This window comes from Onthophagus taurus, chromosome 10 (assembly GCF_036711975.1).
Source record: "Onthophagus taurus isolate NC chromosome 10, IU_Otau_3.0, whole genome shotgun sequence".
Taxonomy (NCBI): Eukaryota; Metazoa; Arthropoda; class Insecta; order Coleoptera; family Scarabaeidae; genus Onthophagus; species Onthophagus taurus.
The window spans coordinates 12,080,137-12,656,852 of NC_091975.1; the positions used below are offsets into that span (position 1 = coordinate 12,080,137).

At 27.4% G+C, this 576,716-nt stretch overlaps 17 protein-coding genes and 7 long non-coding RNA genes across 37 annotated transcripts in view; 15 read left to right on the plus strand and 9 right to left on the minus strand.

Annotated features, from left to right (window-relative positions):
* The first annotated feature begins 26,188 nt into the window (after positions 1-26,188).
* Positions 26,189-189,154, plus strand: LOC111421602 (couch potato). 2 transcript variants are annotated; one of them, XM_071199343.1, is made up of 9 exons: positions 26,189-27,147; positions 159,430-159,507; positions 159,571-159,624; positions 159,676-159,738; positions 160,043-160,184; positions 162,949-163,088; positions 163,272-163,483; positions 169,495-175,088; positions 183,392-189,154. In XM_071199343.1, exons 1-8 carry the CDS (start codon positions 27,076-27,078, stop codon positions 169,754-169,756), a joined length of 1,023 nt encoding a protein of 340 aa, XP_071055444.1. In that variant the 5' UTR covers positions 26,189-27,075; the 3' UTR covers positions 169,757-175,088; positions 183,392-189,154. The 2 variants fall into 2 exon arrangements, with proteins under 2 accessions (XP_071055444.1, XP_071055445.1); XM_071199344.1 differs by lacking the exon at positions 169,495-175,088.
* Positions 189,155-207,126: 17,972 nt separating this feature from the next.
* On the minus strand, positions 207,127-211,069 carry LOC139431575 (uncharacterized). Its single transcript, XR_011641656.1, has 3 exons — positions 207,547-211,069; positions 207,342-207,481; positions 207,127-207,285 (listed from the first exon to the last, which is right to left on the minus strand). It is a non-coding gene; the product is annotated as an uncharacterized lncRNA (long non-coding RNA).
* Positions 211,070-214,072: 3,003 nt separating this feature from the next.
* On the plus strand, positions 214,073-220,352 carry LOC111421730 (alpha-tocopherol transfer protein-like). The gene is made up of 6 exons (XM_023054912.2): positions 214,073-214,246; positions 214,306-214,456; positions 214,509-214,615; positions 219,669-219,814; positions 219,870-220,083; positions 220,134-220,352. The coding sequence occupies exons 1-6, from the start codon at positions 214,123-214,125 to the stop codon at positions 220,283-220,285; spliced, it is 894 nt and encodes a 297-aa protein (XP_022910680.2). The 5' UTR covers positions 214,073-214,122; the 3' UTR covers positions 220,286-220,352.
* A 5,781-nt stretch (positions 220,353-226,133) lies between these two features.
* Positions 226,134-226,797, minus strand: LOC139431453 (nedd8-activating enzyme E1 catalytic subunit-like). The gene has a single exon (XM_071199220.1). It carries the CDS (start codon positions 226,713-226,715, stop codon positions 226,155-226,157), a length of 561 nt encoding a protein of 186 aa, XP_071055321.1. The 5' UTR covers positions 226,716-226,797; the 3' UTR covers positions 226,134-226,154.
* A 480-nt stretch (positions 226,798-227,277) lies between these two features.
* LOC111423249 (nedd8-activating enzyme E1 catalytic subunit-like) lies at positions 227,278-233,235 on the minus strand. Its single transcript, XM_071199219.1, has 3 exons — positions 232,696-233,235; positions 231,834-232,635; positions 227,278-228,039 (listed from the first exon to the last, which is right to left on the minus strand). Exons 1-3 carry the CDS (start codon positions 233,210-233,212, stop codon positions 227,949-227,951), a joined length of 1,410 nt encoding a protein of 469 aa, XP_071055320.1. The 5' UTR covers positions 233,213-233,235; the 3' UTR covers positions 227,278-227,948.
* A 4,731-nt stretch (positions 233,236-237,966) lies between these two features.
* On the plus strand, positions 237,967-276,073 carry LOC111417314 (protein coronin). 2 transcript variants are annotated; one of them, XM_071199302.1, is made up of 7 exons: positions 237,968-238,259; positions 249,993-250,115; positions 264,408-264,605; positions 264,663-264,779; positions 264,843-265,466; positions 274,859-275,099; positions 275,158-276,073. In XM_071199302.1, exons 2-7 carry the CDS (start codon positions 250,101-250,103, stop codon positions 275,601-275,603), a joined length of 1,641 nt encoding a protein of 546 aa, XP_071055403.1. In that variant the 5' UTR covers positions 237,968-238,259; positions 249,993-250,100; the 3' UTR covers positions 275,604-276,073. The 2 variants fall into 2 exon arrangements, with proteins under 2 accessions (XP_071055402.1, XP_071055403.1); XM_071199301.1 differs by lacking the exon at positions 249,993-250,115 and having other exon boundaries at positions 237,967-238,259.
* On the minus strand, positions 242,368-243,055 carry LOC139431542 (uncharacterized). Its single transcript, XR_011641623.1, has 2 exons — positions 242,570-243,055; positions 242,368-242,512 (listed from the first exon to the last, which is right to left on the minus strand). It is a non-coding gene; the product is annotated as an uncharacterized lncRNA (long non-coding RNA).
* A 12,960-nt stretch (positions 276,074-289,033) lies between the features above and the next one.
* Positions 289,034-299,280, plus strand: LOC111417317 (glycosylphosphatidylinositol anchored membrane protein boudin). The gene is made up of 4 exons (XM_071199303.1): positions 289,034-289,208; positions 298,450-298,602; positions 298,750-298,899; positions 298,989-299,280. Exons 1-4 carry the CDS (start codon positions 289,145-289,147, stop codon positions 299,192-299,194), a joined length of 573 nt encoding a protein of 190 aa, XP_071055404.1. The 5' UTR covers positions 289,034-289,144; the 3' UTR covers positions 299,195-299,280.
* A 10,666-nt stretch (positions 299,281-309,946) lies between these two features.
* Positions 309,947-332,733, minus strand: LOC111417318 (cytosolic carboxypeptidase-like protein 5). Its single transcript, XM_071199231.1, has 9 exons — positions 332,523-332,733; positions 332,328-332,464; positions 332,125-332,268; positions 321,499-321,644; positions 321,117-321,446; positions 320,418-321,073; positions 320,101-320,308; positions 311,206-311,361; positions 309,947-310,833 (listed from the first exon to the last, which is right to left on the minus strand). The coding sequence occupies exons 2-9, from the start codon at positions 332,422-332,424 to the stop codon at positions 310,066-310,068; spliced, it is 2,505 nt and encodes an 834-aa protein (XP_071055332.1). The 5' UTR covers positions 332,425-332,464; positions 332,523-332,733; the 3' UTR covers positions 309,947-310,065.
* Positions 332,734-341,738: 9,005 nt separating this feature from the next.
* Positions 341,739-369,035, minus strand: LOC111417313 (LIM domain-binding protein 2 Chi). Of its 4 annotated transcripts, none has more exons than XM_023049543.2 (10): positions 368,774-369,035; positions 368,093-368,491; positions 367,774-368,044; positions 354,946-355,039; positions 354,736-354,838; positions 354,510-354,691; positions 354,237-354,446; positions 343,115-343,238; positions 342,804-342,931; positions 341,739-342,646 (listed from the first exon to the last, which is right to left on the minus strand). In XM_023049543.2, exons 1-10 carry the CDS (start codon positions 368,808-368,810, stop codon positions 342,332-342,334), a joined length of 1,863 nt encoding a protein of 620 aa, XP_022905311.1. In that variant the 5' UTR covers positions 368,811-369,035; the 3' UTR covers positions 341,739-342,331. The 4 variants fall into 4 exon arrangements, with proteins under 4 accessions (XP_022905311.1, XP_022905309.1, XP_022905312.1 ...); XM_023049541.2 differs by having other exon boundaries at positions 343,103-343,238; XM_023049544.2 differs by having other exon boundaries at positions 354,510-354,679; positions 368,774-369,034.
* An 8,740-nt stretch (positions 369,036-377,775) lies between these two features.
* LOC111417315 (cilia- and flagella-associated protein 20) lies at positions 377,776-378,637 on the plus strand. The gene is made up of 2 exons (XM_023049546.2): positions 377,776-378,188; positions 378,248-378,637. The coding sequence occupies exons 1-2, from the start codon at positions 377,913-377,915 to the stop codon at positions 378,566-378,568; spliced, it is 597 nt and encodes a 198-aa protein (XP_022905314.1). The 5' UTR covers positions 377,776-377,912; the 3' UTR covers positions 378,569-378,637.
* A 3,113-nt stretch (positions 378,638-381,750) lies between these two features.
* Positions 381,751-386,917, plus strand: LOC111422030 (uncharacterized). The gene is made up of 4 exons (XM_071199152.1): positions 381,751-384,943; positions 385,391-385,513; positions 385,601-385,774; positions 385,830-386,917. Exons 2-4 carry the CDS (start codon positions 385,483-385,485, stop codon positions 386,720-386,722), a joined length of 1,098 nt encoding a protein of 365 aa, XP_071055253.1. The 5' UTR covers positions 381,751-384,943; positions 385,391-385,482; the 3' UTR covers positions 386,723-386,917.
* Positions 386,918-392,706: 5,789 nt separating this feature from the next.
* LOC139431455 (uncharacterized) lies at positions 392,707-393,256 on the minus strand. Its single transcript, XR_011641580.1, has 2 exons — positions 393,192-393,256; positions 392,707-393,130 (listed from the first exon to the last, which is right to left on the minus strand). It is a non-coding gene; the product is annotated as an uncharacterized lncRNA (long non-coding RNA).
* A 4,799-nt stretch (positions 393,257-398,055) lies between these two features.
* On the minus strand, positions 398,056-399,208 carry LOC111422304 (ubiquitin conjugating enzyme 6). Its single transcript, XM_023055511.2, has 3 exons — positions 398,886-399,208; positions 398,541-398,826; positions 398,056-398,479 (listed from the first exon to the last, which is right to left on the minus strand). The coding sequence occupies exons 1-3, from the start codon at positions 398,927-398,929 to the stop codon at positions 398,354-398,356; spliced, it is 456 nt and encodes a 151-aa protein (XP_022911279.1). The 5' UTR covers positions 398,930-399,208; the 3' UTR covers positions 398,056-398,353.
* A 2,567-nt stretch (positions 399,209-401,775) lies between these two features.
* On the plus strand, positions 401,776-406,569 carry LOC139431530 (uncharacterized). Its single transcript, XR_011641616.1, has 3 exons — positions 401,776-405,008; positions 405,089-405,473; positions 405,531-406,569. It is a non-coding gene; the product is annotated as an uncharacterized lncRNA (long non-coding RNA).
* An 8,287-nt stretch (positions 406,570-414,856) lies between these two features.
* Positions 414,857-473,280, plus strand: LOC111421450 (Myosin 95E). The gene is made up of 17 exons (XM_071199169.1): positions 414,857-415,333; positions 415,392-415,641; positions 415,697-415,760; positions 424,486-424,499; positions 424,593-424,677; positions 424,734-424,994; positions 428,190-428,386; positions 428,439-428,656; positions 428,717-428,881; positions 434,044-434,356; positions 434,435-434,815; positions 453,997-454,056; positions 454,217-454,303; positions 454,368-454,754; positions 472,285-472,437; positions 472,531-472,724; positions 472,778-473,280. Exons 1-17 carry the CDS (start codon positions 415,104-415,106, stop codon positions 472,899-472,901), a joined length of 3,183 nt encoding a protein of 1,060 aa, XP_071055270.1. The 5' UTR covers positions 414,857-415,103; the 3' UTR covers positions 472,902-473,280.
* On the plus strand, positions 459,289-460,625 carry LOC139431538 (uncharacterized). Its single transcript, XR_011641619.1, has 2 exons — positions 459,289-460,366; positions 460,419-460,625. It is a non-coding gene; the product is annotated as an uncharacterized lncRNA (long non-coding RNA).
* On the plus strand, positions 464,697-466,033 carry LOC139431537 (uncharacterized). The gene is made up of 2 exons (XR_011641618.1): positions 464,697-465,323; positions 465,377-466,033. It is a non-coding gene; the product is annotated as an uncharacterized lncRNA (long non-coding RNA).
* Positions 473,281-481,875: 8,595 nt separating the features above from the next.
* On the plus strand, positions 481,876-482,724 carry LOC111420094 (Lipoyl(octanoyl) transferase 2). Its single transcript, XM_023052999.2, has 3 exons — positions 481,876-482,149; positions 482,205-482,419; positions 482,471-482,724. The coding sequence occupies exons 1-3, from the start codon at positions 481,915-481,917 to the stop codon at positions 482,696-482,698; spliced, it is 678 nt and encodes a 225-aa protein (XP_022908767.2). The 5' UTR covers positions 481,876-481,914; the 3' UTR covers positions 482,699-482,724.
* Positions 482,725-491,424: 8,700 nt separating this feature from the next.
* On the plus strand, positions 491,425-492,484 carry LOC111421808 (Translocase of the inner mitochondrial membrane 17b). 2 transcript variants are annotated; one of them, XM_071199237.1, is made up of 3 exons: positions 491,425-491,672; positions 491,743-491,933; positions 491,984-492,484. In XM_071199237.1, the coding sequence occupies exons 2-3, from the start codon at positions 491,790-491,792 to the stop codon at positions 492,332-492,334; spliced, it is 495 nt and encodes a 164-aa protein (XP_071055338.1). In that variant the 5' UTR covers positions 491,425-491,672; positions 491,743-491,789; the 3' UTR covers positions 492,335-492,484. The 2 variants fall into 2 exon arrangements, with proteins under 2 accessions (XP_071055338.1, XP_022910765.1); XM_023054997.2 differs by having other exon boundaries at positions 491,426-491,672; positions 491,766-491,933.
* A 3,243-nt stretch (positions 492,485-495,727) lies between these two features.
* LOC111416926 (uncharacterized) lies at positions 495,728-497,386 on the minus strand. The gene is made up of 3 exons (XR_011641622.1): positions 497,134-497,386; positions 496,634-497,084; positions 495,728-496,583 (listed from the first exon to the last, which is right to left on the minus strand). It is a non-coding gene; the product is annotated as an uncharacterized lncRNA (long non-coding RNA).
* A 3,837-nt stretch (positions 497,387-501,223) lies between these two features.
* On the plus strand, positions 501,224-502,319 carry LOC111420104 (uncharacterized). Its single transcript, XM_023053017.2, has 3 exons — positions 501,224-501,323; positions 501,376-501,501; positions 501,560-502,319. The coding sequence occupies exons 1-3, from the start codon at positions 501,291-501,293 to the stop codon at positions 502,226-502,228; spliced, it is 828 nt and encodes a 275-aa protein (XP_022908785.2). The 5' UTR covers positions 501,224-501,290; the 3' UTR covers positions 502,229-502,319.
* A 6,693-nt stretch (positions 502,320-509,012) lies between these two features.
* LOC111420099 (V-type ATPase subunit a family protein Vha100-2) lies at positions 509,013-547,973 on the plus strand. Of its 4 annotated transcripts, none has more exons than XM_023053008.2 (9): positions 525,865-525,957; positions 526,015-526,097; positions 531,311-531,434; positions 531,498-532,406; positions 536,246-536,396; positions 536,460-537,310; positions 539,528-539,774; positions 539,843-540,014; positions 547,775-547,973. In XM_023053008.2, exons 3-9 carry the CDS (start codon positions 531,318-531,320, stop codon positions 547,872-547,874), a joined length of 2,547 nt encoding a protein of 848 aa, XP_022908776.2. In that variant the 5' UTR covers positions 525,865-525,957; positions 526,015-526,097; positions 531,311-531,317; the 3' UTR covers positions 547,875-547,973. The 4 variants fall into 4 exon arrangements, with proteins under 4 accessions (XP_022908775.2, XP_022908779.2, XP_022908776.2 ...); XM_023053010.2 differs by having other exon boundaries at positions 526,015-526,092; XM_023053007.2 differs by lacking the exons at positions 525,865-525,957; positions 526,015-526,097 and adding an exon at positions 509,013-509,163.
* Positions 547,974-557,447: 9,474 nt separating this feature from the next.
* LOC111420093 (Suppressor of ER stress-induced death) overlaps positions 557,448-576,716 on the plus strand; it is a 50,332-nt gene continuing 31,063 nt past the window's right edge. For 2 of the 5 annotated variants that reach the window (XM_071199230.1, XM_023052997.2), the window contains exon 1: positions 557,448-557,586. Coding sequence is in view for 1 of the 5 variants with exons in the window: in XM_071199228.1 (XP_071055329.1) it covers positions 566,835-566,862 (28 nt within the window). In the remaining 4 variants the exon portion in view is untranslated. Of the gene's footprint in view, positions 557,587-565,141; positions 565,298-566,819; positions 566,863-576,716 lie in introns of those variants that run through there. The other 3 variants (XM_071199229.1, XM_023052994.2, XM_071199228.1) reach the window with 2 other exon arrangements.

The window sequence follows — 576,716 nt, forward strand, 5'->3', positions numbered from 1 at the left end:
GATGCATAGAAATCGAGAAAAATTCGAAAAGGTGACAATTGGATAAAATCGTGGTTTTGCATCTTGCTCGTAGAGGAGGAATGAGAAATTCGGAACGTTTTAGAAAAAAAGTTTTGGTATAAAAGTTGTAGTAAATTTCATCCTTAACAATGTTGCTATTTTACACTTTTACTCTCAGATGCATAGAAATCGAGAAAAATTCGAAAAGGTGACAATTAGATGAAATCGTGGTTTTGCATCTTGTTGGTAGAGGAAGAATGAGAAATTCGAAACGTTTTAGAAAAAAAGTTTTAATATAAAAGTTGTAGCAAATTTCATTCTTAACAATACTGCTCTGTTACACTTTTACTCTCAGATGCATAGAAATCGAGAAAAATTCGAAAAGGTGACAATTAGATGAAATCGTGGTTTTGCATTTTGTTCGTAGAGGATGAATGAGAAATTAGGAACGTTTTAGAAAAAAAGTTTTAATACAAAAGTTGTAGCAAATTTCATTCTTAACAATATCGCTCTTTTACACTTTTACTCTCAGATGCATAGAAATCGAGAAAAATTCGAAAAGGTGACAATTGGATAAAATCGTGGTTTTGCATCTTGCTCGTAGAGGAGGAATGAGAAATTCGGAACGTTTTAGAAAAAAAGTTTTGGTATAAAAGTTGTAGTAAATTTCATCCTTAACAATGTTGCTATTTTACACTTTTACTCTCAGATGCATAGAAATCGAGAAAAATTCGAAAAGGTGACAATTAGATGAAATCGTGGTTTTGCATCTTGTTCGTATAGGACGAATCAGAAATTCGGAATGTTTTAGAAAAAAAGTTTTAATACAAAAGTTGTAGCAAATTTCATTCTTAACAATATTGCTCTTTTACACTTTTATTCTCAGAAGCATAGAAATCGAGAAAAATTCGAAAAGGTGACAATTAGATGAAATCGTGGTTTTGCATCTTGTTCGTAGAGAATGAATGAGAAATTCGGAACGTTTTAGAAAAAAAGTTTTAATACAAAAGTTGTAGCAAATTTCATTCTTAACAATATCGCTCTTTTACACTTTTACTCTCAGATGCATAGAAATCGAGAGAAATTCGAAAAGGTGACAATTGGATAAAATCGTGGTTTTGCATCTTGCTCGTAGAGGAGGAATGAGAAATTCCGAACGTTTTAGAAAAAAAGTTTTGGTATAAAAGTTGTAGTAAATTTCATCCTTAACAATATTGCTATTTTACACTTTTACTCTCAGATGCATAGAAATCGAGAAAAATTCGAAAAGGTGACAATTAGATGAAATCGTGGTTTTGCATCTTGTTCGTAGAGGATGAATGAGAAATTCGGAACGTTTTAGAAAAAAAGTTTTGATACAAAAGTTGTAGCAAATTTCATTCTTAACAATATCGCTCTTTTACACTTTTACTCTCAGATGCATAGAAATCGAGAAAAATTCGAAAAGGTGACAATTGGATAAAATCGTGGTTTTGCATCTTGTTCGTATAGGACGAATCAGAAATTCGGAACGTTTTAGAAAAAAAGTTTTAATACAAAAGTTGTAGCAAATTTCATTCTTAATAATATTACTCTTTTACACTTTTATTCTCAGAAGCATAGAAATCGAGAAAAATTCGAAAAGGTGACAATTAGATGAAATAGTGGTTTTACATCTTGTTCGTATAGGACGAATCAGAAATGCGGAACGCTTTAGAAAAAAGTTTTAATACAAAAGTTGTAGCAAATTTCATTCTTAACAATATTGCTCTTTTACACTTTTACTCTCAGATGCATAGAAATCGAGAAAAATTCGAAAAGGTGACAATTAGATGAAATCGTGGTTTTACATCTTGTTCGTAGAGGATGAATCAGAAATTCGGAACGTTTTAGAAAAAAAGTTTTAATACAAAAGTTGTAGCAAATTTCATCCTTAACAATATTGCTATTTTACACTTTTACTCTCAGATGCATAGAAATCGAGAAAATTTCGAAAAGGTGACAATTAGATGGTTCTCTGGATTTTGATGTATTCTGAAAGAATTGGCTCCTTATAGTAGCTGTATAGTTTCGGATTATATCTTGTTCTCTATAATAGAGAGTCTAGAAGTGGTAATATATAGAATCTATATATTACTCCCAAATATTGGGCCTTCAATCCTTCTCAGGCGCTTCATCTCAAAGACGTTTATGCTTCTTGCTAATTAATGGTATCGTTCGGTATTCGGAGCATGTTACAAAAAAATGTTTAGAACAAAAGTTGTAGCAAATTTTATCCTTAACAATATAGCCCTTTTACGCTTTTACTCTCAGATGCATAGAAATCGAGAAACATTGAAAAATGTGAAAATTAGATGAATTCGTGGCATTCTAGGAATTCGCTAAGAATTCGGAGCATGTTACAAAAAAACTTTTAGAACAAAAGTTGTAGCAAATTTTATCCTTAACAATATTGCTCTTTTACACTTTTGCTCTAAGATACATAGATATCGAGAAAAATGCGAAAATATGAAAATTAGATGAATTCGTACAATGCTAGGAATTTGCTAGGAATTCGGAGCATGTTACAAAAAAATTATTAGAACAAAAGTTGTAGCAAATTTTATACTTAGCAATATTGCTCTCTTGTACTTTTGCTCTTATATACATAGCTATTGAGAAAAATACGAAATTATGATAATTTGATGAAATTCGTTGTTTTCAAAGTAGGTCATGGTGACACTTGAAAATCGAAGCTTGCCACAAAAAAACTTTTAGAACAAAAGTTGTAGCAAATTTTATACTTAGCAATATAGCTCTCTTGTACTTTTGCTCTCATATGCATAGATATTGAGAAAAGTACGAAATTATGAAAATTTGATTAATTTCCTTGTTTTACCATAAGCTAGTGGTAACATTCGGAAATCGAAGCATGTTACAAAAAAACTTTTATAGCAATGGTTATAGCAAATTTTATACTTAGCAATATTGCTCTCTTGTGCTTTTGCTCTCAGATGCATAGGTATTGAGAAAAATACGAAATTATGAAAATTTGATGAATTTCGTTGTTTTACTAGATACTATGGTCACACTTGGGAATTGAAGCATATTACAAAAAAACATTTAGAACAATAGTTGTAGCAAATTTTATTCTTAGCAATATTGCTCTCTCGTACTTTTGCTCGCAGATGCATAGATATCGAGAAAAATGCGAAAATATGAAAATTAGACGAATTCGTGTTTTTGGACTCCGTCTTTTTTTGACCAAGTCTAGTAGCATGATGAATATTTTGAAAAATATCGTTATCTGTCTGCAAATGTTGAGTGTACTATACAATTTATTTAAATTTTTTTTATAAAATCCAAAGTGTCCAAAAACAAATGGTACAAATGTCCTTTTTGCACAATATCTATGTTTCCAAGCTTCGTAGAGCAAAAACAAAAGAGAGCGATATTGTAGAAGATTAAATTTGCTATAACTTTTATTAATACATGATTTCGATGCGGTTTATATTTTTTGATTTATCTGGTATGATCGTAACATCTCGTTTTGCCAAAATCGGATTAATACTTTTTCCACAATATCTATGTTTCTAAGCCTCGTAGAGCAAAAATAAAAGAGGGCGATGTTGTAGAGGATTAAATTTGATATAACTTTTATTAATACATAATTTCGATGCGGGTTATATTTTCTGATTTCTATGGTATGATCTTAACACCTCGTTCTGCCAAAATCGGCTCAGTGAAATTACATGAACTATAAGCAAAGATATATTAAAATTCTTATGGGTCATGATTCTTAAGACACTTTACAATGTTTTTTGCCCATAACATTTTTTTCTATCATTCCCACATTTTGAGTTATAACCTATGCTTTAGTTGAGAACGTCAAATTTGAGACTTTGGTGATTCTAACAAAATTGCATGAATTATAAGCGAAGATCTTCTTATCGGAGTTATACCTTTATTTGAACAGTCTAAAAATTGTAACTTTTCAGTATTCTTCGACCCGGATTCTTACTCGGAATTATTACCCATACTCACGTAATGCCAAAATAAATGATAGAGCGTAACCCTAAAACAACTAAAACCCCGTAGCTGTCTGTCGTCGTGGTCGTCATTGTCGTAAAACGGAAAATTCTATTTCGGGGGGCTCGAATGTGTGCGCAAAAGAGACCCGATAATTAATGGGGAAACGCTGAGAACTCGAAAGTGGGTAATCTGCTTACAGGATCGGAACGTATCTAGTTGGGGAACCGTATGTGAATAATGTAACGACCACGAATAGCTTGACAGGGGCCAATTAACAGACTCACCTCAACGATTATGAATTTATCGCTTTTTGGTTTCGATGAGCATTTTGAAATTAATTTTTTTAGTTAGAACGCAATCGATATTTCGCCATCAGTATAAAATTTTCTACAACTTTAGTTCTAAAAGTTTTATTGTAAGACGCTTCAATTCCCAAGTGTGACTATAACATCTAGTAAAACAACGAAATTCATAAAATTTTCATAATTTCATACTTTTCTCAATATCTATCCATCTGAGAGTAAAAGTAGAAGAGAGCAATATTGCTAAGAATAAGATTTGCTACAACTATTGTTCTAAAAGTTTTTTTGTAAGACGCTTCAATTCCCAAGTGTGACCATACCATCCAGTAAAACAACGAAATTCATCAAATTTTCATAATTTCATACTTTTCTCAATATCTATGCATCGGAGAGCAAAAGTAGAAGAGAGCAATATTGCTAAGAATAAATTTTGCTACAACTATAGTTCTAAAAGTATTTTTGTAACATGCTTCGATTCCCGAATGTTACCATTAACTAATGGTACAAGGAAATTCATCAAATTTTCGTATTTTTCTCAATATCTATGCATCTGAGAGCAAATATACAAGAGAGTAATATTGTTAAGAATAAACTTTGCTACAACTATTGTTCTAAAAGTTTTTTTGTAAGACGCTTCAATTCTCAAATGTGACCATAACATCTAGTAAAACAACGAAATTCATTAAATTTTCATAATTTCATGCTTTTCTCAATATCTATGCATCTGAGAGCAAAAGTAGAAGAGAGCAATACTGCTAAGAATAAAATTTGCTACAACTTTAGTTCTAAAAGTTTTTTTGTAAGACGCTTGAATTCCCAAGTGTGACCATAATGCTTAGTAAAACAAGGAAATTCATCAAATTTTCATAATTTCGTATTTTTCTCAATATCTATGCATCTGAGAGCAAAACTAGAAGAGAGCAATATTGCTAAGAATAAAGTTTGCTACAACTATTGTTCTAAAAGTTTTTTTGTAACATGCTTCGATTCCCGAATGTTACCATTAGCTAATGGTAAAACAAGGACATTCATCAAATTTTCGTATTTTTCTCAATATCTATGCATCTGAGTGCAAATATACAAGAGAGCAATATTGTTAAGAATAAAATTTGCTACAACTATTGTTCTAAAAGTTTTTTTGTAAGACGCTTCAATTCTCAAGTGTGACCATAATGTTTAGTAAAACGAGGAAATTCATCAAATTTTCGTATTTTTCTCAATATCTATGCATCTGAGAGCAAATATACAAGAGAGCAATATTGTTAAGAATAAGATTTGCTACAACTATTGTTCTAAAAGTTTTTTTGTAAGACGCTTCAATTCCCAAGTGGAACCATTAGCTAATGGTAAAGCAAGGACATTCATCAAATTTTCGTATTTTTCTCAATATCTATGCATCTGAGTGCAAATATACAAGAGAGCAATATTGCTAAGAATAAAATTTGTTACAACTTTAGTTCTAAAAGTATTTTTGTAACATGCTTCGATTCCCGAATGTTACCATTAGCTAATGGTAAAGCAAGGAAATTCATAAAATTTTCGTATTTTTCTCAATATCTATGCATCTGAGAGCAAATATACAAGAGAGCAATATTGTTAAGAATAAGATTTGCTACAACTATTGTTCTAAAAGTTTTTTTGTAAGACGCTTCAATTCCCAAGTGGAACCATAACATCTAGTAAAACAACGAAATTCATTAAATTTTCATAATTTCATACTTTTCTCAATATCTATGCATCTGAGAGCAAAAGTAGAAGAGAGCAATATTGCTAAGAATAAAATTTGCTACAACTTTAGTTCTAAAAGTATTTTTGTAACATGCTTCGATTCCCGAATGTTACCATTAGCTAATGGTAAAGCAAGGACATTCATCAAATTTTCGTATTTTTCTCAATATCTATGCATCTGAGTGCAAATATACAAGAGAGCAATATTGCTAAGAATAAAATTTGCTACAACTTTAGTTCTAAAAGTATTTTTGTAACATGCTTCGATTCCCGAATGTTACCATTAGCTAATGGTAAAGCAAGGAAATTCATCAAATTTTCGTATTTTTCTCAATATCTATGCATCTGAGAGCAAATATACAAGAGAGCAATATTGTTAAGAATAAGATTTGCTACAACTATTGTTCTAAAAGTTTTTTTGTAAGACGCTTCAATTCCCAAGTGGAACCATAACATCTAGTAAAACAAGGAAATTCATTAAATTTTCATAATTTCATACTTTTCTCAATATCTATGCATCTGAGAGCAAAAGTAGAAGAGAGCAATATTGCTAAGAATAAAATTTGCTACAACTTTAGTTCTAAAAGTATTTTTGTAACATGCTTCGATTCCCGAATGTTACCATTAGCTAATGGTAAAGCAAGGACATTCATCAAATTTTCGTATTTTTCTCAATATCTATGCATCTGAGTGGAAATATACAAGAGAGCAATATTGCTAAGAATAAAATTTGCTACAACTTTAATTCTAAAAGTATTTTTGTAACATGCTTCGATTCCCGAATGTTACCATTAGCTAATGGTAAAGCAAGGAAATTCATCAAATTTTCGTATTTTTCTCAATATCTATGCATCTGAGAGCAAATATACAAGAGAGCAATATTGTTAAGAATAAGATTTGCTACAACTATTGTTCTAAAAGTTTTTTTGTAAGACGCTTCAATTCCCAAGTGGAACCATAACATCTAGTAAAACAACGAAATTCATAAAATTTTCATAATTTCATACTTTTCTCAATATCTATGCATCTGAGAGCAAAAGTAGAAGAGAGCAATATTGCTAAGAATAAAATTTGCTACAACTTTAGTTCTAAAAGTATTTTTGTAACATGCTTCGATTCCCGAATGTTACCATTAGCTAATGGTAAAGCAAGGAAATTCATCAAATTTTCGTATTTTTCTCAATATCTATGCATCTGAGAGCAAATATACAAGAGAGCAATATTGTTAAGAATAAAATTTGCTACAACTATTGTTCTAAAAGTTTTTTTGTAAGACGCTTCAATTCCCAAGTGTGACCATTATCTAGTAAAACAAGGAAATTCATCAAATTTTCATAATTTCGTATTTTTCTCAATATCTATGCATCTGAGAGCAAAAGTGGAAGAGAGCAATATTGCTAAGTATAAAATTTGTTACATCTTTTGTTTTGAAACAAATTTTTTTAGTTGGAAGGAAATCGATATTTCGCCGTCCTTCGTTTGGTTGGAGGGGCTCCATTCGACGTCGTTGGGGGAACTTTCCCGCTCCACCATTCTATATTTAATAATAAATATGCTCGTCTAGAAAATTGGCCTCTACCCGGTGGCACAAACTCCTCCGATCATTTCTTATTAATCCATCCTCGATCGATCCCTCTTCCGGGTCTTTCTTCTTCTTCCTCCTCCTCACACCCGTAGAGTCTGATGTATCGACGAACGAATTTTCCAATAAGTACGCGACTCATGTCATTACGTGTCCATGGGAGCGTGTTTATTAAAGATTAACGATTATCGATCGGTTTTCCGGGCTTTGGTGCCGGTGTGGCACCCCCTCCGAGGGGGGAGAGGGCAACGTTGGGTCACGCAAAGGGAACTGGAGCGGCGCCGTACACCTGCCCAGTTTATGTATATAAAAGTCCCATGGTAACAACACACGTAAGCGATACCATCCACCATCGCCGTGTTCGTTCGCTTTTAAGTCAATACTCAACCGAGGGGGAGCCCCCACTTGTTCTTTAGAAAAACTAGAACCCACAGGGTTAGTTAATATTTTATGTTATAGGGGCGATTCGACTTTGAAACACCTTGGAGTTAACTAAAACGTTCCAAATTCCAATAATTTCTCGATATTTAGACATCTAAGATCAGAAGTGCAAAAATCATAAATTTTTTTAAAAGACAGCGTTAAGAATACGATATTGGTAAGGACCGGAAAATTTTAACCTAATTTGATGTATCATAACCTATATTTGTCATAAAAAGCGAAAATGACACAAATAATTAGTGTTTTGTTTTCGGCCATCTTGATTTTATAGAAACAGAGATGTCTTTGGGGTTGTAACACTTAGATATGTCGAGTTTGGACTCATTTTGAACGTTTCTTCATTATCTATCGTAATATTTGTATATCATTTGTTGATTTTATAAAGAAATTTAAATAAATTGGTGATATTTTCGTATTTTTCTCGATATCTATGCATCTGAGAGCAAAAGTGTAAAAGAGCAATATTGTTAAGAATAGAATTTGCTACAAATTTTGTTCTAAAAGTTTTTTTGTAACATGCTTCAATTCCCAAGTGTGACCATTATCTAGTAAAACAACGAAATTCATCAAATTTTCATAATTTCCTACTTTTCTCAATATCTATGCATCTGAGAGAAAAAGTAGAAGAGAGCAATATTACCAAGTATAAAATTTGCTACAACTTTTGTTCTAAAAGTTTTTTTGTAATATGCTCCGATATCCAAGTGTTATCATTAACTGCTTTGAAAACAACGAAGTTCTCATAATTTCGTATTTTTCTCAATATCTATGCATCTGAGAGCAAAAGTAGAAGAGAGTAATATTGCTAAGTATAAAATTTGCTACAACTTTTGTTCTAAAAATTTTTTTGTGGCAAGCTCCGATATCTAAGTGTCACCATGACCTACTTTGAAAATAACGAAATTCATCAAATTTTCATAATTTCGTATTTTTCTCAATATCTATGTATATAAGAACAAAAGTACAAGAGAGCAATATTGCTAAGAATAAAATTTGCTACAACTTTTGTTCTAAAAGTTTTTTTATAATATGCTCCGATATCCAATTGTTACCATGACCTACTTTGAAAACAACGAAATTCATCAAATTTTCATAATTTCATACTTTTCTCAATATCTATGTATCTGAGAGCAAAAGTACAAGAGAGCAATATTACTAAGTATAAAATTTGCTACAACTATTGTTCTAAAAGTTGTTTTGTAAGACGCTTCAATTTCCGAATGTTACCATTATCTGGTAAAATAACGAAATTCATCAAATTTTCATAATTTCATACTTTTCTCAATATCTTTGCATCTGAGAGCAAAAGTACAAGAGAGCAATATAGCTAAGTATAAAATTTGCTACAACTATTGTTCTAAAAGTTTTTTTGTAAGACGCTTCAATTCCCGAATGTTACCATTATCTGGTAAAATAACGAAATTCATCAAATTTTCATAATTTCATACTTTTCTCAATATCTATGCATCTGAGAGCAAAAGTACAAGAGAGCAATATTGCTAAGTATAAAATTTACTACAACTTTTGTTCTAAAAGTTTTTTTGTAAGACGCTTCAATTCCTAAGTGTGACCATTATCTAGTAAAACAACGAAATTCATCAAATTTTCATAATTTCATACTTTTCTCAATATCTATGCATCTGAGAGCAAAAGTACAAGAGAGTAATATTGCTAAGTATCAAATTTGCTAAAATTATTGTTCTAAAAGTTTTTTTGTAAGACGCTTCAATTTCCAAGTGTGTCCATAATATCTAGTAAAAACGAAATTCATCAAATTTTCATAAATTTATACTTTTCTCAATATCTATACATCTGAGAACAAAAGTACTAGAGAGCAATATTGCTAAGTATAAAATTTGCTACATCTTTTGTTCTGAAAGTTTTTTTGTGGCAAACTCCGATATCCAAGTGTTATCATGACCTACTTTGAAAACAACAAAATTTATCAAATTATCATAATTTCGTATTTTTCTCAATATCTATGTATATAAGAGCAAAACTACAAGAGAGCAATATTGCTAAGTATGAAATTTGCTACAAATTTTGTTGTAAAAGTTTTATTGTAAGACACTTCAATTCCCAAGTGTGACCATTATCTTGTAAAACAACGAAATTCATCAAATTTTCATAATTTCGTATTTTTCTCAATATCTATACATCTGACAGCAAAAGTAGAACAGAGCAATATTGCTAAGTATAAAATTTGCTACAAATTTTGTTTTAAAAGGTTTTTGTAACATACTCCGATATCCAAGTGTTATCATTAATTGCTTTGAGAATAACGAAATTCATCAAATTTTCATAATTTCGTATTTTTCTCAATTTCTATGCATCTGACAGCAAAAGTAGGAGAGAGCAATATTGCTAAGTATAAAATTTGCTATAACTTTTATTCTAAAAATTTTTTTGTGGCAAACTCGGATATCCAAGTGTTACCATGACCTACTTTGAAAACAACGAAATTCATTAAATTTTCATAATTTCATACTTTTCTTAATATCTATGTATACAAGAGCAAAAGTGCAAGAGAGCAATATTGCTAAGTATAAAATTTGCTACAACTATTGTTCCAAAAGTTTTTTTGTAAGACGCTTCAGTTCCCGAATGTTACCATTAGCTAATAGTAAAACAAGGAAATTCATTAAATTTTGACAGACAACTACGGGGTTTTAGTTGTTTTAGGGTTACGCTCTATCATTGATTTTGGCATTACGTGAGCATGGGTAATAATTCTGAGTAATGCTTGAAAGAATCCGTGTCGAAAAGTTATAATTTTTAGACTTAATGTTCAAATAAAGGTATAACTCCGATAAGAAAGATGTAAAAAGTATCGTAAAGTGTCTTAGGAATCATGATCCATAAAAGTTTTAAGATATCTTTGCTTATAATTCATGCAATTTCGTTAGAATCACCAAAGTCTCAAATTTGACGTTCTCAACTAAAGCATAGGTTATAACTCAAAATGTGGGAATGTTGGAAAAAAATGTTATGGGCAAAAAACATTGTAAAGTGTCTTAGGAATCATGATCCATAAGAATTTTGATATATCTTTCATGTAATTTGGTTAGAATCACCAAAGTCTCAAATTTGACGATCTCAATTAAAGCATAGGTTATAACTCAAGATGTGGGAATGGTGGAAAAAATTGTTATGGACTAAAAACATTGTAAAGTGTCTTAGGAACCATAAGATATTGTTTATATACTCATAAACATAGATATTGTACAAAAAGGACTGAGCCGATTTTGGCAGAACGAGATGTTAAGATCATACCACAGAAATCAAAAATATAACCCGCATCGAAATCATGTATTAATAAAAGTTATAGCAAATTTAATCTTCTACAACATCGCTCTCTTTTATTTTTGCTCTACGAGGCTTAGAAACATAGGTATTGTGGAAAAAGTATTAATCCGATTTTGGCAAAACGAGCTGTTACGATCATACGAGATAAATCAAAAAATATAACCCGCATCGAAATGATGTATTAATAAAAGTTATAGCAAATTTAATCTTCTTTAATATCGCTCTCTTTTACTTTTGCTCTACGAAGCTTAGAAACATAGATATTGTGCAAAAAGGACATTTGTACCATTTGTTTTTGGACATCTTGGATTTTATGAAAAAATTTAAATAAATTGGTATAGTATAATTGGTCTACACTCAACTTTCGCAGACAGACAACGACATTTTTCAAAATATTCATCCCGCTACTAGACTTGTTGAAAAAAAGACGGCGTCCAAAAACACGAATTCGTCTAATTTTTATATTTTCGTATTTTTCTCGATATCTATGCATCTGAGAGCAAAAGTAGAAGAGAGCAATATTGCTAAGAAAATTTGCTACAACTATTGTTCTAAAAGTTTTTTTGTAAGATGCTTCAATTCCCAAGTGTGACCATAATGTTTAGTAAAACAAGGAAATTCATCAAATTTTCATAATTTCGTATTTTTCTCAATATCTATGCATCTGAGAGCAAAAGTAGAAGAGAGCAATATTGCTAAGTATGAATCTTGCTACAACTTTTATTCTAAAAGTTTTTTTGTAATATACTCCGATATCCAATTGTTACCATGACCTACTTGAAAACAAAGGAAATTCATCAAATTTTCATAATTTCGTATTTTTCTCAATATCTATGCATCTGAGAGCAAAAGTACAGCAGAGCAATATTGCTAAGTATAAAATTTGCTACAAGTTTTGTTCTCAAAGTTTTTTTGTAATATGCTCCGACATCCAAGTGCTATCATTAACTGCTTTGAGAACAACGAAATTCATTAAATTTTCATAATTTCGTATTTTTCTCAATATCTATGCATCTGAGAGCAAAAGTAGAAGAGAGCAATATTGCTAAGTATAGAATTTGCTACAACTATTGTTCTAAAAGTTTTTTTGTAAGACGCTTCAATTCTCAAGTGTGATTATAACATCTAGTATAAATTGTATTATCGTTGTCGTGGGTCGCGTGTAGTATAATTAATATTAAGTTTCTGTATGTGGTAAGGTTGGTTGAAAACATTTTATCTGGAGCCCGCCTATTGCACAACGTCACTTTTTTTCGTTTCTTTTTTTGTAGTGTTATGTACTAAGTTTTTTGATCTCTTGTTTAAACATTCTAGTTTAGAATATATCTACACTATAGATACAATTTTTGTTATTATTATATATATATATATATATATATATATATATATTTTTCTTTTGTTGTATTGAATGGTATGTGCAATAAAGACATTTATTATTATTATTATTAAATCAACGAAATCAAAGCAATATTGTTAAGTATAAAATTTGCTACAAATTTTGTTCTAAAAGTTGTTTTTTTAGACGCTTCAATTCCCAAGTGTGACCATATATCTAGTAAAATCACGAAATTCATCAAATTTTCATAATTTCACACTTTTCTCAAAATCTATGCATCTGGGAGCAGAAGTACAAGAGAGCAATATTGCTAAGAATAAAATTTGCTACAACTTCAGTTCTAAAGGTATTTTTGTACCATGCTTCGATTCTCGAATGTTACCATTAGCTAATGGTAAAACAAGAAAATTCATCAAATTTACAGATTTTCGTATTTTTCTCAATATTGACGCATCTGAGAGCAAATATACAAGAGAACAATATTGTTAAGAATAAGATTAGCTACACCTTTCGTTTCAAAAGTTTTTTTATAACATGCTCCGATTTCCAAGTATTCAGAATGCGGTGTTTGTATAGACCAGAAAATTTTAACCTAATTTGATGTATCATAACTAGTGGTAGCTATTTCTAAAATCCGGCCGGATAGTTTCCAAATACCCGGCTTTGGCCGGTATTAAAAACCTATTACTTAGTACTCCACCACAGAAATTAAAATTTTTTAATTTTCAAATTCGCTATAAAATTTTTATTTCTTGAAGAATCCTTGTGGAAATATCACCAATTATTAATTAAAGTATCCTCTTTTTAATACAAAAAGCCGTTTTAAAAAATAACTTTTAGTTTTTGAGAAAGCAATATTTGAAGTCTCAAATTTGACGTTTTTATCTAAAGCATAGGTTATAATTCGAGATGTGGGAATGATGGAAAAAATTGTTATGGACTAAAAATGTTGTAAAGTGTCTTAGGAATCATGATCCATAAGAATTTTAATCTTATAACTCACGTACTGGGATTAAAATCACCAAATTCTCAAATGTGACGTTTTTATCTAAAGCATAGGTTATAATTCGAGATGTGGGAATGATGGAGAAAAATGTTATGGACTAAAAATGTTGTAAAGTGTCTTAGGAATCATGATCCATAAGAATTTTAATTTTAAACTAACGTACTGGGATTAAAATCACCAAACTCTCAATTTTGACGTTTTTATCTAAAGCATAGGTTATAATTCGAGATGTGGGAATGATGGAGAAAAATGTTATGGACTAAAAATGTTGTAAAGTGTCTTAGAAATCATAATCCATAAGAATTTTAATCTTATAACTCACGTACTGGGATTAAAATCACCAAATTCTCAAATTTGACGTTTTTATCTAAAGCATAGGTTATAATTCGAGATGTGGGAATGATGAAGAAAAATATTATGGACTAAAAATGTTGTAAAGTGTTCTAGAAATCATAATCCATAAGGACTTTAATTTTATAACTCACGTAATGGGATTAAAATCACCAAATTCTTAAATTTGACGTTTTTATCTAAAGCATAGGTTATAATTCGAGATGTGGGAATGATGAAGAAAAATATTATGGACTAAAAATGTTGTAAAGTGTTCTAGAAATCATAATCCATAAGGACTTTAATTTTATAACTCACGTAATGGGATTAAAATCACCAAATTCTTAAATTTGACGTTTTTATCTAAAGCATAGGTTATAATTCGAGATGTGGGAATGATGGAGAAAAATGTTATGGACTAAAAATGTTGTAAAGTGTCTTAGGAATCATGATCCATAAGAATTTTAATTTTAAACTCACGGACTGGGATTAAAATCACCAAATTCTAAATTTTGACGTTTTTATCTAAAGCATAGGTTATAATTCGAGATGTGGGAACGATGGAAAAAATTGTTATGGACTAAAAATGTTGTAAAGTGTCTTAGGAATCATGATCCATAAGAATTTTAATTTTAAACTAACGTACTGGGATTAAAATCACCAAACTCTCAATTTTGACGTTTTTATCTAAAGCATAGGTTATAATTCGAGATGTGGGAATGATGGAAAAAATTGTTATGGACTAAAAATGTTGTAAAGTGTCTTAGGAATCATGATCCATAAGAATTTTAATCTTATAACTCACGTACTGGGATTAAAATCACCTAATTCTCAAATTTGACATTTTCAACTAAAGCATAGGTTATAATTCGAGATGTGGGAATGATGGAGAAAAATGTTATGGACTAAAAATGTTGTAAAGTGCCTTAGGAATCATAATCCATAAGAATTTTAATCTTATAACTCACGTACTGGGATTAAAATCACCAAATTCTCAAATTTGACGTTTTTATCTAAAGCATAGGTTATAATTCGAGATGTGGGAATGATGGAGAAAAATGTTATGGACTAAAAATGTTGTAAAGTGCCTTAGGAATCATAAACCATAAGAATTTTAATCTTATAACCCACGTACTGGGATTAAAATCACCAAATTCTCAAATTTGACGTTCTTATTTAATACATAGGTTATAATTCGAGATGTGGGAATGATGAAGAAAAATATTATGGACTAAAAATGTTGTAAAGTGTTCTAGGAATCATGATCCATAAGAACTTTAATTTTATAACTCACGTACTGGGATTAAAATCACCAAATTCTTAAATTTGACGTTTTTATCTAAAGCATAGGTTATAATTCGAGATGTGGGAATGATGGAGAAAAATGTTATGGACTAAAAATGTTGTAAAGCGTCTTAGGAATCATGATCCATAAGAATTTTAATTTTAAACTAACGTACTGGGATTAAAATCACCAAATTCTCAATTTTGACGTTTTTATCTAAAGCATAGGTTATAATTCGAGATGTGGGAATGATGGAAAAAATTGTTATGGACTAAAAATGTTGTAAAGTGTCTTAGGAATCATGATCCATAAGAATTTTAATCTTATAACTCACGTACTGGGATTAAAATCACCAAATTCTCAAATTTGACGTTTTTATCTAAAGCATAGGTTATAATTCGAGATGTGGGACTGATGGAGAAAAATGTTATGGACTAAAAATGTTGTAAAGTGCCTTAGGAATCATAATCCATAAGAATTTTAATCTTATAACTCACGTACTGGGATTAAAATCACCAAATTCTCAAATTTGACATTTTCAACTAAAGCGTAGGTTATAATTCGAGATGTGGGAATGATGGAGAAAAATGTTATGGACTAAAAATGTTGTAAAGTGTCTTTGGAATCATGATCCATAAGAATTTTAATCTTGTAACTCACGTACTGGGATTAAAATCACCAAATTCTCAAATTTGACGTTTTTATCTAAAGCATAGGTTATAATTCGAGATGTGGGAATGATGGAGAAAAATGTTATGGACTAAAAATATTGTAAAGTGCCTTAGGAATCATAATCCATAAGAATTTTAATCTTATAACCCACGTACTGGGATTAAAATCACCAAATTCTCAAATTTGACGTTTTTATTTAATACATAGGTTATAATTCGAGATGTGGGAATGATGGAGAAAAATATTATGGACTAAAAATGTTGTAAAGTGTTCTAGGAATCATAATCCATAAGAACTTTAATTTTATAACTCACGTACTGGAATTAAAATCACCAAATTCTTAAATTTGACGTTTTTATCTAAAGCATAGGTTATAATTCGAGATGTGGGAATGATGGAGAAAAATGTTATGGACTAAAAATGTTGTAAAGTGTCTTAGGAATCATGATCCATAAGAATTTTAATTTTAAACTCACGGACTGGGATTAAAATCACCAAATTCTAAAATTTGACGTTTTTATCTAAAGCATAGGTGACAATTCAAAATCTAAGGGTAATAAAATAATTTGTTATGGACTAAAAACTTTCAAATCAACCCAAAGAATGTGATACACAAGCTAGTATGTAAGTTGGCAATCTATAAGAGTCGAAATCGATTAATTTTGAATCATTTCATTCTCAACACCAAATTCGGTTATAAATAATTCATAAATACTCAATTTGCTGTGACAAACTTTTCATTACACCCTGTATATACATATTTTTTAATTAAACACACTAATTTACAAATATGTAGGTATAACCGATTATTTCATAACGAATTTGTTGCGTAATCTGTTTTGTCAAACAAAACGATTTTTTTCGAAGAAATGCATTTAAAAACCGCAAAGTCCCGATTATTATTGCTTTGAGATGTTTCGAAAGAACTTTATGCTTTTACAATTTTAATAACTTGGTTTTAATTTGAACCAGATAAAAATTAACTTTAATTTTTATGATTTTTAATGCTGATTGAAACGAAAAAAAATCATATCTCAAAAACGAATTGAGATATAATCATGAGATATGAAGCATTTTGAGGCAAATTTAATCAAGATTAAGTGTAGAAAAAATTATTTCTTAATTCCCATAAATTTTATTGTTATGATTTTTTAAATTCAAACTTAAATGAACATAATTCCGGAATAGATGGAAATTAAAAAAATCGTATCTCAAGAACTAATTGAGATATCACCATGAAATAAGAAGCATTTAAAGCAAATTTGATCAAGATTTGAGATACACTATGCATCTTAATTAAGAAAATAAAAAATCAGGATTTGTTTTCAAAATTCTTTAATTTTTGCAAAATTCGAATTTTCCCAATTTTGAAATAATTTTTTTCTCCAAAAATATATCATCAAACCCTATTTTTTTTTAATTTTATCTTAAAATGTACTCTTTTAGCTTTAATTTGAGATATATCACGTATCATTACAAAAAAAATTAAATGCGGCATGATTTTTTGAAATTCTTTTATCATTGATAAATCGTAATTATAGCATTTTTTATTAAAAATTTTTTTTCTCCAAAACTATATCATCAAACCCCATGTTATTTTGATTTCATCTTGAACTAGACTCTTTCAGCTTCAATTTGAGATATATTTCGTATCTTTATTAATAAAATTGAATTTAAGGCGATTTTTTATATTTTTATTAAATTTTAAGATAGCTCAATTTTGAAATAATTTATTCGGGGATCTTTTCCTCCAAAAATATATCATCAAACCCTATTTTTTTTTAATTTTATCTTAAAATGTACTCTTTTAGCTTTAATTTGAGATATATTTCGTATCATTACAAAAAAAATTAAATGCGGCATGATTTTTTGAAATTCTTTTATCATTGATAAATCGCATAAAAAAATTTTTTCTCCAAAACTATATCATCAAACCCCATATTATTTTGATTACATCTTAAACTAGACTCTTTTAGCCTCAATTTGAGATATATTTCGTATCTTTATTCATAAAATTGAATTTAAGGCGATTTTTTATATTTTTGTTAAATTTTAAGATAGCCCAATTTTGAAATAATTTCTTCGGGGATCAATTTGTCCAAAAATATATCATCAAACCCTATTTTTTTTTAATTTTATCTTAAAATGTACTCTTTCAGCTTTAATTTAAGATATATCTCGTATCATTACAAAAAAAATTAAATGCGGCATGATTTTTTGAAATTTTTTTGTCATTGATAAATCGCAATTATAGCATATTATATTAAAAAAATTTTTTCTCCAAAACTATATCATCAAACCCCATATTATTTTGATTACATCTTAAACTAGACTCTTTTAGCCTCAATTTGAGATATATTTCGTATCTTTATTCATAAAATTGAATTTAAGGCGATTTTTTATATTTTTGTTAAATTTTAAGATAGCCCAATTTTGAAATAATTTCTTCGGGGATCAATTTCTCCAAAAATATATCATCAAACCCTATTTTTTTTTAATTTTATCTTAAAATGTACTCTTTCAGCTTTAATTTAAGATATATCTCGTATCATTACAAAAAAAATTAAATGCGGCATGATTTTTTGAAATTTTTTTGTCATTGATAAATCGCAATTATAGCATATTATATTAAAAAAATTGTTTCTCCAAAACTATATCATCAAACCCCATATTATTTTGATTACATCTTAAACTAGACTCTTTTAGCCTCAATTTGAGATATATTTCGTATCTTTATTCATAAAATTGAATTTAAGGCGATTTTTTATATTTTTGTTAAATTTTAAGATAGCCCAATTTTGAAATAATTTCTTCGGGGATCAATTTCTCCAAAAATATATCATCAAACCCTATTTTTTTTTAATTTTATCTTAAAATGTACTCTTTCAGCTTTAATTTAAGATATATCTCGTATCATTACAAAAAAAATTAAATGCGGCATGATTTTTTGAAATTTTTTTGTCATTGATAAATCGCAATTATAGCATATTATATTAAAAAAATTTTTTCTCCAAAACTATATCATCAAACCCCATATTATTTTGATTACATCTTCAACTAGACTCTTTTAGCCTCAATTTGAGATATATTTCGTATCTTTATTCATAAAATTGAATTTAAGGCGATTTTTTATATTTTTGTTAAATTTTAAGATAGCCCAATTTTGAAATAATTTCTTCGGGGATCAATTTCTCCAAAAATATATCATCAAACCCTATTTTTTTTTAATTTTATCTTAAAATGTACTCTTTCAGCTTTAATTTAAGATATATCTCGTATCATTACAAAAAAAATTAAATGCGGCATGATTTTTTGAAATTTTTTTGTCATTGATAAATCGCAATTATAGCATATTATATTAAAAAAATTTTTTCTCCAAAACTATATCATCAAACCCCATATTATTTTGATTACATCTTAAACTAGACTCTTTTAGCCTCAATTTGAGATATATTTCGTATCTTTATTCATAAAATTGAATTTAAGGCGATTTTTTATATTTTTGTTAAATTTTAAGATAGCCCAATTTTGAAATAATTTCTTCGGGGATCAATTTCTCCAAAAATATATCATCAAACCCTATTTTTTTTTAATTTTATCTTAAAATGTACTCTTTCAGCTTTAATTTAAGATATATCTCGTATCATTACAAAAAAAATTAAATGCGGCATGATTTTTTGAAATTTTTTTGTCATTGATAAATCGCAATTATAGCATATTATATTAAAAAAATTTTTTCTCCAAAACTATATCATCAAACCCCATATTATTTTGATTACATCTTAAACTAGACTCTTTTAGCCTCAATTTGAGATATATTTCGTATCTTTATTCATAAAATTGAATTTAAGGCGATTTTTTATATTTTTGTTAAATTTTAAGATAGCCCAATTTTGAAATAATTTCTTCGGGGATCAATTTCTCCAAAAATATATCATCAAACCCTATTTTTTTTTAATTTTATCTTAAAATGTACTCTTTCAGCTTTAATTTAAGATATATCTCGTATCATTACAAAAAAAATTAAATGCGGCATGATTTTTTGAAATTTTTTTGTCATTGATAAATCGCAATTATAGCATATTATATTAAAAAAATTTTTTCTCCAAAACTATATCATCAAACCCCATATTATTTTGATTACATCTTCAACTAGACTCTTTTAGCCTCAATTTGAGATATATTTCGTATCTTTATTCATAAAATTGAATTTAAGGCGATTTTTTATATTTTTGTTAAATTTTAAGATAGCCCAATTTTGAAATAATTTCTTCGGGGATCAATTTCTCCAAAAATATATCATCAAACCCTATTTTTTTTTAATTTTATCTTAAAATGTACTCTTTCAGCTTGAATTTAAGATATATCTCGTATCATTACAAAAAAAATTAAATGCGGCATGATTTTTTGAAATTTTTTTGTCATTGATAAATCGCAATTATAGCATATTATATTAAAAAAATTTTTTCTCCAAAACTATATCATCAAACCCCATATTATTTTGATTACATCTTAAACTAGACTCTTTTAGCCTCAATTTGAGATATATTTCGTATCTTTATTCATAAAATTGAATTTAAGGCGATTTTTTATATTTTTGTTAAATTTTAAGATAGCCCAATTTTGAAATAATTTCTTCGGGGATCAATTTCTCCAAAAATATATCATCAAACCCTATTTTTTTTTAATTTTATCTTAAAATGTACTCTTTCAGCTTTAATTTAAGATATATCTCGTATCATTACAAAAAAAATTAAATGCGGCATGATTTTTTGAAATTTTTTTGTCATTGATAAATCGCAATTATAGCATATTATATTAAAAAAATTTTTTCTCCAAAACTATATCATCAAACCCCATATTATTTTGATTACATCTTAAACTAGACTCTTTTAGCCTCAATTTGAGATATATTTCGTATCTTTATTCATAAAATTGAATTTAAGGCGATTTTTTATATTTTTGTTAAATTTTAAGATAGCCCAATTTTGAAATAATTTCTTCGGGGATCAATTTCTCCAAAAATATATCATCAAACCCTATTTTTTTTTAATTTTATCTTGAAATGTACTCTTTCAGCTTTAATTTGAGATATATCTCGTATCATTACAAAAAAAATTAAATGCGGCATGATTTTTTGAAATTCTTTTATCATTGATAAATCGCAATTATAGCATATTTTATTAAAAAAATTTTTTCTCCAAAACTATATCATGAAACCCCATATTATTTTGATTACATCTTAAACTAGACTCTTTTAGCTTCAATTTGAGATATATTTCGTATCTTTATTCATAAAATTGAATTTAAGGCGATTTTTTATATTTTCGTTAAATTTCAAGATAGCCCAATTTTGAAATAATTTCTTCGGGGATCTTTTTCTCCAAAAATGTATCATCAAACCCTATTTGTTTTTAATTTTATCTTAAAATGTACTCTTTTAGCTTTAATTTGAGATATATTTCGTATCATTACAAAAAAAATTAAATGCGGCATGATTTTTTGAAATTCTTTTATCATTGATAAATCGCAATTATAGCATTTTTTATTAAATAATTTTTTTCTCCAAAACTATATCATCAAACCCCATATTATTTTGATTACATCTTAAACTAGACGCTTTCAGCTTCAATTTGAGATATATTTCGTATCTTTATTCATAAAATTGAATTTATTGCGATTTTTTATATTTTTATTAAATTTCGAGATCGCTCAATTTTGAAATAATTTCTTCGGGGATCTTTTTCTCCAAAAATATATCATCAAACCCTATTTTTTTTTAATTTTATCTTAAAACGTACCCTTTTAGCTTTAATTTGAGATATATCACGTATCATTACAAAAAAAATTAAATGCGGCATGATTTTTTGAAATTCTTTTATCATTGATAAATCGCAATTATACCATTTTTTGTTAAAAAATTTTTTTCTCCAAAACTATATCATCAAACCCCATATTATTTTGATTACATCTTAAACTAGACTCTTTCAGCTTCAATTTGAGATATATTTCGTATCTTTATTCATAAAATTGAATTTGTTGCGATTTTTTATATTTTTATTAAATTTCGAGATAGCTCAATTTTGAAATAATTTCTTCGGGGATCTTTTTCTCCAAAAATATATCATCAAACCCTTTTTTTTTAAATTTTATCTTAAAATATACCGTTTTAGCTTTAATTTGAGATATATCACGTATCATTACAAAAAAAATTAAATGCGGCATGATTTTTTGAAATTCTTTTATCATTGATAAATCGCAATTATAGCATATTTTATTAAAAAAATTTTTTCTCCAAAACTATACCATGAAACCCCATATTATTTTGATTACATCTTAAACTAGACTCTTTTAGCTTCAATTTGAGATATATTTCGTATCTTTACTCATAAAATTGAATTTATTGCGATTTTTTATATTTTTGTTAAATTTCAAGATAGCTCAATTTTGAAATAATTTCTTCGGGGATCTTTTTCTCCAAAAATATATCATCAAACCCTATTTTTTTTTAATTTTATCTTAAAACGTACTCTTTTAGCTTTAATTTGAGATATATCACGTATCATTACAAAAAAAATTAAATGCGGCATGATTTTTTGAAATTCTTTTATCATTAATAAATCGCAATTATAGCATTTTTTATTAAAAAATGTTTTTCTCCAAAACTATATCATCAAACCCCATATTATTTTGATTACATCTTAAACTAGACTCTTTCAGCTTCAGTTTGAGATATATTTCGTATCTTTATTCACAAAACTGAATTTAAGGCGATTTTTTATATGTGGGTATTAATCATCAATCAATTTCAATCATTATTACAACGGATATGGATGCGATAGAAACTTTCAATGCCCAACGTATTAGGAAGTCTAATTGTTTAAATATCTCCACGTAATAACCTAACCCATCACAAAGACAATGGCTTTCAAAACATAATAGTCGTCTTTAAAAGGAACCCATCCTTAAAAATAAAACCACCTACGATCTATATACGTACGTATTATACTTAATTTGGATCAAAAATAATTAAATTTAAAGTGGCGATATCTTAATTCGTTCTTGAGGCATGATTTTTTAAAAATTAAACACCACAAATGGATGTAGAGATGAATTAAAAAAATCGTAACACTGAAAATTGTGCAAACAAAGAAATGGTTATCTACACGATAAATGTAGATTAATTTTGCTTTCAAATGCTTTTTATTTCATGGTGATATCTCAATTTGTTCTTGAGATACGATTTTTTTAATTTACCTTTTATCAAGTCGACCTCAATAACCTCAAAATTGATTGAAAAAGTCGTATCTTTGTGATTTATAAAAACGAAGGAATTATTTTTTGCGTGCTAAAACTAGATTAAATTTGCTCTTAAATGATGTTTAAATTGTGTTGATATCTCAAGAAGTTTTGAGATATGATTTTTTTAAAATTGGTGTTTATTAATACGACATAAATGGATGTAGAGATGAGTAATACTTAATATCTTAAGATCTAAGAGAGATATTTCAAAACGGACTTGATCACTGGAAAATAGATACTTTAATTAATAATTGGTGATAATTTCATAAAAATTAAAAAAAAAATCGATTTTTTATGAATTTTTTTGTTACTCAAAAAAACGTAAATTTGATATCAATTTTAACACTTAATATCTCGAGAATTAAGAGAGATATTTCAAAACGGACTTTATCATTAAAAAGTAGATACTTTAGTTAATAATTGGTGACAATTTCATAAAAATTTTCCAAAAAATCGATTTTTTAGGATTTTTTTAATTTTACTCAAAAAACGTAAATTTTAATATCAATTTTAACACTTAATATCTCGAAAATTAAAAGAGATATTTCAAAGCGGACTTTATCATTAAAAAGTACATACTTTAATTAATAATTGGTGACAATTTCATAAAAATTTTCCAAAAAATCGATTTTTTAAGATTTTTTTAATTTTACTCAAAAAACGTAAATTTTAATATCAATTTTAACACTTAATATCTCGAGAATTAAAAGAGATATTTCAAAGCGGACTTTATCATTAAAAAGTACATACTTTAATTAATAATTGGTGGCAATTTCATAAAAAATTTTCCAAAAAATCGATTTTTTATGAATTTTTCTTGTTACCCAAAGAAAACGTAAATTTTAATATCAACTTTAACACTTAATATCTCGAGAATTAAAAGAGATATTTCAAAGCGGACTTTATCATTAAAAAGTACATACTTTAATTAGTAATTGATGGACATTTTATAAAAATTTTTCAAAAAATCGATTTTTATGAATTTTTTTTGTTACCCAAAAAAAACGTTAATTTTAATATCAATTTTAACACTTAATATCTCGAGAATTAAAAGAGATATTTCAAAACGGACTTTATCATTAAGAAGTAGATACTTTAATTAATAATTGGTGACAATTTCATAAAAATTTTCCAAAAAATCGATTTTTTAAGATTTTTTTAATTTTACTCAAAAAACGTAAATTTTAATATCAATTTTAACACTTAATATCTCGAGAATTAAAAGAGATATTTCAAAGCGGACCTTATCATTAAAAAGTAGATACTTTAATTAATAATTGGTGACAATTTCATAAAAATTTTCCAAAAAATCGATTTTTTAAGATTTTTTTAATTTTACTCAAAAAACGTAAATTTTAATATCAATTTTAACACTTAATATCTCGAGAATTAAAAGAGATATTTCAAAGCGGACCTTATCATTAAAAAGTAGATACTTTAATTAATAATTGGTGACAATTTCATAAAAATTTTCCAAAAAATCGATTTTTTAGGATTTTTTTAATTTTACTCAAAAAACGTAAATTTTAATATCAATTTTAACACTTAATATCTCGAGAATTAAAAGAGATATTTCAAAACGGACTTTATCATTAAAAAGTACATACTTTAATTAATAATTGGTGACAATTTCATAAATATTGTCCAAAAAATCGATTTTTTAGAAATTTTTTAAAGTTACTCAAAAAAGTAAATTTTAATATCAATTTAACACTTAATATCTCGAGAATTAAAAGAGATATTTCAAAGCGGACTTTATCATTAAAAAGTAGATACTTTAATTAATAATTGGTGACAATTTCATAAAAATTTTCCCAAAAATCGATTTTTTATGAATTTTTTTTGTTACCCAAAAAAACGTAAATTTGATATCAACTTTAACACTTAATATCTTGAGAATTAAAAGAGATATTTCAAAGTGGACTTTATCATTAAAAAGTAAATAGTTTAATTAGTAATTGGTGGCAATTTCATAAAAATTTTCCAAAAAATCTATTTTTTAGGATTTTTTTAATTTTACTCAAAAAACGTAAGTTTTAATATCAATTTTAACACTTAATATCTCAAGAACTAAAAGAGATATTTCAAAACGGACTTTATCATTAAAAAGTAGATACTTTAATTAATAATTGGTGGCAATTTCATAAAAATTTTCCAAAAAATCGATTTTTTAAGATTTTTTAAAGTTACTCAAAAAACGTAAATTTTTACATCAACTTTAACACTTAATATCTCGAGAATTAAATGAAATATTTCAAAACGGACTTTATCATTAAAAAGTAGATACTTTAATTAATAATTGGTAACAATTTTGTAGCAATTTTCCAAAAAAATCGATTTTTTATGAATTTTTTTACTTATCCAAAAAAAACGTTAATTTCACCATCAACTTTAACACTTAATATCTCGAGAATTAAAAGAGATATCTCAAAACGGTTTTTTCATTAAAAAGTACATACTTTAATTAATACTTGGTGGCAATTTCATAAAAATTTTCCAAAAAATCGATTTTTTATGAATTTTTTTATTTATCCAAAAAAAACGTTAATTTCACCATCAACTTTAACACTTAATATCTCGAGATCTAAAAGAGATTTTTCAAAGCGGACTTTATCATTAAAAAGTAGATACTTCAATTAATACTTGGTGACAATTTCATAAAATTTTTCCCAAAAATCGATTTTTTACGATTTTTCAAAGACTTTTCCGATTTAATCTTTCTGTTTTGACTAATAATCGGTGTAACTTTTTTTTGCTTAATTTTTTAGCCACAAATATTGCAGCCCTTAACAGAGGGTGCTAAAGACTTGGCGTGCGCAGCACCCCTCCTTTTCACCTGTCGGGGCGCACCTACCATCGCGTCGGTCCGAAGGGGTGGGTGGTTGAAGTGGCGCCACCATCACAGTCCGAGACTACACATCGCACCGACAACAAAGACATATTCAACCCTCCCCGGTGTGTGTGTAGGTCGCTTTTTAACACACCACCACTTAACACACACAACACAACACCATTTGATTCGATTGATTGATTGATTCGAGGAAGAGTGTTTCGTATTTTTTGGTTCTCTCGGTTCTTGCTGCTTTTTTGATATATACAAGTATTATTGAGTAGTGATTCGAGTAATTGGGGGTGTGGAATAGTAATTGAGTGTTTTTGCCGAAAAGGAGCTTGCTTGGGAGTGAAATTGTGTTAAGGTTTGGGATAAAATTGGGTAAAAAGTATATATTTTTATGTATATATGTATATAGAGAGGTGGCAGAAAGAGACAGGCGCGTGCATAATATAGAAAACACCTGAGAAGCCCACCAGAGCTCCCCACCTGCAGTCGGTGCGCGAGTCTACTCGACGACGAGACTCTGGGTTGAGTCAGTTGTGGTGTAACTTTGGCAAGAGGTGGAAGTCTGCGTGAAAATTTTCTGCCCAACGAGAAAAAAGAATTAACTCAGCTACTTAAATTCTTTCGGAGCAGTTTTTGATTGCAAATCGAATGTGTGAAAGTGAAGTGGTGGTTCTTTAATAAAGAGAGAGGGTGTGAGGCGGTGGATTTTACAAATAAAATCTCGGGACGATTTACCGTGAACCGTGGAGGCCGCTGCCGGCGTCCCGAAAAGAGGAAGGCACCCTTTGGGCGACCTGTCACCTCCGGAAGGGTCTACGCCCCCACAACTAAAGAGACCACGTCTCAATAACAACCCCCAAGAAATCGGCAATCACAACAACAACAACAACAACACCCAAGAGGTACCCACCACCACCACCACGATCCACTCCGAGCAACGAAGACACCAGGAAATGGAAGCACCCCTTGCAGTAGCCCTCAGCCAAAGCATGGATTCGGTCAACACAAGTACAGGAGAAGAAGAGGTGAGTGAATTTAATTTAGACAAGTTTCGTGCTAAAAATCCATCACCAGGATGAAAAAACGTACAAATTTTGCATCTTGTAATGGATTAAGCCTCCTAGGTGTTAATTTGACAAAGGAAAGATTTCCCAAGTTGGGTCAATATCGCAAATTGAAGCTAAAAGGGTGTATTTTAAGATGGGGTTGAAAAAAAATAGGGTTTGATGATATATTTTTGGAGAAAAAAATTATTTTGATAAAAAATGCTAAAAAAATTTCCGAAAATTACGCCACATTTAATTTTTTTTGTAATGATACGTGATATATCTCAAATTGAAGCTGAAAGAGTGTATTTTAAGATGGGATTAAAAAAAAATAGGGTTTGATGATATATTTTTGGAGAAAAAAATTATTTTGATAAAAAATGCTTTAAAAAATTCCGAAAATTTAATAAAAATATAAAAAATCGTATTAAATTCAATTTTATGAATAAAGATACGAAATATATCTCAAATTGAAGCTGAAAGAGTCTAGTTTAAGATGTAATCAAAATAATATGGGGTTTGATGATATAGTTTTGGAGAAAAAAATTTTTTAATAAAAAATATTATAATTGCGATTTATCAATGATAAAAGAATTTCAAAAAATCATGCCGCATTTAATTTTTTTTGTAATGATACGTGATATATCTCAAATTAAAGCTAAAAGAGTACGTTTTAAGATAAAATTAAAAAAAAATAGGGTTTGATGATATATTTTTGGAGGAAAAGATCCCCGAAGAAATTATTTCAAAATTGAGCTATCTCAAAATTTAATAAAAATATAAAAAATCGTATTAAATTCAATTTTATGAATAAAGATACGAAATATATCTCAAATTGAAGCTGAAAGAGTCTAGTTTAAGATGTAATTAAAAAAATATAGGGTTTGATGATATAGTTTTGGAGAAAAAAATTTTTTAATAAAAAATGCTATAATTGCGATTTATCAATGATAAAAGAATTTCAAGAAACCATGTTTCATTTAATTTTTTTTGTAATGATACGTGATATATCTCAAATTAAAGCTAAAAGAGTACGTTTTAAAATAAAATTTAAAAAAATAGGGTTTGATGATATATTTTTGGAGAAAAAGATCCCCGAAGAAATTATTTCAAAATTGAGCCATCTCAAAATTTAATAAAAATAAAAAAATCGCAATAAATTCAATTTTATGAATAAAGATACGAAATATATCTCAAATTGAAGCTGAAAGAGTCTAGTTTAAGATGTAATCAAAATAATATGGGGTTTGATGATATAGTTTTGGAGAAAAAAATTTTTTAATAAAAAATGCTATTATTGCGATTTATCAATGATAAAAGAATTTCAAAAAATCATGCCGCATTAAATTTTTTTTGTAATGATACGAAATATATCTCAAATTAAAGCTAAAAGAGTACCTTTTAAGATAAAATTTAAAAAAAATAGGGTTTGATGATATATTTTTGGAGAAAAAGATCCCCGAAGAAATTATTTCAAAATTGAGCTATCTCAAAATTTAATAAAAATATAAAAAATCGCCTTAAATTCAATTTTATGAATAAAGATACGAAATATATCTCAAATTGAAGCTGAAAGAATCTAGATTAAGATGTAATCAAAATAATATGGGGTTGGATGATATAGTTTTGGAGAAAAAAATTTTTTAATCAAAAATGCTATAATTGCGATTTATCAATGATAAAAGAATTTCAAAAAATCATGCCGCATTTAATTTTTTTTTGTAATGATACGTGATATATCTCAAATTAAAGCTAAAAGAGTACGTTTTAAGATAAAATTAAAAAAAAATAGGGTTTGATGATATATTTTTGGAGGAAAAGATCCCCGAAGAAATTATTTCAAAATTGAGCTATCTCAAAATTTAATAAAAATATAAAAAATCGCAATAAATTCAATTTTATGAATAAAGAAACGAAATATATCTCAAATTGAAGCTGAAAGAGTCTAGTTTAAGATGTAATCAAAATAATATGGGGTTTGATGATATAGTTTTGGAGAAAAAAATTTTTTAATAAAAAATGCTATAATTGCGATTTATCAATGATAAAAGAATTTCAAAAAATCATGTTTCATTTAATTTTTTTTGTAATGATACGAAATATATCTCAAATGAAAGCTAAAAGAGTATATTTTAAGATAAAATTAAAAAGAAATAGGGTTTGATGATATATTTTTGGAGAAAAAGATCCCCCAAGAAATTATTTCAAAATTGCGCTATCTCAAAATTTAACAAAAATATAAAAAATCGCCTTAAATTCAATTTTATGAATAAAGACACGAAATATATCTCAAATTGAAGCTGAAAGAGTCTAGTTTAAGATGTAATCAAAATAACATGGGGTTTGATGATATAGTTTTGGAGAAAAAAATTTTTTAATAAAAAGTGCTATAATTGCGATTTATCAACGATAAAAGAATTTCAAGAAATCATACCGCATTTAATTTTTTTTGTAATGATACGAAATATATCCCTAATTAAAGCTAAAAGGGTACATTTTAAGATAAAATTAAAAAAAAATAGGGTTTGATGATATATTTTTGGAGAAAAAGATCCCCGAAGAAATTATTTCAAAATTGAGCTATCTTAAAATTTAATAAAAATATAAAAAATCACAATAAATTCAATTTTATGAATAAAGATACGAAATATATCTCAAATTGAAGCTGAAAGAGTCTAGTTTAAGATGTAATCAAAAAATATGGGGTTTGATGATATAGTTTTGGAGAAAAAAAATTTTTAATAAAAAATGCCAAAATTGCGATTTATCAATGATAAAAGAATTTCAAAAAATCATGCCGCATTTAATTTTTTTTGTAATGATACGTGATATATCTCAAATTAAAGCTAAAAGAGTACATTTTAAGATAAAATTAAAAAAGAATAAAGTTTGATGATATATTTTTGGAGAAAAAAATTATTTCAAAGTTGGGAAAATTCGAATTTTGCAAAAATTAAAGAATTTTGAAAACAAATCTTGATTTTTAATTTTCTTAGTTGAGATGCATAGTGTATCTGAAATCTTGATCAAATTTGCTTCAAAATGTTTCGTATTTCATGGTGATATCTCAATTAGTTCTTGAGATATGATTTTTTTAATTTTCATCTATTCCGGAATTATCAACATTTAAGTTTGAATTAAAAAAATCATAACAACAAAATTTATGGGAATTAAGAAATAATTTTTTCTACACTAAATCTTGATTAAATTTGCTTCAAAATGCTTCTTATTTCATGATTTTATCTCAATTAGTTTTTGAGATACGATTTTTTTCGTTTCAACCAGCATCAAAAATCACAAAAATATTAATTAATTTGTTTGATTCAAAAAATCGTTACAACCAGATCAATACGACTTAAGAATTTAGCTTGAACACACTAAATCTTGAACAAATTTGCTTTAAAGTGCTTCTTATTTCATGGCGTTTGAATGTAGAGAAATATTCAAAAATATGAAAATTGGAAAAATATGTAGTTAGACAAGTTGCTAATGGAAGAAAAAATGGTAATCAAAGTATAATAGAGCAAAAGTTTTAGAACAAAAGTTGTAGCAAATTTTACTCTTAACACATTACTTTCTAACAGTTTTGCTCTCAGATGCATCAATGTGGAGAAATACTCAAAAATATGAAAATTGGAAAAATTCGTAGTTACATAAATTACTAATGGAAAAAAAATGGTAATCAAAGTATGATACAGCAAAAGTTTTAGAACAAAAGTTGTAGCAAATTTTACTCTTAACACATTACTCTGTAACAACTTTGCTCTCAGATGCATCAATGTGGAGAAATATTCAAAAATATGAAAATTGGAAAAATTGGAAATTTCACAATTGGTTAATAGAAAAAAAAAAATAATCAGAGTATGATACAGAAAAACTTTTAGAACAAAAGTTGTAGCAAATTTTACTCTTAACACATTGCTTTCTAACAGTTTTGCTCTCAGATGTATCAACGTAGAGAAATATTCAAAAATATATAATTTCTTGTATGTGGAGGTTTTCTTTTATTATTTTATTATAAAATCATTACACCATCTCCTCCTTTAACTATTTATTTCTAAATCATTAGAAACGACGTTTCGGGGCTATTCCCATCATCAGGTTTAATAATTTTTGTCATCAAAAACGTTTTTCAATATTATCATTGATCGTCTTTTAATTTCTACCCATCTCATCAGACGTGATGTGTAAGCGTGATGATTATGCGTGAAATTATTAAACCTGATGATGGGAATAGTCCCGAAACGTCGTTTGTAATGATTTAGAAATAAATAGTTAAAGGAGGGAATGGGGTAATGATTTTATAATAAAATATTAAAAAATATGAAAATTGGAAAAATTTGAAATTTCACAATTGGTTAGTGGAAAAAAACGGTAATCTGAGCATGATACTGAAAAACTTTTAGATCAAAAGTTGTAGCAAATTTTATCCTTTACACATTACTTTCTAACATTGTTGTTGTTAGATGCATCAATGTTGAGAAAAATTCAAAAATTTGAAAATTGGAAAAATTTGTAGTTACACAAGTTGCTAATGAAAAAAAAATGGTAATTAAAGTATGATACAGAAAACTTTTTAGAACAAAAATTGTAGCAAATTTTACTCTTAACACATTGCTTTCTAACAGTTCTGCTCTCAGATGTATCAATGTTGAGAAATATTCAAAAATATAAAAATTGGAAAAATTTGAAATTTCACAATTGGTTAATGAAAAAAAAAAATAATCCGAGCATGATACAGAAAAATTTTTAGATCAAAAGTTGTAGCAAATTTTATTCTTAACACATTGCTTTCTAACAGTTTTGCTCTCAGATGCATCCATGGAGAGAAATACTCAAAAATATGAAAATTGGTAAAATTTGGAATTATACAAATTGCTAATGGAAAAGAAAACGGTAATCCGAGTATGATACAGAAAAATTTTTAGATCAAAAGTTGTAGCAAATTTTATTCTTAACACATTACTTTCTAACACTTTTGTTGTCAGATGCATCAATATTGAGAAAAATTAAAAAAATTGAAAATTGGAAAAATTTGAAATTTTACAATTGGGTAATAAAAAAAAAATAATCCGAGCATGATACAGAAAAACTTTTAGATCAAAAGTTATAACAAATTTTATTCTTTACACATTACTTCCTAACACTTTTGTTGTCAGATGTATCAATGTGGAGAAATATTCAAAAATATGAAAATTTGAATAATTCGGAGTTACATAAGTTGCTAATGGAAAAAAAATTGTAATCAAAGTATGATACAGAATAACTTTTGGAGCAAAAGTTGTAGTAAATTTTACCCTTTACATATTGCTTTCTAACAGTTTTGCTCTTAGATGCATCAATGTTGAGAATTATTCAAAAATATGAAAATTGCAAAAATTTTAAATTTCACAATTGGGTAATGGAAAAAAATAATAATCCGAGTATGATATAGAAAAACTTTTAGAATAAAAGTTGTAGTAAATTTTAGCCTTAACACATTACTATTTAACACTTTTGTTGTCAGACATCAATGTTGAGAAATATTCAAAAATATGAAAATTGGAAAAATTTGAAATTTCACAATTGGTTAATGAAAAAAAAAAAAAAATCTGAGAATGATATAGAAAAACTTTTAGAATAAAAATGGTACCAAATTTTATTCTTAACATATTGCTTTCTAACAGTTTTGCTCTCAGATGTATCAATGTGGAAAAATATTCAAAAATTTGAAAATTGGAAAAATTTGAAATTTCACAATGGGTTAATGGAAAAAAAATAATCCGAGCATGATACAGAAAAACTTTTAGAATAAAAATTGTAGCAAATTTTACTCTTAACACATTGCTTTCTAACACTTTTGTTGTCAGATGTATCAATGTGGAGAAATATTCAAAAATATGAAAATTGGAAAAATTTGAAATTTCACAATTGATTAATGAAAAAAAAATAATCAGAGGATGATACAGACAAACTTTTAGAATAAAAGTTGTAGCAAATTTTACTCTTAACACATTGCTTTCTAACAGTTTTACTCTCAGATGTATCAATGTGGAGAAATATTCAAAAATATGAAAATTGGAAAAATTTGGAGTTACATAAGGTGCTAATGGAAAAAAAAATAGTAATCAAAGTATGATACAGAAAAACTTTTGGAGCAAAAATTGTAGCAAATTTTACCCTTTATACATTGCTTTCTAACAGTTTTGCTCTTAGATGCATCAATGTGGAGAAAAATTCAAAAATGTGAAAATTGCAAAAATTTTAAATTTTACAATTGGGTAATGGAAAAAAAAAGTAATGCGAGCATGATACAGAAAAACTTTTAGAATAAAAGTTGTAGCAAATTTTAGCCTTAACACATTACTATTTAACACTTTTGTTGTCAGATGGATCAATGTTGAGTAATATTCAAAAATATGAAAATTTTAAAAATTCGGAGTTACATAAGTTGTTAATGGAAAAAAAATGGTAATCAAAGTATGATACAGAAAAACTTTTAGATCAAAAGTTGTAGCAAATTTTATCCTTTACACATTACTTTCTAACACTTTTGTTGTCAGATGCATCAATGTTGAGAAATATTTAAAAATATTAAAGTTGGAAAAATTTGAAATTTCACAATTGATTAATGAAAAAAAAAAATAATCAGAGGATGATACAGAAAAACTTTTAGAATAAAAGTTGTAGCAAATTTTACTCTTAACACATTGCTTTCTAACAGTTTTACTCTCAGATGTATCAATGTGGAGAAATATTCAAAAATATGAAAATTGGAAAAATTCGGAGTTACATAAGGTGCTAATGGAAAAAAAAATAGTAATCAAAGTATGATACAGAAAAACTTTTGGAGCAAAAGTTGTAGCAAATTTTATCCTTTATACATTGCTTTCTAACAGTTTTGCTCTTAGATGCATCAATGTGGAGAAAAATTCAAAAATGTGATAATTGCAAAAATTTTAAATTTTACAATTGGGTAATGGAAAAAAAAAGTAATGCGAGCATGATACAGAAAAACTTTTAGAATAAAAGTTGTGGCAAATTTTCGCCTTAACACATTACTATTTAACACTTTTGTTGTTAGATGCATCAATGTTGAGAAATATTCAAAAATATGAAAATTGGAAAAATTCGAAATTTTACAATTGGATAATGGAAAAAAAAAGTAATGCGAGCATGATACAGAAAAACTTTTCGATCAAAAGTTGTAGCAAATTTTACTCTTAACACATTACTTTCTAACAGTTTTGCTCTCAGATGCATCAATGTTGAGAAAAATTCAAAAATTCGAAAATTGTAAAATTTGAAATTTTACAATTGGGTAATGGAAAAAAAAAGTAATGCGAGCATGATACAGAAAAACTTTTAGAATAAAAGTTGTAGCAAATTTGAGCCTTAACACATTACTATTTAACACTTTTGTTGTCAGATGCATCAATGTTGGGAAATATTAAAAAATATGAAAATTGCAAAAATTTTAAATTTCACAATTGGTTAATAAAAAAAAAGATAATCCGAGCATGATACAGAAAAACTTTTATAATAAAAGTTGTACCAAATTTTATTCTTAACAATATTGCTCTCTTACTCTTACTCTTATTTTTGCTCTTAGATGCATCAATGTAGAGAAATATTCAAAAATTTGAAAACTCGAAATTTCACAACTCATTAAACAATCTTAATCGCCCGCTCAAAATCGATATTTTAAACCTCCAAAAATAAAAACCGTTTTAGAAACCATTCCAAAAGCACTAATATCATAGTCACACTTCATTTTTTAATTAATAAATTCATTCCAACTCTTTTACCACCGTCCAAATTCTCCATCTCGCTCGAAAATTCCTCCTTTTCCTTCTTGCTAACCGATGGCGGAAGTAATTTGAAATCTTGTTAGAACCGGTAAAGGAACGCGAACAAAGGAACGATCGACTCCATTTCCTTTCTCTTTCTCCCTTTCGTTATGCCACAATATATCCGTCTTGTTTTATCGTCATTCTTCTTTCCCCCTAAGTTTCGCTTCGTTTCTTCTTGGCCTAAAAAGCTTACAGGTGGGCTTCTATTTTTTTCTTTTTATTGTTTATTACAAGACACAAATCATAACACTTATAGCTCTCGCGGTTTATTTTATTTTAAAACAATAACATTTTTTTAACGCTTTGATTTGACTTGTTTATTAGAACTTTTATATTGATTGATTTTGGATGATTTGTTTCAAATTTATGGCAAGTTTACCATCCATGTGACATTCGCAGCTGTTCCAAATGGGTTTCGCTAAATAGTTTCGGGTTGTTGAGGAATTAATTTAATATATCGGACGCACTGCGTAAATTTAGCGAATTTGGCCTAGAAACAACTCACTCTCTACATCTCTACATTTACAAGATATAAACCTAAATGACGAAATTAAATCGTCATTTGAAGAAGTCTTTGTTGTATTCGAGTTCTTGTACGAAGAGAGGAAATTGATAATAACCCGGAAGTAGCAGGAAACGGTAACGGTAACTCGTTACGAAATGAAACGGGAAAATGTAAGAGTAAGACTGTTACTGGTGCTGTTAAATTATTACGAACGCGCGCAAGAACTTCCTTTTATATGCTCCTACTAACTCCGAAACGTGCCTATGGCACAGACACATGTGTGTCGTGTATAAATTAAATAGTAAAAGGCGGTTCCTTTTTCGCATTCGAGATATAGAAGGAGTTATCGAACCGAAATGAGTTGTTTGAAATTTTTAGAACTAAAGTTGTAGCAAATTTTATTCTTACCAATATTGCTCTCTTGTATTTTTGCTCTCGGATGCGTCAATTTTGAGAAAAATGCGGAAATATGAAAATTTAAAGAATTCGTTGTTTTACTAGTAATTAATGATAGCATTTGGGAATCGGAGCATGTTACAAAAAAACTTTTGAAACAAAAGTTGTGGCAAATCTTATGCTTAACAATATTGCTCTCTTGCATTTTTGCTCTTAGACACGTCAATATCGAGATAAGTACGAAATATCAAAATTTGATGAATTTGTTGCTCTTAAACTATTAAAGGTAACATTCGGGAATCGGAGCAAGTTACAAAAAAACTTTTATAATAAAAATTGTTGCTAATTGTATTGTTAATAATATTGCTCTCTTGCACTTTTGCTCTTAAATACGTCAATATCGAGATATATACGAAAATATAAAAATTTGTTACTCTTTCAAGTTATTAAAGGTAACACTTGTAAATCGGAGCATGCTATAAGAAAACTTTTATAACAAAAATTGTTGCAAATTTTATTGTTATCAATATTGCTCTCTTGCACTTTTGCTCTTAGATACGTCAATATCGAAATAGGTATGAGAATATCAAAATTTGATGAATTTGTTGCTCTCAAGTTATTAAAGGTAACATTCGGGAATCCGAGTATGGTATAAAAAAACTTTTATAACAAAAATGGTTGCAAATTTTATTGTTAACAATATTGCTCTCTTGCTCTTTTGCTCTTAGATACGTCAATATCGAGATATATCCGAAAATATAAAAATTTGTTACTCTTTCAAGATACTAAAGGTAACAGTTGAGAATCGGAGCATGCTATAAGAAAACTTTTATAACAAAAATTGTTACAAATTTCATTGATAACAATATTGCTTCCTTGCACTTTTGCTCTTAGATACGTCAATATTGAAAAAAATGCGAAAATATGAAAATTTGAACAATTCGTTTTTGCTAGCAATCAATGGTAGTATTCGGGAATCGGAGCATGTTACAAAAAAACTTTTAAAACAAAAGTTGTAGCAAAGTTTATTCTTAACAATATTGCTCTCTTGCACTTTTGCTCTTAGATACGTCAATATCGAGATAGGTACGAAAATATAAAAATTTTACGAATTTATTGCTCTTTCAAGTTATTAAAGGTAACATTCGGCAATCAGAGCAAGTTACAAAAGAACCTTTAAAACAAAAGTTGTAGCAAATTTATTGTTAACAATATTGCTCTGTTGCACTTTTGCTCTTAGATGCGTCAATATCGAGTTAGGTACGAAAATATCAAAATTTGATGAATTTGTTGCTCTTTCAAATTATTACAGGTAACATTCGGGAATTGGAGCAAATTACAAAAAAACTTTTAGAACAAAAGTTCTAGCAAATTTTATTGTTAACATTATTGCTCTCTTGCATTGTTGCTCTTAGATACGTCAATATCGAGATAGGTACGAAAATATCAAAATTTGATGAATTTGTTGTTCTCAAGTTATTAAAGGTAACATTCGGGAGTCGGAGCAAGTTACAAAAAAACTTTTAGAACAAAAGTTGTGTTAAATTTTATTGCTAACAATATTGTTCTCTTGCACTTTTGCTTTTAGATACGTCAATATCGAGATAGATACCAAAATATGAAAATTTGATAAATTTGTTGCTCTTTCAAGCTATTAAAGGTAACACTTGGGAATCGGAGCATGGTATAAGAAAACTTTTATAACAAAAATTGTTGCAAATTTTATTGTTAACAATATTGCTCTCTTGCATTTTTGCTCTTAGATACGTCAATATCGAGATAGATACCAAAATATGAAAATTTGATAAATTTGTTGCTCTTTCAAGCTATTAAAGGTAACACTTGGGAATCGGAGCATGCTATAAGAAAACTTTTATAACAAAAATTGTTGCAAATTTTATTGTTAACAATATTGCTCTCTTGCATTTTTCCTCTTAGATACGTCAATATCGAGATAGATACGAAAATATCAAAATTTGATGAATTTGTTGCTGTTTCAAGATATTAAAGGTAACATTTGGGAATCGGAGCAAGTTACAAAAAAACTTTTAGAACAAAAGTTGTGGCAAATTTTATGCTTAACAATATTACTCTCTTACACTTTTGCTCTCAGATGTATAGATATGGAGAAAAATAAGATAATATGGTAATTTGATAGATTTCGCTATTTTGCAAGTAATGGTAACACTGGGGAATCGCAGCATGTTACAAAAAAACTTTTAAAACAAAAGTTGTAGCAAATTTTATTCTTACCAATATTGCTCTCTTATACTTTTGCTCTCAGATGCGTCAATATTGAGAGAAATATAAAATATAAGTACGAAGGTTTTCACGGTCGGTGTTAATTAAACTAAAACTAGAACTAACACTAGACCTAGAACTAGAACTTTTCGGGTTAAGCCGTGCGTTTTTTGAAAAAAATTTTTGACGTTTCGAATGTCATGTTGCAACCTTTTTCAGAAACAAGTTCTCGAAGTGAAAAGTCAAAAAAGTATATAAAATTTAAAAGATGATATCTCAAAAAGTAATTGAGATATAACCATGAGATATGAAGCATTTTGAAACAAATTTAATCAACATTTAGTGTAGAAAAAATTATTTCTTAATTCCCATAACTCCCATTGTTGTGATTTTTTAAATTCAACGTCGAATGTTGAAAATTACGCAATACCTCAATTTAAAAAAAATCACCAAAAATCGAATATTTAAGATATCGCAACGCAATTTTCAAAAATTATAGAGTCAAGTGTCACCTTTTCAATGAATCAAACCAATTTTGAAAATATCTTTTAGTTTTTGAGATAAAAATTTTTGTCGTTTTTCATTTTTTAGAGGAAAAATTAGTTGGGTTATTTTCAAAAAATCGTATAAAATCGAATTTTTAATGAATCAAAACGAAATTATCACCACTTTTACCCAAAATCATAACCTTTTAAACGAAAAAGACCGTTTTTGAAAATATCTTTTAGTTTTTGAGATAAAAATTTTTAATCGCAACGATGTCGTTTTCAAAGTAGTTGATGGTAACACTCGAATATCGGAGCATGTTACAAAAAAACTTTTAGAACAAAATTTGTAGCAAATTTTATACTTAGCAATATTGCTCTCTTGTACTTTTGCTCTTAGATGCATAGATATTGAGAAAAATACGAAATTATGTTAATTTGATGAATTTCGTTGTTTTCAAAGTAGTTCATGGTAACATTTGGATATCAGAGTATGTTACGAAAAAACTTTTAGAACAAAAGTTGTAGCAAATTTTATATTTAGTAATATTGCTCTCTTGTACTTTTGCTCTCAGATGCATAGATATTGAGAAAAGTATGAAATTATAAGAATTTGATAAATTTCGTTGTTTTATTAGATGTTATGGTCACACTTGGTAATTGAAGCGTCTTACAAAAAAAATTTTAGAACAATAGTTGTAGCAAATTTTATACTTAGCAATATTGCTCTCTTGTACTTTTGCTCTCATATACATAGATATTGAGAAAAATTCTAAATTATGATAATTTCATAAATTTCGTTGTTTTCAAAGTAGTTCATGGTAACATTTGGATGTCGGAGTATGTTACAAAAAAACTTTTAGAACAAAAGTTGTTGCAAATTTTGTTCTTAGTAATATTGCTCTCTTCTACTTTTGCTATTAGATGCATAGATATTGAGAAAAATACGAAAATATGATAATTTGATGAATTTCGTTGTTTTCAAAGTAGTTCATGGTAACATTTGGATATCGGAGTATGTTACAAAAAAACTTTTAGAACAATAGTTGTAGCAAATTTTATACTTAGCAATATTGCTCTCTTGTCCTTTTGCTCTCATATACATAGATATTGAGAAAAATTCTAAATTATGATAATATCATAAATTTCGTTGTTTTCAAAGTAGTACATGGTAGCATTTGGATATCGGAGCATGTTACAAAAAAACTTTTAGAACAAAAGTTGTAGCAAATTTTATACTTAGCAATATTGCTCTCTTATACTTTTGCTCTTAAATGCATAGATATTGAGAAAAATACGAAATTATGAAAATTTGATGAATTTCGTTGTTTTACTAGATAGTATGGTCACACTTGGGAATTGAAGCGTCTTACAAAAAAACTTTTAGAACAAAAGTTGTAGCAAATTTTATACTTAGCAATATTGCTCTCTTGTACTTTTGCTCTCATATACATAGATATTGAGAAAAATTCTAAATTATGATAATTTCATAAATTTCGTTGTTTTCAAAGTAGTTCATGGTAACATTTGGATGTCGGAGTATGTTACAAAAAAACTTTTAGAACAAAAGTTGTTGCAAATTTTATTCTTAGCAATATTGCTCTCTTCTACTTTTGCTCTCAGATGCATAGATATTGAGAAAAGTATGAAATTATGAGAATTTGATGAATTTCGTTGTTTTACTGGATAGTATGGTCACACTTGGGAATTGAAGCGTTTTATAAAAAAACTTTTAGAACAATAGTTGTAGCAAATTTTATACTTAGCAATATTGCTCTCTTGTACTTTTGCTGTCACATACATAGATATTGATAAAAATACGAAATTATGAAAATTTGATGAATTTCGTTGTTTTGCTAGATAGTATGGTCACACTTGGGAATCGAAGCGTCTTACAAAAAAACTTTTAAAACAGTAGTTGTAGCAAATTTTATTCTTAGCAATATTGCTCTCTTATACTTTTGCTCTTAAATGCATATATATTGATTAAAATACGAAATTATGAAAATTTGATGAATTTCGTTGTTTTACTAGATAGTATGGTCACACTTGGGAATTGAAGCGTCTTACAAAAAAACTTTTAGAGCAATATTGCTCTCTTCTACTTTTGCTCTCAGATGCGTCAATATCGAGAAAAATGCGAAAATATAAAAATTAGACAAATTCGAAGTTTTTTATAATAATAATATATAATTTTTTATAAATATTACGATAGATAATTAAGAAACGTTCAAAATGAGTCCAAACTCGATACATCTAAGTATTATAACCTCCAAGATATCATTATGTGTATAAAATCAAGATGGCCGAAAACAAAACACTAATTATTTGTGTCATTTATACCTTTAAAAGTGAATTTTATGATAAATATGGGTCACGATACATCAAATTAGGTTAAAATTTTCTGGGCTTTACGAATATCGTATTAATAATGCCATTTTTTTTAAATTTGTTAATGATTATTTCAAAAAAATAATTTTTTTTTAAATTTAACGTTAACTAACAATTGGTACGCCTCCGCTTAATTACAACGAACGACTTAATTGCAAAAATTCAGTTCCCACACGCACAGCGAGGTTACATTGCCGTATTAGTCAGCTAACATATGGGCCACTGTATAGTAGAAAAACATATGTCAAGGACACTATTTAGTAATAACCGAGTCTCCATCAAAAAAGTAAACAAATAATAAAAATAAACCCTTTAAATTTATCACGGTTCAGATTTTAAACTAGGTTTGATTTAAAAACGACCCTCGTGCTCACCACGGGTTAGACGCTTTCAAGGGTTATTATTGTTTTGGATCTCCCCTCGAGAAAAAAATGATTGACATGCCAATTAGTACGATCAATGCTCAAAAACACATTCGAGAGAAGAACGATTTTAATTTTTAATTTGCTCCTATTATGTATAGAAAGTGGTTTTAATCATTTTCTCCAAAAATGGGACGTTTTGTAATCGCTTCTTATTTGAACTGGGTTGTTGTTGTAGTTGTTGTTTGTTGGGCAATTAAAAAAAAGGCGATTTGCGGTGTGTTTATGTGTGCGCGATGCATCCGTACGCAAAGAGTTATTTTTAAACAAGTTGCGTTATGAGAATATGAAATAACTGCGCTTCCTACACTTGTTGGCTTAATTTCGTATACATCAAAGATGGATTAAAAATGTTGGGAATACTAAAACTAGATTAAATTTGCTTTCAAACGCTTCTTATATCATCGAGATACCCCAAACAGTTTTTGAGATACGATATCTTTCATTTGTGTTAATGCATCAAAATTTGTTAATCGTGCAGGGTTGAATTCAAAAAATCATAACTCCAACATTTTTAAAATCGAAGAATTAAGCTTCGATTTACTTAATATTAATTAAATTAGCTTTGAGATGCTTCTTATTTCATCGCGATATCTCAATTCGTTTATGAGATATGATTAGTTAGATAATTTTATTAGAGTCAAAAACAGTTAATTTCCAAAAAATCATAACTTTTTTATTTATGATAGTGAAGAAGCGATTTATGGCTCAAATTGAAGCTGAAGATGTCTTCTTTCGAAATCCGTATGTTGTTTAAAACTTTTATATAAAAAAATTTTGAGAAAACAGCATAATTTTATTAAATTAAAAAATAGTTAATTTTCAAAAAATCATAACTTTTTCATTTATGATAACGAAGAAGCGATTTATGGCTCAAATTGAAGCTGAAGATGTCTTTTATCGAAATCTGTGTTTTTTAAAAATTTTATATAAAAAAATTTTGAGAAAAAAGCTTTTTTAGATAATTTTATTAAAATAGTAAATTTTCAAAAAATCATAACTTTTTTATTTATGATAATGAAGAAGCGATTTATGGCTCAAATTGAAGCTGAAGATGTCTTCTTTCGAAATCTGTGCGTTGTTTAAAAGGTTTATATAAAAAAATTTTGAGAAAAAAGCTTTTTTAGATAATTTAATTAAAATAGTTAATTTTCAAAAAATCATAACTTTTTTATTTATGATAACGTAGAAGCGATTTATGGCTCAAATTGAAGCTGAAGATGTCTTCTTTCGAAATCTGTACGTTGTTTAAAAATTTTATATAAAAAAATTTTGAGAAAAATGCTTTATTAGATAATTTTATTTAAATAGTTAATTTTCAAAAAATCATAACTTTTTTATTTATGATAATGAAGAAGCGATTTATGACTCAAATTGAAGCTGAAGATGTCTTCTTTCGAAATCTGTGCGTTATTTAAAAATTTTATATAAAAAAATTTTGAGAAAAAAGCTATTTTAGATAATTTTGTTAAAATAGTTAATTTTCAGAAAATCATAACTTTTTTATTTATGATAATGAAGAAGCGATTTATGGCTCAAATTGAAGCTGAAGATGTCTTCTTTCGAAATCTGTATGTTGTTTAATAATTTTATATAAAAAAATTTTGAAAAAAAAGCTTTTTTAGATAATTTTATTAAAATAGTTAATTTTAAAAAAATCATAACTTTTTTATATATGATAACGAAGAAGCGATTTATGGCTCAAATTGAAGCTGAAGATGTTTGCTTTCGAAATCTGTACGTTGTTTAAAAATTTTATATAAAAAAATTTTGAGAAAAAAGCTTTTTTAGATAATTTTATTAAAATAGTTAATTTTCAAAAAATCATAACTTTTTTATTTATGATAACGAAGAAGCGAATTATGGCTCAAATTGAAGCTGAAGGTGTCTTCTTTCGAAATCTGTATGTTGTTTAAAAATTTTATATAAAAAAATTTTGAGAATAACGCTTTTTTAGATGATTTTATTAAAATAGTTAATTTTCAAAAAATCATAACTTTTTTATTTATGATAATGAGGAAGCGATTTATGGCTCAAATTGAAGCTGAAGATGTCTTCTTTCGAAATCTGTGCGTTGTTTAAAAATTTTATATAAAAAAATTTTGAGAAAAAACCATTTTTAGATAATCTTATTAAAATAGTTAATTTTCAAAAAATCATAACTTTTTTATTTATGATAACGAAGAAGCGATTTATGGCTCAAATTGAAGCTGAAGATGTCTTCTTTCGAAATATGTGCGTTGTTTAAAAATTTTATATAAAAAAATTTTGAGAAAAAAGCTTTTTTAGATAATTTTATTAAAATAGTTAATCTTAAAAAAATCATAACTTTTTTATTTATGATAACGAAGAAGCGATTTATGGCTCAAATTGAAGCTGAAGATGTTTTCTTTCGAAATCTGTACGTTGTTTAAAAATTTTATATAAAAAAATTTTGAGAAAAACACTTTTTTAGATAATTTTATTAAAATAGGTAATTTTAAAAAAATCATAACTTTTTTATTTATGATAACGAAGAAGCGCTTTATGACTCAAATTGAAGCTGAAGATGTCTTCTTTCGAAACCTGTGTGTTGTTTAAAAATTTTGTATATAAAAATTTTGAGAAAAAAGCTTTTTTATATAATTTTATTAAAATAGTTAATTTTCAAAAAATCATGACTTTTTTATTTATGATAATGAAGAAACGATTTATGGCTTAAATTGAAGCTGAAGATGTCTTCTTTCGAAATCTGTGCGTTGTTTAAAAATTTTATATAAAAAAATTTTGAGAAAAAAGCTATTTTAGATAATTTTGTTAAAACAGTTAATTTTCAAAAAATCATAACTTTTTTATTTATGATAATGAAGAAGCGATTTATGGCTCAAATTGAAGCTGAAGATGTCTTCTTTCGAAACCTGTGTGTTGTTTAAAAATTTTATATATAAAAATTTTGAGAAAAAAGCTTTTTTATATAATTTTATTAAAATAGTTAATTTTCAAAAAATCATGACTTTTTTATTTATGATAATGAAGAAGCGATTTATGGCTTAAATTGAAGCTGAAGATGTCTTCTTTCGAAATCTGTGCGTTGTTTAAAAATTTTATATAAAAAAATTTTGAGAAAAAAGCTATTTTAGAGAATTTTGTTAAAATAGTTAATTTTCAGAAAATCATAACTTTTTTATTTATGATAATGAAGAAGCGATTTATGGCTCAAATTGAAGCTGAAGATGTCTTCTTTCGAAATCTGTATGTTGTTTAATAATTTTATATAAAAAAATTTTGAAAAAAAAGCTTTTTTAGATAATTTTATTAAAATAGTTAATTTTAAAAAAATCATAACTTTTTATTTATGATAACGAAGAAGCGATTTATGGCTCAAATTGAAGCTGAAGATGTTTTCTTTCGAAATCTGTACGTTGTTTAAAAATTTTATATAAAAATATTTTGAGAAAAAAACTTTTTTAGATAATTTTATTAAAATAGGTAATTTTATAAAAATCATAACTTTTTTATTTATGATAACGAAGAAGCGCTTTATGGCTCAAATTGAAGCTGAAGATGTCTTCGTTCGAAACCTGTGTGTTGTTTAAAAATGTTATATATAAAAATTTTGAGAAAAAAGCTTTTTTATATAATTTTATTAAAATAGTTAATTTTTAAAAAATCATAACTTTTTTATTTATGATAATGAAGAAGCGATTTATGGCTCAAATTGAAGCTGAAGATGTCTTCTTTCGAAATCTGTATGTTGTTTAAAAATTTTATATAAAAAAATTTTGAGAAAAGCGCTTTTTTAGATGATTTTATTAAAATAGTTAATTTTCAAAAAATCATAACTTTTTTATTTATGATAATGAAGAAGCGATTTATGGCTCAAATTGAAGATGAAGATGTCTTCTTTCGAAATCTGTATGTTGTTTAATAATTTAATACAAAAAAATTTGGAGAAAAAGCTTTTTTAGATAATTTTATTAAAATAGTTAATTTTAAAAAAATCATAACTTTTTTATTTATGATAACGAAGAAGCGATTTATGGCTCAAATTGAAGCTGAAGATGTTTTCTTTCGAAATCTATATGTTGTTTAAAAATTTTATATAAAAAAATTTTGAGAATAATGCTTTTTTAGATAATTTTATTAAAATAATAAATTTTCAAAAAATCATAACTTTTTTATTTATGATGATGAAGAAGCGATTTATGGCTCAAATTGAAGCTGAAGATGTTTTCTTTCGAAATCTGTATGTTCTTTAAAAATTTTATATAAAAAAATTTTGAGAAAAAAGCTTTTTTAGATAATTTTATTAAAATAGTTAATTTTCAAAAAATCATAACTTTTTTATTTATCATAACTAAGAAGCGATTTATGGCTCAAATTGAAGCTGAAGATGTCTTCTTTCGAAATCTGTATGTTGTTTAAAAATTTTAAATAAAAAAAATTTGAGAAAAGCGCTTTTTTAGATGATTTTATTAAAATAGTTAATTTTCAAAAAATCATAACTTGTTTATTTATGATAATGAAGAAGCGATTTATGGCTCAAATTGAAGCTGAAGATGTCTTCTTTCGAAATCTGTGCGTTGTTTAAAAATTTTATATAAAAAAATTTTGAGAAAAAAGTTTTATTAGATAATTTTATTAAAATAGTTAATTTTCAAAAAATCATAACTTTTTTATTTATGATAATGAAGAAGCGATTTATGGCTCAAATTGAAGCTGAAGATGCCTTCTTTCGAAATCTGTGTGTTGTTTAAAAATTTTATATGAAAAAGTTTTGAGAAACTACTTCTCAAATTGCTCAAATTGTAGCTGAAGAATAACGGTAGGTAGCACTGGAGAATCGGAGCATTTTATAAAAAAACTTTTAAAACAAAAGTTGTAGCAAATTTTATTCTTAACAATATAGCTCTCTTTCATTTTTGCTCTCAAATGCGTCAAAATCGAGAAAAATACGAAAATATAAGAATTGGATGAATTTGTTGCATTTATCGCATTATGGTAAAATTTGGGGAACGGAGCATATTACAAAAAAACTTTTGAAACAAAAGTTATAGCAAATTTTATTCTTAACAATATCGCTCCCTTTCATTTTTGCTCCCAGATGCGTCAATATCAATATAAATTTGTTGCATTCATCATTCTTTTTTCTACTCCCAAAATCAATTTCCTCGGAGAGAATTTTAATTTAATTTCACACACGACCGGCGTATATAGACGTGTTTAGAACGTTTGTAATCGCGACTTCTAATTAAACCAACATTTTGATTATTCCCACACACATACATCTATATTTAGAGAGAGAGGGCGAGATGCGTCCGGATTGCGAGGTTTGTTTAAAATTCAAATTGAATCAAATCAAATTAAATTTGTTTCGGGCATTATATCGGCGCGGCTTAAAAGTTTTTCGGATCAAAGGAATAGTCTCTCACGAAATCGTTTACCCTCTCATTTCGGAGTTTACCGAAACGGTTTCGTCGAATGAATAAAGTTTTAGAAGTCGATTTCTGTTTTTATTTAGTTGTTTTAATTAAAAAATTTTTTTATTTCATTAAATTCGTTTCGTTGTGGAAAGGAAAATTGGAAAGTGAGAAGTTATGTGTACTTAAGTAGGAAATGCATCAGAAATCGACCGTGTTACTTAAATTGGCGATGTTAGAAAGCGAAAAATTTATTATAAATCTAATAAAAAAGATAAATTCATCTCAAATTTAATCCTAACCGAACTAATAATAATAACTTAGTTCTCACATATCGCTTATTTTCCTTTTTGTTCAACTTTAAACAATCAGCATAAACACGAACGAACTGGAAATGATGTAATCGAATGACTCAGAGTGTTCTTTTCAAGCCACGTTTTCCGTTTTGACTCTACTTATGTTAGATTTAGTAGAGCGAAAAGGTTCAAATTTCTCTGCACATAACACCGGAATACCTGGCGGTTTTGAGATTAAATTAATAACTGCTTAGTAACTAACAGTAATCGATTCGATAGGATTATAAGAAACGATCTCTAACGAGAATAAGTCAATTTCACCGTTTGTTAAGGGAAAGCGTGGTTTCTTGAGCGCCTTTTTTTCCTTCTCTTTAGAATGCTCTAGATTTCGTGGTAATGCTGGAGAACGAGCCGACTTTTTGCTTTATTTGAATCGACTTTGTAATAAATGAAAGTGATTTTTAATATTTTGATTGCGACATTTTTATCAAAAAACGTATCGAAATCTGAAATGAAATTTTCGTATTTTTCTCGATATTAACGCATCTGAGAGCAAAAATGAAAGAGAGCAATATTGTTAAGAATAAAATTTGCAACAATTTTTGTTTTAACAGTTTTTTTGTAATATGCTCCGTTTCCAAAATTTTACCATTATGCGATAAATGCAACAAATTCATCCAATTTTCATATTGTCGCATTTTTCTCGATTTTGACGCATCTGAGAGTAAAAATGAAAGAGAGCTATATTGTTAAGAATAAAATTTGCTATAACTTTTGTTTCAAAAGTTTTTTTGTAATGTGCTTCGTTTCCCAAATGCTACTATTATGCAATAAATGCAACAAATTTATCCAATTCTCATATTTTCGCATTTTTCTCGATTTTGACGCATCTGAGAGTAAAGATGAAAGAGAGCTATATTGTTAAGAATAAAATTTGCTATAACTTTTGTTTCAAAAGTTTCTTTGTAATGTGCTCCGTTTCCCAAATGCTACTATTATGCGATAAATGCAACAAATTCATCCAATTTTCATATTTTCGCATTTTTCTCGATTTTGACGCATCTGAGAGTAAAAATGAAAGAGAGCTATTTTGTTAAGAATGAAATTTGCTACAATTTTTGTTTCAACAGTTTTTTTGTAATATGCTCCGTTTCCAAAATTCTACCATTATGCGATAAATGCAACAAATTCATCCAATTTTCATATTGTCGCATTTTTCTCGATGTTGACGCATGTGAGAGTAAAAATGAAAGAGAGCTATTTTGTTAAGAATGAAATTTGCTATAACTTTTGTTTCAAAAGTTTTTATGTAATATGCTCCATTTCCCAAATTTTACCATAATGCAATAAATGCAATAAATTCATCCAATTTTCATATTTTCGTATTTTTCTCGATTTTGATGCATCTGGGAGCAAAAACGAAAGAAAGCAATATTGTTAAGAACAAAATTTGCTACAACTTTTGTTCTAAAAGTTTTTATGTAATATGCTCCATTTCCCAAATTTTACCATAATGCAATAAATGCAATAAATTCATCCAATTTTCATATTTTCGTATTTTTCTCGATTTTGATGCATCTGGGAGCAAAAACGAAAGAAAGCAATATTGTTAAGAACAAAATTTGCTACAACTTTTGTTCTAAAAGTTTTTTTATAATATGCTCCGATTTTTAAATGTTACCATTAGAAGAAATTCATAAAATTTTTGAATTTTCGTATTTTTCTCAATATTGACGCATCTGAGAGCAAATATATAAGAAAGCAATATTGTTAATAACAAAATTTGCAGCAACTTTTGTTGTAAAAGTTTTTTGATAACATGCTTCAATTCCCGAATGTTACCATTAGCTAATAGTAAAACAAAAGATTCATCAAATTTTTAAATTTTCGTATTTTTCTCAATGTTGACGCATCTGAGAGCAAAAATATAAGAGAGCAATATTGTTAATAACAAAATTTGCAACAACTTTTGTTCTAAAAATTTTTTGATAACATGCTCCGATTTCCAAATGTTACCATTAGCTAATAGCAAAACAAGAAAATTCATAAATTTTTTAAATTTTCGTATTTTTCTCAATATTGACGCATCTGAGAGCAAATATATAAGAAAGCAATATTGTTAATAACAACATTTACAGCAACTTTTGTTGTAAAAGTTTTTTGATAACATGCTTCAATTCCCGAATGTTATCATTAGCTAATAGTAAAACAAAAGATTCATCAAATTTTTAAATTTTCGTATTTTTCTCAATGTTGACGCATCTGAGAGCAAAAATATAAGAGAGCAATATTGTTAATAACAAAATTTGCAACAACTTTTGTTCTAAAAATTTTTTGATAACATGCTCCGATTTCCAAATGTTACCATTAGCTAATAGCAAAACAAGAAAATTCATAAATTTTTTAAATTTTCGTATTTTTCTCAATATTGACGCATCTGAGAGCAAATATATAAGAAAGCAATATTGTTAATAACAACATTTACAGCAACTTTTGTTGTAAAAGTTTTTTGATAACATGCTTCAATTCCCGAATGTTATCATTAGCTAATAGTAAAACAAAAGATTCATCAAATTTTTAAATTTTCGTATTTTTCTCAATGTTGACGCATCTGAGAGCAAAAATATAAGAGAGCAATATTGTTAATAACAAAATTTGCAACAACTTTTGTTCTAAAAATTTTTTGATAACATGCTCCGATTTCCAAATGTTACCATTAGCTAATAGCAAAACAAGAAAATTCATCAATTTTTTAAATTTTCGTATTTTTCTCAATATTGACGCATCTGAGAGCAAATATATAAGAAAGCAATATTGTTAATAACAAAATTTGCAACAATTTTTGTTATAAAAGTTTTTTTGTAACATGCTTCGATTCCCGAATATTACCATTAGCTGATAACAAAACAAGGAAATTCATCAAATTTTTAAATTTTTGTACTTTTCTCAATATTGACGCATCTCAGAGCAAATATACAAGAGAGCAATATTGTTAAGAATAAAATTTGTTACAACTTTTGTTCTAAAAATTTTTTGGTAACATACTCCGATTTCCAAATGTTACCATTAGCTAATAGTAAAACAAAAGATTCATCAAATTTTTAAATTTTCGTATTTTTCTCAATATTGACGTATCTAAGGATAAAAGTTATGATTTTTTGAAAATTAACTATTTTAATAAAATTATCTAAAAAAGCTGTATTCTCAAAATTTTTTCGTATAAAATTTTTAAACAACGCACAGATTTCGAAAGAAGACATCTTCAGCTTCAATGTGAGCCATAAATCGCTTCTTCATTATCATAAATAAAAAAGTTATGATTTTTTGAAAATTAACTATTTTAATAAAATTATCTAACAAAGGTGTTTTCTCAAAATTTGTTTATATAAAATTTTTAAACAACATACAGATTTCGAAAGAAGACATCTTCAGCTTCAATTTGAGCCATAAATCGCTTCTTCATTATCATAAATAAAAAAGTTATGATTTTTTGAAAATTAACTATTTTAATAAAATTATTTAAAAAAGCTAGTTATTACACGGGTGATAAATTTCGATAAAGACATAACAATCAAGAACAGTTGGATATGTTGTGTCTACCTTAGGCTTACTTAGACGAGGTACAAAAAGAACCAGCTGCCGAGGCCAGGTGATACACACAACAGGTTGTAACCGGAAGAAAAATTAAAAAAGAACAAATGGAAGGTTAAAACTAGCAGATGTCGATGCACATTGCTTTTAAAATAAAAGGGCTTCTTCTAATGTCCTAAAAATTTAATTCGTTTTCGACGAAAGGTGCATGCAACAAAAATAATCCTCCACCACATCTGCAGGAAGCGATTTCATTTCAATTTTAAAAATCTCAATCATTTACGATTATTTATTAAGGAAAGAAAAACACATTACCATAATAACGAGCACCATGAGGTCTTTTTCCCACCATCACCTCCTTTTTTATCCTCATTTCCCCAAAATTACTTCCCACGTAATGAACGAATCAAGAAAATCGTTTCTCTTTCATATTTTTTTCCATTTTTATTCTTATTCCGGAATGTTAAGGATTTGAAATGAGGTTAGGAAATTTCGTGTGACATACGGTAGCAATATCATGTTTCCGGGGGCGTTTAATTTCATAAGGAAACATGGATGGGGGAGTCCTTTCGTGGACATTGAGACGTGGTATATGGGGCCACAATTTTCGGCTCGAGGAGGAGCTCGTAAAGACTCCCTCCTTCTTGGAAACGCTGCAGATGCACGTGTTCTGCATTTCCCGATATTAATTCCCGGAGGAAAGCCCGGAAAGATAAGGAGGGAACGTTTAAAGGCATCCTCACGAAAAAAGGAGAGATACCAAGACGTAGGGATGGAAAGAAAATGGTTAGTTTTACGATTTTCGAGCCTGCACGTTTTTAATAAAATCAACGTGGAGGAGAAAAAATGTAATCTTTTTAATAAGAATTGTTGGCCTCGTTTAATTAAGTCTATAAATTTAATTTAATTAAACTTTTAAGGTTATCCTTAATATTTAACACCTCAATTGTAAAAAACGTTTTGTAACTTTTTCCTTATTAGAAATTTCTACTCTTCCTGTAAGAGATAGAGTAAAAACGATATCGGTGTCTAAGGCTCGATTTTAGTAAGGAACTTAATGCCGAAAACCGCATATCGATATCTCTTACCGTTTCAGAGATACAGGGTGTTTATCAAAAAACTGCATTTTTGAAACGTCGTAGTTAAATGGAAACTCTTAATCTTCCTATAAGAGATAGAGGAAAAACGATATCGATGTCTGAGTCTCGATTTTTATAAGGAATTTAATGGCGAAAACCGCATATCGATATCTCTTACGGTTTCAGAGATACAGGGTGTTTATCAAAAAAATGCATTTTCGAAATTTCTTATTGAAAACTCTTACTCTTCTTATAAGAGATAGAGGAAAAATGATATCGGAGTCTAGGCTCTATTTTTATAAGGAACTTAATGGCGAAAACCGCATATCGATATCTCTTACAGTTTCACAGATACAGGCTGTTTATCAAAAAAGTTACAACATTTTACTTATTGAAAACTCTTAATCTTCCTATAAGAGCTAGAGTAAAAACGATACGGCGACTTAGACTCGATTTTAATAAGGAACTTAATGGCGAAAACCGCATATCGATGTCTCTTACGGTTTCAGAGATACAGGGTGTTTATCTAAAAAGCGCATTTTCGAATTTTCTTATTGAAAACTCTTACTCTTCCTATAAGAGATAGAGGAAAAATGATATCGGAGTCTAGGCTCGATTTTAATAAGGAATTTAATGGCGAAAACCGCATATTGATATCTCTTACCATTTCAGAGATACAGGGTGTTTATCAAAAAAGTCATAACTTTTTTCTTATTGGAAACTCTTAATCTTCCTATAAGAGATAGAGTAAAAACGATATTGGTGTCTAAGGCTCGATTTTTATAAGGAACTTAATGGTGAAAACCGCATATCTATATCTTTTACGGTTTCAAAGATACAGGTTGTTTATCAAAAAAGTGCATTTTCGAATTTTCTTATTGAAAACTCTTACTCTTCTTATAAGAGATAGAGGAAAAATGATATCGGAGTCTAGGCTCGATTTTAATAAGGAACTTAATGGTGAAAACCGCATATCGATATCTCTTACCATTTCAAAAATACAGGGTGTTTATTAAAAAAATCATAACTTTTTACTTATTGGAAACTCTAAATCTTCTTATAAGAGATAGAGGAAAAATGACATCGGTGTCTAAGACTCGATTTTAATAAGGAACTTAATGGCGAAAACCGCATGTCGATATCTCTTACGGTTTCAGAGATACAGGGTGTTTATCGAAAAAGTGCAGTTTCGAATTTTCTTATTGAAAACTCTTACTCTTCCTATAAGAGATAGAGGAAAAATGATATCGGAGTCTAGGCTCGATTTTTATAAGGAACTTAATGGCGAAAACCGCATATCGATATCTCCTACCGTTTCAAAGATACAGGGTGTTTATCAAAAAAGTCATAACTTTTTACTAATTAAAAACTCTTAATCTTCCTATAAGAGATAGAGGAAAAATGATATCGGAGTCTAGGCTCGATTTTCATAAGGAACTTAATGGTGAAAACCGCATATCGATATCTCTTACGGTTTCAAAGATACAGGGTGTTTATAAAAAAAGTCATAACTTTTTACTAATTAAAAACTCTTAATCTTCCTATAAGAGATAGAGGAAAAATGATATCGGAGTCTAAGGCTCGATTTTAATAAGGAACTTAATGGTGAAAACCGCATATCGATATCTCTTTCCGTTTCAAAAATACAGGGTGTTTATTAAAAAAATCATAACTTTTTACTTATTGGAAACTCTAAATCTTCTTATAAGAGATAGAGGAAAAATGACATCGGTGTCTAAGGCTCGATTTTAATAAGGAACTTAATGGTGAAAACCGCATATCGATATCTCTTACGGTTTCAGCGATATAGGGTGTTTATCGAAAAATTGCAGTTTCGAATTTTCTTATTGAAAACTCTTACTCTTCCTATAAGAGATAGAGGAAAAATGATATAGGAGTCTAGGCTCGATTTTTATAAGGAACTTAATGGCGAAAACCGCATATCGATATCTCTTACCATTTTAGAGATACAGGCTGTTTATCAAAAAAGTCATAACTTTTTTCTTATTGGAAACTCTTAATCTTCCTATAAGAGATAGAGGAAAAACGATATCGGCGACTTAGACTTGACTTTTATAAGGAACTTAATGGCGAAAACCGCATATCGATGTCTCTTACGGTTTCAGAGATACAGGGTGCTTATCTAAAAAGTGCATTTTCGAATTTTCTTATTGAAAACTCTTACTCTTCCTATAAGAGATAGAATAAAAATGATGTCGGAGTCTAGGTTTGATTTTTATAAGGAACTTAATGGCGAAAACCGCATATCGATATCTCTTACCGTTTCAAAGATACAGGGTGTTTATAAAAAAAGTCATAACTTTTTCCTTATTGGAAACTCTTAATCTTCCTATAAGAGATAGAGTAACAACGATATCGGCGACTTAGACTTGACTTTTATAAGGAACTTAATGGTGAAAACCGCATATCGATATCTCTTACGGTTTCAGAGATACAGGCTGTTTATCGAAAAAGTGCAGTTTCGAATTTACTTATTGAAAACTCTTACTCTTCCTATAAGAGATAGAGGAAAAACGATATCGGAGTCTAGGCTCGATTTTTATAAGGAACTTAATGGCGAAAACCGCATATCGATATCTCTTACCGTTTCAAAGATACAGGGTGTTTATCAAAAAAGTCATAACTTTTTACTAATTAAAAACTCTTAATCTTCCTATAAGAGATAGAGGAAAAATGATATCGGTGTCTAAGGCTCGATTTTTATAAGGAACTTAATGACGAAAACCGCATATCGATATCTCTTACCGTTTCAAAGATACAGGGTGTTTATCAAAAAAGTCATAACTTTTTACTAATTAAAAACTCTTAATCTTCCTATAAGAGATAGAGGAAAAATGATAACGGTGTCTAAGGCTCGATTTTTATAAGGAACTTAACGGTGAAAACCGCATATCGATATCTCTTACGGTTTCAGAGATACAGGGTGTTTATCTAAAAAGTGCATTTTCGAATTTTCTTATTGAAAACTCTTACTCTTCCTATAAGAGATAGAAGAAAAATGATGTCGGAGTCTAGGTTTGATTTTTATAAGGAACTTAATGGCGAAAACCGCATATCGATATCTCTTACCGTTTCAAAGATACAGGGTGTTTATAAAAAAAGTCATAACTTTTTCCTTATTGGAAACTCTTAATCTTCCTATAAGAGATAGAGTAACAACGATATCGGCGACTTAGACTTGACTTTTATAAGGAACTTAATGGTGAAAACCGCATATCGATATCTCTTACGGTTTCAGAGATACAGGCTGTTTATCGAAAAAGTGCAGTTTCGAATTTACTTATTGAAAACTCTTACTCTTCCTATAAGAGATAGAGGAAAAACGATATCGGAGTCTAGGCTCGATTTTTATAAGGAACTTAATGGCGAAAACCGCATATCGATATCTCTTACCGTTTCAAAGATACAGGGTGTTTATCAAAAAAGTCATAACTTTTTACTAATTAAAAACTCTTAATCTTCCTATAAGAGATAGAGGAAAAATGATATCGGTGTCTAAGGCTCGATTTTTATAAGGAACTTAATGACGAAAACCGCATATCGATATCTCTTACCGTTTCAAAGATACAGGGTGTTTATCAAAAAAGTCATAACTTTTTACTAATTAAAAACTCTTAATCTTCCTATAAGAGATAGAGGAAAAATGATAACGGTGTCTAAGGCTCGATTTTTATAAGGAACTTAACGGTGAAAACCGCATATCGATATCTCTTACGGTTTCAGAGATACAGGGTGTTTATCTAAAAAGTGCATTTTCGAATTTTCTTATTAAAAACTCTTACTCATCCTATAAGAGATAGAGGAAAAATGATATCGGAGTCTAGGCTCGATTTTTATAAGGAACTTAATGGCGAAAACCGCATATCGATATCTCTTACCATTTCAGAGATACAGGGTGTTTCTTAAAAAAGTCATAACTTTTTTTCTTATTGGAAACTCTTACTCTTCCTATAAGAGATAGAGGAAAAACGATATGGCGACTTAGACTCGATTTTAATAAGGAACTTAATGGCGAAAACCGCATATCGATGTCTCTTACGGTTTCAGAGATACAGGGTGTTTATCTAAAAAGCGCATTTTCGAATTTTCTTATTGAAAACTCTTACTCTTCCTATAAGAGATAGAGGAAAAATGATATCGGAGTCTAGGCTCGATTTTAATAAGGAATTTAATGGCGAAAACCGCATATTGATATCTCTTACCATTTCAGAGATACAGGGTGTTTATCAAAAAAGTCATAACTTTTTTCTTATTGGAAACTCTTAATCTTCCTATAAGAGATAGAGTAAAAACGATATTGGTGTCTAAGGCTCGATTTTTATAAGGAACTTAATGGTGAAAACCGCATATCTATATCTTTTACGGTTTCAAAGATACAGGTTGTTTATCAAAAAAGTGCATTTTCGAATTTTCTTATTGAAAACTCTTACTCTTCTTATAAGAGATAGAGGAAAAATGATATCGGAGTCTAGGCTCGATTTTTATAAGGAACTTAACGGCGAAAAGCGCATATCGATATCTCTTACCGTTTCAAAGATACAGGGTGTTTATCAAAAAAGGCATAACTTTTTACTAATTAAAAACTCTTAATCTTCCTATAAGAGATAGAGGAAAAATGATATTGGTGACTAAGGCTCGATTTTAATAAGGAACTTAATGGTGAAAACCGCATATCGATATCTCTTACCGTTTCAAAGATACAGGGTGTTTATTAAAAAAATCATAACTTTTTTCTTATTGGAAACTCTTAATCTTCCTATAAGAGATAGAGTAAAAACGATATTGGTGTCTAAGGCTCGATTTTAATAAGGAACTTAATGGCGAAAACCGCATGTCGATATCTCTTACGGTTTCAGAGATACAGGGTGTTTATCGAAAAAGTCATAACTTTTTTCTTATTGGAAACTCTTAATCTTCCTATAAGAGATAGAGTAAAAACGATATTGGTGTCTAAGGCTCGATTTTAATAAGGAACTTAATGGCGAAAACCGCATGTCGATATCTCTTACGGTTTCAGAGATACAGGGTGTTTATCGAAAAAGTCATAACTTTTTTCTTATTGGAAACTCTTAATCTTCCTATAAGAGATAGAGTAAAAACGATATTGGTGTCTAAGGCTCGATTTTAATAAGGAACTTAATGGCGAAAACCGCATGTCGATATCTCTTACGGTTTCAGAGATACAGGGTGTTTATCGAAAAAGTCATAACTTTTTTGATATATATATACATATCTTAAGAACTAAAACATATTTTTAAAAACGGTTTTTTTCGTTGAAATGCTTATAATTTAATTAATAATCGCTGATAATTTCGAAGCGATTCATTAAAAATCCGATTTATTACGATTTTTTAAAAATGACTCATTCGGAATAGAATTAATTTGTGTTTAAGAATTGATATCTCAAGAACTAAAAGTTATTTTCGAAAACGATCTTTTTCGTTGAAAAGCTTATAATTTAATTAATAATCGTTGATAATTTCGAAGCGATTCATTAAAAATCCGATTTATTACGATTTTTTAAAAATGACTCAATCGGAATAGAATTGATTTGTGTTTAAGAATTGATATCTCAAGAACTAAAAGATATTTTCGAAAACGGTCTTTTTCGTTGAAAAGCTTATAATTTAATTAATAATCGCTGATAATTTCGAAGCGATTCATTAAAAATCCGATTTATTACGATTTTTTAAAAATGACTCAATCAGAATAGAATTAATTTGTGTTTAAGAATTGATATCTCAAGAACTAAAAGATATTTTCGAAAACGGTCTTTTTCGTTGAAAAGCTTATAATTTAATTAATAATCGCTGATAATTTCGAAGCGATTCATTAAAAATCCGATTTATTACGATTTTTTAAAAATGACTCAATCAGAATAGAATTAATTTGTGTTTAAGAATTGATATCTCAAGAACTAAAAGATATTTTCGAAAACGGTCTTTTTCGTTGAAAAGCTTATAATTTAATTAATAATCGCTGATAATTTCGAAGCGATTCATTAAAAATCCGATTTATTACGATTTTTTAAAGATAATTCTAAGTAAAGCAAGTTATTAAACTTTCTAATTTTACCTTCACTCACTATTTATTTTCTTTTAAATCTTTTTTCTTTTGTGTCGGAATAAATTTCGAATCCGTTTCGAATCGATTAAGTGACACGTCCGAAACCGAACCTCTCAGATCGGGCGAGGAAATTGAGATCGGAACAAACAGACGTGTTTAACTTGGCTGTTTAAGCACCCAATTCTGGGGAATTGGGGGGCATTCCAGAAATTCCCCACTTCTCTTAACGGACGTCAAGTTAACGTTAAATTTACTCTAAAATAAGTAAAAGTTTTACATCTAATTTACAAATCAAAACGTTTTGAATTGGAAATCTGAGATAATCGAGATAAAGTTATTATTAATTGATGGTAATAAAGATGGAACACTGCCGTGGATGTCACTGGTTTTATATGGGGTTAATTAATCCAATTTGTCGTATCACGAGGTCGAGACTTCAATAATGATGATGATCGGTGACGTGTTTTCGAGGGGTTTGGGGGCGTTGTGACCGAGCAATTAGTCAAAATATTGAGGATACTATGTAAATGGGACATCATTCGCAGTGTTGGTTCTGTCAGAAACAGACCAGAAATGACCAATATCGATCACGTTGAAATAATTATTACCTAAATACTGTTTAAAACCGCTTTAAGACACCTCAATTCGTTTTTGAGTTAATTACAAGTTGACACTTTTTGTATTGTTGAGTTTAATTCTTATTATCTGGGTGATGAATAAAATTGAAACAACCAAATTTGGAGGATTTATTTAGAATTATTCAACAATTTTAGTGGTGAAAACCGTTTTTGGATATCTCGATTACTTCTTGAGATATTAATTGTTAAAGATAACCTAAATGTCTTAAATTTGAAAAAAAATGGCTAATCTTCAAAAAATCATACTTTTTTTATTTATGATAATGAAGAAGCGATTTATGGCTCAAATTGAAGCTGAAGATGTCTTTTTTCGAAGTCCGTACGTTGTTTAAAAATTTTATATAAAAAAATTTTGAGAAAACAGCTTTCTTAGATGATTTTATTAAAATAGTTAATTTTCAAAAAATCTTAACTTTTTTATTTATGATACTGAAGAAGCGATTTATGGCTCAAATTGAAGCTGAAGATGTCTTCTTTCGAAATCTGTATGTTGTTTAAAAATTTTATATAAAAAAATTTTGAGAAAAAAGCTTTTTTAGAAAATTTTATTAATATAGTTAATTTTTAAAAAATCATAACTTTTTTATTTATGATAATGAAGAAGCGATTTATGGCTCAAATTGAAGCTGAAGATGTCTTCTTCCGAAATCGGTATGTTGTTTAAAAATTTTATATGAAAGAATTTTGAGAAAAAAGCTTTTTTGGATAATTGTATTAAAATAGTTAACTTGGAAAAATCATAACTTTTTTATTTATGATAACGAAGAAGCGATTTACGGCTCAAATTGAAGCTGAAGATGTCTTGTTTCGAAATCTGTGCGTTGTTTAAAAATTTTATATAAAAAAATTTTGAAAATAAAGGTTTTTTAGATAATTTTATTAAAATAATTAATTTTCAAAAAATCATAACTTTTTTATTTATGATAATGAAGAAGCAATTTATGGCTCGAATTGAAGCTGAAGATGTCTTCTTCCGAAATCGGCATGTTGTTTAAAAATTTTATATAAAAGAATTTTGAGAAAAAAGCTTTTTTAGATAATTTTATTAAAATAGTTAATTTTCAAAAAATCATAACTCTTTTATTTATGGTAATGAAGAAGCGGTTTATGGCTCAAATTGAAGCTGAAGATGACTTCTTTCGAAATCTGTACGTTGTTTAAAAATTTTATATAAAAAAATTTTGAGAAAACACCTTTGTTAGATAATTTTATTAAAATAGTTAATTTTGAAAAAATCATAACTTTTTTATTTATGATAATGAAGAAGCGATTTATGGCTCAAATTGAAGCTGAAGATGTGTTCTTTCGAAATCGGTATGTTGTTTAAAAATTTTATATAAAAAAATTTTGAGAAAACACCTGTGTTATATAATTTTATTAAAATAGGTAATTTTCAAAAAATTATAACTTTTTTATTTCTGCTAATGAAGAAGCGATTTATGGCTTAAATTGAAGCTGAAGATGTCTTTTATCGAAATCTATATGTTGTTTAAAAATTTTATATAAAAAAATTTTGAGAAAAAAGCTTTTTTAGATAATTTTATTAAAATAGTTAATTTTAAAAAAATCATAACTTTTTTATTTATGGTAATGAAGAAGTGATTTATGGCTCAAATTGAAGCTGAAGATGTCTTCTTTCGAAGTCCGTATGTTGTTTAAAAATTTTATATAAAAAAATTTTGAGAAAACACCTTTGTTAGATAATTTTATTAAAATAGTTAATTTTGAAAAAATCATAACTTTTTTATTTATGATAATGAAGAAGCGATTTATGGCTCAAATTGAAGCTGAAGATGTGTTCTTTCGAAATCGGTATGTTGTTTAAAAATTTTATATAAAAAAATTTTGAGAAAACACCTGTGTTATATAATTTTATTAAAATAGTTAATTTTCAAAAAATTATAACTTTTTTATTTATGCTTATGAAGAAGCGATTTATGGCTTAAATTGAAGCTGAAGATGTCTTTTATCGAAATCTATATGTTGTTTAAAAATTTTATATAAAAAAATTTTGAGAAAAAAGCTTTTTTAGATAATTTCATTAAAATAGTTAATTTTGAAAAAATCATAACTTTTTTATTTATGATAATGAAGAAGCGATTTATGGCTCAAATTGAAGCTGAAGATGTCTTTTATCGAAATCTGTATGTTTTTTGAAAGTTTTATATAAAAAAATTTTGAGAAAAAAGCTTTTTTAGATAATTTTATTAAAATAGTTAATTTTCAAAAAATCATAACTTTTTTATTTATGATAATGAAGAAGCGATTTATGGCTCAAATTGAAGCTGAAGATGCCTTCTTTCGAAATCTGTATGTTGTTTAAAAATTTTATATAAAATAATTTTGAGAAAACAGCTGTTTTAGATAATTTTATTAAAATAGTTAATTTTCAAAAAAACATAACTTTTTTATTTACGATGACGAAGAAGCGATTTATGGCTCAAATTAAACCTGAAGATGTCTTTTATCGAAATCTGTATGTTGTTTAATAATTTTATATAAAAAAATTTTGAGAAAAAAGCTTTTTTATATAATTTTATTAAAATAGTTAATTTTCAAAAAATCATAATTTTTTTATTTATGATAATGAAGAAGCGATTTATGGCTCAAATTGAAGCTGAAGATGTCTTCTTTCGAAATCTGTATGTTATTTAAAAATTTTATATAAAAAATTTTGAGAAAAAAATTAATTACTTTCTTTATAAATATCAAATTTTTAAAAAGTCGTATCTCAAAAACTAATTGTGATATTGAGATGATTTAAAAAACGTTTTGTAGCCAATTTAATCTACTTTTAATACACCAAGAATAAATCCTTTGTTTCTATAAATCGTAGTGATACGATTTTTTTAATTTCTCTCTGCGGTTATTGAGGTGAAGTTGATAGGAGTGCAATAATTTAAAATAGCATATCTCAAGAAGTTATTAAGATATTGAGATGAAATTAATACCATTTTATCGTAAATTTAATTGTGTTTTTGTGTACCAAAAATTATTTTTTTGTATAAGTCTTGATGGTACGATTTTTTATTTACAATTGTTTCTTTGAATTCTTAAACTAATAAGATTTTTTTTTGTTGCAGGTAAGAATCTTTTTTTACTACTTAAATTGGGGTGAGTTTTTACAACGATCGGGTCTAATTACACACTATAATAATCAAATTAGTATTGATAAGGTATCATTATCAGCTGTGACGTCATTTGTAACTTTGAAAATTTCTGAAAAATCGAATTCGTAAAAACTTGAACTCAAAATTTGGTCACTTATAAAGAAAAGCATGTTCTTTTTACTGGTGAAATCCGTTTTTGAAAATTCGTTGTAGTTTTGAAGATATCTATTTCTAAACGTGATGACAAATTTTGGTATCCTTTCGTTTGTTGGATAACTTTAAAAATTTCTGAAAAATTGGATTCCTAAGATCTTGTTCACAAAATTTGGTCATTTATAAAGAAAAGTATACTCTTTTTAGTGGTGGAATCCGTTTTTGAAAATATCTTCTAGTTTTGAAGATATCAACTTCTAAACATGATGAAGAATTTTGCAACCTTATCGTTAAAAATAGTTAATTTTAAAAAATCATAACTTTCTTATTTATGATAGGGAAGAAGCGATTTATGACTCAAATTGAAGCTGAAGATGTCTTCTTTCGAAATCTGTATGTTGTTTAAAAATTTTATATAAAAAAATTTTAAGAAAAAAGCTTTCTTAGATAATTTTATTAAAATAGTTAATTTTCAAAAAATCATAACTTTTTTATTTATGATAATGAAGAAGCGATTTATGGCTCAAATTGAAGCTGAAGATGTCTTTTTTCGAAATCTGTTTGTTGTTTCAAAATTTTATATAAAAAAATTTTGAGAAAAAAGCTTTTTTAGATAATTTTATTAAAATAGTAAATTTTCAAAAAATCATAACTTTTTTATTTATGATAACGAAGAAGCGATTTATGGCTCAAATTGAAGCTGAAGATGTCTTCTTTCGAAATCTGCATGTAGTTTAAAAATTTTATATAAAAAAATTTTGAGAAAACAGCTGTTTTAGATAATTTTATTAAAATAGTTAATTTTCAAAAAATCATAACTTTTTTATTTATGATAATGAAGAAGCGATTTATGGCTCAAATTGAATCTGAAGATGTCTTCTTTCGAAATCTGTATGTTATTTAAAAATTTTATATAAAAAAATTTTTAGAAAAAAACGTTTTTAGATAATTTTATTAAAATAGTTAATTTTAAAAAAATCATACCTTTTTTATTTATGGTAATGAAGAAGCGATTTATGGCTCAAATTGAAGCTGAAGATGCCTTCTTTCGAAATCTGTGTTGTTTAAAAATTTTATATAAAAAAGTTTTGAGAAAAAAGCTTTTTTAGATAATTTTATTAAAATAGTTAATTTAAAAAAAATCAGAACTTCTTTATTTATGATAATGAAGAAGCGATTTATGGCTCAAATTGAATCTGAGGATGTCTTCTTTCGAAATCTGTGCGTTGTTTAAAAATTTTATATAAAAAAATTTTGAGAAAAAAGCTTTTTTAGATAATTTTATTAAAATAGTTAATTTTCAAAAAATCATAACTTTTTTATTTGTGATAATGAAGAAGCGATTTATGGCTCAAATTGAAACTGAAGATGTCTTCTTTCGAAATCTGTGCGTTGTTTAAAAATTTTATAGAAAAAATTTTGAGAAAAAAGCTTTTTTAGATAATTTTATTAAAATAGTTAATTTTCAAAAAATCATAACTTTCTTATTTATGATAATGAAAAAGCGATTTATTACTCAAATTGAAGCTGAAGATGTCTTCTTTCGAAATCTGTATGTTGTTTAAAAATTTTATATAAAAAAATTTTTAGAAAAAAACGTTTTTAGATAATTTTATTAAAATAGTTAATTTTAAAAAAATCATAACTTTTTTATTTATGATGACGAAGAAGCGATTTATGGCTCAAATTGAAGCTGAAGATGTCTTCTTCCGAAATCGGTATGTTGTTTAAAAATTTTATATAAAAAAATTTTGAGAAAACAGCTGTTTTAGATAATTTTATTAAAATAGTTAATTTTCAAAAAATCATAACTTTCTTATTTATGATAATGAAAAAGCGATTTATTACTCAAATTGAAGCTGAAGATGTCTTCTTTCGAAATCTGTATTTTGTTTAAAAATGTTATATAAAAAAATTTTGAGAAAAAAGCTTTTTTAGATAATTTTATTAAAATAGTTAATTTTCAAAAAATTATAACTTTTTTATTTATGATAACGAAGAAGCGATTTATGGCTCAAATTGAAGCTGAAGATGTCTTCTTCCGAAATCGGTATGTTGTTTAAAAATTTTATATAAAAAATTTTTGAGAAAACAGCTGTTTTAGATAATTTTATTAAAATAGTTAATTTTCAAAAAATCATAACTTTTTTATTTATGATAATGAAGAAGCGATTTATGGCTCAAATTGAATCTGAAGATGTCTTCTTTCGAAATCTGTATGTTGTTTAAAAATTTTATATAAAAAAATTTTTAGAAAAAAACGTTTTTAGATAATTTTATTAAAATAGTTAATTTTAAAAAAATCATAACTTTTTTATTTATGATGACGAAGAAGCGATTTATGGCTCAAATTGAAGCTGAAGATGTCTTCTTTCGAAATCTGTGTTTTGTTTAAAAATGTTATATAAAAAAATTTTGAGAAAAAAGCTTTTTTAGATAATTTTATTAAAATAGTTAATTTTCAAAAAATTATAACTTTTTTATTTATGATAACGAAGAAGCGATTTATGGCTCAAATTGAAGCTGAAGATGTCTTCTTCCGAAATCGGTATGTTGTTTAAAAATTTTATATAAAAAAATTTTGAGGAAACAGCTGTTTTAGATAATTTTATTAAAATAGTTAATCTTCAAAAAATCATAACTTTTTTATTTATGATAATGAAGAAGCGATTTATGGCTCAAATTGAATCTGAAGATGTCTTCTTTCGAAATCTGTATGTTGTTTAAAAATTTTATATAAAAAAATTTTTAGAAAAAAACGTTTTTAGATAATTTTATTAAAATAGTTAATTTTCAAAAAATCATAACTTTTTTATTTATGATGACAAAGAAGCGATTTATGGCTCAAATTGAAGCTGAAGATGTCTTCTTTCGAAATCTGTTTGTTGTTTAAAAATTTTATATAAAAAAATTTTGAGAAAAAAGCTTTTTTAGATAATTTTATTAAAATAGTTAATTTTCAAAAAACCATAACTTTTTTATTTATGATAACGAAGAAGCTATTTATGGGTCAAATTGAAGCTGAAGATGTCTTCTTTCGAAATCGGTACGTCGTTTAAAAATTTTATATAAAAAAATTTTGAGAAAAACACTAATTACTGATCTAGGTGATATTAATACGTCATAAACGATGCGTGTTAATTCCGATTTATTTTTTTACATCCACGAATTTCGGGGAATTTCGTAACACCCAAAACTAAACTTGGCTCGACTTTGGCTCCAATTAAAACTGCTACATGTATTTCCATCGACCGTGTAAAGATTCCTCCCCGGTTTAAAGGACACAGATCCGTGTTAAATTTACATCGAAATCATAAATCTATAACTGTACAGCAATCTGTTTAAATTAATTTTTATTTTTGGGGAAATATCTTTGCTTTAAACCTTTATCGATTTTCCAATGAAAATTTTTCAAGTCAAGCCTCTTGTATCGTTATTTATGGACTAGGATTAGCTTCCTTGTCTTTGCCATATATCAAGTTGTCGCATTTTCTTTTTTAACATTTCTCCATGTGTTTGAGCAGAAATAAGAAGAATCTTTATTACGCAATTTAATCAGAAGTGTTAAGTTTTGCGTAATTACCACCGGATGTTTACTCAGATCGTATTCTACTTACTTATTAAGCGTGCCTCTATTAAATAACCTTGAGTACGTCTATAATAATTTTTATTTTTATTTAATAGACTCTAAAATAAATTAAATTGAAAATCTAACTCAATGAGAGGCCTTTAACGGATCGTTACATAACCACTATCTATGGAGTTGGGTTTAAGAGTTGGTAGAGTTTAAGTTGTGGTGTTTTTCAACTTCTACATAGAAAGAAGTAAGCAGGTCTAGATTACGCAACGTTACCTACATACTTGTACAGTCTAGAAACGCGAATAGCTGTGTCCGAACGACGCCTTTACCTTTATTTTGTATGTCGTATGAAACTACGTGAGCAGAGAAACATATAAAAGCAAGGTCATAACGATCGACACGCAGGTTGATTTGTTACCGCCTATACCATTACCTTACTAAACAATGCACCGATTGTTAAAAAAATTGTTCGAACAACGAGTTTAATTGAGAATAGAAACATAAAGATTACGTTCATATTGTTTTTTGTTTGACTTTGCACAACTTAAAACGATTATGACATTACGGGACTACATAAGAAAGCGTTTTTCTCAAAAATTTTTTATATAAAATTTTTAAGCAACATACAGATTTCGAGACAAGACATCTTCAGTTTCAATTTGAGCCATAAATCGCTTCTTCGTCATCATAAATAAAAAAGTTATGATTTTTTGAAAATTAACTATTTTAATAAAATTATCTAAAAAAGCTGTTTTCTCAAAATTTTTTTATATAAAATTTTTAAACAACGTACAGATTTCGAAAGAAGACATCTTCAGCTTCAATTTGAGCCATAAATCGCTTCTTCATTATCATAAATAAAAAAGTTATGATTTTTTGAAAATTAACTATTTTAATAAAATTATCTAACAAAGGTGTTTTCTCAAAATTTTTTTATATAAAATTTTTAAACAACATACCGATTTCGAACGAAGACATCTTCAGCTTCAATTTGAGACATAAATCGCTTCTTCGTTATCATAAATAAAAAAGTTATGATTTTTTGAAAATTAACTATTTTAATAAAATTATCTAAGAAAACATTTTTCTGACATTTTTTTTATATAAAATTTTTAAACAACATACAGATTTCGAAAGAAGACATCTTCGGCTTCAATTTGAGCCATAAATCGCTTCTTCATTATCATAAATAAGAAAGTTATGATTTTTTGAAAATTAACTATTTTAATAAAATTATCTAAAAAAGCTTTTTTCTCAAAATTTTTTTATATAAAATTTTTAAACAACGCACAGATTTCGAAAGAAGACATCTTCAGCTTCAATTTGAGCCATAAATCGCTTCTTCATTATCATAAATAAAAAAGTTATGATTTTTTGAAAATTAACTATTTTAATAAAATTATCTAAAAAACCTCTTTTCTCAAAATTTGTTTATATAAATTTTTTTAAAAACATACAGATTTCGATAAAAGACATCTTCAGCTTCAGTTTGAGCCATAAATCGCTTCTTCATTATCATAAATAAAAAATTTATGGTTTTTTGAAAATTAACTGTTTTAATAAAATTATCTAAAAAAGCTTTTTTCTCAAAATTTTTTTAAATAAAATTTTTAAACAACACATAGATTTCGAAAGAAGACATCTTCAGCTTCAATTGAAGCCATAAATCGCTTCTTCATTATCTTAAATAAAAAAGTTATGATTTTTTGAAAATTAACTATTTTAATAAAATTATCTAAAAAACCTCTTTTCTCAAAATTTGTTTATATAAAATTTTTTAAAAACATACAGATTTCGATAAAAGACATCTTCAGCTTCAGTTTGAGCCATAAATCGCTTCTTCATTATCATAAATAAAAAAGTTATGATTTTTTGAAAATTAACTATTTTAATAAAATTATCTAAGAAAGGTGTTTTCTCAAAATTTTTTTATATAAAATGTTTAAACAACACGCAGATTTCGAAAGAAGACATCTTCAGCTTCAATTTGAGCCGTAAATCGCTTCTTCATTATCATAAATAAAACAGTTATGATTTTTTGAAAATTAACTATTTTAATAAAATTATCTAAAAAAGCGTTTTTCTCAAAATTTTTTTATATAAAATTTATAAACAACATACAGATTTCGAAAGAAGATATCTTCAGCTTCAATTTGAGCCATAAATCGCTTCTTCACTATCATAAATAAAAAAGTTATGATTTTTTTAAAATTAACTATTTTAATAAAATTATCTAAAAATGCTTTTTTCTCAAAATTTTTTTATACAAAATTTTTAAACAACATAAAGATTTCGAAAGAAGACATCTTCAGCTTCAATTTGAGCCATAAATCGCTTCTTCATTATCATAAATAAATAAGTTATGATTTTTTGAAAATTAACTATTTTAATAAAATTATTTAAAAAAGCTTTTTTCTCAAAATTTTTTTATATAAAACTTTTAAACAACATACAGATTTCGATAAAAGACATCTTCAGCTTCAATTTGAGCCATAAACCGCTTCTTCATTATCATAAATAAAAAAGTTATGATTTTTTTAAAATTAACTATTTTAATAAAATTATCTAAAAATGCTTTTTTCTCAAAATTTTTTTATACAAAATTTTTAAACAACATAAAGATTTCGAAAGAAGACATCTTCAGCTTCAATTTGAGCCATAAATCGCTTCTTCATTATCATAAATAAAAAAGTTATGATTTTTTGAAAATTAACTATTTTAATAAAATTATTTAAAAAAGCTTTTTTCTCAAAATTTTTTTATATAAAACTTTTAAACAACATACAGATTTCGATAAAAGACATCTTCAGCTTCAATTTGAGCCATAAATCGCTTCTTCATTATCATAAATAAAAAAGTTATGATTTTTTGAAAATTAACTATTTTAATAAGATTATTTAAAAAAGCTTTTTTCTCAAATTTTTTTTATATAAAACTTTTAAACAACATACAGATTTCGAAAGAAGACATCTTCAGCTTCAATTTGAGCCATAAATCGCGTCTTCGTTATCATAAATAAAAAAGTTATGATTTTTTGAAAATTAACTATTTTAATAAAATTATCTAAAAGGGCTTTTTTCTCAAAATTTTGTTATACAAAATTTTTAAACAACGCACTGATTTCGAAAGAAGACATCTTCAGCTTCAATTTGAGCCATAAATCGCTTCTTTATTATCATAAATAAAAAAGTTATGATTTTTTGAAAATTGACTATTTTAATAAAATTATCTAACACATTCGTTTTCTCAAAAATTTTTTATATAAAATGTTTAAACAACACAGATTTCGACAGAAAACATCTTCAGCTTCAATTTGAGCCATAAATCGCTTCTTTATTATCATAAATAAAAAAGTTATGATTTTTTGAAAATTGACTATTTTAATAAAATTATCTAACACAGGCGTTTTCTCAAAATTTTTTTATATAAAATGTTTAAACAACACAGATTTCGACAGAAAACATCTTCAGCTTCAATTTGAGCCATATATCGCTGCTTCATTATCATAAATAAAGAAGTTATGATTTTTTGAAAATTAACTATTTTAATAAAATTATCTAAAAAAGCTCTTTTCTCAAAATTTTTTTATATAAAATTTTTAAACAACGCACAGATTTCGAAAGAAGACATCTTCAGCTTCAATTTGAGCCATAAATCGCTTCTTCATTATTATAAATAAAAAAGTTATGATTTTTTGAAAATTAACTATTTTAATAAAATTATCTAAAAAAGCTTTTTTCTCAAAATTTTTTTATATAAAATTTTTAAACAACATACAGATTTCGAAAGAAGACATCTTCGGCTTCAATTTGAGCCATAAATCGCTTCTTCATTATCATAAATAAGAAAGTTATGATTTTTTGAAAATTAACTATTTTAATAAAATTATCTAACAAAGGTGTTTTCTCAAAATTTTTTTATATAAAATGTTTAAACAACACGCAGATTTCGAAAGAAGACATCTTCAGCTTCAATTTGAGCCATAAATCGCTTCTTCATTATCATAAATAAAAAAGTTATGATTTTTTGAAAATTAACTATTTTAATAAAATTATCTAAAAAAGCTTTTTTCTTAAAATTTTTTTATATAAAACTTTTAAACAACATACCGATTTCGAAAGAAGACATCTTCAGCTTCAATTTGAGCCATAAATCGCTTCTTCATTATCATAAATAAAAAAGTTATGATTTTTTGAAAATTAACTATTTTAATAAAATTATCTAAAAAAGCTTTTTTCTCAAAATTTTTTTATATAAAATTTTTAAACAACACATAGATTTCGAAAGAAGACATCTTCAGCTTCAATTTGAGCCATAAATCTCTTCTTCATTATCAAAAATAAAGAAGTTATGATTTTTTGAAAATTAACTATTTTAATAAAATTATCTAAAATAGCTTCTTTCTCAAAATTTTTTTATATAAAATTTTTAAACAACGTACAGATTTCGAAAGAAGACATCTGCAGCTTCAATTTGAGCCATAAATCGCTTCTTCATAATCATAAATAAAAAAGTTATGATTTTTTGAAAATTAACAATTTTAATAAAATTATCTAAGACAGTTTTTTTCTCAAAATTTTTTTATATAAAATTTTTAAACAACATACAGATTTCGAAAGAAGACATCTTCAGCTTCAATTTGAGCCATAAATCGCTTCTTCATTATCATAAATAAAACAGTTATGATTTTTTGAAAATTAACAATTTTAATAAAATTATCTAAGACAGTTTTTTTCTCAAAATTTTTTTATATAAAATTTTTAAACAACATACAGATTTCGAAAGAAGACATCTTCAGCTTCAATTTGAGCCATAAATCGCTTCTTCATTATCATAAATAAAACAGTTATGATTTTTTGAAAATTAACTATTTTAATAAAATTATCTAAAAAAGCGTTTTTCTCAAAATTTTTTTATATAAAATTTATAAACAACATACAGATTTCGAAAGAAGATATCTTCAGCTTCAATTTGAGCCATAAATCGCTTCTTCACTATCATAAATAAAAAAGTTATGATTTTTTTAAAATTAACTATTTTAATAAAATTATCTAAAAATGCTTTTTTCTCAAAATTTTTTTATACAAAATTTTTAAACAACACAGATTTCGACAGAAAACATCTTCAGCTTCAATTTGAGCCATATATCGCTGCTTCATTATCATAAATAAAGAAGTTATGATTTTTTGAAAATTAACTATTTTAATAAAATTATCTAAAAAAGCTCTTTTCTCAAAATTTTTTTATATAAAATTTTTAAACAACGCACAGATTTCGAAAGAAGACATCTTCAGCTTCAATTTGAGCCATAAATCGCTTCTTCATTATTATAAATAAAAAAGTTATGATTTTTTGAAAATTAACTATTTTAATAAAATTATCTAAAAAAGCTTTTTTCTCAAAATTTTTTTATATAAAATTTTTAAACAACATACAGATTTCGAAAGAAGACATCTTCGGCTTCAATTTGAGCCATAAATCGCTTCTTCATTATCATAAATAAGAAAGTTATGATTTTTTGAAAATTAACTATTTTAATAAAATTATCTAACAAAGGTGTTTTCTCAAAATTTTTTTATATAAAATGTTTAAACAACACGCAGATTTCGAAAGAAGACATCTTCAGCTTCAATTTGAGCCATAAATCGCTTCTTCATTATCATAAATAAAAAAGTTATGATTTTTTGAAAATTAACTATTTTAATAAAATTATCTAAAAAAGCTTTTTTCTTAAAATTTTTTTATATAAAACTTTTAAACAACATACCGATTTCGAAAGAAGACATCTTCAGCTTCAATTTGAGCCATAAATCGCTTCTTCATTATCATAAATAAAAAAGTTATGATTTTTTGAAAATTAACTATTTTAATAAAATTATCTAAAAAAGCTTTTTTCTCAAAATTTTTTTATATAAAATTTTTAAACAACACATAGATTTCGAAAGAAGACATCTTCAGCTTCAATTTGAGCCATAAATCTCTTCTTCATTATCAAAAATAAAGAAGTTATGATTTTTTGAAAATTAACTATTTTAATAAAATTATCTAAAATAGCTTCTTTCTCAAAATTTTTTTATATAAAATTTTTAAACAACGTACAGATTTCGAAAGAAGACATCTGCAGCTTCAATTTGAGCCATAAATCGCTTCTTCATAATCATAAATAAAAAAGTTATGATTTTTTGAAAATTAACAATTTTAATAAAATTATCTAAGACAGTTTTTTTCTCAAAATTTTTTTATATAAAATTTTTAAACAACATACAGATTTCGAAAGAAGACATCTTCAGCTTCAATTTGAGCCATAAATCGCTTCTTCATTATCATAAATAAAACAGTTATGATTTTTTGAAAATTAACAATTTTAATAAAATTATCTAAGACAGTTTTTTTCTCAAAATTTTTTTATATAAAATTTTTAAACAACATACAGATTTCGAAAGAAGACATCTTCAGCTTCAATTTGAGCCATAAATCGCTTCTTCATTATCATAAATAAAACAGTTATGATTTTTTGAAAATTAACTATTTTAATAAAATTATCTAAAAAAGCGTTTTTCTCAAAATTTTTTTATATAAAATTTATAAACAACATACAGATTTCGAAAGAAGATATCTTCAGCTTCAATTTGAGCCATAAATCGCTTCTTCACTATCATAAATAAAAAAGTTATGATTTTTTTAAAATTAACTATTTTAATAAAATTATCTAAAAATGCTTTTTTCTCAAAATTTTTTTATACAAAATTTTTAAACAACATAAAGATTTCGAAAGAAGACATCTTCAGCTTCAATTTGAGCCATAAACCGCTTCTTTATTATCATAAATAAAAAAGTTATGATTTTTTGAAAATTAACTATTTTAATAAAATTATCTAACAAAGCTTTTTTCTCAAAATTTTTTTATATAAAATTTTTAAACAACGCACAGATTTCGAAAGAAGACATTTTCAGCTTCAATTTGAGCCATAAATCGCTTCTTCATAATCATAAATAAAAAGGTTATGATTTTTTGAAATTAATTATTTTTTTTCAATCTAATTAAGGTTATTCCTCAAAATTTTTTTATATAAAATTTTTAAACAACTTTCGGACTTCGAAAGAAGACATCTTCAGCTTCAATTTGAGCCATAAATCGCTTCTTCATTATCATAAATAAAAAAGTTACGACTTTTTGAAAATTTTGCGTTTTCTGAAGAAAAAATTTTTTTTCTCCTAAACGGATTGTCCGATATAAACGAAATTTTTTCTACTTATAAAAGAATGTTTGAGGTTACTTTATACCAAATTTCAACATTCTAGGTTGAACGGTTTTTTTTTTATAAAGAATTCTTATAAATCATTTATTTCCCCACCTTATTTATTTCTACTGGCGCCATCTCTTGTAATCTATTACCACTACACAACATTCTCCTTTCTTATTCTTTAAAAAACAGCTTTTTTTGGGATATTTTGCAAATTGTGGGTTGAGCAAACTTCAAGACATTTAAAACTAAAATGATAAAGTCGCACGTTATAATTTCTTACAAGCCTCATTTTTCACCTCGAAACGATGATATAGCTTAAAGCTGGTTGGGTTTTTTGGCAAAAAGAATCTAAGACGTAGCCGATAGCAAAATTCCCCCGCTTTCTGCAAGAGACGCCTCTCTCTAAGCTCCCATTTGTCCCATTTATCCCGTTTATCCCGCAAAGACCCCGGATATCGGCGAGAATCACGTCCTTTTCGGCCACCGAGTTGCATAATACCTTAAAAATTTTTACATTTACCACAATTATTTGTGAATGTTATCACGTTATCTCCATAGATAAAAGGGATCAATACTCCAGTGTTTAAACAAAGTACTTTTACAGCAAACTCTCATTATTTTAAAGTATCTAAGTAAAAAATGTGATTAAAACAGGAGTCTAATGTGTTTAATAGTGCGGATCGTTGTCTTTGTAACGAATTCCTGCTGTTAATGCACTTTTTGTGTTCTACAGTATGTGTTGTATACAGTGTGTCCCAAGATAGACGTTACAAGAGGTATGACTTAAAAATTTTCGATGTTACAATTTTAATCGATAATTTTCAAAATTCGCTATTAAATTAATTTCTCGTAGGATTTTTGTGGAAATATCACCAATTATTAATTAAAGTGTCCTCTTTTTAATGCAAAAAGCCGTTTTGAAAAATCGCTTTTAGTTTTTGAGAATTAAATTTTTGAAATGATGCTTCGAATTTTACAATTTTCGCCGATTAAGTTTTAAAAATTCGTATAAAATCGCCTTCTTGGAATAGGAGTATGAAAATTTCCCAAAGTGTTAATTAAAGTGTCCTCTTTCCAATGAACCAACCCGTTTTGAAAAATAACTTTTAGTTTTTGAGAAAACAATATTTGAAGTTTTGATTAAAAGCAATTTTAATCGATAATTTTCAAAATTCGCTATAAAATTAATTTCTTGAAGCATCTTTGTGGAAATATCACCAATTATTAATTGAAGTGTCCTCTTTTTGATGCAAAAAGCCGTTTTGAAAAATCGCTTTTGGTTTTTGAGAAATAAATTTTTGAAATGATGCTTCGAATTTTGCAATTTCCGCCGGTTAAGTTTTAAAAATTCGTATAAAATCGACTTCTTGGCAGTCTTCTCAAGACATTTGCACGAGTCACGCATGCTCTTGCGTTTCTCGGCTTTAGCGTGTTTAATAGCAGTGATTTAATTAAATTTTAATTTACTACCTACGTGAACAATTTTCCTATATTTGGGGGTGTGATCACAACTATGGAAACGCAAGGTTCGGGGGCTTCGGCCTCGGAATCCGACCAGGACCCGGACGGTGAGTTCGGACTCCCTAATAAAAAACGCGGCCGCCCGAAAAAATACACACACACGGATCGTCCTCACAAAAAACAAAACACTAGCGGCAGTGATTCCGCATTTAAAGTTCCGCATCCACCTAAAAATAAAAATTCTTATCCACCGCAAACACCAACAATTTTTCGAACTCCACGTGCTCCAGCCGCTAACCGGTTCTCTGATCGCCCGCTTACGTACCAACAACAGACAAAAATCTACAACTCGGTGTTCTTCATAAAAACAAGTCTTCCGCTAAGCAGGATTCAGTTGTCCGAAATTTGGACGAAACACTCACTTAATCCACGCGACATTATAATAAAAACAAAGGAGGGCTTTATTATTAAATCGGAAAACTCCAAACCACAACAAACCATCAATTTAAATCTACTAAAAAATCAAAATATTATCTCAGAGTTTTCTGAATCAAGAAATTTTACACCATCTATTAAAAAAATTCCATCGGCCTCATACTCTGCAGTTATTGCTTCCGTTGATCTTGAAATTACAGATCAAGAAATTAGCGAACATCTGAACTCGCTTAATATATCACACAGATACTGTAAAAGAATTATCTCAAAAGCCACAGATAAGCCCACCTATAAAATTAGGATAATTTCCGGGTGTGTCGACTCCTATCAAAAGCTTCTGCAAGCGGGAGTATTCTTCAAAAACAACCACTTTCCAGTGTTTGAAAGCCGCGCTCCACCGCCAATGCCGATCCCGTGTAGTAGATGCGACGAATTTTCCCATACCTCAGACAAATGCACTGCCACAGTGCAGTGCTCAAAATGCCTCGGCCCACATAGTACCACTAAATGCACCTCACAGCTACCGGAGAAATGCAAATCCTGCGGCCTGGAGGGACACAGTGCCTGGTCACTAAAATGCAAGAACCGCCCCACAGCTCCCATACGAGGAGTCCCTAACGTTCGAATAAAATCGGCTAATAAAAAATCTGACCAAATTTCTACAAAAACAAAAGAAACACGCATACATAAACCAATCACCATTCACGACCACATTATTGATACCTACCTCTCAAAAATTAACTCACCCAAACCACGCGATCGTCAAGAGCTTATCAATTCCCTCAAACGGAAATTTGTAGAAAACTACCAAATCGATACGATTGTCGCATTCTCTGGAAGTTACATGTACGTTATCATGATTGATCTCCAGGACACCTCTAAGCCATCTCCTACAGAACCTATCCACGGCTACCAATCCTCGATTCCGCAAGATCAACAATGACCAGCATAAAATTATTGTACGCAAACATCAACAGCTACCACCCGAAATCACACCTGATCGGAAACTACATCATTGAGAATCACATCCGTTGCGCAATGTTTGTGGAAACAAAATCGAAGTCTTCCATCACATTTAGAAACTGGACGTCAATCCAAAACCACGGCAATGTTATAAATAGAGGAGTCAGAGGAGGAGCGGTGGCTATGGGCCACCCCACGATACAATTGGGAAAATCCAACCCCCCCGCAATCAACTCTCCATTAAATAATGCACTTCATTTTTGCATCACTATCGGGACAGACTTAATACATGTTTTCTTAATTTATATCCACCCGTTTAGTAAAATTGAAGAATCCATATTTAACATGGCCTCACTGCACGACAAATGTCTCATAATTGGTGACTTCAATCCGAATCCAACCAAAAGGAAACACATAAGACATTTCCTGAATATGTCCAATTTCGTACAAATCACGACTCCTCCCACGTACGTTATGGAAAACAATCCGAACTCTACTCCTGATCTACTGTTCTGCACAAGAAACATCCGCGGTCTAATTACACAGGTAGAAGTTGTTCCGGATTTATGCTCCGATCACTTGGGCATTTTAGTTTATGTCAACGTCACAACCAACGTACCTAAACCTGTTCCGACTTTAATTAAAAACTATAAGCTTTGCGACATGGAGACAGTTAACTCAATAATGAAAGACTTCATAGAAGCACATCAGACAATCACAGTTGACACGATCTCAAGGTTTAACAAATGTCTTAAGGAGTCAATAGACAAAGCGAGCCCATCCAGAACCACCAAACACTACAGTTTTCCGCTACCTCCATTTATTATCAGACTCATCAAGGAGAAAAGACGCCTATATCGAGACTTCAGGGTATATGAAGTGCCTGAGTTGAAAAAGAAGTTTAATGAGTTCAACAAAAAGATACAGAAACTAATTCAGCAATACAGAACGGAAAAGTACATGGAAGCCTGTGACAAAATAAAAATGTGTAAAGGAAGAAACTATTGGCACGAAATTCGAAAACTATCAAGATACCAAAAGACACCTGGAACGGAGGAGCTCATTGATCCTACCGATGGCGGTGTGCACTCCAACCCTGAAGAGATTGTCAACATACACGCTGACTATCTAGAAGGTGTATTCACCTTTACCGAGGATGTTTCGTTTTGTTCCCACAATAAAAGCATTATAGATAATTGGTACGAATCCGCATTTTTGACACCGTTCGAGACACCCGAAGATGCTCTCATGTTGGAAGACGAATATTTTACTCTTCTTGGACAGGGAAAAGATACCGCTCCCGGCTATGATAACATCACAAGGAAACTGCTTAGAAGTCTAGATCTTAACATCCATGGCTTTATCAGAAAAATAATTAACTTTTGCCTTACGACTCAGCATTTCCCGCGCGACTGGAAGACGTCAATTATTACGTGTATTCCCAAGAAGGATTCTTCTCTATCTGATCCAGCCAACTATCGCCCCATTTCACTGCTCCCCGTAATTGGAAAACTCTTCGAGACGCACTTGAAGAACAAGCTCCTGGTTGCGGTATCAAAGAAAATTCCGCCTTACCAATTTGGCTTCCAATCCGGCAAATCAACGTCCCAGCCACTAACTATTCTGGTTTCCAACTTCCAGGCGGCACGTTTTGTAAAACTGAAATCTGCAGCAGTGTTTCTGGACGTCCGAAAGGCCTTTGACTCCGTGTGGCACAAAGGATTGCTGTTTAAACTGGATAAGCTAAAAACGCCATACTATCTTCTAACCCTGATAAACCAATTCCTGTCGAATCGCTCCTCCATCGTGAAGTTGAAAAATCACTCCTCCCACAGCTTCTCCGCTCAGCAAGGCCTTCCTCAGGGTTCGCCTATCTCTCCCTCTCTATACAATCTATTCTGCCACGATCTTTACAACGACAACCCTGACGCCTTTAACCTCACTGCATACGCACTACTTTATGCCGATGACACAGCATTGGTCTCGCACAGTAAGGATATCACTTCCTCCGTCCGTAAGCTGCAGACGCTCATAAACGAAACGGAAAATTGGTTCCGAAAATGGCGCATCCTACTCAATCCCACAAAAACACAATTTTTTGTCCCATTCCTTTCACCCCGCGCTCCCTCTCCCACAATTACAATACAATCAACGGCAATCTCTGTCTCACCAACCTGCAAGTATCTTGGCATAACACTTGACAGAACGCTTAAGTTTTCCACTCATGCAACCAAGGTGAAGATGAAAGTAAAGACACGCGCCAAACACTTTAAATCCCTCTCGTTCAGAGGTCGTGGAATCTCTACCTCATGTGCCTCGCACATCTACAAGACCATATGCAGGCCCATCATAGAATATGGATCAATACTGTTAAGCGACGCACCAAGAAAAACGAAGTACCACCTGGAAGTAGCGGAAAGATCTGCACTGAGATCCATCACCCGAATTAGGAACCCCCGTAATCCCCTCTTTAACCCTAGCAATGATCTGCTATACCAACTTACCGATATCCCCCCTATCCATACCCGCCTTCAATCTTTGTCCGATAAATCCATCCTAAATTTTCCTACCAACGCCTTGCAACACACGCTTATATCGCCTCGATTACTCCACCCTCGCAACAATCCACCTCTTCTCTTCCAAAAACTCCTGGCCGTCAGAGAAGACTGAAACAAGCCGCCGACTACAAAAATCACGGGCAGAAAGACCCTGGTCGGTAGCCCTATTCTCACCCCTTCACTTTTTTATTTTTGTTATATACACATATTATAGATATTTATATTGTTATTCTTATTTTTTTTTATGTAGTGGGTACTGAATAAAATTTGTTTTTCTTCTTCGACTTCTTGGAATAAGAGTATGAAAATTTCCCAAAGTGTTAATAAAAGTGTCCTCTTTCCAATGAACCTAACCGTTTTGAGAAATAACTTTTAGTTTTTGAGAAAACAATATTTGAAGTTTTGATTAAATGCAATTTTAATCGATAATTTTCAAAATTCGCTATAAATTAATTTCTTGAAGGATCTTTGTGAAAATATCACCAATTATTAATGAAAGTGTCCTCTTTTTAATGCAAAAAGCCGTTTTGAAAAATCGCTTTTAGTTTTTGAGAAATAAATTTTTGAAATGATGCTTCGAATTTTGCAATTTTCGCCGATTAAGTTTTAAAAATTCGTATAAAATCGACTTCTTGGAATAGGAGTATGAAAATTTCCCAAAGTGTTAATAAAAGTGTCCTCTTTCCAATGAACCTATCCGTTTTGAAAAATAACTTTTAGTTTTTGAAAAAACAATATTTGAAGTTTTGATAAAATGCAATTTTAATCGATAATTTTCAAAATTCGCTATTAAATTAATTTTTTGGAGGATCCTTGTAGAAATATCACCAATTATTAATTAAAGTATCCTCTTTTTGATGCAAAAAACCGTTTTGAAAAATCGCTTTTAGTTTTTGAGAAATAAATTTTTGAAATGATGCTTCGAATTTTGCCATTTTCGCCGATTACGTTTTAAAAATTCGTATAAAATCGACTTTTTGGAATAAGAGTATGAAAATTTCCCAAAGTGTTAATAAAAGTGTCCTCTTTCCGATGAACCTATCCGTTTTGAAAAATAACTTTTAGTTTTTGAGAAGACAATATTTGAAGTTTTGATTAAATGCAATTCTAATCGATAATTTTCAAAATTCGCTATAAAATTAATTTCTTGAAGGATCTTTGTGGGAATATCACCAATTATTAATTAAAGTGTCCTCTTTTTAATGCAACAAGCCGTTTTGAAAAATCGCTTTTAGCTTTTGAGAAATAAATTTTTGAAATGATGCTTCGAATTTTGCAATTACGCCGATTAAATTTTAAAAATTCGTACAAAAACGACTTCTTGGAATAGGAGTATGAAAATTTCCCAAAGTGTTAATAAAAGTGTCCTCTTTCCAATGAACTTATCCGTTTTGAAAAATAACTTTTAGTTTTTGAGAAAACAATATTTGAAGTTTTGATTAAATGCAATTTTAATCGATAATTTTCAAAATTCGCTTTAAATTAATTTCTTGAAGAATTTTGGTGGAAATATCACCAATTATTAATTAAAGTGTCCTCTTTTTGATGCAAAAAGCCGTTTTGAAAAATCGCTTTTAGTTTTTGAGAAATCAATTTTTGAAGTGATGCTTCGAACTTTGCCATTTTCGCCGATTAAGTTTTAAAAATTCGTATAAAATCGACTTCTTGGAATAGGAGTATGAAAATTTCCCAAAGTGTTAACTAAAGTGTCCTCTTTCCAATGAACCAACCCGTTTTGAAAAATAACTTTTAGTTTTTGAGAAATAAATTTTTGAAATGATGCTTCGAATTTTGCAAGTTTCGCCGATTAAGTTTTAAAAATTCGTATAAAATCGACTTCTTGGAATATGAGTATGAAAATTTCCCAAAGTGTTAATAAAAGTGTCCTCTTTCCAATGAACCTATCCGTTTTGAAAAATAACTTTTAGTTTTTGAGAAAACAATATTTGAAGTTTTGATTAAATGCAATTTTAATCGATAAGTTTCAAAATTCGCTATAAAATTAATTTCTTGAAGGATCTTTGTGGAAATATCACCAATTATTAATTAAACTGTCCTTTTTTTAATGCAAAAAGCCGTTTTGAAAAATCGCTTTTAGTTTTTGAGAATTAAATTTTTGAAATGATGCTTCGAATTCTGCAATTTTCGCCGATTAAGATTTAAAAATTCCTATAAAATCGCCTTCTTGGAATAGGAGTATGAAACTTTCCCAAAGTGTTAATAAAAGTGCCCTCTTTCCAATGAACCAACCCGTTTTGAAAAATAACTTTTAGTTTTTGAGAAAACAATATTTGAAGTTTTGATTAAATGTAATTTTAATCGATAATTTTCAAAATTCGCTATTAAATTAATTTTTTGAAGCATCTTTGTGGAAATATCACCAATTATTAATTAAAGTGTCCTCTTTTTAATGCAAAAAGCCGTTTTGAAAAATCGCTTTTAGTTTTTGAGAAATAAATTTTTGAAATGATGCTTCGAATTTTGCAATTTTTGCCGATTATGTTTTAAAAATTCGTATAAAATCGACTTCTTGGAATAGGAGTATGAAAATTTCCCAAAGTGTTAATAAGAGTGTCCTCTTTCCAATGAACCTATCCGTTTTGAAAAATAACTTTTAGTTTTTGAAAAAACAACATTTGAAGTTTTGATTAAATGCAATTTTAATCGGTAATTTTCAAAATTCGCTATAAAATTAATTTCTTGAAGGATTTTTGTGGAAATATCACCAATTATTAATTAAAGTGTCCTCTTTTTGATGCAAAAAGCCGTTTTGAAAAACCGCTTTTAGATTTTGAGAATTAAATTTTTGGAATGATGCTTCGAATTTTGCAATTTTCGCCGATTAAGATTTAAAATTTCGTATAAAATCGACTTCTTGGAATATGAATATAAAAATTTCCTAAAGTGTTAATAAAAGTGTCCTCTTTCCAATGAACCTATCCGTTTTGAAAAATAATTTTTAGTTTTTGAGAAAACAATATTTGAAGTTTTGATTAAATGCAATTTTAATCGATAATTTACAAAATTCGCTATTAAATTAATTTCTTGAAGGATTTTTGTGGAAATATCACCAATTATTAATTAAAGTGTCCTCTTTTTAATGCAACAAGCCGTTTTGAAAAATCGCTTTTAGTTTTTGAGAAATAAATTTTTGAAATGATGCTTCGAATTTTGCAATTTTCGCCGATTAAGTTTTAAAAATTCGTATAAAATCGACTTCTTAGAATATGAATATAAAAATTTCCTAAAGTGTTAATAAAAGTGTCCTCTTTCCAATGAACCTATCCGTTTTGAAGAATAACTTTTAGTTTTTGAGAAAAAAATATTTGAAGTTTTGACTAATTTTAATCGATAATTTTCAAAATTCGCTATTAAATTAATTTCTTGAAGGATCTTTGTGGAAATATCACCAATTATTAATTAAAGTGTCCTCTTTTTAATGCAAAAAGCCGTTTTGAAAAATCGCTTTTAGTTTTTGAGAAATAAATTTTTGAAATGATGCTTCGAATTTTGCAATTTTCGTCGATTAAGTTTTAAAAATTCGTATAAAATCGACTTCTTGGAATATAAATATAAAAATTTCCTAAAGTGTTAATAAAAGTGTCCTCTTTTTAATGAACCTTTCCGTTTTGAAAAATAACTTTTAGTTTTTGAGAAAACAATATTTGAAGTTTTGATAAAATGCAATTTTAACCGATAATTTTCAAAATTCTCTATTAAATTAATTTCTTGAAGGATCTTTGTGGAAATATCACCAATTATTAATTAAAGTGTCCTCTTTTTAATGCAAAAAACCGTTTTGAAAAATCGCTTTTAGTTTTTGAGAAATAAATTTTTGAAATGATGCTTCGAATTTTGCAATTTTCGCCGATTAAGTTTTAAAAATTCGTATAAAATCAACTTCTTGGAATAGGAGTATGAAAATTTCCCAAAGTGTTTATAAAAGTGTCCTCTTTCCAATGAACCTAACCGTTTTGAAAAATAATTTTTAGTTTTTGAGAAAACAATATTTGAATTTTTGATAAAATGCAATTTTAATCGATAATTTTCAAAATTCGCTATTAAATTAATTTCTTGAAGGATTTTTGTCGAAATATCATCAATTATTAATTAAAGTGTCCTCTTTTTAATGCAAAAAGCCGTTTTGAAAAATCGCTTTTAGTTATTGAGAAATAAATTTTTGAAATGATGCTTCGAATTTTGCAATTTTCGCCGATTAAGATTTAAAATTTCGTATAAAATCGACTTCTTGGAATATGAATATAAAAATTTCCTAAAGTGTTAATAAAAGTGTCCTCTTTCCAATGAACCTATCCGTTTTGAAAAATAATTTTTAGTTTTTGAGAAAACAATATTTGAAGTTCTGATTAAATGCAATTTTAATCGATAATTTACAAAATTCGCTATTAAATTAATTTCTTGAAGGATTTTTGTGGAAATATCACCAATTATTAATTAAAGTGTCCTCTTTTTGATGCAAAAAGCCGTTTTGAAAAATCGCTTTTAGTTTTTGAGAAATAAATTTTTGAAATGATGCTTCGAATTTTGCAATTTTCGCCGATTAAGATTTAAAATTTCGTATAAAATCGACTTCTTGGAATATGAATATAAAAATTTCCTAAAGTGTTAATAAAAGTGTCCTCTTTCCAATGAACCTATTCGTTTTAAAAAATAACTTTTAGTTTTTGAGAAAACAATATTTGAAGTTTTGATTAAATGCAATTTTAATCGATAATTTTCAAAATTCGCTATTAAATTAATTTCTTGAAACATCTTTGTGGAAATATCACCAATTATTAATTAAAGTGTCCCCTTTTTAATGCAAAAAGCCGTTTTGAAAAATCTCTTTTAGTTTTTGAGAAATAAAGTTTTGAAATGATGCTTTTCGAATTTTGCAATTTCGCGGATTAAGTTTTAAAAATTCGTATAAAATCGACTTCTTGGAATATGAGTATGAAAATTTCCCAAAGTGTTAATAAAAGTGTCCTCTTTCCAATGAACCTATTCGTTTTAAAAAATAACTTTTAGTTTTTGAGAAAACAATATTTGAAGTTTTGATTAAATGCAATTTTAATCAATAATTTTCAAAATTCGCTATTAAATTAATTTCTTGAAACATCTTTGTGGAAATATCACCAATTATTAATTAAAGTGTCCCCTTTTTAATGCAAAAAGCCGTTTTGAAAAATCTCTTTTAGTTTTTGAGAAATAAAGTTTTGAAATGATGCTTTTCGAATTTTGCAATTTCGCGGATTAAGTTTTAAAAATTCGTATAAAATCGACTTCTTGGAATATGAGTATGAAAATTTCCCAAAGTGTTAATAAAAGTGTCCTCTTTCCAATGAACCTATTCGTTTTAAAAAATAACTTTTAGTTTTTGAGAAAACAATATTTGAAGTTTTGATTAAATGCAATTTTAATCAATAATTTTCAAAATTCGCTATTAAATTAATTTCTTGAAACATCTTTGTGGAAATATCACCAATTATTAATTAAAGTGTCCCCTTTTTAATGCAAAAAGCCGTTTTGAAAAATCTCTTTTAGTTTTTGAGAAATAAAGTTTTGAAATGATGCTTTTCGAATTTTGCAATTTCGCGGATTAAGTTTTAAAAATTCGTATAAAATCGACTTCTTGGAATATGAGTATGAAAATTTCCCAAAGTGTTAATAAAAGTGTCCTCTTTCCAATGAACCTATCCGTTTTGAAAAATAATTTTTAGTTTTTGAGAAAACAATATTTGAAGTTTTGATTAAATGCAATTTTAATCGATAATTTTCAAAAATCGCTATTAAATTAATTTCTTTATGGATCTTTGTGGAAATATCACCAATTATTAATTAAAGTGTCCTCTTTTTAATGCAAAAAGCCGTTTTGAAAAATCGCTTTTAGTTTTTGAGAAATAAATTTTTGAAATGATGCTTCGAATTTTGCAATTTTCGTCGATTAAGTTTAAAAAATTCGTATAAAATCGACTTCTTGGAATATGAATATAAAAATTTCCTAAACTGTTAATAAAAGTGTCCTCTTTCCAATGAACCAACCCGTTTTGAAAAATAACTTTTAGTTTTTGAGAAAACAATATTTGAAGTTTTGATTAAAAGCAATTTTAATCGATAATTTTCAAAATTCGCTATAAAATTAATTTCTTGAAGCATCTTTGTGGAAATATCACCAATTATTAATTGAAGTGTCCTCTTTTTGATGCAAAAAGCCGTTTTGAAAAATCGCTTTTGGTTTTTGAGAAATAAATTTTTGAAATGATGCTTCGAATTTTGCAATTTTCGCCGACTAAGTTTTAAAAATTCGTATAAAATCGACTTCTTGGAATAGGAGTATGAAAATTTCCCAAAGTGTTAATAAAAGTGTCCTCTTTCCGATGAACCAACCCGTTTTGAAAAATAACTTTTAGTTTTTGAGAAAACAATATTTGAAGTTTTGATTAAATGCAATTTTAATCGATAATTTTCAAAATTCGCTATAAAATTAATTTCTTGAAGGATTTTTGTGGAAATATCACCAATTATTAATTAAAGTGTCCCCTTTTTAATGCAACAAGCCGTTTTGAAATATCGCTTTTAGTTTTTGAGAAATAAATTTTTGAAATGATGCTTCGAATTTTGCAATTTTCGCTGATTAAGTTTTAAAAATTCGTATAAAATCGACTTCTTGGAATAGCAGTATGAAAATTTCCCAAAGTGTTAATAAAAGTGTCCTCTTTCCAATGAACCTATCCGTTTTGAAAAATAACTTTTAGTTTTTGAGAAAACAATATTTGAAGTTTTGATTAAATGAAATTCTAATCGATAATTTTCAAAATTCGCTATTAAATTAATTTCTTGAAGGAAATTTGTGGAAATATCACCAATTATTAATTAAAGTGTCCTCTTTTTAATGCAACAAGCCGTTTTGAAAAATCGCTTTTAGTTTTTGAGAAATAAATTTTTGAAATGATTCTTCGAATTTTGCAATTTTCGCCGACTAAGTTTTAAAAATTCGTATAAAATCGACTTCTTGGAATAGGTGTATGAAAATTTCCCAAAGTGTTAATAAAAGTGTCCTCTTTCCAATGAACCAACCCGTTTTGAAAAATAACTTTTAGTTTTTGAGAAAACAATGTTTGAAGTTTTGATTAAATGCAATTTTAATCGATAATTTTCAAAATTCGCTATTAAATTAATTTCTTGGAGGATCTTTGTGGAAATATCACCAATTATTAATTAAAGTGTCCTCTTTTTAATGCAAAAAGCCGTTTTGAAAAATCGCTTTTAGTTTTTGAGAAATAAATTTTTGAAATGATGCTTCGAATTTTGCAATTTTCGCCGATTAAGTTTTAAAAATTCGTATAAAATCAACTTCTTGGAATAGGAGTATGAAAATTTCCCAAAGTGTTAATAAAAGTGTCCTCTTTCCAATGAACTTATCCGTTTTGAAAAATAACTTTTAGTTTTTCAGAAAACAATATTTGAAGTTTTGATTAAATGCAATTTTAATCGATAATTTTCAAAATTCGCTTTTAAATTAATTTCTTGAATCATCTTTGTCGAAATATCATCAATTATTAATTAAAGTGTCCTCTTTTTAATGCAAAAGGCCGTTTTGAAAAATCGCTTTTAGTTTTTGAGAAATAAATTTTTGAAATGATGCTTCGAATTTTGCAATTTTCGCCGATTAAGATTTAAAATTTCGTATAAAATCGACTTCTTGGAATATGAATATAAAAATTTCCTAAAGTGTTAATAAAAGTGTCCTCTTTCCAATGAACCTATCCGTTTTGAAAAATAATTTTTAGTTTTTGAGAAAACAATATTTGAAGTTCTGATTAAATGCAATTTTAATCGAAAATTTACAAAATTCGCTATTAAATTAATTTCTTGAAGGATTTTTGTGGAAATATCACCAATTATTAATTAAAGTGTCCTCTTTTTGATGCAAAAAGCCGTTTTGAAAAATCGCTTTTAGTTTTTGAGAAATAAATTTTTGAAATGATGCTTCGAATTTTGCAATTTTCGCCGATTAAGATTTAAAATTTCGTATAAAATCGACTTCTTGGAATATGAATATAAAAATTTCCTAAAGTGTTAATAAAAGTGTCCTCTTTCCAATGAACCTATCCGTTTTGAAAAATAATTTTTAGTTTTTGAGAAAACAATATTTGAAGTTCTGATTAAATGCAATTTTAATCGATAATTTACAAAATTCGCTATTAAATTAATTTCTTGAAGGATTTTTGTGGAAATATCACCAATTATTAATTAAAGTGTCCTCTTTTTGATGCAAAAAGCCGTTTTGAAAAATCGCTTTTAGTTTTTGAGAAATAAATTTTTGAAATGATGCTTCGAATTTTGCAATTTTCGCCGATTAAGTTTTAAAAATTCGTATAAAATCGACTTCTTGGAATAGGAATATGAAAATTTCCCAAAGTGTTAATAAAGGTGTCCTCTTTCCGATGAACCTATCCGTTTTGAAAAATAACTTTTAGTTTTTGAGAAAACAATCTTAACAATTTTTAGGTCATCATACCTATTGTAACATCTATTCTGGAACACACTGTATAGAATGGATACTTTAATGCTTCTGCCCCTGTAAGCAATTAGTTTACAATGTAATCTTACGTCGGTTACACCCTCAACTTGGAACCGTAGAATGGCTTAGGAATGGCTTAGAACCGCGTAATGGATTAAATCCGCGGTAATTAATCAAACCGGGTCGATTCGATATGATGATGAGGGGAATAGGGGGACGAGGGGGGGTGTTTTTGGAGGTTATGTTCGTTTTCGTGCCGTAAATTCACGCGTTATTTAATTAAAACTGAAATCAAGGGCTGTAAATCTATTGATCTTGCTTCTCTTCTCTTCCCTTCTCCACGAACACTCCAATTATCCATAAAACAGGAAGAAATTGATTGATTAATTGCAATGAGTTTTTGTTTGTTCAACTTTTTTAATTTTTTGTTTAATAAACGAACGGCTCGATGGGAAGCTGGAATTTCTAATGAATCGCCGAACCATCAGGAATTTCGCGAATTCTCTGGTGTAACAGGAACAACGTGCCGTTTCGTGCTTAACTAAATTAATTAAGCTTACCTCCGGTAATATCGGTTCATGGTTAATCATCAAAAGTTATAACATTCTAACACTTTGCTGAAATATTTTATGTTCCTCCACCACAACCTATTTGGAGAAATTCCACAAAAACCGACTTTGGAGTGAAATAGGAATTGCCAAAAATATTATGATGAGGAATATGGTGCAAAATTTGCAAAATATAGCTCGAAATAAACTAAAAAAAAGGTTGTGTAGTGGTAATAGATTACAAGAGATGGCGCTGGTGAAAATAAATAAGATGGGGAAATAAATAATTTTTAAGAATTTTTATAAAAAAAAAAACCGTTCAACCTGGAATGTTAAAATTTGGTATAAAGTAACCTCAAACATTCTTTTATAAGTACAAAAAGTTTCGTTTATATCGGACAATCCGTTTAGGAGAAAAAAAATTTTTTCTTCAGAAAACGCAAAATTTTCAAAAAACCATAACTTTTCTATTTATGATAGCGTAGAAGCGATTTATGGCTCAAATTGAAGCTGAAGATGTCTTCTTTCGAAGTCCGAAAGTTGTTTACAAATTTTATATAAAAAAATTTTGAGAAATAACCCTAATTAGATTGAAAAAAAATAATTAATTTCAAAAAATCATAACTTTTTTATTTATGATAATGAAGAAGCGATTTATGGCTCAAATTGAAGCTGAAGATGTCTTCTTTCGAAGTCCGAAAGTTGTTTAAAAATTTTATATAAAAAAATTTTGAGAAATAACCTTAATTAGATAATTTTATTAGAATGAAAAAAAAAAATTAATTTCAAAAAATCATAACTTTTTTATTTATGATAATTGAGAAGCGATTTATGGCTCAAATTGAAGCTGAAGATGTCTTCTTTTCGAAATCTGTATGTTGTTTAAAAATTTTATATAAAAAAATTTTGAGAAAAAACCTTTTTTAGATAATTTTATTAAAATAGTTAATTTTCAAAAAATCATAACTTTTTTATTTATGATAACGAAGAAGCGATTTATGGCTCAAATTGAAGCTGAAGATGTCTTCTTTCGAAATCTGTATGTTATTTAAAAATTTTATATAAAAATTTTTTGAGAAAAAGGCTTTTTTAGATAATTTTATTAAAATAGTTAATTTTCAAAAAATCATAACTTTTTTATTTATGATAATGAAGAAGCGATTTATGGCTCAAATTGAAGCTGAAGATGTCTTCTTTTGAAGTCCGTATGTTTTTTGAATATTTTATATAAAAAAATTTTGAGAAAAAACCTTTTTTAGATCATTTTATTAAAATAGTTAATTTTCAAAAAATCATAACTTTTTTATTTATGATAACGAAGAAGCGATTTATGGCTCAAATTGAAGCTGAAGATGTCTTCTTTCGAAATCTGTATGTTATTTAAAAATTTTATATAAAATTTTTTTGAGAAAAAGGCTTTTTTAGATAATTTTATTAAAATAGTTAATTTTCAAAAAATCATAACTTTTTTATTTATGATAGTGAAGAAGCGATTTATGCCTAAAATTGAAGCTGAAGATGTTTCATTTCGAAATCTGTATGTTGTTTAAAAATTTTATATAAAAAAATTTTGAGAAAAAAGCGTTTTTAGATAATTTTATTAAAACAGTTAATTTTCAAAAAATCATAACTTTTTTATTTATGATAATGAAGAAGCGATTTATGGCTCAAATTGAAGCTGAAGATGTCTTCTTTCGAAATCTGTATGTTGTTTAAAAATTTTATATATAAAATTTTGAGAAAAAAGCTTTTTTAGATAATTTTATTAAAATAGTTAATTTTCAAAAAATCATAACTTTTTTATTTATGATAACGAAGAAGCGATTTATGGCTCAAATTGAAGCTGAAGATGTCTTCTTTCGAAACCTGTATGTTGTTTAAGAATTTTATATAAAAAAAATTTGAGAAAAAAGCTTTTTTTAGATAATTTTATTAAAGTAGTTAATTTTCAAAAAATCATGACTTTTTTATTTATGATAACGAAGAAGCGATTTATGGCCCAAATTGAAGCTGAAGATATCTTCTTTCGAAATCTGTATGTTGTTTAAAAATTTAAAAAAAAAAAATTTTGAGAAAAAAGCTTTTTTAGATAATCTTATTAAAATAGTTAATTTTCAAAAAATCATAACTTTTTTATTTATGATAATGAAGAAGCGATTTATGTCTCAAATTGAAGCTGAAGATGTCTTCTTTCGAAATCCGTATGTTGTTTAAAAATTCTATATAAAAAAATTTTGAGAAAAAAGCCTTCTTAGATAATTTTATTTAAATAGTTATATTTCAAAAAATCATAACTTTTTTATTTATGATAATGAAGAAGCGATTTATGTCTCAAATTGAAGCTGAAGATGTCTTCTTTCGAAATCTGTATGTTGTTTAAAAATTTTATATAAAAATTTTTTGAGAAAAAGGCTTTTTTAGATAATTTTATTAAAATAGTTAATTTTCAAAAAATCATAACTTTTTTATTTATGATAATGAAGAAACGATTTATGGCTCAAATTGAAGCTGAAGATGTCTTTTTTCAAAATCTGTATCTTGTTTAAAAAGTTTATATAAAAAAGTTTTGAGAAAAAAGCTTTCTTAGATAATTTTATTTAAATAGTTATATTTCAAAAAATCATAACTTTTTTATTTATGATAATGAAGAAGCGATTTATGTCTCAAATTGAAGCTGAAGATGTCTTCTTTCGAAATCTGTATGTTGTTTAAAAATTTTATATAAAAATTTTTTGAGAAAAAAGCTTTTTTAGATAATCTTATTAAAATAGTTAATTTTCAAAAAATCATAACTTTTTTATTTATGATAATGAAGAAGCGATTTATGTCTCAAATTGAAGCTGAAGATGTCTTCTTTCGAAATCTGTATGTTGTTTAAAAATTTTATATAAAAATTTTTTGAGAAAAAGGCTTTTTTAGATAATTTTATTAAAATAGTTAATTTTCAAAAAATCATAACTTTTTTATTTATGATAATGAAGAAACGATTTATGGCTCAAATTGAAGCTGAAGATGTCTTTTTTCGAAATCTGTATCTTGTTTAAAAAGTTTATATAAAAAAGTTTTGAGAAAAAGATTAATTACATTTGTTAGATAATTTTATTGGATTAAAAAATAGTTAATTTTCAAAAAATCGTAATAAATTATAAGTTTAATCAATTCTTATAAAATTATCAGCACATGTTGAACAAATTACAAGCTTTTCAATGAAAGAGACGGATTTTCAAAATATCGTCTAGTTTTTGAAATATTGATCTTTAAATATGATCTTACCTTTCTGGCTAAACAATTATTTTCAAAAAGTCGTAATAAATTGTAGGTTTAATGAATTCTTATGAAATTATCAGCACTTGTTGAACAAATTCCAAGCTTTCCAACAAAAGTAACAGATTTTCAAAATATTTTTTAGTTAATGAGATATTAATCTTTAACATGATCTCACGTTTCTGGATAAACAACTCTTTATATGAAAATGTAAGTTTTATTTCAACATTCTTTTTCTCAATATTTTTCCAATCCAACCCAACAATTATTATACATCATTTTAAAGAGAAACCTTTGAGCTTTAATTTAGAACAAGTGTCATTCCTTAATTTCAATAAATACGGCTTCCACGAATTTTTAAATTAGCATCTTTTTTGACACTTTTAGGTTATACAAAGATGAAACTTAAAAAACTGTGGAAGGGTTAATTATGGAAATTAAGAAATGATTTTGGTATCAAATTAAAGCTGAAACATTTCTCTTTAAAATGATGTATAAAACATGTTGGGTTGAATTATAAAAATTATTAGATATAACGTTTTTTACAATTTAAATTATGTTGATCAGAAATATAGCTCAACCCAAAATTTGCAAAATATTAAAAAAAAACTTAATTAATTATTTGTGGCTAATCTTTAGTTAAAGCGTATTCATCATGCAGTCCTTTAAAGCCATCGTTACACGTAATTACAGCTGCGTTGCTATATTAATCGCAATTTTGCCACTTGATATCGATTTTGGCACAATTGGCAGAACAACTGATTAAGCACAGGAGAATATTGGGAGTGATGCAATTTCTAGGGAGTTCTTGGAGTTGCGATGGAAACATATTTGTCATCTGAGTGTATTTAGTTTATTTGAGAGCAATTATTTTCGAAGTAAAAATCCCCATCTTTCTGCGAGTGTTGATGGTTGCAAAATGATGGAATTTAAGGAGCTATCATGATCTCTGCTCCAGGAGCTTTTGGAGATGAAACTAAGATCATGCCAATAAATCAAAATTTTTTTAACGATTTGATAAGAATGGATATTACTTTTTTTTAGTGTTTTTTGAAGAAATGACCAAAAGATTAATAAAAAAGTTTATGACTTTCTTTGTTATATTTTCCATCAATATCAATTTTTAATAATTTAAGTGTTATTGTTTCAATTTAGGTCAAAATAAAGTAAAAAAAAGGTAATGTAGTAGTAATAGATTAAAAGAGATGGCGCTAATAGAAATAAATAAGATGGGGAAATAAATGATTATTAAGAATTTTTATAAAAAGAAACCCGATCAACCTGGAATGTTAAAATTTGGTATAAACTAACCTCAAACATTCTTTAATAAATAGAAAAAGTTTCGTTTATATCGGACAATCCGTTTAGGAGAAAAAATTTTTTTTCTTCAGAAAACGTCAAATTTTCAAAAAATCGTAACTTTTTTATTTATGATAGCGAAGAAGCGATCTATGGCTCAAATTGAAGCTGAAGATGTCTTCTTCCGAAATCCGTATGTTGTTTAAAAATTTTATATAAAAAAATTTTGAGAAATAACCTTAATTAGATAAGTTTATAAGATTGAAAAAAAATAGTTAATTTCAAAAAATCATAACTTTTTTATTTATAATCATGAAGAAGCGATTTATGGCTCAAATTGAAGCTGAAGATGTCTTTTATCGAAATCTGTATGTTGTTTAAAAATTTTATATAAAAAAATTTTGAGAAAAAAGCTTCTTTAGATAATTTTATTTAAATAGTTAATTTTCAAAAAGTCATAACTTTTTTATTTATGATAACAAAGAAGCGATTTATGGCTCAAATTAAAGCTGAAGGTGTCTTCTTTCGAAATCTGTGTGTTGTTTAAAAATTTTGTATAAAAAAACTTTGAGAAAAAAGCTTTTTTAGATAATTTTATTAAAATAGTTAATTTTCAAGAAATCATACCTTTTTTATTTATGATAATGAAGAACCGATTTATGGCTCAAATTGAAGCTGAAGATGTCTTCTTTCGAAATCTGGATGTTGTTTAAAAATTTTATATAAAAAAATTTTGAGAAAAAAGCTTTTCTAGATAATTTTATTAAAATAGTTAATTTTCAAAAAATCATAACTTTTTTATTTATGATAATGAAGAGGCGATTTATGGCTCAAATTGAAGCTGAAGATGTCTTTTATCGAAATCTGTATGTTGTTTAAAAATTTTATATAAAAAAGTTTTGAGAAAAAAGCTTTTTTAGATAATTTTATTAAAATAGTTAATTTTCAAAAAATCATAACTTTTTTATTTATGATAATGAAGAAGCGATTTATGGCTCAAATTGAAGCTGAAGATGTCTTCTTTCGAAATCTGTATGTTGTTTAAAAATTTTATATAAAAAAGTTTTGAGAAAAAGCTTTTTTAGATAATTTTATTTAAATAGTTAATTTTCAAAAAATCATAACTTTTTTATTTATGATAATGAAGAAGCGATTTATGGCTCAAATTGAAGCTGAAGATGTCTTCTTTCGAAATCTGTGCGTTGTTTAAAAATTTTATATAAAAAATAATTGAGAAAGAAGCTTTTTTAGATAATTTTATTAAAATAGTTTATTTTCAAAAAATCATAACTTTTTTGTTTATGATAATGAAGAAGCAATTTATGGCTCTAATTGAAACTGAAGATGTCTTTTTTCGAAATCTGTATGTTGTTTAAAAATTTTATATAAAAAAATTTTGAGAAAAAAGCTTTGTTAGCTTTTTCATCATTTTTTCACTCAAATACAAAATTTAATAGTAATATTATCTTAACAGGATTAGTCGTGAAAGCTACCCATGTTTATTTATAAAGGGGAAATAGATTATTTATTGATAACGTAAAGTATTCCACTTTTAATTATCTCCCTCTGAATAAAACATTTCTTTACACTTCAATTAGCCCGGCTCAAAAGCGATTTCTAAAACTTCAAAAAGACGGATATATTATATAAAGTCCGTTTTAAACTAAATTTAATTAACATTTAACTTTTAACAATTTAATTTTATTTTACTTCAAAGACAAATTTAACTTCATGAAAACATCAAATTTTTAAGAAATCGTATCTCAAAAACTAATTGTGATATCGAGATTATTTAAAAAGCGTTTTGTAGCAAATTTAATCTAGTTTTATTACACCAAGAATAAATCCTTTGTTACTATAAATCGTAGAGATACGATTTTTTTAATTTCTCTCTGCGGTTATTGAGGTGAAGTTGATAAGAGTGCAATTTAAAATAGCATATCTCAAGAAGTTATTAAGATATTGAGATGAAATTAATACCATTTTATTGTAAATTTAATTGAGTTTTTGTGTACCAAAAATTATTTTTTCGATTGTATAAGTCTTGATGGTACGATTTTTTATTTACAATTTCTTTTTAAAATTCTTTAATTAATAAGTTTTTTTTTGTTGCAGGTAAGAATCTTTTTTACTACTTAAATTGGGGTGAGTTTTTAAAAAGAATTGAGCTAAGTACATTCTATAATAATCAAAAGGTATTGAAAAGGTACCATTATCAGCTGTGACGTCATTTATGGCGTTTTTGCAATTTAAAAATTGAATATCTCAAAAACAAAGAGATATTTTGAAAATCTGTTTCGGTCATTGGAAAGCTTATAATTTGTACTACAAATGCTGATAATTTCATAAGAATTCATTAAAGTTACGATTTATTATGATTTTTTGAAAATGATTGTTGTCCTAAAAAATGCGAAAGTGCCTTGAGATGTTTAAAAATTAATATCTCGAAAACAAAAAGATATTTTGAAAATCTGTTTCCGTCATTGGAAAGCTTATAATTTTTACTACAAATACTGATAATTTCATAAAAATTCATTAAAGCTACGATTTATTACGATTTTTTAAATTTTTAGTTTTTTTTTAAATTTACATTATTTTAAGAGTGATTAATATCGGATAATTTCGGATATTTTTTCATAATCAACATATCGATCTCAATACATCGTTTTAAAGAGGAGAATTCAAGCTTTAATTTAAGATATAATTCATTTCTCCAACTTTATAAATAAAGTCAGAGCGATTTTTTAAATTATTAGATTTTTTTTAAATTACCTCATTTTAAGAGTGATTAATATCGGATAATTTCGGATATTTTTTCATAATCAACATATCGACCTCAATACATCGTTTTAAAGAGGAGAAGTCAAGCTTTAATTTAAGATATAATTCATTTCTCCAACTTTATAAACAAAGTCGGAGCGATTTTTTAAATTGTTTAAGTTTTTAAAAATTACCTCATTTTAAGAGTGATTAATATCGGATAATTTCGGGTATTTTTTCATAATCAACATATCGACCTCAATACATCGTTTTAAAGAGGAGAAGTCAAGCTTTAATTTAAGATATAATTCATTTCTCCAACTTTATAAACAAAGTCGGAGCGATTTTTTAAATTGTTTAATTTTTTAAAAATTACCTCATTTTAAGAGTGATTAATATCGGATAATTTCGGGTATTTTTTCATAATCAACATATCGATCTCAATACATCGTTTTAAAGAGGAGAATTCAAGCTTTAATTTGAGATATAACTCATTTCTCCAACTTTATAAACAAAGTCAGAGCGATTTTTTAAATTATTAGATTTTTTTTAAATTACCTTATTTTAAGAGTGATTAATATCGGATAATTTCGGATATTTTTTCATAATCAACATATCGACCTCAATACATCGTTTTAAAGAGGAGAAGTCAAGCTTTAATTTAAGATATAATTCATTTCTCCAACTTTATAAACAAAGTCGGAGCGATTTTTTAAATTGTTTAATTTTTTAAAAATTACCTCAATTTAAGAGTGATTAATATCGGATAATTTCGGGTATTTTTTCATAATCAACATATCGACCTCAATACATCGTTTTAAAGAGGAGAAGTCAAGCTTTAATTTAAGATATAATTCATTTCTCCAACTTTATAAACAAAGTCGGAGCGATTTTTTAAATTGTTTAATTTTTTAAAAATTACCTCATTTTAAGAGTGATTAATATCGGATAATTTCGGGTATTTTTTCATAATCAACATATCGATCTCAATACATCGTTTTAAAGAGGAGAATTCAAGCTTTAATTTGAGATATAACTCATTTCTCCAACTTTATAAACAAAGTTAAAGCGATTTTTAAAAATTTTAATTTTTTAAAAATTACCTTATTTTAAGAGTGATTAATATCGGATAATTTCGGATATTTTTTCATAATCAACATATCGATCTCAATACATCGTTTTAAAGAGAAGAATTCAAGCTTTAATTTGAGATATAATTCATTTCTCCAACTTTATAAACAAAGTTAAAGCGATTTTAAAAATTTTTAAATTTTTTTAAAATTACCTTATTTTAAGAGTGATTAATTTCGGATAATTTCGGATATTTTTTCATAATCAACATATCGATCTCAATACATCGTTTTAAAGAGGAGAATTCAAGCTTTAATTTAAGATATAATTCATTTCTCCAACTTTATAAACAAAGTCGGAGCGATTTTTTAAATTTTTAAATTTTTTTAAAATTACATTATTTTAAGAGTGATTAATATCGGATAATTTCGGATATTTTTTCATAATCAACATATCGATCTCAATACATCGTTTTAAAGAGGAGAATTCAAGCTTTAATTTGAGATATAATTCATTTCTCCAACTTTATAAATAAAGTTAAAGCGATTTTTAAAATTTTTTTAAAATTACCTTACTTTAAGAGTGATTAATATCGGATAATTTCGGATATTTTTTCATAATCAACATATCGATCTCAATACACCGTTTTAAAGAGGAGAATTCAAGCTTTAATTTGAGATATAATTCATTTCTCCAACTTTATAAACAAAGTCGGAGCGATTTTTTAAATTTTTAGATTGTTTTAAAATTACCTTATTTTAAGAGTGATTAATATCGGATAATTTCGGATATTTTTTATAATCAACATATCGATCTCAATACATCGTTTTAAAGAGGAGAATTCAAGCTTTAATTTGAGATATAATTCATTTCTCCAACTTTATAAACAAAGTCGGAGCGATTTTTTAAATTTTTAAATTTTTTTAAAATTACATTATTTTAAGAGTGATTAATATCGGATAATTTCGGATATTTTTTCATAATCAACATATCGATCTCAATACATCGTTTTAAAGAGGAGAATTCTAGCTTTAATTTAAGATATAATTCATTCCTCCAACTTTATAAACAAAGTCAGAGCGATTTTTTAAATTTTTAGATTTTTTTAAAATTACCTTATTTTAAAAGTGATTAATATCGGATAATTTCGGATATTTTTTCATAATCAACATATCGATCTCAATACATCGTTTTAAAGAGGAGAATTCAAGCTTTAATTTGAGATATAATTCATTTCTCCAACTTTATAAACAAAGTCAGAGCGATTTTTTAAATTTTTTAATTTTTTAAAAATTACCTCATTTTGAGAGTGATTAATATCGGATAATTTCAGATATTTTTTCATAATCAACCTATCGATCTCAATACATCGTTTTAAAGAGGAGAATTCAAGCTTTAATTTGAGATATATTTCATTTCTCCACTTTCCAAACACTCAGATTTGCCCACCTTGCAAACTTTTATATCCCAAATTTGCAAAAAATTACACATATTACGAACTAAATCCAATCAACACCGTATTAATTTCCATTTTCGGTTTTAGTTTCTAGGTCGTTCGGAAATTGCGTAATAATCATCGAGGTATTCATTACACAGAATCGAATATGTCCTACTCTTGAGGTCTCCTTGAATCTACACAATCCCTATCTAATTTCATCACCTTGTTTTTATACGCACATCGCCACGAAATCAGCCCAAGGGGCCAAGGGAGTTGTGGAAATACGAAACCGACCACGAACCCAAGAACTGCGGTTTATTATTACTATTACTAACTAGTAAGGTAGTAACATTCTAGAGCTATTCCAAAACACCTTTTTGTGGTTGATTGGATCAAAAATAAACAAGACATAACAACGAAATAGAATAAAATAAGTTTTAAAGCAACCAATAAACATTTCTTGGTGCATTATAAAAACGGTCCCTTTATAGAGGGCGCCTCTCGAGTGATATATAACGTACGCTCCGTTTGAAATATGCATAGATATGCAGCTTTGAACGTTACGTGAGATGCAGGAAGGAAAGATGTATCTTTATCTCATTTTTTACTTTTTAGGGACTTTTATTGCGCTCTCTTTACGTGGTGCTTAAATATACATTAAAAGGCAATGTTGTGAGTGTCTCAAAATTGATTTAGATGTTGAATCGACTTAGAGCTTATAAATAAAAATTGGTAATAATTGGGTCCAATTTTTTTATGGATCTTGTTTTTATGGCCCATTACTAAGGTTTTATGTATAAAAAGTATTTCCCCATCGCTTTTAGTTTTTGAGTTATGATTGAGTTAATTTTCAACGATTTTGATGTTTAATCGATTTAGAGGTTATAAATAAAAATTGGTAATAATTATGTTCAATTTTTTTATGGATCTTGTTTTTATGGCCCCTTCCTAAGGTTTTATGTATAAAAAGTATTTCCCCAGCGCTTTTAGTTTTTGAGTTATGATTGAGTTAATTTTCAACGATTTTGATGTTTAATCGATTTAGAGGTTATAAATAAAAATTGGTAATAATTGGGTTCAATTTTTTTATGGATCTTGTTTTTATGGCCCGTTACTAAGGTTTTATGTATAAAAAGTATTTCCCCATCGCTTTTAGTTTTTGAGTTATGATTGAGTTAATTTTCAACGATTTCGATGTTTAATCGATTTAGAGGTTATAAATAAAAATTGGTAATAATTGGGTTCAATTTTTTTATGGATCTTGTTTTTATGGCCCGTTACTAAGGTTTTATGTATAAAAAGTATTTCCCCATCGCTTTTAGTTTTTGAGTTATGATTGAGTTAATTTTCAACAATTTTGAGGTTTAATCGATTTAAAGCTTATAAATAAAAATTGGTAATAATTGGGTTCAATCTTGTTATGGATCTTGTTTTTACGGCCCATTACTAAGGTTTTATGTATAAAAAGTGTTTCCCCAGCGCTTTTAGTTTTTGAGTTATGATTGAGTTAATTTTCAACAATTTTGATGTTTAATCGATTTAGAGGTTATAAATAAAAATTGGTAATAATTGGGTTCAATTTTTTTATGGATCTTGTTTTTATGGCCCGTTACAAAGGTTTTATGTATAAAAAGTATTTTCCCATCGCTTTCAGTTTTTGAGTTATGATTGAGTTAATTTTCAACAATTTTGATGTTTAATCGATTTAGAGGTTATAAATAAAAATTGGTAATAATTGGGTTCAATTTTTTTATGGATCTTGTTTTTATGGCCCGTTACTAAGGTTTTATGTATAAAAAATATTTCCCCATCGCTTTTAGTTTTTGAGTTATGATTGAGTTAATTTTCAACAATTTTGATGTTTAATCGATTTAGAGGTTATAAATAAAAATTGGTAATAATTGGGTTCAATTTTTTTATGGATCTTGTTTCTATGGCCCATTACTAAGGTTTTATGTATGAAAAGTATTTCTCCATCGCTTTTAGCTTTTGAGTTATGATTGATTTAATTTTCAACAATTTTGATGTTTAATCGATTTTGAGGTTATAACTAAAAATTGGTAATAATTGGGTTCAATTTTTTTATGGATCTTGTTTTTATGGCCCATTACTAAGGTTTTATGTATAAAAAGTATTTCCCCATCGCTTTTCGTTTTTGAGTTATGATTGAGTTAATTTTCATCAATTTTGATGTTTAATCGATTTAGAGGTTGTAAATAAAAAATGGTAATAATTGGGTTCAATTTTTTTATGGATCTTGTTTTTATGGCCCGTTACTAAGGTTTTATGTATAAAAAGTATTTCCCCATCGCTTTTAGTTTTTGAGTTATGATTAAATTAATTTTCAACAATTTTGATGTTGAATCGATTTAGAGGTTATAAATATAAATTGGTAATAATTGGGTTCAATTTTTTTATGGATCTTGTTTTTATGGCCCATTACTAAGGTTTTATGTATAAAAAGTATTTCCCCATCGCTTTTAGTTTTTGAGTTGTGATTCAGTTAATTTTCATTAATTTTGATGTTTAATCGATTTAGAGCTGATAAATAAAAAATGGTAATAATTATGTTCAATTTTTTTATGGATCTTGTTTTTATGGCCCCTTACTAAGGTTTTATGTATAAAAAGTATTTCCCCAATGCTTTTAGTTTTTGAGTTATGATTGAGTTAATTTTCAACGATTTTGATGTTTAATCGATTTAGAGCTGATAAATAAAAAATGGTAATAATTGGGTTCAATTTTTTTATGGATCTTGTTTTTATGGCCCGTTACAAAGGTTTTATGTATAAAAAGTATTTCCCCATCGCTTTTAGTTTTTGAGTTATGATTGAGTTAATTTTCAACAATTTTGATGTTTAATCGATTTAGAGGTTATAAATAAAAATTGGTAATAATTGGGTTCAATTTTTTTATGGATCTTGTTTTTATGGCCCGTTACTAAGGTTTTATGTATAAAAAATATTTCCCCATCGCTTTTAGTTTTTGAGTTATGATTGAGTTAATTTTCAACAATTTTGATGTTTAATCGATTTAGAGGTTGTAAATAAAAAATGGTAATAATTGGGTTCCATTTTTTTTATGGATCTTGTTTTTATGGCCCATTACTAAGGTTTTATGTATAAAAAGTATTTCCCCATCGCTTTTAGTTTTTGAGTTATGATTGAGTTAATTTTCAACAATTTTGATGTTTAATCGATTTAGAGGTTATAAATAAAAATTGGTAATAATTGGGTTCAATTTTTTTATGGATCTTGTTTTTATGGCCCATTACTAACGTTTTATGTATAAAAAGTATTTTCCCATCGCTATTAGTTTTTGAGTTATGATTGAGTTAATTTTCAACAATTTTGATGTTTAATCGATTTAGAGGTTATAAATAAAAATTGGTAATAATTGGGTTCAATTTTTTTATGGATCTTGTTTTTATGGCCCATTACTAAGGTTTTATGTATAAAAAGTATTTCCCCATCGCTTTTAGTTTTTGAGTTATGATTGAGTTGATTTTCAACAATTTTGATGTTTAATCGATTTAGAGCTTATAAATAAAAAATGGTAATAATTGGGTTCATTTTTTTATGGATCTTGTTTTTATGGTCCCTTACTAAGGTTTTATGTATAAAAAGTATTTCCCCATCGCTTTTAGTTTTTGAGTTATGATTGAGTTAATTTTCAACGATTTTGATGTTTAATCGATTTAGAACTTATAAATAAAAATTGGTAATAATTGGGTTCAATTTTTTTATGGATCTTGTTTTTATGGCCCATTATTAAGGTTTTATGTAGAAAAAGTATTTCCCCATCGCTTTTAGTTTTTGAGTTATGATTGAGTTAATTTTCAACGATTTTGATGTTTAATCGATTTAGAACTTATAAATAAAAATTGGTAATAATTGGGTTCAATTTTTTTATGGATCTTGTTTTTATGGCCCATTACTAAGGTTTTATGTATAAAAAGTATTTCCCCATCGCTTTTAGTTTTTGAGTTATGATTGAGTTAATTTTCAACAATTTTGATGTTTAATCGATTTAGAGGTTATAAATAAAAATTGGTAATAATTGGGTTAAATTTTTTTATGGATCTTGTTTTCATGGCCCGTTACTAAGGTTTTATGTATAAAAAGTATTTCCCCATCGCTTTTACTTTTTGAGTTATGATTGAGTTAGTTTTCAACAATTTTGATGTTTAATCGATTTAGAGCTTATAAATAAAAATGGTAACAATTGGGTCCAATTTTTTTATGGATCTTGTTTTTATGACCCATTACTAAGGTTTTATGTATAAAAAGTATTTCCCCATCGCTTTTAGTTTTTGAGTTATGATTGAGTTAATTTTCAACAATTTTGATGTTTAATCGATTTAGAGGTTATAAATAAAAATTGGTAATAATTGGGTTCAATTTTTTTATGGATCTTGTTTTTATGGCCCATTACTAAGGTTTTATGTATAAAAAGTATTTCCCCATCGCTTTTAGTTTTTGAGTTATGATTGAGTTGATTTTCAACAATTTTGATGTTTAATCGATTTAGAGCTTATAAATAAAAAATGGTAATAATTGGGTTCAATTCTTTTATGGATCTTGCTTTTATGGGCCATTAGTAAGGTTTTATGTATAAAAAGTATTTCCCCATCGCTTTTAGTTTTTGAGTTATGATTGAGTTAATTTTCAACAATTTTGATGTTTAATCGATTTAGAGGTTATAAATAAAAATTGGTAATAATTGGGTTCAATTTTTTTATGGATCTTGTTTTTATGGCCCATTACTAAGGTTTTATGTATAAAAAGTATTTCCCCATCGCTTTTAGTTTTTGAGTTATGATTGAGTTAATTTTCAACAATTTTGATGTTTAATCGATTTAGAGGTTATAAATAAAAATTGGTAATAATTGGGTTAAATTTTTTTATGGATCTTGTTTTCATGGCCCGTTACTAAGGTTTTATGTATAAAAAGTATTTCCCCATCGCTTTTACTTTTTGAGTTATGATTGAGTTAGTTTTCAACAATTTTGATGTTTAATCGATTTAGAGCTTATAAATAAAAATGGTAACAATTGGGTCCAATTTTTTTATGGATCTTGTTTTTATGACCCATTACTAAGGTTTTATGTATAAAAAGTATTTCCCCATCGCTTTTAGTTTTTGAGTTATGATTGAGTTAATTTTCAACAATTTTGATGTTTAATCGATTTAGAGGTTATAAATAAAAATTGGTAATAATTGGGTTCAATTTTTTTATGGATCTTGTTTTTATGGCCCATTACTAAGGTTTTATGTATAAAAAGTATTTCCCCATCGCTTTTAGTTTTTGAGTTATGATTGAGTTGATTTTCAACAATTTTGATGTTTAATCGATTTAGAGCTTATAAATAAAAAATGGTAATAATTGGGTTCAATTCTTTTATGGATCTTGCTTTTATGGGCCATTAGTAAGGTTTTATGTATAAAAAGTATTTCCCCATCGCTTTTAGTTTTTGAGTTATGATTGAGTTAATTTTCAACAATTTTGATGTTTAATCGATTTAGAGGTTATAAATAAAAATTGGTAATAATTGGGTTCAATTTTTTTATGGATCTTGTTTTTATGGCCCATTACTAAGGTTTTATGTATAAAAAGTATTTCCCCATCGCTTTTAGTTTTTGAGTTATGATTGAGTTGATTTTCAACAATTTTGATGTTTAATCGATTTAGAGCTTATAAATAAAAAATGGTAATAATTGGGTTCAATTTTTTTATGGATCTTGTTTTTATGGTCCCTTACTAAGGTTTTATGTATAAAAAGTATTTCCCCATCGCTTTTAGTTTTTGAGTTATGATTGAGTTAATTTTCAACGATTTTGATGTTTAATCGATTTAGAACTTATAAATAAAAATTGGTAATAATTGGGTTCAATTTTTTTATGGATCTTGTTTTTATGGCCCATTACTAAGGTTTTATGTATAAAAAGTATTTCCCCATCGCTTTTAGTTTTTGAGTTATGATTGAGTTAATTTTCAACAATTTTGATGTTTAATCGATTTAGAGCTTATAAATAAAAAATGGTAATAATTGGGTTCAATTCTTTTATGGATCTTGCTTTTATGGGCCATTAGTAAGGTTTTATGTATAAAAAGTATTTCCCCATCGCTTTTAGTATTTGAGTTATCATTGAGTTAATTTTCAACAATTTTGATGTTTAATCGATTTAGAGGTTATAAATAAAAATTGGTAATAATTGGGTTCAATTTTTTTATGGATCTTGTTTTTATGGCCCATTACTAACGTTTTATGTATAAAAAGTATTTTCCCATCGCTTTTAGTTTTTGAGTTATGATTGAGTTAATTTTCAACAATTTTGATGTTTAATCGATTTAGAGCTTATAAATAAAAATTGGTAATAATTGGGTTCAATTTTTTTATGGATCTTGTTTTTATGGCCCATTACTAAGGTTTTATGTATAAAAAGTATTTCCCCATCGCTTTTAGTTTTTGAGTTATGATTGAGTTAATTTTCAACAATTTTGATGTTTAATCGATTTAGTGGTTATAAATAAAAATTGGCAATAATTGGGTTCAATTTTTTTATGGGTCTTGTTTTTATGGCCCATTACTAAGGTTTTATGTATAAAAAGTATTTCCTCATCGCTTTTAGTTTTTGAGTTATGATTGAGTTAATTTTCAACAATTTTGATGTTTAATCGATTTAGAGGTTATAAATAAAAATTGGTAATAATTGGGTTCAATTTTTTATGGATCTTGTTTTTATGGCCAGTTACTAAGGTTTTATGTATAAAAAGTTTTTCCCCATCGCTTTTAGTTCTTGAGTTATGATTGAGTTAATTTTCAACAATTTTGAGGTTTAATCGATTTAGAGGTTATAAATAAAAATTGGTAATAATTGGGTTCAATTTTTTTATGGATCTTGTTTTTATGGCCCATTGCTAAGGTTTTATGTATAAAAAGTATTTCCCCATCGCTTTTAGTTTTTGAGTTATGATTGAGTTAATTTTCAACGATTTTGATGTTTAATCGATTTAGAACTTATAAATAAAAATTGGTAATAATTGGGTTCAATTTTTTTATGGATCTTGTTTTTATGGCCCATTACTAAGGTTTTATGTATAAAAAGTATTTCCCCATCGCTTTTAATTTTTGAGTTATAATTGAGTTAATTTTCAACAATTTTGATGTTTAATCGATTTAGAGCTTATAAATAGAAATTGGTAATAATTGGGTTCAATTTTTTTATGGATCTTGTTTTTATGGCCCATTACTAAGGTTTTATGTATAAAAAGTATTTCCCCATCGCTTTTAGTTTTTGAGTTATGATTGAGTTAATTTTCAACAATTTTGATGTTTAATCGATTTAGAGGTTATAAATAAAAATTGGTAATAATTGGGTTCAATTTTTTTATGGGTCTTGTTTTTATGGCCCATTACTAAGGTTTTATGTATAAAAAGTATTTCCCCATCGCTTTTAGTTTTTGAGTTATGATTGAGTTAATTTTCAACAATTTTGATGTTTAATCGATTTAGAGGTTATAAATAAAAATTGGCAATAATTGGGTTCAATTTTTTTATGGGTCTTGTTTTTATGGCCCATTACTAAGGTTTTATGTATAAAAAGTATTTCCCCATCGCTTTTAGTTTTTGAGTTATGATTGAGTTAATTTTCAACAATTTTGATGTTTAATCGATTTAGTGGTTATAAATAAAAATTGGTAATAATTGGGTTCAATTTTTTTATGGATCTTGTTTTTATGGCCCATTACTAAGGTTTTATGTATAAAAAGTATTTCCTCATCGCTTTTAGTTTTTGAGTTATGATTGAGTTAATTTTCAACAATTTTGATGTTTAATCGATTTAGAGGTTATAAATAAGAAATGGTAATAATTGGGTTCAATTTTTTTATGGATCTTGTTTTTATGGCCCCTTACTAAGGTTTTATGTGTAAAAAGTATTTCCCCATCGCTTTTAGTTTTTGAGTTATCATTGAGTTAATTTTCAACCATTTTGTTGTTTAATCGATTTAGACGTAGTAAGGTAGCTGGATCGTTCTAGTTATATGGTTGTTCCTAATTTTCAATTAAAACTTTTCTCGGGACGCATTAATTATAACGTTCAAAGTTGGATCCCTTTTGTGCCAGCCCAAATTGGGCCAAACACAAATTAACAAAATTCCTAATTTGATTTGATCAAATTAGGTAAGAATGCAACCAACTTCGCAGTCTACGTATTGCGTATATGAGTAGTGTGATATTGGTTGCATACTTTAAGCAAATTATTAATTAATGCTCTGTATATTGGTCTGTTTTTTGCGATTCTTTGTTGTTTAGTCGGTTGTAAAGCTCGACGGCTATGGTGGCAATTAAAAAGTTAATTCCTTCATTAAAAATGCACCTGCAATTCCGGCGGACCTCCAGCTTATCAACTCAGTCAGTTTGAACCGGATCGTGACTACTCCGGGTTAATTGAACCATGCAACATGTAGACTTGTTGTCAATTTTCATTACAAGGGCTCCCCTTTTCACTCCACGTCGTGTGTTCGACGTCGAATCAAGACCGGATTAAAATGGCTTAACCCTGGTCGAAATGTACAACACGAAATGCTTTCAAAAAGATGTGCATATCTAAAATATAAACACATCTAAAACGAGGACAAAGGAAGAGACCGATTAACAAACTAAAGCATTTACATTCCGGACCGGAAGTGCTTCTGCACGGTCTAATACACAGCCCAACCCGCTTTTTGTCCACTTTCCGTTCGTTATTGTTGCCTGGCGTTAAACGAACAGAAAAATATATATAAAAAAAATAGAGGAGAGTTTTAAAATCGAATGGCGTAACGCATCGGAGACTTTTTAACAATAACGTGACGTCAGAGTGCTTTTTATGTACCTTTCCAACGACAAAAACACGAGTCACAACCAACCATTTTGGTTGAAATAATTTCTGTGTGGCTAAAAATAAACTTTGTTTGTAAAGTTGGAGAAATGAATTATATCTCAAATTAAAGCTTGAAGTCTCCTCTTTAAAACGGTGTATTGAGATCGATATGTTGATTGTGGAAAAATATCCGAAATTATCCGATATCGATCACTCTTAAAGTGAGGTAAATTTAAAAAAAATCAAAAAATTTAAAAAATCGCTCCAACTTTGTTTATAAAGTTGGAGAAATGAATTATATCTCAAATTAAAGCTTGAACTCTCCTCTTTAAAACGATGTATTGAGATCGATATGTTGATTATGAAAAAATATCCGAAATTATCCGATATCAATCACTCTCAAAATAAGGTAATTTTAAGAAAATCTAAAAATTTAAAAAATCGCTTTAACTTTGTTTATGAAGTTGGAGAAATGAATTATATCTCAAATTAAAGCTTGAATTCTCCTCTTTAAAACGATGTATTGAGATCCATATGTTGATTATGAAAAAATATCCCAAATTATCCGATATTAATCACTCTTAGAATAAGGTAATTTTAAAAAAATCAAAAAATTTTAAAAATCGCTCCGACTTTGTTTATAAAGTTGGAGAAATGAATTATACCTCAAATTAAAGCTTGAATTCTCCTCTTTAAAACGATGTATTGAGATCGATATGTTGATTATGAAAAAATATCGGAAATTATCCGATATTAATCACTTTTAAAATGAGGTAATTTTTAAAAAATTAAAAAATTTTAAAAATCGTTTTAACTTTGTTTATAAAGTTGGAGAAATGAATTATACCTCAAATTAAAGCTTGAATTCTCCTCTTTAAAACGATGTATTGAGATCGATATGTTGATTATGAAAAAATATCCGAAATTATCCGATATTAATCACTCTTAAAATAAGGTAATTTTAAAAAAATCTAAAAATTTAAAAAATCGCTCTGACTTTGTTTATAAAGTTGGAGAAATGAATTATATTTTAAATTAAAGCTTGAATTCTCCTCTTTAAAACGATGTATTGAGATCGATATGTTGATTATGAAAAAATATCCGAAATAATCCGATATTAATCACTCTTAAAAGATGGTAATTTTTAAAAAATCTAAAATTTTAAAAAATCGCTCCGACTTTGTTTATAAAGTTGGAGAAATGAATTATATCTCAAATTAAAGCTTGAATTCTCCTCTTTAAAACGATGTATTGAGATCGATATGTTGATTATAAAAAATATCCGAAATTATCCGATATTAATCACTCTTAAAATAATGTAATTTTAAAAAAATTTAAAAATTTAAAAAATCGCTCCAACTTTGTTTATAAAGTTGGAGAAATGAATTATATCTCAAATTAAAGCTTGAATTCTCCTCTTTAAAACGATGTATTGAGATCGATATGTTGATTATGAAAAAATATCCGAAATTATCCGATATTAATCCCTCTTAAAATACGGTAATTTTAAGAAAATTTAAAAATTTAAAAAATCGCTTTAACTTTGTTTATAAAGTTGGACAAGCGAATTATATCTGAAATTAAAGCTTGAATTCTCCTCTTCAAAACGATGTATTGAGATCGATATGTTGATTATGAAAAAATATCCGAAATTATCCGATATTAATCGCTCTTAAAATGAGGTAATTTTTAAAAAATTAAAAAATTTTAAAAATCGCTCTGACTTTGTTTATAAAGTTGGAGAAATTAATTATATCTCAAATTAAAGCTTGAATTCTCCTCTTTAAAACGATGTATTGAGATCGATATGTTGATTATGAAAAAATATCCGAAATTATCCGATATTAATCGCTCTTAAAATGAGGTAATTTTTAAAAAATTAAAAAATTTTAAAAATCGCTCCGAGTTTGTTTATAAAGTTGGAGAAATGAATTATATCTTAAATTAAAGCTTGAATTCTCCTCTTTAAAACGATGTATTGAGATCGATATGTTGATTACGAAAAAATATCCGAAATTATCCGATATTAATCACTCTTAAAATAAGGTAATTTTTAAAAAATTAAAAAATTTAAAAAATCGCTTTAACTTTGTTTATAAAGTTGGAGAAATAAATTATATCTCAAATTAAAGCTTGAATTCTCCTCTTTAAAACGATGTATTGAGATCGATATGTGGATTATGAAAAAATATCCGAAATTATCCGATATTAATCACTCTTAAAATAAGGTAATTTTTAAAAAATTAAAAAATTTTAAAAATCGCTCTGACTTTGTTTATAAAGTTGGAGAAATGAATTATGTCTCAAATTAAAGATAAATATTTCCTCTTTAAAATGATATATAACTTATTAACTTTTATCAAAGAAGACGGGAGATATCGATTAAAATTGGGAGTTCTAAATTTTGATTTTTTTTATAAAATTAACAATATGAAAGTAAACTTTAAAAAATCATTCTAAGAATACAATCATAATTGAGCCATATCTGGTTATGGATTATTATGCATCATTATTATTCTTGCATCATTATCAACAATTTATGTTCAACATTTTTTGCTCCACCACCTATAATTATTGAGTTATGATTGATATTAGTAAAGTAAAACCGTCAATTTCGATATGTTATTGATTTCCGGATCCTAGCTAGAATACAATCATAATTGAGCCATATCTGGTTATGGATTGTGTATTCTTGCATCATTACCAACGTTTTATGTTCAACATTTTTTGCTCCAACACCTTTAGTTATTGAGTTATGATTGATACTAGTAAAGTAAAACCGTCAATTTTGATATGTTGTGGATTTCCGGATCCTAGCTAAAATACAATCATAATTGAGCCATATCTGGTTATGGATTGAGTATTCTTGCATCATTATCAACAATTTATGTTCAACATTTTTTGCTCCAACACCTTTAGTTATTGAGTTATGATTGATATAATAAAGTAAAACCGTCAATTTTGATATGTTGTGGATTTCCGATAAAATTTTCATATTTTCATCGATTTTGACGCATCTGAGAGCAAAAGTGAAAGAGAGCAATATTGGTAAGAATTAAATTTGCTACAACTTTTGTTCTAAAAGTTTTTTTATAAAATACTTCGATTCCCCAGTGCTACCATTATCTGCTGATAAAACAACGAATTCTTCAAATTTTCTTATTTTTATCGATATTGACGCATCTGAGAGCAAAAATAAAAGAGAGCAATATTGTTAAGTATAAAATTTGCTACATCTTTTGTTTTAAAAGTTTTTTTGTAATATGCTCCATTTCCAAAATATTACCACTATGCAATAAATGCAACAAATTCATCCAATTTTCATTATTTTAGCATTTTTCTCGATATTGACGCATCTGAGAGCAAAAATTAAAGAGAGCAATATTGCTCAATATAAAATTTGCTACATCTTTTGTTTGAAAAGTTTTTTTATAATATGCTCCGTTTCCCAAATGTTACCATTATGCAATAAATGCAATAAATTCATCCAATTTTCATATTTTAGCATTTCTTTCGATATTGACGCATCTGAGAGCTAAAATTAAAGAGAGCAATATTGCTAAGTATAAAATTTGCTACATCTTTTGTTTTAAAAGTTTTTTTATAATATGCTCCGTTTCCCAAATGTTACCATTATGCAATAAATGCAATAAATTCATCCAATTTTCATATTTTAGCATTTTTTTCGATATTGACGCATCTGAGAGCAAAAATTAAAGAGAGCAATATTGCTAAGTATAAAATTTGCTACATCTTTTGTTTTAAAAGTTTTTTTATAATATGCTCGGATTCCCAAATAGTACTACTATGCAATAAATGCAACAAATTCATCCAATTTTCATATTTTTATATTTTTCTCGATATTGACGCATCTGAGAGCAATAATGAAAGAGAGCAATATTGTTAAGAATAAAATTTGCTACAACTTTTATTTCAAAAGTTTTTTTGTAATATGCTCCATTTCCAAAATATTACCACTATGCAATAAATGCAACAAATTCATCCAATTTTCATATTTTAGCATTTTTCTCGATATTGACGCATCTGAGAGCAAAAATAAAAGAGAGCAACATTGTTAAGAATAAAATTTGCTACAACTTTTATTTCAAAAGTTTTTTTGTAATATGCTCCATTTCCAAAATATTACCACTATGCAATAAATGCAACAAATTCATCCAATTTTCATTATTTTAGCATTTTTCTCGATATTGACGCATCTGAGAGCAAAAATTAAAGAGAGCAATATTGCTCAATATAGAATTTGCTACATCTTTTGTTTGAAAAGTTTTTTTATAATATGCTCCGTTTCCCAAATGTTACCATTATGCAATAAATGCAATAAATTCATCCAATTTCGATATTTTTATATTTTTCTCGATATTGACGCATCTGAGAGCAATAATGAAAGAGAGCAATATTGTTAAGAATAAAATTTGCTACAACTTTTATTTCAAAAGTTTTTTTGTAATATGCTCCATTTCCAAAATATTACCACTATGCAATAAATACAACAAATTCATCCAATTTTCATATTTTAGCATTTTTCTCGATATTGACGCATCTGAGAGCAAAAATGAAAGAGAGCAATATTGCTCAGTATAAAATTTGCTACATCTTTTGTTTTAAAAGTTTTTTTATAATATTCTCCGTTTCCCAAGTAATACCATTATGCAATAAATTCATCCAATTTTCATATTTTAGCATTTTTTTCGATATTGGCGCATCTGAGAGCAAAAATAAAAGAGAACAATATTGTTAAGTATAAAATTTGCTACATCTTTTGTTTGAAAAGTTTTTTTGCAACATGCTCCGATATCCAAGCGTTATCATTAACTCCTTTGAAAACAACGAAATCCATCAACCAGAGAGTTACCTCATTTCTCGGTGATGGATAGATTTAAAGATGATTTAAGGTTGTAGATAGCAATGTTCCTAAAGCATGTTCCTAAATTCCCTCTGCGTTATTGAATTGGCAAAATAGTTGCCAAATTGTTATAAAAACAATTAAAGAACTAACACATGGTTAAGTTTCCGATAGTTATTAAGGTTGAAATAATGGCCTCGGCGGGTATTTTGGGGGTTGGAGAGAGGCGCGGTGCAGTATTACGTGAATTCGTGCATTAATTTAAATTATAACTCCCTCTCCGCGTCAGGAGGGATTCGCGCCACGAGACTAATTTAGCTCAGGATAACATGTTTTGCGAACGAACCACACCTTCATGCTCGTTTTCAACCGTAACTAAACCGATCAATACTCTTGTGTGTAGACGTGTTCGTATATGAACCCCTAGTTAAGTTTTAACATCATCATCGGATCAGGTAATTCATAAAAAAAAGGGCGGAACGTAAATGCAATTTATTTTTGGCGTGAAATAAAGGATTAAAAATGACCGTAATTTCTCCCCTCTAACGAGTTAATGATGGTTAAAATTTAACATTATTATCTCACCAGCCGTAGAAAACGGACAGTTTCCGACCGCAACACGACCCTAAAATCTGCCAGGAATTCCGTAACGTGCCTCAACTATTCTCTGGAAATTAACGGCGTCTCGACCCACGTCCGAACACCAACAACTATGTACTTTAAATGTTTGAAATTAAAATGTTAAATTAAAAAATTATCATCGAAATTATTTCTCAAATTAAGGACTAGGATTATACTAAGCAATGACTAAAAGGTAATAAAGGTGACGAATACTCATGAACAAGAAGTCAATCCTAGCTGAGAAGTACGATTTTACGTTAATTTTGATGATTCGGGATGAAAATTACCACTTGTGGTTTCGACAAGATGAATTGGCAAGAAGACGACTTTCTTTGAATTCATCATGTTTTTGTACTTTTCTCGAAATCTATGCATTTGAGAGCAAAAGTAAAAGAGAGCAATATTGCAAAGTACAAAGTTTGCTACATCTTTTGTTCTAAAAGTTTTTTTATAAAATGCTCCGATTCCCCAATGCTACCATTATCTACTAATAAAACAACGAATTCTTCAAATTTTCTTATTTTTATCGATATTGACGCATCTAAGAGCAAAAGTGAAAGAGAGCAATATTGCTAAGTATAAAATTTGCTACATCTTTTGTTTTAAAAGTTTTTTTATAAAATGCTCCGCTTCCCCAGTGCTACCATATCTGCTAAAAAAACAACGAATTCTTCAAATTTTCGCATTTTTATCGATATTGACGCATCTGAGAGCAAAAGTAAAAGACAGCAATATTGCTAAGTATAAAATTTGCTACATCTTTTGTTTTAAAAGTTTTTTTATAAAATGCTCCGATTCCCCAGTGCTACCTACCATTATTTGCTAGTAACAACGAATTCTTCAAATTTTCATATTTTCGCATTTTTATCGATATTGACGCATCTGAGAGCAAAAGTAAAAAAGAGCAATATTGCTAAGTATAAAATTTGCTACAACTTTTGTTTTAAAAGTTTTTTTATAAAATGCTCCGATTCCCCAGTGCTACCATTATCTGCTAATAAAACAACGAATTCTTAAAATTTTCATATTTTGTTATTTTTCTCAATATCTATATATAAAAGAGCAAAAGTACAAGAGAGCAATATTGCTAAGTATAAAATTTGCTACATCTTTTGTTCTAAAGGTTTTTTTATGGCAAGCTCCGATATCCGATTATTACCATGAGCAACGAAATTGATCAAATTTTCATAATTTCGTATTTTTCTCAATATCTATACATAAAAGAGCAAAAGTACAAGAGAGCAAAATTGCTAAGTATAAAATTTGCTACATCTTTTGTTTCAAAAGTTTTTTTGTGACATGCTCCGATTCCCCAGTGCTACCATTATCTGCTAATAAAACAACGAATTCTTAAAATTTTCATATTTTCTTATTTCTCTGAATATCTATATATAAAAGAGCAAAAGTACAAGAGAGCAAAATTGCTAAGTATAAAATTTGCTACATCTTTTGTTCTAAAAGTTTTTTTATAAAATGCTCCGATTCCCCAATGCTACCATTATCTGCTAATAAAACAACGAATTCTTCAAATTTTCATATTTTCGTCTTTTTCTCAATATCTATGATTCTGAAAACAAAAGCATAAAAGAGCAATATTGCTAAGTATAAAATTTGCTACATCTTTTGTTTCAAAAGTTTTTTTGTAACATGCTCCGATATCCAAGTGTTATCATTAACTGCTTTGAATTCAACGAAATTCATCAAATTTTCATAATTTCGTATTTTTCTCAATATCTATGCTTCTGAGAGCAAAAGTATAAGAGATCAAAATTGCTAAGTATCCAATTTGCTACATCTTTTGTTCTAAAAGTTTTGTTGTGGCAAGCTCCGATATCCGAGTGTTACCATGAGCTTCCTTAAAAATAACGATATTCATCAAGTTTTCATAATTTCGTATTTTTCTCAATATCTATGCTTTTGAGAGCAAAAATGCAAGAAAGCAATATTGTTAAGAATAAAATTTGCTACAACATTTGTTCTAAAAGTTTTTTGATAACATGCTAGGATTCTCGAATGCTACCATTAATTACTAGTAAAACAACGAATTCTTCAAATTTTCATATTTTGGCATTTTTCTCAATATTGACGCATCTAAGAGCAAGAGTAGAACGGAGCACTATTACTAAACATAAAATTTGCTACAACTTTTGTTCTAAAAGTTTTTTTGTGGCAAGCTCCGATATCCGAGTGCTACCATGAGCAACGAAATTCATCAATTATTCATAATTTCGTATTTTTCTCAATATCTATACATAAAAGAGCAAAATTGCGAAGTATAACATTAGCTACATCTTTTGTTTCAAAAGTTTTTTTGTAACATGCTCCGATATCCAAGTGTTATCATTAACTGCTTTGAAAACAACGAAATTCATCAAATTTTCATAATTTCGTATTTTTCTCAATATCTGTACTTCTGAGAGCCAAAGTATAAGAGAGCAAAATTGCTAAGTATAAAATTTGCTATATCTTTTGTTTCAAAAGTTTTTTTGTAACATGCTCCGATGTCCAAGTGTTATCATTAACTGCTTTGAATCCAACGAAATTCATAAAATTTTCATAATTTCGTATTTTTCTCAATATCTATGCTTCTGAGAGCAAAAGTACAAAAGAGCAAAATTGCTAAGTATAAAATTTGCTACATCTTTTGTTCTAAATTTTTTTTTGTAGCAAGCTCCGATATCCGAATATTACCATGAACTGCTTTGAAAACAACGAAATTCTTTAAATTTTCATAATTTCGTATTTTTCTCAATATCTATACATCTGCGAGCCAAAGTGTAAGAGAGCAATATTGTTAAGAATAAAATTTGGTATAACTTTAGTTCTAAAAGTTTTTTTTTATTATACTTCGGTTCTCCAGTGTTACCAATAACAACATGTAAAACAAGGAAATTCATCAAATTATCATATTTTTCTCTACAGGTGTCCCGTATCTTCTGGATCGGAGCATTACACGGTTGAAATTTTTCGAAATGTTTATAATATTGAATCTCCATCACTATGATACATAAATAATAATTATGGGTTCCCTTCAAGTCTATCCTCAAGCATATCTTGGAAAAGATAAAGAGTCTTGAAGAGCCAGAATAAGTCGCTAAGAAATACAAAACCAGGTTGCTCTAGTTGATAGAGTCATTATTGCAGTTTCACAAGTTGTCAAATTACTTTTGCTCTCTGATGCATCAATGTCGAGAAAACTTGAAAATTAGAAGAATTCGCAGATTCACAACCTGTCAATGGAAAAAATCGGAATTCTAAGCATGATACAGAAAAACTTTTAGAACAAAAGTTGTAGCAAATTTTACCCTTTACATATTCTCTAACACTTTTGCTCTCAGATGCATCAATGTGGAGAAATATTCAAAAATATGAAAATTGGAAAAATTTGAAATTTCACAATTGGTTAATGAAAAAAAGAAATAATCCGAGCATGACACAGAAAAACTTTTAGAACAAAAGTTGTAGCAAATTTAACCCTTTACACATTGCTTTCTAACAGTTTTGCTCTCAGATGCATCAATGTGGAGAAATATTCAAAAATATGAAAATTGGAAAAATTTGAAATTTTATAATTGGTTAATGAAAAAGAAAAAATAATCCGAGCATGATACAGAAAAACTTTTAGAACAAAAGTTGTAGCAAATTTTATTCTTAGCAATATTGCTCTCTTCTGCTTTTGCTCTCAGATGCATCAATGTAGAGAAATATTCAAAAATATGAAAATTGGAAAAATTTGAAATTTCACAATTGGTTAATGAAAAGAAAAAATAATCCGAGCATGATACAGAAAAACTTTTAGAACAAAAGTTGTAGCAAATTTAACCCTTTACACATTGCTTTCTAACAGTTTTGCTCTCAGATGCATCAATGTGGAGAAATATTCAAAAATATGAAAATTGGAAAAATTTGAAATTTTATAATTGGTTAATGAAAAAGAAAAAATAATCCGAGCATGATACAGAAAAACTTTTAGAACAAAAGTTATGAAAATTTTAAGAATTCGTTGTTTTATTAGCAGATAATGGTAGCACTGGGGAATCGGAGCATTTTATAAAAAAACTTTTAAAACAAAAGTTGTAGCAAATTTTATACTTAGCAATATTGCTCTCTTCTGCTTTTGCTCTCAGATGCATCAATGTAGAGAAATATTCAAAAATATGAAAATTGGAAAAATTTGAAATTTCACAATTGGTTAATGAAAAAAAAAATCCGAGCATGATACAAAAAAACTTTTAGAACAAAAGTTGTAGCAAATTTAACCCTTTACACATTACTCTTTCACTTTTGCTCTTAGATGCATCAATGTAGATATTTTAATCACAAATAGTTAAAATGATGGTTGTTGTAGAAATTTGCATCTTTCTGTAGAAAGATGTAACTTCTGTAGAAAGAAATTTGTAACTCCAAAACGATGCGTCTAATCAAAAATTTCTAAGAGTGAAAATAATTTTAAAATGAAATAGACTTTTAGAATCGGTTGGAAATATTAAGGGTTTACGATATAATAAAAAAGTTTTAAGGAAATAACCTTTGTGGACACCTGTATAGCATTGATCCCGTGGTTGCATGTTTTTAAAAGTGATCTTAAACGATTTGCCATGATAACATTGCACCATTTGCCAAATTTTATCTTTCTAAAACAAATCATATTGAAAATATTTAAGAAAACATTTGAAAATTTCTTAACTTTGATGGCCCATATTTTAGCCATTTGTCGGACCAACAATTTTTAGACGAATCATCATCATTTTAACTGTAGTATTTGAAATCTTTAGCTTTAATTTGTGATATAAATCATTTCTTCATTCCTAGAAATAAGCTTAGAATGATTTTTTAAAGTTCACTTTACGTATTGTTGATTTTATGAAAAAAGTTAAAATTAGAACTCCCAATTTTAAGCTATATCTCCCGACATTTTTCATAAAACTTAACGAGTTATATATCATTTTAAACGGGAAATCTTTGGCTTTAATTTGTGATATAAATCATTTCTTCATTCCTAGAAATAAGCTTAGAATGATTTTTTAAAATTCACTTTATATATTCTTGATTTTATGAAAAAAGTCAAAATTAGAACTCCCACTTTTAAGCTATATCTCCCGAGCTTTTTCATAAAACTTAATAAGTTACATATCATTTTAAAAAGGAATCCTTTAGCTTTAATTTGAGATATAAATCATTTCTCCAACGTTATAAACAAAGTCAGAGCGATTTTTTAATTTTTTTTTAAAATTACCTTACTCAGTTTAGTAGCTTTATAAATATCAAATTTTTAAAAAATCGTATCTCAAAAACTAATTGTGATATCGAGATGATTTAAAAAACGTTTTGTAGCAAATTTAATCTTGTTTTAATACACCAAGAATAAATCCTTTGTTACTATAAATCGAAGCGATACGATTTTTTTAATTTCACTCTGCGGTTATTGAGGTGAAGTTGATAAGAGTGCAATTTAAAACAGCATATCTCAGGAAGTTATTAAGATATTGAGATGAAATTAGAACCATTTTATCGTAAATTTAATTGAGTTTTTGTGTACTAAAAATTATTTTTTCGATTGCATAAGTCTTGATGGTACGATTTTTTATTTACAATTTCTTCCTAGAATTCTTAAACTAATAAGTTTTTTTTTTGTTGCAGGTAAGAATCTTTTTTACTACTTAAATTGGGGTGAGTTTTTAAAAAGAACGGAGCTAAGTACATTCTATAATAATCAAAAAAGTATTGATAAAGTATCATTATTAGCTGTGACGTCATTTATGGCGTATTTGCAATTTAAAAATTGAATATCTCAAAAACAAAGAGATATTTTGAAAATCTGTTTCGGTCATTGGAAAGCTTATAATTTGTACTACAAATATTGATAATTTCATAAGAATTCATTAAAGCTACGATTTATTATGATTTTTTGAAAATGATTGTTGTCCTAAAAAATATTAAAGTGCCTTGAGATGTTTAAAAATGAATATCTCAAAAACAAAAAGATATTTTGAGAATCTGTTTCGTTCATTGGAAAGCTTATAATTTGTTCTACAAATGCTGATAATTTCATAAGAATTCATTAAAGCTACGATTTATTATGATTTTTTGAAAATGATTGTTGTCCTAAAAAATGCGAAAGTGCTTTGAGATGTTTAAAAATTAATATCTCAAAAACAAAAAGATATTTTGAGAATCTGTTTCGTTCATTGGAAAGCTTATAATTTGTTCTACAAATACTGATAATTTCATAAGAATTCATTAAAGCTACGATTTATTATGATTTTTTGAAAATGATTGTTTATCCTAAAAAATGCGAAAGTGCCTTGAGATGTTTAAAAATTAATATCTCAAAAACAAAAAGATATCTTGAAAATCTGTTTCGGTCATTGAAAAGCTTATAATTTGTACTACAAATGCTGATAATTTCATAAGAATTCATTAAAGCTACGATTTATTATGATTTTTTGAAAATGATTGTTGTCCTAAAAAATGCGAAAGTGCTTTGAGATGTTTAAAAATTAATATCTCAAAAACAAAAAGATATTTTGTAAATCGGTTTCGGTCATTGGAAAGCTTATAATTTGTACTATAAATGCTGATAATTTCATAACAATTTTCCAAGAAATCGATTTTTCAGGATTTTTTAAAGCTACTCAAAACATTTAAGTATTTATATTAACTGTAATACTTGATATCTTAAGATCTAAGAGAGATATTTCAAAACGGACTTGATCACTGAAAAATAGATACTTTAATTAATAATCGGTGACAATTTCATAAAAATTTTCCAAAAAATCGATTTTTTGGGAATTTTTTTTGTTACCCAAAAAAACGTAAATATTGATATCAACTTTAATACTTAATATCTCCAGAACTGAGAGAGATATTTCAAAACGAACTTTATCATTAAAAAGTAGATACTTTAATTAATAATTGGTGACAATTTCATAAAAATTTTCCAAAAAATCGATTTTTTATGAATTTTTTTTGTTACTCAAAAAACGTAAGTATTGATATCAACTTTAATACTTAATATCTCGAGAATTAAGAGAGATATTTCGAAACGAACTTTATCATTAAAAAGTAGATACTTTAATTAATAATTGGTGACAATTTCATAAAAATTTTCCAAAAAATCGATTTTTTAGGAATTTTTTTTGTTATCCAAAAAAACATAAATATTGATATCAACTGTAATACGTAATGTCACAAGAATTAAGAGAGATATTTCAAAACGGACTTTATCATTAAAAAGTAGATACTTTAATTAATAATTGGTGACAATTTCATAAAAATTTTTCAAAAAAAACAATTTTTTAGGAATTTTTTTGTTACTCAAAAAAACGTTAATATTGATATCAATTTTAATACTTAATATCTCGAGAACTAAGAGAGATATTTCGAAGTGGATTTTATCATTAAAAAGTAAATACTTTAATTAATAATTGGTGACAATTTCATAAAAATTTTCCAAAAAATCGATTTTTTAGGAATTTTTTTGTTACCCAATAAAACGTAAATATTGATATCTACTTTAATAGTTAATATCTCAAGAACTAAGAGAGATATTTCAAAACGGACTTTATCATTAAAAAGTAGATACTTTAATTAATAATTGGTGATAATTTCATAAAAATTTTCCAAAAAATCGATTTTTTAGGAATTTTTTTTGTTACTCAAAAAAACGTAAGTATTGATATCAACTTTAATACTTAATATCTCAAGAACTAAGAGAGATATTTCAAAACGGACTTTATCATTAAAAAGTAGATACTTTAATTAATAATTGGTGATAATTTCATAAAAATTTTCCAAAAAATCGATTTTTTAGGAATTTTTTTTGTTACTCAAAAAAACGTAAGTATTGATATCAACTTTAATACTTAATATCTCAAGAACTAAGAGAGATATTTCAAAACGGACTTTATCATTAAAAATTAGATACTTTAATTAATAATTGGTGACAATTTCATAAAAATTTTCCAAAAAATCGATTTTTTAGGAATTTTTTTTGTTACCCAAAAAAACGTAAGTATTGATATCAACTTTAATACTTAATATCTCAAGAACTAAGAGAGATATTTCAAAACGGACTTTATCATTAAAAAGTAGATACTTTAATTAATAATTGGTGACAATTTCATAAAAATTTTCCAAAAAATCGATTTTTTAGGAATTTTTTTGTTACCCAAAAAAACGTAAATATTGATATCAACTTTAACACTTAATATCTTAAGATCTAAAAGAGATATTCCAAAACGGACTTGATCACTGGAAAATAGATACTTTAATTAGTAACTGGTGAAAATTTCATAACAATTTTCCAAAAAATCGATTTTTTAGGAATTTTTTTTGTTACCCAAAAAAACGTAAATATTGATATCAACTTTAATACTTAATATCTCAAGAACTAAGAGAGATATTTCAAAACGGACTTTATCATTAAAAAGTAGATACTTTAATTAATAATTGTTGACAATTTCATAAAAATTTAAAAAAAAAATCGATTTTTTAGGATTTTTTTAATTTTACTTAAAAAACGTAAATTTTAATATCAATTTTAACACTTAATATCTCGAGAATTAAAAGAGATATTTCAAAACGGACTTTATCATTAAAAAGTAGATACTTTAATTAATAATTGGTGACAATTTCATAAAAATTTTCCAAAAAATCGATTTTTTAGGAATTTTTTTGTTACCCAAAAAAACGTAAATATTGATATCAACTTTAACACTTAATATCTCAAGAACTAAGAGAGATATTTCAAAACGGACTTTATCATTAAAAAGTAGATACTTTAATTAATAATTGGTGACAATTTCATAAAAATTTTCCAAAAAATCGATTTTTTAGGAATTTTTTTGTTACCCAAAAAAACGTAAATATTGATATCAACTTTAACACTTAATATCTCAAGAATTAAGAGAGGTATTTCAAAACGGACTTTATCATTAAAAAATAGATACTTTAATTAATAAGTGGTGACAATTTCATAACAATTTTCCCAAAAATCGATTTTTTACGAATTTTTAAAGCTATTATGGTTAAAAATAACGTAGTTTTTGAACTAATTTTGCTTTAAAGCTACGATACAAATCGGGATTCGATTAAAACTTTGTCTATCATTTACGTTTTATACGACAAAAAGAATGGGGGGAAATGATTTCCTGGTGTTGTGGTGCCAGGTTGAGCTTGGCACTGATATCACCAGTTATTTTATTTTATTTACGTTTATACACGATTGTGTCATCCCTGACATGCTATTCATCGTGTTTCGGGGGAATATATTTTATGCCAAAACATTTTGTAGCAAAAAGAGGTAAATTTTAATTCTGAATTGATGAATAGAGTGGATATTTCCATTAAGAAGGATCCCCTTGGGGGATGTATTAAATGTCTAAAATGTCTAAAGTGTCTAAAATGAAAGGAGTAGTCTTGTAGTTCATGTCCAAACTAGTTTTACTTTATGTGTTTATAGAAAGAGGAATAAAATTTGTATTCTCAAGAGGGGTTTAGTTCGTAACTCAACACCAATTGCTTTGCAGGTGGTGCTTCTGCTGCTTTTGGTGGTGCAGAGGAGGAAAATTTAAATTAATAAAAAAATTTATTCATTTATACTCCTTTTTTCTGGCTTTTTTCCATCTCTATACATAGTTTATTTCGTTTCGGTGTGTTTATCGATCGATGTGGGGTAAGTTTGGAACGTAATAGGACGAGAGAGGTAACCAGTACCAACAAGTCGAGCAAGTCACGACGTGCCACGTGACGGATTACCATTCGACGAAGTTGACTCCAACCCAACTGACCCACCAGGTGGTGGTGAGGGCGAATCGATCCGGAGCAATGTTGGCTTTTAATAATTTAGAGGTTTCGTGTACGAGTCTAAACCAGAAATCGTCGAAAACTACAAAAAGAGACAGCCCAAAATAATTATTTTATCGAAAAAAGTCTTAAATATGGTAAACTCTGCATTTATGCCCTTACAGCAAAGACATTACTGTCAACTTTATAAAATATACCCCCTCTTGATGAAGATGGATGAAGGATGATGATGAATAATCTCCTTCCAACCTCCTTTTCTAACTCCCATTTGATATTCATTATTCATTTTTTACACTCATAAACTTTTTTCTACTAAAAATAACGTTGCAATTCAATTTAAATTAGACAAATACCCGTGTCAATTCAAATTTAATAAAGAATCATATCAAAGTTGAATCTGCGATAAATTAGCTTCAAAACGCTTTTTATTTCAGCGCGATATCTCAATTAGTTCTTGAGATATGAAGTGTTAAAGTTAATTAGAAATTTTTATTTTGACACTTTTTTGACATTTATAGATTAAGCAAAAATGTTGGTTCTAACTCAACATTTCTTTTCTCCATAATTTTATAATATAACCCAATGATTATTACACATCATTTTAAAGAGTAATCCTTAAGCTTTAATTTAAGATTAATCTGATTCCTTTATTTCAATAAACAAAGTTTTTACGAGTTCTTAAAATTTTATCTTTTTTGACATTTATAGATTAAACAAAAATGTTGGTTCTAACTCAAAATTTCTTTTTTCCATAATTTTATAATATAACCCAACGATTATTATACACCATTTTAAAGAGTAATCTTTAAGCTTTAATTTAAGATGAGATTCGTTTCTTTATTTCCATAAACGAAGATTCCACGAATGTTTAAAATTTTCCCTTTTTTGACATTTATAGATTAAGCAAAAATGTTGGTTCTGACTCAACATTTCTTTTCTCCATAATTTTATAATATAACCCAATGATTATTATACACCATTTTAAAGAGTAATCTTTAAGCTTTAATTTAAGATGAGACTCGTTTCTTTATTTCCATAAACGAAGATTCCACGAATTTTTAAAATTTCCCTTTTTTTGGCATTTATAGATTAAGCAAAAATGTTGGTTCTAACTCAACATTTCTTTTCTCCATAATTTTATAATATAACCCAACGATTATTATACACCATTTTAAAGAGTAATCTTTAAGCTTTAATTTAAGATGAGATTCGTTTCTTTATTTCCATAAACGAAGATTCCACGAATTTTTAAAATTTCCCTTTTTTTGGCATTTATAGATTAAGCAAAAATGTTGGTTCTAACTCAACATTTCTTTTCTCCATAATTTTATAATATAACCCAACGATTATTATACACCATTTTAAAGAGTAATCTTTAAGCTTTAATTTAAGATGAGATTCGTTTCTTTATTTCCATAAACGAAGATTTTACGAATTTTTAAAATTTCCCCTTTTTTAACATTTATAGATTAAGCAAAAATGTTGGTTCTAACTCAACATTTCTTTTCTCCATAATTTTATAATATAACCCAACGATTATTATACACCATTTTAAAGAGTAATCTTTAAGCTTTAATTTAAGATGAGATTCGTTTCTTTATTTCCAAAAACGAAGATTCCACGAATTTTTAAAGTTTCCCCTTTTTTGACATTTATAGATTAAGCAAAAATGTTGGTTCTAACTCAACATTTCTTTTCTCCATAATTTTATAATATAACTCAATGATTATTATACATCATTTTAAAGAGAAAACTTTGGGCTTTAATTTAATATAAATCATACTTCTTTATTTCCATAAACAAAGCTTCCATGATTTATTAAATTTCACTTTATTTTTTTTTGATTTTACGAAAAAAATCAAAATTAGAACTTCCAATTTCAAGCTATATCTCCTAACATTTTTCATAAAACTTAATGAGTTATATATCATTTTAAAAAGGAATCCCTTAGCTTTAATTTGTGGTATAAATCATTTTTTCATTCCCAGAAATAAGGCTAGAATGATTTTTTAAAGTTCACTTTACACATTATTGATTTTATGAAAGAAGTTCCCAATTTTTGAGAATATCTCCTGAACTCTTTCATATATCTCAATAAGTTATATATCATTTTAAAGAGAAACCTTCATTATATATTCCCTTCATATTATAACATTTTTTGAGTTAAAAAAAAAGTGTATGGAGTCACATTTGTTGACACAACGCTGTCGTCTCAAAACGCACCACACCAAGTCGCGTCGCCCCCGTTCCCTTTCATTTTAAAAAGGGTTCAATTTCTATGTGGGCCCTCGACGACGACGACGACGTCGAGGACACTTCCGGTGACAATACGAGACCTGCACATACATACGGGAAGCTCGTCGCCGCCCCCAAAGAACCGTTGAACTGCACCCCCACGAAGGGGTGGCCCCCCTTACTCCGGATACGCAAACTTGAACTTTAATTGAGCGGACGTCGTGACGACAACCTTTAAAATAGAAAAATTGGAAAAAAACTAGGTACTTTTAAATGATGGCGGAAATTTGGGGTAATTTAACCTTTTAGGTTGGTAATAATTAATCAATTTGAGAGAAATAGATACTTTGGCGTTTTCATCAATTTTCTTTTATAACTCATTAAGTATATCTGATGGAAAAAAACTTTTCGTACAAAAAAGATTTAGAATTAACCCATTAAACATATCTAATCAGTTATTTTAATCCATCGATGAGTAGTACCAACCCACTCCAAGAATAGAAGCAAATTTTGACGTTTTTGATCATTTTCGCTTATAACATATTAATTGTGCATGATGGAGAATTATTTTTTAAACAAAAAATGTTCAGATTTAACCCATAAGACGTATTGAATAAAGATATTTACTCCATCAATCAGTGTTACCAACCCAATTTGAGAGAAATAGAAATTTTGGCGTTTTCATCAATTTTCTTTTATAACTCATTAATTATATCCGATGGAAAAAAACTTTTCGTACAAAAAAGATTTAGAATTAACCCATTAAACATATCTAATCAGTTATTTTAATCCGTCGATGAGTAGTACCAACCCACCTCAAGAATAAAACCAAATTTTGACGTTTTTGATCATTTTCGCTTATAACTTATTAATTGTGCATGATGGAGAATTATTTTTTAAACAAAAAATGTTTAGATTTAACTCATAAGACGCATTGAATAAAGATTCTTCTTCCATCTGTTTCAGTTTTTGAATTATAACCAAATTAGGGTCAAAATTAACAAATACACACTATACTGGGTTGAGTTGGCAAAACTGGCAGGTGGATTAAAAATTTCTGATGTAAATATGTATTCTGGTTGAGTTTGTAACATTTTAGGTATAAATTATTTCTCCCATCTTTCTTAACTATCAAATCATAATCGATTTTATTGTAAAATTTAAAGCTTTTAAGTTATATTAAAAAATTTCAACAATTTTTCTCTCAAAATTTTTATAACCAAACCCCATTATATTTATGGCTTATCCTAAAATATCATCTTTTAGCTTTAAATTGAGATATAAGTCAATGTTGTGTATCAAAAAATAAGGAAGATACAATCTTTTTAATAAAACTTAACCTAACCCCAACATTATTAATATTAACTCCAATACTTAATATCTCAAGAACTAAAAGAGATATTTCAAAACGGATTTGTTCATTGTAAAGGGGGTGCTTTAATTAATAATTGGCGAAAATTTCATGATAATTTTCCAAGAAATCGATTTTTCACGATTTTTTAAAGCTACTCAAAGAACCTACATATTTATATTAACTTTAATGCTTAATATCTTAAGATCTAAGAGAGATATTTCAAAACAGACTGGATCACTGAAAAATAGATACTTTAATTAATAATTGGTAATAATTTCATAACAATTTTCCCAAAAATCGAATCTTTAAGAATTTTTAAAGTTATTCAAAACATGATAAAAATTTCCAATTAACTTTATCAATTCATATCTCAAGAATTAAGTAAGATATTTCAAAACGGACTTTATCATTAGAAAGTAGATGCTTTAATTAGTAATTGGTGATAATTTTGTTACCATTTTCCAAGAAATCGATTTTTTAGGAATTTTTTAATGTTACCCAAAAATAAACGTAAATATTAATATTAACTTTAATACTTAATATCTTAAGATCTAAGAGAGATATTTCAAAACGGACTTGATCACTGGAAAATAGATACTTTAATTAGTAATTGGTAATAATTTTATAACAATTTTCCAAAAAATCGATTTTTTAGGAATTTTTAAAGTTATTCAAGACATGGTAAAAATTTCCAATTAACTTCAACAATTTATATCTCAAGAATTAAGTAAGATATTTCAAAACGGACTTTATCATTAGAAAGTAGATGCTTTAATTAGTAATTGATGCTAATTTTGTAACGATTTTTCAAGAAATCGATTTTTTAGGAATTTTTTTTTACTCAAATAAACGTAAATATTGATATCTACTTTAATAGTTAATATCTCAAGAACTAAGAGAGATATTTCAAAACGGACTTTATCATTAAAAAGTAGATACTTTAATTAATAATTGGTGACAATTTCATAAAAATTTTCCAAAAAGTCGATTTTTTAGGAATTTTTTAATGTTACTCAGAAAAGCGTAAATATTAATATCAACTTTAATACTTAATATCTCGAGAACTAAGAGAGATATTTCAGAATGGACTTATTCATTGTAAAGGGGGAGCTTTAATTAATAATTGGTGAAAATTTCATAAAAATTTTCCAAGAAATCGATTTTTCAGGATTTTTTAAAGCTACTCAAAAAACATAAATATTTATTTTAACTTTAATACTTAATATCTTAAGATCTAAGCGAGATATTTCAAAACGGACTTGATCACTGGAAAATAGATACTTTAATTAGTAATTGGTGAAAATTTCATAACAATTTTCCAAGAAATCGATTTTTTATGAATTTTTAAAGTTATTCAAAACATGGTAAGAATTTCTAATTAACTTTAACAATATATATCTCAAGAATTAAGTAAGATATTTTAAAACGGACTTTATCATTAGAAAGTAGATGCTTTAATTAGTAATTGATGATAATTTTGTAATCATTTTCCATGAAATCGATTTTTTAGGAATTTTTTAATGTTACTCAAAAAAACGTAAATATTAATATCAACTTTAATACTTAATATCTCGAGAACTAAGAGACATATTTCAAAACGGACTTGTTCATTGTAAAGGGGGTGCTTTAATTAATAATTGGTGAAAATTTCATAACAATTTTCCAAGAAATCGATTTTTCAGGATTTTTTAAAGCTACTCAAAACACATAAATATTTATATTAACTTTAGTACTTAATATCTTTAGATCTAAGAGAGATGTTTCAAAACGGACTTTATCATTAGAAAGTAGATACTTTAATTAGTAATTGGTGTAAATTTCATAACAATTTTCCAAAAAATCGATTTTTCATGATTTTTTAAAGCTACTCAAAACACATAAATATTTATATTAACTTTAATACTTAATATCTCAAGAATTAAGTAAGATATTTCAAAACGGACTTTATTATTAAAAAGTAAATGCTTTAATTAGTAATTGATGCTAATTTTGTAACCATTTTCCAAGAAATCGATTTTTTAGGAATTTTTTAATGTTACTCAAAAAAATATAAATATTAATATTAAACTTAATATTTAATATCTCGAGAACTAAGAGAGATATTTCAAAACGGACTTGTTCATCGTAATGGGGGTGCTTTAATTAATAATTGGTGAAAATTTCATAACAATTTTCCAAGAAATCGATTTTTTAGGATTTTTTAAAGCTACTCAAAAAATCTAAATGTTTATATTAACTTTAATACTTAATATCTTAAGATCTAAGAGAGATATTTCAAAACAGATTTGATCACTGGAAAATAGATACTTTAATTAGTAATTGGTAATAATTTCATAACAATTTTCCAAAAAATCGATTTTTTAGGAATTTTTAAAGTTATTCAAAACATAGTAAAAATTCCCAATTAATTTTAACAATTCATATCTCAAGAATTAAGTAAGATATTTTAAAACGGATTTTATCATTAGAAAGTAGATGCTTTAATTAGTAATTGGTGATAATTTTGTAACCATTTTCCAAGAAATCGATTTTTTAGGAATTTTTTAATGTTACTCAAAAAAACGTAAATATTAATATTAACTTCAATACTTAATATCTCGAGAACTAAGAGAGATATTTCAAAACAGACTTCTTCATTGTAAAGGGGGTGCTTTAATTAATAATTGGTGAAAATTTCGTAACAATTTTCCAAGAAATCGATTTTTCATGATTTTTTAAAGCTACTCAAAACACATAAATATTTATATTAATTTTAACACTTAATATCTTAAGATCTAAGAGAGATATTTCAAAACGGACTTGATCACTGGAAAATAGATACTTTAATTAGTAAGTGGTAATAATTTCATAACAATTTTCCAAAAAATCGATTTTTTAGGAATTTTTAAAGTCATTTAAAATATGGTAAAAATTCCCAATTAATTTTAACAATTCATATCTCAAGAATTAAGTAAGATATTTCAAAACGGACTTTATCATTAGAAAGTAGATACTTTAATTAATAATTGATGCTAATTTTGTGATTATTTTCCAAGAAATCGATTTTTTAGGAATTTTTTAATTTTACCCAAAAAAAACGTAAATGTTGATATTAACTTTAATACTTAATATCTCGAGAACTAAGAGAGATATTTCAAAGCGGACTTGTTTATCGTAAAGGGGGTGCTTTAATTAATAATTGGTGAAAATTTCATAACAATTTTCCAAGAAATCGATTTTTCAGGATTTTTTAGAGCTACTCAAAACACATAAATATTTATATTAACTTTAATACTTAATATCTTAAGATCTAAGAGAGATATTTCAAAACGGACTTTATCATTAGAAAGTACATGTTTTAATTAGTAATTGGTGAAAATTTCATAACAATTTTCCAAGAAATCGATTTTTCAGGATTTTTTAAAGCTACTCAAAACAAATAAATATTTATATTAAATTTAATACTTAATATCTTAAGATCTAAGAGAGATATTTCAAAACGGACTTTATCATTAGAAAGTAGATGCTTTAATTACTAATTGGTGTAAATTTCATAACAATTTTCCAAAAAATCGATTTTTCATGATTTTTTAAAACTACTCAAAACACATAAATATTTATATTAACTTTAATACTTAATATCTTAAGATCTAAGAGAGATATTTCAAAACGGACTTTATCATTAGAAAGTAGATGCTTTAATTAGTAATTGATGTAGATTTCATAACAATTTTAAGAGAAATCGATTTTTCATGATTTTTTAAAGCTATTCAGAACACATAAATATTTATATTATCTTTAATACTTAATATCTTAAGATCTAAGAGAGATATTTCAAAACGGACTTTATCATTAGAAAGTAGATGCTTTAATTAGTAATTGGTGTAAATTTCATAACAATTTTCCAAAAAATCGATTTTTCATGATTTTTTAAAGCTACTCAAAACACATAAATATTTATATTAACTTTAATACTTAATATCTTAAGATCTAAGAGAGATATTTCAAGACGGACTTTATCATTAGAAAGTAGATGCTTTAATTAGTAATTGGTGTAAATTTCATAACAATTTTCCAAAAAATCGATTTTTCATGATTTTTTAAAGCTACTCAAAACACATAAATATTTATATTAACTTTAATACTTAATATCTTAAGATCTAAGAGAGATATTTCAAAACGGACTTTATCATTAGAAAGTAGATGCTTTAATTAGTAATTGGTGTAAATTTCATAACAATTTTCCAAAAAATCGATTTTTTATGATTTTTTAAAGCTACTCAAAAATCTAAATGTTTATATTAACTTTAATACTTAATATCTTAAGATCTAAGAGAGATATTTCAAAACGGACTTTATCATTAGAAAGTAGATGCTTTAATTAGTAATTGGTGTAAATTTCATAACAATTTTCCAAAAAATCGATTTTTCATGATTTTTTAAAGTTATTATTTTAATAGTCAGTAAATGTCAATTCCAACCGTAGCTTTATTTCTCAATGAAGCATTGTTTCGAAATTTTTAAATCCCGACGAGCGTAATTTGAATCGAGCATAAAAGTAGAAAGGAAGAAGGTGAAGGTTGTTAAAAAAGTCCACGAGCACTTAAAAAGAAGTAATTAGAAGGAAGTAGTTGGGGTTTATTGTATTCCAAAGCACGTGTGTGTGTGTGTATGTGTTGAAGCACACCCTTACAATAATTGCAAACGAACTCAACACCCGAGGAAATTATTATTTTCGAAAAATAAAGCAAAAAACCAAAATGGGGCAAAATTCTTTATTGTCTTTTGGGAACATCTGGTCGTCTAAATTTCTGGTGATATTAAATTTTACGGTGGCGTCACCGGTTATAACTTGAATGCATTAAATTTCAAATTAGATAAAATAAAGTTCCCCCCTTTTATCTTAAATAGAAAGATATCGAACAAAAGTCCAAAATGAATCTATTTCTAAATTTAAAATTTAAAAAAAAAGAATTTTTTATTTATATTTTCGGTTCGTTCACCTGCAGCAAAAGAAGACGATACCCCACGAACAATAAAGCCCGGAAAGGCGGCGAAAAAGCTCGGATAAAAGCTCACCGGAGCGCGATCGATTCCTCCGCAGAGATAGAGGAAAGGAGAGGATATGAGCTTCCGTTCTGAAAACCTTCCTTCCGCGCCGGCGACTTTATTGTTCGCCATCGGCAAAAACCTAATTTAGCACACCACTCACGTCCACCCTGTATATAAAACTGAAAGAAACGCGAAATAAGACTAAATTCCTAGATTCTTGGACGTCGTTTTCGTGTAGAGGAATTTCGATGCCTATACGCTTCGAATTTTGGGGACACAAAGAAACATATTTCATTTATTACCCTTATAAATCATTTTTATCCCGCAATATTCGCTTTTGGATATACAATACGTGAAAAAAGATCGTTTAAAATGAGTCAAAACGAATGAGGAGGCGATTGAACCAAAATTAACGCCCGATTAGCGTTGAGTTAAGCGTTGATTAACGCTTGATTAAGGTTGTGTAATGATGCAGAAGAAATTATGATAATTATGTGATTAATGATACGAGAATTTTATGTTATTAAGTTATTATAGGTGATATTTGGGAATCGGAGCTTGCTATAAAAAAACTTTTATAACAAAAATTGTTGCAAATTTAATTGTTAACAATATTGCTCTTTTACACTTTTGAAATTAGATGCGTCAATATCGAGATATACACGAAAATATAAAAATTTGTTGCTCTTTCAAGTCATTAAGGTAGCACTTGGGAATTGGAGCTTTCTATAAAAAAACTTTTATACCAAAAATTGTTGCAAATTTTATTGTTAACAATATTGCTCTTTTACACTTTTGAAATTAGATGCGTCAATATCGAGATATATACGAAAATTTAAAAATTTGTTGCTCTTTCAAGTCATTAAGGTAGCACTTGGGAATCGGAGCTTTTTACGAGAAAACTTTTTTAACAAAAATTGTTGCAAATTTAATTGTTAACAATATTGCTCTTTTACACTTTTGCTCTTAGATACATCACTATCGAGATATATACGAAAATATGAAAATTTGTTACTCTTTCGAGTCATTAAGGTAGCACTTGGGAATCGGAGCTTTCTATAAGAAAACTTTTTTAGCAAAAATTGTTGCAAATTTTATTGTTAACAATATTGCTCTTTTACACTTTTGCTCTTAGATGCGTTAATATCGAGATATATACGAAAATATGAAAATTTGTTGCTCTTTGGAGTCATTAAGGTAGCACTTGGGAATCGGAGCTTGCTATTAGAAAACTTTTATAACAAAAATTGTTGCACATTTTATTGTTAACAATATTGCTCTTTTACACTTTTGCTCTTAAATACGTCAATATCGAGATATATACGAAAATATAAAAATTTGTTGCTCTTTCAAATCATTAAGGTAGCACTTGAAAATCGGAGCTTGCTATAAGAAAACTTTTTTAACATAAATTGTTGCAAATTTTATTGTTAACAATATTGCTCTTTTACACTTTTGCTCTTAAATACGTCAATATCGAGATATATACGAAAATATAAAAATTTGTTGCTCTTTCAAATCATTAAGGTAGCACTTGAAAATCGGAGCTTGCTATAAGAAAACTTTTTTAACATAAATTGTTGCAAATTTAATTGTTAACAATATTGCTCTTTTACACTTTTGCTCTTAGATACATCACTATCGAGATATATACGAAAATATGAAAATTTGTTACTCTTTCGAGTCATTAAGGTAGCACTTGGGAATCGGAGCTTTCTATAAGAAAACTTTTTTAGCAAAAATTGTTGCAAATTTTATTGTTAACAATATTGCTCTTTTACACTTTTGCTCTTAGATGCGTTAATATCGAGATATATACGAAAATTTAAAAATTTGTTGCTCTTTCAAGTCATTAAGGTAGCACTTGGGAATTGGAGCTTTCTATAAAAAAACTTTTATAACAAAAATTGTTGCAAATTTTATTGTTAACAATATTGCTCTTTTACACTTTTGAAATTAGATGCGTCATTATCGAGATATATACGAAAATATAAAAATTTTTTGCTCTTTCAAGTCATTAAGGTAGCACTTGGGAATCGGAGCTTTCTATAAGAAAACTTTTTTAGCAAAAATTGTTGCAAATTTTATTGTTAACAATATTGCTCTTTTACAGTTTTGCTCTTAGATGCGTTAATATCGAGATATATACGAAAATATAAAAATTTGTTGCTCTTTCGAGTCGCTAAGGTAGCACTTGGGAATCGGAGCTTGCTATAAGAAAACTTTTTTAACAAAAATTGTTGCAAATTTAATTGTTAACAATACTGCTCTTTTACACTTTTGAAATGAAATGCGTCAATATCGAGATATATGCGAAAATATGAGAATTTGTTGCTCTTTCAAGTCATTAAGGTAGCACTTGGGAATCGGAGCTTTCTATAAGAAAACGTTTTTAACAAAAATTGTAACAAATTTTATTATTAACAATATTGCTCTTTTACGCTTTTGAAGTTAGATGCGTCAATATCGAGATATATACGAAAATATGAAAATTTGTTGCTCTTTGGAGTCATTAAGGTAGCACTTGGGAATCGGAGCTTGCTATTAGAAAACTTTTATAACAAAAATTGTTGCACATTTTATTGTTAACAATATTGCTCTTTTACACTTTTGCTCTTAAATACGTCAAAATCGAGATATATACGAAAATATAAAAATTTGTTGCTCTTTCAAATCATTAAGGTAGCACTTGAAAATCGGAGCTTGCTATAAGAAAACTTTTTTAACATAAATTGTTGCAAATTTTATTGTTAACTATATTGCTCTTTTACACTTTTGCTCTTAAATACGTCAATATCGAGATATATACGAAAATATAAAAATTTGTTGCTCTATCAAGTCATTAAGGTAGCACTTGGGAATCGGGGCTTTCTACAAGAAAACTTTTTTAACAAAAATTGTTGCAAATTTTATTCTTAACAATATTGCTCTTTTACACTTTTGAAATTAGATGAGTCAATATCGAGATATATACGAAAATATAAAAATTTGTTGCTCTTTCAAGTCATTAAGGTAGCACTTGGAAATCGGAGCTTTCTACAAGAAAACTTTTTTAACAAAAATTGTTGCAAATTTTATTCTTAACAATATCGCTCTTTTACACTTTTGCTCTTAAATACATCAATATCGAGATATATACGAAAATATGAAAATTTGTTACTCTTTCAAGTCATTAAGGTAGCACTTGGGAATCGGAGCTTGCTATAAGAAAACTTCTTTAACAAATATTGTTGCAAATTTTATTGTTAACAATATTGCTCTTTTACAGTTTTGAATTTAGATGCGTCAATATCGAGATATATACAAAAATATGAAAATTTGTTGCTCTTCATCAGTCATTAAGGTAGCACTTGGGAATCGGAGCTTGTTATAAAAAAACTTTTATAACAAAAATTGTTGCAAATTTGATTCTAATCAAAATTTATTCGAAATTTTTTTTAATATAATCAGTCATTATTGAGATAACCTCAAAATTTTTATATTTTATATCAGCGCCGTCTATTGGAGGATTTGAATTCGATTAAATTGAACTGTAGCATATTTCTCATCATGTCTAAAACACCAAATAATACAAAAAATACTTCTACCATAGCATTTCTACGTTAACCTAGAATTAACATGCGATTAACGTTAGTTTAAGTATTGATTAGCTTTCAATTTAGTTTGTATAAGATCTAGAAGATCTAGAATTATTGGGACTTTAATCTAGAGTTAACGTCCAATTAACGTCAGGTTAAGCACTAATTAGCTTTAAGTGGGGATTATTTATTATTACTTGATCAGCGAAAAATTACAACGTATTTTCATTAAACACTCAAAGACTTAAAAAATCATTCTAAGCTTATTTCTGGGAATGAAGAAATGATTTATATCACAAATTAAAGCTAAAAGTTTCCTTTTTAAAATGATATATAACTTGTTAAGTTTTATGAAAAAGCTCGGGAGATATAGCTTAAAATTACGACATAACCTAATCCTAGTTTTTTCTTAAGACTTTCAATAATATTTTTTTCGAAATTTGTGTAATCATACCACATTATATTTATGACCTATCATAAAATATCATCTTTTTTCTCCAATTTAACATATATATATACTCTGTACTCCTAAAAATAAGACAGATATGATTCTTTTAGTTTATCTAACCCCAATTCTTTCATAAAACTCTTTCAGTATTCTTTTCTCAAAATTTTTATAATCACACCTTATTATATTTATGATTTCTCCAAAAGTATGATCTTTTAGCTTGAATTTGACATACAACTCAATGTTATACTCCAAAAAATAACAAAGATACGATTCTTTGAGTTTCAAATGAGATGCGGTTGAGTTGGAATTGTTGAAATTATTGACGTTGAGGCTGAGTTGTGGCAATTCGTTTTCAATTGAACATAATCCTGTTGTTTCTAACATCTCGTTAGGAACGAAATTTTTTCATTTCTGCACGCGGTTACGTTACGTCTCCCATATAACGCAACAATACGATTTTTTCGCCGAGTTTCCATCCTTTGTTTAGACTCCCGCTCCTCCATTGTACCGTCATAATGGGTAATTAAACGTTTTAACGTCGCATTGTTCCGTTCGGGAGACTTTTTCCAGCACACGCCACGTCGAAAAGAACAGAAAAAAAAACACAAATTCATCTTTTCTTCTTCGCCTTCGTCTTTGTATTCTTCTCCTCATATACAGTGTGCTAAATAATTATCGTACTCGACGTCATTAATGCAAGTATGCAACCCAATACGCAAATTACGTATTAAAATACGAGTATTGTGATGTTGGTTGCATATTTGTATATCAGTCAAAAATCAATAATTTTAATGTTTAATCGATTTAAAGCTTATAAATAAAAAATGGTAATAATTGGGTTCAATCTTCTTATGGATCTAGTCTTTATCGTCCATTATTAAGGTTTTATGTATAAAAAGTATTTCCCCATCGCTTTTAATTTTTGAGTTATGATTGAGTTAATTTTCAACAATTTTGATGTTTAATCAATTTAGAGCTTATAAATAAAAAATGGTAATAATTATGTTAAATTTTTTTATGGATCTTGTTTTTATGGTCCATTACTAAGGTTTTATGTATAAAAAGTATTTCCCCATCGCTTTTAGTTTTTGAGTTATGATTGAGTTAATTTTCAACAATTTTGATGTTTAATCGATTTAGAGCTTATAAATAAAAAATGGTAATAATTGGGTTGAATATTTTTATGGATCTTGTTTTTATGGCCCATTACTAAGGTTTTATGTATAAAAAGTATTTCCCCATCGCTTTTAGTTTTTGAGTTATGATTGAGTTAATTTTCAACAATTTTGTTGTTTAATTGATTTAGAGCTTATAAATAAAAAATGGTAATAATTGGGTTCAACCTTTTTATGGATCTGGTCTTTATGGCCCATTACTAAGGTTTTATGTACAACAAGTATTTCCCCATCGCTTTTACTTTTTGAGTTATGATTGAGTTAATTTTCAACAATTTCGATGTATAATTGATTTAGAGCTTATAAATAAAAAATGGTAATAATTATGTTAAATTTTTTTATGGGTCTTGTTTTTATGGCCCATTACTAAGGTTTTATGTATAAAAAGTATTTCCCCATCGCTTTTAGTTTTTGAGTTATGATTGAGTTAATTTTCAACAATTTTGATGTTTAATCAATTTAGAGCTTATAAATAAAAAATGGTAATAATTGGGTTGAATATTTTTATGGATCTTGTTTTTATGGCCCATTACTAAGGTTTTATGTATAAAAAGTATTTCCCCATCGCTTTTAGTTTTTGAGTTATGATTGAGTTAATTTTCAACAATTTTGATGTTTAATCGATTTAGAGCTTATAAATAAAAAATGGTAATAATTGGGTTGAATATTTTTATGGATCTTGTTTTTATGGCCCATTACTAAGGTTTTATGTATAAAAAGTATTTCCCCATCGCTTTTAGTTTTTGAGTTATGATTGAGTTAATTTTCAACAATTTTGATGTTTAATCGATTTAGAGCTTATAAATAAAAAATGGTAATAATTGGGTTGAATATTTTTATGGATCTTGTTTTTATGGCCCATTACTAAGGTTTTATGTATAAAAAGTATTTCCCCATCGCTTTTAGTTTTTGAGTTATGATTGAGTTAATTTTCAACAATTTTGATGTTTAATCGATTTAGAGCTTATAAATAAAAAATGGTAATAATTGGGTTCAATCTTTCTATGGATCTAGTCTTTATGCTCAATTGAGAAGGTTTTATGTATAAAAAGTATTTCCCCATCGCTTTTAGTTTTTGAGTTATGATTGAGTTAATTTTCAACAATTTTGATGTTTAATCGATTTAGAGCTTATAAATACAAATCGGTAATAATTCGGTTCCATTTTTTTATGGATCTTGTTTTTATGGCCCACTACTAAGGTTTTATGTATAAAAACTATTTCCCCATCGCTTTTAGTTTTTGAGTTATGATTGAGTTAATTTTCAACAATTTTGAGGTTTAATCGATTTAGAGCTTATAAATAAAAATTGGTAATAATTGGGTTAAATTTTTTTATGGATCTCGTTTTTATGGGCCATTACTAAGGTTTTATGTATAAAAAGTATTTCCCCATCGTTTTTAGTTTTTGAGTATGATTGAGTTAATTTCCAACGATTTTGATGTTTAATCGATTTAGAGCTTATAAATAAAAGATGGTAATAATTGGGTTCAATTTTTTTGTGGATCTTGTTTTTATGGCCCATTACTAAGGTTTTATGTATAAAAAGTATTTCCCCATCGCTTTTAGTTTTTGAGTTATGATTGAGTTAATTTTCAACAATTTTGATGTTTAATCGATTTAGAGCTTATAAATAAAAAATAGTAATAATTGGGTTCAATTTTTTTATGGATCTTGTTTTTATGGCCCTTTACTAAGGTTTTATGTATAAAAAGTATTTCCCCATCGCTTTTAGTTTTTGAGTTATGATTGAGTTAATTTTCAACAATTTTGATGTTTAATCGATTTAGAGCTTATAAATAAAAATTGGTAATAATTGGGTTCAATTTTTTTATGGATCTTGTTTTTATAGCCCATTGCTAAGGTTTTATGTATAAAAAGTATTTCCCCATCGCTTTTAGTTTTTGAGTTATGATTGAGTTAATTTTCAACGATTTTGATGTTTAATCGATTTAGAGCTGATAAATAAAAAATGGTAATAATTGGGTTCAATTTTTTTATGGATCTTGTTTTTATGGCCCATTACTAAGGTTTTATGTATAAAAAGTATTTCCCCATCGCTTTTAGTTTTTGAGTTATGATTGAGTTAATTTTCAACAATTTTGATGTTTAATCGATTTAGAGCTTATAAATAAAAAATGGTAATAATTGGGTTCAATCTTGTTATGGATCTTGTTTTTATGGCCCGTTACTAAGGTATTATGTATAAAAAGTATTTCCACATCGCTTTTAGTTTTTGAGTTATGATTGAGTTAATTTTCAACAATTTTGATGTTGAATCGATTTAGAGCTTATAAATAAAAATTGGTAATAATTGGGTTCAATTTTTTTATGGATCTTGTTTTTATGGCCCTTTACTAAGGTTTTATGTATAAAAAGTATTTCCCCATGGTTTTTAGTTCTTGAGTTATGATGGAGTTAATTTTCAACAATTTTGATATTTAATCGATTTAGAGCTTATAAATAAAAAATGGTAATAATTGGGTTCAATCTTGTTATGGATCTTGTTTTTATGGCCCGTTACTAAGGTATTATGTATAAAAAGTATTTCCCCATCGCTTTTAGTTTTTGAGTTATGATTGAGTTAATTTTCAACAATTTTGATGTTGAATCGATTTAGAGCTTATAAATAAAAATTGGTAATAATTGGGTTCAATTTTTTTATGGATCTTGTTTTTATGGCCCTTTACTAAGGTTTTATGTATAAAAAGTATTTCCCCATCGCTTTTAGTTTTTGAGTTATGATTGAGTTAATTTTCAACGATTTTGATGTTTAATCGATTTAGAGCTGATAAATAAAAAATGGTAATAATTGGGTTCAATTTTTTTATGGATCTTGTTTTTATGGCCCATTACTAAGGTTTTATGTATAAAAAGTATTTCCCCATCGCTTTTAGTTTTTGAGTTGTGATTGAGTTAATTTTCAACAATTTTGATGTTTAATCGATTTAGAGCTTATAAATAAAAAATGGTAATAATTGGGTTCAATCTTGTAATGGATCTTGTTTTTATGGCCCTTTACTAAGGTTTTATGTATAAAAAGTATTTCCCCATCGCTTTTAGTTTTTGAGTTATGATTGAGTTAATTTTCAACAATTTTGATGTTTAATCGATTTAGAGCTTATAAATAAAAATTGGTAATAATTGGGTTCAATTTTTTTATGGATCTTGTTTTTATGGCCCATTACTAAGGTTTTATGTATAAAAAGTATTTCCCCATCGCTTTTAGTTTTTGAGTTATGATTGAGTTAATTTTCAACGATTTTGATGTTTAATCGATTTAGAGGTTGTAAATAAAAAATGGTAATTAATAATTGGGTTCAATTTTTTTATGGATCTTGTTTTTATGATCCCTTATTAAGGTTTTATGTATAAAAAGTATTTCCCCGTCGCTTTTAGTTTTTGAGTTATGATTGAGTTAATTTCCAACAATTTTGATGTTTAATCGATTTAGAGCTTATACATAAAAAATGGTAATAATTATGTTAAATTTTTTTATGGATCTTGTTTTTATGGCCCATTACTAAGGTTTTATGTATAAAAAGTATATCCCCATCGCTTTTAGTTTTTGAGTTATGATTGAGTTTGTTGTTATAACGATTTTGATGTTCAATCGATTTAGAGCTTATAAATAAAAAATGGTAATAATTGGGTTCAATTTTTTTATGGATCTTGTTTTTATGGTCCCTTACTAAGGTTTTATGTATAAAAAGTATTTCCCCATCGCTTTTAGTTTACGAGTTATGATATTATTGCAAGTATGCAACCCAATTCGCAAATCGCGTTTTAAAAGACGAGCATTGCGATGTTGGTTGCATACTTGTGTATCTATCTCTTATTATTAGTGCAATAAAAAGTATCACCAGGTGTAAATAAGAACAAAAAGTTGTCTGGATCATTGTCTTTTTTTTCTTTTCCACCCCCCTTGAATGAATGAACGCAGAAGTCTACGAGGCGTGAGAAAGAGGGCGTCTTCGTTGAAGGGCGAAAAGAGTTGGATCGAAGTCGTTTCGAACAATGGAGACATCACCGAGAGCGTCGATGTCGCCTCTTTGACTCACCCCTCAATGAATGAGTTAAAGTTTGTAAAAAAAGTAACAGAAAAGTTTTTTCCGGGTAAATTGGAAAATGACAAAGAGAGGTATTAAACGGAAGGAAGGACAATGACGATATGTTTATGGGGGCGAAATTGTTCGGATTATTGACGTGTTTTAAATGTGGGAAGTTGAATGAGTAGCTCGGTCGGTTGGTTCTATTATATAAACGTTGTTAACCCGATTACGAAATGCATTGTTATTATCAGCATAACATAAAAAACAGCATACTATTCAGAGGGAAATTAAAATTTTTAGTTAGCAAAAAATTGTATTAATAAACACTGTTCCTGAGGTAATTCTAAGCAAGTTTTGATAACAACATTTTTTGATTAAATCAACAATGAGGGTATAACCTCAAAAATATTAATTTTTGTACCATACTATTCAGTGGGAAATTAAAATTTCAAGTTAGAAAAAAATTGTGTTAACAAAAGTTGTTCATGAGGCAATTCTAAACAAATTTTCTTAACGACATTTCTTGATTAAATCAACAATAAGGATATAACCTCAAAAATATTAATTTTTGTACCATACTATTCAGTGGGAAATTAAAATTTCAAGTTAGAAAAAAATTGTGTTAACAAAAATTGTTCCTGAAACGATTCTAAACAAACTTTGTCAACAATGTTTTTTGATTTAATCAATAATTAAGGAGATAACCTCAAAATAATAATTTTTTCGTTTTTATATATAATTATACTTAGATGCTTAATTAATAGAGATGTAAAAATTTTTTATTAAGATAATTGATTCAAAATCGAAATTGAAACAAGTTTTATTTAAAACATTTCTTGATAAAAACAATTATTGTTGAGATAATTAATTTTGATGGCATACTATTCAGAGAGAAATTAAAATTTCAAGTTAGCAAAAAATTTTATTAACAAACACTGTTCCTGAGGTAATTCTAAACAAGTTTTGTTAACAACATTTTTTGATTAAATCAACAATAAGGATATAACCTCAAAAATATTAATTTTTGGCGCATACTGTTCAGTGGGAAATTAAAATTTCAAGTTAGAAAAAAATTGTGTTAACAAAAATTCTTCCTGAAACAATTCTAAACAAACTTTGTCAACAATTTTTTTTGATTTAATCAATAATTAAGGAGATAACCTCAAAATAATAATTTTTTCGTTTTTATATATAATTACACTTAGATGCTTAATTAATAGAGATGTAAAAATTTTTTATTAAGATAATTGATTCAAAATCGAAATTGAAACAAGTTTTATTTAAAACATTTCTTGATAAAAACAATAATTATCGAGATAATTAATTTTGATGGCATACTATTCAGAGGGAAATTAAAATTTCAAGTTAGCAAAAAATTTTATTAACAAACTCTGTTCTTAAGGTAATTCTAAACAAATGTTGTTAACAACATTTTTTGATTAAATCAACATTAAGGATATAACCTCAAAAATATTAATTTTTGTAGCATACTATTCAGTGGGAAATTAAATTTTCAAGTTAGAAAAAAATTGTGTTAACAAAAATTGTTCCTGAAACAGTTCTAAGCAAACTTTGTCGACAATTTTTTTTGATTTAATCAATAATTAAGGAGATAACCTCAAAATAATAATTTTTATGTTTTTATATATAATTATAATTAAATGCTTAATTAATAGAGATGTAAAAAAATGTTATTAAGATAATTGATTCAAAATCGAAATTGAAACAAATTTTATTTAAAACATTTTTTAATAAAATCAATAATTATCGAGATAATTAATTTTGATGGCATACTATTCAGAGGGAAATTAAAATTTCAAATTAGCAAAAGATTTTGTTAACAAACACTGTTCCTGAAGTGACTCTAAACAAATTTTGTTAACAACATTTTTTGATTAAATCAACAATAAGGATGTAACCTCAAAAATATTAATTTTTGTACCATACTGTTCAGTGGGAAATTAAAATTTCAAATTAGCAAAAGATTTTGTTAACAAACACTGTTCCTGAAGTGACTCTAAACAAATTTTGTTAACAACATTTTTTGATTAAATCAACAATAAGGATGTAACCTCAAAAATATTAATTTTTGTACCATACTGTTCAGTGGGAAATTAAAATTTCAAGTTAGAACAAAATTGTTGTAACAAAAATTGTTCCTGAAACGATTCTAAACAAACTTTATCAACAATTTCTTTTGATTTAATCAATAATTAAGGAGATAACCTCAAAATAATAATTTTTCCGTTTTTATATATAATTATACTTAGATGCTTAATTAATAGAGATGTAAAAATTTTTTATTAAGATAATTGATTCAAAATCGAAATTGAAACAAATTTTATTTAAAACATTTTTTGATAAAAACAATAATTGTTGAAATAATTAATTTCGATGGCATACTATTCAGAGGGAAATTAATATTTCAAGTTAGCAAAAAATGTTATTAACAAACACCGTTCCTGAAGTAATTCTAAACAAATTTTGTTAACAACATTTTTTGATTAAATCAACATTAAGGATATAACCTCAAAAATATTAATTTTTGTAGCATACTATTCAGTGGGAAATTAAAATTTCAAGTTAGAAAAAAATTGTGTTAACAAAAATTGTTCCTGAAACAATTCTAAACAATCTTTGTCAACAATTTTTTTTGATTTAATTAATAATTAAGGAGATAACCTCAAAATAATAATTTTTCCGTGTTTATATATAATTATACTTAGATGGTTAATTAATAGAGATGTAAAATTTTTTTATTAATATAATTGGTTCAAAATCGAAATTGAAACAAATTTTATTTAAAACATTTTTTAATAAAATCAATAATTATCGAGATAATTAATTTTGATGGCATACTATTCAGAGGGAAATTAAAATTTCAAATTAGCAAAAAATTTTGTTAACAAACACTGTTCCTGAAGTGACTCTAAACAAATTTTGTTAACAACATTTATTGATTAAATCAACAATAAGGATGTAACCTCAAAAATATTAATTTTTGTACCATACTGTTCAGTGGGAAATTAAAATTTCAAGTTAGAAAGAAATTGTGTTAACAGAAATTGTTCTTGAAGCAATTCTAAAGAAACTTTGTCAACTATTTTTTTTGATTTAATCAATAATTAAGGAGATAACCTCAAAATAATAATTTTTCTGTTTTTATATATAATTATAATTAGATGCTTAATTAATAGAGATGTAAAATTTTTTTATTAAGATAATTGATTCAAAATCGAAATTGAAACAAATTTTATTTAATACATTTTTTGATAAAAACAATAATTGTTGAGATAATTAATTTTGATGGCATACTATTCAGAGGGAAATTAAAATTTCAAGTTAGCAAAAAATGTTGTTAACAAACACTGTTCCTGAGGTAATTTTAAACAAATTTTGTTAACAACATTTTTTGATTAAATCAACAATAAGGATATAACCTCAAAAATATTATTTTTTTTAACATACTATTCAGTGGGAAATTAAAATTTCAAGTTAGAAAAAAATTGTGTTAACAAAAATTGTTCCCGAAACAATTCTAAACAAACTTTGTCAACAATTTTTTTTGATTTAATTAATAATTAAGGAGATAACCTCAAAATAATAATTTTTCCGTTTTTATATATAATTATACTTAGATGGTTAATTAATAGAGATGTAAAATTTTTTTATTAAGATAATTGATTCAAAATCGTAATTGAAACAAATTTTATTTAAAACATTTTTGGATAAAAACAATAATTGTTGAGATAACTATATTTTACTTTATTTTTGTAGCATACTATTCAGTGGGAAATTAAAATTTCAAGTTAGAAAAAAATTGTGTTAACAAAAATTGTTCCTGAAACAATTCTAAACAATCTTTGTCAACAATTTTTTTTGATTTTATCAATAATTAAGGAGATAATTATTCAGTGGGAAATTAAAATTTCGAGTTAGAATAAAATTGTGTCAACAAAAATTGTTCCTGAAACAATACTGAACAAACTTTGTCCACAATTTTTTTTGATTTAATTAGTAATTAAGGAGATAACCTGAAAATAATAATTCTTCCGTTTTTATATATAATTATACTTAGATGGTTAATTAATAAAGATGTACAATTTTTTTATTAAGATAATTGATTCAAAATCGAAATTGAAACAAATTCTATTTAAAACATTTTTTGATAAAAACAATAATTATCGAAATAATTAATTTTGATAGCATACTATTCAGAAGGAAATTAAAATTTCAAGTTAGCAAAAAATTTTATTAACAAACACTGTTCCTGAAGTAATTCTAAACAAATTTTGTTTACAACATTTTTTGATTAAATCAACAATAAGGATATAACCTCAAAAATATTAATTTTTGTAAAATACTATTCAGTGGAAAATTTAAATTTCAAGTTAGAAAAAAATTGTATTAACAAAAATTGTTCCTGAAACGATTCTAAACAAACTTTGTCAACAATTTTTTTTGATTTAATCAATAATTAAGGAGATAACCTCAAAATAATAATTTTTCTGTTTTTATATATAATTATAATTAGATGCTTAATTAATAGAGATGTAAAAGTTTTTTATTAAGATAATTGATTCAAAATCGAAATTGAAACAAATTTTAATTAAAACTTTTTTTGATAAAAACAATAATTATCGAGATAATTAATTTTGATGGCATACTATTCAGAGGGAAATTCAAATTTCAAGGTAGCAAAAAATTTTATTAACAAACACTGTTCCTGAAGTAATTCTAAACAAATTTTGTTAACAACATTTTTTGATTAAATCAATAATTAAGAACATAACCTCAAAAAAAATTTTATATAGTATATTTAAAACAAAAATTTAAAAAATAATAAACTCCCTGTATAACACTAACCAACTTTCCTCGATCCATTTATACTTTAACACCATAATTGAGCTTAAACACCGAAACTTTCCGGCGTTATTAAAAGTTGCGACAAAGTTTCTTTACGATCCGAAAAATTCAACATAAATCATCTTTATCGCAACATAAAAACATTTTTTCGTAATAATTTATATATATATTTTCATATATCTTTTTAATCATGATTATAGCGTGGTCGTGAAATTCAAATTCAAACTAATTTCGTAAAATGAGCCCGAAACGCAGATAAAAACGCAAAGGCGAGGCCTTCAGTGGGAAACACGCAAAGTTGCGTGACTTTCAGGAAACGGAACTTATTTATGAATTTTTTCTGCGTTTTAATAGAAAATACTTTGTTGGAGGGGGCCGATCAATAACTCGGTGTTTGTATCAAACGAAATCTACGGTAAACACAATCAATTGATGTCGTTTAAAAGTACTAAATTTGATGGGTTAAAATTGATGAGTGTTTTCTCAAAATTTTTATAACCACACCTTATTGTATTTATGGGTTATCTTAAAGTATGATGTTTTAGCTTTAAATTGAGATATAAGTCAATGTTGTACATCACAAAATAAGGAAGATACGATCTTTTTAATTAAACATAACCTAACACTAACATTTCCTTAAGGCAAATTCAAAAATTTTTTTCTCAAAATTTTTATGACCAAACCCCATTATATTTATGGCTTATCCTAAGATATCATCTTTTAGCTTTAAATTGAGATATAAGTCAAAGTTGTACATCAAAAAATAAGGAAGATACGATTTTCTTAATAAAACTTAACTTAACCCTAACATTTCCTTAAGGCAAATTCAAAAATTCTTTTCTCAAAATTTTTATGACGAAACCCCATTATATTTATGGCTTATCCTAAAATATCATCTTTTAGCTTTAAATTGAGATATAAGTCAATGTTGTACATCAAAAAATAAGGAAGATACGATTTTTTTGATAAAACTTAACCTAACCCTAACATTTCCTTAAGGCAAATTCAAAAATTTTTTTCTCAAAATTTTTATAACCAAACCCCATTATATTTATGGCTTATCCTAAAATATCATCTTTTAGCTTTAAATTGAGATATAAGTCAATGTTGTACATCAAAAAATAAGGAAGATACGATTTTTTTAATAAAACTTAACTTGACCCTAACATTTCATTAAAGCAAATTCAAAATTTTTTTTCTCAAAATTTTTATAATCAAACTGTATTATATTTATGGCTTATCCTAAAATATCATCTTTTAGCTTTAAATTGAGATATAAGTCAATGTTCTACATCAAAAAATAAGGAAGATACGATCTTTTTAATTAAACATAACCCAACCGTAACATTTCATTAAGGCAAATTCAAAAATATTTTTCTCAAAATTTTTATAACCAAACCCCTTTATATTTATGGCTTATCCTAAAATATCATCTTTTAGGTTTAAATTGAGATATAAGTCAATATTGTACATCAAAAAATAAGGAAGATACGATCTTTTTAATTAAACATAACCTAACCCTAACATTTCCTCAAGGCAAATTCAAAAATTTTTTTCTCAAAATTTTTATAACCAAACCCCTTTATATTTATGGCTTATCCTAAAATATCATCTTGTAGCTTTAAATTGAGATATAAGTCAATGTTGTACATCAAAAAATAAGGAAGATACGATCTTTTTAATTAAACATAACCTAACCTAAGCATTTCCTTCAGGCAAATTCAAAAATTTTTTTCTCAAAATTTTTATAACCAAACCCCTTTATATTTATGGCTTATCCTGAAATATCATCTTTTAGCTTTAAATTGAGATATAAGTCAATGTTGTACATCAAAAAATAAGGAAGATACGATTTTTTTAATAAAACTTAACCTAACCCTAACATTTCCTCAAGGCAAATTCAAAAATTTTTTTCTCAAAATTTTTATAACCAAACCCCTTTATATTTATGGCTTATCCTAAAATATCATCTTGTAGCTTTAAATTGAGATATAAGTCAATGTTGTACATCAAAAAATAAGGAAGATACGATCTTTTTAATTAAACATAACCTAACCCTAACATTTCCTTAAGCCAAATTCAAAATTTTTTTTCTCAAAATTTTTATAATCAAACCGTATTATATTTATGGCTTATCCTAAAATATCATCTTTTAGCTTTAAATTGAGATATAAGTCAATGTTGTACATCGAAAAATAAGGAAGATACGATCTTTTTAATTAAACATAACCTAACCCAAGCATTTCCTTAAGGAAAATTCAAAAATTTTTTTTCTCAAAATTTTTATGACCAAACCCCATTATATTTATGGCTTATCCTAAAATATCATCTTTTAGCTTTAAATTGAGATATAAGTCAATGTGCTACATCAAAAAATAAGGAAGATACGATCTTTTTAATTAAACATAACCTAACCCTAGCATTTCGTTAAGGCAAATTCAAAAATTTTTTTCTCAAAATTTTTATGACCAAACCCCATTATATTTATGGCTTATCCTAAGATATCATCTTTTAGCTTTAAATTGAGATATAAGTCAATGTTGTACATCAAAAAATAAGGAAGATACGATCTTTTTAATTAAACATAACCTAACCCTAGCATTTCGTTAAGGCAAATTCAAAAATTTTTTTCTCAAAATTTTTATGACCAAACCCCATTATATTTATGGCTTATCCTAAGATATCATCTTTTAGCTTTAAATTGAGATATAAGTCAATGTTGTACATCAAAAAATAAGGAAGATACGATCTTTTTAATTAAACATAACCTAACCCTAACGTTTCCTTAAGGCAAATTCAAAAATTTTTTTCTCAAAATTTTTATAACCAAACCCCATTATATTTATGGCTTATCCTAAAATATCATCTTTTAGCTTTAAATTGAGATATAAGTCAATGTTGTACATCAAAAAATAGGGAAGATACGATCTTTCTAATTAAACATAACCTAACCCTAACGTTTCCTTAAGGCAAATTCAAAAATTTCTTTCTCAAAATTTTTATAACCAAACCCCTTTATATTTATGGCTTATCCTAAAATATCATCTTGTAGCTTTAAATTGAGATATAAGTCAATGTTGTACATGGAAAAATAAGGAAGATACGATCTTTTTAATTAAACATAACCTAACCCTAACATTTCCTTAAGGCAAATTCAAAAATTTTTTTCTCAAAATTTTTATAACCAAACCCCATTATATTTATGGCTTATCCTAAAATATCATCTTTTAGCTTTAAATTGAGATATAAGTCAATGTTGTACATCAAAAAATAAGGAAGATACGATCTTTTTAATTAAACAGAACCTAACCCTAACATTTCCTTAAGGAAAATTCAAAAATTTCTTTCTCAAAATTTTTATGATCAAACCTCATTATATTTATGGCTTATCCTAAAATATCATCTTTTAGCTTTAAATTGAGATATAAGTCAATGTTGTACATCAAAAAATAAGGAAGATACGATCTTTTTAATTAAACATAACCTAACCCTAGCATTTCGTTAAGGCAAATTCAAAAATTTTTTTCTCAAAATTTTTATGACCAAACCCCATTATATTTATGGCTTATCCTAAGATATCATCTTTTAGCTTTAAATTGAGATATAAGTCAATGTTGTACATCAAAAAATAAGGAAGATACGATCTTTTTAATTAAACATAACCTAACCCTAACGTTTCCTTAAGGCAAATTCAAAAATTTTTTTCTCAAAATTTTTATAACCAAACCCCATTATATTTATGGCTTATCCTAAAATATCATCTTTTAGCTTTAAATTGAGATATAAGTCAATGTTGTACATCAAAAAATAGGGAAGATACGATCTTTCTAATTAAACATAACCTAACCCTAACGTTTCCTTAAGGCAAATTCAAAAATTTCTTTCTCAAAATTTTTATAACCAAACCCCTTTATATTTATGGCTTATCCTAAAATATCATCTTGTAGCTTTAAATTGAGATATAAGTCAATGTTGTACATGGAAAAATAAGGAAGATACGATCTTTTTAATTAAACATAACCTAACCCTAACATTTCCTTAAGGCAAATTCAAAAATTTTTTTCTCAAAATTTTTATAACCAAACCCCATTATATTTATGGCTTATCCTAAAATATCATCTTTTAGCTTTAAATTGAGATATAAGTCAATGTTGTACATCAAAAAATAAGGAAGATACGATCTTTTTAATTAAACAGAACCTAACCCTAACATTTCCTTAAGGCAAATCCAAAAATTTTTTTCTCAAAATTTTTATGACCAAACCCCATTATATTTATGGCTTATCCTAAGATATCATCTTTTAGCTTTAAATTGAGATATAAGTCAATGTTGTACATCAAAAAATAAGGAAGATACGATCTTTTTAATTAAACATAACCTAACCCTAGCATTTCGTTAAGGCAAATTCAAAAATTTTTTTCTCAAAATTTTTATGACCAAACCCCATTATATTTATGGCTTATCCTAAGATATCATCTTTTAGCTTTAAATTGAGATATAAGTCAATGTTGTACATCAAAAAATAAGGAAGATACGATCTTTTTAATTAAACATAACCTAACCCTAGCATTTCGTTAAGGCAAATTCAAAAATTTTTTTCTCACAATTTTTATAACCAAACCCCATTATATTTATGGCTTATCCTAAAATATCATCTTTTAGCTTTAAATTGAGATATAAGTCAATGTTGTGCATCAAAAAATAAGGAAGATACGATTTTTTTAATAAAACTTAACCTGACCCTAACATTTCATTAAGGCAAATTCAAAAATTCTTTTCTCACAATTTTTATAACCAAACCCCATTATATTTATGGCTTATCCTAAAATATCATCTTTTAGCTTTAAATTGAGATATAAGTCAATGTTGTGCATCAAAAAATAAAGAAGATACGATTTTTTTAATAAAACTTAACCTGACCCTAACATTTCATTAAGGCAAATTCAAAAATTCTTTTCTCACAATTTTTATAACCAAACCCCATTATATTTATGGCTTATCCTAAAATATCATCTTTTAGCTTTAAATTGAGATATAAGTCAATGTTGTGCATCAAAAAATAACGAAGATACGATTTTTTTAATAAAACTTAACCTGACCCTAACATTTCATTAAGGCAAATTCAAAAATTCTTTTCTCACAATTTTTATAACCAAACCCCATTATATTTATGGCTTATCCTAAAATATCATCTTTTAGCTTTAAATTGAGATATAAGTCAATGTTGTACATCAAAAAATAAGGAAGATACGATTTTTTTAATAAAACATAACCTAACCCTAACATTTCCTTAAGGCAAATTCAAAAATTTCTTTCTCAAAATTTTTATAACCAAACCCCTTTATATTTATGGCTTATCCTAAAATATCATCTTTTAGCTTTAATTTGAGATATGAGTCAATGTTGTACATCAAAAAATACGGAAGATACGATTTTATTAATAAAACTTAACCTAACCCTAACATTTCCTTAAAGCAAATTCAAAAATTTTTTTCTCAGTTTTTATAACCAAACCCCATTATATTTATGGCTTATCCTAAAATATCATCTTTTAGCTTTAAATTGAAATATAAGTAATAATATTATTATAATCCATAGATGAGTAGTACCAACCCACCTCAAGAATAAAACCAAATTTTGACGTTTTTGATCATTTTCGTTTATAACTTATTAATTGTGCATGATGGAGAATTATTTTTTAAACAAAAAATGTTTAGGTTTACTCATAAGACGTATTGAATAAAGATAGTTCTTCCATCTCTTTCAGTTTTCGAATTAATAACCAAATTAGGGCAAAATCAACAAATATGGGAGTTGTTGACATTATACTGGGTTGGGTTGGCAAAACTGGCTGCTGGATTAAAAATCTCTGATGTAAATATGTATTCTGGTTGAGTTTGTAACATTTTGGGTATAAATTATTTCTCCCAACTTTCTTAGGTATTAAATCATAATCAAAAAATAAAAAATTTTGTTCTTAACAATATTGCTCTGTTATATATTTGCTCTCAGATTCGCCAATATTGAGAAAAATACGAAAATTTGATGAATTTCCTTGTTTTACTATTAGCTAATGGTAACATTCAGGAATCGAAGCATGTTACAAAAATACTTTTAGCACAAAAGTTGTAGCAAAATTTATTCTTAACAATATTGCTCTCTTTCACTTTTGCTCTCAGATGCGTCAATATCAAGAAAACACAGAAATGCGAAAATTTAATAAATTTTGTTGTTTTACTTGCTCTTAATGGTGACATTTGGGAATCGGAGCATGTTATCAAAAAACTTTTATAACAATAGTTGTAGCAAAATTTATTCTTAACAATATTGTTCTCTTTCACTTTTGCTCTCAGATGCGTCAATATCAAGAAAACACACAAATGCGAAAATTTAATGAATTTTGTTGTTTTACTTGCTCTTAATGGTGACATTTTGGGAATCGAAGCATGTTATCAAGAAACTTTTATAACAAAAGTTGTAGCAAATTTTGTTCTTAACAATATTGCTCTCTTGTATATTTACTCTCAGATGCGTCAATATCGAGAAAAATACGAAAATTTGGAAATTTGATGAATTTTTTTGTTTTACTATTAGTTAACGGTAACATTCGGGAATTGAAGCACGTTATCAAAAAACTTTTATAACGAAAGTTGTAGTAAATTTTGGTATTAACAATATTGCTCTCTTATATATTTGCTCTCAGATTCGTCAATATTGAGAAAGATACGAAAATTTAATTAATTTCCTTGTTTTACTATTAGCTAATGGTAACATTCAGGAATCGGAGCATGTTATCAAAAAATTTTTAGAACAAAAGTTGTTGCAAATTTTTTATTAACAATATTGCTCTCGTGTATATTTGCTCTCAGATGCGACAATACCGAGAAACATAAAATAATATGAAAATTTGATGAATTTGTTGCTTTTTCAACTGGATGTAACAATCGGGAATCGAAGCATGTTATAAACAAATTTTTAGAACAAAAATTGTTGCAAATGTTATTAACAATATTGCTCTCGTGTATTTTTGCTCTCAGATGCGTCAATATTGAGAAAAATACGAAAATTTGAAAATTTGATTAATTTCCTTGTTTTACTATTAGCTAATGGTAACATTCGGGATTCGAAGCATGTTACAAAAATACTTTCAGAACAATAGTTGTAGCAAAATTTATTCTTAACAATATTGCTCTCTTTCAGTTTTACTCTCAGATGCGTCAATATCAAGAAAAGACAAAAATGCGAGAATTTAATAAATTTTGTTGTTTTACTTGCTCTTAATGATGACGCTTGGGAATCGGAGCATGTTATCAAAAAACTTTTATAACAAAAGTTGTAGCAAACGTTGTTCTTAACAATATCGCTCTTTTGTATATTTGCTCTCAGATGTGTCAATATTGAGAAAAATACGAAAATTAAAAAAATTGATAAATTTTCTTGTTTTACTATTAGCTAATGGTAACATTTTGAAATCGGAGCATGTTATCAACAAATTTTTAGAACAAAACTTATAGCAAATTTTGTTCTTAACAATATTGCTCTGTTGTATATTTGCTCTCAGATGCGTCAATATCGACAAAAATACGAAAATTTAAAAATTTCATGAATTTCCTTGTTTTACTATCAGCTAATGGTAACATTTGGAAATCGGAGCATATTATCAAAAAATTTTTAGAACAAAAGTTGTTGCAAATTTTGTTACTAACAATATTGCTCTCTTGTATTTTTGCTCTCAGATGCGTCAATAGTGAGAAAAATACGAAAATTTGATGAATTTCCTTGTTTTACTAACAGCTAATGGTAACATTTGGAAATCGGAGCATGTTATAAAAAAACTTTTATAACAAAAGTTGTAACAAATTTTGTTTTTAATAATATTGCTCTCTTGTATTTTTGCTCTCAGATGCGTCAATATTGAGAAAAATAGGAAAATTTAAGAAATTGATAAATTTTCTTGTTTTACTATTTAGCTAATGGTAACATTTGGAAATCGGAGCATGTTATTACAAAATTTTTGGAACAAAAGTTGTTGCAAATTTTGTTATTAACAATATTGCTCTCTTCTATTTTTGTTGTCAGATGCGTCAATATTGAGAAAAATACGAAAATTTGAAAATTTAATGAATTTCTTTGTTTTATTATTAGCTAATGGTAACATTCGGGAATTGAAGCATGTTATCAAAAAACTTTTAGAATAAAAGTTGTAGCAAATTTTGTTCTTAACAATATTGCTCTCTTGTATATTTGCTCTTAGATACGTCAATATCGAGAAAAATACGAAAATATTAAAATTTATGAATTTCGTTGTTCTCATTAGGTCCATATTGTTCGTTATGCAACATAGCTTAATAGTACAGGTATTGGGTAGTTTTGCAGAGGAAAAGTTTTTCTCACGACATGACATAAATTTGTGTTTCATTCTTTCAATCTTAGGCAAACATAATAATAGACCCAGAAAGATGAATCCAGAATTATTGGGCTTCATAGATGAACACAAAATTGAAATGTGTGTATTAGTCGTGTTCCCAACGACATTTTACATAGCCTAGAAAAAAAAAATTTCAAAAATTAAAATTTCAAATTTTTAGCTACCTTTTGCAATCGTGTAATTTTTTTTGCCACTGCCAAATTAGAATTGTGTGTGCTCATCGTGTTACTTAGGTCACGTCGAACATCTTCTTCTTAAAAAAATTCAGACATTTTGGTGTTTTCATCAATTTCCTTTAATAACTCGTTAAGTATATGCGATGGAAAAAAATTTTTTATACAAAAAAGGTTTAGAATTAACCCATAAAGCATATCTAATCAGTTATTTTATCCCATCGATGAGTTGTACTAAATTTTGATGTTTAAATTTAATTTTTTCGTTTTCCCCCAGAATTAGGTTGGTAGTAATTAATATAAAGTAAACCCCCGCTATAAGAACGGGTCAAAAATGGCGGTCGTAATCGAATTAGCTCGTTCTAAAGCTGTAAATGCAATCCCTTGTAGTGGGATGAATCCTAAATTCGGACTGTTTAGTTATGTGACTGGGTTTTGGGGGGAATGGGGGGTTAGGACGGCTGTCACCGACGTTTACATCTCTGGCACAGCTCTACCGGGGCATGTATTATATAATAGAAGTTAATGGCGGTTCCGGGTAGGTGCCAATCACATGTCCGAGGTGTTCCAACTCTATCGTTTCGGCCATCACCGGATTTTGAATAATTAAAAAACAACAGGATTATTCACTCGACCCGTTTATCATGAAACGCGATATTTTTGGACCCCTAAATTGAATAAAACGCGATTTCGAAACGAATATCGTTCCATCTTGTACATATTTATTGATCGGAAATTTCTTTTTATTGCTTCTCTTCTCTGGAAATGCAAAAAATCAATCCTCCAACTAAAAGCATTCGCGTGTTGTGACAAGTCCTGCGGGTATCTGTTTATTTTCAATAAAATCGTTTTCAATTTTTCTTTAATCCTTTATTTTATTCATCAAACGAGAAGGAATGGGTTAATAAACTTAGAAAAACGGAAGTGGTTATGTAAAACGAGGTGGATACAAGGAGTTTTAGGAATGGAGTGGAGCTTTTAGGATCGACATCCTCCCTTTTATACGCTAAACCCATTACGAAGACGAGCGTGGAAAATGATTTCGTTGAATAACTATATAAAAAGTATAAAGTGTTAGCTCTCTTCATTTTTGTTATTAAAGAATTTTAACTTTTTAAAGCGACTTTAAAACATCATAACAACGGTGTTTTCGTCGTATCTCAATTCGTTCTTGAGATACCATTTTTTAAAATTTATATTTCATATCTGAAAGAAAAAAATTTATCAAATTTTCGAATTTTCGTATTTTTCTCGATATTGACGCATCTGAGAGCAAAAATACAAGAGAGCAATATTGTTAATAACAAAATTTGCAACAACTTTTGTTCTAAAAGTTTTTTTTATAACATGCTTCGATTCCCGATTGTTACATCCACTTGAAAAAGCAACAAATTCATCAAATTTTCACATCTTTTTATTTTTGTCGATATTGATGCATTTGAGAGCAAAAATACAAGAGAGCAATATTGGTAAGAATAAAATTTGCTACAACTTTTGTTACAAAAGTTTTTTGATAACATGCTCCGATTCCCAAATGCTACCATTAACACTAGTAAAACAAAAAAATTCGTCAAATTTTCATATTTATGTATTTTTCTCAATATTGACGCATCTAAGAGCAAAAATACAAGAGAGCAATATTGTTAAGAATAAATTTTGCAACAACTTTTATTCTAAAAGTTTTTTGATAACATGCTCCGATTTCCAAATGTTACCATTAGCTATTTGTAAAATAACGAAATTCATCAAATTTTCAAATTTTCGTATTTTTCTCAATATTGACGCATCTAAGAGCAACAATAGAAGAGAGCAATTTTGTTAAGAATAAAATTTGCTACAACTATTGTTCTAAAAATAATTTTGTAACATGCTTCGATTCCGGAATGTTACCATTAGCTAGTAGTAAATCAAGGAAGTTCATCAAATTTTTTAATTCTTGTATTTTTCTCAATATTGACGCATCTGAGAGCAAAAATTCAAGAGAGCAATATTGTTAACAACAAAATTTGCTACAGCTTTTGTTCTAAAAATTTTTTTATAACATGCCTCGATTCCCGATTGTTACATCTTCTTGAAAAAGCAACAAATTTTCATATTTTCGTATTTTTCTCGATATTGACGTATCTAAAAGCAAAAATACAAGAGAGCAATATTGTTAAGAATAAAATTTGCTACAACTATTGTTCCAAAAGTTTTTTGATAACATTCTCCGATTCCCGAATGTTACCATTAGCTAATTATAAATCGAGGAAATTCATCAAATTTTCAAATTTTCATATTTTTCTCAATATTGACGCATCTGAGAGCAAAAATACAAGAGAGCAATATTGTTAATAACAAAATTTGCAACAACTTTTATTCTAAAAGTTTTTTGATAACATTCTCCGATTCCCGAATGTTACCATTAGCTAATTATAAATCGAGGAAATTCATCAAATTTTCAAATTTTCATATTTTTCTCAATATTGACGCATCTGAGAGCAAAAATACAAGAGAGCAATATTGTTAATAACAAAATTTGCAACAACTTTTATTCTAAAAGTTTTTTGATAACATTCTCCAATTCCCAAATGTTACCATTAGCTAATAGTAAAACAAGAAAATTCATTCAATTTTTAAATTTTCGTATTTTTCTCAATATAAACGCATCTGAGAGCAAAAATACAAGAGAGCAATATTGTTAATAACAAAATTTGCAACAACTTTTGTCCTAAAATTTTTTTTATAAAATGCCTCGATTCCTGATTGCTACATCCACTTGGAAAAGCAACAAATTCATCAAATTTTCATATTTTTGTATTTTTCTCGATATTGATATATCTGAGAGCAAAAATATATAAGAGCAATATTCCTCAGAACAAAGTTTGCTACAACTTTTGTTCAAAAAGTTTTTTGATAACATGCTCCGATTCCCAAATGTTATCATTAACACTAGTAAAAGAAAAAAAATCGTCAAATTTTCATATTTTTCTCAATATTGACGAATCTGAGAGCAAATATACAAGAGAGCAATATTGTTAAGAATGAAATTTGCTACAACTTTTGTTCTAAAAGTATTTTTGTAAGGTGCTTCGAATTCCCGAATGCTACCATTAGCTGATAGTAAATCAAGGAAATTCATCCAATTTTTAAATTTTCGTATTTTTCTCAATATTGACGCATCTGAGAGCAAAAATACAAGAAAGCAATATTGTTTATAACAAAATTTGCTACAACTTTTGTTCTAAAAGTTTTTTGATAACATACTCCGATTTCCAAATATTACCAGTAAAGTAAATACACTCACGTAAATTTATCTAAAATAACAACTTTATTGAATCTTCAACAAAATATTGATGTAATTTAGTTTCAATGTTTGCATTTTCTCAAAAACACGTCCGTTTAGTTCGTTTTTTCCCTTTTATTCGAGATTCACCCGTTTGCTACATCCGCCACGCACCAACTCTCGTGTTCGACTCTCTCGATCTTGTTCAAACCTGTTGGTTTTTCTGACATACCGCAACATTTTCGAACGAGGGAATCGCTCCATTGCCACCCCACGCTTCGCACTACCAATCCAAAATCTCCCGCACACAAAATATCCCTAACACTATTAACACTAGTAAAACAAAAAAAATTCATAAAATTTTCATATTTTCGTATTTTTCTCGGTTTTGACGCATTTGAGAGCAAAAATGAAAGAGAGCAATATTGTTAAGAATAAAATTTGCTATAACTATTATTTGAAAAGTTTTTTTGTAATATGCTTCGTTTCCAAAATGTTACCATTATGTAATAAATGCAATAAATTTATCCAATTTTCATATTTTCGTATTTTTCTGGATATTGACGCGTCGGAGAGCAAAAATGAAACAGAGCAATATTGTTAAGAATAAAATTTGCTATAACTATTGTTTCAAAAGTTTTTATGTAATATGCTCCGTTTCCCAAATGTTATCATTATGGAATAAATGCAATAACATTATCCTATTTTCATATTTTCGTATTTTTCTCGATATTGACGCATCTGAGAGCAAAAATGAAAGAGAGGAATATTGTTAAGAATAAAATTTGCTATAACTGTTATTTGAAAAGTTTTTTTGTAATATGCTTCGTTTCCAAAATGTTACCACTATGCAATAAATGCAATAAATTCATCCAATTTTCATATTTTCGTATTTTTCTCGATTTTGACGCATTTGAGAGCAAAAATGAAAGAGAGCAATATTGTTAAGAATAAAATTCGCTATAACTATTGTTTGAAAAGTTTTTTTGTAATATGCTTCGTTTCCAAAATGTTACCACTATGCAATAAATGCAATAAATTCATCCAATTTTCATATTTTCGTATTTTTCTCAATATTGACGAATCTGACAGCAAAGATGATAGAGAGCAATATTGTTAAGAATAAAATTTGCTATAACTATTATTTCAAAAGTTTTTTTGTAATATGCTTCGTTTCCAAAATGTTACCACTATGCAATAAATGCAATAAATTCATCCAATTTTCATATTTTCGTATTTTTCTCGATATTGACGCATCTGAGAGCAAAAATGAAAGAGAGCAATATTGTTAAGAATAAAATTTGCTATAACTATTGTTTCAAAAGTTTTTATGTAATATGCCTCGTTTCCAAAATGTTATCATTATGCAATAAATTCATCCAATTTTCATATTTTCGTATTTTTCTCGATATTGACGTATCTAAGAGCCAATATACAACAGAGCAATATTGTTAATAACAAAATTTGCAACAACTTTGGTTCTAGAAGTTTTTTGATAACATTCTCCTATTCCCAAATTTTACCATTAGGTAATAGTAAATCAAGAACATTCATCCAATTTTTAAATTTTCGTATTTTTCTCGATATTGACGCATCTAAGAGCAAAAATAGAAGAGAGCAATATTGTTAATAACAAAATTTGCAACAACTTTGGTTCTAAAAGTTTTTTGATAACATTCTCCGCTTTCCAAATGCTACCATTAGCTAATAGTAAAACAAGAATATTCATTCAATTTTTAAATTTTCGTATTTTTCTCAATATTGACGTATCTGAGAGCAAAAATACAAGAGAGCAATATTGTTTATAACAAAATTTGAAACAACTGTTGTAATAAAATTTTTTTTATACCATGCTTCAATTCCCGATTGTTAGATCCTCTTAAAAAAGCTACAAATTCATAAAATTTTCGCATTTTTCTCGATATTGACGCATCTGAGAGCAAAAATGCAAGAGAGCAATGTTGTTAAGAATAAAATTTGCTACACCTTTTGTTCTAAAAGTTTTTTGATAACATTCTCCGATTCCCAAATGTTACCATTAGCTAATAGTAAAACAAGAAAATTCATCCAATTTTTAAATTTTCGTATTTTTCTCAATATCGACCCATCTGAGAGCAAAAATACAAGAGAGCAACATTGTTAATAACAAAATTTGCTACTTTTGTTCTAAAAGTTTTTTGATAACATTCTCCGATTCCCAAATGTTACCATTAGCTAATAGTAAAACAAGAAAATTCATCAAATTTTCAACTTTTCGTATTTTTCTCAATATCGACGCATCTGAGAGCAAAAATATAAGAGAGCAATATTGTTTATAACAATATTTGCAACATCTTTTGTTCTAAAAATTTTTTTATAGCATGCTTCAATTCCCGATTGTTACATCCTCTTAAAACAGCAACAAATTCATCAAATTTTAGCATTTTTCTCGATATTGACGCATCTGAGAGCAAAAATACAAGAGAGCAATGTTGTTAAGAATAAAATTTGCTACAACTTTTGTTCTAAAAGTTTTTTGATAACATTCTCCGATTCCCAAATGTTACCATTAGCTAATAGTAAAACAAGAATATTCATTCAATTTTTAAATTTTCGTATTTTTCTCAATATTGACGTATCTGAGAGCAAAAATACAAGAGAGCAATATTGTTTATAACAAAATTTGAAACAACTGTTGTAATAAAATTTTTTTTATACCATGCTTCAATTCCCGATTGTTACATCCTCTTAAAAAAGCTACAAATTCATAAAATTTTCGCATTTTTCTCGATATTGACGCATCTGAGAGCAAAAATGCAAGAGAGCAATGTTGTTAAGAATAAAATTTGCTACACCTTTTGTTCTAAAAGTTTTTTGATAACATTCTCCGATTCCCAAATGTTACCATTAGCTAATAGTAGAACAAGAAAATTCATCCAATTTTCAAATTTTCGTATTTTTCTTAGTATTGACGCATCTGAGAGCAAAAATACAAGAGAGCAATATTGTTAAGAATAAAATTTGCTACAACTTTTGTTCTAAAAGTTTTTTGATAACATTCTCCGATTCCCAAATGTTACCATTAGCTAATAGTAAAGCAAGAAAATTTATCCAATTTTTAAATTTTCGTATTTTTCTCAATATTGACGCATCTGAGAGCAAAAATACAAGAGAGCAATATTGTTTATAACAAAATTTGCAACATCTTTTGTTCTAAAAAATTTTGTATACCATGCTTCAATTCCCGATTGTTACATCCTCTTAAAAAAGCAACAAATCCATCAAATTTTCGCATTTTTATCGATATTGACGCATCTGAGAGCAAAAATACAAGAGAGCAATATTGTTAATAACAAAGTTTGCTACAATTTTTGTTCTAAAAGTTTTTTGATAACATTCTCCGATTCCCAAATTTTACCATTAGCTAATAGTAGAACAAGGAAATTCATCCAATTTTCAAATTTTCGTATTTTTCTCAATATTGACGCATCTGAGAGCAAAAATACAAGAGAGCAATATTGTTAAGAACAAAATTTGCTACAACTTTTGTTCTAAAAGTTTTTTGATAACACTCTCCGATTCCCAAATGTTACCATTAGCTAATAGTAAGTGTAAGTGTAAAGTTTCCTTTATGGGTTTAATGCTTGGAATTTAATGCTTTTGTTTACTCCGTTCTCCACGTTCGTGTTTTATTACCTCGCTGCGAAACCCACGTATTAATTCTTTGTTATTAACTTCCAGGTTCGGACTCTTTTCGTAAGTGGCTTACCAATGGATGCGAAACCAAGGGAGTTATATCTTTTATTCAGAGCATATGAGGTAAGTTTTTCTTTGTAATTTGAGGGGGTTTATTGATTTAATTTTTTTTTTATCGAATTAAAGGGATATGAAGGATCTTTGTTAAAAGTGACGAGTAAAAATGGAAAAACTGCTTCTGTGAGTATCAAAAAATTTTGGGATTAATTAATCTGACGGATTTTTTCGCAGCCTGTTGGTTTCGTTACTTTTAATACAAGGGCTGGTGCAGAAGCAGCTAAGCAAGATCTCCAGGTGGGTTTAAAATTTGTCTAAATCATTTTTATCTCAACCCAAAAACTTTGAATCAAAATCAACAACTTTATTTTGTAAATTTAACCCCTTGTAACATAGTCCTACCCTTAAATCATCTATTTGAGTATAAATCCACGTGCACAAAGCACCCCAAAGTGTGTCACTTTGCTGTTGACTCAATTTGATCCAATTTTTAACTGCCAAAAGACAAAAAAGTTATTAATAAACAAAAAAATAACCCAACCCGTCTATAATACACGATCACTCTGGTTTTTTTTCTTGTTTTTGTGGCCAACTTTTGCAGCAGGGCGTAAGGTTTGACCCCGACATGCCTCAGACGATCCGGCTGGAGTTTGCTAAAAGTAACACGAAGGTTAGCAAGCCCAAACAGCAAGCCGCTAACGCAGCCAACACGCACCCAACTCTGATGCACCCCCTCACAGGACGTAAGTACACACACGTCCCAAAGAATCTCACACCAACAACAAAATGCTTTCATCCCAATCAAAAAAGAAATTAATTAACCCCTCCTTTTAAGTAGATTATAACTAGTTAGATGATTTTGCTGGTTGTTTTAACCCCGGGAGACGATAACAACAAATTTTGCCTGTTATTAAACACGCCATAAGATCATTTCTTCATATTTTTAGCCGTTTATGCAACATTTATGCAACCAACACCACAGTACTGGTATAGCAACACGCAAAGTGCTACATTGGTTGCATACCGGCAATGATGACGTCATATCTGATTAGCCCATCAAATAGAGAATTTAATTCTCTACAAATCTTCTCTAAACGTCCCTACATCTATCAGTTGTGGTTTCTTAGATAATTAGATTAGATTGAAAAAAAACGGTAAATTTTGAAAAAATCATAACTTTTTTATTTATGATAACGAAGAAGCGACTTATGGCTCAAATTGAAGCTGAAGATGTCTTCTTTCGAAGTCCGAATGTTGTTTAAAAATTTTATATAAAAAATTTTTGAGAAAATAGCTTTCTTAGATGATTATATTAGGTTGAAAAAAAAATTTTTCAAAAAATCATAACTTTTTTATTTATGATAATGAAGAAATAATTTATGTCTCAAATTAAAGCTGAAGATATCTTCTTTCGAAATCTGTGCGTTGCTTAAAAATTTTATATAAAAAAATTTTGAGAAAAATGCTTTCTTAGATAATTTTATTAAAATAGTTAATTTTAAAAAAATCATAACTTTTTTATTTATGATGATAAAGAAGCGATTTATGGCTCAAATTGAAGCTGAAGATGTTACATTTCGAAATTTGTATGTTGTTTAAAAATTTTATATAAAAAAATTTTTAGAAAAAAGCTTTTTTAGATAATTTTATTAAAATAGTTAATTTTAAAAAAATCATAACTTTCTTATTTATGATAATGAAGAAGCGATTTATGGCTCAAATTGAAGCTGAAGATATCTTCTTTCGAAATCCGTATGTTGTTTCAAAATTTTATATAAAAAAATTTTTAGAAAAAAGCTTTTTTAGATAATTTTATTAAAATAGTTAATTTTCAAAAAATCATAACTTTTTTATTTATGATAATGAAGAAGCGATTTATGGCTCAAATTGAAGCTGAAGATGTCTTTTTTCGAAATCTGTACGTTGTTTAAAAATTTTATATAAAAAAATTTTCAGACAAAACCTTTTTTAGATAATTTTATTAAAATAGTTAATTTTGAACAAATCATAACTTTTTTATTTATGATAATGAAGAAGCGATTTATGGCTCAAATTGAAGCTGAAGATGTCTTCTTTCGAAATCCGTATGTTGTTTCAAAATTTTATATAAAAAAATTTTTAGAAAAAGCTTTTTTAGATAATTTTATTAAAATAGTTAATTTTCAAAAAATCATGACTTTTTTATTTATGATAATGAAGAAGCGATTTATGGCTCAAATTGAAGCTGAAGATGTCTTCTTTCGAAATCTGTATGTTGTTTAAAAATTTTATATAAAAAAATTTTGAGAAAAAAGCTTTTTTAGATAATTTTATTAAAATAGTTAATTTTCAAAAAATCATGACTTTTTTATTTATAATAATGAAGAAGCACTTTATGGCTCAAATTGAAGCTGAAGATGTCTTCTTTCGAAATCTGTATGTTGTTTAAAAATTTTATATAAAAAAATTTTGAGAAAAAAGCTTTCTTAGATAATTTTATTAAAATAGTTAATTTAAAAAAAAATCATAACTTTTTTATTTATGATAATGAAGAAACAATTTATGTCTCAAATTGAAGATGAAGATGTCTTCTTTCGAAATCTGTGCGTTGTTTAAAAATTTTATATAAAAAAATTTTGAGAAAAAAGCTTTTTTAGATAATTTTATTAAAATAGTTAATTTTAAAAAAATCATAACTTTTTTATTTATGGTAATGAAGAAACGATTTATGGCTCAAATTGAAGCTGAAGATGTCTTCTTTCGAAGTCCGTATGTAGTATAAAAATTTTATATAAAAAAATTTTGAGAAAAAAGCTTTCTTAGATAATTTTATTAAAACAGTAAATTTTCAAAAAATCATCACTTCTTTATTTATGATAATGAGGAAGCGGTTTATGGCTCAAATTGAAGCTGAAGATGTCTTCTGTCGAAGTCCGTATGTTGTTTAAAAATTTTATATAACAAAGTTTTGAGAAAAAACCTTTTTTAGATAATTTTATTAAAATAGTTAATTTTGAAAAAATCTTAACTTTTTTATTTATGATGATAAAGAAGCGATTTATGACTCAAATTAAAGCTGAAGATGTCTTTTATCGAAATCTGTATGTTGTTTAAAAATTTTATATAAAAAAATTTTGAGAAAAAAGCTTTTTTAAATAATTTTATTAAAATAGTAAATTTTCAAAAAATCATAACTTTTTTATTTATGATAACGAAGAAGCGATTTATGTCTCAAATTGAAGCTGAAGATGTCTTCTTTCGAAATCTGTATGTTGTTTAAAAATTTTATATAAAAAAATTTTTGATTTGATCAATTATTTCAAAAAAAATTTTTTATATATATTTTTTTTATTGTGAGAATCGGTTTAGTGGAGGGGGGAAATCGTTTTGTTACAAAAGTTCCGTGCCTTAGTGATCATATTGGTATATATGGTAATAATTTGGTAAAAATTTGTTGGTGTCTCTGCTGGGGGATTAATTTGGTTATTTTTTTGTGGTGCAAAGGTAATGAGTTACTGTTCGATGTAGATTTGGGAGCACCATTCTTCCCAGGAGGACCGGAAATATGGCACCATCCATTGGCTTATTCCGCAGCGGCTGCAGAACTCCCTGGGGCAGCCCTTCAACATGCAACCCTCGTCCATCCGGCACTACACCCTCAAGTGCCCGTACGTTCCTATCTTTGACTATCTACAGACAAAACTTTGGACCCACAGCTGCAACAAGCAGGCGCTCCGGTCCATCACCACGTTAGTCTTTCAATCCTTTTTTCTTTTAGTTCTTTTTCCCCATCGTTATTTAACTTCGCTTAACCATCGTTGATTTTAACTTCTTCTTGTTGTGTTTTATAGCCACCAATGTCGTTACCACACCCAACGGCTTTAACATCGGTCCATGCGGCTTCTTTGCCGCATTTCCTGCCGAGTCCTGCTTTAGCATCGCCTGTGGGTTCGAGTTCATCCCAGCCAGGTTTGGGGATGAGTAATCCGCCCTGCTCGACGCTTTTCGTCGCCAATTTGGGCCAATTCGTGTCTGAACACGAACTGAAGGAGATCTTCGGCAGGTAAGTCATTGTTTTATTGATCCGAGTTCGATACATCGAAAATTTTGATTTAATTTTGTTTCGTCTGGCTTTTATGTTGATGAGAAAGATAAAGAGGGATTCAATTTTGATGTAATTTTTTTCTAAAAAAAAAAGGGTTAGATTTGATTCAAATAACGTGGTTAGTTAATGATTGATCCTCATTTTTGAGAAAGAGTGCAAGATATAGTGATGATGCCAAGATTGTTGAGTGCAAAATTAAACACCAAGTAGGTTTTTTTATTGTTTATTTGAATAATTTTTTGGCAAAAAGTGTTGGTTATCTACCTCAAATCATATCATCCGTATTTTTAAGAATTATGATATGATATATATGTTAAATTGTAGCTTAAAGATTCTAGTTTATGATATGATGTAAAAATTGTGATATGATATTATTAAAAATTTGAGGAAAAAATTATTGAAGAAGAAATTGTCAAATTTATAAATAAAAGAAATTTTCAAAAAATCATATTTTCTATATTTTTGTGTATAATGATGTGAAATATATGCTAAATTGAAGCTTAAAGATTGCAGTTTATGATATGATATAAAAGTTATAAGATGATATTATTAAAATTTTGAAAAAAAAATTATTAAAGAGGTAACTGTCAAATTTATGAATCAAAAATTATACGAAATTATCAAAAAATCATATCATCTGCATTTTTTAGAATTATGATATGATTTGTATGTTAAATTAAAGCTTAAAGATTGTAGTTTATGATGTGATATAAAAATTATAAGATGATATTATTAAAATTTTGAAAAAAAAATTATTAAAAAGGAAACTGTCAAATTTATGAATCAAAAATTATATAAAATTTTCAAAGAATCATATCATCTGTATTTCTAAGAATCATGATATAATAGATATGTTAAATTGTAGCTTAAACATTCTAGTATATGATATGATATAAAAGTTATAAGATAATATTATTAAAATTTTGAAAAAAAAAATATTAAAGAGGAAACTGTCAAATTTATGAATCAAAAATTATATGAAATTTTCAAAAAATCTTATCATCTGCATTTTTAAGAATTATGATATGATTTGTATCTTAAATTGAAGCTTAAAGATTGTAGTTTATGATATGATATGAAAATTGTAATATAATATTATTGAAATTTTCAGGAAAAATTTGTTGAAGAAGAAATTGTCAAATTTATAAATAAAAGAGAAATTTTCAAAAAATCATATTTTCTATATTTTTATGTATAATGATATGAAATATATGTTGAATTAAAGCTTCAAGATTCTAGTTTATGATATGATATGAAAATTGTAATATGATATATATGAAATTTTTAGAAAAAAATTATTTATGTAAAATTTATAAATTAATTTTCAATAAATTATATTTTCTATATTTTTATATGTAATGATATGAAATATATGTTAAACTAAAACTTGAAGATTCTAGTTTATGATGTGATATAAAAATTATAAGATAATATTATTGAAATTTCCTGGAAAAATTTATTAAAGATGAAACTGTCACATTTATGAATCAAATATACGAAATTTTCAAAACATCATATCATCTGTATTTTTAAGAATTATGATATGATATATATGTTAAATTGTAGCTTAAAGATTCTAGTTTATGATATGATATAAAAATTATGAACTAATATTATTAAAATTTCCTGGAAAAGCTTATTAAAGATGAAACTGTCAAATTTATGAATCAAATATAAGCAATTTTCAAAAAATCATATCATCTGTATTTTTAAGAATTATGATATGATATATATGTTAAATTGTAGCTTAAAGATTCTAATTTATGATATGATATAAAAATTAATAATAATAATAATTAATAAATTAATAAAAATTTCTCTTTTATTTATAAATTTGACAATTTCTTCTTCAATAATTTTTTCCTCAAATTTTTAATAATATCATATTACAATTTTCATATCATATCATAAACTAGAATCTTCAAGCTTTAATTTAACATATATTTCATATCATTATGTATAAAAATATAGAAAATATGATTTTTTGAAAATTTCTCTTTTATTTATAAATTTAACAATTTCTTCTTCAATAATTTTTTCCACAAATTTTTAATAATATCATATTACAATTTTCATATCATATCATAAACTAGAATCTTCAAGCTTTAATTTAACATATATTTCATATCATTAGACATAAAAATATAGAAAATGTCATTTTTTTAAATTTCTCTTTTATTTATAAATTTGACAATTTCTTCTTCAATAATTTTTTCCTCAAATTTTTAATAATATTATATTACAATTTTCATATCATATCATAAACTAGAATCTTCAAGCTTCAATTTAGCATATATTTCATATCATTATACATAAAAATATAGAAAATATGATTTTTTTTAAATTTCTCTTTTTATAAATTTGACAATTTCTTTTCATAATTTTTTTTTTTAAATTTTAATTATATCATTTTACAATTTTCATATCATATCATAAACTAGAATCTTCAAGCTTTAATTCAACATATATTTCATATCATTAGACATAAAAATAGAGAAAATATAATTTTTTGAAAATTAATTTGTAAATTTTACAATTTCTTCTTTCATAATTTTTTTTTAAAAACTTTAATTATATCATTTTACAATTTTCATATCATATCATAAACTAGAATCTTCAAGCTTTAATTTAACATATATTTCATATCATTACACATAAAAATATAGAAAATATAATTTTTTTTATATTAATTTATAAATTTTACAATTTCTTCTTTAATAATTTTTTCCTCAAATTTTTTATAATATCATATTACAATTTTCATATCATATCATAAACTAGAATCTTCAAGCTTTAATTTAACATATATTTCATATCATTATACATAAAAACATAGGAAATATAATTTTTTGAAAATTAATTTATAAATTTTGCAATTTCTTCTTAAATAATTTTTTCCTAAAAATTTCAATTATATCATATTACAATTTTTACATCATATCATAAACTAGAATCTTCAAGCTTTAATTTAACATATATTTCATATCATTATACATAAAAATATAGAAAATATGATTTTTTGAAAATTTCTCTTTTATTTATAAATTCAACAATTTCTTCTTCAATAATTTTTTCCTCAAATTTTTAATAATTTTGTATTACAATTTTCATATCATATCATAAACTGGAATCTTCAAGCTTTAATTTAACATACATTTCATATCATTAAACATAAAAATCATTTAATAATAATCTAATTAAAATATCATTTTTTAAAATTTCTCTTTTATTTGTAAATTTGACAATTTCTTCTTCAATAATTTTTTCCTCAAATTTTTAATAATATTATATTACAATTTTCATATCATATCATAAATTAGAATCTTCAAGCTTTAATTTAACATATATTTCATATCATTAGACATAAAAATATAGAAAATATCATTTTTTAAAATTTCTCTTTTATTTATAAATTTGACAATTTCTTCTTCAATAATTTTTTCCTCAAATTTTTAATAATATTATATTACAATTTTCATATCATATCATAAATTAGAATCTTCAAGCTTTGATTTAACATATATTTCATATCATTAGACATAAAAATATAGAAAATATCATTTTTTAAAATTTCTCTTTTATTTATAAATTTGACAATTTCTTCTTCAATAATTTTTTCCTCAAATTTTTAATAATATTATATTACAATTTTCATATCATATCATAAATTAGAATCTTCAAGCTTTAATTTAACATATATTATCATTAGACATAAAAATATAGAAAATATCATTTTTTAAAATTTCTCTTTTATTTATAAATTTGACAATTTCTTCTTCAATAATTTTTTCCTCAAATTTTTAATAATATTATATTACAATTTTTATATCATATCATAAAGTAGAATCTTCAAGCTTTAATTTAACATATATTTCACATCATTATACATAAAAATATAGAAAATATGATTTTTTGAAAATTTCTCTTTTATTTATAAATTTTACAATTTCTTCTTAAATAATTTTTTTTTAAAAATTTTAATTATATCATATTACAATTTTTATATCATATCATAAACTAGAATCTTCAAGCTTTAATTTAACATATATTTCATATTATTATACATAAAAACATAGAAAATATAATTTTTTTTAAATTTCTCTTTTATATATAAATTTAACAATTTCTTCTTCAATAATTTTTTCGTCAAATTTTTAATAATATTATATTACAATTTTCATATCATATCATAAATTAGAATCTTCAAGCTTTAATTTAACATATATTTCATATCATTAGACATAAAAATATAGAAAATATCATTTTTTAAAATTTCTCTTTTATTTATAAATTTGACAATTTCTTCTTCAATAATTTTTTCCTCAAATTTTTAATAATATTATATTACAATTTTTATATCATATCATAAACTATAATCTTCAAGCTTTAATTTAAGATATATTTCATATCATTATGTATAAAAATATAGAAAATATGATTTTTTGAAAATTTCTCTTTTATTTATAAATTTGACAATTTCTTCTTCAATAATTTTTTCCTCAAATTTTTAATAATATTATATTACAATTTTCATATCATATCATAAACTAAAATCTTCAAGCTTGAATTTAACATATATTTCATATTATTATACATAAAAACATAGAAAATATAATTTTTTTTAAATTTCTCTTTTATATATAAATTTAACAATTTCTTCTTCAATAATTTTTTCCTCAAATTTTTAATAATATTATATTACAATTTTCATATCATATCATAAACTAGAATCTTCAAGCTTTAATTTAACATATATTTCATATCATTATACATAAAAATATAGAAAATATGATTTTTTGAAAATTATAATAAGATAACCAACATTTTGCCATAAAAAAACCGTTTTAGAGATATCAAAAAAAAAATTAAGTATTCTCAATATCAAAGGAAGCTACGACTTTATTTAGTTAATTTTTGTTTCTAAGGGGTGAATCAAAAAAAAAATTTTTTTAATTTTACAAATTTTTTTTTATATTATTAATTTTTTAAAAATTTAAAAAATAAATAATTTGTATTAAAATAAAATTAAATATATTAAAATTGTTGTTACTTTGAACGGGTGCAAGTTATAGTGATTCGTTTATAATTTATAATAAAAAAAATTTTAAAAATTAAAAAAAAAAAAATTAAAATTAAATTAATTTAAAATTCTTTTTTCTTTCTTTTTCTGTTCTCGTTGTGTGTTAAAACGAAAAGTGGCCTACAACGCCGACCTTTGTGACCTTTCAACAATCTCTGACGAGGACACCGATCGCTTTAATTCAATTTTTAGTAAGTATTTTTTTTTTGCCAAAAAATTTAAAAAAAAAAATTCCTCATATCAAAAAAAAAAGGTGTTTATTTACTTTTTTAAGTCACTATACCTTGCACTTACTCGTGTTTTATTTATTTATTCATTTATTAATTTATTTATATTTATTTTCGTGTTAATTTATCAATTAGATTAAAAAAAAAATCCACCGCCAAAAACTAATTTAATTTGTTGAGATGTTTTTTTTTTGATGAAGCATGTTATATATTAATTATTTTTAAATATTCCTTCCTTTTTGGTTCATTTTTTTTGTTATTTGTGGTATTAACAATACTAACACGGTTAATTTTTGTTTAATTCTCTTTGTGTTGGGTTCAAAATTGGTATTTCTCACCCCGAATGTGGAGCACTTTGTATTTGTCCTCCCGTAGTTAGATTTTAATCCGTAGTTGATCAAAAAAGTTGCCAGAAAAGTCATCTTGACCAAAAAATTAATTAAAAATCTTTTTGACATTTCTGGCAATCGAAAAAAAGTATCTCCACACACTCACACACTACTTTAAGCGCAACGCAAAATAAGTATTAATCGCACTTTTGTATCTGTAGCCCTATACAAGGAAAAAAATGAAAGGACTTAGATAGTTAGACACACAGACTTGGTTGAGTTCTTGTTTGGCATCAAAGCAAAACTTGTGGTGTTGTTTCTTGTTGCACACAGCTTCCCCGGCTTCTGTCGCCTGCGCATGCACGCCAAAGGTGGATTTCCGGTGGCCTTCGTGGAGTACCAGGACGTGCGTTTTGCGTCACACTCGATGGCAGCACTGCAAGGTTCCTTCCTACTCTCCTCCGACCGCGGTCCCATACGAATCGAGTACGCCAAAAGCAAAATGGCATCAGAGGTTAGGTTTTCGCTAAAATCTATGATTAAACGCGGATTATTTTCGTACGAACGGGTTTTTCTTGAAAAATTATTTGGCTAAATTGGTTACATTTACGAGTCCTTTGAAATGAGCCCAAACACGATCGGATTAAGTGCATTCCAGCACTTTTTGACGCAATGAGGTGATCAAATAAGTTTGGCATCAAGCACCAGGTGAGTGCAGAAAAGCTCCAAATGCGACGACTTCAATTTTGGCAGTAATAATCGCTCTGGAACGCATTAATTAAGTCCCTCGTCTGCGCCAAATACTTCTTCCATCATTTCTTCTTATTCCGAAAAAGATGAGAAATTGCCTTCTGTAAAAAGGTAATATCTCAAAAACTAAAAGGTATTTTAAAAATCCGAAACGGTCATTCGAAAGGTTATATTTTGTACTATAATTGGTAGTAATTTCGTAATGTTTTGTTGAAACCCCTATTTGTTATGATTTTTTGAAAATTATTTATTCCGAAAAAAAATGAGAAAATGCCTTCTGTTAAAAAGGTAATATCACAAAAACTAAAAGGTATTTTAAAAATCTGAAACGGTCATTCGAAAGGTTATAATTTGTACTATAATTGGTGATAATGTCGTAATGTTTTATTGAAATTCCTATTTGTTATGATTTTTTGAAAATGAATGAAAATAATTGTTTATAAAAATTTGCTGCTAATGGGAAGAAAATGGTAATCCAAGCATGATATAAAAAAACTTTTGGAATAAAAGTTGTAGCTAATTTTACCCTTTACACATTACTATACAACATTTTTGCTCTCAGATGCATCAATGTAGAAAAATATTCGAAAATTTGAAAATTGGAAAAATTCGTAGTTACACAAGTTGCTAATGGAAAAAAAAATTTTATCCGAGCATCATATAAAAAAACTTTTAGAATAAAAGTTGTAGCAAATTTTATCCTCTACACATTACTATCTAACATTTTTGCTCTCAGATGCATCAATGTGGAGAAATACTCAAAAATATGAAAATTGGTAAAATTCGTAGTTACACAAATTGCTAATGGAAAAAAAAATTTAATCCGAGCATCATATAAATAAACTTTTGGAATAAAAGTTGTAGCAAATTTTATCCTTTACACATCACTTTCTAACATTTTTGCTTTCAGATGCATCAATGTAGAGAAATATGCGAAAATTTGAAAATTGGAAAAATTCGTAGTTACTCAAACAGCTAATGGAAAAAAAATAGTAATCAGAGCATGACACAGAAAAACTTTTTGAATAAAAGTTGTAGCAAATTTTATCCTTTACACATTACTTTCTAATACTTTTACTGTCAGATGCATCAATGTAGAGAAATATTCAAAATTATGAGAATTGGAAAAATTCGTAGTTACACAAGTTGCTAATCGAAAAAAAAATTTTATCCGAGCATGATACAGAAAAACTTTTGGAATAAAAGTTGTAGCAAATCTTATCCTTTACACATTACTATCTAACATTTTTGCTCTCAGATGTATCAATGTAGAGAAATATGCGAAAATTTGAAAATTGGTAAAATTCGTAGTTAAACAAGTTGCTAATGGAAAGAAAATAGTAATCCGAGCATGATATAAAAAAACTTTTAGAACAAAAGTTGTAGCAAATTTTATCCTTTACACATTACTTTCTAACACTTTTGCTGTCAGATGCACCAATGTAGAGAAATATTCAAAAATATAAAAATTGGTATAATTCGTAGTTACACAAGTTGCTAATGGAAAGAAAATAGTAATCCGAGCATGATATAAAAAAACTTTTAGAATAAAAGTTGTAGCTAATTTTAACCTTTACACATTATTATCTAACATGTTTGCTCTCAGATGCATCAATGTAGAGAAATATTCAAAAATATGAAAATTGGAAAAATTTGTAGTTACACAAGTTGCTAATAAAAAAAAAAATAGCAATCCGAGCATGATACAGAAAAACTTTTAGAATAAAAATTGTAGCAAATCTTATCCTTTACACATTACTTTCTAACACTTTTGCTGTCAGATACATCAATGTAGAGAAATATTAAAAAATTTGAAAATTGGAAAAATTCGTAGTTACACAAGCTGCTAATGGAAAAAAAATTTAATCCGAGTATGATACAGAAAAACTTTTGGAATAAATGTTGTAGCAAATTTTATCCTTTACACATTACTTTTTATCATTTTTGCTGTCAGATGCATCAATCATCCAAATGTTATCATTAACCGTTTGAAAGACATGAAATTCATCAAATTTTCTTATTTTCGTATTTTTCTCAATATTGACGCATCTGAGAGCAAAAATACAAGAGAACAATATTGTTACTAACAAAATTTGCAACAACTTTTGTTCTAAAGATTTCTTGATAGCATACTCCGATTCCCAAGTGTTACCATTAGCTAAGTAAAACAAGAAAATTCATCAAATTTTTAAATTTTCGTATTTTTCTTAATATTGACGCATCTCAGAGCAAAAATACAAGAGAGCAATATTGTTAAGAACAAAGTTTGCTACAACTTTTGTTCTAAAAGTTTTTTGATAGCATACTCCGATTCCCAAATGTTACCATTAGCTAAGTAAAACAAGAAAATTCATCAAATTTTTAAATTTTCATATTTTTCTCATTATTGACGCATCTGAGAGCAAAAATAAAAGAGAGCAATATTGTTAATAACAAAATTTGCTACAACGTTTGTTCTAAAATTTTTTTGATAACAGGCTCCGATTCCCAAATGTTACCATTAGCTAATAGTAAAACAATGAAATTCATCAAATTTCCAAATTTTCGTATTGTTCTCAATATTGATGCATCTGAGAGCAAATATACAAGAGAGCAATATTATTAAGAATAAGATTAGCTACAACTTTCGTTCAAAAAGTTTTTTTATAACATGCTCCAATTTCCAAGTGTTACCATTAACAATTTGTAAAAACAACGAAATTCATCAAATTTTCATGTTTTTGTATTTTTCTCGATGTTGACGTATCTGCGAGCAAAAATACAAGAGAGCAATATTGTTAAGAATAAAATTTGCTACAACTTTTGCAATAAAAGTTTTTTGATAGCATGCGCCGATTCTCAGATGTTACCATTAAGAGCAAGTAAAACAACAAAATTCATTGTGTGCATTTTAATTTGTAACATATTTATTTAATTTTAACATTTTACCTTAGTTTATTTGTTTAAATTTTAATATTTTAATATTCAATGTGTCGGTTTTATAAAATTCAACGTTAGCATTTTCTTCATTTATGACATTTGGCTAATGATAACCTTTATGTGTCGAAACCGGTTCCAATAAATATTTAAAATATAAGCAAGTAAGAAGTTTTTTATATTTTTATATGTATACATACATATACATTTTCCCATTTATAATATAACTTGCAACATGGATTCATACAATCAAAATTCATTAAGTTTTCGCATTTTTGTGTTTTCTCGATATTGACGCATCTGAGAGCAAAAGTGAAAGAGAGCAATATTGTTAAGAATTAATTTTGCTACAATTATTGTTCTAAAAATATTTTTGTAAAATGCCTCGATTCCTGAATATTACCATTAGCTGATAGTAAAACAAAGAAATTCATTAAATTTTTAAATTTTCGTATTTTTTTCAATAATGACGCATTTGAGAGCAAATATATAAGAGAGCAATATTGTTAAGAACAACATTTGCAACAACCTTTGTTCTGAAAGTTTTTTGATAACATGCGCCGATTCTCAGATATTACCATTAAGAATAAGTAAAACAACAAATTCATAACATTTTCGCATTCTTGTGTTTTCTCGATATTCACACATCTGACAGCAAAAGTGAAAGAGAGCAATATTGTTAAAAATAAATTTTACTACAACTTTTGTTCTAAAAGTTTTTTTGTAACATGCTTCGATTCTCAAATGTTACCATTAGCCAATAGTAAAACAAAGAAATTCATCAAATTTTCATATTTTCGTATTTTTCTCAATACTGACGCATCTAAGAGCAAAAATACAAGAGAGCAATATTGTTAGCAAGAAAATTTGCAACAACTTTTGTTCTAAAAGTTTTTTGATAACATGCTCCGATTCCCAAATGTTACCATTAGCACTAGTAAAACAAAGAAATTCATCAAATTTTCATATTTTCGTATTTTTCTCAATACTGACGCATCTAAGAGCAAAAATACAAGAGAGCAATATTGTTAAGAATAAAATTTGCTACAACTTTTGTTATAAAAGTTTTTTGATAACACGCGCCGATTCTCAAATGTTACCATTAAGAGTAAGTAAAACAACAAATTCATAACATTTTCGCATTCTTGTGTTTTCTCGATATTGACACATCTGAGAGCAAAAGTGAAAGAGAGCAATATTGTTAAGAATAAATTTTGCTACAACTTTTGTTCTAAAAGTTTTTTTGTAACATGCTTCGATTCTCAAATGTTACCATTAGCCAATAGTAAAACAAAGAAATTCATCAAATTTTCATATTTTCGTATTTTTCTCAATATTGACGCATCTGAGAGCAAAAATACAAGAGAGCAACATTGTTAGTAACAAAATTTGCAACAACTTTTGTTCTAAAAGTTTTTTGATAACAAGCTCCGATTCCCAAATGTTACCATTAGCCAATAGTAAAACAACGAAATTCATCAAATTTTCATATTTTCGTATTTTTCTTAATATTGACGCATCTGAGAGCAAAAATACAAGAGAGCAATATTGTTAGCAAGAAAATTTGCAACAACTTTTGTTCTAAAAGTTTTTTGATAACATGCTCCGATTCCCAAATGTTACCATTAGCACTAGTAAAACAAAAAAATTTGTTAAATTTTCATATTTTCGTATTTTTCTCAATATTGACGCATCTGAGAGCAAAAATATAAGAGAGCAATATTGTTAAGAACAAAATTTGCTACAACTTTTCTTCTAAAAGTATTTTTGTAACAAGCTTTGTTCTCCCCGTAGTTAGATTTTAATCCGTAGTTAATCAAAAAAGTTGCCAGAAAAGTTATCTTAACCAAAAAGTTAATTAAAAATCTTTCTGACATTTCTGGCAATCGAAAAAAAGTATCTCCACACACTCACACACTACTTTAAGCGCAACGCAAAATAAGTATTAATCGCACTTTTATATCTGTAGCCTATACAAGGAAAAAAAATGAAAGAACTTAGATAGTTAGACACACAGACTTGGTTGAGTTCTTGTTTGGCATCAAAGCAAAACTTGTGGTGTTGTTTCTTATTGCACACAGCTTCCCCGGCTTCTGTCGCCTGCGCATGCACGCCAAAGGTATATTTCCGGTGGCCTTCTGGAGTACCAGGACGTGCGTTTTGCGTCACACTCGATGGCAGCACTGCAAGGTTCCTTCCTACTCTCCTCCGACCGCGGTCCCATACGAATCGAGTACGCCAAAAGCAAAATGGCATCAGAGGTTAGGTTTTCGCTAAAATCTATGATTAATCGCAGATTATTTTCGTACGAATGGGTTTTTTTTGAAAAATTATTTGGCTAAATTGGTTACATTTACGAGTCCTTTGAAATGAGGCTAAACGCGATCGAGTTAAGTGTCCTCCAGCACTTTTTGACACAATGAGGTGATCAAATAAGTTTGGCACCAAGCACCAGGTGAGTGCAGAAAAGCTCCAAATGCGACGACTTCAATTTTGGCAGTAATAATCGCTCTGGAACGCATTAATTAAGCCCCTCATCTGCGCCAAATACTTTTTCTATCATTACGTCTTATTCCGAAAAAGATGGGAAATTGCCTTCTGTTAAAAAGGTAATATCTCAAAAACTAAAAGGTATTTTAAAAATCCGAAACGGTCATTCGAAAGGTTATATTTTGTACTATAATTGGTGATAATGTCGTAATGTTTTATTGAAATTCCTATTTGTTATGATTTTTTTAAAATGAATGAAAATAATTGTTTATAAAAATTTGCTGCTAATGGGAAGAAAATGGTAATCCAAGCACGATATAAAAAAACTTTTGGAATAAAAGTTGTAGCAAATTTTATCCTTTACACATTATTATTTAACATTTTTACTGTTAGATGCATCAATATAGAGAAATATGCGAAAATTTGAAAATTGGAAAAATTTCGGAGTTACACAAGTTGCTAATGGAAAAAAAAATTTAATCCGAGCATGATACAGAAAAACTTTTTGAATAAAAGTTGTAGCTAATTTTACCCTTTACACATTACTATATAACATTTTTGCTCTCAGATGCATCAATGTAGAAAAATATTCGAAAATTTGAAAATTGGAAAAATTCGTAGTTACACAAGTTGCTAATGGAAAAAAAAATTTTATCCGAGCATCATATAAAAAAACTTTTAGAATAAAAGTTGTAGCAAATTTTACCCTTTACACATTACTATATAACATTTTTGCTCTCAGATGCATCAATGTAGAAAAATATTCGAAAATTTGAAAATAGGAAAAATTCGTAGTTACACAAGTTGCTAATGGAAAAAAAAATTTTATCCGAGCATCATATAAAAAAACTTTTAGAATAAAAGTTGTAGCAAATTTTATCCTCTACACATTACTATCTAACATTTTTGCTCTCAGATGCATCAATGTGGAGAAATACTCAAAAATATGAAAATTGGTAAAATTCGTAGTTACACAAATTGCTAATGGAAAAAAAAATTTAATCCGAGCATCATATAAAAAATCTTTTGGAATAAAAGTTGTAGCAAATCTTATCCTTTACACATCACTTTCTAACATTTTTGCTCTCAGATGCATCAATGTAGAGAAATATGCGAAAATTTGAAAATTGGAAAAATTCGTAGTTACTCAAATTGCTAATGGAAAAAAAATGGTAATCAGAGCATGATATAAAAAAACTTTTAGAATAAAAGTTGTAGCAAATTTTATCCTTTACACATTACTTTCTAACACTTTTGCTGTCAGATGCATCAATGTAGAGAAATATTCAAAATTATGAAAATTGGAAAAATTCGTAGTTACACAAGTGGCTAATCGAAAAGAAAATTTTATCCGAGCATGATACAGAAAAACTTTTGGAATAAATGTTGTAGCAAATTTTATCCTTTACACATTACTTTTTATCATTTTTGCTGTCAGATGCATCAATCATCCAAATGTTATCATTAACCGTTTGTAAGACACGAAATTCATCAAATTTTCTTATTTTCGTATTTTTCTCAATATTGACGCATCTGAGAGCAAAAATACAGGAGAACAATATTGTTAGTAACAAAATTTGCAACAACTTTTGTTCTAAAGGTTTTTTGATAGCATACTCCGATTCCCAAATGTTACCATTAGCTAAGTAAAACAAGAAAATTCATAAAATTTTTAAATTTTCGTCTTTTTCTCAATATTGACGCATCTGAGAGCAAAAGTGAAAGAGAGCAATATTATTAAGAATAAATTTTGCTACAACTTTTGTTCTAAAAGTATTTTTGTAACATGCTTCGACTCTCAAATGTTACCATTAGCTAATAGTAAAACAAGAAAATTCATCAATTTTTTAAATTTTCCAATTTTTCTTAATATTGACGCATCTGAGAGCAAAAATACAAGAGAGCAATATTATTAATAACAAAATATGCTACAACTTTTATTCTAAAAGTTTTTTGATAACATGCTCCGATTTCCAAATGTTACCATTAACTATAGTAAAACAATGAAATTCATCAAATTTCCAAATTTTCGTATTTTTTTCAATATTGACGCATCTGAGAGCAAAAATAAAACAGAGCAATATTATTAATATCAAAATTTGCAACAACTTTTGTTCTAAAAGTTTTTTGATAGCATACTCCGATTCCCAAATGTTACCATTAACACTAGTAAAACAAAACAATTTGTAAAATTTTTATATTTTCGCATTTATCTCAATATTGATGCATCTGAGAGCAAAAATGCAAGAGAGCAATATTGTTAGTAACAAAATTTGCAACAACTTTTGCTCTAAAAGTATTTTAAAAGTTTTTTGATAACATGCTCCGATACCCAAATGTTACCATTAGCTAATAGTAAAACAAGAAAATTCATACAATTTTTAAATTTTCGTATTTTTCTCAATATTGACGCATCTGAGAGAAAAAATACAAGAGAGCAATATTGTTAGTAACAAAATTTGCAACAACTTTTGTTCTAAAAGTTTTTTGCTAACATGCTCCGATTCTCAAATGTTACCATTAAGAGCAAGTAAAACAATTCCGATTCCCAAAGTAAGTTTTTTGTTCTTCTTTAGATGCCATGATTTTTCGAAAATTATTAGTAAAGGCTGGTAGAATAGCAATAGGTCTGCAGTGACTCGTATTCTCGGGATCACCTGTTTAAGTATTAGTATAATTTTGGCAGTTGAGCAGTTTATAATATCAGGTACTGGATCTTTTATGATGTTTACGGTTTCTGTCAAAAGATAGATACTAAATCCGTAAACATCTTCTGGAATGATTTTATTATGGTTGCTACTTCATCTGGATTTGTAGGAAAATAGAAGAAGGAGAGATGTTGTTTCAGAATTTTACATAGATAACCTTCAGGTTGAGTTTGGGTAAATGGCAGAGTGCTTATAAGATCTTTAGGAAACTAATAGTTGGGGTTAACATTGAATATTCAAGGTAACTCACAGTATTCCTTTTACCGACTGTAGTACAGCAGAATCAAGGCATGTTATAAAAAAACTTTTAGAACAAAAGTTGTTGCAAATCTTATTCTTAACAATATTATTCTCTTGTATATTTGCTCTCTGATGCGTCAATATTGAGAAAAATGCGAAAATTTAAAAATTTGATGAATTTCCTTGTTTTACTGTTACCTAATGGTAACATTTGGGAATCGAAGCATGTTACTAGTGTTAATGGTAACATTCGGGAATTGAAGCATGTTATCAAAAAAGTTTTAGAACAAAAGTTGTTACAAATTTTGTTATTAACAATATTGCTCTCTTGTATTTTTTCTCTCAGATGCATCAATATCGAGAAAAATACGAAAATATGAAAATTTGATGAATTTGTTGCTTTTTCAAATGGTTATAATAATCTGGAATCAAGTCATGTTATAAAAAAACTCTTAGAACAAAAGTTGTAGCAAAATTTATTGTTAACAATATTGCTCTCTTGTATTTTTTCTCTCAGATGCGTCAATATTGAGAAAAATACGAAAATTTAAAAATTTGATGAATTTCCTTGTTTTACTATTAGCTAATGGTAACACTTGAAAATCGAAGCATATTACAAAAATACTTTTAGAACAAAAGTTGTAGCAAATTTTATTCTTAACAATATTGCTCTCTTGTATATTTGCTCTCAGATATGTCAATATCGAGAAAGGTACGAAAATATGAAAGTTTGATGAATTTTTTTGTTTTACTAGTGTTAATGGTAACATTCGAGAATTGATGCATGTTATCAAAAAACTTTTATTACAAAAGTTGTTGCAAATTTTGTTATTAACAATATTGCTGTCTTGTATCTTTTCTCTCAGATGCGTCAATATCGAGAAAAATACGAAAATAGGAAAATTTTATGAATTTGTTGCTTTTTCAAATGGTTATAATAATCTGGAATAGAGGCATGTTATAAAAAAACTTTTAAAACAAAAGTTGTAGCAAATTTTGTTCTGAACAATATTGCTCTTTTTTATTTCGATTCCGACAAAATTTCCATGACAAGTCCGTCATAATTTTCAAAAATGTGCAGACGATCCGAAATCTTCATGTATGACTCAAAACCTGTGTATAATACATTTATATCCCTAATACATCCTATAATATAAGTACGGCCTTATAATCAGCAATTAATGTGTACATTTTTTGTCTTTTATAACTTTTTTTGCCATAAAGACAACGTTAATATATTTTCATTCTTTTCAAAAAATCGCAATAAATCGTTGTTTTAAGAAATTCTTATGAAATTATCAGCATTTGTTATACAAATTATAAGCTTTCTAATGAACAAAACAGATTTTCAAAATATCTTTTTGTTTTTGAGATATTAATTATTAAACATCTCAAGGCACTTTCGCATTTTTTTGAACAAATAATAATTTTCAAAAAATCTTAATAAATTATAGCTTTAATGAATTCTTATGAAATTATCAGCATTTATTTTACAAATTATAAGCTTTCTAATGAACGAAACAGATTTTCAAAATATCTTTTTGTTTTTGAGATATTAATTTTTAAACATCTCAAGGCGTTTTCGCATTTTTGAGATAAACAATCAATTTCAAAAAATCGTAATAAATCGTAGCTTTAATTAATTTTTATGAAATTATCAGCATTTGTTATACATATTATAAGCTTTCTAATGAACAAAACAGATTTTCAAAATATCTTTTTGTTCTTGAGATATTAATTATTAAACATCTCAAGGCACTTTCGCATTTTTTGGAACAAATAATAATATTCAAAGAATCGTAATAAATCGTAGCTTTAATGAATTGTTTTGAAATTATCAGCGTTTGGTATACAATTTATAAGCTTTCGAATGAACAGGACATATTTTGAATATATCTTTTAGTTTTTGAAAAATTTGTTCTTAAAGTTTTTTTATATCATGCTCGGATTATCATTTTTGTTTCATTAGCAATTTGTGTAACTACGAATTTTTCCAACTTTCATATTTTTGAATATTTCTCTACATTGATACATCTAAGAGCAAAAGTGTTAGATAGCAATGTGTAAAGGGTAAAATTTGCTACAACATTTGTTCTAAAAGTTTTTAGAAGTGTGTAAAGAAGAAAGGTCTTCTTACTTGGTACAACCACGTAGAATTACTTTGTAACAGACTCAGTCGTCAAATATATGCGATTAGAAGGGTTCGACAATTAATTGGCAGCGAGGAAGCCAGGATACTTTATTTTGCGTTATTTCATGCTTCTTGTTGTATGGAATTGCAGTATGGGGTAACTCTTCTCATACCGCATGGGTACTCAAACAGTTTTCCGTCTGCAAAAGAAAGCCAATCGGACAATTGATTTTTTTTTGGCAAACGGTTTTGACAATCATCTATGAGAAGAATCTCCTCATCTACGTGGACCGACTTCTAGGCTGAAGCTCTCCAATGGTCAATTCATGCGCCACTATTTTTAGGAATACTCTTCGACACATTCTTTTAAATGCTCATTGTTCATCATTGCAAAGAAAATTAACTATATATTTCTTTGCACTTTCTAATTAGCGCACATTTGATCTCCTACATCAACCTAATTTGTTGCTTTTTCAAGTGGTTGTAACAATCGGGAATCGGAGTATGTTATCAAAAAACATTTATAACAAAAGTTGTAGCAAATTTTGTTCTTAACAATATTGCTCTCTTGTATATTTGCTCTCAGATGCGTCAATATCGAGAAAAATACGAAAATATAAAAATTTTACGAATTTTCTTGTTTCACGATAAGCTAATGGTAGCATTTGGGAATCGGAGTATATTATCAAAAAACTTTTATAACAAAAGTTGTAACAAATTTTGTTCTTGACAATATTGCTCTCTTGTATATTTGCTCCCAGATGCGTCAATATCGAGAAAAATACGAAAATATAAAAATTTGACGAATTTTCTTGTTTCACGATTAGCTAATGGTAACATTTGAGAATTGGAGCATGTTATCAAAAATCTTTTAAAAGAAAAGTTGTAGCAAACTTTATTCTGAGGAATATTGCTCTCTTATACTTTTGCTCTCAGATGCGTCAATATTGAGATAAATTCAAAAATTTGATGAATTTCCTTGTTTTACTATTAATTAATGGTAACATTCGGGAATTGAAGCATGTTACAAAAATACTTTTGGAACAAAAGTTGTAGCAAATTTTGTTACTAACAATATTGCTCTCTTTCACTTTTGCTCTCAGATACGTCAATATCGAAAAAAATATGAAAATATGAATATAAATATGAATATGAATATGAATATGAATAAGTAAAACAAAAAATTCGTCAAAATTTCATATTTTCGTATTTTTCTCGATATTGACGCATCTGAGAGCAAATGTACAACAGAGCAATATTGTTAAGAACAAAATTTGCTGCAACTTTTGTTTTAAAAGTCTTTTTGTAACATGCGTCGATTCCCAAATGTTACCATTAGCTAATAGTAAAACAAGGAAATTCATCAAATTTTCAAATTATCGTTTTTTTCTCAATATTGACAAATCTGAGAGCAAAAATACAAGAGAGCAATATTGTTAATAACAAAATTTGCAACAACTTTTGCTCTAAAAGTATTTTTCTAACATGCTTCGATTCCCAAATAGTACCATTAGTTAATAGTAAATCAAGGAAATTCATCAAATTTTTTAATTTTTCTTAATACTGACAAATCTGAGAGCAAAAATATAAGAGAGCAATATTGTTAGTAGCAAAATTTGCAACAACTTTTGTTCTAAAAGTATTTTTGTAACATGCTTCGATTCCCAAATAGTACCATTAGCTAATAGTAAAACAAAAAATTCGTCAAATTTTCAAATTTTTGTATTTTTCTTAATATTGACGAATCTGAGAGCAAAAATACAAGAGAGCGATATTGTTAAGAGCAAAATTTGCAACAACTTTTGTTCTAAAAATATTTTTGTAACATGCTTGGATTCCTGAATGGTACCATTAGCTAATAGTAAAACAAGGAGATTCATCAAATTTTTGAATTTTTCTCAATATTGACGCATCTGAGAGCAAAAGTATAAGAGAGCAATATTCCTCAGAATAAAGTTTGCTACAACTTTTCTTTTAAAAGATTTTTGATAACATGCTCCAATTCTCAAATGTTACCATTAGCTAATCGTGAAACAAGAAAATTCGTCAAATTTTTATATTTTCGTATTTTTCTCGATATTGACGCATCTGAGAGCAAATATACAACAGAGCAATATTGTTAAGAACAAAATTTACTACAACTTTTGTTCTAAAAGTTTTTTGATAACATACTTCAATTCCCGAATGTTACCATTAATTAACAGCAAAACAGAAAATTCATCAAATTTTCAAATTTTTTAATTTCTCTTAATATTGACGCATCTGAGAGCAAAAATACAAGAAAGCAATATTGTTGATAACAAAATTTGCAACAACTTTTGTTCTAAAAATTTTTTGATAACATACTTCAATTCCCGAATGTTACCATTAGCTAATAGCAAAACAAAAAATTTATCAAATTTTTACATTCTCGAATATTTTTCTATATTGATGCATCTGAGAGCAAAAATGTCAGATAATAATATGTAAAGGACAAAATTAGCTACAACTTTTATTCCAAAAATTTTTTTGTATCATCCTCGGATTACAATTTTTTTCCCATTAGCCGCAATTATTATAAGCAATTATTTTCATTCATTTTCAAAAAATCATAACAAATCATGATTTTATTAAATCATTACGAAATTATCACCAATTATAGTACAAAATATAAGCTTTCCAACGACATAAACGGATTTTCCAAATACCTTTTAGTTTTTGAGATATTACCTTTTAAGCGTAGCATCGTCTTTGGATTCGTTTCAAAGGACTCATCGCGATTAACAATAAAAAGAGGCTAAATTAAGTTTTGAAATGAAAACCTGTCTTCCTCACCCACCCCACCTTTTTCTTCACACCAAAAAGAGTACACCAAAAGTAAATGTAGTTTTTTTTCCTATTTTAGTTCGATTTTTTAGAAATTTTTTATTTTGATTATTTCGTTGAAAGCACGAATTTAAAAATGTTTATTTTTATGTATACTGGGTGATTAATTTTGTGTTGCACGCTTTTTCAGGGAACAAAAGGAGAAGAAAATGGACAATCCTAATTCGTACGTGTCTTTAAGCACTTGACTACAACAAGCAGGGGACGAAAAATTTATTAAATCAAGATCAAGATTTAACATCAAGATTAACAACGTTTAGATAAAAAAATAAATTTATTAAAAAAAGAAGCTAAACCAAAGGTGCCCTAACAGTTAAGTTTTTAGATTTAATATTAACACTATAATTATTACATTAATAACAATTAAGATCTAGCTGTTTCCGGATTTTAAGGATAAGAGTGTTAAATTTAACACTTTTGCATAAAAAAAATAATAATAATAACAACATAATAAGAAAAAACCGGGTTATTAATATATAAAAATAGTATTTTTGTCGAGCTTTCTTTAGAATTAACTTAAAAAAATGAAAACGATTTAGAAAAAAAATTAATTAATTAATTAATCTACATAGACTATCCTCTATTTATACAAGATAAGATTTATAGTTGTCAAGATGAAGTGTATTCCGGTCAATATTAACTATTATATCGTATATAACCGAAGAAAATTAAAAAAAAATTAACAAAAACATACCAAATAGCAATAAACCAAATAAAAAAGGAGTCTTTTCGCTAAAAAAACCAAGAAAAATCGAACGAAGTTAATAAATTCGTAATAAATTCGAGCAAACTCGAAAAAAAACTTAAACATATCATTCTATTCCAGCCGATGCGGTCCTGTACGGTCCGGCTTTTTAATAATTAATTAAAAAAAAAGCTTAAAATAAAAAAAAAACATTTTAATCGAAAAAAAATAACGTTAAGAACTCAAAAATGAGTCTCTCTTATTAGATATTAGTCAAAACTACGCATTTTTTAAAAAATACAACGGAAATCTTAATATAATAATAAATCACCCTGTATATACTTACATTAATTTTTGATTTAATTGAAAAATGTTTCGAATAAATCTTGTTTAAAATTAAATTTTGAACCGATTTTGTTAATAAAAAATTTTGATAAATCCTCCAGGTGGCGCTCTACACTGATTAAAAAAAATAATTATTAATCGAATCAAAAAAATTTTCGAATAAAACTTACGTAAAAATCGATTTAAAATCGATTATCTTAATAAAATTTTTTCGTATCTCTTCTAATTCGGGCTCTATATAGGTATAAAACGGAAATTATTATTAATATTTTAATCAAAACTCGTTGAAAATTGCTTCAATAACAACCCCGTTTAAAACTACCCAAAAAAAAAATTAAAAATTAAAAAAAAAATATTAATCACCCCGTATATATTTTCATAATTTTTGATATAATTGAAAAATGTTTCGAATAAATCTTGTTTAAAATTAAATTTTGAACCGATTTTGTTAATAAAATTTTTTGATAAATCCTCCAGGTGGCGCTCTACACTGATTAAAAAAAAATAATTATTAATTGAATCAAAAAATTTTTCGAATAAAACTTGGGTAAAAATCGATTTAAAATCGATTATCTTAATAACATTTTTTCGTATCTCTTCTAATTCGGGCTCTATATAGGTATAGAACGAAAATTATTACTAATATATTAATCAAAGCTCGTCCAAAATTGCCTCATAACAACCCCGTTTAAAACTACCCAAAAAAAAATTAAAAATTAAAAAAAAAATACTTTTACAAATTTTTGATATAATCGAAAAATTTTTCGAATAAATCTTGTTTAAAATTAAATTTTGAACCGATTTTGTTAATAAAATTTTTTGATAAATCCTCCAGGTGGCGCTCTACACTGATTAAAAAAAATAATTATTAATCGAATCAAAAAATTTTTCGGATAAAACTTACTTAAAAATCGATTTAAAATCGATTATCTTAATAGAATTTTTTCGTATCTCTTCTAATTCGGGCTCTATATAGGTATAAAACGGAAATTATTATTAATATTTTAATCAAAATTCGTTCAAAATTGCCTCAATAACAACCCCGTTTAAAACTACACAAAAAAAGTTAAAAATTAAAAAAAAAATATTAATCATCCTGTATATTTTTTAACTTTATTTCACCATAGAGGATAAAAAATTGATTTTAACGAAAAATGTTTCAAATAAATTTTGTTTCAAATTTGATTTAAAATCGATTATTATAATAAATTTTTTTTATATATCTACAGGGTGGCGCTGTATGGTGATTAAAAATATAATTTTTTGAGGTTATTTTAATAATTAGGGGTTGTATCAAAAAGTTTTTCGAATAATATTTGTTTAAAATTAAATTTGAAATAATTTTTATTTGAAACATTTTTCGATATTATTACTAGGTGGCGCTGTATACTAATATAAAAGCAAATATATATAAAATCGAAAATAATGTTTCAAATAAAACTTGCTTAAAAATTGACTTAAAGTCGATTATCTTAATAAAATTTTTTCGTATCTCTTCTAATTCGGGCTGTATATAGGTATAAAACGAAAATTATTATTAATACTTTAATCAAAATTCGTTCAAAATTGCTTCAATAACAACCTCGTTTAAAATTACCAAAAAAAAAAATATTAATCACCCCGTATATTTTTTAACTTTATTTCACCATAGAGAACGAAAAATCGATAATAACGAAAAACGTTTCAAATAAATTTTGTTTCAAATTCGATTTAAAATCGATTATTTTAATAAATTTTTTTTATATATCTACAGGGTGGCGCTGTATGGTGATTAAAAATATAAGTTTTTGAGGTTATTTTAATAATTAGGGGTTGTATCAAAAAATTTTTCGAATAATATTTGTTTAAAATCAAATTTGAAATCATTTTTATTTGAAACATTTTTCGATATTATCACTAGGCGGCGCTGTATACCAGTATAAAAGCAAATATACACAAAATCTAAATTAATGTTTCAAATAAAACTTGCTTAGAAATTGATTTAAAATCGATTATCTTAATAAAATTTTTTCGTATCTCTTCTAATTTGGGCTGTATATAGGTATAAAACGAAAATTATTATTAATATTTTAATCAAAACTCGTTCAAAATTGCTTCAATACCAACCTCGTTTAAAATTACACAAAAAAAAATAAAAATTGAACAAAAAATATTAATCACCCTGTATATTTTTTAATTTTATTTCGCCATAGAGGACGAAAAATTCATATTAGCGAAAAATATTTCAAATAAATTTTGTTTCAAATTTGATTTAAAATCGATTATTATAACAAATTTTTTTTATATATCTACAGGGTGGCGCTGTATGGTGATTAAAAATATAATTTTTTGAGGTTATTTTAATAATTAGGGGTTGTATCAAAAAATTTTTCGAATAATATTCGTTTAAAATCAAATTTGAAATCATTTTTATTTGAAACTTTTTTCGATATTATCACTAGGCGGCGCTGTATACTAGTATAAAAGCAAATATACACAAAATCGAAATTAATGTTTCAAATAAAACTTGCTTAGAAATTGATTTAAAATCGATTATCTTAATAAAAAATTTTTGTATCTCTTCTAATTCGGGCTGTATATAGGTATAAAATAAAAATTATTTTAATATTTTAATCAAAACTCGTTCAAAATTACTTCAATAACAACCTCGTTTAAAATTACACAAAAAACATCAAAAATTTAAGAAAGAATATTAATCACCCTGTATATTTTTTAACTTTATTTCACCATAAAGGATAAAAAATTGATAATATCGAAAAATGTTTTAAATAAATTTTGTTTCAAATTTGATTTAAAATCGATTATTACAATAAATTTTTTTTATATATCTACAGGGTGGCGCTGTGTGGTGATTAAAAAGGATGGGTTTTTAGGGTTATTTTAATAATTAGGGGTTTTATCGAAAAATTTATCGAATAATATTTGTTTAAAATCAAATTTTTAATGAGTTTTATTTGAAAAATTTTTCGATATTATTACTAAGTGGCACTGTGTAGTGGTATAAATCCAAAGACATATAAAATCGAAATTAATGTTTCAAATAAAACTTGCTTAAAAATCGATTTAGAATCGATTAATTTAATAAAAATTTTTGAGTAATATTTTTCACCCTGTATATTTTTATAATTTTATTTGATAATATCGAAAAATGTTTCAAATAAATTTTGTTTCAAATTCGATTTTAAACCGATTATTTTAATAAATTTTTTTTGTATATGTACAGGGTGGCGCTGTGTGGTGATTAAAAAAATTGATTTTTTGAGGTTATTTTAATAATTAGGGGTTTTATCGAAAAATTTTTCGAATAATAGTTGTTTAGAATTGATTTTGTGAGAGTTTTTGTTTGAAAAATTTTTTGATTTAGCCGCTCGGTGGGGCTGGGTATACGTAAGATTTCCGATGTATTTGCGAAAAAATGCGAAATTTATCAATCATTAGGAAAATATTAGATGAAGTTTTAGAATAGTGTTGTTTGAACGTTTTAACCAAAGGTTTTTTAGGGTAAGTTTTTTAGGTTAAGGTTTTTCCAGTTTTTTTTTTGATATATTTAATATATTACTTTGATTTAATATTATGTATTTTTTAAGTTAGGATGTTTTTCGTGTGATACTCTATTATTAACGATTATTGTCGAGTAGATGTGTTTTTAAGAGAATTAATTAGGTGTAGTGGCCAAAAACCGAGAAAGAGAATCTAAATACACAAAAAATAGGTTTCAATTTTGTCCCAAAGTGTCAATTAAAGTGTTTAAAATAGAATCCGTTCTTGATGTTTCAACGAGTTATGGTGGAATTTGAATTAATAGGGTTGGTTCTCTGCCTCGGGGGGTCGTTTGTGTATGTTGAATGAATTAAACGCAGTTTCTGCGAAGAATTTCCGTCCATAGCGTCGCCTTTTCTCGAAAATGAGTCGAAAATGAGGCGTCGCGAGCTCAATACTTGAGATGACTAAAGTTGTAATTGAAGGTATTGAGATGAAGCGAAAGAAAAAGAAAAACGATGAAATGTGGGAGAAAAAAATGGGAAAAAAATACTAATAATAAGAAAATAAAGAGGAATAATCTTATAACCGGGGACTATAGAGAAAAAAATACATATCAGCTTAAAAAAATAATTATCTAATTAATTAATATTATTATTACCAATTTAAAGATGAATAAAAATTATTACCAAGGTGAAAAAAAGCCGTTTTTCGATGTCGTCGTCGTTTTAGTGGGTTAGAGTATATCTTATTAAAGAATAAATAGATAAAAAAAAATAAAATGAAAAAAAAATCGTATGAAATAAGGATGAAAATAAATAAATAAAGCCACAATCGCCTTCTCTGCTTTAGGAACGTAGGTTCGTAAAAGATAACAAAACACACCACTCTCTAAACATATCATGATCTGTGCCCCTTAATAAGTGACGTCTTAAATTTTTGATAGGTGTTAAGTAATAATTAATATTTAACTTAAGCAAAAAAAAATTAAAAAAAATGAATTTGATAATATTAAAAGAAAAAAGAGGAGGATTAAATGGATTAATCCATAAAAATATTATTAATAAATATAATTAATTATTGATTTATTATTGTTGATACTAGTCAGATATTTGTACAACAAATCCGATCGACCACTTTGATTTCTTTTCTTTTTTTGTGTTTATTTTTTTCGATTTTTGACAAAAAAAAATTAAAAAAATGCATTCCTCGAGAAATAACTATATAAGTATATTATAAAAAATAAAGAAAAGAATTTGATGATAATTGTATTACCTGACAACAACGTACTTAGCTATTATAAAATTAATAAGATTGTATAGGGTCCAAAAGATGGGAAATAATAAATATGTATAATGAACAAAAAAAAATTTTAAAAAATAACTTGTGTGTTTTATTTCATGCCGAAATTAATCCTTCCGGAATTAAAATGTTAATCAAATTTGGGTTTTTAAGAATCGTGGTGTGATGTATATGGTGAATTGTAGCTTGAAGATTTTAGTTTATGATGTGATTTAAAAATAAATATTAAATAGTGATATGATGTTATTAAAAATTTGAGGAAAAAATTATTTTTGAAGAAATTGTGAAATTTATAAATAAAAGAAATTTTAAAAAAATTATATTTTTTATATTTTTATGGATAATGATATGAAATATATGTTAAATTAAAGCTTGAAGGTTCTAGTTTATGATGTGATGTAAAAATTGTAAGATGATATTATTAAAAATTTTAGGAAAAAATTATTGAAGAAGAAATTGTTAAATTTATATATAAAATAAAAATTAAAAAAAAATTATATTTTCTAAATTTTTATGTGTAATGATATGAAATATATGCTAAATTAAAGCTTGAAGGTTCTAATTTATGATGTGATATGAAAATTATAATATGATATTATTAAAAATTTGAGGGAAAAATTATTTTTGAAGAAATTGTGAAATTTATATATAAAAGAGAAATTTTTAAAAAATTATATTTTCTAAATTTTTATGGATAATGATATAAAATATATGCTAAATTAAAGCTTGAAGGTTCTAGTTTATGATGTGATGTAAAAATTGAAAAATGATATAATCGAAATTTTTAGGAAAAAATTATTTTTGAAGAAATTGTTGAATTTATATATAAAATAAAAATTTTAAAAAAATTATATTTTCTAAATTTTTATGGATAATGGTATGAAATATATGCTAAATTAAAGCTTGAAGGTTCTAGTTTATGATATGATATGAAAATTGTAATATAATATTATAAAAAATTTCAGGAAAAAATTATTGAAGAAGAAATTGTTGAATTTATATATAAAATAAAAATTTTTAAAAAATTATATTTTCTAAATTTTTATGGATAATGATATGAAATATATGTTAAATTAAAGCTTGAAGATTCTAGTTTATGATATCATACAAAAATTTTAAGATAATATTATTGAAATTTCCAGAAAAAAATTATTAAAGAGAAAATTGTCTAATTTATTAATCAAAAATTAAAGAAATTTTCAAAAAATCATATCTACAGTATTTTTATGAATAATGATATGATATGTATGTTAAATTGTAACTTAAAGATTCTAGTTTATGATATCATATAAAAATTATAAGATAATATTTGTGAAATTTCAAGAAAAAAATTATTAAAGAAAAAATTGTCTAATTTATTAATCAAGAATTAATGAAATTTTCAAAAAATCATATCTACTATATTTTTATGAATAATGATATATGTATCTTAAATTGTAGCTTAAACATTCTAGTTTATGATATGATATTAAATTTATAAGATAATATTATAAAAATTTTCAAATAAAAATTGTTAAAGAGGAAAGTGTCGAATTTGTGATTTAAAAATTATATGAAATTTTCAAAAAATCATATCTACCGTATTTTTAAGAATTATGATATGATATGTATGTTAAATTGTAGCTTAAACATTCTAGTTTATGATGTGATATAAAAATTTTTAGCTAATATCATTGAAATTTCCAAGAAAAAAATATTAAAGAAGAAATTGTCAAATCTATGAATAAAAGAGAAATTTTCCAAAAATCATATCTACTGTATTTTTAAGAATTATGATATGATATATATGTTAAATTGTAGCTTAAAGATTCTAATTTATGATATGATATAAAAATTATAAGCTAATATTAGTAAAATTTCCTGGAAAATTTTATTAAAGATGAAACTGTCAAATTTGTGAATCAAAAATACGAAATTTTCAAAAAATCATATCATCTGTATTTTTAAGAATTATGATATGATATATATGTTAAACTGTAGCTTAAAGATTCTAGTTTATGATATGATATAAAAATTATAAGATAATATTATTAAAATTTCCTGGAAGAATTTATTAAAGATGAAACTGTCAAATTTATGAATCAAATATACGAAATTTTCAAAAAATCATATCATCTGTATTTTTAAGAATTATAATATGATATATATGTTAAATTGTAGCTTAAAGATTCTAATTTATGATATGATATAAAAATTATAAGATGATATTATTAAAATTTTGAAAAAAAAATTATTAAAGAGGAAACTGTCAAATTTGTGAATCAAAAATTATATGAAATTTTCAAAAAATCATATCATCTGTATTTTTAAGAATTATGATATAATACGTATGTTAGATTGTAGCATAAACATTCTAATTTATGATATGATATAGTAACTATATGCTGATGTTATTGAAATTCCCAAAAAAAAATTAAAGAAAGATTTGTAAAATTTATAAATCGAAATACGAAATTTTCCAAAAATCATATTAACCATATTTTTAAGAATTATCATATGATATGTATGTTAAATTGTAGCTTAAAGATTGTAGTTTATGATGTGATATAAAAATTATGAGCTAATATCATTGAAATTTCCAGGAAAAAAATATTAAAGAAATAATTGTCAAATCTAAGAATAAAAGACAAATTTTACAAAAATCATATCTAATGTATTTTTACGTATAATGATATAAAATATATGTTAAATTCATGCTTATAGATTCTAGTTTACGATGTGATATAGAAACTGTAAGATAATATTATAGAAATTTCCAACAAAAAATTGTTAAAGAAATTGTCAAATTTATGAATCAAAAAGTTATACAAAATTTTCAAAAAATTATATTATTTGTGTTTTTAAGAATTATAATATAATACGTATGTTAAATTGTAGCTTCAACATTCTAGTTTATGATATGATATAAAAATTACAAGATATTATTAAAATTTTCAAACACAAATTATTAAAGAAGAAATTGTCAAATTTATTTTGTCATTTTTAACATAAATTTAATCAACTTGAGAATTTTTTTCCTAATAAACCATTAGATTTAGAACAACAATGTATACTAATAAAACAAAGTACACACCTTTAGCTTCAAAATGATATATCATTCATGATTGTAGTTATATTTTTTCATGAGATATCGATAATTATATAACATGACGTTTTTTGAAACTTTGTCATTTTTAGCATAAATTTAATCAAGTTGAGAATTTTTTTCCTCATAAACCATTAGATTTAGAACAATAATGTATAGAAATAAAACAAAGTACATACTTTTAGCTTCAAAATGATATATCATTCATGATTCTAGCTATATTTTTTGTTGAGATATCGATGATTGTATAACATGATGTTTTTTGAAACTGTCATTTTTAGCATAAATTTAATCAAGTTGAGAATTTTTTTCCTCATAAACCATTAGATTTAGAACAATAATGTATAGAAATAAAACAAAGTACACACTTTTAGCTTCAAAATGGTATATCATTCATTTTTGTAGCTATATTTTTTCATGAGATATCGAATATTGTATACATGACGTTTTTTGAAATCTATATTTTTAAGAATCATGATATAATACATATGTTAAATTGTAGCTTAAACATTCTGGTTTATGATATGATATTAAAATTATAGGATAATATTATAAAAATTTTCAAACCAAAAATATTAAAGAAGAAACTGTCAAATTTATGAATCAAAAATTATTCGAAAATTTCAAAAATCATATCAGGTATATTTTTATTAATCATGATATAATATGTATGTTAAATTGTAGCTTAAACGTTCTAGTTTATGATATGATATAAAAATTATAAGATATTATTATTAACATTTTTTAGAAAAAATTATTAAAGAGAAAACTGTCAAATTTATAAATCAAAATTTATACATTTTCAAAAAATCATAACATTTGTATTTTTAAGAATTATGATATGATTTGTATGTTAAATTGTAGCTTAAACATTCTAGTTTATGATATGATATTAAATTTATAAGATAATATTACAAAAATTTTCAAATAAAAATTGTTAAAGAGGAAACTGTCAAATTTGTGATTAAAAATTATATGAAAGTTTCAAAAAATCATATCTACCGTATTTTTAAGAATTATGATATGATATGTATGTTAAATTGTAGCTTAAACATTCTAGTTTATGATATGATATAGAAACTATATGCTAATGTTACTGAAATTTCCAGAAAAAAATTAAAGAAAAATTTGTCAAATTTATAAATCAAAATACGAAATTTTCAAAAAACCATATCATCTGTATTTTTTAGAATTATGATATGATTTATATGTTAAATTGAAGCTTACAGATTGTAGTTTATGATATGATATAAAAACTATTAGGTAATATTATTGAAATTGTTAGGAATAAATTATTGAAGGAGAAATTGTCATATTTATAAGTCAAGAAGAGAATGAAATTTTCAAAAAACCATATCATCTGCATTATTAAGAATAATGATATGGTATGTATGTTAAATTGAAGCTTAAAGATTCTAGTTTATGATATGATATAAGATCGTATTATTGAAATTTCCAAAAAATAAACATCAAAGAAGAAATTATCAAATTTATGTTTAAAAGAGACATTTTCAAAATATCATATCATCTGTATTTTTAAGAATAATGATATAATACATACGGGGGCGTTCACGATGAAAGGAATATAGTATATATTTCTGTAAATATTGACTTTATAAAAAAAAATTTTATGCAAAAGTTGTTTAATATTTAATTTGTAATTTACATTGAATGGTAAAAATTGTTTATTAATAAAAATGAATCTAGATATTCGAGATCGTCAAGTACCTCTCTAAACATATCATGATCTGTGCCCCTTAATAAGTGACGTCTTAAATTTTTGATAGGTGTTAAGTAATAATTAATATTTAACTTAAGCAAAAAAAAATTTTAAAAAAATGGATTTGATAATATTAAAAGAAAAAAGAGGAGAATTAAATGGATTAATCCATAAAAATATTATTAATAAATATAATTAATTATTGATTTATTATTGTTGATACTAGTCAGATATTTGTACAACAAATCCGATCGACCACTTTGATTTCTTTTCTTTTTTTGTGCTTATTTTTTTGCTTTTTGACAAAAAAAAATTAAAAAAATGCATTCCTCGAGATATAACTATATAAGTATATTATAAAAAATAAAGAAAAGAATTTAATGATAATTGTATTACCTGACAACAACGTACTTAGCTATTATAAAATTAATAAGATTGTATAGGGTCCAAAAGATGGGAAATAATAAATATGTATAATGAACAAAAAAAAAATTTAAAAATAACATGTGTGTTTTATTTCATGCCGAAATTAATCCTTCCGGAATTAAAATGTTAATAAAATTTGGTGAATTGTAGCTTGAAGATTCTAGTTTATGATGTGACGTAAAAATTGTGATATGATGTTATTAAAAATTTGAGGAAAAAATTATTGAAGAAGAAATTGTGAAATTTATAAATAAAAGAAATTTTTAAAAAATTATATTTTTTATATTTTTATGGATAATGATATGAAATATATGTTAAATTAAAGCTTGAAGGTTCTTGTTTATAATGTGATTTAAAAATTGTAAGATGATATTATTAAAAATTTGAGGAAAAAATTATTTAAGAAGAAATTGTTAAATTTATATATAAAATAAAGATTTAAAAAAAATTATATTTTCTAAATTTTTATATGTAATGATATGAAATATATGCTAAATTAAAGCTTGAAGGTTCTAGTTTATGATGTGATGTAAAAATTGTAAGATGATATAATTGAAATTTTTAGAAAAAAATTATTTTTGAAGAAATTGTTGAATTTATATATAAAATAAAAATTTAAAAAAAATTATATTTTCTATGTTTTTATGTATAATGATATGAAATATATGCTAAATTAAAGCTTGAAGGTTCTAGTTTATGATGTGATGTAAAAATTGTAATATGATATTATTAAAAATTTGAGGAAAAAATTATTGAAGAAGAAATTGTTGAATTTATATATAAAATAAAAATTTAAAAAAATTATATTTTCTATATTTTTATGTATAATGATATGAAATATATGTTAAATTAAAGCTTGAAGGTTCTAGTTTATAATGTGATTTAAAAATTGTAATATGATATAATTGAAATTTTTAGGAAAAAATTATTTTTTAGAAATTGTTAAATTTATATGTAAAAGAGAAATTTTCAAAAAATCATATCTTCTTTACTTTTAAAGGTAAGAATGTGTATTATATCTCAAATTAAAGCGGAAACATTCTAAATTATAATATGATATAGAAAAGATAGGGTTCGATTATAAAAATTTTGAGAAATATCATCATATACGAAAAATTGTAAAATTGGTTAGACAGTTTAAAAAATTAAAATTTCAAAAAATCATATCTTCTTTATTTTTAAAGCTAAGAATGTATATTATATCTCAAATTAAAGCAGAACCATTGTAAATTATGATGTGATATAGAACAGATAGGGTTCGATCATAAAAATTTTAAGAAATTGTCAAATTATTAATAAAAAAACATTTTTCAAAAAATCATATTTTCTATATTTTTAAGTATAATGATATGAAATATATGTTAAATTAAAGCTTGAAGATTCTAGTGTATGATATGATATGAAAATTGTAATATGATATAATTGAAATTTTTAGGAAGAAATTATTGAAAAAGAAATTGTCAAATTTATAAATAAAAGAGAAATTTTCCAAACATCTATATTTTTATGAATAATAATATGATATGTTTGTTAAATTATAGCTTAAACATTCTAGTTTATGATATCATACAAAAACTATAAGATAATATTATTGAAATTTCCAGAAAAAAAATATTAAAGGGAAATTGTCTAATTTATTAATCAAGAATTAACGAAATATTCAAAACATCATATTATCTGATATGATAAGTATCTTAAATTGTAGCTTAAACATTCTAGTTTATGATGTGATATAAAAATTATAAAATAATATTATTTAAATTTCCTGGAAAATATTATTAAAGAAAATCATGTCTTTTCTTCTCAAGACGTCTCAAGACTGTCAAATTTATGAATAAAAAATTATAAGAAATTTTTAAAAAATCATATCATCTATATTTTTAAGAATCATGATATAACACATATGTTAAATTGTAGCTTAAACATTCTAGTTTATAATATGATATTAAAATTATAGGATAATATTATTAAAATTTAGTGGAAAAAATTATTAAAGAGGAATTTTTCAAATTAATGAATCAAAAATTATGCGAAATTTTCAAAAAATTGTATGATCTGTATTTTTAAGAATTATGATATAACACATATGTTAAATTGTAGCTTAAACATTCTAGTTTATGATATGATATTAAATTTATAAGATAATATTATAAAAATTTTCAAATAAAAATTGTTAAAGAGGAAACTGTCAAATTTGTGATTTAAAAATTATATGAAATTTTCAAAAAATCATATCTATCGTATTTTTAAGAATTATGATATGATATGTATGTTAAATTGTAGCTTAAACATTCTAGTTTATGATGTGATATAAAAATTATAAAGTGATATTATTAAAATATCCTGGAAAATATTATTAAAGAGGAGACTGTCAAATTTATGAATGAAAAATTATACGAAATTTTTAAAAAATCATATCATCTATATTTTTATAAATATTCTAGTTTATGATATGATATAGAAACTATATGCTAATGTTATTGAAATTTCCAGAAAAAAATTATTAAAGAAAAAATTGTCTAATTTATTTGTCAAGAATTAATGAAATTTTCAAAAAATCATATCTACTGTATTTTTATGAATAATGATATGATATGTATCTTAAATTGTAGCTTAAACATTCTAGTTTATGATGTGATATAAAAATTATAAAGTGATATTATTAAAATATCCTGGAAAATATTATTAAAGAGGAGACTGTCAAATTTATGAATGAAAAATTATACGAAATTTTTAAAAAATCATATCATCTATATTTTTATGAATCATGATATAACACATATGTTAAATTGTAGCTTAAACATTCTAGTTTATGATATGGTATTAAATTTATAAGATAATATTATAAAAATTTTGAAATAAAAATTGTTAAAGAGGAAACTGTCAAATTTGTGATTTAAAAATTATATGAAATTTTCAAAAAATCATATCTATCGTATTTTTAAGAATTATGATATGATATGTATGTTAAATTGTAGCTTAAAGATTGTAGTTTATGATGTGATATAAAAATTATAAGCTAATATCATTGAAATTTCCAGGAAAAAAATATTAAAGAAGAAATTGTCAAACCTATGAATAAAAAAGAAATTTTTCAAAAATCATATCTACTGTATTTTTACGTATAATGATATAAAATATAAGACTATGATATATAAACTATATCATCTGCATTTTTAAGAATTATGATATGATTTATATGTTAAATTGAAGCTTAAAGATTGTGTTTTATGATATGATATAAAAACTTTAAGGTAATATTATTGAAATGCCCATTAAAAAATTATTGAAGAAGAGATTGTCAAATTTATAAATAAAAAATGAAGCAAAATTTTCAAAAAATCATATCTCTTGTGTTTTTAAAAATCTTGGTATGATACTTATATTAAATTGAAGCTTAAAGCCTCTAGTTTATGATGTGATATAAAAACTATAATATCATATTATTGAAATTTCCAGAAAAACATGATTAAAGAAGAAATTGCTAAACTTCTTAATCAAAAATAAAGTAAAATTTTCAAAAAAATCATATCGACCGTATTTTTAAGAATTTCGATATGATATGTATGTTAAATGGAAGCTTAAACATTCTAGTGTATGATATGATATAGAAACTATATGCTAATTTTATTGAAATTTCCAGAAAAAAAATAAAGAAAAATTTGTCAAATTTATAAATCAAAATACGAAATTTTCTAAAAATCATATCCACCGTGTTTTTAAGAATTTCGATGTGATCTGTATATTAAATTGAAGCTTAAAGATTCTAGTTTATGATATGATATAAAAACTATAATATCATATTATTGAAATTTCCAGAAAAACATGATTAAAGAAGAAATTGCCAAACTTATTAATCAAAGACAAAGCGAAGTTTTCGAAAAAATCATATCGACCGTATTTTTAAGAATTTCGATATGATATGGATGTTAAATTAAAGCTTAAAAATTCTAATTTATGATATGATATCAAAACAATGATATAATATTAATGAAATTTCCAGGAATAAATTGTTGAAGAAGTAATTGTCAAAAAGATTAAAAAATTTTCAAAAAACTATATCGTCTGCATTTTTAAGAATTATGATATAATTTGTATGTTAAATTGAAGCTTAAAGATTGTAGTTTATGATGTGATATAAAAACTATTAGGTAATATCATTGACATTTTCAGGCATAAATTGTTGAAGTAGAAATTGTCATATTTATAAATCAAGAAGAGCATGAAATTTTCAAAAAGCCATATCATCTGTATTTTTGAGAATTATGATATGATTTGTATGTTAAATTGAAACTTAAAGATTGTAGTTTATGATATCATATAAAAATTATGAGGTAATATTATTAAAGTTTTCAAAAAAAAATATATAAAAACTGTCAAATTTATGAATCAAAAAATATGCGAAAATTTCAAAAAATCATATCATCTATATTGTTAACAATCATGATATAACACATATGTTAAATTGTAGCTTAAAGATTGTAGTTTATGATGTGATATAAAAATTATGATACAATATTATTAAAATTTTCAAAGAAAAATTATTAAAAAGCAAATTGTCAAATTTATGAATAAAAGGAAAATTTTCAAAATATCATATCTACTATATTATTAAGAATAATGATATGGTATGTATGTTAAATTGAAGCTTAAAGATTATAGTTTATGATATGATATAGAAAATATAAGATCGTATTATCGAAATTTCCAAGAAATAAACATCAAAGAAGAAATTATCAAATTTATGATTAAAAGAGAAATTTTCAAAATATCATATCATCTGTATTTTTAAGAATTATGATATAATACATGCACTGTATGTATTCACTATGATAGGAATATAGTATAGATCTCGGTAAATGTTGACTTTATAAAAAAAAATTTTATGTAAAAGTTGTTTAATGTTTAATTTGTCATTCAATGTAAAAATTGTTTATTAATAAAAATTAATGTAGATATTCGAGATCGTCAAGTACCTCTCTAAACATATCATGATCTGTGCCCCTTAATAAGTGACGTCTTAAATTTTTGATAGGTGTTAAGTAATAATTAATATTTAACTTAAGCAAAAAAAAATTTAAAAAAATGAATTTGATAATATTAACAGAAAAAAGAGGAGGATTAAATGGATTAATCCATAAAAATATTATTAATAAATATAATTAGTTATTGATTTATTATTGTTGATACTAGTCAGATATTTGTACAACAAATCCGATCGACCACTTTGATTTCTTTTCTTTTTTTGTGTTTATTTTTTTGGCTTTTTGACAAAAAAAAATTAAAAAAATGCATTCCTCAAGAAATAACTATATAAGTATATTATAAAAAATAAAGAAAAGAATTTGATGATAATTGTATTACCTGACAACAACGTACTTAGCTATTATAAAATTAATAAGATTGTATAGGGTCCAAAAGATGGGAAATAATAAATATGTATAATGAACAAAAAAATTTTTAAAAAATAACTTGTGTGTTTTATTTGATGCCGAAATTTATCCTTCCGGAATTAAAATGTTAATAAAATTTGGTGAATTGTAGCTTGAAGATTGTAGTTTATGATGTGATGTAAAAATTGTGATATGATGTTATTAAAAATTTGAGGAAAAAATTATTTTTGAAGAAATTGTCAAATTTATAAATAAAAGAGAAATTTTAAAAAATGATATTTTCTATATTTTTATGTCTAATGATATGAAATATATGTTAAATTAAAGCTTGAAGATTCTAGTTTATGATATGATATGAAAATTGTAATATAATATTATTAAGAATTTGAGGAAAAAATTATTGAAGAAGAAATTGTCAAATTTATAAATAAAAGAGAAATTTTCAAAAAATCATATTTTCTAAATTTTTATGTATAATGATATGAAATATATGCTAAATTAAAGCTTGAAGATTCTAGTTTATGATATGATGTAAAAATTGTAATATGATATAATTGAAATTTTTAGGAAAAAATTATTTAAGAAGAAATTGCAAAATTTATAAATTAATTTTCAAAAAATTATATTTTCTATGTTTTGATGGATAATGATATGAAATATATGTTAAATTAAAGCTTGAAGGTTCTAGTTTATGATGTGATTTAAAAATTGTAAGATGATATAATTGAAATTTTTAGGAAAAAATTATTTTTGAAGAAATTGTTGAATTTATATATAAAATAAAAATTTAAAAAAAATTATATTTTCTATATTTTTATGTATAATAATATGAAATATATGTTAAATTAAAGCTTGAAGATTCTAATTTATGATATGATATGAAAATTGTAATATAATATTATTAAAAATTTGAGGAAAAAATTATTGAAGAAGAAATTGTCAAATTTATAAATAAAAGAGAAATTTAAAAAAATGATATTTTCTATATTTTTATGTCTAATGATATGAAATATATGTTAAATTAAAGCTTGAAGATTCTAGTTTATGATATGATATGAAAATTGTAATATAATATTATTAAGAATTTGAGGAAAAAATTATTGAAGAAAAAAATGTTGAATTTATATATAAAATAAATTTTTAAAAAATTATATTTTCTAAATTTTTATGGATAATGATATGAAATATATGCTAAATTAAAGCTTGAAGGTTCTAGTTTATGATGTGATGTAAAAATTGTAATATGATATAATTGAAATTTTTAGGAAAAAATTATTTTTGAAGAAATTGTTGAATTTATATATAAAATAAAAATTTTAAAAAAATTATATTTTCTAAATTTTTATGAATAATGATATGAAATATATGTTAAATTAAAGCTTGAAGGTTCTAGATTATGATGTGATTTAAAAATTGTAAGATGATATTATTAAAAATTTGAGGAAAGAATTATTGAAGAAGAAATTGTTGAATTTATATATAAAAGAGAAATTTTTTAAAAATTATATGATTATGTGATTCTTTAGTGAATTTTAAGGGTACTTTGATATATGAACCATGGGTGACTTCGGCTCCCCTAAGGAGCTACACGTAGTTTAGAAGGGTAGGTTGAAAGTACAAATAGGGCCAAAACGTGCCCTATTATGAGTTAAACATATTCCCCAAATTTCATTTTCCTAGCGTTTATGGTTTTTGAGAAAAAAAAATTAAACCAAAATTTTCCGCCATTTTTGGAGGGGCGTAGCTCCCCAGGGGGGCCGAAGTCGCCCATGGTTCATATATGAAAGTACCCTTAAAATTCACTAAAGAATCACCCCTTGAAGTTTGTTGCAGTCATTCAGATACACCCTGTATATAAAAGAGAAATTTTTTAAAAATTATATTTTCTATATTTTTATGTATAATGATATGAAATATATGCTAAATTAAAGCCTGAAGGTTCTAGTTTATGATGTGATGTAAAATTTTAAGATGATGTTATTAAAAATTTGAGGAAAAAATTATTGAAGAAAAAATTGTTGAATTTATATATAAAATAAATTTTTAAAAAATTATATTTTCTAAATTTTTATGGATAATGATATGAAATATATGCTAAATTAAAGCTTGAAGGTTCTAGTTTATGGTGTGATTTAAAAATTGTAAGATGATATTATTGAAATTTTTAGGAAAAAATTATTGAAGAAGAAATTGTTGAATTTATATATAAAATAAAAATTTAAAAAAAATTATATTTTCTAAATTTTTATGAATAAAGATATGAAATATATGCTAAATTAAAGCTTGAAGGTTCTAGTTTATGATGTGATTTAAAAATTGTAAGATGATGTTATTAAAAATTTGAGGAAAAAATTATTTTTGAAGAAATTGTTGAATTTATATTTAAAATAAAAATTTAAAAAAAATTATATTTTCTAAATTTTTATGTATAATGATATGAAATATATGCTAAATTAAAGCTTGAAGGTTCTAGTTTATGATGTGATTTAAAAATTGTAAGATGATATTATTAAAAATTTGAGGAAAAAATTATTTTTGAAGAAATTGTTGAATTTATATTTAAAATAAAAATTTAAAAAAAATTATATTTTCTAAATTTTTATGTATAATGATATGAAATATATGCTAAATTAAAGCCTGAAGGTTCTAGTTTATGATGTGATGTAAAAATTGTAAGATGATGTTACTAAAAATTTGAGGAAAAAATTATTGAAGAAAAAATTGTTGAATTTATATATAAAATAAATTTTTAAAAAATTATATTTTCTAAATTTTTATGGATAATGATATGAAATATATGCTAAATTAAAGCTTGAAGGTTCTAGTTTATGGTGTGATTTAAAAATTGTAAGATGATATTATTGAAATTTTTAGGAAAAAATTATTGAAGAAGAAATTGTTGAATTTATATATAAAATAAAAATTTAAAAAAAATTATATTTTCTAAATTTTTATGGATAAAGATATGAAATATATGCTAAATTAAAGCTTGAAGGTTCTAGTTTATGATGTGATTTAAAAATTGTAAGATGATGTTATTAAAAATTTGAGGAAAAAATTATTTTTGAAGAAATTGTTAAATTTATATATAAAATAAAAATTTAAAAAAAATTATATTTTCTAAATTTTTATGGATAATCATATGAAATATATGGTAAATTAAAGCTTGAAGGTTCTAGTTTATGATGTGATTTAAAAATTGTAATATAATATTATTAAAAATTTGAGGAAAAAATTATTGAAGAAGAAATTGTTAAATTTATATATAAAATAAAAATTTTAAAAAAATTATATTTTCTATGTTTTTATGTATAATGATATGAAATATATGCTAAATTAAAGCTTGAAGGTTCTAGTTTATGATGTGATGTAAAAATTGTAATATGATATTATTAAAAATTTGAGGAAGAAATTGTTGAATTTATATATAAAATAAAAATTTTAAAGAAATTATATTTTCTAAATTTTTATGGATGAAGATATGAAATATATGCTAAATTAAAGCTTGAAGGTTCTAGTTTATGATGTGATTTAAAAATTGTAAGATGATGTTATTAAAAATTTGAGGAAAAAATTATTTTCGAAGAAATTGTTAAATTTATATATAAAATAAAAATTTAAAAAAAATTATATTTTCTAAATTCTTATGGATAATGATATGAAATATATGCTAAATTAAAGCTTGAAGGTTCTAGTTTATGGTGTGATTTAAAAATTGTAAGATGATATAATTGAAATTTTTAGGAAAAAATTATTGAAGAAGAAATTGTTGAATTTATATTTAAAATAAAAATTTAAAAAAAATTATATTTTCTATATTTTTATGTATAATGATATGAAATATATGCTAAATTAAAGCTTAAAGGTTCTAGTTTATGATATGATTTAAAAATTGTAAGATGATATTATTAAAAATTTGAGGGAAAAATTATTTTTGAAGAAATTGTTGAATTTATATATAAAATAAGAATTTAAAAAAAATTATATTTTCTAAATTTTTATGTATAATGATATGAAATATATGCTAAATTAAATCTTGAAGGTTCTAGCTTATGATGTGATGTAAAAATTGTAAGATGATATAATTGAAATTTTTAGGAAAAACTTATTTTTGAAGAAATTGTTGAATTTATATATAAAAGAGAAATTTTTAAAAAATTATATTTTCTATGTTTTTATGGATAATGATATGAAATGTATGCTAAATTATAGCTTGAAGGTTCTAGTTTATGATGTGATGTAAAAATAATAATATAATATTATTAAAAATTTGAGGAAAAAATTATTGAAGAAGAAATTGTTGAATTTATGTATAAGATAAAAATTTTAAAAAAATTATATTTTCTAAATTTTTATGGATAAAGATATGAAATATATGCTAAATTAAAGCTTGAAGGTTCTAGTTTATGATGTGATTTAAAAATTGTAAGATGATATTATTAAAAATTTGAGGGAAAAATTATTGAAGAAGAAATTGTTGAATTTATATATAAAATAAAAATTTTAAAAAAATTATATTTTCTATATTTTTATGTATAATGATATGAAATATATGCTAAATTAAATCTTGAAGGTTCTAGTTTATGATGTGATGTAAAAATTGTAAGATGATATAATTGAAATTTTTAGGAAAAACTTATTTTTGAAGAAATTGTTGAATTTATATATAAAAGAGAAATTTTAAAAAAATTATATTTTCTATGTTTTTATGGATAATGATATGAAATGTATGCTAAATTATAGCTTGAAGGTTCTAGTTTATGGTGTGATTTAAACACTAGGTTAATATCGATATATGTGAGCATTTTTCAAAAAACCCTAATTATTTCTCAAACTATTAATGTTAGGCATAGGACATATAGAGTGTAAAAGATGTAAAATGAGACGCCGAAGACGACTAAGTAATAAAATATGGGGGGTGCCATTTAAAAAAATGAAGTTATGATAGTTCTAAATTTCGAAAAGTTAACGTGTCATAGTAAAGTGACCAAACGATCTAGACAGCCGTTCTTGGCACCAAAACATACTCCATCATGTTGTTTAAGTATGTTCTGAATCCTAAATTGATATCTCAAAAATCGAGTGTTCTATGATTTTTTGAACAAATGTCCGTTGGAGCAGATTTTTCTAGAAAAAATCGAATAACTCGAGAACGGCCGAATCAAATTGCAAGAAGTAAAGTTATTTATAAACCTTCAAAACAGACAAATCCAAATATGTAAAAATATACAGGGTGTTCCATTTAAAAAAATAAAGTAGGTGGCGACTTCCGGTATAACCGGAAGTGCTAGAAATCTGAAAATATTTTAGACGAAGAGAACGTAATTGATAATACTTAAGTCTGAATTCTCAATTTTTTATTTTGGCCAGAACCACAGAAACGTCTAATGACCGGTCTCGCTGAGACACCCTGTATAAAAGAGAAATTTTAAAAAAATTATATTTTCTAAATTTTTATGTATAATGATATGAAATATATGTTAAATTAAAGCTTGAAGGTTCTAGTTTATGATATGGTGTAAAAATTGTAATATGATATTATTAAAAATTTAAGGAAAAAATTATTGAAGAAGAAATTGTCAAATTTATAAATAAAAGAAATTTTAAAAAAATTATATTTTCTAAATTGTTATGTATAATGATATGAAATATATGTTAGATTAAAGCTTGAAAATTCTAGTTTATGATATCATACAAAAATTATAAGATAATATTATTGAAATTTCCAGAAAAAAATTATTAAAGAGGATATTGTCTAATTTATTAATCAAAAATTAAAGAAATTTTCAAAAAATCATATCTACTATATTTTTATGAATAATGATATGATATGTGTCTCAAATTGTAGCTTAAACATTCTAGTTTATGATGTGATATAGAAAATATAAGATCGTATTATTGAAATTTCAAAGAAATAAACATAAAAATTATAAAATGATATTATTAAAATTTCCTGGAAAATATTATTAAAGAGGAGACTCAAATTTATGAATGAAAAATTATACGAAATTTTTAAAAAATCATATCATCTATATTTTTAAAAATCAGAATCAATAACACATATGTTAAATTGTAGCTTAAACATTCTAGTTTATGATATGATATTAAACTTATAAGATAATTTTACAAAAATTGTAAATGATATTTATAAATGATATTTCATATCATTGATAATGATATGAAATATATGTTAAATTAAAGCTTGAAGGTTCTAGTTTATGATATGATTTAAAAATTGTAAGATGATATTAATAAAAATTTGAGGAAAAAATTATTTTTGAAGAAATTGTTAAATTTATATATAAAATAAAAATTTAAAAAAAATTATATTTCCTAAATTTTTATGGATAATGATATGAAATATATGTTAAATTAAAGCTTGAAGGTTCTAGTTTATGATGTGATTTAAAAATTGTAAGATGATATTAATAAAAATTTGAGGAAAAAATTATTTTTGAAGAAATTGTTAAATTTATATATAAAATAAAAATGTTAAAAAAATTATATTTTCTAAATTTTTATGTATAATGATATGAAATATATGCTAAATTAAAGGTTGAAGGTTCTAGTTTATGATGTGATGTAAAAATTGTAAGATGATATTATTAAAAATTTGAGGAAAAAATTATTGAAGAAGAAATTGTTGAATTTATATATAAAATGAAAATTTAAAAAAAATTATATTTTCTAAATTTTTATGGATAATGATATGAAATATATGTTAAATTAAAGCTTGAAGGTTCTAGTTTATGATGTGATTTAAAAATTGTAAGATGATATTAATAAAAATTTGAGGAAAAAATTATTTTTGAAGAAATTGTTAAATTTATATATAAAATAAAAATGTTAAAAAAATTATATTTTCTAAATTTTTATGTATAATGATATGAAATATATGCTAAATTAAAGCTTGAAGGTTCTAGTTTATGATGTGATGTAAAAATTGTAAGATGATATTATTAAAAATTTGAGGAAAAAATTATTGAAGAAGAAATTGTTGAATTTATATATAAAATAAAAATTTTAAAAAAATTATATTTTCTAAATTTTTATGGATAATGATATGAAATATATGTTAAATTAAAGCTTGAAGGTTCTAGTTTATGATGTGATGTAAAAATTGTAAGATGATATTATTAAAAATTTGAGGAAAAAATTATTGAAGAAGAAATTGTTGAATTTATATATAAAATAAAAATTTTAAAAAAATTATATTTTCTAAATTTTTATGGATAATGATATGAAATATATGCTAAATTAAAGCTTGAAGATTCTAGTTTATTATATGATATAAAAATTATAAGGTAATATTATTAAAATTTTCAAAAAAAAATTAATTACGAGAAATCTGTCAAATTTATGAAATTATAATTATAATTTATGAATTTATTATTTTTTTGAAAAAATTAATTGATATAAAAGTCGTCGATTAATTTGAAATTAAAATTTTATTATTTTTTCCCCCTTTTGAGATGCGCTTACATTCTTATTCATAATTTAAAAGATTAAACAGCGAAAAGATGCTTTTAGTATTGGCAGTTTTCTGGATAGATGGAGGGTATATTTGCTGTGGAGGTGCTATTCAAGCCTTTAAAACAAACTAAAATTAATTTGTACTATAATTAAATCAATACAGTTACTCACAATGCTCTTCTTTAGTTAAACTGTCAACAACTTTATCCACAAGTTTTATGACTTGATCCCCAAAATTATTAACTGAAAATGTTTGTTATTATTATTACTCTTATTTTTTTAGAGCGATAGATACTGCAATGCATCTTTGACTAAAACGCAAATATAATAATTATAATTATTTTTGAATAAAAAATGTTTTTATAATAATATTTACGAAAATGCCTATCGGATCCTGGAAGACATTTATCAGTGGTAAATTCAGTAACATCATTAGTAGCGGCCGTAGAAAAGAGGACAATTTCTAATAAAAAAATAATCACAGTGAAAAAAGAAAAAATAAAAAAACTCACGAGAAACGGTTAAAACGACAAAAATAACTTTCATTTTAATCGGACTAACTGATCAAACCTAAATGTGTACCGATTGCTACCCAAACTAACCCTTTTATACGAAAAATGGAGAAAAATTTTAAAATATTCATACATTGCAATGTCAAGTGCAAACCGATTGCGAAAAAATGAAAATTGGTTTGTTTTTCCGCTTCGTAAGCGATCGCCCTCCTAATGGAAAAGGAAAATTTTTCAGGAAAAGTATTTCCACGTAACCTCTAATTTTAATATTTTCCCATTTTTTTCGATATTCATGCATCTGAGAATAAAAGTAAAAGATAACAATATTATTAAGAATTAAATTTGCTACAACTTTCGTTTAAAAAGTTTTTTTGTAATATCCGATTCCTAAATGTTACCATTAATTGATAAAACAACGAAATTCATCAAATTCTCATATTTTCGCTTCTTTCTCCATATTATAGCATCTGACAGCAAAAATGAAAGAGATCAATATTATTAAGAATTAAATTTGCTACAACATTTGTTTAAGAAGTTTTTTTGTAATATGCTCCGATTCCCAAATGTTACCATTAATTGATAAAACAACGAAATTCATCAAATTTTAATATTTTCGCTTCTTTCTCCGTATTGAGGCATCTGACAGCAAAAGTGAAAGAGAGCAATATTGTTAATAATAAAATTTGCTACAACTTTCGCTTAAAAAGTTTTTTCGTAATACGCTCCGATTTTTAAATGTTACCATTAATTGTTAAAGCAACGAAATTCATCAAATTTTAACATTTTCGCTTCTTTCTCCATATTGAGGCATATGACAGCAATAGTGAAAGACAGCAATATTGTTAATAATAAAATTTGCTACAACTTTCGTTTAAAAAGTTTTTTTGTAATATGCTCCGATTTTTAAATGTTATCATTAATTGATAAAACAACGAAATTCATCAAATTTTCATATTTTCGCTTCTTTCTCCGTATTGAGGCATATGACAGCAAAAGTGAAACAGAGCAATATTGTTAATAATAAGATTTGCTACAACTTTTGTTTAAAAAGTTTTTTTGTAATATGCTCCGATTCCCAAATGTTACCATTAATTGTTAAAGCAACGAAATTCATCAAATTTTCATATTTTCGCTTCTTTCTCCATATTGACGCATCTGACAGCAAAAATAAAAGAGAGCAATATTATTAAGAATTAAATTTGCTACAACTTTTGTTTAAAAAGTGTTTTTGTAATATGCTCCGATTTCCAAATGTTACCATTAATTGTTAAAGCAACGAAATTCATCAAATTTTCATATTTTCGCTTCTTTCTCCATATTGAGGCATATGACAGCAATAGTGAAAGAGAGCAATATTGTTAATAATAAAATTTGCTACAACTTTTGTTTAAAAAGTTTTTTTGTAATATGCTCCGATTCCCAAATGTTACCATTAATTGATAAAACAACGAAATTCATCAAATTTTCATATTTTCGCTTCTTTCTCCATATTGACGCATCTGACAGCAAAAATAAAAGAGAGCAATATTAGTAAGAACTAATTTGCTACAACTTTTGTTTAAAAAGTGTTTTTGTAATATGCTCCGATTCCCAAATGTTACCATTAATTGATAAAACAACGAAATTCATCAAATTTTTATATTTTCGCTTCTTTCTCCATATTAAAGCATCTGACAGCAAAAATGAAAGAGAGCAATATTATTAAGAATTAAATTTGCTACAACTTTCGTTTAAAAAGTTTTTCTGTAACATGCTCCGATTCCCAAATGTTACCATTAATTGATAAAACAACGAAATTCATCAAATTTTCATATTTTCGCTTCTTTCTCCGTATTGAGGCATCTGACAGCAAAAGTGAAACAGAGCAATATTGTTAATAATAAGATTTGCTACAACTTTCGTTTAAAAAGTTTTTTTGTAATATGCTCCGATTCCCAAATGTTACCATTAATTGACAAAACAACGAAATTCATCAAATTTTCATATTTTCGCTTCTTTCTCCATATTGAGATATCTGACAGCAAAAGTGAAACAGAGCAATATTGTTAATAATAAGATTTGCTACAACTTTCGTTTAAAAAGTTTTTTTGTAATATGCTCCGATTCCCAAATGTTACCATTAATTGACAAAACAACGAAATTCATCAAATTTTCATATTTTCGCTTCTTTCTCCATATTGAGATATCTGACAGCAAAAGTGAAACAGAGCAATATTGTTAATAATAAGATTTGCTACAACTTTCGTTTAAATAGTTTTTTTGTAATATGCTCCGATTCCCAAATGTTACCATTAATTGATAAAACAACGAAATTCATCAAATTTTCATATTTTCGCTTCTTTCTCCATATTAAAGCATCTGACAGCAAAAATGAAAGAGAGCAATATTATTAAGAATTAAATTTGCTACAACTTTTGTTTAAAAAGTTTTTCTGTAACATGCTCCGATTCCCAAATGTTACCATTAATTGATAAAACAACGAAATTCATCAAATTTTCATATTTTCGCTTCTTTCTCCATATTGAGATATCTGACAGCAAAAGTGAAACAGAGCAATATTGTTAATAATAAGATTTGCTACAACTTTCGTTTAAAAAGTTTTTTTGTAATATGCTCCGATTCCCAAATGTTACCATTAATTGATAAAACAACGAAATTCATCAAATTTTCATATTTTCGCTTCTTTCTCCATATTAAAGCATCTGACAGCAAAAATGAAAGAGAGCAATATTATTAAGAATTAAATTTGCTACAACTTTTGTTTAAAAAGTTTTTCTGTAACATGCTCCGATTCCCAAATGTTACCATTAATTGATAAAACAACGAAATTCATCAAATTTTCATATTTTCGCTTCTTTCTCCATATTGAGATATCTGACAGCAAAAGTGAAACAGAGCAATATTGTTAATAATAAGATTTGCTACAACTTTCGTTTAAATAGTTTTTTTGTAATATGCTCCGATTCCCAAATGTTACCATTAATTGATAAAACAACGAAATTCATCAAATTTTCATATTTTCGCTTCTTTCTCCATATTAAAGCATCTGACAGCAAAAATGAAAGAGAGCAATATTATTAAGAATTAAATTTGCTACAACTTTTGTTTAAAAAGTTTTTCTGTAACATGCTCCGATTCCCAAATGTTACCATTAATTGATAAAACAACGAAATTCATCAAATTTTCATATTTTCGCTTCTTTCTCCATATTAAAGCATCTGACAGCAAAAATGAAAGAGAGCAATATTATTAAGAATTAAATTTGCTACAACTTTTGTTTAAAAAGTTTTTCTGTAACATGCTCCGATTCCCAAATGTTACCATTAATTGATAAAACAACGAAATTCATCAAATTTTCATATTTTCGCAAATTTCTCCATATTGAGACATCTGACTACAAAAATGAAATAGAGCAATATTGTTAATAATAAAATTTGCTACAACCTTTGTTTAAAAAGTTTTTTTGTAATACGCTCCGATTTACAAATGTTACCATTAATTGTTAAAACAACGAAATTCATCAAATTTTCATATTTCCGCTTCTTTCTCCATATTGAAGCATCTGACAGCAAAAGTGAAACAGAGCAATATTGTTAACAATAGAATTTGCTACAACTTTTGTTTAAAAAGTTTTTTTGTAATATGCTCTGATTCCCAAATGTTACCATTAATTGATAAAAACAACGAAATTTATCAAATTTTCATATTTTCGTTTCTATGTCCATATTGAAGCATCTGACAACAAAAATGAAAGAGAGGAATATTGTTAATAATAAAATTTGCTACAACTTTCGTTTAAAAAGTTTTTTTGTAATATGCTTTGATTTTTAGATGTTACCATTAATTAATAAAACAACGAAATTCATCAAATTTTCATATTTTCGCTTCTTTCTGCATAGTGAAGCATCTGACAGCAAAAATGAAAGAGAGCAATATTATTAAGAATTAAATTTGCTACAACTTTCGTTTAAAAAGTTTTTTTGTAACATGCTGCGATACCCAAATGTTACCATTAATTTATAAAACAACGAAATTCATCAAATTTTCATATTTTCGCTTCTTTCTGCATAGTGAAGCATCTGACAGCAAAAATGAAAGAGAGCAATATTATTAAGAATTAAATTTGCTACAACTTTCGTTTAAAAAGTTTTTTTGTAACATGCTGCGATACCCAAATGTTACCATTAATTGATAAAACAACGAAATTCATTAAATTTTCATATTTTCGCTTCTTTCTGCATAGTGAAGCATCTGACAGCAAAAATGAAAGAGAGCAATATTATTAAGAATTAAATTTGCTACAACTTTTGTTTAAAAAGTTTTTCTGTAACATGCTCCGATTCCCAAATGTTACCATTAATTGATAAAACAACGAAATTCATCAAATTTTCATATTTTCGCAAATTTCTCCATATTGAGACATCTGACAACAAAAATGAAATAGAGCAATATTGTTAATAATAAAATTTGCTACAACCTTTGTTTAAAAAGTTTTTTTGTAATACGCTCCGATTTACAAATGTTACCATTAATTGTTAAAACAACGAAATTCATCAAATTTTCATATTTCCGCTTCTTTCTCCATATTGAAGCATCTGACAGCAAAAGTGAAACAGAGCAATATTGTTAACAATAGAATTTGCTACAACTTTTGTTTAAAAAGTTTTTTTGTAATATGCTCTGATTCCCAAATGTTACCATTAATTGATAAAAACAACGAAATTTATCAAATTTTCATATTTTCGTTTCTATGTCCATATTGAAGCATCTGACAACAAAAATGAAAGAGAGGAATATTGTTAATAATAAAATTTGCTACAACTTTCGTTTAAAAAGTTTTTTTGTAATATGCTTTGATTTTTAGATGTTACCATTAATTAATAAAACAACGAAATTCATCAAATTTTCATATTTTCGCAAATTTCTCCATATTGAGACATCTGACAACAAAAATGAAAGAGAGCAATATTGTTAATAATAAAATTTGCTACAACCTTTGTTTAAAAAGTTTTTTTGTAATACGCTCCGATTTATAAATGTTACCATTAATTTTTAAAAGAACGAAATTCATCAAATTTTCATATTTTCGCTTCTTTCGCTATATTGAAGCATGTGATGGCAAAAATGAAAGAGAGCAATATTGTTAATAATAAAATTTGCTACAACTTTCGTTTAAAAAGTTTTTTTGTAACATGCTGCGATACAAAATGTTACCATTAATTGATAAAACAACGAAATTCATCAAATTTTCATATTTTCGCTTCTTTCTGCATAGTGAAGCATCTGACAGCAAAAATGAAAGAGAGCAATATTATTAAGAATTAAATTTGCTACAACTTTCGTTTAAAAAGTTTTTTTGTAACATGCTGCGATACCCAAATGTTACCATTAATTTATAAAACAACGAAATTCATCAAATTTTCATATTTTCGCTTCTTTCTGCATAGTGAAGCATCTGACAGCAAAAATGAAAGAGAGCAATATTATTAAGAATTAAATTTGCTACAACTTTCGTTTAAAAAGTTTTTTTGTAACATGCTGCGATACCCAAATGTTACCATTAATTGATAAAACAACGAAATTCATCAAATTTTCATATTTTCGCTTCTTTCTGCATAGTGAAGCATCTGACAGCAAAAATGAAAGAGAGCAATATTATTAAGAATTAAATTTGCTATAACTTTCGTTTAAAAAGTTTTTTGTAACATGCTGCGATACCCAAATGTTACCATTAATTGATAAAACAACGAAATTCATCAAATTTTCATATTTTCGCTTCTTTCTGCATAGTGAAGCATCTGACAGCAAAAATGAAAGAGAGCAATATTATTAAGAATTAAATTTGCTATAACTTTCGTTTAAAAAGTTTTTTGTAACATGCTGCGATACCCAAATGTTACCATTAATTGATAAAACAACGAAATTCATCAAATTTTCATATTTTCGCTTCTTTCTGCATAGTGAAGCATCTGACAGCAAAAATGAAAGAGAGCAATATTATTAAGAATTAAATTTGCTACAACTTTTGTTTAAAAAGTTTTTTTTGTAATATGCTCCGATTCCCAAATGTTACCATTAATTGATAAAACAACGAAATTCATCAAATTTTCATATTTTCGCTAATTTCTCCATATTGAAGCATCTGACAGTAAAAATGAAAAAGAGCAATATTGTTAAGAATGAAATTTGCTACAACTTTTGTATTAAAACTTTTTTTCTAAAACGTTCCAAATTTCTCAAACATCCTCTACCAGCAAGATGCAAAACCACGATTTCATCTCATCCTTTACAAATAATTTAAGCGGCATTGAGGTGCTAATTACCTAGGAAGTGATCATTTACCTTGAATACTGTACAAAAAACAGGTTTTTTATAGATTTCTCTCATCTCATTGTCAGCTACTCACCGTCCATATCACACTTGCTGTTTAAACTTTAACCATGTCGAACAAAAAGGTTACCACTTTAGACGACGAATTTAAGAAAAATCCAGAATTAAAACGCGAAGATATCGACATTATATCGAAATGGGTTCACCAACAATCTCACTTACCCAAAATTTCAGGTAAAAAGTTCTTTATTAATAAATTTATTTAAAACAATTTTCTAAAATTTTCCTTTTAGATTTAAAAATAGCTTTTTTCCTACATAGTTGTTATTACAAACTTGAACCGACTAAAAGTTGCATCGAAAATTATTACACGATCAAAACTCGGTGTCCGGAAGTGTTTAAAAATCGACGATTCAAAGAAATTAAACCCAACTGTGAAATAATGTAACAAAAATTAATTTATTATTATTAATTTAATTAAACCAAATTGTTTAAGGGTGCAATACGTTCTTCCATTTAAAACTCAAGAAGGTTACTCAATCCTATTTGTTAAATTAATCGATAAAAATCCAGAAAAATTCGTACATTTAACATGCTTAAAAGGTTTGGATCAAACACCAAAATTAAAAGAATCGTATCTCAAAAACTGATTGAGATATCAAAATGATTTAATTACCATTTTATAGGAAATTTAATCTAGATTTAAGACCCTAAAATTTTTATTTCGATTCTATTAATCGCGGAGATACGATTTTTTTAATCCAACTCAAGTAATGAGGTTAAATTAATAAAAATGAAATTTAAAGAGTTGTATCTCAAGAACGAATTGAGATATCACCATGAAATAAAATGCGTTTTAAAGGGAATTTAATCAAGAATTAATGGGATTAAAACAATTTTTTTAATCCCACAAATTTCGGTGAAATGATTTTTTTAATTCATCTCTACATCTTTATTCGATACAAATTAACTTAAAAAACGTCAAAATTAAAAGAATTGTATCTCAAAAAATAATTGAGATATCAAAATGATTTAATCACCATTTTATAGGAAATTTAATCTAGATTTAAGACCCCGAAAATTTTTATTTCGATTCTATAAATCGCGGAGATACGATTTTTTTAATTCATCTCAATAATTTAGGTTAAATTGATAAAAATGGAATTTAAAGAATCATATCTCAAAAACGAATTGAGATATCACCATGAAATAAAGGCCGTTTTAAAGGAAATTTAATCAAGAATTAATGGGATTAAAACAATTTTTTTAATCCCTCAAATTTTGGAGAAATGATTTTTTTAATTCATCTCTACATCTTTACTCGTTACAAATTAAGTTAAAAAACGTCAAAATTAAAAGGATCGTATCTCAAAAAATAATTGAGATATCAAAATGATTTAATCACCATTTTATAGCAAATTTAATCTAGATTTAAGACCCCGAAAGTTTTTATTTCGATTCTATAAATCGCGGAGATACGATTTTTTTAATCCAACTCAATTAATGAGGTTAAATTGATAAAATTGGAATTTAAAGAGTTGTATCTCAAGAACGAATTGAGATATCACCATGAAATAAAGTGCGTTTTAAAGGGAATTTAATCAAAAATGAATGTGATTAAAATAATTTTTTTAATCCCACAAATTTCGGTGAAATGATTTTTTTAATTCATCTCTACATCTTTATTCGATACAAATTAAGTTAAAAAAGATCAAAATTAAAAGAATCGTATCTCAAAAAATAATTGAGATATCAAAATGATTTAATCACCATTTTATAGGAAATTTAATCTAGATTTGAGACCCCGAAAATATTTATTTCGATTCTATAAATCGCAAAGATACGATTTTTTTAATTCAACTCAATAATTTAGGTTAAATTAATAAAAATGAAATTTAAAGAGTTGTATCTCAAAAACGAATTGAGATATCGCCATGAAATAAAGTGCGTTTTAAAGGGAATGTAATCAAGAATTAATGGGATTAAAACAATTTTTTTAATCCCACAAATTTTGGAGAAACGATTTTTTTAATTCATCTCTACATCTTTACTCGATACAAATTAAGTTAAAAAACGTCAAAATTAAAAGAATTGTATCTCAAAAAATAATTGAGATATTAAAATGATTTAATCACCATTTTGTAGCAAATTTAATATAGATTTAAGACCCCGAAATTTTTTATTTCGATTCTATAAATCGCGGAGATACGATTTTTTTAATCCAACTCAATAATTGAGGTTAAATTGCCAAAAATGGAATTTAAAATAGAATATCTCAAGAACGAATTGAGATATCCCTATGAAATAATGTGCGTTTTAAAGGGAATTCAATCAAGAATTAATGGGATTAAAACAATTTTTTTAATCCCTCAAATTTTGGTGAAATGATTTTTTTAATTCATCTCTACATCTTTACTCGTTACAAATTAAGTTAAAGAACGTCAAAATTAAAAGAATCGTATCTCAAAAAATAATTGAGATATCAAAATGATTTAATCACCATTTTATAGGAAATTTAATCTAGATTTAAGACCCCGAAGATTTTTATTTCGATTCTATAAATCGCGGAGATACGATCTTTTTAATTCAACTCAATAATTGAGGTTAAATTGCTAAAAATGGAATTTAAAATAGAATATCTCAAAAATGAATTGAGATATCGCCATGAAATAAAGTGCGTTTTAAAGGGAATTTAATCAAGAATTAATGGGATTAAAACAATTTTTTTAATCCCATAAATTTTGGAGAAACGATTTTTTTAATTCATCTCTACATCTTTACTCGTTACAAATTAAGTTAAAAAACGTCAAAATTAAAAGGATCGTATCTCAAAAAATAATTGAGATATCAAAATGATTTAATCACCATTTTATAGAAAATTTAATCTAGATTTAAGACCCCGAAAGTTTTTATTTCGATTCTATAAATCACGGAGATACGATTTTTTTAATTCAACTCATTAATTTAGGTTAAATTGATAAAAACGGAATTTAAAGAGTTGTATCTCAAGAACGAATTGAGATATCACCATGAAATAAAGTGCGCTTTAATGGGAATTTAATCAAGAATTAATGGGATTAAAACAATTTTTTCAATCCCACAAATTTCGGTGAAACGATTTTTTTAATTCATCTCTACATCTTCATTCGATACAAATTAACTTAAAAAACGTCAAAATTAAAAGAATTGTATCTCAAAAAATAATTGAGTTATCAAAATAATTTAATCACCATTTTATAGGAAATTTAATTTAGATTTAAGACCTCGAAGATTTTTATTTCGATTCTATAAATCGCGGAGATACGATTTTTTTAATTCAACTCAATTAAGGAGGTTAAATTAATAAAATTGGAATTTAAAGAGTTGTATCTCAAAAACGAATTGAGATATCGGCATGAAATAATGTGCGTTTTAAAGGGAATTTAATCAAGAATTGATGGGATTAAAACAATTTTTTTAATCAAACAAATTTCAGTGAAGCGATTTTTTTAATTCATCTCTACATCTTTACTCGTTACAAATTAAGTTAAAAAACGTCAAAATTAAGAGAATCGTATCTCAAAAAATAATTGAAATATCAAAATGATTTAATCACCATTTTATAGGAAATTTAATCTAGATTTAAGACCCCGAAAGTTTTTATTTCGATTCTATAAATCGCGAAGATACGGTTTTTTTAATTCAACTCAATTAATGAGGTTAAATTGATAAAAATGGAATTTAAAATAGAATATCTCAAGAACGAATTGAGATATTACCATGAAATAATGTGCGTTTTAAAGGGAATTTAATCAAGAATTGATGGGATTAAAACAATTTTTTTAATCCCACAAATTTCGGTGAAATGATTTTTTTAATTCATCTCTACATCTTTACTCGATACAAATTAAGTTAAAAAACATCAAAATCAAAAGAATCGTATCTCAAAAAATAATGGAGATATCAAAATGATTTAATCACCATTTTGTAGCAAATTTAATCTAGATTTGAGACCCCGATGATTTTTATTTCGACTCTATAAATCGCGAAGATACGATTTTTTTAATTCAACTCAATTAATGAGGTTAAATTAATAAAATTGGAATTTATAGAGTTGTATCTCAAAAACGAATTGAGATATCGCCATGAAATAAAGTGCGTCTTAAAGGGAATTCAATCAAGAATTAATGGGATTAAAACAATTTTTTTAATCCCACAAATTTCGGTGAAACGATTTTTTTAATTCATCTCTACATCTTTACTCGTTACAAATTAAGTTAAAAAACGTCAAAATTAAAAGGATCGTATCTCAAAAAATAATTGAGATATCAAAATGATTTAATCACCATTTTATAGAAAATTTAATCTAGATTTAAGACCCCGAAAGTTTTTATTTCGATTCTATAAATCACGGAGATACGATTTTTTTAATTCAACTCATTAATTTAGGTTAAATTGATAAAAACGGAATTTAAAGAGTTGTATCTCAAGAACGAATTGAGATATCACCATGAAATAAAGTGCGCTTTAATGGGAATTTAATCAAGAATTAATGGGATTAAAACAATTTTTTCAATCCCACAAATTTCGGTGAAACGATTTTTTTAATTCATCTCTACATCTTCATTCGATACAAATTAACTTAAAAAACGTCAAAATTAAAAGAATTGTATCTCAAAAAATAATTGAGTTATCAAAATAATTTAATCACCATTTTATAGGAAATTTAATTTAGATTTAAGACCTCGAAGATTTTTATTTCGATTCTATAAATCGCGGAGATACGATTTTTTTAATTCAACTCAATTAAGGAGGTTAAATTAATAAAATTGGAATTTAAAGAGTTGTATCTCAAAAACGAATTGAGATATCGGCATGAAATAATGTGCGTTTTAAAGGGAATTTAATCAAGAATTGATGGGATTAAAACAATTTTTTTAATCAAACAAATTTCAGTGAAGCGATTTTTTTAATTCATCTCTACATCTTTACTCGTTACAAATTAAGTTAAAAAACGTCAAAATTAAGAGAATCGTATCTCAAAAAATAATTGAAATATCAAAATGATTTAATCACCATTTTGAAGCAAATTTAATCTAGATTTGAGACCCCGAAGATTTTTATTTCGATTCTATAAATCGCGGAGATACGATTTTTTTAATTCAACTCAATAATTGAGGTTAAATTAATAAAAATGGAATTTAAAGAATCATATCTCAAAAACGAATTGAGATATCACCACGAAATAAAGTGCGTTTTAAAGGGAATTTAATCAAGAATTAATGGGATAAAAACAATTTTTTTAATCCCACAAATTTGGGTGAAATGATTTTTTTAATTCATCTCTACATCTTTATTCGATACAAATTAAGTTAAAAAACGTCAAAATTAAAAGAATCGTATCTCAAAAAATAAATGAGATATCAAAATGATTTAATCAACATTTTATAGGAAATTTAATTTAGATTTAAGACCCTGAAAATTTTTATTTCGATTCTATAAATCGCGGAGATACGATTTTTTTAATCCAACTCAATAATTGAGGTTAAATTAATAAAAATTGAATTTAAAGTGTTGTATCTCAAAAACGAATTGAGATATCACCATGAAATAAAGTGCGTTTTAAAGGGAATTTAATCAAGAATTAATGGGATTAAAACAATTTTTTTCAAACAAGGTTTGGACGCAACCATTTCGATTCATTTTCATCGAAATGGAACCAGCGAAGGGCATGTTTTAATCGTGGACACTGATAATTGCACCATGGGTCATTTTTTGAAGTTGAATTTGTTGATTTCGCAAAAATATATTTATTATCTCCAGGTTAATTAATACTATTAATCAATAATTATGCTAAATTAAAGAACTACATTTCTAGCAAGCTTTACACATTCGAATTAAAGGAATACATTTATTGGGAAGTAATGTTTTGGTGCAACGTATAATAACAACTTTTAAACCGTTTTTAAGCAGTGAAATTTTTCGTTTGGTTCAAATTCATAAAAGTTTGGACGAATTAAACGTTTTTGTTCCAAAAGATGTCTTACCGAAGGAATATGGTGGAAAATCACCGAGTTTATTCGAAATGAGAGGTTGAATTTTAATTGTTGTTATAATTAATTGTTATTTTTCGCTTTTTTAGATGAATCTTTGAAGTTATTTGAAGAGTACGACGATTTCTTGGCAAGAGATGACTTGGAAATTAATGATGAATCGAAGAGGATTGAAAAGGTTACAAATTGCGATCATTTATTCGGATCAGAAGGGAGTTTTAGGAGTTTAGCAATCGATTAGATGTTTTTTGGAAATATTGAAAAGCAAAATTAAATGTTATTTGGATAAAATACACTTTTATAAACAATTTATGCCCAATATTGTATGAAAGAACCTTTTCCCTTACTCGAAATGATGTTGAATGCTAGACAAAGATAATACAGATATCAATTATAATAAATTACACAAAACACAAAAACAACATGTTATAAAAAAACTTTTTAAACAAAAGTTGTAGCAAATTTTATTATTAACAATATTGCTCTCTTCCACTTTTGTTGTCAGATGCCTCAATATGGAGAAAGAAGCGAAAATATAAAAATTTGATGAATTTCGTTGTTTTATCAATTAATGGTAACATTTGGGAATCGGAGCATATTACAAAAAAACTTTTTAAACGAAAGTTGTAGCAAATTTAATTCTTAATAATATTGTTATCTTTCACTTTTGCTGTCAGATGCCTCAATATGGAGAAAGAAGCGAAAATATGAAAATTTGATATATTTCGTTGTTTTATCAATTAATGGTAACATTTAAAAATCGGAGCATATTACAAAAAAACTTTTTAAACGAAAGTTGGAGCAAATTTTATTATTAACAATATTACTCTCTTTCACTTTTGCTGTTAGATGCTTCAATATGGAGAAAAAAGCGAAAATATGAAAATTTGATGTATTTCGTTGTTTTATCAATTAATGGTAACATTTGGGAATCGGAGCATATTACAAAAAAACTTTTTAAACGAAAGTTGTAGCAAATTTTATTATTAACAATATTGCTCTCTTTCACTTTTGCTGTCAGATGCTTCAATATGGAGAAAGAAGCGATAATATGAAAATTTGATGAATTTCGTTGTTTTATCAATTAATGGTAACATTTGGGAATCGGAGCATATTACAAAAAAACTTTTTAAACGAAAGTTGTAGCAAATTTTATTATTAACAATATTGCTCTCTTTCATTTTTGCTATCAGTTGCTTCAATATGGAGGAAGAAGTTAAAATATGAGAATTTGATGAATTTCGTTGTTTTATAAATTAATGGTAACATTTGGGAATCGGAGCATGTTACAAAGAAACTTTTTAAACAAAAGTTGTAGCAAATTTTATTGTTAACAATATTGCTCTCTTTTATTTTTGCTGTCAGATGCTTCAATATAGAGAAAGAAGCGAAAATATGAAAATTTGATGAATTTCGTTATTTTATCAATTAATGGTAAAATTTAAAAATCGGAGCATATTACAAAAAAACTTTTTAAACAAAAGTTGTAGCAAATTTAATTCTTAATAATATTGCTCTCTTTCACTTTTGCTGTTAGATGCCTCAATATGGAGAAAGAAGCGAAAATATGAAAATTTGATGAATTTCGTTGTTTTATCAATTAATGGTAACATTTGGGAATCGGAGCATATTACAAAAAAACTTTTTAAACGAAAGTTGTAGCAAATTTTATTATTAACAATATTGCTCTCTTTCATTTTTGCAGTCAGATGCTTCAATATGGAGAAAGAAGCGAAAATATGAAAATTTGATGAATTTCGTTGTTTTATCAATTAATGGTAACATTTGGGAATCGGAGCATATTACAAAAAAACTTTTTAAACGAAAGTTGTAGCAAATTTTATTATTAACAATATTGCTCTCTTTCATTTTTGCTATCAGTTGCTTCAATATGGAGGAAGAAGTTAAAATATGAGAATTTGATGAATTTCGTTGTTTTATAAATTAATGGTAACATTTGGGAATCGGAGCATGTTACAAAGAAACTTTTTAAACAAAAGTTGTAGCAAATTTTATTGTTAACAATATTGCTCTCTTTTATTTTTGCTGTCAGATGCTTCAATATAGAGAAAGAAGCGAAAATATGAAAATTTGATGAATTTCGTTATTTTATCAATTAATGGTAAAATTTAAAAATCGGAGCATATTACAAAAAAACTTTTTAAACAAAAGTTGTAGCAAATCTAATTCTTAATAATATTGCTCTCTTTCACTTTTGCTGTTAGATGCCTCAATATGAAGAAAGAAGCGGAAATATGAAAATTTGATGAATTTCGTTGTTTTATTAATTAATGGTAGCATTTGGGAATCGGAGCATATTACAAAAAAACTTTTTAAACAAAAGTTGTAGCAAATATTATTATTAACAATATTGCTCTCTTTCATTTTTGCTGTCAGTTGCTTCAATATGGAGGAAGAAGCTAAAATATGAGAATTTGATGAATTTCGTTGTTTTATCAATTAATGGTAATATTTGGGAATCGGAGCATATTACAAAAAAACTTTTTAAACGAAAGTTGTAGTAAATTTTATTATTAACAATATTGCTCTCTTCCATTTTTGTTGTCAGGTGCCTCAATATGGAGAAATTAGGGAAAATTAATTTATAATTTATGATAATTTAAAGCTTGAAGATTCTAGTTTAGGATATGATATGAAAATTGTAATATAATATTATTAAAAATTTGAGGAAAAAATTATTGAAGAAGAAATTGTCAAATTTATAAATAAAAGAGAAATTTTCAAAATATCATATTTTCTATATTTTTATGTATAATGATATGAAATATATGTTAAATTGAAGCTTAAATATTCTAGTTTATGATATGATATAAAAAAGATAGGGTTCGATTATAAAAATTTTGAGAAATGTCATCATAAACGAAAAATTGTAAAATTGGTATAGACAGCTTAAAAAATTAAAAATTTCAAAAAATGATATCTTCTTTACTTTTAAAGGTAAGAATGTGTATTATATCTCAAATTAACGTAGAAACATTCTAAATTATGATATGATATAGAAAAGATAGGGTTCGATTATAAAAATTTTGAGATAATGTTATTAAAATTTTCTGAAAAACGTCAAATTATTAATAAAAAATAATACGAAATTTTCAAAAAATCATATATACTTCATTTTTGAGAATTATGATATGATATGTATGTTAAATTAAAGCTTAAAGATTCCAGTTTATGATGTGTAGGGCACGGAACTTTTGTAACAAAACGGTTTCCCCCCTCCATTCACTCTCAGCAGAAAATTTCATAAAAAAGTTGTTCTAAATTAAATTCTAAAATGATTTTCTCAAAAAAAATATATATATATACAATTTTTTTTGAGGTTATGTTCTTAGTTATTGATCAAATCCAAAATTTCTATTAACAAAATTTGTTTAAAGTTACCTCAGGAACAGTGTTTATTAATACAATTTTTTGCTAACTTGAAATCTTAATTTCCCACTGAATAGTATGCCATCAAAATTAATTATTTCAACAATTATTGTTTTTATTAAAAAATGTTTTAAATAAAATTGGTTTCAATTTCAATTTTGAATCAATTATCTTAATAAAAAATTTTTACATCTCTATTAATTAAGCATCTAAGTGTGATTATGCATAAAAACGGAAAAATTATTATTTTGAGGCTATCTCTTTAATTATTGATTAAATCAAAAAAAATTGTTGACAAAGAATGTTTAGAATTGTTTCAGGAACAATTTTTGTTAACACAATTTTTTTCTAACTTGAAATTTTAATTTTCCACTGAATAGTATGCCATCAAAATTAATATTTTTGGGGTTATATCCTTATTTTTGATTTAATCAAAAAATCTTGTTAACAAAATGTGTTTAGAATTACTTCAGGAACAGTGTTTGTTAATAAAATTTTTTGCTAACTTGAAATTTTAATTTCCCTCTGAATAGTATAAAAATGATATTTTTGAGGTAATATCCTTATTGTTGATTTAATCAAAAAATGTTGTTAACAAAATGTGTTTAGAATGACTTCAGGAACAGTGTTTGTTAATAAAATTTTTTGCTAACTTTAAATTTTAATTTCCCTCTGAATAGTATAAAAATTAATATTTTTGAGGTTATTCCTTATTGTTGATTTAATCAAAAAATGTTGTTAACAAAATGTGTTTAGAATTACTTCAGGAACAGTGTTTGTTAATAAAATTTTTTGATAACTTTAAATTTTAATTTCCCTCTGAATAGTATAAAAATTAATATTTTTGAGGTTATTCCTTATTGTTGATTTAATCAAAAAATGTTGTTAACAAAATGTGTTTAGAATGACTTCAGGAACAGTGTTTGTTAATAAAATTTTTTGCTAACTTTAAATTTTAATTTCCCTCTGAATAGTATAAAAATTAATATTTTTGAGGTTATTCCTTATTGTTGATTTAATCAAAAAATTTTGTTAACAAAATGTGTTTAGAATGACTTCAGGAACAGTGTTTGTTAATAAAATTTTTTGCTAACTTGAAATTTTAATTTCCCTCTGAATAGTATAAAAATAATATTTTTGAGGTAATATCCTTATTGTTGATTTAATCAAAAAATGTTGTTAACAAAATGTGTTTAGAATTACTTCAGGAACAGTGTTTGTTAATAAAATTTTTTGCTAACTTGAAATTTTAATTTCCCTCTGAATAGTATAAAAATAATATTTTTGAGGTAATATCCTTATTGTTGATTTAATCAAAAAATGTTGTTAACAAAATTTTTTTAGAATTACTTCAGGAACAGTGTTTGTTAATAAAATTTTTTGCTAACTTGAAATTTTAATTTCCCTCTGAATAGTATAAAAATTAATATTTTTGAAGTTATTCCTTATTGTTGATTTAATCAAAAAATGTTGTTAACAAAATGTGTTTAGAATTACTTCAGGAACAGTGTTTGTTAATAAAATTTTTGGCTAACTTGAAATTTTAATTTCCCTCTGAATAGTATAAAAATAATATTTTTGAGGTAATATCCTTATTGTTGATTTAATCAAAAAATGTTGTTAACAAAATGTGTTTAGAATTACTTCAGGAACAGTGTTTGTTAATAAAATTTTTTGCTAACTTGAAATTTTAATTTCCCTCTGAATAGTATAAAAATAATATTTTTGAGGTAATATCCTTATTGTTGATTTAATCAAAAAATGTTGTTAACAAAATTTTTTTAGAATTACTTCAGGAACAGTGTTTGTTAATAAAATTTTTTACGAACTTGAAATTTTAATTTCCCTCTGAATAGTATAAAAATTAATATTTTTGAGGTTATTCCTTATTGTTGATTTAATCAAAAAATGTTGTTAACAAAATGTGTTTAGAATTACTTCAGGAACAGTGTTTGTTAATAAAATTTTTTGCTAACTTGAAATTTTAATTTCCCTCTGAATAGTATAAAAATAATATGTTTGAGGTTATTCCTTATTGTTGATTTAATCAAAAAATGTTGTTAACAAAATGTGTTTAGAATTACTTCAGGAACAGTGTTTGTTAATAAAATTTTTTGCTAACTTGAAATTTTAATTTCCCTCTGAATAGTATAAAAATAATATGTTTGAGGTTATTCCTTATTGTTGATTTAATCAAAAAATGTTGTTAACAAAATGTGTTTAGAATTACTTCAGGAACAGTGTTTGTTAATAAAATTTTTTGCTAACTTGAAATTTTAATTTCCCTCTGAATGGTATAAAAATAATATTTTTGAGGTTATTCCTTATTGTTGATTTAATCAAAAAATGTTGTTAACAAAATGTGTTTAGAATTACTTCAGGAACAGTGTTTGTTAATAAAATTTTTTGCTAACTTGAAATTTTAATTTCCCTCTGAATAGTATAAAAATAATATTTTTGAGGTTATTCCTTATTGTTGATTTAATCAAAAAATGTTGTTAACAAAATGTGTTTAGAATTACTTCAGGAACAGTGTTTGTTAATAAAATTTTTTGCTAACTTGAAATTTTAATTTCCCACTGAACAGTATACTGTTCAGAAGAATTGTGATATGATATATATGTTAAATAAACAATAAAATAATTAATATGAAACTAATAAAATACCATTTAAGGGTTAAAACATTAAAAACGAAGCAAAAAGGAACAATAATTTATTTCTTACTGCATTTCAACATCTTCAACTAAATACTTAAGCTTCAAAACCATCGTACTCGGCGACGTCAAATCCGCCACCATAATCTCAGAGTTATCCTTCAACCCCAACTCGATCAAACTTTTCGACAAATTCTCCCGCGTTTTTTCCTCGATACTTTTAATACTCGACATATACAACGTTTTATTTTTCCCCTCGATAACCGTCGTTAATCCGGGATTTTTCATTTGAAAGGAAGCGCTCTCGCATAACATTCGAATCAAATCTTTTAGCTTGTATTTATCGGGATCTTTAATTTGTACGGTTGTGGGGATTTGGGAACAAGCCAAACAGTTATCTTTCTTTTCCGCCTCATAAGTGTAGGTGTAAATCCCATCGACGTCGTTAAAGATGGTGTAATTATTCATTGGGACGCAACAGCTCGTCGCTAATTTAAAAACTTCCGTTGCGCAAACCGCGGCAATGATCGCGTTGGTCGAGGCAACCGCGGGAATTATGTTTTTCACGACTCCTTGGACTAAACGATAAGTTAACCCGTTTATGTTAAATTGCAAAGCGCGTTCCATCGATTTTTCGTAAATCCAACCTATACAGGGTGGTTCAGTTTTTAATCGGGAAACTTTACTAGGACGTAGTACTTGCCAAAAAACACAAGTTTTTTATATACACATAGGGTCACAACTCTTTTGTTTCCGAGCTATAAGCTGTCAAAGTTGAGCCAAAAATTTACATTTTATCTTTTATTTCGGGTATGAGTAAACCAAAGAATTTGAAATTTTGTATGTATGTACTACTGGTTCATATCTTATTTTCAACCATACCTTAAACTTCCCTAGCGCCCTCTAAGGGGATGAAATTCACAACGTGTTTGATTTTTTTATAACAACTTCTTAACGCCATGGAATATTAACATAAAAAAAATATGGGTTGTAAAGCTTATTCATTATTGGTACTTTTTTGTCTCTTTAGTTTTTTCCTTAAAGATAATAGTTTTAGCGTAAAAAAAGAAAATATGCTACATTGGACTGTAAAGCGCTGCTATTATTAAAAAAAAAATTTTCTTTATAGGTAGCTATGGAAGTTGTGCACTTACTAGGATCTAGTACTAACTAAATAACACCAATTAATTGTGATTTTCATAAGAAAAACCATAAATAAGATTAATGCCTGTCTGAACAAATTACGTTGTTTTAAACAATATTAAAAAATTGATGCTCTTGCTTAATAACCGTCAAAAATTATTAATAACCAGAAATAATTATGAGGATTCACTGTAAATAAAACTTACATGTTCTCAGAGCTAACTTTTAGAATAATTTTAGCTAAACATGGCGGCATATAGCGGTACATGGCACGATATTTTATTTTTTTACACGGAAACTATTAACTATAAGGAAAATACTAAAGAGACAAAAAAGTACCACTAAAGAATAAGCTATACAATCCATATTTTTTATGTTAATATTCCATAGCGTTAAAAAGTTCTTATAAAAAAATCAAGAGAGTGGTGAATTTCATCCCTTTAGAGGGCGCTAGTGAAGTTTAAGGTATGCTTGAAAATAAGGTCTTAACCAGTAGTGAATACGTACAAAGTTTCAAATTCAACGGTTTACTTACAGCCGAAATACAAAACAAAATGTAAATTTTCGGATCAACTTTGATCGCTCATAGCTCTAAAACAAAAGAGTTGCGACCCTATGTTTATATAAAATACTTGTGTTATTTTGGCAAGTACTACATCCTAGTAAAGTTTCCCGATTAAAAACTGAACCACCCTGTATGTTGGGGGTCATCTCCGTCTAAATTAACCCCCCAAGGGTTTTCTCTCGCCCATTGGATTGCTTTAACATACTCGATGCAATGTTCGGGAAGTCTTGGGGTATTTTGCTCCTGGAAAATAGTATTAAAGAAGAAATTGTTAAATTATATAGTAAAAAGTAAAAAAAAAATTTTCAAAAAATCATATCTACTATGTTTTTGAGAATTTTGATAAGATATATATGTTAAATTGAAGCTTAAAGATTCTAGTTTATGGTGTGATATAAAAACTATTAGATGATATTATTGTAATTTCAAAAAAAAAATTTTAAAGAAGAAACTGTCAAATCTATAAATAAAAAAAATACAAAATTTCAAAAAATCATATCTTCTTTATTTTTAAAGATAAGAATGTGTACTATATCTCAAATTAAAGCGGAAACATTCTAAATTATGATATGATATAGAAAAGATAGGGTTCGATTATAAAAATTTTGAGAAATGTCATCTTAAACGAAAAATTGTAAAATTGGTATAGACAGCTTAAAACATTAAAAATTTCAAAAAATAATATCTTCTTTATTTTTAAAGGTAAGGATATGTATTATATCTCAAATTAAAGGAGAAACATTCTAAATTATGATATGATATAGAAAAGATAGGGTTCGATTATAAAAATTTTGAGAGATGTCATCATAAACGAAAAATTGTAAAATTGGTATAGACAGCTTAAAAAATTAAAATTTCAAAAAATCATATCTTCTTTATTTTTAAAGGTAAGGATATGTATTATATCTCAAATTAAAGGAGAAACATTCTAAATTATGATATGATATAGAAAAGATAGGGTCCGATTATAAAAATTTTAAGATAATGTTATTAAAATTTTCTAAAAAATGACAAATTAATAATAAAAAATAATACGAAATTTTCAAAAAATCATATATACTTCATTTTTAAGAATTATGATATGATATGTATGTTAAATGCTTAACATACATAAAAAGCTTAAAGATTCTAGTTTATGATGTGTAGGGCACAGAACTTTCTAAAACGATTTTCTTAATAAAAGAAATATATAAAAAAATATATATAAATTCTTTTTGGAGGTTATGTTCTTAATTATTGATCAAATCCAAAATTTCTATTAACAAAATTTGTTTAAAATTACTTCAGGAACAGTGTTTGTTAATAAAATTTTTTGCTAACTTGAAATTTTAATTTCCCTCTGAATAGTATGAAAATTAATATTTTTGAGGTTATATCCTTATTGTTGATTTAATCAAAAAAATGTTGTTAATAAAATTTGTTTAGAATTACTTCAGGAACAGTGTTTGTTAATAAAAATTTTTGCTAACTTGAAATTTTAATTTCCCACTGAATAGTATGCTACAAAAATTAATATTTTTGAGGTAATATCCTTATTATTGATTTAATCAAAAAATGTTATTAACAAAATTTGTTTAGAATTACTTCAGGAATAGTGTTTGTTAATACAATTTTTTTCTAACTTGAAATTTTAATTTCCCTCTGAATAGTATGCCATCAAAATTAATTATCTCAACAATTATCGTTTTTATTAAAAAATGTTTTAAATAAAATTTGTTTCAATTTCGATTTTGAATCAATCATCTTAATAAAAAATTTTTACATCTCTATTAATTAAGCATTTAAGTATAATTATGTATAAAAACGGGAAAATTATTATTTTGAGGTTATCTCCTTAATTATTGATTAAATCAAAAAAAATTGTTAAAAAAGTCTGTTTAGAATTGTTTCAGGAACAATTTTTGTTAACACAATTTTTGTCTAACTTGAAATTTTAATTTCCCACTGAATAGTATGCCACAAAAATTAATATTTTTGGGGTTATATCTTTATTTTTCATTTAATCAAAAAATGCTATTAACAAAATTTGTTTAGAATCACTTCAGGAACAGTGTTTGTTAACAAAATTTGTTGCTAACTTGAAATTTTAATTTCCCTCTGAATAGTATAAAAATTAATATTTTTGAGGTTATTCCTTATTGTTGATTTAATCAAAAAATGTTATTAACAAAATATGTTTAGAATTACTTCAAGAACAGTGTTTGTTAATAAAATTTTTTGCTAACTTGAAATTTTAATTTCCCTCTGAATAGTATAAAAATTAATATTTTTGAGGTAATATCCTTATTGTTGATTTAATCAAAAAATGTTGTTAACAAAATGTGTTTAGAATTACTTCAGGAACAATTTTTGTTAACACAATTTTTTTCTAACTTGAAATTTTAATTTCCCACTGAATAGTATGCCACAAAAATTAATATTTTTGAGGTTATATCTTTATTTTTGATTTAATCAAAAAATATTATAAACAAAATTTGTTTAGAATCACTTCAGGAACAGTGTTTGTTAACAAAATTTATTGCTAACTTGAAATTTTAATTTCCCACTGAATAGTATGCTACAAAAATTAATATTTTTGAGGTTATGTCCTTATTGTTGATCTAATCAAAAAATGTTGTTAACAAAACTTGTTCAGAATTACTTCAGGAACAATTTTTTGCTAACTTGAAATTTTAATTTCCCTCGGAATAGTATGCCATCAAAATTAATTATCTCGATAATCATTGGTTTTATCAAAATATGTTTTAAATAAAACTTGTTTCAATTTCGATTTTGAATCAATTATATTAATAACAAATTTTTGCATCTCTATTAATTAAGCATCTAAGTGTGGTTATGTATAAAAACGGAAAAATAATTATTTTGGGGTTATCTCTTTAATTATTGATTAAATCAAAAAAAATTGTTGACAAAGCTTGTTCAGAATTGTATCAGGAACACTTTTTGTTAACACAATTCTTTTCTAACTTGAAATTTTAATTTCCCACTGAATAGTATGTTATAAAAATTAATATTTTTGGGGTTATATCCTTATTATTGATTTAACCAAAAAATGTTGTTAACAAAATTTGTTTAGAATTACTTCAGGAACAGTGTTTGTTAATACAATTTTGTTCTAACTTGAAATTTTAATTTCCCTCTGAATAGTATGCCATCAAAATTAATTATCTCAACAATTATCGTTTTTATTAAGAAATGTTTTAAATAAAATTTGTTTCAATTTCGATTTTGAATCAATTATCTTAATAGAAAAATTTTACATCTCTATTAATTAAGCATCTAAGTGTGATTATGTATAAAAACGGAAAAATTATTATTTTGAGGTTATTTCCTTAATTATTGATTAAATCAAAAAAAATTGTTGACAAAGTTTGTTTAGAATTGTTTCAGGAACAATTTTTGTTAACACAATTTTTATCTAACTTGAAATTTTAATTTCCCACTGAATAGTATGCCATAAAAATTAATATTTTTGAGGTTATGTCCTTATTGTTGATTTAATCAAAAAATGTTGTTAACAAAATGTGTTTAGAATTACATCAGGAACAGTGTTTATTAATAAAAATTTTTGCTAACTTGAAATTTTAATTTCCCACTGAATAGTATAAAAATAATATTTTTGAGGTAATATCCTTATTGTTGATTTAATCAAAAAATGTTGTTAACAAAATTTGTTTAGAATTATCTCAGGAACAGCGTTTGCTAATAAAATTTTTTGCTAACTTGAAATTTTAATTTCCCTCTGAATAGTATAAAAATTAATATTTTTGAGGTTATTCCTTATTGTTGATTTAATCAAAAAATGTTGTTAACAAAATGTGTTTAGAATTACTTCAGGAACAGTGTTTGTTAATAAAATTTTTTGCTAACTTGAAATTTTAATTTCCCACTGAACAGTATGTTGTTCAGAAGAATTATGATATGATATATTATATGTTAAATAAACCATAAAATAATTAATATCAAACTAATAAAATACCATTTAAGGGTTAAAACATTAAAAACGAAGTAAAAAGGAACAAAAATTTATTTCTTACTGCATTTCAACATCTTCAACTAAATACTTAAGCTTCAAAACCATCGTACTCGGCGACGTCAAATCCGCCACCATAATCTCAGAGTTATCCTTCAACCCCAATTCGATCAAACTTTTCGACAAATTCTCCCGCGTTTTTTCCTCGATACTTTTAATACTCGACATATACAAGGTCTTATTTTTCCCCTCGATAACCGTCGTTAATCCGGGATTTTTCATTTGAAAGGAAGCGCTCTCGCATAACATTCGAATCAAATCTTTTAGCTTGTATTTATCGGGATCTTTAATTTGTACGGTCGTGGGGATTTGGGAACAAGCCAAACAGTTATCTTTCTTTTCCGCCTCATAAGTGTAGGTGTAAATCCCATCGACGTCGTTAAAAACGGTGTAATTATTCATTGGGACGCAACAGCTCGTCGCTAATTTAAAAACTTCCGTTGCGCAGACCGCGGCAATGATCGCGTTGGTCGAGGCAACCGCGGGAATTATATTTTTCACGACTCCTTGGACTAAACGATAAGTTAACCCGTTTATGTTAAATTGCAAAGCGCGTTCCATCGATTTTTCGTAAATCCAACCTATATGTTGGGGGTCATCTCCGTCTAAATTAACCCCCCAAGGATTTTCTTTCCCCCATTGGATTACTTTAACATACTCAATACAATGTTCAGGAAGTCTTGGGGTATTGGCTATTGTACATAAAGGATAATTGACTTGTGGGGGGTACAAATCTAAGGTGCAATCAATACAAGGGGACAAACCAGGTAAAATAACTCTTGCATTTCCTTTAAAACCTTCGGTTCCTTAAAACAACAATTAAAATTACTTTATTGATTTACAACAACATAAATAGCGCCCTCTACCTCCATCAACTAATGGTATAATACTAGTTTGGTCTAAAACTCCATCTTCATAGCTCAACATTGAAATCAACATCCCATTAATCCATCTTCTAGCAACAATCGAATCTAACCCACACACAATGATGTGAAATTGCTTGTAAAAACCTTCATCATAATCTTGAATCTTGCAAAAATGGGGGGTCACTTGGCATCCCCCCACGCGGCGGTTAATAAAAGATGAAGCAATTTCAGCTTTGGACATACCTATATCTTTGTGTCTAAACAAAAATTGGCGGTTTAAATTCGATAATTCGATCGTGTCCATGTCGATTACGTGGAGTTGTTTGAACCCCATTAGGGCCAAATCTTTGAGGAGTTCGCACCCGAGCCCCCCGGCCCCAATCACCAACACTTTACACGTTGTCATCACGAAATCGAGGATTTCCTTCGACGGCTCGAATTCGGGGTGGCAAAAAGGCCCCGGGCGCTCTAAAATCTTCCTTAAATGAGTCCATCGTTTCTCTTGAATTTCGGACATGTCAACAAAATTAGGTAAAATGACAACTGACGTTTCGTGATTTGACTTAAACTTTTTAAATAATTTTATTGATTTAATTAATAATGAATTTGGGGTTGTAATTTTAATTAAATTATTATGATTAATTAAAATTAAAGCGATTTGATTAAAAAAAAATGATATATAAAAATTGCGATTTAACAATATAGGTCCCTGTAATCGGTAAGTTATTTAATAATCATAAATGCAATTAATTTCTTTTTACAACTATTAACAATCGATTTTGTTCCTAATTTTAAATCTATTTATAATCCAAACAAGAATTAAATTAAATTAAATTGAATTAAAAAATGAAAAGTTAAAATACCTTAATTGGTAATACGTTTCATAGATGGCTCCACCAAATAAAAACACAATATTATTATTATTAACTTTAAATTTAAATGTAATTGTTAATATTATATATAGTTTTTATTACATATTGTGATTCTACACACAAAAATACGTCGATTTTGATGAAACGTATTGACACCTAGCACTTTTAGTTTTTGAGTGATTTTAATTAGAAATTTTTAATTGCTAAAAAAAGCTTCTAATTAAAATAACATATATTTACTACATACGTACTATCATATCATATACTGAAATATTTAAGCTTCAATTTAACATCTATATCATATTACAATTCTCAAAAATACAATAGATATGATTTTTTGAAATTTTTTTTTTACCTTTACTACATAATTTAACAATTTCTTCTTTAATACTATTTTCCAGGAGATTTCAATAATATCATCTAATAGTTTTTATATCACACCATAAACTAGAATCTTTAAGCTTCAATTTAACATACATATCATATCACAATTCTTAAAAATACAGTAGATATGATTTTTTGAAAATTTCGTATTATTTTTTATTAATAATTTGACAATTTTTTCTTTAATATTTTCCAGGAAATTTCAATAATATCATCTAATAGTTTTTATATCACATCATAAACTAGAATCTTCAAGCTTTGATTTAGCATATATTTCATATCATTATACACAAAAATATAGAAAATATGATTTTTTGAAAATTTCTCTTTTATTTATAAATTTGATAATTTCTTCTTCAATAATTTTTTCCTAAAATTTTTAATAATATCATATTACAATTTTCATATCATATCATAAACTAGAATCTTCAAGCTTTAATTTAGCATATACTTCATATCATTATACATAAAAACATAGAAAATTTGATTTTTTGAAAATTCCTCTTTTATTTATAAATTTGACAATTTCTTCTTCAATAATTTTTTCCTCAAATTTTTAATAATATCATCTTACAATTTTCATATCATATCATAAACTAGAATCTTCAAGCTTTAATTTAACATATATTTCATATCATTATACATAAAAATATAGAAAATATGGTTTCTTGAAAATTTCTCTTTTATTTATAAATTTAACAATTTCTTCTTCAATAATTTTTTCCTCAAATTTTTAATAATATTATATTACAATTTTCATATTATATCATAAACTAGAATCTTTAAGCTACAATTTAACATATATATTATATCATAATTCTTAAAAATACAGATGATATGATTTTTTGAAAATTTCGTATAATGTTTGATTTCATCTTTAATAAGTTTTTCCAGAAAATTTCACTTATATTAGGTTATAATTTTTATATCATATCATAAACTAGAATCTTTAAGCTACAATTTAACATATATATTATATCATAATTTTTAAAAATAGAGATGATATGATTTTTTGAAAATTTCGTATAATGTTTGATTTCATCTTTAATAAGTTTTTCCAGAAAATTTTACTTATATTAGGTTATAATTTTTATATCATATCATAAACTAGAATCTTTAAGCTACAATTTAACATATATATTATATCATAATTCTTAAAAATAGAGATGATATGATTTTTTGAAAATTTCGTATAATGTTTGATTTCATCTTTAATAAGTTTTTCCAGAAAATTTTACTTATATTAGGTTATAATTTTTATATCATATCATAAACTAGAATCTTTAAGCTACAATTTAACATATATATTATATCATAATTCTTAAAAATAGAGATGATATGATTTTTTGAAAATTTCGTATAATTTTTGATTTCGTCTTTAATAAGTTTTTCCAGGAAATTTTACTTATATTAGCTTATAATTTTTATATCATATCATAAACTAGAATCTTTAAGCTACAATTTAGCATATATATTATATCATAATTCACAAAAATACAGATGATATGATTTTTTGAAAATTTCGTATAATGCTTGATTTCATCTTTAATAAATTTTTCCAGGAAATTTTAATAATATTAGATTATAATTTTTATATGATATCATAAACTAGAATCTTTAAGCTACAATTTAACATATATATTATATCATAATTCTCAAAAATACAGATGATATGATTTTTTGAAAATTTCGTATAATTTTTGATTTCGTCTTTAATAAGTTTTTCCAGGAAATTTTACTTATATTAGCTTATAATTTTTATATCATATCATAAACTAGAATCTTTAAGCTACAATTTAACATATATATTATATCATAATTCTCAAAAATACAGATGATATGATTTTTTGAAAATTTCGTATAATGCTTGATTTCATCTTTAATAATTTTTTCCAGGAAATTTTAATAATATTAACTTATAATTTTTATATCATATCACAAACTAGAATCTTTAAGCTACAATTTAAAATATATATCATATCATGATTCTTAAAAATGCGAATGATATGGTTTTTGAAAATTTCGTGTTCTTTTAGATTTATAAATATGACAATTTCTTCTTCAACAATTTATTCCTAGAAATTTCATTAATATTATGTCATTGCTTTTATATCATATCATAAACTACAATCTTTAAGCTTCAATTTAACATACAAATCATTTTTGAAAATTTCGTAATCTTTTTAACAATTTCTTCTTCAACAATTTATTCCTGGAAATTTCATTAATATTACCTTATAGTTTTTATATCATATCATAAACTACAATCTTTAAGCTTCAATTTAACACACAAATTATATCATAATTCTAAAAAATGCAGATGATATAGTTTTTTGAAAATTTTGTAATCTTTTTGACAATTTCTTTTTCAATAATTTATTCCTGGAAATTTCATTAATATTACCTCATAATTTTTATATCATATCATAAACTACAATCTTTAAGCTTCAATTTAACATATATTTCATATCATTAGACATAAAAATGTAGAAAATATGATTTTTTGAAAATTTCTCTTTTATTTATAAATTTGACAATTTCTTCTTCAATAATTTTTTCCTCAAATTTTTAATAATATCATATTACAATTTTCATATCATATCATAAACTAGAATCTTCAAGCTTTAATTTAGCATATACTTCATATCATTATACATAAAAACATAGAAAATTTGATTTTTTGAAAATTTCTCTTTTATTTATAAATTTAACAATTTCTTCTTCAATAATTTTTTCCTCAAATTTTTAATAATATTATATTACAATTTTCATATCATATCATAAACTAGAATCTTCAAGCTTTAATTTAGCATATATTTCATATCATTATACATAAAAATTTAGAAAATATGATTTTTTGAAAATTCCTCTTTTATTTATAAATTTAACAATTTCTTCTTCAATAATTTTTTCCTCAAATTTTTAATAATATCATATTACAATTTTCATATCATATCATAAACTAGAATCTTCAAGCTTTAATTTAACATATATTTCATATTATTATACACAAAAATATAGAAAATATGATTTTTTGAAAATTTCTCTTTTATTTATAAATTTAACAATTTCTTCTTCAATAATTTTTTCCTCAAATTTTCAATAATATCATATTACAATTTGCATATCATATCATAAATTAGAATCTTCAAGCTTTAATTTAACATATATTTCATATCTTTATACATAAAAATATAGAAAATATGATTTTTTGAAAATTTCTCTTTTATTTATAAATTTGACAATTTCTTCTTCAATAATTTTTTCCTAAAAATTTCAATTATATCATATTACAATTTTTATATCATATCATAAACTAGAATCTTCAAGCTTTAATTTAGCATATATTTCATATCATTATACATAAAAACATAGAAAATATAATTTTTTAAAAATTTCTTTTTATTTATAAATTTGACAATTTCTTCTTCAATAATTTTTTCCTCAAATTTTTAATAATATTGTATTACAATTTTCATATCATATCATAAACTACACTCTTTAAGCTTCAATTTAACATATATATCATATCATAATTCTCAAAAAACAGTAGATATGATTTTTTGAAAATTTTTTGGCCCGAAAAAAAAATGACGTTTCGTGATTTGACTTAAAAATTTTAAATAATTTTATTGATTTAATTATTAAATAAATAACGAATTTGGGATTATAATTTTAATTAAATTATTATTTTTAATTAAGATTAGAACGATTTGATTAAAAAAAAAGTTGTGCTTTAACTATATAGGTCCCTGTAATCGGTAATTAAGTTAGTGGTATTTAATTCTTTTTTGGGTTACAAATAACATTAAAATTAGTAAAAAAATCGATTATTAATAGTTACAAAAAAAAATTAAAGCACTTTTTAAGATATTTAAGAAAACCTAAATTAATTACCGATTACAGGGATCTGTATTAACCATGACAGCTAATTTTTTGACACCACGTTAATTTAATCCAAATTTATCGGTTTTTTTTCTAAATTTGATGTGAATTAATTCGAAATTAAATCATTTTTGAATCAAAATTTATTGATTAAATTAATTTGTTATTTTCTCCCCCCTTTAAGGTAATAATAAAGTGATGGTTGTGAAGTTGGCTCCAAACGAATGTGTCAGTTAGATGGTGGAGTTTAGAGCTTCGAATCGATTCAAAAAACGAGCACAAAAACGTCATTTAGAACGTTTCGGGCTTGTGTAGAGTGTGGATATGTTGTGCGATAAAGAAGTCGTCCAAAATCAACCAAAAATCGGCGAAAAAGTGTTAAATGCCATCGATAATCGGTCGTGTAATAAACCAACAAACAGGGTGAGTCTTAATTTTTAATTTATTATCTTTTTCATAGTGTTTGTTTTTCTCCTTGAGTTATTAATTAGTTTATTTATGTTGGGAGCCTGTTTTTGTATTTACTTTTGATTCTATTTAATCGATTATGATGAAACGTTTTAGATTACACAACTTTTTATTATTGATTTTTTTCCGTCGACTTTGTACACAACCTTTGTTTGCTTATTTCTTCATTTTTCCTTGCTAATTAGATCATAAAAATTTCATTCTTCGGTTAAATTCGTCAAGATTTATGCACATATCTAACGGATACACTTCCGGTATGCTTAAATAGCGTGCAATTTTTAATCGGGACGCATTATTCAGTTTATTTTCTTCACGCTAAAACACACAATACACCTCTTTCTAATAATAAACTTAAAAAAAATAAATAAAAAACATCAAAAATCAAAAACAAACGTGGTTAACCTAAAAAAATTAAATTAAACGTCAAAAATGACGTTTTAAATGACATTAAACGTCAAATTTGACAGTTCTAATTGTAATTAATTTTTGGGTAAGTAAAAAATCGATTTTGAATTGGTTAAAGTGAAACTGGAATGGAATTGCGATGGAATTAAAATCGAATTGAACTTTTTAAATGATTACTAGAAGAAAGTTTTAATAAAAACAATGTGATATGTAAGATTTGATGTGTATTGTAGAGAAATGAAAGTTTTCTAATCAATCTAAACATTCATAGCCATCTCGTGTTGTTCAAAATGAGTGAAATTGTATAAGGATTAGTTTATGGCGAGTCCAAGTTGCTCAGAATGATTAAAAACTGCACCAACATCGTTTAAAATTGGTTTATGTTTATGGGGTAGCAAAATAGTTCAAAATCAAATCGGAGCGTGTTATCAAAAAACTTTTAAAACAAAAGTTGTTGTAAATTTTGTTCTTAACAATATTGCTCTCTTGCATTTTTGCTCTTAAATGCGTCAATATCGTGAAAAATAAGAAAATATCAAAATTTTATGAATTTATTGCTCTTTCAAGTTATTATAGGTAACACTTGGGAATCGGAGCATGTTACAAAAAAACTTTTAGAACAATAGTTGTAGCAAATTTTATACTTAGCAATATTCCTCTCTTACTGGTGTGAAGTTATCCATAAATCCCAGCAATAAACTTAAAACATTAATAATTCCGTAACCAATACGATTTGGGTAACCAAATTTCACACACAGGTCACTCTTACCCTCAAGAACAGCTAACCACCCCCATTTGGTAAAAAAAAAAATTTTCAACCCTCACCCCCGAAAAAGGGATGTTTTCGCCCTGATGGGCACCTTCGAATTAAACGAAATTCTACCACATAATAGAACACACTTCTAAGTATTTTTATCAATTTTCAAAACACCGTAAGCCCTAACGGTTTTCGAGAAAAAAAATCAGTATTATAAACCGCGGATGGGACTTTAGGGGTGAATTTGACCCCGTTGGGCACCTTCAAAATTGATGAAATTTTAGGATGATTTAGAGGATGCCTTTAGCGATTGAAATCAACCATCCAAACACCGTAATGTATTACGGTTTCCGAGAAAAAAAATGTGTTATTAGACACTATAGGTATACAGCGCGGCGCGGACTTTGGGGGTGAATTTGACCCCGTTGGGCACCTCCAAAATTGACGAAATTTTAGGATGATTTAGAGGATGCCTTTAGCGATTGAAATCAACCATCCAAACACCGTAATGTATTACGGTTTCCGAGAAAAAAAATGTGTTATTAGACACTATAGGTATACAGCGCGGCGCGGACTTTGGGGGTGAATTTGACCCCGTTGGGCACCTCCAAAATTGACGAAATTTTAGGATGATTTAGAGGATGCCGTTAGCAATTGAAATCAACCATCCAAACACCGTAAGGTATAACGGTTTCCGAGAAAAAAAATGTGTTATTAGACACTATAGGTACACAGCGCGGCGCGGACTTTGGGGGTGAATTTGACCCCGTTGGGCACCTCCAAAATTGACGAAATTTTAGGATGATTTAGAGGATGCCTTTAGCGATTGAAATCAACCATCCAAACACCGTAATGTATAACGGTTTCCGAGAAAAAAAATGTGTTATTAGACACTATAGGTATACAGCGCGGCGCGGACTTTGGGGGTGAATTTGACCCCGTTGGGCACCTCCAAAATTGACGAAATTTTAGGATGATTTAGAGGATGCCTTTAGCGATTGAAATCAACCATCCAAACACCGTAATGTATTACGGTTTCCGAGAAAAAAAATGTGTTATTAGACACTATAGGTATACAGCGCGGCGCGGACTTTGGGGGTGAATTTGACCCCGTTGGGCACCTCCAAAATTGACGAAATTTTAGGATGATTTAGAGGATGCCTTTAGCGATTGAAATCAACCATCCAAACACCGTAATGTATTACGGTTTCCGAGAAAAAAAATGTGTTATTAGACACTATAGGTATACAGCGCGGCGCGGACTTTGGGGGTGAATTTGACCCCGTTGGGCACCTCCAAAATTGACGAAATTTTAGGATGATTTAGAGGATGCCGTTAGCAATTGAAATCAACCATCCAAACACCGTAAGGTATAACGGTTTCCGAGAAAAAAAATGTGTTATTAGACACTATAGGTACACAGCGCGGCGCGGACTTTGGGGGTGAATTTGACCCCGTTGGGCACCTCCAAAATTGACGAAATTTTAGGATGATTTAGAGGATGCCTTTAGCGATTGAAATCAACCATCCAAACACCGTAATGTATAACGGTTTCCGAGAAAAAAAATGTGTTATTAGACACTATAGGTATACAGCGCGGCGCGGACTTTGGGGGTGAATTTGACCCCGTTGGGCACCTCCAAAATTGACGAAATTTTAGGATGATTTAGAGGATGCCTTTAGCGATTGAAATCAACCATCCAAACACCGTAATGTATAACGGTTTCCGAGAAAAAAAATGTGTTATTAGACACTATAGGTATACAGCGCGGCGCGGACTTTGGGGGTGAATTTGACCCCGTTGGGCACCTCCAAAATTGACGAAATTTTAGGATGATTTAGAGGATGCCTTTAGCGATTGAAATCAACCATCCAAACACCGTAATGTATAACGGTTTCCGAGAAAAAAAATGTGTTATTAGACACTATAGGTATACAGCGCGGCGCGGACTTTGGGGGTGAATTTGACCCCGTTGGGCACCTCCAAAATTGACGAAATTTTAGGATGATTTAGAGGATGCCTTTAGCGATTGAAATCAACCATCCAAACACCGTAATGTATTACGGTTTCCGAGAAAAAAAATGTGTTATTAGACACTATAGGTATACAGCGCGGCGCGCACTTTGGGGGTGAATTTGACCCCGTTGGGCACCTCCAAAATTGACGAAATTTTAGGATGATTTAGAGGATGCCTTTAGCGATTGAAATCAACCATCCAAACACCGTAATGTATTACGGTTTCCGAGAAAAAAAAAGTGTTATTAGACACTATAGGTATACAGCGCGGCGCGGACTTTGGGGGTGAATTTGACCCCGTTGGGCACCTCCAAAATTGATGAAATTTTAGGATGATTTAGAGGATGCCTTTAGCGATTGAAATCCACCATCCAAACACCGTAAGGTATTACGGTTTCCGAGAAAAAAAATGTGTTATTAGACACTATAGGTACACAGCGCGGCGCGGACTTTGGGGGTGAATTTGACCCCGTTGGGCACCTCCAAAATTGACGAAATTTTAGGATGATTTAGAGGATGCCTTTAGCGATTGAAATCAACCATCCAAACACCGTAATGTATTACGGTTTCCGAGAAAAAAAATGTGTTATTAGACACTATAGGTATACAGCGCGGCGCGGACTTTGGGGGTGAATTTGACCCCGTTGGGCACCTCCAAAATTGACGAAATTTTAGGATGATTTAGAGGATGCCTTTAGCAATTGATATCAACCATCCAAACACCGTAATGTATTACGGTTTCCGAGAAAAAAAATGTGTTATTAGACACTATAGGTACACAGCGCGGCGCGGACTTTGGGGGTGAATTTGACCCTGTTGGGCACCTCCAAAATTGATGAAATTTTAGGATGATTTGGAGGGCGGACTTTTGATAGAAAAAAAACTTTTGATAGAGAAAGAAATTTATTATATTAATGGTCTGTTTTACTTATAATTAAATTGTGTAATGGATTGAGAATATGATTATAATTACTTGCTACCGCGTTCCAGACCGTTTCCAACCCTTGTTCATTTAAGTAAATGCCATCCCTGTGTAGAAATTTGTATTAAATACATAAGAAAAGAAACATTTTTACGTTTTGTTACCCTTCCATCATGGTTCTGTTAACAATTGCTTCAATGTCGGTACAATTGATTTGCTTTTCAGCACAAAACCGTCGAATGTAATGATTGATTTCCTATAAAGGCATGGAGAGTATTTATTTATAGCATGACAGAGAAGTTATAATATCTTACGTTCACAGACTCGAAGTTTTTGCAGGGAGGAATTGTGCAAATTTGTATTCCTTTAGGATTTAAGGAAAGAAGGAAGCGGAAGAGGTGAGAATATTGGGACTTCAGTTGGGATGGTGATGTTTTATAGAGTATATCTTTAGTTCTTATCATTATAACGATATGACGTTCAACAATATCTCCACAAAACCAAGGGTAACATGTTTTTGGAATATACTTTGCGCGCCGCAAAAGTTTTAGTATTGTTTGACCGCCTACTGCTAAGTCGAGGAAATATTTTCCGTTGCTTGACTGTTTTGGTTGTCGTCCTAAAATATATACCATTAGTAGGAATTAATTTCACATTTGTTTGAACAAATACTTTGTAGTTAGTTCTCGTACGTAGCATTCGGCAAAAATTACTATCGCCCAAAAACAGTAATTTCGTCGACATCTTCACTGGTCACTGGTTTTAACAAGAGATAACTAGAACAGCTGATCTCTGCAATAGCTGAGGAATCTTTATATATTATAAGTTTACTCCTCACCTTTCGGGCAAAATCTAAAAAATGTGTATGACGCTCTAAAACAACACCGAATAAGTCGGCAACTATTTTCCCGGAATGCACTTATAATGCAAAAAATATGGACATATTTTTTCCTTAATACCTGCGCCTTTTGTAACTGCACGTGGCGGAGTTCTTACCCTTTGCCAGTAACGACTAAAAGCCCATAAAACTACAAAATGCCTTTCTTAACAAAATTTATTTTTTCCATGAAATATTAAGAGTTCTATTAAATATTAAGAGATCTATTAAAATCGCTAAAGGCACCTACTATCTGCTCTACATACGTGTACAATTTAATAACGAAATTGTTTCTCTGAAGCCGTGGTCGGTGTTTGGATGGTCGATTTAAATTGCTAAAGGCATCCTCTAAATCATCCTAAAATTTCATCAATTTTGGAGGTGCCCAACGGGGTCAAATTCACCCCCAAAGTCCGCGCCGCGATCTGTACCTATAGTGTCTAATAACACATTTTTTTTCTCGGAAACCGTAATACATTACGGTGTTTGGATGGTTGATTTCAATCGCTAAAGGCATCCTCTAAATCATCCTAAAATTTCGTCAATTTTGGAGGTGCCCAACGGGGTCAAATTCACCCCCAAAGTCCGCGCCGCGATCTGTACCTATAGTGTCTAATAACACATTTTTTTTCTCGGAAACCGTAATACATTACGGTGTTTGGATGGGTGATTTCAATCGCTAAAGGCATCCTCTAAATCATCCTAAAATTTCGTCAATTTTGGAGGTGCCCAACGGGGTCAAATTCACCCCCAAAGTCCGCGCCGCGCTGTGTACCTATAGTGTCTAATAACACATTTTTTTTCTCGGAAACCGTTATACCTTACGGTGTTTGGATGGTTGATTTCAATTGCTAACGGCATCCTCTAAATCATCCTAAAATTTCGTCAATTTTGGAGGTGCCCAACGGGGTCAAATTCACCCCCAAAGTCCGCGCCGCGCTGTATACCTATAGTGTCTAATAACACTTTTTTTTTCTCGGAAACCGTAATACATTACGGTGTTTGGATGGTTGATTTCAATCGCTAAAGGCATCCTCTAAATCATCCTAAAATTTCGTCAATTTTGGAGGTGCCCAACGGGGTCAAATTCACCCCCAAAGTCCGCGCCGCGCTGTATACCTATAGTGTCTAATAACACATTTTTTTTCTCGGAAACCGTTATACATTACGGTGTTTGGATGGTTGATTTCAATCGCTAAAGGCATCCTCTAAATCATCCTAAAATTTCGTCAATTTTGGAGGTGCCCAACGGGGTCAAATTCACCCCCAAAGTCCGCGCCGCGCTGTATACCTATAGTGTCTAATAACACATTTTTTTTCTCGGAAACCGTTATACATTACGGTGTTTGGATGGTTGATTTCAATCGCTAAAGGCATCCTCTAAATCATCCTAAAATTTCGTCAATTTTGGAGGTGCCCAACGGGGTCAAATTCACCCCCAAAGTCCGCGCCGCGCTGTATACCTATAGTGTCTAATAACACATTTTTTTTCTCGGAAACCGTAATACATTACGGTGTTTGGATGGTTGATTTCAATCGCTAAAGGCATCCTCTAAATCATCCTAAAATTTCGTCAATTTTGGAGGTGCCCAACGGGGTCAAATTCACCCCCAAAGTCCGCGCCGCGATCTGTACCTATAGTGTCTAATAACACATTTTTTTTCTCGGAAACCGTAATACATTACGGTGTTTGGATGGGTGATTTCAATCGCTAAAGGCATCCTCTAAATCATCCTAAAATTTCGTCAATTTTGGAGGTGCCCAACGGGGTCAAATTCACCCCCAAAGTCCGCGCCGCGCTGTGTACCTATAGTGTCTAATAACACATTTTTTTTCTCGGAAACCGTTATACCTTACGGTGTTTGGATGGTTGATTTCAATTGCTAAAGGCATCCTCTAAATCATCCTAAAATTTCATCAATTTTGAAGGTGCCCAACGGGGTCAAATTCACCCCTAAAGTCCCATCCACGGTTTATAATACTGATTTTTTTTCTCGAAAACCGTTAGGGCTTACGGTGTTTTGAAAATTGATAAAAATACTTAGAAGTGTGTTCTATTATGTGGTAGAATTTCGTTTAATTCGAAAGTGCCCATCAGGGCGAAAACATCCCTTTTTCGGGGGTGAGGGTTGAAAAATTTTTTTTTTACCAAATGGGGGTGGTTAGCTGTTCTTGAGGGTAAGAGTGACCTGTGTGTGAAATTTGGTTACCCAAATCGTATTGGTTACGGAATTATTAATGTTTTAAGTTTATTGCTGGGATTTATGGATAACTTCACACCAGTTCCTCTCTTTTACTTTTGCTCTCAGATGCATAGATATTGAGAAAAATACGAAATTATGAAAATTTGATGGATTTCGTTGTTTTACTAGATGTTAGGGTCACACTTGGGAATTGAAGCGTCTTACAAAAAAACTTTTAGAACAATAGTTGTAGCAAATTTTATCCTTAGCAATATTGCTCTCTTGCACTTTTGCTCTTAGATGCGTAAATATCGAGAAAAATACGAAAATGTGATGAATTTCCTGGTTTTACTATTAGCTAATGGTAATATTCGGGAATCGAAGCATGTTACAAAAATACTTTTAGAACAAAAGTTGTAACAAATTTTGTTCTTAACAATATTGCTCTCTTGTATATTTGCTCTCAGATTCGTCAATATTGAGAAAAATACGAAAATATGAAAATTTGACCAATTTTTTTGTTTTACTAGAGTTGATGGAAACATTTAGGAATCGGAACATGTTATCAAAAAACTTTTAAAACAAAAGTTGTAGCAAACTTTGTTCTGAGGAATATTGCTCTCTTATATTTTTGCTCTCAGATGCGTCAATATCGAGAAAAATACGAAAATATGAAAATTTGATGAATTTCCTTGTTTTACTATTAGCTAATGGTAACATTCGGGAATCGAAGCATGTTACAAAAATACTTTTAGAACAAAAGTTGTAGCAAATTTTGTTCTTAACAATATTACTCTCTTGTATATTTGCTCTCAGATTCGTCAATATCGAGAAAAATACGAAAATATGAAAATTTGACGAATTTTTTGTTTTACTAGTGTTAATGGTAACATTTAGGAATCGAAGCATGTTATCAAAAAACTTTTAAAACAAAAGTTGTAGCAAACTTTGTTCTAAGAAATATTGCTCTCTTATATTTTTGCTCTCAGATGCGTCAATAACAAAATACGAAAATATGAAAATTTGATGATTTTCTTTGTTTTACTATTAGTTAATGGTAACATTCGGGAATCGAAGCATGTTACAAAAATACTTTTAGAACAAAAGTTGTAGCTAATTTTATTCTTAACAATATTGCTCTCTTGTATATTTGCTTTCAGATTCGTCAATATTGAGAAAAATACGAAAATTTGATGAATTTCTTTGTTTTACTATTAGCGAATGGTAACATTCGGAAATTAAAGCATGTTACAAAAATACTTTTAGAACAATAATTGTAGCAAAATTTATTCTTAACAATATTGTTCTCTTTCGCTTTTGCTCTCAGATGTATCAATATCGAGAAAACACAAAAATGCGAAAATTTTATTAACTTGTCGTTTTACTTGCTCTTAATAGTAACATTTGAGAATTGGAGCATGTTATCAAAAAAGTTTTATAACAAAAATTGTAGCAAATTTTGTTCTTAACAATATTGCTCTCTTGTACATTTGCTCTCAGATTCGTCAATATTGAGACAAATACAAAAAATTGAAAATTTGATGAATTTCCTTGTTTTACTATTAGCTAATGGTAATATTTGGAAATCGGAGCATGTTATCAACAAATTTTTAGAACAAAAGTAGTAGCAAATTTTATTCTTACCACTACTGCTCTGTTGTATTTTTGCTCTCAGAAGCATCAATATTGAGAAAAATAAGAAAAACTTTAAAATTTGATGATTTTAGTTGTTTTACTAGTAGTTAGTGGTAGCACTCGGAAATCGGAGCATGATACAAAAAAAATTTTAGAACAAAAGTTGTAGCAACTTTTCTTCTTACCAATATTGCTCTGTTGTATTTTTGCTCTCAGATGCGTCAATATTGAGAAAAATGCGAAAATATGAAAATTTGAAGAATTCGCTGTTTTACTACAAGTTAATAGGTAGCACTCGGGAATCGGAGCAAGTTAGAAAAAAACTTTTAGAACAAAATTTGTTGCAAATTTTGTTCATAACAATATTGCTCTCTTCTATTCTTGCTCTCAGATGCGTCAATATTGAGAAAAATACAAAGATATGAAAATTTGATGTTTTTTGTTGTTTTACTACAAGTTGATGGGTAGCACTCGGGAATCGGAGCATGTCATCAAAAAACTTTTAAAACAAAAGTTGTAGGAAATTTTATTCTTACCAATATTGCTCTGTTGTATTTTTGCTCTCAGAAGCATCAATATTGAGAAAAATGCGAAAATATGAAAATTTGAAGAATTCGTTGTTTTACTACAAGTTAATGGGTAGTACTCATGAATCGGAGCTTGATACAAAAAAACTTTTAGAACAAAAGTTGTAGCAAATTCTATTCTTACCAATATTGCTCTGTTGTATTTTTGCTCTCAGATGCGTCAATATTCAGAAAAATGCGAAAATATGAAAATTTGAAGAATTCGTTGTTTTATTAGTAATTAATGGTAGCACTCGAAAATCTGGACATGATACAAACAATTTTTTGAAGAAAAGTTATAGCAAATTTTATTTTTACCAATAATATGCGTCAATATTGAAAAAATAAGAAAAACTTTTAAATTTTATGATTTTAGTTGTTTTACTAGTAATTAATAGTAGCACTCGAAAATCCGAGCTTGATATAAAAAATCATTGCAACCAGATTTATGGGAATTAAGAATTTATTTATGGCACACTAAAAATGCGTTAAGTTAGCTTCAAAATGACATAGAGTTCACTATGATATCGCAATTAGTTTCTGAGATACGATTTAATCAATCTTATAATTAACAAATTGGATGAATTTATTGCATTTATTGCATAATAGTAACATTTGGGAATCGGAGCGTATTACAGAAAAACTTATGAAATAAAAGTTATAGCAAATTTTATTCTTAACAATATTGCTCTCTTTAATTTTTGCTCTCAGAGGCGTCAATATTGAAAAAAATATGAAAATTGGATGAATTTATTGCATTTATTGCATAGTGGTAATATTTGGGAAACGGAGTATATTAAAAAAAAAATTTGAAACAAAAGTTATAGCGAATTTTATTCTTAACAATATTGGTCTCTTTCATTTTTGCTCTCAGAGGCGTCAATATTGAAAAAAATATGAAAATTGGATGAATTTATTGCATTTATTGCATAGTGGTAATATTTGGGAAACGGAGTATATTAAAAAAAAAAATTTGAAACAAAAGTTATAGCGAATTTTATTCTTAACAATATTGCTCTCTTTCATTTTTGCTCTCAGAGGCGTCAATATTGAAAAAAATATGAAAATTGGATGAATTTATTGCATTTATTGCATAGTGGTAATATTTGGGAAACGGAGTATATTAAAAAAAAAAATTTGAAACAAAAGTTATAGCGAATTTTATTCTTACCAATATTGCTCTCTTCTGCTCTTGCTCTCAGATGCGTCAATATTGAGAAAAATATAAAAATATGAAAATTTAATGTTTCTCGTTGGTTTACTAGTAGTTAATGGTAACATTCGGAAATCGAAGCATGATACAAAAAAACTTTTAGAACAAAAGTTATAGCAAATTTTATTCTTGCCAATATTGCTCTGTTGTATTTTTGCTCTCAGATGCATCAATATTAAGAAAAATACGAGAACTTAAAAAATTTATGGATTTTCTTGTTTTACTATTAGCTAATGGTAATATTCGGGAATCGAAGCATGTTATCAAAAAATTTTTAGAACAAAAGTTGTAGCAAATTTTCTTCTTAACAATATTGCTCTCTTGTATATTTGCTCTCAGATGTGTCAACATTGAGAAAAATGCGAAAATTTGAAAATTTTAAGAATTCGTTGTTTTATTAGTAATTAATGGTAGCACCCGAAAATCGGAGCATGATACAAAAAAACTTTTAGAACAAAAGTTGTAGCAAATTTTATTCTTACCAATATTGCTCTGTTGTATTTTTGCTCTCAGATGCGTCAATATTGAGAAAAATACGAGAATTTAAAAAATGTATGAACTTTCTTGTTTTACTATTAGCTAATGGTAATATTTGGAAATCGAAGTATGTTATCAAAAAATGTTTAGAACAAAATTTGTTGCAAATTTTCTTCTTAACAATATTGCTCTCTTGTATATTTACTCTCAGATGCGTCAATATTGAGAAATATGCGAAAAACTTTAAAATTTGATGATTATCGATTTTTTACTTACAACAAAAAATTAAACCAATTCTTAGAACACTTTTAAGTAAACATTCCGTACATTGCCTTTAATCTCGCTCTAAATACCACGACGAACACGTTTGTTTTTGATTCGCCAAAACCGCTCAAACGCATTCTAACCCCGTATCTTAATAGCAAAGGGGGTTGTTTAACACCTGGACTTTTGGGACACTCCTTTGTGTTTCATTGCATCTTCATCGTTGTAAAAGTTTTACCTGAGAATTTAAGTTTAAACACAACAAAGGGATTTTTATTTCAACATCAGGCTCTCAACTCAAACTCAAACTCAGTAAAACTTTTTTTTTTAAATCACGTTTATTTATTAGTTTATTTCTTATATTTTTTTCAGTGCTGAAATCACGTTTTAATTTGAACTTGTTTGCTTTAATTCAAATTCTTGTTTATCTTTTTGTTTTGTGATTAATTTTCGAAACGAAATTAAGAAAGGATAAATAAAATGACCAACACTCAGGTGAGTTAAATAAATTTAATTCATTAATTAATCGATTAATTAATTAACTTTATCTATAATAAAATAACGATAACAATGAAAATAATAAAATTGATGGTTTCGGTTTAAAAAAATAATCTAACTTTCCAATTCACTTTCAATTACGATTCTCCTCCATCATTATTTTCTTTTTTAACGACTCAAATCGGTCTTGAACGTGCAGAAGACGTCAATAAACATTCGTTGACCTCAAGATCTCTGTTATTAACGAGTTTAAAGCTCCATGAAACGTAGGAATGCGCAAGAAATGTCTCTTTAGATATAGAAAGTGTAATCGTTTACGATTCTTCACGTTCTTGATGAAAGTTAAACATTTATTTAAACAAAAAGAGTGATTAAAACTCAAAAATAAATTTTTTAATAATTATTATTTCGTTCAAGTGTACTAATTAAATGTTTTAAGGTGATTAATAAAATTCTTATCGACGATATTTAGCGAGATTAGATAAAAATTAAATTTACAAAGTCGTACGTTATACAGCGTGTCCATAAAACGTAATAAATTTCGATTTTTTCTTTTTAAAATTTTTTTTTAAACGGAACACCCTGTATATTATCCCCTGATTGAATTCTCCATCAAATTCCCTTTAATTAATTATAAGTATGTCATATATCTAACTTTATTAGTTTTCCTGATATTTAGAATTAAAAAAAAGTGTAATTACACTTTATGAACACCCTGTAAGGTGCATTTAATATCTTTGGATGCTAATATAATAATAAATTTAATTGGATTCATAACCTGATGAAATATGTAGGATGTTGTATATAAAAAAATTTACTTAGTTGCGGTTACGCATAAACGGAACACCCTGTATAAGTGAAAATAATTTTGCTTTGTAGAAAGTGGCGAGTCAAACAACTTTTGTATGAAATATTTTTTTCTATCTCAAACGATTTAGTAACTATAGTAATAATTCGCCCTGTATATACAGGGTGATTATGATATTAAATCAATTAATTTTAAATTAAATCGATTTTAAATATTCTGCCTCGGCCGCAAGCGACCTCGGCGGAGTGAGGAAAGCGGTAGGTTTAAATACAAAGTCAGAAATTATTGTTTGAAAATGATTATATACATATACAGGGTGAGTTATTAATGTCGATAACTACTAAATAGAAAAAAATGCTTTAAACCAAAGTTGTACATTATACAGCGTGTTCATAAAACGTAATAAATTTCGATTATTTCTTTTTAAAAATTATTTTTAAACGGAACACCTGTATATTATCGCCTGATTGAATTCTCCATCAAATTCCCTTTAATTAATCATAGCTATGTTATATATCCAACTTTATTAGTTCTCCTGATATTTAGAATTAAAAAAAAATGTAATTACACTTTATAAACATCCTGTATGGTGCATCTAATATCTTCGCATGCTAATATAGTAATAATTTAATTCGATTCATAACCTGATGAAATATATGGGACGTTGTATTTAAAAAAATTTACTTACTTGCGGTTACGCATAAACGGAACAGCCTGTATAAGCGAAAATAATTTAGCTTTATAGAAAGTGGTGAGTCAAACAACTTTTGTATGAAACATTTTTTTCTATCTCAAATGGTTTAGTAACTATAGTAATAATTCGCCCTGTATATACAGGTGTTTCTGTAAATCGTGGCATAAATTTAATCTAAATCTAAATTTGTCTAAAATTAATATTTATATAATAAATAAAATTGATTTTAAATACTCTGCAACGGCTATGATATACTTGATAATGTCTGAATTTGTGTCTAAATGTTCCCAACTATTTCCAAGTGAGTCTAAATATATGTCTAAATGTCCCCAATTGATTCAAAGTCTGTCTAAATATTCCCAATTGCTTCAAAGTTATGTCTAAATGTGTCCAATTGATTCCTAGAGTGCCTAAATTTGTATCTAAATGTCCCCAAATACTTCCAAGTATGTCTAAATGTTCCCAACTGTTTCCAAGTGAGTCTAAATGTATGTCTAAATATCCCCAATTGATTCAAAGTGTGTCTAAATATTCCCAATTGCTTCAAAGTTATGTCAAAATGTGTCCAATTGATTCCTAGAGTGTCTAAATTTGTATCTAAATGTCCCCAAATACTTCCAAGTATGTCTAAATGTTCCCAACTGTTTCCAAATGAGTCTAAATGTATGTCTAAATGTCCCCAATTGATTCAAGATGTGTCTAAATGTTCCCAATTGATTCAAAATGTGTCTAAATGTTCCCAACTATATTCTAGTGAGTCTAAATATATGTCTAAATGTCCCCAATTGATTCAAAATGTGTCTAAATATTCCCAATTGCTTTTAAGTGTGTCTAAATGTGTCCAATTGATTCCAAGAGTGTCTAAATTTGTGTCTAAATGTCCCCAATTGTGCCCAACTGCTTCTAAATGTGTCTAAAGGTGTCTAAATGTGTTCGAAATAGATTAAAAAAATTTTTTTTTGTACAAAAAGGATCCCAATTCATATTTTATGCAAGAATTATGCAAGTTTAGATACAGATTTATTTATATTAATGATCTCTCCTTGTTTTGTGGTAATCGGCTCATCTTCAGGAACAATTTTAATCGAATTAGAATTAAAAAAAATTAAGTACATTAAATTTAGAACATAAAAAAGTTTATTTCTTTTTTTTTGTCACCAAGTGAGTCTAAATGTATGTCTAAATGGTCCCAACTGGTTCAAAGTTTGTCTAAATATTCCCAAATGCTTCTAAGTATGTCTAAATGTGTCCAATTAATTCCAAGAATGTCCAAATTTGTATCTAAATGTTCCCAATTATTTCCAAGTGAATCTAAATGTATGTCTAAATATCCCCAATTGATTCAAAGTATGTCTAAATGTTCCCAATTGCTTCTTAATGTGTCTAAATGTACCTAATTGATACCATGAATGTCTAAATTGGTATCTAAATGTTCCCAACTATTTGCAAGTGAGTCTAAATGTATGTCTAAATGGCCCCAATTGATTCAAAGTGTATCTAAATGTTCCCAATTGCTTCAAAATGTGTCTAAATGTATCTAATTGATACTAAGAGTGTCTGAATTTGTGTCTAAATGTCTCCAATTGTGTCCAAATGTGTCCAATTGATTCCAAAAATGTTTGAATTTGTATCTAAATGTCCCCAAATGCTTCCAAGTATATTTAAATGTTCCCAACTATTTCCTAGTGAGTTTAAATGTATGTCTAAATGTCCCCAATTGATTCAAAGTGTATCTAAATATTCCCAATTGCTTCAAAATGTGTCTAAATGTACCTAATTGATACTAAGCGTGTCTGAATTTGTGTCTAAATGTCTCCAATTGTGTCTAATTGATTCCAAGTATGTTTGAATTAGTATCTAAATGTCCCCAAATGCTTCCAAGTATATTTAAATGTTCCCAACTATTTCCTAGTGGGTTTAAATGTATGTCTAAATATTCCCAATTGCTTCTAAATGTGTCTAAATGTACCTAGTTGATACTAAGAGTGTCTGAATTTGTGTCTAAATGTCTCCAATTGTGTCCAAATGTGTCCAATTGATTCCAAAAATATTTGAATTTGTATCTAAATGTCCCCAAATCCTTCCAAGTATATTTAAATGTTCCCAACTATTTTGTAGTGAGTTTAAATGTTTGTCTAAATGTCCCCAATTGATTCAAAGTGTGTCTAAATGTTCCCAATTGCTTCAAAATGTGTTTAAATGTACCTAATTGATACTAAGAGTGTCTGAATTTGTGTCTAAATGTCCCCAAATGCTTCCAAGTACATTTAAATGTTTCCAACTATTTCCTAGTGAGTCTAAATGTATAAAAGGGATGAAATTCTCCATATTTCTCAATAAAATATATAAAAAAATAGAAAAAGTAAAAACTTTTTGTGAGAAATAATTAAATATTAAAATTCATAAGTTTATTTCCAATATTTCTAAATGTTTTATTTTCATTTTTAACAAAAAGAAAACCTATATAGAAATAATTTTATTTTTTAAGAAAATTTGCTAAAAAATTTACTAAGATATTCCCAATTTATTTATATTTTTGTATTTTTTCCATCATTTTGCATATATTTTCAAGTACTGAAGATGAAACAATCGTTTCGAAACATGTCTGCTCTTTAATAATAAATTTTAATATTTAATTATTTCTCACAAAAAGTTTTTACTTTTTCTATTTTTTTATATAGTCTAAATGTATGTCTAAATGTCCCCAATTGATTCAAAGTGTGTCTAAATGTTCCCAATTGCTGCTAAGTGTGTCTAAATGTACCCAATTGATTCCAAGATTGTTTAAATTTGTATCTAAATGTCCCCAAGTATATCAAAAGGTTCCCAATTATTTCCATGTGAGTCTGAATGTCCCCAATTAATTTATATATTAATTATATTAATATATATTATTATATTATATTAATATTTAGAAGAAATAATAAATAAAATCGATTTTAAATATTCTGCCTCGGCCGCAAGCGACCTCGGCTATGATTATATACCAAGATCATGACGGATTGTCTTTGATGAGTGTGATATATGATGAGCAAAATTGTCTAAAATTAATATTTAGAAGATGTAATAAATAAAATCGATTTTAAATATTCTGCCTCGGCCGCAAGCGACCTCGGCTATCATTATATGTCAAAATCATGAAGGATTGTCTTTGATGAGTGTGATATATGATGGCCAAAATTATCTAAAATTAATATTTACAAGATGTAATAAATAAAATCGATTTTAAATATTCTGCCTCGGCCGCAAGCGACCTCGGCGGAGTGAAGAAAGCGATAGGTATAAATACAAAGTCAGAAATTATTGTTTCAAAATGGTTATATACATATACAGGGTGAGTTATTAATGTCGATAACTACTAAATAGAAAAAAATTTTTTAAACCAAAGTTGCACATTATACAGCGTGTTCATAAAACAATAAATTTCGATTTTTTCTTTTAAAAATTTTTTTTAACGGAACACCCTGTATATTATCCCCTGATTGAATTCTACATCAAATTCCCTTTAATTAATTATAACTATGTCATATATCTAACTTTATTAGTTCTCCTGATATTTAGAATTTAAAAAAAATGTGTAATTACACTTTATGAACACCTGTATGGTGCATCTAATATCTTTGGATGCTAATGTAATAATAAATTTAATTGGATTCATAACCTGATGAAATATATAGGACGTTGTATTTAAAAAAATTTACTTACTTGCGGTTACGCATAAACGGAACAGCCTGTATAAGTGAAAATAATTTTGCTTTGTAGAAAGTGGTGAGTCAAACAACTTTTGTATAAAACATTTTGTTCTATCTCAAATGGTTCAGTAACTATATAATTCGCCCTGTATATACAGGGTGTTTCTGTAAATCGTGTCATAAATTTAATTTAAATACTTGGAATGTCTGTATTTGTGTCTAAATGTTCCCAACCATTTCCAAGTGAGTCTAAATGTATGTCTAAATATCCCCAATTGATTCAAAGTGTGTCTAAATATTCCCAATTGCTTCTAAATGTGTCTAAATATGTCCAATTGATTCCTAAAATGTCTGAATTTGTGTCTAAATGTTCCCAACTACTTCCAAGTATGTCTAAATGTTCCCAACTGTTTCCAGGTGAGTCTAAATGTATGTCTAAATGTCCCCAATTGATTCAAAGTGTGTCTAAATGTTCCCAACTATATTCTAGTGAGCCTAAATATATGTCTAAATGTTCCCAATTGATTCAAAGTGTGTCTAAATATTTCCAATTGCTTCAAAGTTGTGTCTAAATGTGTCCAATTGATTCCAAGAATGTCTAAATTTGTATCTAAATGTCCCCAATTGATTCAAAATGTGTCTAAATGTTCCCAACTATATTCTAGTGAGTCTAAATATATGTCTAAATGTCCCCAATTGATTCAAAGTGTGTCTAAATATCCCCAATTGATTCAAAGTGTGTCTAAATATTCCCAATTGCTCCTAAGTGTGTCTAAATGTGTCCAATTGATTCCAAGAATATCTAAATTTGTGTCTAAATGTCCCCAATTGTGCCCAACTGCTTCTAAGTGTGTCTAAATGTGCTCGAAATAGATTAAAAAAAATTTTTTTGAACTACAAGGATCCCAATTCATATTTTATGCAAGAATTATGCAAGTTCAGATACAGATTTACTTATATTAATGATCTCTACCGGTTTTGTGATAATCGGCTCATCTTCAGGAACAATTTTAATTGAATTAGAATTAAAAAAAATGAAGTACATTAAATTTAGAACATGAAAAAGTTTATTTACTTCGTCTTTTTTGTTACCAAGTGAGTCTAAATGTCCCCAATTGATTCAAAGTGTGTCTAAATGTTCCCAATTGCTTCTAAGTGTGTCTAAATGTACCCTATTGATTCCAGGAATGTCTAAATTGGTAGCTAAATGTTCCCAACTATTTCCAAGTGAGTCTAAATGTATGTCTAAATGGCCCCAATTGATTCAAAGTGTGTCTAAATGTTCCCAATTCCTTCAAAATGTGTCTAAATGTATCTAATTGATACTAAGAGTGTCTGAATTTGTGTCTAAATGTCTCCAATTGTGTCCAAATGTGTCCAATTGTGTCCAAATGTGTCCAATTGATTCCAAAAATGTTTGAATTTGTATCTAAATGTCCCCAAATGCTTCCAAGTATATTTAAATGTTCCCAACTATTTCCTAGTGAGTTTAAATGTATGTCTAAATGTCCCCAATTGATTCAAAGTGTGTCTAAATGTTTCCAATTGCTTCAAAATGTGTCTAAATGTACCTAATTGATACTGAGAATGTCTAAATTTGTGTCTAAATGTCCCCAATTGTGTCTAATTGATTCCAAGAATGTTTGAATTTGTATCTAAATGTCCCCAAATGCTTCCAAGTATATTTAAATGTTTCCAACTATTTCCTAGTGAGTCTAGATGTGTGTCTAAATGTCCCCAATTGATCAAAATGTGTCTAAATATACCTAATTGATACTAAGAGTGTCTGAATTTGTGTCTAAATGTCCCCAATTGTGTCTAATTGGTTCCAAGAATGTTTGAATTTGTATCTAAATGTCCCCAAATGCTTCCAAGTATATCTAGATGTTCCCAACTATTTCCTAGTGAGTTTAAATGTATGTCTAAATGTCCCCAATTGATTCAAAGTGTGTCTAAATATTCCCAATTGCTTCAAAATGTGTCTAAATGTACCTAATTGATACTAAGTGTTTAGGCAACCCAAATAACAAACCAAATTTTATGTAACCATGACAATTTTGTCGATTTCAAATGTTACAAATAAAACAAGCAGCCATCATTGTATTCGTTATTAAAACGACGCCTTTTATTCGATCCTCTGAAGAATTCAACTTAGAACCCCAATTCAAGTAAGAAATTTCCAATTTTTCTTTCGAACCAACACCTACAATTATTCCCGACATTTGTCGCGCGAACATTTGGTCCTTCGAGCCGGATTGTCGGTATTACCGGATTGTCGGTATTTTCTCTTTTCCCCGGTTATCGGACACATCTTCGCCAGCGTGCGTTGTTGGGCCCTTCGTTGCCGCGCTTTAATTCCCGGTACCTTGGGGTGATCCGGACGCACGACGCTGTTTCCGAGATTCCTTTTCCCTTAATTTATATTTAATTTCGTTTATTTTGAATTTATTTATTCACCATGACAACGACAACTGATAAATTACAAAAGGCCGTTTTAAAAAGGACTAGTTTGCTTAATAGATTAAATGAAACTCTTACCTACGGCCAAAACTTGATCTCGGAAGAAGATAAATGTATCTTTTCTGCACGGGCAGACCGCGTTGATACTGTTTATGATCAATTTCAAGACATTCACAACCAGATCATGGGTTTTATCTCAGATGGTGACTTCCCACAACATGATGAGGTAAGGAAAGAAGTTGATAAAGCTTATTTTACCATCAAATCGATCCTTATAAAAAATAAATCGTCACCTGCACCTATTCCTATTCCGCAATCATGTCCAAAACTAAACAAAATCATAATTCCTGTTTTTGACGGCAATTACAAAAATTGGCCGACCTTTTTCGATTTATTTAATACAATGATTAATGACAATGATTCATTATCAGCCGTAGCCAAATATCAATATCTTCTCACTTCACTGTCCGGAGAAGCGTTAAATTTAATAAAAGGTCTTCCTGTGACCAATGACAACTATATAATTGCCTATAACTCGTTAAAGGGGAGGTACCAGAATAAACGTCATCTTGCTACTTTATATTTTAACGAGATCGTTGCTCTGAAACCAATACAAGAAGAGTCATCGAAATCTTTTAGGTTTTTAATAGATACCTTCAAAGAAAATATAGACGGTTTTCGGATGCTTAATTTTCCCGTTGATCAATGGGACTTTCTTTTGTTTAATATTCTTCTTCAGAAGTTAAACATTTCTACAAAAACCAAGTTTGAATCCGAACATACCACCTTTGAAATTCCAATGTACCTTCAATTAATTAATTTCCTAGAAAACCAAGCAAAGGCTTTCGATTCAGTGTTACTCACATCTGATAAACTTTCCATGAACAAAAACAAACCTTTTCAAAATTATCGTGGCAAAACATCGGTTAACCTCAAAACTGAAGATGTAAAACTATCTTTTAAATGCATATTATGCCCAGAATCACATTCAATATATCGTTGTTCTAAGTTTCTTGCAAAATCAGCTTCAGAAAGATTATCCATAGCAAGAGATCACAATCTCTGTCGCAACTGCTTAAACAAAAATCACAATACAAGTTCTTGTACATCCAATTATCGCTGTCATTCCTGCGATCAACGTCATCACACATTGCTACATTTTGAAACTAAGAAGCAACCAACTATGCATGTAGGGACGACTGCATGTAATAATGGCAACGTATCCATAGAAGGCGCTAATCATCAGGTCATTTTACCTATCGCGTTCGTACAGATTCGTGATCATTTTGGTCGACTTCATTTGGCAAGAGCTTTATTAGACTCCGGGAGCATGTCTAATTTTATTACCACCAAACTATCGCAAAGACTTCGGTTGCCACGTAAAAGTCATTCATTGGAGATTCATGGATTGAACTCTATGACATCAATTTGTAATAAGGGCATCGTTAATTGCAAGATTCAATCTTGTCAATCCCAAAATTTCTCTTGTGATCTGAAAGCCATTGTTACTCCGTCTATTTGTTCTGCTCAACCTTCATTATCACGTATCATTAATTCTTACGATCATCTTAAATGTTTGGATTTTCATCCTGAACATAATACCTCAGTCAAAGATGTTGATCTACTATTGGGAGCAGAATTAGTTCCTCAAATTTTTACTGGTGGTCGTGTCTGCGGTGGTCAGAACGATCCTATTGCTTTACATTCCGTCTTTGGATGGATATTAATGGGAAAATCTCAATTATCGACATCGACTTCATTATCAACTTGCGTTTCTACGACTGATGATTCTATTGATTCAGTAATTCAACGTTTTTGGGAATTGGAATCAATTTCTGAAAATAAAACAATGTCTTTAGAAGAAGAACAATGTGAAGATCACTACAAGAATACTTATCGACGAGACGTATCCGGAAGATTCATCGTATCTTTACCCTTCAAGAAGGATGAATCTGTTCTGGGAAATTCATACAACATCGCCTTAAAAAGATTTACTTTATTGGAAAATCGCCTACTGAAAAATGTGTCGTTACATAAAAAATACGTTGATTTCATGAGAGATTATCTTGAGACTAATCATATGTCCCTCATTCCTTCTCCAGATATTACGTCTATTAAATATTATATTCCTCATCATTGCATAATTCGTGATGATAATCAATTGTCAAAATTTAGAGTAGTCTTTGATGCCTCTGCGTTATCATCTAATGGCAAATCGTTAAATGATGTTCTGTTGATTGGTCCAAAATTGCAACAGAGTATCGTTAATATTTTAATCAATTTCCGATTTTTTAAATACGCATTCACTTGTGATATTCAGCAGATGTACCGGCAGATTTTAATCTCCCCTTCAGATCGAACATTTCAAAACATTTTATGGCGTTTTTCCCCTGAAGAACCGGTACAGTCATATCAATTAAACACGGTTACTTATGGCGTTTCTTCAGCACCGTTCTTAGCTCTCAGAACAATTCTTGAATTGGCTAATGTGTACTCAAATGACTATCCTAAAGCTTCCCATGTACTGAAACACAACGTTTACGTTGATGACATTGTCACTGGAGCTTCCACTATTAATGAGACACTTACGCTACAACAAGAATTAATAAACCTTCTCAACAAAGGCGGGTTTAAATTAAGAAAATGGGCCAGTAATAACCTTGATGTTCTAACTGCGGTTTCCGAATCCGATTTACAACGACCCATCTCCATGGACTATGATGAAACATGTTCCGTTAAGGTCCTCGGTCTTCAGTGGGATCCTTGCTCCGATCAGTTTTCCTTTTCATATACATCCCATGAATCACCTTGCAATAAGAGAACCATCTTATCAGACATTGCTAGGATTTTTGATCCGCTCGGATTTCTAACACCATGCACATTTAAAGCCAAGCATTTCATTCAACAATTATGGTCCCTTCATCTCGATTGGGATGAATCGCCCCCGTCAAGCATCCATTCCGAATGGAAAACCTTTAAACATAATCTTAGTTTATTATCCGATATTCATTTACCTCGTTTGATCATTCCTGATCAACCCGAACACATCCAACTTCACCTTTTCTGTGATGCATCGCAAACGGGTTACTGCGCTGTCGCATACCTTAGATGTTCCACATCCAATCTCATAACGACTTCGTTCGTTTGCGCCAAATCACGTGTGGCCCCTTTAAAGACGATTTCAGTCCCTCGACTGGAACTTTGTGGAGCCACCTTGTTGGCCGATTTATTTTCATCAATCACCAACACACTGTCGAATTTACCTGTCGATTTAGTCGTTGCGTGGACCGATTCACAAGTGGTACTTCACTGGCTTCATTCAGCTCCGTGTAGATGGAAAATCTTCGTAGCCAACAGAGTCTCTCATATACAAAACGCATTACCTCCCTCATCGTGGCGTTATGTGCCTTCTCATGATAATCCAGCCGATTGTGGTTCCCGTGGTTTATGTCCAAGTCAATTGTCATCTTTTAATCTTTGGTGGAATGGTCCATCATGGTTGAAAGAAGATTCCGATCAGTGGCCAGTTAACCCCATTTTCAAATATGAAAATAATGAAGCAATTGCTAAAGAGAGCAAACCTATTTTAGTAAATTGTGGGGAAAATCAAACACATTTTCTGGATCACTTACTTACTAAATTTTCTTCCTTATCAAAAATCCAAAGAATTATTTCGTACATAAGACGGTTTATTCTACTTTCTAAGAAAAACCGCAACGTTAATTTATTCTCATCATTTTCACAATTTGAACTGCAAGATTCACTTCATGTTCTCATAAAACATGTTCAAAATCAACATTTTTCGTGTGTCTTCAATGCTCTTATCAAAAACCAGTTGGTAACAAAACCCTTTCGTAAACTCACACCCTTCATCGATCGTGACGGGTTGCTCAGGGTGGGTGGACGATTAAGACATTCGGATATACCATACGAACATAAACATCCTTTATTACTGCCGTGTGATTCAAGACTAAGTGAATTAATAATCGAAACAATTCATCGTGAATATTTACATCCTGGTCAACGCACCCTTCATGGATTATTGGCTCAACGGTATTGGATCCTGTCTCCGCGAAGAGCAATCCATCGCGTGTTATTTAAATGCATCAGATGTTTCCGGATGAATCCACGGCCACAAGTTCCATTGATGGCCGGCCTACCAAAGTACAGAATATCAGAAGTGAAGGCATTCTCAGCAGCAGGAGTCGATTTTGCAGGTCCCATACGCACTACCATGAACCGATCACGGGGATCTCGTTCTGTAAAATCGTATCTGTGTATTTTTCTTTGTATGTCTACTAAAGCTGTTCATCTGGAGTTGGTTACAGATCTTACGACTGATGCTTTCATCGCGGCTCTCCGAAGATTCCTCTCTAGAAGAGGGAATTGCATCAATTTGTATAGTGACCAAGGAACTAATTTTATTGGAGCGAACAACAAGTTAAAAGAGATTGCCGAAGCTACTGGTTCGACTTTCGGCATTCAGTGGCATTTCCACCCTCCAGGAGCACCTCACTTTAACGGATTGGTTGAAGCTGGGGTCAAATCTGTGAAGAGTCATTTATTAAGAGTAATTGGAGAACAAATACTTACCTTCGAAGAAGTGTACACGGTGATAACTCAAATCGAAGCACTGTTAAACTCAAGACCGTTATGCCCTTTGTCAAGCGATCCCAACGACTTGCTGCCCTTGACACCATCACATTTTTTATGTTTGGAACCGTTAAATGTGGAATTACCTAGTCCAGACTTTACCAAGAGTCCAATAAACCGTCTCGACCGTTGGAATTTGCTGCAGCGTATGGTACAAGATTTTTGGGGCCGTTGGCGGACTGAATATCTACATACCTTGCAGCAACGTATGAAATGGAACAAAATCACTCCTATGATTAAAATGGGAGACATGGTGGTCATTAAGGATGAACAGCGTCCCCCATTGCAATGGACGATCGGACGCGTAGTGGAAATACATCCAGCGCAAGATGGCGTTGTACGGGTAGTGGTTGTGAAGACCGCTAACGGAAGATTAATGCGCCCCGTCGCAAAGTTATCTGTATTACCCGTCAATTGAATTTTGTATTTTATTTCTTTTCGCTATTTATTTATTTGTTTTCTTTTTTAATTCATCATTGTATTTTGTATTGTTATTATTATTCAAATATTAATTGTTAAAAAATAATATTTTTTGGTGGGTGGAATGTTTAGGCAACCCAAATAACAAACCAAATTTTATGTAACCATGACAATTTTGTCGATTTCAAATGTTACAAATAAAACAAGCAGCCATCATTGTATTCGTTATTAAAACGACGCCTTTTATTCGATCCTCTGAAGAATTCAACTTAGAACCCCAATTCAAGTAAGAAATTTCCAATTTTTCTTTCGAACCAACACCTACAATTATTCCCGACATTTGTCGCGCGAACACTAAGAGTGTCTGAATTTGTGTCTAAATGTGTTCAATTGTGTCCAAATGTGTCCAATTGAGTTCAAAAATGTTTGAATTTGTATCTAAACGTCCCCAAATGTTTCCAAGTATATTTAAATGTTCCCAACTATTTCCTAGTGAGTTTTAATGTATGTCTAAATGTCCCCAATTGATTCAAAGTGTGTCTAAATATTCCCAATTGCTTCAAAAAGTGTCTAAATATACCTAATTGATACTAAGAATGTCGGAATTTGTGTCTAAATGTCCCCAATTGTGTCTAATTGGTTCCAAGAATGTTTGAATTTGTATCTAAATGTCCCCAAATGCTTCCAAGTATATCTAGATGTTCCCAACTATTTCCTAGTGAGTTTAAATGTATGTCTAAATATCCCCAATTGATTCAAAGTGTGTCTAAATATTCCCAATTGCTTCAAAATGTGTCTAAATGTACCTAATTGATACTAAGAGTGTCTGAATTTGTGTCTAAATGTCTCCAATTGTGTCCAAATGTGTCCAATTAATTCCAAAAATGTTTTAATTTGTATCTAAATGTCCCCAAATGCTTCCAAGTATATTTAAATGTTCCCAACTATTTCCTAGTGAGTTTTAATGTCTGTCTAAATGTCCCCAATTGATTCAAAGTGTGTCTAAATATTCCCAATTGCTTCAAAAAGTGTCTAAATGTACCTAATTGATACTAAGAGTGTCTGAATTTGTGTCTAAATGTCTCCAATTGTGTCCAAATGTGTCCTATTAATTCCAAAAATGTTTGAATTTGTATCTAAATGTCCCCAAGTGCTTCCAAGTATATTTAAATGTTCCCAACTATTTCCTAGTGAGTTTAAATGTATGTCTAAATGTCCCCAATTAATTCAAAATGTGTCTAAATACTCCCAAATGCTTCTAAATGTGCCCGAATTAGATTTTTTTTATCCAAAACGTTCCCAATCAATATTTAATACAAAAATAATCCAAATTCATCAATTTTCTAGTAACCAACTCACCTTAAAGAGCAATTTTAATCGAATTAATATTAAAAAAAATAAATTCTATCTATATTTATTCATTTTTTTTGTTTCTTACTTAAAAATTTCTCAAATTCTTCTTCGTAGTCGTTTTTTTTTTAATCTAATCTATCACTAAGACCTAATTAATCACCCAAATTCTTAAATACAAAACATTTGTACTAAAAAAATTTCTTTTTTAGCTATTTTTTAGGGGTGTGAGAAGCTCGAAGTTCCGCCACGTTTACGGAGAGCCCTCAAAACGCGAGAAATGCTACGATAACGTTAAAATAACGAAAAACGCGCATGATTCTCAATTTTGCGCGGTTAATCCGAAATTTTTAGCCGTCGTAACCGAAGTGGCTGGAGGTGGTGCTTTTATTGTGTTACCTATTGCGAGTGTGAGTTTAAATTTTGGGATTAAATTGGATTTTTTTTTGGTAATTTTTGGGTTTTAGACGGGGAGGTTGGATTTTAATGTGAATCGAGTTACTGGGCATACTGGGGCTGTTTTGGATATTAAATGGAATCCTTTTAATGATAATGTCATTGCTAGTTGTTCTGATGATTGCACGGTAATTCTTTTTTATTTCATAATTTAATATATTAATATATATATTTTTTTGGATTAATTTAAGATTAAATTGTGGTACATCCCTGATGATGGCTTAACTTCTCATTTAACCGATTGGATCGTTGACTTACAAGGTCATAAAAGACGCGTAGCTTACATCGAGTGGCACCCAACCGCTGAAAATATTCTTTTCAGCGCGGGATTTGACCACTTAGTGATCGTTTGGGATATTGAAAAAGGTGAAGCTGTAAATATCATCGATTGCCACCCCGATGTGATTTATGGGATGAGTTTGAACCGCGATGGGAGTCTTTTGGCGACCACCTGTAAAGATAAAAAGTTGAGGGTGATTGAGCCAAGATCTGGATTGGTTAAATCTGAAGGAGTTTGCCACTCCGGGTCGAAAGCGAGTAAAGTTGCGTTTTTGAATTCGAATCGATTGATAACGACGGGATTTTCGAGGCACTCCGATCGGCAGTATTCGGTTTGGGATCAAGATGATTTGGCGAAACCTTTGGTGACGAATGATATTGATAGCTCGTCGGGGATTGTCTTTCCCTACTTCGATTACGACACGAATATCGTGTATTTGGCGGGGAAAGGTGACGGGAACATCCGGTATTATGAGATAGTGGATGAGGCGCCGTACGTGCATTTTTTGAGCCAATTTTTATCGGGAAATCCTCAGGTATGTAGATATTTTGTTGTTTTACTACAAATAATAGGAAGTATTCGGGAATCGGAGGATGTTACAAAAAAATTTTTAGAACAAAAGTAGTAGGAAATTTCATTCTTACCAATATTGCTCTCTTATATTTTTGCTCCCAAATGCGTCAATATTGAGAAAAATGTAAAAATTTGATGAATTTCCTTGTTTTACTATTAGTTAATGGTAACATTCGGGAATTGAAGCATGTTATCAAAAAACTTTTGGGACAAAAGTTGTAGCAAATTTTATTCTTATCAATATTGCTTTCTTATATTTTTGCTTCCAAATGCGTCAATATTGAGAAAAATGTAAAAATTTGATGAATTTCCTTGTTTTACTATTAGTTAATGGTAACATTCGGGAATTGAAGCATGTTATCAAAAAACTTTTAGAACAAAAGTTGTAACAAATTTTATTCTTACCAATATTGCTCTCTTATATTTTTGCTCTCAGATGCGTCAATATTGAGAAAAATGCGAAAATATGAAAATTTTAAGAGTTCGTTATTTTACTACAAGTTAATGGCTAGTACTCCTGAATCGGAGCATGATACAAAAAAACTTTTAGAACAAAAGTTGTTGCAAATTTTATTCTTAGCAATGTTGCTCCTTTACACTTTTGCTCTCAGATGCATTAATATCGAGAAAATTTCAAAATAGGGAAAATTAGATGAAATTGTGATTTTACATCATGCTGTTGATAGACGGGATTCGGAACGTGTTAGAAAAAAAGTTTTAGTATAAAAGTTTCAGTAAAATTTATTTTCAGCAAGTTTATTATTTTACACTTTTGTTCTCAGATGAATAGATATCGAGAAAAATACGAAAATTTGAAAATTTTGTGAATTTTATTGTTTTAAGTAGGTAATGGTAACATTTATGAATCGGAGCATGTTATAAAAAATCTGTTAGAACAAAAGTTGTTGCAAATTTTATTCTTACCAATATTGCTCTATTGTATTTTTGCTCTCAGATACATCAATATTGAGAAAAATGCAAAAATTTGAAGAATTCGTTGTTTTACTATAAGTTAATAGGTAGTACTCAGGAATCGGAGCATGTTACAAAAAAACTTCTAAAACAAAAGTTGTAGCAAATTTTATTCTTACCAATATTGCTCTATTTTATTTTTGCTCTCAGATGCGTCAATATTGAGAAAAATGTGAAAATTTAAAAAATTTATGAATTTTCTTGTTCTGCTATTAGCTAATGGTAACGTTTGGAAATTGGAGCATGTTATCAAAAAATTTTTAGAACAAAAGTTGTTGCAAATTTTGTTCTTAACAAATTGCTCTCTTGTATTTTTGCCCTCAGATGCGTCAATGTTGAGAAAAGTAGGAAAATTTAAAAATTGATGAATTTTCTTGTTTTACTATTAGCTAATGGTAACATTTCGGAATCGGAGCGTGTTATTAAAAAACTTTTAGAATAAAAGTTGTAGCAAATTTTATTCTTACCAATATTGCTATATTGTATTTTTGCTCTTAGATGCGTCAATATTGAGAAAAATGCGAAAATATGAAAATTTTAAAAATTCGTTGTTTTGCTACAAATAATGGGAAGTACTCGGGAATCGGAGCATGATACAAAAAAATTTTTAGAACAAAAGTTGTAGCAAATTTTATTCTTATCAATATTGCTCTATTGTATTTTTGCTCTCAGATGCGTCAATATTGAGAAAAATGCGAAAATATGAAAATTTGAAGAATTCGTTGTTTTACTACAAGTTAATGGGTAGTACTCGGGAATCAGAACATGATACAAAAAAACTTTTACAACAAAAGTTGTAGCAAATTTTATTCTTACCAATATTGCTCTCTTGTATTTTTGCTCTTAAAAGCATCCATATTGAGAAAAATAAGAAAAACTTTAAAATTTGATGATTTTAGTTGTTTTATTAGTAGTTAATGGTAACACTGGGAAATCGGAGTATGATACAAAAAAATTTTTAGAACAAAAGTTGTAGCAAATTTTATTCTTACCAATATTGCTCTCTTGTACTTTTGCTCTTAGATGCGTCAATATTGAGAAAAATACAAAAATATAAAAATTTTATGTTTTTCGTTGTTTTACTAGTAGTTAATGGTAGCACTCGAAAATCGGAGCGTTATCAAAAAATTTTTAGAACAAAAGTTGTTGCAAATTTTGTTACTAACAATATTGCTCTTTTATATTTTTGCTCTCAGATGCGTCAATATTGAGAAAAATACGAGAATTTAAAAATTTGCTGAATTTTTTGTTTTACTATTAGCTAATGGTAACATTTGGAAATCGAAGCATGTTATAAAAAAACTTTTAGAACAAAAGTTGTTGCAAATCTTGTTATTAACAATATTGCTCTCTTGTATATTTGCTCTCAGTTGCGTCAATATTGAGAAAAATACAAATATTTAAAAAATTGATTAATTTTTTTGTTTCATTATAAGCTAATGGTAACATTTGGAAATCGGAGCATGTTATCAAAAAACTTTTATAATAAAAGTTATTGCTTATCGTATTCTTAACAATATTGCTCTCTTGTATTTTTGCTCTCAGATACGTCAATATCGAGAAAAATACGAAAATTTGGAAATTTGATAAATTTCTTTGTTTTACTATCAGCTAATGGTAACATTTGGGAATCGGAGCATGTTATCAAAAAGCTTTTATAACAAAAGTTGTAGCAAATTTTCTTCTTAACAATATTGCTCTCTTGCATATTTGCTCTTAAATGCGTCAATATCAAGATAGATACCAAAATATAAAAATTTTAGGAATTTGTTGCTCTTTCAAGCTATTGAAGATAACACTTGGGAATCGGAGCAAGCTATAAGAAATTTTTTATAACAAAAGTTGTAGCAAATTTTATTGTTAACAATATTGCTCTGTTGCACTTTTGCTCTTAGATACGTCAATATCGAGATAAACACGAAAATATGAAAATTGAAAATTGTTATAAATTTATTGACAGCGCGCCCGCTCGAAGGTTAATTAATTATTTTTATTAATTAATACATTTTACAATGTTTAAATCCCTTAATGATTTCCTCAGCACATGTTTTTGAATTAATCTAATATCGTTTTAGAGTAAAGATTCGATTAGTTTCTTAATGGCCATAATTTGCTTAGTAGGAATGTTTTCACATCACTTTTTAGTGCAGAAATTGAAACAGCTGTATGAATAATTTCATTCTTTTTCCCCATTTTTATTAGTTTAATCAAATTAATCAAAATAGGCTACTGGAGTGGCCGATAAAATATACAACCTTAATTGGTACGAAGCGGATGTATCGACGCGCAAAAACAATAAAGCAATGGTAACATTTGGGAATCGAAGCATGTTATCAAAAAACTTTTAGAATCAAAGTTGTAGCAAATTCTGTTCTTAATAATGTTGCTCTCTTGTATTTTTGCTCTTAGATACGCAAATATCGAGAAAAATACGAAAATATGAAAATTTGACGAATTTTTTTTGTTTTACTAGTGTTAATGGTAACATTTTGGATTTGGAGCATGTTATCAAAAAACTTTTAGAACAAAAATTGTTGCAAATTTTGTTCTTAACAATATTGCTCTCTTGTACATTTGCTCTCAGATGCGTCAATATTGAGAAAAATACGAAAATTTAAAAATTTTATGAATTTTCTTGTTTTACTATCAGCTAATGGTAACATTTGGAAATCGGAGCATGTCATCAAAAAATTTTTAGAACAAAAATTGTTGCAAATTTTGTTATTAACAATATTACTCTCTTGTATATTTGCTCTAAGATGCGTCAATATTGAGAAAAATACGAAAATTTCAAAATTTGATGAATTTCCTTGTTTTACTATTAGTTAATGATAACATTCGGGAATTGAAGCATGTTATCAAAAAACTTTTGGGACAAAAGTTGTAGCAAATTTTATTCTTACCAATATTGCTCTCCTGTACTTTTGCTCTCAGATGAATAGATATCGAGAAAAATAGGAAAATATGAAAATTTGATGAATTTCGTTCTTTTACGTAGGTAATGGTAAAAATTCGAAATGGGAGCATATTATAAAAAAACTTTTAGAACAAAAGTTGTACAAAATTTTATTCTTACCAATATTGCTCTCTTCTACTCTTGCTCTCAGATGCGTCAATATTGAGAAAAATACAAAAATATGAAAATTTAATGTTTTTTGTTGTTTGCTAGTAGTTAATGGTAGCACTCGAAAATCTGAGCATGATACAAAAAAACTTTTAGAACAAAAGTTGTAGAAAATTTTATTCTTACCAATATTGCTCTATTGTATTTTTGCTCTCAGATGCGTCAATATTGAGAAAAATGCGAAAATATGAAAATTTGAAGAATTCGTTGTTTTACTGCAAGTTAATGGGTAGCGCCAAGATATTAGATATTTACGTATCTAAGAGCAAAAGTGCAAGAGAGCAATATTGTTAACAATAAAATTTGCTGCAACTTTTGTTCTAAAAGTTTTTTTATAGCGTGCTCCGATTCTCAAGTCTTACCTATAACTTGAAAGAATAACAAATTTTCATATTTTCTTATCTATCTCGATATTGACGCATCTAAGAGCAAAAATGCAAAAGAGCAATATTGTTAACAATAAAATTTGCTACAACTTTTGTTATAAAAGTTTTTTTATAGCATGCTCCGATTCCAAAGTGTTACCTATAATAGCTGGAAAGAGCAACAAATTCATAAAATTTTGATATTTTCGTATCTATCTCGGTATTGGCGCATTTAAGAGCAAAAATGTAAGAGCACAATATTGTTAACAATAAAATTTGCTACAACTTTTCTTCTAAAAGTTTTTTTATAACATGCTCCGATTCTCAAGTGTTACCTATAACTTGAAAGAGTAACAAATTTTCATATTTTCGTATCTATCTCGATATTGACGCATCTAAGAGCAAAAATGCAAGAGAGCAATATCGTTAACAATAAAATTTGCTACAACTTTTGTTATAAAAGTTTTTTTATAGCATGCTCCGATTCCGAAATGTTACCATTAGCTGATAGTAAAACAAGGAAATTCATCAAATTTTCAAATTTTTTTATTTTTCTCGATATCGACGCATCTAAGAGCAAAAATGCAAGAGAGCAATATTGTTAACAATAAAATTTGCTACAACTTTTGTTCTAAAAGTTTTTTTATAGCATGCTCCGATTCTCAAGTGTTATCTATAACTTGAAAGAATAACAAATTTTCATATTTTCGTATATATCTCGATATTGACGCATCTAAGAGCAAAAATGCAAGAGAGCAATATTGGTAAGCAAAGAATTTGCTACAACTTTTGTTCTAAAAATTTTTTGATAACATGCTTCAATTCTCGAATGTTACCATTAGCTAATAGTAAAACAAAAAATTCATAAAATTTTTGAATTTTCGTATTTTTCTCAAAATTGACGCATCTGAGAGCAAAAATACAAGAGAGCAATATTGTTAAGAACCAACAACCAACAACTTTTGTTGTAAACATTTTTTTGTAACATGCTCCGTTATCCATATGTCATTATTAACTGCTTCGAAAACAACAAAATTCATCAAAATCTCATAATTTCGTATTTTTCTCAATATGTATACATCTGAGAGCAAAAGTATAACAGAGCAATATTGCTAAGAATAAAATTTGCAACAACTTTTGTTCTAAAAGTTTTTTTGTAGCAAGCTCCGATATCCGAGTGTTACCATCAACTACTTTGAAAACGACATCGTTGCGATTAAAAGTTTTTATCTCAAAAACTAAAAGATATTTTCGAAAACGGTCTGTTTCGTTAAAAAGGTTATGATTTTGGGTAAAGGTGGTGATAATTTCGATTTGATTCATTAAAAATTCGATTTTGTACGATTTTTTGAAATTAACCCAACTAATTTTTCCTCTAAAAAATGAAAAACGAAATAAAAATTTTTATCTCAAAAACTAAAAGATATTTTCAAAATCGGTTTGATTCATTGAAAAGGTGACACTTTACTCTACAATTTTTGAAAATTGCGTGGCGATATCTTAAATGCTCGATTTTTGGCGATTTTTTTTTTAATTCATGTATTTTGTAATTTTCAACATTTGACGTTGAATTTAAAGAATCACAACAATGGGAGTTATGGAAATTAAGAAATAATTTTTTCTGCATTAAATTTTGATTAAATTCGCCTCAAAATGCTTTATATCTCATAGTTATATCTCAATTACTTTTTGAGATATCATCTTTTAAATTTCATTAACACCTAAATTTAAGCTTTTTTCGATGGGTATCGTTCATTTTGGCTTCTGAGAGCATAAATGAAAGAGAGCAATATTGTTAAGAATAAAATTTGCTACAACTTTTGTTCTAAAAGTTTTTTTGTAACATGCTTCGATTCCCGAATGTTACCATTAGCTGATAGTAAAACAACGAAATTCATCAAATTTTCATAATTTCATACTTTTCTCAATATTTATGCATCCGAGAGCAAAAATGTAAGAGAGCAATATTGTTAACAATAACATTTGCTACAACTTTTGTTCTAAAAGTTTTTTTATAACATGCTCCGATTCTCAAGTGTTACCTATAATAACTTGAAAGAGCAACAAATTCATAAAATTTTCTTATTTGTCTCGGTATTGGCGCATCTAAGAGCGAAAGTGCAAGAGAGCAATATTGTTAACAATAAAATTTCCAACAATTTTTGTTATAAAAGTTTTCTTATAGCATACTCCGATTCTCAAATATTAGCTTTAATATCTTAAAAAATAAACAAATTTTATAATTCTTTGTGTGGAGGTTTTCTGTTATTATTTTATTATAAAATCATTACACTTTCTCTCCTTTAACTATTTATTTCTAAATCATTACAAAGGACGTTTCGGGACTATTCCCATCATCAGGTTTAATAATTTCTGTCATCTGAAGAAAGAACGTAAATCATTTAATTGTTGTTTCTTTAGATGACAAAAATTACTTTTGTTCTAAAAGTTTTTTTATAGCATGCTCCGATTCCCAAATGTTACCATTAGCTGATAGTAAAACAAGGAAATTCATAAAATTTTCAAATTTTTTTATTTTTCTCGATATCGACGCATCTAAGACCAAAAATGCAAGAGAGCAATATTGTTAACAATAACATTTGCTACAACTTTTGTTCTAAAAGTTTTTTTATAGCAAGTTTCGATTCTCAAGTGTTACCTATAATAAGTTGAAAGAGCAATATATTCATAAAATTTTGATATTTTCGTATCTATCTCGATATTGACGCATCTAAGCGCAAAACTACAAGAGAGCAATATTTTTAAGAATAAAATTTGCAACAATTGTTGTTATAAAAGTTTTTTTATAGCATGCTCCGATTCTCAAGTGTTACCTATAACTTGAAAGAGTAACAAATTTTCATATTTTCGTATCTATTTCGATATTGACGCATCTAAGAGCAAAAGTCAAGGGAGCAATATTATTAATAATAAGATTTGCTACAACTTTTGTTCTAAAAGTTTTTTTATAGCAAGTTTCGATTCTCAAGTGTTACCTATAATAAGTTGAAAGAGCAACAAATTCGTCAAATTTTCATATCTATTTCGATATTGACGTATCTAAGAGCAAAAATGCAAGAGAGCAATATTGTTAACAATAAAATTTGCTACAAGTTTTGTTCTAAAAGTTTTTTTATAGCATGCTCCGATTCTCAAGTATTACCTATAACTTGAAAGAGTAAAAAATTTTCATATTTTCTTATCTATTTCGATATTGACGCATCCAAGAGCAAAAATGCAAGAGAGCAATATTGTTAACAATAAAATTTGCTACAACTTTTGTTCTAAAAGTTTTTTTATAGCATGCTCCGATTTCCAAATGCTACCATTAGCTGATGGTAAAACAAGGAAATTCATCAAATTTACAATTTTTTTTATTTTTCTCGTTATTGACGTATCTAAGAGCAAAAATTAAAGAGAGCAATATTGTTAAGAATAAAATTAGCTACAACTTTTGTTATAAAAGTTTTTTTGTAACATGCTCCGATTCCTGAATATTACCATTAGGTGGTAGTAAAACACGGAAATTCGTCAAATTTTCATATTTTGGTATTTTTCTCGATATTGACGCATTTGAGAGCAAAAATGAAAGAGAGCAATATTGTTAAGAATAAAATTAGCTACAACTTTTGTTTTAAAAGTTTTTTTGTAACATTCTCCGATTTAAAAATATTACCATTAGCTGATAGTAAAACACGGAAATTCGTCAAATTTTCATATTTTCGCATTTTTCTCGATATTGACGCATTTGAGAGCAAAAATGCAACAGAGCAATATTCGTAACAATAAAATTAGCTACAACTTTTGTTGTAAAAGTTTTTTTGTAAGACGCTTCAATTCCCAAATGTGACCATAACATCTAGTGGAACAAAAAATTCATCAAATTTTCATATTTTCGCATTTTTCTCGATATTGACGCATTTAAGAGTAAAAATGAAAGAGAGCAATATTGTTAAGAATAAAATTAGCTACAACTTTTGTTTTAAAAGTTTTTTTGTAACATCCTCCGATTTAAAAATATTACCATTAGGTGGTAGTAAAACACGGAAATTCGTCAAATTTTCATATTTTCGCATTTTTCTCGATATTGACGCATTTGAGAGCAAAAATGAAAGAGAGCAATATTGTTAAGAATAAAATTAGCTACAACTTTTGTTTTAAAAGTTTTTTTGTAACATTCTCCGATTTAAAAATATTACCATTAGCTGATAGTAAAACACGGAAATTCGTCAAATTTTCATATTTTCGCATTTTTCTCGATATTGACGCATTTGAGAGCAAAAATGAAAGAGAGCAATATTGTTAAGAATAAAATTAGCTACAACTTTTGTTTTAAAAGTTTTTTTGTAACATTCTCCGATTTAAAAATATTACCATTAGCTGATAGTAAAACACGGAAATTCGTCAAATTTTCATATTTTCGCATTTTTCTCGATATTGACGCATTTGAGAGCAAAAATTAAAGAGAGCAATATTGTTAAGAATAAAATTAGCTACAACTTTTGTTTTAAAAGTTTTTTTGTAACATTCTCCGATTTAAAAATATTACCATTAGCTGATAGTAAAACACGGAAATTCGTCAAATTTTCATATTTTCGCATTTTTCTCGATATTGACGCATTTGAGAGCAAAAATTAAAGAGAGCAATATTGTTAAGAATAAAATTAGCTACAACTTTTGTTTTAAAAGTTTTTTTGTAACATTCTCCGATTTAAAAATATTACCATTAGCTGATAGTAAAACACGGAAATTCGTCAAATTTTCATATTTTCGCATTTTTCTCGATATTGACGCATTTAAGAGCAAAAATACAGAGATATTGTTAAGAATCAAATTTGCTCCAACTTTTGTTTCAAAAGTTTTTTTGTGCAACCAATTCCTTTTTATTTCCAGCGAGGATTAGGTTTCATGCCAAAACACGGCTTAAACACCAACTCATGCGAAATATTCCGCTTCTACAAGCTCCACACCAGCCGCGGATTATGCGAACCCATCAGCATGATCGTTCCGAGGAAAAGCGACCAATTCCACGAGGATTTATACCCAGATACAGCTTCTAATAAGCCTGCTTTAAGCGCGTCGGATTGGATTAGCGGAAGAGACGCTAATCCTGTTTTAATGTCGATGAAAACAAGTAAATTTATATTAATTAATTAATTTTAATTGAATCATTTAATTTATTTTAATTTTAGAGACCGAAATTTTGCTTCAAGATAAACCAAAAGTACAAAAAACAACGAATATTATTATTAGCGCAAATTCGAGGCAGGAAGTACCCTCTCAGGAAAATAACAAGAAGAAATTTGCGTTTTTAGCCACAGAAACGACTCCAGATTATCGCCCAAGAAGTATAATTTTGGAGAAGGAGCAAAAAACGACTACCAATAAGATCCACCAATTAAAAGAGTTCTTCAACAACGTCCATAATAATCATTGCAATGAAGGAATTGAGGTTGATTTGCCTTTAAGGAAGGAGATAAATTGTATTGGAGATACAATTACAACAGAGTATGAATTAAAAAAGGCTTTTTTGCAACAATCTGAGGAATTAAAAGTGGTTAAGAAGAAATTGGCGAATAGCGAGGTGAAAATAAAAGAGTTAGAGGAGGAAATTAGGAGGTTAAAATTAATTAATTAAGTTTGGGTTAATTTTTTCTTTTTTTTGTTTTATTCTGTTACCATTTTGTACTTTTTTTTGTAATTATTATTATTATTGACGATTATCTTGTGATACTTAATTTTATTTTTAAACTTTATCAAAAAATAAATAAATAAATAAAAAGCTTGGGCGGAATTAAAACATTTCTAGAAGTGCTTGTACAAAAAAAAAAAAATAATTAAAACACAAATATATAACAAAATATTCATTAAGATGTAATAAATATATTTTTGCAAAGCTTTTTGAGCGAGTTTAATCGACCCTTTTTTTGAAAAGGGGTCGTTTGGCTTTTAACAAAGTTCTAATTAATTTTTAAACGTAATTCTTTTTATATTTAAGTTTAAAAAGGCACAATCAGTATTAGATGTATTTAGAAATATCTTTATTTACTTTTAAATGTACGTACAAAATATACATTTTTAAAAGAAATAAAAAAAATTAATAAATAACTTTGTTTTATTTCCACCAACTAAGTCATATCGAATCATGTATAGATCATTTTAAAGCTTGGTGTGCCATAAATAAATTCTTAATTCCCATAAATGTAGTTGTAAAGATTTTTTTAATTAAACTCAACTTCATCCAATTTTGATATTTTTATATTTTTTTCAATATTGACGTATCTGAGAGCAAAAATGAAAGAGGGTGATTTTGTTAAGAATAAAATTTGCTACAACTTTTAATTCAAAAGTTTTTTTGTAACATGCTCCATTTCCAAAATATTATCACTATGCTATAAATGCAACAAATTCATCCAAATTTCATATTTTAATATTTTTTTCGATATTGACGCATCTGAGAGCAAAAATGAAAGGGAGCAATATTATTAAGAATAAAATTTGTTATAACTTTTGTTTCAAAAGTTTTTTTGTAACATGCTCCATTTCCAAAATATTACCATTGTGCAATAAATGCAATAAATTCATCCAATTTTGATATTTTAACATTTCTTTCGATATTGACGCATCTGAGAGCAAAAATGAAAGAGAGCAATATTGTTAAGAATAAAATTTGCTACAACTTTTGTTCTAAAAGTTTTTTTGTATCATGTTCCGATTTTCAAATGTTACCATTAGCTAATAGTAAAACAAAAAATTCATCAAATTTTTGAATTTTCGTATTTTTCTCAAAATTGACGTATCTGAGAGCAAAAATATAAGAGAGCAATATTGTTAATAACAAAATTTGCAACAACTTTTGTTCTAAAAAATTTTTGATAACATGCTTCGATTCCCAAATGTTACCATGAGCTAATATTAAAACAAGAAAATTCATCAATTTTTAAATTTTCGCATTTTTCTCAATATTGACGCATCTGAGAACAAAAATACAAGAGAGCAATATTATTAATAACAAAATTTGCAACAACTTTTGTTCTAAAAATTTTTTGATAACATGCTCCAATTCCCAAATGTTACCATTAGCTAATAGTAAAACAAAAAATTCATCAAATTTTTAAATTTTCGCAACCGCTCGATAAAAAAAATGGCGACAAAATTAATTGCAATCAGTGAAGATTTTTACATAATATTTTTACGACGTCGCGCCTTTATTTCTTTATGTAGGTAAAGAAAGGCGCGACGTACTGTCTAGAATGCATGAAAAATTGTCCTGCTTTAAATTTTTTGTATTAAGATACGTAATATATTTCAAATTTAAGCTAAATGATTTTCTAAATGATCATCGGGTTTGATGATATACTTTTGGAGAAAAAAATTCCTGAAGAAAAAATGAATTCATCAAAATTTTATATTTTCCTATTTATCTCAATATCGACGTATCTGAGAGCAAATATACAACAGAGCAATATTGTTAAGAACAAGATAAGCAACAACTTTTGTTCTAAAAGTTTTTTGATAACATGCTCCGATTTCCATATGTTACCATTAGCTAATAGTAAAACAAGAAAATTAATCAATTTTTAAAATTTTCGCATTTTTCACAATATTGACGCATCTTAGAGCAAAAATACAACAGAGCAATATTGTTAAGAACAAAATTTGCTACAACTTTTGTTCTAAAAGTTTTTTTGTAACATGCTCCGTTTCCCAAATTACACCATTATGCAATAAATGAAATAAATTCATCCAATTTTCATATTTTAATATTTTTCTCGATATTGACGCATCTGAGAGCAAAAATGAAAGAGAGCAATATTGTTAAGAATAAAACTTAATAACTTTTGTTTCAAAAGTTTTTTTGTAATATGCTTCATTTCCAAAATATTACCACTATGCAATTGTTCGCGCGGCAAATAACCGGGAAACAAAAATTAGGTGTTAGTTCTTTAATTGAAAGAAAATGACAATAAAGATAAATAATAAAACAAAAAAATCGCAACTAACTAAATTTAATATAAATGAAATTGAAAATATAATTACCTTTGATTTAATATAAGTGTGAGCGTGGATGGACGTGATAGCAGAACGTGGTTTTTCGAATTATTGACACGTGTGATAGAAAGTGTGATTGAAAAGTAATTGAATGAGAGTATATTAAACTTGAAAACTCCAGATTGAGCCGGCGCACATGCGCACATAACTCGGAAATGGGGTGAAAATAAGAAAATTAAATGCAGGACAAACAGCAACAAATGCAACAAATTCACACAATTTTCATATTTTAGCATTTCTTTCGATATTGACGCATCTGAGAACAAAAATGAAAGAGGGCGATATTGTTAAGAAGAAAATTTGCAACAACTTTTGTTCTAAAATTCTTTTGATAACATACTCCGATTTCCAAATGTTACCATTAGCTAATAGTAAAACAAGAAAACGCATCAATTTTTTAAATTTTCGTATTTTTCTCAATATTGACGCATCTGAGAGCAAAAATACAAGAGAGCAATATTGTTAATAACAAAATTTGCAACAACTTTTGTTCTAAAAATTTTTTGATAACATACTCCGATTTCCAAATGTTGCCATTAGCTAATAGCAAAACAAGAAAATTTATCAAATTTTTAAATTTTCGTATTTTTCCCAATATTGACGCATCTGAGAGCAAAAATACAAGAGAGCAATATTGTTAATAACAAAATTTGCAGCAACTTTTGTTCTAAAAATTTTTTTGTAACATGCTCCGATTTCCAAATGTTGCCATTAGCTAATAGTGGAACAAAAAATTCATCAAATTTTTTAATTTTTGCGTTCTTCTCAATATTGACGCATCTGAGAGTAAAAATATAAGAGAGCAATATTCTTAATAACAAAATTTACAACAACTTTTGTTTTAAAAATTTTTTTGTAACATGCTCCGATTTCCAAATGTTACCATTAGCTAATAGTAAAACAAAAAATTTATCAAATTTTTGAATTTTCGTATTTTTCTCAATATTGACGCATCTGAGAGCAAAAATATAAGAGACCAATATTGTTAAAAATAAAATTTGCAACAACTTTTGTTCTAAAAGTTTTTTGATAACATGCTCCGATTCTGAAATGTTACCATTACGAGCAAGTAAAACGACAAGTTCATAAAATTTTTGTGATTTAAAGAAAGATAAAGAAAAGAAAGATATTTTGAAAATCTGTTTCGGTCATAGGAAAGCTTATAATTTGTACTATAAATACTGATAATTCCATAAGAATTCATTAAAGCTACGATTTACTACGATTTTTTGAAAATGACTGTTTATTCTAAAATATACGATTCCTGGCTTGAACCTAAGAAGTGGTGATATCTATGATTGCATTGGTTATGGATTATGTTCTGTTGATTCATTATCATCAATTTTTAAGCAAAACCTTTTTCTCTATTCCTTTTAGTTTATTAATCATAACAGAATTGAATGTAGACGAATATCAAATTTGATATTTTGGGATTTCCTGGTTTGTACATAACAAATGGAGATAGCTATGGTGGTATTGGTTATGGATTATGTTATATTGATCCATTATGATCAATTTTTATAGGAAACGTTTTTCTCTATTCCTTTTAGTTTATTAATCATAACAAAATTAATGAAGATAATCCCAATTTTGATTTTTTTAGAAATCCTGGCTTATTATTATGTTATGTTATGATTATGGTTATTTGTTATGACAATGTTGTTAACAATAAAATTAGCAACAACTTTTGTTCAACTTTTGGATTAAGATACGTAATATATCTCAAATTTAAGCTAAATGATTATATTTTGAGATAGGATTAAAAAAATATCGGGTTTGATGATATACTTTTGGAGAAAAAAATTCCTGATGGAGAAATGAATTCATCAAAATTTCATATTTTCCTATTTATCTCGATATCGATGTATCTGAGAGCAAATATACAACAGAGCAATATTGTTTAGAACAAGATAAGCAACAACTTTCGTTCTAAAAGTTTTTTGATAACATGCTCCGATTTCCAAATGTTACCATTAACTGATAGTGGAACAAAAAATTCATCAAATTTTTGAATTTTCGTATTTTTCTCAATATTGACGCATCGGAGGGCAAAAATATAAGAGAGCAATATTGTTAATAACAAAATTTGCAACAACTTTTGTTCTAACAATATTTTGATAACATGCCCCGATTCCCAAATGTTACCATTAGCTAATAGTAAAACAAGAAAATTAATCAATTTTTTAAATTTTCTCATTTTTCTCAATATTGACGCATCTTAGAGCAAAAATACAAGAGAGCAATATTGTTAAGAACAAAGTTTTTTTGTAACATGCTTCGATTCCCGAATGTTACCATTAGCTGATAGTAAAACAAGGAAATTCATCAAATTTTTAAATTTTTGTACTTTTCTCAATATTGATGCATCTCAGAGCAAATATACAAGAGAGCAATATTGTTAAGAATAAAATTTGTTACAACTTTTGTTCTACAAATTTTTTGATAACATACTCCGATTTCCAAATGTTACCATTAGCTAATAGTAAAACAAAAAATTCATCAAATGTTTAAATTTTCGTATTTTTCTCGATATTGACGCATCTGAGAGCAAATATACAAGAAAGCAATATTGTTAAGAACAAAATTTGCTACAACTTTTGTTTCAAAAGTATTTTTGTAATATGCTCCGTTTCCTAAATATTACCATTATGCAATAAATGCAACAAATTCATCCAATTTGGTAACTATAAGATTGATTAAATCGTATCTCAGAAACTAATTGCGATATCATAGTGAGCTCTACGCCATTTTAAAGCCAACTTAACGTATTTTTAGTGTGCCATAAATAAATTCTTAATTCCCATAAATCTTGTTGCAATGATTTTTGTAATTAAACTTTACACTATTAATAAATTTTGATGTATTACCACAAATGTAAGGTGTCGTATCTCAAAAACTAGTGGGGGTATCGTGATGATATAAGAAGCATTTTAAAGCAAATTTAATCTAGTTTTAGTGTACCATAAATAATTTATTAGTTTTTGTAATCTTGATTGCTACGATTTTTTGAATTAGACACTGTTCATTTTGGTAGTCATAAAATTGATTAAATCGTATCTCACAGACCAGTTGCTATATCATAGTGAGATATAAGTCATTTTAAAGCTAAGTTAATGCATTTTTAGTGTGCCATAAATAAATTCTTAATTTCCATAAATTTGGTTGCAATGATTCTTTTAATTAAACTCTGCACGATTAATTAATTTTTACTTTAGCTTGAAGAGCTAAATCTTTTAATATATTGTTAAGAATAAAATTTGCTATAACTTTTGCTTCAAAAGTTTTTTTGTAATATGCTCCATTTCCCAAATATTTCCATTATGCAATAAAAGCAATAAATTCATCCAATTTTCATATTTTAGCATTTTTTTCAATATTGACGTATCTGACAGCAAAAATGAAAGAAAGCAATATTGTTAAAAATAAAATTTGCTACAACTTTTGTTCTAAAAGTTTTTTTGTAACATGCTTCGATTCCCGAATGTTACCATTAGCTGATAGTAAAACAAGGAAATTCTTAAAATTTTCATAATTTCGTATTTTTCTCAATATCTATGCATCTGAGAGCAAAAGTAGGAGAGAGCAATATTGCTAAGAATAAAATTTGCTACAACTTTTGTTCTAAAAGTTTTTTTATAGCATGCTCCGATTCCCAAATGTTACCATTAGCTGATAGTAAAACAAGGAAATTCGTCAAATTTTTTTATTTTTCTCGATATTGACGCATCTAAGAGCAAAAGTGCAACAGAGTAATATTGTTAACAATAAAATTTGCTACAACTTTTGTTTTAAAAATTTTTTTATAGCATGCTCCGATTCCAAAGTGTTACCTATAATAGCTGGAAAGAGCAACAGATTCATACAATTTTGATATTTTTGTATCTATCTCGATATTGACGCATCTAAGAGCAAAAGTGCAAGAGAGCAATATTGTTAACAATAAAATTTGTTACAACTTTTGTTCTAAAAGTTTTTTTGTAACATGCTTCGATTCCCGAATGTTACCATTAGCTGATAGTAAAACAAGGAAATTCTTAAAATTTTCATAATTTCGTATTTTTCTCAATATCTATGCATCTGAGAGCAAAAGTAGGAGAGAGCAATATTGCTAAGAATAAAATTTGCTACAACTTTTGTTCTAAAAGTTTTTTTGTAACATGCTTCGATTCCCGAATGTTACCATTAGCTGATAGTAAAACAAGGAAATTCTTAAAATTTTCATAATTTCGTATCTTTCTCAATATCTATGCATCTGAGAGCAAAAGTAGTAGAGAGCAATATTGCTAAGAATAAAATTTGCTACAACTTTTGTTCTAAAAGTTTTTTTATAGCATGCTCCGATTCCCAAATGTTACCATTAGCTGATAGTAAAACAAGGAAATTCGTCAAATTTTTTTATTTTTCTCGATTTTGACGCATCTAAGAGCAAAAGTGCAACAGAGTAATATTGTTAACAATAAAATTTGCTACAACTTTTGTTTTAAAAATTTTTTTATAGCATGCTCCGATTCCAAAGTGTTACCTATAATAGCTGGAAAGAGCAACAAATTCATACAATTTTGATATTTTTGTATCTATCTCGATATTGACGCATCTAAGAGCAAAAGTGCAACAGAGCAATATTGTTAACAATAAAATTTGTTACAACTTTTGTTCTAAAAGTTTTTTTATAACTTGCTCCGATTTCCGAGTGTTACCTTTAATATCTTGAAAGAGAATTTTTGAAATAAATTCAAATTTTAATAATTCGTATAAAATCGATTTTTTGGAATGTGAGTATGAAAATTTCACAAAGTGTTAATAAAAGTGTCCTCTTTCCAATGAACCAACCCGTTTTGAAAAATACCTTTTAGTTTTTGAAAAAACAATTTTTGAGACATAACGTCATTTTAGGTTAAAATCAAAAATATTTCTAATAACTTTTTTGTATTATTTAACAAATAATTACATGCTTTTAAAGTAGATACTTTAAGCTTTAATTTCACATAAATCTCGTTTCTTAACTCCCATAAATGAGGCAGATATGACCACTTAAAGTGAAAATCATCAATTTTAAGACTCAAAACCCAATTTAACCAGGAATTGGTTCCCTTTTCGATTATTTTAGCTTTTCGACGCCGACTTTACAACTTTACAGCTTTTATACGGTTACCGAAGTTAAAAGGAATCGATTCCCCTTTTTATTTTAAACTCAACATCACTTCATTGGAAATTATCCAAAAATTACAAAGACATAAAAAATTCTCTCTAACACTTTTCAATTCGTTACAAGGTTATTTTATAATGATCAAATCGTTTTTAAACAATTATTAACAATTATTTCATTTTAAAATTTCCAATTATTATTTATTTCCAGCGATTTTTGGAATTTCTTTCATTTTTACTGGTAATTAGATTATGACCAAATTTACTTATTTATTGTTTATCTCAACATTTTTATAATCTAACCTATATGTTATTATATATCATTGAAAAGTAGAAAGTTGAGGCTTTAATTTGATATAAAAATCATTAATTAATATCCATAAATAAAGCTACAGCGATTTTTTGAATTTCTTTCATTTTTATTGCTAATTAGATTATGACCAAAATTACTTATTTATCTCAACGTTTCTTCAAAAGTACAATAGAGCAATATTGTTAAGAACAAAATTTGTTACAACTTTTGTTCTAAAAGTTTTCTTATAACCTTTAATAGCGTGAAAGAGGAAAAATTCATACAATGTTCATATTTTCGTATCTATCTCGATATTGACGTATCTAAGAGCAAAAGTGCAAGAGAGCAATATTGTTAACAATAAAATTTGCTACAACTTTTGTCCCAAAAGTTGTTTTGTAACATGCTTCGATTCCCGAATATTACCATTAGCTGATAGTAAAACAAGGAAATTCATCAAATTTTTAAATTCTTGTATTTTTCTCAATATTGATGCATCTCAGAGCAAATATACAAGAGAGCAATATTGTTAAGAACAAAATTTGCAACAACTTTTGTTCTAAAAGTTTTTTGATAACATACTCCGTTTCCCAAATATTACCATTATGCAATAAATGCAATAAATTCATCCAATTTTTAAATTTTCGTATTTTTCTCAATATTGACTCATCTAAGAGCAAAAATACAAGAGAGCAATATTGTTAATAACAAAATTTGCAACAACTTTTGTTCTAAAAGTTTTTTTATAACATGCTCCGATTTTCAAATGTTACCATTAGCTAATAGTAAAACAAGAAAATTCATCAATTTTTGAAATTTTCGTATTTTTCTCAATATTGACTCATCTAAGAGCAAAAATACCAGAGAGCAATATTGTTAATAACAAAATTTGCAACAACTTTTATTCTAAAAATTTTTTGATAACATACTCCGATTTTCAAATGTTACCATTAGCTTATAATAAAACAAGAAAATTCATCAAATTTTTTAATTTTCGTTTTTTTCTCAATATTGACGCATCTAAGACCAAAAATACAAGAGAGCAATATTGTTAACAACAAAATTTGCAGCAACTTTTGTTCTAAAAGTTTTTTGATAACATGCTTAAATTCCAAAGTGTTACCTATAATAGCTGGAAAGAGCAACAAATTTATAAAATTTTGATATTTTCGTATCTATCTCGATATTGACGCATCTATGAGCAAAAGTGCAAGAGAGCAATATTGTTAAGAATAAAATTTCCCATAACCTTTGTTTCAAAAGTTTTTTTGTAACATGCTCCGCTTTAACGTCCATAACAATCATTGTAATGAAGGAATTGAGGTTGATTTGCCTTTAAGGAAGGAGATAAATTGTATAGGAGATACAATTACCACAGAGTATGAATTAAAAAAGGCTTTTTTGCAACAATCTGAGGAATTAAAAGTGGTTAAAAAGAAATTGGCGAATAGCGAGGTGAAAATAAAAGAGTTAGAGGAGGAAATTAGGAGGTTAAAATTAATTAATTAAGTTTGGGTTAATTTTTTCTTTTTTTTGTTTTATTCTGTTACCATTTTGTACTTTTTTTTGTAATTATTATTATTATTGACGATTATCTTGTGATACTTAATTTTATTTTTAAACTTTATCAAAAAATAAATAAATAAATAAAAAGCTTGGGCGGAATTAAAACATTTCTAGAAGTGCTTGTACAAAAAAAAAAATAATTAAAACACAAATATATAACAAAATATTCATTAAGATGTAATAAATATATTTTTGCAAAGCTTTTTGAGCGAGTTTAATCGACCCTTTTTTTGAAAAGGGGTCGTTTGGCTTTTAACAAAGTTCTAATTAATTTTTAAACGTAATTCTTTTTATATTTAAGTTTAAAAAGGCACAATCAGTATTAGATGTATTTAGAAATATCTTTATTTACTTTTAAATGTACGTACAAAATATACATTTTTAAAAGAAATAAAAAAAATTAATAAATAACTTTGTTTTATTTCCACCAACTAAGTCATATCAAATCGTATATAGATCATTTTAGAGCTTGGTGTGCCATAAATAAATTCTTAATTCCCATAAATGTAGTTGTAAAGATTTTTTTAATTAAACTCAACTTCATCCAATTTTGATATTTTTATATTTATCTCGATATTGACGCATCTGAGAGCAAAAATGAAAGAGAGCAATATTGTTAAGAACAAAATTTGCAACAACGTTTGTTCTAAAAATTTTTTGATAGCATGCTTCGATTTCCAAATGTTACCATTAGCTAATAGTAAAACAAGAAAATTCACGAAATTTTTAAATTTTCGTATTTTTCTCAATGTTGACGCATCTGAGAGCAAATATATAAGAGAGCAATATTGTTAAGAATAAAATTTGCTATAACTTTTGTTTCAAAAGTTTTTTTGTAATATGCTCCGTTTCCCAAATTACACCATTATGTAATGAATGCAATAAATTCATCCAATTTTCATATTTTAGCATTTTTCTCGATATTGACGCATCTGAGAGCAAAAATGAAAGAGAGCAATATTGTTAAGAATCAAATTTGCTATAACTTTTGTTTCAAAAGTTTTTTTGTAATATGCTCCGTTTCCCAAATTATACCATTATGCAATAAATGCAATAAATTCATCCAATTTGGTAATTATAAGATTGATTAAATCGTATCTCAGAAACAAATTGCGATATCACAGTGAACTCTACGTCATATTAAAGCTAACTTAACGTATTTTTAGTGTGCCATAAATAAATTCTTAATTCCCATAAATCTTGTTGCAATGATTTTTTTAATTAAACTTTACACGATTAATAAATTTTGATGTATTACCACAAATGTAAGGTATCGTATCTCAAAAACTAGCGGGGGTATCGTGATGATATAAGAAGCATTTTAAAGCAAATATAATCTAATTTTAGTGTACCATAAATAATTTATTAGTTTCTATAAACTTGATTGCTACGATTTTTTGAATTAGACACTGTTCATTTTGGTAGTCATAAAATTGATTAAATCGTATCTCAGAAACCAATTACTGTATCATAGTGAGATATACGTCATTTTAAAGTTAAGTTAATGCATTTTTAGTGCGTCATAAATAAATTCTTAATTCCCATAAATGTAGTTGTAATGATTTTTTTAATTAAACTCTGCGCGATTAATAAATTTTCACTTTAGCTTGAAGAGCTAAATCTTGACATTGACGCATCTGAGAGCAAAAATGAAAGAGAGCAATATTGTTAAGAATAAAATTTGCTATAACTTATATTTCAAAAGTTTTTTTGCAATATGCTTCGTTTCCAAAATTTTACCATTATGCAATAAATGCAATAAATTCATCCAATTTTGATATTTTTATATTTTTCTCGACATTGACGCATCTGAGAGAAAATATATGAGAGAGCAATATTGTTAAGAACAAAATTTGCAGCAACTTTTGTTCTAAAAGTTTTTTGATAACATGCTTCAATTCCCGAATGTTACCATTAGCTAATAGTAAAACAAGGAAATTCACGAAATTTTTAAATTTTCGTATTTTTCTCAATATTGACGCATCTGAGAGAAAATATATGAGAGAGCAATATTGTTAAGAACAAAATTTGCAGCAACTTTTGTTCTAAAAGTTTTTTGATAACATGCTTCAATTCCCGAATGTTACCATTAGCTAATAGTAAAACAAGGAAATTCACGAAATTTTTAAATTTTCATATTTTTCTCAATATTGACGCATCTGAGAGAAAATATACGAGAGAGCAATATTGTTAACAACAAAATTTGCAGCAACTTTTGTTCTAAAAGTTTTTTGATAACATGCTTCACTTCCCGAATGTTACCATTAGCTAATAGTAAAACAAGGAAATTCACGAAATTTTTAAATTTTCGTATTTTTCTCAATATTGACGCATCTGAGAGTAAAAGTGCAAGAGAGCAATATTGTTAAGAATAAAATTTGCAACAACTTTTGTTCTACAAATTTTTTGATAACATGTTCCGATTTTCAAGTGTTACCATTAGCTAATAACAAAACAATAAAATTCATCCATTTTTTAAATTTTCGTATTTTTCTCAATATTGACGCATCTGAGAGCATAAATGAAAGAGAGCAATATTGTTAAGAATAAAATTTGCTACATCTTTGTTCTAAAAGTCTTTTTGTAATATACTCCATTTCCAAAATACTACCATTACGCAATAAAAGCAATAAATTCATCCAATTTTCATATTTTAGCATTTTTTTCGATATTGACACATCTGAGAGCAAAAATGAAAGAGAGCAATATTGTTAAGAATCAAATTTGCTATAACTATTGTTTAAAAAGTTTTTTTGTAATACGCTCCGTTTCCCAAATTATACCATTATGCAATAAATTCATCCAATTTTAAAATTTTAATATATTTCTCGATATTGACGCATCAAAGAGCAAAAATGAAAGAGAGCAATATTGTTAAGAATCAAATTTGCTATAACTTTTGCTTCGAAACTTTTTTTGTAATATGCTCCATTTCCCAAATGTTACCATTATGCAATAAATTCATCCAATTTTCATACTTTCATATCTTTTTCGATATTGACGCATCTGAGAGCAAAAATGAAAGAGAGCAATATTGTTAAGAATCAAATTTGCTATAACTATTGTTTAAAAAATTTTTTTGGAATACGCTCCGTTTCCCAAGTTATACCATTATACAATAAATTCATCCAATTTTCAAATTTTAATATTTTTTTCGATATTGACGCATCTGAGAGCAAAAATGAAAGAGAGCAATATTGTTAAGAATAAATTTTGCTATAACTTTTGTTTCAAAAGTTTTTTTGTAATATACTCCGTTTCCCAAATATTACCACTATGCAATAAATGCAATAAATTCATCCAATTTTCATATTTTTCTCAATATTGACGCATCTCAGAGTAAAAATGGAAGAGAGCAATATTGTTAATAATAAAATTTGCTATAACTTTTGTTTCAAAAGTTTTTTTGCAATATGCTCCGTTTCCCAAATATTACCACTATGCAATAAATGCAACAAATTCATCCAATTTTCATATTTTCATATTTTTCTCGATCTTGAAGCATCTGAGAGCAAAAATAAAAGAGAGCAATATTGTTAAGAATAAAATTTGCTATAACTATTGTTTTAAATTTTTTTTTGTAATATGCTCCGTTTCCCAAATATTACCATTATGCATGTTGCCTTATTTCAATCAAGAAACGAGCTTTTATTAGGTTATCTGAGCAACACTGTGTTTCGCTCTTTATTTTGAATTAATATTGTTTTTTAACATCGATATAATTTAAGAAACTTATTAACTTTAATAAACTCCATTAAAAAAAAATAAATTTTTAATAATCAGCGCCATCTATGAGGCGGGTGGCGAAGCTTTGTTTTACCGATTATACAGATTTCTTTACCAATTTGCAGTATTTTGACGAAATCGCACATTTTTAAATTGAATTCAAATTGAATCTAAATCTAAAAAGTAATGTAACAGTTACATATCTTTTTACGCAAAATTTAAATAAAATCTCCATAGCAACCGTTCAAACGACGTCTGCGCCTCGCAACCAAACAAAATCCGTTTAGTCAGTTGCCTACCATACAACTCACAGCCTACTTAACATCTTAAGGCGATATTCTTTTAGGCGTGGTATTTAAAGCTGATTCACCTCATTTTTAATCAACAAAGTTTTAACAATGTTTTTTGAACAACACCGAGTTATAATTTCAACAATTTTAGTGGGATTTTTAATCGAAAATTGTAAGTAAAAAGAGTTTTTGTTTGTTTGTATCGAACATTTTGACATTTATGACATTTTTGACAGTTAATTTTAACAAATGAATAATATAATTTGTGAAAGTAACCTTTTTTTAGGTTACTTTATTAATCAATTCGTTTTATGCACGATAATTTTAGTTCAATGTCAAGTGGATTTTACTTTTAGTCAGCAATTTTAGAAAAAATCGAACGAAACTTAATCATCTCTCGTTGTTTAAGGTTAACTTTAAAGTTTAAATTTAACTAAATAAATACGAAGGAGGAGGTGAATTTAGGATTTAAATGAATTATTCATTACTTACCGCAATTAAATTCCAAGTTTCAAACGGCTCTAAACTTGATTGTTTACTTTTGAGTGCGCATGCGCTGAATTATTCGCATGTTTTTTTTTAATCTTTTGTTTTTTCTTTGACAAGTTAAAATTGAGGTTAGATTTTTATTTGTAATTTGCTTCTATTATATTTTTTAATAACTTTAGGTAAAAAATACAATCGATTAAATTGACAGTTTCTCCTTTAATAATTTTTTTTTCATAATTTTATTAATATTACCGCATAGTTTTTATATCATATCATAAACTGCAATCATTAAGCTTCAATTTAACATACAAATCATATCATAATTCTTAAAAATGCAGATGCTATGATTTTTTGAATATTTCGTATAATTCTTGATTCATAAATTTGACAGTTTCTTCTTTAATAATTTTTTTTTCAAAATTTTAATAATATCATCTTATAACTTTTATATCATATCATAAACTAGAATGTTTAAGCTTCAATTTAACATATAAATCATATCATAATTCTAAAAAATGCAGATGATATAATTTTTTGAAAATTTCGTATAATTTTTGATTCATAAATTTGACAGTTTCCTCTAATAATTTTTTTTTCAAAATTTTAATAATATCATCTTATAACTTTTATATCATATCATAAACTACAATTTTTAAGCTTCAATTTAACATACTAATCATATCATAATTCTAAAAAATGCAGATGATATGATTTTTTGAAAATTTCGTATAATTTTTGATTCATAAATTTGACAGTCTCCTCTTTAATAATTTTTTTTTTCAAAATTTTAACAATATCATCTTATAACTTTTATATCATATCATAAACTAGAATGTTTAAGCTTCAATTTAACATACAAATCATATCATAATTCTAAAAAATGCAGATGATATAATTTTTTGAAAATTTCGTATAATTTTTGATTCATAAATTTGACAGTTTCCTCTTTAATAATTTTTTTTTAAAAATTTTAAGATCATCTTATAACTTTTATATCATATCATAAACTACAATCTTTAAGCTTCAATTTGACATACAAGTCATATCATAATTCTTAAAAATGCAGATGATATGATTTTTTGAAAATTTCGTATAATTTTTGATTCATAAATTTGACAGTCTCCTCTTTAATAATTTTTTTTTCAAAATTTTAATAATATCATCTTATAACTTTTATATCATATCATAAACTACAATCTTTTAGCTTCAATTTAACATACTAATCATACCATGATTCTTAAAAATGCAGATGATATGATTTTTTGAAAATTTCGTATAATTTTTGATTCATAAATTTGACAGTTTCCTCTTTAATAATTTTTTTTTCAAAATTTTAAAATATCATCTCATATTTTTATATCATATCATAAACTACAATCTTTAAGCTTCAATTTAACATACAAATCATATCATAATTCTTAAAAATGCAGATGATATGATTTTTTGAACATTTCGTATAATTTTTGATTCATAAATTTGACAGTTTCCTCTTTAATAATTTTTTTTTCAAAATTTTAATAATATCATCTTATAACTTTTATATCATATCATAAACTACAATCTTTAAGCTTCAATTTAACATACAAATCATATCATAATTCTTAAAAATGCAGATGATATGATTTTTTGAACATTTCGTATAATTTTTGATTCATAAATTTGACAGTTTCCTGTTTAATAATTTTTTTTTCAAAATTTTAATAATATCATCTTATAACTTTTATATCATATCATAAACTACAATCTTTAAGCTTTAATTTAACATACTAATCATATCATAATTCTTAAAAATGCAGATGATATGATTTTTTGAAAATTTCGTATAATTTTTGATTCATAAATTTGACAGTCTCCTCTTTAATAATTTTTTTTTCAAAATTTTAATAATATCATCTTATAACTTTTATATCATATCATAAACTACAATCTTTTAGCTTCAATTTAACATACTAATCATACCATGATTCTTAAAAATGCAGATGATATGATTTTTTGAAAATTTCGTATAATTTTTGATTCATAAATTTGACAGTTTCCTCTTTAATAATTTTTTTTTCAAAATTTTAATAATATTTTATAATTTTTATATCATATCATAAACTACAATCTTTAAGCTTTAATTTAACATACTAATCATATCATAATTCTTAAAAATGCAGATGATATGATTTTTTGAAAATTTCGTATAATTTTTGATTCATAAATTTGACAGTCTCCTCTTTAATAATTTTTTTTTCAAAATTTTAATAATATCATCTTATAACTTTTATATCATATCATAAACTACAATCTTTTAGCTTCAATTTAACATACTAATCATACCATGATTCTTAAAAATGCAGATGATATGATTTTTTGAAAATTTCGTATAATTTTTGATTCATAAATTTGACAGTTTCCTCTTTAATAATTTTTTTTTCAAAATTTTAATAATATTTTATAATTTTTATATCATATCATAAACTACAATCTTTAAGCTTTAATTTAACATACTAATCATATCATAATTCTTAAAAATGCAGATGATATGATTTTTTGAAAATTTCGTATAATTTTTGATTCATAAATTTGACAGTTTCCTCTTTAATAATTTTTTTTTTCACAATTTTAATAATATCATCTTATAACTTTTATATCATATCATAAACTACAATCTTTAAGCTTTAATTTAACATACTAATCATATCATAATTCTTAAAAATGCAGATGATATGATTTTTTGAAAATTTCGTATAATTTTTGATTCATAAATTTGACAGTCTCCTCTTTAATAATTTTTTTTTCAAAATTTTAATAATATCATCTTATAACTTTTATATCATATCATAAACTACAATCTTTTAGCTTTTATTAACATACTACAATTTAACATACTAATCATACCATGATTCTTAAAAATGCAGATGATATGATTTTTTGAAAATTTCGTATAATTTTTGATTCATAAATTTGACAGTTTCCTCTTTAATAATTTTTTCTTAAAAATTTCAATAATATCGTCTTACAGTTTATATATCCCATCATAAACTAGAATCTTTAAGCTTCAATTTAACATACATATCATATCATTATCCATAAAAATATAATAGATATAATTTTTTGAAAATTTCTCTTTTATTCATAAAATTGACAATTTCTTCTTTAATAATTTTTTCTTAAAAAGTTTAATAATATCATCTTACAGTTTCTATATCATATCATAAACTAGAATCTTTAAGCTTCAATTTGACATACATATCACATCATTATTCATAATAATACGGTAGATATGATTTTTTTTAAATTTCTCTTTTATTCATAAAATTAACAATTTCTTCTTTAATAATTTTTTCTTAAAAATTTTAATTATATTATCTTAGTTTTTATATCATATCATAAACTACAATCTTTAAGCTTCAATTTAACATACGAATCATATCATAATTCTTAAAAATGCGAATGATATGGTTTTTTGAAAATTTCGTATTCTTTTAGATTTATAAATATGACAATAATAATAATAATTTCTTCGGGAATCTTTTTCTCCAAAAATATATCATCAAACCCAATATTTTTTTAATCCTATCTTAAAATACACTCTTTTAGCTTTAATTTGAGATATATTACGTATCATTACAAAAAAAATTAAAGGGGGAAGGTTTTTTTGAAATTCTTATGTCATTGCTAAATCCCAATTTTGGCATTTTTTATTAAAAATTTTTTTTCTCCAAAACTATATCATCAAATCCCATATTATTCTGATTACATCTTAAACTAGACTCTTTCAGCTTCAATTTGAGATATATTTCGTATCTTTATTCATAAAATTGAATTTAAGGCAATTTTTTATATTTTTGTTAAATTTTAAGATAGCCCAATTTTGAAGTAATTTCTTCGGTTGTCTTTTCCTCCAAAAATATATCATCAAACCCTATATTTTTTTAATTCTATCTTAAAATATACTCTTTTAGCTTTAATTTGAGATATATTACGTATCATTACAAAAAAAATTAAATGCGGCATGGTTTTTTGAAAATTTCGTAATTTTTTTGACAATTTCTTCTTCAACAATTTATTCCTGGAAATTTCATTAATATCAGCTCATAGTTTTTATATCATATCATAAACCACAATCTTTAAGCTTCAATTTAACATAAAAATCATATCATAATTCTTAAAAATGCTAATGATATGGTTTTTTGAAAATTTCGTATTTTTTTAGATTTATAAATATGACAATTTCCTCTTCAATAATTTTTTCCTGAAAATTTCAATTATATCATATTACAATTTTCATATCATATCATAAACTAGAATCTTCAAGCTTTAATTTAACATATATTTCATATCATTATACTTAAAAATATAGAAAATATGATTTTTTGAAAATTTCTCTTTTATTTATAAATTTGACAGTTTCCTCTTTAATAATTTTTTTTTCAAAATTTTAATAATATTACCTCATAGTTTTTATATCATATCATAAACTACAATCTTTAAGCTTTAGTTTAACATACAAATCATATCATAATTCTAAAAAATGCAGATGATATGATTTTTTGAAAATTTCGTATAATTTTTGATTCATAAATTTGACAGTTTCCTCTTTAATAATTTTTTTTTCAAAATTTTAATAATATTACCTCATAGTTTTTATATCATATCATAAACTACAATCTTTAAGCTTCAATTTAACATACAAATCATAGCATAATTCTTAAAAATGCAGATGATATGATTTTTTGAAAATTTCGTATAATTTTTGATTCATAAATTTGACAGTTTCCTCTTTAATAATTTTTTTTTCAAAATTTTAATAATATTACCTCATAGTTTTTATATCATATTATAAACTACAATCATTAAGCTTCAATTTAACATAGAAATCATATCATAATTCTTAAAAATGCAGATGATATGATTTTTTGAAAATTTCGTATAATTTTTGATTCATAAATTTGACAGTTTCCTCTTTAATAATTTTTTTTTCAAAATTTTAAAAATATCATCTTACAACTTTTATATCATATCATAAACTACATTCTTTAAGCTTTAATTTGACATACAAATCATATCATAATTCTTAAAAATGCAGATGATATGATTTTTTGAAAATTTCGTATAATTTTTGATTCATAAATTTGACAGTTTCCTCTTTAATAATTTTTTTTTCAAAATTTTAATAATATCATCTTATAACTTTTATATCATATCATAAACTACAATCTTTAAGTTTCAATTTAACATACAAATCATATCATAATTCTTAAAAATGCAGATGATATGATTTTTTGAAAATTTCGTATAATTTTTGATTCATAAATTTGACAGTTTCCTCTTTAATAATTTTTTTATCAAAATTTTAATAATATCATCTTATAACTTTTATATCATATCATAAACTGCAATCTTTAAGTTTCAATTTAACATACAAATCATATCATAATTCTTAAAAATGCAGATGATATGATTTTTTGAAAATTTCGTATAATTTTTGATTCATAAATTTGACAGTTTCCTCTTTAATAATTTTTTTTTCAAAATTTTAATAATATCATCTCATAATTTTTATATCATATCATAAACTACAATCTTTAAGCTTCAATTTAACATACAAATCATATCATAATTCTAAGAAATGCAGATGATATGATTTTTTGAAAATTTCGTGTAGTTTTTGATTCATAAATTTGACAGTTTCCTCTTTAATAATTTTTTTTTCAAAATTTTAATAATATCATCTTATAACTTTTATATCATATCATAAACTACAATCTTTAAGCTTCAATTTAACATACAAATCATAGCATAATTCTTAAAAATGCAGATGATATGATTTTTTGAAAATTTCGTATAATTTTTGATTCATAAATTTGACAGTTTCCTCTTTAATAATTTTTTTTTCAAAATTTTAATAATATTACCTCATAGTTTTTATATCATATTATAAACTACAATCATTAAGCTTCAATTTAACATAGAAATCATATCATAATTCTTAAAAATGCAGATGATATGATTTTTTGAAAATTTCGTATAATTTTTGATTCATAAATTTGACAGTTTCCTCTTTAATAATTTTTTTTTCAAAATTTTAAAAATATCATCTTACAACTTTTATATCATATCATAAACTACATTCTTTAAGCTTTAATTTGACATACAAATCATATCATAATTCTTAAAAATGCAGATGATATGATTTTTTGAAAATTTCGTATAATTTTTGATTCATAAATTTGACAGTTTCCTCTTTAATAATTTTTTTTTCAAAATTTTAATAATATCATCTTATAACTTTTATATCATATCATAAACTACAATCTTTAAGTTTCAATTTAACATACAAATCATATCATAATTCTTAAAAATGCAGATGATATGATTTTTTGAAAATTTCGTATAATTTTTGATTCATAAATTTGACAGTTTCCTCTTTAATAATTTTTTTATCAAAATTTTAATAATATCATCTTATAACTTTTATATCATATCATAAACTGCAATCTTTAAGTTTCAATTTAACATACAAATCATATCATAATTCTTAAAAATGCAGATGATATGATTTTTTGAAAATTTCGTATAATTTTTGATTCATAAATTTGACAGTTTCCTCTTTAATAATTTTTTTTTCAAAATTTTAATAATATCATCTCATAATTTTTATATCATATCATAAACTACAATCTTTAAGCTTCAATTTAACATACAAATCATATCATAATTCTAAGAAATGCAGATGATATGATTTTTTGAAAATTTCGTGTAGTTTTTGATTCATAAATTTGACAGTTTCCTCTTTAATAATTTTTTTTTCAAAATTTTAATAATATCATCTTATAACTTTTATATCATATCATAAACTACAATCTTTAAGCTTCAATTTGACATACAAATCATATCATAATTCTTAAAAATGCAGATGATATGATTTTTTGAAAATTTCTTATAATTTTTGATTCATAAATTTGACAGTTTCCTCTTTAATAATTTTTTTTTCAAAATTTTAATAATATCATCTAATAATTTTTATATCATATCATAAACTACAATCTTTAAGCTTCAATTTAACATACAAATCATATCATAATTCTTAAAAATGCAGATGATATGATTTTTTGAAAATTTCGTATAATTTTTGATTCATAAATTTGACAGTTTCCTCTTTAATAATTTTTTTTTCAAAATTTTAATAATATCTCATAATCTTTATATCATATCATAAACTACAATCTTTAAGCTTCAATTTAACATACAAATCATATCATAATTCTTAAAAATGCAGATGATATGATTTTTTGAAAATTTCGTATAATTTTTGATTCATAAATTTGACAGTTTCCTCTTTAATAATTTTTTTTTCAAAATTTTAATAATATCATCTAATAATTTTTATATCATATCATAAACTACAATCCTTAAGCTTCAATTTAACATACAAATCATATCATAATTCTTAAAAATGCAGATGATATGATTTTTTGAAAATTTCGTATAATTTTTGATTCATAAATTTGACAGTTTCCTCTTTAATAATTTTTTTTTCAAAATTTTAATAATATCTCATAATCTTTATATCATATCATAAACTACAATCTTTAAGCTTCAATTTAACATACAAATCATATCATAATTCTAAAAAATGCAGATGATATGATTTTTTGAAAATTTGGTAATCTTTTTGACAATTTCTTCTTCAACTATTTATTCCTCAAAATTTTAATAATATCATCTCATAATTTTTATATCATATCATAAACTACAATCTTTAAGCTACAATTTAACATACAAATCATATCATAATTCTAAAAAATGCAGATGATATGATTTTTTGAAAATTTCGTATAATTTTTGATTCATAAATTTGACAGTTTCCTCTTTAATAATTTTTTTTTCAAAATTTTAATAATATCATTTCATAATTTTTATATCATATCATAAACTACAATCTTTAAGCTTCAATTTAACATACAAATCATATCATAATTCTTAAAAATCCAGATGATATGATTTTTTGAAAATTTCTTATAATTTTTGATTCATAAATTTGACAGTTTCCTCTTTAATAATTTTTTTTTCAAAATTTTAATAATATCATCTAATAATTTTTATATCATATCATAAACTACAATCCTTAAGCTTCAATTTAACATACAAATCATATCATAATTCTTAAAAATGCAGATGATATGATTTTTTGAAAATTTCGTATAATTTTTGATTCATAAATTTGACAGTTTCCTCTTTAATAATTTTTTTTTCAAAATTTTAATAATATCTCATAATCTTTATATCATATCATAAACTACAATCTTTAAGCTTCAATTTAACATACAAATCATATCATAATTCTAAAAAATGCAGATGATATGATTTTTTGAAAATTTGGTAATCTTTTTGACAATTTCTTCTTCAACTATTTATTCCTCAAAATTTTAATAATATCATCTCATAATTTTTATATCATATCATAAACTACAATCTTTAAGCTACAATTTAACATACAAATCATATCATAATTCTAAAAAATGCAAATGATATGATTTTTTGAAAATTTCGTATAATTTTTGATTCATAAATTTGACAGTTTCCTCTTTAATAATTTTTTTTTCAAAATTTTAATAATATCATTTCATAATTTTTATATCATATCATAAACTACAATCTTTAAGCTTCAATTTAACATACAAATCATATCATAATTCTTAAAAATCCAGATGATATGATTTTTTGAAAATTTCTTATAATTTTTTATTCATAAATTTGACAGTTTCCTCTTTAATAATTTTTTTTTCAAAATTTTAATAATATCATCTCATAATTTTTATATCATATCATAAACTACAATTTTTAAGCTTCAATTTAACATACAAATCATATCATAATTCCCAAAAATGCAGATGATATGATTTTTTATTTCTTTTTATCACATTTTTTAACAGCTTTAGCAATAAATTGTTATCAATGCGCCAGCACCAACACAACCAGCCCATTCCAATGCAACGAATACCTCAAAGACGCCGATATTTTAGCCGAATCTTGCGATGGAGTCCACGGAGCTCGGTACTGTGTTAAACACACAGGGAGGTTCGAAGGTATCTTTCCAAACGAAACCAGAAAAACCTCAAAAATTACAACAACTAATTTTAATTCTAACTTAACTCTTTTTTAACCAACTTAATTAACCTCGTCTTATTCTTTTAATCTTTTCTTAACGCTGCTTGGATTAAAATTAACACCAGCACTCGCAATTAATTGTTATCAATGTTCTTCTTCAAAATCCCTCGAATGTTCTGATGGAATGATTCACATGAACAACTTGGAGTTGACCCCAACGAGTTGCGATCACGTTTTTGAAGCGCAATATTGTGTTAAATCAATTAGTTTAGAGGGTAAATTAACAAGAACTAACACGTTAATTATCTTATTTAATATTTTAAAATTTTATCTTAGAAATGACTTAATTTATTTCTAATTTTAGGAGGAATTGGGACGAAACGGTTTTGTTCGTCGCTCGATTTGGGTAATTATTGCAACTTTGTGCAACAACCTGGTGATAAATTGCAGTATCGAACTTGTATTTATACATGTACGAGAGATGGTTGTAATTCTGGGGAGAAAATGAGATCGAATTTGGTGATTTTGGGCAGCATTTTGTGTTTAATTCACGTCTTGTATTTTAGATAGATTAGATTTATTATTTTTTTTTATCTTTTGAAAATGTATACTTTGAACTTGAAAGAGAATAAAGATGTTTGTAAATATAAATAATATTTTATGGTTTTATTAAAATTGATGATCATCTTGATAAGCATAATGGTAACATTTGGGAAACGGAGCATATTACAAAAAAACTTTTGAAACAAAAGTTATAGCAAATTTTGTTCTTAACAATATTGCTTTCTTGTATATTTGCTCTCAGATGCGTCAATATCGAGAAAAATACGAAAATATGAAAATTGGATGAATTTATTGCATTTATTGCATAATGGTATAATTTGGGAAACGGAGTATATTACAAAAAAACTTTTCAAACAATAATTATAGCAAATTTTATTCTTAACAATGTTGCTCTCTTTCATTTTTGCTCTCAGATGCGTCAATATCGAGAAAAATACGAAAATATGAAAATTGGATGAATTTATTGCATTTATTGCGTAATGGTAACATTTAGGAAACGGAGCATATTACATAAAAACTTTTCAAACAATAGTTATAGCAAATTTTATTCTTAACAATATTGCTCTCTTTCATTTTTGCTCTCAAATGCGTCAATATCGAGAAAAATACGAAAATATGAAAATTGGATGAATTTATTGCATTTATTACGTAATGGTAATATTTGGGAAACGGAGCATATTACAAAAGAACTTTTCAAACAATAGTTATAGCAAATTTTATTCTTAACAATATTGCTCTCTTTCATTTTTGCTCTCAAATGTGTCAATATCGAGAAAAATACGAAAATATGAAAATTGAATGAATTTATTGCATAATGGTATAATTTGGGAAACGGAGTATATTACAAAAAAACTTTTCAAACAATAATTATAGCAAATTTTATTCTTAACAATGTTGCTCTCTTTCATTTTTGCTCTCAGATGCGTCAATATCGAGAAAAATACGAAAATATGAAAATTGGATGAATTTATTGCATTTATTGCGTAATGGTAACATTTAGGAAACGGAGCATATTACATAAAAACTTTTCAAACAATAGTTATAGCAAATTTTATTCTTAACAATATTGCTCTCTTTCATTTTTGCTCTCAAATGCGTCAATATCGAGAAAAATACGAAAATATGAAAATTGGATGAATTTATTGCATTTATTACGTAATGGTAATATTTGGGAAACGGAGCATATTACAAAAGAACTTTTCAAACAATAGTTATAGCAAATTTTATTCTTAACAATATTGCTCTCTTTCATTTTTGCTCTCAAATGTGTCAATATCGAGAAAAATACGAAAATATGAAAATTGAATGAATTTATTGCATAATGGTATAATTTGGGAAACGGAGTATATTACAAAAAAACTTTTCAAACAATAATTATAGCAAATTTTATTCTTAACAATGTTGCTCTCTTTCATTTTTGCTCTCAGATGCGTCAATATCGAGAAAAATACGAAAATATGAAAATTGGATGAATTTATTGCATTTATTGCGTAATGGTAACATTTAGGAAACGGAGCATATTACATAAAAACTTTTCAAACAATAGTTATAGCAAATTTTATTCTTAACAATATTGCTCTCTGTCGTTTTTGCTCTCAAATGCGTCAATATCGAGAAAAATACGAAAATATGAAAATTGGATGAATTTATTGCATTTATTGCGTAATGGTAACATTTAGGAAACGGAGCATATTACATAAAAACTTTTCAAACAATAGTTATAGCAAATTTTATTCTTAACAATATTGCTCTCTATCGTTTTTGCTCTCAAATGCGTCAATATCGAGAAAAATACGAAAATATGAAAATTGGATGAATTTATTGCATTTATTACGTAATGGTAATATTTGGGAAACGGAGCATATTACAAAAGAACTTTTCAAACAATAGTTATAGCAAATTTTATTCTTAACAATGTTGCTCTCTTTCATTTTTGCTCTCAGATGCGTCAATATCGAGAAAAATACGAAAATATGAAAATTGGATGAATTTATTGCATTTATTGCATAATGGTATAATTTGGGAAACGGAGTATATTACAAAAAAACTTTTCAAACAATAATTATAGCAAATTTTATTCTTAACAATATTGCTCTCTATCATTTTTGCTCTCAAATGCGTCAATATCGAGAAAAATACGAAAATATGAAAATTGGATGAATTTATTGCATTTATTGCGTAATTGTAACATTTAGGAAACGGAGCATATTACATAAAAACTTTTCAAACAATAGTTATAGCAAATTTTATTCTTAACAATATTGCTCTGTTTCATTTTTGCTCTCAAATGCGTCAATATCGAGAAAAATACGAAAATATGAAAATTGGATGAATTTATTGCATTTATTACGTAATGGTAATATTTGGGAAACGGAGCATATTACATAAAAACTTTTCAAACAATAGTTATAGCAAATTTTATTCTTAACAATGTTGCTCTCTTTCATTTTTGCTCTCAAATGCGTCAATATCGAGAAAAATACGAAAATATGAAAATTGGATGAATTTATTGCATTTATTACGTAATGGTAATATTTGGGAAACGGAGCATATTACAAAAGAACTTTTCAAACAATAGTTATAGCAAATTTTATTCTTAACAATATTGCTCTCTTTCATTTTTGTTCTCAAATGTGTCAATATCGAGAAAAATACGAAAATATGAAAATTGGATGAATTTATTGCATTTATTGCATAATGGTATAATTTGGGAAACGGAGCATATTACAAAAAAACTTTTCAAACAGTAGTTATAGCAAATTTTATTCTTAACAATATTGCTTTCTTTCATTTTTGCTCTCAGATGCGTCAATATCGAGAAAAATACGAAAATATGAAAATTGGATGAATTTATTGCATTTATTACGTAATGGTAATATTTGGGAAACGGAGCATATTACAAAAGAACTTCTCAAACAATAGTTATAGCAAATTTTATTCTTAACAATGTTGCTCTCTTTCATTTTTGCTCTCAGATGCGTCAATATCGAGAAAAATACGAAAATATGAAAATTGGATGAATATTGTATTTATTGCGTAATGGTAACATTTAAGAAACGGAGCATATTACATAAAAACTTTTCAAACAATAGTTATAGCAAATTTTATTCTTAACAATATTGCTCTCTTTCATTTTTGCTCTCAAATGCGTCAATATCGAGAAAAATACGAAAATATGAAAATTGGATGAATTTATTGCATTTATTACGTAATGGTAATATTTGGGAAACGGAGCATATTACAAAAGAACTTTTCAAACAATAGTTATAGCAAATTTTATTCTTAACAATATTGCTCTCTTTCATTTTTGTTCTCAAATGTGTCAATATCGAGAAAAATACGAAAATATGAAAATTGGATGAATTTATTTCATTTATAGCATAATGGTATAATTTGGGAAACGGAGCATATTACAAAAAAACTTTTCAAACAGTAGTTATAGCAAATTTTATTCTTAACAATATTGCTCTCTTTCATTTTTGCTGTCAAATGTGTCAATATCGAGAAAAATACGAAAATATGAAAATTGGATGAATTTATTGCATTTATTACGTAATGGTAACATTTAGGAAACGGAGCATATTACATAAAAACTTTTCAAACAATAGTTATAGCAAATTTTATTCTTAACAATATTGCTCTCTTTCATTTTTGCTCTCAGATGCGTCAATATCGAGAAAAATACGAAAATATGAAAATTGGATGAATTTATTGCATTTATTACATAATGGTAACATTTGGAAAACGGAGCATATTACATAATAACTTTTGAAACAACGTGTACATTTATTATTTTTTTTACCAGTTTTTAGGTTCAAGCCAGGAATTCTCAAAATTGATTATCATCTATGTTAAATTCTGTTATAAGTAAAAAATTAAAGGTGATAGAGAAAAACGTTTCCCATAAAAATTGATGATAATGAATCAAGATAACGTAATTCATAACCATAGTGTATTGTCTTAAGATTAATTTGATGTAAAAATCATCCCAAGTACAATTACACCAAATTTGTCGAAAAACATTTAAATTTTTCACTTTTCGATAACGAAATTAAACGTGTTCATCTCTATTCCAAACAATTTTAGATTTACTTTGATATATAAATCAACCCTTAAGTCCTTTAAGTATGCCAAGTCCCATTTTTCAAGTTCTTTTTTGATTTGTTATAAAGCTAGGTGATTATACAGAGTTAAATTTAAAAAATCATAACACCAATGTTTATGGAAAATAAGAATTTATTTATGGCACATTCAATCCTTATTAAATTTGCTTTAAAATGTTTCTTATTTAATGATATCTCAATTCGTTCTTGAGATATGATTTTTTGAAATTGAATTTTTGTTATTGTTTGTGACGAGCATTGCCTATAGTATATATTGTTAAGAAGAAAATTTGCAACAACTTTTGTTCTAAAAGTTTTTTGATAACATGCTCCGATTTCCAAATGTTACCATTAACTAATAGTGGAATAAAAAATTCATCAATTTCTTAATTTTCACATTTTTCTCAATATTGACGCATCTGAAAACAAAAATATAAGAGAGCAATATTGTTAAGAACAAAATTTAAAAAACTTTTGTTCTAAAAGTTTTTTGATAACATGCTTTGATCCCCAAATATTACCATAAGCTAATAGTAAAACAAAAAATTCATAAAATTTTTAAATTTTCGTATTTTTCTCAATATTGACGCATCTGAGAGCAAAAATACAAAAGAGTAATATTGTTAATAACAAAATTTTCAACAACTTTTGTTCCAAAAATTTTTTGGTAACATGCTCCGATTTCCAAATGTTACCATTAGTTAATAATAAAAGAAGGAAATTCATCAAATGTTTAAATTTTCGTATTTTTCTCAATATTGACGCATCTGAGAGCAAATATACAAGAGAGCAATATTGTTAACAATAAAATTTGCTATAACTTTTGTACCAAAAGTATTTTTGTAATATACTTCGATTTCTGAATATTATCATTAGCTAATAGAAAAACAAGGAAATTCATCAGATTTTTTAATTTTTTACAATATTGACGAATCTGAGAGCAAAAATACAACAAAGCAATATTGTTAAGAACAATATTTGCAACAACTTTTGTTCTAAAAATTTTTTGATATAAATATATAAAAAAAATCAACAAAAAATAGAAATCACACTTTCGATTTTAATTTCTTCCGCTTCCTCGCCACCTTATCCATCTTCCTCTCTTCGCTTATAATCCTCATGTTTCGTTTATTCCTTTTCGGGCCTTTCAAAAACGGATTCGGCTTGGTAAAGTTATGAACTCTAAAAATCCCCGGGCCTCGACTCGTCCCGGGATCCTGCGCTTGCGAATTCGCGCCGTTCCAAGCGACGATTAAGTTGTCTTCGATCAAAGGGGACGAGTCCGTTTTGTTGTATTTCGCGATCACTTTCTTCCCTTCGCCGTCTTTTATGAAACAAATCTCTTTTAATTGGACTCGATTCCCGTCGTCTTCGCTTTTAGGTTCTTGAATACTTTTTAATTTTAAAATTTTTGTATTTTTCTTAATATTGACGCATCTTAGAGTAAATGAGCAAGAGAGCAATATTGTTAAGAATAAAATTTGCTACAACTTTTGTTGTAAAAGTTTTTTGATAACATGCTCCGATTTTCAAATGTTACCATTAGCTAATAGTAAAACAAGAAAATTCATCAATTTTTTAAATTTTCGTATTTTTCTCAATATTGACGCATCTAAGAGCAAAAATACAAGAGAGCAATATTGTTAAGAACAAAATTTGCAACAACTTTTGTTCTAAAATTTTTTTAATAACATGCTCTGATTTCCAAATGTTACCATTAGCTGATAGTAAAACAAGAAAATTCATCAAATTTTTAAATTTTCGTTTTTCCTCAATATTGACGCATCTAAGAGCAAAAATACAAGAAAGCAATATTGTTAAGAACAAAATTTGCAACAATTTTTGTTCTAAAAGTTTTTTGATAACATGCTCCGATTTCCAAATGTTACCATTAGCTAATAGTAAAACTAGAAAATTTATCAATTTTTTAAATTTTCGTATTTTCTCAATATTGACGCATCTGAGAGCGAACATACAAGAGAGCAATATTGTTAAGAACAAAATTTGCAACAACTTTTGTTTTAAAAAATTTTTGATAACATGCTCCGATTTCCAAATGTTACAATTAACTAATAGTAAAATTAAAAATTCATCAAATTTTTAAATTTTCGTATTTTTCACAATATTGACGCATCTGAGAGCAAAAATATAAGAGAGCAATATTGTTAACAACAAAATTTCCAACAACTTTTGTTATGAAAATTTTTTGATAACATACTTCAATTTCCAAATGTTACCATCAACTAATAGTGGAACAAAAAATTCATAAAATTTTTAAATTTTCGCATTTTTCTCAATATTGACGCATCCAAGAGTAAAAATACAACAGAGCAATATTGTTAATAACTAAATTTGCAACAACTTTTGTTCTAAAAGTTTTTTGATAACATTCTGCGATTTCCAAATATTACCATTAGCTTATAGTAAAACAAGAAAATTCATCAATTTTTTAAATTTTCGTATTTTTCTTAATATTGACGCATATAAGAGCAAAAATACAAGAGAGCAATATTGTTAAGAACAAGATAAGCAACAAGTTTTGTTCTAAAAGTTTTTTGATAACATGCTCCAATTCCCAAATGTTACCATTAGCTAATAGTGGAACAAAAAATTCATCAAATTTTTAAATTTTCGCAATTTTCTCAATATTGACTGATTTGAGAGCAAATATACAAGAGAGCAATATTGTTAATAATAAAATTTGCAATAACTTTTGTTCTAAAAATTTTTTGATAACATTCTGCGATTTTTAAATGTTACCATTAGCTAATAATAAAACAAAAAATTAATGAAATTTTTAAATTTTCGATATTGACGCATCTGAGAGCAAAAATACAATAGAGCAATATTGTTAAGAATAAGATAAGCAACAACTTTTGTTTGAAAAATTTTTTGATAACATGCTCTGATTTCCAAATGTTACCATTAGCTAATAGAAAAATTAAAAATTCATAAAATTTTTTAATTTTCATATTTTTCTCAATATTGACGCATCTGAGAGCAAAAATATAAGAAAACAATATTATTAAGAATAAAATTTGCTATAACTTTTGTTTTAAAAGTTTTTTGATAACATGCTCCGATTCTCAAATGTTACCATTAACTAATAGTGGAACAAAAAATTCATCAATTTTTTAAATATTCGTATTTTTCTCAATATTGACGCATCTTAATGCAAATATACAAGAGAGCAATATTGTTAATAACGAAATTTGCTACAACTTTCGTTCTAAAAGTTTTTTGATAACATGCTTCGATTCCCAAATGTTACCATTAACTAATCGTAAAACAAGAAATTTCATCAAATTTTCATATTTTTATAGTTTTCTCGATATTTCGAAATTTCAGTAATATGATCTTATAATTTTTGTATGATATCATAAACTAGAATCTTTAAGCTACAATTTAACATACATATCATATCATTATTCATAAAAATACAGTAGATATGATTTTTTGAAAATTTCCCATTTTTTGAAAACAGATCTCAGCAATCTAGATTTATTATTTTTTCTAGATTCTTCAGAGATGTTGCTAGTTTATTTCGATATAACAAACCATCACAATCTTATTTCACACTTTCATTATATATAAAAAAATAAAAATTAAATTAAAATCAATGGACATTGATATGCCTCAATTACTTCACATTAATCATTCTTCGATTATAGCCTAATTTTATTCAACCAGTCACTTTTTTAATCTTAATTAACCGAAATAACACATTTTTTAATCATTTTAACAAGCACCACATTAAAATTCAGCAATTTTCCAAATTTTCGTATTTTTCTCAATATTGACGCATCTGAGAGCAAATATATAAGAGAGCAATATTGTTAAGAACAAAATTTGCTACAACTTTTGTTCTAAAAGTTTTTTGATAACATGCTCCGATTCCCAAATGTTACCATTGGCTAATAGTAAAATTCGGAGATTCATCAAATTTTCGTATTTTTCTCGATATTGACGTACCTAAGAGAAAATATACAAGAGAGCAATATTGTTAATAACAAAATTAACAACTTTTGTTGTAACAATTTTTTGATAACATGTTCCGATTAACAAATGTTACTATTAGCTAATAGTAAAACAAGAAAATTCATCAAATTTTTAAATTTTCGTATTTTTCTCAATTTTGACGCATCTAAGAGCAAAAATTTAAGAGAGCAATATTGTTAAGAAGAAAGTTTGCAACAACTTTTGTTCTAAAATTTTTTTGATAACATACTCCAATTCCAAAATGTTACCATTAACTCATAGTGGAACAAAAAATACATCAAATTTTTAAATTTTCGCATTTTTCTCAATATTGACGAATCTGAGAGCAAAAATACAAGAGAGCAATATTGTTAACAACAAAATTTGCAACAACTTTTGTTCTAAAAGTTTTTTGATAACATGCTCCGATTTAAAAATGTTACCATTAGCTAATAATAAAAGAAGGAAATTCATAAAATTTTTAAATTTTCGTATTTTTCTCAATATTGACGCATCTGAGAGCAAATATACAGGAGAGATATTGTTAAGAACAAAATTTGCTACAACTTTTGTTATAAAAGTTTTTTGATAACATGCTCCAAATCCGAAATGTTACCATTAACACTAGTAAAATAAAAAAATTCGTCAAATTTTCATATTTTCGTATTTATCTCAATATTAACGCATCTGAGAGCAAATATACAAGAGAGCAATATTGTTAAGAAGAAAATTTGCAACAAATTTTGTTCTAAAAATTTTTTGATAACATGCTCCGATTCCTAAATGTTGCCATTGGCTAATTACTTTATTGTTTTTGCGCGTCGATACATCCGCTTTGTACCAATAAAGGTTGTATATTTCATAATTTGATTAAACTAATAAAAGTGGGGAAAAAGAATGAAATTATTCATATCGCTGTTTCAATTTCTGTACTAAAAAGTGATGTGAAAACATTCCTACTAAGCAAATAATGGCCATTAAGAAACTAATCGAATCCTTACTCTAAAACGATATTAGATTAATTCAAAAACGTGTCAAAATAAATTTAATCCTTACCGGAACAAATTTTGCAATAGCCATGATAACACAAAATGAAGTGCAAAGTTTTGTGGGTACAAAAAATGTGCTGAGGAAACTATTAAGGGATTTAAACATTCTAAAATGTATTATTAATTAATAAAAATAATAAAATTAATTAACCTTCGAGCGGACGCGCTGTCAAAAAATTTATAACAATTTTCAATTTATTTTCAATTTTCATATTTTCGTATCTATCTCGATATTGACGTATCTAAGAGCAAAAGTGCAAGAGAGCAATATTGTTAACAATCAAATTTGCTACAACTGTTGTTATAAAAGTTTTTTGATAACATGCTCTGATTTCCAAATGTTACCATTAGCTAATAGTAAAACAAGCAAATTCATCAAATTTTTAAATTTTTGAATTTTTCTTAATATTGACAAATCTGAGAGCAAATATACAAGAGAGCAATATTGTTAAGAATAAGATAAGCACCAACTTTTGTTGTAAACATTTTTTGATAACATGCCCCGATTTCCAACTGTTACCATTAGTTAATAATAAAACAAGGAAATTCATGAAATTTTTAAATTTTCGTATTTTTCTCAATATTGACGCATCTGAGAGTAAAAATATAACAGAGCAATATTGTTAAGAACAAAATTTGGTACAACTTTTGTTCTAAAAGTTTTTTGATAACATGCTTTGATTCCCAAATATTGCCATGAGCTAATAGTAAAATAAGGAAATTCATGAAATTTTTAAATTTTGGTATTTTTCTCAATATTGACGCATCTGAGAGCAAAAATTTAAGAGAGCAATATTGTTAATAACAAAATTTGCAACAACTTTTGTTCTAAACATTTTTTTACAACATGCTCCAATTTTCAAATGTTATCATTAGCTAATAGTAAAACAAGGAAATTCACCAATTTTTTAAATTTTTCTCAATATTGACGCATCTGAGAGCAAAAATATAAGAGAGCAATATTGTTAAGAACAAAATTTGCAACAACTTTTGTTCTAAAAGTTTTTTTATAACATGCTCCGATTTCCAAATGTTACCATTAGCTTATAGTAAAACAAGAAATTTCATCAATTTTTTAAATTTTCGCATTTTTTTTATATTGACGCATTTGAGAGCAAAAATATAAGAGAGCAATATTGTTAATAATAAAATTTGCAACAATTTTTGTTCTAAAAGTTTTTTGATAACATGGTTCAATTCTCATATGTTACCATTAACTAATAGTGGAACAAAAAATTCATCAAATTTTTAAATTTTCGCATTTTTCTCAATATTGACGCATCTGAGAGCAAAAATATAAGAGAGCAATATTGTTAAGAACAAAATTTGCAACAATTTTTGTTCTAAAAGTTTTTTTATAACATGCTTTGATTCCCAAATATTACCATGGGCTATTAGTAAAATAAGGAAATTTATGAAATTTTTAGATATTCGTATTTTTCTCGAAATTGACGCATTTAAGGGCAAAAATACAAGAGAGCAATTTTGTTAAGAATAAAATTTGCAACAATTTTTGTTCTAAAAGTTTTTTTGTAACATGCTCCGATTTCCAAATATTACCATCAATGACTTGTAAATAACAAATTTTATTACGTCAAAGTGGACCAACCAACAAACAATCAAACCAATTTGAAGTTAAAAAACCAATTTAATCGTTTATTATTATAAATTTATAAACTCAAAATGATAAAATCAACGAAAAATATATAAAAAAAAAATCAACAAAAAAGTTAACAAAAAATAGAAATCACACTTTCGATTTTAATTTCTTCCGCTTCCTCGCCACCTTATCCATCTTCCTCTCTTCGCTTATAATCCTCATGTTTCGTTTATTCCTTTTCGGGCCTTTCAAAAACGGATTCGGCTTGGTAAAGTTATGAACTCTAAAAATCCCCGGGCCTCGACTCGTCCCGGGATCCCCCGTTAAATATTTCGGCATAATCGACTTTTGCGAAAAAACCTGCGCTTGCGAATTCGCGCCGTTCCAAGCGACGATTAAGTTGTCTTCGATCAAAGGGGACGAGTCCGTTTTGTTGTATTTCGCGATCACTTTCTTCCCTTCGCCGTCTTTTATAAAACAAATCTCTTTCAATTGGACTCGATTCCCCTCGTCTTCGCTTTTAGGTTCTTGAACGCTTTTTAATTTCAATTTTTGTTCCGGTTTTGGAGCTTTGCTCCGATTCAATGGGGCTTGAATTCCTTTTGATTTGACTTCGTTGGGGCGATTCATTTTTGATTGGATTTCTTTTCGGACTCTCGTGAATGCGGCGTTGTTTTGGCGAGCCGTTGTTATTACTTTATTACCTTTTTTAGATGTGGTACACGTTATGCTCACATCACTCTCTGCGTGGGAGCAACTTGGGTGCTCATCTTCGAATTCTTTCGGCCCCAACTTGTCTTTAACGCGATTTGCAGGAACGCTCGTCGAGCGAATCGTGTTTTTTAACAACCTCTTTTGAATCGGAGTCGCTTTCGTGCTTAAAGAGCGAGATTTTACCGCATTTTTCCCCTTTCCCTACAGAAATAATCGGAATTTTAATACTCTTTTACCTCTAATAATCATTTTATACCATCCATTACTTCTCCTCCAATTCATTTAATTCATTTATTTCATTTAAATTATTTAAATTATATTTTTAATCCAAACTTACCTTCTTGTAATGGATAATATATTTTTATAATAATAATAATAATAAAAAAAAAGAAATAAATCGATTAAAATCTTTAATACACATAAAAAAACTCTATATATCTTAAATCACAAACAAATTAATTAACTTTATCATTTTTATCATAAAAAAAAGAAGCTTTAAGTAACCCAACACTGCCTAATGGTGCCTTCACCATTGCCAGTGTTGAATCCGCAGATCTGTAGTTGAGGGCCTACCTGGTTATGTGGTGATTTCTTCTCGCGGAACTCGTTGGAGTGAGTCCTGAGCCACTCGCGAAGGCCGCTTAAGGAATGGAATTCGGAGGCGGGTAGCCGCGACATGGGGTTTTGTCCGGAGAGGTCTAAAATGGCGCCGCCTAAAGCTCGGCCGACCTAAAAACGAAAAATCGAAATATCTTGATATTGACGCATCTGGGAGGAAAAATGCAAGAGAGGGATATTGTTAATAATAAAATTTGCAACAACTTTTGTTCTAAAAGTTTTTTGATAACATTCTCCGATTTCCAAATGTTACCATTAGCTAATAGTAAAACAAAAAATTCATCAAATTTTTAAATTTTCGTATTTTTTTCAATATTGACGCATCTGAGAGCAAAAATACAAGAGAGCAATATTGTTACGAACAAAATTTGCAACAACTTTTGTTCTAAAAATTTTTTGATAACATTCTCTGATTCCGAAATTCTACCATTAGCTAATAATACAACAAGAATTTCATCAAATTTTTAAATTTTCGTATTTTTCTCAATATTGACACATCTGAAAACAAATATACAAGAGAGCAATATTGTTAATAACAAAATTTGTAACAACTTTTATTCTAAAAATTTTTTGATAACATGCTCCGATTTCCAAATGTTACCATTAACTAATAGTAAAACAAAGAAATTCATCAAATTTTCAAATTTTTTGTATTTTTTTCAATATTGACGCATATGAGAGCAAAAATAGAAGAGAGCAACATTGTTAATAACAAAATTTGCAACAACTTTTGTTCTAAAAGTTTTTTGATAACTTGCTCCGATTTCCAAATGTTACTATTAGCTAATACTAAAACAAAAAATTTATTAAATTTTTAAATTTTTTTCAATATTGACGCATCTGTGAGCAAATATACAAGAGAGCAATATTGTTAATAATAAAATTTGCAACAACTTTTGTTCTAAACATTTTTTGATACCATGCTTCGATTTCCAAATGTTACCATTAGCTAAAGGTAAAACAAGAAAATGCATCAAATTTTTAAATTTTCGTATTTTTTTCAATATTGACGCATCTGAGAGCAAAAATACAAGAGAGCAATATTGTTAAGAACAAAATTTGCAACAACTTTTGTTCTAAAAGTTTTTTGATAACATTCTCCGATTTCCAAATGTTACCATTAGCTAATAGTAAAACAAGAAAATTCATCCATTTTTAAAATTATCGTATTTTTCTCAATATTGACGCATCTGAGAGCAAAAATACAAGAGAGCAATATTGTTAATAATAAAATTTGCAACAACTTTTGTTCTAAAAGTTTTTTGATAACATGCTCCGATTTCCAAATGTTACCATTAGCTAATAGTAAAATAAAAAATTCATCAAATTTTTAAATTTTTCTCAATATTGACGCATCTGAGAGCAAAAATACAAGAGCAATATTGTTAAGAATAAAATTTGCTACAATTTTCGTTCCAAACATTTTTTTATAACATGCTCCAATTTCCAAGTGTTACCATTAGCAATTTGTAAAACAACGAAATTGATCAGATTTTTAAATTTTCGTGTTTTCTCAATATTGACGCATTTGAGAGCAAATATACAAGAGAGCAATATTGTTAAGAATAAAATTAGCAACAATTTTTGTTCTAAAAATTTTTTCATAGCATTAACGATATTCACCTCCAGGTTCATCTTTATAATATTAATTATATGTATTGAGAAAACACAATATTTCCTTTATTTCCTTTCCGATGTTGTTTTGTTCTCCATTTTAACGTGTCTAATTTTATTGCATTTTTAACTATTTTTAGTGAGACTCAATTTGTAGTGTGTTTAAAGTAGTATCTCTCTGTGATCTATTTATTTACTAAAGAACGCGTAATTATTTGTTAAAAAAGCGAAATTGTTAGTTCGTCTTGATATGTCTTTTCTACCTACATTATTCAAAAACATATTATTGACAATTAGACCTAGTACCTGATGATGGTTTAATAACCGAAACAAATTTGTAGCACCGATAATTAATAAATAAAATATCATCTTTTAAAGGAAATATTGTCTTTTCTCAATACATATAATTTTCATAGCATGTTTCGATTCCCGAATGTTACCATTAGCTAATAATAAAACATAGAAATTCATCAAATTTTTAAATTATCGTATTTTTCTCAATATTGACGCATCTGAGACCAAATATACAAGAAAGCAATATTGTTAAGAACAAAATTTGCAACAACTTTTGTTCCAAAAATTTTTTGATAACATGCTCCGATTTCTAAATGTTACCATGAGCTAATACTAAAACAAGGAAATTCATCAAATTTTTAATTTTCTTCAATATTGACGCATCTGAGAGCAAAAATACAAGAGAGCAATATTGTTAAGAACAAAATTTGCAACAACTTTTGTTCTAAAAGTTTTTTGATAACATATTTTGTTTCCTGAATGTTACCATTAGCCAATAGTAAAACAAGAAAATTCATCAAATTTTTAAATTTTCGTATTTTTCTCAATATTGACGCATCTCAGAGCAAATATACAAGAGAGCAATATTGTTAATAACATAATTTGCAACAACTTTTGTTCTAAAATTTTTTGATAACATGCTCCGATTTTCAAATGTTACCATTAGCTGATAGTAAAACAAAAAAATTCATGAAATTTTTAAATTTACGTATTTTTCTCAAAATTGACGCGTCTGAGAGCAAAAATTTAAGAGAGCAATATTGTTAATAACAAAATTTGCAACAACTTTTGTTCTAAAATTTTTTTGATAATATGCTCCGATTTCCAAATGTTACCATTAGCTAATAGTAAAACAAGAAAAATCATCAATTTTTTAAATTTTCGTATTTTTTTCAATATTGACGCATCTGAGATCAAATATACAAGAGAGCAATATTGTTAAGAATAAGATAAGCAACAACTTTTGTTATAAAAATTTTTTTATAACATGCTCCGATTTCCAAATGTTACCATTAGCTAATAGTAAAACAAGAAAATTCAACAATTTTTTTAAATTTTCGTATATTTTTCAATATTGACGCATCTGAGATCAAATATACAAGAGAGCAATATTGTTAAGAATAAGATAAGCAACAACTTTTGTTCTAAAATTTTTTTGATAATATGCTCCGATTTCCAAATGTTACCATTAGCTAATAGTAAAACAAGAAAATTCATCAATTTTTTTAAATTTTCGTATTTTTTTCAATATTGACGCATCTGAGATCAAATATACAAGAGAGCAATATTGTTAAGAATAAGATAAGCAACAACTTTTGTTATAAAAATTTTTTGATAACATGCTCCGATTTCCAAATGTTACCATTAGCTAATAGTAAAACAAGAAAATTCATCAATTTTTTAAATTTTCGTATTTTTCTCAATATTGACACATCTGAGAGCAAATATACAAGAGAGCAATATTGTTAATAAGCAAATTTGCAACAACTTTTGTTCTAAAAATTTTTTGATAACATTCTCCGATTCCGAAATGTTACCATTAGCTAATAATAAAATAAAAAATTCATCAAATTTTTAAATTTTCGTATTTTCCTCGATAACTATGCATCTGAGAGCAAATATACAGGAAAGCAATATTGTTAAGAACAAAATTTGCAACAAGTTTTGTTCTAAAAATTTTTTTATAACATGCTTCAATTCCCAAATGTTATCATTAACACCAGTAAAACAAAAAATTCATAACGAGACATGGTTGGAAGCATCAAGGGTGGTGAGAGTGAAGTTGTTAGAGGGAATGAATAGCGTATGGAGAGGGGGTGGGATTTCGAAGGGATGGAAAGTGGGGGTAATTTGCCCAGTATATAAAAAGGGTAGAGAGAATTAACCTACTAGACTCGGCATACAAGAGTTGGAGATGGAGGCAGACAGGCTTTCGGAAGGGAAGGGGAGCAATCTACAACGTGTACGTGTTGAAGCATCTGACAGATAGAGAGCTGGATAAGAAGGGAGGGAAATTCTACGCCCTGTTTATAGATTTGAAGGCGGATTAAGGATTAAGGTGGATAAGGGGAGATTGTGGGAGGAGGGGGATCACGGAACACCTAATTGCGAGAGTGAAGGAAATATACATGGAGACTATGGCTACAATAAAAGTGGGAGATAAGCTGAGCGACGTGTTCTGGACGACGAAGGGACTGGAGGATAGATTGGGGAAAGGGCAAATGGGAGGGTTCGTGGTGGGAGGTAGAAAGGTACATATGTTAGCATACGCGGATGACATCGTGGTCATGGCGAGAGAAGCGGCGGAGATGAAGGATATGATAAAGACATTGGAAAGATATTTTAGGGGGAAGGGGCTGGAAGTGAATGTGAGGAAGATAAGGATAATGAAGTTTTGTAAGGGGGGGAGAAAAAGAACAGAAAACTGGAGGGAAATTAGAGAGGAAAAGATTAGATATGGGAAAGGAGACAGAGATAACTTTTATAGACGAGCGGGCTACTCGGTAACTGAGATTAATAGTAGACGAAGGGTGGGTAAGGAAAGGTGGAGGGAGTTGAGAGATAGGGACCGAGATGTGCAGAGACAGGAAAGAAGGACACAAATAAAAGAGGGAAGGTATAACGAAAGGTACAGGTACTTAATTACGGAGGGGCTGCCTAGATACTTGTTATTGGAAGGAGATGAGGAAGGGAAGAAGTTGATAATTAGGTTCCGTTGTGGAAACGAGGACAGAGCTAACAGATACTGGATGGCCGATGAGGAGAGGTAGTGTAGGCTATGCAGAGAGGAATGAGAAACGCTATGCAGTGAGTTGAGGAAAACAAGGAAAAACATCAAATTTTTAAATTTTAGTATTTTTCTCAATATTGACGCATCTGAGAGCAAATATACAAGAGAGCAATATTGTTAAGAACAAAATTTGCAGCAACTTTTGTTCTAAACATTTTTTGATAACATGCTCCGATTTCCAAATGTTACCTTAAGCCAATAGTAAAACAAGGAAATTCATCAAATTTTTAAATTTTTCTCAATATTGACGCATCTGAGAGCAAAAATACAAGAGAGTAATATCGTTAAGAATAAAATTTGCAACAACTTTTGTTCTAAAAGTTTTTTGATAACATTCTCCGATTCCGAAATGTTACCATTAGCTAATAATAAAATAAAAAATTCATAAAATTTTTAAATTTTCGTATTTTTCTCAATATTGACGCATCTGAGAGCAAAAATATAACAGAGCAATATTGTTAAGAATAAAATTTGCAAGAAAGTTTGTTCTAAAAGTTTTTTGATAACATGCTCCGATTTCCAAATATTACCATTAGCTAATAGTAAAACAAAAAAATTCATCAATATTTTAAATTTTCCTATTTTTCTCAATATTGACGCATCTGAGAGCAAAAATACAAGAGAGCAATATTGTTAATAACAAAATTTGCAACAACTTTTGTTCTAAAAATTTTTTGATAACATGCTCCGATTTCCAAATGTTACCATTAGCTAATAGTAAAACAAGGAAATTCATAAAATTTTTAAATTCTCGTATTTTTCTTAATATTGACTCATCTGAGAGCAAAAATACAAGAGATCAATATTGTTAAGAACAAAATTTGCTACGACTTTTGTTCTAAAAGTTTTTTAATAACACACTCCGATTCCCAAATGTTACCATTAGTTAATAGTAAAACAAGAAAATTCATCAAATTTTTAAATTTTCGTATTTTTCTCAATATTGATGCAACTGAGAGCAAAAATACAACAGAACAATATTGTTAAAAACAAAATTTGCAACAACTTTTGTTCTAAACATTTTTTGATAACACACTCCGATTTCCAAATGTTACCATTAGCTAATAGTAAAACAAGAAAATTCATCAAATTTTAAAATTTTCTTCAATATTGACGCATCTGAGAGCAAAAATATAAGAGAGCAATATTGTTAAGAAGAAAATTTGCAACAACTTTTGTTCCAAAAATTATTCGATAACATTCTCCGATTCCCAAATGTTACCATTAGCTAATAGTAAAATAAAAAATTCATCAATTTTTTAAATTTTCGCAATTTTTCTCAATATTGACGTATCTGAGAGCAAAAATACAAGAGAGCAATATTGTTAAGAACAAAATTTGCTACAACTTTTGTTCTAAAAGTTTTTTGATAACATGCTTCAATTCCCAAATGTTACCATTAACTTATAGTAAAACAAAAAATTCATCAAATTTTTAAATTTTTCTCAATATTGACGCATCTGAGAGCAAATATACAAGAGAGCAATATTGTTAAGAACAAAATTTGCAACAACTTCTATTCTAAAAATTTTTTTACAACATTCTCCAATTCCGAAATATTACCATTAACTAATAGCAAAAAAAAATTCATCAAATTTTTAAATTTTCGCATTTTTCTCAATATTGACGCATCTGAGAGCAAATATACAAGAGAGCAATATTGTTAAGAACAAAATTTGCTACAACTTTTGTTATAAAAGTTTTTTGATAACATGCTTCGATTCCCGAATGTCATCATTAGCTAATAGTAAAACAAGAAAATACATCAAATTTTTAAATTTTCGTATTTTTCTCAATATTGACGCATCTGATAGCAAAAATACAAGAGAGCAATATTGTTAATAATAAGATAAGCAACAACTTTTGTTACAAAAGTTTTTTGATAACACGCTTCAATTCCCGAATGTTAACATTAGCTAATAGTAAAATAAAAAATTCATCAAATTTTAAAATTTTTCTCAATATTGACGCATTTGAGAGCAAAAATACAAGAGAACAATATTGTTAATAACAAAATTTGCAACAACTTTTGTTCTAAAAATTTTTTGATAACATGCTCCGATTTCCAAATGTTAGCATTGGCTAATAATAAAACAAGAATTTCATCAATTTTTTAAATTTTCCAATTTTTCTCAATATTGACGCGCATCCGAGAGCAAATATATTAAATTAATAACAAAATTTGCTACAACTTTTATTCTAAAAATTTTTTGATAATATTCTGCGATTCCGAAATGTTACCATTAATTAATAGCAAAAAAAAATTCATAAAATTTTTAAATTTTCGTATTTTTCTCAATATTGACGCATCTAAGAGCAAAAATACAAGAGAGTAATATTATTAAGAACAAAATTTGCAACAACTTTTATTCTAAAAACTTTTTGATAACATTCTCCGATTTCCAAATGTTATCATTAGCTAATAGTAAAACAAGCAAATTCATCAAATTTTTGTATTTTTCTCAATATTGACGCATCTGAGAGCAAATATACTAGAGAGCAATATTGTTAATAACAAAATTTGCAACAACTTTTGTTCTAAAAGTTCTTTAATAGCATGCTTCAATTCCCGAATGTTACCATTAACTAATAGTAAAATAAAAAATTCATCAAATTTTTTAATTTTCATATTTTTCTCAATATTGACGCGTCTGAGAGCAAAAATACAAGAGAGCAATATTGTTAATAACAAAATTTGCAACAACTTTTGTTTTAAAAATTTTTTGATAACATACTCCGATTTCCAAATGTTACCATTAGCTAATAGTAAAACAAGAAAATTCATAAAATTTTAAAATTTTCGTATTTTTCTCAATATTGACGCATCTGAGAGCAAAAATACAAGAGAATAATATTGTTAATAAGAAAATTTGCAACAACTTTTGTTCTAAACATTTTTTGATAACATGCTCCGATTTTCAAATGTTACCATTAGCTAACAGTAAAACAAGAAAATTCATCAATTTTTTAAATTTTCGTATTTTTCTCAATATTGACACATCTGAGAGCAAATATACAAAAGAGCAGTATTATTAAGAACAAAATTTGCAACAACTTTTGTTCCAAAAATTTTTTGATAACATTCTCCGATTCCGAAATATTACCATTAGTTAATAATAAAACAAGAATTTCATCATTTTTTTAAATTTTCGTATTTTTCTCAATATTGACGCATCTGAGAGCTAAAACACAAGAGAGCAATATTGTTAAGAACAAAATTTGCAACAACTTTTGTTCTAAACATTTTTTGATAACATTCTCCGATTCCGAAATGTTACCATTAGCTAATAGTAAAACAAGGAAATTCATCAAATTTTTAAATTTTCGTATTTTTCTCAATATTGACGCATCTGAGAGCAAATATACAAGAGAGCAATATTGTTAATAACAAAATTTGCAACAACTTTTGTTGTAAAACTTTTTTGATAACATGCTCCTATTTCCAAATGTTACCATTAGCTAATAGCTAAACAAGAAAATTCATCAAATTTTTAAATTTTCGTATTTTTCTCAATATTGACGCATCCGAGAGCAAATATATCAAATTAATAACAAAATTTGCTACAACTTTTGTTCTAAAAATTTTTTGATAACATACTCCGATTTTCAAATGTTACCATTAGCTAATAATAAAACAAGAAATTCATGAAATTTTTAAATTTTTTTCAATATTGACGCATTTGAGAGCAAAAATACAAGAGAGCAATATTGTTAAGTACAAAATTTGCAACAACTTTTGTTATAAAAATTTTTTGATAACATTCTCCGATTCCGAAATATTACCATTAGCTAATAATAAAACAAGAATTTCATCAATTTTTTAAATTTTTCTCAATATCGACGCATCTGACAGCAAAAATAGAAGAGAGCAATATTGTTAATAAGAAAATTTGCAACAACTTTTGTTCTAAAAATTTTTCGATAAGATTGTCCAATTCCGAAATATTACCATTAACTAATAGCAAAAAAAAATTCATCAAATTTTTAAATTTTCGCATTTATCTCAATATTGACGCATTCGAGAGCAAAAACACAAGAGACCAATATTATTAAGAACAAAATTTGCAACAACTTTCGTCCTAAAAATTTTTCGATAACATTCTCCGATTCCCAAATATTACAATTAATTAATAACAAAACAAAAAACTCACCTCCTCAAATATAACCGGATTATACTTAGGCGGCACCGGCAACACATGCGCCGCCTTACAATTCGACTCCCGTATCGTAGGGGGCAAAATATTCACAAAATTCCCGGTATTATAATTACACTCCAACGTATAACTCCTTATCAACCCCGTCATTTTTAAAACGGCCACTCTCCCCGATCCCTCTCTACTCATCCCATCGCGTTTATCCCTAAAATAAAACAAAATAAGTAACGAGTATGCAACCACCATCACGAATCGCGTGTTAATAAACGGGCGATGTAAAGGTGGTTGCATAAAATAAATTAATTATAACTTACTTTAAATACATATTTCTTTCTGTGAAATTACACGAAGTGAAATGAAAATTATGGTTATTAAGCGCCATTAATTTGGGGAGCAGCATGCATTCGACGTTGCGGTCCAAATCTTGAAAATGATTACCATACATGAAAATCCCCTTTTTTGAGGCGTGCCCATGCATGTCCATATAGAGATATAACCCGGAATTTAAGTCTTGGAGGGGGTAATCCGGGTGGGGTTTGATATCGCCCTCTCCGATTTTGTTCCGATTAATTTCTTGAGGCGATTTTTTCGCTTTCACATCGAAGGTGCTACTAGCATTCGAAGGGGACGAATCAACACCCCCTGAAGACTCCGAATCGCTATAAACATCATCTAACTCCGCGCCATGGTGATAATAACGCAACAAAGATCGAGCTGCGAAAATCGAGGGGTGCAGCTCTAAATTGGGTTTTAAATAAACCCGGTTTAGATTCACCCCCCTCGTGTCGGTGCGATAATGCCCCTTGGCCACCCCGTCGGGGTTCAAACACGGGATTAATTTAAAAACATAATTTCGACGCAACATAATCGCCATGGGGTCATCGCGGGAGGTTAGGAGGTTTAAAAATCCGTTAAATACGAAACTTGAGGGTGTTTCCCCCGGATGGACCCTCGCTGAAATAAAAATGATCTAAAAAAATTTTTTTTAAATCGTGATTTTTTTTAATATTTACTTTTTTTGAGATAAATTTGAACGGTCTGGGTTTGTGATGTTCTGGGAATAAGTTTTTTAGGCGCATCTCTCGTTCGATGCTGATGTTGTGGTACGATGAGATTGTTATTAAATCGATTCGGCGAGCTTCTAAAGAGTTGCAAAGACACTCCCTTACGTAATAAATGTCGTCTTTGCTGATGGGGTGATGCAGCGAAAATCGACTGTCGGTTATGGTGAGGCTGTTTTGGATGTCTGTGTATGAAAAGGGGTAGGTGAAGGCGAAATATGATACGCTTTGGGGGTTCTCGGGGGTTCTGTATTTGAAGCTGAGGGTGAATACTTCGTCGTTCTGGAAAAATAAAATTTTTGTTATTTTTAAGTGGGGTGCAAAAAATTCTTACAGAGTAAGTTGGTTTATCTCTGATTCGTTCCCAGTGGGGTTTTCCGGGTAAGACGCGAAAAACGGGGGCCATGCCTTGGCTGTATATTTTTAATTGTTTGTTTAAATCGACGATGTTTAATTTGGTTAGGATTCCTGGGGCGTTTGCTGAAACAAAAAATTCTTAAATTTTCCTATTTTTCTCGATATTGACGCATCTGAGAATAAAAATACAAGAGAGCAATATTGTTAAGAAGAAAATTTGCAACAACTTTTCTTCTAAAAATTTTTTGATAGCATGCTCCGATTTCCAAATGTTACCATTAGCTAATAGTAAAACAAGGAAATTCGTCAAATTTTTAAATTTTCGTATTTTTCTCAATATTAACGCATCTGAGAGCAAAAATATAAGAGAGCAATATTGTTAAGAACAAAATTTGCAACAACTTTTGTTCTAAAAGTTTTTTGATAACATGCTTTGTTTCCCGAATGTTACCATTAGGTAATAGTAAAACAAGGAAATTCATCAATTTTAAAAATTTTTGTATTTTTTTCGATATTGACGCATCTGAGAGCAAAAATACAAGAGAGCAATATTGTTAACAAGAAAATTTGCAACAACTTCTATTCTAAAAGTTTTTTGATAACTTGCTTCAATTCCCGAATGTTACCATTAGCTAATAGTAAAATAAAGAAATTTATCAAATTTTTAAATTTTTCTCAATATTGACGCATCTGAGAGCAAAAATATAAGAGAGCAATATTGTTAAGAATAAAATTTGCTACAACTTTTGTTCTAAAAGTTTTTTGATAACATGCTCCGATTTAAAAATGTTACCATTAGCTAATAGTAAAAGAAGAAAATCCATCAAATTTTTAAATTTTCGTATTTTTCTCGATATTGACGCATCTGAGAGCAAAAATACAAGAGAGCAATATTGGTAAGAATAAAATTTGCTACAACTTTTGTTCTAAAAGTTATTTTGTATCATGCTCCGATTTCCGAGTGCTACCATTAACTACTAGTAAAACAACGAAAAACATCAAATTTTCATATTTTTGTATTTTTTTCAATATTGACGCATCTGAGAGCAAAACTAGGAGAGAGCAATATTGATAAGAATAAAATTTGCTACTACTATTGTTCTAAAAGTTTTTTTGTAAGATGCTTCGATTCCCAAGTGTGACCATAATATCTAGTACAACAACGAAAATCATCAAATTTTCATAATTTCGTACTTTTCTCAATATCTATGCATCTAAGAGCAAAAATACAAGAGAGCAATATTGCTAAGTATAAAATTTGCTACAACTTTTGCTCTAAAAGTTTTTTTGTATCATGCTCCGATTTCCGAGTGCTACCATTAACTACTAGTAAAACAACGAAAAACATCAAATTTTCATATTTTTGTATTTTTTTCAATATTGACGCATCTGAGAGCAAAACTAGGAGAGAGCAATATTGATAAGAATAAAATTTGCTACTACTATTGTTCTAAAAGTTTTTTTGCAAGATGCTTCGATTCAGAAGTGTGACCATAATATCTAGTACAACAACGAAATTCATCAAATTTTCATAATTTCGTACTTTTCTCAATATCTATGCATCTAAGAGCAAAAATACAAGAGAGCAATATTGCTAAGTATAAAATTTGCTACAACTTTTGTTCTAAAAGTTTTTTTGTATCATGCTCCGATTTCCGAGTGCTACCATTAACTACTAGTAAAACAACGAAAAACATCAAATTTTCATATTTTTGTATTTTTTTCAATATTGACGCATCTGAGAGCAAAACTAGGAGAGAGTAATATTGATAAGAATAAAATTTGCTACTACTATTGTTCTAAAAGTTTTTTTGTAAGATGCTTCGATTCCCAAGTGTGACCATAATATCTAGTACAACAACGAAATTCATCAAATTTTCATAATTTCGTACTTTTCTCAATATCTATGCATCTAAGAGCAAAAGTACAAGAGAGCAATATTGCTAAGTATAAAATTTGCTACAACTTTTATTCTAAAAGTTTTTTGATAACATGCTCAGATTCCCAAATGTTACCATTAAGAGTAAGTAAAACAACAAAATTCATTACATATTCGCATTTTTGTGTTTTTTTCGATATTGACGTATCTGAGAGCAAAAGTGAAAGAGAACAATATTGTTAAGAATAAATTTTGCTAGAACATTTGTTCTAAAAGTATTTTTGTAACTTGCTTCGATTCCCGAATGTTACCATTAGCTAAAGTACAAAAAATTCATCAAATTTTTAAATCCTTCTGATATTCAACTGAATTTGTGTACATCTTTAGAAAATGATAGAATCCTTCTGGAACAGATTCGGCAAAGTGGAAATACATCGAATATTTTGATATTTTCTAAAACACATCTAGAAACGTTTAGAAAGCCCTGGATATCCCTACATATCGAAATTATGAAATTAGTTTTTAAACATACCGAGAACAATTAATATCACAACTTTCAAAAAATCAAGTTTTGCTTGGAAAAATGTGACGTACTTATGATAAGCCTGAGTTTTCGGCCATTTTGATATTAATGATAATGCTAGTACAAAACTAGAGCTAACATTAGACCTAGAACTAGAAAGTTTCGAGATTAGCCAACGCATTGCCAACTTACCTAAAATTTGATGAATTTCGTTTTTTTACAAGTTATTGATGGTAACATTTGGAAATCGGAGCATATTACAAAAAAACTTTTCGAACGAAAGTTATGGACAATTTTATTCTTAACGTTATTGCTCTCTTGTATTTTTGCTCTCAAGTGTGTCAATATCGAAAAAAATACGAAAATATGACAATTTAATGTATTTTGTTGTTTTACTTGCTCTTAATGGTAACATTTGGGAATCGGACCATGTTATCAAAAAACTTTTAGAACAAAAGTTGTAGCAAATTTTGTTCTTAGCAATATTGCTCTCTTGTATATTTGCTCTTAGATGCGTCAATATTGAGAAAAAAACGAAAATTTAAAAATTTCATGAATTTCCTTGTTTTGCTATTAGCTAATGGTAACCTTCGGGAATCGAAGCATGTTATAAAAAAACTTTTAGAACAAAAGTTGTAGCAAATTTTGTTCTTAATAATATTGCTCTCTTGCACTTTTGCTCTTAGATACGTCAATATTGAGATAGATACGAAAATATGAAAATTTTACGAATTTCCTTGTTTTACTATTAGCTAATGGTAATATTCGGAAATCGAAGCATGTTATAAAAAAACTTTTAGAACAACAGTTGTAGCAAATTCTATTCTTAACAATATTGCTTTCTTGTATATTTGCTCTCAGATACGTCAATATCGAGAAAAATACGAAAATATGAAAATTTGATGAATTTCGTTGTTTTACAAATTATTAATAGTAACACTTGGAAATTGAAGCATGTTATAAAAAAACTTTTGGAACGAAAGTTGTAGCTAATCTTATTCTTAACAATATTGCTCTCTCGTATTTGTTCTCAGATTCGTCAATATCGGGAAATATAGAAAAATTTTAAAATTTGATGAATTTCCTTGTTTTATTATTAGCTAATGGTAACATTTGGGAATCGGAGCATGTTATCAAAAAACTTTTATAACAAAAGTTGTTGCAAATTTTGTTACTAACAATATTGCTCTCTTGTATATTTGCTCTCAGATACATCAATATCGAGAAAAATATAAAAATATGAAAATTTGATGAATTTCGTTGTTTTACAAACTGTTAATGGTAACACTTCGATGAGTGATGCATCTAAGAGCAAAAATGCTAAAAAGTAATGTGTAAAGGGTAAAATTTGCTACAGCTTTTGTTCTAAAAGTTTTTCTGTATCACACTCGCAATATCGTTTTTTTTCCCATTAGCAACTTGTGTAACTACGAATTTTTCCAATTTTCATATTTTTGAATATTTTTTACATTGATGCATCTGAGAGCAAAAATGTTAGATAGTAATGTGTAAAGGTTAAAATTTGCTACAACTTTTGTTACAATAGTTATTTTTGATACAATATAGCGAAATGACACTTTTGCATTCGAGAACGAAAGTTGCGAGCTTTAGCGAGCAAAAAAAATCGTTCGAGAATGCAAAAGAATTTCGCTGACATGTATCAAACAACATTTTTTCGAAAACTTCGTATTCTAAAGTTATAAATTAATAAAAATCCCAAATTCTGTATAATGACACTTAGAATTCATTTAGTGTTATGTCAAAAACTTAACGTCACATCGATTTAAGCTCACATATTGAACAAATGTACTATTATAAATTTGCATTTAAACATGAAATGGAATAATAAAACAATTAAATGTTGATTATTTTGTGTTTATAATTTGTTCATAACAATTATCAAATTCTTTGATTGTCGTAGCTGGACGTAAAAGTCTTTTTTATAATTCGCTACGGTAATGGAAGCTGTAACAGTACTCAAACGGGTGCTGCAATGAGACTCCTTACAGCATCCGATGCTGAAAGGAGATTTTAGTAACATTTTATGGAACCAGCTTAAGTTGGTGACATTGGGTCATTAATTTTTCTAGTTATCAATGTGACAATTTTTGTCTATGGATGTTTAAACACGTTCTTCGCATCGAATACAAGGTCCACAATGATGAGGACATTGACTCTGAGCAATTTCTCTTATTTTGGGAGGTGTACATCAAACATTTTTTTCAGGTGAATATATTTTGTGTTTTGACAGTTTCTAATTGTCAATTCAAATTTCTATTTTCAAGTGTTACGGTTTTACCAACTGCTGCATACCTATTTCCCTACATTGTCAAAATTTATTTTATTTTTGTTAAAAAAAAAGGATAAAAACGCGAATTACAAAAAATAGCATAAAAAACACGTTTCATAAGACTTAAAGCACTCATTCATTGAAGAACTCGTGGCTTCGCCTCGTGGAACTCGTGGACTCGTTTTTCAACTTGAATTCGTGCATTTCAAGCGTGTCTTACGAAACTTGTTTTTTAATATACTATTTTGCGTCCAGGACGCAAAAGACTTTTACGTCCTGTTGACAAAAAACTATCGTTTTGACGGTCGCTAAGTACTACGCAAAAGTCTACTTTTAATAGCAATTTTCGAAAAATACCATTAATTACTAGTAAAACAACGAAAAACATCAAATTTTCATATTTTTGTATTTTTTTCAATATTGATGCATCTCAGAGCAAGAGTAGAGAGAGCAATATTGGTAAGAACAAAATTTGTAATAACTTTTGTTCTAAAAGTTTCTGGATAACATGCTCCGATTTTCAAATGTTACCATTAGCTAATAGCAAAATAAGGAAATTCATGAAATTTTTAAATTTTTGTATTTTTCTCAACATTGACGCATCTGAGAGTAAATATACAAAAAAGCAATATTGTCAATAACAAAATTTGCAACAACTTTTGTTCTAAAAGTTTTTTGATAACTTGCTTCAATTCTCTAATATTACCATTAGGTAATAGTAAAATAAAGAAATTCATCAAATTTTTAAATTTTTGTATTTTTCTCGATATTGACGCATCTGAGAGCAAAAATACAAGAGAGCAATATTGCTAATAACAAAATTTGCAACAACTTTTGTTTTAAAAGTTTTTTGATAACATGCTTCAATTCCCGAATGTTACCATTAACTTATAGTAAAACAAAAAATTAATCAAATTTTTAAATTTTCGTATTTCTCTCAATATTGACGCATCTGAGAGCAAAAATACAAGAGAGCAATATTGTTAAGAATAAAATTTGCAACAACTTTTGTCGTACAAGTTTTTTGATAACATGCTTTGTTTCCCGAATGTTACCATTAGCTAATACTAAAACAAGAAAATTCATCAAATTTTTAATTTTCCTCAATATTGACGCGTCTGATAGCAAATATACAAGAGAGCAATATTGTTAAGAATAAAATTTCCTACAGCTTTTGGTCTACAGGGTTTTTTGTAAAGTTCTCCGATTCCCGAGTAATGAAAACCGAGGGAAGAAAGAAAATTGGACATTAAGGAACTAAAGTTACCAGAAGTTATAGAAAAATTTGAATAAGAAACGCAAAATATAGTTCAAGAACAACTAAGACAACATATGCAGAAGCAGCAACAGTTTGATGAAGAATGCAGAAAGGATGGTAAAATAGAATTCAAAGAAGTCAAAAAAAGTGTATCATCACATGTGTATACACAAGGAAAGGAATAAAAATGACATCGCTGTAATGATGGAAGAGGACTTCAAAGACAATAACGATCCAAGAGATATGAATTCTCAGTACCTAAAAAGCATGAGAGAGCGATACAAATCCAGAACAAGTATCTGTAGAGACGAAAGGAGATCAAATTTGCATATTTTTGTATTTTTCTCAATACTGACGCATCTAAGAGCAATAGTAAAAGAGAGCAATATCGTTAATAACAAAATTTGCAACAACTTTTGTTCTAAAAGTTTTTTGATAACATGCTTTGATTCCCGAATATTACCATTAATTAATAGTAAAACAAAAAATTCATCAAATTTTTAAATTTTGGTATTTTTCTCGATATTGACGCATCTGAGAGTAAAAACACAACAGAGCAATATTGTTAAGAACAAAATTTGCAACAATTTTTGTTATAAAAATTTTTTGATAACATGCTTCGATTCCCAAATGTCACCATGAGCTAATAGTAAAACAAGAAAATTCATCAAATTTTTAAATTTTCGTATTTTTCTCAATATTGACGCATCTGAGAGCAAAAATACAAGAGATCAATATCGTTAAGAAGAAAATTTGCAACAACTTTTGGTCTAAAAATTTTTTGATAGCATGCTCCGATTTTCAAATGTTACCATTAGCTAATAGTAAAACAAGGAAATTTATGAAATTTTTGTATTTTTCTCAATATTGACGCATTTGAGAGCAAAAATACAAGAGAGCAATATTATTAATAAGAAAATTTGCAACAACTTTTGTTCTAAAAGTTTGTTGATAACAAGCTTTGATTTCCAAATGTTACCATTAGCTAATAGTAAAACAAAGAAATTCATCAAATTTTGAAATTTTTGTATTTTTCTCAATATTGACGCATCTGAGAGCAAAAGTACAAGAGAGCAATCTTTTGTACTAAAAGTTTTTTATTTGGCAAGCTCCAATATCCAAGTGTTACCATTGTAATGTATCCAAATTTATTATTGTTTAAGTAAATTACAAAACGTTTAACTATAAAATGTAGACTCAGCAACTTAATTAAAAAGTATCAGGTCATCGTCCGTTGAACCGTATTACCGTAGTAAGCATTATTGCTGTAATACTTTAAAATTGATTACGCTTTTGTAAGCATCAGAATTGTACGAACCTTTGGGTAAAATACATTCACATGTAGTTGGGAAGAAACTCTTTTATTTAGATAACCTAAAACCCTTACCATCTTTTCGCATTTTTATCAATATTGATGCTTCTGAGAGCAAAAATACAACAAAGCAATATTGGTAAGAATAAAATTTGCTACAACTTTTGTTATAAAAGTTCTTTTGTATCATGCTCCGGTTTTGAAATGTTACCATTAGCTAATAGTAAAACGGAAATTCATCAAATTTTTAAATCTTTGTATTTTTCTCAACATTGACGCATCTGAGAACAAATAGACAAGAGAGCAATATTGTTAATAACAAAATTTGCAACAACTTTTGTTCTAAAAGTTTTTTAATAACAAAATTCAATTCCCGAGTGTTACCATTAGCTTATAATAAACAAAGAAATTCATAAAATTTTTGAATTTTCGTATTTTTCTCAATATTGACACATCTGAGAGCAAAAATACAAGAGAGAAATATCGTTAATAACAATATTTGCAACAACTTTTGTTCTAAAAGTTTTTTGATAACATGCTCCAATTTCCATATGTTACCATTAGCTAATAATAAAACAAGGAAATTCATCAAATTTTCAAATTTTCGCATTTTTCTCAATATTGACGCATCTGAGAGCAAATATACAAGAGTGCCATATTGTTAAGAATAAAATTTACAACAACCTTTGTTTTAAAAATTTTTTTGTAACATTCTCCGATTCCCAAATCTTACCAGTAATACTAGTAAAACAAAAAATTCAACAAATTTTCATAATTTCGTACTTTTCTCAATATCTATGCATCTGAGTGCAATAATAGAAGAAAGCAATATTGCTAAGAATAAAATTTGCTACAACTATTGTTCTAAAAGCTTTTTTGGAAGATGCTTCAATTCCCAAGTGTGACCATAGTAAAACAACGAAATTCATCAAATTTTCATAATTTCGTATTTTTCTCAATATCTGTGCATCTGAGAGCAAAAGTAGAAGAGAGCAATATTGCTAAGAATAAAATTTGCTACAACTATTGTTCTAAAAGTTTTTGGATAACATGCTCCGATTTCCAAATGTTACCATTAGCTAATAGCAAAATAAGGAAATTCAAGAAATTTTTAAATTTTTGTATTTTTTCAACATTGACGCATCTGAGAGTAAATATACAAGAGAGCAATATTGTTAAAAACAGAATTTGCTATAACTTTTGTTCTAAAAGTTTTTTGATAACATGCTTCAATTCCCGAATGTTACCATTAGCTAATAGTAAAATAAAGAAATTCATCAAATTTTTAAATTTTTCTCAATATTGACGCATCTGAGAGCAAAAATACAAGAGAGCAATATTGTTAATAACAAAATTTGCAACAACTCTTGTTCTACAAGATTTTTGATAACTTGCTTCAATTCCCGAATGTTACCATTAGCTAATAGTAAAATAAAGAATATGATGAAATTTTTAAATATTTCTCAATATTATAATAAGAGTACAATAAGAGTAGAAGAGAGCAATATTGGTGACAATCAAATTTGCTACAACTTTTGTTCTAAAAGTTTTTTTGTAACATACTCCGATTCCCGAATGCTACCATTAATTACTAGTAAAACAACGAAACATAAAATTTTCATATTTTCTTATTTTGCTCAATATTGACGCATCTGAGAGCAAGAGTAGTAGAGAGCAATATTGGTAAGAATCAAATTTGCTACAACTTTTGTTCTAAAAGTTTTTTTGTATCATGCTTCGATTCCCGAATAGTACCATTAATTACTAGTAAAACAACGAATTCATCAAATTTTCATATTTTCTTATTTTTCTTAATATTGACGCATCTGAGAGCAAGAGTAGGACAGAGCAATATTGGTAAGAATAAAATTTACTACCACTTTTGTTCTAAAAGTTTTTTTGTATCATGCTCCGATTCCCGAATGGTACCATTAGTTTCTAGTAGAACAACGAATTCATCAAATTTTCATATTTTCTTATTTTTCTTAATATTGACGCATCTGAGAGCAAGAGTAGAAGAGAGCAATATTGGTAAGAATAAAATTTACTACCACTTTTGTTCTAAAAGTTTTTTTGTATTATGCTCCGATTCCCGAATGGTACCATTAGTTTCTAGTAGAACAACGAATTCATCAAATTTTCATATTTTCTTATTTTTCTTAATATTGACGCATCTGAGAGCAAGAGTAGAAGAGAGCAATATTGGTAAGAATAAAATTTACTACCACTTTTGTTCTAAAAGTTTTTTTGTATCATGCTCCGATTCCCGAATGGTACCATTAGTTTCTAGTAGAACAACGAATTCATCAAATTTTCATATTTTCTTATTTTTCTTAATATTGACGCATCTGAGAGCAAGAGTAGAAGAGAGCAATATTGGTAAGAATAAAATTTGCTACCACTTTTGTTCTAAAAGTTTTTTTGTAACATGCTCCGATTCCCGAGTTTTTCTCAATATTGACCCATCCAAAACTATTAGAGATTTTTCAAAACGGTTTCTTTTATTGAAAAGAGCATACATTCATTAATAATCGGTGAAAATTTCGTAAGTATTTTCCAAGAAATCGATTTTTCACGATTTTTTAAGTTTCAACGAATTTTTAATAAAATCGATTGAGTTAAAAAATTAATATCTCAAAAACTAAAAGAGATTTTCCAAAGCGGCTTTCTTTATTGGAAAGCGCATACTTTACTTGACAATTGGTGAAAATTTCATAAACATTTTCCAAGAAATCGATTTTTCACGATTTTTTAAGTTTCAACGAATTTTTAATAAAATCGATCGAATTAAAAAATTAATATCTCAAAAACTAAAAGAGATTTTCCAAAGCGGTTTTCTTTATTGGAAAGCGCATACTTTACTTGATAATTGGTGAAAATTTCATAAACATTTTCCAAGAAATCGATTTTTCACGATTTTTTTAAGTTTCAACGAATTTTTAATAAAATCGATTGAGTTAAAAAATTAATATCTCAAAAACTAAAAGAGATTTTCCAAAACGGCTTGTTGCATTAAAAAGAGGATACTTTAATTGGTAATTGGTGAAAATTTCATAAACATTTTCCAAGAAGCCGATTTTTCACGATTTTTTTAGTTTCAACGAATTTTTAATAAAATTTTTCTCAATATTTTTCCAATCCAACCCAACGATTATTACACATCATTTTAAAGAGAAAGCTTTAAGCTTTAATTTAAAACAAGTTTCATTCCTTAATTTCAATAAACACGACTTTTATAAATCAACAAAACAAAGTAACGAAACATAGGCAACCCAATATACACGCGCGTCGAATTTGCCACATAAACACCAAAATTAATTTAATAATAAAAAATTAAGTACCTCTCATTCCAAAATAAAACCACGTCCTATTAGGATTCTCAAATTGAGTCCCACAACAATCATGTTTAGTCCAAAGGTTGAATTCAACATCAGGAATCTCAGGGATATATCCTTTTCCCACATTGGCTGCAGCAGTTGTAATTACTAAAAATGATCAATACAGATTGATTAAAGTTAAAAAGCTTTGAAATGGGATAACTCACCAGTTTCACTGGTTGGGACAAGATCGACTTTGGCGAGATTTGCAGAATCAAAGTTGCAAAAGAAGTCAAAACCGCCGCAATGAATTTTTTTATCCATGATTTTTCTGGATTTTACATCCTGTTCGAATCGCACACCCCTAAACAAACCGCGCTGTATCATTAATTCGTTTAATTAATTTATTATTAGGTACTTACGGATCATTTGCGGGCGATCTTTCGCACAAAAAGAGCACCAAACAACAACAACGACCCGATTTTATGAGAAACTAATTGACGTTTTTCGTTATTTTGATGTTTGCTGATGTCAGCTGGTTTTGTTTTGATTCGAAACGAGGTTAGGACGCGTTTCAGGGATTTTCAGGGATATATTTCGTTTAATTTTCGGGTTACATTAACTTCTATCTCCTTTTTTTACGATGTTTACTTTCACCTGTCATTTTTCCTGCAAAAAAAAGATTCCTGTAATTCTTTTTTACCATTTCGGTGTTTAAATCATAGATGGCGCTTCTACGAAGTATATTTAAAATAAATTAAATTCTCCAAGAACGAATTTACTCCAAATATATCAGAAATGGAGTTTGGGCGAGGATTATAATCTAGCAGAACAAAAAATAAAAAATTTCAAGTATCCTACACATGATTTTAGACGATTAGAATCATTTTGACACATTTAAGTGTCATTTAGACATCTTCAAAAATGTCCAAAAAGCGTTTAGACACTTTTTGAAAACTTTAAAAATTCATAGAACCATCTGCATAACTAAAGAAACGCTTAAATAGCTTCTAGGGACTTTTTGACATGTATAAATGTCATCTGGGAATCTCCAAAAAGCGTTTAGACACTTTTTAATAATCATGGAAACCTTTAGAAATGCTTAAATAACCAATTATATCAATAATAAACGTCTAGAGGCATTTTGACACACTTAAGTGTCATTTAGACACCTTCAAAAATGTCCAAAAAGCGTTTAGACACTATTTGAAAACTTTAGACATTCATAGAATCGTCTGAGTAATTAAAGAAACGCTTAAATAGTTTCTGGGGACTTTTTGACATGTATAAATGTCATCTGGGAATCTCCAAAAAGCGTTTAGACACTTTTTAATAATCATGGAAACTTTTAGAAATGCGTAAATAACCTACTAAATCAATAATAAGACATTTTGACATACTTAAGTATCCTTTAGACATCTCCAAAAGTACTCAGAAAGCGTTTAGATAATTTTAGACAATCTTAAAAATGTCTAGATAACTTACTAAATCAATAGGGAGGTTCTATAGACATTTTGACACATTTGGGTGTCCTCTAGATATCTTCAAAAAGCGTTTAGACACTTTTTAATGATTATGGAAATTCATAAAAATGTCTTAGTTATGTAAAAAAAGCATTTTTGAACTTCCGAACACTTTTTGACATCTATAATTGTCGTCTGGGAATCTCCAAAAGTACTCAGAAAGCGTTTAGACAATTTTGGACAATCTTAAAAACGTCTAGATAACCTAGTAAATCAATAGGGAGGTTCTATAGACATTTTGACATGCTTGGGTGACTTCTAGATATCTTCAAAAAGCGTTTAGACACTTTTTAATGATTATGGAAATTCATAAAAATGACTTAGTTATGTAAAAAAAGCATATATGAACTTCTCAAGACTTTTTGACATCTATAATTGTCGTCTGGGAATCTCTAAAAGTGGTCAAAAAGCGTTTAGACAATTTTGGACAATCTTAAAAACGTCTAGATAACCTAGTAAATCAATAGGGAGGTTCTAGAGATGTTTTGACATGCTTGGGTGTCCTCTAAATATCTTCAAAAAGCGTTTAGACACTTTTTAATGATTATGGAAATTCATAAAAATGTTTTAGTTATGTAAAAAAAGCATTTATGAACTTTCCAAGACTTTTTGACATCTATAATTGTCGTCTGGGAATCTCTAAAAGTGCTCAAAAAGCGTTTAGACATTTTTGGACAATATTAAAAACGTCTAGATAACTTACTAAATCAATAGGGAGGTTCTAGATATATTTTGACATACTTGGGTGTAATCTAGATATCTTCAAAAATGCCCAAAAAGCGTTTAGACACTTTCTGACAATTTTGGACAATCTTAAAATCATCTAGATAACCTACTAAATCAATGGGGAAGTTCTACAGATGTTTTGACATACTTGAGAGTCCTCTAGATATCTCTAAAAGTATTCAGAAAGCGTTTAGACAATTTTGGACAATCTTAAAATCATCGAGATAACTTAGTAAATCAATGGGGAGGTTCTAGAGATGTTTTGACATACTTGAGAGCGCTCTAGATATCTCCAAAAGTACTCAGAAAGCGTTTAGACACATTTGGACAATCTTAAAATCATCTAGATAACTTAGTAAATCAATGGGGAGGTTCTAGAGATGTTTTGGCATACTTGGGTGTCATCTAGATATCTTCAAAAATGCCCAAAAAGCGTTTAGACACTTTCTGACCATGTTGGACAAACTTAAAATCATCTAGATAACTTAGTAAATCAATAGGGAGGTTCTAGAGATATTTTGACATACCTGGGTGTCTTCTAGATATCTTCAAAAATGCCCAAAAAGCGTTTAGACACTTTCTGACAACTTTGGGCAATCATAAAAACGTCTAGATAACCTAGTAAATCAATAGGAAGGTTCTAGATAGTGATTCAAAGATACTAAAAAATAGTAAAAGCCAATAGGTGTGTGTCAAAATGATTCTAATCGACTAAAATCATCACTAGGATACTTAACGATAGTGACAAAATCAAAAAATATGATTTCGGTGATTACTGGCAGTGATTCAAAGATACTAGAAAATAGTAAAAGCCAATAGGTGTGTGTCAAAATGATTCTAATCGACTAAAATTATCAGTAGGACACTTAATGATAGTGTCAAAATTAAAAAATATGATTTCGGTGATTACTGACTGTGATTCAAAGATACTAGAAAATAGTAAAAGCCAATAGGTGTGTGTCAAAATGATTCTAATCGACTAAAATCATCACCAGGATACTTAATGATGGTGTCAACATTAAAAAATATGATTTTGGTGATTACTGGCAGTGATTCAAAGATACCAAAAAATAGTAAAAGCCAATAGGTGTGTGTCAAAATGATTCTAATCGACTAAAATCATCACTAGGATACTTAGTGATAGTGTCAAAATTAAAAAATATTATTTTGGTGATTACTGGCAGTGATTCAAAGATACCAGAAAATAGTAAAAGCCAATAGGTGTGTGTCAAAATGATTCTAATCGACTAAAATCATCACTAGGATACTTAACGATAGTGACAAAATCAAAAAATATGATTTTGGTGATTACTGGCAGTGATTCAAAGATACTAGAAAATAGTAAAAGCCAATAGGTGTGTGTCAAAATGATTCTAATCGACTAAAATCATCAGTAGGACACTTAATGATAGTGTCAAAATTAAAAAATATGATTTCGGTGATTACTGACTGTGATTCAAAGATACTAGAAAATAGTAAAAGCCAATAGGTGTGTGTCAAAATGATTCTAATCGACTAAAATCATCACCAGGATACTTAATGATGGTGTCAAAATTAAAAAATATGATTTTGGTGATTACTGGCAGTGATTCAAAGATACTAGAAAATAGTAAAAGCCCATAGGTGTGTCAAAATGATTCTAATCGACTAAAATCATCACTAGGACACTTAGTGATAGTGTCAAAATTAAAAAATATGATTTTGGTGATTACTGGCAGTGATTCAAAGATACCAGAAAATAGTAAAAGCCAATAGGTGTGTGTCAAAATGATTCTAATCGACTAAAATCATCAGTAGGACACTTAATGATAGTGTCAAAATTAGAAAATATGATTTCGGTGATTACTGACTGTGATTCAAAGATACTAGAAAATAGTAAAAGCCAATAGGTGTGTGTCAAAATGATTCTAATCGACTAAAATCATCACTAGGATACTTAACGATAGTGACAAAATCAAAAAATATGATTTTGGTGATTACTGGCAGTGATTCAAAGATACTACAAAATAGTAAAAGCCAATAGGTGTGTGTCAAAATGATTCTAATCGACTAAAATCATCAGTAGGACACTTAATGATAGTGTCAAAATTAGAAAATATGATTTCGGTGATTACTGACTGTGATTCAAAGATACTAGAAAATAGTAAAAGCCAATAGGTGTGTGTCAAAATGATTCTAATCGACTAAAATCATCACCAGGATACTTAATGATGGTGTCAAAATTAAAAAAATATGATTTTGGTGATTACTGGCAGTAATTCAAAGATACTAGAAAATAGTAAAAGCCCATAGGTGTGTAAAAATGATTCTAATCGACTAAAATCATCACTAGGACACTTAGTGATAGTGTCAAAATTAAAAATTATGATTTTGGTGATTACTGGCAGTGATTCAAAGATACCAGAAAATAGTAAAAGCCAATAGGTGTGTGTCAAAATGATTCTAATCGACTAAAATCATCACTAGGATACTTAACGATAGTGACAAAATCAAAAAATATGATTTTGGTGATTACTGGCAGTGATTCAAAGATACTAGAAAATAGTAAAAGCCAATAGGTGTGTGTCAAAATGATTTTAATCGACTAAAATCATCACTAGGATACTTAATGTTAGTGTCAAAATTAAAAAATATGATTTTGGTGATTACTGGCAGTGATTCAAAGATACTAGAAAATAGTAAAAGCCCATAGGTGTGTCAAAATGATTCTAATCGACTAAAATCATCAGTAGAACACTTAATGATAGTGTCAAAATTAAAAAATATGATTTCGGTGATTACTGGCAGTGATTCAAAGATACTAGAAAATAGTAAAAGCCAATAGGTGTGTGTCAAAATGATTCTAATCGACTAAAATCATCACCAGGATACTTAATGATGGTGTCAAAATTAGAAAATATGATTTTGGTGATTACTGACAGTGATTCAAAGATACTAGAAAATAGTAAAAGCCAATAGGTGTGTGTCAAAATGATTCTAATCGACTAAAATCATCACTAGGATACTTAGTGATAGTGTCAAAATTAAAAAATATGATTTTGGTGATTACTGGCAGTGATTCAAAGATACCAGAAAATAGTAAAAACCAATAGGTGTGTGTCAAAATGATTCTAATCGACTAAAATCATCACTAGGATACTTAGTGGTAGTGTCAAAATTAAAAAATATGATTTGGTGATTACTGGCAGTGATTCAAAGATACTAGAAAATAGTAAAAGCCAATAGGTGTGTGTCAAAATGATTCTAATCGACTAAAATCATCACTAGGATACTTAAAGATAGTGACAAAATTGAAAAATTTGATTTTGGTGATTACTGATAGAGATTCAAAGATACTAGAAAATAGTAAAAGCCAATAGGTGTGTATCAAAATGATTCTAATTGACTAAAATCATCTGTAAATGACTTAATCATGGTGAAAAATGTAGAAAATATGATTTTGGTGTTTATGGCAGGTGTTTCAAAAACACCAGAAAATAGAAAAACCCTATGGGTATGTGTCAAAATGGTACTAATTGATTAAAATCATCTACAAATGACTTAATTATGGTGAAAAATTTAGAAAATATGATTTTGGTGTTTATGGAAGGTGTTTCAAAAACACCACAAAATAGAAAAACCCTACGGGTGTGTCAAAATGGTACTAATTGACTAAAATCATCTCTAAATGACTTAATTATGGTGAAAAATTAAAAAAATATGATTTTGGTGTTTATGGAAGGTGTTTCAAAGACACCAGAAAATAAAAAAACCCTATGGGTGTGTGTCAAAATGGAACTAATTGATTAAAATCATCTACAAATGACTTAATTATGGTGAAAAATTTAGAAAATATGATTTTGGTGTTTATGGAAGGTGTTTCAAAAACACCACAAAATAGAAAAACCCTATGGGTGTGTGTCAAAATGGTACTAATTGATTAAAATCATCTGGAAATGACTTAATTATGGTGAAAAATGTAGAAAATATGATTTTGGTGTTTATGTAAGGTGTTTCAAAGACACCAGAAAATAGAAAAACCCTATGGGTGTGTGTCAAAATGGTACTAATTGATTAAAATCATCTACAAATTACTTAACTATGGTGAAAAATTCAGAAATTATGATTTTGGTGTTTATGGAAGGTGTTTCAAAGACATCAGAAAATAGAAAAACCCTATGGGTGTGTGTCAAAATGGTACTGGTTGACTAAAATCATCTCGAAATGACTTAATTATGGTGAAAAATGTAGAAAATATGATTTTGGTGTTTATGGAAGGTGTTTCAAAGACACCAGAAAATAGAAAAACCCTATGGGTGTGTGTCAAAATGGTACTGGGTGACTAAAATCATCTACAAATGACTTAGTTATGGTGAAAAATGTAGAAAATATGATTTTGGTGTTTATGGAAGGTGTTTCAAAGACACCAGAAAATAGAAAAACCCTATGGGTGTGTGTCAAAATGGTACTGGTTGACTAAAATCATCTCTAAATGACTTAATTATGGTGAAAAATGAAGAAAACATGATTTTGGTGTTTATGGAAAGTGTATCAAAAACACCAGAAAATAGAGCAAAATTATTGGTGTGTGTCAAAACGATTCTAATCGATGAAAAACATTTATTAATGCCAAATATTAGAGCTAGAATGACGATTGGCGTAGAAATTTTAAAGATTTTCTTAAATATTTCAATGTTATACAGGATGTTCTAAAGGTTATTTCATTAAAATTTTCTTATTAAAAGCCTATTTCACTCTGTAATTATGATTAAATGGGCATTACATCTTTTTCTCGTCATGAAGGTACTTTCTACTTTCTTACTTTGACTTGAAGAAGATATAGTACTTCTTTAGCTTCTGCAAGGTCCTTATACTAGGATAAGGTGTTGTGATCGTATTTCTTCATACCCTTTGGTCCCACAACTTAAGTGTAGCTGTATATATTTGTTTATAGTTTTACCTTTATTTTCTAGCTTAAATTATAATAATAATAATAATAATAACCTTTATTCTTTCTTTCTCTCTCTCCAAGCTAATACAAGAAAAAACATCTTGAAAAATAAACAAATTTTCATATTTTTGTATTTTTCTCAATATTGATGCATCTAAGAGCATAAATACAAGAGAGCAATATTATTAAGAACAAAATTTGCTACAATTTTTGAAGTTTTTTGATAACATGCTTCAATTCCTGAATGTTACCATTAGTTTATAGCAAAACAAAAAATGCATCAAATTTTAAAATTTTCGTATTTTTCTCAATATTGACGCATCTGAGAGTAAAAATACAAGGGAGCAATATGATTAATAACAAAATTTGCAACAACTATTGTTCTAAAAGTTTTTTTATAACATGCTTCAATTTCCGAATGTTACCATTAGCTAATAGTAAAACAAAGAAAATCCTCCAATTTTTAAATGTTCGTATTTTTCTCAATATTGATGCATCTGAGAGCAAAAATACAAGAGAACAATATTGTTAATAACAATTTGCAACAACTTTTGTTCTAAAAGTTTTTTGATAACATGCTCCGATTTTCAAATGTTACCACCATTAGCAAATAATAAAATAAAGAATTCATAAAATTTTTAAATTTTCGTATTTTCTCAATATTGACGCATCTGAGAGCAAAAATACAAGAGAGCAATATTGTTAATAACAAAATTTGCAACAACTTTTGTTCTAAAAATTTTTTGATAATATCCTCCGATTTCCAAATGTTACCTTTAGCTAATAGTGAAACAAGAAAATTCATTAATTTTTAAATTTTCGTATTTTTCTCAATATTGACGCATCTAACAGCAAAAGTGCAAAAGAGCAATATTGTTAACAATAAAATTTGCAACAATTTTTGTTATAAAAGTTTTCTTATAGCATACTCCGATTCCCAAACGTTACCTTTAATATCTTGAAAAATAAACAAATTTTCCAAATTTTCATATTTTTGTGTTTTTCTCGATATTGACATTAAGAACAAAAGTGCAAGACAGCAATATTGTTAACAATAAAATTTGCAACAATTCTTGTTATAAAAGTTTTCTTATAGCAAGCTCCGATTCTCAAGTGTTACCTTTAATAACTTGAAAGAGTAACAAATTTTCATATTTTCGTATCTATCTCAATATTGGCGTATCTAAGAGCAAAAGTACAAGAGAGCAATATTATTAGCAATAAAATTTACAACAATTTTTGTTATAAAAGTTTTCTTATAGCATGCTCCGAATCCCAAGTGTTACCTTTAATAACTTGAAAAATAGCCAAATTATTGATTTTCGTTGCTAAACTCGTTCATAACACAAAAATTAACAACAATGATGAAAATCATTGCATATATAAATTGTTTATAATGACCTAAAAAGACATAATTCGTCATCAAATTTTACTCAGTTATAATAATGTAAAAATCGTCAAAATAGCTAAAATTAATGATTTTTGTTGTTAAAATCAATCGTAATTAAATAACTAAATGCGATGGGGAAAAATATTTCTGACATAAATTGTTTATAATAAACCAAGAATACATATTCCATAACCAGATTAAGATTAATTGTAATCAATCATTAGTTAGATGTTGTAAATCGACAAATTAACCAGTCTTGATTTTCATTACAAAAATCGTTTAGTTTTATTTTAAATATTTTCGTATTTTTCTCGATATTGACGCATCTAAAAGCAAAAGTGCAAGAGAGCAATATTGTTAACAATAAAATTTGCAACAATTTTTGTTATAAAAGTTTTCTTATAGCATACTCCGATTTTCAAACGTTACCTTTAATATCTTGAAAAATAAATTTCTCAAATTTTCATATTTTTATATTTTTTTCGATATTGACGCATCTAAGAGCAAAAGTGTAAGAGAGCAATTTTGTTGACAATAAAATTTGCTACAACTCTTGTTCTATACGTTTTTTTTGTAATATGCTCCAATTCCCAAGTGTTACCATAACGTCTAGAAAAACAACGAAATTCATCAAATTTGCGTATTTTCGTGTTTATCTCGATATCTATGCATTTGAGAGCAAAAGTGCAAGAGAGCAATATTGTTTACAATAAAATTTGCTACAATTATTGTGCTAAAAGATTTTTTGTAAGATGCTCCAATTCCCAAGTGTTACCATAAAGTCTAGAAAAACAAGGAAATTCATCAAATTTTTAAATTTTCGTATTTTTCTTAATATTGACGCATCTGAGAGCAAAAGTGCAAGAGAGCAACATTGGTAAGAATAAAATTTGCTACAACTTATGTTTTAAAAGTTTTTTCGTAACATCCTCCGATTCCAAACAGCTACCTACCATCACCAACTTACCAATAGAAATGAAGCGACGAAATTTTTTTCCTAAATTTGATAAAAAAGGAGGTATAAGGATAAATAGGAAGTTTGATTTTGGTAGTGAAGTAAACGAGCGTACAAATGAAAAACCGTTTATATTATATTTTTTTACACATTATTAAATAATGTTTCTTGCAATTTCACTCGACCAAAAGAAACTTTCAACTAATTCTCCGTTTGCTCGTCGCCCATTTTCATCATTTTTTTTTTTTTATTTACTTCCAAAGGAACACTAATTACACGAAAATAATGAAAAAAAATTCGGAACAAACACCACCATAAACTTTCAACCATCCAACCTCGCCATTCATCAATTTATTTATTTACCTATATACTATCCTTTTTTTAATCATATTAATAGTACCTTACAATTTATATTCATTTATATTTTATACATACGTAACTTTAATATTATCAATAATATTAAAAAAGACGCAGCAGCAGCAGAGAGGTACTCGATTTTATCTTTGGAACCTCGTCCAAATTTTATTTTATTTTATTTCATTTCAACCATCTTAAAAAAACTTAAAAAAATAAAATAACGAACAAGAATACTGATGACGAGACGAGAAGGATCAAAATCTTGTTCATTTCATTTTTTTACGTTTTATCACTGGGAGGAGGAGGAGGAGGAATAAAACAAGTCAGTTCACCCACTAAGAATCAATCACTTAGCTCACCGCGGGCGACTTCTTATTGTTACTCGCACTAGCACAGCTATCTGACCTATCTTCTTGCCCTTGCGACTGATTGAGCTGATTTGAGCCTCCACCGCCCTGACTCGGCCCGCCACCGACGGGGCCCCCTCGGTCGCCGCCCCACGAATTCGACCCGGTCATCGGCGAATCGGCGTGGAAACCGTGATTCTCATGATCGAGCGAATTCGCCGCGTCGTACTGCGTATTCTCTAAACGCGTAATCAGTCTCTCATCCTCATCACCGAATTCCCCACCCATCAAAGAAGGCTCACCCACCACCATTACGTCCTAAAGTAATCAAAAATTTAACACGTCCACGCCAAATTGCGCCAAGTATGCAACCAACACCACACCGCGCGTATAATACCACGCGAAGTGCGCGTTGGGTTGCATATTCGCAACAATGAACATATTATGGTAGTACTAAATTGGAACAAAATCAAACCTGCGATGCCAAAGAAAAATTAGGTCCCGGAGATCGCTTCTTATTCGGCGCGGGAGGCGCGCTGTTCGCTCCAGTTCCTGAACCCGACCCTTTACGTTTTCGTCGCTTATTCGCGGGTCGTTGACTCTCTAATGCGAAAAAAAGAGAAAAAGGCGAAATGAAAAAGAGTAGGGGTGAAAACGCGCGAAAGAATCACCACGTAAGTCGAAACGCTCCGAAAAAAAATAATTAATTAATACAATTTTTAATTATTTTTCTAAAGAGACGAACAACCCTCTTTTTTCAAAACGTAAAAATACCTCGTTGCTTACCCGGTGGCGCCACCATCCGCTGCCACTTTTGGAAGAGCGTCGTCTTCAAGCAATCCCTGGGGCTGAGCGCGTACGCTTTATGCCGCGACATCAACTCCGACATCGGCTCCAATATCACACATAACTTTAAATTAAAAAAAAAATTAGTTCAGTTAAATTTAAAATTTTATAAAATCGATTATTCGAAAAAAATGTTTTAATCAAACTTGTTCCTAATTCGATTCTAAATAAGATTTGTCCGAAAAATTTTTTGATTCAACCAATAATTGTTGAGATAACCTCAAAAAAATGCCACATATATGATATATATCGAAATCTAGTAATCGCATCAAATTTTTTTATTAAAATAATCGATTCTAAATCACATTCTAAACAAATTTTATCTAAAAAAATTTTTGATAAAATTAAATTTTTTTTATACCGTACTATTCACAGGGAAATTTAAAATTTTATAAAATCGATTTTTCGAAAAAATTTTTTTAATTAAACTTGTTATTAATTCGATTCTAAATAAGATTTGTTCGAAAAATTTTTTGATTCGAACAATAATTATTAAGATAACCTCAAAAAAGTGATATATATCGAAATCTAGTAATCGCATCAAATTTTTTTATTAAAATAATCGATTCTAAATCACATTCTAAACAAATTAATTATCTAAAAAAATTTTTGATAAAATTAAATTTTTTTTATACCGTACTATTCACAGGGAAATTTAAAATTTTATAAAATCGATTATCCGAAAAATTTTTTTTAATCAAACTTGTTACTAATTCGATTCTAAATAAGATTTGTTCGAAAAATTTTTTGATTCAACCAATAATTGTTGAGATAACCTCAAAAAAATGCCACATATATGATATATTTCGCGACCTAGTAACCGCATCAAATTTTTTTATTAAAATAATCGATTCTAAATCACATTCTAAACAAATTAATTATCTAAAAAAAATTTTGATAAAATTAAATTTTTTTTATACCGTACTATTCACAGGGAAATTTAAAATTTTATAAAATCGATTTTTCGAAAAAATTTTTTTAATTAAACTTGTTATTAATTCGATTCTAAATAAGATTTGTTCGAAAAATTTTTTGATTCGAACAATAATTATTAAGATAACCTCAAAAAAGTGATATATATCGAAATCTAGTAATCGCATCAAATTTTTTTATTAAAATAATCGATTCTAAATCACATTCTAAACAAATTAATTATCTAAAAAAATTTTTGATAAAATTAAATTTTTTTTATACCGTACTATTCACAGGGAAATTTAAAATTTTATAAAATCGATTATCCGAAAAATTTTTTTTAATCAAACTTGTTACTAATTCGATTCTAAATAAGATTTGTTCGAAAAATTTTTTGATTCAACCAATAATTGTTGAGATAACCTCAAAAAAATGCCACATATATGATATATTTCGCGACCTAGTAACCGCATCAAATTTTTTTATTAAAATAATCGATTCTAAATCACATTCTAAACAAATTAATTATCTAAAAAAAATTTTGATAAAATTAAATTTTTTTTATACCGTACTATTCACAGGGAAATTTAAAATTTTATAAAATCGATTATTCGAAAAATTTTTTTTAATCAAACTTGTTACTAATTCGATTCTAAATAAGATTTGTTCGAAAAATTTTTTGATTCAACCAATAATTGTTGAGATAACCTCAAAAAAATGCCACATATATGATATATTTCGCGACCTAGTAACCGCATCAAATTTTTTTATTAAAATAATCGATTCTAAATCACATTCTAAACAAATTTTATCTAAAAAATTTTTTGATAAACTCAAATTTTTTTTTCATCGTACTATTTACAGGGAAATTTAAAATTTTATAAAATCGAATATTCGAAAAATTTTTTTTAATTAAACTTGTTACTAATTCGATTCTAAATACGATTCGTTCGAAAAATTTTTTAATTCAACCAATAATTGTTGAGATAACCTCAAAAAAATGCCACATATATGATATATTTCGCGACCTAGTAACCGCATCAAATTTTTTTATTAAAAAAATCGATTCTAAATCACATTCTAAACAAATTTTATCTAAAAAATTTTTTGATAAAATCAAATTTTTTTTTCATCGTACTATTCACAGGGAAATTTAAAATTTTATAAAATCGAATATTCGAAAAATTTTTTTTAATTAAACTTGTTCATATTCGATTCTAAATAAGATTCGTTCGAAAAATTTTTTGATTCAAACAATAATTGTTGAGATAACCTCAAAAACATGCTACATATATGATATATATCGAAATCTAGTAACCGCATCAAATTTTTTTATTAAAATAATCGATTCTAAATCACATTATAAACAAATTTTATCTAAAAAAATTTTTGATAAAATTAAATTTTTTTTATACCGTACTATTCACAGGGAAATTTAAAATTTTATAAAATCGATTATTCGAAAAAAATGTTTTAATTAAACTTGTTACTAATTCGATTCTAAATAAGATTCGTTCGAAAAATTTTTTGATTCAGACTATAATTATTAAGATAACCTTAAAAAAATGCTACATATATGAGATATATCACGATCTAGTAATCGCATCAAATTTTTTTATTAAAATAATCGATTCTAAATCACATTCTAAACAAATTTTATCTAAAAAATTTTTTGATAAAATCGAAATTTTCTTTTTTCATCGTACTATTCACAGGGAAATTTAAAATTTTATAAAATCGATTATTCGAAAAAATTTTTTAATTTAACTTGTTACTAATTCGATTCTAAATAAGATTTGTTCGAAAAATTTTTTGATTCGAACAATAATTATTAAGATAACCTCAAAAAAATGCTACATATATGATATACAGGGTGTTTCGGTGACTCGGGGAACAAATGTAACCACATATACTAGAGTGAAAATGATGACGATTCATGTAAAAAAAAATTAGTAAAAGTCCTCAAATTGTAAACATATAGGCCATCAAAGTTAGGAAATTTTAACACATTTTTCTAAATATCTTAAACACTATTTATGGTAAAGCGTTGAAATTTGGTACAGTGTAAATTAATATCACGTAAAATCATTAGGCAATTTTTGAGTTGGATCGGTACGCGGGAACAGTGCTATACAGGCTGTACCTAAACTTTGTTTGCTCAGAACTTTTCTATTCTATCATAACCCTACATTTATTTTTGCAGTTTCTAATAGTAAATTTAGTTTAGAATCTTTTATCACTCTTAGAGAATATTGATAAAAACCACCGTTTTCGTATTAAATGCAAAAATGTTAGGCTCCGAATTCAATAACACTAAAAAAAAGAAATAAATAAATAATCTGAATAGGCAATGACAAGTGAAAATCGAACTGAGCTGTCATAACTATTATGTATGCAACATGTCCAAGTGTAGATTTTGCTAAATCACATTTTTAATTTGTTTTAGTTGTAATAAAAGAATTCGAAAACAATAAATTAAAAATCAACAAAAAATAAACAAAAAAACGACAACACTAACAGGAATAATAAAAACATACATAAAATAAAAAGACAAGTAATAAAAAATACTAAAGGAAATGTTCAAAAACTTAGATTTCTTTTTTTTAGTGCTATTAATGAAATCGGAACCCAACATTTTTGCATTTAACACGAAAACGGCGACTTTTATCAATATTATCTAAGAGTAATAAAAGTTTCTAAATTAAATTTGCTATTAGAAACTGCAAACATAAATGTACGGTTATGATAGAATAAAAAAGTTCTGAACAAACAAACTTTAGGAACATCCTGTATAGCATTGTTCCCGATGACCGATCCAATTCATAAATTGCCTAACGATTTTACATGACATTGATTTACACTGTACCAAATTTCAACGCTTTACTGTAAATTGTGTTTAAGATATTTGGAAAAATGTGTTAAAATTTCCTAACTTTTATGGCCTGTATCTTTGAAATTTGAAGACTTTTACAAATTTTTTTTTACATGAATGTCATCATTTTCACTCTAGTATATATGGTTAAATTTGTTCCCCGAGTCACCGAAACACCATGTATATCGCGATCTAGTAACCGCATCAATTTTTTTTATTAAAATAACCGATTCTAAATCACATTCTAAACAAATTTTATCTAAAAAAATTTTTGATAAAATCGATTTTTTTTAATCGTACTATTCACAGAGAAATTTAAAATTTTATAAAATCGATTATTCGAAAAAAATTTTTTAATTAAACTTGTTCCTAATTCGATTCTAAATAAGATTTGTTCGAAAAATTTGTTGATTCAACCAATAATTGTTGAGATAACCTCAAAAAAATGCCACATATATGATATATATCGCGATCTAGTAACCGCATCAAATTTTTTTATTAAAATAATCGATTCTAAATCACATTCTAAACAAATTTTATCTAAAAATTTGTTGATAAAATTAAATTTTTTTTTCATTGTACTATTCACAGGGAAATTTAAAATTTTATAAAATCGATTATTCGAAAAAGTTTTTTAATTAAACTTGTTACTAATTCGATTCTAAATAAGATTTGTTCGAAAAATTTTTTGATTCAAACAATAATTATTAAGATAACATCAAAAAAATGCTATATATGATGATATACAGCCTGATTCAGAGTAAGCGCCTTATTTTTTTTAGCCACACTATGGGTACTACTTTCAAAATATTTAGCAGTAATATGTTTTAGGACATATTACTGCTAAATATCGAAAAAGAGATCCTAAAAACATTCTTTTTACGACAGTATTTTGTTTTTATTAAAAATTCATTTCTTTCCCCATCAAAAATCAACCTAACATTTTAATCTAGTAGCGCATGAATGTTTTACAATCGATGTTATTTTTGTTCAAATAAATAAATAAGTTGATGTTTATTACAAAATAAAGTTTAATTGTTTCTTTTGTGTCTAGCGCTACTTGATATTTGGACAAAAATAACATCGAGTGTAAAACATTCATGCGCTACTAGATTAAAATGTGTGCTTTTTGATGGGGGAAAGAAATGAATAAAAAAAAAAAAAAAAAAAAAAAACAAAATACTATCGTATAAAGAATGTTTTTAGGATCTCAAAAACAAAAACAAAATTTTGGCATTCCATTTAAAAAAAAAAAGTTGACAGTCGCCATTTTGAAATAATTCGTCCAATTGAAAATGTGGTATTACCATCGTGTAGAGAATGTCCTAAAACATATTACTGCCAAATACTTTGAAAATAGTACCCATAGTGTGGCTAAAAAAAAATAAGGCGCTTACTCTGAATCAGGCTGTATATAGGTATAAAGCGCCATCTAGCAAAAAAATTAAATTTTTTTATTAAAATAATCGATTTTAAATCACATTCTAAACAAATTTTATCTAAAAAAAATTTTGATAAAATCAAATTTTTTTTTATACCGTACTATTCACAGGGAAATTTAAAATTTTATTAAATCGATTTTTCGAAAAAATTTTTTTAATTAAACTTGTTACTAATTCGATTCTAAATAAGATTTGTTCGAAAAATTTTTTGATTCAACCGATAATTATTAAGATAACCGCAAAAAAGTGATATATATATGATATATATCGAAATCTAGTAATCGCATCAATTTTTTTTATTAAAATAATCGATTCTAAATCACATTCTAAACAAATTTTATTTAAAAATTTTTTTGATAAAATTAAATTTTTTTTTTCATACTATTCACAGGGAAATTTAAAATTTTATAAAATCGATTATTCGAAAAAATTTTTTTAATTAAACTTGTTACTAATTCGATACTAAATAAGATTTGTTCGAAAAATTTTTTGATACGAACAATAATTATTAAGATAACCTTAAAAAAATGCTACATATATGATATATATCGCGATCTAGTAACCGCATCAATTTTTTTTATTAAAATAATCGATTCTAAATCACATTCTAAACAAATTTTATCTAAAAAAATTTTTGATAAAATCGATTTTTTTTTCATCGTACTATTCACAGGGAAATTTAAAATTTTATAAAATCAATTGTTCGAAAAAAATTTTGTAATTAAACTTGTTACTAATTCGATTCTAAATAAGATTTGTTCGAAAAATTTTTTGATTCAAACAAGAATTATTAAGATAATCTCAAAAATTTATTTATATACAGCGCTTCCCAAAAGTAACGGTTTATAGAAAATCGCTGAGACGGGTCTAAGGATTAAATTATGATTTGCAATCTCTTGGTATAGATTTTAACTTTTTCCCGCCATTTTTAAACTAGTTATGACGTCATCACTACATTTTTAAAATAGCAATTCCCATTTTCATTACTTTTCTGAATTTGGTACAAATTAATATCAGCTACATAGGAAAATTTTCGAGAAAAATTGTCTTAAAGTTTCATAATTTTGAAATGTTTAAAAACATGAAAATGGATGTTTTGTGGAAATTTCAAAGACTTTCAAACACCAAATTAGCTGATTGGTGTGAATCAAAATGGTTCTAATCAACTAAAAACATCTCTAGAATACCAAACGAGGATAGCAGAATTAAAGAAATTGATTTTGATGCTTTTTGACAGTATTTCAAAGATACCAGAAAATGGAAAAAGTTTATTGGTTAGTGTCAAAATGGTTCTAATTGACTAAATATGTCTCTAGAATACCAAGCGAGAATGGCAGAATTAAAAAAAATTGATTTTAATGCTTTTTGATAGTATTTCAAAGTACCAGAAAATGGAAAAAGCTTATTGGTTAGTGTCAAAATGGATATAATCGACTAAAAACATCTCTAGAATACCAAGCGAGGATGGCAGAATTGAAAAAAATTGATTTTAATGCTGTTTGACAGTATTTCAAAGTACCAGAAAATGGAAAAAGCTTATTGGTTAGTGTCAAAAAGGTTCTAATCGACTAAAAACATCTCTAGAATACCAAACGAGGATGGCAGAATTAAAGAAATTGATTTTGATGCTTTTTGACAGTATTTCAAAGATACCAGAAAATGGAAAAAGCTTATTGGTTAGTATCAAAATGGTTCTAATAGACTAAATATGTCTCTAGAATACCAAGCGAGGATGGCAGAATTAACAAAAATTGATTTTGATGCTTTTTGACAGTATTTCAAAGTACCAGAAAATGGAAAAAGCTTATTGGTTAGTGTCAAAATGGTTCTAATCGACTAAAAACATCTCTAGAATACCAAACGAGGATGGCAGAATTAAAAAAATTGATTTTGATGCTTTTTGACAGTATTTCAAAGATGCCAGAAAATGGAAAAAGCTTATTGGTTAGTGTCAAAATGGTTCTAATCGACTAAAAACGTCTCTAGAATAATTAACGAGGATAGCAGAATTAACAAAAATTGTTTTTGATGCTTTTTGACAGTATTTCAAAGTACCAGAAAATGGAAAAAGCTTATTGGTTAGTGTCAAAATGGTTCTAATCGACTAAAAGCATCTCTAGAATACCAAACGAGGATGGCAGAATTAAAAAAATTGATTTTGATGCTTTTTGACAGTATTTCAAAGATGCCAGAAAATGGAAAAAGCTTATTGGTTAGTGTCAAAATGGTTCTAAACGACTAAAAACGTCTCTAGAATAATTAACGAGGATAGCAGAATTAAAAAAAATTATTTTGATGCTTTTTGACAGTATTTTAAAGATACCAGAAAATGGAAAAAGCTTATTGGTTAGTGTCAAAATGGTTCTAATCGACTAAATATGTCTCTAGAATACCAAGCGAGGATGGCAGAATTAACAAAAATTGATTTTGATGCTTTTTGACAGTATTTCAAAGTACCAGAAAATGGAAAAAGCTTATTGGTTAGTGTCAAAATGGTTCTAATCGACTAAAAACATCTCTAGAATACCAAACGAGGAAGGCAGAATTAAAAAAATTGATTTTGATGCTTTTTGACAGTATTTCAAAGATGCCAGAAAAGGGAAAAAGCTTATTGGTTAGTGTCAAAATGGTTCTAATCGACTAAAAACGTCTCTAGAATAATTAACGAGGATAGCAGAATTAACAAAAATTGTTTTTGATGCTTTTTGACAGTATTTCAAAGTACCAGAAAATGGAAAAAGCTTATTGGTTAGTGTCAAAATGGTTCTAATCGACTAAAAACATCTCTAGAATACCAAACGAGGATGGCAGAATTAAAAAAATTGATTTTGATGCTTTTTGACAGTATTTCAAAGATGCCAGAAAATGGAAAAAGCTTATTGGTTAGTGTCAAAATGGTTCTAAACGACTAAAAACGTCTCTAGAATAATTAACGAGGATAGCAGAATTAAAAAAAATTATTTTGATGCTTTTTGACAGTATTTTAAAGATACCAGAAAATGGAAAAAGCTTATTGGTTAGTGTCAAAATGGTTCTAATCGACTAAATATGTCTCTAGAATACCAAGCGAGGATGGCAGAATTAACAAAAATTGATTTTGATGCTTTTTGACAGTATTTCAAAGTACCAGAAAATGGAAAAAGCTTATTGGTTAGTGTCAAAATGGTTCTAATCGACTAAAAACATCTCTAGAATACCAAACGAGGAAGGCAGAATTAAAAAAATTGATTTTGATGCTTTTTGACAGTATTTCAAAGATGCCAGAAAATGGAAAAAGCTTATTGGTTAGTGTCAAAATGGTTCTAATCGACTAAAAACGTCTCTAGAATAATTAACGAGGATAGCAGAATTAACAAAAATTGTTTTTGATGCTTTTTGACAGTATTTCAAAGTACCAGAAAATGGAAAAAGCTTATTGGTTAGTGTCAAAATGGTTCTAATCGACTAAAAACATCTCTAGAATACCAAACGAAGATGGCAGAATTAAAAAAATTGATTTTGATGCTTTTTGACAGTATTTCAAAGATGCCAGAAAATGGAAAAAGCTTATTGGTTAGTGTCAAAATGGTTCTAAACGACTAAAAACGTCTCTAGAATAATTAACGAGGATAGCAGAATTAAAAAAAATTATTTTGATGCTTTTTGACAGTATTTTAAAGATACCAGAAAATGGAAAAAGCTTATTGGTTAGTGTCAAAATGGTTCTAATCGACTAAATATGTCTCTAGAATACCAAGCGAGGATGGCAGAATTAACAAAAATTGATTTTGATGCTTTTTGACAGTATTTCAAAGTACCAGAAAATGGAAAAAGCTTATTGGTTAGTGTCAAAATGGTTCTAATCGACTAAAAACATCTCTAGAATACCAAACGAGGAAGGCAGAATTAAAAAAATTGATTTTGATGCTTTTTGACAGTATTTCAAAGATGCCAGAAAATGGAAAAAGCTTATTGGTTAGTGTCAAAATGGTTCTAATCGACTAAAAACGTCTCTAGAATAATTAACGAGAATGGCAGAATTAAAAAAAAAATGATTTTGATGTTTTTTGACAGTATTTTAAAGATACCAGAAAATGGAAAAAGCTTATTGGTTAGTGTCAAAATGATAGATATATGTGTCCGAAGCTCGATTTTTAAGGAATTTAATAGCAAAAACCGCATATCGATATCTCTTACGTTTACTTATTGAAAACTCTTACTCTTCCTATAAGAGATAGACGAAAAATGATATTGGTGTTTAAGGGTCGATTTTTATAAGGAACTTAATGCCGAAAACCGCATATCGATATCTCTTACGGTTTCAGAGATACAGGGTGTTTATTAAAAAAGTGCATTTTCGAATTTTCTTATTGAAAACTTACTCTTCCTATAAGAGATAGAGGAAAAATGATATTGGTGTTTAAAGGTCGATTTTTATAAGGAACTTAATGCCGAAAACCGCAAATCGATATCTCTTACGGTTTCAGAGATATAGGGTGTTTATCAAAAAAGTGCATTTTCGAATTTTCTTATTGAAAACTTACTTTTCCTATAAGAGATAGAGGAAAAATGATATATGTGTTTTTATAAGGCATTTAATGGTGAAAATCGTTATCTCTTACATTTTCAGAGATACAGGGTGTTTATCAAAAAAGTGCATTTTCGAATTTTCTTATTGAAAACTCTTACTCTTCCTATAAGAGATAGAGGAAAAATGATAGTAATGTCTGAGGTTCGGTTTTTATAAGGAAGTTAATGCCGAAAACCGCATATCGATATCTCTTACGGTTTCAGCGATACAGGGTGTTTATCAAAAAAGTGCATTTTCGAATTTTCTTATTAAAAACTCTTACTCTTCCTATAAGAGATAAAGGAAAAACGATATCGGTGTCTTAGGCTCGATTTTTATAAGGAACTTAATGCCGAAAACCGCATATCGATATCTCTTACGGTTTCAGAGACACAGGGTGTTTATCAAAAAAGTGCATTTTCGAATTTTCTTATTAAAAACTCTTACTATTCCTATAAGAGATAAAGGAAAAACGATATCGGTGTCTTAGGCTCGATTTTAATAAGGAACTTAATGCCGAAAACCGCATATCGATATCTCTTACAGTTTCAGAGATACAGGTGTTTATCAAAAAAGTGCATTTTCGAATTTTCTTATTAAAAACTCTTACTATTCCTATAAGAGATAAAGGAAAAACGATATCGGTGTCTTAGGCTCGATTTTAATAAGGAACTCAATGCCGAAAACCGCATATCGATATCTCTTACGGTTTCAGAGATACAGGGTGTTTATCAAAAAAGTGCATTTTCGAATTTTCTTATTAAAAACTCTTACTATTCCTATAAGAGATAAAGGAAAAACGATATCGGTGTCTTAGGCTCGATTTTAATAAGGAACTTAATGCCGAAAACCGCATATCGATATCTCTTACGGTTTCAGAGATACAGGGTGTTTATCAAAAAAGTGCATTTTCGAATTTTCTTATTGAAAACTCTTACTCTTCCTATAAGAGATAGAGGAAAAATGATAGTAATGTCTGAGGTTCGATTTTTATAAGGAAGTTAATGCCGAAAACCGCATATCGATATCTCTTACGGTTTCAGCGATACAGCGTGTTTATCAAAAAAGTGCATTTTCGAATTTTCTTATTAAAAACTCTTACTCTTCCTATAAGAGATAAAGGAAAAACGATATCGGTGTCTTAGGCTCGATTTTTATAAGGAACTTTATGCCGAAAACCGCATATCGATATCTCTTACGGTTTCAGAGATACAGGGTGTTTTTCGACTACCTCATCATTTTTTAATTAAAATTGACGTTCGAAATAAAAAAATTAACTCAATTTACCCTTAAATAATTTAAAGTGGAATTCGTAATGCCCTGCCTAGTGATGTTTTTCGTTAACTGGTCCAACATGCTCGGATCTTGCTGCGAATGCATCCCAACGACGGACCGCGGAATTAATTCGCGATGCGCCCGGACGGTAAACAGCCAAGATTTTATCCTCATCAGGTCATCATAGGTAAATTCAAGAACTAACCTACCCTCTGTACAAACCTGCAACAAATTCACATTAAAAAAATACATCAAAAAATTTATAATTTTTTAATAATTTCGTACTTGTGTAAAGAGCGGTTTTCCGTGATGTGTCGTCATCGTACAATCACAGTCTAGAGAAATACTGGTGTTGTGAAAGGACTCCTTCGGGTGCTTAAGGTTATAATAGAGCTCGGTGACGCCCCCTTCGAAGATGCTCCGAAAATATCGGGGTATCAAAGTCCTCCCTATCGCTAAATAAGACACTTTTTATTTATTTATTTTTTTAATTGATAAATTAAGATCTTACTGTATCGTTTTGGGCCATCCTCGAGGCAAAACGCCAACGTTAGCGATGCGTCGTCCTCAAAGAATTCATTCGCAAACGCGTCCCACCACAAATTGTCACTATCCTATTAATTAATACATCGATAAAAATTGATTAAGTATGCAACCAACATCACACTACGCGGGTTAATACGCGCGATTTGTGCGTTGGGTTGCATATTTTGATTATTACCTCTGTTCTTTGTTGCAGCCTTTTGTTTAATTCGTATATTCTATAATCGGGTTGGCCGAAATATTGTGTGTGCCTTCTAGCGACGGATAATGATCTGGAATTTTGAAAAAAATTATGTTGTTATATAATTTTTGGGGGGTGGGTTAATTTTGGTGGATCTACCTAAAATAGGGGTTTCCCCCGAATGAGTGTGGCGGGCAAAAGAAAGAAGGATCGACCGGGGGCGCGGATGAGATGAAGCGGGGTTGTCCGGCGCCGACGGGGGCGTCGGGGGATGGAGCCGCGGCGGCCGCCTCCTCGTGTTTAATGGGGATGTTGGTGGCGGCGGTGGCGGCCGCAGCTGGGGACCGCGTCCTAACCGGCGACATCTGACGGTGGTGGTGTTGGTTGGAGGAGGCCGCCGCGGACGAGGCAAGCAACAAGAGGCTGGAGGTCGGCGAGTTCGGCAGGGAGGCGGCCGCGAGGAGTTCCCCGAACTTATCCGGGTCACATCAGAACGCCAGGTCGGCGAGCGCCCCCAACGCCTCCACCCTATTCCTAGCAGGCAACTGATCGAACAGCGAAAGCGCCGATTCTTGGATAACACCACCACCACCACCTTGTTGTTGCAAAAGACGTTGGTGAATAATACTTTGTTGTTGTTGTTGGTGGTGGTGGTGGTGAGTTGAGACCTGGTTTCTTCGCGGATTGGGGAGCCGCGTCGCCGATTGGGTCCGCGACGGCGGTGGCGGCGCCTCGAAAAACTTGAGGAAGTTCAAGGGGAACATCTCTGTATCCCCCCCCACTCGCACTACTCACACACCGTTAAGACTTTCACGTGGCTTCCCCCTTCTTTGCGACGTCGCCGTCACCGACTTCTTTTCACCACCACCGCCGCCGAAAATAACCGCGAAAAACGATGCTGGACCGCGATGGAATGTTATAAAATGCAGCATTTGGCGCGATATGATGTTTTCGCAAAACTGAACCATCCAGTGCACATATATTCCGAGGCCGAGGCTATCCGCGACACCGCCACTCGGTCCTCCTCTTCCCGTACGCGCGCTCCGCCCGCCTCCGTCTCGCTCGCCCTATCCACGCTTTGCCGGCTCTGTAGAGATATTGATCACCGCGACAGGACCGGCCTCGAGACACACACGCGATTCGCACCTAATTTTGTTACGCATTTTTCATTTTTAACCACCGAGACGCTACAATTGAGAGCTTTAAAAATAATTACCACATCTCTCTAATAAAAATATTGATATCGAAAGAAATCGAGCTTAACTAAGTTAAGCCTAAGTTAAGTGTGAGTTAAGCCTGAGTTAAGCCCAAATTAAGCTCGCCCACGAGCGAGGAGCTACAAAATCAAATTTTTTTATTAAAATAATCGATTCTAAATGATATAATAAACAAATTTTATTAAAAAGAATTTTTGATAAAATCGATTTTTTATTTACCGTACTATTCACAGGGAAATTTAAGATTCTATAAAATCGATTATTCGAAAAAAATTTTTTAATGAAAGTTGTTCGTAGCTCGATTCTAAATAAGATTTGTTCGAAAAAATTTTTAATTCAAACCATAATTATTAAGATAACCTCAAAAAAATGCCACATATATGATATATATTGCGATCTAGTAACCGCATCAAATTTTTTTATTAAAATAATCGATTCTAAATCACATTCTAAGCAAATTTTATCTAAAAAAAATTTTGATAAAATTAATTTTTTTTTTTATTCACAGGGAGATCTAAAATTCGATAAAATCGTATCAAACTTTTTTATTAAAATAATCGATTCTAAATCATATTATTAAATTAAATTATAAACGAATTTAATCCGAAAAAATTTTGGATAAAATTAAATTTTCATTTAAATCATCGTACTATTCACAGGGAAATTAAGATTCTATAAAATCGATTATTCGAAAAAAATGTTTTAATTAATCTTGTTATTAATTCGATTCTAAATAAGATTTGTTCGAAAAATTTTTTGATCCAAACAATAATTATTAAGATAACCTCCAAAAAAAATTATATATATGATATATATCGAAATCTAGCAACGATATCAAATTTTTTTATTAAAATAATCGATTCTAAATCATATTATAAACAAATTTTATCCGAAAAATTTTTTGATAAAATTAAATTTTTATTTAAATCATCGTACTATTCACAGGGAAATTAAGATTCTATAAAATCGATTATTCGAAAAAAATATTTTAATGAAAGTTGTTCCTGGCTCGATTCTAAATAAGATTTGTTCCAAAAAATTTTTGATTCAAACAATAATTATTAAGATAACCTCAAAAAAACGATATATATATGATATATATCGAAATCTAGCAACGATATAAAATTTTTTTATTAAAATAATCGATTCTAAATCATATTCTAAACAAATTTTACCCGAAAATTTTTTTGATAAAATTGATTTTTTTTTATCGTACTATTCACAGGGAAATTTAAGATTCTATAAAATCGATTATTCGAAAAAATGTTTTAATGAAAGTTGTTCCTGGCTCGATTCTAAATAAGATTTGTTCGAAAAATTTTTTGATTCAAACAACAATTATTAAGATAACCTCAAAAAAATGATATATATATGATATATATCGAAATCTAGCAACGATATCAAATTTTTTTATTAAAATAATCGATTCTAAATCATATTCTAAACAAATTTTATCCGAACAAATTTTTGATAAAATTAAATTTTCATTTAAATCATCGTACTATTCACAGGGAAATTAAGGTTCTATAAAATCGATTATTCGAAAAAAATGTTTTAATGAAAGTTGTTCCTGGCTCGATTCTAAATAAGATTTGTTCGAAAAATTTTTTGATTCAAACAACAATTATTAAGATAACCTCAAAAAAATGATATATATATGATATATATCGAAATCTAGCAACGATATCAAATTTTTTTATTAAAATAATCGATTCTAAATCATATTCTAAACAAATTTTTGATAAAATTAAATTGTCATTTAAATCATCGTACTATTCACAGGGAAATTAAGGTTCTATAAAATCGATTATTCGAAAAAAATGTTTTAATGAAAGTTGTTCCTGGCTCGATTCTAAATAAGATTTGTTCGAAAAATTTTTTGATTCAAACAACAATTATTAAGATAACCTCAAAAAAATGATATATATATGATATATATCGAAATCTAGCAACGATATCAAATTTTTTTATTAAAATAATCGATTCTAAATCATATTCTAAACAAATTTTATCCGAACAAATTTTTGATAAAATTAAATTTTCATTTAAATCATCGTACTATTCACAGGGAAATTAAGGTTCTATAAAATCGATTATTCGAAAAAAATGTTTTAATGAAAGTTGTTCCTGGCTCGATTCTAAATAAGATTTGTTCGAAAAATTTTTTGATTCAAACAACAATTATTAAGATAACCTCAAAAAAATGATATATATATATGATATATATCGAAATCTAGCAACGATATCAATTTTTTTTATTAAAATAATCGATTCTAAATCATATTCTAAACAAATTTTATCCGAACAAATTTTTGATAAAATTAAATTTTCATTTAAATCATCGTACTATTCACAGGGAAATTAATGTTCTATAAAATGGATTATTCGAAAAAAATTTTTTAATGAAAGTTGTTCCTGGCTCGATTCTAAATAAGATTTGTTCGAAAAATTTTTTGATTCAAACAACAATTATTAAGATAACCTCAAAAAAATGATATATATATGATATATATCGAAATCTAGCAACGATATAAAATTTTTTTATTAAAATAATCGATTCTAAATCATATTCTAAACAAATTTTACCCGAAAATTTTTTTGATAAAATTGATTTTTTTTTTATCGTACTATTCACAGGGAAATTTAAGATTCTATAAAATCGATTATTCGAAAAAATGTTTTAATGAAAGTTGTTCCTGGCTCGATTCTAAATAAGATTTGTTCGAAAAATTTTTTGATTCAAACAACAATTATTAAGATAACCTCAAAAAAATGATATATATATGATATATATCGAAATCTAGCAACGATATCAAATTTTTTTATTAAAATAATCGATTCTAAATCATATTCTAAACAAATTTTATCCGAACAAATTTTTGATAAAATTAAATTTTCATTTAAATCATCGTACTATTCACAGGGAAATTAAGGTTCTATAAAATCGATTATTCGAAAAAAATGTTTTAATGAAAGTTGTTCCTGGCTCGATTCTAAATAAGATTTGTTCGAAAATTTTTTTGATTCAAACAATAATTATTAAGATAACCTCAAAAAAATGATATATACAGGGTGTCACACAAAAAACGCCCCAAGCTGTAACTCTGTCATTCACATTTCGATTTTCATGAGCGGGTTATCAAATGAAATGGTTTCATGAATACTATGATTCATGCTACAAATAAATTTTTTCCAAGGCCGTCTTCAATTTTAAGCGATTATTAACTTTTGCTTTTCAAATTTCCCCCACCCTATAACGGCAAGAAATACAAATAGTACTAACTAATGGATATAATTCAGCATGAATTTATTCAATATTTACTAAATAATTCAAATAATATTATTCAATAATGATGAAAAATACCAAATAATACATATTTAAGTTATTATAGTTAGGAAAAAAAATATATAATAAATATTACGTATGTTACGTTGAAGCTTTTTGCCGTTATTGAGTGGGGGAGGCCGGCTCAAAGCACGCACTGCAGTAAACATAGTATATCTCGATGATTAACACATTTTTTAATCTAAGTTAAGCCGAGGCAGAAGCATATATTATAGCGCTTCGGCCGCAAACAACCTTGTCTTAACCGGGCGAAGTAATGTATTCTGCATTCCTCAGTACCACCCAGGCGCTACAATATATGCTTCCGCCTCGGCTTAACTATACAGGGTGAGTTATTAGTATCCCGGCAGACGATAGTTGCTAAACCGTTGGAGAAACAAAAAAATATTTTCTACAAAAGTTGTTTGACTCACAACTTTCTATTTCGTAAAATTATTTCCACTTATTTGTGGAATAAAATATGCGTTATAAATTTTTACTAGCCATAAAGTGTTGTGGTTGAGGCCACCATTACCGAGGAGCTACAATTGAGACCTTTAAGTATAATTACCATATCTATCAAATAACCATATTAGAATGAACGGAAATAGTCTAAAAGAATCGTAAAATATATTATAACAAACGGTGTTATCTCATTGTTTAAGAAATGGGAGATTTGTAAGTATTTCCGAGGATTTCCAAGAACTGTCAAAACGGATTTTGAAATTTCGCGGCAATGAATTTCAATTTTAAGACTTCAAAGGATATCTATAAGCAACATGCCACGATTCGCGATTGTTACAACCACTTGAAAAAGCATCAAATTTTCGTATTTTGCTCGATATTGACGCATCTCAGAGCAAAAATATAGGACAGCAATATTGCTCAGAACAAAGTTTGCTACAACTTTTGTTTTAAAAGTTTTTTAATAATATGCTCCGATTCCCAAATGTTACCATTAACACTAGTAAAACAAAAAATTCGTCAAATTTTCATATTTTCGTATTTTTCTCGATATTGACGTATCTGAGAGCAAATGTACAACAGAGCAATATTGTTAAGAACAAAATTTGCTACAACTTTTGTTGTAAAAGTATTTTTGTAACATGCTTCGATTCCCGAATGTTACCATTAGATAATAGCAAAACAAGGAAATTCATCAAATTTTCAAATTTTTGTATTTTTCTCAATATTGACGAATCTGAGAGCAAATATACAAGAGAGCAATATTGCTAAGAACACAATTTGCAACAACTTTTGTTCTAAACGTTTTTTGATAGCATGCTTCGATTCCCGAATATTACCATTAGTTAATAGTAAAACAAGGAAATTCATCAAATTTTTGTATTTTTCTCAATATTGACGTATCTGAGAGCAAATATACAAGAGAACAATATTGTTTAGAATAAAATTTGCTACAACTTTTCTTCCAAAAGTATTTTTGTAACATGCTTCGATTCCCGAATGTTACCATTAGCTAATAGTAAAACAAGGAAATTCATCAAATTTTCATATTTTCGTATTTTCTTCGATATTGACGCATCTGAGAGTAAAAATACAAGAGAGCAATATTGTTAACAATAAAATTTGCTACAACTTTTGTTTTAAAAGTATTTTTGTAACATGCTTCGATTCCCGAATCTTACCATTAGCTAGTAGTAAAACAAGGAAAAATATGAAATTTTTAAATTTTCGTATTTTTCTCAATATTGACGCATCTGAGAGCAAATATACAAGAAAGCAATATTGTTAATAACAAAGTTTGCTACAACTTTTGTTTTAAAAGTATTTTTGTAACATGCTTCGATTCCCGAATCTTACATTAGTTTAGTAAAACAAGGAAATTCATCAAATTTTTGTATTTTTCTCAATATTGACGTATCTGAGAGCAAATATACAAGAGAACAATATTGTTTAGAATAAAATTTGCTACAACTTTTGTTCCAAAAATATGTTTGTAACATGCTTCGATTCCCGAATGTTACCATTAGTTAATAGTAAAACAAGGAGATTCATCAAATTTTCAAATTTTTGTATTTTTCTCAATATTGACGAATCTGAGAGCAAATATACAAGAGAGCAATATTGTTAAGAATAAAATTTGCTACAACTTTTGTTTTGAAAGTATTTTTGTAACATGCTTCGATTCCCGAATCTTACCATTAGCTAATAGTAAAACAAGGAAATTAATGAATTTTTTAAATTTTCGTATTTTTCTCAATATTGACGCATCTAAGAGCAAATATACAAGAGAGCAATATTGTTAAGCATAAAATTTGCTACAACTTTTGTTATAAAAGTTTTTTGATAACATTCTCCGATTTCGAAATGTTAGCATTAGGTAATAGTAAAACAAGAAAATCCAACAATTTTTTAAATTTTCGTATTTTTCTTAATATTGACGCATTTAAGAGCAAATATACAAGAAAGCAATATTGTTAATAACAAAATTAGCAACAAATTTTGTTCTAAAAGTTTTTTTATAACATGCCTCGATTCCCGATTGTTAAGGTGTGTCCAACCATTGCACGGCAGCAACACGCGGCCTTCGTCGGACACAATTCAGCCGCGCGACAGTTTGGACGTATCAAAGAACGCGTGCGCGGCAATACCACGCGGCATGTGCGAGACATAGGTCTTCACGTAGTTCTTTAAATTGTAGTAATCTTTTTCTTGTGGATCCCACAACATCTTCAACGATCCCTATACCTTAATAAAATTAAACGAATCGATATTTCGTTATCCATCTTTTTGTATACGTCAACACTACCACAATCGACGCACCGCGCGCTACTGCCGCGCAATGTCTAGACACACCTTTACATCCACTTGAAAAAGCATCAAATTTTCATATTTTCGTATTGTTCTCGATATTGACGCATCTGAGAGCAAAAATATATGACAGCAATATTGCTCAGAACAAAGTTTGCTACAACTTTTGCTTTAAAAGTTTTTTGATAACATGCTCCGATTCCCAAATATTACCATTAACACTAGTAAAACAAGAAATTCGTAAAATTTTCATATTTTCGTATTTTTCTCCATATTGACGTATCTGAGAGCAAAAATACAAGAGAGCAATATTGTTAATAACAAAATTTGCAACAACTTTTGTTCTAAAAGTTTTTTGATAACATGCTTCAATTCCCGAATGTTACCTATTAGATAATAGTAAAACAAAAAATTCATCAAATTTTTAAATTTTTGTGTTTTTCTCAATATTGACGCATCTGAGAGCAAAAATACAAGAGAGCAATAACAAAACTTGCAACAATTTTTGTTCTAAAACTTTTTGGATAACATGCTTCAATTCCCGAATATTACCATTAACTAATAGTAAAACAAAGAAATTCATCAAATTTTTATATTTTCGTATTTTTCTCAATATTGACGCATCTGAGAGCAAAAATATATGAGAACAATATTGCTCAGAACAAAGTTTGCTACAACTTTTGTTATAAAAGTTTTTTGATAACATGCTCCGATTTTCAAATGTTACCATTAAGAGGAAGTAAAACAACAAATTCATTAAATTTTCGCATTTTTGTGTTTTCTCGATATTGACACATCTGAGAGCAAAAACCAAACAGAACAATATTGTTAAGAATAAATTTTACTACAACTTTTGTTCTAAAAGTAAACTAATAGTAAAACAAAAAATTCATCTAATTTTTAAATTTTCGTATTTTTCTCAATATTGACGCGTCTGAGAGCAAAAATACAAGAGAGCAATATTGTTAATAACAAAATTTGCAACAACTTTTGTTCTAATAGTTTTTTGATAGCATGCTTCAATTCCTGAATGTTACCATTAACTAATAGCAAAACAAAAAATTTATCAAATTTTTAAATTTTTCTTAATATTGACGCATCTGAAAGCAAATATATAAGAGAGCAATATTGTTAATAACAAAATTTGCAACAACTTTTGTTCTAAAAGTTTTTTGATAACACGCTTCAATTCCGGAATGTTACCATTAGCTAATAGTAAAACGAGGAAATTCATCAAATTTTCGTATTTTTCTCAATATTGACGCATCTGAGAGCAAATATACAAGAGAGCAATATTGTTAATAACAAAATTTGCAACAATTTTTGTTCTAAAAGTTTTTTGATAACATCCTTCAATTCTCGAATGCTACCATTAACTAACAGTAAAACAAAAAATTCATCAAATTTTTTAATTTTTCTCAATATTGACGTATCTGAGAGCAAAAATACAAGAGAGCAATATTATTAATAACAACATTTGCAACAACTTTTGTTCTAAAAGTTTTTTGATAACATGCTTAAATTCCCGAATGTTACCATTAGCTAATAGTAATACAAAGAAATTCATCAAGTTTTTAAATTTTTGTATTTTTCTCAATATTGGCGCATTTAGGAGCAAACATACAAGAAAGCAATATTGTTAATAACAAAATTTGCAACAACTTTTGTTCTAAAAGTTTTTTGATAACATGCTTCAATTCCTGAATGTGACCATTAGTTAATAATAAAACAAGAAATTTTATCAAATTTTCAAATTTTTTAATTTTTCTCAATATTGACGCATCTGAGAGCAAATATACAAGAGGGCCATACTGTTAACACTATGCCGTCCGGCGGAGATACAGGTGTCTGAAAATCGTAAATTTTGAAACACTTCCTGTATATTAAAAACGAAGAGGGCTATGAAAATTTGGTTTGCGCCATTGTAAGTTTCACAAAAAAATAGCTCAGGTTCGCGACAGCCGCAACTTTCTATCTTTCATAATAACTGAGATACCCTGCAAACCCATCGAAATTTGGACACCCTGTACAAGAGAACAATATTGTTAAGAATAATATTTGTTACAACTATTGTTCTAAAAGTATTTTTGTAACATGCTTCGATTCCCAAATGTTACCATTAACTAATAGTAAAACAAAGAAATTCATCAAATTGTTAAATTTTCGTATTTTTCTCAATATTGACGCATCTGAGAGCAAATACACAACAGAGCAATAGTGTTAATAACAAAATTTGCAACAATTTTTGTTCTAAAAGTTTTTTGATAACATCCTTCAATTCTCGAATGTTACCATTAACTAATAGCAAAACAAAAAATTGATCAAATTTTTTAATTTTTCTCAATATTGACGTATCTGAGAGCAAAAATACAAGAGAGCAATATTATTAATAACAAAATTTGTAACAACTTTTGTTCTAAAAGTTTTTTGATAACATGCTTCAATTCCCGAATGTTACCATTAACTAATAGCAAAACAAAAAATTGATCAAATTTTTTAATTTTTTTCAATATTGACGCATCTGAAAGCAAAAATACAAGAGAGCAATATTATTAATAACAAAATTTGCAACAACTTTTGTTCTAAAAGTTTTTTTATAACATGCTTAGATTTCTGAATATTAAAACGAGCTAATAGTAAAATAAGGAAATTGATCAAATTTTTAAATTTTCGTATTTTTCTCAATATTGACGTATCTGAGAGCAAAAATACAAGAGAGCAATATTGTTAATAACAAAATTTGCAACAACTTTTGTTCTAACAGTTTTTTGATAACATGCTTCAATTCCCAAATGTTACCATTAATTAATAGTAAAACAAAAAATTTATCAATTTTTTAAATTTTCGTATTTTTCTCAATATTGATGCACCTGAGAGCAAATAAACAAGAGAGCAATATTGTTAATAACAAAATTTGCAACAACTATTGTTATAAAAGTTTTTTGATAACATGCTTCAATTCCCGAATGTTACCATTAGCTAATAGTAAAACAAGAAAATTCATCAATTTCTTCAATTTTCGTATTTTTTTCAATATTGACACATCTTAGAGCAAAAACATAAGAGAGCAACATTGTTAAGAACAAAATTTGCAACAACTTTTGTTCTAAAAGTTTTTTTATAACATGCTTAGATTTCTGAATATTACCATGAGCTAATAGTAAAATAAGGAAATTCATCAAATTTTTAAATTTTGTATTTTTCTCAATATTGACGCATCTGAGAGCAAATATACAACAGAGCAATATTCTTAAAAACAAAATTTGCTACAACTTTTGTTCTAAAAGTTTTTTGATAACATTCTCCGATTTCGAAATGTTACCATTAGCTAATAGTAAAACAAGAAAATTCATCAATTTTTTAAATTTTCATATTTCTCTCAATATTGACGCATCTGAGAGCAAATATATAAGAGAGCAATATTGTTAAGAACAAAATTTGCTACAACTTTTGTTCTAACAGTTTTTTGATAACATGCTTCAATTCCCAAATGTTACCATTAATTAATAATAAAACAAAAAATTTATCAATTTTTTAAATTTTCGTATTTTTCTCAATATTGATGCACCTGAGAGCAAATAAACAAGAGAGTAATATTGTTAACAACAAAATTTGCAACAACTTTTGTTATAAAAGTTTTTTGATAACATGCTTCAATTCCCGAATGTTACCATTAGCTAATAGTAAAACAAGAAAATTCATCAATTTTTTAAATTTTCATATTTCTCTCAATATTGACGCATCTGAGAGCAAATATACAACAGAGCAATATTGTTAAAAACAAAATTTGCTACAACTTTTGTTCTAAAAGTTTTTTGATAACATTCTCCGATTTCGAAATGTTACCATTAGCTAATAGTAAAACAAGAAAATTCATCAATTTTTTAAATTTTCGTATTTTTCTCAATATTGATGCACCTGAGAGCAAATAAACAAGAGAGCAATATTGTTAATAACAAAATTTGCAACAACTTCTGTTATAAAAGTTTTTTGATAACATTCTCCGATTTCGAAATGTTACCATTAGCTAATAGTAAAACAAGAAAATTCATCATTTTTTTAAATTTTAGTATTTTTCTCAATATTGATGCACCTGAGAGCAAATAAACAAGAGAGCAATATTGCTCATAACAAAGTTTGCTACAACTTTTGTTTTAAAAGTTTTTTGATAACATACTCCGATTCCCAAATGTGACCATTAACACAAGTAAAACAAAAAATTCATCAAATTTTCAAATTTTTGAATTTTTCTTAATATTGACGAATCTGAGAGCAAATATACAAGAGTGCAATATTGCTTAGAATAAAATTTGCAACAACTTTTGTTCCAAAAGTATTTTTGATAACATGCTCCGATTCCCAAATATTACCATTAGATAACAGTAAAACAAAGAAATTCATAAATTTTTTAAATTTTCGTATTTTTCTCAATATTGACGCATCTGAGAGCAAATATATAAGAGAGCACTATTGTTAAGAACAAAATTTGCAACAACTTTTGTTATAAAAGTTTTTTGATAACATTCTCCGATTTCGAAATGTTACCATTAGCTAATAGTAAAACAAGAAAATTCATCAATTTTTTAAATTTTCGTATTTTTCTCAATATTGACGTATCTGAGAGCAAATAAACAAGAGAGCAATATTGTTAAGAACAAAATTTGCAACAACTTTTATTATAAAAGTTTTTTGATAACATTCTCCGATTTCGAAGTGTTACCATTAGCTAATAGTAAAACAAGAAAATTTATCAATTTTTTAAATTTTCGTATTTTTCTCAATATTGATGCACCTGAGAGCAAATAAATAAGAAAACGAAATTCATTAAATTTTCGAGTCTAGTAAACTCGACTTCAGAGAATATTTAGAACCTTTTTAAAGTAAGATGTTGCAATTATCAGAGGCAGCCCAAAATATTAAACGGTAATAAAAGCAAATATAACGAGTACGAGTACGGCCCTGTGCGTAGTGCAGCGGTGCCTGGCGTGGACGCACATACAGGTGCACCAGGAACCACAGTCGCAGCTGAGGCTTCGCCTCGAACGTTTCATCCCTTTCCATTAAAACTTTTTCGCCAAATTCGATCTTTTTTATATTATGTACTTATTCTTAGTAGATATTAATGACTACATATCAAATTTATTTTCATCTTGTTATCAACAACAAATTTCTTTTCTAATATAAAAGAGGCTCATTCCCCCCTCTATAAAGAGATTCTTTCGATTCTTCCGAGAGAGACACGAATAAAGTATTTTGGATTTTTTTTCGAAAAAATACCACTCCACGAAACGCTCGATACTCGGTTCCGATGTTACCTCCGTACCGCTCCAGACTTTGTTCCTTTACGCTGGAACCGCCAACTAAATAGCTTAAAGGGGAACTGCTCTACCGCTAACAAAATCAATGGGGAAAGAGCATAAGAAGCGAGGGGGCCCCAAAATAAATAAAAAAAACGTAGAAACGCAAATTTTATCCCAGGTCATGGTACTTTTAATAACTTTAATAACTCACCCTTGGTCCAGCCTATCCACCGGATTTGTACCTCCCATTTGGTGCATCATGGAGTGTCCAGGTCCCATTTGAGCGGACATTGGGTGCCCCGGTCCGGGGCCAAACGGAGATCCCGGCGGCATTCCGAATCCGGGGGCTCCAAAAGGTTGCCCTGGAGATACAAAATGCGGGTTTCCCCCAGGTCCTGGACCGCCGGGTACGAAAGGCGGCCCCGAGGGGGCTACCCTCGCGAAAGGACTCGGCCCCCCGGCGGAAGGAGACCCAAAGGGACCTAAATCAGGATTAATTAGGATGTTTTTGGCTCCAATTGGTATTTTACCTCCAGGTCCCGGTCCATTATAAGGTGGCCCCGCTCCGTTCGGTGGGGGGGGCCCAAAAGATGGTCCTTGAGGCGCTCCAGGTCCCGACCCAGGTCCCGGACCCGGAGTTGAAGAGCCACTTGGTGCTGGAGAGGCGGTGTATTGGGGCGTCGTTGATCCGGGGGCGGGGACGAGATAAGGGGGCCCCCCAGCGGGCGACCCCGCGCCCGTTGGGTGCCCCCCTGGAAATGGAGATGGCCCTTGAATCCCCCCCGAGAAAGAATTCGCGGAAGAACCGCTGAACGTGTTTTGGGGATCCGAACCGGCACCGATCGTGGGGCCTTTCCACGGCACGGGGTCCTCCAGCGTGACGGGCAGCTTGACGGGGCCCTGGTGTACCCTACCGACTCGACTTAGGCCTAAAAAATTAATTTTTCCATAAACGTCAAATTTTTAATAAACGTCAATGTCAAATTTAAAAACGTCATTTAACCGAATTTATCAAAAAATCCCGCAAAATTAACTAAATCAATTAGAAACAATTAGAAACAAAGAAAAAGTCTACCTTTTTAGCAAAATAAACGTGAAATCGAGAAAAATCCCTCGCCTTGTCAAAAACGCACGCTACCAAAAACATAACCTCAAAAACAAACCGCCGAATTTTGATTTAGCGAAATTTTCGAATATCTTAACGTAATTACATTTTGCCTTCTTCTGGGCGGATCGACCCTGTCTCATACTATTAAATTTTCGTCCCAAACCATGCTTTTTTGCCCCCTTTTCGAACTTTTTCACCAAACTTTACACGCACCACTCAACATTTTACCTCAACGATTATCACAAAAAATAATCACACACCGATAAAACCGCTTAAATAACTCAATAAAACGACTCGGATAACGAAAAAAACGAAATTTACGAGAGACTCACGTTGTTGTCACACAGAGCGCCGCCATTTTTACTTTTTTACACAGCCGATCTGTTTTACCGACCGCTTTTCAAAATTAAACCGTTTTAAATGTATCATTAACAATAATAAACATCAAAATCGTTAATAAAATGGGAAATGAAACGATTTTTATGTGTTTATTAAATATTTGTAATAAAAATTAATTAAATCGGACTAAGTATATTGGGTTGCCTAACCGCTTTTTTTTGTTGTTTTGGTCTGTTTTACCGACCACTTTTTAAAATTAAACCGTTTTAAATCAAAACTAATTTATTATTAACAAAAATAAATATCAAAATCGGAAATGAAACGATTTTTATTTATTTATTAAATATTTGTAATAAAAAAATAATTAAATCAGAATTGGGTGCCTAATCGCTTTTTTTGTTGTTGTTATGGTCCGTTTATTAAAATTAAACCGTTTTAAATCAAAATTAATTTATTATTAACAAAAATAAGCGGAAATAAAATCGGAAATGAAACGATTTTTGTGTTTATTAAATATTTATAATAAAAATTAATTAAATAGGAATAAGTATATTGGGTTGCCTAATCGCTTTTTTTTTTAATTGTTATGGATTGTTTATTAAAATTAAACCGTTTTAAATCAAAATTAATTTATTATTAATAAAAATAAGCATCAAAATTATTAATAAAATCGGAAATGAAACGATTTTTATGTATTTATTAAATATTTGTAATAAAAAATAATTAAAATAAAATAAGTATATTGGGTTGCCTAATCGCTTTTTTTTATTGCTATGAATTATGAACCTTTAATTAAAATTAAATCGTTTTAAATCAAAATTAATTTATTATTAACTAAAATAAGCGTAAATAAAATCGGAAATGAAACGATTTTTATGTATTTCTTAAATATTTGTAATAAAAAATAATTAAAATAAACTAAGTATATTGGGTTGCCTAATCGATTTTTTTTTATTGTTATGAATCTTTAATTAAAATTAAACCGTTTTAACTCAAAATTAATTTATTATTAACAAAAATAAGCGTAAATAAAATCGGAAATGAAACGATTTTTATATATTTATTAAATATTTGTAATAAAAATTAATTAAAATAAGTATATTGAGTTGCCTAATCGCTTTTTTTTTATTGTTATGGACCGTTTTTATAAATTAAATCGTTTTAAATCAAAATTAATTTATTATTAACAAAAATAAATATCAAAATCGGAAATGAAACGATTTTTGTGTTTATTAAATATTTGAAATAAAAAATTAATTAAATTGGAATAAGTATATTAGGTTGCCTAATCGCTTTTTTTTTATTGTTATGGACCGTTTATTAAAATTAAACCGTTTTAAATCAAAATTAATTTATTATTAACAAAAATAAGCGTAAATAAAATCAGAAATGAAACGATTTTTATGTATTTATTAAATATTTGTAATAAAAATTAATTAAAATAAAATATGTATATTGGGTTGCCCAATCGCTTTTTTTTTTATTGTTATGAACCTTTAATTAAAATTAAATCGTTTTAAATCAAAATTAATTTATTATTAACAAAAATAAGTGTAATTAAAATCGGAAATGAAACCATTTTTATGTATTTATTAAATATTTGTAATAAAAATTAATTAAAATAAAATATGTATATTGGGTTGCCAAATCGCTTCTTTTTTTATTGTTATGAACCTTTAATTAAAATTAAATCGTTTTAAATCAAAATTAATTTATTATTAACAAAAATAAGCGTAATCGAAAGCCTAATCGCTTTTTTTTATTGTTATGGACTGTTTTTTAAAATTAAACCGTTTTAAATCAAAATTAATTTATTATTAAAAAAAATAAGCATAAATAAAACGATTTTTATGTATTTATTAAATATTTGTAACAAAAAATTAATTGAATCAAAATAAGTATACTCGGTTGCCTAATCGCTTTTTTTTTTATTGTTTTGGTCTGTTTTACGGACCCTTTTTTTAAATTAAACCGCTTTAAATCAAAATTAATTTATTATTAACAAAAATAAACATAAATAAAACGATTTTTATGTGTTTATTAAATATTTGTAATAAAATATTAATTAAATCGAAATGCGTATATTGGGTTGCCTAATCGCTTTTTTTTAGAAAACGTCAAATGATTTTTAATTGAAATTGAGGTTATGTTGTATTAAAAAAAACTTTACCTGTTTATTTTTAATAAAATTAACGAAGTGGTCAGATTTTTTTCTTGGGTTTCGGGCAAAAATCGTTCCTCATAAATCGCTCCTCCATTTTTAAAAAGAAACGAAGCCGAATAAACCAGGGTCACATGTACACCACATTGTACTTTATTTATTTATTTATATTATTATTATTTTTTTGTATTTTAAAGGTGGTCACAACACACCGATCTAAACTATCTCACTAAACTTTTTCGCCCTTATTTTTGTTCGTATTATTATTGTTGAGGTGGTTTTTTTTTTGTTGAGGGACGAAAAAATCAATAAAGTTGGTTCTCTTCGCCCACCCTTCGTCGTACTCATTCAGGAATATCCAGTTGTGGATTCTCTCTTTTTTGACACATAACGCCGCCGTTTGCCGATCACTAGACGCTTCAAATCGCGTGCAACTTCACGCCGCACTTCTTTTTTTTCTTTTCTTGCACCGTTTATCTATTGTATGTTTATTTTTTTTAACCGTTTTTTTGTTAATTTGTGTTGAATTTTCGTACTGCGAAAATGAAACGGGATAAAGGACGCGGAAAAATCGAGGTTGAAAAAAAAAATCGTAAAGGGAGAAGAACAAAAAGTGTGGAGTTGAGCGTACGGAAAAGTGGCAACGTGGTGCCAGGTGCGTGGAGGGGGCATCTTGACAATTTTCACGCCTGGATACCATTACAAAAAAATCGACGCTTTTTTTATTTAAAAAAAAAATTTTTTATAACAATTTAAAATTAATAACTAATTTAATTCAACAACTCTAATGTGGATGTTTCATTAACCATAACCTTGAAATACTTAAGAAATAAAAAGTATGTTGGGTTGCCTATACGCAATATTTTAAAATTAATTTTTATATATTTTTCACTTTTGAAATTGTTGCAAATTTTATTCTTAACAATATCGCTCTCTTACACTTTTGTTCTTAAATGCGTCAATATCGAGATATATACGAAAATTTGATGAATTTGTTGCTCTTTCAAGATATTAAAGGTAATCGTAGTATATTATAAGAAAACTTTTATAACAAAAATTGTTGCTAATTTCATTGTTAACAATATTGCTCTTTTACGCTTTTACTCTTAGATGCGTCAATATCGAGATATATACAAAAGATTGATGAATTTGTTGCTTGAACAAAAATTGTTGCTAGTTTCATTGATAACAATATTGCTCTGTTGCACTATTGCTCTTAGATGCGTCAATATCGAGATAGAAACGAAACTATGAAAATTTGATGAATTTGTTGCTCTTTCAAGATATTATAGGTAACATTTAGGAATCAGAGCTTGCTATAAAAAAACTTTTATAACAAAAATTGTTGCAAATTCTCTTGTTAACAATATTGCTCTGTTGCACTTTTGCTCTTAGATGCGTCAATATCGAGATAGATACGAAAATATGAAAATTTGATGAATTTGTTGCTTTTTCAAGATATTATAGGTAACATTTAGGAATCAGAGCTTGCTATAAAAAAACTTTTATAACAAAAATTGTTGCAAATTCTCTTGTTAACAATATTGCTCTGTTGCACTTTTGCTCTTAGATGCGTCAATATCGAGATAGATACGAAAATATGAAGATTTGATGAATTTGTTGCTCTTTCAAGATACTATAGGTAACATTTAGGAATCAGAGCTTGCTATAAAAAAACTTTTGTAACAAAAATTGTTGCAAATTCTCTTGTTAACAATATTGCTCTGTTGCACTTTTGCTCTTAGATGCGTCAATATCGAGATAGATACGAAAATATGAAAATTTGATGAATTTTGTTGTTTTACTATAAGCTAATGGTAACATTCGGGAATCGAAGCATGTTATAAAAAAACTTTTATAACAAAAATTGTTGCAAATTTTATTGTTAATAATATTGCTCTCTTGCAGTTTTGCTCTTTTATGCGTCAATATCGAGATATATACGAAAATTTGATGAATTTGTTACTTTTTCAAAATATTAAAGGTAACGTTTAGGAATCGGAGAATGCTATAAGTAAACATTTATAACAAAAATTGTTGCAAATTTTATTGTTAACAATATTGCTCTCTTGCACTTTTACTCTTAGATGCGTCAATATCGAGATAGATACGAAAATATAAAAATTTGATGAATTTGTTGCTCTTTCAAGATATTATAGGTAACACTTGGAAATCGGAGCATGCTATAAGAAAACTTTTATAACAAAAATTGTTGCAAATTTTATTCTTAACAATATTGGTTTCTTGCACTTTTGCTCTTAGATGCGTCAATATCGAGAAAAATACAAAAATATGAAAATTTGAAAAATTCGTTGTTTACTAGTAATTAATGGTAGCATTTGGGAATCGGAACATGTTACAAAAAAACTTTTAGAACAAAAGTTGTAGCAAATTTTATTCTTACCTATATTGCTCTCTTCTCGTCTTGCTCTCAGGTGCGTCAATATTGAGAAAAATACAAAAATATGAAAATTTAAGAAATTTATTTTTCAAGATATTAACGGTTGCACTCGGGAATCGGAGCTTGCTATAAAAAAATTTTATAACAAAAATTGTTGCAAATTTTATTGTTAACAAAATTCCTCTCTTGCACTTTTGTTGCTAGATACGTCAATATCGAGATATATACGAAAATATGAAAATTTTATGAATTTCCTTGTTTTACTATTAGCTAATGGTAACATTTGGAAATCAAAGCATGTTATCAAAAATTTTTGCAACAAAAGTTGTTGCAAATTTTGTTATTAACAATATTGCTCTCTTGTATATTTGCTCTCAGATGCGTCAATATTGAGAAAATTACAAAAATATGAAAATTTGATGTTTTTCGTTGTTTTACTACAAGTTAATGGGTAGCAGTCGGGAATCGGAGTATGATATAAAAATACCTTTATAACAAAAGTTGTTGCAAATTTTGTTGTTAACAATATTGCTCTCTTGCACTTTTGCTCTCAGATGCGTAAATATTGAGAAAAATACAAAAATATGAAAATTTGATGTTTTTCGTTGTTTTACTAGTAAATAATGGTAGCACTCCAAAATCGGAACATGATACACAAAAACTTTTAGAACAAAAATTGTTGCAAATTTTATCGTTAACAATATTGCTCGCTTGCACTTTTGCTCTTAGATGCGTCAATATTGAGAAAAATACAAAAATATGAAAATTTAAGAAATTTATATTTCAAGATATTAAAGGTAACACTCGGGAATCGGAGCTTGCTATAAAAAAACTTTTAGAAGTTGTTAACAGTATTGCTCTCTTGTATTTTTGCTCTTAGATGCGTCAATATCGAGATAGATACGAAAATATCAAAATTTGGTGAATTTGTTGCTGTTTCAAGTTATTATAGGTAACACCTTGGAATCGGAGCATGCTATAAAAAAACTTTTAGAACAAAAATTGTTGCAAATTTTGTTGTTAATAATATTGCTCTCTTGCACGTTTGCTCTTAGATGCATCAATATTGAAGAAAATATGATAATTTAAGAAATTTATTTTTCAAGATATTAAAGGTAGCACTCGGGAATCGGAGTTTACTATAAAAAAACATTTATAACAAAAATTGTTGCAAATCTCATTGTTAACAATATTGCTCTGTTGTATATTTGCTCTCAGATTCGTCAATGTCGAGATAGATACGAAAATACGAAAATTTGATGTTTTTCGTTGTTTTACTAGTAGATAATTATAGCACTCGAAAATTGGAGAATGATACAAAAAAGCTTTTAGAACAAAAGTTGTTGCAAATTTTATTATTAACAATATTGCTCTCTGATATTTTTGCTCTCAGATGCGTCAATATTGAGAAAAATACAAAAATATGAAAATTTGATGAATTTGTTACTCTTTCAAGTGATTAAAGGTAACAATTGAGAATCGGAGCTTGCTATAAGAAAACTTTTGTAACAAAAATTATTGCAAATTTTATTGTTAACAATATTGCTCTCTTGCATTTTTGCTCTTAGATGCGTCAATATCGAGATAGATACGAAAATATGAAAATATTATGAATTTGTTACTCTTTCAAGTGATTAAAGGTAACAATTGGGAATCGGAGCTTGCTATAAGAAAACTTTTATAACAAAAATTATTGCAAATTTTATTGTTAACAATATTGCTCTCTTGCATTTTTGCTCTTAGATGCGTCAATATCGAGATAGATACGAAAATATGAAAATATTATGAATTTGTTACTCTTTCAAGTGATTAAAGGTAACAATTGGGAATCGGAGCTTGCTATAAGAAAACTTTTATAATAAAAATTGTTGCAAATTTTATGGTTAACAATATTGCTCTCTTTCATTTTTGCTCTCAGATGCGTCAATATTGAGAAAAATATTAAAATTTGAAAATTGGATGAATTGATTGCATTTATTGCATGATGGTACTATTTGTGAAACAGAGCATTTTACATAAAAACTTTCGAAACAATGGTTATAGAAAATTTTATTCTTAACAATATTGCTCTGTTGTATATTTGGTCTCAGATGCGTCAATATTGAAAAAAATATGAAAATTTAAAAATGTTATGAATTTTGTGTTTTACTATCAGCTAATGGTAATATTTGGGAATCGGAGCATGTTATCAAAAAACTTTTAGAACAAAAGTTGTAGCAAATTTTATTCTTAACAATATTGCTCTCTTGCACTTTTGCTTTTATATGCATCAATATTGAGAAAAATACGAAAATTAAAAAATTTGATGAATTTTCTTGTTTTACTATTAGCTAATGGTAACATTTGGGAATCGGAGCATGTTATCAAAAAACTTTTAGAACAAAAGTTGTAACAAATTTTGTTCTTAACAATATTGCTCTTCTGTATATTTGCTTTCCAATTCGTCAATATTGAGAAAAATACGAAAATTTTGAAATTTGATGAATTTCTTTATTTTACTATTAGCTAATGGTAACATTTGGGAATCGGAGCATGTTATCAAAAAACTTTTAGAACAAAAGTTGTAGCTAATCTTATTCTTAACAATATTGCTCTCTTATATTTTTACTCTTAGATGCGTCAATATTAAGAAAATTAGGAAAATTTAAAAATTTGATGAATTTTCTTCGTTTATTATTATCTAATGGTAATATTTGGGAATCGCAGCATGTTATCAAACAACTTTTATAATAAAAGTTGTAGCAAATTTTGTTATTAACAATATTGCTCTCTTGTATTTTTGCTCTCAGATGCGTCAATATTGAGAAAAATACGAAAATTTAGAAATTTGATGATATTCCTTGTTTTACTATTAGCTAATGGTAACATTCGGGAATTGAAGCATGTTATCAAAAAACTTTTATAACAAAAATTGTTGCTTATGTTATTCTTAACAATATTGCTCTCTTGCACTTTTGCTCTTGGATGCGTCAATATTGAGAGAAATTCAAAAATATGAAAATTTAAGAAATTTATTTTTCAAGATATTAACCTTTAGCTGGCCGGGATTTTAGGTAACATATTGTCTGAAGAAAATCGATACAAAATGTACTTCATATAATATATTTATCATACACAAAGTACTGATAACATAGACCACTACTTAAGTGGTGGTCCCGGTCCTCTAAAGGTTAAAGGTAACACTCGGGAGTCGGAGCTTGCTATAAAAAAACTTTTATAATAAAAATTGTTGCAAATTTTATTGTTAACAATATTGCTCTCTTGTACTTTTGCTGTTAGATGCGTCAATATCGATATAGATACGAAAATATGAAAATTTGATGAATTTGTTGCTCTTTCAAGACATTGAAGGTAACACTTAAAAATCGGAGCTTGCTATAAGAGCTATAAGAGAAAAATTATTAGAAATTTTATTGTTAACAATATTGCTCTCTTGCACTTTTGCTCTCAGATACGTCAATATCGAGATAGATACTAAAATATGAGAATAAAAAATATGAATATGAAAATATGATAATTTTATGAATTTGTTGCTCTTTAGATAAAAAAGAAAATAGGAAAATTTATGTCTTTTTAGATCATTATAAACAATTTATATACACAATAATTTTCCACAATCACTTTTAATTTTTGATTTTTAATATTTTAATATATTTTTAATAAATTATTAATATATTCATTAATTGGTTAATTTGGTTATGGATTATGTTATATTGGTTTAGTACGAACGATTTTTGTTTAAAAACATTTTCCCCAATTGCCCAATTATTTAATTAGTTATGATTAATTATTTATAATTAATTAATTTTTTAACCGCAAAGTTAGGCAACCAACTTAACTTCAGAATATAATTTCATAAAATTGATTTTAATTAATCTTAATTTAGTTATTGGTTTATTACGAACGATTTTAGTCCAAAAACATTTTCCTCAATTTTATTTAGTTTTTTTCCCCAATCGCGTTTATTTAATTAGTTATGATTAATTAATTTTTTAACCGCAAAGTTAGGCAACCAACATAACTCAATCTACAATTTCATAAAATTCATTTTAATTAATCTTAATTTGGTTATTAATTATCTTATATTAATTTATTATAAGCGATTTTTGTTTAAAAACGTTTTTTTCAATTAAATTTAATTTCTTTATAATTATTATTAATTAATTTTTAACCGGAAAGATAGGCAACCAACATACCGCGCCAAAACAAACAACATAACCTCAACTTAGAATTTCATCCAAACAAATGTCAATAAAATTCGAGCCAAAACTCGATTATAAATGGATTTCGCCCTTTTAAATTGGTCGTATACTTAAAACCGTTAACACTCGACGAGAGAAAATGTTCAAGAATACCTTTCAAAGTGGTTTCCTTTCGATTTTGTACAGCATAGGGAGTAAGCCGTTGCAAATTTGGGACAAAAAGGTCAAAAATGGTCACATCAAGCGGATCACCGACGAAGATATCCAATCTTTAGTGCTTGAAGTGATTGGGTGCAATGTTAGCACCACTTATATCACTTGCCCAGCTGATCCAAGAAAAACCCTTGGCATCAAATTACCATATTTAGTGATGATTGTAAAAAATCTAAAAAAATATTTCACATTTGAAGTACAGGTAAGAGATTTAACCTCAATTTTGATCTAAATTAATATTAATTCGTATTTTCTTTTAAGATTTTGGATGATAAAAATGTAAGGAGGAGATTTCGCGCGAGTAATTATCAATCCACTACAAGAGTGAAGCCTTTTATTTGCACCATGCCAATGAGATTGGACGAAGGATGGAATCAAGTGCAATTTAATGTGGCTGATTTCACCAGGAGAGCCTATGGGACTAATTACATCGAGACGTTGCGCGTGCAAGTGCACGCCAATTGTAGAATTAGAAGAGTTTACTTTTCAGACAGGTTGTATGCTGAAGATGAGTTACCGGCTGAGTTTAAATTATTCCTACCTATACAGACCAAGTCTAAGACGCCCATTGCAGCCTCTTAGGCGCAATTTTCTTTAAATAAATCACTTTTCTCTCTTTGGTTTTATTAAATAAATTTATGAATTGGAGAATATTTTATTTGTAGGCAACCTGATAATCTGAGCATGTTACGAAAAAAATTTTAAGACGAAAGTTGTTGCTTATCTTGTTCTTAACAATATTGCTCTCTTGTATTTTTGCTCTCAGATGCGTCAATATTGAGAAAAATGCGAAAATTTAAAAATTTGATAAATTTTTTGTTTTACTATTAATTAATGGTAATATTTTGGTATTGAAGCATGTTATCAAAAAATTTTTAGAACAAAAGTTGTTGCTGATCTTATTCTTAACAATATTGCTCTCTTGTATTTTTACTCTCAGATGCGTCAATATTGAGAAAAATACGAAAATTTAAAAATTTGATGAATTCTTTGTTTTATTATTAGCTAATGGTAACATTTGGAAATCGGAGCATGTTATCAAAAAATTTTTAGTACAAAAGTTGTTGCAAATTTTGTTCTTAACAATATTGCTCTCTTGTATTTTTGCTCTCAGATGCGTCAATATTGAGAAAAATACGAAAATTTGATGAATTTTATTGTTTTAAGTCGGTAATGATAATATTTTTGAATGGAAGCATGTCATAAAAAAACTTTTAGAACAAAAGTTGTAGCAAATTTTATTCTTAACAATATTGCTCTCTTGTATTTTTGCTCTCAGATGCGTCAATATTGAGAAAAATACGAAAATTTAAAAAATTGATGAATTTTTGTTTTACTATTAATTAATGGTAATATTCGGGAATTGAAGCATGTTATCAAAAAATTTTTAGAACAAAAGTTGTTGCAAATTCTGTTATTAACAATATTGCTCTCTTGTATTTTTGCTCTCAGATGCATCAATATTGACAAAAATACGAAAATTTAAAAAATTGATGTATTTTCTTGTTTTACTATTAGCTAATGGTAGCATTTGGAAATGGGAGCATGTTATCGAAAATTTTTTAGAACAAAAGTTGTTGCTTATCTTATTCTTAACAATATTGCTTTCTTGTATTTTTGCTCTCAGATGCATCAACATTGAGAAAAATACGAAAATTTATGAATTTTCTTGTTTTACTATTAGCTAATGGTAACATTCGCGAATTGAAGCATGTTATCAAAAAACTTTTAGAACAAAAGTTGTTGCTTATCTTATTCTTAACAATATTGCTCTCTTGTATTTTTGCTCTCAGATGCGTCAATATTGAGAAAAAATCAATAATTTAAAAATTTGATGAATTTTTTGTTTTACTTCTAGTTAATGGTAATATTCGGGAATTGCAGCATGTTATCAAAAAACTTTTAGAACAAAAGTTGTTGCTTATCTTATTCTTAACAATATTGCTCTTTTGTATTGTTGCTCTCAGATGCATCAATATTAAGAAAAATACAAAAATTTAAAAATTTTATAAATTTCCTTGTTTTATTAGCTAATGGTGACATTCGGGAATTGAAGTATGTTATCAAAAAATTTTTAAAACAAAAGTTGTAGCAAATTTTGTTATTAACAATATTGCTCTCTTGTATATTTGCTCTCAGATGCGTCAATATTGAGAAAAATACGCTGAAGTATGATTTTTTTAAGTTTTGATATTATTTGTCATTTTTTTTTCAAGAATTTTTTTCTCCAAAATTATGTCATCAATCACTATATTATTTTGATTACATCTTAAACTAGACTCTTTCAGCTTCAATTTGGGATATATTAATTTTGTTATTAACAATATTGCTCTCTTGTATATTTGCTCTCAGATGCGTCAATATCGAGAAAAATACGAAAATTTAAATAATTGATGAATTTTATTTTTTTAAGTAGGTAATGGTAACAATTCGAAATCGGAGCATATTACAAAAAAACTTTTACAACAAAAGTTGTAGCAAATTTTGTTCTTAGCAATATTGCTCTCTTGCACTTTTGCTCTCAGATGAATAGATATCGAGAAAAATAGAAAAATATGAAAATTTGATGAATTTGATTGTTTTAAGTAGGTAATGGTAACATTTTTGAATCGGAGCATGTTACAAAAAAACTTTTAGAACAAAAGATGTAGCAAATTTTATTCTTAACAATATTGCTCTCTTGCACTTTTGCTCTCAGATGAATAGATATCGAGAAAAATACGAAAATTAGAAAATTTGATGAATTTTATTGTTTTAAGTAGGTAATGGTAAAATTTTTGAATCGGAGCATGTTATAAAAAAACTTTTAGAACAAAAGTTGTCGCAAATTTTATTCTTAACAATATTGCTCTTTTGTATATTTGCTCTCAGATGCGTCAATATTGAGGAAAATGCGAAAATATGAAAATTTTAAGAATTCGTTAATGGGTAGCAATGGGGAATCGGAGCATGTTACAAAAAAACTTTTGGAATAAAAGTTGTAGCTAATCTTATTCTTAACAATATTGCTCTCTTGTATATTTGCTATCAGATGCGTCAATATTGAGAAAAATACGAAAATTCGATGAATTTCCTTGTTTTACTATTAGCTAAAGCGCCCTTCACACGATCAACATACAGGGTGGTTCAGTTTTTAATCGGGAAACTTTACTAGGATGTAGTACTTGCCAAAATAATACAAGTTTTATATATAAACATAGGGTCGCAACGCTTTTGTTTTCGAGCTATGAGCGATCAAAGTTGAGCCAAAAATTTACATTGACAAAATATTGTCAATATGGCCAATAAATATTGACAAACTGTCTGAGACTCAATATTTATTGACAATCTTTTAATAAAAAAGTTTTAGGATATATTCATCTATCTATGTATAATTTTTCTAATGTATTTATCATATTCATAAAAAAAATCTAGGCATAAATTGAACGGGGTGGTTACGTTTAGTAGTTTAGAAGGGTAGGTTGAAAGTACAAATAGGGCCAAAACGTGCCCTATTATGAGTTAAACATATTTCCCAAATTTCATTTTCCTAGATACTCAGATGAGTCAATATTGGGAAAAATACGAAAATTTAAAAATTTGATGAATTTTCTTGTTTTACTATCAGCTAATGGTAACATTTGGAAATCGGAGCATGTTATCAAAAAACTTTTATAACAAAAGTTGTAGCAAATTTTGTTCTTAACAATATTGCTCTCTTGTATATTTGCTCTCAGGAGCGTCAATATATAATATAAATATAATATAATATTTTGTCTTTGTATCTAGTTTACAGAGAGAAATTAATAGTAAACACTATGTATACAAGCTAAACAAAAACAAAAACTCCCGTAACACGCCATATAACTAATTTCTATTATGATCAGTACCAAGCAGCTGGCGCATGGGGTAACAGCAAAAACTGAAAAATCAGTTTGCACGCGGCTTTCGAAAAAAAAAATAATCAAAATTCAAACATAAACATTATTCTTACTGTGAACAAAGATAACAAATTATACAACACTCAATTCAACATTGAAAGAACTAAACCATAATTGAAAAAATTCCATCTATCACGCCATAAAGTGATTTAAGTGATTTCACCCATCTTTTTGAAAAGTATTTCCACCTAGATTTCACCAACGTAAGGTTCTGTGCTGTTAGGTATTCCCTAAACTTATTATATATTTTAATGGAATGGTAAAAGTAATGTCTTTGACCTACAGTCTTATTATATAACAGCACGATTCTGGGGTGCAATCCGAGTAGAATATTGAGAAAAATACGAAATTTTTTTGTTTTACTATCAATTAATGGTAACATTTGGGAATTGAAGCATGTTATCAAAAAACTTTTAGAACAAAAGTTGTTGCAAATTTTGTTATTAACAATATTGCTCTCTTGTATTTTTGCTCTCAGATGCGTCAATGTTGAGAAAAATACGAAAATTTAAAAATTTGATGAATATTTTGTTTTACTATTAGCTAATGGTAATATTTGGGAATTGAAGCATGTTACCAAAAAACTTTTAGAACAAAAGTTGTTGCTTATGTTATTCTTAACAATATTGCTCTCTTGTATTTTTGCTCTCAGATGCGCCAATATTGAGAAAAATACGAAAATTTAAAAATTTGGTGAATTTTTTGTTTTATTATTAGCTAATGGTAATATTTGGAAATCGGAGCATGTTATCAAAAAATTTTTAGTGCAAAGGTTGTTGCAAATTCTGTTCTTAACAATATTGCTCTCTTGTATTTTTGCTCTCAGATGCGTCAATATTGAGAAAAATACGAAAATTTAAAAATTTGATGAATATTTTGTTTTACTATTAGCTAATGGTAATATTTGGGAATTGAAGCATGTTACCAAAAAACTTTTAGAACAAAAGTTGTTGCTTATCTTATTCTTAACAATATTGCTCTCTTGTATATTTACTCTCAGATGCGTCAATATTGAGAAAAATACGAAAATTAAAAAATTTGATGAATTTTCTTGTTTTACTACTAGTTAATGGTAATATTCGGGAATTGAAGTATGTTAACAAAAAGCTTTTAGAACAAAAGTTGTTGCAAATTTTGTTATTAATTTGATATATTTGCTCTCAAATGCGGCAATATTGAGAAAAATTCAAAAATTTGAAAATTTGATGAATTTCCTTGTTTTACTATTAGTTAATGGTAACATTCGGGAATTAAAGCATGTTATCAAAAAACTTTTAGAACAAAAGTTGTTGCTTATCTTATTCTTAACAATATTGCTCTCTTGTATTTTTGCTCTCAGATGCGTCAATATTGAGAAAAACATGAAAATTTAAAAAATTGACGAATTTTCTTGTTTTACTATTAGCTAATGGTAACATTTGGAAATCGGAGCATGTTATCAAAAAATTTTTAGAACATAAGTTGTAGCAAATTTTACTCTTAACAATATTGCTCCTTGTATTTTTGCTCTCAGATGCGTCAATATTGAGAAAAATACGAAAATTTGATGAATTTTATTGTTTTAAGTAGGTAATGATAATATTTTTGATTGGAAGCATGTCATAAAAAAACTTTTAGAACAAAAGTTGTAGCAAATTTTATTCTTAACAATATTGCTCTCTTGTATTTTTGCTCTCAGATGCGTCAATGTTGAGAAAAATACGAAAATTTAAAAATTTGATGAATATTTTGTTTTACTATTAGCTAATGGTAATATTTGGGAATTGAAGCATGTTACCAAAAAACTTTTAGAACAAAAGTTGTTGCTTATGTTATTCTTAACAATATTGCTCTCTTGTATTTTTGCTCTCAGATGCGCCAATATTGAGAAAAATACGAAAATTTAAAAATTTGGTGAATTTTTTGTTTTATTATTAGCTAATGGTAATATTTGGAAATCGGAGCATGTTATCAAAAAATTTTTAGTGCAAAAGTTGTTGCAAATTCTGTTCTTAACAATATTGCTCTCTTGTATTTTTGCTCTCAGATGCGTCAATATTGAGAAAAATACGAAAATTTAAAAATTTGATGAATATTTTGTTTTACTATTAGCTAATGGTAATATTTGGGAATTGAAGCATGTTACCAAAAAACTTTTAGAACAAAAGTTGTTGCTTATCTTATTCTTAACAATATTGCTCTCTTGTATATTTGCTCTCAGATGCGTCAATATTGAGAAAAATACGAAAATTTAAAAATTTGATGAATTTTCTTGTTTTACTACTAGTTAATGGTAATATTCGGGAATTGAAGTATGTGAACAAAAAGCTTTTAGAACAAAAGTTGTTGCAAATTTTGTTATTAATTTGATGTATTTGCTCTCAAATGCGGCAATATTGAGCAAAATTCAAAAATTTGAAAATTTGATGAATTTCCTTGTTTTACTATTAGTTAGTGGTAACATTCGGGAATTAAAGCATGTTATCAAAAAACTTTTAGAACAAAAGTTGTTGCTTATCTTATTCTTAACAATATTGCTCTCTTGTATTTTTGCTCTCAGATGCGTCAATATCGAGAAAAATACGAAAATTTAAAAAATTGACGAATTTTCTTGTTTTACTATTAGCTAATGGTAACATTTGGAAACCGGAGCATGATATCAAAAAATTTTTAGAACAAAAGTTGTAGCAAATTTTATTCTTAACAATATTGCTCTCTTGTCTTTTTGCTCTCAGATGCGTCAATATTGAGAAAAACACGAAAATTTAAAAAATTGACGAATTTTCTTGTTTTACTATTAATTAATGGTAACATTCGGGAATTGAAGCATGTTATCAAAAAACTTTTAGAACAAAAGTTGTTGCAAATTTTATTTACCAATATTGCTCTCTTGTATTTTTGCTCTCAGATGCGTCAATATTGAGAAAAATAAGAAAATATGACACTTTTCCTCTCAGACTTAGAAATATCAAGAAATATACGAAAATATAAAAATTTGACAAATTGGTTGTTTTTTCAAGTTGTTGGATAAATTTTTTATTATCACTGGAGAATTTGAGTAAGTTTGATGTCTTTCTTTTACATTTAGAGTGTTCTTTATACCTTCTCCCTATCCTTCGTGTTCTACTAATTTTTTTCCACTTCTTTCGTGTCTTTAATTTTTGCTTTTAATGTTTCAAGTCTTACTTTTCAATCATTCTAATTATTAGTATTATTTAAATTAAACATTAAAAACAAGCCTAAGATTACAAATTAAATCTTAAAATAAATTTAAATTATTTTTGACATTTCACGACAGATATCTGTAATGAGTAAAATTGGTTGCCTAATTTTAAGGTTATAAAATAATTAAAAAAAAAAATAAATTATTTTAGTTATAATTATTAGTTTTTTGTTTATTTTTTATAATAATAACGATTTTTTTAATTAAATTAACCAAATTTTTTATTATTAACAAACAAACGCGTTAATTTCCTTTTTTGCGGTTAAACTTCACTTCGTTTAGGTTATGTTTCGACACATAGGAGGGATGTGCGATAATTCTTATCAAAAGGAGAAAAATCTCAACTCTTATCTCAAAACCGAGTTTAAATCAACATGGAGAAGCCAAATATTTTAATTTTAGGAGGTAAGTTTTCGAATTAATCCCAAAAATTAATCAAAATCGGACATAACCTCACTTTGTAAAAAAAAAAATTAATTTTTTGTGTTTTAGGATGTGGATTCATCGGGAGGAATCTCGTGGAGTATCTCGTTGAGGAGGATTTAGCCCGATTTATCCGAGTCGTGGATAAATGCCCCCCTCAACTTGCTTGGTTCAATAAAAATCACCAAAAATGCTTCAAAAACGAAATTGTTGAGTTTAAAAGTGCTAATTTGATTAATCCGGGTGAGTTAATGAATTTATTTGGTTAAAATTTGTATTAATTGGTTTGTGTGATTAGAATCTTGCTCAAATGCTTTCTCCACGGACGATTTTTCTTGGGATTTTGTTATTAATTGTGCTGGAGAGACCAAATATGGCCAAACTGACCCTGTGTATTGTGAGGGGATCCTCAATTTGAGTCTAAATTGTGCTAGGGAGAGTGCAAAACACCTTGTGAGGAGATATGTTGAGATATCCTCAGGGCAAATGTATTCAAATGAAAAAATTGGGCACAAAGAAGATTGTAATAATGAGCCTTTTGGGTCAATTGCTAAATGGAAGTTGGAGGTTGAAAAAGAATTGGGGAACATCCCCAATTTGAAATTTACCATCTTAAGACCTGCTTTAGTGTATGGTTGTGGAGATAAATCTGGTTTAACAACTCGAATTGTTGCTGCAGCTCTTTATAAAGAGTTAGGAAAAGTTATGAAATTATTATGGAATTCTAATTTAGCATTAAACACAATTCATGTAAAAGATTTATGCAAAGCAATCCTTTTTGTTTGTAACAAAGAAGAAAAAGTTGTGGGGGAAATCTTTAATGTGGTTGATGAAGCTTCATCAACTCAAGGAACTTTGGCTAACATCCTTTCAGAAATATTTAACATAAAAATCGATTATTATGGTACCTTATTATCAGCAGTTGTTGATTTAAATTCAGTAGCTGATGAAGCCAATGATAAACATTTAGCCCTTTGGGCTGAAGTTTGCAAACGCGAGGGGACCCAAAATACGCCTTTAACGCCTTATATGAACCCAGAATTATTATCTGATAAGCATTTACACTTAGATGGGGGGAAATTAAAAGGTTTAGGGTTTAATTGTGATGTTCCAAAACCTTCCCTTGATAATATTAAGGTTGTTATTGAGGATTTTATTGTGATGGGGATTTTTCCTAAAGCTCTACTTTAATTTTTTTTGATTAATTATGTTTTGGGGGAATTTAAGTTTAAGGGATAAAGTCAATTATGTGCTCAATTTGTATTGTAATGCTTTTTTTTGAATTTTTTGTACTTAATGTGGCGTAATTAACGAGTTGAGGTGCTTTTTTTATACTATTATAATGATATTATTGAAATAAAATTGAATATATAGTTTTTATATATATGTAGGAACTGTAATTATCACCTTTTATTCCTTGAAAATTCTCCCTAAAAAGATGCTTTATTGAAATTAAGGAATGAGATAATTAATTTTCAATTGTAAACAAATTTTGTTAACAACTCTTTTTTATTAAATCAATAATAAGGATATTACCTCAAAAATATTAATATTTATACTATTCAGAGGGAAATTAAAATTTCAAGTTAGCAAAAAATTTTATTAACAAACTCTGTTCCAGGAGTAATTCTAAACAAATTTTGTAAACAACATTTTTTGATTAAATTAAAAATAAGGATATGACCTCAAAAATATTAATTTTTATACTATTCAGAGGGAAATTAAAATTTCAAGTTAGCAAAAAATTTTATTAACAAACTCTGTTCCTGGAGTAATTCTAAACAGATTTTGTTAACAACTTTTTTTTATTAAATCAATAATAAGGATATTACCTCAAAAATATTAATTTTTATACTATTCAGAGGGAAATTAAAATTGCAAGTTAGCAAAAAATTTTATTAACAAACTCTATTCCTAGAGTAATTTTAAACAAATTTTGTTAACAACATTTTTTGATTAAATCAATAATAAGGATATTACCTCAAAAATATTAATTTTTGTAGCATACTATTCAGTGGGAAATTAAAATTTAAAGTTAGCAAAAAATTTTATTAACAAACTCTGTTCCTGGAGTAATTCTAAACAGATTTTGTTAACAACATTTTTTTATTAAATCAAGAATAAGGATATGACCTCAAAAATATTAATTTTTATAGCATACTATTCAGAGGGAAATTAAAATTTCAAGTTAGCAAAAAATTTTATTAACAAACTCTGTTCCTGGAGTAATTCTAAACAGATTTTGTTAATAACATTTTTTGATTAAATCAACAATAAGGATATTACCTCAAAAATATTAATTTTTATACTGTTCAGAGGAAAAAATTTTATTAACAAACACTGTTCCTGAAGTAATTCTAAACAAATTTTGTTAACAACATTTTTTGATTAAATCAACAATAAAGATATAACCTCAAAAATATTAATTTTTGGAGCATACTATTCAGTGGGAAATTAAAATTACAAGATATCAAAAAATTTTATTAACAAACTCTATTCCTGCAGTAATTCTAAACAAATTTTGTTAACAACATTATTTAATTAAATCAACAATAAGGATATTACCTCAAAAATATTAATTTTTATACTATTCAGAGGGAAATTAAAATTTCAAGTTAGCAAAAAATTTTATTAACAAACACTGTTCCTGAAATAATTCTAAACAAATTTTGTTAACAACATTTTTTGATTAAATCAACAATAAGGATATTACCTCAAATGTATTAATTTTTATACTATTCAGAGGGAAATTAAAATTTCGAGTTAGCAAAAAATTTTATTAACAAACTCTGTTCCTGGAGTAATTCTAAACAGATTTTGTTAACACCTTTTTTTGATTAAATGAATAATAAGGATATTACCTCAAAAATATTAATTTTTATACTATTCAGAGGGAAATTAAAATTTCAAATTAGCAAAAAATTTTATTAACAAACTCTGTTCCTGGAGTAATTCTAAACAGATTTTGTTAACAAGATTTTTTGATTAAATCAACAATAAGGATATTACCTCAAATGTATTAATTTTTATACTATTCAGAGGGAAATTAAAATTTCGAGTTAGCAAAAAATTTTATTAACAAACTCTGTCCCTGGAGTAATTCTAAACAGATTTTGTTAACAACTTTTTTTGATTAAATGAATAATAAGGATATTACCTCAAAAATATTAATTTTTATACTATTCAGTGAGAAATTAAAATTTCAAGTTAGCAAAAAATTTTATTAACAAACTCTGTTCCTCGAGTAATTCTAAACAGATTTTATTAACAAGATTTTTTGATTAAATCAACAATAAGGATATAACCTCAAAAATATTAATTTTTTTAGCATACTATTCAGTGGGAAATTAAAATTTCAAGTTAGCAAAAAATTTTATTAACAAACTCTGTTCCTGGAGTAATTCTAAACAGATTTTGTTAATAACATTTTTTGATTAAATCAACAATAAGGATATTACCTCAAAAATATTAATTTTTATACTGTTCAGAGGAAAATTAAAATTTCAAGTTAGCAAAAAATTTTATTAACAAACACTGTTCCTGAAGTAATTCTAAACAAATTTTGTTAACAACATTTTTTGATTAAATCAACAATAAAGATATAACCTCAAAAATATTAATTTTTGGAGCATACTATTCAGTGGGAAATTAAAATTACAAGATAGCAAAAAATTTTATTAACAAACTCTATTCCTGGAGTAATTCTAAACAAATTTTGTTAACAACATTATTTAATTAAATCAACAATAAGGATATTACCTCAAAAATATTAATTTTTATACTATTCAGAGGGAAATTAAAATTTCAAGTTAGCAAAAAATTTTATTAACAAACACTGTTCCTGAAGTAATTCTAAACAAATTTTGTTAAAAAAAATTTTTGATTAAACTAACAATCAAGATATTACCTCAAAAATATTAATTTTTTTGATATACTATTCAGTGGGAAATTAAAATTTCAAGTTAGCAAAAAATTTTATTAACAAACTCTGTTCCTGGAGTAATTCTAAACAGATTTTGTTAATAACATTTTTTGATTAAATCAACAATAAGGATATTACCTCAAAAATATTAATTTTTATACTGTTCAGAGGAAAATTAAAATTTCAAGTTAGCAAAAAATTTTATTAACAAACACTGTTCCTGAAGTAATTCTAAACAAATTTTGTTAACAACATTTTTTGATTAAATCAACAATAAGGATATAACCTCAAAAATATTAATTTTTGGAGCATACTATTCAGTGGGAAATTAAAATTACAAGATAGCAAAAAATTTTATTAACAAACTCTATTCCTGGAGTAATTCTAAACAAATTTTGTTAACAACATTATTTAATTAAATCAACAATAAGGATATTACCTCAAAAATATTAATTTTTATACTATTCAGAGGGAAATTAAAATTTCAAGTTAGCAAAAAATTTTATTAACAAACACTGTTCCTGAAGTAATTCTAAACAAATTTTGTTAAAAAAAATTTTTGATTAAACTAACAATCAAGATATTACCTCAAAAATATTAATTTTTTTGATATACTATTCAGTGGGAAATTAAAATTTCAAGTTAGCAAAAAATTTTATTAACAAACTCTGTTCCTGGAGTAATTCTAAACAGATTTTGTTAATAACATTTTTTGATTAAATCAACAATAAGGATATTACCTCAAAAATATTAATTTTTATACTATTCAGAGGGAAATTAAAATTTCAAGTTAGCAAAAAATTTTGTTAACAAACACTGTTCCTGAAGTAATTCTAAACAAATTTTGTTAACAAAATTTTTTGATTAAATCAACAATAAGGATATAACCTCAAAAATATTAATTTTTGTGACATACTATTCAGTGGGAAATTAAAATTTCAAGTTAGAAAAAAATTTAGAAATTTTTGATTTGATCAATAATTTAGAACATAACCTAAAAAAAGTTTTTATATATATATTTTTTATAGAGAAAATTGTTTTAGAATTTAATTTAGAACAACTTTTGTATGAAATTTTCTGCTGAGAACGAGTGGAGGGGGGAAATCCTATCGTTTTGTTACAAAAGTTCCGTGTTTTTTGTAAAAATAAAAATTTAGCTTGTCTTTGGTCTTTTCTCTTTTCATCGATTGAGTCAGAACGGACATCTCCGTTTTTATATAATATAACTTTTTCTGGTTATATTTAATAAAATACACGATGAACTTGGAATCCACTTTATCTAAACTTCTTAATACGGAGATATCCGTTCTGATTGAATGGATGAAGACAGAAAAGACCAAAGACAACATAAATTTTTGACATCAAGCGATAGAACTCAATGTTGCACTGAAATAAAATAAAGATGACTCATCGTTCTATTTTGGTTATATTTAATAAAATACACGATGAACTTGGAATCCATTTTATCTAAACGTTTTATTAGTAATCAATGGTAGCACTCGGAAATCGGAGCATGATACAAAAAAACTTTTAGAACAAAAGTTGTTGCAAATTTTATTCATGCCAATATTGCTCTCTTCTACTCTTGCTCTCAGATGCCACAATATTGAGAAAAATAAAAAAATATGAAAATTTGATGAATTCATTGTTTTACTACAAGTTAATGGGTAGCACTCGGGAATCGGAGCATGTTACAAAAAAACTTTTAAATCAAAAGTTGTAGCAAATTTTATTCTTACCAATATTGCTCTGTTGTATTCTTGCTCTCAGATGCGTCAATATTGAGAAAAATAAGAAAATATGAAAATTTGAAAAATTTGTTGTTTTACTACATGTTAATGGGTAGCACTCGGGAATCGGAGCATGTTACAAAAAAACTTTTAAATCAAAAGTTGTAGCAAATTTTATTCTTACCAATATTGCTCTCTTCTACTCTTGCTCTCAGATGCGTCAATATTGTGAAAAATACAAAAATATGAAAATTTGACGTTTTTCGTTGTTTTATTTGTAGTTAATGGTAGCATTTGAGAATAGGAGCATGATACAAAAAAACTTTTAAAACAAAAGATGTAGCAAATTTTATTCTTACCAATATTGCTCTGTTGTATTTTTGCTCTCAGATGCGTCAATATTGAGAAAAATGCGAAAATATGAAAATTTGAAGAATTCGTTGTTTTACTAGTAATTAATGGTAGCATTTAGGAATCGCAGCTTGATACAAAAAAACTTTTAGAACAAAAGTTGTGGCAAATTTTGTTCTTACCAATATTGCTCTGTTGTATATTTGTTCTCAGATGCGTCAATATTGAGAAAAATAAGAAAAATATGAAAATGAAGGTTTTTGGTAATTCAAATCTGTTGTAACTAGGGCACGGCACTTTTGTAACAAAACGATACGATTTCCCCCATCCACTCGTTCTCAGCAGAAAATTTCATACAAAAGTTGTTCTAAATTAAATTCTAAAACAATTTTCTCAATAAAAAATATATAAAAATATTTTTGAGGTTATGTTCTTAATTATTGCTCAAATCAAAAATTTTTATTAACAATATTTGTTCAGAATTACTTCAGGAACAGGGTTTGTTAATAAAATTTTTTGCTAACTTGAAATTTTAATTTCCCTCTGAATAGTATGCCATCAAAATTAATTATCTCGATAATTATTGGTTTAATCAAAAAATGTTTTAAATAAAATTTGTTCCAATTTCGATTTTGAATCAATTATCTTAATACAAAAATTTTACATCTCTATTAATTAAGCATCTAAGTGTGGTTATGTGTAAAAACGGAAAAATTATTATTTTGGGGTTATCTCCTTAATTATTGATTAAATCAAAAAAAATTGTTGACAAAGTTTGTTTAGAATTATTTCAGGAACAATTTTTGTTAACAGAATTTTTTTCTAACTCGAAATTTTAATTTCCCACTGAATAGTATGCTTCAAAAATTAGTATTTTTGAGGTTATATCCTCAATTGTTGATTTAATCAAAAAATGTTAACAAAATTTGTTTAGAATTACTTCAGGAACAGAGTTTGTTAATAAAAATTTTTGCTAACTTGAAATTTTAATTTCCCACTGAATAGTATGCCATCAAAATTAATTATCTCAATAATTATTGATTTTATCAAAAAATGTTTTAAATAAAACTTGTTCCAATTTCGATTTTGAGCCAATTATCTTAATAACAAATTTTGGCATCTCTCTTAATTAAGCATCTAAGTGTGATTATGTATAAAAAGGGAAAAATTCGTTTTCAATTTATAATAATTTATTATCATTAAATTCCATACTTTTTTAATCATAATAAAATAACATTAGACACAACGTCGCTTTTCCTTGGAGTTAAAAAGGGGTAAATAATAATAATATAAAGAAATAAGGGGAGCAAAATAAAGAAAAAGTTCTATTTAAATAACTTACAGGTTAAAGTTAAAGGGGGCAGCAAAAAAACAATTCAATATAGTAGCAATGAGACATAATATAATAATTTAGACGTTTTTGTGAAACTCTCAACACCTCTTCTTTTTATCTTCCTCCTTCCAATGCTGCTAATCGATGAAACTCTGCTCCACGCACGCCTTCACTCTCTTCTCATACTCCCTCCTATTTTCTTTATAAAGCTGAGCAGCCATTGAATTTGCTGGGGAATTCGGATTTGGATCACTAAGTAAAGACTAAAGAGACAAAAAGTGAATTAAAATGATATTTTAAGCTTATTTTTGACTCATTTAGTACCTGTATTGAGGTCAGGATTGCAGAAACGTCATAAGTGGGGCTCCATCTGTTCTGTAAAATATCAATATCGGGAGTCCTAGTATGTTATTAAAAAACTTTTAGAAAAAAAGTTGTAGCAAATTTTATTCTTACCAATATTGCTCTCTTCTACTCTTGCTCTCTGATGCGTCAATATTGAGAAAAATGCGAAAATATGAAAATTTGAAGAATTTGTTGTTTTACTAATAATTATTGGTAGCATTTGGGAATCGGAACATGTTACAAAAAAACTTTTAAAACAAAAGTTGTAGCAAATTTTATTCTTACCAATATTGCCCTTTTCTACTCTTGCTCTCTGATGCGTCAATATTGTTAAAAATACAAAAATATTAAAATTTGAAGAATTTGTTGTTTTACTAATAATTAATGCTAGCATTTGGGAATCGGAACATGTTACAAAAAAACTTTTAAAACAAAAGTTGTAGCAAATTTTATTCTTACCAATATTGCCCTTTTCTACTCTTGCTCTCTGATGCGTCAATATTGTTAAAAATACAAAAATATTAAAATTTGAAGAATTTGTTGTTTTACTAATAATTAATGGTAGCATTTGGGAATCGAAGCATGTTACAAAAAAACTTTTAAAACAAAAGTTGTAGCAAATTTTATTCTTACCAATACTGCTCTGTTGTATTTTTGCTCTCAGATGCGTCAATATTGAGAAAAATGCGAAAATATGAAAATTTGAACAATTTGTTATTTTAGTAGTAATTAATGGTAGCATTTAGGAATCGGAGCTTGATACAAAAAAACTTTTAGAACAAAAGTTGTGGCAAATTTTGTTCTTACCAATATTGCTCTGTTGTATTTTTGCTCTCAGATGCGTCAATATTGAGAAAAATGCGAAAATATGAAAATTTGAACAATTTGTTATTTTACTAGTAATTAATGGTAGCATTTAGGAATCGGAGCTTGATACAAAAACACTTTTAGAACAAAAGTTGTAGCAAATTTTGTTCTTACCAATATTGCTCTGTTGTATTTTTGCTCTCAGATGCGTCAATATTGAGAAAAATGCGAAAATATGAAAATTTGAAGAATTCGTTGTTTTACTAGTAATTAATGGTAGCATTTAGGAATCGCAGCTTGATACAAAAAAACTTTTAGAACAAAAGTTGTGGCAAATTTTGTTCTTACCAATATTGCTCTGTTGTATTTTTGCTCTCAGATGCGTCAATATTGAGAAAAATGCGAAAATATGAAAATTTGAAGAATTCGTTGTTTTACTAGTAATTAATGGTAGCATTTAGGAATCGGAGCTTGATACAAAAAAACTTTTAGAACAAAAGTTGTAGCAAATTTTGTTCTTACCAATATTGCTCTGTTGTATTTTTGCTCTCAGATGCGTCAATATTAAGAAAAATGCGAAAATATGAAAATTTGAAGAATTCGTTGTTTTACTAGTAATTAATGGTAGCATTTAGGAATCGGAGCTTGATACAAAAAAACTTTTAGAACAAAAGTTGTGGCAAATTTTGTTCTTACCAATATTGCTCTCTTGTATATTTGCTCTCAGATGCGTCAATATTGAGAAAAATTTAAAAATTTGATGAATGTTTTGTTTTCTATTAGCTAATGGTAACATTCAGGAATCGGAGCATGATACAAAAAAACTTTTAGAACAAAAGTTGTAGCAAATTTTGTTCTTACCAATATTGCTCTGTTGTATTTTTGCTCTCAGATGCGTCAATATTGAGAAAAATGCGAAAATATGAAAATTTGAACAATTTGTTATTTTACTAGTAATTAATGGTAGCATTTAGGAATCGGAGCTTGATACAAAAACACTTTTAGAACAAAAGTTGTAGCAAACTTTGTTCTTACCAATATTGCTCTGTTGTATTTTTGCTCTCAGATGCGTCAATATTGAGAAAAATGCGAAAATATGAAAATTTGAAGAATTCGTTGTTTTACTAGTAATTAATGGTAGCATTTAGGAATCGCAGCTTGATACAAAAAAACTTTTAGAACAAAAGTTGTGGCAAATTTTGTTCTTACCAATATTGCTCTGTTGTATTTTTGCTCTCAGATGCGTCAATATTGAGAAAAATGCGAAAATATGAAAATTTGAAGAATTCGTTGTTTTACTAGTAATTAATGGTAGCATTTAGGAATCGGAGCTTGATACAAAAAAACTTTTAGAACAAAAGTTGTAGCAAATTTTGTTCTTACCAATATTGCTCTGTTGTATTTTTGCTCTCAGATGCGTCAATATTGAGAAAAATGCGAAAATATGAAAATTTGAAGAATTCGTTGTTTTACTAGTAATTAATGGTAGCATTCGGGAATCGGAGCATGATACAAAAAAAGTTTTAGAACAAAAGTTGTAGCAAATTTTATTCTTACCAATATTGCTTTCTTCTACTCTTGCTCCCAGATGCATCAATATTGAGAAAAATTAAAAAATATGAAAATTTAGTGTTTTTCGTTGTTTTACTACAAGTTAATGGTAGCACTCGAAAATCGGAGCATGGTACAAAAAGACTTTTAAAACAAAAGTTGTAGCAAATTTTATTGTTAACAATATTACTTTCTTGCACTTTTGTTCTTAGATACGTCAAAATCGAGATAGATACGAAAATATAAAAATTTTATGAATTTGTTGCGCTTTCAAGTCATTAAAGGTAACACTTTGGAATCGGAGTTTCCTATAAGAAAACTTTTATAACAAAAATTGTTGCAAATTTTATTGTTAACAATATTGCTCTCTTACACTATTGCTCTTAGATACGTCAATATCGAGATAGATACGAAAATATGAAAATTTGATGAATTTGTTGCTCTTTCAAGTTATTAAAGGTAACACTTGAGAATCGGAGCTTGCTATAAGAAAATTTTTATAAGAAAAGTTGTGGCAAATTTTATTCTTCACAATATTGCTCTCTTGCACTTTTATTGTCAGATGCATCAATATCGAGAAAAATTCGAAAATGCTTCACCACGTCATTGATTAGTCGATAGGTTTCGCCTCACTATCCCATTTGTTCGTCATTCTGTATCAAAACTTGCGCTGCATTTACCAACAGGAACTTACCAACACTTAGAAGATGAATATCTTCAATTTATTTTAATTTAAAATTTTTTTTTATAAAGTCCAAGATGTCCAAAAACTAATGATACTTAATTATTATGATAGATAATGAAGAAACGTTCAAAATGAGTCCAAACTCGACATATCTAAGTGTTACAACTCCCAACATATCTTTGTTTTTATAAAATCAAGATGGCCGAAAACAAAACACTAATTATTTGTGTCAGTTATACTTTTAAAACTGAATGTTATGGTAAATATGGGATGTGGCGCATCAAATTAGGTTACAATTTTCTGATTTTGACGAAAATCTTAGTTTTTTTTAATGAAATTAAATATTTATGGAATTAAAGATTGCCGAAAGGAAGTAATTCCTAAATATTAGTGAAGATAATTAATTTTGATGGTAATAATCGGGAATCCGAACATATTACAAAAATATTTTTAGAACTAAAGTTGTAGCAAATTTTATTCTTAGCAATATTGCTCTCTTGCACTTTTGCTCTCAGATGCGTCAATATCGAGATAGATACAAAAATATGACAATTTTATGAATTTGTTGCTTTTTCAAGTGATTAAAGGTAACACTTGGAAAACGGAGCGTGCTATAAAAAAACTTTTAGAAGAAAAGTTGTAGCAAATTTTATTGTTAGCAATATTGCTCTCTTATATATTTGCTCTCAGGTCCGTCAATATTGAGAAATATAAGAAAATATGAAAATGTGAAGAATTCGTTGTTTTACTAGTAATTAATGGTAGCATTTGGGAATTGGAGAACGTTACAAAAAAACTTTTAGAACAGAAGTTGTAGCAAATTTTATTCTTACCAATATTGCTCTCTTATATATTTGCTCTCAGATTAGTCAATATTGAGAAAAATAAAAAATATGAAAATTAAGGTTTTTGGTGATTCAAATCTGTCATAACTAGGGCACGGAACTTTTGTAACAAAACGATACGATTTCCCCCCTCCACTCGTTCTCAGCAGATAATTTCATACAAAAGTTGTTCTAAATTAAATTCGAAAACAATTTTCTCAATAGAAAATATATATAAAAATTGTTTTGAGGTTATGTTCTTCAAATCAAAAAATATTATTAACAAAATTTGTTTAGAATTACTTCAGGAACAGTGTTTGTTAATAAAATTTGTTGCTAACTCGAAATTTTAATTTCCCACTGAATAGTATGCTACAAAAATTAATATTTTTGAGGTTATATCCTTATTGTTGGTTTAATCAAAAAATGTTGTCAACATAATTTGTTTAGAATTACTTCAGGAACAAAGTTTGTTAATAAAAATTTTTGCTAACTTGAAATTTTAATTTCCTTCTGAATAGTATGCCATCAAAATTAATTATCTCGATAATTATTGGTTTTATCAAAAAAATTTTTAAATAAAACTTGTTCCAATTTCGATTTTGAATCAATTATCTTAATAAAAAAATTTTACATTCTCTATTAATTAAGCATCTAAGTGTGATTATGTATAAAAACGGAAAAATTATTATTTTGAGGTTATCTCCTTAATTATTGATTAAATCAAAAAAAATTGTTGACAAAGTTTGTTTAGAATTGTTTCAGGAACAATTTTTGTTAACACAATTTTTTTCTAACTTGAAATTTTAATTTCCCTCTGAATAGTATGCCATTAAAATTAATTATCTCGATAATTATTGGTTTAATCAAAAAATGTTTTAAATAAAACTTGTTCCAATTATCTTAATAAAAAATTTTGGCATCTTTCTTAATTAAGCATCTAAGTGTGATTATGTATAAAAAGGGAAAAAATTCGTTTTCAATTTATAATAATTTATTATCATTAAATTCCATACTTTTTTAATCATAATAAAATAACATTAGACAGAACGTCGCTTTTTCTTGGAGTTAAAAAGGGGTAAATAATAATAATATAAAGAAATAAGGGGAGCAAAATAAAGAAAAAGTTCTATTTAAATAACTTACAGGTTAAAGTTAAAGGGGGCAGCAAAAAAACAATTCAATATAGTAGCAATGAGACATAATATAATAATTTAGACGTTTTTGTGAAACTCTCAACACCTCTTCTTTTTATCTTCCTCCTTCCAATGCTGCTAATCGATGAAACTCTGCTCCACGCACGCCTTCACTCTCTTCTCATACTCCCTCCTATTCTCTTTATAAAGCTGAGCAGCCATTGAATTTGCTGGGGAATTCGGATTTGGATCACTAAGTAAAGACTAAAGAGACAAAAAACGAATTAAAATGATATTTTAAGCTTATTTTGGACTCATTTAGTACCTGTATCGAGGTCAGGATTGCAGAAACGTCATAAGTGGGGCTCCATCTGTTCTGTAAAATATCAAGACATATTCCCCCATCAGCATATACATTTGGATGAAACATGTGGCTCACAAATCGAACCGTAGGGGGTTTATTTGGGTATTCCTCAGTAAATTCAATGGTTAACTTAAAAGTGCCATCTTCAAACGGCGTATCATGTGGCCCAAATATCACCGCGTTCCAAATCATGATGTTATTATCAGTGGGGGCCCCGCTTACCCCCGTTGGAGGATCCTCTTGTAACCTAAATTCGAAAAATTTTTTTTTAATTTAATCGACATAAATTAATCACGAATTATTTACCTTTTAAAATCTCGCATTAAACGTCTTCGGGCGGGCGTGGACATATCGCGGGATTAAAATTTATTAGAAAAACCAACTCAATTTGAGTTCCTTTTTTTTGACAGTTCACTGAAAATCCTAACGGCGGCGAATTTCCGATGACGGCCCCAATTTCACGGGATTAACGCGATTCACGACACTTCGGGCCACCGAAACGAACTTGAATGACATATATAAAGGTAAAAAACGAGTTATTTTCGAGAAGAAATCAATTCGCAACTTTACACGGAGAGGTTAAATAACAATTTTGACAGTCATTGTGGCGAATGGTTCGATACGTCATCGAGGGGGGGCGCTAGCGTCGGTTTTTATTATTTTAATTTTGTTGTTGAAAGATTTCTAATTCGGTTTTAATTTGATTGTTGTTGTTTAATTGAATAATAGGTAGTTTTTAATCGAATTAGCGTTAAATTAATTGAAATAAAAAAATTGATTTGAATCCAAAAAAAAAAAAGATTGGCACCCCTGATTTGATCTGATCTGTCTAATAATTTTCATATTTTTGTATCTACCTCGATATTGACGTATCTAGGGGCAAAAGTGTAAGAGAGCAATATTGTTAAAAATAAAATTTGCTATAACTTTTGTTTTAAAAGTTTTTTTGTAATTTGCTCCGATTATCTTTAATATATTGAGAAAGTAACAAATTCATCAAATTTTCGTTATATCTCGATATTGACGCATCTAAGAGCAAAAATGCCAGAGAGCAATATTGTTAAAAACAAAATTTGCTACAACTTTTGTTCTAAAAGTTGTTTGATAACATACTCCGATTTCCAAATGTTACCATTAGCTAAGAGTAAAACAAGGAAATTCATCAAATTTTTAAATTTTCCTATATTTCTCAATATTGACGCATCTGAGAGCAAAAATACAACAGAATTTGCTACAACTTTTGTTCTAAAAGTTTTTTTGTATCATGCTCCGATTCCTGAATGTTACCATTAGCTAATAGAAAACAAAACATTCATCAAATTTTTAAATTTTTCTCAATATTGACGCATCTGAGAGCAAATATACAAGAGAGCAATATTGGTAAGAATAAAATTTGCAACAACTTTTGTTCTAAAAGTTTTTTTGTATCATGCTCCGATTCCCGAGTGCTACCCATTAACTTGTAATAAAACAACGAATTCTTCAAATTTTCACATTTTCGCATTTTTCTCAATATTGACGCATCTGAGAGTAAGAATACAACAGAGCAATATTAGTAAGAATAAAATTTGCTACAACTTTTGTTTTAAAAGTTTTTTTGTAACATGCTCCGATTCTCGAGTGTTACCCATTAACTTGTAGCAAAACAACGAATTCTTCAAATTTTCATATTTTCACATTTTTCTCAATATTGACGTATCTGAGAGCAAAAATACAATAGAACAATATTGGTAAGAATCTAATTTGCTACAACTTTTGTTCTAAAAGTTTTTTTGCATCATGCTCCGATTTTCGAGTGCTACCCATTAAGTTGTAGTAAAACAACAAATTCTTCAAATTTTCATATTTTTCTCAGTATTGACGCATCTGAGTGCAAGAGTAGAAGAGAGCAATATAGGTAAGAATAAAATTTGCTACAACTTTTGTTCCAAAAGTTTTTTTATACCATGCTAGGATTCCCGAATGCTACCATTAATTACTAGTAAAACAACGAATTCTTCAAATTTTCATATTTTCTTAGTTTTCTCAATATTGACGCATCTGAGGGGAAAAGTAGAAGAGAGCAATATTGGTATGAATAAAATTTGCTGCAACTTTTGTTCTAAAAGTTTTTTTGTATCACGCTCCGATTCCCGAGTGCTACCCATTAACTTGTAGTAAAACAACAAATTCTTCAAATTTTCATATTTTCGCATTTTTCTTAATATCGACGCATCTGAGAGCAAATGTATAAGAGAGCAATATTGTCAAAAATAAGATTAGCTACAACTTTCGTTCCAAAAGTTTTTTTATAACATGCTCCAATTTCCAAGTGTTGCCATTAACAATTTGTAAAATAACGAAATTCATCAAATTTTCATATTTTCGTATTTTTTTCGATATTAACACATCTGAGAGCAAAAATACAAGAGAGCAATATTGTTAATAGTAAAATTTGCAACAACTTTTGTTCTAAAAGTTTTTTTATAACATGCCTCGATTCCTGATTGTTACAACCACTTGAAAAAGCAACAAATTCATCAAATTTTTATATTTTCGCATTTTTCTCAATATTGACGCATCTGAGAGCAAAAGTGAAAGATAACAATATTATTGTTAAGGCATTTAATTGTTATTATAATTTTTATTGTTATTCCGTTTAAATGATTTTCTTAATTTGAATTTATATTTTTTTTGTTGTTTTCCAATTCGTGACGTGTGGTCGAAGTACCACGTTCCGCCCGTGTTGGTTATAACATGAATTTGGTAAAACCGAATATATTCGGCTTTATACCTCAAGCAATGTAACATCGTCAAAATTACATTAAAATTTAGTAAAATAAATTTCAAGAGTTTAATTCTATCACAAAAACAAAGAATAAACGAATCAGCGATTAAACACTAACAATTATTAAGATTTAAATATGCTACAACTTTTGTTCTAAAAGTTTTTTTATAACATGCTAGGATTCCCGAATGCTACCATTAATTACTAGTAAAACAACGAATTCTTCAAATTTTCATATTATCTTAGTTTTCTCAATATTGACGCATCTAAGAGCAATAGTGTAAGAGAGCAATATTGTTAAGAATAAGATTTAAAACAATTTTTGTTATAAAAGTTTTCTTATAGCATGCTCCGATTTCCAAGTGTTACCTATAATAGCTTGAAAGAGCAACAAATTCATCAAATTTTCATATTATCGTATCTATAGAGTATATTTATTTGTAACTCTATATTAATTAATTATATAATAAAATATTAAAAATTAAAATGGAGTATTTGGTAGACTGTTTTATGTTTGTCTACCAGTTTATTTATTATTTTATGACTATAACAAAATCGCCATGGGAAAATACATTATGTTGATATAACAACCCATGGTGATATAACATGATGTTTCTATATAAAAATAATAAGAGTGCGTGATGCGCTACAATTATTCCCCCCTTCAATAAAAATTAAAAATTTAAATTAATGACGATGTTTCAAACATAGAAATAAAAAGAACGAAGAAGGAAAGGAAATCCATAGGGGGTGGTAACAATTGTCTTTAGTCTGCACAAGAAAGACATTATATACGTTGAAATAATAAGTATTTGTTTAAATTATAAAAAGGAAAATTTTACTTTTTTAGGATTTTCTTTAACAGTATTAATATCATGCAAGGTTTCATTCAACAAGAATGCTGGTTGTAAATGATCAATATGTATTGAAGTGTGGCGATTATTCTTTAGAATAACAAAGTATTTATCCATTCTCTTAATAACTTTGAAAGGACCTTCAAATCTGGACGATAAAGAATTTTTTATTCCTTGAATTTTTACAAAAACAAAATTTGATTTAAACAATTCTTTGTGTATGAAAGGTTTTAATTTTGAATGAAAGTTAGTCTGAGTTGGTCTCAAGTTTGCAAAAGATTCACGCAGGCTAATAAGAAGTTGATCTGTGTCTATCGAAGAGTTTGACTTAAGAAAGAATTCGCCTGGAAGACGAAGCGGTTGTCCAAACACAAGTTCAGCAGAAGAACATCCCAGATCTTCTTTTAAAGACGATCTGAGTCCTAATAAAATTATTGGAAGATCGTGAAACCACCTGTTGCTATTACCACGTGCAACAATGGAATTTTTGAGTGTACGATGAAATCTCTCCAAAATTCCATTGCTTTGCGGATGATAAGCAGAAGTACTAATTTGTGTAGCACCAATTAACATGGCAAATTTTGAAAAAAGTTGAGATTCAAATTGTCGCCCTTTGTCATGAGTAATTGTGTGCGGAATACCAAATCGTGAAAAGTAATTTTGAAAAAGTGTATTTGCTATGGTGCTTGCTGAAGTGTCTATAACCGGAAAAGCTTCTGGCCATCGAGTAAAACGTTCAATAACAGTTAAAATATATGAATAACCAGAAGAAGGAGTAAGAGGTCCAACAAGATCTATATGTATATGTTGAAATCTTCCTTGTGGAACATTTATATGCTCTATAGGAGATTTTGTATATTTATTAATTTTAGTTTTTTGACATGGTATACATGATCTAGTCCAAAGATAAATGTCTTTACTCATGTGGGGCCAAAAGAAACGCATCTTTAATAAATGACGAGTTGCACGTATACCAAGATGTGAAACATTGTGAAATTTTTGGAAAATTTGTTTGCGAAATTTTTCGGGAATATAAATTTTAGGAATGGATGTTGAGACATCACACCAAAGAGTTATATCAGGAAAAACTGATTTTTCTTCAACGAGTGTAAAATTAGTATTACCTCGCGATTGGGCTTGTAAGAGATGTTGTAACTGAAGATCTGTAGATTGAGCATGTTTAATCTCTTTTAAATCAGGATAAGAAAAATTGAGGGATTCTATATTAATGCGTGACATTGTGTCTGCAATAATGTTAGAATCGCCTTTAATATACCTGATGTCTGAAGTGAATTGAGATATATAATGAAGATAACGTGTTTGTCTTGGTGTTTTATCTGATTTGGAATGAATGGAATTAACTAACGGTTTGTGATCAGTGTAAATTGTAAATTGGTTGCCGTATAAAAAATGTTTGAAATATTTAATAGATGAATAAATAGCTAAAAGTTCCCTATCAAAAGTTGAGTAATTTATTTGACTAGGTGATAACTTTTTTGAAAAGAAAGCAACGGGTTGGGTCGTATTATTAATAGCCTGAGACAGAACTGCACCCATACCTGTATTAGAGGCATCTGTTGTTAATGTCAAATTGGCTGAAGGATTTGGATGCGCGATATATACGGACTGAGATAATAGATCTTTAGCACGTGAAAAAGAGTTGGTGTGCTCGTCTGTCCACACAGTAATTTGCTTCTGATTATTTTTGCAAAGTGTGGTCGAAAGAGAATGCAAGGGTCCAAGAATTTCAGAAAAATTGGGTACAAATCTGTGATAGAAATTGATCATTCCAAGAAATCTTTGGAGTTCTTTCAGATTTTGAGGTTGAGGAAAATTATTTATTGCTTCAATTTTTGATTGAGTTGGACGAGACCCTTTGGAAGATATATGATGGCTTAAAAAATCTATTGAACTTACTCCAAAAACACATTTAGACGGTTTAATGTTGATTCCAAAACTGTCTAATCTTTCAAAAAGTTGTCGAAGGTGAATTAAATGTTCATTTTTGTCTTTACTAGCAATAAGGATATCATCCAGGTAGACAAAAATGAAACTTAAACCGGAAGTTACTTCATTTATAAATCGTTGAAACGTTTGGGCTGCGTTTTTAACCCAAATGGCATTCTAGAGAACTCATAGAGACCGAAAGGGGTAGTGATAGCGGTTTTGTAGATATCTTCTTCTGCTACTGGTATCTGGTGATACGCTCGTACAAGATCGATTTTTGAAAAAATTGTGCAACCATGAAGGTTCAAATTAAAATCTTGCAAATGAGGTAATGGGTATCTGTCTGGTACCGTTACTAAATTTAACTGACGATAGTCGCCACAAGGACGCCAGTCTTGACAATCTTTCTTAGGTACCATGTGTAAGGGTGAAGCAACAGAAGAAGAAGATGATCTACAAATACCGAGTTCTACCATATCATTGAATTCTCTTTTGGCGATTGCAAATTTAGTTTTGTCAAGTCGTCTCGGCCTACAAAATGGAAGATGTGAATCGGTTATAATATAATGTTTAACATTATGTTTAACAGGTAAATTAAAATCTGGAATAGTGGTTAAATTTGGAAAGGATTTTAAAAGATTTGTAAATTCAGTTTCGATAGAAAATAATTTAGGGGAAGAAATTTCTGAGTTGGCTAACGTGCCATAAGTAGATAAAGTGGTCTTTGAGTCAATCAATTGTCGATTTTTTATATCAACTAAAATGGCGAATTTATTGAGGAAATCAGCTCCAATAATTGGTTTTGTAACATTCGCAATAGTGAAAACGAAAGGAAAATTTCTTCGTAAATTTAAAGAGACGGTTAGTAATTTTTTACCATAAGTATCGATTACAGAACCGTTACCGCAGTAAGTATGGACTGTGAGTCTTTTTGATTTAAGGGATAAAATTTATTTGGAATGACAGAAATGTCAGCTCCGGTGTCAATCAAAAATCGCAGGTTATTTTTATTATCATATACAAAAAGTCTGGAAGATATTTGGTTAATTGATTTTGAAGAAGGTGAGGATTTTTCTATCGAAACTTTAATTAGTTTTTTTGAATTTGAATAGGATGTAGTTGGTTTATTTTTTATTAAATTATGGAATTTACACCAAGTACCTTCACAACTATAAGCTTTGGTACCATATCTGCTATGAAATTTGCAAATGTTTGAACGTTCTCGAGAAGGAGTACGATTGCGCGAACGAAATGAAGAATTGTCATTGTAACGACAATGTGAACAACACTGACGTTGTAAAGAATTTATATCTTCAACACTCTGTTGTAAGTTATTTATTTTATTTTGAATAGATGTAATAGATGTGTGTTGTTGTGTTACAGTTTGCAACAAAGTTTGACAAGTTGAAGTTAAATCACTGATGGCTTTTAATAAAGGAAAATCATGCGTCGAATGTGAATTTTGGGCAGGCGTAATTTCTGAAACTTTTAATGATGAATAAGGACCGGAATTTAAAGAATCCCAAATTTTATCTGCCATCGTTAGTAATTCAAGTGGATCACTTTTTCCAGAGGCCAGTAAGGCAACTGAAATTGTGTGTGGAAGCCTCCTCTTCCAAAGTTTTAAAAGTAAGTCTTGACTTACAACTTGAGAACCACCTGCAGTTACCATCATACCTCGGAAGAATTCAGATGGTTTTTGATTTCCCATCTCTGAACCCGACAGGAGATCATCCAGACGTTTCTCCTCACTTTGTGATAGTCTATCAATTAAAGTTTTTTTAAGAAAAGGATATAAGTTTGTGTCTGGTGGGTTATTAATCACATCAATAACTGATGAAATGATTTCTAACGGTAAATTAGAAATCACCAGATTGTATTTAGCTTTGTCATTCTGCACATTACAAATTGAAAATTTTGCTTCCACCTGAGTAAACCAGATTTCAGGTTTTGATACCCAAAAAGGTGGAAGTCGCACTGCAGAAAAATTTTCGGAAAAATTTTGTGTATCACCAACGTTATCATCGGGCATTTTGAATGAAACCTTGTTTAGTATCGAAGAATCAATGATTGAAAATTAGAAGAATATAATGTCTGACTTATGAGGAATAGAAACAATTGTCACTCACCCAAAAATCAGTTATTATGATGATTAGTTGTAATAGTAGGTTTCTTCTTCTCTTATTTTTCTTAGGTAGATTTTTCTTTTATGAAACGCAGATTTCTTCTTGTCGTAGATTTCTTTATTCCGTATTTCTGGTAAATTTCTTCTTGTCGTTTTTATTCCATGTGTATATTTCGTCTTCTTCTAATTCTTCTTCGATTGGTGTTTATTATAGATTTATTATATGGTTATTATTATATATTTTCTTTTTTGAAAATAGTCGGGGTCACCAATTATAGAGTATATTTATTTGTAACTCTATATTAATTAATTATATAATAAAATATTAAAAATTAAAATGGAGTATCTATCTCGATATTGACGTATCTAAGAGCAAAAGTGCAACAGAGCAATATTGTTAACAATAAAATTTGCAACGATTTTTGTTATAAAAGTTTTCTTATAGTATGCTCCGATTCCCAAGTGTTACCTTTAATCACTTGAAAGAGCAACAAATTTATAAAATTTTCATATTTTCGTATTTATCTCGATATTTACGTATCTTAGAGCAAAAATACAATAGAACAATATTGGTAAGAATAAAATTTGCTACAACTTTTGTTCTAAAAGTTTTTTTGTATCATGCTCCGATTCCCGAGTGCTACCCATTCACTTGTAGTAAAACAACGAATTCTTCAAATTTTCATATTCTTTTATTTTTCTCAATATTGACGCATCTGAGAACAAGACTACAAGAGAGCAATATTGGTAAGAATAAAATTTGCTGCAACTTTTGTTCTAAAAGTATTTTTGTATCATGCTCCGATTTTCGAATGCTACCCATTAACTTGTAGTAAAACAACGAATTCTTCAAATTTTCACATTTTCGCATTTTTCTCAATATTGACGCATCTGAGAGGAAGAGTAGAAGAGAGCAATATTGGTATGAATAAAATTTGCTACAACTTTTCTTCTAAAAGTTTTTTTGTAACATGCTCCGATTTCGATTGCTACCATTAACTTGTAGTAAAACAACAAAAAACACCAAATTTTCATATTTTTGAATTTTTCTCAATATTGGCGCATCTGAGAGCAAGAGTAGAAGAGAGCAATATTGGTAAGAATAAAATTTGCTACAACTTTTGTTTTAAAAGTTTTTTTGTAACATGCTCCGATTTCGAGTGCTACCATTAACTTGTAGTAAAACAACAAAAAACATCAAATTTTCATATTTTCGCATTTTTCTCAATATTGACGCATCTGAGAGCAAGAGTAGAAGAGAGCAATATTGGTAAGAATAAAATTTGCTACAACTTTTGTTTTAAAAGTTTTTTTGTAACATGCTCCGATTTCGAGTGCTACCATTAACTTGTAGTAAAACAACAAAAAATATCAAATTTTCATATTTTTGAATTTTTCTCAATATTTACGCATCTGAGAGCAAGAGTAGAAGAGAGCAATATTGGTATGAATAAAATTTGCTACAACTTTTGTTCTAAAAGTATTTTTGTAACATGCTCCGATTCCCGAGTGCTACCATTAATATGTAAAGGGGTTTTCATCCATATTGGTGTTTTATGTTTAAAAAATAAAACTATATTTAATACTCCAATATATTATTTATTGTTGACTCTACCGCTTTCGGCTTAAGCCATCATTCGGCTTGAGCCCGTTTAAAATTGTAAAACAACATAAATCTTCAAATTTAATACCGAATGAAATTTCTAACCTATATTCTACAAGACTCCTGATGATGTCTTAAGCCGAAACCGGTAGAGTCAACAATAAATATATTGGAGTATTAAATACAGTTTTATTTTTCAAACATGCTACCATTAACTTGTAGTAAAACAACTAATTCTTCAAATTTTCACATTTTCGCATTTTTCTCAATATTGACGCATCTGAGAGCAAGACTACAAGAGAGCAATATTGGTAAGAATAAAATTTGCTACAACTTTTGTTTTAAACGTTTTTTTGTATCATAATTCGATTTTCGAGTGCTACCATTAACTGCTAGTAAAACAACGAAAAACATTTAATTTTCAAATTTTTGTATTTTCGGGTTTCAATGTCAACCTTAATTTTGTGATATTCATAATCTTTACGAAAAATCCTTTAAAATGAGTCCAAACACGATGTGGTTATCTCAAAAAATAACAGAGATATTAACATTTTTAATGTTTTGTAGCCAACTTCACTTTGTTAACTTTAAATTTATTGTTTTTTTGTTGTAACTTTGTTATTTTTTGAGATAAAATAGTCGAGTTTGGACTCGTTTTAAAGGGTTTTTCGTAAAGATTATGAATATCACAAAATTAAGGTTGACATTTAAAACCGGAAGTCGATCATTAAAGGTTATTTTTAAGTTATTTATGGTTTATTTGTATTTATTTTAATGAATTGATACCAAACTCGACATAATTGGGTTAAAAAATAAAAAAGCTAGGTTAAAAACTCTCAAATGTCAAAATTAAATATAACGATTTTTTGATAAATATTGAAATGATCTTAATAAGTATCAAAATTGCTTTAAGTTGATACCAAACACGATATATTTGGGTTAAAGAATAAAAAAGTTAGGTTATAACTGTCAAATGTCAAACAATCGCCATTTTTTTTTGTTAAAAATTAAGATATCTCGATAACGGTTGGAGATAAATAGGTCGAGTTTGGGCTCATTTTAAAGGATTTTTAATTTTCTATACATTTATGTCAAAAAAACACCATTATAATTAAAAAAATTTCTGAATTGTTGCTTATTAAGAAATAAATACGACTTCATCCGACTAATCCAAAAAACGTTTACCTGGACAAGAATGACATTTCCGATTAATAGCAAGACAATCTTTGTGATCGCGATTACTTCTCCCACAGCTATAACATTTTTGCTTGACCTTACAAATTAATTGTTTGTCCTAAAATTTTCATATCTTCGTATCTATCTCGATATTGACGCATCTAAGAGCAAAAGTGCAATAGAGCAATATTGTTAAGAATAAAATTTGCAACAAATTTTGTTATAAAAGTTTTCTTATAGCACGCTCCGATTCCCAAGTGTTACCTATAATAGCTTGAAAGAGCAACAAATTCATCATATTTTCGTATCTATCTCGATATTGACGCATCTAAGAGCAAAAGTGCAAGAGAGCAATATTGTTAACAATAAAATTTGCAACAAATTTAGTTATAAAAGTTTTCTTATAGCAAGCTCTGATTCCCAAGTGTTACCTGTAATCACTTGAAAGAGCAACAAATTCATCAAATTTTCATATTTTCGTATCTATCTCGATTTTGACGTATCTAAGAACAAAAGTGCAAGAGAGCAATATTGTTAACAATAAAATTTGCAACAATTTTTGTTATAATAGTTTTCTTATAGCATGCTCCGATTTCGAAGTGTTACCTTTAATAACTTGAAAGAGCAACAAATTCATCAAATTTTCATATTTTCGTATCTATCTCGATATTGACGTATCTAAGAGCAAAAATGCAAGAGAGCAATATTGTTAACAATAAAATTTGCAACAATTTTTGCTATAAAAGTTTTCTTATAGCATGCTTCGATTTCCAAGTGTTACCTTTAATCACTTGAAAGAGAAACAAATTCATACAATTTTCATATTTTCGTATCTATCTCGATATTGGCGTATCTAGAAGCAAAAGTGCAAGAGAGCAATATTGTTAGCAATAAAATTTACTATAACTATTGTTTGAAAAGTTTTTATGTAATTTGCTCCGTTTCCCGAATGTTACCATTATGGTGAGTTTAGACATGCATGGATTTAGTGGCGCCAATACAAACCGGCGCGCCAGTAAAATTAAAGGGCATGTGTAAACATCAACTGTCATGCAAGCTGAAATCATACATGCATCAATAGGAAAAGTCTACACCCTTCTGAAGTCACTGGCGCCAGTGATGAATCTAAAAACATATAACCATGACAACATAGATGAGTATTCACAAAACACAACATTTTTTAATGTCAAATTTACGTTATGTTTCATTGCATTCATAATTAAAACCCAATTACGTTAACAGATTCAAAGATAACGTTTAATTATCCACATTAAACCTAGAATATATCTATTTTCGTTTCGGTTGCGGTCCTAATTTGTGTATATAGTTGTAGTACACTTTAAAAATAAAACTGGCGTGTTACTTATTTTTGTTTTCGCACATGTAGTGTAAACCTTTACTGGCGTGCAAACAGAACTGGCGTCACTAAATCCATGCATGTCTAAATTCACCTTTATGCAATAAATGCAATAAATTTATCCAATTTTCATATTTTCGTATTTTTCTCGATATTGACGCATCAAAGAGCAAAAATGAAAGAGAGCAATATTGTTAACAATAAAATTTACTATAATTATTATATTAAAAGTTTTTATGTAATATGCTCCGTTTCCCGAATGTTACCATTATGCAATAAATGCATTAAATTCATCAAATTTTCATATTTTCGTATCTATCTCGATATTGACGTATTTAAGAGCAAAAGTGCAAGAGATCAATATTGTTAACAATAAAGTTTGCAACAATTTTTGTTATAAAAGTTTTCTTACAGCATGCTCCGATTTCCAAGTGTTACCTATAATAGCTTGAAAGAGCAACAAATTCATAAAATTTTCATATTTTCGTGGATATCTCGATATTGACGTATCTAAGAGCAAAAGAGCAAGAGAGCAATATTGTTAACAATAAAATTTGCATCAATTTTTGTAATAAAGGTTTTCTTATAGCAAGTTGCGATTTCCAAGTGTTACCTTTAATACCTTCAAAGAGCAAGGAATTCATCAAATTTTCACATTTTTGTATCTATCTCGATATTGACGCATCTGAGAGCAAACGTGAAAGAGAACAATATTGTTAAGAATAAATTTTGCTACAACTTTTGTTCTAAAATTATTTTTGTAACATGCTTCGATTCCCGAATGTTACCATTAGCTAATAGTAAAACAAGGAAATTCAACAAATTTTCGTATTTTTCTCAACATTAATGAATCTGAGAGCAAATATACAAGAGAGCAATATTGTTAAGAATAAGATTAGCTACAACTTTTGTTTTAGAAGTTTTTTTATAACATGCTCCGATTTCTAAGTGTTACCTTTAACAATTATAGAACAACGAAATTCATCAAATTTTCACATTTTCGCATTTTTCTCAATATTAACGCATCTGAGAGCAAGACTAGAAGAGAGCAACATTGTTACCAATAAAATTTGCTACAACTTTTGTTCTAAAAGTGTTTTTGTATCATGCTCCGATTTCCGAGTGCTACCATTAACTATTAGTAAAACCACTAAAATCATCAAATTTTCATATTTTCTTATTTTCCTCAATATTGACGCATCTGAGAGCAAAAGTACAACAGAGCAGTATTGGTAAAGCTAAGTGTCTACTTGAGAGAAACTTCACCATGTCCACTAGTGAAATATGTCCGTGCTATGGAAAGGAAAATTTATTTTCTTTCAGTGTTTTGTGTAAATATGGATGTAAACAAAATTGCAAGTGCAATAGTGCTGTACAAAATTTAAAAAAAGCAAACAGGAAAAAATAAAAAGAAGCTGTTGGGTGAAACCATGGATTTGGCGTAGATTAGAGCTGGGTGTCAACAAATATCAACATTCGTTGTCAAATTGTTAGTTATTTGGCATACTGGATTCACAAAAAGTGAACTCGAATGCTTTAATGGCCCTTATAAATGCAAACTATATGTTTATTGTGGTGCACGTGATAGCTTAATAGTGGCTTGGCAGTATTTTGGAAAATTATTAGAAGATATAAACTTAAACGCTCAATTGCTGGAAGAGACTAGATATTGCTGACAGAAGACTAAGTATTACTAATGAAAGACTAGATATTGGAAATGAAGCACATCTTTCTTACAGAAGACTACACACCACTACTAAAAAACCAAATACTGTTAGCAGAAGACTTAATTTTACTGTTAGAAGGCCAAATTATGTTGTCAGAATGGTATAAATCCCGTTTAAATTTCTTCTATGTTCTTTAAATTTGGTATTCCAAAGAGCAGAATTTTTTTTCATACACTTTAATGAATTCAAATATATCTTCTTGGGGCCATTTTCTTTTAGGTGTTATCTTTAAACGTGTCATATTGAGAAAACTCGCAGCTACTCGCAGCAAAATTCGAACCGTGTTGATTCTTTGACAGTCACTCTCACTATAGATAAATTATGCAGCGAATTCTTCAAATTTTCATATTTTCTTATTTTCCTCAATATTGACGCATCTGAGAGCAAGAGTAGAAGAGAGCAATATTGGTAACAATAAAATTTGCTACAACTTTTGTTCTAAAAGTTTTTTTATAACATCCTAGGATTCCCGAATGCTACCATTAATTACTAGTAAAACAACGAATTCTTCAGATTTTCATATTTTTGCATTTTTCTCAATATTGACGCATCTAAGAGCAAAAATACAACAGAGCAAGATTGATAAGAATAAAATTTACTACAACTTTTGTTCTACAAGTTTTTTTGTATCATGCTCCGATTTTCGAGTGCTACCATTACCTACTAGTAAAATTACGAAAAACATTAACTTTTCATATTTTTGTATATTTCTCAATATTGACGCATCTGAGAGCAAAAATACAACAGAACAATATTAACAAGAATAAAATTTGCTACAACTTTTGTTTTAAAAGTTTTTTTGTAACATGCTTCGATTCCCGAGTGCTACCTATTAGTTTGTAGTTAAACAACAAATTCTTCAAATTTTCATATTTTCGCATTTTTCTCAATATTGACGCATCTGAGAGCAAGACTACAAGAGAGTAATATTGGTAATAATAAAATTTGCTACAACTTTTGTTCTAAAAGTTTTTTTTGTAACACGCTCCGATTTCCGAGTCCTACCCATTAACTTGTAGTAAAACAACAAATTCTTCAAATTTTCATATTTTCGCATTTTTCTCAATATCTATGCATCTGAGAGCAAAAATAGAAGAGAGCAATATTGCTAAGTATAAAATTTGCTACAACTTTTGTTGTAAAAATTTGTTTGTAACTTGCTCCAATTTTCAAGTGTTACCATTAACAATTGGTAAAGCAACGAAATTCATAAAATTTTCAAATTTTCGTATTTTTCTGGATATTGACGTATCTGAGAGCAAATATACAAGAGAGCAATATTGTTAAGAATAAGATTTGGTACAACTTTTGTCCTAAAAGTTTTTTTATAACATGCTTCGATTCCCGAATGTTACCATGAGCTAATGGTACAACAAGGAAATTCATGAAATATTAAAATTTTTGTATTTTTCTCAATATTGACGCATCTAAGAGCAAATATACAAGAGAGCAATATTATTAACAATAAAAGTTGCAATAATTTTTGTTATAAAAGTTTTCTTATAGCAAGCTCCGATTCCCAAGTGTTACATTTAATATCTTGAAAGAGCAACAAATTCATAAAATTTTCATATTTTCGTATCTATCTCGATATTGACGTATCTAAGCGCAAAAGTGCAAGAGAGCAATATTGTTAACAATAAAATTTGCAACAATTTTGGTTATAAAAGTTTTCTTATAGCACGCTCCGATTCCCAGGTGTTGCCTTTAGTAACTTGAAAGAGCAATAAATTCATAAAATTTTCTTATTTTCGTATCTATCTCGATATTGACGTATCTAAGCGCAAAAGTGCAAGAGAGCAATATTGTTAACAATAAAATTTACAACAATTTTTGTTATAAAAGTTTTCTTATAACATGCTCCGATTTCCAAGTGTAACCTTTAATCACTTGAAAGAGCAACAAATTCATCAAATTTTCATATTTTCGTATCTATCTCGATTTTGACGTATCTAAGAACAAAAGTGCAAGAGAGCAATATTGTTAACAATCAAATTTGCAACAATTTTTGCTATAAAAGTTTTCTTATAGCATTCTCCGATTCTCAAGTGTTACCTTTAATCATTTGAAAGAGCAACAAATTCATAAAATTTTCGTATATATCTCGATATTGACGTATCTATGAGCAAAAGTGGAAGAGAGCAATATTATTAACTATAAAATTTGCAACAATTTTTGTTATAAAAGTTTTCTTATAACAAACTCAGATTCCCAAATGTTACCTTTAATATCTTGAAAAAGCAATAAATTCATCAAATTTTCGTATATATCTCGATATTGACGCATCTAATAGCAAAAGTGCAAGAGAACAATATTATTAACAATAAAATTTGCAACAATTTTTGTTATAAGAGATTTCTTATAGCAGACTCCGATTACCTTTAATATCTTGAAAGAGCAACGAATTCGTATATATCTCGATATTGACGCATCTAAGAGCAAAAATACAAGAGAGCAATATTATTAACAATAAAATTTGCAACAATTTTTGTTATAAAAGTTTTCTTATAACAAGCTCCGATTCCCAAGTATTACCAAAAATATCTTAAAAGGGACTTCAAAGGGTTAATTAAAAATTAAAAAATTTCTAATTCGATTTTAATCGAATTATTATTGTTTAATTTAATTAATTCTTAATCGAATTAACATTAAATCAATTTAAATCAAAAAAATTAATTCAAATCAAAGAAAAAGAATTAATTTGGCACCCCTGATTTCATGTCTAATAATTTCAAGTGACATTTCGTTTCGCATTATTGAGGTTAAACCCCAAAAAAATCGTATTTTTTAATAACACGCTCCTATTTAGTGGTTAAAATCGTCGATTTTGTATTCCTTGTTATCGATTTTATGGTAAAATCGTTTTTTCGCCCCCACAACACCGCTACAAGCGAAACAAAAAAAGTGAGGTTATGTCACCCAGAAAAAGTGTAAGATAATCTAAAAAAAATCGTTTTGTGACTTTGTGATGCTCAATTGGGAGCAAGATATAGGCGTGTGGGATGCAGTTTTACTCGAGCCCCTCACCGAGGATGCCTTCCTTTCGAATCTGCACCAAAGGTTCAAAAGGGACCAAATTTATACGTATATTGGGAATGTTTTGATTTCGGTTAATCCTTATAAAAAGCTCGCCTTGTATTCGGCCGATTTAGCAGCTAATTATGCTCGTAGGGCGCCTTTTCAACTTCCTCCACACATGTAAGTATTTTTTTTTTTTAATTAAATTAAAATTATTAATAAAATTGATCAATTTTAGATATGGAATAACAAATACAGCTTACAGATGGCTTCAAGATAGAAATGAAGATCAATGTATCATAATAACCGGTGAAAGTGGATCAGGAAAGACAGAGGCTGCTCGAATTGTGCTCCAATTTTTGGTTTTAACCTCAGGAAATGTCTCAAAAGAGGTTAAACTTTGTAATGACCAATTGGTGCAGGCTAATACTGTTTTGGAGGCTTTTGGGAATGCAAGAACTGTTAAAAATAAGAATGCCTCAAGATTTGTGAGCAAAAAGTTGGTCTAATTTGATTAATTTAACTAATTTGGTTCATTTTTAGGGGAAATTTTTGGATATTCAGTTCAATTTTAGAGGGGAACCTATTGGTGGCTTCTTAACCAACTGTAAGTAGATAATTTTTGATTAATTAAGTCAATTTTGAAGATTTTAAGGATAAATCACCAAATAAAAGAGTTGGAATATGTAAAAAGAGACTTAATAATCTCTCCAATACAATTTTAAATCTACCTAGATGGTTTTTAATACTATTTTGGAGCTAAATTGTCGCATTCTTTATTATTATTAATAACAATAACAATATAAAACCTAAATTTGCACCTCAATTTTTAAAAAATCGCCAAAAATCGGGGATTTAGGATATCACAACGAAATTTTCAAAAATTATAGAGTCAAGTGTCACCTTTTCAGTGAATCAAACCGATTTTGAAAATGTCTTTTAGTTTTTGAGATAAAGCGTTTTTATATTGAGCCCATATCTTCATAATAAAACTCATTTTTGAGTTTATCTCATGAACTATTAATTTTATAAAAAAATTTTATAAGGAATATTTATTTAGAATTAAAAAAGGAATTATTTTCGTTAATATCATTTTTTGAAATTCCAATATTTTAATTTCCCACTGAATAGTACGTAAAATGAAACTCAATGTATCTCGAAGCATATCGTTTTTATCGAATAATTTTGTAAGGAATATTTATTTAGAATTAAAAAAGGAATTATTTTCGTTAAAATCATTTTTTGAAATTCCAATATTTTAATTTCCCACTGAATAGTATGTAAAATTAAACTCAATATATTTCGAAGAATATCGTTTCAATCGAAAAATTTTATAAAAAATATTTATTTAGAATTAAAAAAGGAATTATTTTCGTTAATATCATTTTTTGAAATTACAAAATTTTAATTTCCCACTGAATAGTACGTAAAATAATACTCAATGTATCTCGAAGAATATCGTTTTAATTGAAAAGTTTTGTAAGGAATATTTATTTAGAATTAAAAAAGGAATTATTTTCGTTAATATCATTTTTTGAAATACCAATATTTTAATTTCCCACTGAATAGTACGTAAAATAATACTCAATGTATCTCGAAGAATATCGTTTTAATTGAAAAGTTTTGTAAGGAATATTTATTTAGAATTAAAAAAGGAATTATTTTCGTTAATATCATTTTTTGAAATACCAATATTTTAATTTCCCACTGAATAGTACGTAAAATAATACTCAATGTATCTCGAAGAATATCGTTTTAATTGAAAAGTTTTGTAAGGAATATTTATTTAGAATTAAAAAAGGAATTATTTTCGTTAATATCATTTTTTGAAATACCAATATTTTAATTTCCCACTGAATAGTACGTAAAATAATACTCAATGTATCTCGAAGAATATCGTTTTAATTGAAAAGTTTTGTAAGGAATATTTATTTAGAATTAAAAAAGGAATTATTTTCGTTAATATCATTTTTTGAAATTCCAATATTTTAATTTCCCACTGAATAGTACGTAAAATAATACTCAATGTATCTCGAAGAATATCGTTTTAATTGAAAAGTTTTGTAAGGAATATTTATTTAGAATTAAAAAAGGAATTATTTTCGTTAATATCATTTTTTGAAATTACAAAATTTTAATTTCCCACTGAATAGTACGTAATATAAAACTCAACGTATCTCGAAGAATATCGTCTTAATCGAAAAATTTTATAAAAAATATTTATTTAGAATTAAAAAAGGAATTATTTTCGTTAAAATCATTTTTTGAAATTCCAATATTTTAATTTCCCACTGAATAGTACATAAAATGATATTCAATACAACTCAGTGTATCTCGAAGCATATCATTTTTATCGAAAAATGTTTCATATAATATTTATTTATAAAGTCATTTAAAATCAATTTTTTAACTAAAAAATTCTAAATCTCCTCCAGGTGGCGTTGCACACTGGTATGAAAATGATATTTTTGAGGTTATCTCAAGAATTATTAATTTTATCAAAAAATTTTGTCAGGAATATTTATTTAGAATTAAAAAAGCAATTATTTTCGTTAAAATCACTTTTTGAAATTCCAATATTTTAATTTCCCACTGAATAGTACGTAAAATGAAACTCAATGTATCTCGAAGAATATCGTTTTAATCGAAAAATTTTATAAAAAATATTTATTTAGAATTTAAAAAGCAATTATTTTCGTTAACATCATTTTTTGAAATTCCAATATTTTAATTTCCCACTGAATAGTACGTAAAATTAAACTCGATGTATCTCGAAACATATCGTTTTAATCGAAAAATTTATTAAGGAATATTTATTTAGAATTAAAAAAGGAATTATTTTCGTTAAAATAATTTTTTGAAATTCCAATATTTTAATTTCCCACTGAATAGTACGTAAAATGATACGCAATGTATCTTGAAGAATATCGTTTTAGCCGAAAAATTTTTTAAGGAATTTTTATTTAGAATTAAAAAAGGAATTATTTTCGTTAATATTATTTTTTGAAATTCCAATATTTTAATTTCCCACTGAATAGTACGTAAAATGATACTCAATGTATCTCGAAGAATATCGCTTTTATAGAAAAATTTTGTAAAGTATATTTATTTAGAATCAAAAAAGCAATTATTTTCGTTAAAATTATTTTTTGAAATTCCGATATTTTAATTTCCCACTGAATAGTACGTAAAATGAAACTCAATGTATCTCGAAGCACATCGCTTTAATCGAAAAATTTTGTAAGGAATATTTATTTAGAATTAAAAAAGGAATTATTTTCGTTAAAATCATTTTTTGAAATTCCAATATTTTAATTTCCCACTGAATAGTACGTAAAATAATACTCAATGTATCTCGAAGAATATCGTTTTAATTGAAAAGTTTTGTAAGGAATATTTATTTAGAATTAAAAAAGGAATTATTTTCGTTAATATCATTTTTTGAAATTCCAAAATTTTAATTTCCCACTGAATAGTACGTAAAATAAAACTCAACGTATCTCGAAGAATATCGTTTTAATCGAAAAATTTTATAAAAAATATTTATTTAGAATTAAAAAAGGAATTTTTTCGTTAATGTCATTTTTTGAAATTCCAATATTTTAATTTCCCACTGAATAGTACGTAAAATAAAACTCAACGTATCTCGAAGAATATCGTTTTAATCGAAAAATTTTATAAAAAATATTTATTTAAAATTAAAAAAGGATTTTTTTTCGTAAAATCATTTTTTGAAATTCCAATATTTTAATTTCCCACTGAATAGTACGTAAAATTAAACTCAATATATTTCGAAGAATATTGTTTTAATCGAAAAATTTTTTAAAAAATATTTGTTTAGAATCACAAAAGCAATTATTTTCGTTAAAATCATTTTTTGAAATTCCAATATTTTCATTTCCCACTGAATAGTACGTAAAATGATACTCGATGTATCTCGAAGAATATCGTTTTAATCGAAAAATTTTATAAAAAATATTTATTTAGAATTAAAAAAGAAATTATTTTCGTTAAAATCATTTTTTGAAGTTCCAATATTTTAATTTCCCACTGAATAGTACGTAAAAGGAAACTCAATGTATCTCGAAGCATATCGTTTTTATCGAATAATTTTGTAAGGAATATTTATTTAGAATTAAAAAAGGAATTATTTTCGTTAAAATCATTTTTTGAAATTTCAATATTTTAATTTCCCACTGAATAGTACGTAAAATGATACTCAATGTATCTCGAAGAATATCGTTTTTAACGAAAAAAATTTTAAGGAATTTTTATTTAGAATTAAAAAAGGAATTTTTTTCGTTAATATCATTTTTTGAAATTCCAATATTTTAATTTCCCACTGAATAGTACGTAAAATGATACTCAATGTATCTCGAAACATATCGTTTTAATCGAAAAATTTTGTAAGGAATATTTATTTTGAATTAAAAAAGCAATTATTTTCGTTAATAGCATTTTTTGAAATTCCAATATTTTAATTTCCCACTGAATAGTACGTAAAATTAAACTCAATATATTTCGAAGAATATCGTTTTAATCGAATAATTTTGTAAGGAATATTTATTTAGAATTAAAAAAGGAATTATTTTCGTTAAAATCATTTTTTGAAATTCCAATATCTTAATTTCCCACTGAATAGTACGTAAAATGATACTCAGTGTATCTCGAAGCATATCGTTTTTATCGAAAAATTTTGTAAGGAATATTTATTTAGAATTAAAAATGCAATTATTTTCGTTAATATCATTTTTTGAAATTCCAAGATTTTAATTTCCCACTGAATAGTACGTAAAATGAAACTCAATGTATCTCGAAGAATATCGTTTTAATCGAAAAATTTTATAAAAAATATTTATTTAGAATTAAAAAAGAAATTATTTTCGTTAAAATCATTTTTTGAAATTCCAATATTTTAATTTCCCACTGAAGAGTACGTAAAATGATACTCAATGTATCTTGGAGAATATCGTTGTAATCGAAAAATTTTGTAAGGAATATTTATTTAGAATTAAAGAAGGTATTATTTTCGTTAATATCATTTTTTGAAATTCCAATATTTTAATTTCCCACTGAATAGTACGTAAAATGATACTCAATGTATCTCAAACTACATCGTTTTTATCGAAAAATTTTTTAAGAAATATTTATTTAGAATTAAAAAAGGAATTATTTTCGTTAATATCATTTTTTGAAATTCCGATGTTTTAATTTCCCACTGAATAGTACGTAAAATGATACTCAATGTATCTCGAAGCATATCGCTTTTATCGAAAAATTTTGAAAGGAATATTTATTTAGAATTAAAAAAGGAATTATTGTCGTTAATATCATTTTTTGAAATTCCAATATTTTAATTTCCCACTGAATAGTACGTAAAATGAAACTCAATGTATCTCGAAGAATATCGTTTTAATCGAAAAATTTTATAAAAAATATTTATTTAGAATTAAAAAAGGAATTATTTTCGTTAATATCATTTTTTGAAATTCCAAAATTTTAATTTCCCACTGAATAGTACGTAAAATTAAACTCAATATATTTCGAAGAATATCGTTTTAATCGAAAAATTTTGTAAGGAATATTTATTTAGAATTAAAAAAGGAATTATTTTCGTTAAAATCATTTTTTGAAATTCCAATATTTTAATTTCCCACTGAATAGTACGTAAAATGAAACTCAATGTATCTCGAAGAATATCGATTTAATCGAAAGTTTTTTTAAGGAATATTTATTTAGAATCAAAAAAGCAATTATTTTCGTTAATATCATTTTTTGAAATTCCAATATTTTAATTTCCCACTGAATAGTACGTAAAATGAAACTCAATATATTTCGAAGAATATCGTTTTAATCGAAAAATTTTATAAAAAATATTTATTTAGAATTAAAAAAGCAATTATTTTTGTTAATATCATTTTTTGAAATTCCAATATTTTAATTTTAATTTATTTTATTTTATTAGATTGAAAAAACATAGTTAATTTTCAAAAAATCATAATTTTTTTATTTATGATAATGAAGAAGCGATTTATGGCTCAAATTGAAGCTGAAGATGTCTTCTTTCGAAATCTGTATGTTGTTTAAAAACTTGATATAAAAAAATTTTTAGAAAAAAGCTTTCTTAGATAATTTGATTAGGTTTAAAAAAATAGTTAATTTTTAAAAAATCATAACTTTTTTATTTATGATAATGAAGAAGCGATTTATGGCTCAAATTGAAGCTGAAGATGTCTTCTTTCGAAATCTGTATGTTGTTTAAAAACTTTATTCAAAAAAAATTTGAGAAAAAAGCTTTCTTAGATAATTTGATTAGGTTTAAAAAAAATAGTTAATTTTCAAAAAATCATAACTTTTTTATTTATGATAATGAAGAAGCGGTTTATGGCTCAAATTGAAGCTGAAGATGTCTTCTTTCGAAATCTATGTAGTTTAAAACTTTTATATAAAAAAATTTTGAGAAAAAAGCTTTCTTAGATAATTTGATTAGGTTTAAAAAAAACTGTTAATTTTCAAAAAATCATAACTTTTTTATTTGTGATAACGAAGAAGCGATTTATGGCTCAAATTGAAGCTGAAGATGTCTTCTTTCGAAATCTGTATGTAGTTTTAAAATTTTATATAAAAAAAATTTCAGAAAAAAGCTTTTTTAGATAATTTTATTAAAATAGTTAATTTTCAAAAAATCATAACTTTTTTATTTATGATAATGAAGAAGCGATTTATGGCTCAAATTGAAGCTGAAGATGTCTTCTTTCGAAATCTGTATGTTGTTTAAAAACTTTATTTAAAAAAATTTTGAGAAAAAAGCTTTCTTAGATAATTTGATTAGGTTTAAAAAAAATAGTTAATTTTCAAAAAATCATAACTTTTTTATTTATGATTACGAAGAAGCGATTTATGGCTCAAATTGAAGCCGAAGATGTCTTCTTTCGAAATCTGTATGTAGTTTTAAAATTTTATATAAAAAAAATTTCAGAAAAAAGCTTTTTTAGATAATTTTATTAAAATAGTTAATTTTCAAAAAATCATAACTTTTTTATTTATGATAATGAAGAAGCGATTTATATCTCAAATTGAAGCTGAAGATGTCTTCTTTTGAAATCTGTATGTTGTTTAAAAACTTTATATAAAAAAATGTTGAGAAAAAAGCTTTCTTAGATAATTTGATTAGGTTTAAAAAAATAGTTAATTTTTAAAAAATCATAACTTTTTTATTTATGATAATGAAGAAGCGATTTATGGCTCAAATTGAAGCTGAAGATGTCTTCTTTCGAAATCTGTATGTTGTTTAAAAACTTTATACAAAAAAAATTTGAGAAAAAAGCTTTCTTAGATAATTTGATTAGGTTTAAAAAAAATAGTTAATTTTCAAAAAATCATAACTTTTTTATTTATGATAATGAAGAAGCGGTTTATATCTCAAATTGAAGCTGAAGATGTCTTCTTTCGAAATCTATGTAGTTTAAAACTTTTATATAAAAAAATTTTGAGAAAAAAGCTTTCTTAGATAATTTGATTAGGTTTAAAAAAAATTGTTAATTTTCAAAAAATCATAACATTTTTATTTATGATAATGAAGAAGCGATTTATGGCTCAAATTGAAGCTGAAGATGTCTTCTTTCGAAATCTGTATGTTGTTTAAAAATTTTATATAAAAAAATTTTCAGAAAAAAGCTTTTTTAGATAATTTTATTAAAATAGTTAATTTTCAAAAAATCATAACTTTTTTATTTATGATAATGAAGAAGCGGTTTATGGCTCAAATTGAAGCTGAAGATGTCTTCTTTCGAAATCTGTATGTTGTTTAAAAACTTTATACAAAAAAAATTTGAGAAAAAAGCTTTCTTAGATAATTTGATTAGGTTTAAAAAAAATAGTTAATTTTCAAAAAATCATAACTTTTTTATTTATGATAATGAAGAAGCGATTTATGGCTCAAATTGAAGCTGAAGATGTCTTCTTTCGAAATCTGTATGTAGTTTAAAACTTTTATATAAAAAAATTTTGAGAAAAAAGCTTTCTTAGATAATTTGATTAGGTTTAAAAAAAATAGTTAATTTTCAAAAAATCATAACATTTTTATTTATGATAATGAAGAAGCGATTTATGGCTCAAATTGAAGCTGAAGATGTCTTCTTTCGAAATCTGTATGTTGTTTAAAAATTTTATATAACAAAATTTTAGAAAAAAGCTTTTTTAGATAATTTTATTAAAATAGTTAATTTTCAAAAAATCATAACTTTTTTATTTATGATAGTGAAGAAGCGATTTATGGCTCAAATTGAAGCTGAAGATGTCTTCTTTCGAAATCTGTATGTAATTTAAAACTTTTATATAAAAAAATGTTGAGAAAAAAGCTTTCTTAGATAATTTGATTAGGTTTAAAAAAAATAGTTAATTTTCAAAAAATCATAACATTTTTATTTATGATAATGAAGAAGCGATTTATGGCTCAAATTGAAGCTGAAGATGTCTTCTTTCGAAATCTGTATGTTGTTTAAAAATTTTATATAACAAAATTTTAGAAAAAAGCTTTTTTAGATAATTTTATTAAAATAGTTAATTTTCAAAAAATCATAACTTTTTTATTTATGATAGTGAAGAAGCGATTTATGGCTCAAATTGAAGCTGAAGATGTCTTCTTTCGAAATCTGTATGTTGTTTAAAAACTTTATATAAAAAAATTTTGAGAAAAAAGCTTTCTTAGATAATTTGATTAGGTTTAAAAAAAATAGTTAATTTTCAAAAAATCATAACATTTTTATTTATGATAATGAAGAAGCGATTTATGGCTCAAATTGAAGCTGAAGATGTCTTCTTTCGAAATCTGTATGTTGTTTAAAAATTTTATATAAAAAAATTTTGAGAAAAAAGCTTTCTTAGATAATTTGATTAGGTTTAAAAAAAATAGTTAATTTTCAAAAAATCATAACATTTTTATTTATGATAATGAAGAAGCGATTTATGGCTCAAATTGAAGCTGAAGATGTCTTCTTTCGAAATCTGTGTTGTTTAAAAATTTTATATAACAAAATTTTAGAAAAAAGCTTTTTTAGATAATTTTATTAAAATAGTTAATTTTCAAAAAATCATAACTTTTTTATTTATGATAATGAAGAAGCGATTTATGGCTCAAATTGAAGCTGAAGATGTCTTCTTTCGAAATCTGTATGTTGTTTAAAAACTTTATATAAAAAAATTTTGAGAAAAAAGCTTTCTTAGATAATTTGATTAGATTAAATTTGTCCTTAAAATCTTTAACCGTAATTTTATATCATACAACAACGATTTTATCATATACTTTCCTTTATGTACTTTCCATACTGCAGATTTTTTGGATAAGGTATTTAATCATTCAAAATACTTTCCAGTATATCGATTTATTAAAATCGAAATTCCTAAAGCAATACATTTATTTTATGATTTTATTTTACAGTCTAGGGTCACAAATTTATCGTTTGGCGATCGAAACTTCCACATATTCTACCAACTACTCTCAGGCGCAGACATCCAACTCCTAAGTAAAACCAAATACTTCATTCAAAATAATTATAATAAAAAAAAAACAATCTTTTAGAATGTCTTAAATTGCAACGAAACGTTGAGCAATACGAAATTTTGCAATCCCACGACGAGCACGTTCCCACCCAAACCGACGAAAAAGACAAGCAACTTTTCGTGTATACAAAAAACGCTTTAGAAATTCTCAACTTTGCACCAGAGGAGGTTCTAAATATCTTCCAGGTAATCGCAGTTATTTTAAAATTGGGGAATTTAAAATTCGTTCCTTGCAATAACATCGATGGAACGGAAGGTTGTTGCATCGCAAACGATTATGGTAAGTAATTATTAATTAATAACTTTGGAGCGAGCGCTTGTCATAAATTTTATGAGATCAGATCTAACTTACACTAGATATTTGGGAATCGGAGCATGTTGTCAAAAAACTTTTGGAACGAAAGTTGTAGCAAATTTTGATCTTAACAATATTGCTCTCTTACATTTTTGCTCTCAGATGCGTCAATATTGAGATAAATCGAAATTTTAAAAATTTGATAAATTTTCTTGTTTTACGATTAGCTAATGGTAACATTTGGGAATCGGAGCATGTTATCAAAAACCTTTTAGAACAAAAGTTGTTGCAAATTTTGTTCTTAACAATATTGCTCTTTTGTATTTTTGCTCTCAGATGCATCAATATTGAGATAAATACGAAAATTTAAAAATTTTATGAATTTTCTTGTTTTACTAATAGCTAATGGTAACATTTGGGAATCGGAGCATGTTATCAAAAAACTTTTAGAACAAAAGTTGTTGCAAATTTTGTTCTTAACAATATTGCTCTCTTGTATTTTTGCTCTCAGATGCGTCAATATTGAGAAAAATTTAAAAATTTGATGAATTTTCTTGTTTTACTATTAGCTAATAGTAACATTTGGGAATCGGAGCATGTTATCAAAAAACTTTTAGAACAAAAGTTGTTGCAAATTTTGTTCTTAACAATATTGCTCTCTTGTATTTTTGCTCTCAGATGCGTCAATATTGAGAAAAATTTTAAAATTTGATGAATTTTCTTGTTTTACTATTAGCTAATGGTAACATTTGGGAATGGAAGCATGTTATCAAAAAACTTTTAGAACATAAGTTGTTGCAAATTTTGTTCTTAACAATATTGCTCTCTTGTATTTTTGCTCTCAGATGCGTCAATATTGAGAAAAATTTTAAAATTTGATGAATTTCCTTGTTTTATTATTAGCTAATGGTAACATTTGGGAATCGGAGCATGTTATCAAAAAACTTTTAGAACAAAAGTTGTTGCAAATTTTGTTCTTAACAATATTGCTCTCTTGTATTTTTGCTCTCAGATGCGTCAATATTGAGAAAAATACGAAAATTTAAAAATTTGATGAATTTTCTTGTTTTACTATTAGCTAATGGTAACATTTGGGAATCGGAGCATGCTATCAAAAAACTTTTAGAACAAAAGTTGTTGCAAATTTTGTTCTTAACAATATTGATCTCTTGTATTTTTGCTCTCAGATGCGTCAATATTGAAAAAAATACGAAAATTAAAAAATTTTATAAATTTCCTTGTTTTATTATTAGCTAATAGTAACATTCGGGAATTGAAGCATGTTATAAAAAAACTTTTAGAACAAAAGTTGTTGCAAATTTTGTGCTTAACAATATTGCTCTCTTGTATTTTTGCTCTCAGATGCGTGAATATTGAGAAAAATACGAAAATTTAAAAATTTGATGAATTTTCTAGTTGTACTATTAGCTAATGGTAACATTTGGAAATCGGGGCATGTTCTCAAAAACCTTTTAGAACAAAAGTTGTTGCAAATTTTATTCTTAACAATATTGCACTGTTGTATTTTTGCTCTCATATGCGTCAATATTGAGAAAAATACGAAAATTTAAAAATTTGATGAATTTCCTTCTTTTACTATTAGCTAATGGTAACATTTGGGAATCGGAGCATGTTATCAAAAAACTTTTAGAACAAAAGTTGTTGCAAATTTTGTTCTTAACAATATTGCTCTCTTATATTTTTGCTTTCAGATGCGTCAATATTGAGAAAAATACGAAAATTTAAAAATTTGATGAATTTTCTTGTTTTACTATTAGCTAATGGTAACATTTGGGAATCGGAGCATGCTATCAAAAAACTTTTACAACAAAAGTTGTTGCAAATTTTGTTCTTAACAATATTGCTCTCTTGTATTTTTGCTCTCAGATGCGTCAATATTGAAAAAAATACGAAAATTAAAAAATTTTATAAATTTCCTTGTTTTATTATTAGCTAATAGTAACATTCGGGAATTGAAGCATGTTATAAAAAAACTTTTAGAACAAAAGTTGTTGCAAATTTTGTGCTTAACAATATTGCTCTCTTGTATTTTTGCTCTCAGATGCGTCAATATTGACAAAAATATGAAAATTTGATGAATTTCCTTGTTTTACTATTAGCTAATAGTAACATTCGGGAATTGGAGCATGGTATCAAAAAACTTTTGGAACAAAAGTTGTAGCAAATTTTGTTCTTAACAATATTCCTCTCTTGCATTTTTGCTCTCAAATGCGTCAATATTGACAAAAATACGAAAATTTAAAAATTTTATGAATTTTCTTGTTTTACTATTAGCTAATGGTAACATTTGGGAATCGGAGCATGTTATCAAAAAACTTTTAGAACAAAAGTTGTTGCAAATTTTGTTCTTAACAATATTGCTCTCTTGTATATTTGCTCTCAGATTTGTCAATATTGAGAAAAATACGAAAATTTTAGAATTTGATGAATTTTCTTGTTTTACTATTAGCTAATGGTAACATTTGGGAATCGGAGCATGTTACAAAAAAACTTTTGGAACAAAAGTTGTAGCAAATTTTGCTCAAACACAAAAATATTAAAATTTTTACAACCTTTTGCAATCGTGTAATTTTTTTTGTCACTGCCAAACTAGAATTGTGTGTTCTCATCGTGTTCCGTAGGCCACGTTGAGCATCTTAGGAACAAAGAATGTCGAAAAAATTAAAAATCGCGAATTTATGACTTAAGGAAGTTAGTACTTAGTCATTGCCAAAATTGAAATGTGTGTATTAGTCGTGTTCCCAAGCATATTTTACGTAGTCTAGAAGCAAAAAATTTTCAAAAATTAAAATTTTACATTTATTGCTACATTTTGCAATGGTGTAATTTTTTTTGATACTGCCAAATTAGAATTGTGTGTGCTCATCGTGTTCCTTAGGTCAAGTTGAACATTTTAGGAACAAAAAAAACGAAAAAATTTTAAATTTGACTTGTAGTAATAGATGACCAAAAGTGTCTAAAAGATATTTAATGGTCCCTATGGTTATTAAATAGTGTCTAAACGCTTTCTAGACAGTGATAAAGATTTCCAGAGCATTTTTGAAGATGTCCGGAAACTTTTTAATGATTTCTCAAGTCGGCTAAATTAGGTCTCATAAACTTTATGACCGCTCGATGGTTAATTATTAAATAAAATCACTAAACAAAAAGTTTTTTTAGAATTATACGACGTCTGCGAAATTTTAAACGTCGAATTCAAATGGTTACAACGGAGTTTAACGAGTCGGTATTTAGACGAGGGTATTTTGGCCGAATTAAACTCGTTCGAAGCGTCAAAAACGAACGACTCGCTCTGCAGGATATTGTACAGCCGATTGTTTACGTGGCTTGTTAATAAAATCAACGACAAACTAAAAGTATAAAAAACAAATTTGGCAAAATAAATTAATTTAGTTGATTGGGTTTAAGGTTTCGAGACAAACGCGGTGTAATAAACGTAAAGTTTTGGGCGTTTTAGATTTCTACGGGTTTGAAACGTTCGAAAATAACGGGTTGGAACAGTTGCTCATTAATTATTGCAATGAAAAGCTGCAACAGGCGATTTTGATGTGCACGTTGAAGGAGGAGCAGGAAGAAATTGTTAAGGAGGGGCTGGAGTGGACTAGGATTGAGTATTTTAGTAATGGGTACATTTTTTTATTTACTAAATCGATTTTTTTTGAGTGTTTGATTAATTTTATTTGCAGCAGCATATGTCAGCTGTTAGAGCACGAAACTCATGGAATTTTGTCGCTATTGGAGGAACCGACGTCGCATTCCGATCAAGGGTACTTAACGAGGATAGAGCAATGCTGCGCTGGACACTCACATTGCTTAATTGGGGACCCCATCATTCCAAAGAGCAGCTTCCAGTAAGTGAAATTATTTTATTATTTATTGCAGTATAGGTGATATCTCAAAAACTAAGAGTGGGGGAAAAAAGTGTTGTTATTAAAAAAAAATCGGTAACATCCCCAAAAACATTTCCCACCACCCTTTATATTCCACCATTTATTATTTCTAATTTATTTGAGTATAACCCAAAAAGCGCCATTTTGACGGTTTCAACAACACTGAGGTGATATCTCAAAAACTAATTGTGGGGGAATAAAGTTTTGTTATTAAAAAATATTCGGTAACATCCCCAAAAACATTTCCCATTACCCTTTATATTCCACCATTTATTATTTCTAATTTATTTGAGTATAACCCAAAAAGCGTCATTTTGACGCTCTCAACAACACTGAGGTGATATCTCAAAAACTAATTGTGGGGTAATAAAGTTTTGTTATTAAAAAATATTCGGTAACATCCCCAAAAACATTTCCCATCACCCTTTATATTCCACCATTTATTATTTCTAATTTATTTGAGTATAACCTAAAAAACGCCATTTTGATTGTTTCAACAGCAATGAGGTGATAACTCAAAAACTAAGAGTGTGGTAAAAAGTCTTGTTATTAAAAAATATTCGGTAACATCCCCAAAAACATTTCCCATCATCCTTTATATTCCAGCATTTATTATTTCTAATTTATTTGAGTATAACCCAAAAAACGCCATTTTGACGGTTTCAACAACACTGAGGCGATATCTCAAAAACTAAGAGTGTGGGAAAAAAGTTTTGTTATTAAAAAATATTCGGTAACATCCCCAAAAACGTTTCCCATCATCCTTTATATTCCAGCATTTATTATTTCTAATTTATTTGAGTTTAACCTAAAAAACGCCATTTTGGCGGTTTCAACAACACTGAGGTGATATCTCAAAAACTAAGAGTGGGGGAAAAAAGATTTGTTATTAAAAACTATTCGGTAACTTCCCCAAAAACATTTTCCATCACCCTTTATATTCCAGCATTAACAATTTCTAATTTATTTGAGGATAACCTAAAAAACGCCATTTTGACTCTTTCAACGGCAATGAGGTGATATCTCAAAAACTAATTGTGGGGCAAAAAAGTTTTGTTATTAAAAAATATTCGGTAACATCCCCAAAAACATTTCCCACCACCCTTTATATTTCACCATTTATTATTTCTAATTTATTTGAGTATAACCCAAAAAACGCCATTTTGACGCTCTCAACAACACTAAGGTGATATCTCAAAAACTAAGAGTGTGGGAAAAAAGTTTTGTTATTAAAAAATATTCGGTAACATCCCCAGAAACATTTCCCACCACCCTTTATATTCCAGCATTTATTATTTCTAATTTATTTGAGGATAACCTAAAAAACGCCATTTTGACTCTTTCAACAGCAATGAGGTGATATCTCAAAAACTAAGAGTGTGGGAAAAAAGTTTTGTTATTAAAAAATATTCGGTAACATCCCCAAAAACATTTCCCATTACCCTTTATATTCCACCATTTATTATTTCTAATTTATTTGAGTATAACCCAAAAAGCGTCATTTTGACGCTCTCAACAACACTGAGGTGATATCTCAAAAACTAATTGTGGGGGAATAAAGGTTTGTTATTAAAAAATATTCGGTAACATCCCCAAAAACATTTCCCACCACCCTTTATATTCCAGCATTTATCATTTCTAATTTATTTGAGTATAACACAAAAACGACATTTTGACACTCTCAACAACACTGAGGTGATATCTCAAAAACTAAGAGTGTGGGAAAAAAGTTTTGTTATTAAAGAATATTCGGTAACATCCCCAAAAACATTTCCCACCACCCTTTATATTCCAGCATTTATTATTTCTAATTTATTTGAGTATAACACAAAAAACGACATTTTGACGCTCTCAACAACACTGAGGTGATATCTCAAAAACTAAGAGTGTCTGAAAAAAGTTTTGTTATTAAAAAATATTCGGTAACACCCCCAAAAACATTTCCCATCACCCTTTATATTCCACCATTTATTATTTGTAATTTATTTGAGTATAACCCAAAAAACGCCATTTTAACGTTTTCAACAACACTCAGGTGATATCTCTATATCTGATTTTTGATTAAATCAATAATAAGGATATTACCTCAAAAATATTAATTTTTATACTATTCAGAGAGAAATTAATATTTCAAATTAGCAAAAAATTTTATTAACAAACACTGTTCCTGAGGCAATTATAAACAAATTTTGTTAACAAAATTTTTTGATTAAATCAAAAATAAGGATATTACCTCAAAAATATTAATTTTTATACTATTCAGAGGGAAATTAAAATTTCAAGTTAGCAAAAAATTTTATTAGCAAACTCTTTTCCTGGAGTAATTCTAAACAGATTTTGTTAACAACATTTTTTGATTAAATCAATAATAAGGATATTACCTCAAAAATATTAATTTTTGTACCATACTATTCAGTGGGAAATTAAAATTTCAAGTTAGCAAAAAATTTTATTAACAAACTCTGTTCCTGGAGTAATTCTAAACAAATTTTGTTAACAACATTTTTGATTATATCAACAATAAGGATATAACCTCAAAAATATTAATTTTTGTAGCATACTATTCAGTGGGAAATTAAAATTTCAAGTTAGAAAAAAATTGTGTTAACAGAAATTGTTCCTGAAACAATTCTAAACAAGCCTTGTCAACAATTTTTTTTTGATTTAATCAATAATTAAAGAGATAACCTCAAAATAATAATTTTTCCGTTTTTATACATAATTATACTTACGTTAGATGCTTAATTAATAGAGATGTAAATTTTTTTTATTAAGATAATTGATTCAAAATCGAAATTGAAACAAGTTTTATTTAAAACATTTTTTGATAAAAACAATAATTATCGAGATAATTAATTTTGGTGGCATACTATTCAGAGGGAAATTAAAATTTCAAGTTAGCGAAAAATTTTATTAACAAACACTGTTCCTGGAGTAATTCTAAACAAATTTTGTTAACAACATTTTTGATTAAATCAACAATAAGGATATAACCTCAAAAATATTAATTTTGATACTATTCAGAGGGAAATTAAAATTTCCAGTTTGCAAAAAATTTTATTAACAAACACTGTTCCTGGAGTAATTCTAAACAAATTTTGTTAACAACATTTTTTGATTAAATCAATAATAAGGATATTACCTCAAAAATATTAATTTTTATACTATTCAGAGGGAAATTAAAATTTCAAGTTAGCAAAAAATTTTATTAACAAATACTGTTCCTGGGGTAAATCTAAACAAATTTTGTTAACAACATTTTTTGATTAAATGAAAAATAAGGATATAACCTCAAAAATATTAATTTTTATACTATTTATAGGGAAATTAAAATTTCAAGTTAGCAAAAAATTTTATTAACAAATACTGTTCCTGGGGTAAATCTAAACAAATTTTGTTAACAACATTTTTTGATTAAATGAAAAATAAGGATATAACCTCAAAGGATTAATTTTTATACTATTCAGAGGGAAATTAAAATTTCAAGTAAGCAAAAAATTTTATTAACAAACACTGTTCCTGAGGTAGTTCTAAACAAGTTTTGTTAATAAAAATTTTTGATTAAATCAACAATAAGGTTATAACCTCAAAGGATTAATTTTTATACTATTCAGAGGGAAATTAAAATTTCAAGTTAGCAAAAAATTTTATTAACAAACACTGTTCCTGAAGTAATTTTAAACAAATTTTGTTAATAAAAATTTTGGATTAAATCAACAATAAGGATATAACCTCAAAAATATTAATTTTTATACTATTCAGAGGGAAATTAAAATTTCAAGTTAGCAAAAAATTTTATTAACAAACGCTGTTCCTGAAGTAATTCTAAACAAATTTTGTTAACAACATTTTTTGATTAAATCAATAATAAGGATATTACCTCAAAAAATTAATTTTTATACTATTCGGAGGGAAATTAAAATTTCAAGTTAGCAAAAAATTTTGTTAACAAACTGTTCCTGAGGGAATTCTAAACAAATTTTGTTAATAAAAATTTTTGATTCGATCAAAAAAAATGTTATGTATATATTTTTATATACAGTGTGTCCCCGGATAGGTGAAACGACTCTTATAAAACGTAATTTTTTTTCGATATTAACTGTCATCTTTTGGGGTTCAGGCCTGCTTGATTAAAGACTAATTTTGAACATATTTTCAAATTTTAAAAAACAAGTGAGTGTTGATACTGAAGCTAAAACTTCTTGTGTGTCAGGTAAAGTACCTTTTCTGTTTACAGTATGGTAAAATGTTACTAAGAAATTTTATTCAGAATGAAAAGTTATGGCCATATGCAAATTTTCATCAGGCTACTTTGATAAAACCTATTGTTTATTATTTTCGTCAATAGTACCTTATTACGACTTTTTGTTTTGAGATTCAGATTATTAGGGAGAAATAAACAAACCGTTCTGAAAATGTTCACAAGAAATTAAGTGTGTGTTCGCCCACAAAGGAAAACAGTTGATCATAGTTAATCAGTTTCATCATAATTTTTTTTTCTTAGAGTGAATACTTCCTGCTGTAAGAAATCTTTTGATTAAACGCCAACAAGTACTTCTTTTAATTGCAGTATTTGGAAATTTTTCACAAAATAAAGCAATAATCGGTTTTTTCCCGGTTCCATAACACTGAATCACGTAAACTTTTTCCTGTAATGTTAACATTCTGTTTAAAAAACACTTTAAGTTTACTAAATTACAGTTTGAGAGATTAACAGTGACAGGAAAGCAATTTTGTTTTTCCATGGCAGTCTTTGTTAGAAATAAAATTGTTTGATATGGATTTTTTCAAAGTAGGCCGATCAATCCGAAAATTTGCATATGCCCATAGTTTTTCATTCTGAACAAAACTTCTTAGTAACACTTTCACGTATTGTAAACAGAAAAGGTACTTTACCTGCCACAAAAAGAGTTTTTCTTTCACTGTCAAGGCTCACTTGTTTTTTAATAATTGATAATATGTTCAAAATTAGTCGTTAATCAAGCAGGGCTAAACCCCAAAAGATGACAATTAATATCGAAAAAATTTTACCTTTTATAAGAGTCGTTTCACCTATCCGGGGACACACTGTATAACTCGGCTTCCACGAATTTTTAAGTTACATTTTTTCCGTTTATTTCCAGAATTAAACACTTCGCCGGTCCAGTTACCTACACAATTCGGAACTTCATCGAGCGAAATCGCAACGATCTCTCAAAAGAGCTTTATCGCGCCATGTACAGGTGTAATAACTCGTTGGTGCAGGAACTATTTCCGGAGGGAAATCCGAAACGGTGTACTTTAAAGCGAACTCTATCCGCTACGAATCACCTAAAAATAACGCTAAATTCGTTATTAAAGAGTTTATTACCACGGCATAGTCATTATATACGATGTATTAAACCAAATGAAGTTAAGCAAGCAAAAATTTTTGAGATATCTTTAGTACAACACCAGGTAATAATAATTTTTTGATAAAATTTGATTAATTTAATTTTTTTTGTTATTAATTAATTTAATTAAATTTCGTTTTAGGTCAGATATTTATGTTTACTCCCAACCGTGGAACTTTGGCGAACCGGATATTGCTACCGCCTACTTTACTCCCATTTCTTACACAGATACAAGATGTTGAACTCATCGACTTGGCCCAAATTTTACGGCCCATCCATCGAGGGAGTTTCAACAATCTTAAAAAGCCTCCCACTTCCGGGGGCTGAATTCATTTTCGGACGAACGAAGGTTTTTGTGCGGAGCCCCCGCACGGTTTTTGAACTAGAAGAGTTCCGGCGAGAAAGACTGCATTATTTGGCAGCTCTCATCCAGAAATGCTATCGAGGGTATCGACAGAGGAGGAAGTTTCAAAAAATGAGGAGGAGTCAAAGGGTGATTGCGGCGGCTTGGAGGACTTGGAGGGTGAGGATTCTTTTTTTTTAAATTAATTAATTAATCAATTAATTAACGTTCGAGCGGGTTAACTCATAAAACTTATTAATAAACTTTTAATTTTTTTGTTCCTAAAATGTTCAACATGACCTAAGGAACACGATGAGCACATTCAATAATTCAAATTTGGCAGTAGCAAAAAAAATTACACGATTACCAAAAAGTAGCTATAAATGTGAAATTTTAATTTTTGAAAATTTTTTGCATCTAAACTATGTAAAACATCTTCGGGAACACGATTAATACACACATTTCAATTTTGGCAATGACTAAGTACTTACTTCCTTAAGGCATAAATTCGCGATTTTTAATTTTTTCGATTTTTTTTGTTCCTAAGATGTTCAAGGTGGCCTAGGGAACCCGATGAGCACACACAATTCTAATTTGGCAGTGGCAAAAAAAATTACACGATTACCAAAAAGTTGTAAAAATTTTAATATTTTCGTATTTTTCTCGATATTGACGCATCTAAGAGCAAAAATGATAGAGAGAAATATTGTTAAGAATAAAATTTGCTATAACTTTTGTTTCAAAAGTTCTTTTGTAATACGCTCCGCTTCCAAAATATTACCACTATGCAATAAATGCAATAAATTCATCCAAATTTCATATTTTAGTATTTTTCTCGATATTGACGCATCTAAGAGCAAAAATTAAAGAGAGCAATATTGTTAAGAATAAAATTTGCTATAACTTTTATTTCAAAAGTTTTTTTGTAATATACTCCCTTTCCCAAATATTACCATTATGCAATAAATGCAATAAATTCATCCAATTTGGTAATTATAAGATTGATTAAATCGTATCTCAGAAACTAATTGCGATATCATAGTGAGCTTTACGTCATTTTAAAGCTAACTTAACGTATTTTTAGTGTGCCATAAATAAATTCTTAATTCCCATAAATCTTGTTGCAATGTTTTTTTTAATTAAACTTTACACGATTAATAAATTTTGATGTATTACCACAAATGTAAGGTATCGTATCTCAAAAACTAACGGGGGTGTCCTGATGATATAAGAAGCATTTTAAAGCAAATTTAATTTAGTTTTCGTGTACCATAAATAATTTATTAGTTTCTATAAACTTGATTGCTACGATTTTTTGAATTAGACACTGTTCATTTTGGTAGTCATAAAATTGATTGAATCGTATCTCAGAAACCAATTGCTATATCATAGTGAGATATACGTCATTTTAAAGCTAAGTTAATGCATTTTCAGTGTGGCATAAATAAATTCCTAATTCCCATAAATCTGGTTGCAATGATTTTTTTAATTAAACTCTGCACGATTAATAAATTTTCACCTTAGGTTGAAGAGCTAAATCTTCATATTGACGCATCTGAGAGCAAAAATGCAAGAGAGCAATATTGTTAAGAATAAAATTTGCTATAACGTTTGTTTCAAAAGTTTTTTGTAATATGCTCCGTTTCCCAAATTACACCATTATGCAATAAATACAGTAAATTCATCCAATTTTCATATTTTAGCATTTTTCCCGATATTGACGCATCTGAGAGCAAGAATGAAAGAGAGCAATATTGTTAAGAACAAAATTTGCTACAACTTTTGTTATTAAAGTTTTTTGATAACATTCTCCGATTTCTAAATATTACCATTAGGTAAAGTAAAACAAGAAAATTCATCAAATTTTTAAATTTTCGTATTTATCTCAATATTGACGCATCTGAGAGCAAAAATACAAGAGAGCAATATTGTTAAGAACAAAATTTGCTACAACTTTTGTTATACAAGTTTTTTAATAACATGCTCCGATTCCCAAATGTTACCATTAGCTAATAATAAAACAACGAAATTCATCAAATTTTAATATTTTCGTATTTTTTTTATAAATATCAACTTTAATTTTATTAAATTCTCAATCTTTACGTAAAACCCTTTCAAATGAGTCCAAACTCGACTATTTTATCTTAAAAAATATCAAAGTTGTAGCAAAAAATCAATAAATTTAAAGTTAACAAAGCGTTAATTAAGTTAGCTACAAATCATTGAAATGTTAATATCTCGGTTATTTTTTCAGATAACCCCATCGTGTTTGGACTCATTTTAAAAGATTTTTCGTAAAGATTATGAATACTACAAAATTAAGGTTGACATTTAAAACCGGAAGTATTCCGTATTTCTATTATTTTTAATGTTAAATATACTTTTTAATGTATTGATAGATTCGACAATATTAAGAAAAATACGAAAATTTGGAAATTTGATGAATTTCTTTGTTTTACTATCAGCTAATGGTAACATTTGGGAATCGGAGCATATTATCAAAAAACTTTTAGAACAAAAGTTGTAGCAAATTTTGTTCTTAACAGTATTGCTCTCGTGTATATTTGCTCTCAGATGCGTCAATATTGAGGAAAATTTAAAAATTTGATGAATTTTTTGTTTTACTATCAGTTAGTGGTAACATTTTGGAATCGGAGCATGTTATCAAAAAACTTTTAGAACAAAACTTGTAGCAAATTTTGTTCTTAACAATATTGCTCTCTTGTATATTTGCTCTCAGATGCGTCAATATTGAGTTAATATGAAAATTTAAAAATTTGATGAATTTTCTTATTTTATTATTAGCTAATGGTAACATTTGGGACTCGGAGCAAGTTACAAAAAAACTTTTAGAACAAAAGCTGTAGCAAATTTTGTTCTTAACAATATTGCTCTCTTGTATATTTGCTCTCAGATGCATCAATATTGAGAAAAATACGAAAATTTAAAAATTTGATGAATTTTCTTGTTTTACGATTAACTAATGGTAACATTTAGGAATCGGAGCATGTTATCAAAAAGCTTTTTTAATAAAAGTTGTAGCAAATTTTGTTCTTAACAATATTGCTCTCTTGTATATTTGCTCTTAGATTCGTCAATATTGAAAAAAATACGAAAATTTAAAAATTTGACGAAGTTTCTTGTTTTATTATTAGCTAGTGGTAACATTTGGGAATTGGAGCATGTTATCGAAAAACTTTTAGAACAAAAGTTGTAGTAAATTTTGTTCTTAACAATATTGCTCTTGTGTATATTTGTTCTCAGATGCGTCAATATTGAGAAAAATTAAAAAATTTGTTGAATTTTCTTTTTACTATTAGTTAGTGGTAACATTTGGGAATCGGAGCATGTTATCAAAAATCTTTTAGAACAAAAGTTGTAGCAAATTTTGTTCTTAACAATAATGCTCTCTTGTATATTTGCTCTCAGATTCGTCAATATTGAGAAAAATACGAAAATTTGGAAATTTGATGAATTTCTTTGTTTTACTATTAGCTAATGGTAACATTTGGGAATCGGAGCATGTTATCAAAAAGCTTTTTTAATAAAAGTTGTAGCAAATTTTGTTCTTAATAATATTGCTCTCTTGTATTTTTACTCTCAGATGCGTCAATACTGAGATAAATACGAAAATTGAAAAATTTAATGAATTTTCTTGTTTTACTATAAGCTAATGGTAACATTTGGGAATCGGAGCATGTTATCAAAAAGCTTTTTTAACAAAAGTTGTAGCAAATTTGATTCTTAACAATATTGCTCTCTTGTATATTTGCTCTTAGATTCGTCAATATTGAAAAAAATACGAAAATTTAAAAATTTGACGAATTTTCTTGTTTTATTATTAGCTAGTGGTAACATTTGGGAATTGGAGCATGTTATCGAAAAACTTTTAGAACAAAAGTTGTAGTAAATTTTGTTCTTAACAATATTGCTATTGTGTATATTTGCTCTCAGATGCGTCAATATTGAGAAAAATTAAAAAATTTGTTGAATTTTTTTTTACTATTAGTTAGTGGTAACATTTGGGAATCGGAGCATGTTATCAAAAATCTTTTAGAACAAAAGTTGTAGCAAATTTTGTTCTTAACAATATTGCTCTCTTGTATATTTGCTCTCAGATGCATCAATATTGAGAAAAATACGAAAATTTAAAAATTTGATGAATTTTCTTGTTTTACGATTAACTAATGGTAACATTTAGGAATCGGAGCATGTTATCAAAAAGCTTTTTTAATAAAAGTTGTAGTAAATTTTGTTCTTAACAATATTGCTCTCTTGTATATTTGCTCTCAGATTCGTCAATATTGAGAAAAATACGAAAATTTGGAAATTTGATGAATTTCTTTGTTTTACTATTAGCTAATGGTAACATTTGGGAATCGGAGCATGTTATCAAAAAGCTTTTTTAATAAAAGTTGTAGCAAATTTTGTTCTTAACAATATTGCTCTCTTGTATTTTTACTCTCAGATGCGTCAATACTGAGATAAATACGAAAATTGAAAAATTTTATGAATTTTCTTGTTTTACTATAAGCTAATGGTAACATTTGGGAATCGGAGCATGTTATCAAAAAGCTTTTTTAACAAAAGTTGTAGCAAATTTTATTCTTAACAATATTGCTCTCTTGTATATTTGCTCTTAGATTCGTCAATATTGAAAAAAATACGAAAATTTAAAAATTTGACGAATTTTCTTGTTTTATTATTAGCTAGTGGTAACATTTGGGAATTGGAGCATGTTATCGAAAAACTTTTAGAACAAAAGTTGTAGTAAATTTTGTTCTTAACAATATTGCTATTGTGTATATTTGCTCTCAGATGCGTCAATATTGAGAAAAATTAAAAAATTTGTTGAATTTTTTTTTACTATTAGTTAGTGGTAACATTTGAGAATCGGAGCATGTTATCAAAAATCTTTTAGAACAAAAGTTGTAGCAAATTTTGTTCTTAACAATATTGCTCTCTTGTATATTTGCTCTCAGATGCATCAATATTGAGAAAAATACGAAAATTTAAAAATTTGATGAATTTTCTTGTTTTACGATTAACTAATGGTAACATTTAGGAATCGGAGCATGTTATCAAAAAGCTTTTTTAATAAAAGTTGTAGTAAATTTTGTTCTTAACAATATTGCTCTCTTGTATATTTGCTCTCAGATTCGTCAATATTGAGAAAAATACGAAAATTTGGAAATTTGATGAATTTCTTTGTTTTACTATTAGCTAATGGTAACATTTGGGAATCGGAGCATGTTATCAAAAAGCTTTTTTAATAAAAGTTGTAGCAAATTTTGTTCTTAACAATATTGCTCTCTTCTATTTTTACTCTCAGATGCGTCAATACTGAGATAAATACGAAAATTGAAAAATTTTATGAATTTTCTTGTTTTACTATAAGCTAATGGTAACATTTGGGAATCGGAGCATGTTATCAAAAAGCTTTTTTAACAAAAGTTGTAGCAAATTTTATTCTTAACAATATTGCTCTCTTGTATATTTGCTCTTAGATTCGTCAATATTGAAAAAAATACGAAAATTTAAAAATTTGACGAATTTTCTTGTTTTATTATTAGCTAGTGGTAACATTTGGGAATTGGAGCATGTTATCGAAAAACTTTTAGAACAAAAGTTGTAGTAAATTTTGTTCTTAACAATATTGCTATTGTGTATATTTGCTCTCAGATGCGTCAATATTGAGAAAAATTAAAAAATTTGTTGAATTTTTTTTTACTATTAGTTAGTGGTAACATTTGGGAATCGGAGCATGTTATCAAAAATCTTTTAGAACAAAAGTTGTAGCAAATTTTGTTCTTAACAATATTGCTCTCTTGTATATTTGCTCTCAGATGCATCAATATTGAGAAAAATACGAAAATTTAAAAATTTGATGAATTTTCTTGTTTTACGATTAACTAATGGTAACATTTAGGAATCGGAGCATGTTATCAAAAAGCTTTTTTAATAAAAGTTGTAGTAAATTTTGTTCTTAACAATATTGCTCTCTTGTATATTTGCTCTCAGATTCGTCAATATTGAGAAAAATACGAAAATTTGGAAATTTGATGAATTTCTTTGTTTTACTATTAGCTAATGGTAACATTTGGGAATCGGAGCATGTTATCAAAAAGCTTTTTTAACAAAAGTTGTAGCAAATTTTATTCTTAACAATATTGCTCTCTTGTATATTTGCTCTTAGATTCGTCAATATTGAAAAAAATACGAAAATTTAAAAATTTGACGAATTTTCTTGTTTTATTATTAGCTAGTGGTAACATTTGGGAATTGGAGCATGTTATCGAAAAACTTTTAGAACAAAAGTTGTAGTAAATTTTGTTCTTAACAATATTGCTATTGTGTATATTTGCTCTCAGATGCGTCAATATTGAGAAAAATTAAAAAATTTGTTGAATTTTTTTTTACTATTAGTTAGTGGTAACATTTGAGAATCGGAGCATGTTATCAAAAATCTTTTAGAACAAAAGTTGTAGCAAATTTTGTTCTTAACAATATTGCTCTCTTGTATATTTGCTCTCAGATGCATCAATATTGAGAAAAATACGAAAATTTAAAAATTTGATGAATTTTCTTGTTTTACGATTAACTAATGGTAACATTTAGGAATCGGAGCATGTTATCAAAAAGCTTTTTTAATAAAAGTTGTAGTAAATTTTGTTCTTAACAATATTGCTCTCTTGTATATTTGCTCTCAGATTCGTCAATATTGAGAAAAATACGAAAATTTGGAAATTTGATGAATTTCTTTGTTTTACTATTAGCTAATGGTAACATTTGGGAATCGGAGCATGTTATCAAAAAGCTTTTTTAATAAAAGTTGTAGCAAATTTTGTTCTTAACAATATTGCTCTCTTGTATTTTTACTCTCAGATGCGTCAATACTGAGATAAATACGAAAATTGAAAAATTTTATGAATTTTCTTGTTTTACTATAAGCTAATGGTAACATTTGGGAATCGGAGCATGTTATCAAAAAGCTTTTTTAACAAAAGTTGTAGCAAATTTTATTCTTAACAATATTGCTCTCTTGTATATTTGCTCTTAGATTCGTCAATATTGAAAAAAATACGAAAATTTAAAAATTTGACGAATTTTCTTGTTTTATTATTAGCTAGTGGTAACATTTGGGAATTGGAGCATGTTATCGAAAAACTTTTAGAACAAAAGTTGTAGTAAATTTTGTTCTTAACAATATTGCTATTGTGTATATTTGCTCTCAGATGCGTCAATATGAGAAAAATTAAAAAATTTGTTGAATTTTTTTTTACTATTAGTTAGTGGTAACATTTGGGAATCGGAGCATGTTATCAAAAATCTTTTAGAACAAAAGTTGTAGCAAATTTTGTTCTTAACAATATTGCTCTCTTGTATATTTGCTCTCAGATGCATCAATATTGAGAAAAATACGAAAATTTAAAAATTTGATGAATTTTCTTGTTTTACGATTAACTAATGGTAACATTTAGGAATCGGAGCATGTTATCAAAAAGCTTTTTTAATAAAAGTTGTAGTAAATTTTGTTCTTAACAATATTGCTCTCTTGTATATTTGCTCTCAGATTCGTCAATATTGAGAAAAATACGAAAATTTGGAAATTTGATGAATTTCTTTGTTTTACTATTAGCTAATGGTAACATTTGGGAATCGGAGCATGTTATCAAAAAGCTTTTTTAATAAAAGTTGTAGCAAATTTTGTTCTTAACAATATTGCTCTCTTGTATTTTTACTCTCAGATGCGTCAATACTGAGATAAATACGAAAATTGAAAAATTTTATGAATTTTCTTGTTTTACTATAAGCTAATGGTAACATTTGGGAATCGGAGCATGTTATCAAAAAGCTTTTTTAACAAAAGTTGTAGCAAATTTTATTCTTAACAATATTGCTCTCTTGTATATTTGCTCTCAGATTCGTCAATATTGAGAAAAATACGAAAATTTGGAAATTTGATGAATTTCTTTGTTTTACTATTAGCTAATGGTAACATTTGGGAATCGGAGCATGTTATCAAAAAGCTTTTTTAATAAAAGTTGTAGCAAATTTTGTTCTTAACAATATTGCTCTCTTGTATTTTTACTCTCAGATGCGTCAATACTGAGATAAATACGAAAATTGAAAAATTTTATGAATTTTCTTGTTTTACTATAAGCTAATGGTAACATTTGGGAATCGGAGCATGTTATCAAAAAGCTTTTTTAACAAAAGTTGTAGCAAATTTTATTCTTAACAATATTGCTCTCTTGTATATTTGCTCTCAGATTCGTCAATATTGAGAAAAATACGAAAATTTGGAAATTTGATGAATTTCTTTGTTTTACTATTAGCTAATGGTAACATTTGGGAATCGGAGCATGTTATCAAAAAGCTTTTTTAATAAAAGTTGTAGCAAATTTTGTTCTTAACAATATTGCTCTCTTGTATTTTTACTCTCAGATGCGTCAATACTGAGATAAATACGAAAATTGAAAAATTTTATGAATTTTCTTGTTTTACTATAAGCTAATGGTAACATTTGGGAATCGGAGCATGTTATCAAAAAACTTTTAGAGCAAAAGTTGTTGCAAATTTTGTTATTAACAATACTGCTCTCTTGTATATTTGCTCTCAGATTCGTCAATATTGAGAAAAATACAAAAATTTTAAAATTTGATGAATTTTCTTGTTTTATTATTAGCTAATCTTAACATTTGGAAATCGGAGCATGTTATCAAAAAACTTTTCGAACAAAAGTTGTAGCAAATTTTGGTTTTAACAATATTGCTCTCTTGCACTTTTGCTCTTAGATACGTCAATATCGAGATACAGTGACTCACATAAATGATAGGACACTAAGCTATGGAACTCACTTCTGAAAAATGGTTTCAATTGATTTACACGTTTTCGAGCTATAAAAAATAAAAGAATTTTTTTTGCTACGACTCTTATAAAATGTAAAATTTTTTCTATATTAATTGTCATCTTTTGGGGTTCAGCCCTGTTTGGTTAAAGACTAATTTTGAACATATTTTCAAATTTTAAAAAACAAGGGAATCTTCGAAAACTTCTTGTGTGTCAGGTAAAGTACCTTTTCTATTTACAGTATGGTAAAATGTTACTAAGAAATTCTATTCAGAATGAAAAGTTATGACCATATGTAAATTTTCGGAATCATTGGCCTACTTTGATAAAACCCATTGTTTATTATTTTCGTCAATAGTACTTTATTAGAATTTTTTGTTTTGAGATTCAGATTATTCGGGAGAAATAAACAAACCGTTCTTAAAATGTTCAAAAAAATTAAGTGTGTGTTCGCCCACAAAAGAAAACAGTTAATCAGTTTCATCACAGAGTGAATACTTCCTGCTGTAAGAAATTTTTTGATTAAATGCCGACAAGTACTTTTTTTAATTCCAGTATTTGGAAATTTTTCACTAAATAGAGCAATAACCATATTTATCGGTTTTTCCCCGGTTCCATAACACTGAATCACATAAACTTTTTCCTCTAATGTTAACATAGTACTTAAAAAACAGTTAAAGTTTACTATATTACAGTTTGACAGATTAACAGTGACAGGAAAGCAATTTTGTTTTTCCATGGCAGTCTTTGTTAAAAATAAAGTTGTTTGATATGGATTTTTTCAAAGTAGGCCGATTATTCCGAAAATTTGCATATGGCCATAGTTTTTCATTCTGAACAAAACTTCTTAGTAACACTTTCACGTACTGTAAACAGAAAAGCTACTTTACCTGCCATAAAAAGCGTTTTTCTTTCACTGTCAAGGTTCACTTCTTTTTTAAAAATTGAAAATATGTTCAAAATTAGTCTTTAATCAAGCAGGGCTAAACCACAAAAAATGACAATTAATATCTAAAAAATTTTACCTTTTATGAGAGTCGTTTCACCTATCCGGGGACTCACTGTAGATAACTTAACTTAAATCGTCCTATTTCGAGCCAAGGAATCTGTGGTCTTCCGTTGTATACGCATTTCGGAGACATCCTGTATATTTCATGTATAATACATAAGTGCCCGATCACTTATGTGAGTCACTGTAACATGCTCCGATTTCCAAGTGTTACTATTAATAATTTGTAGAACAACAAAATTCATCAAATTTTCATATTTTCGTATCTATCTCGATATTGACGCATTTGAGAGCAAATATACAAGAGAACAATATTGTTAAGAACAAAATTTGCTACAACTTTTGTTATAAAAGTTTTTTGATAACATTCTCCGACTCCTAAATATTACCATTAGCTAAAGTAAAACAAGGAAATTCATTAAATTTTTAAATTTTCGTATTTATCTCGATATTGACGCTTCTGAGAGCAAATATACAAGAGAGCAATATTGTTAAGAACAAAATTTGCTACAACATTTGTTATAAAAGTTTTTTGATAACATTCTCCGACTCCTAAATATAACCATTAGCTAATAGTAAAACAAGAAAATTCGTCAAATTTTTAAATTTTCGTATTTATCTCAATATTGACGCATCTGAGAGCAAAAATACAAGAGAACAATATTGGTAAGAATAAAATTTGCAACAACTTTTGTTCTAAAAGTTTTTTTATAACACGCTAGGATTCCCGAATGCTACCATTAATTACTAAATAAAGTAAAATACTTTTTCTGTTTGTACTTTTATTATAAAAATGGATTTATTGTTTTAAATTCTACCGGTTTCGGTTTATTCACAAAACCATCTTCAGGAATCTTCGAATTTCGCACACCTAATCCTGTTCGAAAATTTAAGCATAATACACATTACACCTAAAAATAAAGACACAGCTTCATTTCAATAAAAATGTTTACTAGAAAATCAACATGCTTATTATCACAAGAGACATTAAAATAAATTGACGAGATTCGAAGGTTCCTGAAGATGGTTTTGTGAATAAACCGAAACCGGTAGAATTTAAAACAATAAATCCATTTTTATAATAAAAGTACAAACAGAAAAAGTTTGTACTTTTAAAACAATATTAATTACTAGTAAAACAACGAATTCATCAAATTTTCACATTTTCTTATTTTTCTCAATATTGACGCATCTGAGAGCAAGACTAGAAGAGAGCAATATTGGTAAGAATAAAATTTGCTACAACTTTTGTTTTAACAATTTTTTTGTAACATGCTCCGATTTCCGAGTGCTACCATTAATTACTAGTAAAACAACGAATTCATAAAATTTTCATATTTTCTCATTTTTCTCAATATTGACGCATCTAAGAGCAAAAATACAAGAGAACAATATTGTTAAGAACAAAATTTGCAACAACTTTTGTTCTAAAAGTTTTTTGATAACATGCTCCGATTCCCAAATGTCACCACTAGCTAATAATAAAATAAGAAAATTCATAAAATTTTAAAATTTTCGTATTTTTTTCAATATTGACGCATCTGAGAGCAAAAATACAAGAGGGCAATATTGTAAAGAACAAAATTTGCAACAACTTTTGTTCTAAAAAATTTTTCGATAACATGCTCCCATTTCCAAATGTTACCATTAGCTAATAGTAAACTTTTATAATAGTAACTTTTGTTCTAAAAGGTTTTTGATAACATGCTCCGATTCCCAAATGTTACCATTAGCTAATAGTAAAACAAGGAAATTCATCAAATTTTCGTATTTTTCTCAATATTGACGCATCTGAGAGCAAAAATACAAGAGAGCAATATTGTTAAGAACAAAATTTGCTACAACTTTTGTTCTAAAAGTTTTTTGATAACATGCTCCGATTCCCAAATGTTACCATTAGCTAATAGTAAAACAAGAAAATTCATCAAATTTTTAAATTTTCGTACTTTTCTGAATAGTTTTTCATTCTGAACAAAACTTCTTAGTAACACTTTCACGTACTGTAAACAGAAAAGCTACTTTACCTGCCATAAAAAGCGTTTTTCTTTCACTGTCAAGGTTCACTTCTTTTTTAAAAATTGAAAATATGTTCAAAATTAGTCTTTAATCAAGCAGGGCTAAACCACAAAAAATGACAATTAATATCTAAAAAATTTTACCTTTTATGAGAGTCGTTTCACCTATCCGGGGACTCACTGTAGATAACTTAACTTAAATCGACCTATTTCGAGCCAAGGAATCTGTGGTCTTCCGTTGTATACGCATTTCGGAGACATCCTGTATATTTCATGTATAATACATAAGTGCCCGATCACTTATGTGAGTCACTGTAACATGCTCCGATTTCCAAGTGTTACTATTAATAATTTGTAGAACAACAAAATTCATCAAATTTTCATATTTTCGTATCTATCTCGATATTGACGCATTTGAGAGCAAATATACAAGAGAACAATATTGTTAAGAACAAAATTTGCTACAACTTTTGTTATAAAAGTTTTTTGATAACATTCTCCGATTCCTAAATATTACCATTAGCTAAAGTAAAACAAGGAAATTCATCAAATTTTTAAATTTTCGTATTTTTCTCAATATTGACGCATCTAAGAGCAAAAATACAAGAGAGCAATATAGGTAAGAACAAAATTTGCAACAACTTTTGTTCTAAAAGTTTTTTAATAGCATGCTCCGATTCCAAAATGTTACCATTAATTAGTAAAACAAGAAAATTCATCAAATTCTTAAATTTTCGTATTTATCTCAATATTGACGCAACTGAGAGCAAAAATAAAAGAGAGCAATATTGTTAAGAACAAAATTTGCTACAACATTTGTTATAAAAGTTTTTTGATAACATTCTCCGACTCCTAAATATTACCATTAGCTAAAGTAAAACAAGGAAATTCATTAAATTTTTAAATTTTCGTATTTATCTCGATATTGACGCTTCTGAGAGCAAATATACAAGAGAGCAATATTGTTAAGAACAAAATTTGCTACAACATTTGTTATAAAAGTTTTTTGATAACATTCTCCGACTCCTAAATATAACCATTAGCTAATAGTAAAACAAGAAAATTCGTCAAATTTTTAAATTTTCGTATTTATCTCAATATTGACGCATCTGAGAGCAAAAATACAAGAGAACAATATTGGTAAGAATAAAATTTGCGACAACTTTTGTTCTAAAAGTTTTTTTATAACACGCTAGGATTCCCGAATGCTACCATTAATTACTAAATAAAGTAAAATACTTTTTCTGTTTGTACTTTTATTATAAAAATGGATTTATTGTTTTAAATTCTACCGGTTTCGGTTTATTCACAAAACCATCTTCAGGAATCTTCGAATTTCGCACACCTAATCCTGTTCGAAAATTTAAGCATAATACACATTACACCTAAAAATAAAGACACAGCTTCATTTCAATAAAAATGTTTACTAGAAAATCAACATGCTTATTATCACAAGAGACATTAAAATAAATTGACGAGATTCGAAGGTTCCTGAAGATGGTTTTGTGAATAAACCGAAACCGGTAGAATTTAAAACAATAAATCCATTTTTATAATAAAAGTACAAACAGAAAAAGTTTGTACTTTTAAAACAATATTAATTACTAGTAAAACAACGAATTCATCAAATTTTCACATTTTCTTATTTTTCTCAATATTGACGCATCTGAGAGCAAGACTAGAAGAGAGCAATATTGGTAAGAATAAAATTTGCTACAACTTTTGTTTTAACAATTTTTTTGTAACATGCTCCGATTTCCGAGTGCTACCATTAATTACTAGTAAAACAACGAATTCATAAAATTTTCATATTTTCTCATTTTTCTCAATATTGACGCATCTAAGAGCAAAAATACAAGAGAACAATATTGTTAAGAACAAAATTTGCAACAACTTTTGTTCTAAAAGTTTTTTGATAACATGCTCCGATTCCCAAATGTCACCACTAGCTAATAATAAAATAAGAAAATTCATAAAATTTTAAAATTTTCGTATTTTTTTCAATATTGACGCATCTGAGAGCAAAAATACAAGAGGGCAATATTGTAAAGAACAAAATTTGCAACAACTTTTGTTCTAAAAAATTTTTCGATAACATGCTCCCATTTCCAAATGTTACCATTAGCTAATAGTAAAACTAGGAAATTCATCAAATTTTTAAATTTTCGTATTTGTCTCGATATTGACGCATCTGAGAGCAAAAATACAAGAGGACAATATTGTTAAGAATAAAATTTGCTAAAACTTTTGTTATAAAAGTTTTTTAATAACATACTCCGATTCCCAAACACATATCACCATTAGCTAATAGTAAAACAAGAAAATTCGTAAAATTTTTAAATTTTTGTATTTATCTCAATATTGACGCATCTGAGAGCAAAAATACAAGAGAGCAATATTGTTAAGAACAAAATTTGCTACAAGTTTTGTTATAAAAGTTTTTTTATAACATTCTCCGATTCCTAAATATTACCATTAGCTAAAGTAAAACAAGGAAATTCATCAAATTTTTAAATTTTCGTATTTATCTCGATATTGACGCATCTGAGAGCAAAAATACAACAGAACAATATTGTTAAGAATAAAATTTGCAACAACTTTTGTTATAAAAGTTTTTTTATAACATGCTTCAATTCCCAAATGTTACCATTAAGAGCAAGTAAAACAACAAAATTCATTAATTCATATATAAAAAACACTTCTTCTCAGTATCAAAATGTTTTATTATTTATATGATTAAAAACATTATTTTTTCGTCAACGTTTCGAGCATTTATTGCTCATTATCAAGAATATGTTCATTTTGCATTTGTAAATTTCAATATTGGTTTTAGTAAAATGCGCTCACCGACGGCACCCACTTGAAATTTCCTCAGTAAGCGTCTGCATTCTTCTTTGATGTTAAAACTGTACTTTATATTGGTTTATTGAAATGTGTATGGATTTTTGTGTTTTCACATATTCTTGATAATGAGCAATAAATGCTCGAAACTTTTTAATTATATAAATAATAAAACATGTCGATACTGAGAAGAAGTGTTTTTTATATATGAATGAATAAGTCAAACCTCAGTAAAACAAGAATTACTGTATTAAAATTCATTAAATTTTCGAATTTTTGTGTTTTCTTGATATTGACGCATCTGAGAGCAAAAGTGAAAGAGAACAATATTGTTAAGAATAAATTTTGCTACAACTTTTGTTCTAAAAGTTTTTTTGTAACATGCTTCGATTCCCGAATGTTACCATTAGCTAATAGTAAAACAAGAAAATTCATCAAATTTTCAAATTTTCGTATTTATTTCGATATTGACGGATCTGAGAGCAAAAATACAAGAGAACAATATTGTTAACAACAAAATTTGCTACAACTTTTGTTATAAAAGTTTTTTGATAACATGCTCCGATTCCCAAATGTTACCATTAGCTAATAGTAAAACAAGAAAATTCATCAAATTTTTAAATTTTCGTATTTATCTCAATATTGACGCATCTGAGAGCAAAAATACAAGAGAACAATATTGTTAAGGATGAAATTTGCTACAACTTTTGTTATAAAAGTTTTTTGAGAACATGCTCCGATTCCCAAATGTTACCATTAGCTAATAGCAAAACAAGAAAATTCATAAAATTTTTAAATTTTCGTACTTTTCTGAATATTGACGCATCTGAGAGCAAAAATACAAGAGAGCAATATTGTTAATAACAAAATTTGCTACAACTTCTGTTATAAAAGTTTTTTAATAACATGTTCCGATTCCCAAATGTTACCATTAGCTAATAGTAAAACAAGAAAATTCATAAAATTTTTAGATTTTCGTATTTTTCTCGATATTGACGCACCTGAGAGCAAAAATACAACAGAGCAATATTGTTAAGAACAAAATTTGCTACAACTTTTGTTATAAAAGTTTTTTTATAACATTCTACGATACCTAAATATTACCATTAGCTAAAGTAAAACAAGAAAATTCATCAAATTTTTAAATTTTCGTATTTATCTCAATATTGACGCATCTGAGAGCAAAAATATAAGAGAGCAATATTGTTAATAACAAAATTTGCTACAACTTTGGTTATAAAAGTTTTTTAATAACATGTTCCGATTCCCAAATGTTACCATTAGCTAATAGTAAAACAAGAAAATTCATAACATTTTTAGATTTTCGTATTTTTCTCGATATTGACGCACCTGAGAGCAAAAATACAAGAGAGCAATATTGTTAAGAACAAAATTTGCTACAACTTTTGTTATAAAAGTTTTTTGATAACATGCTCCGATTCCCAAATGTTACCATTAGCTAATAGTAAAACAAGAAAATTCATCAAATTTTTTAATTTTCGTACTTTTCTGAATATTGATGCATCTGAGAGCAAAAATACAAGAGAGCAATATTGTTAAGAACAAAATTTGCTACAACTTTTGTTATAAAAGTTTTTTGATAACATTCTCCGATACCTAAATATTACCATTAGCTAAAGTAAAACAAGAAAATTCATGAAATTTTTAAATTTTCGTATTTATCTCAATATTGACGCATCTGAAAGCAAAAATACAAGAGAGCAATATTGTTAATAACAAAATTTGCTACAACTTCTGTTATAAAAGTTTTTTAATAACAAGTTCCGATTCCCAAATGTTACCATTACCTAATAGTAAAACAAGAAAATTCATAAAATTTTTAGATTTTCGTATTTTTCTCGATATTGACGCACCTGAGAGCAAAAATACAAGAGAGCAATATTGTTAAGAACAAAATTTGCTACAACTTTTGTTATAAAAGTTTTTTGATAACATGCTCCGATTCCCAAATGTTACCATTAGCTAATAGTAAAACAAGAAAATTCATCAAATTTTTTAATTTTCGTACTTTTCTGAATATTGATGCATCTGAGAGCAAAAATACAAGAGAGCAATATTGTTAAGAACAAAATTTGCTACAACTTTTGTTATAAAAGTTTTTTGATAACATTCTCCGATACCTAAATATTACCATTAGCTAAAGTAAAACAAGAAAATTCATGAAATTTTTAAATTTTCGTATTTATCTCAATATTGACGCATCTGAAAGCAAAAATACAAGAGAGCAATATTGTTAATAACAAAATTTGCTACAACTTCTGTTATAAAAGTTTTTTAATAACAAGTTCCGATTCCCAAATGTTACCATTACCTAATAGTAAAACAAGAAAATTCATAAAATTTTTAGATTTTCGTATTTTTCTCGATATTGACGCACCTGAGAGCAAAAATACAAGAGAGCAATATTGTTAAGAACAAAATTTGCTACAACTTTTGTTATAAAAGTTTTTTTATAACATTCTCCGATACCTAAATATTACCATTAGCTAAAGTAAAACAAGAAAATTCATAAAATTTTTAAATTTTCGTATTTATCTCAATATTGACAACAAGAAAATTCATAAAATTTTTAGATTTTCGTATTTTTCTCGATATTGACGCATCTGAGAGCAAAAATACAACAGCGCAATATTGTTAATAACAAAATTTGCTACAACTTCTGTTATAAAAGTTTTTTAATAACAAGTTCCGATTCCCAAATGTTACCATTAACTAATAGTAAAACAAGAAAATTCATAAAATTTTTAGATTTTCGTATTATTCTCGATATTGACGCACCTGAGAGCAAAAATACAGGAGAGCAATATTGTTAAGAACAAAATTTGCTACAACTTTTGTTCTAAATGTGTTTTGATAACATGCTTCAATTCCCAAATGTTACCATTAACTAATAGTAAAACAAAAAATTCATAAAATTTTCATATTTTCGTATTTTTCTCGATATTGATGGATCTGAGAGCAAAAATACAAGTGAGCAATGTTATTAAGAACAAAATTTACTACAACTTTTGTTATAAAAGTTTTTTGATAACATTCTCCGATTCCAAAATGTTACCATTAATTAGTAAAACAAGAAAATTCATCTAATTTTTAAATTTTCGTATTTATCTCAATATTGACGCATCTGAGAGCAAAAATACAAGACAGCAATATTGTTAAGAACAAAATTTGCTACAACTTTTGTTATAAAAGTTTTTTGATACATGCTCTGATTCCCAAATGTTACCATTAGCTAATAGTAAAACAAGAAAATTCATAAAATTTTTAGATTTTCGTATTTTTCTCGATATTGACGCACCTGAGAGCAAAAATACAAGAGAGCAATATTGTTAAGAACAAAATTTGCTACTACTTTTGTTATAAAAGTTTTTTTATAACATTCTACGATACCTAAATATTACCATTAACTAAAGTAAAACAAGAAAATTCATCAAATTTTTAAATTTTCGTATTTATCTCAATATTGACGCATCTGAGAGCAAAAATACAAGAGAGCAATATTGTTAATAACAAAATTTGTTACAACTTTGGTTATAAAAGTTTTTTAATAACATGATCCGATTTCCAAATGTTACCATTAGCTAAAGTAAAACAAGAAAATTCATCAAATCTTTAAATTTTCGTATTTATCTCAATATTGACGCATCTGAGAGCAAAAATACAAGAGAGCAATATTGTTAATAACAAAATTTGCTACAACTTTGGTTATAAAAGTTTTTTAATAACATGATCCGATTCCCAAATGTTACCATTAGCTAATAGTAAAACAAGAAAATTCATAAAATTTTTAGATTTTCGTATTTTTCTCGATATTGACGCACCTGAGAGCAAAAATACAAGAAAGCAATATTGTTAATAACAAAATTTGCTACAACTTTGGTTATAAAAGTTTTTTAATAACATGATCCGATTCCCAAATGTTACCATTAGCTAATAGTAAAACAAGAAAATTCATAAAATTTTTAGATTTTCGTATTTTTCTCGATATTGACGCACCTGAGAGCAAAAATACAAGAAAGCAATATTGTTAAGAGCAAAATTTGCTACAACTTTTGTTATAAAAGTTTTTTAATAACATGATCCGATTCCCAAATGTTACCATTAGCTAATAGTAAAACAAGAAAATTCATAAAATTTTTAGATTTTCGTATTTTTCTCGATATTGACGCACCTGAGAGCAAAAATACAAGAAAGCAATATTGTTAAGAGCAAAATTTGCTACAACTTTTGTTATAAAAGTTTTTTAATAACATGATCCGATTCCCAAATGTTACCATTAGCTAATAGTAAAACAAGAAAATTCATAGAATTTTTAGATTTTCGTATTTTTCTCGATATTGACGCACCTGAGAGTAAAAATACAAGAAAGCAATATTGTTAAGAGCAAAATTTGCTACAACTTTTGTTATAAAAGTTTTTTAATAACATTCTCCGATTCCTAAATATTACCATTAATTAGTAAAACAAGGAAATTCATGAAATTTAAAATTTTTGTTTTTATCTCATTTATAACAAAATTTGTTATAAAAGTTTTTTTATGATACCCCCGCTCGAAAGTTAAGGCGATTTTATTTCGTGTTCTTCCGAAAATAAAAAAATCGTTGCTCAAAATAATTTTTTAGGAGTTACGATTTGGCATTCCTTTTGACGGGAGACGACATCTTTGGTGTTTATACAGGGTGGTACGTCTAAAATACACCAAAATTATTCTTAATTTAATAATTAAATCCAATCTAACGCTTTGTAAGCTAGAATTTCGTATTCAATTAATTCGAAGCTAACTCCGATTTAACTTAATTTCTCACTTAATTTATTAATTAATCAATTAATTAATTGTTAAAGGCTCGCGAAGAATTTCGCACGTTAAAACACCGCAGAGAAATCGAATGGGCCGCGACGGTCATTCAAAGACATTACATCCAATGGAAAGTTAGTAACAAATTTAACTTAATTCATTGATTTAGTTAATATAATTATACTTTTTTGGTAACAGAGAAAACAGTTCCTTTTAACTTTGGCGAATTTCCTAAAAAACAAAGACCTCGAAAGTCCGACCTGCACGAATTGGCCCACCACGAATAAATCAAAATTTCAAGAATGTAACGTCCTATTGAGGCGGCTCTACCATAAGTGGAGGTGTCATAAGTACCGGTTAAAGTTCGACCAAACGTCGCGGAATCGGATGAGAGAGAAAGTAACGGCCAGTTTGATTTTTAAAGATCGAAAATCGTCCTATAGTCGGAGCGTTTCGCACCCATTCCTCGGAGATTACGTGCGATTGAGGCAAAACATCCAGTGGAAAAAGCTGTGCTTGGAAACCAACGACCAATACGTCGTGTTCGCCGATATTGTGAATAAAATCGCCCGATCGAGTGGAAAGGTAAGCTTAAAAATCTTAATATATCTTCTTATTGGTTGCCCTATTCTACGTCACACTATTTGCCACGCCCAATTAGCTGTCAATTTTTAGAGGTATCTTTAGAGGCATTTTTCTCAAAATTTTTTTATATAAAGTTTTTAAACAACATACGGACTTCGAAAGAAGACATCTTCAGCTTCAATTTGAGGCATAAATCGCTTCTTCATTATCATAAATAAAAAAATTATGATTTTTTGAAAATTAACTATTCAAATCAAATTATCTAAGAAAGCTTTTTTCTCAAAATTTTTTTATATAAAGTTTTTAAACAACATACAGATTAGGAAAGACGACATCTTCAGCTTCAATTTGAGGCATAAATCGCTTCTTCATTATCATAAATAAAAAAGTTATGATTTTTTGAAAATTATCTAAAAAGCTTTTATCTCAATATTTTTTTATATAAAACTTTTAAACAACATACAGATTTCGAAAGAAGACATCTTCAGCTTCAATTTGAGACATAAATCGCTTCTTCATGATCATAAATAAAAAAGTTATGATTTTTTCAAAATTAACTATTTTTTTTCAATCTCATAAAATTATCTAAGAAAGCTTTTTTCTCAAAATTTTTTTATATAAAGTTTTTAAACAACATACAGATTTCGAAAGAAGACATTTTCAGCTTCAATTTGAGCCATAAATCGCTTCTTCATTATCATAAATAAAAAAGTTATGTTTTTTTGAAAATTAACTATTTAAATCAAATTATCTAAGAAAGCTTTTTTCTCAAAATTTTTTTATATAAAGCTTTTAAACAACATACAGATTTCGAAAGAAGACATCTTCAGCTTCAATTTGAGGCATAAATCGCTTCTTCATTATCATAAATAAAAAAGTTATGATTTTTTGAAAATTAACAATTTTTTTTAAACATAATCAAATTATCTAAGAAAGCTTTTTTCTGAAAATTTTTTTATATAAAGTTTTTAAACAACATACAGATTTCGAAAGACGACATCTTCAGCTTCAATTTGAGACATAAATCGCTTCTTCATTATCATAAATAAAAAAGTTATGATTTTTTGAAAATTAACTATTTTAATAAAATTATCTAAAAAGCTTTTATCTCAAAATTTTTTTATATAAAACTTTTAAACAACATACAGATTTCGAAAGAGGACATCTTCAGCTTCAATTTGAGACATAAATCGCTTCTTCATTATCATAAATAAAAAAGTTATGATTTTTTGAAAATTAACTATTTAAATCAAATTATCTAAGAAAGCTTTTTTCTCAAAATTTTTTTATATAAAGCTTTTAAACAACATACAGATTTCGAAAGAAGACATCTTCAGCTTCAATTTGAGGCATAAATCGCTTCTTCATGATCATAAATAAAAAAGTTATGATTTTTTCAAAATTAACTATTTTTTTTCAATCTCATAAAATTATCTAAGAAAGCTTTTTTCTCAAAATTTTTTTATATAAAGTTTTTAAACAACATACAGATTTCGAAAGAAGACATTTTCAGCTTCAATTTGAGGCATAAATCGCTTCTTCATGATCATAAATAAAAAAGTTATGATTTTTTCAAAATTAACTATTTTTTTTTCAATCTCATAAAATTATCTAAGAAAGCTTTTTTCTCAAAATTTTTTTATATAAAGTTTTTAAACAACACACAGATTTCGAAAGAAGACATCTTCAGCTTCAATTTGAGGCATAAATCGCTTCTTCATTATCATAAATAAAAAAGTTATGATTTTTTGAAAATTAACTATTTTTTTTCAATCTAATCAAATTATCTAAGAAGGCTTTTTTCTCAAAATTTTTTGTATAAAGTTTTTAAACAACATACAGATTTCGAAAGAAGACATCTTCAGCTTCAATTTGAGGCATAAATCGCTTCTTCATTATCATAAATAAAAAAGTTATGATTTTTTGAAAATTAACTATTTTTTTTAAACCTAATCAAATTATCTAAGAAAGCTTTTTTCTCAAAATTTTTTTATATAAAGTTTTTAAACAACATACAGATTTCGAAAGAAGACATCTTCAGCTTCAATTTGAGGCATATATCGCTTCTTCATTATCATAAATAAATAAGTTATGATTTTTTGAAAATTAACTATTTTTTTTCAATCTAATCAATTTATCTAAGAAGGCTTTTTTCTCAAAATTTTTTTATATAAAGTTTTTAAACAACATACAGATTTCGAAAGAAGACATCTTCAGCTTCAATTTGAGGCATAAATCGCTTCTTCATGATCATAAATAAAAAAGTTATGATTTTTTGAAAATTAACTATTTTTTTTAAACCTAATCAAATTATCTAAGAAAGCTTTTTCTCAAAATTTTTTTATATAAAATTTTTAAACAACATACAGATTTCGAAAGAAGACATCTTCAGCTTCAATTTGAGGCATAAATCGCTTCTTCATGATCATAAATAAAAAAGTTATGATTTTTTCAAAATTAACTATTTTTTTTCAATCTCATAAAATTATCTAAGAAAGCTTTTTTCTCAAAATTTTTTTATATAAAGTTTTTAAACAACATACAGATTTCGAAAGAAGACATTTTCAGCTTCAATTTGAGGCATAAATCGCTTCTTCATGATCATAAATAAAAAAGTTATGATTTTTTCAAAATTAACTATTTTTTTTCAATCTCATAAAATTATCTAAGAAAGCTTTTTTCTCAAAATTTTTTTATATAAAGTTTTTAAACAACATACAGATTTCGAAAGAAGACATCTTCAGCTTCAATTTGAGCCATAAATCGATTCTTCATTATCATAAATAAAAAAGTTATGATTTTTTGAAAATTAACTATTTTTTTTAAACCTAATCAAATTATCTAAGAAAGCTTTTTTCTCAAAATTTTTTTATATAAAGTTTTTAAACAACATACAGATTTCGAAAGAAGACATCTTCAGCTTCAATTTGAGGCATAAATCGCTTCTTCATTATCATAAATAAAAAAGTTATGATTTTTTTAAAATTAACTATTTTAATAAAATTATCTAAGAAAGCTTTTTTCTCAAAATTTTTTTATATAAAGTTTTTAAACAACATACAGATTTCGAAAGAAGACATCTTCAGCTTTTCAATGACAGAAGCGGATTTTCAAAATATCTATTAGTTTTAGAGATATTAATTTTTTAACAGAAGGCATTTTCTCATCTTTTTCGGGATAAACAATTATTTTCATTCATTTTCAAAAAATCGTAATAAATCGTTGTTTTAACAAATCCTTATGAAATTATCAGCATTTGCAATACAAATTATCGGCTTTCCAATGAAACAAACGGATTTTTAAAATATCTTTTAGTTTTTGAGATATTAATTTACAAGCGTAATAACACAATAACAGCTGACTGGGTGTGGCAAATGGTAATGGAAAAACTAAGAGAGTTAGAATAAAATCGATTAAGAAACATATCTTGTAGGGTTTATAACGGACAAAATTTATTAATAAAGTTTTGCCCCATCATTTTTTATTTAGGAGTTATGACGATTTTGAATCACCAAAAACCTTGATTTTTAAGTTTTTTCGTGATAGGGATGTAATTGAAAAATTAAGAGAGTTGGAATAAAATCGATTAAGAAACATATCTTTTAGGGTTTATAACGAACAAAATTTATTAATAAAGTTTTGCCCCATCACTTTTAGTTTACGAGTTATGATCGATTTGAATCACCAAAAACCTTAATTTTTTGAATTTTTTCGTGAATTACATCCCTAATTGAAAAATTAAGAGAGTTGGAATAAAATCGATTAAGAAACATATCTTTTAGGGTTTATAACGAACAAAATTTATTAATAAAATTTTGCCCCATCACTTTTAGTTTAGGAGTTATGATGATTTTGAATCACCAAAAATCAATTTTTAAGATTTTTTCGTGATAGGGATGTAATTGAAAAATTAAGAGAGTTGGAATAAAATCGATTAAGAAACATATCTTTTAGGGTTTATAACGAACAAAATTTATTAATAAAATTTTGCCCCATCACTTTTAGTTTAGGAGTTATGATCGATTTGAATCACCAAAAATTTTAATTTTTGAGTTTTTTCGTGATAGGGATGTAATTGAAAAATTAAGAGAGTTGGAATAAAATCGATTAAGAAACATATCTTTTAGGGAGTATAACGAACAAAATTTATTAATAAAGTTTTACCCCATCACTTTTAGTTTAGGAGTTATGATCGATTTGAATCACCAAAAATTTTAATTTTTGAGTTTTTTCGTGATAGGGATGTAATTGAAAAATTAAGAGAGTTGGAATAAAATCGATTAATAAACATATCTTTTAGGGAGTATAACGAACAAAATTTATTAATAAAGTTTTACCCCATCACTTTTAGTTTAGGAGTTATGATCGATTTGAATCACCAAAAATTTTAATTTTTGAGTTTTTTCGTGATAGGGATGTAATTGAAAAATTAAGAGAGTTGGAATAAAATCGATGGTATAATTGAAGATTAGACATGTCGCTTAAAAATCGCCAATTTTTTTTTTACCGGTGCGAAATCACTCAAATAAGCCGTTAAAAATAAAAAAAAAGTGAAAAACCTACCGAAAAATAAGTTTGAAATTTCCATGTGACGTCACAAACCTTCCTTACGACGTATTTTTCACAACACAATGGTTAAAATTAGTCCGATAAATAATTTGTTCCATATCCACGTGCACAACACGAATAATGTAAGTAAAAAAAAATCATTTTCTCAAATTTAATGATAGAATTAACAACTTGTTAGTATTATCGTATTTTCGAGTGATATACCTGCTCTTGAGGATTAGGTATGGAGAAGGGTGTGGGTCAAATATTGGTATAGTCTTGTTGAAAAAAAACGTTACATTCGGATCCACCTAATATACTGATTTATTTCAGAATTTTGTGTAGAAATTAAGATTTTGAATTAGATTAATTTACGTTTAAATTAGTGAGAATTTCCCAAATGTCGGATTAGATATGGGGAAGGGTGTGGGTCAAATATTGGTATGGTCTTGTTGAAAAAAAAGCGTTACATTCGGATCTACCTAAATTACTGATTTATTTCCGAATTTTGTGTAGAAATTAGATTTTGAATTAGATTAATTTACGTTTAAATTAGTAAGAATTTCCCAAATGTCGGATTAGATATGGGGAAGGGTGTGGGTCAAATTTTGGTATGGTCTTGTTGAAAAAAAAGCGTTACATTCGGATCTACCTAAATTACTGATTTATTTCCGAATTTTGTGTAGAAATTAGATTTTGAGTTAGGTTAATTAACATTTAAACAACTGCAAAATCCCGAAATGTCGGGTCGGGTTCGGAGTAGGGGCAGGGTAAAGACACGAGCAGGCAGATGGTTAATAAACGCGTTTTAGTTGTTATGCGTCGAGAACCAAAGATGTTTCACCCGAAAATATGCGTTATAAGACTAAAAAGTTGTTAATTCTTTCATTAAATTTGAGAAAATGATTTATTTTTACTTACATTATTCGTGTTGTGCACGTGGATATGGAACAAATTATTTATCGGCCCAATTTTAACCATTGTGTTGTGAAAAATACGTCGTAAGCATGGTTCGTGACGTCACAAATTGTGACGTCACGTCGAAATTTCAAACTCATTTTTCGGTAAGTTCTTCACTTTTCCGCACTTTCTTTTTATTTTTAACGTGTTTTTTAGGCATTTTTACGACGGCAAAAAAAAAATCATCGATTTTTAAGCGACATGTCTATTCTTCAATTTTTCCCACCAAAAATCAATTTTTATGTTTTTTTCGTGATAGGGATGTAATTGAAAAATTAAGAGAGTTGGAATAAAATCGATTAAGAAACATATGTTTTAGGGTTTATAACGAACAAAATTTATTAATAAAGTTTTGCTCCATCACTTTTAGTTTAGGAGTTATGATCAATATGAATCACCAAAAACCTTAATTTTGTGAGTTTTTTCGTGAGAGGGATGTAATTGTAAAATTAAGAGAGTTGGAATAAAATCGATTAAGAAACATATCTTTTAGGGTTTATAACGAACAAAATTTATTAATAAAGTTTTGCTCCATCACTTTTAGTTTAGGAGTTATGATCAATTTGAATCACCAAAAACCTTAATTTTGTCAGTTTTTTCGTGAGAGGGATGTAATTGTAAAATTAAGAGAGTTGGAATAAAATCGATTAAGAAACATATCTTTTAGGGTTTATAACGAACAAAATTTATTAAGAAAGTTTTGCTCCATCACTTTTAGTTTAGGAGTTATGATCAATTTGAATCACCAAAAACCTTAATTTTTTGAGTTTTTTCGTGATAGGGATGTAATTGTAAAATTAAGAGAGTTGGAATAAAATCGATTAAGAAACATATCTTTTAGGGTTTATAACGAGCAAAATTTATTAATAAAGTTTTGCCGCTATCACTTTTAGTTTAGGAGTTATGATCGATTTGAATCAGCAAAAATCGATTTTTAAGTTTTTTTCGTGATAGGGATGTAATTGAAAAATTAAGAGAGTTGGAATAAAATCGATTAAGAAACATATCTTTTAGGGCTTATAACGAGCAAAATTTATTAATAGAGTTTTGCCCCATCACTTTTAGTTTAGGAGTTATGATTGATTTGAATCACCAAAAATCAATTTTTAAGTTTTTTTCGTGATAGGGATGTAATTGAAAAATTAAGAGAGTTGGAATAAAATCGATTAAGAAACATATCTTTTAGGGCTAATAACGAGCAACATTTATTAATAAAGTTTTGCCCCATCACTTTTAGTTTAGGAGTTATGATTGATTTGAATCACCATAAATCAATTTTAGGTTTTTTTCGTGATAGGGATGTAATTGAAAAATTAAAAGAGTTGGAATAAAATCGATTAAGAAACATATCTTTTAGGGATTATAACGAACAAAATTTATTAATAAAGTTTTACCCCATCACTTTTTATTTAGGAGTTATGACGATTTTGAATCACCAAAAATCAATTTTTAAGTTTTTTTCGTGATAGGGATGTAATTGAAAAATTAAGAGAGTTGGAATAAAATCGATTAAGAAACATATCTTTTAGGGCTAATAACGAGCACTGGTGTGAAGTTATCCATAAATCCCAGCAATAAACTTAAAACATTAATAATTCCGTAACCAATACGATTTGGGTAACCAAATTTCACACACAGGTCACTCTTATCCTCAAGAACAGCTAACCACCCCCATTTGGTAAAAAAAAATTTTTTCAACCCTCACCCCCGAAAAAGGGATGTTTTCGCCCTGATGGGCACCTTCGAATTAAACGAAATTCTACCACATAATAGAACACACTTCTAAGTATTTTTATCAATTTTCAAAACACCGTAAGCCCTAACGGTTTTCGAGAAAAAAAATCAGTATTATAAACCGCGGATGGGACTTTAGGGGTGAATTTGACCCCGTTGGGCACCTTCAAAATTGATGAAATTTTAGGATGATTTAGAGGATGCCTTTAGCAATTGAAATCAACCATCCAAACACCGTAAGGTATAACGGTTTCCGAGAAAAAAAATGTGTTATTAGACACTATAGGTACACAGCGCGGCGCGGACATTGGGGGTGAATTTGACCCCGTTGGGCACCTCCAAAATTGACGAAATTTTAGGATGATTTAGAGGATGCCTTTAACGATTGATATCAACCATCCAAACACCGTAATGTATTACGGTTTCCGAGAAAAAAAATGTGTTATTAGACACTATAGGTATACAGCTCGGCGCGGAATTTGGGGGTGAATTTGACCCCGTTGGGCACCTCCAAGATTGACGAAATTTTAGGATGATTTAGAGGATGCCTTTAGCAATTGAAATCAACCATCCAAACACCGTAAGGTATAACGGTTTCCGAGAAAAAAAATGTGTTATTAGACACTATAGGTACACAGCGCGGCGCGGACTTTGGGGGTGAATTTGACCCCGTTGGGCACCTCCAAAATTGACGAAATTTTAGGATGATTTATAGGATGCCTTTAGCAATTGAAATCAACCATCCAAACACCGTAAGGTATAACGGTTTCCGAGAAAAAAAATGTGTTATTAGACACTATAGGTACACAGCGCGGCGCGGACATTGGGGGTGAATTTGACCCCGTTGGGCACCTCCAAAATTGACGAAATTTTAGGATGATTTAGAGGATGCCTTTAACGATTGATATCAACCATCCAAACACCGTAATGTATTACGGTTTCCGAGAAAAAAAATGTGTTATTAGACACTATAGGTATACAGCTCGGCGCGGAATTTGGGGGTGAATTTGACCCCGTTGGGCACCTCCAAGATTGACGAAATTTTAGGATGATTTAGAGGATGCCTTTAGCAATTGAAATCAACCATCCAAACACCGTAAGGTATAACGGTTTCCGAGAAAAAAAATGTGTTATTAGACACTATAGGTACACAGCGCGGCGCGGACTTTGGGGGTGAATTTGACCCCGTTGGGCACCTCCAAAATTGACGAAATTTTAGGATGATTTATAGGATGCCTTTAGCAATTGAAATCAACCATCCAAACACCGTAAGGTATAACGGTTTCCGAGAAAAAAAATGTGTTATTAGACACTATAGGTACACAGCGCGGCGCGGACATTGGGGGTGAATTTGACCCCGTTGGGCACCTCCAAAATTGACGAAATTTTAGGATGATTTAGAGGATGCCTTTAGCAATTGATATCAACCATCCAAACACCGTAAGGTATAACGGTTTCCGAGAAAAAAAATGTGTTATTAGACACTATAGGTACACAGCGCGGCGCGGACATTGGGGGTGAATTTGACCCCGTTGGGCACCTCCAAAATTGACGAAATTTTAGGATGATTTAGAGGATGCCTTTAACGATTGATATCAACCATCCAAACACCGTAATGTATTACGGTTTCCGAGAAAAAAAATGTGTTATTAGACACTATAGGTATACAGCTCGGCGCGGAATTTGGGGGTGAATTTGACCCCGTTGGGCACCTCCAAGATTGACGAAATTTTAGGATGATTTAGAGGATGCCTTTAACGATTGATATCAACCATCCAAACACCGTAATGTATTACGGTTTCCGAGAAAAAAAATGTGTTATTAGACACTATAGGTATACAGCGCGGCGCGGACTTTGGGGGTGAATTTGACCCCGTTGGGCACCTCCAAAATTGACGAAATTTTAGGATGATTTATAGGATGCCTTTAGCAATTGAAATCAACCATCCAAACACCGTAAGGTATAACGGTTTCCGAGAAAAAAAATGTGTTATTAGACACTATAGGTACACAGCGCGGCGAGGACTTTGGGGGTGAATTTGACCCCGTTGGGCACCTCCAAAATTGACGAAATTTTAGGATGATTTAGAGGATGCCTTTAGCAATTGATATCAACCATCCAAACACCGTAAGGTATAACGGTTTCCGAGAAAAAAAATGTGTTATTAGACACTATAGGTACACAGCGCGGCGCGGACATTGGGGGTGAATTTGACCCCGTTGGGCACCTCCAAAATTGACGAAATTTTAGGATGATTTAGAGGATGCCTTTAGCGATTGAAATCAACCATCCAAACACCGTAAGGTATTACAGTTTCCGAGAAAAAAAATGTGTTATTAGACACTATAGGTATACAGCGCGGCGCGGACTTTGGGGGTGAATTTGACCCCGTTGGGCACCGCCAAAATTGACGAAATTTTAGGGTGATTTAGAGGATGCCTTTAGCGATTGAAATCAACCATCCAAACACCGTAATGTATTACGGTTTCCGAGAAAAAAAATGTGTTATTAGACACTATAGGTATACAGCGCGGCGCGGACTTTGGGGGTGAATTTGACCCCGTTGGGCACCTCCAAAATTGACGAAATTTTAGGATGATTTAGAGGATGCCTTTAGCAATTGATATCAACCATCCAAACACCGTAATGTATTACGGTTTCCGAGAAAAAAAATGTGTTATTAGACACTATAGGTATACAGCGCGGCGCGGACTTTGGGGGTGAATTTGACCCCGTTGGGCACCTCCAAAATTGATGAAATTTTAGGATGATTTAGAGGATGCCTTTAGCGATTTAAATCGACCATCCAAACACCGACCACGGCTTCAGAGAAACAATTTCGTTATTAAATTGTACACGTATGTAGAGCAGATAGTAGGTGCCTTTAGCGATTTTAATAGATTATGAAAACTGCGAAACTCTTAATATTTCATGGAAAAAATAAATTTTGTTAAGAAAGGCATTTTGTAGTTTTATGGGCTTTTAGTCGTTACTGGCAAAGGGTAAGAACTCCGCCACGTGCAGTTACAAAAGGCGCAGGTATTAAGGAAAAAATATGTCCATATTTTTTGCATTATAAGTGCATTCCGGGAAAATAGTTGCCGACTTATTCGGTGTTGTTTTAGAGCGTCATACACATTTTTTAGATTTTGCCCGAAAGGTGAGGAGTAAACTTATAATATATAAAGATTCCTCAGCTATTGCAGAGATCAGCTGTTCTAGTTATCTCTTGTTAAAACCAGTGACCAGTGAAGATGTCGACGAAATTACTGTTTTTGGGCGATAGTAATTTTTGCCGAATGCTACGTACTAGAACTAACTACAAAGTATTTGTTCTAACAGATGTGAAATTAATTCCTACTAATGGTATATATTTTAGGACGACAACCAAAACAGTCAAGCAACGGAAAATATTTCCTCGACTTAGCAGTAGGCGGTCAAACAATACTAAAACTTTTGCGGCGCGCAAAGTGTATTCCAAAAACATGTTACCCTTGCTTTTGTGGAGATATTGTTGAACGTCATATCGTTATAATGATAAGAACTAAAGATATACTCCATAAAACATCACCATCCCAACTGAAGTCCCAATATTCTCACCTCTTCCGCTTCCTTCTTTCCTTAAATCCTAAAGGAATACAAATTTGCACAATTCCTCCCTGCAAAAACTTCGAGTCTGTGAACGTAAGATATTATAACTTCTCTGTCATGCTATAAATAAATACTCTCCATGCCTTTATAGGAAATCAATCATTACATTCGACGGTTTTGTGCTGAAAAGCAAATCAATTGTACCGACATTGAAGCAATTGTTAACAGAACCATGATGGAAGGGTAACAAAACGTAAAAATGTTTCTTTTCTTATGTATTTAATACAAATTTCTACACAGGGATGACATTTACTTAAATGAACAAGGGTTGGAAACGGTCTGGAACGCGGTAGCAAGTAATTATAATCATATTCTCAATCCATTACACAATTTAATTATAAGTAAAACAGACCATTAATATAATAAATTTCTTTCTCTATCAAAAGTTTTTTTTCTATCAAAAGTCCGCCCTCCAAATCATCCTAAAATTTCATCAATTTTGGAGGTGCCCAACAGGGTCAAATTCACCCCCAAAGTCCGCGCCGCGCTGTATACCTATAGTGTCTAATAACACATTTTTTTTCTCGGAAACCGTAATACATTACGGTGTTTGGATGGTTGATTTCAATCGCTAAAGGCATCCTCTAAATCATCCTAAAATTTCATCAATTTTGGAGGTGCCCAACGGGGTCAAATTCACCCCCAAAGTCCGCGCCGCACTGTATACCTATAGTGTCTAATAACACATTTTTTTTCTCGGAAACCGTAATACATTACGGTGTTTGGATGGTTGATATCAATTGCTAAAGGCATCCTCTAAATCATCCTAAAATTTCATCAATTTTGGAGGTGCCCAACGGGGTCAAATTCACCCCCAAAGTCCGCGCCGCGCTGTATACCTATAGTGTCTAATAACAGATTTTTTTTCTCGGAAACCGTAATACATTACGGTGTTTGGATGGTTGATTTCAATCGCTAAAGGCATCCTCTAAATCATCCTAAAATTTCGTCAATTTTGGAGGTGCCCAACGGGGTCAAATTCACCCCCAAAGTCCGCGCCGCGCTGTATACCTATAGTGTCTAATAACACATTTTTTTTCTCGGAAACCGTAATACATTACGGTGTTTGGATGGTTGATATCAATTGCTAAAGGCATCCTCTAAATCATCCTAAAATTTCGTCAATTTTGGAGGTGCCCAACGGGGTCAAATTCACCCCCAAAGTCCGCGCCGCGCTGTATACCTATAGTGTCTAATAACAGATTTTTTTTCTCGGAAACCGTAATACATTACGGTGTTTGGATGGTTGATTTCAATCGCTAAAGGCATCCTCTAAATCATCCTAAAATTTCATCAATTTTGGAGGTGCCCAACGGGGTCACATTCACCCCCAAAGTCCGCGCCGCCCTGTATACCTATAGTGTCTAATAACAGATTTTTTTTCTCGGAAACCGTAATACATTACGGTGTTTGGATGGTTGATATCAATTGCTAAAGGCATCCTCTAAATCATCCTAAAATTTCGTCAATTTTGGAGGTGCCCAACGGGGTCAAATTCACCCCCAAAGTCCGCGCCGCGCTGTATACCTATAGTGTCTAATAACAGATTTTTTTTCTCGGAAACCGTAATACATTACGGTGTTTGGATGGTTGATTTCAATCGCTAAAGGCATCCTCTAAATCATCCTAAAATTTCATCAATTTTGGAGGTGCCCAACGGGGTCAAATTCACCCCCAAAGTCCGCGCCGCCCTGTATACCTATAGTGTCTAATAACAGATTTTTTTTCTCGGAAACCGTAATACATTACGGTGTTTGGATGGTTGATATCAATTGCTAAAGGCATCCTCTAAATCATCCTAAAATTTCGTCAATTTTGGAGGTGCCCAACGGGGTCAAATTCACCCCCAAAGTCCGCGCCGCGCTGTATACCTATAGTGTCTAATAACAGATTTTTTTTCTCGGAAACCGTAATACATTACGGTGTTTGGATGGTTGATTTCAATCGCTAAAGGCATCCTCTAAATCATCCTAAAATTTCATCAATTTTGGAGGTGCCCAACGGGGTCAAATTCACCCCCAAAGTCCGCGCCGCCCTGTATACCTATAGTGTCTAATAACACATTTTTTTTCTCGGAAACCGTAATACATTACGGTGTTTGGATGGTTGATTTCAATCGCTAAAGGCATCCTCTAAATCATCCTAAAATTTCGTCAATTTTGGCGGTGCCCAACGGGGTCAAATTCACCCCCAAAGTCCGCGCCGCGCTGTATACCTATAGTGTCTAATAACACATTTTTTTTCTCGGAAACTGTAATACCTTACGGTGTTTGGATGGTTGATTTCAATCGCTAAAGGCATCCTCTAAATCATCCTAAAATTTCGTCAATTTTGGAGGTGCCCAACGGGGTCAAATTCACCCCCAATGTCCGCGCCGCGCTGTGTACCTATAGTGTCTAATAACACATTTTTTTTCTCGGAAACCGTTATACCTTACGGTGTTTGGATGGTTGATTTCAATTGCTAAAGGCATCCTCTAAATCATCCTAAAATTTCATCAATTTTAAAGGTGCCCAACGGGGTCAAATTCACCCCTAAAGTCCCATCCGCGGTTTATAATACTGATTTTTTTTCTCGAAAACCGTTAGGGCTTACGGTGTTTTGAAAATTGATAAAAATACTTAGAAGTGTGTTCTATTATGTGGTAGAATTTCGTTTAATTCGAAGGTGCCCATCAGGGCGAAAACATCCCTTTTTCGGGGGTGAGGGTTGAAAAATTTTTTTTTTACCAAATGGGGGTGGTTAGCTGTTCTTGAGGGTAAGAGTGACCTGTGTGTGAAATTTGGTTACCCAAATCGTATTGGTTACGGAATTTATTAATGTTTTAAGTTTATTGCTGGGATTTATGGATAACTTCACACCAGTATAACGAGCAACATTTATTAATAAAGTTTTGCCCCATCACTTTTAGTTTAGGAGTTATGATTGATTTGAATCACCATAAATCAATTTTAGGTTTTTTTCGTGATAGGGATGTAATTGAAAAATTAAAAGAGTTGGAATAAAATCGATTAAGAAACATATCTTTTAGGGTTTATAACGAACAAAATTTATTAAGAAAGTTTTGCTCCATCACTTTTAGTTTAGGAGTTATGATCAATTTGAATCACCAAAAACCTTAATTTTTTAAGTTTTTTTCGTGATAGGGATGTAATTGAAAAATTAAGAGAGTTGGAATAAAATCGATTAAGAAACATATCTTTTAGGGCTAATAACGAGCTACATTTATTAATAAAGTTTTGCCCCATCACTTTTAGTTTAGGAGTTATGATTGATTTGAATCACCATAAATCAATTTTAAGTTTTTTTCGTGATAGGGATGTAATTGAAAAATTAAGAGAGTTGGAATAAAATCGATTAAGAAACATATCTTTTAGGGCTTATAACGAGCAAAATTTATTAATAGAGTTTTGCCCCATCACTTTTAGTTTAGGAGTTATGATTGATTTGAATCACCAAAAATCAATTTTTAAGTTTTTTTCGTGATAGGGATGTAATTGAAAAATTAAGAGAGTTGGAATAAAATCGATTAAGAAACATATCTTTTAGGGCTAATAACGAGCAACATTTATTAATAAAGTTTTGCCCCATCACTTTTAGTTTAGGAGTTATGATTGATTTGAATCACCATAAATCAATTTTAGGTTTTTTTCGTGATAGGGATGTAATTGAAAAATTAAAAGAGTTGGAATAAAATCGATTAAGAAACATATCTTTTAGGGATTATAACGAACAAAATTTATTAATAAAGTTTTACCCCATCACTTTTTATTTAGGAGTTATGACGATTTTGAATCACCAAAAATCAATTTTTAAGTTTTTTTCGTGATAGGGATGTAATTGAAAAATTAAGAGAGTTGGAATAAAATCGATTAAGAAACATATCTTTTAGGGCTAATAACGAGCTACATTTATTAATAAAGTTTTGCCCCATCACTTTTAGTTTAGGAGTTATGATTGATTTGAATCACCATAAATCAATTTTAGGTTTTTTTCGTGATAGGGATGTAATTGAAAAATTAAAAGAGTTGGAATAAAATCGATTAAGAAACATATCTTTTAGGGATTATAACGAACAAAATTTATTAATAAAGTTTTACCCCATCACTTTTTATTTAGGAGTTATGACGATTTTGAATCACCAAAAATCAATTTTTAAGTTTTTTTCGTGATAGGGATGTAATTGAAAAATTAAGAGAGTTGGAATAAAATCGATTAAGAAACATATCTTTTAGGGCTTATAACGAGCAAAATTTATTAATAGAGTTTTGCCCCATCACTTTTAGTTTAGGAGTTATGATTGATTTGGATCACCAAAAATCAATTTTTAAGTTTTTTTCGTGATAGAGATGTAATTGAAAAATTAAGAGAGTTGGAATAAAATCGATTAAGAAACATATCTTTTAGGGTTTATAACGAACAAAATTTATTAATAGAGTTTTGCTCCATCACTTTTAGTTTAGGAGTTATGATCAATTTGAATCACCAAAAACCTTAATTTTGTGAGTTTTTTCGTGAGAGGGATGTAATTGTAAAATTAAGAGAGTTGGAATAAAATCGATTAAGAAACATATCTTTTAGGGTTTATAACGAACAAAATTTATTAATAAAGTTTTGCTCCATCACTTTTAGTTTAGGAGTTATGATCAATTTGAATCACCAAAAACCTTAATTTTGTCAGTTTTTTCGTGAGAGGGATGTAATTGTAAAATTAAGAGAGTTGGAATAAAATCGATTAAGAAACATATCTTTTAGGGTTTATAACGAACAAAATTTATTAAGAAAGTTTTGCTCCATCACTTTTAGTTTAGGAGTTATGATCAATTTGAATCACCAAAAACCTTAATTTTTTGAGTTTTTTCGTGATAGGGATGTAATTGTAAAATTAAGAGAGTTGGAATAAAATCGATTAAGAAACATATCTTTTAGGGTTTATAACGAGCAAAATTTATTAATAAAGTTTTGCCGCTATCACTTTTAGTTTAGGAGTTATGATCGATTTGAATCAGCAAAAATCGATTTTTAAGTTTTTTTCGTGATAGGGATGTAATTGAAAAATTAAGAGAGTTGGAATAAAATCGATTAAGAAACATATCTTTTAGGGCTTATAACGAGCAAAATTTATTAATAGAGTTTTGCCCCATCACTTTTAGTTTAGGAGTTATGATTGATTTGAATCACCAAAAATCAATTTTTAAGTTTTTTTCGTGATAGGGATGTAATTGAAAAATTAAGAGAGTTGGAATAAAATCGATTAAGAAACATATCTTTTAGGGCTAATAACGAGCAACATTTATTAATAAAGTTTTGCCCCATCACTTTTAGTTTAGGAGTTATGATTGATTTGAATCACCATAAATCAATTTTAGGTTTTTTTCGTGATAGGGATGTAATTGAAAAATTAAAAGAGTTGGAATAAAATCGATTAAGAAACATATCTTTTAGGGATTATAACGAACAAAATTTATTAATAAAGTTTTACCCCATCACTTTTTATTTAGGAGTTATGACGATTTTGAATCACCAAAAATCAATTTTTAAGTTTTTTTCGTGATAGGGATGTAATTGAAAAATTAAAAGAGTTGGAATAAAATCGATTAAGAAACATATCTTTTAGGGATTATAGCGAACAAAATTTATTAATAAAGTTTTACCCCATCACTTTTTATTTAGGAGTTATGACGATTTTGAATCACCAAAAATCAAGTATTAAGTTTTTTTCGTGATAGGGATGTAATTGAAAAATTAAAAGAGTTGGAATAAAATCGATTAAGAAACATATCTTTTAGGGATTATAGCGAACAAAATTTATTAATAAAGTTTTACCCCATCACTTTTTATTTAGGAGTTATGACGATTTTGAATCACCAAAAATCAATTGTTAAGTTTTTTTCGTGATAGGGATGTAATTGAAAAATTAAAAGAGTTGGAATAAAATCGATTAAGAAACATATCTTTTAGGGATTATAGCGAACAAAATTTATTAATAAAGTTTTACCCCATCACTTTTAGTTTAGGAGTTACGATCGATTTAAATCACCAAAAATTTTAATTTTTGAGTTTTTTCGTGTTAGGGATGTAATTGAAAAATTAAGAGAGTTGGAATAAAATCGATTAAGAAACATATCTTTTAGGGTTTATAACGAACAAAATTTATTAATAAAGTTTTGCCGCATCACTTTTAGTTTAGAAGTTATGATCGATTTGAATCACCAAAAATCTTAATTTTTGAGTTTTTTCGTGATAAGGATGTAATTGAAAAATTAAGAGAGTTGGAATAAAATCGGTTAAGAAACATATCTTTTAGGGTTTATAACGAACAAAATTTATTAATAAAGTTTTGCCCCATCACTTTTAGTTTAGGAGTTATGATCGATTTGAATCACCAAAAACCTTAATTTTTTTATTTTTTCGTGAATTACATCCCTAATTGAAAAATTAAGAGAGTTGGAATAAAATCGATTAAGAAACATATCTTTTAAGGTTTATAACGAACAAAATTTATTAAGAAAGTTTTGCCCCATCGCTTTTAGTTTAGGAGTTACGATCGATTTGAGGCACCAAAAATCGATTTTTGAGTTTTTTCGTGATAGGGATGTAATTGAAAAACTAAGCGGGTTATTTCCTCAATTTTAGTTCGTGCCAATTCTCCTTGTTGTCTCAACAAGATCCATGCTTATTCTGGACCAACGTACCTTACAGATTAAATATAGAGTGCCTGCCACGGAGATATACCGCATTTCTTTATCGCCGTTCTTAGACGACGTCGCCGTCGTCCATATTAAAGCCGTAAGTACTTCCCCACCCCTTTACCCTTTAGGCAGCTAGATTAATAGGTAGTTCCAACGAGTACTCTGCTTTTTGTTGCAAAAAACGACTTAGTCATCGCCTCTAGTCACCTCAGACACCTCAAGCGCGTTATCTGAACCCACGGGGTGCTTATTCCAGGGCGATATGAGTCGGAAAAAGGGCGATTTCGTGCTCCAAACGGGCCACGTAATCGAAATCGTCACCAAACTCTTCCTCGTCGTTCAAAACGCGCTTGGAAAAGCCCCGGAAGTCAACATAACCACGGAGTAAATATCTTTTTTGCCATCATTTAAGATATGATAACATTTTAATGATGCAGGTTTGAAGCTAACTTTGGTTCTCAAACGGTTACGTTCACGTTTAAGTGTGTGGGTTTACCGGAAGTACAACATGGTCAAATTCGCGTGATGCGAAAAGGGGCCAGAATGGAGGTCTTGGTGTGACAGGTCGAAAAAGAAGGAATACATATCGAATTTAGATGAGGAGTAAATTTGGATTGAAAAGAGGGATATTAAGTAATAAATAAAAAAAAATGATATGAATCACTGCCAAAAAAGAAATCCACCCATGGAGAGGAGGAGGAGGAGGACGTTTTTTTAATTTCTTTTTTGTTGGTTTAAAGAGAAATTAATTAATGCAAAAATGATTAAAAAAAATAAGTAGTGCACAATGAGTATGTACAAGCACGTGTTTGGTCGCGTTAAAGTTGTACATAATTTTATTACGATTAATAAAAAGAAAGTCTAAATAAGAATATTGTAAAGAGAGAGGTACAAAAAATAGGAAATGGAGATTAAATCAAATAAAAACGGTTAAAACGAAGTGTGTTTGTGTCTAAAATCCTTCCCTCTCTGCTCCAAGAAAAACTCCGATTTTTCATATTTTCGTATTTTTCTCGAAATTGACGCATCTAAGAGCAAAAATACACTAGAGGAATATTATTAAGAACAAAATTTGCTACAAGTTTTGTTCTAAAAGTTTTTGATAACATTCTCCGATTCCTAAATATTACCTATGGCTAATAATAAAATACGGAAATTCATAAAATTTTTAATTTTCGTATTTTTCTCAATATTGACGCATTTGAGAGTAAATATATCAAATTAATAACATAATTTGCTACAACTTTTGTTTTAAAAGTTTTTTGATAACATGCTTCAATTCCGAAGTGTTACCATTAGCTAATAGTAAAACAAGAAAATTCATCAAATTTTTAAATTTTTCTCAATATTGACGCATCTGAGTGCAAAAATATAACAGAGCAATATTGTTAAGAACAAAATTTGCTACAACTTTTGTTCTAACAATTTTTTGATAACATTCTCGGATTCCTAAATATTGCCATTAGCTAAAGTAAAACAAAAAAATTCGTCAAATTTTTAAATTTTCGTATTTTTCTCAATATTGACGCATCTGAGAACAAAAATAAGACAGAGCAATATTGTTAAGAATAAAATTTGCTACAACTTTTGTTATAAAAGTTTTTTGATAACATGTTCCGATTCCCAAATATTACCATTAGCTAATAATAAAACAAGAAAATTCATCAAATTTTTTAATTTTCGTATTTTTCTCAATATTGACGCATCTGAGAGTAAATATACAAGAAAGCAATATTGTTAATAACAAAATTTGCAACAACTTTTGTTCTAAAAATTTTTTGATAATATAATCAGATTTCCAAATATTACCATCAGTTAATAGTAAAACAAGAAAATTCATCAAATTTTTTAATTTTCGTAATTTTCTCAATATTGACGCATCTAAGAGCAAAAATTCAAGAGAACAATATTGTTAAGAACAAAATTTGCTACAACTTTTGTTTTATACATTTTTTAATAACTTTCTCCGATTTCCAAATGTTACCATTAGCTAAAGGTAAAACAACAAAATTCATCAAATTTTTAAATTTGTGTATTTTTTTCAATATTGACGCATCTGAGAGCAAAAATACAAGAGAGCAATATTATTAATAATAAAATTCGCTACAACTTTTGTTCTAAAAAATTTTTGATAACATTCTCCGATTCCTAAATATTTCCATTAGCTAATAGTAAAATACGGAAATTCATAAAAATTTTTATTTTTGTATTTTTCTCAATATTGACGCATTTGAGAGCAAATATATCAAATTAGTAACAAAATTTGCTACAACTTTTGTTCTAAAAGTTTTTTGATAACATGCTTCAATTCCGAAGTGTTACCATTAGCTAATAGTAAAACAAGAAAATTCATCAAATTTTAAAATTTTTCTCAATACTGACGCATCTGAGAGCAAATATACAACAGAGCAATATTATTAAGAACAAAATTTGCTACAACTTTTGTTCTAACAATTTTTTGATAACATTCTCCGATTCCTAAATATTACCATTAGCTAAAGCAAAACAAAAAAATTCATCAAATTTTTAAATTTGTGTATTTTTCTCAATATTGACGCACTTGAGAGCAAATATATCAAATTAGTAACAAAATTTGCTAAAACTTTTGTTCTAAAAGTTTTTTGATAACATGCTCCGATTCCCAAATGTTACCATTAACACTAGAAAACAAATAAATTGTTCAAATTTTCATATTTTCGTATTTTTCTCAATATCGACGGATCTGAGAGCAAATATACAAGAGAGCAATATTGTTAAGAACGAAATTTGCTACAACTTTTGTTCTAACAATTTTTTGATAACATTCTCCGATTCCCAAATATTACCATTAGCTAAAGCAAAACAAAAAAATTCGTCAAATTTTTAAATTTTCGTATTTTTCTCGATATTGACGCATTTGAGAGCAAATATACAAGAGAGCAATATTGTTAACAACAAAATTTGCTACAAGTTTTGTTCTAAAAGTTTTTTGATAACATGCTCCGATTCCCAAATGGTACCATTAGCTAATAGTAAAACGAGAAAATTCATCAAATTTTTAAATTTTCGTATTTTTCTCAATATTGACGAATCTGAGAGCAAAAGTGCAAGAGAGCAATATTGTTAACAATAAAATTTGCTACAACTTTTGTTATAAAAGTTTTTTGATAACATGCTCCGATTCCCAAATGTTACCATTAGCTAATAGTAAAACAAGGAAATTCATCCATTTTTTAAATTTTCATATTTTTCTTAATATTGACGCATCTGAGAGCAAAAATACAAGAGAACAATATTGTTAAGAACAAAATTTGCTGCAACTTTTGTTATAAAAGTTTTTTGATAACATGCTCCGATTCCCAAATGTTACCATTAGCTAATAATAAAACAAGGATGTTTGTTCGAAAACGGTTCGGAAACAAAATAAAAGGTACTGATTCAAAAAAAGGAAGATATTAAAAGGAAAAGATCATGAATAAGAAATTATTAAAATAATTTCTTACTTTATTGTCCCTATCGCGATTTCGACACAATATCGTTTATATTATTTTATATATAACTTTACAATAATGCGTAACTTATAAAAGTTATTTTTAAAAGTCGCCTTACAATACTTGTTTAAAAGGCGAAGTCAAGTGTGTGGCTGGTTCGAGTCGAGCCGTATTTCTTAAATTTTGCTAAGAGCCCGCTCTTGCGCTGCCAAAGAAATTCATCAAATTTTTAAATTTTCGTGTTCTTCTCGATATTGACACATCTGAGAGCAAATATGCAAGAGAGCAATATTGTTAAGAACAAAATTTGCTACAACTTTTGTTCTAAAAGTTTTTTGATAACATGCTCCAATTCCCAAATGTTACCATTAGCTAATAGTAAAACAAGAAAATTCATCAAATTTTTAAATTTCTGTATTTTTTTCAATATTGACCCATCTAAGAGCAAATGTATAAGAGAGCAATATTGTTAAGTACAAAATTATCTACAACTTTTGTTCTAAAAGTTTTTTGAAAACATTCTCCGATTACTAAATATTACCATTAACACTAGTAAAACAAAAAAATTCGTAAAATTTTCATATTTTCGTGTTTTTCTCGATATTGACGCATCTGAGAGCAAAAGTGCAACAGAGCAATATTGTTAACAATAAAATTTGCAACGATTTCTGACTTTGTACTTAAACCTACCGATTTTTTACCGACATTTGGTCGACATAGGTTGGCAACTCTGATTTGTACTATGGTTTTCACAATAATAATTGTTAAGATAAAGAAGGTCAAAAAATTGGAATATTATTAGCAGTTATTGGATTGTAGTTGCTAAAAAATAAAGAATTTAATAAAAATAACAAAAACAAATTTTAATTAAATTTTAATTGTTACTGCGATATATTATGCAGATCACATAGCAATCTATGCAGGTGCAAAGGAGGTGAAATGTTGCCTACACCAACTTAATGAAGCTACTAAAGTGTTGTCAAGATTTTTAGAGGTGATACATATTTTCTAGAAAAAGGCATATAACTGGAGACCCAATATATTACGAAGGAACTAGGATTGATAAATGTTGAACATAAATTGTTTATAATGATGGAAGAATACACAATCCATAACCAGATATAGCTCAATTGTGATTATATTCTAGCTAGGTTTTTTTTTTAATTTAACAAATATTTTCGATTTTTGCTATAATTAAAGATTGATATTTTTCGATTTTGCAAACAAACTTTATCATCAAACGTATTACTTATTATACATAGAAATGAAGATTAAAGTTTAAGCTTTAATTTAAAAAAAATATCATTTCTTAGTTCCAATAAATAAAGTTGTTATGATTTTTTAAAGTTTAACAAAGATTTTCCATTTCTGCTACAATTAAACATTGACATCTTTCGACTTTACAAAAAAACTTCATCATAAAATGTATTACTTATTATAGAAAGAAACACACATCAAATGCCAGATTCATTTTTGCTCTCAAATACGTAATAAGTATTTGTATAAGAAAAACACGAAAATATGAAAATTTGATGAATTTATTGCATTTATTGCATAATGGTAATATTTGAGAAACGGAGCATATTACATAAAAACTTTTGAAACAATAGTTATAGCAAATTTTATTCTTAACAATATTGCCCTCTTTCAATTTTGTCCTCAGATGCGTCAATATCGAGAAAAATACGAAAATATGAAAATTTGATGAATTTCGCTGTACTACAAATTAGTTAATGGTAACACTTGGAAACTGGAGCATGTTATAAAAAAACTTTTGAAACGAATATTGTAGTTAGTCTTATTCTTAACAATATTGCTCTCTTGTATATTTGCTCTCAGATGCGTCAATATCGAGAAAAATACGAAAATTTGAAAAGTTGAATTTCCTTGTTTTACTATTAGCTAATGGTAATATTCGGGAATCAAAGCATGTTATAAAAAAACTTTTAGAACAAAAATTGTTGCAAATTTTGTTATTAACAATATTGCTCTCTCGTATATTTGTTCTCAGATGCGTCGATATCGAGATAAATAGGAAAATATGAAATTTTGATGAATTCAATTTTTCTTCAGAAATTTTTTTCTCCAAAAGTATATCATCAAACCCTATATTTTTTTAATCCTATCTCAAAATATAATCATTTAGCTTAAATTTGAGATATATTACGTATCTTAATACAAAAATTAAAAGCAGGACAATTTTTTATGCATTCTAGACAGTACGTCGCGCCTTTCTTTACCTACATAAAGAAATAAAGACGCGACGTCGTAAAAATATTATGTAAAAATCTTCACTGATTGCAATTAATTTTGTCACCATTTTTTTTATCGACCGGTTGCGAAAATTTGATAATTTAATGAATTTTTTGTTTTACTATTAGCTAATGATAACATTTGGAAATCGGAGCATGTTATTAAAAAACTTTTATAACAAAAGTTGTAGCAAATTTTGTTCTTAACAATATTGTTCTCTTGTATATTTCCTCTCAGATGAGTCAATATTGAAAAAAATACGAAAATTTGGAAATTTGATGAATTTCTTTGTTTTACTGTTAGCTAATGATGACATATAGGAATCGGAGCATGTTATCAAAAAACTTTTATAATAAAAGTTGTAGCAAATTTTATTCTTAACAATATTGCTCTCACGTCAATATTGAGAAAAATACGAAAATTTTAAAAATTGATGAATTTTCTTGTTTTACTTAGCTAATGGTAAAATTTGGGAATCGGAGCATGTTATAAAAAAACTTTTGGAACGAATATTGTAGCTAGTCCTATTCTTAACAATATTGTTCTCTTGTATATTTGCTCTCAGATTCGTCAATATTGAGAAAAATACGAAAATTTGATGAATTTCTTTGTTTTACTATTAGCTAATGGTAACATTCGTAAAACTTTTATAACAAAAGTTGTAGCAAATTTTGTTCTTAACAATATTGTTCTCTTGTATATTTCCTCTCAGATGAGTCAATATTGAAAAAAATACGAAAATTTGGAAATTTGATGAATTTCTTTGTTTTACTGTTAGCTAATGATGACATTTAGGAATCGGAGCATGTTATCAAAAAACTTTTATAATAAAAGTTGTAGCAAATTTTATTCTTAACAATATTGCTCTCTTGTATATTTGCTCTCAGATGCTTCAATATTGAGAAAAATACGAAAATTTAAAAAATTGATGAATTTCCGTATTTGACTGTTAGCCAATGGTAACATTTGGGAATCGGAGCATGTTATCAAAAAACTTTTAGAACAAAAGTTGTAGCAAATTTTGTTCTTAACAATATTGCTCTCTTGTATATTTGCTCTCAGATGTGTCAATATTGAGAAAAATAGGAAAATATGAAAATATGACGAATTTTTTTGTTTTAGTAGTGTTAATGGTAACATTTGGGAATTAAAGCATGTTATTAAAAAACTTTTATAACAAAAGTTGTTGCAAATTTTGTTCTTAACAATATTGTTCTCTTATATATTTGCTCTCAGATGCGTCAATATTGAGAAAAATTTAAAAATTTGATGAATTTCCTTGTTTTACTATTAGCTAATGGTAACATTTGGGAATCGGAGCATATTATGAAAAAATTTTTACAACAAATGTTGTAGCAAATTTTATTGTTAACAATATTGCTCTTTTACACTTTTGCTTTTAGATACGTCAATATCGAGATAGATGCGAAAATATAAGAATTTGTTGAATCTGTAGTTTTTTGAAGTTATTAAAGCTAATACTCGGGAATCGTAGTTGCGTCAATATTTATTTTGACAATATTTTATTTTGAACCGATTTCAAATTAGGCACTTATGACTCGTACTGTATACACCAACGATCTGGCAGCGTTGCTTGAGCGACATTGCCATATCGTTGATATATATTTTTATACAATATACAATTTTTAGTACAATTTTTGTCGCAATTGTATTGATTTTTATGGCCGGTTTCTCGTACGAAAATGCATGTCGATATCGAACCGATATCGCGCTGTTGATCGATAACTATGGCGATATCGGTCATTTGAGTTTCTGAAAGGATCGATAGGAGATATCGGATCGATAACTATATCGCATGCAACAAGCCGATATCGACTCGATAAGTGTGATTAATGACAGTGATGTGTGTTAAAAGATTGCGAATTTTGATTAAACTGTTCATCCCATGCTTGTTTCTTTACCATGTTTGTGGATATTTTATTTCGTTTGATTTTCTATTACTGATTTTCGTTCCATAACTAATTCCACTAACAATTTTTTATCGCAAGAAATAAAATTCTTCGATCGTTTCTCCATAGCGCACGTATTATCAAACTAACCGTTTTCGAAAAAAGGAAGAGCCCAAATTTCAACAGATGTCTTTTATTATACGTTAGTAACGTTATTTTTCTTTTCTAAATTATTTAATTATTAAAAAAAAGAAATAATTTAACTTAAATAATTAAAATATTGGTTTCTCTTTTTTGGATTACCAAAACAATGTAGTGGATGCTTCGCTGGGTTTGTCCCGTTTGCATCCCAAGTGTAATAACTAAATAAATAAATAATTTTACGAACTGTTTGTTCAAAATTTTTACCGGCACCTATCGGCGGAAATAAACAAGTAACCGATTTTTTGACAAAATCGTTCGATAACCATGGATATCGGAACAATAGTTATCGGATCGATATCTTTTGACAGGTCGATATCGGCTGTTTGTGTTCTGGTACGAACTGATCGACAGACATTGCATACAATAGTTATCGAACGATTTTGTCAAAAAATCGGTTACTTTTTTATTCCCGTAGATAGGTGGCGGTGAAAATTTTGAACAAATAGTTCGTAAAATAATTTATTTATTTGTTTATTACACTTGGGATTCAAACGGGACAAGCCCAGCGAAGCATCCACTAATAAAACACACAATACATAAACAAAAATAAAAAGTTGCTAAGACAAGGAATTGATAACGGATTGATAATAATAATAAAAATTAACAAACAAAAATCATCAAATAATAACAAAAATGATTAGTAAAAAAAAACAATTAACAAAAAAGAGAAACTAAAAACTTAATTATTTAAGTTAAATTATTTCCTTTTTTAAATAAGTAAATAATTTACAAAAGACTATACTAACGTACAATAAAAGATATCTGTTAAAATTTGGGCTATCCCTTTTTTCGAAAACGATTAGTTTGATAATACGCGCGCTATGTCGAAACGAACGAAGAATTTTACTTCTTTCGATAAAAAATTGTTAGTGGAATTAGTTATGGAACGAAAATCAGTAATAGAAAATCAAACGAAATAAAATATCTACAAATATGGTAAAGAAACAAGCATGGGATGAACAGTTTAATCAAAATTTGCAATCTTTTAACACACATCACTGTCATTAATCACACTTATCGAGTCGATATCGGTGCTTGTTGCATGCGATATAGTTATCGATCCGATATCGGTCCGATATCTCCTATCGACCCTTTCAGAAACCCAAATGACCGATATCGCCATAGTTATCGATCAACAGCGCAATATCGGTTCGATATCTACATGCATTTTCGTACGAGAAACCGGCCAAGCCGTCAAAAGATATTGATCCGATATCTATTCGATATTATAATGTACGAGAAACCGGGCATAAGTCCGGTGTTTTTCATAATACTTTATTAAAATTTTTAGAATCAGTAGATTAAGTGGTATATCGGTAATGTAGGAAACACATTATCGTTTTTATTTCGCCGATAGCAATCCTACCGACAAAAATAGTTTGTATAACAGCGAATATCTTTATCCCCTTAATATATCCCCTTAATATATAAGTTTAACAACAATAATTTCATTTAACGTATAAATATCAACGTAATTACATTACATATCCTTGATATGTTTACTATTGCATTGTTAGATGGCGCTAAATTGATTATTTTTTACAACAATTTTATCCAAAAGATTAACAAATCTTATAGAATTAAAATTACCTTTTAAATAATAAAAATACAATTTAATTTGTAATTATTTTTTAAAATAAGAAGTAATTTATAAATATATCTGAGGGATTTTTTGACAGATTTCTGTAATGACATACGTATAGGTTATGTTGTCGTCTTAGGAAGAATCATTTAAAAATGACCCAAAATTTAATAAAAATTGTAAACGCCGGCAAACTTTCCTATTTAAAATCGTTAAATTTACAAGAATCCATTTCAAATAACCATAAAGCAAGTATAAATAACAAAAATGAAGGTTATAATAACAAAGTTTTGGATACTTTAATTCTTGTGGAGCACCCTCCTGTATATACAATAGGACTTAGAACGAACAATTATACAATTGAGGATGAAACGCGGTTAAAACAAACAGGTTAGTACCTAATAAATCAAATTTTTACATTTATGATTTAATTCCATTTAAAAAGGTGCTGATTTCTTTAAAACCAACAGAGGTGGTTTAATAACATTCCATGGCCCTGGACAACTCGTAGTGTATCCAATTTTGAATTTAAAAAATTATAACCCAAGTATGAAATGGTACATTAACAAAATTGAGGAAGTTGTGATTCAAACTTGTAATTTATTTGATTTGGAATCATCAAGATCCCCACATACAGGAGTTTGGATTGGAAATAATAAGGTAATAATAACAAAGTTAAATTTAAAAGATGTGTTATTAAAATGAAATTAGATTTGTGCAATTGGAGTTCATGGAAGTCGATTTATAACAACACATGGCCTAGCAATCAATTGTAATGTTAATTTGGATTGGTACAAGCATATTGTACCATGTGGAATTGAAGGAAAAGGGGTTACTTCTTTCTCAAAGGAATTAAATCGAGTTGTATTGATAAGTGAGGTTATCCCAAAGTTTTTAGAATCGTTTTCGAAGTGTTTTAATTGCAAATTTGATGAATAAATAATTCGTTTTATGGATTATTTAAATGATTTGTTATCAAATTAATCGATTTAATACAATTTTTGATGAATTTTTTAATGTTTAGGTTAATGTGTAAGTTTGGTTGCCTATCTACTCAGTTGACAGAATAAAAATTCTAATAAGTGAGGTTATCTCAAAGTTTTTAGAATCGTTTTAATTTTAATTCCAAATTTAATGAATAAAATAATTTATTTTATAAATTATTTAAATAATTTCTCGCTAAATTAATCGATTTTTAATTTTTAGCTTAATGCGTATGTTTGGTTGCCTATCTACTCAGGTGACAGCATATATATACTATCTCCTATATCGCTGACTCCCTATCTAAGCAATGAGTGGCGAGCGTTTCCATCAAAAGCAGACGGAATGATATATGTTTTGTCTTTGTCGTGCCCCCATATCGCGAAGGCGCTTGCGCGAATCCTAAATTTTTAAGAGTTTGAAGTGTTTCGCGCGTATTTTATGCAGCTTTGAAATGCAATTATTGTAGATAGTTGACTTTAATTATAAATTATCGTAGATGCAGCAAATAAATTAGAAAATATGTACTTTTGTGTGAAATTGACGTTGAATATTGCTTTAAATATCAACTTTATGTAGGTTGTTCATTAAACATTATATTCTTTACTTTTGTTTAGGCAACCCAAATAACAAACCAAATTTTATGTAACCATGACAATTTTGTCGATTTCAAATGTTATAAATAAAACAAGAAGCCATTATTGTATTAGATTTTAGGTTATGTTTATGTCAAACATTTATTTGGTGTTTTATAAACATCAAGGTCATCAGCTGCTATTAATTTTTAATTCACCGTCCAATAAGATAAAAGCGTACTCACCACGTGTTCACGCATGTCTCTTGTATAGACGGGGACACGACAGAGACAGATATATATATATCTGCACTCTAGTGTTTACACTCTTTTGCTGCCTTAGTCAGCGATATAGAAGATAGTATATATATGGGTGACAGAATAATTATTTTTTTATAAAATAATTTTTACTAAATTAATTAACAAAATTTGTTTATATATAACTTAAACATTCGTTATTTTTATGACCTTTAATTTTCTACTTATACCAGAATTTAATTCATCATTCTCATTAAGTCAATTTTGATGTTTTGAGGATTCCTGGTTTGAACCTAAGAAGTGGTGATTTTGGTTATGGATTAAGTTATATTGATCCATTATCATCAATTTTTGTAGGAAACGTTTTTCTCTATCACTTTTGGTTTATTAATCATAACAGAATTTGATGTAGATAATGCCAATTTTGATTTTTTTTGGAAATCCTGGGTTGTTATTATTATGTTATGGTTATTTGTTATGGCAATGTTGTTAACAATAAAATTTGCAACAATTTTTGTTATAAAAGTTTTTTGATAACATGCTTTAATTCCCAAATGTTACCATTAACTAATAGCAAAACAAGAAAATTCATAAAATTTTCGTATTTTTCTCGATATTGACGCATCTGAGAGCAAAAATACAAGAGAGCAATATTGTTAAGAATAAAATTTGCAACAACTTTTGTTCTAAAAGTTTTTTGATAACATGCTCTGATTCCTAAATATTACCATTAGCTAAAATAAAAAAAGGAAATTCATCAAATTTTTAAATTTTCGTATTTTTCTCGATATTGACGCATCTGAGAGGAAAAATACAAGAGAACAATATTGTTAAGAATAAAATTTGCAACAACTTTTGTTCTAAAAGTTTTTTGATAACATGCTCCGATTCCCAAATGTTACCATTAGCTAATAGTAAAATAAGGAAATTCATCAAATTTTTTAATTTTCCTATTTTGCTCAATATTGACGCATCTGAGAGCAAATATACAACAGAGCAATATTGTTAACAACAAAATTTGCAACAACTTTTGTTCTAAAAGTTTGTTTATAACATGCTTCCATTTCTGAATATTACCATGAGCTAATAGTAAAATAAGGAAATTCATCAAATTTTTAAATTTTCGTATTTTTTTCAATATTGATGCATCTGAGAGCAAAAATACTAGAGAGCAATATTATTAAGAACAAAATTTGCTACAACTTTTGTTCTAAAAGTTTTTTATAATATGCTCCGATTCCTAAATATTACCATTAGCTAAAGTAAAAAAAGGAAATTCATCAAATTTTTAAATTTTCGTATTTTTCTCAATATTGACGTATCTGAGAGCAAAAATACAAGAGAGCAATATTGTTAAGAATAAAATTTGCTACAACTTTTGTTCTAACAGTTTTTTGATAACATGCTCCGATTCCCAAATGTTACCATTAGCTAATAGTAAAACAAGGAAATTCATCAAATTTTTGTATTTTTCTCAATATTGACGCATCTGAGAGCAAATATACAACAGAGCAATATTGTTAAGAACAAAATTTGCTACAACTTTTGTTCTAAAAGTTTTTTGATAACATGCTCTGCTTCCCAAATGTTACCATTAGCTAGTGATGGGAATACCGCTCATAACCGTGTCGCGCTCCAGGAACGGACGCTACACAAAAATACCGTTCCAAAATACCACTCCAAAATACCGTGACCTTGAGCAAAAACATAGCTGGTTTCCTAGAAAATTAGAAACAATTATATATTCCCTACCCCTAATTATCATAATTTTAAAAAATTACACGCTATCAGAAAATTGAAAAAGAAATATATTAAGGGAGCCTTGAACAAATATGGAAATATGGAGACAGATATCGGAAGGTATTATCGCGCCGGAATGGTACGTTCCATTAGAATAATGCTCCAAAATATCGTTCCTCAAATATCGAACCATCACTTCCAATATGTAAGTATATTATTAACGTTCTGTAATGGGTATTTTAAAATCGCGTGGAAGCGGTACGCTCCTCAAAAATACCGTTCCTCAAATACCGTCCCATCACTACCATTAGCTGATAATAAAACAAGAAAATTCATCAACTTTTCATATTTTCGTATTTTTCTCAATATTCACGCATCTGAGAGCAAATATACAACAGAGCAATATTGTTAATAACAAAATTTGCTACAACTTTTGATCGAAAAGTTTTTTGATAACATGCTCCGAATCCGAAATATTACCATTAACACTAATAAACAAAAAAACTCGTTAAATTTTCATATTTTCGTATTTTTCTCGATATTAACGTAACTGAGAGCAAATATACAAGAGAGCAATATTGTTAAGAACAAAATTTGCTACAACTTTTGTTATAAAAGTTTTTTGATAACATGCTCCGATTCCCAAATGTTACTTACCATTAGCTAATAGTAAAACAAGAGAATTCATCAAACTTTTCAAATTTTCGTATTTTTCTCGATATTGACGCATCTGAGAGCAAAAATACAAGAGAGCAATATTGTTAACAACAAAATTTGCTACAACTTTTGTTATAAAAGTTTTTTGATAACATGCTCCGATTCCCAAATGTTACCATTAGCTAATAGTAAAAGAAGAAAATTTATCAATTTTATAAATTTTCGTATTTTCTCAATACTCACACATCTGAGAGCAAGTATACAAGAGAGAAATATTGTTAAGAATAAAATTTGCTACAACTTTTGTTCTAAAAGTTTTTTGATAACATGCCTCGATTCCTAAATGTGACCATTAACACTAATACAACAAAAAAATTCGTCAAATTTTTATATTTTCGTATTTTTCTCGATATTGACGCATCTGAGAGCAAAAATAAAAGAGAGCAATATTGCTAAGAATACAATTTGCTACAACTATTATTATAAAAGTTTTTTGATAACATGCTCCGATTCCAAAATGTTACCATTAGCTAATAGTAAAACAAAAAAATTCGTCAAATTTTCATATTTTCGTATTTTTCTCGATATTGACGTATCTGAGAGCAAATATACAAGAGAGCAATATTGTTGAGAACAAAATTTGCTACAACTTTTGTTCTAAAAGTTTTTTGATGACATGTTCCGATTCCCAAATGTTACCATTAGCTAATTGTAAAACAAGAAAATTCATCAATTTTTTAAATTTTCGTATTTTTCTCAATATTGACGCATCTGAGAGCAAATATACAAGAGAGCAATATTGTTAAGAATAAAATTTACTGTACGAGCCCTACTAGCTATATATTGGGACAAAATAAAATGTGTATATAATTAACAACAATTAAACAGTTTATTTTGTTTTAATAATTTTTTCAGATTAATATCATTTGATATAACAACAATTTTGTCTAATGAACAACGCAAAAAACAAAATACGTACCCTATTACTTTTAATTAAACTAGAAAAATGTACATTTCACCTCACAACTTAATACTGGGACAGTGTAAAGTAATTTCCATAAAACTGGAGCGAATTAAGATCAGTAAACTGTGGAAATTGCCGGTTTGATCCAAAGCTTGTAACATTGTTGCTGTTGAGTAAATCTGTATTTATCAATTAAAATGGTGCGTGGCATATCTACAGGGTAAAAATCCGTGAACGAGTGATTAAAAATTATTGCCGCAATAAAACAATACGTGAAATAGCAGACGAACTTAATATTCCTAAAAGCACATTGTGGAATGTAATTAAACATTATGGAGAAACTGATCAAATTTTAGAAAAAAAAAGGATCTGATAGAAATAAAAGAATACTTTTAAAAATCTGCAAAAAACGACGAAGAAATACTTTAAGACAAGTTAGCGCCGAATGGAATAATGAAACTGGGTTAAATATATCAAGGGAATGCTGTCGCAAATGGATTCTTAAAACTGGATTAAAGTTTTACAAGGTTTACTTACAAGTAATAATTTAAAAATGTAGCTTTTAGAAAATTGTTGTTTTATAGGCAAAAGCAATTTCATATTTTCTTATTTTTCTCGATATTGACGCATCTGAGAAAAAAAATTAAAGAGAGCAATATTATCAAGAATAAAATTTGCTATAACAATTGTTTCAAAAGTTTTTTTGTATCATGCTCCGTTTCCCAAATTATACCATTATGCAATAAATTCATCCAATTTTCATATTTTCGTATTTTTCTCGATATTGACGCATCTGAGAACAAAAATTAAACAGAGCAAGATTGTTAAGAATAAAATTAGCAACAACTTTTGTTTTAAAAGTTTTTTGATAACATGCTCCGATTCCCAAATGTTACCATTAGCTAATAGTAAGACAAGGAAATTCATCAACTTTTCAAATTTTAGTATTTTTCTCGATATTGACGTATGTGAGAGCAAATATACAACACAGAAATATTGTTAAGAATAAAATTTGCTACAACTTTTGTTCTAAAAGTTTTTTGATAACATGCTTCAATTCCCAAATGTTACCATTAACACTAGTAAAAAAAAAATTCGTCAAATTTTCATATTTTTGTATTTTTCTCAATATATACGCATCTGAGAGCAAAAACACAACAGAGCAATATTGTTAAGAATAAAATTTGCAACAACTTTTGTTCTAAAAGTTCTTTGATAACATGCTCCGATTTCCAAATGTTACCATTAGTTAATAGTAAAACAAGGAAATTCATCAAATTTTCGTATTTTTCTCAATATTCATGAATCAGAGAGCAAAAATACAAGAGAGCAATATTGTTAAGAACAAAATTTGCAACAACTTTTGTTCTAAAAGTTTTTTGATATCATGCTCCAATTCCCAAATGTTACCATTAACACTAGTAAAACAAAGAAATTCATCAAATTTTCAAATTTTTGTATTTTTCTCAATATTGACGCATCTGAGAGCAAATATACAAGAGAGCAATATTGTTAAGAACAAGATTTGCTACAACTTTTGTTCTAAAAGTTTTTTGATAGCATGCTCCGATTCCCAAATGTTACCATTAGCTAATAGTAAAACAAGGAAATTCAGGAAATTTTTAAATTTTCATATTTTTCTTAATATTGACGCATCTGAGAGCAAATATACAAGAGAGCAATATTGTTAAGAACAAAATTTGCTACAACTTTTGTTATAAAAGTTTTTTGATAACATACTCCGATTCCCAAATGTTACCATTAGCTAATAGTAAAACAAGCAAATTTATCAAATTTTAAATTTTCGTATTTTTCTCAATATTGACGCATCTGAGAGCAAATATACAAGAGAGTAATATTGTTAATAACAAAATTTGCTACAACTTTTGTTCTAAAAGTTTTTTGATAACATGCTCCGATTTCCAAATGTTACCATTAGCTAATAGTAAAAGAAGAAAATTCATCAATTTTTTAAATTTTCGTATTTTTATCAATATTGACGCATCTGAGAGCAAATATACAAGAGAGCAATATTGTTAATAACAAAATTTGCAACAACTTTTGTTCTAAAAGTTCTTTGATAACATGCTCCGATATCCAAATGTTACCATTAGCTAATAGTAAAACAAGGAAATTTATCAAATTTCCAAATTTTCGTATTTTTCTCAATATTGACGCATCTGAGAGCAAATATACAAGAGAGCAATATTGTTAATAACAAAATTTGCTACAACTTTTGTTCTAAAAGTTTTTTGATAACATGCTCCGAATCCGAAATATTACCATTAACACTCGTTCTCAAATCGTTTCTCAAATATCGAACCATCACTTCCAATATGTAAGTATATTATTAACGTTCTGTAATGGGTATTTTAAAATCGCGCTCCCAAAAATACCGTTCCTCAAATATCGTCCCATCACTACCATTAGCTGATAATAAAACAAGAAAATTCATCAACTTTTCATATTTCCGTATTTTTCTCAATATTGACGCATCTGAGAGCAAAAATACATGAAATCAATATTGTTAAGAATAAAATTTGCTACAACTTTTGTTTGAAAAGTTTTTTGATTACATGCTTCAATTCCCAAATGTTACCATTAGCTAATAATAAAACAAGAAAATTCATCAAATTTTTAAATTTTCGTATTTTTCTCTATATTGACGCATCTGAGAGCAAAAATACAACAGGGCAATATTGTTAAGAATAAAATTTGCTACAACTTTTGTTCTAAAAGTTTTTTGATAACATGCTCCGATTTCTAAATATTACCATTACCTAAAGTAAAAAAAGAAAATTCATCAAATTTTTAATTTTTGTATTTTTCTCAATATTGACGCATCTGAGAGCAAATACACAAGAGAGCGATGTTGTTAAGAACAATATTTGCTACAACTTTTATTATAAAAGTTTTTTGATAACATACTTCAATTCCCGAATATTACCATTAGCTAAAATAAAACAAGGAAACTCATAAAATTTTTTAATTTTCGTATTTTTCTCAATATTAACGCATCTGAGAGCAAAAACAGAACAGAGCAATATTGTTAAGTACAAAATTTACTACAACTTTTGTCCTAAAAGTTTTTTGATAACATGCTCCAATTCCCAAATGTTACCATTAACTAATAGTAAAACAAAAAAAATCGTCAAATTTTCAAATTTTCGTATTTTTCTCGATATTGACGTATCTGAGAGCAAATCTACAAGAGAGCAATATTGATAAGAACAAGATTTGCTACAACTTTTGTTCTAAAAGTTTTTTGATAACATGCTCCAATTCTCAAATGTTACCATTAACTAATAGTAAAACAAAAAAATTCGTCAAATTTTCAAATTTTCGTATTTTTCTCGATATTGACGTATCTGAGAGCAAATCTACAAGAGAGCAATATTGATAAGAACAAGATTTGCTACAACTTTTGTTCTAAAAGTTTTTTGATAACATGCTCCGATTCCCAAATTTTACCATTAGCTAATAGTAAAACAAGAAAATTCATCAAATTTTCGTATTTTTCTCAATATTGACGCATCTGAGAGCAAATATACAACAGAACAATATTGATAAGAACAAGTTTTGCTACAACTTTTGTTCTAAAAGTTTTTTGATAACATGCTCCGATTCCTAAATATTACCATTACCTAAAGTAAAAAAAGGAAATTCATCAAATTTTTAAATTTTCGTATTTTTTTCAATATTGACGCATCTGAGAGCAAATATATAAGAGAACAATATTGTTAAGAACAAAATTTGCTACAACTTTTATTATAAAAGTTTTTTGATAACATGCCTCGATTCCCAAATGTTACCATTAGCTAATAGTAAAACAAGGAAATTCATCAAATTTTCGTATTTTTCTCAATATTGATGCATCAGAGAGCAAAAATACAAGAGAGCAATATTGTTAAGAATAAAATTTGCTACAACTTTTGATCTAAAAGTTTTTATGTAATATGCTCCATTTCCCAAATATTACCATTATGCAATAAATGTAATAAATTCATCCAATTTTCATATTTTCGTATCTATCTCAATATTGACGCATCTAAGAGCAAAAATGCAAGAGAGCAATATTGTTAATGACAAAATTTGCAACAACTTTTGTTCTAAAAGTTTTTTTATAACATGTTTTAATTTCCAAGTGTTACCATTAACAACTTGAAAACGCAATAAATTCATCAAATTTTCGTATTTTTCTCGATATTGACGCATCTGAGAGCAAAAATGAAAGAGAGCAATATTGTTAATAATAAAATTTGCTACAACTTTTGTCTCAAAAGTTTTTTTGTAATATATTCCGTTTATAAGTTTATCCAATTTTCATATATTTTTTTATCATTGCAACCAGATTTAAGGGAACTAAGAATTTATTTATGGCACAATAAAAATTTCATTAAATCAACCTTAATCCATTAAAACCATTACAACAAATCAAATTTAAATAAATCAAATTTTAATAAATAAATTTTTTTGACGTTTAATTCAAATTTCCCGCCACCAAACACAACCTCAATCTTACATAAACTTCCGACACTTTTTTCGGTTAAATTTCATTAAAATTTCTCGCTAATAAACTCTAATCGACGCCGTTTTAAACCGAATTCAACAATTTAACCAATTTCCACATTAATTTCGCAAGATTTAATAAGCAATAAAATTCACGTGTCTCATTCTGTCAAAGGGGTTCAATAATCGAACGAAATTCATTCAATCTCATCGTTTTACTTAAAAGAAAGGTAAGTTTTGATTAATCCTAAACAAATTGAATCATAATTAATGAATTAATTCAAATTAATACAAAATTAGTTAAAAAAAAATTTTTTTTTGAGGTTATAATCACTTAAGGCCCCCAAATGGAGGAATACACGAGAGAACCTTGCCCTTGGAGGATTGTGGATGATTGTGGGGGTGCTTTTACGATGGGATTAATCGGCGGGGGTGTTTTTCAAAGTATTAAAGGGTTTAGAAATGCCCCTTCTGGTGTTGGGCGAAGATTGGTACATAACCTCACTTTTTTTAATGCTTTAATTTAATTCTTACCTTTTAGGCTGGAAGTTTAACTGCAATTAAGCAACGTTCTCCAATTATAGCGGGAAATTTCGCTGTTTGGGGTGGGATGTTCTCCACAATTGATTGTGCTTTAATCCATATTAGGAAGAAAGAGGATCCTTGGAACTCAATCATAAGTGGTGCAGCAACTGGAGGGATTTTAGCAGCTAGAAATGGGTTACCTGCTATGGCGGGGAGTGCCTTTATTGGTGGAGTCCTTCTTGCTTTAATTGAAGGGGTTGGAATCTTATTTACTCGGTTATCTGCTGAACATTTTCAACCTCAACCTCCTGTGTTTGATGATTCGCCCCCTTCAGGGGGCCCTAATTCAGGGTATACTTTTCAATAGACTTGGAAGTTGAGTTCAAGAAGAATTAGCTGTGATTCATCTCCATTTTTTTAAGTTTTTCTCCTCCAACAAACAGTTTGTAGTGAAATAATCCTGGAATTAAGTTTAGTTTAAATTTATGTTGTTTAATTAATAAACAATTTATCTACTTTTTCGAATTTTAAATAATTACTTCTTTTTAAGGTTATAATTAATAACCCAAAAGATGGCGCTACTGACAAATCGTTTATGTCAATTTATATTAAAAATTAAATTTTTTCCTCTATAACAAAGAATTTGTAATGAACTAATTTGATAATTAAATTTAGATTAAATTTATGTTAATTAATTAATAAACAATTTATTAACATTTTAGATTTATAAATAAATAAATTTTTTTAAGAGTATAATTAGTAACTCAAAAGATGGCGCTGCTTAAAATTCGTTGATGTCAATTTATATTAAAAATGAAATTTTTTCCTCTAACAAAGAGTTTTTAATAAAATAATTTAGGAATTAAATTTAGATTAAATTTATGTTGATTAATTAATAAACAATTTATTAACTTTTTAGATTTTTAAATAAATAAATTTTTTTAAGGGTATAATTAGTAACTCAAAAGATGGCGCAGCTTAAAAATCGTTTAAGTCAATTTATCATAAAAATTAAAAAATGAAATTTTTTCCTTTAACAAACAACTTGGGAATTAAAATTATGTTGATTAATTAATAAACAATTTAACAACTTTTTAGATTTTTAAATAAATAATTTTTTTTAAGAGTATAATTAATAACTCAAACGATGGCGCTGCTTAAAAATCGTTTAAGTCAATTTATCCTAAAAATTAAAAATGAAATTTTTTCCTTTAACAAACAATTTGTAGTGAAATAATTTGGGAATTAACGTAAATTTATTAACTTTTTAGATTTTTAAATAAATAAATTTTTTAAGGGTGTAATTAATAACTCAAAAGATGGCGCTGCTTAAAAATCGTTTATGTCAAGCAATTTAATCCTAAAAATTAAAAATGAAGTTAATTACAAGAAAACTTTTATAACAAAAATTGTTGCAAATTTTATTGTTAACAATATTGCTCTCTTGCACTTTTGCTCTCAGATGCGTCAATATTGAGAAAAATACGAAAATTTAAAAAATTGATGAATTTGCTTGTTTTACCTAGTTAATGGTAACATTTGGGAATCGGAGTATGTTATCAAAAAACTTTTAGAACAAAAGTTGTAGCAAATTTTGTTCTTAATAATATTGCTCTCTTGTATATTTGCTCTGAGATGCGTCAATATTGAGAAAAATAGGAAAATTTAAAAAAATTGATGAATTTTCTTGTTTTACTTAGCTAATGGTAATATTTGGAAATCGGAGCGTGTTAACAAAAAACTTTTATAACAAAAGTTGTAGCTAATCTTATTCTTAACAATATTGTTGTCTTGTATTTTTGCTCTCAGATGCGTCAATATTGAGAAAAATACGAAAATTTGATGAATTTGTTGCGTTTTCAAGTTGTTAATGGTAACACTTGGAAATTAAAACATGTTATAAAAAAACTTTTGGAACGAAAGTTGTAGCTAATTTTATTCTTAACAATATTGCTCTCTTTTATTTTTGCTCTCCGATGCATCAATATTTAGAAAAATACGAAAATTTAATAAATTGATGAATTTTCTTGTTTTACTATTAGCTAATGGTAACAGTTGGGAATCGGAGCATGTTATCACAATACTTTTAGAACAAACGTTGTAGCAAATTTTGTTCTTAACAATATTGCTCTCTTATATATTTGCTCTCAGATGCGTCGATATTGAGAAAGATACGAAAATTTGGAAATTTAATGAATTTTATTGTTTTACTATTAGCTAATGGTAACATTTGGGAATCGGGGCATGTTATCAAAAAACTTTTAGTACAAAAGTTGTAGCAAATTTTATTCTTAACAATATTGCTCTCTTGTATATTTGCTCTCAGACGCGTCAATATTGAGAAAAATAGGAAAATTTAGAAATTTTATGAATTTCCTTGTTTTACTATTAGCTAATGGTAACATTTGGGAATCGGAGCATGTTATCAAAAAACTTTTAGAACAAAAGTTGTAGCAAATTTTATTCTTAGCAATATTGCTCTCTTTTACTTTTGCTATCAGATGCTTCAATATGGAGAAAGAAGTGGAAATATGAAAATTTGATGAATTTCGTTGTGTTATAAGCTGTTAATGATAACGTTTGGGAATCGAAGCATGTTACAAAAAAACTTTTCCAATAATAGTTATAAAAAATTTTATTGTTAATAATATTGCTCTTTTTCACTTTTGCTATCAGATGCTTCAATATGGAGAAAGAAACGAAAATATGAAACTTTGATGAATTTCGTTATTTTATTAGTTGCTCATGATAACATTTGAAAATCGGGTTGTGTTACAAAAAAACTTTTTAAACAAAAGTTATAGCAAATTTAATTCTTAACAATATTGCTCTGTTGTATTTTTGCTCTCAGATGCGTCAATAATAAGTAAAATACGAAAATATGAAAATTTAATGAATTTCGTTGTTTTATAAATTGCTAATGGTAACATTTGGGAATCGGAACATGTTACATAAAAACTTTTCCAACAAAAGTTATAGCAAACTTTATTGTTAACAATATTGCTCTCTTTCATTTTTGCTCTCAGATGCGTCAATATTGAGAAAAATACGAAAATTTAAAAATTTGATGACTCCTTGTTTTACTATTAATTGGTAACATGGTAACATTTGGGAATTAAAGCATGTTATCAAAAAATTTTTAGAACAAAAGTTGTTGCAAATTTTGTTCTTAACAATATTGTTCTCTTGTATATTTGCTCTCCGATGCGTCAATCGAAAAATACGAAAATTTGGAAATTTGATGAATTTTCTTGTTTTACTTTTAGTTAATGGTAACATTTAGGAATCGAAGCATGTTAGCAAAAAACTTTTAGAACAAAAGTTGTAGCTAATCTTATTCCTAACAATATTGCTCTCTAATATATTTGCTCTCAGATGCGTCAATATTAAGAAAAATACGAAAATTTAAAAATTTGATGAATTTTCTTGTTTTACTATTAGCTAATGGTAACATTTGGAAATCGAAGCATGTTATCAAAAAACTTTTAGAACAAAAGTTGTAGCTAATCTTATTCTTAACAATATTGCTCTCTTGTATATTTGCTCTCAGATGCGTCAATATTGAGAAAAATATGAAAATTTAAAAATTTTATGAATTTCCTTGTTTTACTATTAGCTAATGATAACATTTGGGAATCGGAGCATGTTATCAAAAAACTTTTAGAACAAAAGTTGTAGCTTGTTACATTCCGAAAATTTGTATGTTATGTGTGGGTGACTTGTTTATTTGTAATGGGTTATGAGTTGCATACATTCGGAGATTTGTTATTATTTTTATTTATTTTGTTTACATTTTGTTTGTTTATAACATTTTATTGTATTCTCTTTCAGCAACATATTCTGAGTATTCCTTTTTTTTTCCTTTTAACTCCCATCACTTTAAAATTCTCCTTTTTGCTTTTGAGAGGGTGTCGTAAATTCATGATGTTATCTTGCGCAGACGTAATTTTTTTTTGATATTTTCGATCTTTGGGTATAAAAGACCGTTCAAGTTTCTTCTTGAGCCTCTCTTTCTTAGCATATTACCAGAGCAATACGTGTTCTCGAGTGTTAAAGAAATTTTGGGTTGGTTCGCCATTTTTGGTTTTGGTGTAAAATTTTGTTTCTAATCCATATTTGTGGGATTCATCACTCGAAATAAAGTTTTGGAAAAGTGTTTTTCTTTTACCAAATTGTACGGAGATTCCGGATTTCAACGTATTTCATTACATTTTCTTCTGTCTTCTGGTTAAACCTCGAACATCAGAGGTAAGCATTTTTGTAAGGTCTTTGTTAATTAGTTTTTGGCATATTCGTTCACCCTTTCACATTTTCCTTTTGATTCTTAAACTAACAATCTACTAAATCTATTTTCCAAAAAAAAAAAAAAAAAACTAGCTACTTTATATAAAAAAAAAATTCTAACTACTTTAAAAAAAAAAATTTCTAATTACTTAAAAAGCAAACCTATCCTACAAACAAAAAAATTCTTAAATCTAATATTTCCACGTTTCATTTTTTTTAAATTTCTATATCCAGGTTTTTGTTGAGGGGAGCAACTTTTGGCCTCTCTTATTGGAACAACCTTTTTTTTTATTGGTATTTTGGAACCATTGTCCAAGGGTTTCCATTACATCCTAAGGATTCTAATTATTCTTTTGGAACAAAACAAAGAATATTACCTTACCTTTCCTGAGTCACCAGAATTTGTTGCTGAGGAGTTATTTCGAATCGGACCGGTGATCAAGACTTGGAGTAAAGGTCAGATAGAACAACATATTATTATTTTGGCCATTGAAGAATTTGTATTTTATATTTTTTTTATTAATTGATTTTCCTTAAGAAAATCTTTAAATTAATTAATCTTTGGGACATTAAACATATTCAATTTTTTTTTATAATATCATTTCATTTTTTTTGTAAATTCTTGTTTGGCGAGATTTTTTTTAATTCTATTTTTGGCGTTGATTTTTTTTTAATAATTTTGATTTCACGTTGAGCTCAACCATACGGAGTCAGACGCGGGTTAATTTTTCATTTTTTTTTGGTATTTTGATTTAAATTTCCTTTCAGTTTTGACTTTCATTTTTTTTTAAAGCTCGCAAACATCAATATAGTTTTTTTTTTGTTGTTCGAACCTAAAAGTTTACGGTTTTATAATTTTGTTATTAGTTTTTTTTTACTTACCTGTTATTTACGGGAGTTTTAATAAATTTTTGTCTGCAACTCAAAACCCATTTTGTTGGACGTTTATGTTTTGTTGTGTTATTTGTTTATATCACCATACTTCATCATCTCACGTCACAGTTCGTGTTGTACGCGGGGTTAACTGTGTGGCGCCATATAAATACCCCTCCCTTCTTCACTGAGCCGGTCGAGGACTCGCGTACATCTCAGGGTGATAAAACTAGTTTTGTCCTTGTTGAAAATTACGTTATTTTTTTTGTTGTTTCGATTTAAAATCTTTTAACGCACCTGGCGTCATAAGCTAATCTTATTCTTAACAATATTGCTCTCTTGTGTTTTTGCTTTCAAATGCGTCAATATTAGGAAAAATACGAAAATTTAAAAAAGCAAGGAATTTCTTTGTTTTACTATCAGCTAATGGTAACATTTGGGAATCGGAATATATTATCAAAAAACTTTTAGAACAAAAGTTGTTGCAAATTTTGTTATTAACAATATTGCTCTGTTGTATTTTTGCTCTCAGATGCGTTAATATTGAGAAAAATATAAAAATTTAAAAATTTCATGAATTTTCTTGTTTTACTATTAGCTAATGGTAACATTTGGGAATTAGAGCATGTTATCAAAAAACTTTTACAACAAAGGTTGTAGCAAATTTTGTTCTTAACAATATCGCTATCTTGTATTTTTGCTCTCAGATGCGTCAATATTGAGAAAAATACGATAAATTTGCTGAATTTTCCTTGTTTTACTATCATGTAATGATCAACTTATTTATGATGCCAGATTCCTCGAGAGAGGAGAAAAAGGCTTTTTGGATTTTATATAACTGTGTTTATTTAGTAATACTTATAACTTATAACTAACATTTTCGTGTTAACGCATCGACGACTTATTCTATTCTATTCTCCTTCTACATGCTAATAAACCTATTTAACTTACTTACTAATATTGCTGATTTATCTAAAATACTAAAGTAAATGTACTGGACTCCAACACGTATTGTTATTTAATTTTTCAATAATAAAATGTATAATAAAATGAACAACAACTCATGTGTCCAGTACAATCAGCTAATGGTATCATTTGGGAATCGAAGCATGTCACAAAAATACTTCTATAACAAAAGTTGTAGCAAATTTCGTTCTTAACAATATTGCTCTCTTGTATATTTGCTCTCAGATCCGTCGATATTGAGAAAAATACGAAAATATGAAAATTTGAACAATTTATTTGTTTTCTAGTGTTAATGGTAACATTTGGGAATCGGAGCATGTTATCAAAAAACTTTTAGTACAAAAGTTGTAGCAAATTTTGTACTTAACAATATTGCTCTCTTGTATATTTGCTTTCAGATTCGTAGATATTGAGAAAAATACGAAAATTTAAAAAATTGATGAATTTTCTTGTTTTATGATTAGCTAATGGTAACATTTGGGAATCGGAGCATGTTATCAAAAAACTTTTATAACAAAAGTTGTAGCAAATTTTGTTATTAACAATATTGCTCTCTTGTATATTTGCTCTCAGATACGTCAATATTGAGAAAAATACGAAAATTTTAAAATTTGATGGATTTTCTTGTTTTACTTAGCTAATGGTAATATTTGGAAACCGGAGCGTATTATCAAAAAACTTTTAGAACAAAAGTTGTAGCAAATTTTGTTCTTAAAAATATTGCTCTTTTGTATATTTGCTCTCAGATGCGTTAATATTGAGAAAAATATGAAAATTTAAAAATTTTATGAATTTTTTGTTTTATTATTAGTTAATGGTAACATTTGGGAATCGGAGCATGTTATCAAAAAACGTTTATAACAAAAGTTGTAGCAAATTTTGTTCTTAACAATATTGCTCTCTTGTATTTTTGCTTTCAGATGCGTCAATATTGAGAAAAATACGAAAATTTAAAAATTTCATGAGTTTCCCTGTTTTACGATTAGCTAATGGTAATGTTTGGGAATCGGAGCATGTTATCAAAAAACTATTAGTACAAAAGTTGTAGCAAATTTTGTACTTAACAATATTGCTCTCTTGTATATTTGCTCTCAGATTCGTCGATATTGAGAAAAATACGAAAATTTAAAAATTTCATGAGTTTCCTTGTTTTATGATTAGCTAATGGTAACATTTGGGAATCGGAGCATGTTATCAAAAAACTTTTATAACAAAAGTTGTAGCAAATTTTGTTATTAACAATATTGCTCTCTTGTATATTTGCTCTCAAATACGTCAATATTGAGAAAAATACGAAAATTTAAAAATTTGATGGATTTTCTTGTTTTACTTAGCTAATGGTAATATTTAGAAACCGGAGCGTATTATCAAAAAACTTTTAGAACAAAAGATGTAGCAAATTTTGTTCTTAACAATATTGCTCTTTTGTATATTTGCTCTCAGATGCGTTAATATTGAGAAAAATATGAAAATTTAAAAATTTTATGAATTTTCTTGTTTTATTATTAGTTAATGGTAACATTTGGGAACCGGAGCATGTTATCAAAAAACGTTTATAACAAAAGTTGTAGCAAATTTTGTTGTTAACAATATTGCTCTCTTGTATTTTTGCTTTCAGATGCGTCAATATTGAGAAAAATACGAAAATTTAAAAATTTGATGAATTTCCTTGTTTTACTATTAGCTAATGGTAACATTTGGGAATTGAAGCATGTTATCAAAAAACTTTTATAACAAAAGTTGTAGCAAATTTTGTTATTAACAATATTGTTCTCTTGTATTTTTGCTCTCAGATGCGTCAATATTGAGAAAAATACGAAAATTTGATGAATTTCCTTGTTTTATTATTAGCTAATGGTAACATTTGCGAATCGGAGAATGTTATCAAAAAACTTTTATAACAAAAGTTGTAGCAAATTTTGTTCTTACCAATATTGCTCTCTTTCACTTTTTCTGTCAGATATCTCAATATGGAGAAAGAAGCAGAAACATGAAAATTTGATGAATTTCGTTATTTTACAAGTTGCTCATGATAACATTTGAAAATCGGGTTATGTTACAAAAAAAAATTGTTATCTTTCAGTTTTGCTGTCAGGTGCTTCAATATGGAGAAAGAAGCGAGATTATGAAAATTTGATGAATTTTGTTGTTTTATAAGCTGTTGATGGTAGCATTTCAGAATCGAAGCATATTACAAAAAAACTTTTCCAACAAAAGTTATAGCAAATTTTATTTTTAATAATATTACTCTCTTTCAGTTTTGCTGTCAGATACCTCAATACCGAGAAAAATACGAAAATATAAAAATTGAATGAATTTGTTACTTTTTCTAATTGTCAATGGTAACACTCGGGAAACAGAAGTTATTAGAAAAAGCTTTTGGATTGAAAGTTATAGCAAATTTTATTCTTAATAATATTGCTCTCTTTCATTTTTGCTCTCAGATGCGTCAATATCGAGACAAATACGAAAATATGAAAATTGGATGAATTTATTGCATAATGGTAACATTTGGGAAACGGAGCATATTACATAAAAACTTTTCCAACAAAAGTTATAGCAAATTTTATTGTTAACAATATTGCTCTGTTTCATTTTTGCTCTCAGATGCGTCAATATTGAGATAAATACGAAAATTTAAAAATTTTATGAATTTCCTTGTTTTATTATTAGCTAATGGTAATATTTGCGAATCGGAGAATGTTATCAAAAAACTTTTATAACAAAAGTTGTAGCAAATTTTGTTCTTAACAATATTGCTCTCTTGCACTTTTACTCTTAGATACGTCAATATCAAGATAGATACGAAAATATAGAAAATGGATTAATTTGTTGCTTTTTTAGTTGTTAATGGTAACACTCGAAAAATGGAGGTTGTTACAAAAAAACTCTTATAATAAAAGTTGTAGCAAATGTTATTCTTAACAATTTTACTCTCAGATGCGTTATATTACTCAATTAATTAACTTTTGCGTTCCAAAAAACCCTTAATTAAAACGAATCCGGTTTTAAATCTCAAATCGACTGTCAAAATGAAAACGTGAGGTTAGATTTTTGGGGGGAAATTCGAATTTAAACGTCACGCGTCACCACGCGCTATTTTAAAACATCCCGAGTTCTATTAATAAAAATGTTCCCCGGGGAAAATATCTAAAAATATCGCAGTCAAAACGCGCATTTCGTTCCTTTAACACCAAAAAATGGCTTCATCGACGAACCAAAACGAAATTAAGGTAAAAATTTTTCAAATTATAATTTTAATTAAATTAATTGAGTTAATTTTAGCCCCAAAAAGGGGATTTAATTGAATGGAAGGAAGAACAAGAACGTTTGGTGAACATGATTGGAGATTTCGAGCAAAAATTATCCCACACCAGCTTAAGATTGCTCACTTTAGAGAACGATTTAAAAGTATTGGGTTAAATTTATGCAAGGGAAGTTAATTTTTAAACGAAATTTGTTTATTTAGGCTCGAACTGACGAAAGAGATGGTTTAAAAGCTCGAGTGGTTGAGTTAGAAGCTCAACTTGGAGAAAGTCGCAAATCCCAGTTAAAATCAGCATCTGAGAACCAAGCTGTAGATGAAATCAAACAAAAATCAGAAGAGATGTTAACAAAAGCTAAATCGATTATATTCGAAAAAACCAAAGTCTGTAAAAACCAAGAATTACAAATTGAGGCTCTTCACCAACAAGTCGAGTCGTTAAGAGAAGTGGTGAGAATCACAAAAGATTTGCTCGAAATACGAAACGTCGAGGTGACTCATCTCCAAGATAAATTATCATCGATGGAGTCGAAAATTGGGACCGAATCGGAAAGGAATAAGTTGATCCATTCGAAATTAGAGAAGATGGTGAGCATGAATGTTGAGTTAAAACGGGAGTATGAAACGCAATTGTGCTTGTTTACGGCGTTGAGGGAACGATATAACGAAAGGGAATTGGCTAGGAATGTTTTGGATGATTTGAAGAACGATAATAAACAAGCGGGGACGAGTAATAACACCCAAAGTAATAATAACGAGGAATTGGGTGCTCAAGAATTGAGTCAAGAAGCGGTTCAAGTGGAAAATGTCGAGGAGAATAAAGAGGAAACTGATTGTAATGAGAAAGAAACGGTTAGGAATGGGAAAAATTAAATTTGTGGTGTTTTAGGATTTTAAGAATAAGATTTTTTAAAGATTTGCAGTTTTTAAAAATATGTTTTTAAAATAAACACGATTTTACGAACGTTTAATGTTTTATTTATATTTTGTTGAGCAAGAAATAAAGATCGAATATCTCGATTTAGACGCGTCTGAGAGCAAATATACATGAGAGCGATATTGTTAAGAACACAATTTGCTACAACTTTTGTTCTAAAAGTTTTTTTGTAATATGCTCCGATTCCCAAATGTTACCATTAGCTAATAGTAAAACAAAGAAATTCATCAAAGTTTTAAATTTTCATATTATTCTCAATATTGACGCATCTGAGAGCAAATATGCAAGAGAGCAATATTGTTAAGAATAAAATTTGCAACAACTTTTGTTCTAAAAGTTTTTTCATAACATGCTCCGATTCCCAAATGTTACCATTAGCTAATAGTAAAACAAAGAAATTCATCAAAGTTTTAAATTTTCATTTTTTCTCAATATTGACGCATCTGAGAGCAAATATGCAAGAGAGCAATATTGTTAAGAATAAAATTTGCAACAACTTTTGTTCTAAAAGTTTTTTGATAACATGCTCCGATTCCCAAATGTTACCATTAGCTAATAGTAAAACATGAAAATTCATCAATTTTTTAAATTTTCGTATTTTTCTCAATATTGACGCATCTGAGAGCAAATATACAAGAGAGAAATATTGTTAAGAACAAAATTTGCTACAACTTTTGTTCTAAAAGTTTTTTGATAACACGCTCCGATTTCCAAATGTTACCATTAGCTAATAGTAAAACAAGAAAATTCATCAATTTTTTAAATTTTCGTATTTTTCTCAATATTGACGCATCTGAGAGCAAATATACAAGAGAGAAATATTGTTAAGAACAAAATTTGCTACAACTTTTGTTCTAAAAGTTTTTTGATAACACGCTCCGATTTCCAAATATTACCATTAGCTTAGTAAAACAAGAAAATTCATCAATTTCTTAAATTTTTGTATTTTTCTCAATATTGACGCATCTGAAAGCAAATATATAAGAGAACAATATTGTTAAGAACAAAATTTGCAACAATTTTTGTTATAAAAGTTTTTGGATAACATGCTCCAATTCCCAAATATTACCATTAGCTAAGTAAAACAAGAAAATTCATCAATTTTTTAAATTTTCTGAGAGCAAATATACAAGAGAGCGATATTGTTAAGAACAAAAGTTGCAACAACTTTTGTTCTAAAAATTTTTTGATTACATGCTCCGATTCCGAAATGTTACCATTAGCTAATCGTAAAACAAGAAATTACATCAAATTTTCATATTTTTGTATTTTCCTCGATATTTCAAAATTTCAATAATATGATCTTATAATTTTTGTATGATATCATAAACTAGAAATTTAAATTAAATTAAAGTTAATGGACACTGATATGCCTCAATTACTTCACATTAATCATTCTTCGATTATAGCCTAATTTTATTCAACCAGTCACTTTTTTAATCTTAATTAATCGAAATAACACATTTTTTAATCATTTTAACAAGCACCACATTAAAATTCATTAATTTCTTAAATTTTTGTATTTTTCTCAATATTGACGCATCTGAGAGCAAAAATACAAGAGAGCAATATTGTTAACAACAAAATTTGCTACAACTTTTATTATAAAAGCTTTTTGATAAAATGCTCCGAATCCGAAATATTACCATTAGCTAATTGTAAAACAAAAAAATTCGTCAAATTTTCATATTTTCGTATTTTTCTTAATATTGACGCATTTGGGAGCAAAAATGAAAGAGAGCAGTTCTGTTAAGAATAAAATTTGCTATAACTTTCGTTCCAAAAGTTTTTTTGTTATAACTTCTGTTTCCCGAGTGTTACCATTAACAATTAGAAAAAGCAACAAACTCATCCAATTTTCATTGTTTAATCCGCGCAATGCCATCCGGCGGTGGGCGTGTGTACTTGGCTACCTCCACTTAAATTATTGAGATTTGAGAGAAGAATAAAGTTTTCAAGAGATCATTATCGTGCGAAGCGGTCGTAACTAAAATGCGTTACCATTTTTTATTATCGAAAATTATAATAAAAGTATTGTGATTACGAGTAAGAAATTTTTTCATTCCATTTCTACAAAATATTTTATTTTCTTTGAAATTTTTGAAGCACCCCTTCTCTTTTGTTTTTCGTCACCTTTTATTTTTACCTGCGTGAACATTCATATTTTCGTATTTTTTTCTGTATTGATGCATCTAAGAGCAAATATACAAGAGAGCAATATTGTTAACAATAAGATTAGCTACAGCTTTTGTTATAAAAGTTTTTTGATAACACGCTCCGATTCCCAAATGTTACCATTAACTAATAGTAAAACAAGAAAATTCATCAATTTTTGAAATTCTCGTATATTTCTCAATATTGACGTATCTGAGAGCAAATATACAAGAGAGCAATATTGTTAAGAACTAAATTTGCTACAACTTTTATTCTAAAAGTTTTTTGATAACATGCTCCAATACCCAAATGTTACCATCGGCTAACAGTAAAACAAGAAAATTCATCAAATTTTCAAATTTTCGTATTTTTCTCAATATTGACGCATCTGAGAGCAAATATACAAGAGGGCAATATTGTTAAGAACTAAATTTGCTACAACTTTTATTCTAAAAGTTTTTTGATAACATGCTCCAATACCCAAATGTTACCATCAGCTAACAGTAAAACAAGAAAATTCATCAAATTTTCAAATTTTCGTATTTTTCTCGATATTGACGTACCTAAGAGCAAATATACAAGAGAGCAATATTGTTACTAACAAAATTTGCTACAACTTTTGTTGTAAAAGTTTTTTGATAACATGCTCCGATTCCTAAATGTTATTAGCTAATAGTAAAACAAGAAAATTCATAAATTTTTTAAATTTTCGTATTTTATTCAATATTGACGCATCTGAGAGCAAAAGTGCAAGAGAGCAATATTGTTAACAATAAAATTTGCTACAACTTTTGTTCTAAAAGTTTTTTGATAACATACTCCGATTCCCAAATGTTACCATTAGCTAATAATAAAACAAGAAAATTCATCAATTTTTAAAATTTTCGTATTTTTCTCAATATTGACGCACCTGAGAGCAAAAATACAAGATAGCAATATTGTTAAGAACAAAATTTGCTACAACTTTTGTTATAAAAGTTTTTTGATAACATGCACCGATTCTCAAATGTTACCATTAATAACATGAAAGAGCAACAAATTCCTAAAATTTTCATATTTTCATATCTAACTCGATATTGACGTATCTAAGAGCAAAAGTGCAAGAGAGCTATATTGTTAACAATAAAATTTGCAACAATTTTTGTTCTAAAAGATTTCTTATAGCATGCTCCAATTCTCAAGTGTTACCTTTAATAGCTTGAAAGAGTGACAAATTTTTATATTTTCGTATATATCTCGATATTGACGTATCTAAGAACAAAAGTGCAAAAGAGCAATATTGTTAACAATAAAATTTGCTACAACTTTTGTTCTAAAAGTTCTTTTATAACATTCTCTGATTCCCGAATGTTACCTTTAATGACATGAAAAAGCAACAAATTCATAAAATTTTCGTATCTATATCAATATTGACGTATCTAAGAGCAAAAGTGCAAGAGAGCAATACTGGTAAGAATAAAATTTGCAACAACTTTTGTTCTAAAAGTTTTTTTATAACATTCTCCGATTTCCGAATGTTACCATTAGCTAATAGTAAAACAAGGAATGTTCGTACAAAAAAGAAAAATTGCCGAACTAAAAGCAAGGTGCCGGTTAATAATGATTAATAAACGGTTAATAAAATAATAATTAAATTCTATTAATAAAATCAAAAATATAACTTTAATGTGAAAGCGGTTGCAATGAATGCAAACCGTGCAATTAATAAAGAAAATTATAAAGAATGAGCGAAAGAATGTAAATAAAGGTAAATAAAATAAAGCGTACAGACAAGAATGCGGCGAAAATTGCGGAAATTGAGGGCACACGATGCAGACGATACGACGACTAGCGGAAGATTGAAATCTTGCCGATTAAGAGTGATAACGATGGACAAGAAGTGAGACAAAATGCGTCACACGTGCGCTTCAATTTCAAAAACAAAAATATTGACATTTACGATAAGATTGGAAATACAATAAAATAAATTTGAATTTAACTAATTTCATTTTCTATTCCGGTAGGAACAACGAAATTCATCAAATTTTTGTATTTTTCTCAATATTGACCCATCTGAGAGCAAATATACAAGAGAGCAATATTGTTAAGAATTAAATTAGCTACAACTTTTGTTATAAAGGTATTTTGATAACATGCTCCGATTCCGAAATGATACCATTAGCTTATAGTAAAACAAGAAAATTCATCAATTTTTAAAATTTTCGGATTTTTCTCAATATTGACGCATCTGAGAGCAAAAGTGAAAGAGAGCAATATTGTTAAGAACGAAATTTGCTACAACTTTTGTTCTAAAAGTTTTTTGATTACATGCTCTTATTCCCAAATATTACCATTAGCTAAGTAAAACAAGAAAATTCATCAATTTTTTAATTTTTCGTATTTTTCTCAATATTGACGCATCTGAGAACAAAAATAAAAGAGAGCAATATTGTTAAGAATAAAATTTGCTATAACTTTCATTTCAAAAGTTTTTTTGTAATATCTTCTGTTTCCCGAGTGTTACCATTAACAGCTGGAACACGCAACAAATTCATCTAATTTTCATATTTTCGTATTTTTCTCGATATTGATGCATCTGAGAGCAAAAATAAAAGAGAGCAATATTGTTAAGAACAGAATTTACTACAACTATTGTTTCAAAACTTTTATGTAATATGCTCCGTTTCCCGAATGTTACAATTATGCAATAATAGGTAAATGGGTTTTCATCCAGATTGGTTTATTGTATGTGTTTTTAAAAATAAATGTTTAAACTCTAATATATTTGATAAATTTATTAACTCTACCAGTTTCGACATAGACCATCGTCAGGAGTCTATAAGGTTTTAAACGTTCAGAATAAATGCAATAAACTCATCCAATTTTCATATTTAGATATATTTCTCGATATTGACTCATCTGAAAGCAAAAATAAAACAGAGCTATATTGTTAAGAATAAAATTTGCTACAACTTTCGTTCGACAAGTTTTTTTGTAACAAGATCCATTTCCCGAGTGTTACCATTAACAACTAAAAAAAGAACAAATTAATCCATTTTTCATATTTTCGTATTTTTCTTGATATTGACGCAAATAAAAGCAAAAATGCAAGAGAGCAATATTGTTAAGAACAAAATTGGCTACAACTTTTGTTCTAAAAGTTTTTTGATAACATGCTCCGACTCCCAAATGTTACCATTAGCTAATAGTAAAACAAGAAAATTCATCAAATTTTTAAATTTTCGTATTATTCTCAATATTGACGCATCTGAGAGCAAATATACAAGAGAACAATATTGTTAAGAACAACATTTGCTACAACTTTTGTTATAAATTTTTTTTGATAACATGCTCCGATTCCCAAATGTTACCATTGGCTAATAGTAAAACAAGAAAATTCATAAAATTTTTAAATTTTCGTATTTTTCTCAATATTGACGCATCTGAGAGCAAATATACAAGAGAGCAATATTGTTAAGAACAAAATTTGCTACAACTTTTGTTAAAAAAGTTTTTTGATAACATCCTCCGATTCCCAAATGTTACCATTAGCTAATAATAAAACAAGAAAATTCATCAAATTTTTAAATTTTCGTACTTTTCTCAATATTGACGTATCTGAGAGCAAATATACAAGAGAGCAATATTGTTAAGAACAAAATTTGCTACAACTTTTGTTCTAAAAGTTTTTTGATAACATGCTCCGATTCCCAAATGTTACCATTAGCTAAGTAAAACAAGAAAATTCATCAAATTTTTAAATTTTCGTATTTTTCTCAATATTGACGCATCCGAGAGCAAATATATCAAATTAATAACAAAATTTGCTACAACTTTTGTTATAAAAGTTTTTTAATAACAAGCTCCGATTCCCAAATATTACCATTAGTTAATAGTAAAACAAAAAATGCATCAATTTTTTAAATTTTCGTATTTTTCTCAATATTGACGCATCTGAGAGCAAAAATACAAGAGAGCAATATTGTTAAGAATAAAATTTGCAACAACTTTTGTTAAAAAAGTCTTTTGATAAATTACTCCGATTCCTAAATGTTACCATTAGCTAATCGTAAGACAACGTTTCATATTTTTCTCGGTATTTTGAAATTTCAGTAATATGATCCCATAATTTTTGTATGATATCATAAACTAGAATCTTCAAGCTTTAATTTAACACACATATCTATCATTATTCATAAAAATACAGCAGATATGATTTTTTGAAAATTTCACATTTTTAAAAAACAGCTCTCTGCAATCCAAATTTATCTTTTTCTGTTGATTCTTCAGAGATGTCGCTAGTTTATTTTTCAACTCCCATTACGAATATAAATCTGTATTAACAATCTTATTTCACACTTTCATTATATATAAAAAAATAAAAATTAAATTAAATTTAAATCAAAATTAAATTTAATAGACATTGATAGCCTAATTTAATCCAACCAATCACTTTTTTAATCTTAATTGATCGAAATAGCACATTTTTTAACCATTTTAACAAGCACCACGTTATTTTAAACGAATCCCCACCACCCATTTCTCAATAAACCAAGCCTCAATAGGTTTTAAACTACACTCTATACATACTAACACGAAAATTACCCACAACATGCAGTAGTCTCACTCAATTCAAGTTTAAACTCAGAACCCGATCATCGTCATAGTCATTCGTGGTAAAAGTCACGTGTTTTCACTTTATTAAGTTCGTTTTGTTCCAACTAAATAAGTTATTTGGGTAAGTTCACCAATTAAATCGTTAACATTAACTTTAATTCCTTTTCTAATGAATTGTTTATAATCTACGTCGTTTTGAGGAGCAATACGAGGACGTTTATCGCTTTAAAATTCCTAACACGATAAGAATTTGACGCGTTTAGGTCTTCTTGATCTTGAAACTCTCAAAGTTGAAGAGAATTAATTTAAAAAACGCGATTAATAAATTTTTATACCTCTTCTCGATACCGATTGATTCGAAACGATCGATTTCAACCTTGACACAGTAAAATTGAAGAATTCCGGTCAATGTCTTTTTGTTGTAAAGGCCATAAAGAGAATTGTTTTTAATTCGACCAGAGGAAATAATTGTTAAGTTGTGTTGACCTTGTTTACGTTTTTGATGCGTATTAAATTCGTATTGATTACTTTTTTCGTGTTAAAGAAATTTGCTGTGTTGAATTAAATTCGAGTCGGTGGGAATTAGGGGAAGTTGTGGCAATTCGGGGCGTTTTGGAAAAAAAGTTTTTGTATAAAAGTTGTAGCAAATTTAGTTCTTAACAAAATCGCTCTCTTACACTTTTCCTCTCAGATGCGTAGAAATCGAGAAAAATGCGAAATTCAATTAGATGAAATCGTCGTTTTGGATCTTGTGGGTATAGGACGAATCAGAAAATCGGGGCGTTTTAGAAAAAAAGTTTTGGTATAAAAGTTGTAGCAAATTTAATTCTTAACAATATCACTCTTTTACACTTTTACTCTCAGATGCATAGAAATCGAGAAAAAATCGAAATTCAATTAGATAAAATCGTGATTTTGGATCTTGTTGGTAGAGGATGAATCAGAAATTCGGAACGTGTCAGAAAAAAAGATTTAATACAAAAGTTGTAGCAAATTTAATTCTTAACAATATCACTCTTTTACACTTTTACTCCCAGATGCATAGAAATCGAGAAAAATTCGTAATTCAATTAGATGAAATCGTCGTTTTGGATCTTGTGGGTATAGGACGAATCAGAAATTCGGAACGTGTCAGAAAAAAAGTTTTAATATAAAAGTTGTAGCAAATTTAATTCTTAACAAAATCACTCTTTTACACTTTTACTCCCAGATGAATAGAAATCGAGAAAAATTCGTAATTCAATTAGATGAAATCGTCGTTTTGGATCTTGTGGGTATAGGACGAATCAGAAATTCGGAACGTGTCAGAAAAAAAGTTTTAATATAAAAGTTGTACCAAATTTAATTCTTAACAATATCACTCTTTTACACTTTTACTCCCAGATGCATAGAAATCGAAATTCAATTAGATGAAATCGTGATTTTGGTAGAGGATGAATCAGAAATTCGGAACGTGTCAGAAAAAAAGTTTTAGTATAATAGTTGTAGCTAATTTAATTCTTAACAAAATTGCTCTTTTACACTTTTACTCCCAGAAGCATAGAAATCGAGAAAAATTCGAAATTCAATTAGATCAAAAATCGTGATTTTGGATCTTGTTGGTAGAGGATGAATCAGAAATTCGGAACGTGTCAGAAAAAAAGTTTTAGTATAAAAGTTGTAGCAAATTTAATTCTTAACAAAATCGCTCTTTTACACTTTTACTCCCAGAAGCATAGAAATCGAGAAAAAAGCGAAATTCAATTAGATGAAATTGTGATTTTGGATCTTGTGGGTATAGCACGAATCAGAAATTCGGAACGTGTCAGAAAAAAAGTTTTAGTATAAAAGTTGTAGCAAATTTAATTCTTAACAAAATCACTCTTTTACACTTTTACTCCCAGAAGCATAGAAATCGAGAAAAAAGCGAAATTCAATTAGATGAAATTGTGATTTTGGATCTTGTGGGTATAGCACGAATCAGAAATTCGGAACGTGTCAGAAAAAAAGTTTTAGTATAAAAGTTGTAGCAAATTTAATTCTTAACAAAATCGCTCTTTTACACTTTTACTCCCAGAATCATAGAAATCGAGAAAAATTCGAAATTCAATTAGATGAAATCGTGATTTTGGATCTTGTTGGTAGAGGACAAATCAGAAAATCTGAACGTGTCAGAAAAAAAGTTTTAATATAAAAGTTGTAGCAAATTTAATTCTTAACAATATCACTCTTTTACACTTCTCCACCCAGAAGCATAGAAATCGAGAAAAAATCGAAATTCAATTAGATGAAATTGTGATTTTGGATCTTGTGGGTATAGCACGAATCAGAAATTCGGAACGTGTCAGAAAAAAAGTTTTAGTATAAAAGTTGTAGCAAATTTAATTCTTAACAAAATCACTCTTTTACACTTTTACTCTCAGATGCATAGAAATCGAGAAAATTCGAAATTCAATTAGATGAAATCGTGATTTTGGCTGTTGTTTGTAGAGGATGAATCAGAAAATCGGAACGTGTCAGAAAAAAGTTTTAGTGTAAAAGTTGTAGAAAATTTAATTATTAACAATATCACTCTTTTACACTTTTACTCTCAGATGCATAGAAATCGAGAAAATTCGAAATTCAATTAGATGAAATCGTGATTTTGGATCATTTTGGTAGAGGATGAATCAGAAAATCGGAACGTGTTAGAAAAAAAGTTGTAGCAAATTTAATTTTTAACAATATCACTCTTTTACACTTTTTCTCCCAGAAACATACAAATCGAGAAAAATTTCAATTAGATGAAATCGTGATTTTGGATCATTTTGGTAGAGGAGGAACAGAAAATCGGAACGTTTTAGAAAAAAAGTTTTGTATAAAAGTTGTAGCAAATTTGATTCTTAACAATATCACTCTTTTACACTTTTACTCTCAGATGCGTAGAAATCGAGAAAAATTCGAAATTCAATTAGATGAGATCGTGGTTTTGCATCTTGTGGGTATAGAACGAATCAGAAAATCGGAACATGTCAGAAAAAAAGTTTTAGTATAAAAGTTGTTGCAAATTTAATTCTTAACAATATCACTCTTTTACACTTTTACTCTCAGATGCGTAGAAATCGAGAAAAATTCGAAATTCAATTAGATGAAATCGTGATTTTACATCTTGTGGGTATAGGACGAATCAGAAAATCGGAACATGTCAGAAAAAAAGTTTTAGTATAAAAGTTGTTGCAAATTTAATTCTTAACAATATCACTCTTTTACACTTTTACTCTCAGATGCGTAGAAATCGAAAAAAATTCGAAATTCATTTAGATGAAATCGTGGTTTTGTATCTTGTGGGTATAGGACGAATCAGAAATTCGGAACGCGTCAGAAAAAAAGTTTTAGTATAAAAGTATTAGCAAATTTAATTCTTAACAAAATCACTCTTTTACACTTTTCCTCTCAGATGCGTAGAAATCGAGAAAAATTCGAGAATCTACGAAATGCTGAGATACACGATTTTCATTACAAAAATTCATTATAAGTCATAAACTAAAGCTGAGGGATAAAAATGTTATACGTGAATATTGTTCATAATAGAGTAAGAAACTATAATTTATAACCAGATCTACCATAGCTATTGGCACAGTTTAGGTATGAAGCCGAACACTTTTTCTTTTATAACCCCAAAAATTTTCATTCTCTTATTCGTAATACTTGAATATACTTCAACAAATCGTAAAAACGTAATGGGCTGTAATAGATATATTTAAAACCATTAATATTAATAATAAAACCGTAATATTAATAGACTTGATAGTACGTAAAATTTCAATTCGCGAAGAGAAACACAATTTATATGCAAATTTCAGAAATACAGAATTTATTTTTATTTTGAGTATAACTTCTTAGTTGCAATATAATTATCATCCTCATCGGAGGATAATATATATATACATATATATTATATATATGTATATATATATATATATGTACAAAAAATTAAATGCAGGACGATTTTTTGAAGTTTTTATATCATTATTTGATATTTTTCCTTCTGGATTTTTTTTCTTCAAAAGTATATCATCAAACCCTATATCATTTTGATTACATCTTAAAGTAGACTCTTTCATCTTCAATTTGAGATATATTACGTATCTTTATTCAAAACACCAAAATCAGAATGATTTTTTGAAAATATTGATTATCAGTTTGTGTATAAATTTGACAATTCTTCGGTTAATAATATTTATCACGAAATTTTTATTATCCTACGTCATGATTTTTATATCTTATCACAAACTGCAATCTTTTAGCTTCAATTTAAGATATAAATCGTTTCTTAACTATTAAAAGTTCAGTAGCTATGATTTTTTTAAAATTTCTTTTTTATTCATAAATTTAACAATTTCTTCTTTAATAATTTTTTCCTGGAAATTTCAATAATATTATCTTATAGTTTTTATATCATATCATAAACTAGAATCTTTAAGGTTCAATTTAACATATTTATCACATCATGATATATAAAAATACAGCAGATATGATTTATTGAAAATTTCGTATTATTTTATAATCATAAATTTGACATCTTTAACAATTTTTTCCTCAAAATTTCAATAGTATTATCTAACACTTTTTATATCATATCATAAACTAGAATCTTTAAGCTACAATTTAACATACATATCACATCATTATTCATAAAAATACAGTTGATATGAATTTTTGGAAAATTTCTCATTTATTTATAAATTTGACAATTTCTTCTTTAATAATTTTTTCCTGGAAATTTCATTAACATTATCTTACAGTTTCTATATCATACCGTAAACTAGAATCTTCAAGCTTCAATTTAACATATATTTCATATCATTATATATAAAAATACAGTGGATATGATTTTTTGAAAATTTCGTTTATTCTTGATTAATAAATTAGACAATTTTACAATCTTTAATAATTTTTTCTGGAAATTTTAATAATATTATGTTATAGTTTTTATATCATATCAAAAACTAGAATCATTAAGCCTCAATCTGACATACATATCATACGATTATTTACAAAAATATAGTCGATATGATTTTTTAGAAATTTCGCTTTATTTTTAATTTGTAAATTTGACAATTTCTTCTTTAATGATTTTTTTCTGGAAATTTCAATTATATTATCTAATAATTTTTATATGATATCATAAACTAGAATCTTTAAGCTACAATTTAGTATACATATCATATCATTATTCGTAAAAATACAGTAGATATGATTTTTTGGAAATTTCGTTTATTCTTGAATAATAAATTAGACAATTTTACAATCTTTAATAATTTTTTTCTGGAAATTTCAATAACATTACCTTGTAATTTTTATATGATATCATAAACTAGAATCTTTAAGCTACAATTTAACATACAAATTATATCATAATTCTAAAAAATGCAGATGATATGATTTTTTGAAAATTTCGTATAATTTTTGATTCATAAATTTGAGTTTCCCGTTTAATAATTTTTTTTTCAAAATTTTAATAATATCATCTTATAATTTTTATATCATATCATAAACTACAATCTTTAAGCTTCAATTTAACATACAAATCATATCATAATTCCTAAAAATGCAGATGATATGATTTTTTAAAAATTTCGTATAATTTCTGATTCATAAATTTGACAGTTTCCTCTTTAATAATTTTTTTTTCAAAGTTTTAATAATATCATCTTATAATTTTTATATCATATCATAAACTAGAATCTTTAAGCTTCAATTTAACATACAAATCATATCATAATTCCTAAAAATACAGATGATATGATTTTTTGAAAATTTCGTATAATTTTTGATTCATAAATTTGAGTTTCCCATTTAATAATTTTTTTTTTAAATTTTAATAATATCATCTTATAATTTTTATATCATATCATAAACTACAATCTTTAAGCTTCAATTTAACATACAAATCATATCATGATTCTTAAAAATGCAGATGATATAGTTTTTTGAAAATGTCGTAGTCTTTTTGACAATTTCTTCTTAAACTATTTATTCCTCAAAATTTCATTAATATCATCTTATAATTTTTATATCATATCATAAACTAGAATCTTTAAGCTTCAATTTAACATACAAATCATATCATAATTCTAAAAAATGCAAATGATATGATTTTTTGAAAATTTCGTATAATTTTTGATTCATAAATTTGACAGTTTCCTCTTTAATAATTTTTTTTTCAAAATTTTAATAATATCATCTTATAATTTTTATATCATATCATAAACTAGAATCTTTAAACTTCAATTTAACATACAAATCATATCACAATTCTTAAAAATGCAGATGATATGATTTTTTGAAGATTTCCTATAATTTTTGATTCATAAATTTGACAGTTTCCTCTTTAATAATTTTTTTTTCAAAATTTTAATAATATCATCTTATAATTTTTATATCATATCATAAACTAGAATGTTTAAGCCACAATTTAACATATGTATTACATCGTGATTCTTAAAAATAGAGATGATATGGTTTTTTGAAAATTTCATATAATTTTTGATTCATAAATTTGACAGTTTCCTCTTTAATAATTTTTTTTTCAAAATTTTAATATCATCTTATAACTTTTATATCATATCATAAACTAGAATCTTTAAGCTTCAATTTAACATACAAATCATATCATAATTCTTAAAAATGCAGATGATATAGTTTTTTGAAAATGTCGTAATCTTTTTGACAATTTCTTCTTAAACTATTTATTGTTCAAAATTTCATTAATATCATCTTATAATTTTTATATCATATCATAAACTGGAATCTTTAAACTTCAATTTAACATACAAATCATATCATAATTCTTAAAAATGCAGATGATATAGTTTTTTGAAAATGTCGTAATCTTTTTGACAATTTCTTCTTAAACTATTTATTGTTCAAAATTTCATTAATATCATCTTATAATTTTTATATCATATCATAAACTGGAATCTTTAAACTTCAATTTAACATACAAATCATATCATAATTCTAAAAAATGCAAATGATATGATTTTTTGAAAATTTCGTATAATTTTTGATTCATAAATTTGAGTTTCCCCTTTAATAATTTTTTTTTCAAAATTTTAATAATATCATCTTATAATTTTTATATCATATCATAAACTACAATCTTTAAGCTTCAATTTAACATACAAATCATATCATAATTCTTAAAAATGCAGATGATATAGTTTTTTGAAAATGTCGTAATCTTTTTGACAATTTCTTCTTAAACTATTTATTCCTCAAAATTTCATTAATATCATCTTATAATTTTTATATCATATCATAAACTAGAATCTTTAAACTTCAATTTAACATACAAATCATATCATAATTCTAAAAAATGCAAATGATATGATTTTTTGAAAATTTCCTATAATTTTTGATTCATAAATTTGACAGTTTCCTCTTTAATAATTTTTATTTCAAAATTTCATTAATATCATCTTATAATTTTTATATCATATCATAAACTAGAATCTTTAAACTTCAATTTAACATACAAATCATATCATAATTCTAAAAAATGCAAATGATATGATTTTTTGAAAATTTCCTATAATTTTTGATTCATAAATTTGACAGTTTCCTCTTTAATAATTTTTATTTCAAAATTTTGATAATATAATCTTATAATTTTTATATTATATCATAAACTAGAATCTTTAAACTTCAATTTAACATACAAATCATATCACAATTCTTAAAAATGCAGATGATATGATTTTTTGAAGATTTCATATAATTTTTGATTCATAAATTTGACAGTTTCCTCTTTAATAATTTTTTTTTTCAAAATTTTAATAATATCATCTTATAACTTTTATATCATATCATAAACTACAATCTTTAAACTTTAATTTAACATACAAATCATATCATAATTCTAAAAAATGCAGATGATATGATTTTTTGAAAATTTCGTATAATTTTTGATTCATAAATTTGACAGTTTCCTCTTTAATAATTTTTATTTCAAAATTTTGATAATATCATCTTATAATTTTTATATCATATCATAAACTAGAATCTTTAAACTTCAATTTAACATACAAATCATATCACAATGCTTAAAAATGCAGATGATATGATTTTTTGAAGATTTCCTATAATTTTTGATTCATAAATTTGACAGTTTCCTCTTTAATAATTTTTTTTTCAAAATTTTAATAATATCATCTTATAATTTTTATATCATATCATAAACTAGAATGTTTAAGCCACAATTTAACATATGTATTACATCGTGATTCTTAAAAATAGAGATGATATGGTTTTTTGAAAATTTCATATAATTTTTGATTCATAAATTTGACAGTTTCCTCTTTAATAATTTTTTTTTCAAAATTTTAATAATATCATCTTATAACTTTTATATCATATCATAAACTGGAATCTTTAAGCTTCAATTTAACATACAAATCATATCATAATTCTTAAAAAAGCAGATGATATAGTTTTTTGAAAATGTCGTAATCTTTTTGACAATTTCTTCTTAAACTATTTATTCCTCAAAATTTCATTAATATCATCTTATAATTTTTATATCATATCATAAACTAGAATCTTTAAACTTCAATTTAACATACAAATCATATCATAATTCTAAAAAATGCAAATGATATGATTTTTTGAAAATTTCGTATAATTTTTGATTCATAAATTTGACAGTTTCCTCTTTAATAATTTTTTTTTCAAAATTTTAATAATATCATCTTATAATTTTTATATCATATCATAAACTAGAATCTTTAAGCTTCAATTTAACATACAAATCATATCGTAATTCTAAACAATGCAGATGATATGATTTTTTGAAAATTTCGTATAATTTTTGATTCATAAATTTGACAGTTTCCTCTTTAATAATTTTTTTTTCAAAATTTTAATAATATCTTATAATTTTTATATCATATCATAAACTACAGTCTTTAAGCCACAATTTAACATATGTATTATATCATGATTCTTAAGAATGCAGATGATATGATTTTTTGAAAATTTCTCTTTTATTCATAAATTTGACAATTTCTTCTTTAACAATTTTTTCCTGAAAATTTCAATAATATCATATTACAATTTTCATATCATATCATAAACTAGAATGTTCAAACTTTAATTTACCACATATTTCATATCATTATACATAAAAATACAGTAGATATGATTTTATGAAGATAATTATTTTTCATTTTTATTTTTTTTCCTTAAATTTTTTCTTTCTCCTCTGTAAACAAAAAATAAAATTAAAACCACTCCATTAATGCAACAACACCTTCAATAATCTTAACGATCTCATTGATAAGATAACTTCGGCATCCATTAACATTTTTATTTAACCACATTAATTACACGAAATTCTCAAAACCCATCAAAATCCAACAAAAATAAAAAGACCCTATTTTATAATCAAAGTGTTACGCATTGTTGGTTTTCAAGGTTGATATTTCTTTATTAACCAACATTTTTGTTGTGTAACTTTCATGTTATTACGGTCATAACATTATTTTTTTTCCTTTCCCAACAAAAACTTTTTTATTAAACCTTTTCGATTAAAATTAAACGTATTATTTTAAAAAAAACCTCAAACTCAAATACGATAATCCAATTTAATCTCATATCTGTAATAAATACCTCGTTAGATTCGATAAATGGCACAATTTATTGTCATCGTGTTATCTAGATAACGAATTATTTACATTTCTACAACTTTATCATTATCGCTCTGTACAAGTGCGAGTTTAGTTGAGTTTGTTTGTTTGAGAGAGCTGATTTTGAGGTGCTAAAAATTTATAACCAACCAACCCGAGTTATTATCTTACGTAGATTATTCGTAGTCAAATCAGAAATTTGGAACGTGTCAGAAAAAAAGTTTTAGTATAAAAGTTGTAGTAAATTTAATTCTTAACAATATCACTCTTTTACACTTTTACTCTCAGATGCATAGAAATCTAGAAAAAATTGAAATTCGATTAGATGAAATCGTCGTTTTGGATCTTGTGGGTATAGGACGAATCAGAAATTCGGAACGTGTCAGAAAAAAAGTTTTAATATAAAAGTTGTAGCAAATTTAATTCTTAACAATATCACTCTTTTACACTTTTACTCTCAGAAGCATAGAAATCGAGAAAGAATCGAAATTCAATTAGATCAAAAATCGTCGTTTTGGATCTTGTTGGTGGAGGATGAATCAGAAATTCGGAACGTGTCGGAAAAAAAGTTTTAGTATAAAAGTTGTAGCAAATTTAATTCTTAACAATATCACCCGTTTACACTTTTACTCCCAGATGCATAGAAATCTAGAAAAAATCGAAATTCAATTAGGTGAAATCGTGGTTTTGGATCTTGTGGGTATAGGACGAATCAGAAAATCGGAACGTGTCAGAAAAAAGTTTTAATATAAAAGTTGTAACAAATTTAATTCTTAACAAAATCGTTCTGTTACACTTTTCCTCTCAGATGCATAGAAATCGAGAAAAAAACGAAATTCAATTAGGTGAAATCGTGATTTTGGATCTTGTTGGTAGAGGATGAATCAGAAATTCGGAACGTGTCAGAAAAAAAGTTTTAGTATAAAAGTTGTAGCAAATTTAATTCTTAAGAAAATCACTCTTTTACACTTTTTCTCCCAGAAGCATAGAAATCGAGACAAATTTGAAATTCAATTAGATGAAATCGTGATGTTGGATCATTTTGGTAGAGGATGAATCAGAAATTCGGAACGTGTCAGAAAAAAAGTTTTAGTATAAAAGTTGTAGCAAATTTAGTTCTTAACAATGTTGCTCTTTTACACTTTTACTCCCAGAAGCATAGAAATCGAGAAAAATTCGAAATTCAATTAGATGAAATCGTCGTTTTAGATCTTGTTGGTAGAGGATGAATCAGAAATTCGGAACGTGTTAGAAAAAAAGTTTTAATATAAAAGTTGTAGCAAATTTAATTCTTAACAATATCACTCTTTAACACTTTTACTCTCAGAAGCATAGAAATCGAGAAAAAATCGAAATTCAATTAGATGAAATCGTGATTTTGGATCATTTTGGTAGAGGACGAATCAGAAAATCGGAACGTGTCAGAAAAAAAGGTTTAATATAAAAGTTGTAGCAAATTTAATTCTTAACAATATCACTCTTTAACACTTTTACTCTCAGAAGCATAGAAATCGAGAAAAAATCGAAATTCAATTAAATCAAAAATCGTCGTTTTGGATCTTGTTGGTGGAGGATGAATCAGAAATTCGGAACGTGTCAGAAAAAAAATTTTAGTATAAAAGTTGTAGCAAATTTAATTCTTAACAATATCACTCTTTTACACTTTTACTCCCAGAAGCATAGAAATCGAGAAAAAATCGAAATTCAATTAGATGAAATCGTCGTTTTGGATCTTGTTGGTATAGGATGAATCAGAAATTCGGAACGTGTCAGAAAAAAAGTTTTAGTATAAAAGTTGTAGCAAATTTAATTTTTAACAATATTGCTCTATTACACTTTTGCTCTCAGAAGCATAGAAATGGAGAAAGAAACGAAATTCAATTAGGTGAAATCGTGATTTTGGATCTTGTTGGTAGAGAATGAATCAGAAATTCGGAACGTGTCAGAAAAAAAGTTTTAATATAAAAGTTGTAGCAAATTTAATTCTTAATAATATCACTCTTTTACACTTTTTCTCCCAGAAGCATAGAAATCGAGAAAAAATCGAAATTCAATTAGATGAAATCGTCGTTTTGGATCTTGTTGGTATAGGATGAATCAGAAATTCGGAACGTGTCAGAAAAAAAGTTTTAGTATAAAAGTTGTAGCAAATTTAATTTTTAACAATATTGCTCTATTACACTTTTGCTCTCAGAAGCATAGAAATGGAGAAAGAAACGAAATTCAATTAGGTGAAATCGTGATTTTGGATCTTGTTGGTAGAGAATGAATCAGAAATTCGGAACGTGTCAGAAAAAAAGTTTTAATATAAAAGTTGTAGCAAATTTAATTCTTAATAATATCACTCTTTTACACTTTTTCTCCCAGAAGCATAGAAATCGAGAAAAAATCGAAATTCAATTAGATAAAATCGAGGTTTTGCATCATTTTGGTAGAGGACGAATCAGAAAATCGGAACGTTTTAGAAAAGAAGTTTTAGTATAAAAGTCGTAGCAAATTTAGTTCTTAACAATGTTGCTCTTTTACACTTTTACTCCCAGAGGCATAGATATCGAGGAAAATAGCTAAATGTGAAAATTAAATAAATTCGTGGTTTTACCTATTGTTGATGATAGTTAATGTTCGAGATTCCAGGCATATTATAAAAAAACTTGTAGAACAAAAGTTGTAGCAAATTTAATTCTTACCAATATCACTCTTTTACACTTTTACTCTCAGAAGCATAGAAATCGAGAAAAAATCGAAATTCAATTAGATCAAAAATCGTGATTTTGGATCTTGTTGGTAGAGGATGAATCATAAATTCGGAACGTGTCAGAAAAAAAGTTTTAATATAAAAGTTGTAGCAAATTTAATTCTTAACAAAATCACTCTTTTACACTTTTCCTCTCAGATGCATAGAAATCGAGAAAAATTCGAAATTCAATTAGAGGAAATCGTGATTTTGCATCTTGTTGGTAGAGGTTGAATCAGAAATTCGGAACGTGTCAGAAAAAATGTTTTATTATAAAAGTTGCAGCTAATTTAATGCTTAACAAAATCGCTCTTTTACACTTTTCCTCCCAAATGCATAGAAATCGAGAAAAATTCGAAATTCAATTAGATGAAATCGTGATTTTGGATCTTGTTGGTAGAGGATGAATCACAAATTCGGAACGTGTCAGAAAAAAAGATTTAATATAAAAGTTGTAGCAAATTTAATTCTTAACAATATTGCTCTATTACACTTTTGCTCTCAGAAGCATAGAAATGGAGAAAAAAACGAAATTCAATTAGGTGAAATCGTGATTTTGGATCTTGTTGGTAGAGAATGAATCAGAAATTCGGAACGTGTCAGAAAAAAAGTTTTAATATAAAAGTTGTAGCAAATTTAATTCTTAATAATATCACTCTTTTACACTTTTTCTCCCAGAAGCATAGAAATCGAGAAAAATTCGAAATTCAATTAGATAAAATCGAGGTTTTGCTTCATTTTGCTAGAGGACGAATCAGAAAATCGGAACGTTTTAGAAAAAAAGTTTTAGTATAAAAGTTGTAGCAAATTTAGTTCTTAACAATGTTGCTCTTTTACACTTTTACTCCCAGAAGCATAGATATCGAGGAAAATAGCTAAATGTGAAAAATAAATCCGTGGTTCCAGGCATATTATAAAAAAACTTGTAGAACAAAAGTTGTAGCAAATTTTATACTTAGCAATATTGCTCTCTTCTACTTTTGCTCTCAGATGCATAGATATCGAGAAAAATATGAAAATTAGACTAATTCGTGTTTTTGGATCCCGTTTTTTTTTATCAAGTCTAGTAGCGGGATGAATATTTTGAAAAATATCGTTATCTGTCCGTCAAAGTTGAGTGTAGACCAATCATACTATACCAATTTATTTAAATTTTTTTTATAAAATCCAAGATTTTGGACAACAAATGATACATAAATATTATGATAGATAATTAAGAAACATGCAAAATGAGTCCAAACTCGACATATCTAAGTAGATATCTTTGTTTTTATAAAATCAAGATGGCCGAAAACAAAACACAATTATTTGTGTCATTTATGCTTTTAAAACTGAATGTTATGGTAAATATGGGATGTGGCGCATCAAACTAGGTTACAATTTTCTGATTTTGACCAAAATCTAAGTTTCTTTTAATGAAATTAAATATTTTTGTAATTTAAGATTGCCGAAAAGAAGCTAGGAATTGTTTCTTTATTAATATATGATATTCTTGAATAATAAATTAGACAATTTCTTCTTTAATAATTTCTTTCTAGAAATTTCAATAATATTATATTATAATTTTTATACGATATCATAAACTAGAATCTTTAAGCTACAATTTAACACACATATCATATCATTATTCATAATAATATAGTAGATATGATTTTTTTTATATTTCATTAATTCTTGATTAATAAATTAGACAATTTCCTCTTTAATAATTTTTTTCTGGAAATTTCAATAATATTATCTTATAATTTTTATATGATATCATAAACTAGAACCTTTAAGCTACAATTTAACATCCATATCATATTATTATTCATAAAAATATAGTAGATATGATTTTTTTAAAATTTCGTTAAGTCTTGATTAATAAATTAGACAATTTCCTCTTTAATAATTTTTTTATGGAAATTTCAATAATATTATCTTATAATTTTTATATGATATCATAAACTAGAACCTTTAAGCTACAATTTAACATACATATCATATCATTATTCATAAAAATATAGTAGATATGATTTTTTTTAAATTTCATTAATTCTTGATTAATAAATTAGACAATTTCCTCTTTAATAATTTTTTTCTGGAAATTTCAATAATATTATCTTATAATTTTTATATGATATCATAAACTAGAACCTTTAAGCTACAATTTAACATACATATCATATCATTATTCATAAAAATATAGTGGATATGATTTTTTTTAAATTTCATTAATGCTTGATTAATAAATTAGACAATTTCCTCTTTAATAATTTTTTTCTGGAAATTTCAATAATATTATCTTATAATTTTTATATGATATCATAAACTAGAACCTTTAAACTACAATTTAACATACATATCATTATTCATAAAAATATAGTAGATATGATTTTTTTTATATTTCATTAATTCTTGATTAATAAATTAGACAATTTCCTCTTTAATAATTTTTTTCTGGAAATTTCAATAACATTACCTTGTAATTTTTATGTGATATCATAAACTAGAATCTTTAAGCTACAATTTAACATACATATCATATCATTATTCATAAAAATACAGTAGTTATGATTTTTTGAACATTTTGTATTGTTTTTGATTAATAATTTAGACAATTTCTTCTTTAATAATTTTTTTTTTAAATTCAATGATATCATCTTACAGTTTCTATATCACATCATAAACTGGAATCTTTAAGCTTCAATTTAAGATACATATCACATCATTCTTCATAAAAATACAGTAGATATTTTTTTTTGAAAATTTCTCTTTTATTCATAAAATTGACAGTTTCTTCTTTAATAATTTTTTCTTAAAAATTTCAATAATATCATCTTACAGTTTCTATATCACATCATAAACTAGAATCTTTAAGCTTCAATTTAACATACATATCACATCATTATTCATAAAAATACAGTAGATATGATTTTTTGAAAATATCTCTTTTATTTATAAATTTAACAATTTCTTCTTCAATAATTTTTTCCTGGAAATTTCAATAATATTATATTACAATTTTCATATCAAATCATAAACTAGAATCTTCAAGCTTTAATCTAACATATATTTCATATCATTATATATAAAAATATAGAAAATATGATTTTTTGAAAATTTCTCTTTTATTTATAAATTTGATAATTTCTTCTTCAATAATTTTTTCCTAATAATTTCAATAATATCATATTACAATTTTCATATCACATCATAAACTAGAATCTTCAAGCTTTAATTTAGCAATATTTCATATCATTATACATAAAAATATAGAAAATATGATTTTTTTTTAATTTCTTTTTTATTTATAAATTTGACAATTTCTTCTTCAATAATTTTTTCCAAAAAATTTCAATAATATCATATTACAATTTTCATATCATATCTTAAAGTAGAATCTTCAAGATTTAATTTAACACATATTTCATATCATTATACATAAAAATACAGTAGATATGATTTTTTGAAAATTTCTCTTTTATTTATAAATTTGACAATTTCTTCTTCAATAATTTTTTCCTGAAAATTTCAATAATATCATGTTACAATTTTCATATCATATCATAAACTAGAATCATCAAGCTTTAATTTAATACTTATTTCGTATCATTATACATAAAAATATAGAAAATATGATTTCTTGAAAATTTCTCTTTTATTTATAAATTTGACAATTTCTTCTCCAATAATTTTTTCCTGAAAATTTCAATAATATCATATTACAATTTTCATATCATATCATAAACTTGAATCTTCAAGCTTTAATTTAGCATATATTTCATATCATTATACATAAAAATAAAGAAAATATGATTTTTTGAAAATTTCTCTTTTATTTATAAATTTGACAATTTCTTCTTCAATAATTTTTTTCTAATAATTTCAATAATATCATATTACAATTTTCATATCACATCATAAACTAGAATCTTCACGCTTTAATTTAACATATATTTCATATCATTATACATAAAAATATAGAAAATATGATTTTTTGAAAATTTCTCTTTTATTTATAAATTTGACAACTTCTTCTTTAACAATTTTTTCCTGAAAATTTCAATAATATTATCTTACAATTTTTATGTCATATCATAAACTAGAATCTTCAAGCTTTAATTTAACACATATTTCATATCTTTATTCATAAAAATACAATAGATATGATTTTTTGAAATTTCAAGGTTAATATTTCTTTATTAAGCAGCATTTTTGTTGTGTAACTTTCATGTTATTACGGTCATAATATTATTTTTTTTTCCTTCCCAACAAAAACTTTTTTATTAAACCTTTTCGATTAAAATTAAACTCAAAACTCAAATACGATAATCCAGTTTAATCTCATATCTGTAATAAATACCTCGTTAGATTCGATAAATGGCACAATTTATTGTCATCGTGTTATCTAGATAACGAATTCTTTACATTTCTACAACTTTATCATTATCACTCTGTACAGGTGCGAGTTTAGTTGAGTTTGTTTGTTTGAGAGAGCTGATTTTGAGGTGCTAAAAATTTATAACCAACCCAACTCGAGTTATTATATTACGTAGATTATTCGTAGTCATGTGATTGTTGTTCTTTAACTCATATGACCATCTTTTAGGCTCAGTTCTACATCATTCTTCCATTAAGATAGTCGGAAATACATCAAAGTCGATTTAAACCAATTAATTAAACAAAAGTAAGGTAAGATTTTAATTTAAAAGTGAGTTTAAAAATTTTAAAATTTGTTTAGATTTAAAATGCTCTACTTGAGTTACTTTAGGCTAGGCTATTATTATATTTCCATCGTTTACCTTTTAATTTAATAATCACCTTTTGATCTTTAAAATTATTTTTAGACACTCGCTCAAAGAAGAGATCTGTTTAAAAAAAAATCACATGAAATTCGTCTTTTTAACTTTATATTAAATTAAAATCACGTGATGCTTTTGCTCACCTTTGTACATATTAATTTGTTTTATTTGATTAAAAATTAAATCTCATCTAAATTGCAACTTTTTTTAAGGGATAAATCGATTAGATTTATAGATAAATAGAAATTAATTAATTTTTAAATTAATGTATATTGGGTTGCATAGCTTTAAATTGCTAAAAACTACATACAGGTGTCTCAAAAGTCAGGAATAAAAGATAAATTCGCTAAAAAAAAAATGTTTCAAATAAACGTTGTTTAAAATTACATCCTTAACAAATTATCTTAATACATTTTTTTGATATTTCCATTTAATAAGGATCTACACTGATACACTAATTTACAATAAATGGTTATATCGAAAAATGTTTCAAATAAAAGTTATTTTGAATCACATTCTCAACAAATTATCTTAATAAAATTTTTTGATATTTCCTTTAAATAAGGATCTACACTGAATCACTAATTTGCAATAAATGGTTATATCGAAAAATGTTTCAAATAAAAGTTGTTTAAAATTAAATCCTTAACAAATTATCTTAATAAAATTTGTTGATATTTTCAATAAATAAGGGTCTACACTGAATCACTCACTAATTTACAAAAAATAGTTAAATCGAAAAATGTTTCAAATAAAAGTTGTTTAAAATTACATTCTTAACAAATTATCTTAATAAAATTTTTTGATAAATTCAATAAATAAGGATCTACACTGATACACTAATTTACAATAAATGGTTATATCGAAAAATGTTTCAAATAAAAGTTATTTTGAATCACATTCTCAACAAATTATCTTAATAAAATTTTTTGATATTTCCTTTAAATAAGGATCTACACTGAATCACTAATTTGCAATAAATGGTTATATCGAAAAATGTTTCAAATAAAAGTTGTTTAAAATTACATCCTTAACAAATTATCTTAATAAAATTTGTTGATATTTTCAATAAATAAGGGTCTACACTGAATCACTCACTAATTTACAAAAAATAGTTAAATCGAAAAATGTTTCAAATAAAAGTTGTTTAAAATTACATTCTTAACAAATTATCTTAATAAAATTTTTTGATATTTCCATTAAATAAGGATCTACACTGAATCACTAATTTACAATAAATGGTTATATCGAAAAATGTTTCAAATAAAAGTTGTTTAAAATTACATTCTTAACAAATTATCTTAATAACATTTTTTGATATTTTCATTTTTTTTAACTTTATATTAAACTCACGTGATGTTGTTTGCTCACCTTTGTACATATTAATTTGTCATATTTAATTAAAAATTAAATATCTAAATTGCAACGGTTTTAAAGGAGTCGATAAAACGATTAGATTTGTCGATAGATAGATATTAATCGGTTCTTAAATTATAAAAATTAATTAATTTTTAAAGTGAAGGTAAGCAAAATTAGTGTATGTTGGGTGGCATAACTTTAAATTGCTTAAATATATATAAATATAATATAAATTAACCATACGAAGTACTGAGATAATAAGATTGTGATTGTTGTTATAAACGATAAGAAAATTTTATTACAAAATTTTCAATAAATCATATCTACTGTATTTTTATGAATAAAGATATGATATGTGTGTTAAATTATAGCTTAAAGATTCTAGTTTATGATATCATATAAATATTATAAGATAATATTATTGAAATTTCCAGAAAAAAATTATTAAAGGGGAAATTGTCTAATTTATTAATCAAGAATTAACGGAATTTTCAAAAAAGCAATGTCCAAATTGGGTCGAATTTGCCAAAAATTCCTAGTTACACAAGATGCTAATGGAATAATATTATGTCATACATTTCATATCATATCAGAAACTAGAATCTTTAAGCTTCACTCTGACACCCATATCATATGATTATTCATAAAAATACAGAAGATATGATTTTTTGGAAATTTTTCTAATTTCTCTATTTCATCTAATTGAATTTCGAATTTTTCTCGATTTCTATGCTTCTGGAAGAAAATGTGTAAAAGAGTGATATTGTTACGAATTAAATTTGCTACAACTTTTATATTAAAACTTTTTTTCTGACACGTTCCAATTTTCTGATTCGTCCTCTAACAAAATGATCCAAAATCACGATTTCATCTAATCGAATTTCGAATTTTCCTCGATTTCTATGCATCTGGGGGTAAAAGTGTAAAAGAGTGATATTGTTACGAATTAAATTTGCTACAACTTTTATATTAAAACTTTTTTTCTGACACGTTCCAATTTTCTGATTCGTCCTCTAACAAAATGATCCAAAATCACGATTTCATCTAATCGAATTTCGAATTTTCCTCGATTTCTATGCATCTGGGGGTAAAAGTGTAAAAGAGTGATTTTGTTAAGAATTAAATTTGCTACAACTTTTATATTAAAACTTTTTTTCTGACACGTTCCAATTTTCTGATTCGTCCTCTAACAAAATGATCCAAAATCACGATTTCATCTAATCGAATTTCGAATTTTCCTCGATTTCTATGCATCTGGGGGTAAAAGTGTAAAAGAGTGATTTTGTTAAGAATTAAATTTGCTACAACTAATTATATTAAAACTTTTTTTCTGACACGTTCCAATTTTCTGATTCGTCCTCTACCAACAAGATCCAAAATCACGATTTCATCTAATGGAATTTTGAATTTTTCTCGATTTCTATGCTTCTGGGAGAAAAAGTGTAAAAGAGTGATTTTGTTAAGAATTAAATTTGCTACAACTTTTATACTAAAACTTTTTCTGACACGTTCCAATTTTCTGATTCGTCCTCTACCAAAGTGATCCAAAACCACGATTTCATCTAATTGAATTTTGAATTTTTCTCGATTTATATGCATCTGGAAGTAAAAGTGTAACAGTGCAAAATTGTTAAGAATTAAGTTTGCTACAACTTTTATACTAAAACTTTTTCTGACACGTTCCAATTTTCTGATTCGTCCTCTACCAAAATGATCCAAAATCACGATTTCATCTAATTGAATTTTGAATTTTTCTCGATTTCTATGCATCTGGAAGTAAAAGTGTAAAAGAGCAAAATTGTTAGGAATTAAATTTGCTACAACTTTTATACTAAAACTTTTTTTTTGACACGTTCCAATTTTCTGATTCGTCCTCTACCAAAATGATCGAAAACCACGATTTCATCTAATTGAATTTTAAATTTTTCTCGATTTCTATGCATCTGGAAGTAAAAGTGTAAAAGAGCAAAATTGTTAGGAATTAAATTAGCTACAACTTTTATACTAAAACTTTTTTTCTGACACGTTCCAATTTTCTGATTCGTCCTCTACCAAAATGATCCAAAACCACGATTTCATCTAATTGAATTTTGAATTTTTCTCGATTTCTATGCATCTGGAAGTAAAAGTGTAAAAGAGCAAAATTGTTAGGAATTAAGTTTGCTACAACTTTTATACTAAAACTTTTTTTCTGACACGTTCCAACTTTCTGATTCGTCCTCTACCAAAATGATCCAAAATCACGATTTCATCTAATTGAATTTCGAATTTTTCTCGATTTCTATGCTTCTGGGAGAAAAAGTGTAAAAGAGTGATATTGGTAAGAATTAGATTTGCTACAACTTTTATATGAAAACTTTTTTTCTAACACGTCCCGATTTTCTGATTCGTCCTATAGCTACAAGATCCAAAACCTCGGTTTTATCGAATTGAATTTTGCATTTTTCTCGATTTCTATGCTTCTGGCAGTAAAAGTGTAAAAGAGCAAAGTTGTTAAGAATCAAATTTGCTACAACTTTTATCTTAACATTTTTTTTCTGACACGTTCCAATTTTCTGATTCGTCCTCTACCAAAATGATCCAAAATCACGATTTCATCTAATTGAATTTTGCATTTTTCTCGATTTCTATGCTTCTGGCAGTAAAAGTGTAAAAGAGCAGAGTTGTTAAGAATCAAATTTGCTACAACTTTTATCTTAACATTTTTTTTCTGACACGTTCCAATTTTCTGATTCGTCCTCTACCAAAATGATCCAAAATCACGATTTCATCTAATTGAATTTCGAATTTTTCTCGATTTCTATGCTTTTAGGAGTAAAAGTGTAAAAGAGTGATATTGGTAAGAATTAAATTTGCTACAACTTTTATATGAAAACTTTTTTTCTAACACGTCCCGATTTTCTGATTCGTCCTATAGCTACAAGATCCAAAACCTCGGTTTTATCGAATAGAATTTTGCATTTTTCTCGATTTCTATGCTTCTGGCAGTAAAAGTGTAAAAGAGCAAAGTTGTTAAGAATCAAATTTGCTACAACTTTTATCTTAACATTTTTTTTCTGACACGTTCCAATTTTCTGATTCGTCCTCTACCAAAATGATCCAAAATCACGATTTCATCTAATTGAATTTTGCATTTTTCTCGATTTCTATGCTTCTGGCAGTAAAAGTGTAAAAGAGCAGAGTTGTTAAGAATCAAATTTGCTACAACTTTTATCTTAACATTATTTTTCTGACACGTTCCAATTTTCTCATTCGTCCTCTACCAAAATGATCCAAAATCACGATTTCATCTAATTGAATTTCGAATTTTTCTCGATTTCTATGCTTTTAGGAGTAAAAGTGTAAAAGAGTGATATTGGTAAGAATTAAATTTGCTACAACTTTTATATGAAAACTTTTTTTCTAACACGTCCCGATTTTCTGATTCGTCCTATAGCTACAAGATCCAAAACCTCGGTTTTATCGAATTGAATTTTGCATTTTTCTCGATTTCTATGCTTCTGGCAGTAAAAGTGTAAAAGAGCAAAGTTGTTAAGAATCAAATTTGCTACAACTTTTATCTTAACATTTTTTTTCTGACACGTTCCAATTTTCTGATTCGTCCTCTACCCACAAGATCCGAAAATACGATTGAATTTTTCTCGATTTCTATGCATCTGGACGTAAAAGTATAAGAGAGCGATTTTGTTAAGGATTAAATTTGCTACAACTTTTATACTAAAATTTTTCATTTTTTCGTTTTAGGTAAGCCATGGGGGCCATGTTTCGCAGTGAAGAGATGGCTTTAGCCCAACTCTTCATCCAACCAGAAGCTGCTTACCAATCCATCTCCGAATTAGGCGAAACCGGGACTGTTCAATTTCGAGATGTAACTACACCTAAATAATAACTCATTTATTATTTTTGACACGTACAAATTCTTTTTTTCAAGTTAAACGAGGAAGTGAGTGCTTTCCAAAGGAAATTCGTCGGGGAGGTTCGTCGTTGCGACGAAATGGAGCGGAAACTTCGCTACATTGAGGCAGAAGTGCGCAAAGACGATGTCCCAATCCCAGACGTCAAAGAGCTACCAAAAGCTCCAAACCCCCGAGAAATAATTGACTTGGAAGCGCATTTAGAGAAGACAGAAGGTGATATTCGCGAGTTAAGCGAAAGCGCGGTCAAATTAAAATCGAATTACTTGGAATTGGCCGAATATAAGCACGTTTTGGAGAAAACCCAATCATTTTTCATCGAACAAGAAGAAGCCAATGGCATGGACACAGCTCACAAATCATTAATCCCAGAAGACAACCAAGGGGCTACATCTCGAGGTCGATTAGGATTCGTAGCTGGAGTAGTTAATCGCGAAAGAGTACCAGCTTTTGAAAGAATGTTGTGGAGAATTTCCAGAGGGAACGTTTTTTTGAGACAAGCCGAGATTGAGAAAGCTCTGGAAGACCCAGCGACCGGAAATGAAATCAAAAAAACCGTTTTTGTCGCTTTCTTTCAAGGGGAGCAACTAAAAAGTCGTATTACTAAAGTTTGTGCTGGATTTCATGCCTCTATATATCAATGTCCAAGTTCCAGTGGGGAACGAAACGAGACTTTGCAGAACGTTAAGACGCAAATTGAGGATTTAAATTTGGTTCTGAATCAAACTGCGGATCATCGCAATCGAGTTTTGGTCACGGTGGCTAAAGATTTGCAAAATTGGAGCATCATGGTGAGGAAAATGAAGGCGATTTATCATACGTTGAATATGTTCAATATGGATGTTACTAAGAAGTGTTTAATTGGGGAATGTTGGGTTCCTGTTCATGATATTCCCATTGTGCAGAAAGCCCTTCAAGATGGATCTGTAAGTATTAATTATTTGCTAAATCTGAAAAAGATTTTGAAAGAGATTTGTTTTAAATTGAAGCTTAAAGATTTCTCTTTAAAATGGTTTGTAATAAGTGTTGGGTTGGATTGGAAAAATATTGAAAAAATTTTTGAAGCAAAACTTGTTTTACTACCAGCTAATGGTAATACTTGGAAATCGAAGCATGTTATTAAAAAACTTTTAGAACAAAAGTTGTTGCAAATTTTATTCTTAACAATATTGCTCTTTTGTATATTTGCTCTCAGATGCGTCAATATTGAGAAAAATACGAAAATTTAAAAATTTGATGAATTTTCTTGTTTTACTATTAGCTAATGGTAACATTTGGAAATCGGAGCATGTTATCAAAAAATTTTTAGAACAAAAGTTGTTGCAAATTTTATTATTAATTTGATATATTTGCTCTTAGATGCGTCAATATTGAGAAAAATACGAAAATTTAAAAAATTGACGAAATTTCTTGTTTTACTCTTAGCTAATGGTAACATTTGGAAATCGGAGCATATTATCAAAAAACTTTTAAAACAAAAGTTGTAGCAAATTTTATTCTTAACAGTATTGCTCTGTTGTATATTTGCTCTCAGATAGGTCAATATTGAGAAAAATATGAAAATTTAGAAATTTGATGAATTTTCTTGTTTTACTATTAGCTAATGGTAACATTCGGGAATTGAAGCGTTATCAAAAAACTTTTAGAACAAAAGTTGTTGCAAATTTTATTATTAACAATATGGCTCTCTTATATATTTGCTCTCAGATACGTCAATATCGAGAAAAATACGAAAATATGAAATTTTGATGAATTTCGTTGTTCTACAAACTGTTAATGGTAACACTTGGAAATCGGAGCATATTATCAAAAAACTTTTAAAACACAAGATGTAGCAAATTTTATTCTTAACAGTATTGCTTTGTTGTATATTTGCTCTCAGATTCTATCAATATTGAGAAAAATATGAAAATTTAGAAATTTGATGAATTTTCTTGTTTTACTGTTAGCTAATGGTAACATTCGGGAATCGAAGCATGTTATCAAAAAACTTTTAGAACAAAAGTTGTGGCAAAATTTATTCTTAACAATATCACTCTCTTGTATATTTGCTCTCAGATGCGTCAACATTCACAAAAATTTAAAAATATGATAAATTATGATGAATTTCCTTGTTTTACTATTAGCTAAGGGTAACATTCGGAAATCGAAGCATGTTATCAAAAAATTTTTAGAACAAAAGTTGCAAATTTTGTTATTAACAATATTGCTCTCTTGTATATTTGCTCTCAGATTCGTCAATATCGAGAAAAATAAGAAAATTTGGAAATATGATGAATTTCTTGTTTTACTATTAGCTAATGGTAACATTCGGGAATCGAAGCATGCTACAAAAAACTGATGTAACAAAAGTTGTGGCAAAATTTTTTCTTTACAATATTGTTCTCTTTCACTTTTACTCTCAGATGCGTCAATATCGAGAAAACACAAAAATGTGAAAATTTATTATATTTTATTGTTTACTTGCTCTTAATGGTGACATTTGGGAATCGGAGCATGTTATCAAAAAACTTTTATAACAAAAGTTGTAGCAAAATTTATTCTTAACAATGTTGCTCTGTTGTATATTTGCTCTCAGATTCGTCAACATTGAGAAAAATACGAAAATATTAAAATTTGATGAATTTCGTTGTTTTGCTATTAGCTAATGGTAACATTTGGAAATCGGAGCACGTTATAAACAATATCGCTCTCTTGTATATTTGCTCTTAGATACGTCAATATCGAGATAAATACGAAAATATGAACTTTTGATAAAATTCGTTGTTCTACAAATTGTTAATGGTGACACTTCTAAATTGGAGCAAGTCATAAAAAAACTTTTGGAACGAAAGTTATAGGTAATCTTATGCTTAACAATATTGCTCTCTTGTATATTTGCTCTCAGATGCATCCATATCGAGAAAACACACAAACGCGAATATTTAATAAATTTTGTTTTTTACTTGCTCTTAATGGTGACATTTTGGAATCGAAGTATGTTATCAAAAAAGTGTTATAACAAAAGTTGTAGCAAATTTTATTCTTAACAATATTGCTCTCTTGTGTATTTGCTCTCAGATAGGTCAATATTGAGAAAAATACAAAAATTTAAGAATTTGATGAATTTCCTTGTTTTACTATCAGGTAATAGTAACATTCGGGAATCGAAGCATGTTACAAAAAAACTTTTATAACAAAAGTTGTAGCAAATTTTATTCTTAACAATATTGCTCTCTTGTATATTTGCTCTCAGATGCGTCAATATTGAGAAAAATAGGAAAATTTAAAAATTTGATGAATTTTTTGTTTTACTATAAGCTAATGGTAACATTTGGAAATCGAAGCATGTTATCAGAAAACTTTTAGAACAAAAGTTGTTGCAAATTTTGTTATTAACAATATTGTTCTCTTTCATTTTTGCTCTCAGATGCGTCAATATCGAGAAAACACAAAAATGCGAAAATTTAATGAATTTTGTTGTTTTACTTGCTCTTAATGGTAAGATTTGGAAATCGGAGCATGTTATCAAAAAATTTTTATAAGAAAAGTTGTAGCAAATTTTATTCTTAACAATATTGCTATGTTGTATATTTGCTCTCAGATACGTCAATTTCGAAAAAAATACGAAAATATGAAAATTGGATGAATTTATTGCATTTATAGCATAATGGTATAAGTTGGGATACGGAGCATATTACATAAAAACTTTTCAAACAATAGTTATAGCAAATTTTATACTTAACAATATTGTTCTCTTTCATTTTTGCTCTCAGATGCGTCAATATCGAGAGAAATACGAAAATTTGATAAATTTCCTCGTTTTATTATTAGCTAATGGTAACATTCGGGAATCGAAGCATGTTATCAAAAAACTTTAAGAACAAAAGTTGTTGCAAAATTTATTCTTAACAATATTGTTCTCTTTCACTTTTGCTCCCAGATGCGTCAATATCGAGAAAACACAAAAATGCGAAAATTTAATGGATTTTGTTGTTTTACTTGCTCTTAATGGTAGCATTTGGGAATCGGGGCATGTTATCAAAAAAGTTTTATAAGAAAAGTTGTAGCAAAATTTATTCTTAACAATATTGCTCTCTTGTATTTTTGCTCTCAGATGCATCAATATTGAGAAAATTACGAAAATTTGAAAATTTAATGAATTTCCTCGTTTTACTATTATCTAATGGTAACATTCGGGAATCGAAGCATGTTATCATAAAACTTTTAGAACAAAAGTTGTGGCAAAATTTATTCTTAACAATATCACTCTCTTGTATATTTGCTCTCAGATGCGTCAACATTCACAAAAATTTAAAAATATGATAAATTTTTTATTTTATTATTAGCTAATGGTAACATTCGGGAATCAAAGCAAGTTATCAAAAAATTTTAGAACAAAAGTTGTTGCAAATTTTGTTATTAACAATATCACTCTGTTATATTTTTGTTATCAGATGCGTCAATATTGAGGAAAATTAAAAATTTGATGAATTTGCTTATTTTAGTATTAGCTAATGGTAACATTCGGGAAACAAAGCAGGTTATCAAAAAACTTTTAGAACAAAAGTTGTTACAAATTTTGTTCTTAACAATATCGCTTTCTTTCATTTTTGTTATCAGATGCGTCAATATCGAAGAAAACACGAAAATATGAAACCCCAATATTTTTTTAATCCAATCTCAAATTCTATACTGCACGTCGCCCCTTTTTTAACCCACACAACAAAATTAAGACGCGACTTCGCTTAAACACAACCTAATCACCCAATTTAATCAATTTTAGAGCGCCGGGGGAAGCTCCATCGCCTCATTTTTAAACGTAATCGACACAAATGAGCAACCACCAACATTTAACCGCACGAATAAATTCACCAGAGGATTCCAGAACTTAATCGATTCTTATGGAGTTGCATCTTACAGAGAAGTTAATCCAGGTTGGTTCAAATTTATTAAAGTTTATTATTTAATTATAATTGGTTCTTTTTTATTAATTATAGCTTTATATACAATAATAACTTTCCCATTTCTTTTCGCAATTATGTTCGGCGACGTCGGGCATGGTTTTATCTTATTCCTCTTCGGATTATACATGGTCTTGTACGAAAAGAGACACATGGGGGCGAAAAGTTCGAGCGAAATTTGGAACATCTTCTTCGCAGGTCGTTATATCATCGTTTTGATGGGGTTATTCTCGATTTACACCGGAATTATGTACAATGATATATTCTCGCGTACCATGAATATTTTTGGATCAAGTTGGAGGGTAAATACGAATTTTTCAACGCTAAACGAAAGCGAAGAGATCCAATTAAACCCAACGTACGATTACACCGGAACTCCTTACTTCTTCGGTGTGGACCCAGCTTGGATGTTGGCCAAAAACAAAATCATCTTTTTGAACTCGTACAAAATGAAATTATCGATTATCTTTGGAGTTTTCCACATGATGTTTGGAGTTTGTATGAGTGTTGTTAATTTTGCGCATTTTCGTAAGATGGAAAATTTCTTCTTCATGTTTTTGCCACAAATTATCTTCTTGATGCTGCTATTTTTATGGATGGTTGTTATGATGTTCTTGAAATGGATCCTTTATGACGCAAATTATACCACCGAAACGCAATTTGGGTCAAGTTGTGCACCCTCAGTTCTAATCTTATTCATCAATATGATGCTGTTTAAAGCTGATGACCCAGAACCTGGGTGTAAAGAGTTCATGTTCGAGGGCCAAGACACTCTGCAGATGGTTTTCGTGATAATCGCCGTCCTCTGCATCCCTGTCATGCTATTAGGGAAGCCAATTTACGTCATGATGAAGAGGAACAACAAGGGGAAACACGTAAGAGGATACGTAAGCTTATTTTTTGTGCGCGTCCTTGCATAAAGTTGATTTTTTTTTAAATTAAAGAGCAACTTTCCAGCTTTAATTTGGTACATAACTCGTTTCTTCGATTCTATTAGTTATTAAGTTATGATTTTTTTTTGATTGAGTTGTGATTAAGAATTGCCAAATGTAGCATTAACTTTAAAAAAACATAACTTAATAACTAATAAAATCGAAGAAACGAGTTATGCATCAAATTAAAAAGGAAACTTTAAGCTTTAATTTGATACATAACTCGTCTCTTCGATTCGTTTAATTATTAAGTTACGATTTTTTATAGTTAATCCTGCATTTAAAAACTCTCAAATACAACCCAATTTTTAACTAATCAAAAAAAAATCGTAACTTAATAACTAATAAAATCGAAGAAACGAGTTATGCATCAAATTAAAAAGGAAACTTTAAGCTTTAATTTGATACATAACTCGTTTCTTCGATTCTTTTAATTATTAAGTTATGATTTTTTAAAGTTAATCCTGCATTTAGCAACTCTCAAATACAACTCAATCAAAAAAAAATCACAACTTAATAACTAATAAAATCGAAGAAACGAGTTACGCATTAAATTAAAAAAGAAGTTTTAAGCTTTAATTTGATATATAACTCGTTTTCTTGTTACCATAAATAAAGCTCCGATGATTTTTTAAAGTTAATGCTATATTTGGAAATTCTCAACTTTTAACTAATTTTAAAAAAATAGTAACTTAATAATTAATAGAATCCAAGAAACGAGTTATATATCAAATTAAAAAGGAAGCTTTAAGCTTTAATTTGGTATATAACTTATTTTTTTATCACCATAAATAAAGCTAAAATGATTTTTTAAAGTTAATGCTATATTTGGAAATTCTCAATTTTTAACTAATTTAAAAAAAATCGTAACTTAATAATTAATAGAATCCAAGAAACGAGTTATGCATCAAATTAAAAGGGAAGCTTCAACCTTTAATTTGGTACATAACTCGTTTCTTCGATTCTATTAGTTATTAAGTTATGATTTTTTTTATTGAGTTATAATTAAGAATTACCAAATGCAGCATTAACTTTAAAAAATCGCAACTTAATAACTAAGAAAATCGAAGAAACGAGTTACGCATCAAATTAAAAAGGAAGCTTTAAGCTTTAATTTGGTACATAACTCGTTTCTTCGATTCTATTAGTTATTAAGTTAAGATTTTTTTTTTTGATTGAGTTGCAATTAAGAATTGCCAAATGCAGCATTAACTTTAAAAAATCATAACTTAATAACTAATAAAATCGAAGAAACGAGTTATGCATTAAATTAAAAAGGAAGCTTCAACCTTTAATTTGATACATACTCGTTTCTTCGATTCTATTAGTTATTAAGTTATGATTTTTTTTTATTGAGTTATAATTAAGAATTACCAAATGCAGCATTAACTTTAAAAAATCATAACTTAATAACTAATAAAATCGAAGAAACGAGTTACGCATCAAATTAAAAAGGGAACTTTAAGCTTTAATTTGGTACATAACTCGTTTCTTCGATTCTATTAGTTATTAAGTTATGATTTTTTTTTATTGAGTTATAATTAAGAATTACCAAATGCAGCATTAACTTTAAAAAATCATAACTTAATAACTAATAAAATCGAAGAAACGAGTTATGCATCAAATTAAAAAGGGAACTTTAAGCTTTAATTTGGTACATAACTCGTTTCTTCGATTCTATTAGTTATTAAGTTATGATTTTTTTTTATTGAGTTATAATTAAGAATTACCAAATGCAGCATTAACTTCAAAAAATCATCATTCCAAATATGAAAACGAAGAAATAATTTTTGGTACACTAAAACTAGATTAAATTTGCTTTAAAATGCTTCTTATCTCAATTTGATATCTCCGTTAGTTTTTGAGATACGATTTTTTAAAATTTATATTTTATATCTATAACAATTAAAAAGGGGTTGGATTTAAAAAATCATAACAACGATGTTTATGGAAATTAAGAAATTATTTTTGGCACATTAAATCTAGATCAAATTTGCTTCAAAATGTTCTTTATTTCAACTCGATATCTCTATTCGTTCTTGAGATACGATTAATTAAAATTTACATTTCTCCAAAACCAAATTATTTGGAAAATTTAGCTTTTTGTACTGTCTAATGTAAAATAATCTCATCAAAATTCCTTCTTAATTTCGATTTAACAATTCTTTCTAGGAAATTATGAACGGAGATGTTAACCAAGGCATCGAACTCCAACCAGAAACCACATTAGAAGAAGCTAAACCCACTCATTCAGGCCACAAAGAGGGAGGAGGAGGTCATGGTGGCCATAACGAAGACGACGAACCCATAGGGGACATCTTCATCCATCAAGCCATCCATACCATAGAATATGTATTGAGCACTGTGTCCCATACAGCTTCTTATCTCCGTTTATGGGCTTTATCTTTAGCTCACGCACGTAATTACAATAACAACGACAATAATGATTAAAATGAATTAAGTTTAACGTTTTTAATTTCGTTTTAGAGTTATCTGAAGTGTTGTGGAACATGGTGCTTCAAATGGGATTAGCCATATCGACTTATGTTGGAGGAGTTGTGCTTTTCTTCATTTTTGGGGCTTGGGCCGTCTTAACGGTGGCTATTTTGGTGATGATGGAGGGCTTGAGTGCCTTTTTGCACACTCTTCGTTTGCACTGGTAAATTAATTAATTGTTAAATATATAAGCGCCCCTCTTCCTGTCCATAGCCCAATTAATGTAGATGTGCAGTTCTGGTTGCATATTACACATCATCACACTTGGCTTGGCTTGTTAGTTGTTAGTTATTAGTGAGAAAACACAAAAATGCGAAAAGATAATGAATTTTGTTGTTTTACTTACTCTTAATGGTGACGATTTGGGAATCGGAGCATGTTATCAAAAAACTTTTAAAACAAAAGTTGTAGCAAATTTTGTTGTTAACAATATTGCTCTCTTGTATATTTGCTCTCAGATGCGTCAATATTGAGAAAAATACGAAAATTTTAAAATTTGATGAATTTCCTTGTTATACTATTAGCTAATGGTAACATTTGTGAATTGAAGCATGTTATCAAAAAACTTTTATAACAAAAGTTGTTGCTAATTTTATTCTTAACAATATTGCTCTCTTGTATTTTTGCTCTCAGATGCGTCAATATTGAAAAAAATACGAAAATTTAAAAATTTGATGAATTTCTTTGTTTTACTATTAGTTAATGGTAACATTTGTGAATTGAAGCATGTTATCAAAAAAATTTTTGAACAAAAGTTGTTGCAAATTTTGTTATTAACAATATTGCTCTCTTGTATATTTGCTCTCAGATGCGTCAATATTGAGAGAAATACGAAAATTTTAAAATTTGATGCATTTCCTTGTATTACTATTAGCTAATGGTAACATTTAGGAATCGGAGCATGTTATCAAAAAACTTTTAGAACAAAAGTTGTTGCAAATTTTGTTATTAACAATATTGCTCTCTTGTATATTTGTTCTCAGATGCGTCAATATTGAGAGAAATACGAAAATTTTAAAATTTGATGCATTTCCTTGTATTACTATTAGCTAATCTTAACATTTGGGAATCAGAGCATGTTATCAAAAAACTTTTAGAACAAAAGTTGTTGCAAATTTTGTTATTAACAATATTGCTCTCTTGTATATTTGCTCTCAGATGCGTCAATATTGAGAGAAATACGAAAATTTTAAAATTTGATGCATTTTCTTGTTTTACTATTAGCTAACGGTAACATTCGGGAATTGAAGCATGTTATCAAAAAAGTTTTTGAACAAAAGTTGTTGCAAATTTTGTTCTTAACAATATTGCTCTCTTGTGTATTTGCTCTCAGATGCGTCAATATTGAAAAAAATACGAAAATTTAAAAATTTGATGAATTTCTTTGTTTTACTATTAGTTAATGGTAACATTTGTGAATTGAAGCATGTTATCAAAAAAATTTTTGAACAAAAGTTGTTGCAAATTTTGTTATTAACAATATTGCTCTCTTGTATATTTGCTCTCAGATGCGTCAATATTGAGAGAAATACGAAAATTTTAAAATTTGATGCATTTCCTTGTATTACTATTAGCTAATGGTAACATTTAGGAATCGGAGCATGTTATCAAAAAACTTTTAGAACAAAAGTTGTTGCAAATTTTGTTATTAACAATATTGCTCTCTTGTATATTTGCTCTCAGATGCGTCAATATTGAAAAAAATACGAAAATTTAAAAATTTGATGAATTTCTTTGTTTTACTATTAGTTAATGGTAACATTTGTGAATTGAAGCATGTTATCAAAAAAATTTTTGAACAAAAGTTGTTGCAAATTTTGTTATTAACAATATTGCTCTCTTGTATATTTGCTCTCAGATGCGTCAATATTGAGAGAAATACGAAAATTTTAAAATTTGATGCATTTCCTTGTATTACTATTAGCTAATGGTAACATTTAGGAATCGGAGCATGTTATCAAAAAACTTTTAGAACAAAAGCTGTTGCAAATTTTGTTATTAACAATATTGCTCTCTTGTATATTTGTTCTCAGATGCGTCAATATTGAGAGAAATACGAAAATTTTAAAATTTGATGCATTTCCTTGTATTACTATTAGCTAATCTTAACATTTGGGAATCAGAGCATGTTATCAAAAAACTTTTAGAACAAAAGTTGTTGCAAATTTTGTTATTAACAATATTGCTCTCTTGTATATTTGCTCTCAGATGCGTCAATATTGAGAGAAATACGAAAATTTTAAAATTTGATGCATTTCCTTGTATTACTATTAGCTAATGGTAACATTTAGGAATCGGAGCATGTTATCAAAAAACTTTTAGAACAAAAGTTGTTGCAAATTTTGTTATTAACAATATTGCTCTCTTGTATATTTGCTCTCAGATGCGTCAATATTGAGAGAAATACGAAAATTTTATAATTTGATGCATTTCCTTGTATTACTATTAGCTAATGGTAACATTTAGGAATCGGAGCATGTTATCAAAAAACTTTTAGAACAAAAGTTGTTGCAAATTTTGTTATTAACAATATTGCTCTCTTGTATATTTGCTCTCAGATGCGTCAATATTGAGAGAAATACGAAAATTTTAAAATTTGATGCATTTCCTTGTATTACTATTAGCTAATGGTAACATTTAGGAATCGGAGCATGTTATCAAAAAACTTTTAGAACAAAAGTTTTTGCAAATTTTGTTATTAACAATATTGCTCTCTTGTATATTTGCTCTCAGATGCGTCAATATTGAGAGAAATACGAAAATTTTAAAATTTAACTAATTTTTTGTTTTACTAGTGTTAATGGTAACATTTGAGAATCGGACTACTTTATCAAAAAACTTTTAAAACAAAAGTTGTAGCAAATTTTGTTCTGAGGAATATTGCTCTCTTGTATTTTTGCTCTCAGATGCGTCAATATTGAGAAAAACACGAAACTTTAAAAATTTGATGAATTTCCTTATTTTACTAGTAGCTCATGGTAATATTCGGGAATCGAAGCATGTTATCAAAAAACTTTTAAAACACAAGTTGTAGCAAATCTTGTTCTTTACAATATTGTTCTCTTTCACTTTTCCTCTCAGATATGTTAATATCGAGAAAAATACGAAAATATGAAAATTTAACTAATTTTTTGTTTTACTAGCGTTAATGGTAACATTTGAGAATCGGAGTACGTTATCAAAAAACTTTTAAAACAAAAGTTGTAGCAAATTTTGTTCTGAGGAATATTGCTCTCATATATTTTTGCTCTCAGATGCGTCAATATTGAGCAAAATACAAAAATTCAAAAATTTGATAAATTTCGTTCTTTTACTATTAGCTCATGGTAACATTCGGGAATCGAAGTATGTTATAAAAAAACCTTTAAACAAAAGTTGTAGCAAATTTTGTTATTAACAATATTGCTCTCTTTCACTTAAAAATACGGAAATATGAAAATTTGATAAATTTGTTGCTTTTTCAAGTAATTGTAATAATCGGGAATCGAAGTATGTTATAAAAAAACTATTAGAACAAAAGTTGTAGCAAATTTTGTTCTTAACAATATTGCTCTCTTTCACTTTTGCTCTCAGATGCGTCAATATCGAAAAAAATACGGAAATATGAAAATTTGATAAATTTGTTGCTTTTTAAAGTAATTTTAATAATCGGGAATCGAAGTATGTTATAAAAAAACTATTAGAACAAAAGTTGTAGCAAATTTTGTTCTTAACAATATTGCTCTCTTGTATATTTGCGCTCAGATTCATCAAAATCGATAAAAATACGAAAATATGAAATTTTGAAAAATTCGTTATTTTACTAGTCTGTTTTTAAATTAGGTGGAGCATTTTAAATTTCTCACCAGATTGACCTTGCACGTGATTGGTTGAATACCAGGAAAAAGTTTCACACACAGGCAATTTTGAATTTTGATTTTGTAAATAAATAATAAATACACTCATAACATCAATGTTAATTTGTATGTTTAGTGTTGACGATAACAAACGAAAATAAATACACTAATAAGTAATAAAACAAATAATAATACTTATTAATTTAAATTTACCGCTAAAATATCTAGTGATATTTTCTGGTGATATTTCCTAGTGTAAATCTGACTTTCGGATTCACTCGTCCAAGTTTAAAAACAGACTATAGCAGACAATGGTAGCACTCGGGAAACGGAGCATTTCATAAAAAAACTTTTAAAACAAAAGTTGTAGCAAATTTTATTCTTACCAATATTGCTCTATTCTACTCTTGCTCTCAGATGCATCAATATCGAGAAAAATACGAAAATTTAAAAATTTGATAAATTTCTTTGTTTTACTATTAGTTAATGGTAACATTTGTGAATTGAAGCATGTTATCAAAAACCTTTTAGAACAAAAGTTGTTGCAAATTTTGTTATTAACAATATTGTTCTGTTGTATATTTGCTCTCAGATGCGTCAATATTGAAAAAAATACGAAAATTTAGAAATTTGATCAATTTCTTTGTTTTACTATCAGTTAATGGTAACATTTGTGAATTGAAGCATATCAAAAAACTTTTAGAACAAAAGTTGTTGCCAATTTTGTTATTAACAATATTGCTCTCTTGTATATTTGCTCTCAGATGCGTCAATATTGAGAAAAATACGAAAATTTAATAATGTTATGAATTTCTTTGTTTACTATTAGTTAATGGTAGCATTTGTGAATTGAAGCATGTTATCAAAAAACTTTCTGCACAAAAGTTGTTACAAATTTTGTTATTAACAATATTGCTCTCTTGTATATTTGCTCTCAGATGCGTCAATATTGAGAAAAATACGAAAATTTGATGAATTTTCTTGTTTTACTATCAGCTAATGGTATCATTTGGGAATCGGACCATCTTATCAAAAAACTTTTATAACAAAAGTTGTAGCAAATTTTGTTCTTAACAATATTGCTCTGTTGTACATTTGCTCTCAGATGCGTCAATATTGAAAAAAATACGAATATTTAAAAATTTAATGAATTTCCTTGTTTTACTATTAGCTCATGGTAACATTTGGGAATCGGAGCATGTTATCAAAAAACTTTTAGAACAAAAGTTGTTGCAAATTTTGTTCCTAACAATATTGCTCTGTTGTATATTTGCTCTCAGATACGTCAATATCGAGAAAAATACGAAAATATGAAAATTTAACTAATTTTTTGTTTTACTAGCGTTAATGGTAACATTTGAGAATCGGAGTACGTTATCAAAAAACTTTTAAAACAAAAGTTGTAGCAAATTTTGTTCTGAGGAATATTGCTCTCATATATTTTTGCTCTCAGATGCGTCAATATTGAGCAAAATACAAAAATTCAAAAATTTGATAAATTTCGTTCTTTTACTATTAGCTCATGGTAACATTCGGGAATCGAAGTATGTTATAAAAAAACCTTTAAACAAAAGTTGTAGCAAATTTTGTTATTAACAATATTGCTCTCTTTCACTTAAAAATACGGAAATATGAAAATTTGATAAATTTGTTGCTTTTTCAAGTAATTGTAATAATCGGGAATCGAAGTATGTTATAAAAAAACTATTAGAACAAAAGTTGTAGCAAATTTTGTTCTTAACAATATTGCTCTCTTTCACTTTTGCTCTCAGATGCGTCAATATCGAAAAAAATACGGAAATATGAAAATTTGATAAATTTGTTGCTTTTTAAAGTAATTTTAATAATCGGGAATCGAAGTATGTTATAAAAAAACTATTAGAACAAAAGTTGTAGCAAATTTTGTTCTTAACAATATTGCTCTCTTGTATATTTGCGCTCAGATTCATCAAAATCGATAAAAATACGAAAATATGAAATTTTGAAAAATTCGTTATTTTACTAGTCTGTTTTTAAATTAGGTGGAGCATTTTAAATTTCTCACCAGATTGACCTTGCACGTGATTGGTTGAATACCAGGAAAAAGTTTCACACACAGGCAATTTTGAATTTTGATTTTGTAAATAAATAATAAATACACTCATAACATCAATGTTAATTTGTATGTTTAGTGTTGACGATAACAAACGAAAATAAATACACTAATAAGTAATAAAACAAATAATAATACTTATTAATTTAAATTTACCGCTAAAATATCTAGTGATATTTTCTGGTGATATTTCCTAGTGTAAATCTGACTTTCGGATTCACTCGTCCAAGTTTAAAAACAGACTATAGCAGACAATGGTAGCACTCGGGAAACGGAGCATTTCATAAAAAAACTTTTAAAACAAAAGTTGTAGCAAATTTTATTCTTACCAATATTGCTCTATTCTACTCTTGCTCTCAGATGCATCAATATCGAGAAAAATACGAAAATTTAAAAATTTGATAAATTTCTTTGTTTTACTATTAGTTAATGGTAACATTTGTGAATTGAAGCATGTTATCAAAAACCTTTTAGAACAAAAGTTGTTGCAAATTTTGTTATTAACAATATTGTTCTGTTGTATATTTGCTCTCAGATGCGTCAATATTGAAAAAAATACGAAAATTTAGAAATTTGATCAATTTCTTTGTTTTACTATCAGTTAATGGTAACATTTGTGAATTGAAGCATATCAAAAAACTTTTAGAACAAAAGTTGTTGCCAATTTTGTTATTAACAATATTGCTCTCTTGTATATTTGCTCTCAGATGCGTCAATATTGAGAAAAATACGAAAATTTAATAATGTTATGAATTTCTTTGTTTACTATTAGTTAATGGTAGCATTTGTGAATTGAAGCATGTTATCAAAAAACTTTCTGCACAAAAGTTGTTACAAATTTTGTTATTAACAATATTGCTCTCTTGTATATTTGCTCTCAGATGCGTCAATATTGAGAAAAATACGAAAATTTGATGAATTTTCTTGTTTTACTATCAGCTAATGGTATCATTTGGGAATCGGACCATCTTATCAAAAAACTTTTATAACAAAAGTTGTAGCAAATTTTGTTCTTAACAATATTGCTCTGTTGTACATTTGCTCTCAGATGCGTCAATATTGAAAAAAATACGAATATTTAAAAATTTAATGAATTTCCTTGTTTTACTATTAGCTCATGGTAACATTTGGGAATCGGAGCATGTTATCAAAAAACTTTTAGAACAAAAGTTGTTGCAAATTTTGTTCCTAACAATATTGCTCTGTTGTATATTTGCTCTCAGATACGTCAATATCGAGATAAATACGAAAATTAAAAAATTTTACGAATTTTTTGTTTTACTATTAATTAATGGTAACATTCAGGAATTAAAGCATGTTATCAAAAAACTTTTTGAACAAAAGTTGTTGCAAATTTTGTTGTTAACAATATTGCTCTCTTGTATATTTGCTCTCAGATACGTCAATATCCAGAAAAATACGAAAATATGAAAATTTGATGAATTTCGTTGTTTTACAAATTGTTAATGATAATTGCTCTCTCGTACATTTGCTCTTAGCATATATTTTTAACAGTAGTGTTTAGCGTTCTGGAAGCAATAAGTATTAGTTTGAAAACAGTATCTAGTCTTTTCCAAGCAAGTTGTTGCCTTTTTCTGCAATATCTAGCATTTTAGAAGCGGTAGGTAACTTTTTGAAATAGTATTTCTTCTTTCCAAGCACTTAGTAGTGTTTTGGCAACAATATTCATCATTCTGAAAGTAGCTAATAGTCTTTTGGAAATATTATCTTACTTTTCCAAGAAGATAATACTTTCTGCCAGCAACATTTAGTATTCTCCAAGCAAGTCCTAATCTTTTCAAGTAGTATTTAGCATTCTGACAGCATTAGGTAGCTTTTTGGCAATACATATCTCATCTTTCCAAGCAGTTATTAGTCTTTTCCAGCAATATCTAACATTCTAGATAGGTAGCAATTTCCCCCTCCTCCTATCCACAGTCCATATTTTCCTTCCAGTTGCATATTTATAATCTTTGTTTTGTATTTTTTATTTAGGGTCGAGTTCATGAGCAAATTCTACGAGGGTCTGGGATATCCCTTTCAGCCGTTCAGTTTCAAGTTGATTATGGAGGAAGATTCGGAACCCGCGGATTAAAACTCCAAGAGATGCCTTAATATCGTAGTAAATAAAATAGTTTATAGTTGTTGATGAAAAAAATGAATTAAATAGAAATTTATTTGCAATACGAAATAAGACGATGTTTTTATTTCCTTATTCAGATTATTTTCGGGTTATTTAAGGCGACTTATTGACTCTGCTTAATGAGGTGACACGCTCTGTGGCTCTATTACGTGATTTACATTGAAATTTCAAGATAACTCCTCACCTAAAGCTAAAAAATTTAATTCATCACAAAACTAATGGTAACATTCGGGAATCGAAGCATGTTACAAAAAAACTTTTAGAACTAAAGTTGTTGCTAATTTCATTCTTAACAATATTGCTCTGTTGTACATTTGCTCTCAGATATGTCAATATTGAGAAAAATACGAAAATTTAAAAATTTAACGATTTTTTTTGTTTTACTATTAGCTAATGGTAACATTTGGGAATCGGAGCATGCTACAAAAATACTTTTAGAACAAAAGTTGTAACAAATTTTGTTCTTAAGAATATTGCTCTCTTTCACTTTTGCTCTCAAATACGTCAATATCGAGAAAAATACGAAAATATGAAAATTTGACAAATTTTTTGTTGTACTAGTGTTAATGATAACATATGGGAATCGGAGCATCTTATCAAAAAACTTTTATAACAAAAGTTGTAGCAAATTTTGTTCTTAACAATATTGCTCTGTTGTATATTTGCTCTCAGATGCGTCAATATAGAGAAATATACGAAAATATGAAAATTTGATGAATTTTTTGCTTTACTAGTGTTAATGGTATCATTTGGGAATCGGAGCATGTTATAAAAAAAATTTTATAACAAAAGTTGTAGCAAATTTTATTCTTAACAATATTGCTCTCTGGTATATTTGTTCTTAGATTCGTCAATATTGAGAAAAATTCAAAAATTTTATGAATTTCCTTGTTTTACTATAAGTTAATGGTAACATTTGGGAATTGAAGCATGTTATCAAAAAACTTTTAAAACAAAAGTTGTAGCAAATTTTATTCTTAATAATATTGCTCTTTTGTATATTTGCTCTTAGATTCGTCAATATTGAGACATATACAAAAATTTAAAAATTTGATGATTTCCTTATTTTACTATTAGCTAATGGTAACATTTGGGAATTGAAGCTTGTTATCAAAAAACTTTTAAAACAAAAGTTATAGCAAATTTTACCCTTTACACATTGCTCTTTAACACTTTTGCTGTCAGATGCATCAATGTAGAGAAACATTCAAAAATATGAAAATTGGAAAAATTCGTAGTTACACAAGTTGCTAAGGCAAGAAAGAGTAATACGAGCATGATACAAAAAAACTTTTAGAACAAAAGTTGTAGCAAATTTTATTCTTAACAATATTGCTCTGTTGTATATTTGCTCTCAGATGCGTCAATATTGAGATAAATACAAAAATTTTAAAATTTGATACTTTTTCTTGTTTTACAAAACTTTTAGAACAAAAGTTGTTGCAAATTTTGTTATTAACAATATTGCTCGCTTGTACATTTGCTGTGAGATGCGTCAATATTGAGATAAATACGAAAATTTAAAAATTTGATGAATTTTCTTGTTTTACTATTAGCTCATGGTAACATTTGGGAATCGGAGCATGTTATCAAAAAACTATTAAAACAAAAATTGTAGCAAATTTTGTTCTTAACAATATTGCTCTGTTGTATATTTGCTCACAGATACGTAAATATCGAGAAAAATACGAAAATATGAAAATTTGACGAATTTTTTGTTTTACTAGTGTTAATGGTAACATTCGGGAATTGAAGCATGTTATCAAAAAACTGCTAGAACAAAAGTTGTAGCAAATTTTGTTCGTAACAATATTGCTCTCTTGTATATTTGCTCTCAGATACGTCAATATTGAAAAAAGTACGAAAATATGAAAATTTGACGAATTTCTTTGTTTTACTTAATCTTAATGGTAACATTTGCGAATCGGAGCATGTTATAAAAAAACTTTTAGAACAAAAGCTGTTGCTAATCTTATTCTTAACAACATTGCTCTCTTGTATATTTGCTCTCAGATTCGTCAATATTGAGAAAAGACAAAAATTTGATGAGTTTCCTTGTTATACTATTAGCTAATGGTAACATTCGGGAATCGAAGCATGTTACAAAAATACTTTTGGAACAAAAGTTGTAGCAAGTTTTATTCTTAACAATATTACTCTCTTACACTTTTGCTCTCAGGCATAGATATATCGTGAAAAATATAAAAATGTGAAAATATGACGAATCCGTGTCATTGATTTTATTTGAACCCATGAGATCAGCGAACATGTCTTTTAATCTTCACACATAAGTGACTTAAGTCACCTTGTGTAACATCAAATAAGCGAGTAAATATTGGCAGGCAGACTAACCAGAAGGGTTCTCTTGAACACGCAAGACACAATCAAATATATAACCTGTAAAACATGCCTTTGACCAAAGCAAACCACAGTTTCTACCTCTTCCGACAAATACACAGTGTAACCACTTCATGACCAACCTCAGTTATCCAAACGCAACCGCATGTTGCATTACTCTTGGGTGATTTTAATAGCCGTCATGAGCAGTGAAGAAATTATCGAAGAACCTTGATAAGTGCCTAAAGTTGATATCAACAAACAGCAAAAAGTACTGTTTGGAAGGTCCAAGGAGTGCATCCCCTGTGGATATCGGAGAGATGTCTCAGGATGATGTGAAAACAGCGATAACCTTTGTCAAAGCTTCGAAACCTTGAAAAGTTGGTGCAGTGCTTAGGGAAATCACGACAGGAAAGACACTCGACAGAATGAACCCAGACTAATCTTAATAAATAACGGAAAAAAATCTTTGGCTAGCCAGATTCTTTAATGATTTGACGAATTAGTTGTTGCTTGTAAATGGTTGATGGTAACGCTAGAGCATCTGTGCAAATTTCATTCTTACCAATATTGCTCTTTTATAGTCTTGCTCTCAGATGCGTCAATACTGAGAAAAATAAGAAAATATGAAAATTTGAAGAATTCGTTGTTTTACTACTAATTAATGGTAGCATTCGGGAATCGGAGCATGATACAAAAAAACTTTTAGAACAAAAGTTGTAGCAAATTTTATTCTTAACAACATTGCTCTCTTGTATATTTGCTCTCAGATTCGTCAATATTGAGAAAAATGGAAAAATTTAAAAATTTGATGAGTTTCCTTATTTTACTATCAGTTAATCGTAACATGCGGGAATTGAAGCATGTTCCAAAAAAACTTTTTAAACAAAAGTTGTAGCAAATTTTATTCTTAACAACATTGCTCTCTTGTATATTTACTCTCAGATTCGTCAATATTGAGGAATATGGAAAAATTTAAAAATTTGATGAATTTCCTTATTTTACTATCAGTTAATCGTAACATGCGGGAATTGAAGCATGTTCCAAAAAAACTTTTTAAACAAAAGTTGTAGCAAATTTTATTCTTAACAACATTGCTCTCTTGTATATTTGCTCTCAGATTCGTCAATATTGAGAAAAATGGAAAAATTTAAAAATTTGATGAATTTCCTTATTTTACTATCAGTTAATCGTAACATGCGGGAATTGAAGCATGTTCCAAAAAAACTTTTTAAACAAAAGTTGTAGCAAATTTTATTCTTAACAACATTGCTCTCTTGTATATTTACTCTCAGATTCGTCAATATTGAGAAATATGGAAAAATTTAAAGATTTGATGAATTTCCTTATTTCACTATCAGTTAATCGTAACATGCGGGAATTGAAGCATGTTCCAAAAAAACTTTTTAAACAAAAGTTGTAGCAAATTTTATTCTTAACAACATTGCTCTCTTGTATATTTACTCTCAGATTCGTCAATATTGAGGAATATGGAAAAATTTAAAAATTTGATGAATTTCCTTATTTTACTATCAGTTAATCGTAACATGCGGGAATTGAAGCATGTTCCAAAAAAACTTTTTAAACAAAAGTTGTAGCAAATTTTATTCTTAACAACATTGCTCTCTTGTATATTTACTCTCAGATTCGTCAATATTGAGAAATATGGAAAAATTTAAAAATTTGATGAATTTCCTTATTTCACTATCAGTTAATCGTAACATGTGGGAATTGAAGCATGTTCCAAAAAAACTTTTTAAACAAAAGTTGTAGCAAATTTTATTCTTAACAACATTGCTCTCTTGTATATTTGCTCTCAGATTCGTCAATATTGAGAAAAATGGAAATATTTGATGAATTTCCTTATTTTACTATCAGTTAATCGTAACATGCGGGAATTGAAGCATGTTCCAAAAAAACTTTTTAAACAAAAGTTGTAGCAAATTTTATTCTTAACAACATTGCTCTCTTGTATATTTACTCTCAGATTCGTCAATATTGAGAAATATGGAAAAATTTAAAAATTTGATGAATTTCCTTATTTCACTATCAGTTAATCGTAACATGTGGGAATTGAAGCATGTTCCAAAAAAACTTTTTAAACAAAAGTTGTAGCAAATTTTATTCTTAACAACATTGCTCTCTTGTATATTTGCTCTCAGATTCGTCAATATTGAGAAAAATGGAAAAATTTAAAAATTTGATGAATTTCCTTATTTTACTATCAGTTAATCGTAACATGCGGGAATTGAAGCATGTTCCAAAAGAACTTTTTAAACAAAAGTTGTAGCAAATTTTATTCTTAACAATATTGCTCTCTCTCTCATTTTTGCTTTTACATGCGTCAGTATTGAGAAAAATACGAAAATTTGATGAATTTTCTTGTTTTACTATTACCTAATGGTAACATTTGGGAATCGAAGCATGTTACAAAAAAACTTTTAGAACAAAAGTTGTTGCTAATTTTATTCTTAACAAAATTGCTCTCTTGTACATTTGCTGTCAGATGCGTCAATATTGGGAAAAATACAAAAATATGAAAGTTTTATGTTTTTCGTTGTTTTACTAGTAATTAATAGTAGCACTCGAAAATCGGAGCATGATACAAAAAAACTCTTAGAACAAAAGTTGTAGCAAATTTTACTCTTACCAATATTGCTCTGTTGCATTTTGCTCTCAGAAGCACTAATATTGAGAAAAATAAGAAAATATGAAAATTTGATGAATTCGTTGTGTTACTAGAAGTTAATGGTAGAAACAAGATACTGCTAATAGCATTCTGGATCTGCATATAGAACACTATTTATTGCTTCTAGACGGCTAAATACTGCTGAAAGAAGCAAGATACTGTTAAGAGAATTCCGAATCTGCTTGCAAAAGGTTACTTATTGCTTCCAGAAGGCTAAATATTGCAGGCAGAAGTAAAATACTTTTAATAGAATTTTGGATCTGCTTCCAAAAGACTACTTATTTCTTCCAGAAGGCTAAATACTGTTGGTAGAAACAAGATACTGTTAATAGCATTCTGGATTAGAATAAAAGTTGTAGCAAATTTTGTTCTTAATAATATTGCACTCTTGTATATTTGCTCGCAGATTCGTCAATATTGAGAAAAATATAAAAATTTAATCAATTTCCTTGTTTTACGATTAGCTAATGGTAACATTCGGGAATCGAAGCATGTTACAAAAATACTTTTAGAGCAAAAGTTGTAGCAAATTTTGTTCTTAATAATATTGCTCTCTTGTATATTTGCTCTTAGATTTGTCAATATTGAACAAAATACAAAAATTTAAAAATTTTATGAATATCCTTGTTTTTTATTAGCTAATGGTAACATTCGGGAATTGAAGCATGTTATCAAAAAACTCTTAGAACAAAAGTTGTTGCTAATTTTATTCTTAACAATATTGCTCTCTTTCATTTTTGCTCTCATATACGTCAATATCGAGAAAAATACGAAAATATGAAAATTTGACGAATTTTATGTTTTACTAGTGTTAATGGTAACATTTGGGAATCGGAGCATGATATCAAAAAACTTTTAAAACAAAAGTTGTAGCATATGTTGTTATTAACAATATTGCTCTGTTGTATATTTGCTCTCAGATTCATCAATATTGAGATAAATACAAAAATTTAAAAATTTGATGCTTTTTCTTGTTTTACTATTAGCTAATGGTAACATTTGTGAATTGAAGCATGTTATCAAAAAACTTTTAGAACAAAAGTTGTTGCAAATTTTGTTATTAACAATATTGCTCTCTTGTATATTTGCTCTCAGATTCGTCAATATTGAGAAAAATGGAAAAATTTAAAAATTTGATGAATTTCCTTATTTTACTATCAGTTAATCGTAACATGCGGGAATTGAAGCATGTTCCAAAAAAACTTTTTAAACAAAAGTTGTAGCAAATTTTATTCTTAACAACATTGCTGTCTTGTATATTTGCTCTCAGATTAGTCAATATTGAGAAAAATTGAAAAATTTAAAAATTTGATGAATTTCCTTATTTTACTATCAGTTAATCGTAACATGCGGGAATTGAAGCATGTTCCAAAAAAAGTTTTAAAACAAAAGTTGTAGCAAATTTTATTCTTAACAACATTGCTCTCTTGTATATTTGCTCTCAGATTCGTCAATATTGAGAAAAATGAAAAAATTTAAAAATTTGATGAATTTCCTTATTTTACTATCAGTTAATCGTAACATGCGGGAATTGAAGCATGTTACAAAAATACTTTTAAAACAAAAATTGTAGCAAAATTTATTCTTAACAATATTGCTTTCTTGTCTATTTGCTTTCAGATACGTCAATATCCAGAAAAATACGAAAATATGAAGATTTGATAAATTTCGTTGTTTTACAAATTGTTAATGGTAATACTTGGAAATTGGAGCATATTGTAAAAAAACTTTTGGGACGAAAGTTGTAGCTAATCTTATTCTTTACAATATTGCTCTCTTGTACATTTCTGCTCAGATTCGTCAAAATAAGAAAAGTTGAAAAACTTGATGTATTTCCTTGTTTTACTATTAACTAATGGTAATATTCGGGAATCGAAGCATGTTACAAAAATACTTTTAGAACAAAATCTATAGCAAATTTTACCCTTTACACATTACTCTGTAACGCTTTTGCTCTTAGATGCATCAATGTAGAGAAATATTCAAAAATATGAAAATTGGAAAAATTCGTACTTAGTTACACAAATTGCTAATGGAAAAAAAACTGTAATCCGAGTATGATACAGAAAAACTTTTAGAACAAAAGTTGTAGTAAATTTTACTCTTTACACATTACTCTCTAACACCTTTGCTGTCAGATGTATCGATGTAGAGAAATATTCAAAAATATGAAACTTGGAAAAATTCGTAGTTACACAAGTTGCTAATGGAAAAGAAAACTGTAATCCGAGCATGATACAGAAAAACTTTTATAACAAAAGTTATAGCAAAAATTGTTGCAAATTTTGTTCTTAACAATATTGCTCTCTTGTATATTTGCTCTCAGATGCGTGAATATTGAGAAAAATACAAAAATTTAAAAATTTGATGAATTTCCTTGTTTTACTACTAGCTAATGGTAACATTCGGGAATTAAAGCATGCTATCAAAAAACCTTTAGAACAAAAGTTGTTGCAAATTTTGTTATTAACAATATTGCTCTCTTGTATATTTGCTCTCAGATGCGTCAATATTAAGAAAAATACGAAAAATTAAAAATTTGATGAATTTCCTTGTTTCACTATTAGCTAATGGTACCATTCGGGAATCGCAGCATGTTATCAAAAAACTTTTATAACAAAAGGTGTAGTAAATTTTGTTCTTAACAATATTGTTCTCTTATATATTTGCTCTCAGATACGGCGATATTGAAGAAAATACGAAAGTTTAAAAATCTGATGAATTTCTTTGTTTTACTATAAGTAATGGTTTGTGAATAGAAGCATCTTATCAAAAAACTTTTAGAACAAAAGTTGCAGCAAATATTGTTGTTAACAATATTGCTCTGTTGTATATTTGCTCTCAGATTCGTCAATATTGAGAAAAATAGGAAAATTTGATGAATTTACTTGCTTTACTATTAGCTAATGGTAACATTCGGGAATCGAAGCATTTTACAAGAAAACTTTTATAACAAAAGTTGTAGCAGAATTTGTTCTGAGGAATATTGCTCTCATATATTTTTGCTCTCAGATGCGTCAATATCGAGAAAAATACGAAAATATGAAAATTTGATGAATTTGATGCTTTTTCAAGTGGTTGTAGCAATCGGGAATCGAAGCATGTTACAAAAATACTTTTAGAACAAAAGTTGTTGCAAATTTTATTCTTAACAATATTGCTCTCTTGTACATTTGCTCTCAGATTCGTCAATATTGAGAAAAATATAAAAATTTAAAAATTTGATGAATTTCCTTGTTTTACTATTAGCTAATGGTAACATTCGGGAATCGAAGCATGTTACAAAAATACTTTTAGAACAAAAGTTATAGCAAAATTGATTCTTAACAATATTGTTCTCTTTCGCTTTTGCTCTCAAATGTGTCAATATCGAGAAAACACAAAAATGCGAAAATTTAATGAATTTTGTTGTTTTACTTACTCTTAATGGTAACATTTGGGAATCGGAGCATGATATCAAAAAAATTATATAACAAAAGTTGTAACAAATTTTATTCTTAACGATATTGCTTTCTTGCACTTTTGCTCTTAGATACATCAATATCGAGGTAGATACGAAAATATGAAAATTTGATAAATTTCGTTGTTTTACAAATTGTTAATGGTGACACTTGGAAATTGGAGCATGTTATAAAAAAACTTTTAGAACAAAAGTTGTAGCAAATTTTGTTGTTAACAATATTGTTCTCTTGTATATTTGCTCTCAGATTCGTCAATATTGAGAAAAATACGAAATTACGAATATTTGACGAATTTTTTGTTTTGCTTACTCTTAAAGGTAACATTTAGGAATCGGAGCATGTTATGAAAAAACTTTTGGAACAAAAGTTGTTGCTAATTTTGTTCTTAACAATATTGCTTTCTTATATATTTACTCTCAGATACGTCAATATCGAGAAAAATACAAAATAAGACCATGTTTTTATTTCCTTATCCAGATTATTTTCGAGTTATTTAAGGCGACTTAATGACTCTGTTTAATGAGATGACACGCTCTTTGCCTCTATTACGTGATATACATCGAAATTTCAAGACTACTTCTTACCTAATGCTAAAAATTAATTCACCAAAGATTAATTCACCACAAAACGCTTTTTTTAAGTTAAAAATTAAATTAATCTCATTTAAAAAAATCAAGGAAATAAAATTTAATCCTTATCTTTTTGGCACATCTTAAATTGAGTCCTGCTCGGTGTTATCCCGCCTTGAATAATCTTCCTTTTAAACTCAACTCGTTTTTATCATTATGTCAAGGTTACTCTCGATAAATAAAACTTTGAGTTTGAAACTATCGGTTAAGACAAGGAAGATATTCGATTTTGACAACTTTAATTTGTTGATAATTAAAGTGAAATAAATAATTAAAGAAATTCGAATAACCCTAAAGGGTTAGGGAGTTTAATTCTTTAAAAAATTCTTGTAAATTTCGTTTCAACACATTTTTTGAGAGGTTCTTATGGAAGGTTTTGAATTAATTCAATTTCAGTCGAGTTTTAGATCTTGTGTGGTGAAGACGCTTCTTAAAAGGACCTCTGGGTGCCAAAAAACATAAAATGAGAGAGTTTTTAAATCAATCGTTTCGTTTAGTGACAATTTAAAGTGTTAATTTCACCACTAAGTGATAACTAAAGTTTTAAGGTAATGTGTTAAGTTGGATTTAAAAAGTTATAACTGCGATGTTTATGGGAATTAAGAAATTATTTGGGGTGTTGAATCTTTATTAAATTTGCTTTAAAATGCTGTTTCTTTCAACTCGATATCTCAATTCGTTCTTGAGATACGACCTTTTAAAGTTTATGTTTCATATCGAAAAATTAAACATGTAGAGTTGGGTTTAAAAAATCATAACAAATAGGCGCTTGTATAAATCATAACGATATTATCAGCAATTGTACTACAAATTATAAGCTTTCTAATGACACAAACGGATTTCCAAAATATTTGTTAGTTTTTGAGATATTAATTTTTTAACAGAAGGTGAAATCGTGATTTTGGATCTTGTGGGTAGAGGATGAATTAGAAAATCGGAGCGTTTTAGAAAAAACGTTTTAATATAAAAGTTGTAGCAAATTTAATTCTTAACAAAATCACTCTTTTACACTTTTACTCTCAGATGCATAGAAATCGAGAAAGATTCGAAATTCAATTCGATGAAATCGTGGTTTTGTATCTTGTTGGTAGAGGACGAATCAGAAAATCGGAACGTTTTAGACAAAAGTTTTAGTATAAAAGTTGTAGCAAATTTCATTCTTAACAATATCACTCTTTTACACTTTTTCTCCCAGAAGCATAGAAATCGAGAAAAATTCGAAATTAAATTACATGAAATCGTGATTTTGGATCTTGTTGGTAGAGGATGAATCAGAAATTCGGAACGTGTCACAAAAAAAATTTTAATATAGAAGTTGTAGCAAATTTAATTCTTAACAATATCACTCTTTTATACTTTTACTCCCAGAAGCATAGAAATCGAGAAAATTTCGAATTCAATTAGATGAAATCGTGGTTTTGCATCATTTTGGTAGAGGACGAATCAGAAATTCGGAACGTGTCAGAAAAAAAGTTTTAAGATAAAAGTTGTAGCAAATTTAATTCTTAACAATATCACTCTTTTACACTTTTACTCCCAGAAGCATAGAAATCGAGATAAATTCGAAATTCAATTAGATGAAATCGTGGTTTTGTATCTTGTTGGTAAAGGACGAATCAGAAAATCGGAACGTTTTAGAAGAAAGTTTTAAGATAAAAGTTGTAGCAAATTTCATTCTTAACACTTTTGCTCTTTTACACTCTTACTCCCAGAAGCATAGAAATCGAGATAAATTCGAAATTCAATTAGATGAAATCGTGGTTTTGTATCTTGTTGGTAGAGGACGAATCAGAAAATCGGAACGTTTTAGAAGAAAGTTTTAAGATAAAAGTTGTAGCAAACTTCATTCTTAACATTTTTGCTCTTTTACACTCTTACTCCCAGAAGCATAGAAATCGAGAAAAATTCGAAATTCAATTAGATGAAATCGTGGTTTTGGATCTTGTGGGTATAGGTCGAATTAGAAAATCGGAACGTTTTAGAAAAAAATTTTTAGTATAAAAGTTGTAGCAAATTTAATAATTAACAATTTTGCTTTTTTATACTTTTGCTCTGAGATGTATAGAAATCGAGAAAAATACGAAATTCAATTAGATGAAATCGTGGTTTTGCATCTTGTTGGTAGAGGACGAATCAGAAATTCGGAACGTTTTAGAAAAAAAGTTTTAGTATAAAAGTTGTAGCAAATTTAATTCTTAACAATATCACTCTTTTACACTTTTACTCCCAGATGCATAGAAATCGAGAAAAATACGAAATTCAATTAGATGAAATCGTGGTTTTGGATCTTGTTGGTAGAGGATGAATCAGAAATTCGGAACGTGTCAGAAAAAATGTTTTAGTATAAAAGTTGTAGCGAATTTAATTCTTAACAATATCACTCTTTTACACTTCTCCTCCCAGAAGCATAGAAATCGAGAAAAATTTGAAATTCAATTAGATGAAATCGTAGTTTTGCATCTTGTTGGTAGAGGATGAATCAGAAATTTGGAACGTGTCAGAAAAAAAGTTTTAGTATAAAAGTTGTAGCAAATTTCATTCTTAACAAAATCACTCTTTTACACTTTTACTCTCAGATGCATAGAAATCGAGAAACGTTCGAAATTTAATTAGATGAAATCGTGGTTTTGCATCTTGTGGGTAGAGGACGAATCAGAAAATAGGAACGTGTTAGAAAAAAAGTTTCAGTATAGAAGTTGTAGCAAATTCAATTCTTAACAATATTGCTCTTTTACACTTTTACTCTCAGATGCATTGAAATCGAGAAAAATTCGAAAAGGTGACAATTAGATGACATCGTGGTTTTGCATCTTGAGGGTAGAGGACGAATCAGAAAATTGGAACGTGTTATAAAAAAAGTTTTAGTATAAAAGTTGTAGCAAATTCAATTCTTAACAATATTGCTCTTTTACACTTTTACTCCTAGAAGCATAGAAATCGAGAAAAATGCGAAATTCAATTAAATGAAATCGTGGTTTTGCATTTTGTTGGTAGGGGATGAATCAGAAAATCGGAACGTTTTAGAAAAAAATTTTTTGGATAAAAGTTGTAGCAAATTTCATTCTTAACAAAATCACTCTTTTACACTTTTACTCCCAGAAGCATAGGAATCGAGGTAAATTAAAATTAATTTAATTATAAAATAATTAATTAAATTAAATAGGGGCTATCTCAAAAACGAAAGAAAATACGATAAAAAGTTACTCTTTATGTTCGATTTGAAATTCATTTTTGTTGTGAGGACGCTTTTTAAACTTAAATCTCTCGGTATCAAAACGTAGCATTCAACACCACAGAAAATGACACTTTTTAAACCGATCGTTTCGTTCAGTGCCAAGTGTTTTAACCATTAAAATATTTAAGGTAATATTTAACTCTAAGAAAAAAACACTTTTAGACTTTTTAGTTAATTAAAAGCGGTTCAAAACAGTTTCTTTTCTCGTTATTGATGTTAAAATACGACTAATTAATATCAAGTTGAAATTAAAACTAATTTTTCTTTCACTTTTGCTCTCAGATGTGTCAATATTCAGAAAAATACGAAAATTTAAAAATTGATGAATTTTTTTGTTTTACTATTAGTTAATGGTAACCCGTGGATTAAAACTCCGAGAGATGCTTTAATATCGTAGTAAATAAAATAGTTTATAGCTGTTGATGAAAAAAATGAATTAAATAGAAATTTATTTGCAATACGAAATGAGACGATGTTTTTATTTCCTTATCCAGGTTATTTTCGGGTTATTTAAGACGACTTAATGACTCTGCTTAATGAGATGACACGCTCTTTGGGTCTATTACGTGATGTAGATTGAAATTTCAAGATAACTCCTCACCTAAAGCTAAAAAACTTAATTCATCACAAAACTAATGGTAACATTTGGGAATCGGAGCATGTTATCAAAAAACTTTTATAACAAAAGTTGCAGCAGGTTTTGTTATTAACAATATTGCTCACTTGTATATTTACTCTCAGATGCGTCAATATTAAGAAAAATAGGGAAATGTAAAAATTTGATGAATTTTCTCGTTTTACTATTAGCTAATGATAACATTTGGGAATCGGAGCATACTATCAAAAAACTTTTATAACAAAAGTTGTAGCTAATCTTATTCTTAACAATATTGCTCTCTTATATGTTTGCTCTCAGATGCGTCAATATTGAGAAAAATAGGAAAATTAAAAAATTTGATGAATTTTCTTGTTTTACAATTAGCTAATGGTGACATTTGGGAATCGGTGCATGTTATCAAAAAACTTTTAGAACAAAAGTTGTAGCAGGTTTTGTTATTAACAATATTGCTCACTTGTATATTTGCTCTCAGATGCGTCAATATTGAGAAAAATACGAATATATGAAAATTTGACGAATTTTTTGTTTTACTGGTGTTAATGGTAACATTTGGGAATCGGAGCATGTTATCAAAAACCTTTTAGAACAAAAGTTGTTGCAAATTTTATTCTTAACAATATTGCACTCTTGTATTTTTGCTCTCAGATGCGTCAATATTGAGATAAATACGAAAATTAAAAAATTGGGTGAATTTTCTTGTTTTACTATTAGCTAATGGTAACATTTTGGAATCGGAGAATGTTATCAAAAAACTTTTATAACAAAAATTGTAGCAAATCTTATTCTTAACAATATTGCTCTGTTGCACTTTTGCTCTTAGATGCGTGAATATCGAGATAGATCCCAAAATATGAAAATTTGATGAATTTGTTCCGCTTTCAAGTTATTAAGGGTAACACTTCAGAATCGGAGCATGCTATAGGAAATCTTTTATAACAAAAATTGTTGGAAATTTTATTGTTAACAATATTGCTCTCTTACACTTTTGCTCTTAGATACGTCAATATCGAGATAGATACGAAAATATGAAAATTTGATGAATTTGTTGCTCTTTCAAGCTATTAAAGGTAAAAAGTAATTAAATTTAATTTTCTTAGAATTGTACTTTTGAAACTGGTTTTATTAATTAATTAAGTCTTACTAATTTCGGCCCATGGCCATCTTCAGAAACTAATTTTACAAGAGTTTACAAATAGGTCATATCGCAAAGTATTAAGTTCATAAATGTAATTATTCAAATAATTTTTTTTTAAGTTTAAAACGAAATAACAAGTTAACACGTTAAAATTGAAGAACGTTCTTCAATTTGACCTTTTTGTGAACTCTTGTAAAATTAGTCTCTGAAGCAGGCCATGGGTCGAAACTAGTAAGACTCAATTAATTAATAAAACCAGTTTCAAAAGTACAATACTGAGAAAATTAAATTTAATTACTCATTCACAAATTAAACAACTGGTAAAATGGATTTTAATTATAATTATCTATTAAAGGTGACACTTGAGAATCGGAGCTTGCTATAAGAAAACTTTTATAACAAAAATTGTTGCAAATTTTGTTCTTAACAATATTGCTCTCCTGCAGTTTTGCTCTTAGATGCGTCAATATCGAGATAGATACGAAAATATGAAAATTTGATGAATTTGATGTTTTACTATTAGCTAATGGTAACACTTGGGAATCGGAGCATGTTATCAAAAAACTTTTACAAAAAAAGTTGTTGAAAATTTTGTTCTTAACAATATTGCTCTCTTATATATTTGCTCTCTGATTCGTCAATATTGAGAAAAATACGAAAATTTGGAAATTTGATGAATTTTCTTGTTTTACTATTAGCTAATGGTAACATTCGGGAATCGGAGCATGTTATCAAAAAACTTTTCTAATAAAAGTTGTAGCAAATTTTGTTCTTAATAATATTGCTCTCTTGCACTTTTGCTCTTAGGTACGTCAATATCGAGAAAAATACGAAAATATAAAAATTGGACGAATTTTTTGTTTTACTAGTGTTAATGGTAACATTTGGAAATCGAGGCATGTTATAAAAAATTTTTTAGAACAAAAGTTGTTGATAATCTTATTCTTAACAATATTGCTCTCTTATATATTTGCTCTTCGATTCGTCAATGAGAAAAATACGAAAATTTAAAAATTTGATGAATTTTCTTGTTTTACGATTAGCTAATGGTAACATTTGGAAATCGGAGCATGTTATTAAAAAACTTTTATAACAAAAGTTGTAGTAAATTTTGTAGTTAACAATATTGCTCTCTTGTATATTTGCTCTCAGATTCGTCAATATTGAGAAAAATGGAAAAATTTAAAAATTTGATGAGTTTCCTTATTTTACTATCAGTTAATCGTAACATGCGGGAATTGAAGCATGTTCCAAAAAAACTTTTTAAACAAAAGTTGTAGCAAATTTTATTCTTAACAACATTGCTCTCTTGTATATTTACTCTCAGATTCGTCAATATTGAGGAATATGGAAAAATTTAAAAATTTGATGAATTTCCTTATTTTACTATCAGTTAATCGTAACATGCGGGAATTGAAGCATGTTCCAAAAAAACTTTTTAAACAAAAGTTGTAGCAAATTTTATTCTTAACAACATTGCTCTCTTGTATATTTGCTCTCAGATTCGTCAATATTGAGAAAAATGGAAAAATTTAAAAATTTGATGAATTTCCTTATTTTACTATCAGTTAATCGTAACATGCGGGAATTGAAGCATGTTCCAAAAAAACTTTTTAAACAAAAGTTGTAGCAAATTTTATTCTTAACAACATTGCTCTCTTGTATATTTACTCTCAGATTCGTCAATATTGAGAAATATGGAAAAATTTAAAAATTTGATGAATTTCCTTATTTCACTATCAGTTAATCGTAACATGCGGGAATTGAAGCATGTTCCAAAAAAACTTTTTAAACAAAAGTTGTAGCAAATTTTATTCTTAACAACATTGCTCTCTTGTATATTTACTCTCAGATTCGTCAATATTGAGGAATATGGAAAAATTTTGAAATTTGATGAATTTTTTGTTTTACGATTAGCTAATGATTTGGGAATCGGATCATGTTATCAAAAAACTTTTAGAACAAAAGTTGTAGCAAATCTTGTTCTTAACAATACTGCTCTCTTATATATTTGCTCTTCGATTCGTCAATATTGAGAAAAATACGAAAATTTAAAAATTTGATGAATTTTCTTGTTTTACGATTAGCTAAGGTAACATTCGGGAATTGAAGCATGTTATTATAAAACTTTTATAACAAAAGTTGTAGCAAATTTTGTTCTTAACAATATTGCTCTCTTATATATTTGCTCTCCGATTCGTCAATATTGAGAAAAATACGAAAATTAAAAAATTTGATGAATTTCCTTGTATTACGGTTAGCTAATGGTAACATTTTGGAATCGGAGCATGTTATCAAAGAACTTTTTTAACAAAAGTTGTAGCAGATTTTGTTATTAACAATATTGCTCAGTTGTATATTTGCTCTCAGATTCGTCAATATTAAGAAAAATACAAAAATTTGAAAATTTGATGATTTCCTTGTTTTACTATTAGCTAATGGTAACATTTGGGAATCGAAGCATGTTATCAAAAAACTTTTAGAACAAAAATTGTAGCAAATTTTGTTATTAACAATATTGCTCTCTTGTATTTTTGCTCTCCGGTTCGTCAATATTGAGAAAAATCCGAAAATTTGAAAATTGATGAATTTTCTTGTTTTTCTATTAGTTAATGGTAACATTTCGGAATAGGGGCATGTTATCAAAAAACTTTTATAACAAAAGTTGTGGCAAATTTTATTCTTAACAATATCACTCTTTTACACTTTTACTCCCAGAAGCATAGAAATCGAGAAAAATTCGAAATTCAATTAAATGAAATCGTGGTTTTGCATTTTGTTGGTAGGGGATGAATCAGAAAATCGGACCGTTTCAGAAAAAAATTTTTAAGATAATAGTTGTAGCAAATTTAATTCTTAACAAAATCACTCTTTTACACTTTTACTCTCAGATGCATAGGAATCGAGAAAAATTAAAATTAAATTAATTATAAAATAATTAATTAAATTAAATAGGGACTATCTCAAAAACGAAAGAATATACGATAAAATGTCACTCTTTATGTTCGATTTGAAATTCATTTTTCTACCAGAAACACATCTCAAAGTTGCTCCAAAACTGTTCTTATGAAAGGCATGCGCGTTGAAGTGAACGCGTGTTTCAAAACAATTTTCAGTCGACTCCTAGTTCTTGTGTTGTGAGGACGCTTCTTAAACTTAAATCCCTCGGTATCAAAACGTAGCATTCAACACCACATAAAATGACACTTTTTAAACCGATCGTTACGTTCAGTGCCAATTTAAAGTGTTTTAACCACTAAAATATTTAAGGTAATTTAACTCTAAGAAAAAAAACATTTTTAGACTTTTTAATTAATTAAAAGCGGTTCAAAACAGTTTCTTTTCTCGTTAATATACGACTAATTAATACCAAGTTGAAATTAAAACTAATTAAGCCTAATCGTTCGAATAATTCGCGTTTAAACAACTCGATTATGAGAAGAATTTCGTTCTAGTTGCAATTTTCACTACGAAATCGACCGGATTAAATCGATATTGTTACTATTTTAAGACTTAAACCGACCTTCCCTTATTTTAACATTATTTCGTACCGAAAAGAATTTTTTTTGAGAATTTATTGCGGCTAATTTTAACGGAGTTGACCCAATAACGCAAGAAATGTGGTTACCATTTTAGATTTGAGTAAATAAGCAAAAATAATTGGATATTTAAAAATGATATAATCACTTATAATTGTTTAAAAACGATTTGTTAATTAAAAAGTAACCTTGTAGTGAATTGAAAAGTGTTAGAGAGAAATTTTTTTTTTACTTTGAGTTTAAGGGGTCATATCTGCCTCATTTATGGGAGTTAAGAAACGAGTTTTATGTCAAATTAAAGCTTAAAGTGTTTACTTTAAAAGCATGTAATTGTTTGTTAAATAATACAAAAAAGTTATTAGAAAAATTTTTTATTTTAACCCAAAATGAAAAAATTGATGAATTTTTTATTTTACTATTAGCTAATGGTAACATTTGGGAATTGAAGCATGTTATCAAAAAACTTTTAGAACAAAAGTTGTTGCATATTTTGTTATTAACAATATTGCTCTCTTATATTTTTGCTCTCAGATGCGTCAAAATTGATAAAAATACGAAAATTTAAAAAATTGATGAACTTTGTATTCTAGTTTTAGTTAATCGTAACATTTCGGAAGCGCAGAAAGTTAACAAAAAAATTTTAGAACAAAAGTTGTTGCAAATTTTGTTATTAACAATATTGCTCTCTTATGTTTTTGCTCTCAGATGCGTCAATATTGAGAAAAATACGAAAATTTAAAAATTTCTTGAATTTCCTTGTTTTACTATTAGCTAATGGTATCATTCGGGAATTGAAGCATGTTATCAAAAAACTTTTAGAACAAAAGTTGCTGCAAATTTTGTTATTAAGAATATTGCTCTGTTATATTTTTGCTCTCAGATGCGTCAATATTGAGGAAAATACGAAAATTTAAACATTTGATGAATTTTCTTATTTTACTATAAGCTAATGGTAACATTTGGAAATCGGAGTATGTTATCACAAAATTTTTAGAACATAAGTTGTTGCAAATTTTCTTCTTAACAATATTGCTCACTTTCATTTTTGCTTTCAGATGCGTCAATATAAAGAAAATTATGAAAATATGAAAACAGAATGAATTTATTGCATTTATTGCATAATGGTGTAATTTCGGAAACGGAGTATATTACAAAAAAACTTTTGAAACAAAAGTTATAGCAAATATTATTCTTGACAGTATTGCTCTCTTTCATTTTTGTTCTCAAATGCGTCAATATCAAGAAAATTATGAAAATATCAAAATTGGATGAATTTATTGCATTTATTGCATAATGGTATTATTTGGGAAACGGAGCATATTACATAAAAACTTTTGAAACAATAGTTATAGCAAATTTTATTCTTAACAATATTGCTCTCTTTCATTTTTTACTCTCAGATGCGTCAATATCGAGAAAAATACGAAAATATCAAATTTTGATGAATTTATTGCATTTATGGCATAATGGTAAAATTTGGGAAACGAAGCATATTCCAAAAAAACTTTTGAAACAAAAGTTATAGCAAACTTTATTCTTAACAATATTGCTCTTTTTTTGTTTTATTATTAGCTAATGGTAACATTTGGAAATTGGAGCATGTTATCAAAAAACTTTTGGAACGAAAGTTGTAACAAATCTCATTCTTAATAATATTGCTCTCTTGTATTTTTGCTCTCAGATGCGTCAATATCGAGAGAAATACGAAAATTTAAAAATTTGATGAATTTTTTGTTTTACTATTAATTAATGGTAACATTCGGGAATCGAAGCATGTTATCAAGAAACTTTTATAACAAAAGTTGTTACAAATTTTGTTCTTAACGATATTGCTCTCTTATGTATTTGCTCTCAGATTCGTCAATGTTGAGAAAAATACGAATATTTTAAAAATTGTTGAATTTCCTCCTTTTACTATTAGCTAATGGTAACATTCGGGAATTTGAACATGTTATAAAAAAACTTTTTGAACAAAAGTTGTAGCAAATTTTATTCTTAACAATATTGCTCTCTTGTATATTTGCTCTCAGATTCGTCAATATTGAGAAAAATACGCTGCAGGATGATTTTTTTAAGTTTTGATATTATTTGACATTTTTTTCTTCAGAAATTTCTTTTCTCCAAAAGTATATCATCAAACCCTATATTATTTTGATTACATCTTAACTAGACTCTTTCAGCTTCAATTTGAGGTATATTTCGTATCTCTACTCAAAAAACTAAATTTAGAATGATTTTTTGAATTTCTTTAATTTTTGTTAAATTTCAACATTTTGACATTATTCCTCCCGGAAGCTTTTTCTCCGAAAGTATATCATCAAACCATATATTTTTTTAATCCTATCTCAAAATATAATCATTTAGCTTTAATTTGAAATATATTACGTATCTTAATTCAAAAAATTAAATGCAGGGCGATTTTTTGAAATTTTTATATCATTAGTTGACATTTTCTCTTCAGGAATTTTTTTCTCAACCATGTTTCAAATACAAGTTTCTGTATTAATCGTGGCGCATTTTTTGGCGATAAACCAACCGACAACATCAACCAACATTGTTATTTTAAATGGAATGCATTTAGTTTGTTGTATACTTTGATAGAGAATCAGAAAATGGGTGGTTTCATCTTATTAAGCTAAAGTTCGATAACATTCGGGAAACGGAGCATATTACATAAAAACTTTTCAAACAATAGTTATAGCAAACTTTATTCTTAATAATATTGCTCTCTTTCATTTTTGCTCTCAGATGCGTCAATATCGAGAAAAATGCTAAAATATGAAAATTGGATGAATTTCCTCGTTTTACTATTGGCTAATGGTAACATTTGGAAATCAAAGCATGTTATCAAAAAACTTTTAGAACAAAAGTCGTAGCAAATTGTGAAAAATACGAGAATTTAAAAATTTCATGAATTTCCTTGTTTTATTATTAGCTCATGGTAATATTCGGGAGTTAAAGCATGTTATAAAAAAACTTTTAGAACAAAAGTTGTTGTTAATCTTATTCTTAACAATATTACTCTCTTGTATATTTGCTCTCAGATGCGTCAATATTGAGAAAAATACGAAAATTTAAAAATTTTATAAATTTCCTCGCTTTTCTATTAGCTAATGGTAACATTCGGGAATCGAAGCATGTTACAAAAATACTTTTACAACAAAAGTTGTTGCAAATTTTGTTATTAACAATATTACTCTCTTGTATTTTTGCTCTCAGATGCGTCAATATTGAGAAAAATACGAAAATTTAAAAATTTTATGAATTTCCTCGTTTTTCTATTAGCTAATGGTAATAGTCGGGAATTGAAGCATGTTATCAAAAAACTTTTAGAACAAAAGTTGTTGCAAATTTTGTTATTAACAATATTGCTCTGTTGTATTTTTGCTCTCAGATACGTCAATATCGAGAAAAATATGAAAATATAATGAATTTCCTCGTTTTTCTATTAGCTAATGGTAACATTCGGGAATTGAAGCATGTTATCAAAAAACTTTTATAACAAAAGTTGTTGCAAATTTTGTTATTAACAATATTGCTCTGTTGTATTTTTGCTCTCAGATGCGTCAATATCGAAAAAAATATGAAAATTTAGCTAATCGTAACATTTGGGAATCGGAGCATGTTATCAAAAAACTTTTATAAGAAAAGTTGTAGTAAATTTTGTTCTTAACATTATTGCTTTGTTGTACTTTTGAAAAAATGTTGAGATAAATAAGTAATTTTGGTCACAATCTAATTACCAATAAAAATGAAAGAAATTCAAAAAATCGCTGTGGCTTTATTAAGGAAATGATGTTTATATCAAATTAAAGCCTCAACTTTCTACTTTTCAATGATATATAATAACATATAATTATAAAAATGTTGAGATAAACAATAAATAAGTAAATTTGGCCATAATCTAATTACCAATAAAAATGAAAGAAATTCAAAAAATTGCTGGAAATAAATAATAATTGGAAATTTAAAACTGATATAATCACTTATAATTGTTTAAAAAGGATTTGATCATTAAAAAATAACCTTGTAACGAATTGAAAAGTGTTGGAAAGAATTTTTTATGTCTTTGTAATTTTTGGATAATTTCCAATGAAGTGATGTTGAGTTTAAAATAAAAAGGGGAATCGATTCCTTTTAACTTTAGTAATCGTATAAAAGCTGTAAAGTTGTAAAATCGGCATCGAAAAGCTAAAATAATCGAAAAGGAAACCAATTCCTGCTTAAATTGGGTTTTGAGTCTTCAAATTGATGATTTTGACTTTAAGGGGTCATATCTGCCTCATTTATGAGAGTTAAGAAACGAATTTTACGTCAAATTAAAGCTTAAAGTATCTACCTTAAAAGCATGTAATTATTTGTTAAATAATACAAAAAAGTTATTAGAAAAATTTTTGATTTTAACCTAAAATGACGTTATGTCTCAAAAATTGTTTTTTCAAAAACTAAAAGTTATTTTTTAAAACGGGTTGGTTCATTGGAAAGAGGACACTTTTATTAACACTTTGGGAAATTTTCATACTCATATTCCGAGAAATCGATTTTATACGAATTATTAAAATTTAATCGGGGAAATTCGAATTTATTTCAAAAATTCTACTTCAAGTTATTAAAGGCAACACTTGGGAATGGGAGCAAGTTACAAAAAAACTTTTAGAAAAAAAGTTGTAGCAAATTTTATTGTTAACAATATTGCTCTCTTATACTTTTGCTCTTAGATGCATCAATATCGAGATAGATGCGATAATATGAAAATTTTATGAATTTGTTGCTCTTTCAAGTTATCAAAGGTAACACTTGGGAATCGGAGAAAGTTACAAAAAACTTTTAGAACAAAAGTTGTAGCAAATTTTATTGTTAACAATATTGCTCTCTTGTATATTTGCTCTCAGATGCGTCAATATTGAGAAAAATACGAAAATTTAAAAAATTTATGAATTTTCTTTTTTTACTATTAGCTAACGGTAACATTTGGGAATCGGAGCATGTTATCAAAAAACTTTTAGAACAAAAGTTGCAGCAAATTTTATTCTTAACAATATCACTCTCTTGCACTTTTGTTCTATTGTTCATAAATATCGAGAAAAATACAAGAATATGAAAATTTGATGAATTTGTTGCTTTTTCAAGACAAAGATAAAACGCGGAATTCGGAGCAAGTTACAAAAAAGTTTTAGAATTAAAGTTGTGGCAAATTTTATTCTTAACAATATCACTCTCTTGCACTTTTGCTCTATTGTTCATAAATATCGAGAAAGATACAAGAATATGAAAATTTGATGAATTTGTTGCTTTTTCAAGACAATGGTAAAACTCGGAAATCGGAGCAAGTTACAAAAAAAGTTTTACAACAAAAGTTGTAGCAAATTTCATTCTTAACAATATTACTCTCTTGCACTTTTGCTCTATTGTTCATAAATATCGAGAAAAATGCAAGAATATGAAAATTTGATAAATTTGTTGCTTTTTCAAGACAATGGTAAAACTCGGAAATCGGAGCAAGTTACAAAAAAAGTTTTAGAACTAAAGTTGTAGCAAATTTTACCCTTTACACATTACTCTCTAATACTTTTTCTCTCAGATGCTTCAATGTAGAGAAATATTCAAAAATATGAAAATTACAAAAATTCGTAGTTACACAAGTTGCTAATGGAAAGAAAATGGTAAGCCCAGCATGATACAGAAAAACTTTTAGAACAAAAGTTGTAGCAAATTTTACCCTTTACACATTACTCTCGAACACTTTTTCTCTCAGATGCTTCAATGTAGAGAAATATTCAAAAATGTAAAAATTGGAAAAGTTCGTAGTTACACAAGCTGCTCATGAAAAAAAAAACGGTAATCCGAGCATGATACAAAAAAACTTTTAGAATAAAAGTTATAGCAAACTTTGTTCTGAGGAATATTGCTCTTATATATTTTTGATCTCAGATGCGTCAATATCGAGAAAAATACAAAAATATAAAAATTTGATGAATTTCGTTATTAAAGTACAAATTGTTAAAGTACTGTAATAGGATATATCCATTTTCAACATGTGTTAATATTTTAAAAGCAAAATTATGAAAAGAAACATTAGTGATAATTTATTAATTTATCCTCTAGACCTGGTTTCGGGCCTTGCCCTTCATCAGTAGATTAGACCGTCAACACTAAAACTTTGCAAAACATATATGATATTCACAACAAGATATCAGCAAACAAAAAGCTCTTAACTAGTTAATTGGAATGAACTTGATGTTATTAAAAGAAAACTGTTGTTGACCATTGCATTTATAAATCACGTCTCGATATTAGAGGTTAAATTCAACTTCTATTCAAATTCAACTGTTAATGGTAACACTTGGAAATCGGAGCATGTTATAAAAAAACTTTTGGAACGAAAGTTGTAGCTAATCTTATTCGTAACAATATTGCTCTCTTCTATTTTTGCTCTCAGATGCGTCAATATTGAGAAAAATACGAAAATTCAAAAATTTTATGAACTTCCTCGTTTTTCTATTAGCTAAGGTAACATTCGTTAATTGAAGAATGTTATCAAAAAACTTTTAGAACAAAAGTTGTTGCAAATTTTGTTATTAACAATATTGCTCTCTTGCATTTTTGCTCTCAGATGCGTCAATATTGACAAAAATACGAAAATTTAAAAATTTGATGAATTTCCTCGTTTTTCTATTAGCTAATGGTAACATTCGGGAATCGAAGCATGTTATCAAAAAACTTTTAGAACAAAAGTTGTTGCAAATTTTGTTATTAACAATATTGCTCTCTTGTATTTTTGCTCTCAGATGCGTCAATATTGAGAAAAATACGAAAATTCAAAAATTTTATGAACTTCCTCGTTTTTCTATTAGCTAATGGTAACATTTGAGAATCGGAGCATGTTATCGAAATACTTTTAAAACAAAAGTTGGAGCAAACTTTGTTCTGAGGAATATTGTTCTCGTATATTTTTGCTTTCAGATGTTTGCAAAAAAGTTTAAAAATAAATTAAAAATTAGATGACATACTTTTGACAACTCAAAATGTGTTCATTTTGAAATAACCATAACTTCATTATTTATCAATATAAAGAAATAATTTATGTACCAAATTGAAGCTTAAGATGTCTTCTCTCGATATCTATATAATATTAACAAAGGTTATATAAAAAAGTTTTGAGAAAAATTAAAAAGTATAATCACATTCTTTTGACAGGTTAAAATTAGTTAATTTTCAAAAAATCACAACTTCTTTATTTTTGAAAATGGAGAACTGATTCATATCTCAAATTAAAGCTGAAGATGTCTTCTTTCGAAACATGTATAATGTCTGAAAAGTTTATATAAAAAAATTTTGAGAAAGAAGATTTCTTAGATAATTTGATTTGATTGAAAAAAAATAATTAATTTTCAAAAAATTATAAAATTTTTATTTATGATGATAAAGAAGCGATTTATGGCTCAAATTGAAGCTGAAGATGTCTTCTTTCGAAATCTGTATGTTGTTTAAAAATTTTATATAAAAAAATTTTGAGAAAAAAATTAATTAGATAACTTTACATCGGTTGAAAAATGGTTAATTTAAAAAAATCATAACTTCTTTATTTATGAAGATGGAGAATTGATTTATATCTCAAATTAAAGCTGAAGATGTCTTCTTTCGAAACGTGTATAATGTTTAAAAAGTATATATAAAAAAATTTTGAGAAAAAGACTAATAATTCTTATTAGGCAACTTTACATCGATTGAAAAATGGTTAATTTAAAAAAATTATAACGTCTTTGTTTATGAAGATGGAGAATTGATTTATATCTCAAATTAAAGCTGAAGATGTCTTCTTTCGAAACATGTATAATGTTTAAAAAGTTTATATAAAAAAATTTTGAGAAAAAGACTAATAATTCTTATTACGCAACTTTACATCGATTGAAAAATTGTTAATTTTAAAAAATCATAACTTCTTTATTTATGAAGTTGGAGAATTGGTTTATATCTCAAATTAAAGCTGAAGATGTCTTCTTCCGAAACATGTATAATGTTTAAAAAGTTTATATAAAAAAATTTTGAGAAAGACCTGAATAATATTTTTACATCGATTAAAAAATGGTTAAATTAAAAAAATCATAACTTCTTTATTTATGAAGATGGAGAATTGATTTATATCTCAAATTCAAGCTGAAGATGTCTTCTTTCGAAACATGTGTAATGTTTAAAAAGTTTATATAAAAAAATTTTGAGAAAAAGACCGTTCCATTTTTATTAATTTAAACTCAATTATTGAGTTGAATTAAAAAAATCGTATCTCCGCGAGTTATAGAATCGAAATAAAAATTTTCGGGGTCTTAAATCTAGATTAAATTTGCTATAAAATGGTGATTAAATCATTTTGATATCTCAATTATTTTTTGAGATACGATTCTTTTAATTTTGGTACTTTTTAACTTAATTAGTAACGGGTAAAGATGTAGAGATAAATTAAAAAAATCATTTCACCGAAATTTGTGGGATTAAAAAAATTGTTTTAATCCCATTAATTCTTGATTAAATTTGCTTTAAAACGCACTTTATTTCATGGTGATATCTCAATTCGTTTTTGAGATACGATTCTTTAAATTCCATTTTTATTAATTTAACCTCAATTATTGAGTTGAATTAAAAAAATCGTATCTTCGCGAGTTATAGAATCGAAATAAAAATTTTCGGGGTCTTAAATCTAGATTAAATTTGCTACAAAATGGTGCTTAAATCATTTTGATATCTCAATTATTTTTTGAGATACGATTCTTTTAATTTTGGTACTTTTTAACTTAATTTGTAACGAGTAAATAAATGTAGAGATGAATTAAAAAAATCATTTCACCGAAATTTGTGGGATTAAAAGAATTGTTTTAATCCTATTAATTCTAGATTAAATTTGCTTTAAAACGCACTTTATTTCAGGGTTATATCTCAATTCGTTCTTGAGATACGAATCTTTAAATTCCATTTTTGTTAATTTAACCTCAATTATTGAGTTGAATTAAAAAAATCGCATCTCCGCGAGTTATAGAATCGAAATAAAAACATTCGGTGTCTTAAAGCTAGATTAAATTTGCTACAAAATGGTGATTAAATCATTTTGATATCTCAATTATTTTTTGAGATACGATTCTTTTAATTTTGGTGTTTTTTAACTTAATTTGTAACGAGTAAAGATGTAGAGATGAATTAAAAAAATCATTTCACCGAAATTTGTTGGATTAAAAAAATTGTTTTAATCCCATCAATTCTTGATTAAATTTGCTTAAAAACGCACTTTATTTCATGGTGATATCTCAATTCGTTTTTGAGATACGATTCTTTAAATTCGATTATTATTAATTTAACCTCAATTATTGAGTTGAATTAAAAAAATCGTATCTCCGCGATTTATAGAATCGAAATAAAAAATGTTGGGGTCTTAAATCTAGATTAAATTTCCTACAAAATGGTGATTAAATCATTTTGATATCTCAATTATTTTTTGAGATTTAAGATTCTTTTAATTTTTGTGTTTTTTAACTTAATTTGTAACGAGTAAAGATGTAGAATTAGATGTAGATTCGGGAATTGAAGCATGTTATCAAAAAACTTTTAGAACAAAAGTTGTTGTATATTTTGTTATTAACAATATTGCTTTCTTGTATTTTCGCTCTCAGATGCGTCAATATTGAGAAAAATACGAGAATTCAAAAATTTGATGAATTTCCTCGTTTTTCTATTAGCTAATGGTAACATTCGGGAATTGAAGCATGTTATCGAAAACATTTTAGAACAAAAATTGTTGTAAATTTTATTCTTAACAATATTGCTCTCTTGCTCTTTTGCTATTAGATGCGTCAATATTGAGAAAAATACAAAAATATAAAAATTTCATGAATTTGTTGTTCTTCAAGTTATTAAGGATAACACTCGGGAATCAGAGCATGTTATTAAAAAACTTTTAGAACAAAAGTTTTAGCAAATGTTATTGTTATCAATATTGCTCCCTTGCACTATTGCTCTTAGATACGTCAATATCGAGATAGATACGAGAATAGGAAAATTTGATTAATTTGCTGTTTTTTCAAGACGATAATAAAACTCGGAAATCGGAGCAAGTTACAAAAAAAGTTTTAGAACTAAAGTTGTGGCAAATTTTATTATTAACAATATTACACTCTTGCACTTTTGCTCTATTGTTCATAAATATCGAGAAAAATACAAGAATATGAAAATTTGATGAATTTGTTGCTTTTTCAAGACAATGATAAAACTCGGAAATCGGAGCAAGTTATAAAAAAAGTTTTAGAAGTAAAGTTGTGGCAAATTTTATTCTTAACAATATCACTCTGTTGCACTTTTACACTATTGTTCATAACTACCGAGAAAAATACAAGAATATGCAAATTTGATGAATTTGCTGCTTTTTCAAGACAATGGTAAAACTAGGAAATCGGAGCAAGTTACAAAAGAAGTTAAGTTGTAGCAAATTTTACCCTTTAGACATTACTCTCGAACACTTTTTCTCCCAGATGCTTCAATGTAGAGCAATATTCAAAAATATGAAAATTCCAAAAATTCGTAGTTACATAAGTTGCTAATGGAAAAAAAATGATAAGCCGAGCATGATACAGAAAAACCTTTAGAACAAAAGTTGTAGCAAATTTTACTCTTTACATATTACTCTGTAACACTTTTGCTCTCAGATGCATGAATGTAGAGAAATATTCAAAAATATGAAAATTCGAAAAATTCGTAGTTACACAAGTTGCTAATGGAAAAAAAAATGGTAAGCCTAGCATGATACAGAAAAACTTTTAGAACAAAAGTTGTAGCCAATTTTACACTTTACACATTACTCTCGAACACTTTTTTTCTCAGATACTTCAATGTTGAGAAATATTCAAAAATATCAAAATTCCAAACATTCGTAGTTACACAAGCTGCTCATGAAAAAATACGGTAATCCGAGCATGATACAGAAAAACTTTTAGAACAAAAGTTGTAGCAAGCTTTGTTCTGAGGAATATTGCTCTTATATATTTTTGCTCTCAGATGCGTCAATATCGAGAAAAATACGAAAATATTGAAATTTGATGAATTTCGTTATTCTACAAATTGTTAATGTACTGTAATAGGATATATCCATTTTCACCATGTGTTAATAT

Bases quoted from the DNA above. Each gene is read 5' to 3' on its own strand.
- LOC111421602 (XM_071199343.1), top strand. From the start codon at position 27,076: ATGGAAGCACCCCTTGCAGTAGCCCTCAGCCAAAGCATGGATTCGGTC. The intron at 159,508-159,570 runs GTAAGTTTTTCT...ATCGAATTAAAG, and splicing joins TTTTATTCAGAGCATATGAG to GGATATGAAGGATCTTTGTT. The intron at 159,625-159,675 runs GTGAGTATCAAA...ATTTTTTCGCAG, and splicing joins AAAATGGAAAAACTGCTTCT to CCTGTTGGTTTCGTTACTTT.
- LOC111421730 (XM_023054912.2), top strand. From the start codon at position 214,123: ATGTCGAACAAAAAGGTTACCACTTTAGACGACGAATTTAAGAAAAAT. The intron at 214,247-214,305 runs GTAAAAAGTTCT...TTTTCCTTTTAG, and splicing joins TCACTTACCCAAAATTTCAG to ATTTAAAAATAGCTTTTTTC. The intron at 214,457-214,508 runs GTAACAAAAATT...AAATTGTTTAAG, and splicing joins AAACCCAACTGTGAAATAAT to GGTGCAATACGTTCTTCCAT.
- LOC139431453 (XM_071199220.1), bottom strand. From the start codon at position 226,715: ATGGAACGCGCTTTGCAATTTAACATAAACGGGTTAACTTATCGTTTA.
- LOC111423249 (XM_071199219.1), bottom strand. From the start codon at position 233,212: ATGTCCGAAATTCAAGAGAAACGATGGACTCATTTAAGGAAGATTTTA. The intron at 232,636-232,695 runs GTAGAGGGCGCT...TGTTGTTTTAAG, and splicing joins TATACCATTAGTTGATGGAG to GAACCGAAGGTTTTAAAGGA. The intron at 228,040-231,833 runs GTAAGAAATAAA...ACTATTTTCCAG, and splicing joins GTTGAAGATGTTGAAATGCA to GAGCAAAATACCCCAAGACT.
- LOC111417314 (XM_071199301.1), top strand. From the start codon at position 238,161: ATGTTGTGCGATAAAGAAGTCGTCCAAAATCAACCAAAAATCGGCGAA. The intron at 264,606-264,662 runs GTGAGTTTAAAT...TTTGGGTTTTAG, and splicing joins TTGTGTTACCTATTGCGAGT to ACGGGGAGGTTGGATTTTAA. The intron at 265,467-274,858 runs GTATGTAGATAT...TTTTATTTCCAG, and splicing joins TTTTATCGGGAAATCCTCAG to CGAGGATTAGGTTTCATGCC.
- LOC111417317 (XM_071199303.1), top strand. From the start codon at position 289,145: ATGTTTTTTGAACAACACCGAGTTATAATTTCAACAATTTTAGTGGGA. The intron at 298,603-298,749 runs GTATCTTTCCAA...AATTAACACCAG, and splicing joins ACACACAGGGAGGTTCGAAG to CACTCGCAATTAATTGTTAT. The intron at 298,900-298,988 runs GTAAATTAACAA...TTCTAATTTTAG, and splicing joins TAAATCAATTAGTTTAGAGG to GAGGAATTGGGACGAAACGG.
- LOC111417318 (XM_071199231.1), bottom strand. From the start codon at position 332,424: ATGGATAAAAAAATTCATTGCGGCGGTTTTGACTTCTTTTGCAACTTT. The intron at 321,447-321,498 runs GTAAGAATTTTT...TTATTTTTCCAG, and splicing joins GAGATAAACCAACTTACTCT to AACGACGAAGTATTCACCCT. The intron at 320,309-320,417 runs GTAAGTTATAAT...GTTTTATTTTAG, and splicing joins GAAAGAAATATGTATTTAAA to GGATAAACGCGATGGGATGA.
- LOC111417313 (XM_023049541.2), bottom strand. From the start codon at position 368,810: ATGAGACAGGGTCGATCCGCCCAGAAGAAGGCAAAAT. The intron at 368,492-368,773 runs GTAATTACGTTA...TTAATTTTTTAG, and splicing joins CGCCCAGAAGAAGGCAAAAT to GCCTAAGTCGAGTCGGTAGG. The intron at 343,239-354,236 runs GTAAATTGAGTT...TTTAATTTAAAG, and splicing joins CCACTTTAAATTATTTAAGG to TTATGTGTGATATTGGAGCC.
- LOC111417315 (XM_023049546.2), top strand. From the start codon at position 377,913: ATGTTCAAGAATACCTTTCAAAGTGGTTTCCTTTCGATTTTGTACAGC. The intron at 378,189-378,247 runs GTAAGAGATTTA...TTTTCTTTTAAG, and splicing joins ATTTCACATTTGAAGTACAG to ATTTTGGATGATAAAAATGT.
- LOC111422030 (XM_071199152.1), top strand. From the start codon at position 385,483: ATGGAGAAGCCAAATATTTTAATTTTAGGAG. The intron at 385,514-385,600 runs GTAAGTTTTCGA...TTTGTGTTTTAG, and splicing joins AAATATTTTAATTTTAGGAG to GATGTGGATTCATCGGGAGG. The intron at 385,775-385,829 runs GTGAGTTAATGA...TTGTGTGATTAG, and splicing joins TGCTAATTTGATTAATCCGG to AATCTTGCTCAAATGCTTTC.
- LOC111422304 (XM_023055511.2), bottom strand. From the start codon at position 398,929: ATGTCCACGCCCGCCCGAAGACGTTTAATGCGAGATTTTAAAAG. The intron at 398,827-398,885 runs GTAAATAATTCG...TTTCGAATTTAG, and splicing joins TTAATGCGAGATTTTAAAAG to GTTACAAGAGGATCCTCCAA. The intron at 398,480-398,540 runs GTACTAAATGAG...TTGTCTCTTTAG, and splicing joins CAATCCTGACCTCGATACAG to TCTTTACTTAGTGATCCAAA.
- LOC111421450 (XM_071199169.1), top strand. From the start codon at position 415,104: ATGCTCAATTGGGAGCAAGATATAGGCGTGTGGGATGCAGTTTTACTC. The intron at 415,642-415,696 runs GTGAGCAAAAAG...GTTCATTTTTAG, and splicing joins ATAAGAATGCCTCAAGATTT to GGGAAATTTTTGGATATTCA. The intron at 454,755-472,284 runs GTAAGCTTAAAA...CCTCAATTTTAG, and splicing joins TCGCCCGATCGAGTGGAAAG to TTCGTGCCAATTCTCCTTGT.
- LOC111420094 (XM_023052999.2), top strand. From the start codon at position 481,915: ATGACCCAAAATTTAATAAAAATTGTAAACGCCGGCAAACTTTCCTAT. The intron at 482,150-482,204 runs GTTAGTACCTAA...CCATTTAAAAAG, and splicing joins AACGCGGTTAAAACAAACAG to GTGCTGATTTCTTTAAAACC. The intron at 482,420-482,470 runs GTAATAATAACA...AAATGAAATTAG, and splicing joins TTTGGATTGGAAATAATAAG to ATTTGTGCAATTGGAGTTCA.
- LOC111421808 (XM_071199237.1), top strand. From the start codon at position 491,790: ATGGAGGAATACACGAGAGAACCTTGCCCTTGGAGGATTGTGGATGAT. The intron at 491,934-491,983 runs GTACATAACCTC...CTTACCTTTTAG, and splicing joins CTGGTGTTGGGCGAAGATTG to GCTGGAAGTTTAACTGCAAT.
- LOC111420104 (XM_023053017.2), top strand. From the start codon at position 501,291: ATGGCTTCATCGACGAACCAAAACGAAATTAAG. The intron at 501,324-501,375 runs GTAAAAATTTTT...AGTTAATTTTAG, and splicing joins CGAACCAAAACGAAATTAAG to CCCCAAAAAGGGGATTTAAT. The intron at 501,502-501,559 runs GTATTGGGTTAA...TTGTTTATTTAG, and splicing joins CTTTAGAGAACGATTTAAAA to GCTCGAACTGACGAAAGAGA.
- LOC111420099 (XM_023053007.2), top strand. From the start codon at position 531,318: ATGGGGGCCATGTTTCGCAGTGAAGAGATGGCTTTAGCCCAACTCTTC. The intron at 536,397-536,459 runs GTTGGTTCAAAT...TATTAATTATAG, and splicing joins TTACAGAGAAGTTAATCCAG to CTTTATATACAATAATAACT. The intron at 539,775-539,842 runs GTAATTACAATA...ATTTCGTTTTAG, and splicing joins TTTATCTTTAGCTCACGCAC to AGTTATCTGAAGTGTTGTGG.